Genomic DNA, 576,716 nt, shown 5'->3' on the forward strand with positions numbered 1-576,716 from the left:
ATGTAAGGTTAAAAGGTGTGAAATGAAGAACTGTATAAAAAAACAGTTCGGTTCTGGTATAAAACGAGGTACTATTGTAAGAGGAATCCACGGATCCGTTGGATATATAGTCCAAATGGTATACCAAAAAGGGTAGATAAAAATGAAGGCCTTCACAGTGCACTGAAAAAAAATCCCGAGTGGTCATGAGGTTCAAAAAAATATCGATCGATGAAAAATTGGTAATGCTTGGGCTTGAATTTAAAGCAAAATGGTATCTTTTCCCGATTATATGTTCACCCTTCTATGAATGAATGTGCTAATCCGCTCAGTTACAGGTTGAAGACAACCCTCAAAGAGAGAAGAAAAGAAGAACTGCGAATGCAAGGGCGCGGCTGGGTTATAATAGATTTGGACCATTAGGGTCGAAATAACTCGCGATTAAGGCTAGGCGTCTTCCTGCGTTTAGTTTTAATATTTTGGTGCGTGAGGTTCTCGGTGATTAATTCCTGCTCACCCATTCCACGGATTGGTTTTACGTCCAATCGTACTTCCAATCCTGTGATGGTTGATGGGTTTCAATCCGTGGAACCACTCGCATCCAGTGTATATAATGTACATGTATGTAATAATCCGTTCTCTTCCAGGGAAAATGAAGAATGGCATGGACTAACCAAGACTCGGAGTAATGACAGAAGAAACGGAAAGAAACTCTCCCATGGATAATGGACACTTTTAATGAAGAATGGACCTACGTCTAGAGGCAGCACCAAGATAGGATTAGATTTGGACCATTAGGGTCGAAATAACTCGCGATTAAGGCCAGGCGTATTCCCGCGTTTAGTTTTAATATTTTGGTGCGTGTGGTTCTCGGTGATTAATTCCTGCTCGCCCATTCCACGGATTGCTTTTACGTCCAATCGTACTTCCAATCCTGTGATGGTTGATGGGTTTCAATCCGTGGAACCACTCGCATCCAGTGTATATAATGTACATGTATGTATAATCCGTTCTCTTACAGGGAAAATGAAGAATGGCATGGACTAACCAAGACCCGGACTAATGACAGAAGAAACGTAAACAAACACTCCCATGGATAATGGACACTTTTAATGACGAATGGACCTACGTCAAGAGGCAACAGCGAGTTAGGATTAGATTTGGACCATTAGGGTCGAAATAACTCGCGATTAAGGCCAGGCGTATTCCCGCGTTTAGTTTTAATATTTCTGTGCGTGTGGTTCTCGGTGATTAATTCCTGCTCACCCATTCCACGGATTGCTTTTACGTCCAATCGTACTTCCAATCCTGTGATGGTTGATGGGTTTCAATCCGTGGAACCACTCGCATCCAGTGTATATAATGTACATGTATGTAAAAATCCGTTCTCTTCCAGGGAAAATAAAGAATGGCATGGACTAAACAAGACTCGGACTAATGACAGAAGAAACGGAAAGAAACACTCCCATGGATAATGGACACTTTTAATGAAGAATGGACCTACGTCAAGAGGCAGCAGCGAGATAGGATTAGATTTGGACCATTAGGGTCGAAATAACTCGCGATTAAGGCCAGGCGTATTCCCACGTTTAGTTTTAATATTTCTGTGCGTATGGTTCTCGGTGATTAATTCTTGATCGCCCATTCCACGGATTGGTTTTACGTCCTATCGTACTTCCAATCTTGTGATGGTTGATTAGTTTTAATCCGTGGAACCACTCGCATCCAGTGTATATAATGTACCTGTATGTAATAATCCGTTCTCTTCCAGGGAAAATGAAGAATGGCATGGACTAACCAAGACCCGGACTAATGACAGAAGAAACGGAAAGAAACACTCCCATGGATAATGGACACTTTTATTGAAGAATGGACCTACGTCAAGAAGCAGCAGCGAGATAGGATTAGATTTGGACCATTAGGGTCGAAATAACTCGCGATTAAGGCCAGGCGTATTCCCGCGTTTAGTTTTAATATTTCTGTGCGTGTGGTTCTCGGTGATTAATTCCTGCTCACCCATTCCACGGATTGCTTTTACGTCCAATCGTACTTCCAATCCTGTGATGGTTGATGGGTTTCAATCCGTGGAACCACTCGCATCCAGTGTATATAATGTACATGTATGTAAAAATCCGTTCTCTTCCAGGGAAAATAAAGAATGGCATGGACTAAACAAGACTCGGACTAATGACAGAAGAAACGGAAAGAAACACTCCCATGGATAATGGACACTTTTAATGAAGAATGGACCTACGTCAAGAGGCAGCAGCGAGATAGGATTAGATTTGGACCATTAGGGTCGAAATAACTCGCGATTAAGGCCAGGCGTATTCCCACGTTTAGTTTTAATATTTCTGTGCGTATGGTTCTCGGTGATTAATTCTTGATCGCCCATTCCACGGATTGGTTTTACGTCCTATCGTACTTCCAATCTTGTGATGGTTGATTAGTTTTAATCCGTGGAACCACTCGCATCCAGTGTATATAATGTACCTGTATGTAATAATCCGTTCTCTTCCAGGGAAAATGAAGAATGGCATGGACTAACCAAGACCCGGACTAATGACAGAAGAAACGGAAAGAAACACTCCCATGGATAATGGACACTTTTATTGAAGAATGGACCTACGTCAAGAAGCAGCAGCGAGATAGGATTAGATTTGGACCATTAGGGTCGAAATAACTCGCGATTAAGGCCAGGCGTATTCCCGCGTTTAGTTTTAATATTTCTGTGCGTGTGGTTCTCGGTGATTAATTCCTGCTCGCCCATTCCACGGATTGGTTTTACGTCCAATCGTACTTCCAATCCTGTGATGGTTGATGGGTTTCAATCCGTGGAACCACTCGCATCCAGTGTATATAATGTACATGTATGTAATAATCCGTTCTCTTCCAGGGAAAATGAAGAATGGCATGGACTAACCAAGACCCGGACTAATGACAGAAGAAACGGAAAGAAACACTCCCATGGATAATGGACACTTTTATTGAAGAATGGACCTACGTCAAGAAGCAGCAGCGAGATAGGATTAGATTTGGACCATTAGGGTCGAAATAACTCGCGATTAAGGCCAGGCGTATTCCCGCTTTTAGTTTTAATATTTCTGTGCGTGTGGTTCTCGGTGATTAATTCCTGCTCGCCCATTCCACGGATTGGTTTTACGTCCAATCGTACTTCCAATCCTGTGATTGTTGATGGGTTTCAATCCGTGGAACCACTCGCATCCAGTGTATATAATGTACCTGTATGTAATAATCCGTTCTCTTACAGGGAAAATGAAGAATGGCATGGACTAACCAAGACCCGGACTAATGACAGAAGAAACGTAAAGAAAAACTCCCATGGATAATGGACACTTTTAATGACGAATGGACGTACGTCAAGTGGCAGCAGCGAGATAGGATTAGATTTGGACCATTAGGGTCGAAATAACTCGCGATTAAGGCCAGGCGTATTCCCGCGTTTAGTTTTAATATTTCTGTGCGTGTGGTTCTCGGTGATTAATTCCTGCTCGCCCATTCCACGGATTGGTTTTACGTCCAATCGTACTTCCAATCCTGTGATGGTTGATGGGTTTCAATCCGTGGAACCACTCGCATCCAGTGTATATAATGTACATGTATGTAATAATCCGTTCTCTTCCAGGGAAAATGAAGAATGGCATGGACTAGCCAAGATCCGGACTAATGACACAAGGAACGGAAAGAAACACTCCCATGGATAATGGACACTTTTATTGAAGAATGGACCTACGTCAAGAAGCAGCAGCGAGATAGGATTAGATTTGGACCATTAGGGTCGAAATAACTCGCGATTAAGGCCAGGCGTATTCCCGCGTTTAGTTTTAATATTTCTGTGCGTGTGGTTCTCGGTGATTAATTCCTGCTCGCCCATTCCACGGATTGGTTTTACGTCCTATCGTACTTCCAATCCTGTGATTGTTGATGGGTTTCAATCCGTGGAACCACTCGCATCCAGTGTATATAATGTACCTGTATGTAATAATCCGTTCTCTTCCAGGGAAAATGAAGAATGGCATGGACTAACCAAGACCCGGACTAATGACAGAAGAAACGGAAAGAAACACTCCCATGGATAATGGACACTTTTATTGAAGAATGGACCTACGTCAAGAAGCAGCAGCGAGATAGGATTAGATTTGGACCATTAGGGTCGAAATAACTCGCGATTAAGGCCAGGCGTATTCCCGCGTTTAGTTTTAATATTTCTGTGCGTGTGGTTCTCGGTGATTAATTCCTGCTCACCCATTCCACGGATTGCTTTTACGTCCAATCGTACTTCCAATCCTGTGATGGTTGATGGGTTTCAATCCGTGGAACCACTCGCATCCAGTGTATATAATGTACATGTATGTAAAAATCCGTTCTCTTCCAGGGAAAATAAAGAATGGCATGGACTAAACAAGACTCGGACTAATGACAGAAGAAACGGAAAGAAACACTCCCATGGATAATGGACACTTTTAATGAAGAATGGACCTACGTCAAGAGGCAGCAGCGAGATAGGATTAGATTTGGACCATTAGGGTCGAAATAACTCGCGATTAAGGCCAGGCGTATTCCCACGTTTAGTTTTAATATTTCTGTGCGTATGGTTCTCGGTGATTAATTCTTGATCGCCCATTCCACGGATTGGTTTTACGTCCTATCGTACTTCCAATCTTGTGATGGTTGATTAGTTTTAATCCGTGGAACCACTCGCATCCAGTGTATATAATGTACCTGTATGTAATAATCCGTTCTCTTCCAGGGAAAATGAAGAATGGCATGGACTAACCAAGACCCGGACTAATGACAGAAGAAACGGAAAGAAACACTCCCATGGATAATGGACACTTTTATTGAAGAATGGACCTACGTCAAGAAGCAGCAGCGAGATAGGATTAGATTTGGACCATTAGGGTCGAAATAACTCGCGATTAAGGCCAGGCGTATTCCCGCGTTTAGTTTTAATATTTCTGTGCGTGTGGTTCTCGGTGATTAATTCCTGCTCGCCCATTCCACGGATTGGTTTTACGTCCAATCGTACTTCCAATCCTGTGATGGTTGATGGGTTTCAATCCGTGGAACCACTCGCATCCAGTGTATATAATGTACATGTATGTAATAATCCGTTCTCTTCCAGGGAAAATGAAGAATGGCATGGACTAACCAAGACCCGGACTAATGACAGAAGAAACGGAAAGAAACACTCCCATGGATAATGGACACTTTTATTGAAGAATGGACCTACGTCAAGAAGCAGCAGCGAGATAGGATTAGATTTGGACCATTAGGGTCGAAATAACTCGCGATTAAGGCCAGGCGTATTCCCGCTTTTAGTTTTAATATTTCTGTGCGTGTGGTTCTCGGTGATTAATTCCTGCTCGCCCATTCCACGGATTGGTTTTACGTCCAATCGTACTTCCAATCCTGTGATTGTTGATGGGTTTCAATCCGTGGAACCACTCGCATCCAGTGTATATAATGTACCTGTATGTAATAATCCGTTCTCTTACAGGGAAAATGAAGAATGGCATGGACTAACCAAGACCCGGACTAATGACAGAAGAAACGTAAAGAAAAACTCCCATGGATAATGGACACTTTTAATGACGAATGGACGTACGTCAAGTGGCAGCAGCGAGATAGGATTAGATTTGGACCATTAGGGTCGAAATAACTCGCGATTAAGGCCAGGCGTATTCCCGCGTTTAGTTTTAATATTTCTGTGCGTGTGGTTCTCGGTGATTAATTCCTGCTCGCCCATTCCACGGATTGGTTTTACGTCCAATCGTACTTCCAATCCTGTGATGGTTGATGGGTTTCAATCCGTGGAACCACTCGCATCCAGTGTATATAATGTACATGTATGTAATAATCCGTTCTCTTCCAGGGAAAATGAAGAATGGCATGGACTAGCCAAGATCCGGACTAATGACACAAGGAACGGAAAGAAACACTCCCATGGATAATGGACACTTTTATTGAAGAATGGACCTACGTCAAGAAGCAGCAGCGAGATAGGATTAGATTTGGACCATTAGGGTCGAAATAACTCGCGATTAAGGCCAGGCGTATTCCCGCGTTTAGTTTTAATATTTCTGTGCGTGTGGTTCTCGGTGATTAATTCCTGCTCGCCCATTCCACGGATTGGTTTTACGTCCTATCGTACTTCCAATCCTGTGATTGTTGATGGGTTTCAATCCGTGGAACCACTCGCATCCAGTGTATATAATGTACCTGTATGTAATAATCCGTTCTCTTACAGGGAAAATGAAGAATGGCATGGACTAACCAAGACCCGGACTAATGACAGAAGAAACGTAAAGAAACACTCCCATGGATAATGGACACTTTTAATGACGAATGGACGTATGTCAAGAGGCAGCAGCGAGATAGGATTAGATTTGGACCATTAGGGTCGAAATAACTCGCGATTAAGGCCAGGCGTATTCCCGCGTTTAGTTTTAATATTTCTGTGCGTGTGGTTCTCGGTGATTAATTCCTGCTCGCCCATTCCACGGATTGCTTTTACGTCCAATCGTACTTCCAATCCTGTGATGGTTGATGGGTTTCAATCCGTGGAACCACTCGCATCCAGTGTATATAATGTACATGTATGTAATAATCCGTTCTCTTCCAGGGAAAATGAAGAATGGCATGGACTAGCCAAGATCCGGACTAATGACACAAGGAACGGAAAGAAACACTCCCATGGAAAATGGACACTTTTATTGAAGAATGGACCTACGTCTAGAGGCAGCAGCGAGATAGGATTAGATTTGGACCATTAGGGTCGAAATAACTCGCGATTAAGGCCAGGCGTATTCCCGCGTTTAGTTTTAATATTTCTGTGCGTGTGGTTCTCGGTGATTAATTCCTGCTCGCCCATTCCACGGATTGCTTTTACGTCCAATCGTACTTCCAATCCTGTGATGGTTGATGGGTTTCAATCCGTGGAACCACTCGCATCCAGTGTATATAATGTACATGTATGTAATAATCCGTTCTCTTCCAGGGAAAATGAAGAATGGCATGGACTAACCAAGACTCGGACTAATGACAGAAGAAACGGAAAGAAACACTCCCATGGATAATGGACACTTTTAATGAAGAATGGACCTACGTCAAGAGGCAGCAGCGAGATAGGATTAGATTTGGACCATTAGGGTCGAAATAACTCGCGATTAAGGCTAGGCGTCTTCCCGCGTTTAGTTTTAATATTTTGGTGCGTGTGGTTCTCGGTGATTAATTCCTGCTCGCCCATTCCACGGATTGCTTTTACGTCCAATCGTACTTCCAATCCTGTGATGGTTGATGGGTTTCAATCCGTGGAACCACTCGCATCCAGTGTATATAATGTACCTGTATTTAATAATCCGTTCTCTTACAGGGAAAATGAAGAATGGCATGGACTAACCAAGACCCGGACTAATGACACAAGGAACGGAAAGAAACACTCCCATGGATAATGGACACTTTTAATGACGAATGGACCTACGTCAAGAGGCAGCAGCGAGTTAGGATTAGATTTGGACCATTAGGGTCGAAATAACGCGCGATTAAGGCCATGGCGTATTCCCGCGTTTAGTTTTAATATTTCTGTGCGTGTGGTTATCGGTGATTAATTCCTGCTCACCCATTCCACGGATTGGTTTTACGTCCAATCGTACTTCCAATCCTGTGATGGTTGATGGGTTTCAATCCGTGGAACCACTCGCATCAAGTGTATATAATGTACATGTACGAGGGTCATCCGGAAAGTAGTACCCGTTCGTGCCGCATGAAGTGCTGACGACGCGAGTAGCCGCTGGACGAGGTCAGATAGCTTCAGTGGCTTGTCTGCCTTCTCTGAGCCAAGTTGCGTGACGCTAGCATTGCCTGTGTTGTTTCTGTGATTGTTTACAATGTTTAAAAAAATTGAGAACGCCGCCAGTTGTGAAGTGAGGGCAGTGATTAAATTCCTCAATGCAAGAAACGTTCGCCCATGTGATATTCATCGCCAATTAAAGGAGGTGTATGGAGACAATGTAATGGACGAGTCGTCTGTTCGGCGGTGGTGTCGCAACTTCAACATGGGGAGGGGAAACACACACGACGATGAGCGTTCGGAGAGACCGTCTGTCATTACAGACCAACTGGTGAGCTCAGTTGACGAATTCGTGAGGAAAGATCGGCGCGTCACAATTGATGACATCTGTGAGCATTTTCCCAATGTTTCTCGAACAATTGTTCATGAAATTGTTAAACACCATCTGCATTATGCAAAAATTTGTGCAAGATGGGTCCCTCGCGTATCTCAATGAGCTGGCGGCGAAGGACTATGCAGCAGGAATACAGAAACTTGTCACACGTTATGACAAATGCCTTAATTTGCTTGGAGATTATGTTGAGAAGTAGTTTAAAGTATCCTCTTTCAAATAAAATTTTTTATGTTTGTTAATATTTACTTTTGTGTCTTTATTTCACGAACGAGTACTACTTTCCGGATGACCCTCGTATGTAATAATCCGTTCTCTTCCAGGGAAAAAGAAGAATGGCATGGACTAACCAGGACCCGGACTAATGACAGAAGAAACGGAAAGAAACACTCCAATGGATAATGGACACTTTTAATGAAGAATGGACCTACGTCAAGAGGCAGCAGCGAGATAGGATTAGATTTGGACCATTAGGGTCGAAATAACTCGCGATTAAGGCCAGGCGTATTCCCGCGTTTAGTTTTAATATTTCTGTGCGTATGGTTCTCGGTGTTTAATTCTTGATCGCCCATTCCACGGATTGGTTTTACGTCCTATCGTACTTCCAATCTTGTGATGGTTGATTAGTTTTAATCCGTGGAACCACTCGCATCCAGTGTATATAATGTACCTGTATGTAATAATCCGTTCTCTTCCAGGGAAAATGAAGAATGGCATGGACTAACCAAGACCCGGACTAATGACAGAAGGAACGGAAAGAAACACTCCCATGGATAATGGACACTTTTAATGAAGAATGGACCTACGTCAAGAGGCAGCAGCGAGATAGGATTAGATTTGGACCATTAGGGTCGATAGAACTCGCGATTACGGCTAGGTGTATTCCCGCGTTTAGTTTTAATATTTTGGTGCGTGTGGTCTTCGGTGATTAATTCCTGCTTGCCCATTCCACGGATTGGTTTTACGTCCTATCGTACTTCCAATCCTGTGATGGTTGATGGGTTTCAATCCGTGGAACCACTCGCATCCAGCGTATATAATGTACATGTATGTAATAATCCGTTCTCTTCCAGGGAAAACCAAGAATGGCATGGACTAACCAAGACTCGGACTAATGACAGAAGAAACGGAAAGAAACACTCCCATGGATAATGGACACTTTTAATGAAGAATGGACCTACGTCAAGAGGCACAAGCGAGATAGGATTAGATTTGGACCATTAGGGTCGAAATAACTCGCGATTAAGTCTAGGCGTCTTCCCGCGTTTAGTTTTAATATTTTGGTGCGTGTGGTCCTCAGTGATTAATTCCTGCTCGTCCATTCCACGGATTGGTTTTACGTCCTATCGTACTTCCAATCCTGTGATGGTTGATGGGTTTCAATCCGTGGAACCACTCGCATCCAGCGTATATAATGTAGATGTATGTAATAATCCGTTCTGTTCCAGGGAAAATCAAGAATGGCATGGACTGACCAAGACTCGGACTAATGACAGAAGAAACGGAAAGAAACACTCCCATGGATAATGGACACTTTTAATGAAGAATGGACCTACGTCAAGAGGCGGCAGCGAGATAGCATTAGATTTGGACCATTAGGGTCGAAATAACTCGCGATTAAGGCCAGGCGTATTCCCGCGTTTAGTTTTAATATTTTGGTGCGTGTGGTTCTCGGTGATTAATTGCTGCTCGCCCATTCCACGGATTGCTTTTACGTCCAATCGTACTTCCAATCCTGTGATGGTTGATGGGTTTCAATCCGTGGAACCACTCGCATCCAGTGTATATAATGTACATGTATGTATTAATCCGTTCTCTTCCAGGGAAAATGAAGAATGGCATGGACTAACCAAGACTCGGACTAATGACAGAAGAAACGGAAAGAAACACTCCCATGGATAATGGACACTTTTAATGAAGAATGGACCTACGTCAAGAGGCAGCAGCGAGATAGGATTAGATTTGGACCATTAGGGTCGAAATAACTCGCGATTAAGGCCAGGCGTATTCCCGCGTTTAGTTTTAATATTTTGGTGCGTGTGGTTCTCGGTGATTAATTCCTGCTCGCCCATTCCACGGATTGCTTTTACGTCCAATCGTACTTCCAATCCTGTGATGGTTGATGGGTTTCAATCCGTGGAACCACTCGCATCCAGCGTATATAATGTACATGCATGTAATAATCCGTTCTGTTCCAGGGAAAATCAAGAATGGCATGGACTAACCAAGACCCGGACTAATGACAGAAGAAACGGAAAGAAACACTCCCATGGATAATGGACACTTTTAATGAAGAATGGACCTACGTCAAGAGGCGGCAGCGAGATAGGATTAGATTTGGACCATTAGGCTCGAAATAACTCGCGATTAAGGCCAGGCGTATTCCCGCGTTTAGTTTTAATATTTTGGTGCGTGTGGTTCTCGGTGATTAATTCCTGCTCGCCCATTCCACGGATTGCTTTTACGTCCAATCGTACTTCCAATCCTGTGATGGTTGATGGGTTTCAATCCGTGGAACCACTCGCATCCAGTGTATATAATGTACATGTATGTAATAATCCGTTCTCTTCCAGGGAAAATGAAGAATGGCATGGACTAACCAAGACTCGGACTAATGACAGAAGAAACGGAAAGAAACACTCCCATGGATAATGGACACTTTTAATGAAGAATGGACCTTCGTCAAGAGGCAGCAGCGAGATAGGATTAGATTTGGACCATTAGGGTCGAAATAACTCGCGATTAAGGCTAGGCGTATTCCCGCGTTTAGTTTTAATATTTCTGTGCGTGTGGTTCTCGGTGATTAATTCCTGCTCGCCCATTCCACGGATTGGTTTTACGTCCAATCGTACTTCCAATCCTGTGATGGTTGATGGGTTTCAATCCGTGGAACCACTCGCATCCAGTGTATATAATGTACCTGTATGTAATAATCCGTTCTCTTACAGGGAAAATGAAGAATGGCATGGACTAACCAAGACCCGGACTAATGACAGAAGAAACGTAAAGAAACACTCCCATGGATAATGGACACTTTTAATGACGAATGGACGTACGTCAAGTGGCAGCAGCGAGATAGGATTAGATTTGGACCATTAGGGTCGAAATAACTCGCGATTAAGGCCAGGCGTATTCCCGCGTTTAGTTTTAATATTTCTGTGCGTGTGGTTCTCGGTGATTAATTCCTGCTCGCCCATTCCACGGATTGGTTTTACGTCCAATCGTACTTCCAATCCTGTGATGGTTGATGGGTTTCAATCCGTGGAACCACTCGCATCCAGTGTATATAATGTACATGTATGTAATAATCCGTTCTCTTCCAGGGAAAATGAAGAATGGCATGGACTAGCCAAGATCCGGACTAATGACACAAGGAACGGAAAGAAACACTCCCATGGAAAATGGACACTTTTATTGAAGAATGGACCTACGTCAAGAAGCAGCAGCGAGATAGGATTAGATTTGGACCATTAGGGTCGAAATAACTCGCGATTAAGGCCAGGCGTATTCCCGCGTTTAGTTTTATAATTTCTGTGCGTGTGGTTCTCGGTGATTAATTTCTGCTCGCCCATTCCACGGATTGGTTTTACGTCCTATCGTACTTCCAATCCTGTGATTGTTGATGGGTTTCAATCCGTGGAACCACTCGCATCCAGTGTATATAATGTACCTGTATGTAATAATCCGTTCTCTTACAGGGAAAATGAAGAATGGCATGGACTAACCAAGACCCGGACTAATGACAGAAGAAACGTAAAGAAACACTCCCATGGATAATGGACACTTTTAATGACGAATGGACGTACGTCAAGAGGCAGCAGCGAGATAGGATTAGATTTGGACCATTAGGGTCGAAATAACTCGCGATTAAGGCCAGGCGTATTCCCGCGTTTAGTTTTAATATTTCTGTGCGTGTGGTTCTCGGTGATTAATTCCTGCTCGCCCATTCCACGGATTGCTTTTACGTCCAATCGTACTTCCAATCCTGTGATGGTTGATGGGTTTCAATCCGTGGAACCACTCGCATCCAGTGTATATAATGTACATGTATGTAATAATCCGTTCTCTTCCAGGGAAAATGAAGAATGGCATGGACTAGCCAAGATCCGTACTAATGACACAAGGAACGGAAAGAAACACTCCCATGGAAAATGGACACTTTTATTGAAGAATGGACCTACGTCTAGAGGCAGCAGCGAGATAGGATTAGATTTGGACCATTAGGGTCGAAATAACTCGCGATTAAGGCCAGGCGTATTCCCGCGTTTAGTTTTAATATTTTGGTGCGTGTGGTTCTCGGTGATTAATTGCTGCTCGCCCATTCCACGGATTGCTTTTACGTCCAATCGTACTTCCAATCCTGTGATGGTTGATGGGTTTCAATCCGTGGAACCACTCGCATCCAGTGTATATAATGTACATGTATGTAATAATCCGTTCTCTTCCAGGGAAAATGAAGAATGGCATGGACTAACCAAGACTCGGACTAATGACAGAAGAAACGGAAAGAAACACTCCCATGGATAATGGACACTTTTAATGAAGAATGGACCTACGTCAAGAGGCAGCAGCGAGATAGGATTAGATTTGGACCATTAGGGTCGAAATAACTCGCGATTAAGGCCAGGCGTATTCCCGCGTTTAGTTTTAATATTTTGGTGCGTGTGGTTCTCGGTGATTAATTCCTGCTCGCCCATTCCACGGATTGCTTTTACGTCCAATCGTACTTCCAATCCTGTGATGGTTGATGGGTTTCAATCCGTGGAACCACTCGCATCCAGCGTATATAATGTACATGTATGTAATAATCCGTTCTGTTCCAGGGAAAATCAAGAATGGCATGGACTAACCAAGACCCGGACTAATGACAGAAGAAACGGAAAGAAACACTCCCATGGATAATGGACACTTTTAATGAAGAATGGACCTACGTCAAGAGGCGGCAGCGAGATAGGATTAGATTTGGACCATTAGGCTCGAAATAACTCGCGATTAAGGCCAGGCGTATTCCCGCGTTTAGTTTTAATATTTTGGTGCGTGTGGTTCTCGGTGATTAATTCCTGCTCGCCCATTCCACGGATTGCTTTTACGTCCAATCGTACTTCCAATCCTGTGATGGTTGATGGGTTTCAATCCGTGGAACCACTCGCATCCAGTGTATATAATGTACATGTATGTAATAATCCGTTCTCTTCCAGGGAAAATGAAGAATGGCATGGACTAACCAAGACTCGGACTAATGACAGAAGAAACGGAAAGAGACACTCCCATGGATAATGGACACTTTTAATGAAGAATGGACCTTCGTCAAGAGGCAGCAGCGAGATAGGATTAGATTTGGACCATTAGGGTCGAAATAACTCGCGATTAAGGCTAGGCGTATTCCCGCGTTTAGTTTTAATATTTCTGTGCGTGTGGTTCTCGGTGATTAATTCCTGCTCGCCCATTCCACGGATTGGTTTTACGTCCAATCGTACTTCCAATCCTGTGATGGTTGATGGGTTTCAATCCGTGGAACCACTCGCATCCAGTGTATATAATGTACCTGTATGTAATAATCCGTTCTCTTACAGGGAAAATGAAGAATGGCATGGACTAACCAAGACCCGGACTAATGACAGAAGAAACGTAAAGAAACACTCCCATGGATAATGGACACTTTTAATGACGAATGGACGTACGTCAAGTGGCAGCAGCGAGATAGGATTAGATTTGGACCATTAGGGTCGAAATAACTCGCGATTAAGGCCAGGCGTATTCCCGCGTTTAGTTTTAATATTTCTGTGCGTGTGGTTCTCGGTGATTAATTCCTGCTCGCCCATTCCACGGATTGGTTTTACGTCCAATCGTACTTCCAATCCTGTGATGGTTGATGGGTTTCAATCCGTGGAACCACTCGCATCCAGTGTATATAATGTACATGTATGTAATAATCCGTTCTCTTCCAGGGAAAATGAAGAATGGCATGGACTAGCCAAGATCCGGACTAATGACACAAGGAACGGAAAGAAACACTCCCATGGAAAATGGACACTTTTATTGAAGAATGGACCTACGTCAAGAAGCAGCAGCGAGATAGGATTAGATTTGGACCATTAGGGTCGAAATAACTCGCGATTAAGGCCAGGCGTATTCCCGCGTTTAGTTTTATAATTTCTGTGCGTGTGGTTCTCGGTGATTAATTTCTGCTCGCCCATTCCACGGATTGGTTTTACGTCCTATCGTACTTCCAATCCTGTGATTGTTGATGGGTTTCAATCCGTGGAACCACTCGCATCCAGTGTATATAATGTACCTGTATGTAATAATCCGTTCTCTTACAGGGAAAATGAAGAATGGCATGGACTAACCAAGACCCGGACTAATGACAGAAGAAACGGAAAGAAACACTCCCATGGAAAATGGACACTTTTATTGAAGAATGGACCTACGTCTAGAGGCAGCAGCGAGATAGGATTAGATTTGGACCATTAGGGTCGAAATAACTCGCGATTAAGGCCAGGCGTATTCCCGCGTTTAGTTTTAATATTTCTGTGCGTGTGGTTCTCGGTGATTAAGTCCTGCTCGCCCATTCCACGGATTGCTTTTGCGTCCAATCGTACTTCCAATCCTGTGATGGTTGATGGGTTTCAATCCGTGGAACCACTCGCATCCAGTGTATATAATGTACATGTATGTAATAATCCGTTCTCTTCCAGGGAAAATGAAGAATGGCATGGACTAACCAAGACTCGGACTAATGACAGAAGAAACGGAAAGAAACACTCCCATGGATAATGGACACTTTTAATGAAGAATGGACCTACGTCAAGAGGCAGCAGCGAGATAGGATTAGATTTGGACCATTAGGGTCGAAATAACTCGCGATTAAGGCTAGGCGTCTTCCCGCGTTTAGTTTTAATATTTTGGTGCGTGTGGTTCTCGGTGATTAATTCCTGCTCGCCCATTCCACGGATTGCTTTTACGTCCAATCGTACTTCCAATCCTGTGATGGTTGATGGGTTTCAATCCGTGGAACCACTCGCATCCAGCGTATATAATGTACATGTATGTAATAATCCGTTCTGTTCCAGGGAAAATCAAGAATGGCATGGACTAACCAAGACCCGGACTAATGACAGAAGAAACGGAAAGAAACACTCCCATGGATAATGGACACTTTTAATGAAGAATGGACCTACGTCAAGAGGCGGCAGCGAGATAGGATTAGATTTGGACCATTAGGCTCGAAATAACTCGCGATTAAGGCCAGGCGTATTCCCGCGTTTAGTTTTAATATTTTGGTGCGTGTGGTTCTCGGTGATTAATTCCTGCTCGCCCATTCCACGGATTGCTTTTACGTCCAATCGTACTTCCAATCCTGTGATGGTTGATGGGTTTCAATCCGTGGAACCACTCGCATCCAGTGTATATAATGTACATGTATGTAATAATCCGTTCTCTTCCAGGGAAAATGAAGAATGGCATGGACTAACCAAGACTCGGACTAATGACAGAAGAAACGGAAAGAGACACTCCCATGGATAATGGACACTTTTAATGAAGAATGGACCTTCGTCAAGAGGCAGCAGCGAGATAGGATTAGATTTGGACCATTAGGGTCGAAATAACTCGCGATTAAGGCTAGGCGTATTCCCGCGTTTAGTTTTAATATTTCTGTGCGTGTGGTTCTCGGTGATTAATTCCTGCTCGCCCATTCCACGGATTGGTTTTACGTCCAATCGTACTTCCAATCCTGTGATGGTTGATGGGTTTCAATCCGTGGAACCACTCGCATCCAGTGTATATAATGTACCTGTATGTAATAATCCGTTCTCTTACAGGGAAAATGAAGAATGGCATGGACTAACCAAGACCCGGACTAATGACAGAAGAAACGTAAAGAAACACTCCCATGGATAATGGACACTTTTAATGACGAATGGACGTACGTCAAGTGGCAGCAGCGAGATAGGATTAGATTTGGACCATTAGGGTCGAAATAACTCGCGATTAAGGCCAGGCGTATTCCCGCGTTTAGTTTTAATATTTCTGTGCGTGTGGTTCTCGGTGATTAATTCCTGCTCGCCCATTCCACGGATTGGTTTTACGTCCAATCGTACTTCCAATCCTGTGATGGTTGATGGGTTTCAATCCGTGGAACCACTCGCATCCAGTGTATATAATGTACATGTATGTAATAATCCGTTCTCTTCCAGGGAAAATGAAGAATGGCATGGACTAGCCAAGATCCGGACTAATGACACAAGGAACGGAAAGAAACACTCCCATGGAAAATGGACACTTTTATTGAAGAATGGACCTACGTCAAGAAGCAGCAGCGAGATAGGATTAGATTTGGACCATTAGGGTCGAAATAACTCGCGATTAAGGCCAGGCGTATTCCCGCGTTTAGTTTTATAATTTCTGTGCGTGTGGTTCTCGGTGATTAATTTCTGCTCGCCCATTCCACGGATTGGTTTTACGTCCTATCGTACTTCCAATCCTGTGATTGTTGATGGGTTTCAATCCGTGGAACCACTCGCATCCAGTGTATATAATGTACCTGTATGTAATAATCCGTTCTCTTACAGGGAAAATGAAGAATGGCATGGACTAACCAAGACCCGGACTAATGACAGAAGAAACGGAAAGAAACACTCCCATGGAAAATGGACACTTTTATTGAAGAATGGACCTACGTCTAGAGGCAGCAGCGAGATAGGATTAGATTTGGACCATTAGGGTCGAAATAACTCGCGATTAAGGCCAGGCGTATTCCCGCGTTTAGTTTTAATATTTCTGTGCGTGTGGTTCTCGGTGATTAAGTCCTGCTCGCCCATTCCACGGATTGCTTTTGCGTCCAATCGTACTTCCAATCCTGTGATGGTTGATGGGTTTCAATCCGTGGAACCACTCGCATCCAGTGTATATAATGTACATGTATGTAATAATCCGTTCTCTTCCAGGGAAAATGAAGAATGGCATGGACTAACCAAGACTCGGACTAATGACAGAAGAAACGGAAAGAAACACTCCCATGGATAATGGACACTTTTAATGAAGAATGGACCTACGTCAAGAGGCAGCAGCGAGATAGGATTAGATTTGGACCATTAGGGTCGAAATAACTCGCGATTAAGGCTAGGCGTCTTCCCGCGTTTAGTTTTAATATTTTGGTGCGTGTGGTTCTCGGTGATTAATTCCTGCTCGCCCATTCCACGGATTGCTTTTACGTCCAATCGTACTTCCAATCCTGTGATGGTTGATGGGTTTCAATCCGTGGAACCACTCGCATCAAGTGTATATAATGTACATGTACGAGGGTCATCCGGAAAGTAGTACCCGTTCGTGCCGCATGAAGTGCTGACGACGCGAGTAGCCGCTGGACGAGGTCAGATAGCTTCAGTGGCTTGTCTGCCTTCTCTGAGCCAAGTTGCGTGACGCTAGCATTGCCTGTGTTGTTTCTGTGATTGTTTACAATGTTTAAAAAAATTGAGAACGCCGCCAGTTGTGAAGTGAGGGCAGTGATTAAATTCCTCAATGCAAGAAACGTTCGCCCATGTGATATTCATCGCCAATTAAAGGAGGTGTATGGAGACAATGTAATGGACGAGTCGTCTGTTCGGCGGTGGTGTCGCAACTTCAACATGGGGAGGGGAAACACACACGACGATGAGCGTTCGGAGAGACCGTCTGTCATTACAGACCAACTGGTGAGCTCAGTTGACGAATTCGTGAGGAACGATCGGCGCGTCACAATTGATGACATCTGTGAGCATTTTCCCAATGTTTCTCGAACAATTGTTCATGAAATTGTTAAACACCATCTGCATTATGCAAAAATTTGTGCAAGATGGGTCCCTCGCGTATCTCAATGAGCTGGCGGCGAAGGACTATGCAGCAGGAATACAGAAACTTGTCACACGTTATGACAAATGCCTTAATTTTCTTGGAGATTATGTTGAGAAGTAGTTTAAAGTATCCTCTTTCAAATAAAATTTTTTATGATTGTTAATATTTACTTTTGTGTCTTTATTTCACGAACGAGTACTACTTTCCGGATGACCCTCGTATGTAATAATCCGTTCTCTTCCAGGGAAAAAGAAGAATGGCATGGACTAACCAGGACCCGGACTAATGACAGAAGAAACGGAAAGAAACACTCCCGTGGATAATGGACACTTTTAATGAAGAATGGACCTACGTCAAGAGGCGGCAGCGAGATAGCATTAGATTTGGACCATTAGGGTCGAAATAACTCGCGATTAAGGCCAGGCGTATTCCCGCGTTTAGTTTTAATATTTTGGTGCGTGTGGTTCTCGGTGATTAATTGCTGCTCGCCCATTCCACGGATTGCTTTTACGTCCAATCGTACTTCCAATCCTGTGATGGTTGATGGGTTTCAATCCGTGGAACCACTCGCATCCAGTGTATATAATGTACATGTATGTAATAATCCGTTCTCTTCCAGGGAAAATGAAGAATGGCATGGACTAACCAAGACTCGGACTAATGACAGAAGAAACGGAAAGAAACACTCCCATGGATAATGGACACTTTTAATGAAGAATGGACCTACGTCAAGAGGCAGCAGCGAGATAGGATTAGATTTGGACCATTAGGGTCGAAATAACTCGCGATTAAGGCCAGGCGTATTCCCGCGTTTAGTTTTAATATTTTGGTGCGTGTGGTTCTCGGTGATTAATTCCTGCTCGCCCATTCCACGGATTGCTTTTACGTCCAATCGTACTTCCAATCCTGTGATGGTTGATGGGTTTCAATCCGTGGAACCACTCGCATCCAGCGTATATAATGTACATGTATGTAATAATCCGTTCTGTTCCAGGGAAAATCAAGAATGGCATGGACTAACCAAGACCCGGACTAATGACAGAAGAAACGGAAAGAAACACTCCCATGGATAATGGACACTTTTAATGAAGAATGGACCTACGTCAAGAGGCGGCAGCGAGATAGGATTAGATTTGGACCATTAGGCTCGAAATAACTCGCGATTAAGGCCAGGCGTATTCCCGCGTTTAGTTTTAATATTTTGGTGCGTGTGGTTCTCGGTGATTAATTCCTGCTCGCCCATTCCACGGATTGCTTTTACGTCCAATCGTACTTCCAATCCTGTGATGGTTGATGGGTTTCAATCCGTGGAACCACTCGCATCCAGTGTATATAATGTACATGTATGTAATAATCCGTTCTCTTCCAGGGAAAATGAAGAATGGCATGGACTAACAAAGACTCGGACTAATGACAGAAGAAACGGAAAGAAACACTCCCATGGATAATGGACACTTTTAATGAAGAATGGACCTTCGTCAAGAGGCAGCAGCGAGATAGGATTAGATTTGGACCATTAGGGTCGAAATAACTCGCGATTAAGGCTAGGCGTATTCCCGCGTTTAGTTTTAATATTTCTGTGCGTGTGGTTCTCGGTGATTAATTCCTGCTCGCCCATTCCACGGATTGGTTTTACGTCCAATCGTACTTCCAATCCTGTGATGGTTGATGGGTTTCAATCCGTGGAACCACTCGCATCCAGTGTATATAATGTACCTGTATGTAATAATCCGTTCTCTTACAGGGAAAATGAAGAATGGCATGGACTAACCAAGACCCGGACTAATGACAGAAGAAACGTAAAGAAACACTCCCATGGATAATGGACACTTTTAATGACGAATGGACGTACGTCAAGTGGCAGCAGCGAGATAGGATTAGATTTGGACCATTAGGGTCGAAATAACTCGCGATTAAGGCCAGGCGTATTCCCGCGTTTAGTTTTAATATTTCTGTGCGTGTGGTTCTCGGTGATTAATTCCTGCTCGCCCATTCCACGGATTGGTTTTACGTCCAATCGTACTTCCAATCCTGTGATGGTTGATGGGTTTCAATCCGTGGAACCACTCGCATCCAGTGTATATAATGTACATGTATGTAATAATCCGTTCTCTTCCAGGGAAAATGAAGAATGGCATGGACTAACCAAGATCCGGACTAATGACACAAGGAACGGAAAGAAACACTCCCATGGAAAATGGACACTTTTATTGAAGAATGGACCTACGTCAAGAAGCAGCAGCGAGATAGGATTAGATTTGGACCATTAGGGTCGAAATAACTCGCGATTAAGGCCAGGCGTATTCCCGCGTTTAGTTTTATAATTTCTGTGCGTGTGGTTCTCGGTGATTAATTTCTGCTCGCCCATTCCACGGATTGGTTTTACGTCCTATCGTACTTCCAATCCTGTGATTGTTGATGGGTTTCAATCCGTGGAACCACTCGCATCCAGTGTATATAATGTACCTGTATGTAATAATCCGTTCTCTTACAGGGAAAATGAAGAATGGCATGGACTAACCAAGACCCGGACTAATGACAGAAGAAACGTAAAGAAACACTCCCATGGATAATGGACACTTTTAATGACGAATGGACGTACGTCAAGAGGCAGCAGCGAGATAGGATTAGATTTGGACCATTAGGGTCGAAATAACTCGCGATTAAGGCCAGGCGTATTCCCGCGTTTAGTTTTAATATTTCTGTGCGTGTGGTTCTCGGTGATTAATTCCTGCTCGCCCATTCCACGGATTGCTTTTACGTCCAATCGTACTTCCAATCCTGTGATGGTTGATGGGTTTCAATCCGTGGAACCACTCGCATCCAGTGTATATAATGTACATGTATGTAATAATCCGTTCTCTTCCAGGGAAAATGAAGAATGGCATGGACTAGCCAAGATCCGGACTAATGACACAAGGAACGGAAAGAAACACTCCCATGGAAAATGGACACTTTTATTGAAGAATGGACCTACGTCTAGAGGCAGCAGCGAGATAGGATTAGATTTGGACCATTAGGGTCGAAATAACTCGCGATTAAGGCCAGGCGTATTCCCGCGTTTAGTTTTAATATTTCTGTGCGTGTGGTTCTCGGTGATTAATTCCTGCTCACCCATTCCACGGATTGCTTTTACGTCCAATCGTACTTCCAATCCTGTGATGGTTGATGGGTTTCAATCCGTGGAACCACTCGCATCCAGTGTATATAATGTACATGTATGTAATAATCCGTTCTCTTCCAGGGAAAATGAAGAATGGCATGGACTAACCAAGACTCGGACTAATGACAGAAGAAACGGAAAGAAACACTCCCATGGATAATGGACACTTTTAATGAAGAATGGACCTACGTCAAGAGGCAGCAGCGAGATAGGATTAGATTTGGACCATTAGGGTCGAAATAACTCGCGATTAAGGCTAGGCGTCTTCCCGCGTTTAGTTTTAATATTTTGGTGCGTGTGGTTCTCGGTGATTAATTCCTGCTCGCCCATTCCACGGATTGCTTTTACGTCCAATCGTACTTCCAATCCTGTGATGGTTGATGGGTTTCAATCCGTGGAACCACTCGCATCCAGTGTATATAATGTACCTGTATTTAATAATCCGTTCTCTTACAGGGAAAATGAAGAATGGCATGGACTAACCAAGACCCGGACTAATGACACAAGGAACGGAAAGAAACACTCCCATGGATAATGGACACTTTTAATGACGAATGGACCTACGTCAAGAGGCAGCAGCGAGTTAGGATTAGATTTGGACCATTAGGGTCGAAATAACGCGCGATTAAGGCCATGGCGTATTCCCGCGTTTAGTTTTAATATTTCTGTGCGTGTGGTTATCGGTGATTAATTCCTGCTCACCCATTCCACGGATTGGTTTTACGTCCAATCGTACTTCCAATCCTGTGATGGTTGATGGGTTTCAATCCGTGGAACCACTCGCATCAAGTGTATATAATGTACATGTACGAGGGTCATCCGGAAAGTAGTACCCGTTCGTGCCGCATGAAGTGCTGACGACGCGAGTAGCCGCTGGACGAGGTCAGATAGCTTCAGTGGCTTGTCTGCCTTCTCTGAGCCAAGTTGCGTGACGCTAGCATTGCCTGTGTTGTTTCTGTGATTGTTTACAATGTTTAAAAAAATTGAGAACGCCGCCAGTTGTGAAGTGAGGGCAGTGATTAAATTCCTCAATGCAAGAAACGTTCGCCCATGTGATATTCATCGCCAATTAAAGGAGGTGTATGGAGACAATGTAATGGACGAGTCGTCTGTTCGGCGGTGGTGTCGCAACTTCAACATGGGGAGGGGAAACACACACGACGATGAGCGTTCGGAGAGACCGTCTGTCATTACAGACCAACTGGTGAGCTCAGTTGACGAATTCGTGAGGAACGATCGGCGCGTCACAATTGATGACATCTGTGAGCATTTTCCCAATGTTTCTCGAACAATTGTTCATGAAATTGTTAAACACCATCTGCATTATGCAAAAATTTGTGCAAGATGGGTCCCTCGCGTATCTCAATGAGCTGGCGGCGAAGGACTATGCAGCAGGAATACAGAAACTTGTCACACGTTATGACAAATGCCTTAATTTGCTTGGAGATTATGTTGAGAAGTAGTTTAAAGTATCCTCTTTCAAATAAAATTTTTTATGATTGTTAATATTTACTTTTGTGTCTTTATTTCACGAACGAGTACTACTTTCCGGATGACCCTCGTATGTAATAATCCGTTCTCTTCCAGGGAAAAAGAAGAATGGCATGGACTAACCAGGACCCGGACTAATGACAGAAGAAACGGAAAGAAACACTCCCGTGGATAATGGACACTTTTAATGAAGAATGGACCTACGTCAAGAGGCAGCAGCGAGATAGGATTAGATTTGGACCATTAGGGTCGAAATAACTCGCGATTAAGGCCAGGCGTATTCCCGCGTTTAGTTTTAATATTTCTGTGCGTATGGTTCTCGGTGTTTAATTCTTGATCGCCCATTCCACGGATTGGTTTTACGTCCTATCGTACTTCCAATCTTGTGATGGTTGATTAGTTTTAATCCGTGGAACCACTCGCATCCAGTGTATATAATGTACCTGTATGTAATAATCCGTTCTCTTCCAGGGAAAACCAAGAATGGCATGGACTAACCAAGACTCGGACTAATGACAGAAGAAACGGAAAGAAACACTCCCATGGATAATGGACACTTTTAATGAAGAATGGACCTACGTCAAGAGGCACAAGCGAGATAGGATTAGATTTGGACCATTAGGGTCGAAATAACTCGCGATTAAGTCTAGGCGTCTTCCCGCGTTTAGTTTTAATATTTTGGTGCGTGTGGTTCTCGGTGATTAATTCCTGCTCGTCCATTCCACGGATTGGTTTTACGTCCTATCGTACTTCCAATCCTGTGATGGTTGATGGGTTTCAATCCGTGGAACCACTCGCATCCAGCGTATATAATGTACATGTATGTAATAATCCGTTCTGTTCCAGGGAAAATCAAGAATGGCATGGACTAACCAAGACTCGGACTAATGACAGAAGAAACGGAAAGAAACACTCCCATGGATAATGGACACTTTTAATGAAGAATGGACCTACGTCAAGAGGCGGCAGCGAGATAGCATTAGATTTGGACCATTAGGCTCGAAATAACTCGCGATTAAGGCCAGGCGTATTCCCGCGTTTAGTTTTAATATTTTGGTGCGTGTGGTTCTCGGTGATTAATTCCTGCTCGCCCATTCCACGGATTGCTTTTACGTCCAATCGTACTTCCAATCCTGTGATGGTTGATGGGTTTCAATCCGTGGAACCACTCGCATCCAGTGTATATAATGTACCTGTATGTAATAATCCGTTCTCTTACAGGGAAAATGAAGAATGGCATGGACTAACCAAGACCCGGACTAATGACAGAAGAAACGTAAAGAAACACTCCCATGGATAATGGACACTTTTAATGACGAATGGACGTACGTCAAGTGGCAGCAGCGAGATAGGATTAGATTTGGACCATTAGGGTCGAAATAACTCGCGATTAAGGCCAGGCGTATTCCCGCGTTTAGTTTTAATATTTCTGTGCGTGTGGTTCTCGGTGATTAATTCCTGCTCGCCCATTCCACGGATTGGTTTTACGTCCAATCGTACTTCCAATCCTGTGATGGTTGATGGGTTTCAATCCGTGGAACCACTCGCATCCAGCGTATATAATGTACCTGTATGTAATAATCCGTTCTCTTACAGGGAAAATGAAGAATGGCATGGACTAACCAAGACTCGGACTAATGACAGAAGAAACGTAAAGAAACACTCCCATGGATAATGGACACTTTTAATGACGAATGGACGTACGTCAAGAGGCAGCAGCGAGATAGGATTAGATTTGGACCATTAGGGTCGAAATAACTCGCGATTAAGGCTAGGCGTCTTCCCGCGTTTAGTTTTAATATTTTGGTGCGTGTGGTTCTCGGTGATTAATTCCTGCTCGCCCATTCCACGGATTGCTTTTACGTCCAATCGTACTTCCAATCCTGTGATGGTTGATGGGTTTCAATCCGTGGAACCACTCGCATCCAGTGTATATAATGTACCTGTATTTAATAATCCGTTCTCTTACAGGGAAAATGAAGAATGGCATGGACTAACCAAGACCCGGACTAATGACACAAGGAACGGAAAGAAACACTCCCATGGATAATGGACACTTTTAATGACGAATGGACCTACGTCAAGAGGCAGCAGCGAGTTAGGATTAGATTTGGACCATTAGGGTCGAAATAACGCGCGATTAAGGCCATGGCGTATTCCCGCGTTTAGTTTTAATATTTCTGTGCGTGTGGTTATCGGTGATTAATTCCTGCTCACCCATTCCACGGATTGGTTTTACGTCCAATCGTACTTCCAATCCTGTGATGGTTGAAGGGTTTCAATCCGTGGAACCACTCGCATCAAGTGTATATAATGTACATGTACGAGGGTCATCCGGAAAGTAGTACCCGTTCGTGCCGCATGAAGTGCTGACGACGCGAGTAGCCGCTGGACGAGGTCAGATAGCTTCAGTGGCTTGTCTGCCTTCTCTGAGCCAAGTTGCGTGACGCTAGCATTGCCTGTGTTGTTTCTGTGATTGTTTACAATGTTTAAAAAAATTGAGAACGCCGCCAGTTGTGAAGTGAGGGCAGTGATTAAATTCCTCAATGCAAGAAACGTTCGCCCATGTGATATTCATCGCCAATTAAAGGAGGTGTATGGAGACAATGTAATGGACGAGTCGTCTGTTCGGCGGTGGTGTCGCAACTTCAACATGGGGAGGGGAAACACACACGACGATGAGCGTTCGGAGAGACCGTCTGTCATTACAGACCAACTGGTGAGCTCAGTTGACGAATTCGTGAGGAACGATCGGCGCGTCACAATTGATGACATCTGTGAGCATTTTCCCAATGTTTCTCGAACAATTGTTCATGAAATTGTTAAACACCATCTGCATTATGCAAAAATTTGTGCAAGATGGGTCCCTCGCGTATCTCAATGAGCTGGCGGCGAAGGACTATGCAGCAGGAATACAGAAACTTGTCACACGTTATGACAAATGCCTTAATTTGCTTGGAGATTATGTTGAGAAGTAGTTTAAAGTATCCTCTTTCAAATAAAATTTTTTATGTTTGTTAATATTTACTTTTGTGTCTTTATTTCACGAACGAGTACTACTTTCCGGATGACCCTCGTATGTAATAATCCGTTCTCTTCCAGGGAAAAAGAAGAATGGCATGGACTAACCAGGACCCGGACTAATGACAGAAGAAACGGAAAGAAACACTCCCATGGATAATGGACACTTTTAATGAAGAATGGACCTACGTCAAGAGGCAGCAGCGAGATAGGATTAGATTTGGACCATTAGGGTCGAAATAACTCGCGATTAAGGCCAGGCGTATTCCCGCGTTTAGTTTTAATATTTCTGTGCGTATGGTTCTCGGTGTTTAATTCTTGATCGCCCATTCCACGGATTGGTTTTACGTCCTATCGTACTTCCAATCTTGTGATGGTTGATTAGTTTTAATCCGTGGAACCACTCGCATCCAGCGTATATAATGTACATGTATGTAATAATCCGTTCTGTTCCAGGGAAAACCAAGAATGGCATGGACTAACCAAGACTCGGACTAATGACAGAAGAAACGGAAAGAAACACTCCCATGGATAATGGACACTTTTAATGAAGAATGGACCTACGTCAAGAGGCGGCAGCGAGATAGCATTAGATTTGGACCATTAGGGTCGAAATAACTCGCGATTAAGGCCAGGCGTATTCCGGCGTTTAGTTTTAATATTTTGGTGCATGTGGTTCTCGGTGATTAATTCCTGCTCGCCCATTCCACGGATTGCTTTTACGTCCAATCGTACTTCCAATCCTGTGATGATTGATGGGTTTCAATCCGTGGAACCACTCGCATCCAGCGTATATAATGTACATGTATTTAATAATCCGTTCTCATCCAGGGAAAATGAAGAATGGCATGGACTAACCAAGACTCGGACTAATGACAGAAGAAACGGAAAGAAACACTCCCATGGATAATGGACACTTTTAATGAAGAATGGACCTACGTCAAGAGGCAGCAGCGAGTTAGGATTAGATTTGGACCATTAGGGTCGAAATAACGCGCGATTAAGGCCATGGCGTATTCCTGCGTTCAGTTTTAATATTTCTGTGCGTGTGGTTATCGGTGATTAATTCCTGCTCACCCATTCAACGGATTGCTTTTACGTCCAATCGTACTTCCAATACTGTGATGGTTGATGGGTTTCAATCCGTGGAACCACTCGCATCCAGTGTATATAATGTACATGTAAGTAATAATCCGTTCTCTTCCAGGGAAAATGAAGAATGGCATGGACTAACCAAGACTCGGACTAATGACAGAAGGAACGGAAAGAAACACTCCCATGGATAATGGACACTTTTAATGAAGAATGGACCTACGTCAAGAGGCAGCAGCGAGATAGGATTAGATTTGGACCATTAGGGTCGAAAGAACTCGCGATTAAGGCTAGGCGTATTCCCGCGTTTAGTTTTCATATTTTGGTGCGTGTGGTCTTCGGTGATTAATTCCTGCTTGCCCATTCCACGGATTGCTTTTACGTCCTATCGTACTTCCAATCCTGTGATGGTTGATGGGTTTCAATCCGTGGAACCACTCGCATCCAGCGTATATAATGTACATGTATGTAATAATCCGTTCTGTTCCAGGGAAAACCAAGAATGGCATGGACTAACCAAGACTCGGACTAATGACAGAAGAAACGGAAGGAAACACTCCCATGGATAATGGACACTTTTAATGAAGAATGGACCTACGTCAAGAGGCACAAGCGAGATAGGATTAAATTTGGACCATTAGGGTCGAAATAACTCGCGATTAAGTCTAGGCGTCTTCCCGCGTTTAGTTTTAATATTTTGGTGCGTGTGGTTCTCAGTGATTAATTCCTGCTCGTCCATTCCACGGATTGGTTTTACGTCCTATCGTACTTCCAATCCTGTGATGGTTGATGGGTTTCAATCCGTGGAACCACTCGCATCCAGAGTATATAATGTACATGTATGTAATAATCCGTTCTGTTCCAGGGAAAATCAAGAATGGCATGGACTAACCAAGACTCGGACTAATGACAGAAGAAACGGAAAGAAACACTCCCATGGATAATGGACACTTTTAATGAAGAATGGACCTACGTCAAGAGGCAGCAGCGAGATAGGATTAGATTTGGACCATTAGGGTCGAAATAACTCGCGATTAAGGCCAGGCGTATTCCCGCGTTTAGTTTTAATATTTTGGTGCGTGTGGTTCTCGGTGATTAATTCTTGCTCGCCCATTCCACGGATTGCTTTTACGTCCAATCGTACTTCCAATCCTGTGATGGTTGATGGGTTTCAATCCGTGGAACCACTCGCATCCAGAGTATATAATGTACATGTATGTAATAATCCGTTCTGTTCCAGGGAAAATCAAGAATGGCATGGACTAACCAAGACCCGGACTAATGACAGAAGAAACGGAAAGAAACACTCCCATGGATAATGGACACTTTTAATGAAGAATGGACCTACGTCAAGAGGCGGCAGCGAGATAGGATTAGATTTGGACCATTAGGCTCGAAATAACTCGCGATTAAGGCCAGGCGTATTCCCGCGTTTAGTTTTAATATTTTGGTGCATGTGGTTCTCGGTGATTAATTCCTGCTCGCCCATTCCACGGATTGCTTTTACGTCCAATCGTACTTCCAATCCTGTGATGGTTGATGGGTTTCAATCCGTGGAACCACTCGCATCCAGTGTATATAATGTACATGTATGTAATAATCCGTTCTCTTCCAGGGAAAATGAAGAATGGCATGGACTAACCAAGACTCGGACTAATGACAGAAGAAACGGAAAGAAACACTCCCATGGATAATGGACACTTTTAATGAAGAATGGACCTACGTCAAGAGGCAGCAGCGAGATAGGATTAGATTTGGACCATTAGGGTCGAAAGAACTCGCGATTAAGTCTAGGCGTCTTCCCGCGTTTAGTTTTAATATTTTGGTGCGTGTGGTCTTCGGTGATTAATTCCTGCTTGCCCATTCCACGGATTGGTTTTAAGTCCTATCGTACTTCCAATCCTGTGATGGTTGATGGGTTTCAATCCGTGGAACCACTCGCATCCAGCGTATATAATGTACATGTATGTAATAATCCGTTCTGTTCCAGGGAAAATCAAGAATGGCATGGACTAACCAAGACTCGGACTAATGACAGAAGAAACGGAAAGAAACACTCCCATGGATAATGGACACTTTTAATGAATAATGGACCTACGTCAAGAGGCGGCAGCGAGATAGCATTAGATTTGGACCATTAGGGTCGAAATAACTCGCGATTAAGGCCAGGCGTATTCCCGCGTTTAGTTTTAATATTTCTGTGCGTATGGTTCTCGGTGTTTAATTCTTGATCGCCCATTCCACGGATTGGTTTTACGTCCTATCGTACTTCCAATCTTGTGATGGTTGATTAGTTTTAATCCGTGGAACCACTCGCATCCAGCGTATATAATGTACATGTATGTAATAATCCGTTCTGTTCCAGGGAAAACCAAGAATGGCATGGACTAACCAAGACTCGGACTAATGACAGAAGAAACGGAAAGAAACACTCCCATGGATAATGGACACTTTTAATGAAGAATGGACCTACGTCAAGAGGCGGCAGCGAGATAGCATTAGATTTGGACCATTAGGGTCGAAATAACTCGCGATTAAGGCCAGGCGTATTCCGGCGTTTAGTTTTAATATTTTGGTGCATGTGGTTCTCGGTGATTAATTCCTGCTCGCCCATTCCACGGATTGCTTTTACGTCCAATCGTACTTCCAATCCTGTGATGATTGATGGGTTTCAATCCGTGGAACCACTCGCATCCAGCGTATATAATGTACATGTATTTAATAATCCGTTCTCATCCAGGGAAAATGAAGAATGGCATGGACTAACCAAGACTCGGACTAATGACAGAAGAAACGGAAAGAAACACTCCCATGGATAATGGACACTTTTAATGAAGAATGGACCTACGTCAAGAGGCAGCAGCGAGTTAGGATTAGATTTGGACCATTAGGGTCGAAATAACGCGCGATTAAGGCCATGGCGTATTCCTGCGTTCAGTTTTAATATTTCTGTGCGTGTGGTTATCGGTGATTAATTCCTGCTCACCCATTCAACGGATTGCTTTTACGTCCAATCGTACTTCCAATACTGTGATGGTTGATGGGTTTCAATCCGTGGAACCACTCGCATCCAGTGTATATAATGTACATGTAAGTAATAATCCGTTCTCTTCCAGGGAAAATGAAGAATGGCATGGACTAACCAAGACTCGGACTAATGACAGAAGGAACGGAAAGAAACACTCCCATGGATAATGGACACTTTTAATGAAGAATGGACCTACGTCAAGAGGCAGCAGCGAGATAGGATTAGATTTGGACCATTAGGGTCGAAAGAACTCGCGATTAAGGCTAGGCGTATTCCCGCGTTTAGTTTTCATATTTTGGTGCGTGTGGTCTTCGGTGATTAATTCCTGCTTGCCCATTCCACGGATTGGTTTTACGTCCTATCGTACTTCCAATCCTGTGATGGTTGATGGGTTTCAATCCGTGGAACCACTCGCATCCAGCGTATATAATGTACATGTATGTAATAATCCGTTCTGTTCCAGGGAAAACCAAGAATGGCATGGACTAACCAAGACTCGGACTAATGACAGAAGAAACGGAAGGAAACACTCCCATGGATAATGGACACTTTTAATGAAGAATGGACCTACGTCAAGAGGCACAAGCGAGATAGGATTAAATTTGGACCATTAGGGTCGAAATAACTCGCGATTAAGTCTAGGCGTCTTCCCGCGTTTAGTTTTAATATTTTGGTGCGTGTGGTTCTCAGTGATTAATTCCTGCTCGTCCATTCCACGGATTGGTTTTACGTCCTATCGTACTTCCAATCCTGTGATGGTTGATGGGTTTCAATCCGTGGAACCACTCGCATCCAGAGTATATAATGTACATGTATGTAATAATCCGTTCTGTTCCAGGGAAAATCAAGAATGGCATGGACTAACCAAGACTCGGACTAATGACAGAAGAAACGGAAAGAAACACTCCCATGGATAATGGACACTTTTAATGAAGAATGGACCTACGTCAAGAGGCAGCAGCGAGATAGGATTAGATTTGGACCATTAGGGTCGAAATAACTCGCGATTAAGGCCAGGCGTATTCCCGCGTTTAGTTTTAATATTTTGGTGCGTGTGGTTCTCGGTGATTAATTCTTGCTCGCCCATTCCACGGATTGCTTTTACGTCCAATCGTACTTCCAATCCTGTGATGGTTGATGGGTTTCAATCCGTGGAACCACTCGCATCCAGAGTATATAATGTACATGTATGTAATAATCCGTTCTGTTCCAGGGAAAATCAAGAATGGCATGGACTAACCAAGACCCGGACTAATGACAGAAGAAACGGAAAGAAACACTCCCATGGATAATGGACACTTTTAATGAAGAATGGACCTACGTCAAGAGGCGGCAGCGAGATAGGATTAGATTTGGACCATTAGGCTCGAAATAACTCGCGATTAAGGCCAGGCGTATTCCCGCGTTTAGTTTTAATATTTTGGTGCATGTGGTTCTCGGTGATTAATTCCTGCTCGCCCATTCCACGGATTGCTTTTACGTCCAATCGTACTTCCAATCCTGTGATGGTTGATGGGTTTCAATCCGTGGAACCACTCGCATCCAGTGTATATAATGTACATGTATGTAATAATCCGTTCTCTTCCAGGGAAAATGAAGAATGGCATGGACTAACCAAGACTCGGACTAATGACAGAAGAAACGGAAAGAAACACTCCCATGGATAATGGACACTTTTAATGAAGAATGGACCTACGTCAAGAGGCAGCAGCGAGATAGGATTAGATTTGGACCATTAGGGTCGAAAGAACTCGCGATTAAGTCTAGGCGTCTTCCCGCGTTTAGTTTTAATATTTTGGTGCGTGTGGTCTTCGGTGATTAATTCCTGCTTGCCCATTCCACGGATTGGTTTTAAGTCCTATCGTACTTCCAATCCTGTGATGGTTGATGGGTTTCAATCCGTGGAACCACTCGCATCCAGCGTATATAATGTACATGTATGTAATAATCCGTTCTGTTCCAGGGAAAATCAAGAATGGCATGGACTAACCAAGACTCGGACTAATGACAGAAGAAACGGAAAGAAACACTCCCATGGATAATGGACACTTTTAATGAATAATGGACCTACGTCAAGAGGCGGCAGCGAGATAGCATTAGATTTGGACCATTAGGGTCGAAATAACTCGCGATTAAGGCCAGGCGTATTCCCGCGTTTAGTTTTAATATTTTGGTGCATGTGGTTCTCGGTGATATTTTCCTGCTCGCCCATTCCACGGATTGCTTTTACGTCCAATCGTACTTCCAATCCTGTGATGGTTGATGGGTTTCAATCCGTGGAACCACTCGCATCCAGTGTATATAATGTACATGTATGTAATAATCCGTTCTCTTCCAGGGAAAATGAAGAATGGCATGGACTAACCAAGACTCGGACTAATGACAGAAGAAACGGAAAGAAACACTCCCATGGATAATGGACACTTTTAATGAAGAATGGACCTACGTCAAGAGGCAGCAGCGAGTTAGGATTAGATTTGGACCATTAGGGTCGAAATAACGCGCGATTAAGGCCATGGCGTATTCCTGCGTTCAGTTTTAATATTTCTGTGCGTGTGGTTATCGGTGATTAATTCCTGCTCACCCATTCCACGGATTGCTTTTACGTCCAATCGTACTTCCAATCCTGTGATGGTTGATGGGTTTCAATCCGTGGAACCACTCGCATCCAGTGTATATAATGTACATGTATGTAATAATCCGTTCTCTTACATGGAAAAAGAAGAATGGCATGGACTAACCAGGACCCGGACTAATGACAGAAGAAACGGAAAGAAACACTCCCATGGATAATGGACACTTTTAATGAAGAATGGACCTACGTCAAGAGGCAGCAGCGAGATAGGATTAGATTTGGACCATTAGGGTCGAAAGAACTCGCGATTAAGGCTAGGCGTATTCCCGCGTTTAGTTTTAATATTTTAGTGCGTGTGGTCTTCGGTGATTAATTCCTGCTTGCCCAATCCACGGATTGGTTTTACGTCCTATCGTACTTCCAATCCTGTGATGGTTGATGGGTTTCAATCCGTGGAACCACTCGCATCCAGCGTATATAATGTACATGTATGTAATAATCCGATCTGTTCCAGGGAAAACCAAGAATGGCATGGACTAACCAAGTCTTGGACTAATGACAGAAGAAACGGAAAGAAACACTCCCATGGATAATGGACACTTTTAATGAAGAATGGACCTACGTCAAGAGGCACAAGCAAGATAGGATTAGATTTGGACCATTAGGGTCGAAATAACTCGCGATTAAGGCCAGGCGTCTTCCCGCGTTTAGTTTTAATATTTTGGTGCGTGTGGTTCTCAGTGATTAATTCCTGCTCGTCCATTCCACGGATTGGTTTTACGTCCTATCGTACTTCCAATCCTGTGATGGTTGATGGGTTTCAATCCGTGGAACCACTCGCATCCAGCGTATATAATGTACATGTATGTAATAATCCGTTCTGTTCTAGGGAAAATCATGAATGGCATGGACTAACCAAGACTCGGACTAATGACAGAAGAAACGGAAAGAAACACTCCCATGGATAATGGACACTTTTAATGAAGAATGGACCTACGTCAAGAGGCGGCAGCGAGATAGGATTAGATTTGGACCATTAGGGTCGAAAGAACTCGCGATTAAGGCTAGGCGTATTCCCGCGTTTAGTTTTAATATTTTGGTGCGTGTGGTCTTCGGTGATTAATTCCTGCTTGCCCATTCCACGGATTGGTTTTAAGTCCTATCGTACTTCCAATCCTGTGATGGTTGATGGGTTTCAATCCGTGGAACCACTCGCATCCAGCGTATATAATGTACATGTATGTAATAATCCGTTCTGTTCCAGGGAAAATCAAGAATGGCATGGACTAACCAAGACTCGGACTAATGACAGAAGAAACGGAAAGAAACACTCCCATGGATAATGGACACTTTTAATGAAGAATGGACCTACGTCAAGAGGCGGCAGCGAGATAGCATTAGATTTGGACCATTAGGGTCGAAATAACTCGCGATTAAGGCCAGGCGTATTCCCGCGTTTAGTTTTAATATTTTGGTGCATGTGGTTCTCGGTGATTAATTCCTGCTCGCCCATTCCACGGATTGCTTTTACGTCCAATCGTACTTCCAATCCTGTGATGGTTGATGGGTTTCAATCCTTGGAACCACTCGCATCCAGTGTATATAATGTACATGTATGTAATAATCCGTTCTCTTCCAGGGAAAATGAAGAATGGCATGGACTAACCAAGACTCGGACTAATGACAGAAGAAACGGAAAGAAACACTCCCATGGATAATGGACACTTTTAATGAAGAATGGACCTACGTCAAGAGGCAGCAGCGAGTTAGGATTAGATTTGGACCATTAGGGTCGAAATAACGCGCGATTAAGGCCATGGCGTATTCCTGCGTTCAGTTTTAATATTTCTGTGCGTGTGGTTATCGGTGATTAATTCCTGCTCACCCATTCCACGGATTGCTTTTACGTCCACTCGTACTTCCAATCCTGTGATGGTTGATGGGTTTCAATCCGTGGAACCACTCGCATCCAGTGTATATAATGTACATGTATGTAATAATCCGTTCTCTTCCAGGGAAAATGAAGAATGGCATGGACTAACCAAGACTCGGACTAATGACAGAAGGAACGGAAAGAAACACTCCCATGGATAATGGACACTTTTAATGAATAATGGACCTACGTCAAGAGGCAGCAGCGAGATAGGATTAGATTTGGACCATTAGGGTCGAAATAACTCGCGATTAAGGCTAAGCGTCTTCCCGCGTTTAGTTTTAATATTTTGGTGCGTGTGGTCCTCGGTGATTAATTCCTTTACGCCCATTCCACGGATTGGTTTTACGTCCAATCGTACTTCCAATCCTGTGATGGTTGATGGGTTTCAATCCGTGGAACCACTCGCATCCAGCGTATATAATGTACCTGTATGTAATAATCCGTTCTCTTACATGGAAAAAGAAGAATGGCATGGACTAACCAGGACCCGGACTAATGACAGAAGAAACGGAAAGAAACACTCCCATGGATAATGGACACTTTTAATGAAGAATGGACCTACGTCAAGAGGCAGCAGCGAGATAGGATTAGATTTGGACCATTAGGGTCGAAATAACTCGCGATTAAGGCCAGGCGTATTCCCGCGTTTAGTTTTAATATTTTGGTGCATGTGGTTCTCGGTGATTAATTCCTGCTCGCCCATTCCACGGATTGCTTTTACGTCCAATCGTACTTCTAATCCTGTGATGGTTGATGGGTTTCAATCCGTGGAACCACTCGCATCCAGTGTATATAATGTACATGTATGTAATAATCCGTTCTCTTCCAGGGAAAATGAAGAATGGCATGGACTAACCAAGACTCGGACTAATGACAGAAGGAACGGAAAGAAACACTCCCATGGATAATGGACACTTTTAATGAAGAATGGACCTACGTCAAGAGGCAGCAGCGAGATAGGATTAGATTTGGACCATTAGGGTCGAAAGAACTCGCGATTAAGGCCAGGCGTATTCCCGCGTTTAGTTTTAATATTTTGGTGCGTGTGGTCTTCGGTGATTAATTCCTGCTCGCCCATTCCACGGATTGGTTTTACGTCCTATCGTACTTCCAATCCTGTGATGGTTGATGGGTTTCAATCCGTGGAACCACTCGCATCCAGTGTATATAATGTACATGTATGTAATAATCCGTTCTCTTCCAGGGAAAATGAAGAATGGCATGGACTAACCAAGACTCGGACTAATGACAGAAGAAACGGAAAGAAACACTCCCATGGATAATGGACACTTTTAATGAAGAATGGACCTACGTCAAGAGGCACAAGCGAGATAGGATTAGATTTGGACCATTAGGGTCGAAATAACTCGCGATTAAGTCTAGGCGTCTTCCCGCGTTTAGTTTTAATATTTCTGTGCGTGTGGTTCTCGGTGATTAATTCCTGCTCGCCAATTCTACGGATTGGTTTTACGTCCAATCGTACTTCCAATCCTGTGCTGGTTGATGGGTTTCAATCCGTGGAACCACTCGCATCCAGTGTATATAATGTACATGTATGTAATAATCCGTTCTCTTCCAGGGAAAATGAAGAATGGCATGGACTAACCAAGACTCGGACTAATGACAGAAGAAACGGAAAGAAACACTCCCATGGATAATGGACACTTTTAATGAAGAATGGACCTACGTCAAGAGGCAGCAGCGAGATAGGATTAGATTTGGACCATTAGGGTCGAAAGAACTCGCGATTAAGGCTAGGCGTATTCCCGCTTTTAGTTTTAATATTTTGGTGCGTGTAGTCTTCGGTGATTAATTCCTGCTTGCCCATTCCACGGATTGGTTTTAAGTCCTATCGTACTTCCAATCCTGTGATGGTTGATGGGTTTCAATCCGTGGAACCACTCGCATCCAGCGTATATAATGTACATGTATGTAATAATCCGTTCTCTTCCAGGGAAAATGAAGAATGGCATGGACTAACCAAGACTCGGACTAATGACAGAAGAAACGGAAAGAAACACTCCCATGGATAATGGACACTTTTAATGAAGAATGGACCTACGTCAAGAGGCAGCAGCGAGATAGGATTAGATTTGGACCATTAGGGTCGAAATAACTCGCGATTAAGGCCAGGCGTATTCCCGCGTTTAGTTTTTATATTTTGGTGCGTGTGGTTCTCGGTGATTAATTCCTGCTCGCCCATTCCACGGATTGCTTTTACGTCCTATCGTACTTCCAATCCTGTGATGGTTGATGGGTTTCAATCCGTGGAACCACTCGCATCCAGCGTATATAATGTACATGTATGTAATAATCCGTTCTGTTCCAGGGAAAATCAAGAATGGCATGGACTAACCAAGACTCGGACTAATGACAGAAGAAACGGAAAGAAACACTCCCATGGATAATGGACACTTTTAATGAAGAATGGACCTACGTCAAGAGGCGGCAGCGAGATAGCATTAGATTTGGACCATTAGGGTCGAAATAACTCGCGATTAAGGCCAGGCGTATTCCCGCGTTTAGTTTTAATATTTTGGTGCGTGTGGTCTTCGGTGATTAATTCCTGCTCGCCCATTCCACGGATTGCTTTTACGTCCAATCGTACTTCCAATCCTGTGATGGTTGATGGGTTTCAATCCGTGGAACCACTCGCATCCAGTGTATATAATGTACATGTATGTAATAATCCGTTCTCTTCCAGGGAAAATGAAGAATGGCATGGACTAACCAAGACTCGGACTAATGACAGAAGAAACGGAAAGAAACACTCCCATGGATAATGGACACTTTTAATGAAGAATGGACCTACGTCAAGAGGCAGCAGCGAGATAGGATTAGATTTGGACCATTAGGGTCGAAATAACTCGCGATTAAGGCCAGGCGTATTCCCGCGTTTAGTTTTAATATTTTGGTGCGTGTGGTTCTCGGTGATTAATTCCTGCTCGCCCATTCCACGGATTGCTTTTACGTCCAATCGTGCTTCCAATCCTGTGATGGTTGATGGGTTTCAATCCGTGGAACCACTCGCATCCAGAGTATATAATGTACATGTATGTAATAATCCGTTCTGTTCCAGGGAAAATCAAGAATGGCATGGACTAACCAAGACCCGGACTAATGACAGAAGAAACGGAAAGAAACACTCCCATGGATAATGGACACTTTTAATGAAGAATGGACCTACGTCAAGAGGCAGCAGCGAGATAGGATTAGATTTGGACCATTAGGCTCGAAATAACTCGCGATTAAGGCCAGGCGTATTCCCGCGTTTAGTTTTAATATTTTGGTGCATGTGGTTCTCGGTGATTAATTCCTGCTCGCCCATTCCACGGATTGCTTTTACGTCCAATCGTACTTCCAATCCTGTGATGGTTGATGGGTTTCAATCCGTGGAACCACTCGCATCCAGTGTATATAATGTACATGTATGTAATAATCCGTTCTCTTCCAGGGAAAATGAAGAATGGCATGGACTAACCAAGACTCGGACTAATGACAGAAGAAACGGAAAGAAACACTCCCATGGATAATGGACACTTTTAATGAAGAATGGACCTACGTCAAGAGGCAGCAGCGAGATAGGATTAGATTTGGACCATTAGGGTCGAAATAACTCGCGATTAAGGCCAGACGTATTCCCGCGTTTAGTTTTAATATTTTGGTGCATGTGGTTCTCGGTGATTAATTCCTGCTCGCCCATTCCACGGATTGCTTTTACGTTTAATCGTACTTCCAATCCTGTGATGGTTGATGGGTTTCAATCCGTGGAACCACTCGCATCCAGTGTATATAATGTACATGTATGTAATAATCCGTTCTCTTCCAGGGAAAATGAAGAATGGCATGGACTAACCAAGACTCGGACTAATGACAGAAGGAACGGAAAGAAACACTCCCATGGATAATGGACACTTTTAATGAAGAATGGACCTACGTCAAGAGGCAGCAGCGAGATAGGATTAGATTTGGACCATTAGGGTCGAAATAACTCGCGATTAAGGCTAAGCGTCTTCCCGCGTTTAGTTTTAATATTTTCGTGCGTGTGGTCCTCGGTGATTAATTCCTGCTCGCCCATTCCACGGATTGGTTTTACGTCCAATCGTACTTCCAATCCTGTGATGGTTGATGGGTTTCAATCCGTGGAACCACTCGCATCCAGTGTATATAATGTACCTGTATGTAATAATCCGTTCTCTTACATGGAAAAAGAAGAATGGCATGGACTAACCAGGACCCGGACTAATGACAGAAGAAACGGAAAGAAACACTCCCATGGATAATGGACACTTTTAATGAAGAATGGACCTACGTCAAGAGGCAGCAGCGAGATAGGATTAGATTTGGACCATTAGGGTCGAAAGAACTCGCGATTAAGGCTAGGCGTATTCCCGCGTTTAGTTTTAATATTTTGGTGCGTGTGGTCTTCGGTGATTAATTCCTGCTTGCCCATTCCACGGATTGGTTTTACGTCCTATCGTACTTCCAATCCTGTGATGGTTGATGGGTTTCAATCCGTGGAACCACTCGCATCCAGTGTATATAATGTACATGTATGTAATAATCCGTTCTCTTCCAGGGAAAATGAAGAATGGCATGGACTAACCAAGACTCGGACTAATGACAGAAGAAACGGAAAGAAACACTCCCATGGATAATGGACACTTTTAATGAAGAATGGACCTACGTCAAGAGGCACAAGCGAGATAGGATTAGATTTGGACCATTAGGGTCGAAATAACTCGCGATTAAGTCTAGGCGTCTTCCCGCGTTTAGTTTTAATATTTCTGTGCGTGTGGTTCTCGGTGATTAATTCCTGCTCGCCCATTCTACGGATTGGTTTTACGTCCAATCGTACTTCCAATCCTGTGCTGGTTGATGGGTTTCAATCCGTGGAACCACTCGCATCCAGTGTATATAATGTACATGTATGTAATAATCCGTTCTCTTCCAGGGAAAATGGAGAATGGCATGGACTAACCAAGACTCGGACTAATGACAGAAGAAACGGAAAGAAACACTCCCATGGATAATGGACACTTTTAATGAAGAATGGACCTACGTCAAGAGGCAGCAGCGAGATAGGATTAGATTTGGACCATTAGGGTCGAAAGAACTCGCGATTAAGGCTAGGCGTATTCCCGCGTTTAGTTTTAATATTTTGGTGCGTGTGGTCTTCGGTGATTAATTCCTGCTTGCCCATTCCACGGATTGGTTTTAAGTCCTATCGTACTTCCAATCCTGTGATGGTTGATGGGTTTCAATCCGTGGAACCACTCGCATCCAGCGTATATAATGTACATGTATGTAATAATCCGTTCTGTTCCAGGGAAAATCAAGAATGGCATGGACTAACCAAGACTCGGACTAATGACAGAAGAAACGGAAAGAAACACTCCCATGGATAATGGACACTTTTAATGAAGAATGGACCTACGTCAAGAGGCGGCAGCGAGATAGCATTAGATTTGGACCATTAGGGTCGAAATAACTCGCGATTAAGGCCAGGCGTATTCCCGCGTTTAGTTTTAATATTTTGGTGCATGTGGTTCTCGGTGATTAATTCCTGCTCGCCCATTCCACGGATTGCTTTTACGTCCAATCGTACTTCCAATCCTGTGATGGTAGATGGGTTTCAATCCGTGGAACCACTCGCATCCAGTGTATATAATGTACATGTATGTAATAATCCGTTCTCTTCCAGGGAAAATGAAGAATGGCATGGACTAACCAAGACTCGGACTAATGACAGAAGAAACGGAAAGAAACACTCCCATGGATAATGGACACTTTTAATGAAGAATGGACCTACGTCAAGAGGCAGCAGCGAGTTAGGATTAGATTTGGACCATTAGGGTCGAAATAACGCGCGATTAAGGCCATGGCGTATTCCTGCGTTCAGTTTTAATATTTCTGTGCGTGTGGTTATCGGTGATTAATTCCTGCTCACCCATTCCACGGATTGCTTTTACGTCCAATCGTACTTCCAATCCTGTGCTGGTTGATGGGTTTCAATCCGTGGAACCACTCGCATCCAGTGTATATAATGTACATGTATGTAATAATCCGTTCTCTTCCAGGGAAAATGAAGAATGGCATGGACTAACCAAGACTCGGACTAATGACAGAAGGAACGGAAAGAAACACTCCCATGGATAATGGACACTTTTAATGAAGAATGGACCTACGTCAAGAGGCGGCAGCGAGATAGCATTAGATTTGGACCATTAGGGTCGAAATAACTCGCGATTAAGGCCAGGCGTATTCCCGCGTTTAGTTTTAATATTTTGGTGCGTGTGGTTCTCGGTGATTAATTCCTGCTCGCCCATTCCACGGATTGCTTTTTCGTCCAATCGTACTTCCAATCCTGTGATGGTTGATGGGTTTCAATCCGTGGAACCACTCGCATCCAGTGTATATAATGTACATGTATGTAATAATCCGTTCTCTTCCAGGGAAAATGAAGAATGGCATGGACTAACCAAGACTCGGACTAATGACAGAAGAAACGGAAAGAAACACTCCCATGGATAATGGACACTTTTAATGAAGAATGGACCTACGTCAAGAGGCAGCAGCGAGATAGGATTAGATTTGGACCATTAGGGTCGAAATAACTCGCGATTAAGGCCAGGCGTATTCCCGCGTTTAGTTTTAATATTTTGGTGCGTGTGGTTCTCGGTGATTAATTCCTGCTCGCCCATTCCACGGATTGCTTTTACGTCCAATCGTACTTCCAATCCTGTGATGGTTGATGGGTTTCAATCCGTGGAACCACTCGCATCCAGAGTATATAATGTACATGTATGTAATAATCCGTTCTGTTCCAGGGAAAATCAAGAATGGCATGGACTAACCAAGACCCGGACTAATGACAGAAGAAACGGAAAGAAACACTCCCATGGATAATGGACACTTTTAATGAAGAATGGACCTACGTCAAGAGGCGGCAGCGAGATAGGATTAGATTTGGACCATTAGGCTCGAAATAACTCGCGATTAAGGCTAGGCGTATTCCCGCGTTTAGTTTTAATATTTTGGTGCATGTAGTTCTCGGTGATTAATTCCTGCTCGCCCATTCCACGGATTGCTTTTACGTCCAATCGTACTTCCAATCCTGTGATGGTTGATGGGTTTCAATCCGTGGAACCACTCGCATCCAGTGTATATAATGTACATGTATGTAATAATCCGTTCTCTTCCAGGGAAAATGAAGAATGGCATGGACTAACCAAGACTCGGACTAATGACAGAAGAAACGGAAAGAAACACTCCCATGGATAATGGACACTTTTAATGAAGAATGGACCTACGTCAAGGGGCAGCAGCGAGATAGGATTAGATTTGGACCATTAGGGTCGAAATAACTCGCGATTAAGGCCAGGCGTATTCCCGCGGTTAGTTTTAATATTTTGGTGCGTGTGGTTCTCGGTGATTAATTCCTGCTCGCCCATTCCACGGATTGCTTTTACGTCCAATCGTACTTCCAATCCTGTGATGGTTGATGGGTTTCAATCCGTGGAACCACTCGCATCCAGCGTATATAATGTTCATGTATGTAATAATCCGTTCTCTTCCAGGGAAAATGTAGAATGGCATGGACTAACCAAGACTCGGACTAATGAACGAAGAAACGGAAAGAAACACTCCCATGGATAATGGACACTTTTAATGAAGAATGGACCTATGTCAAGAGGCACAAGCGAGATAGGATTAGATTTGGACCATTAGGGTCGAAATAACTCGCGATTAAGGCTAGGCGTCTTCCCGCGTTTAGTTTTAATATTTTGGTGCGTGTGGTTCTCGGTGATTAATTCCTGCTCGCCCTTTCCATGGATTGGTTTTACGTCCTATCGTACTTCCAATCCTGTGATCGTCGATTGGTTTCAATCCGTGGAACCACTCGCATCCAGTGTATGTAATGTACCTGTATGTAATAATCCGTTCTCTTCCAGGGAAAATGAAGAATGGCATGGACTAACCAAGACTTCGACTCAAGAAGAAGAAATTAAAGGACACGCATTCATCGTGGCACAGTATGTGAGTATTCGATTGCAGTTTTGTAAATTGCGATGACACTTTTAATTGCAAATGTAGATTTCAACGTTTTTTTTTATTTATCTATTGGTAAATATATTAATCATGAAAGCTTATATTCTTAATTACTTCCTTTACGTCTTATTATATCAAAAACATTCTTTGAATTTGTATATCTATGGTTGGGTTATTTACAGATATATAATGCATGGGAATTTCTTTGAAATGGTTTTTTTGTTTTTTTGTCTTTAATTTAAAAATATTAAAATTCTGTTGCATAATACGTCTTAGAGAGTATCTTGGATTTGGTCAATAGATTCTCAAATTCTATAATTAAAAATTGGTACTGAAGGTGACGAACATGGTTTAGGATGGAATAGAATATAATGCGATTCGGGTCAAGTTTTTACCAATGAGTTGATGGAAGGTTTTTGTGTGTGTGGCTCCGTAGGATTGATTTTTCTTCTTCTTTCTTGTTTGCTTTTGGTTCTGCATATTTCCGTTATTCTCATCAGGTGACGTTCGAGGGAGTTTCAATCGTACGAACTACTCACAATCAGTGTGTACATTGAATGTAATAATAGGCTTTCTTCCAGGCAGAATGAAGAATCACATGGACCAACTTAGAAGTTCACAGATGATCTGCTTGGATTGATTTGGATTTTGACCTTAAGAGTCGAAGACTGCTAGTCAGCGAGGCCTCGACCACAGAATCCGTCGAATGAAGAAAGAAGATATAAGGAACTAGCTTCCATCACACTGCAGTAGGTGAGTGAGTGAGTGAGTTTTACATAGGTCTATCGATCCCTTACTAATATTTATTCCTAAATTCATTGTTTAACTTCTTCAGTGTTAGTAATTTATTATCATAAAATGACATTGCAAAAATTTTTTCCACCATTGATTTTATATCCGTCCAGCTTTATTTTGAAAAACATTCGTGGAATATATAATTAACTTTTTATTTATAATTCTGAGTTAAATTTTAGAGATGGAAAGCATAGTAACCTGGGCCAACATATTTTAAATTTAATATTTATGTGCCTGAAAGTTATGAACTTTCGATTCTAAATTTTGATTCTAAATTACGTAGTTTTGGTCCGAAGGTTTTTAAACGCTATAATTTTAATCTAGCACTCAGGGTCTAAAACATGGCGTGAGTTATGTTCTCAAAACTGGAGGGAGCACTGCCCTTTTCTGTAGTTTTTGTACTTAATTGAAATGCAGTCTTTAGAATCATCGGAATAAAGGAGACACGGGATTCCATTTTCACTTTGTCCTATTATGAGCAAACATTAAGAGATATATAAAAATTGAAAAAAGCACATTTTAACGAATGCAAACTCTTAAGTTGTCTAAAATTATGAGAAAACTTGTTAGTCTTAAATATTAACAAATGCATTTGAAGGTAATTGGTATCATGTAGTTTTAATCAGACTTTCAAAGAATTGTTACTCACTTGTATTATATTATGTCTCTTTATTAAAGACTTATGATTTAAACTATTTTTTACCATAAAATGATGCGCCATTAACGAGTGCATCTCCCCCCCTGGAAACATTTTCTGTTGAGCATCAGGGTATCTGTTATCTAACTTATCCTTTTCTTTTATTTTCCTCAAATTTTAACAAATATAGGATGCAAGTTAAAAAATCTTTTAAAGATCGCTCGAACTTATTCTTTAATTCAAGGCTTATGATTAAAAAAGTGAAAACTTTCAACTATACCCGTGATTATAATTTTTACAGACTTTCGTTTTATATTGACATAGATATGGCATATCATTATGCGATGATGAATAGGTTGAAATTAATAAAATGGAAATGCATTGGCGTAAAACACTATAAAATAATGTATACTTTGTTGGTTGATGTATTCATTGTAATATGATATGCTTTTTGTAGAAGAAAACTTTGAGAGATTTTAATAATATCTAATAAATATTTTGCATTGAGGAAAGGTTTCCCAGTATTGCTTTCCAGTAATTCAAGCCATGGCCACTGAAAATATATTCTGCTGTAATAATTTCAGTTCCTCGCAAATCAGACATATTCAATTTAGGAATGTGTTCTTGACAGAATTGTCTTGTTAAGAAAAGCCGAAAATGGCGAAATAGATGTATAATCATTTGAGTCGCACAAGCTGAAATAAGAAAATATGTGACAATGTGACCCTGAAGTGATTGTACGTATGATACCTTTTTAGGCCGGGAGGTACCGACGATTCGCGCAGAGCCTTCCATGGGTGCAGTGAAGAGGAGCCTAAGAAGATTTTGTAGTTAATTTTGTACCTTGTAAATGTAATGTTGCACATGTTTCAAATGTAAAGGGTTCCATGTATTATGGATGTAAATATGACCACTGTCACACTTCCGTAGGATACACATTGTGTGCTTGGATGCGAGTATTTAGGAGTGAGTGTGTATGAAATGAATTGGTAACTAACTAACGGGTAGATTAATGGGTTTTGGTAAACCTAACCAGTTGTACCTTATTGCAGTAGTATAGTAGTATCTGTAATAACTAACCTGTGCGAATGTGAATGGTTTGCGTGGTGCTTGCTGCATATGAGTCACTACCAACACACTGCGAATATACAAACATGTCACCTTTGTACTTTGTGTATATATGTTCTGTAATGATCTGATATGTTCATGCTCGACAAATATCCTCTGTATGTACATTTCCATTGAACGAAATTGTATTGATGTCATGTGAATTGGATTATAAGTTGGCCTGTGAAGGTTTTGACGGGTTTCCCTTCACCTCGGGCGAATGCCAGGCCAAGTGTCAACCCCGTTTAAAAAATCAACTAAGCATTGATAAAAATGTCTAAAAATTATTTTCCTTTCCGTCGAAGAAAAATTTTATAGTATGGATGAATATTAGGTAATTTGTCTTCATAAGAATTCCTAAAGCAAATTTGATAATTAAAGTATTGTGATCTCGTTTATATTTTTTAATTGAAGAAATCTGCTTCCCCCAATAGATGTAAAATAGTTGGAAAAATTATGAAAAATAAATCGGCAAAGGACCATAAAAATAAAGACTTTTGAAATTGTATTTATATTGAGGCTATTAACATCATTGCTAACATTAACATTCACAAATTTAGAAAATACAATATCAAAATAACAATACCCAATTGATAAATAAAATGGCATTAATGGAGTAAATTTTATATATTTGGCTGCCAGAGATTGCCAAAGGTAGCATAAAATTGTGCCGTAAATGAGTCAACGTGCACAGAAATCTTTTCCTATTTTTAAATAATATTATACACAAAGTAGTTTCCAATAATTTAAAAGGCCATGTAAATTATTAACACCGTGATTGATGCTCCGTGTAAGATAAATAACTGAAATACTAGATGGGTAAAACTGTTGAGACAAACTGGGTAGTATATCGAATGTGTCAGAGGAGCTAGGCTGGAAATCATGGAGAGAATGTAAATTACAACTTTATTGTCTTGAATATATAGGAAGGTTGTATCTTTAGAAAGGATGATTCAGGTATACTTTTGGGCCAGCACGCTGTTAATAGGAGAAATCATTTTAGTAAAATTCGGTAGATCAAGTGTAGAACAGATAGATCTAAGATTTAATATTTCCCAAGAACGATAATGGAGCAGAATAACGTTTCCTGAGCGCACCAAGTGGGGGAGACAATTTGTGGAAAAAGTAGTCTGGCGCGTAATCACCTCGTTACATTCCCTAGCGGAGGTACCAGGATACTATGTAATAATATGAAATACACAAATGGAATTTGGGACGCGGTTGCACTCCATTTCCATATTTTAGGGGTATTACAGAGAAAATTACGGATGATATACCAATCTAATGTTAGTGAGTGTGATGAATTAAATAGAAATATTCGACTAATGTGAAGTTTCGTAGAATCGTTCGAAAAAGAGAATCCCATACACAGGACCAATGTACAGGAATAGACGGTGGCGGTTCAATAAATACTAGTTTCGACCGAGTTCCACCTTCATTAATGGTTGAATAAGGCCTTTAAAGTTTTCCGAATCCGTTTTTCTAATGTTTGGATAAGCATCAACATTAAAGCTGGTATTCTACCGCGAGGCACTCTCAGGGACTCACAAGGACACGAACGAACGAGTGGGAGACCATAACCAAAATAAAGAAAAAGATCTTGGGCAAAGAGACTGGGTGAACGGCAATGAACACGATACATAGATTAAGAAAAATCATTACCGGAGTAGGAGGCCACGGTGTTTCACATCGGAAAGGCTATCGGGGTCCGATGGACCATTAAACAAAGGGCTGACGGACGAGGACTGACAGATGATCACAGATCAACAAGACCTCAAAGAATACGTTCTTAAGTATTTCGAAGTTTTAATGAGCAGAAGTCCCTATACGAGGGACAAAGAAAGTGGAGAAAATAATGAACTCTAGAAGCCATGTGTGTTCTACCGAAAGGACAATCCCCGGGGACAGAGGGCCTTCCATTAGCACTTTACACCAAGTGCTGGCGCGAAAACCCGAAGGCGCTATTTATCCCCGCTATCATAAGGGTTTTTGACAGAGGGTATCTCACTTAACTGCAGGAGGAGGGAAAAATTGTCCCGGTACCAAAGAAAAACCCTACAAAGATCAAAGACTATTGACCAATAACACTGCTTAACGCAGACTACAAAATAAATGCCAGGCTAGTGAAAACCAGTCTGCGAAACACACTGGACGAAACGATAGGCCATGAACAGCATATCACAGGGAAAAACAAAAACACCATCACAGCCTCAATGGCGATCAAGGACGCAATTCAGTCGCATTAAAATGGAAAACGTATTAAGTTTTCGTCGATAGACTTTGAAAAAGCGTTCGATCGCGTAAACGTGGGTTACGTCCTACGAACTCTGAAAAAATGTCTTTCCCTAAATAATTCCTAAATATACTAAGAAGCTTCCCGACTGATATATTGTTAGATTACGAGCAGGCTGCAACACGAAACCATTTCCCATTCGGAGCCCTATTAGGCAGGAGTGCCCTTTATGAATGGTACTCTTCGCGACATCGCTAGAGCCACTAAACATCCGGCTGCGCAAAGAAATAACTGGCGTAGATGTGGAATGGGTACGAGTGGTGGCGGTCGCATACGCCCACGGCATTACTTCTTTAATCCCAGGGCGAGTTGGAGAAAATTGCGGAGATCCTGAAACAATATGAAAACGAGAGCGGGCCAAAAATAAACACCAAGAAGACCAAAATGTTGTCAATTAATGGCTCCAATTTTAAAAAAGAAGAAGAACAATTTTAAGAAAGCAATTTCCTCAGCAAATCCGACAATAGTGTAAACTCAGAATCTGGGTCCCATTTCCGCACCCCCTTCCAAATGCCCTCCGCCTTTCCCATAGTAGGGACTGGATAAAGGGGACTGGGATTCCCATCATACTGGATACAAGACTGACATTCAAAAGTCACGCCCTAGCTGCCACCAGGAAGGCAAGGGGAAGACGACCACAACTCTCACCGCGGCGGCGGTCAGCGACCCCCTCCATCAAGACGAAGACGTATGGTAATTGGCGTGGCGGCAAGTCGCCCAATCTTGATGTACGCTTCACCGGCATGGAATGGCAGAATGACTCCGACGGCCTTCCACCACATGGAGGTGACGGAGAGGGGCACTCAACAGTATACTTGGGCTTGGATGGAACTATGCCGCAGAAATTCTCCACGCCTTAACTGAAACTGCGCCCATCGACGATGTCATTAAGACTCTCGCGACGGCCTTTCATGAGGAGCTTGAAGGCAAAAAAGCAAAGCACTTGCGGTCGATCGGCGGCTTAAAACCTGTCTCCTGGGAAAGGTACAAACGCCGAAGAGCAGCAACGGGAAGGGATGACGACCAACCACCGTTGAAAAGGAAAAGGAGTTGATTGGACCCTCCTTCATCGACGAGCTAAGACATTTATTATTTTTAATTCTTCTAGTTATTCTCTGCACAACTGTATCTTAATTACTTTTTGTACAAGGTGACCTCTTGTAATTTTTACGCAGGCCTGCATAGCAACTAATTTTCTAATTAAATAATGAATGATTGGAACCTTGGCAAGTAACTATTTTATTCCTAGCGTCATTAGTTTTTTTTCGTCAACCCTTACTCCTTAAAAAAAAACTTCCTCCTATAGTATAGTTGTTTTTATTTACCCTAAATATGCTTTGCACAACTCTCAGTAAAATTCTGTCAGTAGAGGGTGACCTCTTTTAGTTCTTACATACGCCTTTAGACAAACAATTTTCTAATTAAATATGGAATGAATGCAATATCTTGCATAAAAAAGTGCCTTCTTTCAAATAATCCTTAAACTCTCTTTTAATCAACCTTTACTCCTAAAAATATATCTTCCTATATCGTAATTCTAACTCATTTTTCATAAACGCATGCTCCTTAAAAACCTTCGTATAGCTTATTTCTTTTAAATAACCCTATTTATATGCTGCATCACTGTCTCTTAAATGTTTCCTATACCAGGAGACCTCTTTTAGTTTAACTTATAGCCATATAGCTCTAATTTTCTAATCATATAAAAATTGCACTCTTTGCGTAAGAAACAAATACTTTCTTTTCATCAAGGCTTAAACTCCTTTCGTTAATCCTGAATGCTTAAAAAAAACCTTGTGCAAATGGCATTTGATTGCCCTAAATAAGCTTCCCACAATTGCTTTCAAAGTGCTTTCTATGCAATGAAACCGCTTCTAGCTTTCATACAGGGCCGCACCCAAAAGTGGTAGGACTGATTTTCTCTGGCGCGACCGGAGCGGTGGAGGGGGGTCTGCCTGGCAGGGTAAGGTGGAGGGGGGTCTTAGTAACAGACCAACACCAACCTCAGTCACCTGCGGGCTGTCGTTGAGTGAGGACACCGTTTTTAGTGAAGCAAGTTTTTTGTCCGCGTCGAAAAACAAAATGAATCTGAATTTAGAGCAACGTTATTCCGTGAAGTTTTGTGCGAAACTCGGGAAGACGGCTACTGAGACCCTCGATATGATCAAGCAGGCTTATGGGGACACTGCCTTAATCCGTTCCACAGTACTTTAGTGGCACAAGTTGTTTAAAGAGGGTATGGAGCTTGTTGAAGACGACCATCGCTCCGGACGGCCGTCGACGGCAAGAACGGACACGAATCTGGACAGATTGAGGACACTGCTGAACACAGACCGACGCTTAACCGGTGAAGAAATTGCAGACCAGTTGGGTCTGTCTGCATTCAACGTCCAACGCATTATTTCAAAGGATTTGGCCATGCGCAAGGTGTGCGCCAAGATGGTGTCGAAAATTCTGCCATGGCGCGCTCGTCGTCAGACAGCTCCTGGCCAAATACGGTGTTGTCACGTTGCCGCACCAGCCCTATTCTCCCGATCTGGCACCACCGGACTTCTTCTTCTTCCCCCTGATGAAAAGACAGCTCAAGGGATGACGTTTTGACTCGATAAAGGCCGTTCAAGAGGCTTCGACTAGGGTCATCAACGGCATCCCCAAAGAAAATTTCCAGCGGGCGTACGAGGAATGGGAGCAACGTTATACTAAGTGCGTAGCAGCTCAAGGAGCATACTTTGAAGATTATTAAATCGATGTAAGTATATCGTCAATAAAATTCTTGTAAAAAAATCAGTCCTACCACTTTTGGGTGCGACCCTGTATATGTCTATACAGCACAATTTTTCTAATAGCGCATGGAAATATCATCATACTTTGGCTTAGCAAATCATGCTTTCTTTACATTGATACTAAAGTTATCTTTGTCTACTCTCGAGCGTGAACATGATCCTTCTTAATATAGGTTAATTCTTTTTAGTGTGCAAGTGCTACTCTTTTATCATAAGATAAAGCATGTATTTAAATCTCATGAAATTATGTTACCTTTGTATTCTTTTTTCATTACAGTTAACTTCAGAGCAAATAGAAGACCCTGAATGAGCACTGAAGAGTTTCACTCTAATCGTCAGGCTGTGGAATTATCCTTGTCTTAAGATTAAGTGTGCACTGGGGTTGGAGGTACCGCTCCAATTTTGAGAAGAAATTTATCCCAGCTTAGTTCTTCTACATTCAATTTGAATATAATATGCTTCTTAAATCATGTTCCATATAATGCATGATTTTAATTAAACTTGAAGTTAGTTATGATACTTGATGGGCTCTTTGATATGGTAAAATATTCTTGTATTTTGAGTTGTTAAGAAATAAAATTTCATTGGTTTCAACCTTTTTTACATTCCCCTTTGTTTGAAGTCGTGCAAACCTTTGAAACCTAAAGGTGTACAGTAAATTAAGTTAGCATGTGGCGTTTTAGGTCACAATAAATCATATTTTTAGGCCTAACCTTTGTAATTTGAAAAAATAAAAAGGTAAACAGGTCTTTGGGAAAATTACTTTTTAACTGGGAATTGTGTTATAAAAAAATTTAGGGTAATCTGTGAATTTAGGATTGGACCCAGAGTAATTAACCAAAAACTCTAGTAAAAGATCCGCTAGGAATACGTTTCTATTCGTTACAGATAATATTGGAATGAAGGCAAATTTTATTACAGACCGAATTTTATTTTTTTTTAGAAATTTTATTACAGACTGACAGCTCTCATCCTCTTTTGACCGTGGTTAATATGCAAAAATATAGATACCAAGTGTGATTCCGGCATGAATTAGCACAAAAGACATAAATGTACATGGAAAACCCCCAAAATAAATTAGTTAATTTATGTCACGGTCACAAAGAAGGTGCAGGGTGATTAATTTACAAAATTTTGCGGGGGTGGATGGGTTAGTAATCGGTACTAACATGTATATTCAAGTTAGGTCTAATTCAGATAATAATTAGATAATTCTTAACTGTATATTCAAATGAAGAAAATTAACTTAGGGAATGTTGGGAATATGTCATGCAAAGTTATGAACCAGAACGATAAAAAAAAATGATCATCAGATTTTAAAGAAAATTATGGGATAGCACAGACCGGAGTTCTGTAGGAAAAAAGAGAATACATAATGAAAAGGATATCGAAAGCTGCTAATGAAACTGTATATGAATAGTAAACAGGAAAGGACCAAGAAACCATGGATAATGGGCGATATGATTAGAGAGATGGACGAGAGAAGAAAATGGATAACTCGTTCATAACAATCCTGCATGTGACGCAATCCCGCCAATAACGAGGTGATTTCTCGGTCCCTTGAAATTTCCTATAGTCGCACGTGATAATTATCCCAAATATAACGAGTACGGATAAGACGAAATCCCCACTATAGTGGACTTTTCTTTGGTCCCTTGGGGATATGGAATATAAAAACAAACCAGAACGATACAAAAGGATAATCAGCAGGCTTTCAGGAAACTTATGATAGTCCTCTCTTTTAAATAACGTCTTTTATAAGGAAAATGCCATCGTTTCCCTCACCTAGCCGCCCCTTCCCGCATTTTAAGTTGTCCTCACGCGAAGCCATAACTCTAACCCCCTGTAAGGTGACTACGTGTGGTACTGCTTCCTTGCAGGTGTTTGACGCAAAGGAAAATTAGTTCAGAGCTCCTTTAAGCTACGTGAATTTTTTTATTCATTTAAAAATGCACACACTGGTATTATGCTATTAATTAAATTGACGAAAATAAATGCAAGAGCACACTGAAAAAAGAATAAGTTTATGCAATAAATATGCAACGAAATGTTGATTTGTAATATGTCTAACTCGTCAAGCATCTACATCGCTAATCTAATGAAAACTTTGGCAAAAAAAGAGTGGATTGTTGATTGGTTTTTCGCGGGGTCTGCAGCTGCATAGGCAGCATTTTCAAAGCTGTGAACACTTCCTCACGTTCATCTGGCTGCTGAAAAGTTTCCAGCGTTTCAATCCCCTCCGCTTTAGCCACTTCCCACATCGCCATGTTCCTCATTCTATCATTTACACTGTCTCCCGAGTCTGAGCCGTAAACGAGTGTGCACGAGGGCATGTGGAGCTGTCTTTTTTATATGATTCTTAACCCTAATCCTCTTCTCAAGTTTTTTCAGCCATTAACAGAGCAGAGTTCCAGACATCCATGCTCCCAGACTGATATGATGAAGTGTATTCTGGGGTTGGATATACCACTCCAATTTCGAGGTTGAAAACATTCCAATTTAGCACTTCTGACCTGAATATGGATGCGACATGCTTTCAAAATCATTCAAGAGGCAATAAGTAATTTTAATTACAATGAAATATTTCATTGTGATGTATGATAACTTTTTTTAATGTTTTGTTCAAAATTTTTGTATTTTGCGTTCTTAAGGAATAAAATGTTAGCAACGCCTAATTTTAGCTATTTTTTACAATCTTCTTGTTTGAAATAGTGCAGACCTTTGAAACTTAACGTTGCGGGGTAATGTAAGTTTACGAAAGGCATTTTAAGTCAAACGTAATTGTATTAATGGACCAAAACCTATTGAATTGATAAAAATCAAAGCGGAGATAAGTCCTTGGAAAAATTACTGTTTAACTGAGAATTGTTTTATCAATACCTTAAAGGAAATCTTTGAGTTAAGAATTGAACCCGGAGCCCATATCGGAAAATTCTGGTAAAAGATCCGCTTTGAATATGTTTCTTTTCGTTTTGGGGTAGATACAGATAAAGGCATCACACTCAGATGGAATATTTGATGGATACAATGACTACGTGTGGTACTGCTTCCTTTCAGGTGTTTGAGCAAAGTTAAATTTATTCAGAACTCCTTACTATTACGTGAATATTTTTTATTATTTTTAAATTACACACAGTGGTATTATTTTATTGATTAAATTGACGAAAGTTGATGCAAGAATGGGCTGCGAAAAGAACAATTTTCAACGAAAACGAATTGGGGGATACACGAGATTCGCAATCAGATAAAACTCACTCTGCATAGAAATGAGATAAAAACCGTTCTGCACAATTTAGTGCACTACCCAAGCATAGCCTTAATGTTTTCTTCTGAATAATTCTTTAACTGGCCAGCAAAAATATATCACATTATCTTTTCCTGTTTAAGTTGGCCTGGAATTATCTTATTTAATGCAATGATAATTAATTCACGTGTTGTATAGAAAATCAATACTTTACGCAGTAATTTTTTCATTAATTGCCAAAAAAAAGAGGAAAATATATTAAAAGTATGACACGTCCGTGAAGACATTATCCAGCCAATCAATAATGTATATGGAGTTATGGGTTAGAAGAATCAAGCTTTGGACATTGTAGAACACTGTATTTTTGGAATTAAGCAAAGGAGCAAGGCTGGAAGCATAACTAGGTTTGAACCGGCCTTTCGGACCAGTCAAATACAATATCCCCAGAACCGTGAACAATTTTCTTCTAGTGTGAAAAACAATAAAATATGTGCGTGAAATCTTTACCACAAAAAGGAATGAACAATACAACCCACAGCCGAATGTATTTCAAGTAATGAAGTAACTTGTGGCAAATGCCAATTGTAAAGCCAAAATCACTACGGGCATTTAAAGTGTTCAACTAAAGGTAATATCCCTAAAACCAGATGTTACTCTGAGCATCTTTTAATTACTCTTGTCCTTATACCCCCTTCTTACGTCATCTATCAGCAGTACCATCATAAGTTTTCCATAGAACATCACCGACATTTAACTTATGCCGAAAAAATTACGATCGTCACTATTACTTTGCCAAGAGGAAACTTCTGGCTACACGCGGCTGCTATACAATCTGATTTCGGCTTTCGAATTTCACGTGCCTCTATCCTATCTCCGTAGTAATAGTTGGGGTTTTTAGGGTGCATCGACCAATGGTCATTTTGTACCACTGTGAAAACGTTTAAAACTTCAATCCAATTTTGATAAATGCATAAAATTATAAAAATAAATAAATATTTAAAAGCAAAATCATTGAAAAATAAAGAAACCGCAATTAAAGTTGTCCCTTAGGCCAGTTGGCCTTAAAAATTTTAAAATCTATTTAAAGAGTTGGGGTCATCCCCGGAAATATTGCTAAAAATACCCTTTATTTTAAAAAAGCCTCCAGCCCTTCGATATATATTGCAGTTTCAGGACATGTGTCACCGTCAGGGGTAGGTTAAAAACATTGCATCGAAGTTGAAATTTTTCCTCCGTGAAGAGGTACGAGTGGCAGATGGCAGAGTGGGAAGGGAAGGGATATTCTCGGTCCACATTACCGTTTAGACTGCTGCGTCCAGCTGAAAGCTGTTTGCAGCATAAATATTATATTGGGAGTCTTTTTTATGATAAATTTATATTTTTAGTTGATTAATTTCTTAAACTTTTATAGTTCACTTTTTCATTTTACTGTGGATTCCTTATTGTTTGTTTATAGACTTTTGCTTGCCGTCAATCTGGTATTGGGACGTGATCTTTTGTGCCCACTTTAGATCTCCTGTGCGTTGTGGTTTCTCCTGAGGAATATCTCCATAGGTCCATTAGGAGTGGGTTCTTTGTTTTTTGTAGTGAGACTTTCATCTCTAACGCCTGTTGTTTAGCAACAGCCAGTATTGGAGTTAGTAGGAGAGCCTTCCTCAGGTCTTGGTTTCTTACAGACCTCGGAGCACCAACTATTCTTCTGACGATTTTGTGCTCATTGGTCTGTATTTTCGTAAGGTACGATTTCGCTGCTTGAATCCACACCGGAGCAGAATAGCATGGCAGCTGAGAAGGGGGCCCATCATTGCCGTGTAGATCGTTTTTTTTTGTGTTGAGATTAAGCTGGGCTCTGGGTGGCAGGATAGGGTTGAGTGCCACACTACGGCTACGGCTTCTGCTTTTTCAGTAGCGCACTTCACGTGTTAGCCCCACCTGAGGCCTTTATCTCGGATAAACCCGAGGTATATCGCCTTTTTTTCGAGGAATGCATTCGTTTCCCAGAAAGAGAGGAGGCCCGGCGCCTGCTTTTGACCTCCTTGAGAAAGTTAAATGCGTACATTTTTTGCTATTTGCTTGAAGCTTCCACTCGTTTAGCCACTCTTCCAGCTGCGTCTGCATTCTTTCTGCGGCCCAAGTTGGATTTCCTACTTGAGCCGTAACCGTTGTGTCATCGGCGCACAGATATACAGGGTTCGTCCGGAAAATAAGTGTACTGAGCTCAGGAAAAAAATGTATTACACTTTTACATAACTTAAGCTAATATTTCTCAAAATAGGACCCTTGTGAGTCGATACACTTGTTCCAGCGGCGTTCCCATTCCTGGAACGCTCCCGCGAAGGCATCATCGGGAACCTCTCGAAGACACGTCATCACGGCCTCTTTGACGGGGTCCAAAGTCCCGTATCGCGTTCCTTTCAAACTCCTCTTTATCTTCGGGAACAGAAAGAAGTCCGGTGGTGCCAAGTCCGGGCTGTAGGGCGGGTGCGGCAGCGTTGCCACGCTATGCTTGGCCAAGAAGTCCGACACGACAAGCGCGGTGTGAGACGGCGCATTGTCGTGATGCAGCCGCCAGATGTTTTTGATCGCTGGCCGGACGCGGGCGACTCGTTTTCGAAGCCTGTCGAGCACTTGGACGTAAAATGCAGCATTTACAGTTTGTCGTTCAGGTACAAATTCGTAGTGGACGACTCCCCTTTTGTCAAAAAAGACAATGAGCATCGCCTTGATCCGAGATTTGCTCATGCGAGCTTTCTTTTGACGGGGTGATGATGGGGTGTGCCACTCCGCACTTTGTCTCTTCGACTCCGGGTCGTACTCAAAGATCCACGTCTCGTCACCCGAAACAACGTTCTCTAAAAAATGTGGATCATTTTTGCAGTGATCCGCAAGTTGTGTCGCGATTTCCAAACGATTGAGTCTTTGATCATCACTGAGCACTTTCGGCACCAACTTCGCACAAATTTTTCGCATCTGTAATTTCTCCCTAATAATCTCATGCACTATTGTTTTTGGCACATTACACTGCTCTGCTATCATCCGAACACTAAGACGACGATCAGAGTTCAGTACATCGCGAACTTTTCGCACATTTTCGTCGGTGAGTGTCGTTGATGGGCGTCCAGGCCGTGGTTCGTCGTCGACCTCTTCTCTGCCCTCCACGAACATCTTGTGCCACCGAAAGATCATGTTTCTGGACATGGCTGACTCCCCGTAAGCCTGGTTAATCATACCGACAGTTTCGGTAGACGATTTCCCAAGCTTTACCGCAAATTTGATGGAATAACGCTGCTCCAAAAACTTCGGCATCGCGTTCCGTGACGTGGGTCGAGCGTGGAGGTTCGCGTTAACAGAGCTCCTCACTACACCACAGCTCAGAGCCGACTGCCTTTTTCAGCGTCGCTTGCCAACATACACCCCTCCAATCGCAGCCCGTCAGAGCGGTGCTGGGCGCGCCTGGAGCGGCGGGAAAAAATCAGTACACTTATTTTCCGGACGAACCCTGTATTTCGGCGCCTGGAGTTCGCTGCACGTTGTTAACATATATGGAGAAAAGCAGTGGCGAAATGACGGAGCCCTGTGGGACTCCGGTTTTGATGCATCTTTTTTCGGAAATGCAGCCGGCTTGGTAAACATTGAACGTTCTGTGTTCCAGGAGGGATTTTATAATTTTTGAGGAGTTAAGTTGGAGTGGGAGATTTTGCTAGTTTGACGAGGAGTCCCTCCGTCCAAACGCGATCAAACGCTGCTTCCAGGTCGAGGAAAATCGCTTGTGTTACCCATCTCTGGTTGAAACCCTTAGTTATTCCTTCGGGCAGCCTTATAACAAGGTGAGCTGTCGATGTTTTGGCCCGAAAGCCGGTCTGCTTGGGGATGATTATTTCGTCCAGGAATGACCCCAGTCTGTTTTTTATTTCTGCTTCGAACAGATTATCCGTTTTATTGAGCAAGCTGATCGGTCGAAATGCTGGCGGGTCGCTAAGGTGTTTTCAGCGGTTTCGGCATCGTTCTGATTTTTTCCCACTTCCAGTCATTTGGGAAGTGGCCGGAGATAAGAGCGGCGTTGAACAGCTTTGCGAGAAATGGGTGTGCGCTCTGTGGGCAACTTTTTAATTCTTATTGGAAATGGCATCTGGACCCCCGGCACCTTTCGGTTTTTGGCGCTTGATCACGGCGCAGACTTCTTCAGGGGTAGCGGGAGATGGTTGGCTGCTCGGTGAGAGGGTGATGCTGTACGAGTTGATAATTGCATCAGTGGCGTGCTTCCGGTGTTGTTGAACCTTTTTTCCAGTATTTTAGCGAAGATGTTGCTCATCTCTTCGTCGCCACACACTATCGTAGAGATCGAATAGGACGGCTACGACGAGTTGGCGTAGTAGAAAGGTTTCCTGGATGAAATTGTTAGTGCGCACTAGACGGTCTGTCGTGGATTTCACGCCGAAAACTGCACTGAGCGTCTGAAAGAAGGTGTCGTCTCTACAAGTATCATTCGAGCCGTCGCGTCGGTTGACCCTTCTTTCCATCACTTTGCACACGCAACTGGTGAGAGAGATGGGACGATAGCTATTCGGGTCATTTTTGTTCTAGCCCTGTTTTCAAATAGGTATCACTATGGACTCCCGCCAGGAGCTTGGGAAACTACCCTCGATCCACAATTGGTCGAGTGTTGAGGATCTCCCCGAACGCTGATTCCGGAATATTCCGGAGAAAAGCGTTGTGGATGCGGTCCATACCTGGCGAGGTATTATGAGTCATGGCGGATCTCAGGTCCCAGGATGATTCCAAAATCTCGACGTAGTTTGGATACATGTCAAAAGTGATGAGAATTGTTTTGGCATTGTCAGAAGAGAAGGCATCGAAAATGTAAAAACAACGAAGGAGGGGCAAAATGTCTAGAAATTTATAAAGACACATCTGAAATTGGAATAACAGGTTTGGATCACATCTTAATTAAAATGGATCCATTCCAAGGCATATTTGTATGGACTGATATTGAGAATAATAGAGAATTAAATGAACTGACTTCAGCAGAACAACACAGATTGTATTAATTTTAAAGATGATGAACATAATTTTTGCGTTTCTAGAATGGAAGTAAGTATGGAGTTCAGGTAGGGGAAAAATGGGACAAATGGCCTAGTAATTTATAAAGACAAATGAAAAATAAAAAAAACTCGTTTCGACCACTCCATGATTACAATGCACTCATGCAAGGCGTAGCTACACTGAATAATTTGGTGTATATTGTTTCAAGCTTTCTCAACTGGAAACTAAATTGGAGGTCTGATTAAGGCTATAGCGGGATAAGATGGTAAAATCTGCACTCGGCTGGATTCTTATTTGGGATTGGGCACTCAAAATTAAATATTTAGAAACCCTTTTAGCCTAATTATTCGAAAAACAATTTTCCTGAGCGATCCTTTACTATAAAAAAATCTGATCTTTTGGATCAAAATTGAGCTTAGGAAAATTATTTGAATTTTTAAAAAAAATTTAGGTTATGTAGGTAATTTCTGGCAAACTTCTAAAAAATTATTATTCGTGTATTTTTTCCGTTCTTATGAATGGCAAGGTTAGATTTGCCATTTTCTCTCAAGAACATCCTCAAAATTCTGAAAAACCAATTTTTTCGGTGTTTTCTCCATGTTTTTAGCACCAACTCAACTGCATTTCCATAAATAACGATTTTTGATATATTTTTTTGTCATATCTAATAGCGGGATCAGGTTTGCCATTTTCGGACCAGAACATGCTCAAAATGCGACAAACCCTCTTTTTTTGGTATTTTTCCCATGTTTTAAGCAAATAACCTCAACTGCATGTGAATGCAGAATGGTTTTTCAACTATTTTTTCCGTTTTTTCTAATAGCAGGGCCAGGTTGGCCATTTACAGACCGAAACATACTCTAAATTCGAAAAAACTGCATTTTTTCAATGATTTTTTTCATATTTTAAGCACATAACCTCATTTAAATGTGACAAATAACGATTTCCCCCCTCCCCTTTATTCGCGAGGTGATTATCATTTATGGATTAAATTAATAAAATAATCAAATTTTATTTCATATTAGACCTTTCTTTCAATTTTAATTAATAATAATGAAATTTTATATAATTACAAAAAGTAAAAAATGTTCAAAATCACATTACAATAATAGTTTTAGTCTTCGTCACTATCTTCGTTTATGACGGGGTCAGTACCTGATGTGATAAATAATTCTGAAAGTACTTTTGCTGGTCTAATAATTTTTGACTTATACCTTGCATTTCTAAGGTAATAAATAACTGCCGCAACATATTCTCATTCAGTTTCTGGAATTCTATTTTCAATTTGTGAGAAGACAGTAGCTCGCTCAATTAGCTGAGATACAACTGTGGCAAAGGAGCGAGAGAAAGTGGGGGCATTCATTTACATTAATGTTTTTTGTGCTTCGAAGTATGGAAGTTGAATTTAAGTTTTAATTTCCATTAATTTCTTTTTGCCCTGCATTTCAGGGCAGTCACAGGAATAAACAGGGTGTTTTACTTCGCAATCAACACAGAAGGACGTGGAGTCACAATTCGACCCATCATGTTTGTCCTTGCCGCAACATGGACAGGTAGGCTTGCTCACACACCCTATAGAGATATGTGAAGCATGGGCATTTTACGCGAGGCATAGGCTTCTAGATGAAAAGTCGCAATGGGATACGTTCGCACCCTATAAAAACCTTTACATGGATCTGGTCTGAGAAGAATGCGAGGGCAATTGAGGTAGGGTTGATTGTCTCAACTTTTCCCTCAACTGATGAGCATTGAGCACTCGTTGAGGCCATCTATTTTTTAATCTCTTCGATAACTAACTGTACCAAGCCAACATGGGACAACACACCCAGACTTGTTTCAAGGGTCTTATAGGCTTCGACCTGGACAGGAATAATTTGTAATAATTTTATCGCCATGAGATGTTAGCATTTCTTCTTGCTTGCCATTTCTATTAACAGTGCACTATTGCACAGTTTTTTGACTGACATTAGTTCCACCAGGTGTAAAATTTGATAAAGCTTTATACAAATAGGAAGGGAGACACCTTAGAAAATACTTCCCTTTCCTTTGAGCACCACATAATCAACTACTTGCTACTGGCATTAATGATTTTCCTCCCAGCCTCTGTCAGGATGGGATGGTGGTGGAGGTGTATTTCCTTAATACAAATATTAAAATTCATCCCCCGGCCTCCCCACTCTTTACTAAGCCACACACTCAACACACCGCACCACAAATTCACAGCGGTCACCAGGGCTAGCTCGAGGGCTACAGCAATTTTGGAGTGGTTGTCTGTTTTGGGGTAGAAACTTCAATGCAAAACACTTACACATCCAACTGCCCTACACCAACTCCCACCAGCGCTTGGCCTTGGCACTTGCAACTGGAACAAAGAGGTGACAGAAGCTGATTTAATGGGGGTAGCTAGCCCCTGGCCATCCATTTATATGAATGATATCCCAAGAAGGGATATCACTACCTGGTCTATACCAGGCATCCAAGCACAGTTAGGAATCAAAGAGCTCACCTTCCCGGATACCCTTTTCTCACTTATGGGTCACCAGACATGGCAAGCACCTGGGTGGATCACAGGCCAGATGGTAGCACCGCACACAGATAGCAGATCCACGAGACTGTCCTGATGCATCCCTCTTACGACAAGCAGGTATACTGCAGGAGTATTCTCAATCCCTATCTGCAGGGGTACTGTACTAAATTTATTTATCTACCAAGTTGTTGCAAGGACTTTGGGCACAATGACAAGGACATGAAATCTTGTGGCCCACAGGGATAATTCACTTTAGTATAGGTAGGTGCCACTCTACCAAGCCTCATCTAATTCTAAACACCACAAAAGTTTTGGTAACCATAGTACAAATATTAGTTGTCAGAAAATTTTCAGTTCAAATTACATTTTACATGAAAAATCATTTGCATAGTACAATTAACTTTATCTCTGAACAACCACTTTGCATATAAATGACGATAGTAAACATAATAGGGGGATCAGGATTTGTGCGGTGGCTATCATACTGGCTTCCCACCCAGAGGGCTCGGATTCAAATCCCGGCATTGTTGAATATTTTTCAGAGGTATCTCGATCCCTACTTGAGGTGCTTTGTGGAGGGCACTTTGAGTGAGTACACTGTCCGTCGGATGACATGTTAAGCTGCGGACCCCTTGGCGCCTTTCGTAAAGAGTAGGCTAATGCCGACGCCGGGTTTCTCTCCACCCTTCATCCTTTCCTGTCCATCCCCTATGGTGCAAATGACCTCAGCAGTCGGTCGCCTCCCCTAAACACTACTACTACTGTAAACATAAGACAGGTCTAAATGTCTAAATATTCATCAATTATTTTTATTGTTTAGCTTGATAATTTTCACCTTTGACACTGCACTTAAACATCATGGTTAAAGCTGCAACTCAAATTGAAGTCTGAATTGAGACTGTCATATTATCCTTTAGATGCTATCGCAGGCAGTTCACAAGGTGTAATCAAAAAAAGACCAGATTAATTTTATTCTGCACAAACCATCCAACAGATCCAAACGAGACAATGCGCCATCTAGCGACACATCTGATGACTAAAGCGAGAGGTGTGGCATTTGCTTACATTGAGTCAATATACAGCAGCAGCAGTACATGTCTCAACCTGTTCTTTGCCACATGCAACAGCAGCAATGAAGGAGCTAGAGGAACAGCATGTGTGGGTGAAATTTTGTTTGAAACTTGGTAAAAGTGCGGCGGAGACATTTCGAATGATTCAGCAAGCCTTTGTTAATGAAGCTATGAGTCGAAGCCAGTGTTTTGAGTGGCACAGTCATTTTAAATCGGACAGACCCTCGACAGATGAAGATTCACAAACATGATTCGTGGCCTTCCACTTCGACAGACCCCAACCATGTCAAATTGGTGAACGATTTGGTGTGGGCAAATCGCCGTTTCACAGTTATGGAGATAGCCGAGGAAGTAAACATTGGTTTTGGATCCTGTCAGGCAATTTCGACAGACATTTTGGGCATGACGCACATCCCATCAAAATTCATCTCATGGGTGCTGACTGATGAACAGAGACAAAAACGTGGGGACATTTATCAGGAACTCCTGGATCGAGTCAAAGCCAACCCAGAGCTTCTCGAACCCATCCATTCTAAATGGTGACAAAACCTGGGTTTACGGTTATGATATTGAGGCAAAGGCCCAGTTTTATCAGTGGAAAGGTCCTCATTCTCCGCGACCAAAGAAATCTCGCATGTTCGGTACAATGTGAAGGTCATGTTGGCGTGTTTCTTCGATTGACAAGGGCTGATTCTTTACGAATATGTCCCTCAAGGTCAAACCACCAACAAAGATTTCCACATAAAGTTTATGAAGATGCTGAGGGTCGCAGTGAGCTGAAAGAGGCTAGACGTGGAGAAACAATGCATGGTGTTTCCACCACGATAATGTACCGGCTCCCATGGTGCTGATCGTGACAGAGTTTTTTGCCAGAACCGGAACTTCCATGATCCTGCAGCCACTCTACTCTCCAGACGTGGCTTCATCAGACTTTTTTTTGTTTCCAAAGTAAAAATCAACCTTGACAGGATGCTGATTTGACTCTATTGCGGACATTAAAAAGTAATTGCTCGGCAGACCTGAAGAGGATCCCTAAGGCGGCTTACCAGGCAGGGTTCGAGAGCTGGAAGAAACGTTGGCAAAGGTGTGTCGTCAGCCAAGGCTTGGACTTTGTGGGTGAGAATTCAAATAAGCTGTATCCGTTGAAATAAACAAGTGAGGAAATCATTCCCGTCTTTTTTTTATCACACCTTGTAACTTTCCATTTAGTAAAATTACTCATAGAACACTTAAGAACTTGGATGGTACAATGTGCCATATGAATCCATAATTTTTCTTAAAATAACTATGAAGCTATTGAACATTAATTGACTTGATGATGCTCATAAAAATTTCACATGACTCCATATGAACTCTAGAACTAATGATGTGAAACATATAACCATCTGATTTTATACCATTCTTGTTGAGACAAAAATGTTTTTTATTAACTGCTAGGAGATAATGTACAATAAATACAGCCCAAGGAGTTAACTTGTTCATTGATACATACACATAAAAAAATTCAAAGGCAACTTGAGTAACATAGCAACACCAGCACACAGCGAAAAAATCAGCTCAAGATGGGTATTCTTGGTCTGCACTTGGTATTCTTGGTCGTAAACTTTTTAGATGCAGAAGATGTACCCACAGACACTTTTTCAGGAAGAGGGGAGTATTTGCACTGAAATGAGCTGAACATTCATATCCAGGTCATCTTTGTTTACTTCCCCACCATATTACTGGAACTATTTCCTACCATCATGGCAATGCCAATAAAAACCCTTTCATAGAAATGTCAATATTGAAGCGACACAAATATAAAATTCTCAAATGAAAAGTAAGAGATGTTACTCTTGACTGATCTGAATGCACATTCTGCAATATTTGGCACGGAAAGTAATAAAGCTGGTCAGATTATGGACATCCACTAATATTGACTCAGAAGACTCCTTAATACAGATTTATTCCATTAAAAAAATTGATGCCCAAATCAGGTGAATCAGGAAAAATCTAACCCTTCTGACAAAAAGCAGTCCTAGTTTATCCCCCGAGGAGAAATTTTTGATTAAGTATGAAAGTTTTCATCACCTAATCAAAATATAAACATCAATCATGGTAACAATACCAACCATTCATCCCACAACAAACAGCAACTTTAGATCACTTCTTTCCCAGTTTTCAATACTTCTGAATACTCTGAAGCTATTTTCCAGCTGATGGAGAACTTTTCATGTGCCAGACACTCCTGGGGGGGTTCCAGGCGATCCCACCACATCAATTATTTCTGACATGGGCTTTGGCTGTTTTTGAATTTCCATAGATTGAGGCATCAACTGTGGGGGCTGCATATTAGACACAGCAGATGACGACAGGGAGAAAGTCTTGTCAGAGGCAGACGAAACACTCAAAGGTATAGCCAGAGTCTGCAAGCAAAAATTATCATTGAAAGAACTGAGGGAGAAGCCATGACAGTAACATTTAATGGAGTCATCTACTAATATACATACATTAAAATACAGAAATGTCAAAGCATAAAAATCATCTACAATACAGGCTAAGGCGAATAATTTTTACTCTCATTAATGTCTCCCATAATGATAAACATAAATATTTAGTATCCAGTGAATGCTAATATTTTAGCAAACAAATATCATTAATGCAGATGAAACTTCATTGAAAATTTCATTACAATTAATTGATCTTCCACAAATTCTCTAACTGATTTTTTGACTTGTCATTTCCATAGATATTCATTCTGGACCAAAACTTACACCAAATTTACTGTGAAGCTCAAAACAAATAGCATGATCTTTGTAACTATCTTTTTACTTTCTTAGAGCTGGCAGAGTAGAGACTACAGCAGAAGGCTATTCACATGGCTTAGTTTGATTCCTATAGTTTCTTTGTTCACAAACAGTGTATGGGTTAGCTGAAGCTGGAGGGAAGGATATGGCAATAAACAATACCACAACTAGAGGGCAATGATTCACAAATTTAATCAAATCTTGAAGCTTCACAGGCTCCTAGTGTATGCAGTAATGAGTGTACTGAATAATACTCACCTTTCCTGGATTCAGCGCTTCATACTGATGACGTAAAGTTTGCAGCTCAAATTCACAAGTCGCTAATGCAGTCTTGAGCTCATAGAGAAGCACCATATCACTCCGAAGTTCATTAAAATGAACACTTATGTCCTCCGTAGACATTGGGTTGAGCTCTAAAAAAGAGATAAAAAGTTGGCAGGGTGAAAAAAAAGTTGAAATACATTTAAAATCCAATACCAGTAAAGAGCATACCCGGGAAAGGAAAAACATATTAGTGGTGAGGTGACTGCTAAATATTTTAAAGTTAATACAATTTAGTTTGTGGCAATACTCCTCAAATAAACACAGAATAACATAGCAAGAATAGTTTCAATGACACCAACATGTAAGCATAATACCACAACAGCATATGTTTTAGCCACTATTAACATGATCCAACCCTACCTTTCTTCTTATTCCATGACTTCGGCTAAATATTCCCCAAAAATTAGATTTTAAATTTGATGCTGTATTGTACACATGAATTTATATAAGTATTAGAGACTCAGCTAAAAGTTGAAAAATGGTGAACACATATAAAGGATTTATTGTAGCAATACCAAAATAAAGTTGTTTTAATAAATTTGCACATATCACTTAAGCGTACAAATGCATGCATAATTAAGATGTATATGGTTAAATGTCATGCCTGATAATAAATAAAGACAAAGAGTTAAAAAAGAGAGTGAAATCCTTTTACTTAGGAGATATATAAAAAGGAAGGAGAGATAACTAGCACCAATTTCAATGACACAACTATTTAACATTGATTTCAAATTCAGCCAAGCTTTTATAGCTTAAATAACTGCAGGCGGTGCTTAACAGCTTAATTATTAACTAATCAACACTTAAAACTATATTTTCATTAGAGGTAGACAACTGTAATATTGATGCCAATTGCCTCTTGGCAGAAAAATATTTTCCCACATCATTACCTGCATTAGAGAAATTCCATATAACATTATAGCAGACATGTTGGATGTTCTAAGGTTTTCACTGGTGTTGGCACCAATATGATCAGTGCATCACAGGCTATTAATATCAATTTAACTTAACAGTGCTCAGAGGCACCCGTTTTCAAGCATCAAAATTTAAAGCTAAGCATGAAAATCAGATAATTACCAATGCTGAGCTCATGGAGTAAGTGCTCGATTGCTTTCGTCTTCTTCTGCCCAACACTTGCAGGTAATTTCATTCTTTGAGAACGAAGAGACACTCCGGTGCCTTTAAAATCAGGAAACTTGATGCCAGCAGTCTCTACTGCCTATCAATTGACAAAGCAAATAGTTTCAATGATAAACCTAAATCAAAACACCATCTTTAACTTATTTTTTAGGAAAAAGCAAAACAATTATAACAATAAATGTAAAAAATAACTACCATCAGCTGAAAAATTATCAAAACGCAAGAAAGTGTACCTTCAATTAAACTCAAGTAATTTAGAAACATTAGTGGAAGAAAAAGTGAAGTTGGCATGAAAACAAATAATGTTGGCCAACCAAGTAAATGAGCATATTCCTGAGCATGAGTCATGGGAATGTGGTACTCCAGTGAGTTAAGCACTTGAGTATTAATCACATAGCTTGGGTTCAATATTCAGGGATGAATCTGGTTATCCTCATATTTACCCCAGCTGCCTGATCCACCTGGGAAACCGTAGCGGGCACAGGAAAAGGAACTGCCCCCTGCTACCCTGATGTATGAATTACAAATGCTGTATAGGGTTCAGGATTGGTGACCTCTACCCTCCGCTTAACTTTTGGGTCGACTGAAGTCGGTGGTTGGATAGCTGACATTCAAATGACATGCATATTGCTGATGGCTGGATGGCTGACATGCGTACTTAAGAGATTTTAGGCTTCATCAAAATCCTGCATGATAAATCACAGGAATCCAAGAGGGGTAATATGTACGACAGGGTTATGGAGGTGTAGATCGAGACAAGGGATCATATGGTATTAACTGTAGATCAAAATACAAAATCCTCTAGACTCTCAAACAACACTTTTGGATTGGCACCTAAAACTAAGTTATTTCTTCAAGAGGTTTCCTAACATCCTCCTTTAATGGGTTTTCCAATTCACTTTCCTGCCCCAGAAAATGGCAGACTCAATTAATTCAGCACAATCCTTAGCAACAAAAAGTATGGACAATGTTGCACCTTTTAACTCATTATTATTTATAACTTTTGCACAGTTCTGAGCATAAGAGCTGAAAAATTAGCATTCCACTTTACAATTATCAATTAGAAAAAGAAACAACTATTTTAATGACTGTTAATCAGTCGTAGATTTACAGCACGCAACCAACATCTAAGGTCATTTCCACCATTAGGGATGGATGGAAAAGGATGAAGGGTGGAGAGAAACCAGACACCGGAATTAGTCTACTGCTTCTCCAGCTGCAATGACCAAGTTCATCAATTCTGCTTTTATTTCTACTAGTAATATTCTATCCGTTGCTTGCTCTATGTTGACTATGCTTCTTCCTACCTTTTTATTCCCTATTATGGAAACCTCTTTATGCATCATATTGGTGCATTACACAATGCATACTTCATTACTGATCAAATCCAACCTACAATTTCTATCTCAGGTTCTCCTAAAAATATTTATGTAATTTTGGAGCCCCTAAAAAGGACATTGAGGTGCAATGTGGGTAATTTATCCATTTACATTTGGGTGAGAGAGGTAGGTTAACAATTTGCTTAATTTTATGTGATAATCATGCTGCTCAAAATATTTACAATGCGGAGATTGGGAAGAAAACGTTGCGATGTTTTAGGAGGGAATCAATAGTCTCAAATACCTTAATCCTCATACATAAATATCATAAAAACATAGTTACCCAAAATAATGCTTATCTTCAATATACATTAACATCATTTCTCCAGCACTATTACCCACTACAACAAAAAAATTAATATGCATGGATAACATTAATTAAATTGGTAATTTCTGATGCCACTTATGAATACAACATACAAGGTCTGTCCAAAAAACAGCATGGCATTTTTTTCCCAGATAGATGAATGGATGGGTGGCAGTTTCTCTGGTTTGGTTCGAGGGAGGGGAGTCTCTGGAAAGGCTGGAGGCAGTCGGCTTCCAGCTTTTGTGGAGTGAAGATCGTTCATTTGTGAAACCTCTAAAATGTATACAGTTATGTTCCGTCATGAACCGGTTATTAGAACACCGCTATGCCATCAAATTTTGCATCAAACTTGGTAATCTGGGAAAAACTCATGACAAGCTCAAGGCAGCTTTATGATGGTAATGATATAGGTGGATCGAGTGTTTTTGAGTGGTGCAAGTAGTTCCGGGGGGATAGAGAAGATTTTGAAGACACCAAACGTTCAGGATGCCTTTCAACCTCAAAAGTGATGAAAATCTTGCAAGAAAGAAGGCTTTTCTGGACAGGGATTATAGATTAAGTGTTCGCATGGTTTCTGATGAACTTGGCATCCCTAAGAGTAATATTGCATTGCTTGTGACCAAAAACATGGGAATGAGAAAGGTGTGCGTGAAGTTGGTGCCAGGAGTATTCTCGGACGGACTCACACACGGATCAGCCAAGAGCTTTTTCATCATATGAGTGAGGATTCATATTTTATAGACAATGCCCCACCAGACTTCTTCCTCTTTCCCTGCCCATATCCCTACTGAAATGATGTCACCACGGCTTGGTGGAAGCATTACAACAGGCCGTGACGAGGGAGCTTAGCAGATTCCGGAAGCAAAAGGGTGCTATTTAAAAGACTTTTGAGTAAATGCATCAATTCTAGCAATAAATTTTTTTTAATCAACTCAGTTCAACTACTTTTGGAACAGACCTTGTCAATTAGTTTTGATACACACAAGTTATTTGCTGTTATTGGGTCTTAATTTATGAAAAATCATCATTTAAAATTCAAAGAGTGGCTGATTGAGTCCTAATTTCAACATCAAGCAGCTTTAAGAGTTTTCAAGAGAATAATCATGCTTTTCCAGGTGTTACTTGGCCTTTCAAAATGTGAGTTTCAATACCCACAACCTCTCAAGGTTTTTATATTATTGTCACCTATTTCCTTAGCCTTCTCTTCATACACATCACTACATTTTTTATCTTCATTTCTCCAAACCAATAGTTTTCACCTATCATGAACAATCAGACCTTTCTGAAGACATTTTAGAAAAAATACATGAATACATAAATTGCACCACTGAACAGATGATAATCAATTATAAGAAAAGCAAAAATTTAGCCTTCAGTGCAAATACATATTTTTCATATTGCACTTTTACCCATGAATGCTAACGCTACAAGAGAGAATACCTCTATTATCACAGTCAATATTGTTTTGTATGATTTAATTATATAGGTATTCAGACAGTATAGCCAAGGTTAGGATCTTAAACAAAGATTTTGGAAGTATGTGTAATAGTGATGATGCATACCATATTCAATCAACAGACCCAAGGCTCCAATGAAAGAAATGGCACTAGAAATTTCACCCTCACCATAATTCAATAAGTCCTTGTATGACGGTAAAGAGCAACAAGATTGGAAAACAGCCGATGTCTCTCTTTTACTCATTTACGTGGAAACAGAGAATATCCCGGAAAACATCCAATAATATCATTGAACAAGCTAAATTTTTTGGTTTATGCAGTGAAAAATCATTTTTCAGTTCTCAGAATTCACGTTTCCCCAAGGTTTTTGAAATCTATCTTTTGGTATTGTAATTTTGAAATTTCTTGCAATTCACAAAATTCATAAGTAGCAAGGTGTTGGCTGGCACACTTTACTCATAGCAAATAAAAACAAGACAGTGGTCATTTGGAAAATATACAAGCATAAATGTGAAAAAAGAATGTTGACTTATTTGGTTTCCAAAAAAAAATTTTCTTCATCCAATGGTAGAACATTACATTACTATCATAGCATGAGAAATAATTGTGCCAAACATGATAATGGAAGCAATTCGATTGTTTTCCGATGGAATAACCTGGTAGATTGGTACATGTGCACATAACATTTAAATGATAGCATAAAAATAAGTAATCAAATGTTATTTGATTGACTACCATCACTACTCTGTTGTCATGAATGTAAAAACATTACAATTGCAGTTAATTTCTGTGCACTTACTTTGCAGCAATATTTCTCCTTTATTATTTCTAATACTTCATGAAATTTTGCTGCTCATCTCACATTTTAGTAAATTCACTTTTCGTTCTACTAAGAGTAGAATTACTAACAAAAGTGGTGGGGAAACACTTTAAATTGATGCGCAATCATGAACATAAATCATTGCCAACAGAAGATGAAATCAGCACCAGCACATCCCTGGCTAAAAAAAACTTCATGCATCAATTTCAATGGTGAACACTTCAGTAAAATCAGAATATTTCATAAAAAGGTGCAAAGGAATGCAGTCCTATTGTTGAAAGCTGTACATGTATCATATTCTTCTTGTTGATGAGCTCAAAGAAATATTGAAGACAAGGTTTCAATCTTTCAGAGCAGCGAGAATACCGATAGTCAAAAGTTATTTTTAAGAAAAGGCATTACATGTTACAGCAAGACTAGCCCACGTGTGTGTGAAAATGATAATATACGAGGGTCATCCGGAAAGTAGTACCCGTTCGTGCCGCATGAAGTGCTGACGACGCGAGTAGCCGCTGGACGAGGTCAGATAGCTTCAGTGGCTTGTCTGCCTTCTCTGAGCCAAGTTGCGTGACGCTAGCATTGCCTGTGTTGTTTCTGTGATTGTTTACAATGTTTAAAAAATTGAGAACGCCGCCAGTTGTGAAGTGAGGGCAGTGATTAAATTCCTCAATGCAAGAAACGTTCGCCCATGTGATATTCATCGCCAATTAAAGGAGGTGTATGGAGACAATGTAATGGACGAGTCGTCTGTTCGGCGGTGGTGTCGCAACTTCAACATGGGGAGGGGGAACACACACGACGATGAGCGTTCGGGGAGACCGTCTGTCATTACAGACCAACTGGTGAGCTCAGTTGACGAATTCGTGAGGAACGATCGGCGCGTCACAATTGATGACATCTGTGAGCATTTTCCCAATGTTTCTCGAACAATTGTTCATGAAATTGTTAAACACCATCTGCATTATGCAAAAATTTGTGCAAGATGGGTCCCTCGCGTATCTCAATGAGCTGGCGGCGAAGGACTATGCAGCAGGAATACAGAAACTTGTCACACGTTATGACAAATGCCTTAATTTGCTTGGAGATTATGTTGAGAAGTAGTTTAAAGTATCCTCTTTCAAATAAAATTTTTTATGTTTGTTAATATTTACTTTTGTCTTTTTATTTCACGAACGGGTACTACTTTCCGGATGACCCTCGTACATACCAATGTCATAGTGTTTGGGTAATACAACTCTACTCTTCTGGAAGCTTTAAAATCACACCATTAAGGTTTGAACCAGTCAGAAACACCAGACCAACACACCTACATTCTGTATATCCAAATAATTATAATGCTCATGCAAAATTTTAAAAACCAACTATTGTTCTCAGCAAAGAAAATAATAATATTTTAATTATCTTAGTTTAAAAGCTTCAAAAATCCAAACTACAAACCTTTTTTTTTACAAAATCACAATATACACAGAATTTACATGGGCATCCAAAGAAGTTATCTCCTCAGCACTCACCATTGCATCAGGACGTGGTCTCAGTGGGTGGTGCAACAACTTTTTCTTGTTGACTTTCCTCTCAGCCTTGCGACTCTCTACTTGACTGTCCGCAGCTGTTATTAGCTTCTGAAGATCTTGAGTCTTTTTCTCACGTTCCTTTTTGCGAGCTTCAATTTTTCGAAGTTCATTCAACAAAGTCTGCTCCTCTTCTATCTGTAAAAGCCACATTAATAAATAAGAACTTACATGACCAGACTAATGACAGTTATAACATATGAGGAAAAACAAATTGGTGAACTTTCATGGTAAGAAAGTTATTAGAAGGCAAACTAATAAATAAATTGGCACACCTAAAATAGAAAAAATCTTAAGGCTATTGCAAGAGAGGCTACCAGTAATCCAAACATTTACATATATTTGATATTTAGTTCATAGGAAAACTGTGATATGGGCAAAAAAAAATTCTGAATATATAAGTCTACATGTTTAACAGCTGAACAGGCACGGCTGAGAACTACTATATTTTTACACACAACTTAAATGTCATGGCAGAATAAAAACAAAAATTGCATTAACTCACACTAGAATAAAACCCACATCCACAGGAGTGAATAAATAAAATTAAAGTCCGATGCTTTGGATCTAATAATATCATTAACAACCAGTATCAACAACCATTGACACATGAAAAAATAAAATATACATCGACAACCATATTAGTGTTCCATTTTAGGCATCCACAAAATCATGATATTTCTACACACATTCCATTTCTTCTCTTTGAATTACCGAAAGAAAATATTGTTCAATATTTTATTTATTTATATTCAATGTAACCATCAATTCAAAATTTTTTTAATAATCTGTCCGTTATGTGAGCCTCCTCAACCACCTTCACTCCATCCGAATCCCCACCATGGATATCACTTCCCTCTATGCCTTCATGCCCCACGATAGAAGGCCTCAAACCAATCCGGTATTACCTCACTCAACAATACACACCACAAACTCCCTCTGCCAACTTTCACACCTACCTGGCAGAATTAGCATTAACAAAAAACACCTCCAGTAATGAATTTTTCCTTCATATAAAAGGTACAAAAATCACATGATAAAATCAACAAGATCTCCAATTTGCCCTCATGCCTCACCCTTTCCCAAAATCCTAACTCTGCAACTGCCCAGGGTGTAAATGCTGCCCTCTTTCCACTCCATAGTTTCTTCTTCCAAACCAACCTCAATAGCCACAGGCTCTTTGAAAAATGTCATATACCACCCACCTCTCCTGTAACTTCTGTTCCACTTTTTACATTGATGAATGCACCACCACCCACCCATTCCATATCAACAATCTACAAACAAGTGGCCATTACTCCACCATATCTCACGCAGTCCTTAATTGTCCCATTTCTATACATACCACTTCCCACAATCAACCTTTCGCTAACTGCTTGAGCTGCTTTGCCCACTATCAGTGAAATAAACAACCACACAAAGATGAAATGATAACTAGGAAAAGCAATCATACAATGTCATAAAGTGAAGGGTACAGTGCATTTAAAGGCAAGAATAGTCAGAAGAAAGAGCCACATTGATCAAATACACATCCGAACAGGAAAACCCACCAAATGGCAAACAAATTCCCCCAGATATAAGGAAAAGGGATTGAAACACATATAAAGGACATATGCAGGGTTTTTAAGAAAGGTGGAAGGGCACACAACACAATATCTAATTCTTACGTGATGTATCTAACACCTATACAAGAAAATGTGTGCGTGTGTATATATGTACCGTAAACATAAACAAAGTAATTAACCCGAAGGTTGGTTTTATAGGAGATGGTTATATTCACTCAGTACTAAGCCTGACAGCATGCGAAATTCACACATTATAGTAGAGAGCTTTCCCTGTGCCAGTCATGGTTTCCCAGGAAGATCTGGTACCAGATAAATGACACAGCTTGGGTAGAGCCGAGGGTACCCAAAGTGGTGTGCCTGAGAATCGAATCTGGGCTCTCTAGCCAGCAATCTAACGCTCTACCACTAGACTACTGCGACCCAATATACGTAGTACGTACAATATATGAGCAAACTGGTGGCCATGACGTGGACTATAGCCCTGCCCCGCCCACTAGCGGCACTAGTTCCCAGAGACCCAATGAGTTGTCTGTGCTTGGCGGATTGTCGAGCTGTGCGTACGGTGCCAGTTATGTTAGTTTCCATTGTCCTTGTTTTTTACTGCTTGTCGAAAATGGAAATTGACAAAATCATGGAGCAACGAATCAACATCAAGTCTTTGGCAAAGTGCGGTAAATGTTAAAAAGAAATAACTGAAATGTTGACCGCTGTTTAAGGTGATAATCCTCTGAAGAAAACATCCATTTTCAAATGGATTCAGCGTTTTAAAGATGCCCGACAAGATGCCACGGATGATGCAAGGCCGGGACGACCTTCAACCACCTGTGTTGACGACATCATTGATCGTTTACAGCCCCTTCTCCTCACCGATTGTCGAAAAACTGTCCGAAAGTCAGCTGATGAACTGAATTTAGGAAAATCAACAGTGCACACTATTTCAACTGAGCATTTGAGTTTTAAAAAAGTGCAAAAATCATGCCTAAGCTAGATTGATTGTTTGGCAGTTTCTGGCAAAAAATTCAATTACCATCCCTGATCCTCCTTATTTGCCAGATATCAGCCCCTGTGACTTTTTCCTTTTCCTAAAATGCAAGAACGTGATGAGGGAACATCACTGGAAAGATGTGGACACAATGAAGCAAGAAACAGCGAGAAAACTAAGGAGTCTAACTGCCGAGGACTTCTAAGGGTGCTCTAAATGGTGAAAAAGAGGATAGAATAAGTGCATAGAAACGAATGGAAAATACTTTGAAGGGGAAAAAATTGATGTAGACTAATGACTAGTACCTCTAACACCAAAAGAAGAAAATGTGCTTGTGTGTATATATGTACCATAAACACAGTAATTAACCCGAAGGTCGGTTCTATTGGAGATGGTTATATTCAACCAGTACTAAGCCCGATGGCATGTGAAATTCATGCATCAGGGTAGGGGGGCCAATTCCTTTTCCTGCGGTGGACATGGTTTCCCGAAGATCCCCAAGATTCCCCAAGATCTGGCCCCCAAAAAATCACACAACTTTGGTGGAGCTGAGCGTACCCAGCGTGGTGTGCCTGGGAATCGAACCTGGGCTCTACAGTCAGAAATCCAACGCTCTACTACATACATGTATAATAAAGAACTAATTATTTGCCTACCTGATCAGGAGTTCGTTCAAATAATCTGCGAAGCTGCTCTTTCCTTCTTCTTTCATGGTCTGCATCAAACACATATGTTTTTGTTTCTTGCCCCCGCATCTGAAAAGATATCATGTGGAAATGAAGATTAGGATGGTTTCACCTTGACAAAGATATCAAACAAGCACCATTCATTAAGTACTAATTGAGCAATACTTACTACTGCTAATAAAGAACAAATCTCATAATATCTTTCTTTCAAGTCTTCAACTGATCTTTCGGAGAAATTGGAGCGATCCCATCGATCATGGATAATTGGGAAGCGTAAATCAAAACGACGGCACAAATCCATTAAATGGTCAGTTTCCTCACGACTCCACCCTTCTGGTCCCCCTGCTGTCACACCTGGTACACCAGCAGCTAAGGTTGATCTGTATTCACCATCAGTGTATGTTGGAACTGGTACTTGCTAAAATAGAGTTGATTAAAAACTCATGGTCACTTCATGACAATCATTTGCATTTTACCAATGCCAAAAATGCTTTCAAAATTTTCACATTTTTTTATAACCAAAGTGCAAATTCAATACCCTTTGTTCTTACGTCCTTACAGACAACTGCTTCTCCCTTTTTCGGGATGGGAATTAACACTTATCTACTGATATCTTCAGACTAAATTCCTCCCTCTTAAATGCAACTTAATAAATAATAAAATCTCTTCCTTCCAAGTTTTCCTAAATCCGTAATTAGTTCCATAGGGATGTTACCTACCCCCACAGACTTATTTGATATTGATTTTCCCTTTTTACCTAGTAGTCTTAAGTATGCCTGGGCCTAAGTTATCCTAAATTACACCATATTCCCCATCTTGGTTTAAACTTCATGGCTTAATGTATCACATAACGAACCTCTCCAGGTTCTTTCCATCTCTCCTCAATCTTCTCGGGATAATTAACAATTTCCCTAGCACATCTTAGTAATTAGGTATGATTTTCCCTTCTTACTTCCCAAGAGTGCTTTATCTTTCCTGCACAGTGCACTGATAAAATATTTTTCAAAATGGCAGTACCTGGAAGAGCTCATCCTTGTTGTGACTCCTGCAAAAGCCAGCTCAAATCACAGGCTAAATTTATTTTCCGTTATATTTGTGCTGGGGAGTATCATTTTAAATGCATGGGACTGACTGATATATCTCTGAAGGCGCTCTGCTACAGCAGGGATATATATTGGGGGTGTGCAGAACTTAACAACAAATAAAGGTGAAAACTTGAACAAAAAGGTTTCCTTCACCAAAATAATTTATAAAAGAAAAGTTAAGAGGCAACAAAACAACAATAACGTAGCAAACAAAAACTGGCATCAAAAGCCCTGGATTTTTGGGAATGACACAGTCATTAGTGACTTATCTGGTGTATCTAGGCGAGCATAGTTATTTGTGAACCGAGCTTCACCTCACACTAAAATGGAGGAGATAAAAAATTACTGGGTGAAAAATTTCTGTAGGATGGAGTTTACTTGCAAACAATTGGTTTCTGCAAATTCAGCATCTTTTAAAGTCTGCACTGACTTGTTGATCATTAATGAATTGAAGAAAAAGGAATTCTGGCCAAATGGAGATACAGTATCCAGATTCAATGCGTTGATATTAAAAAAGGCAAAAACACTGTATCAGCCACTCAGAAAACAGAGTCATATCCAATGATCAGGGTGAACTCAGTTCACAGCACCACTCGAGTCTGTGTCATCCATTTCCCCAACGACCTCCGAGGCAGACCCAAATGGTTACGAGATACACGAGTAGCACAAGATTGATTCCTGCATGACTTTGGCGCATTGATAAACAAGATTATAAGGTTGTTATGCGCACCATCTTACCCCAAACCATTCAGTGTATCCGCAACAAACTTCCAATAATAAATTTGGTGTTGTCTGAATATGACACTTCGATGCATAAGTGAACACTGGCGTAAAAGTGCAGAAATCCAATCTTTCAGTTCTGATGGACACAAATTGGCCCATTAATTTTGTTGCAGTGTAAACAAAAATGGAGGCATGAGTATTTTTGTGAGAAACAAGTGGTTATTTAATTATTATTAAAAAAAGTGACTTCTACCATAAGATGTATAGAAGTTGCAGCAATCAAGTTAACAAACGTTAAGAAAATGGGAAACAGATCCCCAGGAGGTGATGTCGACAATTTCCCTCTAAAATTTGAGCAGTAATTACGAAGTGTTGTGAAAAAATCATCCTTTTTTTTCAAGTTTTTATTTAATCAAAAAACGTAATTTCTCTGGAGGAGACCAACAGGGAAAATTTTTCCTTATGTGAGTATAGGTTATGATATAAATATATCATGATTTGAATATTGATATATCCTCCCAAAATGATCTATCCACTGAACTTAGTGAAATTCTGTGTCTGTATTGATGGACTTCACTCATCAGCTCTCAACCACGGAGACTGCAACCTCAAAGTATTGACCTTGTTGTATTACTTTCCAATAAAGTGAAAATGATCACTCAAAGGTTGTCGACTTAGGCACTTCTAACCATTATACGCAAATAGTATTCATCCTTAAGTCAAAGGAGGTGGTCTGCAAGAAATATCAAAGGTATTACCCAATCAATAGTGTAAATTCTTTGAATGAGCAATTGTGTAAGATATCATGGGATACCTTTTTCAATTTAAAGTGTGTACAATTAAGTGTGTTTATGTGTGTGTACAAAATGTGTGTTTATTTCATAAGCACAGTAAAACTCATCATTGACAAAGGCTTTCCTAGAAGAATAGTTCCTGTGAAAGGCTGTAATAAAGTACTGGGTGACAGATGAAGTGAGAGAGGCCAGCAATGAATTTACAAAATTATGTGCATTGAAAAAAGGGCAGGATGATCCAGGCTATGTTAACTACTTCCAGAGCTATATATAAGGTGGAATTTTAACATTAACAAATGGGGAGGGGATCATTCTATCCGATCCAAAACAAGAAGCATAGTTTGCCCTTTATTACCGAACTAATGTGCCTCTGAATTTACAAAATGGATTAATGAGTAACGATAGATTTGAGGCACAGTATTGTTAGCATGTGATGTCTTCTATGCTCCTCTTTTCTGCAACAGAGGATGACATCTTGAAGTCATCATGAGCCTTAAAAGTAAACCACCAGTCAAAATTACCGATATCCCTTCTGTGTTTATAAAAAAAAGTGCCCCAAGGCAATTAGCAAACTCTTAACATTTATAGTAAATGAGTCCACAAATGACTATTTTCCAGGCAATCTAGGAATAGCAAAGATAAAACTTATTTGTAAAAAAGGGGATAAGGATGATATTAACAATTACTAACCGGGTCCTTATTGACTAATTCTTCTAAAATCTTTTGAATCCTTAATGAGAGACAGGCTTATGAAATATATCCTTAATAATAAAATTTGAAGTATTGAACAATTTGGATTTCAAGAGGGTAAAGGTACCAATGATGATCTTGCAAGTTTTCTAAAAAAGATAATGACTTTTTGGGACTTGAAGGAATACTCTGTTGGTGTACTCAATGATCTTTCACGTGAATTTGATACTGTGATCATGAAATTCTTTTCAGTGAAGGTGAATATTATGGGATCAGGGGAATTGCCCAAAAATGGCTTAAATCATATTTAAGGACAGGAAACAGATGGTAGAGGTTTTTGGCATCAGGGTCAACAACATTATAATAAATTACTTATCACCCATAGAAACAATAAGTGTCGGGGTACCACACGGTAGCATTCTTGGGCCATTATCACTTCTACCATATATCAATGATTTGCCTAGATATATTGAGAATAACAACATAATTTTGTATGCAGATGATACAAGGCTTGTAAAACTCCAGCAATGAGCCAAAAGGACCCTAACAAGTTGCAAGCTAAGCTTGATGCTCTTGGAAAAATAATTTAATGTTAATAAACTGTCTGTAAATGTGCAAAAAAAATTATATCCAATTTAAAAAAAGAGGGGAAGTGCCTCTGTTAGACCTCTGCTTTAATGACCAACCCATAAGAGTTCACAGCATTACGTTTTTAGGTTTGTCTATTGAAGAGTCCTTAAACTGTGGGATCCATACTAGCTTTAAGTATACTAAAAATGTACGGCAACTTTCCGTCACATAAGAGCTGCGGAATTATTTTCTGGAGAGCATCACGTGGTTTGGATAGAATTTTTATAATGCAAAAGAGATGTACGAGAAATAGAATAAAAATACCGCCATGGCAAACTTACAAACCTTATTTCAAACATTTTAAAATTCTACCTTAACCTTGTAAATTTATTACTTATGCATATATGTTAAGGATAATATGAAACAACTAATCACCAATGCTCAAGTACATGGGCATAATACTCCACCGAGTGTTGATGCACATTTATTCTGCCACTCATCTGCTATGTATAATAAGATTCTCTTTCATGTGGCCATCAAAATTTTCAACTGTCTGCCACCAGGCCTAAAAACTGCTCCTTTGAGGGGTACATTTAAGAAATACATCAAGTACTTTCTAATAGATAAATGCTGTCAGTATGTGGAATAGTTTCTGGAGTCTTTGGAACACTGGATCAGCTGATTGTTTGTCTCCGACTGGTCCTATATTTTACTCTGTAAATTCCTGGGACCAATAAATATTATTATTACACCTCTCCTCAGTAAACTCTTGCACTTCTCGGTCTTGACTTGGGTGGTCCAGTTAGTAGTTATTATCAATGGCTATTAATGCTAAAACCCCATTAAGGCTAATGGGATTCATGGAAAACCCATGTCCTTCTATAATGTAGCAGTTGAATCCATGGGGCTTGGTTTTACTCAATGGGAAAAGAATTTTGGTCAGGATTCCAACTAAAATGGCATTAAAGAGTTATTGAACACAGTATAAAGACAAAACTCCAGTAAAATCCTTTTTTATATTTATATTCTAACTGGTTGGGCTATTAATTACAATGTGTGCCAAGACAAAGGGGAAATAATGCTACATTGGTATGAATACAAATTATAGTGATCGAGTTTCATTTTAAAATATTCAAGAGTGGGTCCACCCCCAAATAAGGATTAATAAAACATTCTCTTCGCATATATGTAAAAATAGTTACCTTGTTAAATTGAGCAAATGGGTATTCCTTTCCTTCATCCGCTAGTCTTCTCCAATGATGAAATACTGCACCATCTTTTCTGGCCGGATTAGTAAACGGCATCCACTTCCAAGGCCTTACTCGCCTCATTCCTAGTTTGGCTTTCATCTGCTTGTAACCTTTGCCTAACACAAATGAATAATTTTATAAACTTGACTTAATATTACTGCTATGGTTATGTTACTTTAAAAATTATGATACATCATCAAGGTAAACACTTAATCGGACAGAATTTACAAATAGACTAAGAAATAGCTTTCATAAGACAACCACTGGAAAGTAGTATATCTTTAGTAAAATATTACCTGTGTCCGTTGGAAAGATCGGGGCTGCATCCATGTTATCGGTATAAAGCAGTGCGAAGAGTTCCCTATGCATACCTTCAGGTCTTTTCATGGGCTCATGAGCTTTTTTAGGTTTAATTTTCTTTTTCTCCGCAACTCCTAGAATTGCCTCTTTTGTAAGTTCAGGAGTTGGCGGTCTTTCCAACTCCAGAATATCCCTTACATCTGCCATGTTTTGGCGATGGAAAGCTACAGTAGAATAGATATAACTGAAGTGGTGGTGACAAACGGCACTTAGCCCTGACTAAACTCTATTTCCCTTATACGACACTGTCCTAACACTAGGATATTACTTGGTACCCTGTAATAACGTGCGTACCGTCATTCAGTATCACAAACAAGTCAGAATTAATGGGTGTGTGTTCCTAATACACAGCTCTCCATTGACTTCAAAACCAAATTAGGGATTCTGATAGTAACATATCTTCAGCAGAGAAACCCAATAAAAGACACAAAAATGGAGCTTCAGGGTGAGGATGAAACTTTCACTCCAGTTTCAAGCATTAGCATAGCACTGGGAATTGACAGTGATTTCCTAAGAAGTACTAGTGATTCCCAAGGTCCAAATGTCTCATGATTATTAGAGACCATAACTTGTCCCAAAGTCTTCCTGTTTCTTGGAGTTTGGTGCCCGGGCAGTCAGTTCGGACCTCAGAATATCTTTTCCAATTCCTTTGAAAGTTTGCCCTCAAAGCAATATACTTTTTCTATTTGCATTCTTTCCCGCTTGTTCGCATGGCCCTAATTCTCAATTACACTGGCAAAATAATTCGCTGATCAAGAGTAACACTCATTAACAATAATTATTAATCGCTAATTAAGCATATGAGTATAATAGTCACTTTAATTGAAGACAACTACTTGCAATTTATTTTTCCTATCGGTACGCCCGAGCGTCTTCAAAACCAACGCAATTTCAACAAACGCAAACTTTAGTTCTTTTGTTATCTAAAGCGGCGCGAACGCTAAGATGGTCCGCAATTTCTGTAGTTGAAAGAGTTGAGGAGTAGAATTGCTCGTGACTCGAACGAGAATTGTCTGACTGTCCATCAAAATGCACATTACATGCGTTATTTGTGGTGATGTTATCACTGGGTCGGATGACACCTTTGTTACAAATTGTGGCCATCTTTTCCATTACAATTGTGTAATTCAATGGCTTGAGCGGTACGTTGTTAGAGTAAATGAATTAATTACTCTAAAATATCTCATGTACAATTGGTTTGATCATTTCTAACGGTTTTAATTGTATTTCAGGTCAAAAACATGTCCCCAATGTCGAGGGAAGGTCTTAGAAAAAAATATTCATCGTGTGTACTTCAACGTCGCAAACATCGATGGCTCAGATGATCCAGGGTCGCTGCAGAATAAATTAGATGAGTTAAAGTTCAAACTTAGAATGAAAGACATCGAAGTTAAAACTGCTAAAGAAGGAAAATCCGAAATGGAAAATAAAAATAAAGCTATACGGTGGGTTGTTACAGTAGAAATACCCTTGCTAAAATTTAACTTAATGAAATGGAAATTATAAGTGACTTCTTCTAACTTCCCCTTTCCACCCTGTAGTCTTAAATAGACATTTTAGCGTAAAGAGAACGTTAGTTCTGCCAAGGTTTTTATATTCTCGACTCCCCTGTCGGTGACCATTAGTTATTAGTTGCGTTTATCCTGGTTTCGACTAGAATAATTTTTTCAGAATAAGGTTTCAATATTTAGTCGTTAATATCCATTTAGCCACACAGACCACTCCTACCCTTATTCCATTTCTCAAATTAACTTTATTATCCTATCGCCATGAACAGTATTGTTGGTCATGTGGAATTCGAAAAATATTTAGTAATGTAATTGTGAGAGGTATCATCTTAATGGCACTTTTTCTATAATGTTCAAAATGGCCTTTCATAAATCGAAATAAAACACTAGTACAATTAAAGGCACTATGTCAACACTGGCTCCAGTATTAAGGCATATATTGTCTCAATTGACCGAAGAAAGTCTTCAGTCCTGTAATCAAGCTTGAACATATCCAGCATTTGTTAAAAATCCACTATCAAGTTTTGAATCCTCTTTTGAGTTCCTTGATGGGAGAATATATGCTGCTATTTCCATCACGGTAAAATTGCAGTAATATATTTGAAACGTTGCATGGCTACACCAAAAGAGAAGACTACATGTGAGAAGACAAATGTGCAGCACAGTAAATTCCTTTGCTTGATAATTTTGGCATGGACTGTTGAGTTGGGATTGATATGGGCAGTGAGGAATATTTGATCGGCATGGATGAGGGTGGTAGTTTTCACATAGTTGCTAATCCATCAATGTGTTGTTGGAGTACTGCTTCAGTGGATATTTGCCCACATGGTACATGTATATGTATACATCTCATGCTATATAACGTATTAAATATAGTACTTCACATTTTCCAGTGTCAGGAGCTGCATTATTACCTAGTGAGTACAGTCCCTCCCTGTGTCCCCTGGTGATGGGGCTCTTTCATTCTACTGAGAAAATGATATAATGTAATGAGTAAATTATGTATCCATCTCAAAATTTCTGATTAGTTTAATGTATTTAAAAGTAGCATTGGTTGTATAAGTCTTAAAGTTTTGCAGCTGAACAGAACTCATCTCAACTACACTGATATTTGTTGTATCCGTAGCCCCCAACTGTCCCGAATACACCATCTTGATGGTAAATTGGGGTATATTGGCTCTAGGTTCATGCTAATATCAAAGCCTTTCATGTCCTTCGCAACACTTATCTTTTTCATTTCCTATTAGTTTGTTGTCTCCGGCGTAACTTTATGGAATTTGAATGGCATATTGATATGAAATGAAATTATTGACTTAGTAATTCCACGCACTTAATTTAAAAACACGACCCAGGTTTCGACGTTGAACGTCATCATCAGGTCACCTGATGATGACGGGAATGGAAGACATTTAGAAGTCACCTTTAGTTTGAAAGACTATAAAATAATACCTATTTCAGCCAGACAAGTAAAATATGGCATGGTTACTTAAATTGGTGGAGGGGTAAAACATACCAAGTCTCATCAAAATCTGAGGTGATGAGTGTCAAAAGATTTTTTTGTTGAGTGGAGTTTCTATAGTACCCTTTACATTATACTCTACTAAGCACCTATAAATTATTTTTATTAATAGGATTGGTAAATTGACCGCTTGATACTAAAAACCATATGGCTGCCTGCCGTGGGTATAGTTTTTATTTACTCTAGGGTTTTTCCCATTCAGTTTTTGTTGTGCAATGCGTTTCATTTATGACTTCACCATTATAGCTTTACATGGCTTATTCCTATGAATAAGCCTTGTAAATAATATTTTAGGTTGGCCATAATAAAGTTAATAATTAACCATAGGTTGGTTGATTAATGGCATCCTTTGTATTAAGGTGTATTCACCACATTTATATTCCAATTAATGTACCTATTCTTCTCTTAAAATGTGTGATTCTGTGCTTAAACCATTGTGCATGTTTCACCCTTCATTTAACTTGAATGTTTAAGTTCAGTTCATGTTGCATCCTTGGTTTATATGTCCAATTATCACACCACCCTCAATTCCCTTTTTATTTAACATGGGTGGGTTTAATAACCATTAATTTTAATGTCCTTTTCAGAATGGAACTGAAAAAAGCTGAGGATAAAGTAGACTCATTAAATGGTGCACTTTTGTGTTTAAAGGAGAGAATGAATCACTTGAAGAATGAAAATAAGAAGATGACTGAACTGCAAGAGGACAACAAAATCCTTCACTCCCGCGTTGAAACACTTATGGGGTAATAATACTAATAATTTTATTTGACCTAGGATTGGTGTACAACAACAATAAAGGGCATGACGTAAAAAAATAGAAATTCAGATTATTCATATTCGGAGAATATTAAAATATCTGTGTGTATAAATATATATGCATTTCTATTACAAGCAGATGTACGTATGTCTTTTCTTAGGTTTAATTTATGCATACGTCATATTTTATCATTGACAAATTCAGGCATACTGTAATAATTTTTCTCTGAAATTTTTTATTAATCTTTTAAACTGTGTTATGTCTCTTATATCTTTGTATTTCTGTGTAATTTATGGTATAGGTTTAGTCCCATTGACTTTGGTCCCAGGCTTGCAGCTTTGGTTCGATTATATTTGATATGCAGGTTTGATTTGGTGCTGGTATGGTGACTGTGGTAGTCAGAAGTTGCATGAATATCTTACTGATTTTGTTTCATGTATTTTACTGTGAATAGAATGTATATGGATGGGAAAGGTAGGAGCCCAAGATCTTGAAAGATTGGATGGGCAGATGCAATGGTGTGAATAGCCTTCTTTTGCAGTTTAAATGTGCCTTGAGAGAAAGGAGATGATCCCCAAAGAATGAAAACATATGTAATATTGGAGTAGATAAGGCCATAGTAAAGCATTAGTTGCACCTCTTTGCTCACTGTTTTCTTCTAAGTTCTTCGGAGGGAACATGTCAAACTTAATATCCTGAAAGGCAGTTTCAATGTACCTATGTCAAGTTTGAGTCCAAATTGATGCCAAGAAATTTTGAGTTTAATTTGAATGTAGTGTTAATGTTTCAAGTATCTGAAATACAAATTATGATAGTAGTCTCCAAGATTTTCATGCAGAATGAGTAATAGAACCTGAATTTAAGGTCCCAATCAATCCCTGTTTTACTTCATCATCAACATAAGAACATAGTTTGTGACATCAATAGTATCTTCCTGCCATACTCTATGGCATATATACTCTTTTGTGTATTAACCAGGAATAATGTTCTAGCAAATTCAGTTTTAATTTATAGCTCAAGGCATTATTATTCCATAGCTAAATACTTTTAAGAAGGTAATTCTTTTTCTAAAGAAACTGCCGGAGATGCCGCAACAGTAACTTTTAACGGAGTCATCCGCTAATGTGCATTTCAATGCAACAATTTCAGAGTGTAAGCAATGTGTACATATGCATACAATAGAAGTGAATTAGTCATGATAGATATGACTAAACCCAAAGCAAGCTACTATGCATCTGGAAATATTTCAGAGGGTTACTTTTATTTTCGTATTTTATCAATATAAAGTTTAAATAATTGTGATAAATTGAAAATTACCTTAAATAGTAAAATCTTGTTTTAAATTGCTAAAAAGCCACACCATTCTGGGGATATGCGCTTTAAACTTGGTCAAGAAGCCAGAGTTCTTAATAATCTCCCTACTTTGCACTGCATGAGAATAAATCATTGTTTCTAATTGTATTGGTGGTGCCATAAACCTAGACCCATACAAGTATACTGGATATATAGGTAGAGAAATCAATGAATACACTTCCAAAATTGGTTGTAATTGAAGGTAATATGCCTTTTGCATGGCCAAGTAAGATAATTGATACCATTAGAATATCTGTCATCCACCCTTAGTAGAAATCCTTGAAACAGTTGTGTTGCATATTGCACAGCATTCTCACATTATATTCAGGTCAGTACAGTTATTTCGTTACATGAGATGATACAGCTGGGGTAAGACTGCTAAGTCAACCTTGTGCTACCAAAATAGCACTAGTGTTAAAGTATACCAAGAATATTTTCACTATAAAAAATTTCTCTCAGTTAAGTACATCAGTTGTAAAAATAATATTTTTATGGAGTATGCACTAATCTAAAATACTAATGTATGGTTCTTGATGGATCTACAGAGCAACAAATATCTGCATCCCTGTGTTATGCTGGTAACTCTCATTATCTTGTATCCCTCTTTTAGTTTAATAAATCAGGATTCATTTTTCTCATTGGTGACTTGAAAGATTAATAATTTAACTGAAGCTAGTCAAATCACTTGAAAATATTCCAATAATTCGATAACTTGTCTTTCTAGCTTAGAGACAATCAGGAATGGATCAGCAACAGCTGTAGATGAAATGCTGAATTCTTTAGCAAACAAATCTGCAGAGTCTCGTTCCTTGGCAGCATACTGTTCAGTGTTAAAAAGGTAATATCAAGTTGGTGGTGAACTAGACGCTAGCTATTCAAGATTGTAAATTTTCCCTTTTTTTTTAACAGGGAGCTGCAAGAAATGGAAAAGAAAAGGAAAATGACTCAGACCAGAATGGGAGAATACAGCCAAAACCTGTCTAAGGCATATGCCGAAAGAGACAGTTTAAAAGAAGCGTTGAAGGTCAGTGACCGAGCCCAGTCCAGTCTTAATGAAGAGCTGTCAAATGTCAAGGAGGAATTGAATCGACTCCAAAAGAAGACCAAACAGCAAAATGCCATAATTCAGAATATGCAACCTACGGATACACCCAATTCAGCGCTAAGCATTCTAGCCAAGATAACAAGTGGGAGTCCATCAAAGGAGAGCATGGCCACTGAAATGCTTCGAATACTAGCAGAATCACCAGCCCCGGATGAACTGTTGTCTACACTGAAAAAGGTTTCCAGATCCCCAAATAAGTTATATCCACCAACAGAAAATGAAACACTGAAAAGAATTCATCTTGAAGAGTCTGGGGGTCTTACTCCTGAATTATTTCTGCCTTCAAAAAGAAACATTCAGTCATTCCGTATTCCAAAACTTTCAGATCCCTCTAAGGAAGAAATAGGGCTTCAGGCAAAGGCATCATCTTCTGGAAGTCAGGCAAAGGCAGAGCTCAGGCAACCAAATGCACTCGGTGGAAAACAGGGATACTCAATTTTTCAAAAGCCACGGTTATGCCACAGGCCAGAGGAAATGTTGCATAAAAAACCCAGAGAAGAAATTTATTATGATGGTATGGGTGGCCAGAGGAAGCAAGAAATCTTTCCAAACCCCAAGCGAAGTATGACAGCCCTTGGGGCAAAACCTAAATTGAAAAAGCCTGCCTCTGCACATAGCAGCACTGGAATGCCTAGCATAGAGAATTACCTTAGTGGTTCCTCACAATAAAATGCATTTATGTTAGTTTTATATTAATTCTTTTTGATGATAGATTATTTATGTACATTTTTCAGATTTTTGTATTTAATTCATAGATTGATGTCAAAATATGTCTCCTTATGTTAAGTTTTTTGTACAATTTTAGCTTGATTATAAAAGCAAGTGAATGCAATAATGAGCTCACAGATGTTTGTGCACACATGTTCATGTTACATCACAGTATTTTACTATTTTTTGAAAATAAAGAAGTGCTTTTTTTCAATTTTAACTTGGTGTTACTTATCACAGTTACTGCCTACAGATACAATCTAACATTGCAATGCAACAATTTAAAAATCCTTTACATTAACCAAGGTGACCAATTTTTACTTTGTAATTATAGTATGCAATGTGCATTTGCAGAAGACTTAATTTTACTGTTGTAGCATCTCCTTCAGTTCCTTTGAATTTAGAGTTGAGCACTAAATGAATCATATTATGCATCACCTTACTTGTTCTTCATCTACAAACCCACCATTTACTCAGAATCTTTTACTGAACAGAAAATTAAAAATGATAAAATAGCATCAACTGGTTACATCGATTAAATGGTTTCATTATTTTTAATGTATTTTGTTGGACACCAGTGGTAATGGTGATTGATTAAAGCCATGAAGGTTCAAAATGAAAGCAACATGAAGCTCCTGTAAAACAATTTTTAAAAATTTATTTCTTTTATTTAGTACCCTGCAAATCACCACTAGGGTGTGTGACAGGTGACGAATACGTACCAGAATAATTTTTACCCATCCCAGTCGGACAATGTTATTATGATTCCCTATCGTTTGTAGAAAAAAATGGCATCTTAATCTATCTGCTCATACTTGACCTCTCTAATCTAATTGACATGATCTCTCCTATTGTAGTACAATGGGTAATAATTATATTTTCAACATTATTTCAAAAGAGATATTCCAATTCATGCAAGAGCTTCAATCTGTAATTTAACCTTAGCTTCGTGGCTCCCAGGCTAGCTCCTCTAATATTTTGGATATCTTACTAAGTTAATCATAACTACATTTTATAAATCTAGCTCACCTACGCCGCATGTGATCCAATTTGGCAATTAATCCAACTTCCGGAAGATCCCATATACTTGCAGCATATTCTAAATGAGGTCTAACCAATGACAGATAATATTTCTCTTTGACTTTTTCATCACATTTACCTAATACTCTTCTGTTGGAAATGAAGAAATTGCAACTTTATGATTCTACTGAAAATTCATTACGAGACGACCCAGATTTAGATGTTCATCATTACCTTCAGGTGACAATTCTTAAGAGACATACTACACTCGGGTAGGGGCGGGGAGGTGAGAAGGTCGGAGGGTGGGCGGGGGAGGGAAGGGTAGAGTGTATGAGGAGCATTCCTCCTAGTGGCGGAGGAAAGTGGATAGGTTTTAACGGTTTGTAGACATCAATGCGAAACCCTATACATATATCTGAGGTCAAGGGAGGGTGTGGGGGAAGTAGAGGGGTTCTTAACCTCATTAGCGGAGGTATGAAGAATTATTAGGTATTAGAGGTGGTAGATTTAGGAGGGGGGAGTGGAGGTGCACCAAAGATCATCAGCAATATTCTCTTTGGAACGGAAATTTCTTAAAATTTCAAGCTGCTCTAAAGTGTATAGTCGAAGTCCTTTCTTTTTTGTATGTAAAATTTCAAATTTAAAGTCTACCGTGGTTATATTCCAATAATGTTTTGCAAAATGTGACATTGACTTTTTGTTCTTCACTCAGGTTGGTTGCTCCTTCACCCATTCTTGAAATTTTCATGTGGTTTGTCCAATGTACACTGTGTCATGCTCAGATCTTAACTTATATATTCCACTTTTTGGAATATTGTCTTTTGTGTGGGAAAGTAGGTTCCTGAGGTCAATTTATTATAATAGACTATTTTTACACTTATCTTTTGGCAGTTTTTTGCAAATTATCATATTAATGTGATCCAGATATAGAATTCTACTCCATTTGGCAGTAGAGTCTTGTCATGGGTTTTTAATGTCTTTCACTGAAAGACAAAAACTTTGCGGTAGATTGCGAGTTAGCCCTCCAGAAGGATAGCATACATGCTAAGCATTGCATTACACAGGAACTTAAAAATCATCTGAAGCAGGATTTCAAAGCTAAGAGACATCTTCCTGAACACAATACGTTAACCTATATTAAGTACACCACTAAGTCCAGAAACCTCATCATTCAAAAGGCAGATAAAGAGAATGCTGGTGATAAAGTGTGAATAGATTGGATAAAGTGAAAAATTCGTCGAAGAGAACAAGATTAAGGAACTGCAATCGGACCCGACTGCCAAGTTTCAACTTGAGTGCAAAAAATTGTTAAAATCATGTTTAGTGTTATTTAAAGATTTTGAAGTAAATGGATTATATCAAATGAACCCCTCAGCACCTCGGTTTTTCCTGTTACTGAAGATATATAACCCTGGAATTCTGATCAAACAGTTAGTTTCAAAGAAGACTGCCCCCAGCCATCTACTAGTGAGAAAACTAAACAATGTTTTCAGACAGCACTCAAAGTTTTGCGCAAAATACAGTCAGTAATTCCATTGATTTAATCAACTGGCTATCAGAAGTCATCATCCTAAACTAGTGCATCTTAGTGTCATTTGATGTGTGTAACCTTTTCCCTAGTGTCCCACCCAAGGAAGTGCTGGACATTGCAGAAACCCTCCTTTTTCAGAAGTCTGTACCTGCTCCAATCACCTTTAAACTGTGTGAACTCTTGAAGACAAGTATTTCACAAAATTATTTTAGTTTCAACGGCAAATATTTCCAACAACCCAATGGCATAGCCATGGTCTCCTCTTTGTCCCCACTACTGGTGGATATTTACGTGGACCATTTTGAAAAAGGTTTGGTAGTTAGTATATATAGACGTGTCTGCAAGAGCTGTCACCTGAAGATGACGATGAACATTAAAACCTGGGTCGCCTGGTAATGAATTTTCAGTAGAATCACAAATTTACAATTTTTCAATTCCAATATGAATCGATTCCATAATTTTACACCGGAAACCATCAATTATACTAGTACTCTTCCAATAAATCATAATTATTGTCAGCTTGTCCATATATTCCTCATATGTGTTTCACCCAGGAAAGATCGAGAGTGAAGGTAACGCCTAGGTATATCATCGAGTCTACATATTCCATTTTGGTGTTCCCAATGCAATAGGGGTTTGGGAAGGAATTTTATGACGGTTGAAGTCACAGTAGCACTTAACTTAGAATATCTCTCTATTTTTAACATATTTGTGCAGGCTTCAGCATGGCTAGTAATTATTCCCAGAAAATAATGTTAAAAGGGAAAAGAACTTCAAAAAGATTATCCTGCACAGCTCACATGATTCATTGACCACACAACTGGTACTATTAACAATGTGCTGGTCAATAAGGAAGCATAGGGAATGTTGTAAACTGATGTTCTGAGGGGGAAGCAAAGCTGTAATTAAGTTTCCTTCAAGTTTGTCTAGTAACAGCAATTCATGGCATTAACCTATGTATAACAAGATGCATACAAAATTTATGTTGAATTTTGTATGCATCTTGTAATACAGCAACACCATTTAAAGGAAATGTCTAAAAAAATTATATTAGGTCCAGGCATAGATTAGGAAATGTAAATTTGCATTTTCCTTGGAGCAGATCTTAATTTGGCATCCACAAAATATAACATCAACCTCAAGAGGAAATAAAGGGAAGGATAAGAAAGTAGAATATATAAGCTTCAACCAGAACAATAGAAGAAGAAATATCAGAGGGTAGTTCCTAAAGGGACAATGGAATGGTACATACCTTAGATTGTACCCACATTCTTAAAAGGAATCATAACAGAGGCAAAATGAGATGGATGAAGAATCTATGTATTACTGATCAAAGACAAATTCTGTAGGGAAAATGAATTCGAATAAACAAGCACAAAAGTAAATTGCAAACTACATTTTACGATGCAAAATTGTTGCAAAGATTAGTGCGAGGATTCAGATAGTTTACAGAAATTAGAAATGGTGGTTATGCAAGAATCCAATAGAATTCTGGAAATGAGAAAGGAAAATGCATGTGCATTACTGAAGATGTCACAAAATATATTAAATGAACTAGATTAGATTCAAGCAAGGAGAGAAATCATGGAACTAAGTCCTATAAATGGAAGAGAGATTAGACCAGTACGATGAAACATTGGAATGGCTTAGGTTCACGAATTTCACAAGATAGTAGAGATCTAAAATAAATATCCGTTTACAAACCTGGGTAGATGCTGCTATTACTTTCAACTTCTCCAACAAAAGGATACTGTCAAGACTGCCAATTGAAGAAAAATGGTTGACCTAGCAATCTCAAGCAAAACCAAAGGAACCCTTGTCTCCTCCATGCGGAGTGGACACCATTTAATCATTCTCAATTTTTGTCATATTTCACAGTGAAAATACAGGTATACATATCAGTTGTTTCTTTCCATCGCCATTCTGTTCCAAAATACCCACAACTCAATTGACAAAAAAGTTTGTCTTTGTAGCAATCTGGCAGTAATCCTATGTTCAGGATTGAGAGTTCTCAAGCATGGGAATCATGTTGTTCACTCTTTTTAAATGCTTTAACATCGCTGTTTACGATTTTCTTCTCCATGTGTAATTTTCTTTAGAAATTTCTCAATCACAAGAGCTTATCTCAATTCAGGTTTGAAACAATCACCATGCAGGGGGCACTTTCATAGAACTTGGATAGGGTCCAGAAGAGCTGAGCGCCAATACTAACGAAGCGAAGTAAAGCAAACAAAAAAGAAAATTCTACTTCATTCATTCACTTATTTCTTTATATTTGATTTGCTGCGGGTTACCTTGCACAGCAAATAAAAAGGACACACAAACTTATCTCTCGTTTCGACTTACGAATCATAACCAAAACGCAATAAGGCGGCATATTGTGTTGGCTTGTAAATACTGTTTATTTTTCGATCCTCCAGTTGTTTAGAATTAATTTTAATCACCTGGCTCTAATTTTCTCTATACTTACAGTAGATATGGCCAATAGCAATTGTGATTTCATTTATATATTGGTTGTTACCATCTTTTTGTGGATATACACGAGGGGGGACCCAAAACTAACAGGAATGTTGTTATAGTTTCTTTAGTTCTCAATATATTTACATTAAATTTTGTTCACCTCTTAAGTATTTCTCATTGACCACAATGCACTTCTCCAAACAATGCTTCCATTGTTCGAAACATTTCTGGAATTCATTTATCAGGATGTCCTTCAGGCCTTCTAGTGACTTTTGTTTTACCTCCTCCACAGTGTCAAAATGCTTTCCTTTCATGTCCCTTTTTTACTAACTAAAATTTCACATAAGCCACATTTCACATAAGATCTGGGTCTAGGGAAATTAACTCAAAGCATAAAATATATTCATTTATACGGAGAGATGTTAGGACCATAAGTTTCCGTGTACTTCCATACCTCATGCTGGTTATAATGAAAGGGAACCCCATTAGCTCCCACACATTCAAATGAACCAACATCCAACACAATATGCAGTAGGATATGTCACTAGAATAACCGTGGCTTATTGGCAGAATGCACAACTTCAGAGTTAATTTCAATGATATAGACAATATTTTCTTATAATTTTGGAATAAAAAGTTTAAAATATTTTTTTAAAAGTTTTATTGGACTTGAAATAATCAATTAGAGATTAACATTACTTCTTCTTCTCTTCTCTGGCCTGTTTCCTCCTCTCAAAAACTTTCAACTGTTGAGCAGGCTTCAAGTTGTGCTTCTTCGAAAACTTCAAGTTTCTCAAGAACTTAGGATCCACCTAAATGTAGAAAAAAAATCACCAATAAGAGCAAAATATCAATTTACCTCAAATCCTGAAATAATACGATTTTTTTAACATTTGCATTATTCTAAGGGCCAGGCAGTATTTCAAAAAAGTGCCTACGAAATTTGCTGTTCAATAAGCACTTATGATTGCATACAAGATGCACCCTCATTTCAGCACTTCTCACAGAGGGAAAGTTTCAACAGTCAATTCAAAAGTGCAGCTTCTTTTTTTGGGTTATTTCTTAAAAACAAATAATTCATTTCTATTCAGTAAAGAGCACATGCTGTTTTGTTAGAAGCAGCAGTGATAAAATAATCAAACTTGTTTAATATCTTGCTTGAATCTCCTTCCACTTCACGGAAGCAAGAAACACAATACATAATTACCACACATAATAGCTATGAGCTTAATGATAACAATCCCAACTACTAAATTCCTCAATTGAATAATAAATATTACATATGCATAAATAAAATTTAGTCAAAAGATAGTACAGACCATCAGCAGCAAAAATAACTATCAGTATTGAACAATAAGCCATTGAGTTCGAAACTTCATGAATAAGACACTGGTGATTTTAGAACCATTATTTTGGAAAAAAGGGTGCATCAAATACGCCGTCAAATATGTTAATTCATATTGTTAATGAATGTCTTTTCAATCAGAAGTGAAGCATCAAAATATTCAACAGGTTAGGATAAGCAGATGGCGTTTCCAGGTTTGAACGCATGGAGTTAGGACTTAAACATACAAGATGCAGATGATTTTTTTAAAACTATAACTTTGGAAAAAAGTGCAACTTATATGCTACCAATTACTGTTCTTTTTCATGGACATTTTAAAATACTAGAAAACCAGCAACACAATTAAAACCTGGATACATGCTACATTCTTATCTCCATGATTTTTTCCCCACAACTTGCATAACAGATGGACTAAAGAAGATCAATTACAACAAGTAAATGGCATTATGAACAAAGGGTGCATTTTCATTCACTTTCATTATAGTTGCAGAGAGATGTAACATGCACTGCAATTGAGAAGCAAACTTCTGGTTCAGGGCTGCACAAGAATGAATCAGAGGCCTAGTGACTTAAATTGTTCATATTTCCATATTTTTCAACATAAATCAAATGGAAAAACTAGGATCTAATTGGAAACTTTTTAATTCAAATAAGCACCAATTAGTGGCTCATTGTAAGCTAAGAGTATGCTACTTCACTTGGTAAATGCTCATTTTTAACCTGTACAACTTTTACACGATGTAAAGTAGCAAATGCATTGAAAAAGTGGGGACTGTTTTAAATGATTCACCCTCTTTCTCTTCCAGAATAAAAAAATGTCCTAGAAGGCAAACCTAGGGAACAAGGAAAGTACCACCAATGATATCTGTCCAGAAAACAATGATTACAGAAGAGTGGAAATTGAAAAATGTTTTCAAACAAAAAAAGTTTGATGATAACATTGTTCCTTATGTCACTCACAGCATGAAAATCCATGTTTTTTGCTATTTGCAAAGAAAAAAAATTACAATTCAAGCCTCAAAAGAAGTTCTTTATTCCATGCCAACCTTAATTCCTTATTGTGCATGCCATCACGAAGAAAAAGAGATATATTTAAATGAAATTTGAAATAAATTTCTAATAATTTTATTTTCATTAATATTGTTCATTTTTCTATTGAATGCAAGGTTATATTAAAATTTTGTCAGCTAATTAAAAAAGTTTCCTCATAATTTGATGATAAATTCCAATGCCCAAATTTAAAAATCTGATTATTTGAAAATAAAAACCTTCTCCAAGGGTTTGACTGGTACTATGGACTTTAACTCACCTGAGAGGAAAAAGAAAGACACTACACACGTTTATATGACGATATAAGGGTTGATTGAAAAGTATCAAAGCTTTTTTGCACAAGCAGAGCACTGATAAACATTATTCACAATAGAGAACCAATCCCTAGCATGCAGATGTAAAATTGCAGTAATGTGGGATGAGAGGATGACAATAAGCTATGACATTCAATTTTACTCAAGCAAGTGTCATGACATGGTTTCTAAGTTATGCTGCTCAATTAAAGTCAAGGTTGCAGAACATTCTACACTTCTTAGGCATGAGCCCTAGGTTTTTTTTATCAGCTTAAAAAAATTAATCTCTCCAATTACAGTAATTTCAAAAGCTGAGGCGACCTTGGCACCATACAGCATGCCATCGCTATTTTATTATAAATGAATATTATCAATGGCATGATTCCACTGGTTTGTGCGATTATAATGAGTATGGAAATTTAAATTATTTAACAAAACACCATATGCTCTTAATGTACCCTATTTCATACCACTACAGTAAAAAGGCAATGCAAGGCATTTATGTTGCCAGGAATGCTTGAACACAAAATCATCACCCATTAAATCATGTTCAAGATTTTCAGGAGGTGAGCAAATATTTGGACTGATACAATAATTTAGCCTATTTCAAGGTAAATAGCCCTACTGAAATGCATGCATATTGAAATTTGCACATCGAACCCCAGGTGCAGTATTTTTGTTCCATATTTTATCATGTCTGCATTAAAAATAAAATTGTAGCACCAACTGGAAAGAATTTCAAACCAGAGGAGTCCTAGTAAATGTGTCATTCTACACTTGAGTATGCTTCTGGAATTATCATTTATAAAATATACTTCTAGCCAAAATGTGTATTTCTTCAGCAAAAACAGTACAAAATGTACATAAATTAGAAGCAAATAATATAATAAACTTACTATACCAAATCAAAGAGTTCTTTCAGTACCTATCATCCAATTTATAAATATAGAGTAGTATGACCGATTTGATAAACCAATTATTCTTTTGGATACCTTCCTGCATGTTCCAGACAATCATAACCAATTTATGAATAGCTCTTCCATACTTCGTTCATAATGGACATGGCTACGAAAAAAAGATCCTGAGGCAAAGAAAAGAGGCCTGATTCATAAACATAATTCGTAGCTCTAGAAAAAGACCTTAGAATACTTTAGCTCAAATTCACTTCCTTCATAATGACGTTTAACTCAAGGATACAAAATTTGTCAATATTAATGAGATGTTTTCTTTAAATTGAAGAAGTTTCGCCATGACTTGAATTTAAATTTAATATATTACAATTACCATCCACTCAAGTTGAAAAACCAATAATCATTGTACACTGGTATATAGGCAGGCAATAAGTTTATTCAATTCCCCATCACAAATACATTGCTTTCATTCTCTATGCGCGTTTAGAACTATAGCAAAATATTAAAATTAGAACCCACGACCACACATACTATAAAGAACTATCATTCGAGCGAACAAATTTTACAACTATAGGGAATCTTACATTAAATTTTGATGCGCAAGAATTCAACAATATTCCCTGTGGGGAAACGAGGTTGCAACTGACAAAATAATATGCATATTCGCCAAAAAACAATATAAGTGGAGGTGGCCCAATATTCGTTGAGGAACTAAGACCATTAACAGGGCAAACATTGTACCTCGATCCCCTATATCACTTGACTTCTTGTCCCCATTTTACACTGTATAGTGCCATTTCTCATAATCTTACACACATTTCCCGCAAAAACTATTAACGTGACAACACAAAAGAAATAATGCAATCGAGACACTGTCGGGCAATGAAAATGCTTCTAGGGTTGATGACTCGCAATTAAAAACCCTCGCTCGGGTTTTTAATTGCGAGATTTAATTAAGGGAACTATATCATTTGACAAATTTAAGTTCAAAACCCAGGCAGCCAACGACCGCAGTATTCAGAATACATAATTAATGCAGAGTACTAGCTCTTCAATTCATTAATTCTTCGTGCCTACGACGGCAATAATTTTGAAATCATAAGGCACGCACATTCACGATTATATATTCATATTTGTCTAGCACACACATTCATTGTAATTTCACTTACCCCTCTCGTGGATTCATGGCGAAATCGCTTGGGCCTCTTTATTCCATTCCTATGCGCCTTTTTATCTATAAAAGAAATGCCATTATGAATCACATTCTCGAGTCTTCCAAAATACATACGAAAGAGTAATAAACATACGTTGATTGTGTGACGTGTGGTTCTTCGACTTTGCCATTGTTGACTAACGAATCTGAAAGAAATAAATCATAAAACTTATTGTAACTTGTATTGCTAATTCGAGACGGAGTAAGTCATATCAAATCGACTTCAAAGTTCTTCCAACAAGGAAGGATGATGTAAAATATTACCGATTGAATATCACATACCTTCAACACGCCTCCCGAACCTACGAGCCTAAGAATTAGTCGGAAACGCCGGAAGTGGAATTTCGTTGGTTTCCTGTCAGAATATTTCACGGCTTTCATCAATTAACACTAGATGGCAGTACCAATTCTTTCTCCTGGGCTCAATTATTATTACATTAAATCATTTATCACATAATTCGATTTCACTGTGCAAGTCGGAGTATTTCACTGGGAGCTTATCAATCTATAGAACTAATACACCTACTATTTGGTATGATTATTATCGGTGTAATTTTGTGATATAAATTTTAATTGATTGCCCGTGGTTCTTAACTAATTCAGTTTTTAATCAAAATATTGATATGGTAACTCAAATTCGAAGTAGTATTTACTATTAATGACACATGTTAATCCAATAATGGTATGAGACTATGATTTTTCGAGACCTCATGAATTGTCCGAAACAAAAGTCAAATTGCCAAGAACCAAAGTCTTCCCCGAAATAATATTGAAATAAAACAGCCTCAACAATTCACTGTTAATTTTTTGTTTTGGTTTTAACAGACATTAAATTCAAAAAAATCAAATCGACATATTTATTGGCAATAACGAAGATCCATTATAGATATGAGGTTTTAGATCAGATAATGGAATTGAAAGTTCAAATAGTCAACTAGGTCTCACAATCTGGACAGGAATAATCATAATTATACGTTGTTAAAGATAAAGGGAATCGTTTACATTATAATGCCAAATGCAATCAGATTTGGGTAATCTCGTGGAGGTCAATATCTCAAGGAGAAACTGAAAAAAATACTATACCTATATGTTGTTTATTTATTCATTCAGAATTCCCATCTTGGACACCTGTAGTCGAACATTAACTTGTTGAAGAAATTTGAAAATGATCAAGTTAACCATAATTCCTCAGTGTAAATGGAAGTCATTGAACTAACACCATCCTTAAAGCAAAACCTAACTCAAGGAATATCACAGGGTTCATACAATAAGTATCGGGACTGGTTCCAAAAATCAAAATTATACTATGGAAGACATTATATAGATGATCAAAATTGGGTAGTCGTAGTCCAGGGGTAGAGCCTTTGACTACTGACCAGAGAACCCAGGTTCGATTACTGGGCAAGCCTCTGAGCACCTGTAGCTCCACCCAAGTTGCCCAGCTTCCTTGGAAACCTTAGCTTGCACAGGGGAAGGAACTGGCCCCCTGTGAATTTCACACACCTTCGAACATAATGCTAGGTGAACTTTGCAACCAACTACCAAATCAACCTTGGGGCTGATTACTGTGTTTATGGTTTTTTAGTTAATCAAAAGTAACTATTATTGTTGAGTACTTTACAGAATAATGAAAGAGTACCTATGTTACGAAAATTAGTCTTAAGAAAACCAAAATAATGACTCTCAAGAGAGAAGGCTAAATTTTAAAGTAGGGTATGCTAAACTTAAGCAGGTGGAGTATAGTTCATTTATTGGAGAGAAATGTGGATGTAGTAGAGGAGATATCGGAAGAAGAATAAAATTGGCAAAGGGAAGGGCATTGCTGATTGCAATTCTTAGTGAAGACAGAGAAATATTTAATTAAGACTTTAATATGGCACTATATGGATCTATACCTGGACATCTGGAGTCAAAGATGTTCAGTGTTGATAATATACATTTGAGATGCATGGAAAAAAAATTATAAAAGAAGTCGAGTATATAAAACAAGATCTATATCAAAGTTTTATACCATGGAAGAAAATTCAGCATGAAAAACAGATAAAGGAACTGATGTAAGGTAAACAAAATGAATTCCATGTATTATGTATTAAGTAATAATTGACTAGGATTATCTATAAAATATCTTTAGGAAGCAGATTACCATTGATAATGATGATGGATATTTTTTTCAGCCTCTATAATACCAGTAACATTAGGAGCACCAAGTTTCAGAAGAAATGTCGACATCCAAGTTTGAGTACTTGTGCAAATGCACCTTTAGATTTCCAGAAATGTATTAGGGTCAGCCAGTGATAGATCTTTAATTTAATAATTTCATGCATGCTGCTTACATAAAGGAATTTCATTTCCTATTTCTATTTGAAGTTAGACGGGTTTCAAAAAATTTTGAAGTATCTATAAAAGCCTCTGTTCCTTAGAATTATGATGCTGACCTAATGCCTTGAACAAAGTGTGTATTCATATTTCAGGACATCTGCAAAAAAAAACAATTATCGAATTTCATGCAGTGTTTAATGGACAGAAAATATTTTAGTCCTTTTATTAGGAGATTCCATTCTTTTAGTTTAGAAGCCAAACTATATCTCGATTGACTGATTTGACTATCACTAAGTAAGGTTGTATATTTTTTAAATGATGCATAGGAGCACAAAGAATATGATTGCACGTTGTACAAGAAGTAGTTTAATAAAAACATAACAACAATAATGAAACATTTCATTCATTCTACATGACAAAAAATAAATATCAATGGTAACTTATACGATGACATCATCAATTTCCAATTGAAAAACAATATCTAACAGCTGTACTGTGTCTTTTCTATGAAACAAAACAGTTATGAGCTGAATAAAACCATTGCATCAAAAAAAGAATATATATATAATCTGTGAATAAATACTCTTCATTTAATACTGTTAAAAATATTTCAAAAGACACAATGATGGTACAAATACATGGGTGAACCCCATTCAAACAGTGTACATTCTGTACACAAGAGAGAAAAAAATCTTTGTACATGATTAGAGCAGCAACAAGATTTCTACACTATTAAAATCACAGCAAAACTTTTTACTTTCAATTTACTTAATTATTGAGCAAGTATATGCTTTTGAAAAAAAGACAACATAATGTTGTACAAGAATTTGATTCCTGAAGTAATAACTCCTTGATGGTCTTGAGCATATGACTTACTTTCTACTGAACCCTTTTTCTTTGTTTTGAACAAAGAAGGCTAAAACCAAATTAAATTTTAACCAAGGGATACTGATGCGATCTCTTGAAATATCTTACAAAATGACAAGAAAAATCATGGTCCCATAAAATGTGACAATCATTAATCAATTGTACATGAAATTACATTTTAGGTTATAGAAAAAGAATCTTTTATTTTCTACCTGTCATCCTAATATGAATTTCATTTAAAATTGATGGAAATCCTTCAGTGGTTCGCAACTTAAACCAATCAATACATTTCTGTGGGACAGATTTTGGTGCCAACAAGGCATCAGCCACCTCATGGAATGCCTCTTCATTACGACGGACATACATAGCAGCATCTGTTTCTAGCCGCTTCAGGTTTTCTGGCCTGATTTCATCTAAATTGGTGTTTTCAGTCAGATGAGGATTGAAGCGGAAGTATACTCCCCCAGGAAGTAAATCACTCAGCATAGTATGAACCCCTGAAATATACAGAAAGGAAAGAGAAATAAATATATATATATATATAGTGGAACCTGGTTAAACAAGCGCTTCACACTGCAAGTCATTCCCATAACGAGTAACAATATTGGTCCCGAAAATGAGTGACTTTTTGCATAATGAGTGACCAAGAAATGGGAATTCCTTGATTCGTTGCGTGCCTGCTACTACACTTTGTCTCTAGCACTCATTCCGCTAGCATCTTAGTATGTTGTCACACATTTTTTCAAACTCGTGTTCAAACAAATTATTAGAGATTTTTTTGGGCAAAGTTTAATATCAATAAGAAGAAAGCCACAAGAGAATAAAAACAACAGTAGAAATGAAAAGTAAAATCATTGAAAATTGGGAATAAGGTGTGAGCGTGACTGACCTAGTATGGTCAGTCGGTTGACATCAGCAATTGGCCTTTTCTTCAAGAAAACGGACAAGACTAATGAGATATATGCTTCAAATAGAGAGACAGGAGAATCTACACAACACTTACGCATTCTAAAAAATGTTTAAAGGTTGCTTCTCATATGCATAAATGAATAGCAATTGCAATGTGACACCATTAACAAGAATATATTTGTGATTTTTGCCAACTTTGTTAATAAGATGCCAGGATCATTAACAACTGAACAAGTATTTCAGAGGAGGCACACACAGGACAAGAAGTAAACGAGAAGAACTATCATCCATGGCATAGTGAGGCATGGTTAAGCAGCAAGCTCCAAGTCAAAGGCAGCACATAAAGTCATCATTAACTTCAGAAAGCTTGAAGATTCTCTGATGGATACACAACATGTTTTTAATTGTGACATGACTTCTCTTTGGGAAGAAGAGAATTGATATTTGTGTCCATAACAGTAGAAGAGAATGTATTGCCCGACCACAAGGCAATAAAAGGCCATCTCATGCTGCTATTTTGCACAAATGTGAACGGCAATTTGAGAATCAAACTCCTGCTGGTCTATCATTCAGAAATTCCATGAGCCTTCAAGAAGTGTCAAGTCCAAAACAAAGGGATAAATGAAATGTGAATGTCATGGGAAACTTTAGCATCATACCATGCATACAAGGCATCGCCCTAATAGGGCAGTGATGTGTGCCTTAAATTTACTTAACGATCACTCTAAGTCTCATTTTTACCAAATGTTGAAGCATCAGCAAAAACATATGCCTCTAGGCACCTTTCTAGTAAAAGGGAATCAGGTGCACATCATAAACAATTAACAATTTATTTCAATTCTTTTTTGCTTTTACAAATCGAATTCGCACTGCCGGTTAGATAAAAAGGTGAACTTGATCCATGATTCTAAACAATGTATTCATAATTTTTTTCAATAAGCCTTGAATATAATTTATTTTTTTCCAGCAGGGAACACATTATTGTCTTTAGCATTCATTTATAGGCAAACATTTGTTTCACTAAAAGAGTATTTTGCTTTACGAGAAAGATCACAGAACTGTTGACGCTCATATAAATAAACACTATGCTAAGTGCTCTTACTCCAATATGCATTTTTTTAGCTTATACAGGAGAACTATATCATTCCTTATACATAATGTGAACTAATTATTATCCAGAGCAGGAATTCCTTATAGCCCTGAGATTGTATTCAAAACAACACAAGCATTAAAAATATTACAATGGCTGGAACTACTCCACTGCAGATGTCTATACATTTCAAATCAGGATTTTCATCCACTTATTGGAGAAGATTATATTTTTCTTTGGTCCTACCTTTTCACAACTTATTTCTTCTGGTAGGATATCACATCTCAGGTCACATTTTTAATAACAAAAAATACTTGTGCTTGTGCTATGTTGACAACTAAGCCAATAAACTTTTCAGGGCCAACATCAATAAGAGAATATATGTCAAGATGGCATCATAAAATATTAAGTTGGAAATTTTTAAGCTGATGGTTATCCTGTTTAACTGCACTCTGGAACCATTTAAACCAGTTTGTTTACCTAAACTAAGTATCATTCGAAAAAATTTGGATCATTTAACTAGAGAATATTTCTTTTACAAGATCCATTCAATGAAAACAATTACAAAATAATCCTTATTCCTGTAATTTATTGTGCACAAATTTAATTTTAAATTATTTTGCTGGCTTAGCGGGTAATGTATTCATGGTAAAGATTTCATTGATTTGACTCCATTATTTTATCAAGGGCAGCTGTTGCAAGTTTATCCGTGCTCATTTGATCTAAGCCCCTGAAGCCCACAGGTTTGCAGTGCTCTGAGGGAAGTAAACATTAGCACAACTCCTACCAATTTGAGTGAAGATAATCAATTAACTTTATAGCAGTATTATAGAAATATTAAAAAATTTCATTGGGTATCACACACGTAGGCAACAGGAAAATTGCACTTGAGCTGTATTTGTGCACAGTCAAACATACGCTAGTATTCAACACCAGAGAAGAGCTGTAATATTCTTAAATATTTCAGAAACAAAAAACAATTAGGCAAGAAAATATATTTCTAAGCAGATCATAAAATTTAGCGCCTGCTGAAGAATAATGGCAACTGTATATTGAATCATTATAACTGAAATGATCAGAGACATGTGAAGAGAAATTCTCTGCACTTTCACCACTTGTCTTGATACCTACCTTCTGTGTCTGTAGCACTGTCGAGAATCTTCAGAAATTTTGTCTTCCAAGATGAAATTGATGGTGACTGAGGTGAGGAATGTGCAGAGATGTCTTCCAAACTGGACACTTCCTCCGGGGGTGCAATAAATTCACCCTCAGAGCCACCAGCTTGCTCAGCCATTCGTGTTCGGCTGAGGTGTGGCAAAGGCATCCCAGCATGCTGCTGCCTTCCTGTCCCCAAGGACAATACACACTGCAGGGGGCTATCTGGCCACAAGTGCCTTGCTTCGTGGATTGCTACAGCCGTGGGATTGTTCACCAAGATGCCACCATCCTGAGGAAAATTTACAATTATATCATCAGGTAAAGGATTAATACAACTTCAATCAGCATTAATTAAAAATAGCAATTTTCCACAAAAATAAAGTTTAATGCGACCGGTTTCAATGTTACTACATCATCATCAGGTGATGATGATGTAGTAACATTGAAACCGGTCGCATTAAACTTTATTTTTGTGGAAAATTGCTATTTTTAATTAATCATGATATTCCACCATATCACGCCTGAAACGTCTCTTTTTATTCAATCAGCATATTCCAAAATTTATACTGCAGGGGCTAAATGAGATAAACAGTATGACAATGACCCAGTATGAAAGATCAGCAGAAAAAGATTATTTCATTGAGTCCTTTATTTTCTGTTTGTGCATTTAACTACCAGCATATTGTCTCCCTTGCATTTTTTAACCAGCAAATGCCCCGTACAGATGCACCTAGTTCAGTGACATTTTGATTACTATAATTTTGCTATAGCACAGGTCTTTTATTTCACACTTAATTTTTTCCAGCAGATAATGAGGATACTTCATCGCAGTACAATGAACTTTACACTCACTTTACTCATCAAACATTAAGCGAAAGTATGTTTTTGCTGTCACTGTTTGTAATTCTTTTGTTTGCACAGGAAATGTCCATGTTAATGAAAGCATGATGGGAGCAAGGACAATCAAACATGCAAATAGCCAGGATCTTCCTTCAAGATTTTCAAAAGAAAGGCACTGAAATATTTCACACTCACCACCAGAATAAAATAGTACACACATGAACTTCACAGCAACTTTGGTACCTGATGAAGAAATTCTCCAATTCGAAATTCTTCAAAATATGAAGGAGCAGCAGCTGACGCTCTCACTGCCTCCCATAAAAGATGCCTTGAACTTCCAATGTACTGTGATTGCATGCCATATGGGAGGTTATAATTGCGAAAGACATACGCTAGTATTCTGGGCTGATTTACCACAGTTGAAACAGCTGCCATCTGAAATCAATACAGACAGTGAATACATGAAGGTGAACGCTTTATTTATTTCTTTAATATGCTTTTGTCTAACTTAAATTCTAGATAAAAATTTAAGATTTCATTCAATACCTCATGTGAACTCAACTCAAATTCTCAACAGAATACTATTAAAAATGTCGCTACCCCAGCATACGAGGTAATTAAAATGATTCTCCTGAAGTTTCAAATAAATTATCTTAATGTGCTGAAACACTTGAATCAACCTTACAAAAATAAAACCATTATGATCTTTTCAACTGAAGTTTATTACAATTGTGTATTTAACTCAATGCTGTAAGGTATATTAGGAGCCAAAAACAGGGATTTTCAGACCACCTGTTACTGATATTTGTTGGCAATTTTTCTCAAGCCATATAATTTATGCAATTGAGTGTAACCTTGGCTGGAAATAACATTCATGACAACTATGTTTGGCCAGATAAATGCCTGGAGAAACAAATTTTGGGTATTTGTATATTCTAACATAAAACATTTGCATGTAGTTTACAGATGTTCTATTAGATTCGGTAAAAATTGAAGATTCAGAGCAGACAACAAATGAAGAAAATATGGAAACTCCATGAATGTTCATTTTAAATTTTGCACTCTACTCCTGGCTATCACATACAGCTATGGCTAAGTAGATAGGCCTATAATTAATAATTTCCAATTTTTTCTCAGTATTCTCAAGATTATATGAGATACATTTTAAAAGACTAGGTAAATTATAACTTATAAAGAAAATAAATTAATGCATGAAAATATAATAAATATAAAAATTGGTAAGGTATTACAGTAGTCAATTAACTCAGAGAGGCACCCAATTATATTTTGGTCCCTCCCAATAAAAATCAATAATTTCAGTTTGTCAGGAATTCTGATATTAATTACGAGGTAAACTGATGCATGGGGATTGAACTTAAGATTTGTAAGAATATCTATTATATTGGGACTCAAACATAACTACACTTGAATATTAAACATGTATGTGAAAACTCTGGAAGCACATATACAAAAGATAATTTAACTTTTCCACGTTAAATAAAAATGTATATACGAGTCCCCCATCATGCATTTCTCATGTAATACACATTTTGTGATTTCTGGGTACATTTCTATCTCTCAATGGAAAATGCATAGAACAGCCCAAGGACACTGACCTTCGGACAAGAGGGATCCCTTGCCGTTTTCCCCAGTGGCATGTCTCCAAGATACTCCCTCAGAAGGGCCTCCCACCGCTGCGTGTCATAGTATGAGTGAGACCACACAAGATTGCTCGTTCCCCAGAATGGGCTTTGGTCAAATATTTTTCCACTCAACTCCCTGTACATTAATGAGCAATCTTCAAGTGATTTCTTGTGAGGACCTAACAAGATACAAACAGATTATAAATTTTTCAACCACTGTTCATTCAAAAACTTCAGTAAGCAGTACTATATCAAGTATACACAGTTTCTATAAAACGTATCGGGCAAAGTTTCGGAAAAAGAGATTTATTTCAGATATTATTCCAATGCCTAAAAATTTTTCAAAGTATATCTCTTAAGTATCAACAGATTCTATCCAACAACTTTTCCATGACGTGAAGGCTCCCTGGTAGATGGATTCAGGAAGGTCCTTAAGGGTACACGTGCAAGCTTCTTTGATGGCACTAAGGGTCCAATGGTGGTGTCTTTTAAGGGAGGATTTCACTTTGGGGATTAGGAAATAGTCTGCCGGTGCCAAGTTGGGACTGTTAGGGGGTTGGAGAATCGTTGCGATTCTGTTTTTCGTCAGGTAGTCATTACCTTGGAGCAGATGTGGCTGGGTGCATTGGGACAAGTTTGGTGCAGATCATTCGCACTGCAAAGTTTTCAGTGATAATGGTGTGCACTGTAATCTTATCAATGCCAATATGTTCTTCAATCATGCGCACACTTAAGCAACAATCTGAATCCAGCACTTCATGCACACGTCAGGGAAAAATTGTTACCGATACTTTTTATACGAACTTTGTACTTAATTCAAAACATTGCAAGCATGTGAACAAAATTATAAGTAAAGCACAATAGCCAAACCAAAATAAATACTTTTTAAAAATTTTATCATCAATTAAATTCCAGTATCTCATTTTTAAGCCCATTGTTTTGGCAACCAATGAAGTAAAAGGATGCACCATATGGCTTTAACCATTCAAAAATACATGTATCACAAATTCTTTGAAAGGATTTTAGATTTTTGCAAACAATTAGACAAATACTTTCGATTAAAGTTAAAAAAAGACTTTCAAAAAATTAATTTTCATGAAGCACCTCTTGACGGAGACCATAAATGAATAAAAGTTTGATATAATAATAGCACTTTGATAAGAAAAACTTACCAAGGAGACATGCAAGGATCGCCCCCGTGCTTACACCACATATATAATCAAAAAGTTCATGAACTTTCCTCCCAGTCAGTTTTTCCAACTTTCTCAGCATCTCAACAACCATTACACCCCTGAAAATAAAAAAAAACCAAACTACATAAAAACCTCTTAATATAATAATAAGATCAAAACACATTGCCATTTCCACATGCACACATACTAGCATAATTTATAGTACATAATGGTTCTAAAAAATAATGCCTAAACACCATAGGGTGTTATGTAGGTTTTAATAAATGGCAAGGCCAGTCTGTTAACTATCAAGCTGAAAATAATATTATTTACACAGACACCTTTTCATGAACTCCATAACTATGACGAGTACAGTTTTATAGAAATACACACTGTCTATATGCTCATAAATATCTGAGCACTGCAAATTGCGTTCATTATTTTATACATTTTAAATTTTGGTTCCTCTTACAGGAGGGTGGTGGGCAACAATGAAGGAAGTGATGCTATAGTCCCCTATTGATGGAGTGCATTGCAGTATCTGCATTAAGACCACATTTAAAAGATTATAATTGTTCCCCAGAGAAACATGGACTTAAGTTGCATGCTGATTGGCAATCGGTTATGCTTGCCTAGTTTAAAATCTTTCACATTAAGTGCAGGATATCTGAGTGATTACAACATACTGGAAAAGATGTCAATGCCAGTGTCTTCAAATTCCCTCCCCGTTACCTCCGTTTTGGCTCCGGGGAAGTGGCACCGGTTGAGAGGGACAAGGTCTGGAGAAGAGGGAAAACGAAACACCACAGGAGTTTCTATCTCCACTCTTTAAAGCCAAATGGAAAGGCCACCATGAATAGAGCACTGCCATAGTAGATGAGCCATTTGCAACTATGGAAAGCTTGAGAGACCTCTCAGGGGATTGGGATGGCACAGTGGCTAACATATTGGCTTCCCACCGAGAGGGCCCGGGTTTGAATCCTTAAGGTGGCAGATATTTTTCAGTTGTATTCTCAATATTGATAATAAGGTGCTTTATGGAGAGCAAGTGAGTATGCCATCCATCAGATAGGATGTTAAACTGTGGACACCTTGGTGCCCTACTTTAAGAGTAGGCTAATGCTGAAGTCAGGTTTCTTGTCACCCTTCCTACTTTCCCATTCATTCCTAATGACACAAATGACCTCAGCTATCAGTCCCCAACCCTTAAACTACTACCACTACTTCTATTGAGAGATCTCTCATTTTTGCTTTTCTTCTCTGAATGTGGTAACACATCTCCATAAAAACGCTGGTTCACTGTTTAACTACCTGGGAAAAATGCAAACTGCACTCTAGGACCATGTATCAAAACTGCTTTTAGGAAGAGAATTACAGTTTTACCTTTATCATACTTTTTATCCCTCTGATATGGAGGAACTTTTTCTGATAAGTTTTTCTTTGAAAAATTTTTAGAATACATAATTACTAAACTCATTAAATGTTAGGCACATCATCTTGTGCAGAAACTTGATATTTTAAATGTTAAAACTCAGTCCTCTACTATGTCATTCAATAAAAATCTCCTCAAACAAAGAAAGAAACAAACAAAGACGAAAAAAGGAGAAATATTGAGAAAAATAAGAATGTAAGGCAGGTGCATTTTGGGACTCTTATGGAATTGGCATAGTATTGTTATGAATGAAAGGCTACAGCTGATTATTTTCAAATATAACAATTGTGCTGATTAGTTAAATTTCAGCTTGAAAAAGTGATTGTGTGCATACAAATTATACTCTTGATAATAAGTAAAAAATATATGGAATCGAAAATCATGACACATTATACACATGGCTATGGAATTCCAAATAGCTCATGAAATACCTATCCAGGTATTAGAGGTGATGACTTAGACCCACCCACCCACATATAATATCAACAGGTATTTGGGTGATTTTTGCCTCATTTAGCAAAAGAAAGAATACAAAATCAAATTTGAAGCATGAAAGCAAATGGGACAAGTTATTTAACCTTCGTATGCAATCCAAATGTGATGAAAATTGCTATTTCAAGGCTAATATCTTAAGAATAAGAGATATTCTGCAATGGTAAACCAGAACAAACTTTTGCAACCCTCAATAAGAATAGCACTCTACATAAGTTGTCAAAAATTTTACCATGGTTAGAAAATGGCTGATGGTCTTTTTGTTATCCTTCAAATATTGAGTTGCACCACTTGAAAAATATGAAGAACCAACAAAAATTGAAGCATTCACTAACAAAATGGCAATATAAATGCATACAATATTTACTCCATGGCAGCTTTTACTTGAAATATGTCTTGGAAATTGTGGATATTGATAATGAAGAATAGAGTTTCAAATCTTCGGATGAGAATAATATTGTGGTGACCTCATGAAATATTTTGGATACTTCATTTGAGAATAACTACTTCAACAATAATATGAATCAAGCACCAAAGATACCAAGAACCTACCTAGTGCCTCCTCCATCCATGGAGAGAATTCGGATTCCTCTCCCAGGAAGTGGATCAACAAACCCAAGAAGTGAAAGGCCTTCTCGCAACACACCTTGTACTTCCTCATCATTTGATTCAACTCGCCTAAGAGAAAGAAGCATTGAGATTCCTCCTTCCTGAAATCAAAGCAGACATTTAAAATAAGATTGCCAATAAACCCCATGGTAAGCATAAAAAAATACCACCAGCAAGAGAATGATGATCATCATTCAGCATTATGAGATACTTCAATAGCATTGACAACAGGGCCAATATAAAATTCAGATTCTTATTGAATTGAGTACAATTAAATGAGTCCTTGCGACAATTAAGGCCATAATAGTGAAAGAGCTAAGCCCTGCAGTTAAGAAAATTGATGCTGCTGCAACTTATCCAGCAGGAAAAAATATAATACCATGCAAAGGGTAGTCAAACTAGTTCTAATTGCAATACAATTAAAGTAGAAGTTGATCAACTCATTAAAAAAAGTTATCAGCTAGCATTCAGCCCAAATACAGCAATTCAGTAATCTATGATGGTGGGTCAGCCAAAATCTTTACATGGATCTAGAGAAGGTGCTAAGGGAACAAGATATAATCAACAGGTGAATGCTAGGCTTATACTTTAAAATGCATTTACATTTACCTTAACAGCTAAATCTTTGGCTTGAGGATACTCGTTTAAGTGACTAATGAGGTCTTCCAACCTTTTGAAACGAGACGTTTTCGTTTCTGCACTTCTCACTGAGGAAATAACATGCTTCGTTCTAGCATCAATACTAGCCTGTAAAAGAAGAGATTTATATACCAGGCAATGAATTGACTAATTCGTAATTAAAATTGGTGAAATAATACAACATTTTACCTTAGACACAGGAACATTTCTTTTCCTCCACCTTGGAGAAGCGTCATCGAGAATTTCAGCTGGTTTTGAACTGAATGGTAACTTTAGGTTATTAAAATACTGCGGAATTTTCGGCTGAGACTTTGAGTCTTCATTTGGATTGGTATTCACTTCTTCGGTCTTTGCTAAACTAGAATTTGCGATTACTTTTTCTGCACTGCTAATTTTATTTTGAGCTTCTATTGCCTTGACAGCAAAAATCGAGGGAAGTTTTTGAACAGCTTTTATCCACTCTTTATTGATCGCAAAAAAGTTTTTATCCCCAGTAGCTCTCATGACATACTCTTTTATTTGCTTTATTGCCTGAATAGGAATGACATTCCGTATTTGAGGAGACCTAGTAGACATTTTCACTGCGTGTTGGATTGTCTTCTCGGAAGAGATATTACCAGAGTTATACGGCCTATAAGGTATTAAAAATACAATATAATCACATGACATGCACATAAAAAACAACAGAAAATGTCAACTATTATATCTGTTAATTGGTAACTGTAATTTAATTCAGTATAAATCAACTGCAACAGCGAAAAGTGCAATGATAACTAAAACCTGAAATTTGTCATGGACACGAAGAATATATAACTTTCGAATTTTTAGGTTTGACAAAGAATTTTTCCATGTTGTAATGCGCACTGATTAATTTAAACCATATATATCACCCATAACAAACTACAACACGCTGCATGCTTTTGAAATGTTTTTAATGTTACGTCACAAATACAAGAAACACGACAAACGCTAGAATTTCCTTTTTCCAAGATTTTCTGTAAGATCAGCAAGAAATGGATAAATTAGAAACACTTACCTTACGGTGAAACACGAACAACGTTGACATCGCCTATATCCTTTACTGAGTGACATGTTCAGGGCATGTAAACTCAGGAAGCACCTTCTCCCACTATATTTCATTACTTGCAATGCAGCGAGGAACACTAGCCCCGTGGGACAATTAGCGTGTAAAAGATGAAAAAGACACTTCTTTAAAATCGATCAGTACCACAACATTCAGCAATACTACACAACTGAAGCTTGCGCACGCCAGCCAGGACTTAAAAACATTCCAGATAGCTCCGCCCATATGTTTACCTCGTAGGACCTCACCCCATATGACGTAACGTGAGATGACGACGAATCCCTTTGCGACGCACTTTTTAAGATATGAATAGCGCGACTTCTCTGTGGTAGCGGTTCGAAGTAAATATTATTTGGAAGTCTACCGTTACAGGTAGATTTTATGGATTAGCACGGACTGTACACTCCTTCACATTGAACTTCACCTCACAAGGCAAAATCTAACCCCCCCTCCCCGATTACAATAAACTGTTCTTCAAATCCGCAGCCACTGAAGTTAATAGCATATGTAAAATTGTGACTCTATAATTATGCTTTAGATCGCGTCTAGAAAGATAAAAAATATTTACTGAATAAAGCAAAATTTCTTTTATTAAACATTAAATAAATATAACCGTACTGTTTCAACTCAACACTAATTGACGCACATGTTTTCTGTATACATCCATTCGAGAGTTTAATTCCGAAAATATTTAGTTATATAACTCTGTACTAACACAAGGAAAGTTTTCAGATATCAGCCGTAGTCACCTCAATCAATTCGGCATCAACTGGGCCCTGTTTCCCGGGGCATGGTATTTTCCTGCAGATGCCAAGTCGATTTAGTATTGACAGATTCAAAATGAAGAAACATGAGAAATAAATGCTTTATCTATATACAGGGTGCGTCCCAAAAGTCATAGGATTATTTTTTTGAAGTAATTTATTGAACATATTTGGACAAACACTTGTAGTTCTTCAAAGAACTGTTCTTGGGCCTCAACACATTTTTTCCAACGACTCAGCCATGAATGGTACGCGCCCTGGAAGGCGTCTTCGGGGACCTCTCGCAAGGTCTTCGTCACGGCTGATTGGATCTCTTCTATGGACGAAAAACGGGTTACTTCATGGGCTGCCTTGATCCGAGGGAACAAAAAGAATTCTGCTGGGGCTGCGTCAGTACTATAGAGGGTGGAGAAGCGTTGGCACCTGGTGTTTGGCCAGAAGCTTGCGGACTCGTCGCGCGTTGTCGTGATGGATTTGCCAGGTAGCGGAAATGTCTTTTCTCGTCCTGATGATCCTTTTTCGGAGTCTTTCCAGCACATACACGTAGTAGGCAGCGTTAACTGTCAGTCCTTGAGGAGCAAACTCCTAATAAATGAAAAAGAAAAACTTTGTTCCAATCCACCACTTTATTTCAGGTACGACTAGTTTCGACGCTACGTTCATCCTCAGGTACCTGAGGATGACGCCGTAGCGTCGAAACTAGTCGTACCTGAAATAAAGTGGTGGATTGGAACAAAGTTTTTCTTTTTCATTTATTAAAATGAACTTCCACAAAGTTGAGGCTGAAACTATTGAGAGCAAACTCCTTATGGACCATCCCTTTACTGTCGAAAAAGACAATGAGCATTGTTTTCACTTTTGATTTGCTTATTCTTGCTTTTTGGGCTTGGGGGACTGGTCGGAGTGCCACTTAGAGCTTTAGCGTTTTGTTTCTGGGTCGTATTAAAAAAACCCAGGTTTCATCACCAGTGATGACGATGTCTAAATAATCAGGTTCATTTTCAATACGTTGCAAAAGTTCACTTGAAATGTACGCTAGGTTGGTCTTTGGTGACACGGTCGGCGCGCAGAGGTTTACAATAACTGACGTCCTGCCGCTTCCACAGCTTGGAGAGCGCTGAGACCGGTTTTGCGGTGAAGCTTAGCCCCCCCCCACCTACTCCAAGTGGATCGATCCTACTCCGACTAATAGGAGCGGTGCGGGAAATTCAATTGCATTACTTTTGGAAGACGCCCTTTATGTGTACAATAAAAACAATATTCTCTCACTTGAAACACTTGCAGTCAAGTTACAAAAACTAATCAGGGGTCGAGAAGAGAATTGTTTTTCCCCTTAGAATGTGGCGCGACTTTTCGGTTTTAGGGAATACTGAGAAAACATATTTGAGTATAAGGTAATTTCATCAAGCACCAAAAAGTAGGAAGTGGAACCCCAGGACATAGACCTACAAAACTTGGGGAGTTTGCTCGGAGAGGGCATGCCTTTCAGGAGTTCGTGTTCTTTTTTTGCTCTTTTGAGTTTGTGGTATCTCTTACTCATTGGCCAAGGACACATTCATGAAATAGTTTTGGCGCCTCGATCCAATCTTTTCTCGTCGGGTTGGTAGGTATATACATTGAAATTCTATGAAGTTACTTGAATGGTAAATAAAGAGGAGCCGTCCACGCGTGTATTGGTGCCCCTATTGGCAAGGACGGGCAGTTAAGTGTGCTGGTAATATTTTATGGGGCCCGTTTTGAGGTCGAAAATTGAAACTCTACATTGAAGAATAACCGAGGAATGAAATACCTAAACGATAAGGCATTCGAGACATAAATAGAATTAATATATTTCTATACATAAATCGTAACGTGAACGGCTCATCTTCAATGGCAGAGTTATCCACTTCGCGATGGCGGCATCGGATTTGGGAGGTTCCCAAATTTCAGATAAGGCAATTTTTACCCAGAAAGACATTAAAAAATGAAAGCAGCATCAAATGTACGTCATCCCGCAAAATGGAAGTGCCTGTTTTACTTGCGAAAGAAGCGCATTCTCCCTGCCCCTTTCGCCAGTGCGATACCCTCTCTTAGTGCGTGCCTCTGTCACCTTTAGTCAGTTCAGTGCACCCCTCTCATTGCGAGGTGGTCCTTAATTTTCGTGAGGAAAAGCGAATCATTTTATATATTCTCATTAGCACTATCACTCTTATTTCGCTTTTATTGCTTAACCTGCAGATGCAGTGCGAGACTTGAAGTATTTCTCCGGCGGCCCAAAAACAATCAAATGGTTTTTTAATAGATTTAATATAGTGATAAATCTTCGAGGTCCATGGACCTCAATTCCAAATCACATTAGGTAACCTTGCAACAATCTGTATTCTCTACAGGCTGCTTTTTATTAACCGGTTATATTTCCTTTGCACTTCGCTCAACATTTCCACAGATTGAGTTAGCAGGATAGAAAGATAGACAATAATAAGACAATAATAATGATTGCGATCTCCAAAACCGCAATAATTGCGGATGACACACCGTAAACAGGAAGGATTCATTGTGGGTCTGCCAATCGCAGATATTGGCGATTGTTGTGGGGTTGGAGAAATTAATCAATACTTAACAGCCATTATTTTTTAGGCAGATCTCTAAAATTCGTAGGGTAACAATCTGCCTGACAAGAAATGGCATGTATCTTCCAACTGTCTGTCTTATTGGTTTCCAGCATTGCCTCCACAATTGCTATTTTCATCTGCGCGAGGATTATGTCGTTCATTTAAAGAGGGGGTCGGGAGGTCTGCCCTAAGGTGCGAAGAGTGCACTGCACTCTCAGCAGAGCCAGTTGTAGAGGGGCTTGAAGGGGCTAGGGTTAGTACTCAGCTTACGAGCCGCACCAGGGCTGACCATGGCGACAAATACTTGGGAAATGACTACCTGTAGGTCAAAGATACAAGCGAACTTTTATAATTGACGCCACTCCACATGTGAAAATGTAAAAATTCAGAAAGGAAGAATTGGGAAACCATAGTCTTTAAAAGGGGTTGCAAGCATTGCTGAGTAAATAGGAAATTCAGTACGATAGATAACGGATGAGAATAAATGTAAATAAAACAAAGGTTATCGCGGTTTTCCAGAAAGAGAAAGGCTAAGTTAAAACGTTAAAATAGGAGGGCAAAACCAGAGCAGGTGGAACAATTTACGTACCTCGGAAGTGTTTTGGACCCAAATGATCAAATTAGTAGGGACGTAAGGAGAAGAATTGCACTAACAAAGAGGCTTCGTAAGGAGGACGGAATTGATTAAAGGGACGAAAAGGAAGAAAAACAAATGAGGAAATGCTAGGTATTGCGGGGGAGGAGGCGGGATTGATGGGTCATAAAGAGACAGATAAAATGGATGACAATATATTGATCGTCAGTGGGATGTTTAAGACTGTATTAGAGGGGAGAATGTTAGGCAAACGAGGAAAGGGAACGAGTAGGATAGGGGTGTTGGTCGGGATGAAGGGAGAAAGGAAGTACTCAGAGATGAAGATGGACCTGACGTAGAGTAGGATGCTGGATTTTTGGTTTTGTTAGGAGTAATAAAATATTTATTTCGTACTTGTGCCCATCAAAAATCTACCTTAACCGGTAGATTACCTTTTAGTGACCATATTTAGTCACACAAAATTTAATCTCCAGATAGAGTTCTCCGCCTCCCTGAGGGAAGTACGAAATATCCCTGCAAGTCCATGTTATACGAAGAAAAGAAAACTATACACATACACTGTTACTACACGCACTGGAGGGCTGCCGGTCCTTCAATTTCAAATACTCTTGATAAATGTCCGTGGATATCCGGACGACTGCCGAACATATTTTTTTCCTCAGCCCGCGAGCCCTTCCCTTCTGGATGCCGAGTCGGGAAAAAATGGGAACATTCTTCCCGTCCCAGGATCCGAGGGGGTCAACGACGATGGCGCCAAGGCGGACAAAAACTTGTATGTATTACTTTTCTATGGGTGAATTGTGACTGGGGTAATTAAACGAAAGGTTTGTTTGATAGGTGCGAGTAGATAGAGTGTATCTCACCTCGTACTTAGCCCAAAAGGCGTGTGAAATTCACACATCGGGATGTGGGGGGTGGAGGGTTGGTTCATTCTCCTGAATTGTCTGCGGTTCCCCACGTGCATCCAGTATCCCGGCGAAGGATTCCGAGATTGCTCATACCCGAACCATACATGAGCATCCGCGTGCAGGTTTGTCAGCAGTCCAAGTTGATGCCACAGGAAGATGTGGATGAAGTTTCTATATAAGGTGTCACAGCAGATGAAATTTGAGTGTATAATTTTGATCCTGAGAGTAAACAGCAAAGCTCTTCTGCTAAGAAAATTATGGTCACATCATGTTCCAAATTCACGTAGTGGTGTATCAGCATATCGTATCACCACACCAAACTGTAAATGGAGATATCTATGGAGATGTAATGACAATTCTCCAAAGCCATATCAATTGCGAAAGGTCAAATTTCAAAGCCTGGATTCTGTGTCACAATAAGTAATGCACGGCCGCACATTGCAAAAGTTATTGATAAAACAACTCCTGAAAATCAATGTGAAGTGTTTTTCGCATTCTCCCCATAATCCAGACCTGTTTCCTCTTCCCCAATAAAACTAAATATCTTTGTGGAAAGCGCTTTGCACCATCAGAAGACCCTGCTGAGGTAATTTTGAAGGACCAGGCAAAAATGGTTTCCAGTATGTCTCCGACGACTGGAAAAAGGGTAAAAAATTCGCATTTTTTGTGATGGAGACTGTTTTGAAGACCATCAAAATTTGGAGAATGAGTAAAGGTATGTTGCAAAAAAACGATCATTTTTTTTTATTGAACATGGCACCCCAAGATTTGCAAATTGGAGAAAATCGGTTTCCCATAAGTTTTTTGGGCAATTCGACCATGACTTTCGTTGATTTTGTTGACAAAGAAATTGATTTTAAAGCACTCCTGAAGTTGTTTCAGAAAATAATGCCATACGCTCAGTGAGAGCAAGTTCAAATTTAGAAGCTCAAAAGAGATGATTCAGACCAAGTTTTCTTCTCGTAATTTCTATTTACAGTCTCAGTGATGTGGAAAGATCAATTAAAATTTTAATCTATGCATTTATGTAAATAATAATAAGTATATTCATTTGTAAGTGCTGTATGATGTAATTGTCAATTCTGAAAAGGGGATTTTTTTAAATAAGATTTAACTTAGTTCAGAAAACGACTTTTATTTTCATTAACCTGTAACTATTGTGTATGCACCACCATGAAACTTATGTTTCATATATTTTTCATTGTACCTTGGACATCATTTCATACAATACATGTTTCTCTATTGGGATATATATAACCCAATAGAGAAACATGTATTGTATGAAATGATGTCCAAGGTACAATGAAAAATATATGAAATATAAGTTTCATGGTGGTGCATACACAATAGTTACAGGTTAATGAAAATAAAAGTATAAATATATATATATATATACTATATATATATATATATATATCCCCTCCCCGGACTACAACCTTGACGTGGTGGAAGGGCTTGTGCGTTCCGATGACCCCTAGAGCTGTGCTGGCGGGAGTAATAATTATTGCTCCTGGTAGGGTCACCCATGCCAGATAGGTCGAAGGTTAGGAGCCAGACGAAAGGTAGTCCACGCAGCGTCTGTTCCTCAGTGAGGCGGCTGCAATGGCGTCTGACCCCAGTGGGGCGGCCAGTAAGTGATGGTGTCACGTTAAAAACACTATTGAGGAAGGCAACGGGAAACCACCTCAATTATCATTCCCTAGAAAAATATGATGGACAATAGAGATAATTTGAGTCCTGGCAACCACGGGGCTCGGCCCAATCGGCCGTGTGTCGTGCCCGGCAGCGGGGGAGGCAAGGCTTCCGCGGTCGTCATCCCACGAAACCCTTGCAAGGGAAAACCAGCAGCAGCAGGACAGAAGACGCAGGAGAAGAAGACGAAATTAGTTAGAATAGGAACGTGGAATGTTCGGACAATGATGAGGACAGGGAAATTGGAGAATGTTAAGCGAGAGATGGAAAGGGGAAATATAGATATTTTAGGTCTATGCGAGGTGAGATGGAAAGATAGCGGGGATTACTGGAGTGATAAGTATAGAATAATATACAGCGGTGGGGACGAGAGCCAACGAGGGGTTGCCATAGTATTAAATGAAGAGGTAGGAAGAAGCGTAGTCAACATAGAGCAGGTAACGGATAGAATACTACTAGTGGAGATAAAAGCAGAACCGACGAACTTAGTTATTATTCAGGTATACATGCCACCGAGCAACCATAAGGAAGAAGAGGTCGATAAGATATACGATCAGTTAGAGGACATGATCGCGTGTGTACCAGCAGGGAAACATTTGATAGTGATGGGGGATTGGAATGCGACGGTAGGCGAAGGAAGAGATGCTGATGAGGTGGGCGACTACGGTTTAGGCAGGAGGAATGACCGCGGGGAGAAAGCAGTTGAGTTCTGCAGGAGACAGGGGTTAGTCATCACCAACACTTGGTTTAGACACCACAAAAGACGCAGGTATACATGGAAAATGCCAGGTGACTCAGGAAGATATCAGCTAGATTATATCCTGGTTAGACACAGGTTTAGGAATAGTGTGATAAATTCCCACAGCTTTCCGGGAGCGGATGCGGACTCAGACCACAATTTAGTTGTTATGAAATGTAGCGTACGTTTCAAAAAGATAAGGCAGGGGCGGCGAGTTAGAAAATGGAATGTAGAAGCATTAAATGGGTTGAAAAGGAAGGAATACAAACAGGCGGTAGAGAAAATAATGGAGGATGGTAAAGGGCTTATAACTATCGAAGAAAAATGGGAAATGATCAAAAAAGGGTTGTCTAAAGCCGCAAAAGACACTATTGGAACCGTTAACGCTAAAAGGACTAGGAAACCATGGATCACGGATGAGATGATTACAAAGATGGATGAGCGGCGAAAATGGAAGAATATAAATACAGAATTAGGCAAAATGAAGTACAAAGAATTGAATAATAAATTGAGGCGGGCAACAAATAAGGCAAAAGACGCATGGTGGAAGACGCAGTGCGAGGATATGGAAAGTCTGCAGAGGAAGGGTGAAATCGGTGCGCTGTACAGCAAAGTTAAATCGTTATCGGGAAGTAAGAAAGGAAGAGCTACGCTAAGAGTTAGAGATAAGGCGGGTAAGGTAATAGTTGACGCAGGAAAGATCCAAGAGAGATGGAAGGAGTATATAGAAGAACTGTATAGTAAAGAACTCAGACCAACAAAGTTAGACATTGAAAAAGAAAATGACGTAGAGGAAGACAGCTTAGGTCCAGGCATACTAGACAATGAGATAGAAAGGGCATTAAGGGAGATGAAACTAAATAAGGCCGTGGGGGTAGATAACATTCCCGTGGAACTTTTAAAATGCTTAGGAAAATGTGGGAGGAAGAGGCTATATGGGCTGATCCGTAGCATTTATGTGGAGGGAATCTGGCCGGAAGACTTTGTGAGAGCAGTTTTAGTTCCGATTCCGAAAAAGGTAAAGGCCACATCATGTGAGGACTATAGGACAATTAGTTTGATATCCCACGCAGCTAAAGTTGTTCTCAGGATCATAAACAAAAGGATAGAGAGTAGGGCAAATGATTACTTAGGGGATGATCAGTTTGGGTTTAGGAAGGGGAGAGGTACGCGTGATGCCATTGCAGTAATGAGATTATTAATCGAGAGGAATATAGAACACAACCAGGAGGTATTTGCCTGTTTCGTAGATTTCGAAAAAGCGTTTGATAGAGTGAATTGGGAAAAACTAATGAGTATTCTGCAGAAAATAGGAATAGATTGGAGGGAAAGGAGGCTAATCCGCAACCTGTACATGTCTCAGACTGCTCAGGTGCGGGTGGGAAACGGGGAGTCAGGATGGGCAGTGTTAGGAAGGGGTGTAAGGCAGGGTTGCCCATTATCACCGTTGCTGTTCAACCTGTATGCAGAGGAAATGATCAAAGAGGCATGGGAAGAACTGAAGGTAGGAATGAAAGTGGGCGGGGGATTCGTAAAATCAGTTAGGTTTGCTGATGACCAAGCTTTAGTTTGTCAGTCAGCCAAGGGGCTGCAAGCATTGCTGAGTGAATTGGAAATTCAGTGCGACAGGTATGGGATGAGAATCAATATTAATAAAACAAAGGTTATGCGATTTTCTAGAAAGAAAAAGGCCAAGCTTAACATTAAAATAGGAGGGCAAAAACTAGAGCAGGTAGAACAGTTTACGTATCTCGGTAGTGTTTTGGACCAACACGGTCAAAGTAGTAGGGACGTAAGGAGAAGAATTGCGCTAGGCAAAGAGGCTTTCACAAGGAGGAGGGAGTTGATGACGGGGACTTTGAGTAAGGATGTTAAGAAAAGACTCGTAAAAACTTTGATATGGAGCGTAGCTATGTACGGCGCGGAAACGTGGTCATTGAAGCAGGAGGATAGACGTAGACTGGAGGCTTTTGAAATGTGGGTGTGGAGAAGAATGGAGAAGGTGAAATGGACAGAGAAGAAAACAAATGAGGAAGTACTTGGTATGGTGGGCGAAGAGAGGGGTTTGTTGGGAGCAATCCTATGGAGGCAGGAAAAGTGGATGAAGGGGGTGTTGACCGGCAGTGGGATGTTGAAGACTGTGATAGAGGGTAGAATGTTGGGCAAAAGAGGAAAGGGAAGGAACAGGATAGGGATGTTGGACGGGATGAAGGGAGGAAGAAAGTACTCAGAAATGAAGAGGGACCTGATATAGAGTAGGATGATGGATTTTGTGTTTTGTTAGGAGTAATAAAATATTTGTTTGGTAGTTGTGTCCATCGAAAAACCTACCTTGACCGGTAGATTACCTAAAATATATATATATATATATATATATATATATATATATATTGGATACATAGATGAACATAGCTGAACGCCTAAATGGTGCAATATCTTACGTATGTATGTACATATATATATATATATATATATATATATATATATATATATATATATAGATTGGGAATTAATTTCACCTGCATCTGCACCTGTATTTTGGTTCGTGATTAAAGAATTGAAGATATCGGTACAGGAAAAACAGTGCTAATTTATAGTTTCGCGATAATATTTTTATGCTATTGCGTTTTGTTCTTCCTATATTTTTATATAGCTTAAATATTTTATTCCAGCCCTGAGACAACTTAATAATTCCCATAAGGGAGACAGTTTGTGCCAATTCTATCTCGCTGCTATCAACTCAGTTCACCCTAACGTGAGAGCGGAGCCACCAAACGTTTTCCTTCGAGGTCGAAAATCCTGAATCTCCTTGCTACGCGTATTTTCTCGCAAGCCTATCGGAAGTGAGAGAGACCTTAAGAAATATTGATATCGCGGTTCCCTTCCACTTTCGGATGAAGACGTGGTCATCACAGTAACTAGGTACAGGTAGATTTTCTTGAAAAGGATAGGCTACGTTATGCATGAGATATTATTGATTAGGCACGAGCACATTCATTTCATCAGGGGTAAATTTTATGATTATATGTATTTGCGTTTTTCATCATTTATTTTAATTATTCCTGCATGTTATTTTCCGGGAACCGAGACGGTATCGTGAGCGTATGCATATGCTCATTGGAATCGGAATCAGTTATTAATGCCGCTGATCGCATGACTTCTTCCAACTCGGTTTTCATGGAAGGTAAAATCGAGTTGCAAAAGGGAGTAAAATGAGTTTTCTCTGATAAAAAAACGCAGGTTTTCTTTCTGAAAAGCTGGCGGTGAATTCATGAAAAAAACGCCTACGCTTTGTGGCACTCGGCGGCGGGCGGGGGGATCGCCCGCCTCCTTGATTGCTTCTCTTCCGATTACTCGCCCCCTTCGCCAGGGCCGCGACGACCGTTTTTGGAAACGGGCCCGCTCGTTGGCTTTTCGTGCTCGGAGCGACTGAGCTGGCAACATTCCCGGGGAAAGGAGAAAGACATATAGCGATAAAGATCCCTGCAGTCGATGCCTCCATCTAATCAACCCGCGTGACAATAAAGCGCACTATCACGAGCAAGCGTCCTTGAATCTATTGCGAAGTACCAAACCGCTTACTATGCCGAGTTTCCATCGTAATTTGGAATCATCGCGTCCTGAGCATAAATTCTCGACCACCCACACTTCGAAGGACGCAGGAAAATATCGTTTAATCCTCTGATTGCGAGAGCGAACTACGATACTCATTGCTTGATCGTTACACGCTAACTAATTATCTCTACAATAATGATAGTCTTTGGTAGAATTTTCTCATTCTTACTTTCTAATACAATTGCAAGCGAAGTACGTCAGCGAAAAAAATAATAATAACGATCATTTTGTACTGAAAAATAATAATATAACAATTAGTAAATCAAATATTTAGTTGTTTAAGCCCGAAATTTAGAATTGGTCTGAAGAAACATGTAGCGGATGGAAGGAATGTAATGTATAACAGCTTTTGCCATATGGCTTAGTCATTACGGTCCATACTATATTAATAATCGACGTTTTAATAATCACAGCGTTATAATGAATTTGTCTCATTCGTCACATATTCAAATTGATGATTGAGGCCTTCTAGTCGGTTGTTTTATTCGAGATATTTCTTGCAGGCCCAACCCACGATGGAATAGCGCCGTGCCACTGCAGCACGTGAGTGTTTTTGGATCCTAGTCAAACTTGATGCAGACGGCCAATAAAAGGAGATGCGTCCATGCAACACACGCTCTGCCCACTCTGTTTGCACCATTCCAGACCAAAGTGCGTTTCATGAGCTCAGGCTTGAGTATAATCGCGTAGTGCCGGTTTTCTTATGCGCAGCACCGGGTGACGTTTTTCACATCAGTGACTACCGATTTAGATCTGCTGCTTTCTGTACATCTACGTCCTAATATTTGTCGCGGAAACTGCCGCAAAGACGAAAAAGAGGCTTGTAAGAGCGGAGAGGGGGGACTGAAACATTATGCGAAGTGCACGATATTTATCAACGTTTTGGGCCAAGCGGCTACTCACATATTGAGTTTTTTATTCCTTTTTAAATGCAGTATCCACGAGTCCGCTATAAACCGCTTCCTCTCATAATTTTAGGTTGAGCGACTAACATGCGGATATTAATCCTCTATACTCCTGGATCAACCACGTAAATATTGTGCGTGATCTCGATTATTCCTTGAAAATCTTTGATCAAGAGCTCGAATGCTGATGGTCCGTTTGCAGCATGATGAACGAAGTGTCTGTTGTCGCCATTCGTTCATTCATCCAAAAGGTCATTTAAATACTTTGAAGGCTCACTCAGCTTTGACTTTTATCCTTTGTGACTCATGAAACCCGTTTACGGTTCCAATTAAAGCCGCAGTAGCGGCTGCGCTGCGTAACATATTTATCTGATTTCTTGAAGAAACAAATGAAACTGCAAGTCAAAATGCCTAACTTATTCACAATATTTTAACGACAATCAATCTTATCCAACATCTAATTTCCATGGCATATACATTTTGTAATATTATACGTTACGTGTGTGGATACCTTTAGATAACAAATACATAGAACATATGTTTCTTCAATACTACCAGCCATAATGCTCTCAAGATCGCCTGATCAAAGAACGGAGAAGGAATTCATGTTTCTCGTCGCTTGCTCTCGGCAGTCTGACTTACTGACGAGCTGTTTGTTCAATTATAGTGAGGCCAGACTGCGGTCGGGAGCATGGTCGCCCGCTCACGGCGGCCCATCGCTCAACAACTCTCTACATTTTCATTTTTTGAAAAGAAATGGAATCATTAGTGTCCTGTCGTACCCCGTACTGGAAAGTAGTTGTTCAGTGGAAAGTAAAACATAAATACTTGTTTGAAGCAGTGACCTTCTGACAAATCAGCAAACGTAAGCAAGAAAAATATTGTTTCTATCTTGTATATCGCGGTAATCTTGATCTATAATTCAGAACTTCAAATATTCTTGGAAATATGAGTTCTTCCATGCTTTATGTGCTTAGATTTCGCTGAAGATATCTACAGGAAACCATTAAAAAATAAAACAATCAATTGAAAATTATTATACAAATCAATTCATTTATCTTGAGACTTTTAATATTTGAATATTTAATAATTATTATATTCAATATTTTAAATTTACGAATATTTTTAATTTGAAAGCGTATACATAATGAAGTGTTGAATCAAAAATATTATTATACAAACTAACTCCCTGTGCAGCAAGGAGTGCGGAAGAGACGGCTAAGGCAATCCTATCCTTAACCTTAGTCTATCTTTCCGTATTTTTCACTTCCGCCTTCATGTTACGACCGTAAGAAAAAAATGTCACCAGCATCTATGTCCGTATTCCCACATTTGAATAGCATTACTTTTGCGGTGAAAGTAAAATGTATAGAAGGAAAACAGGATGGAAACATTTGCCGGAAAATGTTTTTGACAACTTTAGTTTTACTAAGGTCGAGTGAACCCTTGGCCTTTTTTCAAGTGCCGAATGACTTAGTACGTTTAATTCATTCCAGTAAATCCAGAAATAGGGTGTATGGAAGGGGTTGTTAAGGCACAATCCATTGGTTGTGCGCATAAATGCGACATAGAAAAGTTTTCGCGAAGCATGCAGGAAACAGAAAGTTTTTAATGAAGAAAAATGACATGAGCGCACACTTTATGTGAGCATTACGGATGTTTTTAGCGTTAGTATACGAGTCGACGTATTCCACCTTGTTCAGTCATTGGTACAGATTTGCGTGAGAAAGTACCTATTTGTACCTGTCGTCTAGGAAGTTAAATGCTCTCTTTTGTCCACGCGGTCTAAAACACCGGCATAGATTTGTGTCAGAGCACAAACTACTCGTAAGTTTGGCATAAACTGTGTTGAGTTCAGCTTTGGATTCAGTATCAAGGTTTAAATTGAGTATGCTCTATTACTATGAATTCACTCCTTTCTGATTAAGTAAATGTATTTTTGTGTTGACAAATGCGAGGTTAATTTTCATGGCCCATTTGGAGGAAAATAGATGCAGAAAAATAATTGTGGTCACGATCAATTTAAGACTTTGGGAGAACCAATCAATAGATCATTTAATACTTCATTTTGACACGTGCTCAATTACCCTTGCCACCCTTGGAAGAAAATGAGTGTAGGTGTCACCACAAATGTTGAGGGAAATCAGAGAGCGACTTGAGGCGAGAGAAAACGAGAAGTGTGGCTGATCACGGTTAACAGGAGGATCACTGAGGTTTCCGTCTCGTTCCGAGGAGAACTTGAAGGCTCTTTCGCACCCAAAACACCCCGTCATAATCACATAATGCACACTCAGATACTTTAAAATAGGCAATGCATTATAAGAAAGACTCTATCGACCCGCGGCGAAATATTTCCTTCCACGAATCACTGCGGGTGAAACTCTCCATTGCTCTAAAATCAACGGTGCCGGGGTGCAAGTTTTCTCGCCAATGCACCCATTTTGCTTTTAATCGGAGGGATTAAATTAATCATGGATTCAAGACTAAGAGATTTTTTTAATTGCAGGTATATCGATCGATGACTTTAGCTTATATCGTCTGGTGGCAGCCCTGGTGGCCCTGGGGTACGCATGTGAGGCCCGAGGCGGGTCTCGAACCTTAGATCCTTGGTTCTTTCGGCCGACGTTCTGGATATTCAGATAGAATATAATTATCAATAAGTGACGTCACCGGATGAAGAACTTCAGATCGCGCCACCAAACGTCACACCTGTCACGCGGGCTATCGTCAGAGAACATTCATTTACGTCGCGGGAAGATTCACAAAGCGTCGAATAAGGCGAGGTGGAACTAAAGGAATTTCTCCCGCACCATATTATGGTACCGTCCTACTCCGTGGGGATTGAGGGCTAAGAAGGAAATAAATTCCTTTTCCTTGTTGGGATGTGTGCGGGAAAAATATTAAAGCTGCATAATGCCCTAGAGATTGTTTGTTTTTGACGAATATGGAGGGCATACATTCACGATTAAATGAATTGTCTTCTCTTAAGGAATAAATGGAATTGTGTGCTTTTATAACTGTCCTTTGGAGGATGGGGAAATGATTAGTTATTGTGATTTTACCATTCAAGACTATTTATTTGACTTGTACCGATGCTTCTACGTCATTATCATCCCAAAATGGTCTAAGGATAAGGGGTCTCTCAGTGTCGTAAATTGTTAAAACCGGGAGTGGTAACCGCGAGGAAACAGATTAATAAATATTATGTTTAGATGTTATCAATTCACGTTGTAAATAAAGAACCTGTAAATTATGTGGGGAATAACATGTGGAATTTGAAGAAAAGAATGTATACCCAGAAAACATTGGGAAATACACTGTTCATCTATTACGAAGAAAATGTCTAAAAACACGATATCCTTCAAATACAGATTTAATATTACGAAAATTCACGGCAGTATACTTTTTCATGTGTCGTGTCTTCTTCGCCTAAAAGGAGAAAAACGAGTGTGAAATTGATACAAAGCATGACTACTTATAAAACGGGAAACAGAAATAAGGCAATACGGTTTGCGTGCCTGTTACTGAATGGAACGCGAACACGGTCTTCCTGTAGTGGCGAAAGAAAAATTACCGACGGGAATAAGGGAAGAAATAACAAATGGGTATTATCGTATTAGCATAGATTTAAATTAAAAGGCCGACACCTAATTACTATTCACGGTAGATATTTTATCATAGCTCTATCCGATAGGATCTGGCAATGATTTAGGCATTTGACTATCTTATGGTTTTAAGGGTTTAACTAACGGCCTCGAGAACAGACGAAAATATTTTTGCGGGGGTAGACCGTTGTTGTACTACTTAAGAAAAATCCATAAACGTTGTGTTAGCATTAAAACTATGATTTTTCAAAAAATTCTCATGCATGAATTAAATTCATCGTTTGTGTCTCGGGGTAACGTCCTCACCTGCCAACTCAGAGGTTCAGAATTCGATTCCCGCCTAGGCGGTTTTTTCTCAGTCTAGGGCTTATGTGTGTTTAATGTTCAAACTGCTATATCATTATTCAAAGCCCGATGTAGAGGCCGAAGTGCTGTTTTTGGACTGATGCGAAATAAAAAATAAATTAATAAAAGCTAAATAATGGCAGGTTGAAAATGATTCCGTTTTCGCATCGCCGCCCTTCATCGTGAATGGCCATGACCTATTTTCCCGTGTGACATCACGCAACGAACAACCCACCCACTCCTTTAAGAGGCGAATATAATGTCCCAATTTTCTGTAACTAATATCGCCCACCGATAAAAGATTGATAATGGATTGTAATAAATTCTTCTAAGAATTCTTAGCTTCCCACGTGGAACTTTCCTGAACCAATCGCATTATATGTATACCTGTATATATCCCCACCATTACTGTGCTCGTCTTTTATGTGTTCCTATAGCGTATTGCGATAGCAATAGACGCCACTTCAATCGATGCTTGTCAAAGGCGCCCAGGAAGTGTGAAGAATGTTACTCACCAATATATATATATATGTTGGTGAGTAACATTCTTCGCACTTCCCGGGCGCCTTTGATAAGCATCGATTGAAGTGGCGTCTATTGCTGTCGCAACTTTATCTTAAAAACTCACCTGCTTCTCGAGCGGAAAGCCACGAGGTTTACATTTAGATCTATGTTTAAATACACAGTTTACTTGAATCTGTAATAACGTTAAATGCACGTAACAATATCCTAATAGTTGGACAAAATCCATCCTGTTTGACTACTAGACTTCATTTTCGGCTCACAACTAAGCTGATCTAAGTTAAGGGATAATCTTATCCACAGCGCACGTCTGAATGCGAATATTTCGAGTGAATGCGAGCATTCCAATGAAGTGAGTCAAAAACATTGTGAACGATATAATTCTTTTTAATGTATATTCTAAGCATTTTTCCATTGTAATCTTTTGTGTTGGTTGAAACCATGAGGTAATAGCCCTGGTATCAAATCTGCCTTTTTAAAAATAGAAAGGTAAGTGAATAATATGTAACGCAACTTCAAGGGATCACTGCAAACTGCCTTACATCGCTAATTGTGTTATGAAAGTTTACAGCATATTTGTATAAGTTATCTTATGTGAAGCAAAAGAATATGTTAATCCTGGCAAGATTGAAAGCACATTTTATGAAATAATGAGCTAAATACATCATACTCCCACTTGGCTAAAGCCGAGACTGTGAAATCCACGCGAAAAAGCCAATAAACTTAGTTTCTTGCGAATTAAATTAACATAATATCATGAAATCATAATGCCACCGCCAACCTTTTTCCCAAATGCCCCTCAGTTACTTTCAAACGCCCCGCCAACCTATCCGATCTCCTCAAATCTACAAATCCATTCCTTAAATCCCCAACCCGTCCTAAAACCACTCCAACGCCATGCAATAAACCCAGATGCAAAACATGCCCTATTTTCAAAACCAAAATCCCATCCCTCTCCCACCCGCTTTTTAACTCTCTCCCACCAATTCCCTCCTCTACTTGCACATCTAGCAATGTAGTGTACCTTCTGAAGTGCCAACTTTGCCCTGCCTATTATATTGGGCAGACCACCACACCCCTCAATATCAGAATCAACAACCACCGAGCCTCATGCAAAAACTCTTCCTTAATTGATATGTTCCCTATCCCCAAACATGCCTCCGAACACAACACTCCCTTTGATAAATGCTATAGTGTATCCATCATAGCATCCCTCCCACCCTCTGATCCTCCTCTGAAACTGAAAACATTAGAGCAATCCTTCATCTGGCTCTTGGAGTCCTGGAACTGGCCAGGAATCAATATTAGGCACTAATTACCCTGCTCTAATTATATTTTCATCCCCCTTCCACCCCCATCACCTTCTACATTTTCCCCACCCTTCTAACGCTGCCCCTCCAAACCCGTCCCTTCGGAATTCTCTCCCCACCTTCCCCTTCCATCCATCGCTCCAGCCCTCGTATTCCCTTCAGTTCTGTCCCTCTCTTCCTTGATAAAGGTGGCAACGACCACCGAAAATTCGAAAAATAGTGAGTCTCTTTTTTGTGTTTTTCTGTTTTTTTGTCTGTGTCCACTAGTGCTAAGTGTTATACATATATATATATATATATATATATATATATATATATATATATATATATATATATATACATATATATATATATATAAATACTCATATATATATACATATATATATATAACTTATTCTAATTTGTATTTATACCTACATTAATATCAATCTTTTTCTCTGAAAACCACAAACAGGGTATGTGGCATGTTAGGTCACCATCCATTAGTCTAACCGGTGATTACTGGAATATGGTATTTTTTGCTTCCGGTAGTGTCGCACGTGGTATTTCCTATTCCTGTATAAACAGTTTGCGAAGGGAAATATCTCCTTAAACTTCTCTGCTCAACAGTTGACTTTCCGTAACTTCTCATCCGTGGTTTCGCCTACCAACGCAAAGTGGGGCTCGACCTTTCCATGTTAACGGCAAATGCGTGCTATTTCTAGTTATCTGTTTGCTACTTGTTTATGTCGTACATGCAATATTCCCGCTTCCAATGGCTCTCAATAGTGCCGCGCTTTCTGTTCGTTAATTACGATTTTCTCAAAGCGAGCTCTATTTCTCTGAATCTTATTTAGATGGAAATAAAATCCTTGCAGAATCCCAAATAATCCACGCAAGTTCAAGGAGAGGCTTCAGCAACGATGAATAACACCTCTCCTTAGCTTTTTCGTTCGAATATATTCCGGCTATTTATTTGATGAAGTCATCCAAGTTCTTAAATGCAGCTCAGCAGATGTTTTCAAAGCGCTTTCCCCTTGATGAATCCCCATAATCATATAGATGGCAACAACTATTTATTATTCTATTTTGTGCTATACTCAAGGCATGAATCAAGTTTTAAAAAAATATTTCACGCGTAAATTATCGAACATAGCCCCTATTTCGCCTTAGCATGTTTTTGTTATGGTCTTTAATTAGGACACGAGATTAAAATTCTACATGAGTGTTCTATGATATTTGATGGTAAAACCATGATAAAGATTCAGCTTATTTATGCGTTACCAGGCATAAAAATGACTAAACTTGACGTCGAAGAAGACGCTATTACTTCAGGGACGAAATTAAATTTGACAGAATGCATTCAAAACTGCAATTTCAAAATTTGTTTTATTATTGAAATTAACCTGGGAAGGTTGCTTGTTTTCCTGACAGAGAATTTCAATTAAGGGATATATAGTATATTCATAGAATAACGATACAAAAGGTTGACACCTAAACAGTATAATCTTCTCTCTCCTATGCGCTCATTTGATAATTTGCAAAGGTCTGGCCGGGCGAATTCTGAGAGAACTCGCACCTGGGACGCAACAATCGGAACGGCTGCGTGTTTAGTATTCGCGAAATGCCCGTCGTATTGATCGAACGGTGCAGATGCATTTATTCGACGATTGTAGACAAGAGGTCAGGCAGTGCATCGGAGCGTTTCTGCAACGTTTGAGGGGCGATGGTTTGACTCCCCCGCTTTCTGCGGGGGGCGGCGGGGCCGTGGGCAACCGACGATAAGGATGTTACGGCCGCGCCTCTGACGCAACGCTTGGTCGTCATTCCGCGCGATACGAGAAACCGGAAGATGTGCGTTTGACGGTCAAGATCCTTGCGGATGAGGCCTTGCGCTCCATTCGGCTCACGTGTCCCGTCGGTTGGGCTATGACCACGCGACGGAGGAAGAGTCATAGATAACAGGACGAGTCTTAAAATGCGCGTATAGCAGGTGCCTTTTTTGCGGCCGTAAGGAACGGATTCCGTTTGGGAGATGTGTTGTAATTGAAAGGAATTGGCTACTCAGCGCTAGCTTGACATAGTTTCGAGGGTGAAAATGAATGTTTTTCAAAGAAGCAATCAATTTGCAAAAAGAAACTATTATAAGGGATATAACCGGCTAGGGTCTTCGTTCGAAATTCTTGTGCTTTGTGTGCATAAGAAGTGACCTTTAACTTCTCTTGTTTTCGAGGGACCCGCAATTTAGGTAACCCAATAGAGCCTCATATTCAATAAAATATAAGCAGGGAACGACATCCAGAGCCCTTTGTTCGATCAGCAAATGGTTGTATACCAGGCTCGGAGGGAACAGAGACACTTTAGCATTCCAGCCTATTGAAGTGGCCATTTTTTGTATCATCAAAGGTAATCTAACTCTACGAGATAGATTTTCGAAAATCTTTAACAACGGTCATGTGCAAAGAATCGCGTGAAATTCATATTATTTGCCCTCCTTCATTCCCATCTTCAGTTCTCTGTACGTCAATACTCTCTACCTTCATTCATGCCATCTTTTCGTTTGCCAGAGACCTATTTTTTTAGGCTACGCACCCGCCACTTTCATTCGTTTGGATAATCAAGGCAGCTTTTTGATCGGCTGCTCTTATTGGTCATCAATTGTCTCGATGAGTGACGCATACCCAAGGTGGGAGAGGGAGCGGTGAAAAGGAGGAGGGGAGAGGATGTGTGCTCATAAATTAAAGCGGAAACTTCAACAACCCCCCGGAAGGCGGGGACGTTGGCACGCTGGCTATGCCACCATTCCGCATACACTTTCAGCGAGTTCTGCAATTATTCCACTCATACGGTCCACGGAATAATACACACTTCCAGCTTTGATATATTATTCCATTCCGTCTGTTTAGAGGAGCAAATTCTTATGACTTCATTTAATACTTCTCGAAGTCCGTCCTTTAGTATTATGAAGTCTATAACGCTCTCAGAATAGCCCCATTAACCTGTATTAAAATGAATGAATTTATTCTTTAAAAATGCATTCGTGGCCAATGAACCCTTTCCCCCAACCAGTTCTCTCCATTATCAATGGACAATACTGGTTCAATCGTAGGTTGAACCGGATTCCGAAAGCTCTCCCTGACTTGACACCCTGAAATCCGTGAGCACCGTCGTCAACTCCTCGCCATTTCGTCCCAAATCGTTGCCATCAATTTAAACAACATCACATCATTCGCACTTCTTTCCGCACACACAAACCTACACGCTACATTCATCCGTCTCGCAATCATTTCCTCCCCCAACTCTCGTTCCTTTCCACCCTGTAATTCGTGTTCCAAATACCAATAATGCAGGGATCGTTGTGTCCGCTTCGATTTAATGGGCCAACCAAATTCCTATCTATACATCGTGGCTTCGATAACTCGAGACTTTTCTCTGAAGTTGAAAATAATGAGAGTTATGAGAGGTCACCAGCGTTTGCATGGTCCATGCAGCGTGTAGCATTACCTGCCGACGGTTACGGCACTCTACTGGTACACCAGAGCACATTCCCATGCCACAGGTAAAGGTTTTATAAGAACGGTACAGTAGAGTTGTCACAGATATGTTTAGGAGGTGGTCTCTTTGGATCGTAGACACTTTACTTTTGAGCCCTAACTACGGTTTGCTTAGTGAAAGATCTTCAGCGGGAAAAAATTACGAAAGCCTTTTACATAAATGCACATATGGTACTCTGCAAGGGTGTATGGTATGGGTTGATTACACACCAGTACACATCATGCATCGCGATATTTTGCAATGGTTGAAAAAAAGAAGTATAGATACCAATGTAAAATTTGTTATTTTCATGGAACATTTAAGATATCAATTTTTTTGTGGCGGAGGAACTTTAATTCCCTTTTAATTTAAATATTTATAGGTAGTAATCTGAAATTTGTTGTCCTGGGACGAATGGGTTGATGTCGAAATAATGATCCAAAGCGTACATGATCACGCATTGTACCTGCCCGTGATTTGCACTCGCGGTCTTGCCGTCCAAAGGTGGAGCGATTCCGTCACCATGGGGGGAGGGGGGTGTCGGGTTCCCTTCCCCTGTTTACGCTCCCCAGGGAGGTAGACGGGATTTGGAAGTGGCGCGGCGCCACTAAACCGCGCCGCGTCTTCCCGGGAATCGACGACATCCCTGCACCATGAGTGCATTGGACATTGTGCTGATAATGCTCCTGCGACCTCCATCGATTTCTCTGAAAATGTTCACCCAAAGTCCAAAAATCCTGGGCCTGGGAAAATTTCTCTCTCCTCGTCGTCCAACGATTAATCCTGAATAAAAAAAATAAATTCACTAAGGAGGTCGCGAGTAGGTTTGCATTTCATAGTTATGGAAAAACACGAATTGTATGAATTGCATCGGTCATGGGCATCCAATACAATTTATTTTTATATCCACCTGATCTGCCATCCCACTATGGTCTCAATACTATATAATAAACACGGATTGGTTAATTTTTTTTATATTATTTCCACAATTCAAAATGCACTTTAAAAAAGAGAAACGACCAATATCGTCAACGTTTAAATCTAGATGATGCATCTCAGTCAGATGATGACACAAGTTTTCAAAACCATTTCTGTTCCTCGTTCAAAGTTAGTTGACGTTTTGGAAATAATACCGAAGTATGTTTTATCGAATTCGTGTTGTTCTACACAAAATGACCCTATGAAGGCACCAGTTGATTGTAAAAATGCGAGAATTGGCTGAAAATTATCCCTGGATCCTTACTCTTGAGGTTCCCTCATTCACGATTTCAAGGTCGCAACCCTGAGCGCGTCGAGGCGGTAGTCTTCCCGGACCCAAGGTCGTGTCGCGAGCGAAGGAGCAACCTTCCTCGACTTGTGCTGCATCGAGAGATCATTTTCTTCTCAGTCACCATGGACTCACGCGTCCATGGTGACTTTCTGCCTGCATGCGTGGTTGGACCAACGACCGCGAAGGTCATGGGTTCGAATCCCATCTCCTCTGTTACGTTTGATTGATAAATATGAATTGAGTCCGAGCTCCGAAATAACCCGAGTTTTCTGAGCGCATGGAAAGATGAACAATGATGCCAACACGTGACTAAATATGTTACATCATTTTAGGATCAATTGAATCCATTCAAAAATAAAAATAAGTAGTCAATGGAAATGTGAAGTTACAGAAAAATGTTAGAATTAAATCAACGTGGCCGATCGCCAAAGAAGAAATCTTTCAAAAGGTAGAGAAGAAAAATATCGTTGCTTAGAAGGAAGTCAGGTCGATAATTAAAGAGTGGGAAATTTTTTTAACGTATTCTCTAGTGGGAAAAGACCCAAATGAAACATGAAGTTTACAAATATAATAATAGAAATTAAATTGATAATTTTCGTGGATTCCCTGACTACTGTGTAAGTGGCGATTAAAAAGAAGATCAAGTGAAAATTCCCATTGAAGGAGAGCAACGTCAACCTCTCATTCCTCGCCCATCGTCACAGGATGAGTTCCATTATTGAGCCGCCAGAGTTAGAAGGTCATATCGAAAGCTTCCGACGAACATAGTATACCCCACTTCTGCTGCTTCCTCGTCCCATCCCGATTCTATTTAAGTGATCGTCGACGACCTTGCCAGCTAAACCCGATCACTCTCCACTACACCACTGGACCCCTCGCCGCGAAGTCGTGGCCCAGTCCCGCGCTTCTTAAAAATAATCGCTTCCTTGCGAATCCAACGTATTGCCTCGCGAGGTGCGAGTGTGAGCGCGAAAAGCCGCGGCGAAATGCTCCGGAGAAGGGGGGTCGGGTTCTGGCCGCAGACACGCATCAGCGCGGGTCGCGTTCGCCGAGCCGAGCGGGCGAACGGCTACAAGGTCGTCGCCGCCGCTGATATTTCGGCTTCAAACCTTGACGAATTTTCGCGGCATGGCGTGAAGGCTGCGCTACCTAAAGGGAACGTCACCCACCGCCGTCCAACTGCGACGCAGACGGCACCCAACGACGATCAAGGAGGAACACTTATAAGTAGGCCTTGTTTTGAGCGGAAGCCAAAACTAGTCCGGGTTCATCCAAATTGACGTACTGCAAGCAGGAGACGTGGCTGAATGACTCACTTGCATCGCCAATAGAACTCGAAATGCTACGCAGAATGTTTCGAGGATTCAAATTTGTACCTTAACCGTAACTCGTCTCTAAAAAAAACCAGGCACTGCCTTTGTTTTTGAGAGAAATAGTACGTTTAAAATAATAACTCAATTATCCGGATTGAGTATTTTGATTGGCGATGAGAGGCAAGCGAGTGAGGAGCAGGAGGAATAGGACAGGCATGTTGAGTGGATGAACGGAGGAAGGACGTACGTGCTGAATGGAAGAGGAGCTTAATGTCAGGTTGCGTTTTTTAAGCGAGGCAAAGAAATGCGCCGTTGCACAACCTGTGCCCATCCAATACCTACCTTAAAGTGTAGACTGCCGAATAATAATATGGATTGAAAATATTCACCGGCTACTGCTCCGTCAACGAGGAGGCTTTTATTCCACCGAAAAAATCCTAAATCGAAAACATATGATAGAAGTGGAAAAATAGAACAGTTGTTTTCCAAAAATTTAAAATTATTATATTAATGTTTATTGACATCAATATGAGGAACTAGAAGGGAGGAACTTGATCAGAAATAAAAGTGATCGCTTAACAAACACAGAAGGGAAGTGAATTAAAAAGGATGAATTATAAATAAAACTCATGAGTATAGAGCGCATTCAAATTGGAAATAAAATCCGAAACCCAGTTATCGACGTGAAATGACCTGCATCATTTTTAGTATCGCACCGTGTGTGCTGATACTAAAACCATTAATTGAACACTATCATATGAGGCCTCATTTTTGGGTCTGCGGGGAATTTCGATCCACACGCGCGTCAAGGATAATTAACTGAAGGAAAATTATACGACGGTTTGGCCATAAATATCGTACATTCCGGGCGTTTATTTTCTTTCACGAGTGGAGCGGACTGCATAAACGCACGGGACCACCAATTAGGTACACCGCCAATTAAGGGTCTGTGAATACCAACCACAAAGGTTAATTATAAATGCCAACCGTTTACCACAAAACCTTTTTGACCTAAAATATTAAATCCGCTGCCGCAGTTGGATTTTAAAGCACGCTGACTCAGAAGTCGGCACACTAGAAAAAACAGTCGGCGCGCTTGGAGAAATAGATATACCTCATCTTATTAATGGACGTCGAAACGGCGAGACAACTAAAGACCCTAAAGGATAATATGTAGGTATATATGTATATGTTTGTGTGTTTATGCATACACATATCTACATGCCATATATATATATATATATATATATATATATATATATATATATATATATAAACACAGACCACAGATGTAGATTTTTAAACCATAGAGACACAAAGAAAGGACACTCACAATATGTTGTTTTGACGTTTCCACGGCTCGGCCGTCGTATTCAGAAAGAAGATATATATATATATATACATATATATATATATACATATATATATACATATATATATATATATATATATATATATATATATATATATATATATATACATATATATATATATATATATATATATACATATATATATACATATATATATATATATATATATATATATATATATACATATATATATATGAGTGCGAGTGTGTTCTATTACCCAGGTAGTTGAATCAGGAAGTCAGCGGGACGAATGCCCTAGTGTATATCATTCATTCTAGTTAAAAGGCGAATGAACAGAGAAATGCGATTAAACGATCAGTTAAACAAGTTGGCCTTGGTACACGTAGCTTGAATTAGAATTTCCTTCGATAGAGAGAGTGGTCACTGGTACACTGGTGGCTAACTAACCGGGCGTGCACAGTTTAGGCTTAAGGAATGCACTGTGAGAGGAACCTAACCGCACCGCCTACGCCCAAACGCATCTCTCGAGGAAAATATTGAAAGTAGATACTTTAAATACATGTTGATTCATTCATAAAATTTTATATACTTATAAATGATAAAGAAGATGTACGAGAGGAATGAACCCGCATGCTGGGAAAATTTGATTCTGAGAAAACAACTTGATGTAAACTTTTGATAAAAAGTTAAATACCAAAATGACAATAACTGCAGACTTTTGAAAAAGTTTACTGCGTGTAATCAGCCTGCAGATTACAATGTAAGGGTTGTATTCCAAAAACAGGGATATTATACATATATATAGTACTATTTTTATCACGCACTTCAAATGAAGAAAAGTAATGAGTAATTATACGGAAGTGGGGCAGAGGAGGAAGGTAAACATTTGGGGCACAATACGGGGAACAGGAACCAAATGGAATCAGGCACACATTTAGGAGCATGAGATTTGCCAGAGACATAGCCAGGGGGTGAGGCATAAGAGGGAAAGGTCCCCCGGGGAGGGTCAAGGGGCAAATATATTTGCCAAACAAGGAAGGAGGCAAGGGGAAAAATCTACATGGGGCTACAAGGGAGTCAGCATCGGATGTAGGGTAGGACGGGGGCCTTCAGTCAACCACTCTTTAGATTGAAATACTTAGAATGATAAAAGGAAGGGCGGAAGAGCCGAGATGAACGCGATTGTCCGGTAACTAGAACTTGGTGGGAAACCGAATGGTTGCCCATGGACGAATCTCTGTCTTCCCCCCTCACCCCGGAAAGGGCCGGGGAAAGTTAACGGGATCTGTGCGCTTTAAGCCTCTCTGACACGATCACACGTAGTATCTCTTTTAGAGCTGGTGCGTGGTGCAGCGTGCACGCTGCCGTGCGCTGCTCGTTGGTGCTGCCATCCCTCCAACTCAGCTCCGCACTCGAAAGGACCGTCACCCCCCCCCCCCCCCCCCGCATATAACTTCGACGAATACCCGTCGATTTGAAAGGTTTGCGGAGAAGAAAGCGATTTTTGCTCACCATGGCTGTTTTGCAATGCGTGGAGTGTCTGCGGGAATGTGAAACACTGCAGCAAAGACATTTTTGCATGAATTGGGTCTGTAATTTCCATGGGGGAACGGGATGGGATACATACGCTCAGAGCGTTCGAGACAACCCCATCTAAAGTTCATCCAGTACAAATTCCAGGCGATGCCTTTTAGACAACCCCATCCGAAGGAATTCAAGATGTTCGATTTTATAGAATTCCGTTGAAAGTTAAATGTTGCCACAGGGAAATAAAATGGCTCTCATGTCCTTAATGTGTGAATTGCACATGCCGTTGTGCCCAGTAACTAGGTAGGCAATACTTAGCCCTGTCCTCACCTGTCGAAACACGATCACTGGGTTGATTAATGAGGATGCCATTTTTGTTAGTGATTATTATTACTTTTGATTATTGTTTTTGACTATTATTATTTCCGTCCTACCTAATACATTTTGCGAGGACCCACCCTGAAGATTATAGCACAGCATCGCGAATTTCTTTTGGCCCCCTGCATGACTTAAACACCTAGAGTCAAATATTTTAAAAAGAATGCTCTTTGCAAAAGGAATTCTATGAATCCTCATATTTTCCACCCTCCCTTCATGCCATATTAAATGCCTTTCCCATCCCTATCAGCGAGTCGGCACCCTTGACTTGCAGCATTCTCGCTCAGTACCTCTCAAAATATCCTTAGAACACTATTTCTGCCCTCTTCAGATTCCTCCAATAACTTCCCCTCTCCACCTATCACGTCCATCTCTTCTTCGTTTGTCTCCCTCTCTATGCATCTCATTTTCTCCATTCTTTTCCATACTTGAATCTCAAAACTCTTTGATCTATGCTCATTCACTTTCCTTGAGGGTGAATCATGGCTTATATATTTTATGATAGGAAATGAGATTTTCTTTGTCACGGGGCATGACACACAGCTGATTGGACCAAGTTTTGTAGTTACCAGGACTCATTTTCATTATGGTATCCATCCTAAAAGTCTCAGAATAAAAAGTTGAGGTAGTTTTTCTCAATAGTGTTTTTAATGTGACATCATCATTTATCTGGCTCCTCCAATGAGGTCAGATGCCATACAGCCACCTCACGGAGGAACAGAAGCTGCACGGACTACCTCTCTTCTGGGTCCTATCCTTTGACCCAATTTGCATGGGTGACCCTACCAGGAAAAATTATCAATGCCCCTGGAAGCCATAGAATACAGATTAGTAATGATTTGGAACATGGATAAAAAGAATATGGAAGAATGTAAATACAAGAATTCTTGTCAGAGATTTTGACAAGAAAGAAAGAATATAGAGAAACTACTAGTTTAAGATAATTATAGGCCTGGCAGTTTGTATATAGAAAGGAAATGCACTGCTGATAAGATCAGCTAAGAGTCAGGAAACCTTGTATTTGAGATAAAAAAGGTCATTCAAAGAAATGGACTCAAAGAGGGCTGTTGGAATACATGACATTCCTGCAGAATTATTCAAGAATATAGGAAAATATGAGAGGAAAATTTTTTTGAGGGCTTATTCATGACGGAGGAATTTTACTGAAAAGGTTCCTCAGATCAGTATTGATATTATCTCAAATAAGGAAAAAGGGCTCTATGTGAAGACCACAGTTTGATTTTATACCCAAAAAATGTGACATTAATGATCATTAACAATGGAATGGGATTTGTAATGTGACAATTCAACAGCTAGCATTTATTTTTTGTGCAACTCTATGGGAATATTTTGGTCAACTGGGTGGCCATCAACAGGAGTGAGAATTTAATACCAGAAAAGACATTAGTAATGAAGAAAAGTTTTCGTTCCTGGTGTCACAAAGAACAGACATGAGAGGAAATGAGTACTTATAAGGATATCAGTTAGGGTTTAGGAAGGGGTTGGGTACATGCGGTTGCATGGCAATAATAAGGTCATTAGTAGAGAGGAACACAAGAGTACAACCAGGAAGTATGTAATTGTATGCCTCATAGGTTTTGAGAACACATTTGGTAGGATAAACTCATTATTAGTGAACATTTTGCAGTAGGCAGAGCAGTAGGTAAATAGTTGAGAAATTCTCAATAAAGGATTGAGTTAGGTAAAGAAGAATTTAAAAAGAGATAGGAGTTGATACCAGGTGAAATAAGTAAATATGCAAAGAAAAGGCTTATGAAAACTTAAATATGGAGCATTGTTTTGGTTGGATTGGGATATACATGTATAAATATATACAGGGGCCATACAATAAGTATCGTGACTGGTTTGCTGTAGTCTCAACGGAGCGGTGGATGGGGCTCCGACCGGTCGGCTCGGTAAAGGTGTCCCCCACCACTCAGGTGTACTTTAGTTCAGTCGCCTTCCAGCATGCATTGAGACAGGAGATGGATTTTTGTGATGTGTGATTGTTTGTGGTGTCGTCGCGACAGCATGGAGTGCACCATCGAGCAACACCATGCTTTGAAGTTTTGCATTAAACGTGGGAAATCCACATCAGAGACCCTTGAACTCATTAAACAGGCTTATGGGGATGATGCCTTAAGCCGCACAAGAGTTTTCGGGTGGCACAAAATGTTTAAGGAGGGCCAGGAGCTCATCGAAGACAAGCACCACATCAAATGCCTGACAACCGCTCAAACTGATACTCAGGTGGCCAAAGTGAAAAAAGTTTTGGATCTGACAGGCCCTTAACTATCGCCCTTATCAGTAAGGAGACCAACCTTTCAGTCGGAACAGTCCACACCATTGTAACAGAGGATCTTGCAATGAGGAAAGTGTGCGTGAAGCTGGTGCCAAAAGTCTTGAGCGAGGAGCAAAAACTGTCTTCTGTGGAAATTTTGCAATAAATTTTGGACTGCATCCAGGAAGATGAAGATTTTCTCAACAACATTATTACCTCAAAGGATAGCTCAAAAGGAGCTCAAAGGATATCGGTTCGACTCCATTGAGTCAGTTCAAGCGACGACGACAAAGGCTCTCGACAGCATTCCGGACACCCACTTCTAGTGGGCTTTTGACAAGTGACAGACGCACCGAACTAAGCATATATCAATGCAGGAGAAATGTATTTTGAAGATTATTAAGTAATTATAATGACAACTGCAATAAATTTTGATTTTTGGAACCAGTCCCAATACTTATTTTACGGACCCTGTCTATTTCTCCTTTGGTGGATGAAACAGTTCCCTAACACCATCTCTTGGCCAAAGAATCGGGGCACTCGGTTGCTTAAAATATGGTAGATCTCAGTGTAAATTTCATTTCCTGGATAGCTCATGTGGTTGGAGCATCTGACCGACAAGTGGAAAGATCCGGAGTTCAAATCCCGGTCTAGGAAATATTTTTGCACTTGCTTTATTCTGCTTTCCCTACCTCTACTCTGTTCATCCTTTATATGTATTACTATCCATTTTCCTTATATCTATTTCCACGTGGATGAGTATTTGTTCGCTGTTTGGTGGGATTTCGTGTTTGTATATATATATATATATATATACACACAGCCATACACACACACCTATATATATATATATATATATATATATATATATATATATATATATATATATATATATATATATATATATATATAATATGTCATAATTGGTACAAATGAAGAGTTCCTAATTTTGACATACCTTAACGACTTATGCTAAATTGAATGTTTTACATGTCATTCACAATTCTGATCCAAACTTTTCCAGCCATGTTTCTGCATACTGATTTGCACAGATATGTATATTTGCAGACGGACCAGAGCACAATGGAAGGAAGGCACTTCAGCTCCATGTTAATGAAAAACAATATTCATGAGTGGATATTGCCATGCAAACATATTGGTATGAGAGCATATTCTAGCACTAAAGACATTTAAAGATGTACTGGGTATTTTCACATTTTCAACAATGTGACTGAAATGAAACAAAGATCCTCAAATAATTACGAATGATTGGCCACTTTTAGAGTTGTAAACCTATCATTGGGGGAAAAAATAGGAAAGAGGAAAAAAATTAATGCGATAGCAGGCTCATTAAACTTTGCATAATTAATTAGTAAATACCTTAATTCAAGTTATATATTCTTATATGATTGCAGTGAATAATATTTTTAATTCAACTAAATGTTGATGAGCCATTTCAAAATTTGAAACACTTTGAGCATACCTACATAAACACCTTATCACAGAGACATTTATACTGAACATGCATTTTCTATATCGGTGCATTTAATAAACAGAACATGTATCAATGGAAAAAATAGGTCTTGAGTACTTTTACTATAGGTACCATTTTTAGCCAAGAGAATTAATTGGGATTTGATTCCTTGGTTGCCCATATTGGAAACAGTTTTTAAACTCATTATCAAAATGTGAATCCCTGTTAAACAAATAAGGATAACCTTAGATAATACTATGGAAATAATTAAACCTATGCCCACTAATTTGCCTCATTTGAAAGATCTGGGGTTAGAAGAATTACAGATAATCTTATCTTAAATAATTATTCATAAAACAAGGAAGGTAAAAAATGATTGAATATATTTCTTTCTATTGACAAAAAAAAAGACTGAAATAATTATGTACACATTTACTTTTTACACAAACATATTTACAAAGCAGATATTCCTTCACTCACTCTTTTTATGAGCTGACTAATATTCACATTAAAGATTGCATTGTGAGGAATTAATTATTTTTATATTAAGCTTCATTGCTTTTTTTCAGTAGTGGTAGTGTTAACCTTTCAATGGCATATTTTAGTACCACATGTTATAAAATATTGCTCAGGTTTATTTATCTATACATCTTTCAATTGAAAGATGAAATATGCTTGGAGTGGAAATTAATTGCTAGAATGGTGTCAATGACCATGAAAAACTAGAAAATAGGTTTGCAATACAAAGAAAAAGTGCACATGGCCATCAAAAAATCATGTATATCTCATGATTACAACACCGAGCTCTGGTATTGTTTGGGCAATAAGTACCTATACAAAACATAATTCATGTCACAGTGTAGGGGAAGTTCACAAACTGCAATTATAATATTTTATCTGCTTGTTTATAGTTGGTTTCAATCAGATGAATATTATGATTAAAAACCGTGAAGATGGAATAGATCACGATAAATTGTAATTTAAGGGTTTATGCTAACCAGGAAATTTAAGCCAAAAGTAAAGAAACAAAAATAAAATATGCCAAAATTGCATTAGACTTCTAGCAGAAATCTGGCAAGAATTTCAAAAATTGTCTTTGGTCAAATGCAACTGAATTTCTCAAGCAAACCACATAAAACTAAAATTTTATGAAAGATCTTTATTGCATTTTTGGTAAATAATTATTGTAACACCATTGAAATTTCATTTACTAAGCATTGATATTAACTTACCAAGTAAGCCCAATTTCAAATGGATCAGTACCAATTTTTTTGTTCAGAAGTTTCCATGGGTTTTTCTGAACTCTAGCATTGACCTCTTTTGTCAGTAACAATCAAAGAAGATGATTCAGAATAACTTTGCAGAAGTCAAGCATAAAGGGTCATTGATGGGTATTAGGATGGGTAGGTACTCAACCACATAAATAAGTTAGTAGAAGAATTTTTCCGAGTCTTGCATCACAATCCCAATAGTTTTTAAACTTCTGAGTCTTCATCCAATGCTCAAATCCACATACCCTGATATGTGATATATAAAACTGTGTGTACCAAAAGAAGATGACTGTTAATTTGAAAATGTGCAGGAAAATAAAAGCAACAATGACTGCTCATGTTCTGTACAGAAGTATCATCAAAACTTAAATATAATAAATATCATTTACACATTACACGCAAACACCCATTGCAAATATTATTACTCCCAGCCAGAGTGCATGTACATCATCAGGACAAACACAACAGGAAAGGAGACAGTTTTTCCCAATCTTCTTCTGGGCCACTATAGGAAGCATATTTAAGCATGCTCCGAAATGGACTATCAGAATAAATTAATTCATTTAGGAAGCAGTCATACTTCGAAGCAATGAAGTGTGTGATAAACAAGCAATAGAAGGCTAGGGAGTTATTATTGGTGCTCATCACAAATGACCAACCAGAAATTAGTGGTACACTGGCACAGACACACACAAACAAATTCATCAGAATGTCCTAATTTGTATTCACACTTTCCTCACTCAAACCCATCCATTTCAACAACATTGAATTGGCCAAATGATCTGCCTATGCCTACAACACTGACGCCTATTATCTTGAAATGCACTCTGGGTTAAAGTGTCATGGTCAAAAGTATTTCACAATGCAAGACAGATTCTTTGTCTTTGTTCAATTATCTTTTTTTTAGCCTCTATGGCCAGAGAATCTCGGCTAGCCTTGTTCCCACATTGCTTCACATCCAGGTTCTGCCATCAAGCAGCACAGATTTGAAATTCACCTCAAATGAGTGATTTCAAATTATTCATAGCTCATTAGCTGAGAATGGACTTCAAAATATCACTTTTTGTAGGCGACCTATTGACAATACATTTTGATTTCTCATCAAAAACCCACAAGCTCCTGGCAATAGAGACACCAACTTGTGAATCACCACACTGGATAGAAAAGAATATTAAATTAGAGCCTTTTTTTTTGGTATTCTTTGATATATCAGCATGGATTGGAAACAGAAAAGGTCATTTCCCTCCTACCAAACATGTGATTCTACAAGGATGGAATTTCAGAGGTCATAGAACAGGATATGACTGATAGGCCACTTAAGCACCTTACTCCTTTTTTTTATGGCTGGACGGCAGAGGGAAAGGGCTTATGTGCCTCTTTAATGGCATCGCAGAATGTTGTGTCCAATGACTGACAGGGATGGGGAGGAGAAATGCGATGGTGCAACGTGAGTGGAGTCTGGAGGATTGCCCCCTGATTTCCTCAAGCTCGGCCGACTCCCCCCTTTCCTCAGTTTGAGGTCATGCTGTAGGACGCCACTTGTCTTCATGGTGACTGCCGATTTGGGTGGCAGGGGTAGGGGAAGGGGAGACTCCCCATCCAGCACAAGATCTGAGATGCAGCCAACTACTCCAGATGTATACTGACCTTGTGTCCATTTCTCCACTGACTCAACCCCACCTATTAATACAACAAAATCACAATTAATATTCGCATGTGCAAAATCAACCAGATATCTACACATCCAGCTAAGGATTCCCTTGCACCTGTAGTCTACAAGCCTAAAATTTGATGGGTAGATGCAAAGCAAGGGAATTAGGGAAAATCAAGACAACATTTATTTCATGACTTTGGGTTGTGATAAATAAACATCTAACTGTGAGAAATGAATATTATTAAAGGAATAGTTGCAACTTTCTAACATTATTATTGATTATCATATCTTTATTGAAACAATGCAAAATACTTTAATATAGTTTCTGCCTAATTCATTCATTTATTAATTCAATTCAATGCATATATCATATATAAATGATAAATGATTAGTAAATAAATATAATTAATAAACATAATTAATAAATATAATTAATAAATATAATTAATAAATATAATTAATAAATATAATTAATAAACATAATAAATATATATATAATAGATAAATAAATATACTTCATTTGTTCAATAGATAAATTTTATTGAGTGTTTAGCCATCATTCCATGGAATATTTCTTGGCCAAATACAATTAGAAAATAATAATATATATACATAATTAGCATCAATAACAGATAATATGGATGGATTATGAAAGTGATCTCATGGACTTCTCTAGCGATCTAGATGATGGCACAAACTTCACATCAATGAGCAAAAATGAATCAAGGAAGGCATGACATGGCATGTCTCATGACGTTCTTTGCGAATGGTATTTGGCCATTTCACATCATAAATACACTATCAAAGATCAAGATCAAAAATTAGAAAATTACGGCAATGAAACATCTTGGTTGAATCCACACTGACTCCCTTACGAGTGGATGAAAAGAACCATCTGCTTATCTAACCAGTCAAATATTTTGATGCTTCACTTTTGGACAAAAAAATATTCATTAACATTATGAATTAACATATTTGACAGCATATAAGATGCACCTTTTTACCCAAAGAATGATTCTAAAATCACCGGTGTCTCATTCATGAAGGTTTGAACTCCATGGGCTAATGCTCAATACTGAATGTTATTTTTATGCCAGATGGTCAGTAATACCTAATTTTACTCCATTATATTTATTTCTACATAATATTTATAATTCAATTGAAGGATAGTTAGCTGGGATTGTTATTATCAAGCTCATCACTATTATGTGATTGCCAATATTGTGTTGCTTGCCACTGCGACACTGCTATAAGTGCAAGCAAAATATCAAGCAAACTTGATCTTATTTAAACACAACTGATCATAATAAAACAATGAGTGCTCTGCTGACTGAGTGGGATCATATCAGTTAAAAAATAACCCTAATAAATATGACAACAAGAGACAAAAGATTATGCTACATAATTCAATTTAAACTAAGAGTATTAGATTACTCTGAGGAGAATGGAAGCAGATCAGCAGCAAGGCATTTCAGTCCAAGATATTACCATCCATTTGACTTTTCTGAAACATAAAAACTAAAAGGAACTAACTACAACTTAAGCTGGTGGGATGTCATTCTTTCATGCAGATTGTTAAAATTTTTTCTCGCATGTATCCTACTGAAATGATGGTGCATCTTATATGCTATCAAAAAACACAAATTCCTTAATGCAGTAGTAATGAAATATCAAAGGATTAGAAGTAAGAAGGAATCTATTTTACCTATATAGAGTCCACTATTAGTGTTGAGCTGTCTTAACCTGCCTGGAGATCTGTTTGACACAACAGGGCCACTATCAACAACAATTGTTCCCTCTTGTTCACTTCTGAGAAATTGAAAAGATAACATGTGATTTTAAACAATGACTAAGATTAATACAAAAGCTAAAAAACTAGGATTTAATATCTAAAGGTTTCATTCATATTTAATGCTAGCCTTAAATTGGCAGGTTTTGTGCTTACACGTTATTAAATATTGATTCAGACCAATCCACAATCAATTATTCAAATGTAGGCACAAATATAATACTGTTAGCATAATTAGTTCTAGTGGAACTATAAATATAAAATGGTATAAATTCTATATATATGAAAATATATGAATTAGACATGTACAGTTTAGTGATATGATGTCCCTAGAAATGCTAGTTTTAGTAAGAATAAAGCTATAACTTATGCAGCATAGGCACTCACTACCACAAAAGTACCCAACTAACCTTGTAGCTCTCACACGATGCCAGAGGCCATCATCCACCCGACTTGTGTTATACTCCAATTCCACTTCACCACTTCCAAGATTGAACCTGAGGTGAAGATAACCTGATCTCAGTCCAAGAGCAAGGAAATCCCCCGTTTGCCCAGCTGCCATGTGATGACCACTCCCACCAGCATGCTGGCCACTCCAGAGTAGGACCCCTGCCTCCGAAGTCACTTTGAACCTCATGTTGATGTCTATTTTGTCATTCACAATCCTGAAAAAACATTCATTGCACTGATCAATTGTGCATTGTTCAGGCTCTAAGATGCCAAAGGTAACTTTGCCAAAGTCAATAGATAATTCTTGGCTAATTTACTCAATAGATGGATATATTAGTTAAATAAGGAACAGACAGGGTAATTGAACTTGTAAAACTATTTAAATGCTGAATTTTTGCAAGAAGCTGCAGGACTTGTGAAAATTAAGCTGGTGTTAAAGTGAGGAATTAGTTTCATTTTTCTCATTAATCTGTTAAAACTTTCTCAGAATTCATGTCCACATAATTATTCATTATTTAAACTATATCCTTTAGTATTTATTTTTGAATTTATTATGGACCACAGGCTAGGAGGATGTGATGAAAAAATCATGATTTTTAATTAGGGTTTTCAACATATTGCTCATTTAAAAGATATTTAATGCATTTAAAATTCTAATTTTTCAGGAGAAGCAAATTAAACTTTGTAATTGCAAACTGGTATATTGAGTGCTCTTTTTTGGCTTCCAAACAATTTCAAATTGTATCTCTTTCCTCACAAAGATAGTCTTTAGGGTTTGTTTAATATCAGAGTCAAGGCAAACAAACCTTTCAATTGTAGAGGCGAATGAATTTTGAGCTGTGATATTGCTAGTCTAATTGACTTTCATGTCAGCTGACTAGAAAAATTTGGCGCAACAACAATGGGATCTTCTTGTGATTAAAAATCACTAAATATTTTGAATCTCCTGAGAAATAACTGAAATAACTTCTAATTATTTCAGATTGGTTATGCCATGCTGATTGACTCAGTAAACCAGGCTTATTGACTGAATGAAGACTAGATCAGATACTCAAACATAACACCAGCAAAGACATTAATTAGATCTCCATGCATCCTTATAGCTCCCCTCACATCCTCTTTCCCAGGAGTTTGCGGTCCCAGGCTACAAAACTACTTGCTCAGAATTGTTTTAAGCGACAAATTCTTATTGTGTTCCTTTGAGTTTTTGGCTTGTTGAAACTTTTCACTTAGAAGTTATATTAGTGAGATAATGTTGCCACCCCTAAGCTTGGTTTAACTATGACAATGATATTATTGGCTCACTTGCAGAGATGCATTATCTGGATTTTTTTCTTAAAGTAGAAAACTTTAATGATAATTTCATTGGCCCATCCAAATTATTCTCTAAGTTTTAAGCAAATTGATTGAGGTGAAAATCAGTGGCATTTTGGTTCAAAAACCAACCAATCTCTCTCTTTACATTTCAATCTTTGCCTGCATACTTAAGAGAGAGAGAGCTAAACATTAGAAAATATTTCATAGACTATTCATGATTCTGATGTTATATATGCTTGCTCAGTTGATGCCACAAATTGTACAACTGGGTATAGCTGAAAAAAATTGCTCTCCTAATTTGGATTAACTAGAAACAACCAGGTGCTGTATACAACTTACAGGCTATAGAAGCTGGGTCGAATATCCAGATTGGTCAACTACAAAATAGTCAACCTGCTAGCACTAAAGTTGTAGGTCAGGTCATTGCTTTTCATTCGGGTGATAGGTCAATTCCTGTGGTCCAGCCCTTGGGAAACCTAATCACATCCAGTGCATGACTAATTATAATTCTAACTGGTAACTGCGCCAAGAGTTGCTCCGAACAGGCAAAAATAATTCACGAAAAATAAGTTTCCAGCACCACAATAAGCCATAATCAATGATCCAAAGTTTTGTTTGATGGGTGAGAATAGAGGTGACCCCAATTTAAATAGTCAGCATTCAGTCTGGAGTTTCTTTCCCTAGGACACCTATGGCTACCCAGGAAGTTCCAGCAGATCACATTGGTTGTGTTTGGCAGGTGGCTTGCAGAGGCATCAACAGAATGCATTTATTTCAACCCAGTCAACTTCAGACATCAGATAAATTGCTGAGCCATTAGACCACTATGCCAGCCAGTGGTTTTATTATGCCTATGATAGTACTTCTGCAGCCAATTGCTGTGTGATCCCTCACCTCTTGATGGTATCCACATCTGTGTAGTGCAGGTAACTGTCGCCGGTGAACCCAGGGACAGCAGTGGTGCTCTCCTCCTGGCCCTCCTCATCCTCCTCACCCTCCGCCTCACCGTGCTGCACCTCGTTGGTATGCACGGCCACCTGTGGCACTGGTGCTACCCCTTCCTTCCCCCTGCTGCCTCCCCCCTCCCTCATCCGCCTTCGTCGTCCCAGCAGAGGTTCGGCCAGGGGTCCCTCGCCCCCCTCCCGCTCCTCCTCCACCTGCTCCTCCTCCTCCTCGTCCTCCACCACGTCCTCCTCCTCCTCATCCTCATCCTCATCATCGGGGACAAGCTGGTCGGAGCCACACTCCGCTCCCCTACTTGGGACCCCCGAGTGGCACTCGCACGAGTAAAATTCCTTCTGTGGCACACATATTGCGCCATGGGGGCAGGGGCCTGCTCTGCAGGGGTGTGGACAGCTCTCTATGTTCACACCCGCCTGGGATCCAGAGACCAAATCTAACATCCTGTTGTTCACCACCACCTTAAGCAAGCAGAGAGGAAAATAAATGTAGAAGTAATTATTAATGAGACTATATGATGCCTGTGGCATGCACAAGAGGAAATGCAAAGCCAAGGGAAATACGAAGAACCATGCAAAATATGGTCACTCCTCATCTTGTATAACAAACAGGATTCAGAATGTATACTTCCCCTCACCCCTTACCTCTCAAATCTCTGCTAAACTACAGTTAACAGAACTTCATTACAGATTGTGTAACATTTAGAAGAAAATATTTCAACAGCAGTTGGTATATGTATACCTGCACACAGGTATCATATGCATAGAAGTAACTATATTAAATTTCAGGTTTGACATATGAATGAGAAAAATGGAGAATAGGAGGTAAAGATGAACAGATATAAACTTAAAATTAATTGAAGAAAGCAGAGTTAAATGAGCTGAAAATTGCTTACACTTCAAATGTTGGTTAAATAAACATTGTGTTGTAATATGGAAAAGTATTACCTTAATGAAATTAAGAATACAAAGTAACTTTCCACTGTTCTTTATTAGCGTACAACCGGTTTCAACGCTCAAGCGTCATCATCAGGTACTACAAGTATTACCTTGTGTTATAGGCCAACATAATGATGACAAAAGGACAAACAAGCATGACGTTACTATACTTCTGTTTACTCTAAGTGAATGTAAGTCGCCTTGGAAAACTTAAGGAGAATATCATCTGTACACACAAAAGGAATGCAGTCCTGTAAGTCACTAGTACATTTTTGTTCAGGATGAAGTCTTAGTGTATTTGAAAAGTTCTTTCATACTGAGGAGTCTATTTTCAGTATATGATATGAATATTCAGATTTTTCCTGAAGGCAGAACTTTCCTTCTTTGATCATGTCACAGAAATCCTATGCAGGAAATAATTCATGCATAAAAAATGCATCATAAACTTAGTACTTATGTTTTAACTTCATTGAATTCCCACACAGAAAAAGACAGGCTCATGTAAAGTAAAAACATGTCAAATTTCTACAGTTGTAAATAATAGAAAATTGTCAGGATTTTTACTTCCATGGACACCTTTATACCTTGAAATAGTGTTGATCAGAAACCAAGTGCAAAAACTGACCTTTTGTATGCAGCCGACAAATGAAGATACAGAGGGCCCTCCACTTCCATCTTGGTTATTTGGCATCAGTTCCCCATGATGCTGAGACACCTTGGGGGATATGAGGTCAGCATGCTCCATTGGTACACCACCAAGGTACAGAGGGTGCTTAGGGCCTAATGACAGTTGTGTGAATGCTCCTGGGGTCATTGCCCGGTTTCCTTGCAGCCCATCAATTGAGAGAATGGCAAGGCGGCCGGTCCGAGAAACACGGGCCTCATGCCATGTGCCCAATGTGATTTGATTTGCGCTCCTGTGAATGTAAGGATATGGACTAATGACAGATGATAAAGACAATGACATTACCCTGAGTAATAGACAGAGATAAATGCAATAATATAAAATAGGACACCTTATCGCTGTAAGTAAATACAAATGCAGCATTAAAAGACAACATCAAACAAGTTAATAAATAAAAAACACATTACATCAAAGGAAACTCATGTATCAAAGCAAACTATAACCCTCCAAGAATCCATGGACTGAATACAATTTGTAAGGTCTCTAAAAATTGTTTTACTCTGTTTTTCTACAAAGGAAACTTATCAATTACTTCAAGTTCATTGCCTAATTTGCTGTAGAGCACTGATCCCGTGAAATATGTTTCCATTTCTGTGGGAGTGTAAAAAATGTCACATGAGAATAATTTCTGCGACTGGTGTCAGTTGTATGAACATATGAGGCAATATACTGACCTAATGTGAGCAGATCCAGTGCCCAGATCAAAAGTGAATATTAATATTCCATTGCTTAAATGTATTGCCACAAAGTCTCCAACTCCATCTCCCTGTCGACCATTATAGAGAAGAAGGCCATTCAAAGATTGAGCTTTGAATGTTATCTCGATTTCAAGCCAGGATGATACTGAAAATGAGTCCAAGCCAGGGTGTTGCAGGTAGCTGGTTCCATTGAAAGCAGGGACCTAAAATTGAAAGAAGAAAAAGAATCAATATTTTTATCTCTAAGAAGCTCCTCTCTTCTTACTCATGTTATCTTGTGGGCATAATGAATTTACTTTTTTGCTCTATCTGTGCTTTTCATGAGGGAGAACATCACACTTGGCAGGGAAAAATTGATGAAATTATGCGCAAAGTTACATTTTAGAATACTAAGGATATATAAGCTGGGTAAAAAATGAATACAAGGCCCATAGCATAGTCAGCTCATTTATGCATGTGACAATAAATATAGTTGAGGAGTGACTGAAAATGAAATGTGTTGGGGGTTCAAATGAAGTAGCAACGTGCTTTTATATACCTTTTTGAATGTGGCTCAATTATTTCAAAGGATATATCTTCGGTAAAAAATTTAGAGGTACAATAAAAAAGTTTCAATGAAAACTATGCCCTAATAATTTTTGTTCCACAGTCTTCATGACTCTTCCTCATAAAAATCATCAACAATCAAGTATATAACACAAAATAAGAGTGGTTTTGTCAGGAATAGGCCACTGGGGCTGTCTTCCCTACAATAAACTTTGCCCTTCCTACAGACATATTGCTGCTGCTCTAGCCATCACAAAAAAGCCATATTGCAATGGATGAAAGCGGTACCTGTGTCGGTGCAATGGAAAAAAGTGTTCACCAAAATGGCATCAGACTTTATAATAGTAGGAATAACCTTTAGGATAAATAAAAGAAAATGTTATCAAGAAAGAGTTTGGTACCAACATCATGTTACTCATACTATCACATATAGAACATAAGAAATTTGAGATGACTTTTCAAGTTAAATGGTCAGAGCAATTTATCTGATTACCATATGAAAAATTCTGAAAAATTGGGATGAATGAATTTAAGAACTTTCTCCATTGTGACATCTAGCATCTGGGCCTAAGGATGTCTTGTCACTCTTACTATTAACCCTTGCAATAAATGACAAGGCATGACATAAGTCTTCAAAAATCGATCACAGAATAAATTAGGAGGACTTGCAGGGTACCAACAATTTTTTTAAGATTTTTGGCAGAAGACAAAGTCTTTGGCAATAAAAAAGGATGAAACTGCTGCTATCTCAGAGTTAAAGATAGCTGTTATAGAAATAATGAAGCTTTTTTCATGGTCAGAGAAGACTTTGATTAACATAGCATTAAAGTGAATGTTGTGGTTTTTAAATTATACAGTATCCACAGTATATTTATTCAACTCATCCCAAGGACATTCCCAGATGATATTCTATTTATCATAAATTTCTGATATTTTAAAATAGTTGCACTATATTAAAAAAGAAAGCAAATACAAGAAAAAAATATTTTTTTTAGGTTTCACCATGGATTAGAAATTGCATTTGAAGAATGTTAGGAGTACAATGAAAGGCATTGGAATGCCAATGTAAGCATTTGCTAAAATGAAATACACATCCTTGCAATTCTTGCAATGCTCTTGGATAGCTGATGAACGTTACATTCATGTATAATAAAAACCATGGTAACAAGAGAACTAACAGAATTGCCATTTGCCACAGAAATAATAGCAAATATTTTTCTCGAGAAATTGGAGGAATGGACTTTCATGTACCTTGTGAAATGACTTTAGAGGTATGTTTCTTGGATGTCACATATGTGCATGTACTTCATTTCTCAAAGCAATGACTACCACTGTACATATTATGTATCGTTTTGACTCTTGGTTGATAACAGATTTTTTAAATAAAATATCTGATACAGAAGTTGTTTGACCAATTATAATCAATATATCTAGCAAAAGTTTCAATGCTGAAATGTTTAAAAATTTACTAAACTGATCCTAGTTATTTTTCATGTAATTTAAGAATATGTATCTTTGTCAAATAAAATATTGCCAACATTTTTAAAATGCTTTGTGAAAAATGAAATTAATCAAAGGCCCATATCATGAGCACAGTCAGCTAAAACACATGGAATGTAGGTCATAGGAAACAGGACTGTAGAGTACTCCTATTACATGCATAAGTTAACCCCTAAACTTAAAAGCATTGCTAATTAGCAACATTAAGTACAGTTTACTTTTCAATGATAGAAACATGCACTCAAACATAACCTTCCATAGGTAATTGGGTAATTAATAGATTTAGTTTCTTCCAGGTAACTAAATCAATTTATTGAAAAAATACATCAGTTTTATTTCATTGAGTTGGGACACCCAGCCTTTCCATAAATTGTATATTCCCAATTTTGAAAATATCAGGTTATGACACTGCATGGTAAAATTCAGTGTAAAATGTAATGAGTAGAATAACTACTGTAGATAATAAAGTATTCTGCCAATTTCACATATATTTCCAGCAATTTTAAGTTTTATGCTATAATAATATAATTTATAGCTATAATTATATAGGTATAGTTCTAACAAACCTTTACAATGTAAAGGCAATATCTTTAAATGACTCAAATTATTATCAGATGTATCCAAATTTTACTGACACTAACCATGAATCAATTGAATTTTAAGACCAATATAATAGACTGTGTACTGTATTGCAAGTGGTGTCTCATAACTATGAGCTTTTAGGTACAGCAAAATAATGAGAACGAGCATATATTATTTTATTCCACTTTGACACTTGAACTTTAAATAGTTAGTCGCAAGGGGCACCCTCCACTTCCAATTGACTCAAAATGGAATGATGAAAATACCTTCATGAATGGAATGGAATGATGAAAATACGACAAAATATCTTCACTCGGTATGGCTTCAATTCATGGGGTATGATGGCATCTAATTTGATTGAGAACTGATGATCAGTGTCTATAATTGGTCTAAGAGACCTTATACAAGCTATTACATTACATGACCAAACTTGTATTTTAACTACACATTTAAGCTGCCAGCTCAACAAGTATTTTGTCTCTTTTTTTTAGAAAACGGACAACTATAATATGATAGTGAATACAGGATTTAATTTCCCCAAGAAATTTTTCTTACCAGGATGGTAGGAGTCTATTTGTTTCACTAAAAATCACAGTAGAGTAGCTATACTGGTATAGTTCAGAATAAGTTAAGAGCATTGAAAATTTCTTAAATTCTGCAGTGTACATTTGGCATTGTTAGGAGTTATCAATGCTAGAATTGAATTGCTGCAGCCCTCTATTTAGCTTTTATACTCCTATATTTCTTTATGTACTCATATTTTTTTTATCTTTGTATCTTTCATGACCTGATCTAAATAGTTAAGAATAGGTGAATGATATTGCCAATGCTACAGATATATTGAACAAATTGGTACCCTTTATTTTGCAGCATCATGTGGACATGAGAAAGCTATCTGCAATATGATTGCTCATAGTTGATGAAAGTCAAATAATATGATTTGTTTTAAGGTCAGTTTACAGCTGTTTGAGTGATTTCAGGAGGTTTTTCAGAAATTGTTTTGATTTTGTGGATGAAATATGGATACACCTACATATGCTTGAAACTAAGAAGCAGTACAAGCAATTGTAGGGAGTCTGCTCCAAAGAAAGTGATGACCATTCCTTCAAATAGGAAGATTATGGTGACTCTATTTTGAGCTTTAAAAGGAATAGGTTTTCATAGACCACTTAGAAAGGGTTGAGCTATTACAGATTCATACTCATATACATTGCTATTAGATCATTTAAAAATAGAGATGAGAGAAAAATGCCTACAACTGGCCCACAAAAAAAAACCTTTTTCCATCATCAACATGCACCAGCTCAGTCTTCTGTGCATGTGGCCACCAAAATGATGGGGTCATAATTCAAACTCATTCCCCATTCCTCCTATACAACAGAGTTGGCACCCTCAGAGTACTAACTGGAGCAGCATTGGATCAAAATGCATAAGTCTAAAGGGATACACTGTTACAAACTGAAAATTATTTAGCAAAAAAAAATTAAAGTATTCATTTTTACCCTGACTTTTCAAACACTCATTGTAGATCTTTATTCCTCATCAATGTAGCAGTCTTCTACATCTGTACCACTATATTCAGGGAGATTCACTTCTAACCAATCATTACACTTCATTTATGGTACTGAATAAAGCCCATCATTGTATTATGAGAAATATATTTTCAGAGGCTCTCCACACTCATATATCTGCATGTAGAGTGATTTCTCAGAGGCATTGTTATTATCTCCCCATAAGTAAACTTCATTTCCACTTTTAGAAGTCATTTTGCTTTACACAGATCTGAAGAGATCTAACATTTCAGGATTCAATCTTTATGATGACCTTAGTTCACTGATGTTGAGCAATATGAATGGGTATGCATATGATGAGCTATTTTATCTCCAGAATTTTTTACTTGAGAGGGTTCCAGTGCCTCTTTATTAAACAAAAATGCACAGAAGGCTTTATGAGCTGCTGTACTTGAGTGTAGCATCTAACCAAATGTTCATCAAATAATAATGTGCTTGCCTAATGCCTTCCAGGTTAAAAATGCATAATCAATTTTATTAAAGTACATATATATAAGCTACATGAGCACATGAAATAAATTGGTCTATGTATAGCTATGTCTAAACTTATCGGAAATGAAAAATATATCAGTGGTATTCGAGTATGTAAGCCACAAGTTTCAATTCATACATGCATGAACAATGTATTGGTGGTATTACACTGACCACTCATTAGTTACCAGAGTTTGATAATAGTATCCAGGCACTCAGAAATACTTAGGATACTTATGCTAGATGTCCTATAGGTTCTAAGGTTATTGTCATAGGTAGTTATCTACAACTACCAAGATTAAAATGTACTAGGGTCCATGAAGAAAAGACAATAAGTAAAAGTTGCATTTGTAATTAAAATAATAAATAATTAAATATGCACATAAATGTTAATACAATTCGATAAGTGAAAATGTTCAGTAGGGTATGAATATTAATCAACATGATCCATGTAGAATTTCTAAACTGTTAAATTTTAGGACTTATATTAAGAGACCTGTCTAAAAAGAATCCAAGCTCACATTTCCCTATGCACTGCAGTGAGGCTAGTCCAGAACTACTCTCCACATGTGTGAAGGATTGCTTTGTGAGCACAGGTGAATTTATTTAACATTGCTTTGCGAGTAAGTAGGTGTTTTTTAGCCAATGCATGAGCTGAACTACCTGTCCATCGGATTACCAGTTTACTCGAGATGGCAGGATGCATAGAGCAAAGATGCTGCTTCAATCTTTTCCAGGAGCTGGGTGATTACCAAGCCAAAACAAGTCATAAGATTCAGTTCGTGTTCGAAGATGACGCCGAGGGGGCATCACATATAGGAGTGGTTTGCATATTTAGAAAATGGCCGCACATCTGTGGAGAGTGACCAGCATTCTGGAGAGTCACGCAGGGCAGCTGCTACCAAGAAGGTACAGAATTCATTGATGAAACATAATCATGATACAGTGCAGGAGAGATCGTGGATGGGATTGGTCAGCAAAGATTCCTCGCATGAAATTTAAAGGGAGAACCTGGATGTGTGAAGAGTAGCTACGAAATCCGTACCTGAGCTGCTTAGGCAAGAACAGAGACAACTCCATCTTGATATGGTGCTGGACAAGTTGGACTCCCCCAGGACCAATTCTTAGTTTCTCTGCACCGTGATAACCGGGGATGAGTCATAGATGCATAGGTACAACTCAGACATAAAAGCAGTCATCACAATGTCATTCATTTCCCTGTCATTCCTCATCCTCAAAAGCCCAACAAGTGTGATAAGTGTGGAAAAAAATGACTGTCTTCTTTGACAACTGTAGCCAGCATGTATGCATCATGAATCCCCGCAAAGAGTGTAAAAAGTTACAAAATAATTAGATAGAGAAGTTCTCTGCTATCTCTTTGGGGTGCGGTTTGTCATGAAAGACCAAACCTGTGGAAGTCAAAAAACCAGCCGGCGCCTTGCGACAATGCTCCAGCTCATTTATCACACTTCATCTAGGTTTTCTTGCAAGAAATAAAACTTTATTTATCCACCAAACTTTGAGTCCTCCAGATATGGTTTATGCCAATTCCCGGTTATTTCCGAAGAGAAAGATGTCACTGAAAGGCCTTAGATTTGAGAGTGGAGAGGAGATGATGGGAGAGAAGCAAGCCATTCCAAAAGATGCCTTCCAGAAGTATTTCTGGCCGTGGAAGGTGGACTTTTGGGCTAAGTGTGTGAAAATAGCAAGAGAGGCATCCTTTGAATGGGACCATGTCTCCAAACCCATCAGATTATCATCAGTTTTTCCCCGGCCGAGGGTCTGATACTTTTTAGCAACCTCATTAGAAATGTACCATTTAACTGCTTTCTGCTAATGTTATTTGCAGTTTTTCACCCAGGAAATGTCAACTAATAAAGTGTCTCATTAATGTGTTAAAGTGAGATTTCAGCCTATTTGAAAGAAAGTAATTTATAAACTTATAATTAAACATACACTATAGCTATCATAAAGAGCGATAATAAGACAACTTGAGGAGACTCACAAAAAACTAGGGACGGATTTTCATAACAGATAGACTTGGACTAAGCAGACATATAGATGCAGGCCAGTTAATCAATTTGTTAGGCCCTATAGACTTCTACTACCTGAAAAATTACTTATGCGAACAATATTTGAACTGCTATGAACTAGAAAAAATATCATGTAAGTTTGCAGGCCTTGCTTAGACCATTTCTTACAGGCAATTTTCAGGCCATTCCTTGCAAAAGTCCAGTGAAAAACTACTTACATGGATAACAGGGCCTTTGCATGGGGGGTCAGTCCTTCCAGTAGGGGGACATGGAGCTCTGGAACCTTCGTCTGGGTCAGTAGATGATAAATCCTCCACTCTAGGGCAAGTGCCTCCATTGCCGTCATGTTTGCACCCCACGCTTCCCTCATCATTGATCTCACATTCACCTGCAATTAAGGTGTAGTTATTGTGACAGCTGGAAAAGAGCTGTGGTCTTCTAACCATGAAGGAGAAGGAGAGATAGACTAAGGGAAGGCAAGAAGGAGATGAGGAGAGAGTTTGAAAGATGTGCAAGGAAGGGTTTGGAATTGCTATGAATGTTATTTTCAAATGTCTAGACCAATGAAAACGTCAGGGAAGAGATACCTTGAGTTAAACTGACACAATCAATGTAAATCTCAGTTTGATTAGCAATGATCATTCTTCCTTCAAGTGGCTAAAATATTTGACAAATATATCATGTTTACATATAATATGCCATGTAATCCCATTTAATGTCATGGAAAAAACAGGTAGATAATTTCATAAAATAAAAATTATTTTCACATCATAACATTTCAAAAAAATCTAAATTTTCTTAAATCGAAGTGAAAATAGATTTCATGCTAGAAAAATACATTTTCGTGTGAAAATGTTTTTCTACCTTTAATATGCCATGTGCTAGTGTGTCTACATGTACAATGAAAATGTTCGTATTCTTAGATGATACTAATGCTAACTCAATGCAGTTATAAAATTGAAAAAGCAGTAATAATATTTAAAATCGAGATACATATTTATAATATATCCCTATTAAAATGAATTGAAAACCTTGAATTTTCCACACAGTGTTGATGCTAGGACGGTGCCACTATGCACAGTGGAAGGAGACCGCTGAATGCATATACTTGCATTTTTTCTCCGCCTTCGAGAGAGGCAGCCCCTGCTTGCTGGCCGCTCTGTGGTTGCTGTCATATTTCTGTTCATCATTGTTCAATTTCTCTCAAGATGACTGAATGAGTTGATTAAAGACACCTGATCCAGATATTTTTGGCAAAACATGAAATTTCAGTCGTTCATCAACCTCCCTACTCTCCAGATATGGTTCCTGGCAACTTCTGGTTGTTTTGGGAGTAGGGAGGAGGACTAATGGAAAAAACGAAGGTGGAGATGAGCACCATTCTAAAAGAAGCTCCCGGCAGTGGGAGGATTGGAGGGTCAAGTGCGTGGAGGAGCAAGGGGCCGACTTTGGAGTTTAGGGTCCCAATCCCATCATACAAGTAAATTTTTCCCCGGTCAAAGGTCAGGCACCTTTCAGACCACCTTCGTGTATCAAATTTCGCATATAACCGTGAGTTTTCTATATGTAATACACGTTTTTAATCCCAATAGGTCCTTATTCAATGGCTTTTCCAATTAAATTGCGAAAAATAGCCCTTTGAGTTCTAGTCCTAGTCATCTTAATGTCGCTCCTGAAACGTCGGCTGCTCACAATTCGCCACCCCGGTGACGGTCGTCGATCAGGCCGGAAGCCCGTCGCGAGTCCGGCAGCCCTGTTCTAGGAGTGAACTCGCGCTCTTCGCTTAAATCAATCTCGATTCGGATGGAGATGTTTCGGTGTAACTGAGGATTGCCATTCACTGAGTTTAGGGTGGCGAGGCATTTTACCCAGATTGTCCGAAAATAGTGGTCCGCAGACCGGCTGCCCATCCGCAAGACACCGGACGCCTGTCGCAAGCGGACTATCGGGTAATACATAATTAGTGCACAAATACTTCCATTTTTTGTTTTCATTAACTTATGAATTGATTGTGCAATTGATGATCATTGATTCATGTATGTCTTGGAAAAATATCACGACCCGAAAATAAGACGATTTGGGGATACTTGATATACACTTTAGGAGCAGCGAAATTCCTAAGACTACTAAACATGCAAATATACGTATGAATCGACAATTTGTTTCATTTCTCGGCAGATTAGAATATACTATGACTGCAATGTCAAGGGATGGTAAATATATCTATTTCTTGGTGTGGTACTTTCCTCAATCAATGGTTCTAGCAAAAAGAATCATTTTGGCAAATTTAGTTGCTGCCGAGAAAACGTAGAGTAAATCGCATGAATTTTCATCGAGGGATTTAATTATTTCGTGGACGTAATGCGCAAGTAAACGTTGAACATATTCTATGATTGCAGGAGATTTGCGTGGCACATTTCGTCTTGCCCTACACATGCTTAACTCCTGATAAGGGTGAAGACTGAGAGACATAACTTGTGCTTTTTTCCATATTATCTTTGTTTCGGGAGTGAACAATGTTCCGGAGGACGCGGTTTTTCTAGATTTCAATAAAGCTTTTAGCTAAGTACCTCATGGTAAACTACTCACAAAGCTAGAAGCCTAAGGTAGAGATAAAAATATCTTCGGCAGAATTCAAGACTTTTTAATGGTCGCGTATGAGTAGTCATAGATGGTGTTAGCTCAAATGCAGTAGAAGTTACTTCAGGTGTTCCACAGGGAAGTTTTATCGGACCTCTTTTATTCCTACTTTACGTTAACGATATTGACTCCGTAGTTACTAGTAAGATATGTTTATTTCCCGACGAAGTAGTGATTTACAAAGATATACGTATTCCTGAGAATAAAGTGTATTTAGCAGATGATTTTAATGTTATACAACGTTGGTGCGACACTTGGCAATTAGAGTTAAACTTAAAAAAGTGCGTAGGGATGAATTGTTTGAATAAGAGTGATACCCTCTCGAAAGCCGTGAGTGAGGAAAAGGAATGAAGTAAACAAACTCCATACCCTTCCTTCGCATGCTCATTTTTTTCTAAGCAATGCTTTAGTTGCTCCATTTCTCCATGGACTCACGATGACCCCTTGGCTTGTTTGTGGCTCTCTCAGAGACCAAAACGCCGTCATCAGGATCTGCGTGCACAAATATCTAAAAATGAGCCCATAACTGCGTATTTTCGGGTCATAAGGTGGCTGCGCTACCTAGAGCGTGGCCCAATCATCTGGCTGAAAGCACAAATTCAAAACTGAAAAAAAAATTAAAGACTTAACATTCTGTACTGATAAACGCCGATGATACGGTCGGGTTTCCATGGCAGGGAAACTTCATCGATTAGAGAGAAAAACGAAATAACTTAAACAACATTTCTTCTCACATGTTTTTTGCGGCAACATAAAAAGAGACTTGGCCACGGGGATAACCGTAAGACAGCAAGTGATACAGGTTCTTCCGCCATTCTGGCGTAGGATTAGGCGTCGAGAGAGAGAGAGTGGATCGCACTTTAATGTTTATGGCCATGGTTATTCCACGAGCGCGGTCACGACTATAAAACAAACTCCACTCTTACCGAAGGCATGAAGCGGGAAAGGGGGGTCATTAATTGCCACTCTCAATTAGAAACACCACCCGCAAGGGACACTAGGAGATACCCGAATGGCTCCAAATCAAGAGAATATTGGCCGCGGTCTCGGAAGTATGCACACTTCCGTGCCATATTAATTTTCCTCCCCGAGTGCAGCAGGGCACAACGACAAAGAACGACTCTCTCCCGCAAAAACACTCCCCGAGGTCCGCGCCAGGTGTGAGAGGAAATTTCCACCAGAGTTACAAGGAGCGGTGGATTTGAGTTGACGAGTAATCAAGCGATTTTTACGAGGGCGTCCCGGGCGTTGTATCCGCGTCGCGGGGATGAGCCGGTGATCGACGGAGCGCCACCTGCTGGGGGACGACCCGCGGCTGCAAATCACGGCCGGGCACGAGGGCGGGGGTGAAGGGGGAGGGAAGGTATCGGCCTTCAACATTAAGGGAGACACGTTTGTGCGCGGGATGAATAATAGGGAGGGAGTGGTCGAGCGCCAGATTTATTATCCCAGGGTCACCAAGAGGGGAACTCTATGAGGTGCTTTTGGAGGAGAGGCCGAGAAGGGTCGTCTAGTATCCCGAATTTTGCGAAAAGGAATCGCCAGACGGATGTACTTCCGCTTTAGGCTGCATTTCCCATTCGCGAACCAGGATGTACGAGTCATTTATTTTTAAATCCGAGGACGATCGATACATTTTAAGCAAAAAATAACTATTACAACCTACAGATTTCATAAAACGATTCAATCAAGTAGTATTTTTTACGGGAGGCAACCGACAGCTCAGGTCATTGGCGCCATTAAGGGTGGATGGGAAAAAAAGGGTGGAGGGAAACCCGGCGATGGCATTAGTCTTCTCTTATTGAAAGGCGTCAAGGGATCCTCAGCTTAACGTCCCATCCGACGGACGTCGTACTCACACTAAGTGCTCTCAACAAAGCACCTCAGATATGGATCGGGATACCACTGACAAAATATTTGTTGTCTCCAGGATTGGAAACAAAAAATATTTTTTACAACCCGGGCCCTCTTGGTGGGAGGCCTGTATCTTAGGCACCATACCCATCCCCTAAATCAATCAAGTAATAAAATAAAACGGTATGTAAACGTACGAAAATCGACAAAGGACTATTGAAATAGTATAATATAAGGTTGATAGTCACTTAAATCCTAACTTAGGGTTGAATTTAAGTCCACATGCATGGCAGAGATATTATGTATATTAGATCCAATCATCACATAGAAAACAAAATATTACTGAAGGAGAGAAATTTTTCACTTTACCTCTTGAAATGCTCACTGCGGAATGAATAGTGATATTGAAGCACAGAAAGGAGACCACACGATCCATTCGACCTACCCATTTTGTAAAGCGCGGATCGGGAGCGGTGGTAGATATATCGAATGCGTATCACACTCTGGAAGCGCTGGACGACCCTAAAAGGCACGTTACGACGTGAGAACATCAATCAATCGCGTTCATTTCCTCAAGAGCGTTAGAAACTCCAATCTGAAACGATTTAATTGATGAAATCTTGTTAAATTGATTGATTGAGTTACCCTATCGGCGAAAATGGACCGTCCGTCAGAGGAAAGAGAAGTTAAGGTTTGCTTTGACTACCAATCCGAGATCAAATTTCATTGCATTGAAACTGTCGGGTGGAAATACCACTCACACCGCTGACGAACCGTTGGCATATGAGGACGAAAAAGTTTCCGCGGCACCAGTGCCTCACATCATCACATTTGCAGACCTAAGCAAATTGGATTACGAATAAAAACCACGATTACTCGTATTCACCATTTAAGGGTATAAATAGAGCAGAGTAAGTTTAATATTTTGAAATTATTGAAAACTACACACATTCATATAAATACACACACATATACATATTTTACATAGTTGTATACCAATACTACTTAAAAATAAATTTACTTACGTTTAAAGCGGTATGCGATTCATATATCTGAGAGCCCTTAAATGGATACTAAAGTGTTCGCCAAAATGATTTGCCGGCGGACTAAACAAATACTAATCATATAAAAGAATAATAAAATCATTTGACAAGACTAACAAAAGGAATAATATTGTTAATGAAATGGAAAACTTAGAACATATAGCTTCCTAAAATATCTTGAGCCTCCAGGGTCTTACCAGTTTGTCTAATATTGAACCCTATAAGGCCAACTCTCCCTCTAAATTTCCCTTCATAAAACGAGAATTATTCAGTGTCACTAATCGCCATTGGCTAAAAAGCATAACCCCCAAGATACTACTCGCAGGTCCGTGTCCCACTTACCGACGTCGAAGCCCTTCATGGCGTCACCGAGGTGGCCAGGCGCGTCTTCCGTCGCAAACCTGAACGTCCTGCCGTTCACCTCCAGGTTGCGCACGCAGCCCTTGAAGCCGGAGTCGGTGGGGAGTTTGGCGGCCCCGATGCCGTCGTCCTCGGCGGCGCCCCCGAGTAGACCCGTCGTGTTCCCAGGGCCTCCGACGAAGAGGGGCTCCCGGAACGTGATCCGGGAGAACAGGCCCTGCGGAGAAAAATTAAGGGGATGCGGTGAAGCATTTCACATCTGCCAGCGTCCCCATGGAAATCACCCTTGCCATTCTATCATCAGGTGGCACAGAAAGTGATTTTTTCAAGGGCAGTGCCACACACGCTCGCCGCACCATAGCGTGCCAGGAGTCAGCGTGGGGATGAGATGAGGCAGGAGGGGGTTTCTGGTCGCATCTCTCGACTCCGGAGGGCCAAGAGGATCAAGTGATCCCAAAGTATAGTGTCTCGTGATCCCAAAGTACAAGTTCAAAGACTAAGGGTTCATCGTCGAATTGTAGTGCACACGAAATAAAGCACCATTCCACTGTTAATGCAATATATTTTGGCCTCGTTTTCGACGCTACTTTGTCATCTTAAAGTGAAGCCGGAAGATGACGAAGTAATGCCGAAACTGAGGTCGAAATTTATATTATTAATAGTGCATTATTACTTGTTACGAATCGATTAATTTGGGAAGCGTGGTATCTCAGCGAATACAGCAATCAGCTGCCGACAGGAAGGTCGCCGGCTCGCGTCTCGGGTCATGCCTTTTGAATAACCCAATCTAAAATTGAAGCGATGGGATCATCTGATCATTGCCTGGAATTCGTGGACAACGCAAATAAGGGAGAAGATCTAGACTCTATTATCCGTTTATGAGTGAATTTTATACTCATTGTGACTTAGTTCGGGCTGAGCTCTACCCTCATTGGAAATATATATGCATACATATATTTTTTGGTTAATTAATACTATTATAATGATAATGAAGGCCGCTCCATTAAAAAGCTTGTGAAATCTTCTCCAGAGAATTTTTGCTCTCATGCTCTCTCAGGCTCTACTAAATAGTTACTCGTTAAATTTAGAACCAACTGGAAGATCCGAGGGTGGACGTCCTCCCGCTTTGATGCAAAGGTTACTTAAAGTTTACTCAAAAAAGTGCGTTAGCTATGAAATTTTGGAAAAAGAGCATTTCTCTCCCGAACGTCTACTGCATCGGGAACACCGAAATGGAATGTGCAGACTTGATTAAATACCTAGGCTTTACCCTCACTCACGGCCTCACCTGGGTAACACACATATGGGGAATATGTAGGTTTTTTGGGAAAAAATTAGGATTTGCTAGAAGAGTACTGGGTGTGATGAGTACTAATGTGATGAAAATGTCAAAGAGAAATATGAACTTTCGCTGATTAGGCCTCATTTAGAATATTTATCTAGTATATGGGATCCTGACGAAGTTGGATTGATTGCCGAATAGGATCACGTGCACCGTAGAGGAGCTGAATTTGTAAAACTTTCTCACGATAAACTTGGTTGCGTATGCAAAATATTAGAGGAGCTATGTTGGGATTCACTCACTGAGCGAAGGTTAAATTACAGATTTAATCTATTGCATACATTGGAAGGATGTCTCTTTAGTAGTGATGCTGAAAATGTATTATTACCTCCATCGCACTAGCGAGATCATTCAAATAAAATTGGAGAGATAAGTGTAGAAAAGGTAGATTTGAGTTGTCAGTTTTTCCTTAAACGATAAGGGATCAGAATTATGTTGTGAGGTAAAAATATTCGAGTCTTGTGTGTATTCACCCCCCGCCACACCCTAGTGGTGGCTTGGAGGGTACTAAAATATCAAAGGTTCGGGGACTACATTTCTCTCCGCATCACATCACACTCATTCATTGGAAATCACTGCGGTGCAGTTTTGGTTGCCCTTCCAATCCATAGCGTGTTTCTCTATTCCCTGTGGTATGGAAACAGAAATCACTTAATTATTATAAACTGAGTCCCTAATGGCTGAGGTGTTCTATTCCGGTCAACATGTAGCGGAGACTGTACAAACTATCGAATAATTTAGCTTCTACTTTCGGAGTCGACGTACGTATTAACAACAAACGACCTGCATAGCTTTGGAGTGATGGGAATTTAAAATTTACAACACTGCAATAGACTTTCAAACAATGTTCTAAACACGATACATTCAAAGTTTTATAAGTTCGACTACTAAAAAAACTCATTCAAAAACATTTAACAGCTACTTTCCAAGCTCTAACCTGCAGCAGGTAGAGGGAACAGCCACAAAGGCGTTCAAATCACCCGCCGCATCAATCGCTGATGTGTTGAGGTGACTCTTATGTCACTCAACCAGTCGTGATTTTTTGCAAAGAGGTCATTTCACGAAATCATGAATGCAATCTTTTTGCGAAAATCTAATAGTTGTGCATGCCTTGTATTTGAGATGAATTACTAATCCTCAGATTCCTTTTTCCATTCCTCCAGATTTCTTTCCCTTTCTTTTTCAACCGAATGCCGGGAACGAAAAGTGTTGCGATGTATGGCTTATTATGGAGCGAATAGCCAACCACCGAGATTATAATGATATCAGGAAAGAAGAGGAAGGTTGACATTCACATCATATACGATATACAGCCAGAATAATGGTGCAGTATATGATCTACGGGAAATTATTTTTTCTTAAAAGAGAATGTGTTTTATTTTTTACTGTCCTCATTGCAACACGTTTAGTTCGTTGCACTGTAAAAAATGGTGGTTTTGGTTAGCGGTGTAACTAGTGTGTGTTCCATCCATCCATCCAGGGTGATCCACTGAGTTTTCCGCACTTAGCGATTTGCATTTTTATCCCATTCGGGGTAATTTACCTCCGTTCCTGACCACTGCAGTATACCCAGGGTACGCCCGGGGCGGATCCCCCTACCACTGGATCCCCTCCCCTCCGGCCACGCTAGTGGTCTTCGCACGGATAAAATGATTCATTCAGTTAAATTCACAAGATAGGAAACAACTGGCGGTATTTTGTCGATCCGAAGTCAGACGCCAAGGTCAAACTGATCAAAAGATTATTTCGATTCTAGTTAAAAACTAAAAAAGGTTGAAGTGCACGGAATCTCCGATGCTTCGCTCCTGACATGAGAGGTATTGACGACTGAGGAAGAAATTATGCCTTCTTGATCCGTAACATGAAAAGAGGGTAATGGAGCTAAATATTATTCAAATAAATATATCCATTCTAAAAAAATTTGTACTTTTACACAGATTTTTATTATCTGTGGAAAGTAAAAAATCTTTTTAGTATGGATAATAAATACTTCCACGAAGTGAAGACTGAAACAGTATATCAAATAAAAATAAATAAATTTTAAAATATTTGGTTTGTAAAACACATTTATTCAGTGATAATATCTTTTATAATATTCTGTTGATGAAAGTATCCACGCATTAACCCAAATTTGTGGCAATATTACTTATAGAGATAAAAACGTTTAAAATTTGGAATATTAATCGACAGTCCATTGAAGTGAAGGTTATATGCTGAATAATTGGAAGGATGCTAGAGTTAAATATTAATATTAATTTTTGAAATTAAGTTAATGTTCAATTGGATGGATGTCTCTTTAGTAGTGATATTGAAAATGCATTAGTACCTCAATCGTACCACGGTAGGAGAGATCATGTCAATTAAATTAGAGAGATTAAGTGTAGAACGGACAGATTTTAGTCGCAATTTTTTCCGCGAGCAATAAGGGATCAGAATAATATTATCCGACCGCGGTAGGGTCATATTCGGATCCAAATTAGTCTGGTGTGTATTCACCTCCTGCTACACACCCTAGCGGTGTCTCCCAGGGTACTAAAATATCTAACGATTCCGTCAATCACTAGGGATACAGAATCGTCAAAACTGGTAGGTAAAAAGTATTTTTACTGGAATTTAGAGAGATCATTGCATTGATATCCATAAAAATGCCTCAAGTTGACGTGGGATGACCTCATTAAGGCCTCATACCTGTTCGACTTTAATTCACTATTATTATTATGAGAGCGTTCTTCCGGATTCATTAACATGCCACAGAGTAATCTTATGAGAATGAAATCATTCAATGGCTTCATGCATTCCTCTGTTACGGTAGAAAGTCGAAAATTATGCCCTACACTTGTTGAAAGTTGAAGGAGCAAGCACAGTGGTAAGTCATTACTCTTCATTCTACACTAGCAAATACTCCTCTTCTCATTACTACTTACGAATCAAAGAAAAGAAAATTTTATGACGCGAATATTCATTCGTATTCTTGGAATTCCAATAAAATTATTTTTGTGCCATCTAATTCTCTTTCGGACGACAGGCATTTAAACTCAAAGAATGATCGAACTTCTCGATAAAAAGGAACTGGATTTCCTGAGGAATCCTTGGCTCTACATTGCCGCTCAACTTCCAAAAAAGATGACGACCAAAATTAAGACACCAAGACTTATAAGTATCTTTCATCCTTTCCACTGCGGTCGTTAGACCCTCCAGTTAAGAGGGTCAAAGGAAGGATCCTTAACCGGTAACCTATGCTAATAAAATGATTATATGAATGCAAATATGTATCGGGCAGTTTATCGTTCATTTTATGATCTGATCATAAAAACGGGATGCAGATATTATTAGTATTATATTATTATTACTATATTCAAATTCCAATTCATCAAAAAAGGTCAGTTCTCCGCAGGAGACCAACTGGTAAAATGTTTCCCTTCCTTCATGATCGATTCCCCCCCCCCAATAGCACCTAAAGCGTAAGTTAATCAAGTATCGCCATGGTGATTGCGGTGTCCTAGGAAGAGAGGTTGAGTCCCGGAGTGCGAGGCAATGATTAATATTATTGACAAAGAATGGGAGGTAATGGAATTTAGATTGAAGGTGCGTAAACTAAGTAGTAATGAATTTTTGGCATAGGAGTAGTTCCCTCCCGAACGCCTACTGCATCAGGGATACCGAAATAGACAGTGTAGACTCGATTTAATACGTTGGCGTTACACTCACTCACGCCCTCTCTTGGGTAAAATATATACGGGGAAATATGGACAGGCTGACAAAGAATTAGTATATGAGAGCGTTGGGGAAACGTGATGTAAAGTATAAAGACCAAAGCTGTCTTTCATAGTTAGGGCTCATTTAGAATATGCTGCAAGTATATGGGATTCTCACGACATTGGATTGATTGCCGAACTGGTGTGCGTGCAGCGTAGAGGAACTAGTTTTGTAAAATGTTGTTGTGATAAACTTAGTAGCTTGCCAAAATTATTAGAGGGTCTAGACTGGGAATCACTCACTTAATGAAACTTAACTAAATTTTTGGAAAAAGAGCAACTCCCACCCGAACGCCCACTGCATTAGGAATCTTGAAATGAAATGTGTATAATCAATTAAATACCTTGACGTTACCCTCACTCACGGGGAATATGCGGGTTTATTAGGAAAAAGTTAGGATTTATTAGAACAGTACTTGGTAAATGTGATGAAATGGTCAAAGAGAAATGAATTCTGTCGTTGGTTAGGTCTCATAGAGAATGTTCTGTAAGTATATGGGGTCCTCATTGATTATCGAAATACATCGCGGGAAGTGTAGAGGAGCTAGGTTCGTAAAACGTTATGATAAACTTAGTAGCGTATCCAAAATATTAGAGGAGCTACGTTGGGAACTACTCACGGAGCGAAGGTTATATTACAGATAACACATCTGGCATTAATTGCTTCTTTAGGAATGATGGGGATTGATAGCCCGATCGCACTACGTCAGGAGAGGTCGTGTCGATAAATTTAGAGAGACTAGGTGTAGAACAAATAGATTTAAGGTGCCATTTTTCTCACGAACGATAAGGGATCGGAATAACGTTGTTTGGGGAAAATACGGGGGAAAATTATTCTGGGTCAAAAGCATTCTGGGACATAATCACACCCTACCACACACCCTGCAGGGTACCATGTGTTATATCGTCAACATACCTCCCTCCAGTCGATAGGTATTGCAAAGTTTCAGTAATTGCCCCACTCCCACCCAAAGGTGCCCCGATCAAACTTAAAACCCTTGAGCAGGTCTGCATATGGCTTTTTGAAGCTTACCGGTGCCCATCATTCAATGTTGTTCACTAGGCCCCAATTTCCCTTTTCCCCCTTTTTTCTTCTCCTCCCCCTTTTAACTGCCCACCCAAATCCCTCCCTCTCTCTCCCCCCACCCGTGGGCGTGTATCCCAGGGCGGATGTTACCCCTCCACAATTCAGCCCACTCAAACTCGGTTGAAAGTAAAATCAAAGTCCCGAATTCCTCTACGTCATTAAACCACTCGGAAAATCAATATTGTTTCACGAATAAAGAATCGGTCGGCCTAAAAGCATGTGGATCAAATTAAAAGCCATAAAAGATATTTAAAAAAAGATTCATTCGGCTGCGCATTAATTAAAAAAAGCGAAAGTCATGGAATGATCTTCATAAAGAGAGTTCAAAGCGATAATATGTTATACATCGCTTATTATATGATGTATAATGTATCGCTGAGTATGTTCATACTTCGTTGAGAATTGAGATTAGACAATGAGAAAGGTATAAATGATCGGATTCATAAATAAAATGCTTAAACTGATGGAAAATCCCAAGTCAAATTTTGCCTGATTGGAAAAAAACGAGATGACCTATTAGACAAAAATAAAATGGGAGTATTTTCGTTCAGGGTTAAACCAAACGAAAGAAAAGAAAGCAGTCTTGTTTCCACATCAAAGTTGGGCGTTAAATATTTCAAACCGCCGCACCCAGAGGGGTCTCGTTATTTTTTTAGCCGAAACAATCGCGGCGAGTGGGCATTTCCAGTGAAACGAAGACGTGTCATATTCATTCATTCTGACCTGTTGCTTGAACGCCCCCCCCCCTTTGTGCCGTGAACATTCCAAGCTATCCTATGAATAATTCAAGCACTTAATTATCCCTGGTCACATCTGAATTGTCGCTCGCGAATTATCGCAGTACTGATTAGAATTCCGTCACGGGGATGTAGTCCAAGGGATTCCGCGTGTAAGTGATTCATGGTCAAGAAACATTATTCTCAACTGTTTGGGCTTATGCTTTTGAACATAAAGAGTGCCCATGGCGCATCAGTCTTCTGAAACGGGAAAAGGCTCTTAAGCCTAGTGAAAGACACTTTTCTCCATCCAAGCCAGTCTAATAGGCGAATGTAAAATTTGATCGACAAAGAAATCTAGAGCTCGGATAACAATATGAACTAAAAGCTAAAAAATTGCAGTAGCTGCCTGAAGCTAAAAAAAATACAAACTAAATTCATCAAACTAAAATGATACACTAACAAGTACACATAAATTTTAGCACAAAGTTTTGATTGCTTTTTTTATACTCTTCTGCGGGAGATAGGGCTGAAATGGGTGTGGATAACTTAAACAAAACCGTAAATTATCAATTAATATCACCACGTGTGCGGAAGAACGAAGACCAAAGTACATGGGTGCATAATGTCCATAGCTGACGAAAGGGGGGAAAGTATCCGATCTGAGGCTGAAATAACTTACCTATTTCCTTGTTGAAAAGAAAATAATGGTGAAACGAAAAAATAACTCATTCAAGGCGCAAATAGTTTATCCAAAGCTTGAGGTTTTCGTCGTTCCCCATGTCACATGACATTTTCAAAATTCTTGGCGTGGAAAACTTAGAATTTTGAAGGACTAAACGAAAGTTAGACGGATTAAAATATCGACATTCTCAACTGAAGTGGGTTTTTGGGACGTTTTCAGGCACAACGTAACGTGAAAACTTTTCACAGACAACAAAACAGTTTCTGCGTAATTTTTTACATCATATCTTTTGGAAGATACAGCCCATGATATGCATGTTTACAAAGTTTAGAATAAATTTTTACTCAAGATACATCGGTAAAAATGTTATGGTTTGGTTTTTTAAATATTGGTTATATTTAAACGCCAAAAAAACCAGAAAAACTGGAAAATTGAACACAAGTTCGTTTGTCTGTACATGTAAATAACAAGTAACTGCTTAAAAGTGTTGATGTCAAATTTAATTTAATCGGCTCTATTCATAGTTATGAAACATTAAATTTCACATTAAACTTTCTCAATTATTCGAATTTGGAACTGGTGCTATCAGTTAAACGGTGGGCTATAGGGCATTAGCCAATGAAGAGTCACACAGGTAAAACCTATTTGTTAGTTATTATATCACATTTAAATAACAGCACAACTATATATGTACATATATATGTATATATATATATATATATATATATATATATATATATATACACACACATATATATTCATAGGGATCACCGAAGAGAGAAAAGAAACCGTCTTACATACTCGTATGCATAACTTAGAAATGTTCTATGAAAATGATAGTTTCTCTTACCAACTCATAATATGTACTATATATTTTGCAAATGTAAAAAAGTGGAATGGCTCTTTGAAATAAATTATACTTTTTGATATTAAAATACGAATTACTGTCGGCGAGCTGTTCTTATCAAAGAAATCAACTACCGATTCTAAGTATTTATTGCTTGAATTTACGTCAGATGCAATAATTCAGCCTTGCGATGGCCATACGACGGGAGCTTAGTCTTCAATTTCAAAGTTTTAGGTATATAGTATTTTGTCACTCAGGCCGACGTTTGCATTGAAAGTAATAGCCCAGGATAATTAGCATTTGTCTAAACGTATTTTTATTTGGCAATAAGATCATCATCAAGTTTAAGGATTGGCACAATTTAGTTCGCAAGCAAAAACATGTACATATATGGGATGTTCAAATACGAACTCTTTTAATCAGCATTAAAACTTAGCATAATGTTCAATTTTATCTCGGGTACATGTTAGCGCCTCAAATATGCATATAAGCAGATCATGGAAAATTCTCAAGGCAAAAATTCATTCGCAAAAATTACAATCTCTGCATCATTTGCAAGTCAAATCATTATTTGATTAAAACGAGAGGGAACTTAACGGATCTCTTTCGATAAAAATGACTGAAAACACATGATTTTTAAATGAGAATAATGTTACTCACCCGGAATATTTGGGTCTGTTCGCTTATATTTGCACGAAAAATAAAATTCGCAGTGAGACCCCTTTTATTAATATAGTTGATTTCGCTTTCCTCACTTATCCCACACACTTTCAGAAATTCCTAGGATGAGCGCTTTTGAATATAACTTAATGTAAAGGAAAACAGCTCAAGTTCTGCAAAGTAGATTCATATATTCCCCTCTAATTCAAGGAGCTTTTGAGCAGCAAAAATCAACAAAATATTCTCGTTTGCTATCTTTTGAAAGAAATCTCTTGCCTTATCCAGTTAAAATAATATTTGAAGAATACCTCCTGTTGACTTGATTAGTTCTTAGGATAATCATCATTAGTTACACCAAAAAACCTGTTCACACGTAAGCCTGAAAAAAAACAGGCAAAAACGTAAATTGGCAACCATACCTGGAGCAATGAATAACAGATGCGTTGAATAAATAATGTTCACAAACGGGGCAACTATTTATTACAATTATGCCGATAGAGCTTATAGGCCAACAACACAAGTTTTATAGTAGCGCGCATAAATTTTCCGACAGTTAATAGGCGGAATTTAAACTAATATCAAGTGAAATTACATTATGATCCTTCTTTTGGACTTACCATTTTTTTACCTTGAGGGGCCAGGTAAAGTCATATTCGTATTTATATTTGTAGAGCTGCGACAGCTGTGTTCCTTAGTGATTCGAACAATCTTTTTAACTTGGTCTCAACGAAAAGTGTTGTCCACTATGCTTAATGAAAAGGATAAAATACTATGCTAACTGGAAATTTCTATTCGACTCTTCCTAAATAGTATATTGATGAAACTTCACCTCAACGTATTGTGATAAAAAATCCATTTGATCTTTAAACTAATTTTTAATAAAATTTTCTAAAAATATTTTCGTCGCATAAGTATATCTGAAAAATAATCTCTCTTTTCAAAAACCTAAATAATTTGATTGCCAACTCACGTTATAAGTTAATGTGTTTCCTTCCCCATCCTGACTTATTTGCTTCGGCGCCACCTTCAGGCTCCATCCTTAATCTTTCCTTCATGTGACATGTTTCTTTTGATGGGGCATTAAAATCGCACGTTGTTTGAATTTTGCCGAACCCTACTTTATAAATTTGCGCAATGTTTACTCGCGAACTAATTTCCCACAGATTACTCCGGGAAAATAAAAAACTCCGCCTTGTGATGTTCACAGTTAGCAGAGTCATTTTTTCCATCAAACGGGCGGGACCCGGTCGCACGCGCCGCCAGAACAACTGACTGTCGTGAGGCGAATGCTAGTACGTATGAAATTTGTCCTTTGATTCGTCGATGGGGGCGCCTCAGCTAGGCTCCATGCGGCCTTTGTGGACTCGTTTGAGGGCCGGGGAGCGAAAGAGAGGGGGTGGTGAGGGGAGGCGGGCACACGTCAGGTAGGGGTGGGCCCGCCCGGGGCGCCAAAGGGCGATAGTTACCTTTGATCTCCCGTGGGTCCTCTCGGCCTCGTTGAGAGACAGCCATGCGTCCCAGCGGTGTCTGGAGAGGCGGAGGCGGTTCCAGGTGCCCTTGCTCGCCCTGCCGGTCGCCTTCACCATGCCCGCCCCGGACCCGCAGTCGAACCTGACGAGGAGGAGATGAGAGGGGCGTTACGCTTCAACTCCTTCTCTCCCCAGCGACACTTCCCGAAGAGTTACCGCCCCTAAAGGCACGGGTTAAGGGTGGGATTATCCCATCCTATGAGATACAGGAGGGACTTTTTTAAAGAATACAATGCTAAGTATTGCTTGTACTGGAGGCATTATTCTTGCTCACATTCGCCACACATCATATAAAAGTACCGTTGCCTGTCGATCGGACACAAATCGCAGAAATCGTGCCGACACATATCATTAATCTGCTGCTAATATTTTAAAGGGTAGATAAATATGTAATGACGAAAATCTATCAGGGGAGAAATGTTACTAATGATTATAATGAAGCATTTTGGACCAAAACGGCCAAAGTAGTTGGGAACTAAGGAGAAGGATTGCGTAAGTCCAATAAGCATTCATAAGGAGGAGGGAGTTGCTGAAAGAGACACTAAGTAAAGGTGTTACGAAAAGGCTCGTCAAAACATTGATATGGAGCGTAGTAATGTACGGCGCGGAAACTTGGTCACTCAAGCTGGATGATAGAAGTAGATTGGAGGCTTTTGAAATGTGGGTCTGGAGAAGGATGAAGAAGGTGAAGTGAACTGAAAGGTAAACAAAGGGGGAAATAGTAGGAATGGTGGGGAAGGAGATGGAATCTTTGGAAGGGATTCTTAGGAGGAAGGAAAGATGGATTCAGTGCATTTTTATTGCGATGGGTTGTTGAAGACTGTGATAGAGAGGAGAAAGTAAGGAAAACGAGGAAGTTACAGGAATTGGATAGGGACGGAATGAAATGAGGAAGGAAGTACTCAGAGATGAAGAGGGACTTCGTTGTAGAGTAGGATGTTGTTTTGAGTTTTGTTAGGAGAGGCAGGGCAATTGTCACTGTACTGTTTGGTAGTTTTGTCCATCAAAATTTGCCTTAGCAGGTAGATTACCGATAATAATAATAATACTACGAGCTTATTATTGTCCAGTGGGTAGAGCGCTTGGTCACTGGCCGGGTTAGATTCCAAGGGACACCTCTGGGCACCCTAGGCTTCACCCTGGCTGTTTAAGCACCAGATATACCTGGGAAGTCCAAGGAGGTGAAGGAAAAGGAGCTGGATTCCTTACCATGGTGTGAGTTTTACACACCGTACAGGGATAAGCATAAAATGAGCTCTGAACTCACCAATGAAACCAACGTCTGGGTTCATTGCTGCAAATTTACACCAAATAAAATTTAGATAAATACTTAATTTTACTAAAATAAGCACGCAGAAATTTCTATTTATGCAATTTCTTAGGGATTAAGAATATTTAACACAGAAATTTAGTCACAGGTGGTAAAATGTGCGAAGAAAATTTCGCATTAAATAAGCCTAGTGCAGGAAAACATCCACCCAAAGGTCATGAAAATATGCGACACATCCTGATAGGGTAGAAATACATGTAAATAATGTTGTGATGATAAATTATTCCTCGTTCCATTGAGATATAAAAAATTAAAAAATGTTCAAGTCTGTTTTGGTCAGCGTACCGGATGGATAAACACACAATTGATAATAATCACATATGAAGATGAATATAGTCATATTGACGCTGTTTTTTTCTTGGTGTTCCCGTCAGATTTAATGAGAGAAACCATATCCGATGAAACGCTGACCTTAGTTAGAGATCGAAACAGCTGCTCGGCTTCACAACTTTTTTGAATCGTTCTTAATTCAAGATAGTATATAGTTGATGGCGAAAGGGCAACAATATAACAGCAAGAGGGATATCGATATTCACGCGATTAACGATATTCACACTGTACATCCCAGAAATGTAGATAATGTATTAAATGTTAATTAAAGATAATTAAATGTATCAATAAATATATTTCATGTGACGTATATCTTACACTTAGGATATGACCAGGCCTTTGATGCAATTAAACATATTGCAACATCTTTTGCTTGGCCTTACAGCTTTGCGTTTGGTGGATTCGACCCAGTACCACGGTAAATTAACCGCAGATTACACTCTTGTTGACCCTATATTATCCTCACAGAAATATTTAACGGGCGTTTTACCTTTTTACCAATATCCACATCGATATTGATAATTAAACGATAGGATCTCTGATAAAAACATTGGAGAGGAATACAACTCGATATTATCATGATATATTAATGAATTATCAAATAAATGCACAATAACTATGAGAGAATAATTCGACTGTGATAAGGTTAAAGTTGATCCATTCCTGCGTTGCGCAAAAAAGAGTTCATGGACCGAAGCGCGTTGCGTCATTTACTAGGCAAGCGGGTGATAGTCTCCTCCCGTCGTGTGTAGATTTGATGCGTGTTGGGGAGATGATGGAGTGGCACTCTGTGCATTCAGGATGGTCTCCCTTTGAAAAACTAACCAGATGCGAGTGCTGCGGAACTTTTCGTACGACTGAGATTGAGAACCTTACCAGTGCTGAACTCGGATGAGCAGGAAGCTTTATCATTTCCCAAAATACGGAATTTCTTCATGAAGAGACAAAGTTACCTTTTCGTCTGATGTGGCCAGCTTGAAATTCTCCGTCCGACTCCACACTGAGATTCGCAAATTCCCCCCTTGGCCAAAAGCATTAAACATATTATCAGCTATTATTTTCGGCAAGATCTTCGCCGTTGGCTCCATTGGATAAAAATTGAACCAGACGTTCGCCGAGCAATTGACATTGGCCTTGTACACTCTGAGAGGTCATTATAAAATATGTAATACATTTTTGATAATATAGTTATAATCATGCAAGCATATATTACTCGAAAATTGGGAGATCTGAGTAATGGCTCATTTTTACCATTGGATATAAGCGAGTGGATAATATTGATGTGTCTGTAAAATGAAAATGCCAGTGTAGAATTATAAATAAAGTATATGAACTGACTTCTTGCTTAATAATATACTTAAATTTAGCTTATCCTTTGAAAGCACTTCCGTGTCGCCCATCTTACCTAACGACGAGTCTGAAAACTCGAACCTTTTGGATTCACGATTCATTCGTTGGTTTCAGCTTTTATCCGACAAGCGGAAAATCTGTCTGCTGGTAAAATTGCACACCGAATGCAAGAGTACGCTCAATGCGCTGCAGTTGAAAAGGCTGGCTCACAAACGCGATTACGCTCGCGTGGGGTACCATGGATACACAATGGGGAGGCGCCGAGGATATTTACGACTGAAAAGCGGGCAAACGCTAGCTGAGGGCTGATTTATAACTCAATTTTATTCTCTTTAATCGACGGCATGGTATAGCGGCACATGCTTGTGACGGGGAAAGATAGAATACACAACGCAAGGATAAAATAAAATAAAGATAGATGACGTTTACACCAAACCCAGAACAGATATTCTGTGCTCGACGCACCAGGGAGCTCAAAGACAGTAGAGACTGAGGTTTAATACTCGGCCCTCGAGGACCATAGAGGCCCTCATCGCCTTCCGCCTGCAACGGAATAGGTTCGAATGGAAGTGGTCCTGCGGGCGTGGTACCTCCGTGCACTGTGGACGTCCGATCCCGCTTTAGTCTCTTGTCATTTCCATCTAACCGTTGTCATGACGCGGGTCGTAGTGGCGAACTCTTCGGCATAATAATTTTCCCGTCTAATGTGAATCCATCAACCCCCGCGAACGGGAAAGGCGCACGCAAAAGGTCTCCACCATTTTGCGCAGGATCCCCTTGCGCAAGCCTCTCTGGCCACGATGCCACTCTCATTGCCTCCGTAGAGAGAGGCGGCCCCTTTCCGAGAGTCCCTGGCCCTGCTCGTGGTCCCCGCCGCTAGGGGAACGAGCCCTCGGCCGCTGCCACTCACCTTTCCAATCCCCCCTTCAACCCCGACCTCCCCCGCCCATCCTCTTTGTTAGGAAGAGTAGTGGCGGGGGGAGGAGGTGAGATCACCTTCCTCCCCCTCCCACGGTTCGTTACCCTGGATACCATCCTATGTAAAAGGGCCATAGCGAATGATAAGAGAGCTAAGAGAAAGAGAGAGGAAGGAGAAAAGATCCCGCAGCTCAATTTCTTCCTGTGTGTCGCATCGCTGAAGGAACACGAGGACAGGCGGGAGTCAAACTGGGACCCAGAAACGAAAAGAGGTATTCCTGTACCACTAACGTCACTCGACACGCAGCAAAACTGATTTATTCACTGGCTCCTCAATTCGATATTCGGTCAACTGCATCTCCGCGTTCTTTTCTCTTCGATTCTAATTCGATTACAGCCACCAGCTCGTCTTCCTTAAACCACTCTTTGGTTTTTATAAGGGTGTGTTTCTTGATCTTCCTATTGTGCGAGCTGCCCTTCCATTTCCCTTCTATTATAACCTTGAGAAATCAATTTTGGCTTGAACTATCTTCAATCGAATTAGTTCTTTTTGCATAGTATCCTCCATATTCCTTTTGTACTTTTCCCTGAGATTCCATATACTCTAATTTCCTCCCGGCGCCGATATGGACTGCCACCTCACCGAAGTGCCAATTTAAAAAATTTAAATTCAAGAAACTGAAGCAAACAATTAAGAACGATGGTCAGTTGTAAAGATTGAAAGAATCCCATGTGCACCCTAAAAGCTCAGTAGTGAATTGAACAGATGCCTGTCATAAGAAAGATTGCCTAAACGCAGAATGAAATATTGGAAGCTATAAAAAAATTGTAGTTCGGGGGAGATTTTTGAAAAGGAAGACATAATTGGATGACTATTAGAATAAAGAAGGAAATAAATTCGCTTCTTAAGCCAATAGAAGTGGTGAAAACCCGGTATGAATGCAGAACTCATCGAAGGGGAAAATATTACGAGAAGATAAGGAACAAAATTAGCTGGAAAGCAAAACATTCTGGAGGAAAATAGATAAAAAGTCCAAAGAAGCGTGAAATAACCTCGTTCAAGGGTAATTTGAGACGGCTAACAGGACCAGGCTCTCAGTAAAAGGCGACGATGGCGCAGATCAAGGAGATCGGCCCGGCATCAACTGCCACAGCTTCGGGCGAGAGTGAAGTTCACGGAATCGGCCGAAGTACTGCGATGCGGAAGGCAACGGGAAACCACCGCATTAAACTCCCGAGGAGATGTAGCCCTGCACTCAAAACCTATTATAACATAATATGGGATAGGAACGAATGGAGGGTTGCAACCAATTCTAGGATTGTAATACTAAAAAAAAAACAGGACCATGAGACAAAAAATACGCCAAAAAACACAGGTAAATGGTAATGGTAATCAGGATGGCAGGAGTGTTCAGCAAAGTCTCTGCTCCTTGGAAAGAGGTTGGTGTTAATGTGCCTATGATATTGCGATGCCTGTTCGGTGTTCAACGCTCTTCCTTATCTTCATATTTAATTAAATACTGAAGTTGGAATCATGTTCCCATTGGTAAGAGGATTGAAAAATTTTAAAGAGGGAGACCAAATGGCACTACTGACTCATTGAACAATGCATACAAGTGTGCGCCTGAGTTGAGAAAACTGCTGCGTACAGATGACCCGCCAATCTCAAAAACCTTCTGAGATCCACCATCCCTTTGGCGCCCCCCAGTGACAAATTTCATAATATTTACCCTACTTGCAACCGCCCCCGATGTAAAACCTGTCTACTTATTAGGTCTACTCCCCTCTCCCTACATCCCCTCATCCACTCTCTTCTATTCCTATCCCTTCACACGCCAATTCCCACAACCTTTCATTCGACCAGTGTTTTGCTCTAAGCATACTAGAATCCCTACCTGATTCAGCCACCAACATAGAGGTGAGAACTCGTGAATCCACCTACATACTATCCTTCCGTTCCTTTAAAATTCCCACCCTTAACCGCCATATTTAATTTCCCTCCCAGCATTCCCTCCACACCTCCCCTCCCCGCCCATAGCTCTTTCCCCTCTCCTCAGCAATAGCATATTTTCAGTCTCTCTTGAAGAAGGCCTCTGAGAGGGCCGAAAGCTCGAACAATTTACCGTGTGAGTGTTCTTTTAAATGTGTCTATTCTTTTCTATTTGTGTTATATTGTGTCAGCCCATTATTGTGCCGCTCGTGTGAGTTTTTCCGTACAATCGTTATATATATATATATATATATATATATATATATATATATATATATATATATATATAGGGTATGTATATATAGATGTATATTTAGATACATATACGTTTATATTGATATACATACATATATGTGTGTATATGTATATATATATATATATATATATATATATATATATATACACATATATATACACACACACATGCGGTATGTATACACAAACACACACACACACCCACATATATATATATATATATATATATATATATATATATATATATATATATATATTTATTTATATTTATATATACCGTATCAAGCTCAAGACGATATTTATGGAGCAATAAACAAATATCTGTGGGCAACTACAAAGCACAATATTCAATGACGAGCACTGTCCTGTCAAGCATATCTATTGACAATAATTATGATTCATTAGAGCTCTTTTACCCATGATGCTTAAAAATATTTTCAAGCAAGCATTTACATCAAACAATTGTATTTTAGAGCTACTGTTGTAATAAACACTATGATTAAAAACAAGGAAGGACTGCATCCAAAGATATGTATGCATTATGACCTTGGCAATGACAGACATCTGTTGAAATCACCGAGGAGTAAGCCTTAAAAGGGAGCTTAGTTGTATGCGCATCGGTTTGAAAAGTAAAATATTCTTGACTCAATTCCCGCTCAAGGAAACTATTCTGCTTAAAATCCACACCCTTTAGCCTTCCCCATCAACCTTGCGTTTGATGCAGTGATTTGGGAATATCTCTTGAGTATATTGTAGAAAATAGGAATAGATTGGAGGGACAGGAGGCTAATCCGCAACCTGTACATGTCTCAGACTGCTCAGGTGCGGGTGGGAAACGGGGAGTCAGGATGGGCAGTGTTAGGATGAGGTGTAAGGCAGGGTCGCCCATTATCACCGTTGCTGTTCAACCTGTATGCAGAGGAAATGGTTAAAGAGGCATGGGAAGAACTTGAGGTAGGAATGAAAGTGGGCGGGGAATTCGTAAAATCAGTTAGGTTTGCTGATGACCAAGCTTTAGTTTGTCAATCAGCCAAGGGGCTGCAAGCATTGCTGAGTGAATTGGAAATTCAGTGCGACAGGTATGGGATGAGAATCAATATTAATAAAACAAAGGTTATGCGATTTTCTAGAAAGAAAAAGCCCAAGCTTAACATTAAAATAGGAGGGCAAAAACTAGAGCAGGTAGAACAGTTTACGTATCTCGGTAGTGTCTTGGACCAACACGGTCAAAGTAGTAGGGACGTACGGAGAAGAATTGCGCTAGGCAAAGAGGCTTTCACGAGGAGGAGGGAGTTGATGACGGGGACTTTGAGTAAGGATGTTAAGAAAAGACTCGTAAAAACTTTGATATGGAGCGTAGCTATGTACGGCGTCGAAACGTGGTCATTGAAGTAGGAGAATAGAAGTAGACTGGATGCTTTTGAAATGTGGGTGTGGAAAAGACCGAAGAAGGTGAAATGGACAGAGAAGAAAACAAATGAGGAAATACTTGGTATGGTGTTCGAAGAGAGGGGTTTGTTGGGAGAAATCCTATGGAGGCAGGAAAAATGGATGAATGGGGTATTGGCCGGCAGTGGGATGTTGAAGACGGTATTAGAGGGGAGAATGTTAGGCAAACGAGGTAAGGGAAGGGACAGGATAAGGATGTAGGACGGGATGAAGGGAGGAAGGAAGTAGACCGAGATGAAGAAGGACTTGATGTAGAGTAGGTTTCTGGATTGTGTTTTGGTAGGAGTCACAAACTATTTATTTAGTAGCCGTGTCCATCCAAAAACCAACCTTAACCGGTGGATTACCTAATAATAATAATAATTATATATATATATATATATATATATATATATATATATATATATACCTGTATGTATATACACACACACACACGTACATAGGTTTGTGAATACGTACATATATACAAGCACATGGTGGCTAGGCATCACTATTGAAGATTAAGATAAGATGGACAGATGAGACGGGCATTTGGAGAAACTTCAACGCTGACAGACAAGAACATTGGGTTACAGGAATAAGAATCTCCTGGTGACGATGATAAAGTGGATAACTATCTCATGGCTGACACAGTAGTGTAACAGTGAAGGATTGCAGAATAAGTGTATGAACATGATAACAAACCTTCAGCGAAAGACGAAATACTATCCGATGTAATGAGAAATTCGGGAAATAATGTGCGTCATTAGCGAAGAAATTAATCAAAAAAAGTTAAAGCACTAAGTAAAAGCAAGATTCGTTGAAACGTTAACGGCTGTGGTGTCACTATGGAATCTTTTGTTACTCCGCTACGAATAAATGTCTCCGCTAGGGTGACGTAAATAGAATTCTTTTCATGAAAAATTCCAATATTGAAAACATTCGTTCCAGACTACGAGCTTTAAATTTTAATTTTTTTTCTTTCTTCTCTAACCTAACAAGACTGAATCTTTGTTACCCGAAGAATGAATTCTTATTCTTGGGAAAGGTAACTTGGGCATCAAGTCACTTTTATTTAATCATCAGCAGCTGTGGAAAAAGGATGTGGATGTAGGCGATAAAATAATACTTAACGCTATATCATATGATTAATATGGACCATTAGCTTAATTAGTTCTCGAAATAAAAGTCGTATGCCCGAGCTTTCAATTAATAATGACGAGTGTTCATCTGCTTTATTTCTCGCAGCCGTTGCGGAGGTCACAATATCACTCCTTATTGTTAGGCGTGCGAAGCGATAAATTTGACGCTCTCAGTAAGGAATATTTTCCATACTCGCTTGAAAATCATCCAAGTCGAAATCCGATGCTGAGTTTTCCTTGGTAATCAAGTTAATGACGTTCTCCGTTTGGCAAAGGACAATATCTACTTATTTGATTCACAACGAAAGAGTCCAGGTGCCAAGAGTCTTTAGGCACCTGGACTCTTGAGGGAGGAAGGGAGAGTAGGGGGAAGGATGATGGAGAGGTAGCCGGTCGCCTGGCTTAGTCCTTCAAGGAAGCACCATCGGGGGAAGTGTAGGGAGGGAGTGGGCGACTCCCCCGGCTTCGAGTGGGTCACACAAGGCTCGACCGTGCGAGAGAATCTATCAGAGATGGAATGGGCGCGACCTTCCCACCCCCACCTCTCACCCCCCTTCCCCTCCCGCCACCTCCTCCCCCCGCGGGCAGAGCCCAAAACCTCTGCGCTTCCCCTATTTCTCGACCCCTCCCCCCATTCCTTCCCCTCCGACCCCCTCCCCACCCGTCCCCTGGGTGGGGGGACCCTTTCAGCGCAACGCCGCAACTTAAGGGATCCACGCATTGATTCCTGAGATTCCTGAGAGCACCTGGCCAGGTTCCCCGGGGGGGAGGGGGTGGGGGCTACTGCCGTAAATTCCTGGACGGTATGTTTTTTCGGCGCGCCCACCAGATGGGGAATTCTCCCTCGGGCTCTGGCGGGAACGTCACGGCTTCTGTGCCTAAGCCTGCAATTACGTGCTCGCTCATTGTCAGTCAAATCAAATATAGGACAACCTTAGCGGTAGGCACGGTTCACACATACTACTATATCCACAAAACGTACAGAGGCCAAGTTGGAATATGAAATTCTCTATCCTTTCGCGTTATCTTCTGTGCTTCTGGTCTTTGTTTCTCGAATGAATTTCTTCTAACCTGTTAAATCAGCCTTAGATGCCTCACTGCTAATAATAATAAACACAAATGATTACAATTTTCCTCTTGATAAGATTTGTTATTACACGACCGGTTTAGATGTGCTACATAATCTTAAGGTCTGAAGATGATGCAGTACATCGAAACCGGTCATTGGTTCAGTTTCATTTTAGCAACGAGGAGAGGGAATGACTTTTTCACCAACTGGAGTAGAAAAAAACGCTTTCAGTCAGTATCCGTCAAAGTTCAAGGTTGCATTCTTGAGTAATGCCTTTACGTTAATTCATGAACATAATTTCAAATTCACTTAATTAAACGAATTGGTAAAGTAGATAGCATACATGCTGGATTAGTAAATTAGCAGCGTACATTATGAATTTTGGAAGATAAACTGAGTAATTCAATGAACATTTTGATGATGCCGTCGCCAGAGGAACTTGGACGTGACAATTTGCGAGAAACACGCTGACTCTACTTGACTCCGTACTATACATCCTTAAACCTCATGCATGCAGCAAACTTCGTCTTTTTTATAGTCATAATTGGAGATTTAAGGATAAATTAAACCCAAAAGATTAACGGCGCACATCAATACTATTAGGACATTTTTGGATCCTGTCGAAAATGTTTTCACACGTTCATATTAATCACCCATTTCGTGCATTATAAGAGAACCGGGGGACACAACTTTTAATGGACAACTATATTTCTCATTAATTTAACCCTTTATGATAAAATAAAATGTCTCATGTCTATGAAAATTGTGGAGACTGGATCGCTCATTTTCTTAACTTGTCGATTTGCAACTATATGACACCTTCATGTGCTTTCCTGTTCTAATAGAAAATACCATCATATCCAAAAGTCTGTGCGTAGTCACCGGCGCGCCTAGCATTATGGAAAGATGAAAATGCCCATTACATAGGCGTACAATGGCTGACAGGCCTTTGTGCTGCGACAGTTTTAAGTCGCTCGGAGAGACTGTGGAGTGATTGCCAGCCACATCATGAGAAAATAAAGGCATTTTTCACCTTTCTCCGATTCTCGGAAGGCCGGTGACTGACTGCAGACTTTTGGAAATGGTAATATCAATTTAATAAAACCATTTTTACCCAAAAGACCTCAATTTACGACTCACACTTACTTCCAACGCATATGCTGAATAGTTTTGATTAAGAATTACGTAGGAAGTCGTGATTTACGTACCTGATATAGCTCAATAGTCACTCTTTTTAAATCAATCACTTCCAAAAAAAGCTGTTGCTATATAGCAATGAAAAACTGCTAGTTATAATATAAAAATGTAGTTGAACCAATTTCATGACTTCAACGGAATGCATCTCTTCGACCAAATAGGAAAAACCAAAGCAGCAAGGTGTTCTACAAATCGTAGATTACTCACGGATAACCTAATAAGTAATTACAATATGTAAGGTGTCAATCCTATAGTCAATAATGAATATTTAGGAGAAACTCCGTACCGATATTTCGGTCAACCAGGTAAGTAAGTAATTACAATGAATGAGTCAATACGACTCGTGCACCTAAAATAAAAAGGTCAAAATGTCATACCGTATGATTCCATTTTAATTATATTATGCTATTAGTGTTTCTGGAGGGCTTTTAATTTGACTTTTATCTTTCAGAATCGATCCCTGAAATACATTACTGTGAATTCTAATTGCTCAAATAATATAGTAGTCACAACTACTACTCATCAGTAGATACTCGGTAACCAGAGAGACAGATTAAGGAACGGACGCAGAGCAATGCCACGTAGACGGTCTTTTGAGGAGACAGGCTTTGTTAAATTTATATCAATAAATTAGGTGAACGAGTCGGCGTAGGGCGAGGTGGTCGCTCCCAATCTAAAGCGGAGTCGTAACCGCACGGGACGAAAGGATTCGGGGAAGGAACCCTTTTTCATGGCTCGTGGCGAGTTTTTCTAGTATTCAATCGAGTCTTTCCGGGGCGTGGTATATTGTCTGTAAAACCAATACCACCGCGTACGGATGGCCTCGGGGCATTCCTGGAAACTCCCCTGCGCTCAGTCGGGCAGCTTGAGAGAATTACGTACGTCTCTCTCCCGTCCTCATGGGAACGTATTGAAATTTTCATCTACGACGGGTTCCCGCCCGAAGCAGCGGAATTCCTTTGTGGGCAACTGTAGTGCAGCTTAAAATGAGATCAATTAACTGCTTTTATTTCGTTGGACGTATCGTGGGCATTGCAAAGGCAACCATTGAAATGACACGGTCGTGGAAGGCATATTACCCTTTCAACTAAGTGCTGCTCAAAAGCTTGTTACGAGAGATGTCTCGAGCAGATGAAATATTAATATTTGTGGGTGACGAGGACACAATACCCGAAGGAATTCCTCACGGGGCAGTGTTGTGATTACGGAGAAAATTTCACTTGAGTCATTTCACAAAGAAGTCACGCAGGGTGTAGAATTTCAGAATTTCATTTAAAGTGGCGGATGACACCTTAATGCGAAATTGATAAAAAAGACAGACAGATCTATTTGCCGATGATCATATCTGATCCAAAAACGATTAGGATAGACTATTGACGGCGCAAGAGAGTTAATACGGCATGTATAGCTAAGGAGATAAAACACCAGCCCGTGCATCATGACGAGTTAATACAAAAAACACTCCGTTGCTACTCAAACACTTTTCATTTTACATGTTGAAGTCATTAATGAATTACTTAAAGATAAGAACGTCAAATTATGCTAGATAAACATCCATGTACTAGGTAAAATTTCAAATGAAGTACTTATTACGCTGAATATCTGTCTGATTATGGGAAGACGCAATTTTTCCTATTTCGCTAGATACCATTTTTCCTCGGTTGATGCTCAACTTTTGCTCCATCCAGGGACGCAAACCCCTACTGGGCTTCCGTAATGACCACTGGGGCGGGACGCTCTATCTCCCAATCTTAATACGTCCCTCATTGAACCTCCCATACGGTCCACGTCCCATGAACGTCAGCCCCGAATCGATAAAGTGAAGCTTCATTTTTCTCCCACACTTTTCACTCCATCTCCTGCTCATCCCCCGCCCCATTCTCCCATATGCTCCCCTTCGGGATCCCCCGTTCGAGCCATCGTCGGCTCTCCAGTTCTCCCATCTCCTCCTCCATAGCCCTCTCCCCCCCCCCCCCGAATATTCCCGTACCAACCCTCCGGACCGAAAAACTTTAAGAACTTTAAGGCGTCTTTTCCTCCCTGCAATCATCCATCTTCCAATGTCCACGCCAATTCAATCTAGACATTTCCATCTTCAATTCAACGGTTTTATTCCCTCTCCGGATATTTTCTTTCTGCGCGAAATTTTCCTCGCCCTGTCCCTATTCATTTGTCTCCCCGACTCCATCTACGTCACCACCCCTCCTCCACTCATCCGCCGCCGCCCTCCTACGCCCGGTGCACTTCATGGGAAATGTCATATCTCATTCTTGAATTTTACTCGCGTTCCTTTCTCTTGCGTATTGCGGTCAACGTCCTTGCCCCATAAAAACGACTATAAAATGAAAATGCTTTACTGCCAAATGGTGAGCTACTTTAAAAAGAAAAAAATAAATCACTGTGCTTTGACTGCCTTTGGAAGTTGCTCTTCGGAGTGGAAATTTTATGCTCAATATCGGTTATGGTCATTGATAGGTTATATAATAAATGGCGCAAAGCAAATGAAAAAATAAAGATGCTACGCGCTCATTTTTTGCCTCAATAAAAGTTTCAAGAATGTCAGATTTAGGGTTGTACAATCGTTACAGTTAGAATTGAGGAGGCTATTTTAATCAATGACGGAGTTATAGGATGAAAACTACTGAGGGTAATGAAAAATAAAATGCTAGTGAATAATTTTTGCTCAAAAATTAAAATTAAATTTTATGGCGACGCATATAACTGGCTCCAGAGGATTAAGATCGTGATGTTTTATCGGTTTTTAAGTAGTTTTATTTAAACGGGTTTCTGGAGCCATTAATATAGGCTACGGGAAAATCGATTAAAAGCCAAGCTGACTTAAACTAAATGCAAGCACCACAATATGCCCACGAAAACAAATTATCTCTGGTAAAAAGTAGAATTAATTTCAAATATTGAATCTTATCCATTTAAGGTACGGGAAATAGGAATCCAAGCCGATGGCAAGTTATCACCAAAAAGGAGAAAGTGAAGAAACTGCTGCAAAATTAACCACAAATTAGCAAAAATATTTATTTCATTACCCTGGACAATGTTTCAAGTCAAATGCTATTTGCCTAGCCTAGCTCCAACCCAGGTATGATATTCATTCCCAATCTCAAAATCATTGGACTCGAAGTGAATTCAAGGCGGTTCAAATTTTAGAACTATAAAATTAGATCTACTAAGTTTCAGAAAGCATTAGTCAAGACATGTGGGACAAGGAATATAACCAAAAAATGAATGCAATTATTTATTCTTATTCCTTTATCGCAAGGATTCGATTCCCGGGCACGTCTCTCTGGGAACTCAAAGCTTCGCCCGAGCTGCGTGATTTTTCGGGCACCAGATCCTCCAAGGAAATGGCGAGCCGCACAGGGAAAGAAGCTGAGTCCCCCCGACTCTGATGATGAGTTAATTTTACACGCTATTAAACTTGGCACTAGGTGAGCTCTACCATCACATTTCAAATCAAAATTCGAGTCGATTACTGTGCATTATTTATCCCTTATTATTAATATCACGTGTAATATATAAAAAGGAAGTTTAGGCGCATCGCATTAAGACTTCCACATTGTGTTTCAGGCTGGTCGATTTAGGCACTGAATTTTCGTTCTCACTTGATTCCGTCATTTGTATCATGATGGAAAACTAAGTGAGAACTATAATGACGAGTTTTAACTGTGTCATATATTTGAAAAAGGCAATAGTTTTGATTCCATGGTTTTCCATCTATTAGTCTGTAACATACATTTCACATTAAATAGAACGATAACCTAGCATGTGTATAATATAAAGGCGCAAATCTTAGGAGAAATATGCGCAATTTAGACCCATCAATTATTAAGATATACCCAAGATAATGTTCTTTTTACAGGCATGGATATACACGAAGCACTTGGTTAATGCGAGAACCGTACAACAGTTTACCGTATATGACAAATTCATATAAAAGCTCGAATGTGAGGAGTGAGTAGCCAACTGGGTTTCCATGCCGACGGACCAGGTTCAATCTTGACGATAGCTTCCAGTGGCTCCCTTCCTCATCGGGAGAGTTTCGCCGGCCGTCGCGCCGGTCGGAGAATCTCGCCTCGGCCGCCGTTCCCTTCCGCCGTGGACTGCTTCGGACACCGGGTTTCCTTCCACTCAGTTCTATGATCTCTATTCACCAATCTTACACCAATTTTCGAATTGAATCACGCCGAGGGAGGCATACAGCAATGAAACAACAGCAGAGAATAATTGAAGATCATTTCAATCTCCGAAGTCTAATCGGATATTTAATTACGTGATTCCGTGAATATCTTAGCACAGTATTTGAGTTGGAAACACGCGGTGGTTACCATAACTATTTCCTCGGCCAAAATTCATAGTACGTCCAGTGTTTCGTTTGTTTTCATATTTTGGGGCTTTTGAGGATAGGGAATATAATTTTCATGGCTTCGCGGAATTACACCCTTTAGCCGATGACGTAGTTTTATCACTGGTTTCTTCCTTAACGTGATTGTTACTGATAAAATCGATGGGTCTAGAAAAAATGAAGAAATTTTCTCATACGAAGGATGTGATTTTTAGAGCACTCAGAGCAAATGCCATAACCACTTGATAAATCAACCCCCACCATACAGATCCGTATCCAACATGAAATGGTAAATATACCCAGTAGGAATGAATCTAACATGAAGAGATAATCGTGGGCAAAAGACTTTCGAAAGTCGTGCCAAAAGTGAGAGTCATACATTGCGTATGAGTCCTTTTGCGATTTTTAAATATTTGTGCCCGAGTGACTCGGATTACCCTTCAAGTGAAAACACTATATAAATCCAAGGCATGTGACGAGGACCAAGTTTTTTTTACGAGATCACCATCACTCGGATACGCATGCAGTGCCTCTTAACCGTGCAAAAATGACCCGGAGCGCGTGTTTAAATGACTCGGAATTACATGACGATTATTTCATTCCGCCCCTCATAAATTTAGGACCAAATTGCTCGGACCTCATTTTCACGCGCGACCCCTGTTTTTTTGCCCGTGGCTAGAGTTGGCTCGAGCGGAGATGGTCAGAAAGGGAAAAGGGGGAGGGCGCACCTGAGGGTTGGGGAGGGAGGGCGAGGGAAAGGGTTTTGGAGGACTCGGGGGACAGTCTTCCGCTCGCATACGGCGCCCCTGGCGACGGCACTCAACAACTCATTTCCGAGGCGATGGGATGGAGGCAATGAGAGGAGCGAGTGCGATGGGATTCACGGGGGAGGGGGCGGGGGATGTGGGAGAGGGGGGGGGCGAGACAAGGGCGTTTGGGGAATTCGTCACGACCGCGTGTCTGTGCTATTGCTGTAAAAAGCATCTCCGTGTGGCAATTTAGGGATTCGTCCATGATGCGGGTCGTGTTTCATGACATGCCAAAGAAACGGTGAAAAATAGCATGCGGAAAGGTCAAATGTAAAATATCCATTAATGAAATAATATTAATGAATTAATAAGCAGATGATCGTTCCTGGGATGATCGAGAACTATTTCAGCAGGGGATATTGACTTGGATGAGGGACCAACTGTGGTCATTGTTAGATGCAAAAATATGTGAGTGAAAAAGGAGCTTCATTCATATAAACGCAAAGGAGGAGAAATAAAGTTTTACGACCATGAAAGTGAACACGTCGCAAACTGCTCAGTTTTCACTCTTAGAATTCAATTCTAAAGAAGTAGTTAATGCTTATCACAAAAAGACGAAAATGGAATATTCAACGTAGGATCAAGACTGAGAGAAATATTTAAATTGGGTCACCTTTAGAAATATATACTGAATCATTTCAGGGATAATAAAAAAATAGCCTGATAGAATTCAGTAACCCGACTAGTTTTTGTGTAATATAATTATGTAGAAACATGCTGCTGGCTATGTGAAGATTGTAAGGAATTCACACTACTGTATATTACGAAGACATGGGAAGCAACGCGTAATTCCTCAGATCTTCGGACTTCATTTAAAGCAGACACTTCTTTGTTAATATCATTGGATTAGATTGATGGCTTTTCAAATCACACCTGCCTTTTCATGGTTTTCCAGTTGAAAATTATAATTTTTCCAGAGTAAGTTTTAACGAAGATGGACTTTTTCTGTGACATTTTCTAACTCAATAAGCATATGATAGGCCCAGCTATAAGAGAAATTACACTTCAAAGTTATTAGAAGCAAGTCAGGTGGTATTGTGCATGGCTGCCAAAGTGTAAAGAATCGTGCTCCTGCATTTGAACGAAAATATTCTTTTGCAAACAAACATTACGTAATCATAATGGTGTTCCAAAATGTTTTGAAAATATTAATAAAATATGAATATATCATGTTTCTCCATTTTTACGGAATTATCATGTTTTATGTATATGAAAATATCTGGTATACATCCCCCCTCGTAGAATAAATGAATAAATAATTTTTTCATGTTTCACACCAATTTATTCACAACCGATCATGGTATCAACAGGTAACTGTCATTATCAAGGGCCTTGATAATGAAAGTTTTCGGTAGCAACCGTGGTCAATCGCCAATAAATCGGTGTGAAGCATTACAAATAAATGGCTCATTCGAGGATGGAAGCATTCAGCAAAGTTAAGCCTTAATCGAGGCTTACCATACGAAGGCCTCCGGGGGCATCCCTAGTGGGCGCAACTTCTAAATTTGGAAATGCCGTAGAAAGTAAATTCTATCCCCTCAAAAGTGTCCGTTCTTCGAGGTCTTCAGAACCAAACGTGATAAAATTTATAGATTCCTGAGGTCAGAAAGATGAAAGTTTTTATGCAGGTATTTATTTAGGTCCAGTGGGTGGCGAGTTTTTTTACCGAAATCTTTGCCTTCCTTTCCACCCGAGGTCACCACAGCCACATCGAAATGCTTCTACGACCGCGAATAAAGCGTTTAACCTCCGAATACGACTCTCTTCTTTTAGTTGACGTTTAAAAAGTGGGGTTCGTCTTGTTCAAGTGCCGAAATGTACACGTGTGATAAATGAAAAAAAACTAATGGATTGACTTTTGAGAGATGCCAAAATTTGCAAAGAGAAACTTCGGAGAGCGGCCGACCATCTGCGTGGTGACGTCCTCTCGAGCACCCCCGATTCGCCGTCCCGTTTCAAGCGGAGGACAAGAGATGACTGAGAGCATCGACAGTAAATCGAATGCCCACACCCCGACGCGGGTGCCGCAGGGATTGTCTTATTTTTCTTTTAATTTCCCGGCGCACCCATGGTGGATAGAGGCTCAGCTGCAGACTTCCGTTCGGTCACATCCATCACAGTCCCACCGAATCAACGTAAAGCCTTCGGAAGAGGCACGTGATGCGAGGGAAAGGGGAAAATGCGAGGAGAGGGGGCAGGAACGCGTTTGAGGGGGTCTCGGTTGAAACCTTATATACCCTCCTTCGCGTTTCTGACTAAGGGCCGAGGGGTAGCCCAAAGGCAGAGAGAGGGTCGGACCTTCGGCAACATGTAGAGCGTCCGTGGAATGGCTTCGGGGTCCACTTTAAACTGCCGGGTCGACTGGAAAGTTGGGTCGAAAGGGTATTCGGAGTAGACCCCGAGGAAAGGCTTTTATTTTTGTGGTCGGGCATAAAAAAGTCTAGAGGGCGAAATAAATTTCGGGAACAATGGGTTGTATAGATAGGTGAGGAGCGAAAGCGATGGCGATGGGGCAGGGGGGAAGGAAGGGCCGGAGGGTAGAACCTAATGAAATCTATCAGTTGGTGGGGGGGGGAGGAAGAAGAGGGGAGGGAGGAGTGGAATGGAGGGGGAAGGAGGCCGGAAATAAGGAAACCGCAAGCAAACCCGAAGGAAGTTAAGAGGAACGGTGGATGGTGAAAGTTGTACGTCCACCGAATGATTGTATTTTCCAAGAATCTCGCCATTGCAACAGGTTGTGGACATATTTTCATCCCTTCAAAGTACCGACCCAAAATTTTGGCCGAAGAGCGAGAGAGGAATAGGCAAACGGCAGTTAAACAATAGTTGCGTACAATCTTGATTCAATGATTCCCCATGACCCACATCCACACCAGTTGCTGTGGAAGAAGATTGGAGTATCGCTCTAGGGCAAGTTTCATTACTCATTCGAAAATGCTTTTAGCAGCATTGAAAATTAAAAATTATTTTAGAATCGGATCAATGAAAACAAAATTCAACAGGCGGTGTCCTAGAATCACCTCATGATTACGTAAATATGAAGGCTTGATCTTCACTCTTAGCAAATTCAAGAGATATCAAATTTCTTAGGAATCAAAATTATTTGTAGAATTCATTACACTACGTCACAAAATGCTTCTCACATTTGGTTGCGCTGTAAGTCAGGCGCTATTTCTAGAAAGTTGCAATTACAAGTTGGTAGTTATTACTCGAAATGCAATATGTATCCTCCTCTGCAATAAATTGACTCGGATCGATATAAGCCTTAGATAACAGCTTCCTGTAAAATATCTTTGATCGTTAAACTATAGATTTTTAAAAATTGATAAAGCAGTGGCAAAGAATCCCTTTAAAATGTTGCGTTATGAAACCCAAATGACAATTTGAGAAGCTAAGAAAATATACTTAAGCGATAAACCTCACAGCTTTAGAAATCCTAGATCCTCACGGGCCAAATCATCTTCCCCTAACAAGGGTATGGCCTTGACCTCCAAGCTGCGGAATGAAGGAGAGTATTTTTCTCCCAGCCTCTCCCTAATATAATCAGACGACGTCCCTTATTTTTGCAACACCAAACGGCATATCCGTTCAACCCTACCAATTTTTCCTTAATCTAATTTTATCTTACCGTTCCGATATCTAAACCTAATAATCCTGACCATTGAGTTTATTCACCTCTGCTTCTCAACCATTTTCCCCGCTTAAAGGTACCTTAACGAATGTTCCAGGACACATATCCTCTGCAATGGGCAAATTTCCGCCTCGATTTGATATCCAAGTCACCCAGGTCCAATTAAAACCAGGGATTTCAGATCAACGCCTTTACTGTGTGTCCTAGTCACATTTTTATAGCCGATCGCAATACCTCATGTATCTAACAATGCAAAGGCGCAATTTTACGAACTCCTCTCTATCCGGATTCGGAGGAATCCATAGCATACAGCCCATTCCGATACATAAATCTTAGAAAATCAAAGTCTGAACTGATACAAATAAACTTAATTCATAAGTACTTTTTGATTAAAACTCATAATTTGATATGGTCTACCATGAGTTCTAATTAAATGATACAAAAACTCAAATCCTTAACAAGCGCAGTATATTTATTTCGGGCTTATATATCAAAATGCCATAAAGCGGTGCACATTGTGTACTATTAGGGTTTAGAGGGGTTTGGGCATCACTCGCTTGTAATTAAAATAGGAGAGTTATCAACTCAGTCAAACTCTCTCTGGAAATGAACAAGTATCCAAAGTCTCTCGTAAAGATTTTTATGATATTCATTAACTTTGGCGAAACAGAAATGGGTACCTAACCCATTCGTTACAAACTGGCAACCTCAATTTTTGCTCCAAGAATGCACTTTAAAGTCTTGAAGGCATGGATTGCTTCCGCAAAGTAAAGCTGGATATTATATTGTACAGTCAATTTTTAAAATTATTCTATTGCGGCCGTGCCACTTATTACAATATTCGTGGAGGCCTAAATTCAGAATTGCACATACCTTTGAGTGTCTGCATTCGTATCATTTATACAATCTCAGGGTTTGATCACATTATACATGCATATATAAGAGCAATCAATTTTTCTAGGAGTGCCCAATCGAAAACGTCAATCCCAAAGTTTCTTTCTTTTCTAACGTTCACGAATCCGCAAATTTTGCTCTGACTTGGCAAATTCCTTCTTTTCCACCTCCTGTATCCGAGAAATATGTTTGCGTCCGGCACGACGCATTTATCCGCCCACTGTATTCTTTCAATACTCCTCTATCTTAAACATAACAGTTCAGGAATAACTTTGTGTAATTCTTTAACGATGAGGGTAGAAAAAGAAACTTTGCATTTCCATATAAAGCTGATGATGATGTGATACATCGAAACCCGGTCGTAATATTAAAAATAATTATCAAGTGGAAAAATTCATCGATCAGTTATTCATTATGTTCGACATCCACCAAATCACGCCTGAAGCTACTCAATCATTTACTTCACTGCTCCACCTGATGGTGATGTGCACAATCGAAACCATAGTCGTGTGAAGTATTAAATCTTTATGTGGGAGTGCAAAGTTTCTTCTCCCACCCTCATCACGTCTTTGGTTCCTAATTGAAAAGTAAAATTATTAGAAAAAATTCCCTACAATTTCTTTTGCAAGTATATTCTACCAACAGCATTTCACTCAATATTTTTTCTTGAAATGTTTTACATCAAAACTTAACTTGTCTCATCGTGCCTTCGAATTGGAATGGGAATAAATATAGTTTGCAATAATCTTGTCTTTTCCTTTCTTATAAAGTGATTTTGGGTGGAAAGATTTTTAAGGACCACTTTATTTAAAAACTATAATACTATATGCCACACAAAAGGGTTGTGAAGTGAATATAATCTTAGTTAAAAACGCAGGAGAGTGCTGCTAGAAATAAATTTGGTGTTTAGAGCGTTCACGGAGGGTCTCTTATATTTGTGTCATAGTGTTCGAAATGTTAAATGGCAGCCATAAAAATTGCCATCATCAAAATATTATCAGAAGCATAAGATATGAAATTCAATTAACTTTCATAAGTTATACATATATTTGAGATGACTGCAAGTGAAATACTTTATGCACCGAAAATAAAAATCAGTGGATGACAAAGTTTCATGAAATAATAGTGATGCGAAATGGAAATTTAATGACAGTTTTAATTAACTATCACGTTTCCCAATGGTATGCTGATTAATTAAACAATCAAAGAGTATCGAGAGTATGTTATATGCTATATTTATCCAAGTTGAGTCAGCGTTATACATGACAAAGTAAGTCAATTATTACGAGAAAAAAAACACCATCAGTTTTCCATCGAAATCATTATTTTCATATTCATGAGGGCCACTGGTTGCGGCCGTCGGGATTAGAGGCTAAGGGGCTTCCGCCCGCCGTTCATTCTCGCCGACCGCGCTCCCCTCCGGCCCCCGCCCACCCGCCTCAACGACGCCCCACGAAGATCGGGAAGACGGGTGATCCTCCTTTCGGCGGGGAAATGGATGGAGGGGACCACTCATATTAATCTTGAGGGATCTTCGGCCCCTTGCCTATTCGAGGCTTCTCGGTGAGCGGAGGCAAGACTACAACGGCACTATCAGCCGAGAAAAGGCGCCCAAATATAAATCTCAATGAATTCAACCTTCTCGCAAGTCTCTTTCCAGCAGGGTGACACCGAGCCGGAAAGGAACGCATTTTGCTAAGAAATGCTAATTCATGGATGGGAGATTACTTACGGGATGTTCTCGCATTTTCCATCCGGAGAAAGAAAAAATACTCGCCAATATTTCATTCAGAAGGGACATAATTAGAGGCCAAATTATTACCAATGGGTTCAAAAAACTTAATTATATATATATATATATATATATATATATATATACAAAAAAACACGTATTCATATATTTATATTATTATTAGGTTATCTACCGGTTAAGGTATGTTTTTGGATGGACACAGTCACTACATAAATATTTTGTGACTCCTAACAAAACAGAAAATCCAGCATCCTACTCTATATCAGGTCTCTCTTTATCTCTTCTTCCTCCTTCATCCCGCCCAACATCCCTATCCTGTTCCTTCCCTTACCGCGTTTGCCTAACATTCTCCCTTCTATTACAGTCTTCAACATCCCACTGCCGGCCAATACCCCATTCATCCATTTTCCCTGCCTCCATAGGATTTCTCCCAACAAACCCCTCTCTTTGCCCAAGTACTTCCTCATTTGTTTTCTTCTCTGTCCATTTCACCTTCTCCAGTCTTCACACCTACATTTCAAAAGCCTCCAGTCTACGTCTATCCTCCTGCTTCAATGATTACGTTTCGGCGCCGTACTACGCTCCATATCAAAGTGTTAACGAGTCTTTCCTTAATATCCTTCCTAAACGTCTCTATCATCAACTCCCTTCTCCTTGTGAAAGCCTCTTTGCCTAGCGAAATCTTTCTCCTTACGTCCCTACTGCTTTGACCATGTTGGTCCAAAACACTTACGAAATATGTGAATTGTTTTACCTGCTCTATGTTTTGCCCTCCCACGTATTTTAATGTTTAGCTTAGCCTTTTTCTTCCTAGAAAATTGCATAACCTTTGTTTATTAATATTGATTCTCATCCTATATCTGTCGCACTGAATTTCCAATTCACTTAGCAATGCTTTCAACCTCTTGGCTGTCTGACAAACTAAAGCTTGGTCATCAGCGAACCTAACTGATTTTAAGAATTCCCCACAGACCTTCCTTTCTATCTCCAGTTCTTCACGTGCCTCTTGAATCATTTCCTCTGCATACAGGTTGAACAGCAACGACGATAATGGGCAACCCTGCCTTACACCTCTTCCTAACACTGCCCATCCGGACTCATCGTTCCTCACTCGCACCTGAGCAGTCTGGGACATGTACAGGTTGCGGAGTAGCCTCCTGTCCCCCCAATCTCTTCCTATTGTCTTAAATATACGCATTAGTTTCTCCCAATTCACTCTATCAAACGCTTTTTCGAAATCTACGAAACAGGCAAATGCGTCCTGATTGTATTCTATATTTCTCACGATTAATAATCTCATTGCTGCAATGGCATCACGCGTACCTCTCCCCTTCCTAAACCCAAACTGGTCATCCCCTAAGTAATCATTTGCCCTACTCTCTATCATTTTGTTTATGGTCCTGAGAACAACTTTAGCTGCGTAGGATATCAAACTTATTTTCCTGTAGTCCTCAAATGATGTAGCCTTTACCTTTTTTGGCATAGGAACTAAAACTGCTCTCACAAAGTCTTCCGGCCAGATTCCTTCCACGTGGATACTACGAATCAGCCCATATAGCCTCTTCCTCCCACATTTTCCTAAGAATTTTAATAGTTCCGCGGGAATGTTATCCACTCCCACGGCCTTATTTAGTTTCATCTCCCTTAATGCCCTTACTATCTCATCGTCGACTATGCCTGGACCTAAGCTATCTTCCTCTACGCCTTGTTCCTTTTCTATGTCTAACTTTATTGGTCTAAGATCTTTACTATACAGTTCTTCTATATACTCCTTCCATCTCTCTTGGATCTTTCCTGTGTCAACTATTATCTTACCCGCCTTATCTCTAACTGTTTGCATAGATCTTCCTTTCTTACTTCCCGATAAAGATTTAACTTTCCTGTACAGCGCACCAATTTCACCCTTCCTATGCAAACTTTCCATATCCTCGCACTGCGTCTTCCACCATGCTTCTTTTGCTTTATTTGTTGCCCACCTCAATTTATTTATTTGCTCTTTTTACTTCATTTTGCCTATCTCTGTGTTTACATTCTTCCTTTTTCTCCTCCCATCGATCTTTGTAATCATCTCATCCGTGATCCATAGTTTCCAAGTCCTTTTCGCGTTAACGGTTCCAATAATGTCTTTGCGGCTTTCGATAACCCTTTCTTGATACATTCCCATTTTTCTTCGATAGTACTTAGATCTTTAGCGTCATCCGGTTTTCTCTATAGCCTCTTGGTACTCCTTCCTTGTCAATCCATTTAACGCTTCTACATCCGATTTCCGAAACCACCGCCCTTGTCTTATCTTTTTGAAACGTACACTACATTTCATAACAGCTAAATTGTGGTCAGAGTCCGCATCCGCTCCCGGGAAGCTGTGCGAATTTATCACACTGTTCCTAAACCTGTGCCTAACCAGAATATAATCTAACTGATACCTTTCTGAGTCACCTGGCATTTTCCATTTATATTTCGTGGTGTGTAAACCAAGTGTTGATGATGACTTGCCCCTGTCTCATACGGATATATAAATAAATATATAAGTAGTAGTAGTATTTAGGGAAGGCGACCGACAGCTGAGGTTATTTGCGCCATAGGGGATGGACAGGAAAGGATGAAGGGTGGAGAGAAACCCGGCGTCGGCATTAGCCTACTCTTAACAAAAGGCGCCAAGGGGTCCGCAGTTTAACGTCCCATCCGACGGACGGCGTACTCACTCAAAGTGCCCTCCACAAGGCACCTCAAGTAGGGATCGAGATACCTCTGAAAAATATTCAACACCGCCGGGATTTATAAATAAATAAATAAATAAATATATATATATATATATATATATATATATATGAATATATACATATATATATATATATATATATATATATATATATATATATATATACATACATATAATGCATGTATAATCTTTACAATATTCATACAGAAGTTTTTCTAAACCGAATACTTATATTAAATCGGATAGGTTCTCAACGACCTTTCATTGCCGGGAAATGAAAACATTAGTTAAAAAGACTTTTTTACGAACCTTTTTTAATTTTCTAACAATTATGAAATAAAGAAGTATCAGAAGGTAGCTAAAAAGCAGGGAATGGACCTCATATTTGTAATTGAAGGTAACAATTTATAAATATTTACAACTATTTCTAGAGAATTCAAAGCTTTATCGTCGTACTTGTTAGCTTGAACAAAGTCAATTTAAAAAATATGATTTCTTGAAAATAATTTAATTTTGTGAAAAAAATATTTCTATGCATACGCCCTACTCCAATAACGCATTTAACAACCTTAGCATGTTTTTAAGGGAAATCTTTCGACTCGTCGCACCATGCCGCTTTCAGCGTGGTTAATAAAAGTCTTCGATGAACGAAGCAAAATTTTAACATCAGGCTTCCATTAAAATTGCTTCAGAAGGCCTTTTGCGACAAGGACTAAAAACCCTTTTTACGAACAACAGCAAAAACTCCGTGTGGAGGAACAACCTGGAAACCTTAACTTTGGCCAAGGGATTAGTTGAGCGACCCTCGACTCCAACCAGGTCATTAGTGACGCGGTCGGTCGTTTGAGAGCGCGCCACACTCACTCGGAGTGGCTAATCACACATCACTTTTGGACTGGCACCAAAAGGCCGTTGGCTTTAAAACGCCATCACGATGGGACTCCAGCGCCATTGTTTAAACGTAATCTCTCGTGTTCATTTTTGGGAGAAATACGTGGAAACTTATGGGAAGTAAGCTCAAGCGAAAACAAAGTCTCCGAACCAGGCCGAAAATCGTACCGGACTTCCAAGCGACCCATAAAATTTGCAATAGGTTTTACCCAAAAATTTTCACTCTCTCTTCCGTCTTACAGGAAGGAAAGTATTTTTTTATGTTACTTGAGGTTAACATGGAATTTGTAAACAACGGACACTGGTTTTTGCAGTCGTTCTATGCATGGTAATTAATTAGGAGGGACGAACTATTCCTAATAAAAATGAAAATTGTAATAGTGACACATTACAGTGACATTCGAGGAGAAAAAATACATGCGAACAGCTATCATGGGAGAACACGCAGTAATCGACCCTATGCTGTTTATAGTTTGCTAAATTCGGGTGGCCAACCAAAAAATAATTCTCCAATTTTTTTTGGCAGTAGTTAAGTTCCACTTCCCAAACTTTGACGAAATTCCTCAAATTTGGGAGCAGGTGAAAACCACGGGATCTTTTTCCCAAATACTTCGTGGTCCTAATGAACCTGAGCTGGGATGGATGGTGAACTTAATGCCTCTCCCTCAGCATAAGAGAAGAGCGGAAGCATTAATCTCGCCTTCTTCAAGTATCGGTAAGGTAGCTCACGACCGCCCGCGGAAGTCACTCTAAGTGATTGCGGGGAACAAGAGTTCATCCATCGTCAAAATGAGGAACTGTCTGCAAAGAAAATCACCGCAGTGAGAAATAACTACGCTTTATCAAAAACCTTCTCACTTCCGGAAGAGAGAGAATAAGTAATGCGAGAGGCGGGAAATGAACTCCTTCGGTAGTAGGCCATGAAGAGGAGGGAAGTACCTGCTGTTTTGGGCAATCAATACTTTCGTTGGCGACGCGCAGTTTCTAAAATACCGCTTAAACTGGTTATGGACTGCATTTACTGGGATCGAAAATATTTGGAAAGAATGATGGAACTGACGAATAAAGAGAATGATTAATCGGTGTAAAAGTATCCACATCCCAGTTGCTTTCCCTAAGTTAATAGAGAAAACATTTGTATTCTATGCTAATCGAGATGTGAAGAATGATTAGTTTTACCAGAGCTCCAGGACAAAGGAAGATTTTTATTTTGACTTGCAAGGTAACGCGGGAAAAAACCATACATAATCAGGGACTATCGTGACGCTAACAGTGGATACAATGTAATAGGGAAGAAGAATCGTTTCAGAAAAGTGAATAATTAGAAGAGACTGCTGAACGAAAGCACGTATCGCGATTACGTAACTAGGGGAATACCAATAAGATATAATATTTTGTTTTAAATTAGGATCTCAAAGAAAATGAGTTAATTAGATTTCCCGGGGAAAATGACCGAGATACCATATTTGGCTGTTGCAATCTAACATGAGTAAACTGTAGGCAGCAGCACTCAGGGATGTACACATCAATGAGTCCCCCTGAGTTTCACAGCACGTACTCCAAATGCACATTGATGGAATAGAGTGACACAGGAGGTGGATTTAAGAGTGTGCACGTGTTTGTGAAGAATGAGCTCGAAGTGCACTTCGGCAGATCTTCCTCAGTCTGCATGATGAAAACGCATGGATGCTCTTCAGATATCTAAATTGCCAAAGTTTGGAGTAACCACATTAACGCACAACCGTGGATTGTTTTTGACAAAGGCTTACGCAGTGGTGTTAAGAGTTTTCGGGTATTCTGAACTCGGCTCCTGAAGATGCTTCTAGTGATGCTGGTGGAAGGCTCTTTCAGTGAGATAAATCAACTCGAAAAATCCGTGAGCCATTCAATTCAGTTTCACCTGTGGGCTAAGAGGCAAAGAATATACTCTTAATGCACACACTTCCTTGAATATTCATGTTTGAAAACGCTCTATTACCTTTATGATGGAGTTAACATCTAACGGAGTTAAATCAATGACAGTAGGTCAATTATCGAACCAATAAAAGGCTGAGAATCGCGATCATTTGTGCGTCGATGAAACGAAATCAAAGAAATGTGCGCAAGTATACCCTAAGGGGGTCTTGATCGAACAACATCCGCTCTCTACAGTAAGGCTAAACTACTTGAGTCCTGCTTCGATTACGCAAATTAAATTATTTACTATTGCTAATAATTGGAATGATTGCTCTTATTTCCGTCTCGTGTGATGGAAATGCCTTTCACTGAATGAATTTCGCCGTAAATTTGCACCATTCAGCAAGAATTAAAACTCTCCTCTTCTTAGTGAGTTATACAGTAATGAGCAACACATTATGAGGAATTCATCACACTTACTCATTGTGAATACTGCATTCATCAGTACGAACATGAAATATTATTAAGGGGGTTGTCCCACGAAATTCAAATAACCCTAGTAAAGAAAAACATACATAATTGATTTTATGGTATTATTATATTTTGTACGTAATTGCAATTGATTTAGTTGTGCTAGGTAATCATCCGGGTGTTCTACTGCCTCTGACCATGGACCATACTGATTAGGATGGACCAAGAAACATAAATCAACGAGGAAGACAATTCATTTAATTCCAGCCATTTAACATTTAAAACACACTCTTCATGAGTATTTACACTGATTAGTCGATGCGTTATGTAATAGGCTAATAGGCGAAGCGGCGTATGTGGGGGTAATCATTGACATGGTTTGTCTTGCTCAAATTCCTTTTGAGTGCAACAAGACTATAACGTCCAGGCGTAATTTTCAAGTACATCTGAAATATTCCTCGGGGTGAGTATTTGTACGTTCACATATTTATATATCTAATGAAATTAAATAGAAGCGGAACAGATGTGGGAAATACAGAATCGGTCTCTCAGTCTACGTTATACAGGTAGGGATGCGGAGGATATCGAAACAGCGAAAGGATGACGAATTGAGAAAGGATTTCCCTCTTAAATGATTTGTATAAATGTAATAACGAGCATGGAGCTCATTGAGAACATAGAACTCTGAATTGCAGCTGGCATACTGCTTACTCGGACCTTGACAAAGAGGGCCACGAATAACTGCCGAGGGATGGAAATTGGCCCTGCAAATGCACCGTATTGCGACGTTCTCCCCAAGGAGTTCTCCCACAGGACGCTCGGGAATCAGAAATAACACTGAATGCGGGGCGCAACGACGTCCATCGCACCGCAGCGAGTTCACATGGACTCGGAAAATACGTCAAATCAAATTCAGTTTTGTTTTGTGACCAAATACGAAATACCCATGTGAGGAAAAAATTCCGAGAGGGAAGGAAATGCGGTGCAGAGAAGGAATTCCATGCTGTACGAGCTCTACGCCCTCGTACCTTCGGACGGCTCAACCGCCCACGGCCAAGTCCTTGGGGAGCCGGGCAGGGCCACTTGCGGCCGGGAGTGCACTCGAGGGGAAGAGGCCCTCTCATTCACTCATTCATCGCGTTTTTTGTGAGCGCATCCAACGGACGATCGATATCCCCTCGGCGGCAATCGCGGACTTACGCACGGTCACGCAAGCACGCGTGTGGGTGGGGACGAAACGAGGGATCGAGCCGAATAAATTACACGCCACGGAGGACGGATTTCGGAAGCATGGAAGAAGACGCCTCAAACAATGGGTTCCGTATCCTGCGAGTCACCGAGCGTTCAGGAATTCGATTCTCTTTACAAAAATTCACAGAGAGGGGAGGAGAGAGGTGGATGGAGGGCCGGGGGAGAGGAGATTCTGATGAATATCGATGAAAGGAAACGAAATCACTTCTACGGGGATCTTCTTGGAATGCAAAAGTTTCAGGGAAGGAACGACGATGAATAAAAGACTGAAGGAACGATTCTTGATCCAATCGGCACTATACAATAAGTATTTACAAATAGCTTCTACTTCTCGAAATAAAAAATGGCGAAAAAGTTCTTTCCGAGACAGCGAAACCAATAACTAAACCAAGAACAATAGAACAAAATATGAACACCCCTGCGCACATAAATTCAATATAAATATATTAACTGAATATTGCTGCTTGCGTTTTTATCAAATAATAAAAACGTTCCATATAAAAAGGGGTTTTATTCATAAAGTATCATAATAGGAAAATTTCACAAACGCTTTCAAATCCCCTTGAACCCTCCTCCTTGCTCTCAATAAAGCACACATGACCGACTCAGAAATATGAGCGAGCCTTTAGCAATCAAAACGGATGTCATTGTGATTTGTAATCCACAAATTTAAAGGTAATATAATGGTAGATTATTGCAATCGTGTATCATCACGCGATTTTCATCCATAAAGACTGGCATATTGGAATGAGACAGTATTAAATAATATAATATTTTGCTCTTGAAGAGTAAACTGAAATTTAATATTTATGGAGATGATTTTTCGGTGGCGAAGATATTTCAAACATATTCCAAACCCTCACTACTTTGATTTCAAAATAAAGGATTTTATTCCCATAACTACAAAATCTGCTTAAAAAAGTAAATCGAATAATGTTTTTTCTAAATAAATGGAATGGCAACGACAATGAATATTAAAACTTTGAATGCCTTCAAAAATATTGAGCATGATTGGGAAATAATTTGATTTACTGAAGGCATAGAATTTATGCTGAAAAAATGATGATCATCATACATTTGATTGAGACACATTAAAATCCCTCGCTTACTTTCGTATTGCCACTGTGCAGCAAGCCTTCACGCTCTCCAGAAGGGTTTCGAGAAAATAAATTCACGCTTGGAATGCCCACCGACGAAGCACGATAGCGGAGATTTGAAACATTCTGTACTATTGTATTAAACCTAGAGATCGAATTACCTTTGCAGAAATAGGGAATGAAGATATTTGTTATTTCTGGTTTAATTATGCTTTAGTATTTTTCGGTGAGCCATCAGCTTGAAGATGTATTGCCGCGAAAATGATTAAAACAATACGTTAACCCTTATGAAAACGCACACTTTTATTCTTCAGCAAAGTGGAAAAAGTTTGGAAAAGTGTTTATTAACTCGCATTTTGCAGTGAATGTTAATCTTTTTGAATGAGATGATTCAATATTTCAATTTAACAATCAATAATAACAACAGAGACGAAAACTATTTACTTTCGACTAGTTTACGACAAGTATTAATTATAACACTTTATATTAGGAACGGAAAATAAATATATTTATGCGGAAAATAATTACGCACCTATAGTAAACATACATTCTATAGCGATTTTGGTAAAAGTATTCACTCCCCATGTACGAGAATTAGTTCTAGTAGATAGCATCTCCTACCCTTTCCAATGCAGAGAGAACAGGAATTTTATTCGTAATTGACAGGAAATAATGTAAGGAGCAAAATCTTTTCATGCGCAGGTGACCTTTCGCAATATTTACGACGGTTGAAAATGTTTCACTGAAACACTTCGTGAAGTTTATGCAGTAGTTTTTGTTGAACTTTCCACATAACCTTCTATGGGATCCCGTAACCTTTAATATGTCACTGTCAACTCCCAAAACGATGAGGGTAAGGGTCGCAGTCGAATCTTTGGACTCAAAGCTTGACTTTCAAAGGGACTTTATGTCAATAACAAGGTCAAACAGTAAGTTTAGAAAGTGCGTTTCTCAAACAACCACTTCAAGACTATTTACATATCGTATCCATTGTACTTCAACTGAGTCTTCCTCCACAACAATTGCAATCAACTTGGTGACCTGGACTGGAATCACGAATCAATGGCTGCTTTTAAACTCTACGGATATTAACTTTATCTTCTAGAGTACCATTGAGACGATGTACCTCAAAAACGATTGCTGAGAAAATATTACGACGCTTTAGTTCCAAACTAAGGATGGCCATACGTATTCTCTAATTCCATGTTTCATCTGAATATGAAACTAATTTGTCAACTTTCTCAGCAATTTGATGATGCTAAGGTAACTTTCGAGGGTTGCTGCGTGCAGAACATTACGTAGTTCAGCGTTTTTCTCGCGCTACCTCGAGCTTCTGCCTACAAGAGTAATCTCCACATTTCATCTGAAGAGACGCTCGCGGAAACGCGAGGAGAACGTTGAGTCACCATGTTTCCTACGTGATAAAACTCAAAGAGCCACCTCATCAAAAACCAAAATTGTGTGATACACGGTGTGAGTTGTCCACTGAGTTGACTTTCCATGTTTTTAGTTTCCTCGTTACGTGCAAATCATGTCAATACCTTTTCGGTAATTAAATATACCTACATAATTTTGATCGATTGAAAATTATATATTGATACCATCGAAAGATGAGATAGTTACTAGCACGTACAACATGAAGTTTTATACATATCAGTAAGGATAAGCTAAATTGATTTGTTAAAAGTTGGGTGTTTATAAAATAAAAAAATCATCGCGCATTAAATGCTATTTTAATGTATTAGCAAAACTAAGCGCATGCTCATAAACCTCACTATCTTATGCATTTTACCTGAACTTAACCATTCGCTACTGATACTACGACCTGCTTAAACTAAGAAATGAATTTTGCAAGGTTTAACTTTACGAAAAATTATTACCGGCATTGTTCGAAATTAGGCACTAATTCTTCACGCAGTTAACAGTGACAGCCACGTGAGTTTCACCTATATATTTTTTCTTCTCTTTCAAAGCAACTCTTTATACAATACAGGGAATATGCATATATATATATATATATATATATATATATATATATATATATATATATACGTAGTATATATATACATATATATATATATATATATATTTATTTATTTAATGAATTTAAAACACCTCAGAGAACACTCTAGCACATTCCTGGAAGTTGCCTCAGATAGAGCAGAGCATCCTGTGCTCACAAATGCATCCCTCGCTGCAAACCTCCTCTTGGGATTTCCCTCTCATTTTCGATCCACGGACTACATTTCCGGGATTCCACATCAAACTGAATGAAGTCCATTTTGCCAACCTTATACGACTGGGTGACCAGATCGCCGGCCGTAATCTAACGAGGTGCATCACCGAAACTTACCAAAATTCCACGTCTCCATTCTCGCGGATTACGATGGCCATAAAGTCGCCGGCCATGTCGTCCCTCTCGCCGGCCAATAGGATGATCCCGTCGGAGGCTCCCTCGTCCGGCCGGAATTCCAGCGTCAGCCTCACCGCCTTGTAAGCGTCCTTGAGCGCCGGGAAGGCGACGTAGGATTGGCCGGTGAAATGAGGCGTCACCACGGAGACCTCTGATGAGATGGGAAGTCGGCGGAGTATAGAATGAATTGAGAGGGGGGGGGGAGAAAAAGGAGGGAGAGAGAAAGAGAGAAAGAGGGTCACATGAGAAAATTTCCTAAAAGCGCCTTCGAAAAACGGAATGAGAAAGGTACGGATTCCGAGGAAATGACGGGGAATTTCCTCGACAAGAACATTCTTTAAAAAAATAAAGGGGGTTACGGCTCGAAAGAAATGAAGCGTGAAATAACATTCGGGATGGAGTGGTAAAAAATCATTTCTCCCTCGCCCACCTACCGGCGAGTGCCCCAATTAAGAGTCACCACTAACCGTATACGACTCGAATGGGTCCGACGAGTGATATCACTCTTCACGCCATCTCTATGAAAATTACTGTAAGCTAGCTGTCGTGACCCTTGGACATCACTGAGTAATTAAATCTCCGGAAAATTATCATAAAAATATATTGTTGGGAAAACGTAGGCACAACAATTTACATATACGCACAGACTAAATTATGTGACCACGAGATGTAATTTTAGTAAAAAAAATTAACAGAAAATGTGAAAAGAGTTAGCCATAATAGATCATATTTGGAGTGCATCGGTTATAAAAAATTACGAAAGGACTGATATTTCTTTGTAAGTAATGATAAGGAAGTTTGTAAAATATTAGTCTTGAAGAAAAGGAGTTTTTTGAGAAAAAAGAAAGATTAGTCTTTAAGAGAAGGAGTAGACTGTGAAAATCATGACTGAAACTCACCGAAGAGACTCGACAGGTAAGAAATAGTAACGGTCGAATAGTAGGAGTCTCACGTAAGAAAATAGCATATTCGGAACAATATTTGATTGTGACTGAAGCGAAAGAAACATACAGGTACCTGTACATGTTGAAGTAGTTTGTGTGATAGATAGCAGCAATAGAAGGTATTTTACTAGTCATAACCTATGACCGGTAAATAAGAAGCATGGGAACGTGTAAGTGCACTACATATGCACGTGTGTATATTAAAACATTTCATTCGGTATACACCATCTGTAATGATTACTTTTGAATTCAGAAATGAGAGGTGCATATAAAAATAATAAACCACGCATATTATGATACGATTCTCATCAAATAAAAAGGTTAAGGAGAAATATCCTTTATTGACACCCGAATTTTAGTACAGAGTTTAGTAAGTTAAAAAAGTTCGATTCATGATACATTTTAAATGGTATCTTAATAATACATAAAATATTCTCATCTTTTTAGAGAACCGATATTTCATCATTGAGACTTCAAAAAAATAATATCACTGCACTTATGCCTGTTTCAAGACAGATGTCCATATTAGTTAACTGCCAAAGAATGAGATATAGTCATCATGACACCTATCATAGATGAGAGTTATCGTGATAAACAAAGTTTCATCCACACCTATTTATACTTTTGAATGAGAAAATTAGAGGCTCTTAAAGCAAAGCCATGAAGGCGGAGGTGTTAATGATTCAGTGCGAAGTGGAAGTGAGGACGCGGGTATTTCAAGAAAAGGAGAAAGAGTTATCGAAAATGCATCTCCTCATAGCTTTCAAAACGATACCTTTGCATGTTCAGAGGATTATTCGATTTAATGATAAGCTTAAAGGGGTTCACATCGAAGCCATGCATATGCATGGAGTGGCTGTTGTTCTACTTCGGCCGGCGCTTGCCTTAATCAGGGTGTTTTGCGTTGTTATGCAACCCGCGTACTCATTTGTGTAAGGCGTGTCGCAATCCTCCCGGGCGCCAATTAGATCTATTGCACGGTTCCCGTGACGGTATTACCCGAAGACAGTTCATTCGTTGGCAGTCTCCCTTTCGCGGAAAATCACGTCCTCACTATCAACTCCGCTGAAAAGTCCCCTTTAAACTAATGCTAGGGGCAGATTGAAGCCCAAGGTGCAGTTTCGTCGAGGAAATATCACGGAATTCCCGATATCATGCCTACATTGAGAAATGTTTTAGTATTTGGAAAACATCAATTGGGAATTGGGAACTGACTACCATTTTTCCTTGAGGCACTCGACAAAAAACGTGGGCTAGTGGAAAATTTGTAATTGAACTATGTATTGCAATATAAATTTTGTATAGCCTTTTGACTTAATATTTGTAGGTTTTCATGAAGTATCGTAGGTTTTCAGGTCAAATAATTTGTTCGAATAATTGGGTCTATTTTTTCGAATATAGGTTTTTGCGGATACAATATTGATATTACCGGCAACTGAAGTGGGTTACCCATATCAGAAATTGTCATACAACATAATAATTCAATTTGGAAATGAGACGCTATATTTTAACCGGGCTTTTAAAATATGAAATAAACAGTACCAGTACCAAATTAATTAAATTAATGGCCAATTAGTTCTCTTCCATCACCCCAAGTAAATTTTGAAAGAACGGAAAGGTGAAATTAAAAAAAAGACCATTAAATAGCAGACAGGGGGACCATTTTTAAACTCGTAGAACCAGAGATCAAAAGAGTCGGTTTCAATCAAATTTGAAATAACATACGAAAATGAATACCGAAGCCGTGGAATGCCATCAAACAAAGTTGGCATTTTGAGCTTTTCCTTCACTTTTTCAAAGTCAGGAATTTAAAGGCATCCTTCTAGCTCGGTTAATCTACGCCTCCAACCAACGGGAACTGACTAAGTGAGAGTCATCGGGACTTAAAATAACAAATAAAGAGAGATCTGAATTTTGGCGATTTGTCCATCAATTGCACTTACTGCACTATCGTAGAGTTTGACCGTAATGAGAACCTTCCCAGTTTCGATGTGCAATTATGTGTAAGAATTAGTTGCAGAGTACATTGTATATTTTATCACCAAAAAATTATCAGACACTAGGATGGAAACGGGGTACTTACTACTTAAATGGAGAGACAACTGAAAATACCATTTTTAACTGTTTCAATTAGGACCTTAGAAAAATAAAGGTTAATTTAAAAGAGGATTATCATTTATCCAAGGTTAGAAAATTTATGTTCATCAAGAAAAGAAAGGAAATAAATGGCAATCCTCGTTAGAATCTCATTAACGACTTGACAGCGGGTAGCTTATGCATCTTTCACGTACAAAGCTTACCTATCCTTCGCAAAGGAAAAATCGTTTTATGAAAAATAAAATAAAATTTTATATATGAATAATGATAGCGTCATTATTATGATGCATCCATTCACATATTAATGAGGCAAAGGTCTATTGCGCAAACAACTATAGGGTGAAAGTAATAAATGAATTTCGAGTAGTGGCCTCTTGCTTTAGTGTTGACTCGTACGAGTCAGCAATAGCAAATGTTGGCGTCGGTAATAGGAAAATTTTATCAAAATAAGTGGGATTAGTATGAAGACATTAGAAAAAATATTATGTTGGTTAAAAGTATTTGTAAAGAGGAAAAAACTGATGGTATGTACGTTGAGTAAAGACGTAAGATAAGTTAAGTCTTTAATATGAAGCCTTACAATGTAGAGACTTAAAAATATATTTTTGGTGAAAGTGAATGAGCATAGATTAGAGGTCATTGAAATGGAGGTAAAGTAAATGAAGGAGAAAATAAGATAAACAAATATATAAGATGAAAAAATGAAGCTTTGCATGTGCTAAGAACCGAGTTTAAGATTCTTGGTGAAATTTGCAGGAAACCAAAATAGGTGGATGAAAATTATTGAGATAGATAGATAAAGAGATAGACACAGAGGTCTTTACTTGGGCAAAATTGACACCTAATGGCTCCTTCTTCCATTAAACCCAACGTCGTAAAAATTAAGAGAGATACTAAAAGCCAAGAGAGAAAGAAGGCAGAGTATTTTGTAAAGAAGGAAGAGAACATGCTGTTATGACGGCAGGTGCGGTGGTATAGAGTGTGACGAAGTGCGGAAGGAAATAATATGGGGTAACGAGAGTTTAGGCTGGGAGGAAGTCAGCGGCGTTATGTATTACTCGTAGCTCTTAAAAACCATCAAAACCAATAATTGCTATAAAATACTAATGAGAATGAAATACTGATATAAGCAAGATGGAATATTTCGCGATTGTCTTAGTGTCTTGAAATATAAAAATAACACAAATGATTTTTATCTTAAGCATCATTCTTTTCGTAGACAATAATTAATCAGATCAAGTTAGGATAATAAATTGTAGAAAACATATGATCAAGTAAAAAAATTAAGGCAATTTACTTATTCCCACATTATCTCCATTATGAGAATTAATTTCAGACACACGCACATTAACGGAAATTTATTGGATAAAAAATATTATCTTTATACCATGAATAAATATTTTGCTCATATTATTAACGCATGTTTACTGGTCGTTTAATATTTAAGAAAATAATATAGCAAACATTGATCCGCATTATTAATTAGTGTAATATGCACGAGGAAGCAGGATATATTGATTATATATCTATACATACATACTTGCATACATATGTATATATATATATATATATATATATATATATATATATATATATATATATATATATATATTCAATGTATCCTGCTTCCTCGTGCACATTGCACTACTTGGTAATGCTTAATACTTAATTATATATAATATATATATATATATATATATATATATATATATATATATATATATATATATATATATATATATATAGTGTGTGTGTATGCATATGCATGTGTATGTGTACGACCAGTAAATACGACTGATCAAGCGACGCGTGAATCTTAAATATTCATCGCATGCATATCGGTCGGATTATTCATGTACCTCTTGCAAACCCATGCAATGAAATCCCAGAGAAATACCGAGCTAAAATCCGCGACCCGCATAATCAAAGAGAGAGAGAGAGCGCGGGTTTTATCCATTCACGCCGTCGTCAAGTATTCGTCTACTCCCTGTCCCACCCCGGTCACCACCAAAGGGAAGGAGAACTAGCCAGCCATCCCCGCCGCTCTCACCTCGCTCGCACCGCTCGCCCCCCCTCCCCAGGGGACACTGGCACCGTTGGCGGTGTCGTCTGGACGGGGCGTCGAGGCCCCCCCCTCCGCCCTTGCCCTCCTCCAGGTCCTCCATGAGGCAGGAGCCGGGACCGCAATCTAGCAGGCACATCTCCTGTGGCGGCGGCGTGGGCACAGCGTGGGCCTCCAGTCCCGGTCCCGCGCTCACAAAGCGTACTCCAATGGGCAAGGGTGCCTCCGAGGAGGCGGTGGGCGGTGTCTCAGAAGGCCCGAACTCCCTCTCGGCGGAGAACGAGGCGTCCTTCTGGTACAGTATGTCCTCCTCCTCCTCGCCCTCGGCGGGCAGCGACGGCGACGCCTCTGCTCTGGGCAACGCCGCTGACACTGCGGCGGCAGAGGTGGACACCGGCGGTGGCTCGGCCGTCGCGTTGGCTTCTGTGAACGGGAGAGCAAAAATATTTTCGTTCCATCTTTTCTCTAAACATAAAAAAAATAAAGTCTCAACGTAATTACTCTGTGAAATTCATAACGAAAACTCATTCAAAATTAATTCTGGCCGCAGGAGAGCAACCGCCATAATATTTAATGGAAATTGCTCGTTATAATATTACTTTAATATGGCCTCGTCGTCGGTTTTATCCGGCCTCCTGACTGCATGCTCCAAGATATTTATCGGATGCCGTGGTACATGTAATATAAACTATGATACATTGATATTTACTATGATATATATATATATATATATATATATATATATATATATATATATATATATATATATATAAGGAGAGAGAGAGACAGACAGAGAGACAGAGAAAGAGAGAGAGGAGAAAGAGAGCGCATGCAAAAATGTGTTTACCATTTACGTGGCTAGGTTATGTTTGCATGTGTCTAATTCATTCTAAATTACAACTAAAGAAGATTTAACTTAATTAGATTTTAAAACATAGTACCGTAATGAGCTACACAAAATGAGAAATGAGTTCTATACTTTGATAATTCTATCAAACTTTTGTTCGTAACCGACATTAATGACGGATAGAATTAGGTTATTATGTGGTTCATGATTCCATTTCACGTTTTTCCTGTTTACTTATGCCACGGTCAAAAAGGACAAACTCGACGAAAAAGGCCTAAACGGATGAACCCCCCGGCGGATATATTTTACGGCTGAGTCTTCACTATTAGTCTGCTTATTAACGATGCTATTTTTATATTTGTCATTTTAGACGATTTAAAAAATATAAATCGTTCTTTGGTGCCTTGAAAAGTTCCAGATAACATTAAATACGGCTATTGCCTTACTCTAAACGACAAACGATGCGGAGAATGACGTGACAAAATAAATAATGGCATAAAATAAATTTAATAATATCACCTACTTATTTTTTATCTCAATTTCGCAAACAATTCTCAAATTTACGCTCATGTTTCATATTCATTTATGTGGAGTTATTGGAAAAATTAGAAAAGTAATAAAAAAAGAACAGGCAAGGAATAAAACCCTCAAAAATGTGTTCAAAGATTTATGCTTATCCAACCTACTCGTATACCCCGTCTCCATATTATATGTTTATACTTGCCAATACTAGTTTATAAAGATATGAAAATTGTTATATAGGCTAAAAATAACACGACACAGATATTAAAGTGGGAATAGAATATAAACATCTGTTCTACAGAAGGTAAAAAAATATGTTTCATACATATTGGTTTACATTGATAAGAAACTAATTTGTCTGTAACAAACATTTGAAAATATGTTAATATTTTTTTTTCTCCAAATTAAAAGGACACATTTCGATTCAGTAAAAAGGGCCGGCATTTAGATGCTATGAAATAATCTTCGGATATCGACACTTAGCAAAAATTGCGGCTCGCCAATTATTCATCTTCATTTTTCAACCGCTTCACATTTTAAGGGGAGGGAGTTGGAACGACGAGGCACCTTTTCAATTCATTTCTATTTTCTCCTCAGCTGAATGATATACGATACCTCAGACACTTCATGTACGAGTAAATATTTACATCATTTTCGGTTAGATATGTTTAAAAATGATGTTGGAATTCCTCTTTCATTTTTTTCAACATTCTACAAATAGAGTAAAAAAATCTTCTCTAAGTGTTCCGAGGTCTTGATGCTGCAAGATAAGCACCCACGCAATTACGCGTAAATACATGAGGATGTTATGACTCCTGGCCCCCCTCGATTTGATCGCTCTACCGCCACCTACTCGAAAGAAGAATAGAGTAATACTTTTATTAAAAATACATATCAATTTATTTAAAGAACATATTTCCAAAAAAAAATTCAATAAAATTATTTGCTTTTACACACACACAAGGTCTGTACCAAAACTAGCAGTACTTATTTTTCCCAGATAGATGAATGGGCGGCAGTTTCACTGGCTGGATTCAAGGGAGCGGAGTTTTAGGAAAGGTTGGAGGCCGGTGACAGTTGGCTCCCAGCCTTTGCGGAATTCGGAACGTACTCTCGCAAAACCACTATAACCTCTATAACTACAAGGTGTGGTCGAAAAAAGACAGGACTGATTTTATGACTTGTTTATTTCGACGGATACAGCTTAGTCGAACTTGTCGCCCTCAAAGTACATGCCTTGGCTGACGACACACCTTTGCCAACGTTTCTTCCAGCTCTTTAAACCTGCCTGGTAAGCCGCCTTAGGGATCCTCTTCAAGTCCGCCGAACAATTAGTTTTAATGTCTACAATAGATTCGAATCGGTGCCCTTTCCAGGTTGATTTTTGGGAAAACTTTGGGAATAAAATAAATTGTCTGATGGAGCCACGTATGGAGAGTAGGGCGGCTGCGGGACCACGAAAGTTCCGGTTCTGGCAAAAAACTCTCTCAAGATCAGCGCCGTATGAGCCGGCGCGTTATGTGTCGCGCGTTCGCGATCTTCATCTGTCGAGGTTCTGCTCGATTTAAAACGACTGTACTACTCAAAACACTGGTTCGACTCATAGCTTCATTAACAAAGACTTGCTGAATCATTCCAAATGTCTCCTTAGCACTTTTGCCAAGTTTGAAGCAAAATTTCACGCACAAACGCTGTTCCTCTAGCTCCTCCTTCATTGCTGCCGTTGCACGCGGCGACGAACAGGTTAAGACACGTACCGCTGCTGCAATGAAACGACACAACGTAAACAAACGCACTACCTCTCGTTTCAGTTATCAGGTGTGTCGCTAGATGGCGCACTGTGTCTCGTTTCGATCCGTTGAACGGTTTGCGCAGAATAAAACCAGTCCTGTCTTTCTTCAATCACACCTTATAAACCTCAGCTCCTTCATGAACCGGTTATTGGAACAGCGCCACGCCGTCAAATTTTGCGTGAGGTTGGGAAAAACTGGGAAAGAGACTCATGACATGTTCAAGGCAGCTTATGGTGATAATGCCATGGATAGATTTAGTGTTTTTGATTGGCATAAGTAATTTTGGCAGAGTAGAGAAAAGATTGAAGACGCCGAACCTTTAGGATGCCTTTCAACCTCAAAAAAAGACAAAAATATAGCAAAGATGAAGGCTTTGTTGGACAGAGATCGCATTTTTTCTGATGAACTGGGCATCCCTAAAAGTGATATGCATCGACTTGTGCCCAATAACTTGGGCATGAAAAAGGCGTGTGCGAATTTGATACCGCGAGTGCACTCGGACGAACGAAAAGTAATTCGCACGCAGATCTTTCAAGAGCTTCTCGACCATGTGAGTGAAGATCCAATTTTTTTTATATTGTCCCACCAGACTTTTTCCTCTTCCCTCATCTCAAATCCATGTTAAATGGAGGTGACCACGGCTCGGTTGAAGCATTGCAATAGACCGTGACGAGAGAGCTTAGCAGCATTTCGGGCGCCGCCTTTCAATAGGCCTACGAGGCGTGGAAAACCCGTTCACGGCGGCGGGTGGGCGCACAAAGGTGCAAACTATACATTTATTTTTTCCATTTGATTTCACCGTAAAATGGTTAAAATACTACGGGAAAATTCAACATGAACCTGACTCACATGATTTGTAACAGTGATCGGACGGTTTAAACTTTCTTGACATTAAGTACGGGGATACGAAGGACAAAAGGTCTCCAGAGTTAAAAATGCAAGAGAGAAAAGTCTCCGTGGCGCTCATTCCTACCGTGTCATTTCTTTAAAATTTTGACTTGGACAGTTATTTACTTAATTGCGGGAATCCATGAATCCGAATTCATGCAATGAAGTATTGAATGCATGTGACCTTTTTGAGCGGGTGTTTGAGGTGGGGAGGATTTTGAGCGCATTAATATTAAAGACATTTTTCTGTGAAATGAACGAACCCAATTAAAAGCGTGTGAAGCATTATGTTTTCAAAATTCATATGCGACGGTTTAAAAACTTACGTAAACATTCCAAAATATTTAGTAAATAGTTTGATATCGTCAGAATCATTGCATGATGCCTTGAAAGTGCGTGTATCGAGCATTCAATCGAGAAGTAGGATTTAACGGTCACGGCAAAATGAAGAGGCTTCGCGGGCACCGAATTGATCTCGCATTTCCGCCTCCCCCCCCCGCCAGACCCCCCCCCCCGGCCCACTCCCCTAGGCAATCCGAGCGGGATATCGCACGCCAGATCCATAATGAATACGGCCTTGTGCGACACGTGTTTGTGTGTTCGGACGACGCAAATCAGCGGTGTGTACGCCTCTCGTGAGGATTCGCCGAAGCGCACATGGTGCCCGTGTCACGGCATGCATCTACGATGCCCAGGGGATGGGGCGAGGGGACGGCCGCACCGGGGGGCGAACACCAGAGGGAAAGCCCCCGTGGAAAGACAAGGCCTCTCTCCTAGAGAGAATTGCCACGAAACAATTAACAAGGCATTATCGACAGCCAGTATCGACCACCAGACGCTTAGCAAACGAGTCCGGCCATCCAATTCATTTAACCCATCAGTGCTACGCAAAGATACGTCATCATTTACCATTTGTCGCTAGTCCGGACGACGACACAAATACAATTATCGTTCGAAAATGCAATGAAAAATGGCAAAACTTTTAAAGCAAACCCAAAACTAAATATTATTATCAATAAGATTTTGTAACAACTATCAGCGTGAAAAAAATCCGCATGAAGAGTAAACAAATGACAGCCTAAATTGTCGTAACATTCGTTAAAATAAATTCTTTTTACGCAAAAAATACAACATGTATTATATCAAATAAAATCAAAGGTATATCCTTTTATTCTAAAAAATACTAGGAAATATGCCGACAGCTCAATTGTAATGAAACTAGAAAGTGTGTGCGGAGTAAAATCATCGTTCACATCGTGGCATGGGAATGTCCGATGAACGCCTCCATCATGGTTTTCACCGATATAGTTATATATACAGTTCATTAATCAGGGCAACTAAAGAAACCCTTAAAGTCACAGCCATTTCTCAGTGAAATTGGTGAAGATGAAGTCAAGTTGTTGAAACCGGTGCAAGTAAATATCTCTCCTGTTTTCAGACTTAATTTATCCTCTAGTTTTAAAGCAAATGTGTTCTAAATCAAGGCAATAGAATGCTTAGTAAGCGTTACAATTGAATTTTACTGAGGAATAAATAAATTACGCGATATGAATATCTTTAAAAAGATTTGAACTTGAACAGATATTTGAAGAGCTGCTTGAATTGTAATATTTTTATTTCAGAAAAAAAACCTTGTAAATCGTGCCTTTGCTCAGCAGACTATTAGCAGGACACCTAGATTACATTTTCATTACAGCTTATCCGCAAATCAAGACACTTCTCTCAAGAAAGTTAACGGTTTGCAGTTCTTTTCCCCCACAAAAGTACGACGGTTGTGCAGAAAGTAACTTACGTTTCGGTTTAGCGTGTCGATTGGTAGGGGTAGAGCCACCATATTGGTATTTAAACGCTCCTACCCTGAGTATGCATCCTGCTATTGCGGTTTTCATACCTTGGGCTTTCTACTTACTGTGAACTGTTGAAATATGGACTGCAATAGAATATCCCGTGAGTTGAAGTGAAGTGCAATCTATGATTAGATTTTTACCTGCAAAAACCGCAAGCCATTTGAAATTCATAGGCAACTTTGGGAAACGTACTGAGAAAGAATAATGAGTGAAGGCGAAGTACGGTAGTGGTGCATTCAGTTTTAAAATGGCAGGTAAAAATTAACGAAAAAATTCGTGAAAATTGGAGATATCAAATTATGGATCTCTCACTAGACGTGACTTGCAACACAGCGCTTTGGCAGGGTCGCAGAATTGTATGCTTGTCTACACAAGTGATTAACAATTAAGGCGGCGAATTTCTTCAAAGACGACATTGAAAAGCTTGTGTATTTTTGTAATATATGCCTCAATTTGAATAGCAACTCTATAGAAAAATAGTTTAAGAATGAGCCTTTCAAAACGAATGTATAAAATATTTAAAAAATATAATAAAACCTTTTTTTGCCACCATGTTCATATTTTATCTCAAAACATAAGTTACTTTCTGGACGGCCGACTTTCGTTTCATAATTTCAAAATATTATGCAAAGGCAGGATGATTAAGAAACGAGAAATTGCAGATATGATCAAATTTTATAGAAAATATTAAAGTTGAATTCATTATCAATTAGTTGAGGTGGACTTGTGACGATGAAAATGCTCAGCAAAGTGCTCACACAACCTTAACACGTTACCAATCGTTCACCATCATTTGATTGTGAGGAATTGTTGCCTGCGCATATCCACTTCTCCCTTCCCGTCTAACACGTTCCTCTTTAATTAGACCCCATGATCTCTGTCCTATAAAATTCATCGCACTGGTCTTAATTCCTCCTTAATCATCCTCCTTAATAAATACATCCTTAATCGAGGCACACATAATTATAATAAATATCAATAGTGTTGAGGGTCCGTTCAGCGTCGGTGCAGTGAAAGATAGGACAAAGAAATACTTGAGAGATGGAGTGTGCAAAAGTTTCCGCACTTAAACATCCTCAGCATCCATGCGGATCTCCTCCAGCCCGGGAAAGGCCTTCCTTCTGTTCACTGAAATAGGGTATGACACGCGGAATCACCCAGAGCGGCGTACGTCTCAAAATAAATTGAAGAAGAAAACGATCCCAACTCAAGCCAGTGCCGGGATCAATGGTAATCGCATTCTCCGAAAAGAACTCTAAAGGCACATTTAACGGGAGATAAAAAAATACATATTTATCCACGGTTGTGATACATGAACTTGAGCTTTGAGCTACTATCCAATCACCCGGGGAGAAATTACAATTTCCGACTTTATTTCGGTGAGTTTTGAGGTTAAAATTTTTAATTTAAGGGAGAGACAGAAGAAGAGCAAGGAGGAGAAAATGTAGTGGGGAAGGTGAAAGGGAGAGAGAATTCTCCTTTATTTGGCCGAAATATGGCAAAATATCTCCGATTTACGCCCGGGCGCCAAAGCACCCGCCAACGCCGACCGGCGAGGGGGCGATATGGGAAGGGAGGCAAAGCGAAGATGAGGGTGAGCGGAGGTGGAGCGGGGGTTGGGTGTTGGGGCTGAAGGGTTGGGGCTCAGGGTTGAAGGCTGAGGAAAATGAGAAGAGGTGAGATTTATGGAATGTCTGGAGACATTGAGAGATAGGGGTGGCCTTACGGGGGGTGTGAGTGCGTGCGTGTGTGTGTGTACGTGTGAGGGGAAGAAGGAGTGGGAGGAGGGCGGGTGGTGGAAGTTATGGCGGGGAGAGATAAAAAAAAGAGAAAGTGAGACGGAGGAGATGCAAAGTGAGGAGGAGGGGCGGCATGATATGAGCAGTGATACGTGGAACGGGGGCGGAATTTAAAAAGAGGGGAGCGTGGGAGAAAGAGTGGCGTGAATATGAATGCGTGTGAGTTATGGAAAGATTGATTGAGAGAGGAATACAATGACAAAAGGAATAAAGTGATGGGAGGGCGAGGGGAGGGGAGGAAATGCGTGGGGAGGGGAATGCGGGGGAGGGAGACGAGTAGGGGGCGGAGCAGGATGAGAGGCGGGTGTTGAGGGGAGGATTAAGTGCACGGGGGAGAGAAGACAACATGGTGTTTTGAGGCGAGGGAGGGCGTTGGGGTGCGGGCGGGGAGATAAGGAGGGCCTTAGCGGTTGAAGGTATTGAGTGAAGCAAAAGCAGATAACAGGGTGAGAAGATTTGAAGAGAATGAAGACGATATACAGTAACTGACGAAAAAACACTCAAGCTTAAATGGGTGATTATTGATTTTTAAGTGTCATTCAAATGATAGTTCTCAATTCACAAATGGATGCATACGAAAGACCATAAGTAAAGTTTTTTTCCTCAGAATATATTTCAGGAATATGAGATGTGATGTGCTCTTGGCGTGGTTGCCTAGTGGAGCGTTAACACCGCTGGCGGAAGGGTACTGGGTTCCAATTCCGAGATGACCCCTCTGGTCATCCCCTCATTGCCACTCAAGCGGTATGATTTTCTGATTACCACAACGTCGTGGGAAACCTCAGGTGACACACGTGAGAGAGGAGCTTCCACTCCGAACGTGTCAATTTCAGATGTAGCAAGGCTTGGCATGAGGTGAGCTGTATATCCTTACCAATCAAAACCAATCTTAGGAGCAATTACTGTGATCGTGGGCGCACAGGAAAAAGGTGAAATAACCACAAGAGTTAAATTCACAGAATTTTTGAAGCTGAATGCCTTTTACACTGCTCCGTAGTGCAATGTTTAGATAATATTGAGAAGGGTGGGAAACGTACTTGTCATTCCCGGAAGGTGATGTATTACATTACACTTCAGAAAGTTAAGGATAAACGGTGGAAACAAGTGAAACGTTTTAACACTGTGTGTGTAATAATTTAAAATTAGGGTAATCGAAACGTTTGACCCTACCCATGGACTAAAATCTTGACGAAAAGGAAGAGCGTATGGGCTCTGATAACTCCTAGAGTTATGCTGGTGGATGTAATGATAATTGCTCTTGGTGGGGTCACCTACGTCCACAGACACCACATAAGTCGAAGGATAGGAGTCAGATGAAAGGCAGTCCCCTCTAGGCTTCTGACCCCAGTGGGGCGGCCGTTAAATGATAGTGTCGCCTTAAAAATACTATTAAGGAAGGCAACGGGAAAATACAGCCATTTACGTCCCGGCCCCATTCCATGGGGCCGGGGCGTAAATTGCTGTGACATCAAACAATAGTGAGAATAAATCTGTAAGAGTCCTGGCAACTGTGGGACTCAGCTGGAGGGCCGTGTGTCGTGCCCCGCAGCGGGAGGGTCAAGGCTTCTAAAGTCGTCATCAAAAAAAAATTCTTGCAAAGCAGAAACCATAGCAGCAGCATAGAAGAGTACCAAATTAGTAAGAATATGATGATTTGATGAGGTTGAGGAGAGAGAAATTAGAAAATAATAAGTGAGAGATCAAGAGATGAAATATAGATATTTTAGGGCTGTACGAGGTGCTATTAGGCATTCTAGCGATTTTTGTTTTACCTCCTCCACAGTGTCGAAACGCTTTCCGTTCATGCCCCTTTTGAGTCTCGGGAACAAAATCAAGTCACAAGGAGCTAACTCCGGTGAGTAAGGGGGCTGAAAATTCGATGTCATGCCGTTTTTTCTCAAAAACTGCATCACGGTGAGGGCGGTATGAGCCGGGGCGTTCTCGTGATGGAAGAACCAGTCGCCTGTGTGCCAAAGATCTGCTCTAGAATCCTCTGAACTGAATTCCATGACACTCCAGACTCCTCACAGAGTTGATCAATGGTTCTGCGACGGTCTTCACGAATGAGGGCATTGATTTTGTCGAAGTTTTCGTCATTTCTTGATGTTGAAGGGCGGCCTTAACGGGGTTGGTCTTCAATTGACATGCCACCATTTATGAAACGTGTAAACCACTCCTAGAATCTGGTTTTGCTTAGGGCAGCTTCCCCATAAGCGGTCTTGAGTATTACAGTAGTTTCTGCGGCCGATTTCCTCAACAGGGAACACAATTTCACTGCAGCGAGTTGCTCTACATAATCCGCCATCACGTTTTTCTCCGAAATGAAAAAAGTTGTTTCACTGAAACAGCTCTCGCGGACGGACCGATCCAGTCGCAGCGACGGCGCTACGCATACTGACGCAGGTGGCGTGTCTAACGTACGACCGGCCGAACAAAGACTTCCCCCACTCTCGCTTCCCCCGCTGCCCAATTTCCGTTACTTTTGGTTCCCCCCTCATATAAGGATAACGGATTACTGGAGTAATATGTATGGGAAGTTATATAATAATGTACAGCGGATAGGAAGAGCTGGTGAAAGGTGGCGATTATATTGAACCAAAAGGTAAAAAGGGTGGTAGTAAACATATACTAAGCGACTGATGGAATATTATTAGTAGATATAAAAGCTGAGCCTCCGAACTTGGTCATTTTTCAGGTCTACATGCCACCAGGGCCTATAGGGAGATAGAAGTCTACAGGCTACAGGTATACTATCAATTAAAATAAATAATTGCGGGTGTTCCTGGAAGGAAATATTTGATATGATGGTGGATTGGAATGCAATGGTAAGCAAATGAAGAGATGGTAAGCAAAGTGAGGTGGGGGACCTCGGTTTATGAACAAGAGATGACAGCGGGGAGAGAGAAATTGGGTTCTGCAGGAAACAGGGCTCAACAATAACAAATAGCACTGGCTCCAACACCATAGTGCATGGAAAATGCTCGGGATACAAAAGGATATTAGATTAGACGCAGATTTAGAAACAGCGTGAATAATGTGCACAGTTTCCAGGCGGCGGATACTCTCATAATTTAGTACTACATAATGAAGTATAACGTCGATCAAAGAGAATAAAATAGGAAAGTCGGTTGGAGAAGGAAATTTTGAAACATTAACCACAATGATAAAAAAGGAGAATCAGCGGACGGCAATGAATGAGGAAAGAAAGATTAGTACAATAGAAGAAAAATGAAAGCATATGAAAAAAGGGATACCTAAGGACACAAGCGACACTATAGGAGAAGTAAATAGGAAAAGACAAAAAACCATGGATTACAGACGAGATGTTTAGAAAGACGAACGAAGGAAGGAAATAAAGGAGTGAAAACACAAACATAGGTAGAAGGATGTATAAAGTGTTGAATAGCGAACTGAGGTGGGAAACAAATAAATCTCAAGAAGCGCGGAAAGAAACGCAATTCGAAGATATGAAAATTTTATTATATGTAGAAGGGTGAAATTGGCGATGGCTGAAAGAACCAGGAAGTTATGAGTATTGCTCAGAAATAAGAAGAAAAAATCCTTGCAAATAATCAAAGACAGATCAGGAAAATTATAAACTGAACCAGTGAAGTTTCAAGAGAGAATGAAGTGATATACGAGGGATTGTATGCATTGAGGTACTATATGGGAGAGAAGTTGGACCAGCTGGCTTAGGCAAAGACAGATTATTTGACTTAGGTGGGTATTTTTTTAGCCTAGGCATGCTTTATTGGGATATAGAAAGTAAATTAAGTAAAGTGGAGTGAAATAAGGAAGAGCAACATTTTTTTGGACCAATTTGTTGCATTTATGAGAAAGGAATGTGGCAGGAAGATTTTGTCGCATCAATTTCGTTCCATCATTAAAATTGAAACACAGCCATATGTGAGGAATATAAAACAATATGTTTGATTTTTAACAAAGCTGAAGTGGTTCTCAGGATCATCAATGAGAGGACAGAGAACAGGGAAAATGATTACTTAGGGGATGGCCAGCCTGGGTTCAGAAGTGGGAGGGACAAGCGTGATGAAACACGAGAGAACGTGATCGAGAGAAACATAGTATTAAATCATGACCTAAGGGCCCATTTTGTATACTTCAAAAAGGCCTTTGATAAAGTGTATTAGGAAAAACTAATGGATACATTGCAGAAAATAGGAACTTGCTCAGGTGCAAGTGGGGGTCGGAGAATCCGGATGGACAATGTTAGGAGAAGGAGCAAGATAGGGTGGTCCATCATTCCCTGTGCTGTTCAGCGTATATGTGGAGGAAATGATTCAAGAGTCATAGGAGAAACTAGAAATAGGAATTCAAGTCGGCGGGGAATCCGTACAATCAGTTAAGTTTGCTGACAATCAAGTTTTAGATAGCTAGTCAGCCAAGAAATTACAGCCATGCTGAGAGCATTAAAACGTCTGTGCAATGGGTATTGGGTGAGAATAAATGTTAACAAAACATACGTGTGGTTTATGTAAAGGAATAAACCTAAGCTAATTATAAAAATGAGAGTTCAAATACACGTACTAGAGCAGGTGGAACAATTTACCTATCTCAGAAGTGTTCCGCCGCAAAATGGTCAAAGCTAGAGGGACAGAATATGAAGAATTTTGTGAGACAAAGATACTTTCACGAGGAATAGGGAGTTGATGACAGGTGCTTTGAGTAAGGTTGTTAAGAAAAGATCAGTAACAACCTTCATTTGGAGCGTAATTTTGTTGAAAGCGGAATCTTGGTCAATAAAGTAAGATGGCGGACATTGGAGGATGCTGACAGTGTGATTTGGAAGAAGATGGAAAATTTGAAATAACAAAAAAGAAATCCCTAGGCAGGATGGGGGAGACTTGTTGGGACAAAACCCAAAGGAATCAGATGGATATATGTAGAACATTTAAATGGGTGATGAGATATTGATGACTATTATAAGGGAAATTGTTAGGCAAGCAAGGAATAGGATAGGGATGTTGGACGGGATGAAAGGAGGAAGGAAATGTGCGGAATTAAACAAGGGTTTATTTTATTAAGAATGACAGGTTGTGAATTGTTGGGAGTGGTAATGAAATGTATTGTTTTGACGTTTCTTTCGCATATATGTTGCCATTTGTTCATCTAAAAACTAATTTAAACGGTATAATATATGAAATAGCACGTAATAAAAATAAAAGGATCGTAATTACCTGGAAAAGTTGCGAACATGATCAGTAGTAGGCCCACAAAACGGGTAGAAAAAGGAAAAGAAAGTAGAAGAAGAAATGAGAAAGAGCAGATTCTTTTGATGTGTCCCTCCAGGATGTGGAAGGCGGGGAGGCGAGTCGGTTCGGCGGATCCGAAAGAGGAGTGGAGATCCGCTCCGAGAAATGGACCCGCTCCTCCACGGTGCAAAAGTTTCAGGCGGTCTTCCTCTCTTTCGAATACAGAGACCCCGACCTTGTCTATTCACAAAGATGGTGTCAAGAGCGGTAATAGAGGATAGAGCGTCTAGAAGGGAATTGCAGGAGCCGAGAGGGGACGGAGGAGACAAAGGAGTGCCCGGGGAGGATCGCCGTCCCTTGCGGGAGGCAGCCGAAGGCAGACACGCCTGCACTGATCTTCTATGGGAAGCACCCACCAGAAAAGGTTCTAAAAGTTTAGGTGCTCCCCAGTTGGCACGCCCGTATATTTTGTAGTCTCAAATGTAATAGAAGGTTCCGAAGACGAATAGACCTCTTGCATCCGCAAATTTCACTTTTTACTGCAAAATTTTGTTCAAGATTGGTTTATCGTTTCTATTTGTCAATTATTAAGAAGGCATATTTAACTTAGGATTAATTTCCGAAGGATGGATTTACATATTATCACTTTTTAGTAACCAAGACCTTTGAAACTTTCTGTTTCCCATATTTTTTTCCACAGAAGCTAATACAACTAACATGAATGTCTTATGAGGTCCCTACCTTTGAATTTTGCATGCTTATTCTTTTTTAAATACTACGCCTAAAATTGAGTGAAGGCAAATCTTCAAAGTAACTGTCCTAGCGGATATATTCCTCAGGCATTAATCCACAGAAATATTTGATATGCGCCCCTGTATCATCACCAGAATAAAAGTCAAGCTCCATGCATTAATAACTGTAGAGTACTAACTTAAAGAATATATTGACCTAAGCAAAAGTATAGCTTAACCAATTAAGGGCATATATTAAGGAATTATGACAATAGGGAGTTAAAAATCATAATATGTAACCTGTAGTTTCAAACCGTCACGTAATACTACATTCGACAACCCTGAACGAATACATAGTTGCGATGTCCAGAAATTTTCGCAAAATAAAGTTTCGTGTCTAAACTGCAAATAAACGGAAAAAACTGGACAAATAACATTAGCGAGATAAAGGCCCTGTCGCTATACATAATAAATGAACTCTACGCTACACGGGCCTACGCCGAAAATAATGAATAATTGAGTGGAGTTCCATTGGATTTCAGCACTTCGCAGAGTACATGTCAAATAATTAACGCAGGGCGTTATTTTTTCATATTTATTTCATAAATTTGAAAGCAAGTAGTTTTGATGAGAGGATAAAAAAAATAAACTCATCAGATCCACAGCACAACTTGAAGTGGAAAAAAACATTCAGGAACTACGAAATGGCAAAAAAATTCATTTTTCAAGAAGACTCCGAATAGGATCCAGACTCTGCCTGTAAAACAAGGCTCCCGCACCGTGAAGACTGCGAATAGCTGTGGAAGGAGTGCAATAAATTCGACGGCTCGGGGAAAATACCTCTCAGAAACGAGATAAGATGCATAAAATATGGAATTAAATGGCTCGCGGGGAAGAAATAAATCGTCGTTAACGAAAGAAATGATCCCGGGCCCACATAAAATCAGCATTGTGATTGGAAACCGCGGCGGGGCGGGGGAGGAGGAGGAACGGAAGGCGAAAGAGGAACGGGGAGAGAGAGAGAGGGGGGGGTTGTAGGAGAGAGGGGATGTGGAATAAGGGGATGAAAACGGGAATTGAAAGGGAAGCCGGCAGAGAGGAAATAGGAGATTAGTAAGGGGCAAAGTGAAGGAGAGGGAGTTGGATGAAAGGGGGATGATGCAGGCGGTGGGGAAGGGAATAGATTGGCTCGGGGTGAAAGGAAAGACTTGCGAGAGTTATAGAAAAACTTTTGGAATATGAGAAAGGGGGGGTGGGTAGGGGGAATGAAATGTTGGGAGAGATGGGTTGAGCGAGGGGCGCGGTTAGAGGACGAGAAACTTGGAGAAGGGGGTAATGAAGGAGAGGAAACGAGACTGGAAGCGACGGAAGGCGGAAAGATGGTCGCATTCTCCAATGGCAATTTCAGATTGGAATGGGGAGGGGGAAAATTAATAATACCCGCCCCCCAAGCAATTAGGTAGAGAGAGATCTCCGGCAACTGTTCCCTGTATTGGTAATTACTTTAGTACTTTAAGTGGCGAAGGTCTATCTGCGCTGGAATCAGACCTCCTCCAGATATTACTCCCTGTTATGGGTAGCGGTTTCGTTTGGCACTTTGCTACAAGATTCAAGAAACACTTTGCAATTCCATCTAGGCGATCTTATAGCACGACCCGAGAATACTATACGCCGTGTTAGAACCTTCTTCGAGTGTACTTCTGTCTTACGAACCTGAGGATTCTGCGCAGAAAGGAAAAAGAGGGAACATTTATACATTCGTGGTTTTCAGGCTTAACTTTGTGGAAATCCATTATCACTGAGGTAAAAAACTACGTATCCTTTCACAAAATATTTCATCAAGTACAACTAGTTCAAACGCATCGGCGTCATCCTCAGGTCGAATGACAAATATGATAATTGAATGAATGAATTATTATTAAATATAATTGTCCACGTGATTTGTTTCTCGAGTCACATCAGGTACCTCTTTCTATTCTTTCGACCTTTTAGCAGCCAACTCTCGTGAAGAAATTCTTCATTCTATTCTGCTTGTACGTAGCACTACCATAATGTCGCATCTGGAGAAAACGAGAAAAAATAAGGAATTGCAGCAGCTTATTATTATGGCAACCATGAGATTCTGAGGATATGAAGTCATCATAACGTTCTCACCGCAATATGAACACTTGTTGATAACATCTTCATCAACATAACTATTGTGATTTTGTAAAACGCTTCACATCACTAATTCTCGCAACTTTCCCTCCAAACGTATCCCACGCCTAAATTTTCGCAGATTTTTCTCCTCAAATCTTCACTCTCATAATTTACCAGTCACTTCATTTAAGTCATGGTTAACAAAAATGTTCGAAATTCTCCCCGTAATACTTATAGCGGGACGTAGTAGCTCAGGGGTTGGGTGTTAGACGACTGACCGGATGGGCCGGAGGGAAATGATCTAGCCCAGTTCCCTGATGCATAAATTTCCTACCATCACGCATCAAACCGACCTTGGGGTTGATTCCTGCGTTTATGGGTTCATTAATATCTTTGGATTCAGAGTCTGACCACTTGATGTTCGCTTAATGAAGATCGAGTAATAATGAATACACTCGATCTCTTAATCTATACTTAAGTAAGATTTATTATAATAATACAAAAAATTATTAATTTTAAATTACATGGGGAACGCAAAAATACCATCGCATTGAAATTTCCTGAATTGATAAAGGCATTAAGGGTGCTTAAACATCGACACGGGAATGACTGCCTATGTCATTTATTTGTGAGCGACATCCGTTCATCCCAGCAATCTGTCAAGAAATCGGACAGGGTGACGGTGCACTCTTTCTTTGCCGTTGTCACCATCGCAAAAAAAACAAGTCCATTCCCTCGCAAAATCAAAACGTTTCATCCCGTCCACAATGAGCCCGCCTAACGCATTGAACCCCCGAAGCTTTGCTCTTGAACGGAAAAACGTATGATGGAGCGTATGATACGGCAAACCTTTTAATCTAACTCCAAGCAACAATGCCGTGTCCAATTAAACCCGTGCGATGGGACAGTTACGCGTGAAGGTTTTGGAAGTGGCGAGGAAGGGGGAGGGGATGTGGGGGAAGAGAGCGGCCGGTGGGCGGCGGGGGGGGGAGAGAGGGACAGCGGACGGGGGCCCGGCCTGGCATAACTACACCTCCCTCCACCCTCGAGTGGAGGAGGGACCCTCGTGAGAGGTTGGGCAGAATAGGGAAAGCTGGGTGTGAGACGAAGGGGGGTGGGGATGGTGCTGGGAGGTAATGGCCGGAGTGCTGAGGGAGGGAGGAAGCGACGACGGAGGGGCAGCGAAAAAACGGTCGGCGGGAAGAGGGGTGGCAAAAGCATAAAACGGAATGGCGGGGGAGGGGCGGCGGGTTAGTTGGGGGGGGGAGGGGTGGAATGCTAGCCGTAGTATGGCCGGCGATATGGAGAACGGGGGCGGAGAGGTGAAGGGGGGTGGTGGAGAGGGCGTATGAGGGAAAAGAGGAATATGGAGGGGGGTGGGTGGAGGTTTGGAGGTGTGGGGTGTATGGGAGGGAGCGGGGGTTGTGAGATCCAGGTTTTGCGTGTCCTCGAGCCGAAAATCGAAACGGGGCCGTCAAAGGTCAAAAGGTCACCTGGGGAAGGTTGAATGGATGGTCGTGCTGCGGGACGAATGCGAGTGAAAAGCGGGATTATTGACGCAAAGAATGGGCAAGCGTGACTGGCAACGAGTCAAGAAGAAATTGTCGTGGCACCGATTTCGCCGCGGAGAGAGAGAGAGGGAGGGATATTTCTTCCTTTTTCCTCCCCTCCGAACCCCGTGCTGTCCTGCCACGCGCGCCGCAGTCGCCGCTCGATGAAATATTTCGCGTTCGTCCGATCGAAAGGAATGGGGTGTGGGAGAACAAGGGGCACGATACTCGTCGATTATTGATGAACTTTCTTAGGAATGAATCGAGGGGGTAGACTCCTGGCCAATACCCCCTCCATTCTTTTCGCGGAGCAGGCCGGCAACGGGAATATCCCACCCGATTCGAAACTTCTTAAGCGAAATTTGGTTAAACTTTCAACAAGTCCCTCCCCATCTCACCAAAAAAAGACCCTAAATTACATTACTTTTTCCCCCGACGACGGAGCTCAATATTCTCCAATTATTTTACAGCTTCCTGATCATTCGATATCTATTTCCATCGAAGTCGTGCATTTTATCTCGAGCTGAATTGTAAAAATTAATGCTATCATTTTCAATATTGTCCGCTTTTTGGAAAGATGAAAGCAGAAATCTCATTCATAGCTTTCCCGAGTAAGGTCTTCAAGATCAACTCCCAAGCGTCATGGCATGGAGATAAATGTCTAATGCTCTTATTAATGGAGCTCGTCTCTTTTATTCTTGTGCTATAGCTGGAGTTATACATATATCGCAAATTCTGATGATATTCTACACTTTTTAGATTAGGGACGCGATGCGATCTTATCGACAGTGTGCGTCACGCCATTTAAAAATATTACCAACTCAAAGTCAAGAATAGATCTGAAAGAAAAGAGATAGATCTTCTAAAATACCTCTTATCTGATTAAATACCCAATAGCAGCTCCTAAGTTTTTCAACGCGGTAGAATGGCATAAAATAAGGAGCCATTTAAATAATTTGTAATGGGGGATTTCAAAATTGTAAATGGTTGCAATGAAGTTCTGTGAAAAATAATTCAAATGATTCCAAATGTGCGATTGGTCTTATGGCATAGATTTAATTGGTAGAGCTTTTCCTTTATGGGCTTAATTAAATGAGCCATTAAAAGAAAAGGCGGGAAGGTCATAAACGGAAACTGCGTTTTTTTTTGGATTTCTAAATTAAGGTGCAAAATTCGAAATTTTATATTCTTTTGATCTCATACATTTTGGGACAAAAATTTTCTACGAAAATTTTCCTTCCCTGAAAGCAGTCTAAAAATTAGCATTTGAGGTGTACAGGAAATAACGGAATAACAGCATAATGGACCATATTTCACTGCGGATTAGCTAGCGAAAAACGGCATGGTTAAAATTTCATGTTATTAAAAATTCATTTAGATTTAACACATTATCCCCCGATGCAGGGAAACTATTCCACGCGCTCATTGATATTTTCGCGACCTCAGCAAATGATATGGCCGAGTGTGACTGATTGGCGGGCTTATATTGAGAATTTAAACTAAATAGTTTTACTCATCTGGTGAAAAGGCTGCATCACTTATTTATTTTATTCAAAAATTGTGATACTGGCGTAATGATATTAGCATTTCCAGGAAATTAGAGTGAAAATAGGAGAAATATATGTTTCCGGAGCCTTCGATAAAATCCCTATATCGAGTGAAATAAAAGTTAATTATGCGGAAGATTATCTCCTCTGAATGAATAATAAGCGCATTTGCATAAGTATCTCCAATTCGCATTTATATCCCGTGGGAAAAGTCTTTTCGTAACGTAAATCATCCTTACTGCCCAAAGGAAACAGATGAAAGCTAACTATCTTCGTTCAGTTCACGACTTGCGCAACCGGTGCCTTAATGTATACCTACTACATTCATCAATGTCCTTCCCCATCTCTGAAATAATGCGTAGACCCGTTATTTCACGGATCGACCCTTGGGTCCCCGAACGCCATAAAAAATTCCATACCGAATTACGCCAGACTCAGACCGACCATTGACCATATTTTTTTTTCGGGACCGTCGAGATTTCATTTTAATGTGCTTTTTCCAACGGCATGTGAACTGTGCGCGGGGTCGCGTCGGAGGTGGGGTTTTTTTATTTACATCTCCTGAGAGGATGTTAAGGGCCAAACAAGTTAGGACTAATAGTTCCGCCACTCCGCCCCAACGCGCCCCACCGCCCCAACGCGCCTCACCGCCGTGACTTAACTACTCCAGTCCATTTTGCAACCATTAAATCCGCGTCCTCGACTCGCAAAACCCACCCCAACCCCTTCCCACATTTTCACCTCTTCTTCTCAGGTTAGCGCGCGACCCGCCTCATTCCCATCCCCATCGCCCGGCCCACTCGTAGTTTCCCATCCGACGGCTCTTCAATTCCTGGGAAAAGAAGCCCTCGCCGACCACTAACCCCCAGACACCAACACCTCTCGAACCAACATCCCAACACCATTCCTCCCGCCTTAACCGTCCCTTTTTTAAACTGAAAAAAAACATTATTTACATGGGCTCACTTCTCCTGAAGGTTCCCCAGCCCATCCGCCCAGCACCATCACCCTTCCCTCACCCACAGATCCACCCCCAAGCCCATGGACCCCAAAAGGGCCGAGACCTGTTTAACTGCACCCCCCCCATCGGACCCACACCAACTCATCCTCCCGCGCGCCTTCTCCTCCTCCCACCCTCCGCCCCTCTGCCCGACGGCCCCGCTCCCCCTCCCTTCAAGGATTGATCCGAAAGCGGCGGTCAAACACGTAGAATGGCGTTGAGGCAGGAAATGGGAGAAAGGCGAGGGGGGGAGGTGGAGGGAGGGGGTCGGTGGGCGGGGAGTATCGGTGGTCGGAGGGTAGGAGCAGGAGAGGGAGGAGGACGGAGTGAGGGTACGACGTGTGGCTGGGAGGGGCGAAGGGGGGAAAGAGGGGGGGGGGGGGGGGTTCGGTGGGAGACGGGGGCCGGCGGCGCCGGGATTAGCGGAAGTGGAAAGGTTGTGGCGGCGGAGGCGGGATTAAGGGAGGGTGAGCAGGGGGTGGGAGGCAGGGATGGGAGAGGAGGTGACGGAGGGGGCAAGGGGCCCAAAGAACACTTATTCTTTTCTTAAACAAAAATTAGGTAGTATCAAATATACCCTAAACTCATGTGAATAGAGCAATCGATTGTGAATTTCGTTTCGCTCGAATACTTTCCAGATTAGTCGGATTGAGAACACCAAAGTAGCAATCATGTGGCTGGCAAACTTGCAACAAAATAAGCATTGAAATAATGACCAAACCAATTGTTGACTTTTTTATAATTGGCCATTAAGAACATGGTCATCGATTAAATGTTAAGCCAAGGCGCTTGGGAACGGGAATGATGATCAAAATGACTGTTGTTAAATATTTCGTGGACAGATATGTGATGATAAAACGGTTAATGGTTAATTGAGGGTGGGGAAAATAAATTAAATTACCTAAAGAGTAAAATTAAGCCAAACCTAATAAATCTAAAGTGACTTATTTCGAAATTAAAATTAGCGATGACCTTTCATCGATCCGCACTGAGAAAGACATAATAACCTACATACATGTATATAACAGAGTAAGATTCATTTTTAACATAATTCATATGCTTACCAGAAAAAAAAGGGAAAAATCTTGGAGTAGGTTTTACATAATGAAACAAAAGGCTATAACTATTTTGTGAAGGTTCAAATTCCATACATTTTCTACCCATAATAAGCTATCCAGAACGTAACATGGTGTCTTTGAAAATTTTTCTTTGAAGAATAATATTTGGTTGCGAAGCAAAATATACAGATATTGGTACTTCAGTAATTTTGCGAACGGATGCATTTTGTGAATACCTTTTTCGAACGAATTAGGCGAGAATGATAAAAAAAGTTCAGATGACACACGCAAATACTTGGTTGCGTAATACATTTCACACAATCAGAAAACGGATCTTTAAAAGAGATTTAAACTTGAACCCGATAAGGTCAAAAGAACACAAACCGCGTCACAATACGAAAACGTAGTAAATATGCCATCAAAAAAGTTAAACTTTTTATCCTATGGAAGTATTCATATTAAAAAGTAAAAGAAAAATAAATAATACGGGACGACTTGAAATAAATGAATAGAAAAATGTTTACGTATATTACAAAAAATATCTTAGTACGGCAATAATAACTCGTATTTTACAGAGTTATACTTATCAGACTGTTATATATAATAACACAAGTAGTAAATGTAAAATGCAAAAGACTTAGGGTAGTATTTCCGCACACGGTGTTCACTAACTCGAGTAGGGAGTAGCGGTCGAATGGATGTGTGCTACGGCGCCATGGCTCAATAGGGCTCGCTCCCGTCCCCATAAAATCCAACATGCACGTGCGAATGAGGGCGAGGGGGGGGGAGTGGGAGGAGGATTGGCAGCGGCGGCACGGTGTCGGCTGCGAGTCGTGGCATGTGCAAAAATGACAGCGTGGTGTGTGTGGGGGCAGGGAAGGGGAGGTCAGGGAGGGCGCCCTCGCGGTGTCCGCGGGGCGAGGAGCGGAGGGCGTGGGCGGCCGGATCAGGGGGCGCCGAAGCCAGGCGCGGTCCAACAAAAGCAATTAAACTCGCGTGCGAGCGCGAGCGATGGGAGCCGTGCATGAGGGCAGCTCGTCGCGCGTGTGTGGTCTCTTGGGAACGTGTCGGGAGGGGAGGGGTGGGGGGAGAGTGAGGGCAGGGCATGGGGAGAGACATCTCAGTGCACATTGAGGAGCGGGTCAGTGGGGGGGGAGTGGTCCGAATGAGGCAGCGCGGTGCCGAGGGGGGTTTATTTGGAGGCTCGCGCAGGATGTGAGCCCTGACGCGGTGGAAAGAGAATAACCATGGGGTAAGCGAGAGGCGACAGGAGGGTTTCTCGGGGGGGGGGGGAGTGTGAGTGATTCTACCCCGGGATCCCGACGGAGGGGGAGAGAGCGAAGTCACGGGGTGGCGGAGGACAAGGGGTAGAGGCAAGGGCGAGTGCGAGAGGAAGGGGGTATTCGAGTGAGGGAGGCATATGAAAGGTTAGGGTCGCGTGGTGGCGAGGACGCAGGGGAAAAGTACACGGCGGAAGAAACCGCTCTCTGCCCCCACCCCCATCCACCTCCTCGCATCCGAGCACGCCTCGTGGGGCGAAGTGGAAATATGACCGCCCGGGTCGCCGGAGGGGCGGGCGTGGGAAGCGGTTGGGACGGAAACGCGGTCGCATAGTGGCTAACCCGACGGGAGGAAAGAGCGCGGGGCCCTGGGATCGCTTCAGCGGGCGAAACAAAAAGCGATGCGGATGCCTGAGAGGGGGGAAATAAAAGCAAGTTCATAACGACCGAGTGGCTTAGACCGACTGGAGACAAGTGTAAAAAAGGAATGGGAGCAGTCGAAGGACACGACTCGTTCCGCCCGATCCCAGGGAATAAATTGCACGGTTTTCTTGTTTTTGAGGGTTTTACAAACCACATCTTCCGAATTCTGTATGCTTCTTTGCGCCACGATTCGACGGTGACCGAGAATTTTTTGTGACCCAGAAGCTTTCTTAAAAAAATAGCGAGGCTTGGCGAGGAGCCTCGATGATAAGCTTCCTTGGGAGCACTTCACTCCGGAATTTCGGACGCCGAGGGCGAGAGAAATGCCGGAAGGAGATCCTGGGACTCGGGAGCACAGGGCAGCGACAATCCAGTGTGGTCGCTACCACCTCCCAGCGCTCCGACGGCACTTCATCGTGGTCAGAAGGGCAGCGTCCCTCTATTTGCAACGTACGAATCTTCTCCCACGTTTGTACTTTCGAATCGTCGCCTGAGCTTCGACATTACCACTCGCAGTGATATCCTTCGCTTAGTAGTGGAGGAACTCTCGGTCGAAATGTTATGAGGCTAAGTCTATGCTCTATCGTGGACGTGGAGGAATATGAAATTTGAGGAATTCAACATAGAATGCTCCACTTTTCAATTCAGGGGATACATAATCGTATAAAATCAACCAGCTACCCCTGAAATGACAATTATACCTGGGCTACAACAAAGTTTTTGGTCACTTTTTAAAAATTGGCACACCCGTTTCCTTGCTGCAATCTGGTGCCAGTATGTGACGTTAAACCGTTGCAGTCATCATAACAGTGGGCATTTACGTAAGCACACAAAGCAATTCCTACCACTGGGTTCATCGAGTCGTCCTTTATCTTCGCATATTTGTCCACTGCATCGCATCCTCATACACTATATTTAAAGAGGCAAAATACGACATAACATTCCGGTATTTACGATAGTGAGAAACATAAGGCCCTGAGCAAACCAGATGCTGATTCTGTACAAGTCCCTTCGGTCAATTTAAGTCTGCATTGAGAAAAACCGCAGCTTTGAGCCAGAGGCAGTGAACAAGTTTGACGGTGGCCGGCAATAAGCTGCGGAATATGAGACCTGTTACTTAACTGTGTGGCCACCCTCGACCGGGTACATCGAGGTGGAGGAAGTTGCCATCACTTGACACAGCGCACTTCTTTGATTTCCCAATCGTCCCATTCGACCCCGAAGAAATATCCCTCGCCGTAATCTGGAATTTACTGCCAAAACTGGCCAATTGCGATTTTAAATAATTAACAGCACACACTACCATTTCCTTTTTAGCCAATATTATTGAGAAATCGATCACATACTTGATCGTTATAACTCACCTGAAACAGAATATGGTATTGCTCCATCAACAATATAATATATATGCATATACGCTGCTTTTGAAAATAATACAGAGGGCTCTAGATAAAGGAAAATAAAGTAAAATATGGTATTGCAATTGGACATTATCAATACGTTATGCGGAATCTCGTATTTTGTTTTCCAAAGAAATGGAAGCGTAAGTATTGGGAATATTGCTACATGGATAAAATTAAAGAGATCAAACATTCGACCAAGGGAAGTGAAACTTGAAAGATTTCTGATTAGTTTAACTCAGCATAATACGTATGATATTATGGTGTCTCTTCACTTGACATTTCCTTATTTTTTCTTAACCTCAACATAACTCTTATTACAAATAATCTGTTGCGTACTTTGCTGAAATAAAATTATAAGCGATGTTTGGAAAGACTTCCCCATTGTATTTCTACAACATAAAATACCTCCTCGTTTTTGAACTTGTATTTATCAAGTACCTTCAACTAAAAAACGCTTATTTCCAATAAATCATTGCATTATCAAAAATAGGTTGATTTCTGTGAGATCATTTTCGCGTAGTCTACAGTTATTAGAAATACTAAACCATAGTTATATTATGAATACCCACTGGTAATTCTTTAGTTTTTGTAGAAAGGGCTTTGAGTTTTCTTTTACTAGACATTTCGTCTCTCAGTTGTCTAATGCACAAACACATACTCCCCCTCTTCCGTTTCCGACGAGTATTTTTCATTTTGCGGGTCAGTAAATCCTTAATCGTTGATACCCTCTAACTTTAATTCAGCCCTACTATTTTACTACTAGGTAGCCCTAAATTTCACTTTTTAAGCCCTCTTTTTCAGTAAAAAAGGTGATTCGGCAGATATGTAGAATGGAATGCATAGCAACTGAGATTGGCTCCAACTGAAAAATTATCACATCAAAAAATAAAATTGAGACGAAATAAATATGCGAAAAAGTGGTAGTTCACCATTTTAACATATCATGATTGTAAATGAAAGACGTCATCTTTCCTATAATTCATCTGTTGCATCCATCCGCAGCACGAATATTTACGATGTCAAATCATATGTAATTAAATGGCGTTATTTGAGGACATTATTTACTAAGTTATCGACAGTTACAATTTCAAAGGAAATGAGAATCAATGGTAGCTAATTACGTCCTTTTTAGTGAAAAATAGATCCCCCTAATGAAGGTTCTATAACCTTTATATGTGTTCCTATCCCTTTTCCTTGTATCTATTTCTATGTGAATGAGTATTTGTTCGCCGTTTGGCGGGATTTCGTGTTTGAATGTGTGTGTGTGTGTGTATATGTATATATATATATATATATATATATATATATATATATATATATATATATATATATATATATATATATATAAAATTTATAATCGTATATTTCGATGCAAAGAGAGAATTGAAAGGTTACCAGGCGGGGGGGGGGGGGCGTATTTCAATCTGGAAGGCAGTTTGGGAGTTATAAGGACTTATGCACTAGGTTTCCTCCATCCGGATGACAACCGCCAATGCCATGACGTAAGCCCCACCCAAGGAAGCAGGTCGAAACGAATGCCGCGAGGAAGAAGTAAGAAAGACATTCAAGGCGTAACGAGGGGAGGGGAAAAGAGACGGAGAGGCCGACCACAAGAAGGACGCACACACAAAGGTATGAGAGGGAGGCAGGAGAAGAAATTCAGGCCAGTGGACGGGAGCGCGTGGGCACCGTTCACGGGGTCACAGGAGAGGGGACTGGAGTGTGGCCGGATGGCGGCGAAAGGAGCCAGGGTGAGGGAGTAGCGTTGCGGGGAATAATGCGGGGGCGGGGCGGACTGGAAAAAAGAAATATTGCATGGGAATGGGAGGAAGGGAGGCTGGGAAAAGGGGATGTAGAGGTGCGGAGTTTGGTGGCGGAACAAGCAGGATGAGGGGAGGGGGGCAGAAAAAAACATTAAGGGAGGGTGAAAGGGAGCGGGTGGGAATATGCGGATTTTGCGCGGTAGGTCGTACGCGCTCACACTATTTGTGAATGTGTATTTTTGTACATGTGTGTGTGTACATATACATATGTATGTATATATATATGTATATGTATATATATATATATATATATATATATATATATATATATATATATATGTATATAATGAACTACCTTATATATGTAGACACCAGCTTGAATATACTTTTGAAAAAGATTGTTAAAAACACACTCATAATTCGGTGGTACTGCGAAGCCGTCAGTTATTCGTACAATGATTAAGGTGGCTGGGACTACCGAAATATACTAGTAAGAGAGTTTTTTCAATTAATCTGTTTGAAACATTATTTTAAGGTATATACTTGTATATGCTTGTGCATTGAACATAGGTGAACGCCTAAATGGTGTAATATCTTACGCATGTATTTACATATAGAGACATATATATATGGTAGTATTTCGGTAGTCCCAGCCACCTTAATCATTGTACAAATAACTGACGGCTTCGTAGTACCACCAAATTATGATTGTGTTTTTAACAATCTTTTTCAAAAGTATATTCAAGCTGGTGTCTACATATATAAGGTAGTTCATTATATACATATATACATATATATATATATATATATATATATATATATATATATATATATATATATATATATATATATATATATATATATATATACATATATATATATATATATATATATATATATATATATATATATATACATATATATATATATATATATATATATATATATATATATATATATATATATATATATATATATATATATAAATATATAAAACTAATTGAATTCTAAACCACTGTCTTTTCCTCTTGTGTATTTTCTATTTCTCCTTTGGTGGGTGAAACAGCCCCCTGACGCCATCTCTTGGCTAAAGAATCGGGGCGCTTGGCGACATATTAGACCCACGGATCTCAGGGTAAATTACGTTTCCTCGATAGCTGCCTCGATAGCAGGACGTGCCTGTGTTCACCGAGTGTCTAAAATTCGCCGGCGTCCGAGGCTTCGGCCGCCGGGGTTTGGAGAGCGGCACTGCCGGAGTCTCTCGGAAATCGAGGTTCCGATCGTGTTTTGTTTCGAGCGGCGGTTGACCGCCTAGTTCATCAAGAAGCGTGCAGTTTGACTCTCGACTTCTTCCGCCGGAAAGGCCGTACTTTTGTTTTGTTTACTGGATCAAGACTGACCTTGACTCCTGGTGTAGAGCTTAGGCTCCTTTTTATTTGCTACCGCCGGGTGCGTGTGGCGGGGAGGGAGCGTTCGTGAGTGTTTTTTTTTCTTTCTCTCCTTCTTGGAGTGCTTTCAGTGCGCTCTTCTTCTTTTCTTGGCGCTGGCGTGCTCCATTTGATTTCTTTCAAAATGGTCGTACGTCGCGTAAACACGCTCGCCTTGCAAGTTGATGAAAAGGCGAAGCCCCCTACTCCGTTGGAGGTCCACCTCTTTACACTAGAGTCGCTGGGCCTCACACCCGAAGAGATTGTGGCGATCCAATTTGGATATAACCGCCATTTGGTATTCCTGAAGTTGGCAACTGAAGCTACTATGAAGAGGATTCTGGATAATATCCCACGAAAACTACCGTTTCCATCCAAAATTGATCCGAGGACGACGATTACCATTGACGAGACCTCCGGTAGCCCTTGTAATGTCAGGGTTCTATGTCTCCCCGTGGAGACCCCATTGGAAGATATAACAGGCGAGCTTCAACGTTTTGGAAAAATCCATCGCTCGTGGGAGAACAGGTGGGAGGGCGACAAATTGGCACGCGTGTTGACAGGTACGAGAGTGGTGCGGATGACGGTCGAAAGAAATATCCCCTCGTACCTCCACATCGGCGGCAACCGGGCCATCATCATCTACGAGGGTCAGCGCCGCACCTGCGCCCGTTGCAACCAAGAAGGCCACGAGCGCAAGACCTGCCCTCGGAACCAGGGAGGGAAGAGCTATGCGGAGGCAATGTTTTTGGCCTCCAATCCGAACACCGCCGAAGAGATAGATGAGCCCGAGATGGCTGTGGAGGAGAGGGCGCGGTCCCTGATACTTATCGAGGGTGCGCCCCCAGCTGTTCCCGCCGAACCCCCGCATCCCCCTCCACTCGGAGGGAAATTTCAGAGGGAACGAAAGTCGTCAACGGAAGAAAGGGATCCGAAGAAGAAGAGGACGGACGACATTGCACTGCTGATTTCGAGCATTGATCAAGCTGCGGTCCCTACCAGCTCGGATACACACTCACGACCACCAGCCCCTATCTCCGTGACCCCGTCAAAAGAGGACAGATCATCCTGCGTCCTTCCTTTCTCTGGCCACGCCAACGATGCGTTCTTCCCGCAATCCTTGCTTCACGGGCTTCCAACTCCCCGAGAATCACGGGTGACAGCGGGGGAGGATGTATCCGATTACGACTGTCCCCCTTCCTCAACGGCGGGCCCCTCGATTACGGTGTCACGGAAAATCAAGAAAGTATCACCGGCCGCGGAAGTTGACACATGTACCAGCAAAACCTTGTCGACGTCAACAATCCCAGACATTCCATCCTCATTCTCCTTTGAGGACAGCCAAGGTGTCGACGATCTTCCCAGGGCTCCTCTAGAGGCGGACCAATTCGACCGATCTCCTCTAATTTCTCCCGATGGGGCCCCTTCGGCAGAAGACCACCAGTCCGCCACCCCGCCCCCCCCTGAGGCCACCTCCTGGGCTGGGACGGCCCACAGCTCTGCTCGCTCGAACAGGGCCCCCCGTGGAATGCCGCCGAGTAACCAGCTCTTCGTAGAGACCACGGCTGGGTCTTCCTCTTCGGACGAGGTCGGAAGGGAGGTATGCGGTGACAACTCGAGACCTCGATCGTCGACCCGTCGGACGAAGCGTCCCGGGAAGCGGCGAAGCACTCGTCGCCCGGGTTCGAGCCGCGACCGAAGCGACGTAAGCCATGACCAGGACTCTGGTAAGTGATGTCCGGTGCCCATAGCTGTCCTCTCATTCCACCAATGAATATTATTTCGCTTAATATTGCTGGCGTTTATAGCGCTTTAAAAATTGCAGTCCTCCAACGTTTTTTCCGCGACCTTAGGGCTGATGTAATCCTCCTTCAAGAGGTAAAGGAGGACATAGTCTGGGATGCGAACATCTTTCAGGCTATCGGCAATTTCGCCGAAAGTCATTCTGGCACCACCACCCTAGTCCGAAATGGCATTCCGTTCTCTCATGTTCGCCGCCACCCCTCGGGCCGAATAACGTCCGTTATCGTGAATGGTATCCATATCACAAACCTTTACGCTCCCTCCGGTGAGCGCGCGAGGGCAGAGCGCGAAACATATTTCAATGAACTTCTCCTCCCCTACCTGTATTCCTTCTCGGGGAAGGCCATATTGGGCGGAGATTTTAACACTATCTACCGCCGAGAGGATAGTGCCTCGAACAGGGATAACGTGACATACTATCCAAGCCGGGCGCTCTCACTGATGCTCGACTCCATTGGAGCGATTGACGCAGTGCGTTCTTATTGCGCCGGTCCCGCCCCTTTCACGCGATCAGGGCCTAACTCTCGGACGCGGATTGACTACCTCTTCGTCTCGACATCCCTAAAGAATGATGTCCAGACAGTGGACACCCTCCCGGTGTCCTTCTCTGATCACTGCGCAGTGATCATGAGAGTTACGTGCCCGGACACAACCCCGGGCGCGCACGTCCACCGCTGCGGCTCCGTGTGGCGCATGGACCTCCGCGTGTTGGAGGACGCGACTCGTCGTGATTCTATCCGCACCCGGGTGTGTGCACTGATCGCGGCACTCCGCCCCGGTGCAAACCTCGCTCTATGGTGGGACGAGGTTTTCAAACCCCGCATTGTCACCCACATCAAAAGGCAAACTTTCGAGTGGCGTAGGGAAAAGAACTACACCATCTCCTTCTACCGCCGAGCGCTGGAAGAGCTCCTGCGTAAGGATGTGGCGCCGGAGGGTTTCCACGCCCAAGTGTCGTCCCTAAAAAAAATTATCCTTGGCCACGAGCTCCAAAAATACGCTCCCCAACAGTGGCAAAAAGAACTGGACACGGATAAAGGGGGCCCCCTAACGCTATCTGAGCTTCGGCGCTGGATGAAATCCAACTCTGGCTCCGATATAGACAGAATCCCTGTCAGAGAATCTGCCGCCGGTGACACCAACCTCCTTAAGGAAGCGGGCCGGCACTTTCAAAACACCTTTAACAGGTATCCTCCATGGAAGGAGGGAGACGCACCCCCTCTCCCCCCTCTCCCTACGCTTCCCACAGATCAAAAAGACGATTTTTGTCGAGACATAAGTTCAGACGAACTGGACTGCGTCTCCTCCATGTTCCCGAAGGGCAAAGCACCCGGCTTGGACGGCCTACCCTTTGAATTTTATCTAGCGTACTGGGATGTTTTAAAACCTATTTTAACCCACCTTTTTAACTGCATTTTAGCTAGCGGCTCTCTGACTGCAAGTCAGAGGACCGCCGTGATAACGCTTATACCAAAGAAGACGCGGCCAAAGTCGTTCAACGACTTCAGGCCAATCGCCCTTTTAAACGCAGACTATAAAATATTGGCGCACGTCCTACGATGTAGAATGACGGCTGCTGCCGACATCGTCCTCTCTCCATCCCAGTACGCCGTGTCGAAAACGCGAAACATTTTCGATGCAGCACTTTTAATTCGCGACATCATTTTTTCCACCCCCTTGTATGGCGATCGTTTTTTATCACTGGTGGCTATCGATCTTGAGAAAGCATTTGACCTGGTCCGGATCGAATGGATTCTCACCGTGCTCAAGAAGATGGCCTTCCCCGAGTACTTCATTCGTGCCGTATCAACGATGTATAACGGAACATACTCTATAATTAGGATAAACAATGCCACATCGCCGCCCATCCCCGTCAGTAACTCCGTTCGGCAGGGCTGCCCACTGTCAATGCTGCTGTTCGCCCTTGCCTTAGACCCCATACTCAGACGACTACAGAGCAGTGGAATCGGGGTACGTCGTCACGGCGCCGTCTGCCTGGGCGTCGCATACGCTGACGACATAACGCTCTTCGTAGACGACCCGTCCCACATGGCCCTAGCCCACGACATATTAACGTCATACGAGCAGGGTGGTATCTTCCTCAATAACCGGAAATCCGGGTTTTTGCTGCTGAAGGGCGACCGGCCCTCGACCTCCATCGGTTGGTCAGAAGCGCCCTCGCTCAAAATCTTGGGGTTCTGGTGGGAGAGGGAGTTGGCTCCCACGATTGAGCGAAACTGGGGAATTATTGACCATCATGTAAAATGGAGTGTTGGAAAGCTTTCACTCCCTTCCCTCCCGATCGTGACCCGCGTCCGCCTCCTCAACCAGATTGTCTTCCCAAGGATATGGTATGTGGCCCATCTATGGCCCTTACCCACTAAATACAACGCATACTTTATTAGAGTGTCCAACCAAATGATCTGGAATGGCTACGTAAAGAAAGTGTCCCGAAACCAGCTCTATGGCCCGTTCGAGCAGGGTGGTCTCAATTTAACCGATACAGCTCTAAAGGCGAAGGTTGTCTATGCGAAGCTTAGCCTGCGCATCCTCGGCGGTGACGACGCGTGGCGCAAGGCACTCCTCAAGGACGCGTGGCAGGAACTCGCGCGCGACGTATGCCACCGGAGGGCATTTGATGAAACGAAAAAAGTCGCTTCTCTCCTGCGAGATGGAGAAGCAATTCGAGTGAAGACCCTGTATGTCAGAGCGCTTACCGAGCAGCAACAAAATACATCGAAAAGAACGATTTCTTGGAAAAACTGGGCGACCAGCAGGGCGAACGATGAGGCGCGTAGTGGAATGTTTAACCTAATCGCGAACACAGTCATGACGAGGGAAGTGAGGCACCACCTTCGGCTAGCCGATTCGCCCCTTTGTCCGTCATGCGGTCGAATAGACAACGTCGCGCATCTCATCCTTGGATGCAACGATAAAATCAGAGAATGGGAAGCTCTAAAAAAGATCTATAAAACCTGGGACGTGTTCGGTGGTGGTGCCATCACCGACATGAATCTGATCACCTTGAACTTTCGGCTCTTTCCGAGCTTTAAATCCTTCATAATGACCACCCTAATCGTGGAATTCACACAGATGAGAACCGCGAATAAACACTCCGCTAAAGGCATGCAAGCATTGGTGGAACGGATGTGGCTGCCCCCGGTACCGGACACACTTCGTCCGTGGTTAAAAAGTTGTTTTTCTGAATAACTGTGCTTCAAAGCTATCAATAATCCCAACCAAATCTAATGTTCCGTTGCTAATCCAAATATTTCCTTCTATATTTTGTGAACCCTGCCTTTATTATTTCCTTCAACAGTATTGTTCATGGTCACAATTGTTTAATGCAATGTATATGAATTTATGTCTATGTAAGTGTGTAACCATAGTAGGAAAAAAAAATACTCTGTAACCATAATCTGTAAGCTGACAATGTGTACAATGTAAACACTAGCAGTGTAACATACTAGACCGAATAAAACTAAATTGAACCATAGCTCAAGTGGTTAAGAGCATCCGCCCGGGAAGTGGAGATCCGAGGTTCGAGTCCCGGTTAAGGAAATATTTTTACTCTTGTGATCCGTTCGATTCCGCCTTCCCCACCTCTATTGTGTTCGTCCTTTATGTGTGTTCCTATCCCTTTTCCTTATATCTGTTTCTGTATATATGAGTATATATATATATATATATATATATATATATATGAATATATGAGTATATATATATATATAAATAGTAATATATATATATGAATATATATATATTCATATATATATATTCATATATATATATATGAATATATATTTATTTATATATATAAACATATATATTGGTGGATTTATATGTATATATATAAACATATATATATACACATAAATATATACACACATATATATACACACATATATATACATACATATATATACATACATATATATACACACACATATATATATATATATACATACATATATATATATATATATATATATATATATATATATATATATATATATATATTCATTCACATGGATATGATTGAATGAATGTGGGTTCGCCATTTGGCGGGTTTTCATGTTTGAATGTATATACACACACACGTATGTACTCGTATGTATACATGTACTCACGATTATCTGGGTGCGTACAAAAAGATAAAAGATACACACAAAAGGGGAGCTTGATGCAGAGGGGAACTCGTGAAAAGATGGTGAGGGTCTGCACCCGAGCCCGCGGTTGGGGGGGGGAAGAGTAGCTGGAACGTGCGTATCGGGGGCGCGGGCGGAGTGGGCAGGGGAGATTTTTCGCGGAATAAAAAGAGGAATAAAGGGGCGGGGGTGAGGGGAGGGGTAGGTTGGTGGAACGGGGTGGAGGGATGGAGGAGGGTTACCCTGAGCTAAATGGAACGAGCGCTGGCGTAGCTGGATAAGGTGGATCGGAGGGTCCTTCCAGGAAATCTTTGACCAAAGGCACCATTTTTAGAGGAAGCCGGAAGTGGGCGTACTCGCGACACATAGTGAGATGGTTAAAGGGTAAAATACAAAAATCGTTATCCAAGGTCACATGAAAAATGCCTATTGTTAGCTGAGTGGTGGTTTTGGAAAATTATTTGCTGTGCTGTTTAAGAGAGGCCGTTTCACAATATCATATTTGATAAGGTTTTTAATTTTAAGGGCGTACATTTCAAATAAATAATTATACAGATATCCAACACTTGGCATTTGAGCGTAGATTTTAAGGTTCTCATAACTGGTCTAAAAGAAATGGGATGAAAGTAGTAAATGTTTAAAAACGAGGATATTTTTTAAGATTGGGGAAATAATTTACAAGGAGAGGGAGAATAAGAGAGGAGGAAGCTCATTGGTGTCATTCAAATGAGGCGGAATAGTTGGTGTATATGTTGAGGTGTAGCGGGGTGGATGGCGTCCGTGACAGAAGAGGGTGGGTAGGATGGCTAGGCAACGGAATAGACATCATGAAGGACAAGAAGGTAGGTAGAAACTAAGAGCAACTTAAAACTGTAATAATGATAGTTATATAGTATTTAGTATCATGGTATTCGATGACAACATGAAATACTTAGTCACTGGAGACCTTCCTATAGGTAGTTAGACCACATATGAAGTTTACACTCCATTAAAGCATTCGGAGAGTGTCACTTCCAGACGCCCCAAAGTGATGCCACCAATAAGAGAATTGCTCAAGGAGACCCAACCAAGAGAAAGCCAAGGTTTGAATGGGAGCAGAGAAGATTTTGCGTAATTATGAAAAAGCATCGCGAAAGGTGTGGTGTGAGAAAGGCAGCTAGTGCAGTGGTCGTTGTGGTGTGCAAAATAGGGAGGTGGGTCTGGGCAGAAGAGGGAACGCGGGTTGAGAACCAATGGCCGCGTGGTGAGCGGGGGTGGGGTGGTGGTTACTTGGGCGAAGGGGTTTAATACCAGCATTTCAAACCAAAGATTCGGCCTCCACCGCACCCCAGCCAATCTACCTCCCCCCTCCCGCGTTATTTTTCTCTAGGCATCGTCAGCGCTTCCACCCTGCACCCCTCCTCATTTGGCCCTCCGTCGTCCACCGGCCCAATTCCTCGGCGGAGCCTTCCCTTCCACAATCGCCTTATGGTGTGTAGGGTGTGTGGGGGGGGGGGGTGAGTGCGGGGGGAAAGAAAGGAGAGCGACGAAGGCAGTCTAGCGCCCTGAACGGGCGAAAGGGAGAATGCGGAGGCGGGGAATGATGTGTGCTCGCCGTGGAGGTTGGTGCAGCATCTTTCGGGAGGAGAGGGGTGATGTCGGATGTGATATACATACATACCCGCACACATACACGTAAAAATATACACGCACACTCACACACACATACATATTTTCTATATATATATATATACATATAGAAACACACACACACACACACACACACACACACATATATATATATATATATATATATATATATATATATATATATATATATATATATATATATATATATATATATATATATATATATATATATATATATATATATATATATATATATATATATATATATATATATGTATATGTGTGTGTGTGTGTGTGTATGTATTTATGCGAGTGTAAATAAATGGTGGTTGTCGTAGTGGAACAGAAAAGCCGGGTGGGGGCGTGGAGGTGTGTGGGAGGTGGGGCGGGAAGGCGAGGCGGAGTGTGGATAGGCGTGGAACGAGGTGACACTTGTGCGGAGGCGGGGGCGAGGTTGGAGGGAGCGGGGCGACGGCGGGGGGTAGACGGGGGGGGGAGGGGGCGGGCGGGGACGAAGCGAGTTGCGTGGTGGAACTGTATCCATGGGATATGAAAGGAGTGGTGGTGGGAGGGTAAGTGGGGGATGCGTGTGAGAGAGAGAGGGAGGGAGAGGGAAGAGGGAAAGAGAGAGGGAAGAAGAAGTAAAGAGATATGGAAGAGGGAAAGAGAGAGAATTTGGAGAATAGGGGGTCGTGCGATACACGAATCTAAGCATCGTAAGCTTTGTAGGTTCTGTATCGCTAACGTTCCAACGAATCGTAATCGTATTTAATAACGCACCATTGCATTTATATGAACATTTCTTATGATATCTTTTATCGTACAATATTGCTTATCGCAACTTCGATTATTCAGCGCATGATATTATACATGAACGTGAAATCACGATTACATCGCATACCGAATACCAGTATTACCTTTCCGTACAGTTCCACATTGAATTGCGTATTCACGCGAGTATCGTATTTTGCAGGATATTCACGCAATATCCCCGAGTCCTTGGAGGGAAGGGGAGAGGGGTTTGTGAAATGGAGGAAGGGTGGGACGACGAGTAAAAGAGGCAGGCGCACACACGGCCGCGGACAAAAAGAATAATATAAAAGAGTAGAGGTGGAAAGGGTGGCAGTGCGGAGGAAGGGGAGAGGGGTCCGCACGAAAGATTTCGAGTGGCGTGGGGCCTGCGGATGTATGAAAAGCCTCGAGGGGGTGCGGAGGAGGGGAGGGCGGAGGAGGGAAGTGGCTGGGCGTGCAAGTGAGGAAGGTAAGGGTGGCAGGACGTGTTTTATGAGCCTGGCGACGCAGATGAAGAATAAAAGAAACAGAGAAAGGAAGTGGGGCCCCACGGAGGAGGAAAAATGGGAATGGAAAGAAATAGGAAAGGTATGGGTTTTTGTGGCAGGGGTCTGGGAGCGGTACATATGTACTACATACGCATAGATACGAATGTAGGTGCGCACGCACTCTTTCGGAGCCGGGAGAAAAAGACGGAACGAGGGCTTTATTTGAAGCGAAATTAAGACCTCTCGGGCTTTGGAATGCAAACGGCAAAGGGTGAGAGGGTGGGGGAAAGAGACAGATCGAGAAGGGAGGAGAGGGAGAGTTTGTTGGGGGAGGGAAAGAGGGGAGGATCAGGGCGGATGGGGGAGGGTGACACCTCCCTCAGACACGGAGATGGGGGATGTCTCCGAAGAAATGAAGAGACAGAAGAAAGAAGGGAATTCCTTGAGGGCGAGAGACGCCGAATATTTTTCATTAGGGGTCGTCGTCTCTGGGCACGGGTTGCCCTGCATGAAAATGTGAACGGGGTATGATGGCGTTAACGCACCTCCGTCCTCCAAGTTATTTTAGTATTATTTTATCCGCTTCACGGTCTTGCTGTCACCCGCTTCCTCAAGCCCAAGTGTAATTTCCCGCTGTGGGAAATGGGCGACCCTCGCCACCGCTTCCATTTTGTACCGCTCTATGCTCAGAGTGTGCCGGTGGGCAGTTAGTGCTGTTAGTGACGTACTTTTTTTTTTTTCTTTTTTGTAAAAAGCCGTTCCCTGTCGGCTTTCCTTTCTTGTTAGATTAAGAATTCATATTTTATTCCTAGTTTTAAGTTTCACTTTCTCGCAAACCGCACTTCCACCTCAGCCATGTTTCTTTCTTCAATGCCATGCGTTTCTTATGTACAATGACCGGTAAAGGTGGGACTTCACTCACCGGGACGGTTTATACTTGCCCGCTTGGGCAGTCAATGAACTTTTTTGTTGTACGGTGCTGTAATCAGTTATACAATCCCGAGGACAATGATAATGACGAAGATATTCATGTTTAACACTTAGCAGGAAAGGAGAGAGTTGAGTAATTAAATATCGCCCTTGTTGGCCTCCAGCGACTGATTCACTCCCTTAGAAAAAGTTATTTCCAGCGGCTCTCATTGAAATGAATATTTTTTTACTGAGGTGAAAACACCTCATGTTATCAAAAATATTTTTATAAGGGACGGAAATGAATGGCTTCGGGGGAAATAATTTCCCAGCCGCACTCACTCTCATGATCGCTGGTCTAATTTATATTCCGGATAGTTCGTTTGAGTTGGAGAGTGAAACTTTTTTCCTGGGGATATTTTTCAAAGTTGCCTTGAAAAAGCGATGGCGTTATTACTGCCCCAGAGAGAACATTGTGAAAAATATGTCGCCTTTTATATGTCTAATTAATTAAAGAAAAAGTTTCACTGTTCACTATTAAACTATTACAGATGCCGTAATTTAAAATAAAACCAATAAATTCGGTGGACCCTCCACTGATATTTCATCCTGTTTTCCATTTATTTTTCGGAAGCGATTAACTTTCCAAAAAATTAACTCTGAAATTAATATGAGCAGGTTTATACTTCGGTCAGTTTATGCACGTTAAGGTTTATGCATATCATGCTGTACTAATGATTGTAAAAAACAGAGATTTTAATGGATACCGACGATGGAACTAACATATGGATTTTGCACTTCTCTTTCTCGTGAAGGGGAAGCAATAGAAAAGTAGCTTACCTCGAAGTTGAACAGTTTTTCTCTCCAATTCCTAATAGTATTATTAATTAATTAGTGATATATATATATATATATATATATATATATATATATATATATATATATATATATATATATATAAATATATATATAAATATATATATATAAAACTAATTGAATTCTAAACCACTCTCTTTTCCTCTTGTGTATTTTCTATTTCTCCTTTGGTGGGTGAAACAGCCCCCTGACGCCATCTCTTGGCTAAAGAATCGGGGCGCTTGGCGACATATTAGACCCACGGATCTCAGGGTAAATTACGTTTCCTCGATAGCTCAAGTGGTTAAGAGCATCCGCCCGGCAAGTGGAAAGATCCGGTGTTCGAGTCCCGGTTGAGGAAATATATTTACTCTTGTGATCCGTTCGATTCCGCCTTCCCCACCTCTATTGTGTTCGTCCTTTATGTGTTCCTATCCCTTTTCCTTATATCTGTTTCTGTATATATGAGTATTTATTCGCCGTTTGGCGGGATTTCGTGTTTGAATATATATATATATATATATATATATATATATATATATATATATATATATATATATATATAATTTAACGTATTTTAAGAAATGTGAGTTAATTTCATGTTAATGTAATTGTTAAGAAAAACTATGGATTAACCATGAAAAATCATATGCACAATTTACAGAAACGAGCCCAACATACCCGTTTGAATCGAAACTTCAAAGAGGTAATATCAAAATCCATCATACCAAACTTAAACTGTCCCAAAGTAACAGATTTTGATAGACATAGCCACTGCTGACTGGATAATTTCTCTTAAATTTGCATTTAGCCATTCGTTTCGGTCGTTCTAAGAACTTTCGTGAGGGTATGATGACTTTCCCCCGAGCATAAACCATCCGTTACTTGCTGAGGCACAGTCGGCCACCGGTGCCTACTCCCGGGAAACTTTCATCCGGGGGAAAGGTAGGCGCAGTTAGTAGGGGAACTTTGAAAATAATGGAACTCTGACGGTGGGGGGAGGACAAGAATGGGGGGGTGGTCGGGGGAGAGCCTGGAGTGGGCAGAGCGGGGAAAGGATGAGGGAAAAGGGGTGAATGGGTGAAATTGGAAAGGAACGGAAAAGTGGGGAATCACAGGTGGGAAGGAGGAGTAAACAATGGAGGCATGGAGAACAACTGCTTCACAGACGACGAATGCGGGACAAAGCCATCCGTTCTTAGGATTTACAAATCCGCTGGGAGGAGGAAAGGGGTCGTGGGGTGAATTGAGAGAGAGATGATGAATAAAAGAGAAGAGGGGAGGAAATTTGAGAGGGGAGGGAAAGAGAGGGGAGGGAAAGAGAGGAGATATACACATATATACATTTTTTGGATTTTCTTTCATTGTGCGGAGACGCTCCAACAGCTTAAGGCCATTGTCATCTATACACCCCCGTCCCTCTCGACACACGACCCGTGGGACTGGAATCATCCTGCCCGCCGACGAGCTGAGCTTTTTTTCTAAACCGCGTAATTATTTTTGTAATTATGTAAATATGTAAATATTTTCATTTCACGGGTTAAAATGACCGCAATATTAATTTTCTTGGCGTAGCTAGTTGATGAACGAAAATTAGAAAGGCAGAATTTAAAGGTTGACCCGCTTTAATCCCGTGGGATGAGAATTATGACGTAACGATCTTGTATTATTGTAAACTGCCGTTCTGCTGGCAGAGCGGGAGACCATAGCTCACAGTGGCCACCCGGTAGTTGATATTTCATTTCATATTGCTGACAGGCCGATTTATTTGCGAAGAATTTCATTTTACGAGTAGTCATACGTATTTAGATCACAGCCATCAGATTTATATACAAGTCACATATCCCGTTGCTGTCAGTGAGTTCACAATATTTATATTTGCTTTATAAAATAAAATGAAGCATAAATTAAATGAAAATAATGCATTGAAAGATATATTATCTAAGAGAGAAATTAATATGTAACTAATGCAATGTAATTTATAATTTTACCTCTGATTGTAGACGTCTAATGAATATGTGGTAGTCATAACGTTCCTCCACGTCATTAAACTCGTCAATCTTGATGGGGAAAGTTCCTTCGCCATCATATGATCATTGAGGATAAACTCTGAGATAAGTGATTACTGGTATTATTACTGCGTATGCAGAATTTATGAAAAGAAATACTAAATGGCATGTGAAACTTAAGGATGTATTCTACCATTCATTCAAAAAATAACAGATGCATGTCAAAAGGGAAAATGTATAATTTCTAATCAAAGTCTTTTAATTGGCCTTTTTGGTTTCCCCCGCTTAACAACGATCAAATAGTGAATAGATATACTGGTATATGGGTCATCAAATACCGTATTTTGCTGGCTATTCTTTGGCTTTGGTGAGAATCCATGGGGAGAAGCAAGATATTGCGATCAAAAGGTAGGAAAACAAAATTCAATGGCCCCACGACCATCTGATGCGACTCACAAAGACTCGCTTCAATTAATCAATCGCAAATGTAGCAACAGTTGATTCACATTTGAAAATTATGTTAAAGGGAAATATTAAATGCAAGTACTGAAAATCTTATAAGTTACGTGTCCTAATGAAAACTGAAAGTCGAGGATGAAATCTGTTAAACGGTAAACACGGGGGAGAAACATCGCGGAGTCATAAGATCCTAAAGCACATCTCACCATTCATAGCTTGGATTTCTCCACCATTCCTGTACACCGAAGTAAAATAATATTTGGGAATGCAATTTCCATCCGTGAGGACAGAAAACTCTGGTGTGCAGTTAGGGAAAGGCGGAAAGAGAGCGAACGGAGCCAGGGCACGGTGTGAAACTCTATATCAACGAAACACAGTCAAAAGTCTCATGACATTCCGTCGCCTTAGAACGAACGATGTGCCAGCCAACTTCTCTCCATTTCGCGAGAGTGGTGGGGTCACAAGTCTGACTTCTACCGAACAAGCACCCGAGACAGCCGTAGTTCATTGCACCCGGGGCGCCTCACCCAGGAGGAAGTCGGAAACAAGGGGTGTAGGCAGAGAGGGAATGGCGGGGGCGGGGGGAAAGGATTATCGAAATGGGATGGCAGCCAAGGGGCTCCCTACCGCCCGACGGTCTTGAATCTTTTCTTTTCTTTAATGAAATTTGACCACATCGATTGAGATGTGGTAGAGCAGCTTCACGAAGAAAGTGAAACTATTTTGTGCTATTGTAAAGAGTTTTTAAAAATTACTAATGTATTTGATATATTTATTAAAATTTATTTAATTTAAATATATATATATATATATATATATATATATATATATATATATATATATATATTTATTATATAGATATTATTAATGTATTATTCTTAGAAACTCACGAGGAGTTTCGATGACTCTTTGCGTCGTCTTCAAGTGCCACACCTTACACCTTCACATTCAACAACACCTCACGAAGCATCGAATTGATAGCATCTGAACATCGTGGAAAAAATGACAAAACCCGATCACTTTCTCATAATTAATACTTAAAGCAAACAATGGTGCCTAAATGGAGTTTATTTAATCTTTTTGTCTCATTTATTTTCCCATTTTATGCTTTATCCCACGTCTTATTCGTCTTCATTTCTCATTAATGTCTCGACAAAGGTTTATGAACGAATTGGCACGCAATTAATGTGAAGATAACTACACATGCTGTTGGATGAAGGCATATGAAATGAGGACGAAATCATGATGGCGATTAATTAAGCTAGACTCATCCATTTACCAATTTCCCATGCAGCAGCCGTGGACCCTTTGACAATGCGTCCGGTGAGATGGTTTGTAAAATTGGATAGTACGTAGGCACGTAAAAAAATTCCCTCCAACAGAGTGAGATACTTCTATTTTAATATCGCGATAATGAGAGTGATGCCCATCACACGTTCGGTGCACGAATTAACTAGGAAATGAGTATTGATTTTCATTAGTCATCACCATTGCATTACGCTACAGGAAATAGCCGGATATAGTAGGTTTGCTATGGCATTATCAATAAAATAAAGGTAATATGCCCCCGGTCGAAGTCATCATAGATAGATATATTATTCGGTCGTCATTGTTAGAGGCTTTAATTGAATCGGAATGCACTTATCATGAATTTGGTGAGCGGCGAATCTACGGAATTACTTATTTGGCAAAAAAATTAAATTTGAAAAATTTATAATATGAAAGTCGGAGAGCGTTTTGGTTTCAATGAACATGTAGAAAAGTGTAAGATTGGACTCTTTCAGGCAATCATATTCATCCCGAATTTTTGCCACTCTTCTTCCCGTCCAATTTTGCCAGATGGACATCGGGCTTGATTATATATTTATTATAAAGTGGCATTTAATATTTTGAGATTTGGGAATGAGGTGAAAAGATCTCGATCTTGAAAAAATAACCCAATAAATAAAAAAAAACTAAAGGAATTCTTAATCTCACATTTACCTGCGCTCAATCCTTGAAGCCGCCACATGGGCCAAGGAAAGGTAAGGCACAAACCTCTGAGAGAAAACAATGAATAGATAATGGCCCATGAGGAAGGTGTAATACGGCGTAAAGAAAGAAAAGAGAAAATAATCAATCCATTGAACACTTTGAACCTAAAACACCAAGGATCAGAATGACAGTAACGCCAATGCTGGAGACCACTAGACGACGTTTAGTGGACCTCGTGGGAGTATATGTACTTAAAGTGGTAAGGGGACGAATGAATGGGATGGCGCCACGTTCTAGTGGTTCGAGAGTAGGGCGCTTGGACGAAGGGTTCAAATACCAGGGACGCCTCAAGACACTCCCAGCGAGCTCAAATCTGTGCGATTTTCTGGTCACCAGAAATATCTGGAAAGCCGCAGACGGCAGAGGGAAAGGAATGTATCCTGAACGCGTGAATTAAGCACGCAATTGGTAAGGGGATAGTTCTCAGAAATCATGCTAAACCAATTTAAGGGCTGACAAATAATGGCTGACGAGTGCATGGAAATGCGACTTTATCTCGGGGGTGGATTCCAAGGGGATGACTTGCGGGGGAACTGACGAGAACATTTTTGACCACGTTTTTGAGGAGGGAGAGGACTAAATTCAGTAATAATTGATATGCAACAATTAACTATTAATGCAACGATATGCAACGAATGCAACGATATGCAACAATTAACGAAATTAACTTGGTATTTGGCGATTTCAAAAAATTTATTTGAGCCATAAAAAATATCATACCATGAAAGGCGACTCGAGGGAGTCATGGCCAAATCCCGGGATCAACTACTGTATAATCTAATGATAATAGCATCTAGGAGGTATAGCTGCGGATTCATTAGCCTATTTTATGAAAGTAATTTTTTTTTAAACTGTTAGGAGATTTTAAAGCACCGCATAACTAACGGTAATACTAGCAATTTAATTTAATTTTAATAGATACTTTTGGAGGATTATTTTTACAAAAATATTTTGATGAAGAGCCAAGGGTTTATAATTTCGGCATATTATTACGTTATTATTGATGAATATGTAAGAAGGACTGGTTTATGCAGAAGTGAACATATTAAATTATCGCATTTAGTTGTTATCCTTGTAAAAGTATCATTTGCAAAATATGCCCCACCTCCATAGTAAAATCCACAACTCTTCCATGTAAAAGTTCAACTTCTCCATTCCATATAAAAGTTTAAATTTCAGATTTTTCTTACACGGCACATCTAAAACACCGAGGACGTTTCTACGCATGGAGAGTATTTTTGAACACATGACAGGAGACGACGGGTTACTCCTGCCTGCCTCCTAGTTTCTGTCGCATGAGTTAAGGGACTACCACTCAATTTCACTGATGAACTCTGAAACTGTTACGGTGATTATCACCCTCCCTTCCAATTTGACAAACCTTACTCAACTAATTATGACACGAGTTGGCAGAGGAATGCTACGCTGGAGACAAAAATAATCCGGGAGAAGGGGGCAGAGGGGCAGTAGGGGAGCGATGTTGGGACCCGAGAGGAACGGGGGAAGGGGTCGCGAGGGAGAGGAGGAGGAAACACGCACGCAAACGAAATGCAAAGGGCAAGAGGTGGACAGAGAGAATTCCAAATTAAAACAAAAAGGGTGGCGAGAGAGGCGGCGGCAAGTGAAGGCCAAATTGAGCACAAGGTCTTCGGAATAAAATTGCACGACTGGGCATTGGCAAAAAGGTCGAGGATTCGTCGAGAAAGAGGAAACCAGGGTGCAGAAAGGAGAGCAGAATGGGGGGGGGGTTCGGGGTGGAGGGGGGATGAAGCGAGAGAGGGCTCGATGACAAGGGGCTGGGGAAAGAAAGAGGCTGGAGTGAGCGCGAGAGTGAATGGGTCGTAAGAGGCGGGGGTGAGGAGGGGCGGAAAAATTCACTTCTACGTGGAAGCCATCTTTACTTCTGCACGGAAGCCGTACGACAGTTTGGGGGGGAGGGGAGATATTTCGAAGGAGCGGGGGTCTTGTTGCTGAGCATAGTTTTGGACCCTGAGCAAGGCATGAAAATCTAAAGGGTGGTGTAGCGGCGGCGAGAGGCGGGAGAGAGGATGGGAGGGTGGGGGTGGGCAGTCCGCAAGATACATCGGCGAGAGGGCGCGCACGTTTGTGTGTTAGGAGAGTGCACGTGTGTGTATGTGGGGGGGGGAGTAGTATTTGATGGGTGCACCCGAGCAGGCACTGGCTGGGGTCGGCAATTCCTAAAGGGGGGGGGGGCGTTGGGGGGACATGGGTGGGGTTTGTGGGCGCTCGCGCTAGAGTGCTGCGGGCGGAGCATGCAAGATAGAGATGCTGTCGGGACGGCGAGCCCATAGAGGTGGCTGCTTCTTTTTCCAACGGGGAATAAGGGGGGAGGGAGGAACGGCGAGGGGGGAGGAAGTGAGGGAAGGTTTGGAAACGCCACGAAATACCTCTCAAGGCACCCAGTGGGGGAACTGGGCGTTGGAGGGCTTTGGGGGGGGGGGGGGAGGGATGGCTGGAGGAGCGTTGGGGGAAAGTGTACGGCAGGGAATGCGGTTACGGCGGCGCGGGTCGGGAGGGGACGACCGACGGCGGTGTTTTGTGGGTCGAGGGGGCAGGGGGTGGGGAGTTGGGAGTTTGGCGGGATGCTGAGGGAAGGTTTTGGGAATGCTTGCGGGGTCCATGAATGATGAGAGCGGTGTCGCTGTGACGTCTCTCGGATAAGCAGGGATTGTGGCTTTTTATTAAGCTTGTTTTCATTTATGGAGTACGTAAGCGTTATGCGATTGCCATGAACCCTGGCTACGAGCGAGCTTCTTCTGGTGCGTGCGGCGGGCAACGGCTGCCGACCGCATTCCGTTCGGAAGGTTCGTTATGATCGGGGCCGATTGTAATTTGGGAAGTGGCGGTGACGAAGTCGAACGGTCACCGCGGCGGGACGCAAAGGGGCGCTGTGTGAGATTGATACACTTTCCCAGAATTCCCTCGGTGGTCGTTGACGAGAGCCAGGCAAGGGAGGGCAAAAGACGGAATTGGTTGTGAGGAGGGGTATTCTAAGTTGAGCTACTGACCAACAGAGATAACAGAATTTACAATTTAATGTCTCTATAATTGGAACTATTATATTATCCCTGTGACGTCCTCAGCTAATATAATAATGCCCGTCTAAAACGGGAGTGAAGATGGGAAACACGTCAATGCAAATAGAGTGGACTGTATTCAAATACGTAACTCATAACACTTCGAGTACCTACTAGTGGCTCCTACTACCTTTCACTGAAGCAAAATTTAGAAGATTGTGTTGATCTAACTTATGGTAGGTACGAATTGCGCGGATGAGAAATATATTCAAACTGTGAAGAAATAATAGTTTCTTCTGAATCAAAATGAATTCAATTCTCTATAAGGTCATAAGATTTCTACCTTTAGGAATCGCCTTTGAGCGTATGCATTTCATAACCGTTTATATTAATTTAAAACTTTCTCCTAACTTTCCACGGAGTACTTTATCAAGGTGAGGCAACCATAATTTATAATGGAAGTGAAGCCGAAATGGCAGTGGAGGGAATTAATGCAGATGAAAGAGCAAAAGGCGAATATCACTGGAAATATTTTCATCATATGTAGTAATTTTTTTCTTTTTCTTGAAATTTTGTCAAAATATGAGTAATTTCGTAACTTTTTCCATGCATTTTTGCTATTTTTTTCTAAACACCATCTAAAATATTTCACTACTCCGAAGAGTCCAACTCTTTGAAATCCTATGCTAATTCTGGCATAGAATAGATAATAGATCTCTAAGGCTAGGCAGTAAGACAAATTTTCCAAAAGTATTCCTGTTATTTCTTTGATTTACATTTATAATTGAATATACTATTATCAAAACGGAAACACTTTTCCTCCGAGTTGATAAAATGCCATTATCAATTACCCATACACTTGTATATGTCAACCACATATTTAATGCTGTGATTTAAATAATTTTATTTCCAACATACTGGCAGTTTATTTCCGAACGTACTCAGATGAACCGATTTTATTACGCCCAGGTTTTAAATCCGGTTCTAATCTTTGCTACTGATCCTATTCTACAAGCCTTTAACATACCCTAAAATTACTCTCTATGCGTCTAGTGCCATTTGTCTCATTTGGTAAATATTTTCCCGCTGTTGGAGTACCTTTGTTCATAACAAAGTAACCGCTTGTGAATAACCTCAAAAGCTACTTCCCTGAGTCTCCATCGTCGCAACGCAGCAGTCAGGATTTTCAGTAGGTGAGGGCAAACAGAACTCACTCCGAACTAATCCTTTTGACGCGAGAAATTCACGCGTTCAGGGTATTAATGGGGACCTATGGCACCATTCGGGGTCACAAAATCGGAAGGTATTGGATGAGATCGACCAATGGCACCACGCGGAACTTGACCTGACGATCCTTTGGTCAGTTGGGGTGCCCTCTTCAACCAATAAGCCACTACACTCAATCCTGAATATGGTGTCTAATTTTAGCCTCCATTATTTCAACGAGTGACGATAAATTTTAACACATCCTCCTTCAGAGTTGGAGTTTATCTCTATGTTTTAATGATCTTGATTACATATTTCCGAGTTTCTTAGTATTTAAATTTTCATGCTGGTAATAATATTTCTCCTTCTATTAAATTTCAATATTTAATACTATACTTAAATAGCTATCTAATATGAAATTTTCATTTATCGTTTTTGTTTTTATTGTTGTTCAAGCATTTTCCTTGAAAACTTAGTGTGTCATTCGCTCATCTGATATTCGTATCTACAAAAGAAATGCATGCAGCTAGTACATAATTTTATTGAATTTATATGGCATTAACAAATTTGATGCATTGAAAACATTAGGCTTTATGAAAATTTTCCTCAGAACCTGCCAATGACATTGTTTTCAGCGAATTTGACGTGACGTGTGTGCAAATACATTTATTGAGCCAATGCTGTCATAATAAACGTACAAGTAGCAATTATAGTGACAAAAACTGCAGAATCTCAGGTATTATTTTTTTTTAAAGCTAAGTCAATATCCTTAAATTAAACGTAATTTTCTGAAAATCACGAGATTGAGCAACAATTTTTGCTTTCTGTAGCTCAGTTTTTTACGGCTGTTAAACGAGCCAATTTTATCTACCTGTCCCGATAGCAATAATTTATCATTTCAAACACCTGACCCTACAGGAAACTGAGGGGAAAGCTGTCACAAAGCTGAACAGATGGGATTTACATAAGCCTACTTAAAAGTTGCCAAACGTTATGCTGTGTCGAAACGTTTCAGTCAATGTTTCCAATACATGGGGCTGGTTTTTTGTACTTCTTGGTAATTTGACTGCGAGCCAAAACTTTCCCGATCACTTTTTAAAGGTGTATATATTTTCAGGTGACTTATTCATCTCAAAGTTATTTTGATTGGTTAGCATTTCTAGGAAGTCCATGCCCAGCTTACCGTTTTCTCCTAATACCAATTAAAAAGCCGCAATGCCAAAGACCATATTTTTGTAAAGAGGCCATAAATAACATTCAGCTTTCATTTTTGTCAATTAAAAATTACGTGCAGACATTCTTGCGATCAGATTCGGATTATTATATAAGATGCTGTACTGTCCTTGTTAAAATTTGATGCGAGGCATAAAAAAAATGTAATGGAGAAGGTAAAGGAAACATAATATCCTAGCGAGTATAAAAATTTAGAGCAATTATGGAGTAGGTGTATATGTATCATTAAAAAGTTAAGATAGTTTTTCATAATGATTAGGTAAAAATTTACAAGATTCCACAACTATTTGGGGCTCAAGGGAAGAAGTTTTATTGAATTTGACCGGTATTCTACGTCGTCATTTTTCATCTCAAACTCCTTGTATTTTCTTGTACAGTTCATACCGTTTTACAGTTCATATCATTTTAGATAGTAATAATACCTCTTTAGGGTTGAAGCCCCTTCCATCTACAACTTCTCTGAGAAGGCGTTTTCATTTAACTTCACCGGCAATATCATATACTTAGTGTAGAGAGCCAAACGCCATGGGAACAAAATTAGAAGTGAGCGTAGAATTTAGAGTGACGACACTGTAGACTTTGGAGTATACTCAAAGATGATTTCCCGGTTATTGTCCAGAAAATTGTAATGAAAATAAAGTAAATGTTTCAGTTAAACCGGGACGGCATTGGAGCTAGAATGGCCCTCAATCCACAAAGGGAGCAAGCTAGATTAAAACTTTTACAAAGGTGCAGTTTGAGAAGAGTACATTTCTGAGATATTAGGAATCATTAAGACCTATATTCTCAGATTAGACCACTTAAATAAAATATTACACTATCCTATTAATAAAATTAAATATCTCTTCTGTCCTCGGAAAAAGCCGTGGTCATTGCATTATCCGGGTCAAACGCTCAAACTTTTTGTACAAAAAGATGTTTTGCCTTCTACCGTTTTAGAAATACTATTTTTTTCTTTTAAGGCCTGTGAATTCACGTATTTAAAGGTCAGGGTTCCCCGTACACCCGGTAGCTATTCGAATTTGACCGATTTTTGGATGTAAATCGAATATATTTTTTTATTTTGTCATGATTGCCTTGCGAGGCCTCAAAATCTCGAAAATGAATACTGATTTTTAACAAGTGGAATGGACACAAAAAAACTAGATTAAATCAATCTTAAGCTAATGTATGGCTTCCTTTGATGGTAGAATTGCTAACTGAATAACAGTAAAAAAATTATGATTAATTCGTTTGGAACCTCATACAACACTGACTCTGAAGTCCACAAAATAATAAGAATTGTTGGATAGCGCATTATATTGATGGAATATTTCTCATTTATGTTCGAAACAATTGAAAAAACATATAGCTGCTTAAGTTTGTGGAATTCCTTTATGGTGAAAGAGAGGAAAACCTTTTTATGAAATCTACTTTAAAGTTAGCACGGCCCGAATCTCCACAATGTACGTAAATTCCTTCCTCCCTTCATTTGTGTAGCTTTGCTTGCAAGTCTATCTCGTTTTCATCCAAAGTGTTTTTCGCATTCAAAAGAGTTTTGTTCATTCATTCTCTCTGGGCCGTGCTTCACAATGCTCTCGAGTTCAAGGAATGCCCCTTTAGCGGAAAAGAATTGCACCCAAACACTCAACTCGGGGACACGTGAAAAACTTCCTTAAATCACCACATTCACACGATTTAATTTAACTGCAGCTTTAGAGGACAAGGTTCGGGCATTTCGTTGCTTCAATTAACCCCTTAACAATGAATTTTTTGATGGAATCTTTGCTTGATGACGTCCCACTAATTAGTGTGACTCCGGTGTGGACTGCAGGAGTCGCAGGAAATTACTAATCCCCTCGAGAGATAATTACTTTAGGAAATTGCTCATTACTTTTCTCCTGAATTTGTTGACTATTAATCCCATGGGCATTACGACAAAGGGACATGACATATGCTCGGCTATTATAGTATCTGATGATTTTTTCTCACTGAATTGGGACTTGGAGTGGTTAGATTAACGGATGAATTTAATGAGAAAACCGGTTTAAATCCCCAAAGCAAATGCAAACCGAAGAATCGTTTTAATCTTCACGCAATAAAAGAATTCAGAAAACTCAGTGGAAAACTGGCTGCTTCCTCTTATTATAAGTGACTAGGACCAATTCAATGGACAGTTCTAAAGTTTCGGCATATGTGAAAATGTATTTAAACGGCTATAAGTACTAAAATGTGAAATAGGATTAATAGCAATTTAAATTACTTGATTTTACCAACCAAACTTAGGTCTAAAAAATTCATCAGACAATAAAAAAGTGGCGAGGTAAAATTCTCGACGTCCTCTGTAATAGTCATTTCAAAATGGTAAATGAACCATTAACATTTCCTAGATCCAAATACCCACAATTATTTAAATAATAAATTGTTAAAAAGAGTCCTCACGGATTTATACTTAGCATTAAAAAGAGCGATAATAGTCAAGAGTAACAGTTTCGAATACACAACAGAGCGTCTAAAAGTTCTGTTTGCACAATCAACATTCACATTCAAGTGAATTCAATATAATAAGTAACCCTCCCACCACTCGGTGTACCGGCAACGATAGTAATGAAACGAAATTTTATACGCAAGAGGAATGGTAACGGAATACATGAAACGTAAGTTGAAAAACTAAGAGATTTTTATCGTGGAAAACCTTAACGATTGATTAGAAAAAGTGTAAGTTTTAAATCTGCAAAATATGCATTCAATAGAATCCAACTACATAAAATGCCAAATTTTCCCTCACGTTTGTCTCCATTTTGCAGCACGCAAACCAGGTTTTTCAGCTCAGGTAAACCTATTGATAATACGTTATATGGATTCTACTTTTCCACTTGAGTTTTCAGTTAAAATGTATGACAAGAAAGTGAAAAAAATTGTATTTGCTCTCTTAATTACAATAATGTTCAAATTGTATGACAATTGGTTATAGGAGATAAATTATTATATCCTTCTTTTCAATTGATGAATTAATGCTTTTATTCACTTTGGTGATTTAAGATCAGGTCGGTTTAAGACCCTGGCTCTCATCACCCTCTCAATTAACTGAGCAAGACACTCGACAACAAATGCAAGAGTAAGGAGAGTGTCCACTAATTCGGGCAAATTTCACGACGCCAGAGGCGTTAAAAACAATTCGAGATGGCCCAACGTCCGGGAGTGACCTAAAAAATTGGTCGAAAAAGTTTTTAGCAAAGAACAAATTGAAATTTCCCCATCAAAAGCGACGACCCGCGGCGGTGACTGCTATGGAAGTGCGACGAGGCCTTTTCCCGAGGAGTTCCGGACTCTCCCAGACGGTCTCTCACCCGTCCGCGCCCGCCGGCCCAACTTGACCCCACCGCGACCCCAATTATGTGCCGCGATGAGTTTTTCGCGAGTGCGAAACTAAAAACCCGCCCTCGTCGTCCTCCTCGTCTCGAAGTCGCCGAGTCTCCTTCCCCACCGCCTCTCTCGGCCCCAGCCGGGGCCGACGGTGTGCACTTGGCCGGGGACGGGCTAATTACACTGCATCGGCCTCTCCCGCCCCACCCATTATCCACACCTCCCTCCACCGTCTACCCCCGCAGCCGACCTGCTCAACCCCATCCCTCCCTCTTCCCCCCCCCCCGCACCAATTATTCCCTCTCTTTGGCTACAGCAGTCGGGCGCCATCGCACGAAAGACCGAGCGTTGCGATGGGCGCTAATAACGCTTAAGCCCCGACGCGCCATAAAGAATGGACGTTAACGACGGCACGGTGATCGATTATTTGTTCTTTTATTTCCCTCGCTCCCTCTGTTCTCTTCCCCACACCAACTCGTCTTCCCTTCCTCCTCCAAAGCCACTCTCCCTCCCTTTAGCCTACTGGAGGAGGAAAAAATCTTTCTACTTCAGTGGTGGTGAGTAATTTTCTGGAATTTGTCTCCTTTTTTTAAATTTTAAATCCGGCATCATTTGCGTACATGCACTCATGCAAAGGAAAATAAAGATCTTGGAATGGGAGAGGTGGATTGGCCGAGCAAGTGAGGCGAAGAAGATGGAGGGATTCTTTGGCGCAATTACGGCGTTATTGTTCGAGTTTGCGGATGAAGTGGTATCCGATTCGCGGAAATCACGAATTAGGGAGGTTTTTTTGTGCTTTGGATAAAAAGCTTCCTCTTAAATAGCGAAAAAGGCATCATCCCCTTGGGATGCCTTTTGTGCTATATTTTCAAGTAAAGAAGAAGACTATTTTTGGAACTTGTGCAAAAATAATAAAATTCTACAGGCCAACTCTTCCTCGCGCGCCTTTTTCACAAAGACGAAAAAACTTTCTCTAATTGCATTTAAACATATCTGACATTGCAATTTGTTGCCAAGGTAATTCCAAATCCTATTTCTTTTAAATTACTCATTATGTGTGAGTGTTACATGCATGTGTCGCACATGAAATATTTGGCTAAAATCAAGATGAAACAGGTAAAATACACAAGAACTATAGATGACTTCAACCACAGCCGTGAAAATGTTAACAAAAGCATAAATTCTCGGGAGATCATTTAAAATGCAAGACACCTACTCAGCGGTATCTTTAAGTTCTTCAAAGTAGTAAAAAGTAAGCAACCTGTAGAAAATATTCTTCACCTCTCCTGAGTTTTCCTTGTAATAAATGAAAGCTTGCTCTTGTATTTTCGTAGTTGCTTGTTATAGTTTAGGCAAATAAAAGTGCAGTAGTCGTAGCTGCGTTCATTTAATAACTTGTTAGCTAGTGGTGTAAGAAATAGTGAGTTTGACTTCAACATCAAAATATACCTACCCAATGTTATTTAGACAAAGACTATATCCAGCCCTCTCACGAGCTTTTAAAAAATAAATTTACTATTATGAATTCTACCTCATCCTACTTTTGTATTATTGTATCATAGTTTCAGAGGACAAAATATTTCCCACAGAACCACGGGAGGTGGACGTATCTGCGCTTTTTCATCTTCGTACTTAAAAAGAAAAGTTTTGAAAATGAAATGTCAACAACATTAAGCAATTGAATAAATGAAAAACTCCAACAGCCGTAAACAGTTAACCTTTCTAAACAAAGTACAAATGAGATTAGTTGGCTAACGCCACAAGTCAAAGTTGGGGTAAAAGGTAAAAAGGAAAGGGATAAGAAAGGTGAATACGAATACGCGTATTTCGGCCACAAAGTAGCCCTCTTCAGCGTACCGAAGTAGCCCTCTTCACGACAACAATAGTCGAAGTAAGGAAGTGTAAGGGCAATCCGAAGTATATATAGTGAAAAATGTTGGGGGAGGGGGTGAAGGGATGGGTCATCTTGCATTGCTTAATGTTATTGATAGAATTGAGCTCTTACTAGCCGTAAGAGCTCAATTCTATCAATAACATTAAGCAATGCACACTAATTCTTATAATTATAATATCTACCCAGAATTTCCTTGGATCGCGGTAAGACTCAGATTTGCTTTAATCTCATTGAATTGAGGAATTGTACGCTGACAAAAAGCCACAAAGTCACACTCACGCGCAAAATAGTTAGGTTGTCATCTCGTGACTATAACTGATTAAAGCTGTTACATCATCATACAGAAATTAAAGTTTCCCAAAATTCCGATCCATCATCGATATTACAACTACGCCAAGGTCTCCAAGCACACAGTTATCCATCCCCCCTGCAAGAAGAAGAGGATGTTGTCCGCCTTGAACAAGCGCCCTAACTTCGCGGGAAGTTTATTTTACGAAACTATCGGGGTTCGGGTTGCTATGAAAAAACGTGGAAAAGTGGTCGTTAAAAGTTAGCTGGCTCAATTCCGCGGAGGGATAACGAAGCAAGCGTCCGCTGAGCTCCTTCCCACTCTCATTTCGCTAACGCGCAAGAGCTCATGCGCTACCCCGAACACGAAGGAAACTGATGCCTGCAAAGGAACAGGGAATTTTCCCAGCGACAACGTCTCATTGCAAAAGGAGGCGGCGTAACTTATGCATTTGATGCTCCGCTTATTTATAAAAAATTCAACCTACCACTTCGCTTCCGGGAAAAGGGACGTGATGTGTGTAACAGGTCCTATTAAAAGAGTAAGGGGATGCTAGTAGGGTTCTTCCACTTCTTCCTCTTTTAGGGAAAAAAAGGAATTTCCCTTGTCCGCCGCGCGGTGTGACCCCGTTAAAGACGGGCAACTTGGTCGAAGATTGATGAAAACCACAATGAGAGGTTGTAGCAACGGCGGAAGTACGTAAGACGGCCTTGGAGGAGGGGAAGAGAAGCGTCCGGGAGGGGGAGCATTGTGAGCGCCGAAGCCCCGTCTCTCTTTGAGTATGCGGGCCGAGGATTCCTGTGGACGAGCTCTCAATCCCTTCAAGCTCCGCCGTCTTTGCAAAGTGTGTTTAGGTAAGACGTCCCCACCAAGGACGTTTTAATTAGCCCAGCGTTTGGCAGGTTAAGGTATTATCCATTGCAGCACGCGTACCAAAGTAAAGTGAAGGGTGAGGCGAAGGTTAGAAATACGGTCTAGCATTCAAATCCACCTGACCAGATGAATAAATACAAAAAATATGTGCACTTAACAAATCATAAAATTGAGAAAATAATACCAATAATTATACCAATATGCTGGCCATGTTTAATTATGAAAAGAGTTAAAAAGTCCATTTCTACCTGAGAAGATCGCCATGGTGTAATAAAATAGAAGACTATGTCGGAGAAGTTAAAAGAGGGCTAGAAGGAAGAGTAAAAGAATAGAGGGAATTATTTATAGGTGTCGGAATAGTAGGCACTTTAACAGAGTAGATAAAGGAGCGTGAACTTGAGCGAGGACTTGAACGTAGAGTCTTGAAAAGGGACGAATGTCGAGGAATTGCGAGACTCCACTTAGCGAGGCCAAGGCAAAGAAACTGGATTTAATCTAAGGAGAATGGAATAATAATCAGGAAAATAAAAAGAAAGGCACTTGCCAAGCAAACACATTTAGTGCACCATCGGACACTCAATGGGCAAGAGTGAATGGAGTTTCATTTCTCTCTAAAAAATGAATTTAGTAATGAGCGACCTTATTTTGGCGTAAGTGCAGCGGAAAACTGTTCCCTGACGACGTAATCATCATTTGTGGTAGATTTCAATGCAAAGATTGCCGTTCATAGGTCTCAGTTATATTTCATTCCATTACCCATACCTTTATAGCACACTTCTTTGCACGTTAGATATAGTTCCTATCGTACCTCCGATTTTAACTCGTCCCTTTTCATACGGTACTCCATAACGTTTCCCGCTGACTTTTATTTCGTATCTACGCGCTCTATACGTGCTCTCTCTATTTTGCCATTTGTTGAATTGATTTTTACCAGCACCATCCACCTCTGCCTCAAAGGCTTCGGGGTACTTTTTTTTGTTCACTTTTTCCAATTTACTTTTACAAACAGTGGTGCACCCCGCAGGGTCTTGCCTTATTCACAACCAAGGCATAAAAACACAGTAGCTGCGTCCTCATCGATACGCCTCCGTCGCGTCACTCGCTATATCATGATTTGAATGCATACTGTGCTCTCCCTTAACAGAATAACCAGAATTGCATGTTGCGATCAAAGGCTCCAATCCAATCATGAATGTTCAAAAACAAAAGGATGCGGTAAGAAATTGGATGGGTGAACTTCCCTTTGTGGGGAATTTTTTCTATTAAAAACATCTTATACTGGGGCCCACGAGTAGAGGGGAGCACTGCCATCTCGCCTTGTCAGACCCTATTGAAAGAACGCATCCAGTAAATGGGACACAAGGGAGAAACGTTTGATTCGTAGCATCGAGAAAACTCAGCGTGGGACGGTCGGAATCGTTAAAAATTTCGAGAGAAAAAGATTAAAGGTCACTACTGGCTTGCTAAGAAAAATACTTGCAGACATGGATTGAGAATCACCGGCGTAAAGAAGACATAATACAGTTTAAATATATCAAAGGAATCCGGTTGAAGTTAATCTGCCGTTAATATCAATCGTTCGTAGTTCATCTCTGGTTCCATCAGACTACGAAGCCGCAATGCGTGAAGTAACACATGTAAAAAGATAATGGATTTGGACTCTCCTTTTTTGCCAACTATATGCAGCAGCATAAATTTTGCAATGGCAACAAATTAAGAGCCCTCCCATTTAATGATTTGAACGGTGTAAATACGTATAGATTTGAAATAATACAAATTCCAAAGAAACTGCGGGATATGCCGCAACAGTAACTTTTAATGGAGTCATCCGCTAATGTGCATTTCAATGCAACAATATCAGTGTGTAAAAATCATTCGCCTTGACTGGGATTTCAGAGTTTTCAGAGTTTAAGAGGACGCCTCGATAGCCTAAGTGGCTAAAGCACTCGACCGGATATTGAGGGATCTGGGTTCGGATCCCAGTCAAGGCGAATGATTTTTACACTCTGAAATTGTTGCATTGAAATAATACGGAATGTACGTTGTACACGTACGTAGTTGGGAATTCGATGCAATTTTCCTCCAGCATATGTTATCATATTAGTAGGTTGAGGAAGGCATCAATTCCAATATTCCATTTTCACTCCCAAAAGTTAATTTCTTTCTGATGTTCAACACATATATTGTTAATTTTGTCTCATAATTTTCGTGTAATTCAACCATATGTCATTAAAAGATTAATGAAACTATTTCCGAAGGATGGAGAAGACGAATGCCATCTCTATCATGTATTGTTCCTCCTATTTATTCAATCTCTTTTACACATGGAAATTTAAGGCAAATCATTTTGTCACCAATACCTAAGACTAATGTATTATATATCAAATTGCTTTGAGGTGACTTATGCAAATGGAAAAATTTTCATGCCAGTAGATATTAAATGTTTAAAATTAACATTTGGAAAACTGAGTAGTCCATTTAACAGGTTCCTTTGTATTGTATCGAATAAATGAACGCTATTATCCAAATAAAAGTATTTCAATCAAGACAGTTTTATCCAATCAAATGGTTCTGGTTAAACATATTTTTAAATTCACAATACATTTGTATTTCTTTAAAGGTGGCATAAAAGATATCGGTTTGAATTAGATAGACGTCATGGAGAGAAAAGCAGATGAGTACTTTAAGATACTCGTGGGTGTAAAATTTGGACATTATATTTCAAATGTTTGCTTTTATGTTTCTACTATGGTGATTTCCAAAGACCTAATTTTTATCACTGTACTTTCGTGTTAGCAAAAAGTCAATATGATTCCAGGAAAACCGTTTCTCCCACTATTCCAGGCCATTTTCAGTCGGCATTATCCTTATCATAATGAATTAAACCTTCTCGAGAGTCTTAGATATTAAAATTTCATAATTAATTTTCAAGTTTTGTGAAAATGAGAAATAGGAAACACGAAAGTTTCCGAATAATTTATAAATAATTAATTAAAATGACGGAATCAATTCACCTTACACAAAAATTAATTCATGAGAATTCGGGATCACATAGTTTTTTCGGTCAAGTAATTCAAATCCGGATAAAATAATAATAATATGCTGCTTCAATACTAAAACCACTCCCGTTCAAGGACGTTCTTCACGAGTCTTCATAATTAAAGATAAAGATTTAGTTGATATTTAGAATTGGAAGACCCATTATTTGTGAAAATATCAATATACAGGGTTCATCCGGAAAATAAGTGTACTGAGCTCAGGAAAAAAATTTATTACACTTTTACATATCTTAAGCTAATATTCCTCAAAATAGGACCCTTGTGAGTCGATACACTTGTTCCAGCGGCGTTCCCATTCCTGGAACGCTCCCGCGAAGGCATCATCGGGAACCTCTCGAAGACACGTCGTCACGGCCTCTTTGACGGCGTCCAAAGTCCCGTATCGCGTTCCTTTCAAACTCCTCTTTATCTTCGGGAACAGAAAGAAGGTGCCAAGTCCGGGCTGTAGGGCGGGTGCGGCAGCGTTGCCACGCCGTGCTTGGCCAAGAAGTCCGACACGACAAGCGCGGTGTGAGACGGCGCATTGTCGTGATGCAGCCGCCAGATGTTTTTGATCGCTGGCCGGACGCGGGCGACTCGTGCACTATTGTTTTTGGCTCATTACACTGCTCTGCTATCATCCGAACACTAAGACGACGATCAGAGTTCAGTACATCGCGAACTTTTCGCACATTTTCGTCGGTGAGTGTCGTTGATGGGCGTCCATGCCGTGGTTCGTCGTCGACCTCTTCTCTGCCCTCCACGAACATCTTGTGCCACCGGAAGATCATTTTTCTGGACATGGCTGACTCCCCGTAAGCCTGGTTAATCATACCGACAGTTTCGGTAGACGATTTCCCAAGCTTTACCGCAAATTTGATGGAATAACGCTGCTCCAAAAACTTCGGCATCGCGTTCCGTGACGTGGGTCGAGCGTGGAGGTTCGCGTTAACAGAGCTCCTCACTACACCACAGCTCAGAGGCGACTGCCTTTTTCAGCGTCGCTTGCCAACATACCCCCCTCCAATCGCAGCCCGTCAGAGCGGTGCTGGGCGCGCCTGGAGCGGCGGGAAAAAATCAGTACACTTATTTTCCGGACGAACCCTGTATATTTAATAAATTTAGAATACATAATGTTTTGCAACCATTCAAATTATTTTCAGCATTCAAAAGGCTTTGAATTTCCTGTCAATGATAATCCAATTGAAATATTTCACAAAATTGCGCCTATTATGCAGAAAGTGAAAGTTATTGTATATGAGAGCAAATTATCATTATGTATGAGAGCGAAAAAATTCCCTTCACCGTAGTGAACTAAAGTAAACATAAGAAAATAAGGTATTATACATTGCGGTACCTGGTAATGGAGGTTAAGCCATTAAGTGCAATCGTCATGGAGAGCTGAATTTTTCTCACCGCATGTATGTGTGGTTATCACTTAACTGCAGGGAAGAGTAACAGTTTATCGCACACCTACTTTTACTTAGCTCATAGAATGACAAATCACAATGTGCATTGTTCCGTTAACGTTCAGATTCATGATCTTAGGTCCAAATAACGTACTGAAGGGAATTTCAAAGTTAAACGCTAAAGTTCTTCTAACAACTTGAGTACTTTCAATATCCTGCACCGAAATTGTGACTCCATCATATCATTTGGTTAAGCGGAAAAACTTTCATTCAAGTCAAATTGCAGAAAACAGTTTGAATTGCACTTCAGCTAAAGTGAGTGGATGGAGAGGGGAGAGAATTGATTAGTTGAAGTTTAAATTTCTCAAACGCAGAATAGATTGAAATGACTGAAATATCAAAGTGCTCAAGACAAACACAAGTGAGGAAGAATTCCAGAGCAAAGATCAATAATGAACTTATTAATAAGGCTTCCAATGGAGTCAAACAAAATCTTTGGGTATCTTGAATAAATATTGGATGAGAGGAAGTGTTTTTTGGGGGGAAACTGACGTGTAGCTCAGCCAAAAAAACAACTCATTTTCTTTGTATTTAGGAAGAAGTTTATCAGAAGTATTAAAGGTCAATCAATATGAATTTGCGAACGTCACTTCCATCGAACGATGGGTTGTTAAAAGCCAAACTTGGAAAGGACGGAAAGAGATTGAATAAGAAAAGAGTTTCTACATTCCCATCTCGGTGATATTTTTCAGCCTACCTTCATCTTAAAGCGGGATGTTACGGTGATTATTCATCAGGAGTTATCGAAAAAGGGGCGTTCAATGAATGAATGCATATTTTAATTAATTTTAAGTGGTTTTTTAATACGCAAAGTCTGGCGAATTTTCAGGACGACGATATGAATTTCTTTTCCAGAATTTATTAATGGAAATAAAATACACAAAAAACAAAAATATAGGGATATAATTATTTGAGAAAATATAATATAATTTCAGAAATTAATTCATAAAATTTCCTCTTTTCCCTGTTAACGGAAGAACATTCTTTATTAATCCTTAATACTCCTTAATGGCCCACAAAATTGGAATCGTACATAGACAGATCATTACTTAAGAAAGAAATAATCTCCCAACCACTTTTTCTGTGTATTTTTTTTGAAGTTTCTCATTTGAATTTGCAGCTATTATAATTTGAAAGTCATTGAAGAAAGTCATCCATTTCTCCAGAGTGGACATAAAACATCTCTATGCCAGTTATGTCTAACTTATAATGCTCTATCACACAAAACTTACGAAATCTCGATACACTTATTTTTATTGTAATGAAATATACACAGTTAGTAAAAAATGAAATTGTTTAGCATCGTTTAGATCAAGCAGTTCTTGAACTATATTTTCCAGTAGGTCTTAATAGAATTCCGTGCCTCCCTAGTCGCTATATTTATCAATTAGTTTCCGCGGTAATGCCACCGGATGCACATTCGGATCGTTTTAAACATTGAAAGGATATGAGATTTTCTTTATAGATTTTCCCTTCCTTGCTCCCCTCCACTGCGTTCCTTAGAACAATGTTGCACCTCTGCATACGGGATATTAGTTCACATCCACTTCTCATCAGTCTTTTCAATGCTTCTCTGGAAAAAGTTCAATGAAATTATTTAATTCCCTTCGAAAATATCACTTTTCTGGATCAGTAAAAGCAAACTGGAAAATCCTGGGAGAAATAAACACAATTCTGATATGAATGCTGCGTACTCTCCATATTCCCCGCTGCCGTAGCAACTAATCTCGTTACCCCGAAGCAAGAACTCCCGGGCCATGCTAAACGCCGCGCCACAGCAATTCACCGAGCGTCACTCACGTATAAAAATTGCAAGCTGGTTGAAGCTGTCTCCATGAATGACGACGCCTTTGGGGGAAAGCTCGTTACGAAGAAATAGAGAATCCCGTTTGGCGCCGCCGGTGGATGAGTCAAGGCGACCGATAAAACAAAAGAGTCCTGTAGGTGTTATGGCAATCAGCAGCCTTTCGCAGGGGGCATTCATCGATGAATATCTTAAGGAGGGCAGAAAGAATGGAGCGCATGGCGCGGATGGGGTGGGAGGAGGTAGGAGGGAGAGACCCAAATTAAATTTTATGAGGCAATGGCTCCGCCGGGACACTCCATTTTGTAGTGAGTCGCTGGATGGAGGAAGAACAACAAAGGCCGAAAGGAACGGAAATGAGATTCCTCGGCTGGATAGAGAGAGGAAGGGGGGAAGGATAGAGAGAGGGGGTGTGGGGGGAGAAAGTGGGGAGGATCGGGTTGGGAGGGGAGGGAGGCACCACCTTATCTCTCACTTGGAAAACGTCTTGGAAGCAGAAGGAAGAAGACAATCCGGGGTAATCTCGAAGCCGAGAGTCGTCCCTTGAAGCTTACCCGATTGATAATACAACAAGTGGAGCAATCACGTGTTAAAAATTGGGTGCGGGGAGGAAGCTTAAGGATTGTACAAGGGGACAAGGGGTGGGTTGGCGGTGGTGGGAGCTGGAGGGGGCGCGGGACGGGGGGAAGAATAACCAGGCCGATTCTTTCTCACTACGGGGCTCGGCGAGATGCGACGGCAGCTGTGTTTTCCTAGGAAGTCGGCACGGCAAGGCAAATTGGGGAGGCATGCAAAGTTGACTGGCTTCAAGACGATTCAATGCACCAACGATCAGCGGAGCTGGGTTGATTAAGTTTGATCAGAGTCCAAGTAGGCCGTGCTTTATTTTCTGATTCGTTCCTGCTTTTGAATATCCATCACGGCTCCCGCAATCTAGTAACTAGCCGGCGATACCCCAATCATTTTAACGCATCGATGCTTTCAGGTTCTCCTACAAAAAGCGTAGTGATCTCTAAGTATCACAAAAATCAAATGGTCACACTGAAAACGAATGATTCTGAAAAATAATGAGAAGAAATGAATGGAACAATGAGGACGACCGTCATTATTCGATATGCACATATAAGAAGCGATGACTGCAGTTGGAACAATAAAATAATTTGAAAGGCTAGGGATAAAAGATGTATAAGCTTAATAAACTAGCATTACTCCATATCGCCCATTATCTGGTTACAGTAGAGAAGTGAAAATATCTGCAAGACTCCTTGGGCTCAATGAATTATGAGTTACAGAAGTATAATCTGAAAACAAAGAGAAAGAAGACGAGGATCATAAAAAAACAGCAACTTATATTTGAACAAAGGGAAGAAAAACTGCAAGGAGTGGATTCACTTATTCCCATGTAGTTTGATAATGAGAGACTAAAGATACGATGGCCATCGGGTTCAGAAAAAAACGGGCGGAACCGAGGAGGAAGATCGCAGTCTTCAAGCCAATTCAATCTCAAAACATTGAGTAGAAATTTCTGTGTTTTCTGTATACAGTTTTACAATACGATATCTTTGACGTGAATCGTGATATATTTGGACCAGAAACATTGATAATGGGTCATTTGACCTCCAATGATAATCGAATGAGAAAATTTGTCAGCAAGGCGAAAAATACTAAGTATAGAATGAGAAAGAGGCAGAGCACAAGATCTAGCTTACGGCAAATGGGTTAACGCGGAATAGTAAGCACTGGAAGCGAATAATGGAACGCTCCAATATTCGGATAGGCAAACTAATGCTAGCTAGAGTTCTGGGTTAGCCGCGGGACGTTTTTGAGAATACCATTTTCGACAGTTTATAGCTTTGAGTCTCACCTCAGATCTGAAAGACCAGTCCAAAATCCGCTTTCAGTTATTGAAATTACGAGAAAATGGGGTCAATTTTTGGAATTCAATACGAGTGAAGGGCATATGTAAAGGAGGAAGATAAAATTATTCTTAATTTCGCTCAATATTAGGGTCTTGAGATGCAAAAATGAATTATTTGATTACTTTAAAGTATAATGTATACTTGGCACAAGTTTCATGGATTCGACTTCAGTATTGCACCTTCGGCAAGTGGCAAGTTGAAATAAGTTTAGTTCACCTACGCCTATTTCTGAAAATAAAAACGCTTTCGACGAAGGTTTTCCTTCACTCTGGGGAACAGGAAAAGGTCAGAAGAAACTAAGACTGAAGCGTAGGGAGGGTGAGCAACACTATTAACATTGATTTTTACGAGAAAATTGCGATTTGGCGCGGGTTCACCACTTCTTCTAAACACTTGAATTCATTTTACCATTTTATAGCTATGTCAAGAGAAATAATGAATCTCTATAAACTTGTAACACGATATTAGACCTCAGTTGAATATTTGATCAGAACAAAGCTTAAGTTTAATGATGTGTGACCTTCATATTGTCGTAGAAAAAGTGAACACACTTCAGCTTGCAACACAATGTGCTCCGAACCGATAAACCATGCATTACACATTTCATGATATGTAGCATAAAATTAATACCGTGCACAAACTTGCATGATTTCTTTTCATTGAATACCCCTCGTACATTCAATAACGAATGGTACCAATAGAAAATTCATTGCACATTATTTGCAAGAACGCAGGCTATTTGTCACACTCGAAAGTTTTGTATTACATTGAAACATTTTATAACAGTTTTCGGGATACGAAATTTGTTAGGCAAAAAGTACATAGGTGCACCCAAAGTGTATCACATCTGGTATCTAGTAATAAGGTTGCTACTTCGGTCTCTAACTTAGTCATTTTTCCTTGTTTATCCGATATAATATGCTAAGAAGATAGCTTTAGTAGTATTCCTTTAAGTTGACAGAGTTTGTAATTACTAAACTGATTTCTAAATATTTTTAGCTTTAAAACAAAACTATTAGTTGAAGAATGTGTTGTAAATTTCACCAAATGACAAGCAATTCAAAGCAATTTTATTAATCGATAAAATGAAAATAATTCGACGGTAAATATCATTCAAGTTTTATTTCAAATTACAATGAGAAAATCATTAATTTAAATTTAATTATAGATGGCCTCAAATTTGATTATATTTTTTCGTTATCCGATTGGTTCAATTTTTTTTTCAATTTCAAAATGTTAGATACGAATCCAAGTGCCATTTACTTAACTTTGTTCCAAAAGGTTTGCAATTGATAATGAAGTCAGATTATTTGTTTATGTCGTATTTATTTAATTGGATGCAAGTAAACATTTCTGTCCCAATTTAATTACACATATGGTTTTTACAATAACATGATTAGACGTTAAATAATATTTAATGTTAGAATTACGAGGGTCATCCGGAAAGTAGTACCCGTTCGTGCCGCATGAAGTGCTGACGACGCGAGTAGCCGCTGGACGAGGTCAGATAGCTTCAGTGGCTTGTCTGCCTTCTCTGAGCCAAGTTGCGTGACGCTAGCATTGCCTGTGTTGTTTCTGTGATTGTTTACAATGTTTAAAAAAATTGAGAACGCCGCCAGTTGTGAAGTGAGGGCAGTGATTAAATTCCTCAATGCAAGAAACGTTCGCCCATGTGATATTCATCGCCAATTAAAGGAGGTGTATGGAGACAATGTAATGGACGAGTCGTCTGTTCGGCGGTGGTGTCGCAACTTCAACATGGGGAGGGGGAACACACACGACGATGAGCGTTCGGAGAGACCGTCTGTCATTACAGACCAACTGGTGAGCTCAGTTGACGAATTCGTGAGGAACGATCGGCGCGTCACAATTGATGACATCTGTGAGCATTTTCCCAATGTTTCTCGAACAATTGTTCATGAAATTGTTAAACACCATCTGCATTATGCAAAAATTTGTGCAAGATGGGTCCCTCGCGTATCTCAATGAGCTGGCGGCGAAGGACTATGCAGCAGGAATACAGAAACTTGTCACACGTTATGGCAAATACCTTAATTTGCTTGGAGATTATGTTGAGAAGTAGTTTAAAGTATCCTCTTTCAAATAAAATTTTTTATGTTTGTTAATATTTACTTTTGTGTCTTTATTTCACGAACGGGTACTACTTTCCGGATGACCCTCGTATATCAGAGTGTTTATTTTCGGGTTAATTAAAAATTAAATTTGATAAATGACCTTAACATCCTCGAAAATAAAGTAGATAAAAGATTGGAGATAATCTGTCAATCATTAAATAAGGTGCAATATAAACAAACAGAATTGCATGCGTGCCATGATTTTGATCCAGCATTTGATGAAACTGTTTCAAAATGTCTTTTAGCGGTGCATCTGGCAATGAAATTCTCTCATATGGTCAAACGAGCGCCAACTTTGGACTCAGTGTAAATTCATGTAAGCCTCTAATAAGGACAGTCATGATTCGTGCCCCACGTGCTCCACCTGCTAACTAACGAGGGCTCATTCCCAAATAATTGATGTGGCGCTCAGTATATGAGCGCATTACACCGGCCAAGTCATTTCTGCTACGATGCCATACATAGGCCACAGTTTCTGCATTTCGTTCATTTATTGCCCAAAGTACCTATTTCCCTTAATACTTTTCCTCTCATCTCCGTCGCTAGGACAATGATGATTTTCATCAGTCTCCTAAGAAACTAGATTATTAAACAAAGTAATTATTTCAAAATACAACAAAGCCCGCATTAAACCCATACTAATTTGTTTTTCAAAATTATTCATAATAAAATCTGTGAAACTTAATAAATTTTGAGAATTGGCTATTTATCACAAAAATAATTTTAAAAATCAACAATTTATTTGTATCATCAAAAGTCGATCATATTTATATTTAGCTCTTTGACTTCTTGCAAGTCCGTGAAAATTCAATTGCTCGCAAGAAAGAAAACTATTAAATCCTCTGCACATGCTAATGACTTGAGCACACATGAGTAGTTTACATTAGTAAATAATCGCTTTCCGAAATGAGGTCAAAATTAGCTTAGAGTTTATAGCCTTGTCATAACGTTCCATTGTCAAAATCCCAAGTGCCAAAACCAAACGAGGACTCATATTCTAAGTGCAGTCAGATGGCGAGAGAACTGACGAAGAAAAGGGAGAACTTATGCCACATCGAAAAAGGTCACAATGCTCTTCGTGGATTACACTTCGGGTGACTATCATCAAAATAAAATCCAGAATGTTCTAGCCCCACCACTCACGCTCCCCCTATCCAGCCAGACACTCCAGTCGAATCCGTGTTTCCAGCCACGTAAGCTTTCTTTCCGTGCGCGGAAACTGGGAGTTTCACGCCGAAGTGCAGGATTTTACGGAGAAACGTCACTAATTAGGACACCATTGTTGTCTCCAGCAGTTATTATTGTCTCTCGTCCGAATATACGCGATCCAAAGCACACGGCCAAAATGTCGCAATACTGCACGAGTATGTGACTCTTGTTTTTATTCATAACGGGGATAAGACTTTGGGAAGTCCGTCATTATTTTTTCTATTCTATTGTGGTGATTCGCTGACACCACTTTAGCGTCCTCCTATTCACCGCACCTTTCGAAAAAAGGACCCAAAACACAAAAACGCGGAGGAAACTAACAAAATGACAAAGGTCACGCATTCAGGTCTACTTAGTATAATTAAAATGCAGAAGTATTTAATTAGGATCCTCGTAAATTAGTTGAATTGGCAATTATTTACGTAAAAGAAAAAAATAAGCACAGTCCGGCTCACGATGGCTGAGGGAAAAGAGTCGGACGCACCATTAGAGTTCCAGAAATAATACTGTCATCATATTACTTCCGAGGCGCAGGAAAAATCACAGCGCTGAAAAATGTGCACGAGTACCTCTCACTCAAGGGCCACCCTTCCATTTTTCAACATTACGGGAATTTTAGCGAAAATTAATTTATTTTGTTTTTTTTATTATAGATATGACGAAAGGACCATCAAAAAATAAATTTCAATTCTTCCGAGCTACGGACCCCAGGAGACAAGTGACAAAAAATAAAAATAAAACAGCATAAAAAAATACGTCGGCTTAAAAGCCATTCTGATAGCTCGTTTCCCGTGGATATGGGCACCGCGTATCTCGACATTCTCGGCATTCCAAGAGTTATTTCCCGAGTTAGGCGCGCATACACACACACACACACACACACACACAAACACACACGCACGAGTGCTGAGTTAAATATAGCAAAAAATTGAACGAGAAGAGGAATATTTGCAAGACGAGCCGATCACACACACACGCACCCACGCGATCACGCATACCGAGTGTAGGTGGGGAGAAGCGGGATGGATAGAGCGGCGGGTGCCGGTCGGGTGGGAAGGGGCTGTTGGAGGGGGTGACGGGGAGTTTTTTATTGTATGTGTGGGGGGTGGGAAGAGGGGGGGCAGCAATAATTCCGAGGGCGAATGCAGCAGCACCGGAAGGCTTTAACAATCAATGCGGAGTCGACAAAGTGCGGTGGGTCGGAAAGAGGAGGTGGTTACGTGGAGCGAAAGGGAGGGCGCGGGAACCCCGAAGGGGGGGGGGGTGAGGAAGAAGGGCAACAGAGGGGAGGGGGCGTGGTGGTTTCGGGGCGCAGTGGGACGTATTAGTGCGGTGGGCGGAAAAACGGCGGGGACATGAGGGACGAGTTAGAGCCGTTTAGGGAAGGATTTAGGCGGGGCGTGGAGGCGAGGTAAGGGGGGGGACTGCCTCGGGGTGGGATCGGGCCAGGATGACAAACGGACTTATGACTTCATCACGCGGAAACAGAATTAATCATCGTGCTCCCTTAACCCCCCCTACCCCCCGTCCCTTCGCATCACAAGAGTGGCCGCCGTCAAATAAATAACAACGGCCGAATTGAAAAATACCGGCCGCAGACGATTTGTGCTCTAGCTCCGTCCCCGAAATACAACTCGGAGATAAATGCTGTTGGAAATGGAGGTTAATAACCCACAGCTGAGTGTAAGTATCATACTTTAATTTCGGTTGGATTATCGCATTAGAGATTAAATCTCGAGTTACGACTCAACGAAATGACACTGAGTCGGGATGAAGTTTGATATGGGGTCAGGAAGATTAACTTCCAACGTAAGTTTAATAAAAAAAGGGCGTGTCAGAAGAAAAAAAATATAAGCTCAGTTTAATAAAGTCACTCTTCCATAAAAGTATGCAAGACTCTTCAGTGGAAATATACAAGACCAAAATATTGCGCACAAAATATGGCATATCGCATAAAATTACTACTGATACCCACCATTGGAGCATTCTATCATGTTTTCCACCTATTCGTCATTTAAATTCGTGCAGTGGAATTAGTTATGTATACCTGGCGGTGGGGAAAGTCTTGACGAAGCGAAATGGGAAGCAAACAAGCGACAATCCTAAACAATCCACGAAATATGTCCTAACGACCAGGAAGTAAATAATCGGACTGTGGTCACAAATAAAAGATATCGCGAGGATGGGATAGTGGAGGGAATGCGCAAGCGCGTTGACAAAGGGTAAACATCGTGTTACCGTGAAAACGGCTAAGATATTACACGCACACAATTCAGTAAACGTGATGAGAAAAAGAAAAGCAAGAGCGGAACCCAAATTGATGAATACGAGCGCGAGTAAACACTCGTGATATATTGCACGCATGCATGAGATCACTAACGCAAACAGAGCGGTCCAATCGATTGAGAGATAGAGAGCGGAAAAGCAACCGCTGGGGAATAGAAGAAGGCGAGCGAGGAAGAAGTTGCGGAGGTGAAAGTGGAAGGAGAGGAGGGAGAGTGAAAGTGAAGGAACGGATGGGGGGACGGGGGGTCGAAGAGACGAACTCACTCAAGTCGATGCATACGCTTCGTTTGTGTCATTATCGATACTGGAGCCGAAATCAAAATATAAAATCGCCTTACTCAAGTATTTACACGAGACGCATTTTGCGGAAAGTCTCCCGAGACTCAGATCGTACTGGCGATTGGAGGATAGAGAGGAGGCTTCACTTAAAAAAAAGGAAAGACATTAAGCGACCTCGAAGGACGGCGGAAGGGTTGGGAGGAGAGAAAGAGAGTTGGGGAGGTGAAAGCCGGCAACAGCACTCGGTCTGATTCACCCGAAAAGGACTGCAATGGGATCACTATCCCCCAGGGATTAATATCACCGAACACTATCGGATCCCTTATTTTTTGGCGTCTTTCCGAGTTTTTGGATCGATTGAAAAGCTCACCAAGTAACCATAAACTACGTGAATCAAACAATATCTGCACAATGAACGCACTTTGAACGTAAAAATTATCAGTGAAAATGCGCTACACTTTGCAGAAAAATGCCATCAGCAATCATAAAAAAATGTATGCTGAACTCAGTGTGAATTAAATCCGACGGTTTTGCCTACCTACATATTTAGTTCAGTCTCTGAGAAGAAAATTGTGTAAAGATTGAAAGAGCTATAGTGAGAAATGAGAGTGATCGAAAAACTCGCCTGTGGCAAATTACTTAGGATTTGCCTAAGGGTCGCTCTCACCCACTACAGCACATAATCGCTGGTCTTTGAAAGTCATGGACTCGAATTACGTTTGGCTGTGTTCGCAACGTTCGACTGTCAATCCCATAAAGGATTTTTTTTGCGCCGTTTTAACTCCCGGTTGCGCAATTTTCTCGCACGAGAATATCCCATTTTCCGTGTTTTTCACATTACACCAACCGCCATTTTGATTTACGAGTTTTTTTCCCAAGTGTCATGTTTTTGTTGCCACTCCGGCGTCCCACGAGAGAGCGGAATATATTTGTGTGTCGCGAAAAGTGTTGCGTCATGCAAGTGTATCGTCATCATTTGACGAATGACGGGGATGGGCGCCGAGGGGTCGAATCGTTCAGCGCCTGCCACATCGAAACGGTGAGCATAATCAGAAGCTATCGATGAGCGGGCGGGGCCGAGCTTTTAAATTAAATGCATTGAAGGTACTTCCGCTCGATATCGTAGTCGTATGCGTAAAGAAGGCAATTAATGGAGAAGCCAAAAAAGTGTGTAACCATAGAGAGAAACATAATATTGCGTTTTGCCGACGTGTTTGTTGTGCCGACAAGAGATTGTTGGAACCTTGCTGGGCTGGTATTGCTGGAAAAAAGTGGTCGTTTGAAGAGCAAGATATCAAAATCATGGCCAAGGGCAAGGAAAGGGAATGAAAAACAAATATAAAGAAATCGAAAGGTTAACGGTATTAAAAATTCCACCATTCGGGAAACATGACTGCAAGCAAAGGAAAACAAGAAAGAAACAGAAAATCGAAAATCAGGCAGGTTGTCCTCGGGAAGGAAACTTAATTCACAGCTTAATTCAGCAGAAACTTGAATATAATAGACTCCATCAAGACTTAAAATGGGAAGTGTATTATTCCATGGATGATAGCTAAGGAATTTCCCCACAATGGGACAAAATATTGGAAGAGTTAAAAATCGGTTCTTCAAAGATACTAATGAGTCAAACGGAGACAACGGATTTCAATAAAACGTTATCTTCGTGGAGGAAAAAGAGATCCCATGAGTTCAGAAAAGAATGGATTATCTCTTCGCCCACATTTAGAGGTACAGTGGGAACTGGGGAATGAAAGGCAAACGGGAAACACCACGGATGAGACAACTGAAACAAAGCACTGCGGGTGAGGGACATGAGTGCAAAAAATGATTGTGAAGCATCAGGCGATAAGAGATTATTAAGTACACAACTCACTTGGCTTTCCAAAATACTGCAAAATACTTTCCACAATGTTATATGACAAGGGTTAAGTCGCAAAAACACATCATCAGGTGAATCTACATCTACACAAATACCCCGCGATCCACCAAAAAGGTATATGGGTGGGAGTACAAGCACCAGGTGGGATGGGTAGGGAGAATGAGGAAGAGAAAAGGGAAAAAATATTTCCTTAAAAACCTTCACAAAAACTTGCATATTTAAATATACGCTGGCGGAAAACTTAGTCCGAAACAAGTGGCAATTTCACCCATTTAAATTATTCTTTGTTGTACGAACAAGAAGGGCACACAAATAAACCACAGCCATTTATTTGACATACATCCACATCTATTCCTCGAATTTTATATTGATGATACAAGCAACTAATGTATGTTGAATTGTGAATAATTGACGTGACCTCGGCGCTGAAATAAGAAGCTCTGAATTTATGTAATAAGTTCAACCTAGCATTAAATTGTCTTTATCCTGATGAATTCAGCAATATCGCCATGAAATTATACGAAGAACTATTAATTACATTAGAGATTAGTGCAGGCCAATGATAACCAACGCTACTTTGCAACCGAACTGTGGCATTAATTTTTTGTGGAGGATATCTAGGTTTGAACGAAAATATTTCTAGCGGATGGCACAGAGAAAAGCATCCGAAACCGATATTCAAGTGGCCAAGGCGCAAGATGAAAATTTTAACCCCCTGCAAACGATTATTTAAAGACGATGGAAAAACGTTGGAAAATTATTATTATTATATGCCAAGAAATAAGGAGGACAATATCGTTGAAAGCACCCGCTTCCCTCTGTGCATATTCCTTAAAGGGGGCACACAGAGAGGGTTTATCATCTATTCCCACACTTCCAAAATGGTATTGGACATCATGGAAGTGAAGGTTGTTACTTCAGAACCAGATGTTGTCAGATGAAATATTTTCCCAACGGCTGCTTCACTTGCTCCGAAATAACGCGCAAATGGACCTCGCTCCCGCCGTCGAACGAGCATCCTCTCGCAAAGGTGCTCAGTCGGCCCCCGCCGCGTGAAGGCCGTGCTCTCCTGAGGTGGGAATCGGTGTTGGGGGCAAATGGAGAGAGAGCGAGAGAGTGGGGGGGGGGGGCACAGGGGGTTTGAAGTGGGTGGGTGGGTCGGGATGGGTGGAAGAGGACCGGAGCGCGAAGGGGATCGACCATAAATGGAGGCGGACGGTGAAGAGGGAGGAGGATGGATGATTGACTGGGCACCTTCATTGACAACAGGTGGGCCCCATCGCCCCCGGCCCCGCACTGACTAACGTGGCACATGACATGCTGGTTTTTTTGTACATAAATATTGTCACCCTTGTAAACTACGTTTACATTGTATACTGTTGAAAAAACCCAACTGGCGACAGGCTTTAAAAATATCGAAAACGGTAAAAATTACGAAAACCGTTTAGTGAGATTTAAAAGTCAAATTTCGAGTGCATAATTATAAACATTCGGATAAAATCTCCCAATATTTCATCATAAATAAAATGTGTATATCTAATGGGAACGTCAAATGTGCAAGTTGAATTTTTTCATGGCAAATAAATTAATCGCGTTCGACTGATAGCTCCCGCCCGGATGCTGCGGCCTTTCCACCCTTTTCCGACGTCTGCGGAATGCTCTGATCTCGTACCGAATATTACAATTTTTCACACCCATCTACACGTTCCGACCGCGCCCTGGTTTTGATCGAACGTTTTACGTGCTTGAAACCGCTAGCATCTGAACACCTTTTTCCACCAATGCTCACTGTGTGAGTGTGACAGCTCCCTTCCACTGGAAAAACTGAACCGCTCAAAACCAGTCAAGTCCATCAATCAAATTTTATGAAAAATAATTGGTTTCACTACGAATAGAGCAAAGAGCTCGAAACATTTTTAAAAAGTATTCATGAGATATTTTCACTTTGGACACGTTCCGCCTCATCGACTGTTTTATTACGTAACCGATTACCAAATATTTTCAGGTTAAATATATTTCATAATCATTATTATCGGTGCTGCAATTATTAGAGAATCCGGTGACGAATTTTTACGAGGAAGTAAATAGATCTAAGTTGGCTACACAGAACCAATCAAGTAGAGTTCCAGAGCTTACTTTAGGCTAGAAATTAGCTTTTTTATTGACGACAATTTTGATATTAAGAAAGTTCCAGGTGGGTAGAGAACTTTACAGTAGAGTTAGCAGCATCCAGAGTAAATATTTAGTTTGAGAACAGAAAATTCAACATTAGCGTAACATTCTACATCTACGCCGTACCCAGACAAAGCCACCGAGGAGAAGTGTGTCAGAGGTTGTTAGATCTCTTACTTATTGAAAATTGTTCGAGACTAGTGGTTCGTAACTAGTTTCATTGGCCGTAGTTTTTTCGCTGTTGGGCTTTGTTTTTGTTGTGATCGCAATCGTGTGAGGGAAAAAAAGAGTCCCTCAATCTATTGGTGCTACAGTTTATTTCCCTTTGCTTAACCGCGTGGTCCAATCTGCGGATATAATGAGGTTTCTTGGCGATTTCTTCGGCGGTATCAGTTAAATCGAGTGTCTTGAACCTTTATAATAGCCTTAGTTTCGCCTTTTTTCTTCGTTCTTGGAGGAACTCCCATTCCTCCGCTAGCCGCGTTGCGCTCCCTTTTTTATCGTAACTGTAACATATCCTCACAAGACAAGCGGCCGTTCTCTGCACCACTCCAATCTCCTTGATTAACTCCTTCCCCGGTTGGCTCCAAGTACTTGCCGCGCATTCCTAGAGAAAGAAAGACTCCTAGACAAAGAAACACTCTTATCTACCCTAGGAGTTGATTCAAATTCTACCTTGCTATCACATATCTACCTGACTCGCTCGCTCTATGATAAGTGTTCTGTGTGGGTGACGCCCAAATAACTCTTTTTCTCAGAATATATTATTTCAATCTCGTTAATTTTGTACACAGCATTGAGTTTCCCATTTCTTTTTCGCTCAAATGCCATTGTTTTGCATTTTTAAAGGTTTGATTTTAAGCTCAATTCCTGCACCAATCCGACACACTCTTCTAAATCGTGGGAGAGTAGCATTTGATCGACTAGTGACGTTATCCCTCTCTATTGATCGCTTGTGTCGTCCGCAAATAACCAAATGCTTCTATTTATGCAGGGATTTAGGATTTTCGATGTAGGTTAGAAAGAAAATGGGGCCAAAAACACTTCCCTGCAGTACGCCGGGTGTTAGCATCACCTTTTCCAAGCCCAACTACCAACACCTTTTATTTACGAAGCCATGGGAATTCTCTAATCGAGTTGGCTCCCTTCTTGGTATACACCATAAAGTATGAGTGTATCTATCATTGGGTTGTGTGGGATCGTGAAAAAGGCTCTCTTAAAGTCTAAGAAGATTATATCCATTCAATTATTCTGCTCTCCTGATGATAACACGTCGCTAAGATCCAGCTGTGTTTCGCATGATCTACGTTTTCTAAACCTGTTCTGGCTTCAGCTGAGTATTGCCCTTCTGTTGAGGAAGGCCAAGGTTCAAGGAGCCTGTCTCCTGTTAATACATCCTCTAAGGTTTTGAAACATATTGGCGTTAGAGATATTGGACCTGTAGTTAAGTGATAATCTCATCTTCGTCATCACCGCCTTTGTAGATTTGGGTGATGAGAGTCATCTTCCAGTCTCGAGGAATTGATCCGTCAGGCACAGAGTTTGAGAATTTGCGAAGATAGTCAGTTGCGACATCACTGTCAAAGTCCTTTAGGGTCTTAGTAGGTATTTCTCTAAGCCTAATACTTTAATAACCTTAGTGTTGCAAAGCTATTTAGCTCTGCCTTTCTGTTAAATTATTATCTACAATTTACAGTTATCAGATACTACGCATGATGCTATTGTTTCATTAACATTGTTCGTGCAGGCGCTATGAAAATACTGTTCGACATACTGGTTTTATTTACGCTGCCGGTAACGATTTTGTCAGTCTTTCACTTCAGAGAATGTACACTGAAGTAAACTGAAACTGTACACTAGGCCATTTTCCCTGAATTTCTCTAGCGTTGAACCAAAATGATTTTAATTTTCCCTCCACATGTTCCCCAGACAATTTCCTTTTTCAAATTTAACAGGGCTTTATGCAATATCTTCTTTGTTTGTACTCTACGTTTTTTAAGTTTGCCAGTAACTAGTAATAGTTTCCTAGTAACTCCTGTCATTTAGTGTCTCTTCTCATTCTATTTCTGACTTTAGAGTCCCATATTCTTTCCCCCCTGAACACCGATCTAACTTCTCTGTTGTACTACTCTCTACTTTTTAATATGGCTTTTGAGATTGAAAGGGTTATATTATTCTATTTCACCCCATAGTATAATTAGAAGACTTTTATAGTGGATTCCGCCAGCTCCTTCTGTAGTATGTTCAGAATATCATTAAATTCGCCTTGTTAAAGAAGTATACTTCGTGTATTGTCTTGCTCACCCCTACGTGTATCTTGGGAATTCCTACAAAGATACCTTTACAACCGCTTAAACCTTCAAATGATTCGAATTGTGCAAAAGTTCCTGGGGCATCAGCTGCAAAAATATTGAGTATACTGCTACCTCGAGTAGTAATTTTGGTTTTGTTCTAAAAAATGTGTGGAAAAACTTCAGAAACGATTCGTATGATTCTCAAATTCTTGCACTCTTGTCTATGCGTTAATTTTCAAAGCTAATTGGCGTTCAATTTACATCACATATGGCAGCAGTATTGCCATTGCTTCGGGTGGCAATTCTCGATTTCTGCCACGAAAATATTGTCTGGTAAAAATATAACGCGGTTCGAAACACTGCGGGATGGATAAAAATGGAAAATTGTCAGAAGAGAGCAACAAACATTGAGTACTTCCACCATTACACGTTGGTAGACGTGATCTTTCAACACAAATTGAAGTCACAGTCTCGGATACTGTGACAGACTAATTTGTGGACTCCATGATTAATGAATAGTTTCAGTTTTTATTTCCCCACTACACTTTTACGCTACGATGTAGTTTTATCAAAATTCGTTGGTAATCGTAGTACAATATTTTGGTAAAATATTATTATAATAAAGCTATACATTTAAGCTAATTAATTATTCATGAAGATATGTAGTTGGCTTTTCCCGAGTTCCTGTACTTCACGAAAGAGAAAGATTATTTATTTACTTATAACTCTGCACATGTGGGATAACTACTGACTTCTTTAAAAATTGCATCCACAGTTTTCCGATAATAGCTTTTTCCTGAAGGAGCTCGGATGCCAAACTATCAAAATCTTTTTGACAAAGAAATTAGAGCAATGCATGGTTTATCCCTATACGATTATCAATGGCCCAGTACTTACATTTTCGGAAAAGTCATATTAAAGAAAAAAGAGTATTTATTACACTTCTTGCTTATCTTTCTTGTCTATCTTATAAATAAAATGGGAATAGGCCATGTTTTCTCATGACAGATTTAATAAATCATGGGTGTAGAACTAATGCTGGACAAAATCTGTGGAGAAGGGAGAAAAGAATGTCGTTGTAGAAGCAAGAAGAATGCTAAAAAATCTGAAAAAAAATAATGTACATACTTCGTGGTTTATAAAGTAATCTTTATAGTTTATAGTTTGAACACTTTATCCACGAAAACTGAGGAAAGGAACATCGTGACGAAACTTATTTTGCAAACAAATGGAATAACTACGCCGCCTAAAGAGACCTCGGATTTTCATCATACAAACTTTATTTTTACCCTTGCCATGTATGCACAATTTGCGTTATTCCACAAGATTATGAAAGGAATAAATTTCTTCATTTGACCCGACATCTTTGCCCGCACGGGCCTGGGCGAGGGTAATCTATACCGCCGGAGGTGGCAACGCCTTTGGGAGGGAACATTTTGGAGGTTGTGGGAAGGGTTGTGGGTGGTGGCGGGCCCCCACTCCTACTCTTTAATCCTTCAATCGTCCTTCCCCCTTCACGCTAACTCTCTAACCCCCCCCTTCCCCCGAAATAGTCGCTCCCGGCAACATCTACCGAGCAATTCTGAAATGAAGAACGAGCATCAAAATACACGCAGTTTCGAGAAGCAGGAAGGAGGCGGGCGAGGAACGGCAAAGGGAAACAGAAAGGCGGAAATGGAGTTACGGGAGAAAATCAAAATACATAAAGCAATTAAGTCCTGAAATCTAGTGGAAAAGGGGGCGGAGGAGCCTTTGAGGCGGTGGAACGAGGGCCAGTATTTCAAGGGACTGAGATGATAAGAGAGATTTTGGGGAGGAGGGTTGTGTTTTACCCCTGGTGCCAAAGACACAAGTACAACACGGAAAACAAGCGCGGGGCGTCCATTTCTCGAGCTGAAAGGCTTCACATGACGGCATTATCGAACGAGACGGAGGCCATCGATCTATCGCTATCAATAACTCCAGCCACCACTGAGAGGGAGGAAGGAGAGGGGAAAGAGATTTACGTTGGTACGCTCGTATTATTAATCATCATACATTCTGGATGGGCCTCGTGAAACTATATTGGATCTAACAAACTGCCGTAGAGATAATTCTTTTTGTATTTTATTTCCCAAAGGAAATTTCTGGCCGAATTGCCAGGTGAATACAGACGATGAAAGAATCGCGAGAAAAACGAAACCGCGCCGTGGGGCTCGAATTTTTTTTTCCCAGGAATTCGATGAAATGTTGAAGCGGAGGGCCGTGCGTGTGTGTGTGTGTGTGTGTGGGGGAGTCTCGCAACGGTTCGCCTTCTCACCCCCCCGCGAACGAACTTTGCCCTCCCCTGGGCACTGATTGCTTCCATTGGCGCAGAGTTGCGAGGTACAGAAGGTAGAGGAGGAAAAAAGAGGCCAGAGTGCGGCCAAAAAGTTAACGTGTCCCGCTTAAGAACGCGATTCGAAAGACCAGAAATTCAAGGCGAACATGAGGCGACGTGCGCTGATTAGAGGGAACAGATTTGACCTTCATTACGCGCTAGGTTCTCCCAGAGTCAATTGCGCGACCATGGTAGAATGAACATGAATTTTCGTTCCATTAACTGCCGCACTATCACAGGGAAATAAATAAATATGTATATGTGCTGGCACATATATATATATATATATATATATATATATATATATATATATATATATATATATATATACATTTATATATACATTTATATATACATGCACATATATTTACAAACCAATATATATATATATATACACGCATATACACATATATATGTTTAACATTCTATATATTTATTTATTTAAGGTCATAAGTGTAACACATAGTAAAAATTAGAGGCACTTATCAAAGGGGACAATTTTTTGCAATATTTTCGAATTAACTTTTCTGTAGAATATATTCAGGATTAATGGTGAGAAAATTGCAAAAAGAATTAAATAACTAGTTCTCGATCTTTCGTCCCTATCTTGTTTCTTACCTGCAGGCGTCAATTTGTGTATTCCCAATGTATGTGTGTGTATGTATATATATATATATATATATATATATATATATATATATATATATATACACACACACACACACACACATATATATATATATATATATATACATACACACACACACACACACATATATATATATATATATATATATATATATATATATATATATATACATATATACAAGAATATGCATGATAAGTTATTCGGTGACCTTCGGGCGTCCTCAAAAATCAAAGAAACAAATATGGAAAAAACGTTCCTCTTGGCTCCTCCAAATTTAGTTAAATCCACGGAAATTACGAAGAAAAGAAGTTATTAAAGGGGAACCAGACGGGACGGACAGGCCAGAGAGTGTGAGGAGGGGGCGGACGTATGGAAAAAAACCTGGACAGAATTTTTCTTTCTCACCCCCACTCACCCTTAATTTTCCTCTTTTCCCCTGCTCTCCGTCCGCCGGAGTGAAACGGAACCCTAGGACAGCACACACGAGGGGAGCGAGTCGGTTGAGAGGAGGCGGCGGCAACAGACTCAAACTAATAGAAAAGCATGTTCCTCGGGAAACTCGAGTGTAGGGGTGGCAGACAACAGCATGCAACGTAGAGCGAGGCAAAAGGGAGCCAATTTTTAAAGGGCCGGAGAGGGAAATGAGAATTTAAAAGGGATTGGAGGCAGAGTGAAGCGGTTTGGAGAGATGAGAGGGAGAGAGGGAGTGGCGAAGTGAGATGAAGGGATGGTGGCGCCGGGTGGGGGCTGCGGAGTGGGGTTGGAAAGGGGGTCGGGGGTTAGGGTGGGCAATGAGAGAGGCTTGAGTGAGAATGGTGGGGAGGGAATAGGGAGGCGAAGACGGGAGAATATTCGCACCGAGGAGCGACACTGCAGGAGGGGGAGACGGAGGCGGGTTGGCATGAAATAAAAGAAGTCGGAGAGAGAGGGGGATGGAACAGGGGGGAGGTGACATGGAAAGTGTGGGTGTGGAGAAAGGGAAGGTCATGGAGGGGGTCGGGGGCGAGGAGAGGAGACTGGAGTGAAAGTGACCGTGGTGGGAGGGTGGGAGAAGAACGAGGGGTAATAAGTGGAAAGGCCCGAGTTGCCTGGATTCCTCTGAAACTGAAAAGTATTCTGACTCCACGCATTTTTAACATTCCTTTTCGGCGCTGCGACACAATTTCGATACATTCTTAAAATGGTCTATATCATCCGGCGCTTTCGAGACCGCGCCGGAATGAATCAGGGACTGGTGAACCATGAACTACGAAGAACGGTAATAGGTTGACTCCCTTAGAATAACGACAGAGCCTTCCGGCAGAACTTTGTGGTACGAAGTAATGCCTTTGGAAGCGTTACTTCAGATCGAGTTTTACTACGAGCCAAACATGGATTTAGGGTCGTTATTTTAAAATAGATCACCTTTCCGGGTTGCTGCAACGTGACTCCTGTTATACGTACTTCAAAGAAACATATAATTCTCTGTGAGTTGAGTAATACTGTACCACATATATGATCTTAATTTCATGGAACTTCTGCTATATACAGTTATTTACGCGACTAAATACGAAGAAATACATCGCCAATATATCGCTCATAGTTGGTGGATTCATTTAATCGAGGCCAATGACGTTGGATTCTCTGAGTTTAAGTATTTACAATGAGGCTATTTAGATAAATTATTTTCACATTACATTCTTTAAAGATAGAACTTAAATTCAAGCCTGACAGTGATATTATTTAAGTGGAAAATTATGAAATGTGTAAATGGAGCATTTACAGTTTTTAATTAACGTATATTTTCAAGTTCTAGGATTCATGTATCTTGTACAGATTATTTTTAGACTGCAGCACGTCATATGAAAAACCTTAAGCTTCTATTATTGGCTTTACTTATGTAGCGTCCCTACGATTACTGGTAAATGCGTTTCATAATTGATTTACCAGGGTATTTAAGGAAAAATACTTTGATTTGACTTTTCAGAGTCTTAACTGGGCTTTCAGACTTTCTCCAGAAATTATATTTGACCACAGTTTTGAAAATGTACGCTAATATGCACTACAGTGCACTAGAATGATTTTATATAGTTCTTAAAAACCAGAAATGAGTAACGTTTAGCAGTCATAAAACCTCAAGGCTGGACAAATAAAATATTAAAAAATCTAATTCTTCGGCGGGGGAAGTATTTTTATTTCTCCATGGTTTGCATGAAACCTTAATCTTTAACAATCTATCTTTGGACCTTGGTTAAGTGATCAATACAATTAATGCATGTCACCGCCATCTACATGAATTTGCCTGGTATAAATGCGCTGGTCAACGAAATCAAATATCCTGGTGAGAGTATTTAACAATTAATAATACCATAATATTTATAGACATAAAGCCGAGTTATATATTTTTAATCATAGGAAAATGAATTGTTTAAAGGGTAAAGCACACAATTAAAAACTTCATTTTTGCTATAAAATAATAAGCTTTCAACTTTTTTCAAGTATTTTTTAAAATTATACTTCGTCGTTTAGACTTAAGTAACGAAATCTTGAACGATAAATACATTTTGATCAGTGTAACTCCAGTACCAGCCACTCAGATATTTTTTACGATCAATCAGAGTTCATAGTTGTTATTTTACAACTTTCATTAACAAATATCTAAAGATTTTTTGGATGCTATTTTAAATATAGAAAGATTTTTTGTATAAAGGGCCAAATGAAATTCGCATAATTCATGCTGAGGTAATTAAGCACTTTTTTCTGTGGACGCGTTAGAATATAATCGGAATATCATAGATATATCATGCCCTGGAATTGATACTGACAACAAATATCTTAGGTTGACATTAGCTGAAATCCCTTTCGCCAAACATTCTGTACACGAAAATGGGAAATAGATTTAATTATGGTTATAATTTACTTTTAATAACTTAAAATGAATTTAGGTGTACCCTCCCAAGGGTTATTTTCAGTACAAAAGTACTGAAAGCAGATGAATGTTTGAGAAAACGCCGAGATATCATTAATTGATATAGATGCGTCCAGGTGAACTGATATGAGGGAGAGATGCAGCACCTAGATACAACCACAGGAGACCATTCCATTCCGGATCGAGATAGAAAATGCGCGCAAATTGTGAGAACACCCCTCCGACCGGAAATACACCTAACATGTTGAGAGAAAGGAAAAGAAAATCAAGGAAATACCATTAGACTACTGTATGTAGTAAAGAAGTGATGGGCACTCTTACATATTGTATATGCCTGGGAATTGAGTTCCAGGAAGAAGAGAGAGATCGAGGGAAAATTATGGCGATGAGAGCAAAGAAGGAATACGTAAGAAGAAGGGAAGGAGGGCGGACAATGAAGTTGGAAAAAGCGAGAGAAGGACTAGGAGTGAGGGAGAGGGAGAAAGGGGATGGGACCTGAACAGAGGCACGTAGTGGGTGGGGTTATAAGGGAAGGGCTGGAGAGGGATATGGTGAAAATCCACTGAAGCTTCGTGGGGGTGGCGGGGGAAAGGAGTGAGTGGGACAGGGGTTGGGAGGGTAAGTGGGAGATCCCTAGATAAACGGCTTTATTTAGCTTGGGATTGAGCCTAGACTATCTACCCCTTTCATCTTACCCCGGGGTGAGAATAAAGGGGATGTGGGGAGGGGGAGAGCGGAAAGGAGTTTGGGAAGGAAGGAGTTCGCGGAGGACCCCTGATGGGCGGGATCGGCTCATGGGGGACGTGTGTGAGTGGGGGGTGAGGGAGGAGGGAGGGAAGGTGACGGAGAGGGAATTTTTGTAGGGGAAATGCCGAGACAGAAGAGAGATGGCCGGAAGGCGACAGTGCGTATAAGAAGCACGCGGAGTCAGGGGCCCTTGGAAAACCCAAATATTCTGTAGCATCTTTTTGGGGACGTGTGGAGCTGCACAGGGCACAGAAGTTGGTTTTCTCTGTAGAAGGATGATAAAACTTTCAGCGATCCACGGATATGTTTTCGCCATAACGATTTCGCTCTTCGAATCAGGCCCTAGAGCTCGGTTACGTTAGCCAGAAATTATGATAAAGGTCGTGAAGTATGGACAAATCATAGTAAAAATATGTTTGACATGCTGTGCTGATATTTATTGATGCTATAATACCCAGGAGACTATAAAAATGACTTGGGCCCGATTTTCGCCATTTCCATAATTAATTCGAATAGCAATGCGTATAGGTTCAGATTAAAGAGAAAGGAAAAATACAAAAGTATGCGAAAAAGTTAAATAAATAATTTCTCTAGGATTTCAGTCAATTCAATTGATATTGAGAGACAGTTGAAGCCGATACTTTGCAGAATTCCATTAAAATGAGCAAGGAAGAATTATCTTTGCTTTTCCCCAGAATAACATTTTTTTATCGATTTGCTGTGCTACACTGCCGCATCATTTGTAATGCATGGAGTGATATCAGATGGCGCTATAGTGTAGCGAAACAAGTTGGAAATAAAAATTATTTTCTGTGGAAATGCACAGGTATTTGATTTTTCCTTGTTCATTAATTAATATTATTTACTTCCTAACTCAATTCTACTTTTAATTTAGTTGAACTGAAGTTTTTAATCAACACATTTTTAATATAATTTTTTATATGGCAATCTACCGTTTAAGGTAGCATTGAATGGATCCAGACTCAAAAATTTATATATATATATATATATATATATATATACACACACACACATATATATGTAATGAATACATTTTTACAAAAATATTTTATATCCTGTCTCCCAATTCCTGGAGTTTCTTAAACCTAAATCCATCGGAAAAACATGTTTTACTTGTAATTTTTGTACCTACGCTAATTATAATCCTACATATTATTCACGCGGATTACATTTCCTGGTATAACTTACAATTAGTCTAGATTAAAAATAATTTATCAGGCCTAATAATTGATTCTGATCCCGTGGGCAATCAAAAGAAGTATTATTGATTAACAAAATATAAAATATATAATTATCACTCCTAATCTAAAACATATCTCCAAAAGCAATGGCGTCAGATTTTTAAAATGAGTTTGAATGAGAAATCAATAGGTCTAATTAGAAAAATGGTGAAATTCGCCGTCATGAAAATTAATCCAATTAAAAAAGATTGTAAAGACGGTGACAAAAATCACATGCACCGCAAACTAATGAAGAAAAGGTATTTAAATTTCGCCTCACTCCAACTATGGACCGATTCTTGAAAAAAAGTTGGAGTTCATTTTTCTCTGGCGTATGGAGAACAAGCCTTACCGTAATACTTTGCGGTAATCAATTCAGTAAGCTCAAGACAAGATGTCCGATGAATGAAATATTTTCATGGTACCTTTGCTTGCCAAATAACGAGTAAATGGAGGGAAAAAGACCACACCGAGATAAAACACACCTTTCGACAAGTGAAAGGGGAGGATACATAGGTTTCACGTAAAAAAGTGTCGACAAAAAGGATTCGAGCAAAACAGATGCAGATTGGAATTAAATTCTGAAAAGATGAAAACCAAATAATTCAAATAGCGTAAAATTGAGAAGAGTGCTCTGTCGCATTGATGCATTGATAAAAATAATGGCATCGCAAGAAATGATATGCAACACAGTATAGCATTGTAGAAAACGACCGGAAATAAATGGGACGAAATGCCAGACTGGCGATCACATTGAAACTACGAAATGGAGTAGTTTCAATGTGCGTGGATTAAAGCTTACATTCAAGGCCAAGGAAGAGTAGGGCTTGGTCAGCCAGATAACGATCAAAGCATGAATACACTTACAAGCAAGCAAGGAGAATGAATGAAAACCTCGGGGGAAAAACGAGGACGGTAGGGACAGCAGCCAAATACGAAACAGTCTTTGTTCGAGGCCAAATTTCAGAGGAAGCAGTTCATTTTTCATGCCCACCATATATGCCATCAGACTATTCCCTTTGGGTGAGCAAAAATCCTGGATATACCTCAGCAAAAACTAATTAACTAAAAACAGTGGCAGAGCAGGGAGGTGAATAATAAAACAGCAAGAAAAGAGGCGTAGCCCGGCGGCGTTCATAAAGGGAATCTCCCAATATCAATAAATCCCAAAGCTCTAAGAGACTACTAAAAACTTTTTTATCCTGACCCGCGTCATTACTCTCAATAACTAGGTTCGACCTTCAAAACATGGCGTTTTTTGCAATTCATACTAGATGGAAACGGGTGGGTAGTTGGTTGGCTGGAAATGGGGGAAGGATCATGGTGGTTGTAAACACGTAATTTCAATTCCAACTTTAGATATAAGGGATAAAATCAATGGCACTGGAATGAAGTTTAAAGGGAAAAAAATCCGCAATTGATTGCTATTTTATACGAGGGAGCAAGTGTAATCTCCGTCTATACAGGACTAAAATCGCGAGAGCACACGAAATGATAAATGAGAAGTACGGCACAGAAAAAAAAAATAAACGGGAAAAAAATCCGAAAATTGAGGACGTACGGAAGTACCAGGAAAAACATGATCTGAATACATGAAAATAAAATGGAGGTAGCTACAGAGGAGAAACTAAAAATGAGTGAGGGAAAGGAGTCAAAGGGAGAAGTTAATTCCTACTGAGAGAGAGAGAGAGAGAGAAAGGGAATGCAAGCACAAAAAGAACTCTATTCCTGGGGAAAATAAGACAAAACAGTCCCTCGAAAACCCTTTCCAACATTTAATAGAGTGTTGCATTAAAGGAAAGCGGAGGAAGGACGGGCATCGAGGGCGAAGGAAAATGATGAGGGACAAAAGGCGTTTGGGCGAGCTAAAGGATGTGAGAGGAGAGAAAGAAAAGGGAAGAAGGAAGGATATTTATTGCTCTCGGGGAAAGTACTCCCCAAATAAAGAAGAGTGAAAATGGCAGTAAAATTTAATGATGAAAAATCTCGAACTCGGCAGCGAAGGCATAAGGAAATATTAAAGAAGTATAATGCGAAAATAAATGGAGCCAGAGCTCTTAAAAGTTGTATTTCCACGAAAATTGGTAGTGAATAATTATATTAATAATTAATCAAGTCAGAGCCATATATATGTAAATAGCTCCTTGCTTGATAAATGTGTGAAATGAACATTTTTAAAAATACTTTTTACGGCAGTATTCTAAGATTTGTTTTAGCGGTAGTCCAGGGGTAGAGCATTGAACCACTAACTAAGGGCCCGGGTTTGATTCTCGGGCAAGTCTCTTTGGGTACCTGCAGCTCCACCCTAGCTATATGATTTTTCGGGTACCAGATCTTCCTGGGAAACCATAACCGCCACAAGGAAAGGAACTGGCCTCCCTACCCTGATGTATGAATTTCACACGCCGTAGGGCTTAGTACTGGGTGAATTCTACCATCACCTACCAAACCGAACTTCGTGTTGATTACTGTGTTTTTATTCTTAGGTTTAATACGTGTATTTCTAATTCCAGAATTTCAAATAATGGTCAAAGATAAATTGTTTTGTAATTATAAATTACTATTTATAAAATAGGTCTGTTTTTGAGTCTCAACAGTGATTATAGACAAGTGTAAATTTAAATGGCAAATGTCGTCGGAAAAATAAAGAAAACTGATGACATTTGTACAGATCTGGTACTTGTAAACGAATATATGATGAATTAATTGATTGAATAAATCTATCTCGGATAAAGAAATTAGGGAAATAAAGAGTACGATTCAAAGGAAATACCTTTCATCTATGGGAACGCGTATGAAATGCCTAAATTGATTAAATAACTGATTTCCCGAGAAATAGTATACTTGATAAAATGAAGAATACCCCTGTTAAAGACGCCCAAATATTTTACAATATTTATCTATCTCATTTAAGTATTACAAGTTTAAGGTGGTACAAGTATAAAGGTCTTTAAAAATTGTTTTTTTTTGCGGCGTTGAATATTCAAAACCGAAAAGACAAAACGTTACGAAGGAATAAAAATGACTCTGACATAAAAAATAATTCGCGTAAAACATGAAATGCCAGAGAATTCATCTCAGCCTCAGAATAAATCCAATTCCTAAGCAACAGAGAAAATCGTCATGTTTCGACGGTACGCCTTCATTTTTGACATATTAATCACAAACGCAAAGAGATCTTACTCTTTCTAGAGATGCCAAGCGGGAACTCTTGAATAGCCTCTACAGAAGCAAATTTTGCCGAAAAAGGACGCAAAAGCAATTTACAAAGTGAATTCTCAGGAAGGGGAAAACTTAATCATGTAGTTCAGCCGCGATCCAATGCAAGGACATGCACCTGACTCGAAAAAGATTTATCTCAAGGACACGAGAAAGAGATCAAGAGAGGATGCTGAGACGCAAGCAGCGGTAGGGAACCTATCGGCGAAAGGGGTGAGGGGGGAGAGGGGGGAGTGGGGAGGTAAGGCCCCCCCCTCGTTCCACTGGGCGGGGAACGACGCAAAGGCGATCAAGTGGCGAGATCTCCCTGGTAACGGCCACTCTTGGAGAAGGTCGCCGAGGAACATACTTGCTGATGCCGGAAACAAAGCCCGCCCAACACCCCCCCCCCCGAGAAGGGGCGCGCCGGGGAGCGAAGGGAGGAGAGTGCAGGAGGAGGAAGACAGTGCACTCGATGGGTACAGAGAGAGGGAAAAAAGGAGAGATAGGGAAGGTGATCTAGACAAGACGGGGGCGAGGATAATTCTTTCTCCCCCCCCTCCTCCTCCTCCACCCCTTTCACCCGGCACGTACCCACCCCACCACACATACACGCACAAACCCATATCCTCCTCAAACCCCTTCGCCCTCCCGCCCACTCCCTCTCTCTCTCTCTCCCTCACTCGGCTCGCCCTCAGGAAGGAGGAGGGTTATGGCGGCTTGTATCGATTAGAATGGATGCCTCAGAGAGGCAGCGAGGAGGAGCGTGAAGAGGAGGAGGAAGTGGCGTGGGAATATGATGGGGGTGAGCGAGGAGGGGTCGGGGAATGGCGTGGGAAGGGGGCGAAGAAGAAGGGGGGGGAGTGTGGAAGGAGAGGCTGAGGGCATGACGGGTGCGCTGGTTAGTTGGGGGAAGGGAATGAGGAAGTTGTGGCGTTCTGCAGGGGAGTATGGTTGAGGAAAGTTGGGAGATAAAGAAGGGGTGAAGAAGGGAGTGAAGAAAGAGAAGAAGAAGAGAGAGAGAGAGAGAGAAAGGGGAAAAATGGTGCAGATTTGGCGAAATTAATGAGAACGAAAGTTGCACGGTGAGGGTGGAGAAAGGGGGAGGGCGAGAGAAGTCATCGTTGCGGAGATGAGCGAAGGAGGGATGTGCGTGTGGCGAGAACGGATGGGCCAGAGGGAGGGGGGAAGGGGGGGCATACGAGAGGAGTTGAAATGAACAGGGGGGGGGAGAAGGAGAAGGGGGATTTACGGTTAAGGTTCACTCCAAAGTGAGTGTACTCGAATTCCGTGGCCTCCCCGACCGCCCTCCATCGGCCAGGAATGCGAATCCCTCTTCCTCGCACGCAAGCGCACACAAACACACCCACACACAAATCCACTCACAGACCACATTATTATTACTATTATCATTCCCCATCCTCCGCACATTATTTCCGCTCCAGAAAATAATGTCAAAAATAATCTGCAAGGTGGAAATCTCCACTGGTCGCATTTAGGGATCGAGCCAATATCGTGTCGGGCGATTGGCTTGGGATGCGCCCACAGATCGCATAATAGCTCCTTTCCGTGGAGAACGGGGAGAGCGAGCGTAACGGAAAGATTCCCGCTGATGAAGCAACACCTGGCGACGACTCCACTCTTTGGTGGCCCGACGGTCGAGTGTCCGCTGCTGTTCGATCGCAGTCCAACTCGATCGAGCCGCATTAAAGCGGTCTCCCGCATTCATCACGACTAGCAAACGTTCCCACAGTCTTCACGGAGAATTTAAAAAAAAGGTTCTCTCGTCGAGGTAAAACTTTGGGAGCGCGGGAATAAAATGATAGTAATATAATCCAAACAGAAAAAAATTGCGAAAGAAATATTCACCAAGGTCTCCGGTGAAAAGAAACCGTCGAGACCACTCGGAAACGGCATCCTCTCACTCTCTCCTCCGTAACCCTAAAAACTCGAGTTTTAAGAATAAAAAAACTTGTGAATTTCGGAAAGAAAGTTGGCACTGGAGGAGAGCGAACAAGCAGAGTGTATTGGACGAGTGGGAAATTTCGGGAAGGGTGAAGGCGGAAGGGAAGAAATGAAAGGGTAAAGTACGAAGGGTGAAAGGAGAAAGGACACAGAGGCGAGAGGGAGTTGAATAAACGGAACGTGAAGGGACAGGAAGTTAGACGGGGGTTGGAAGGATGTAGAGTGAATTGGGGGAAAATAACATGGCTCTAGAAATGGGATATTGGAGCTGGGAAAGACATAAAACGTTGAGAGGGACGAGTTTTGAAGGGCATGTTAAATAAATGGGAAGGACCAGAGGACGAGAAAAAACTGCAGATGAGAGAGGATGATTTCTACGAAATGGAATGGAAACAGGAATGCTAACAAGGCCCACCAGATCGCCTGGAAGGAGAATTTTGCGTTCATCTATTGTGTCTCGTACAAAAAATCTCAGAGCAAATATGATTCGCATGCGGTAACAGAGGAGAAGTTTAGGAGAGCATTAAATTAATATCTAACAGTGTACTTCTATTAGTCTATCTTCATTCAATTATTCCTAATCCTCCTGTCAAATAGCCACTCAGAATATATTATTTTAGTACTGTCTAACAACGTTATTTTTACCGTACAGTTTAGTTTTGTACGAGTATATACGCAAAAGTTGCAGAATAGAACAAACTAAGAAGAATAAGTTACCTTTTATAATTTTTTCAACTTAGTTGACGAGTTTACCGATCCACATCAGTTAATTGGTGAGGAAGTTGCAGAGTGAAAAGTTAAAAGTCGCGAGTATGATTAAATTTCCGCGAATCTGTTTTTTAAGAACAGAGAAATAAATCTTTTAAATAAAAAATGTTGACAAATTTATTTTTGCCCAGTAATCAATAGACTCTACCATTAATTCCTGCCCATTGGGATACATTATATCAGCCAAAGTCGGTGGTAGAAAATTCAAATACGGAAAATCACCTGAATGCTTTATGAACTTCGTCAAATTAGAGTTTTTATGTAACCCGAGCCATAGATCTCATGAAATCAACCATTAATATTGATACACCTAATGGAATTCAGCACAAAAAGGATTGTTTAAATGGAATAGAGGCATGATTCTAGTGATTGTTTTTCAAGATAAAAACTGACGCCTTGGTCACTTAAGTGCCTAAGTACTCGACCGGATATCAAGAGATCCGTGATAGAATTCCACTCAAGGATTTCTACACCTAGAAATAGTTGTAAAAATTGTAATACACATTAGCGTGTGACTCCGTTAAAAGGCATTGACACGCCATCTCCCGCAGTTTCTTTGATTTTTGTCAAGGCAAAATAGCCCAGTGGGTGTTGTTTCCAGATGATCCTATGAAACAGACAACCACTGCAGCTCGAATATCAACGTGGATTGACGCAATCTTTTTACATTTTTCTGTTATATACACTCCATTTGGCAACGCTCTTGCCTAATTATTCTTTCTTTAGTAACAATATGAATTTTTCAAAATATAATTAAATAAGTTAATTAATTTTCTAATGACGTTAAATGATACTACACGGAAAAATAGACAGCGCATGCGCGCATGCATTCCATAAAAAATATTTTCTGATTTCTTTGTCGCCACTTTTCAAATTTGATGTCCTCATTCCTTCGCCGAGTTGTCAAGTTCGTTGTGAAGGGTATCGATCGAAAGAATTAAAACTGTTGCACGGCCGTAATTGCCCCGGTTTTCATTCACAAGAGGGCCCCCGAGTATTTCAAATGTCTCATTTTGTACGAAAACTAAAAGTACATTTACAAATTACGCGGTCTCAAATTAACCTGTGGGACTAATTTGGCGGGAAACAGATCTTTGCACTCTCTAATTGACGCATAGGGTCATTGGCGCTCAGTGGCATTAAAACCATTTACACTGATATCAACCGCTCCGGAAAAACCTTCCTACATTTCTGCTTGGATCAAGACATCTACTCCACCTATCTCCCATTGAACACGACAGCATTATATTTCTCCTCGCGCAAAGAGTATCCAATTTTCCCCGGAGAGTGAGCGAGCTCTTGACCTCGGCATCCCAGGTACCTTTGCTGCCGTGGGAGGGTTTGGACCAAATAGAATTAGAAAGCTCCCGAGGACAACTCGCACAGTTTTCCCGCTCGATTCTTTCTCATTTCAGCGGTGAAACGTCCAGCAAAATATGCTTGAAGTAGGATAGGGTGACACGAACACACTCTCGTAGTAATGCTTACTTGTTTAGCAAATAACACCTGCATATTCGAGCACAGAAACCTAAAAAAGCGGCAAAATGTCTCTTAACTAAAAGCTTATGGATCATCATGAAGTTCATTCACTTAAATTTATAAGATGGGTGCATTGTGAATCTTTGAATAAACTCATCGTTTATCCGATGGCTTACAGTGCATCATCTCTCACCTCATGAATTTAAGTAAACTTGGGAGGGCGAATGTACTAATTACCTCCTCCAAGACAGTCTTAGGGGAAACTGTACCTAAATTTTCGTGCGTTCAGTCTTTTTTTTTGTTATTTGCCAAATTGGGAGATCTACACAATATTCTATAACGTACTATGTTCCAAAATAATACGCAACATTTTAATCTGCTTTGTAACGCAGAGGTGCATTAGCATTTGCATATCACGAGGTATCTCTTGAGCCCGCTTTCTCCTTTAAATTATCATTTAAAATAAGTAAAGCCGGCAGGAAATGGAAAATAGTCACATTAATTCAATACATTAAATGTAAAAGCATAGTTTTTAGCATTCTCTCCTTCCTCCCTCCGGACGTGGAGAGAGGGGCTCTCTCCTTCGTTCCCAGTCTTAATTTGAAGCGAGGCGTGCTCCGCATAAATGCCGAGGAAGCAATTAATACTTCAGTTCGGACATCTAGTGACAAAGAGATGTGCGCGGGCTCTCTAATTTAAAGTCGTAAGGTCAACTCAGGAAAGGAAGGGTGAAGAAGTTAAGCGTGTTCAGTGAACATCCATGGTGCTGCGCATAATAGGGGGAGAGGCTTAATAGTTTACCGAAATGGAAATTCAGAGAAAAGATTTGGTTTGGGAGAGGAGATTAATGCGAAAGAGGATTAGGAGAACACCATAAAACTAATGAATATATATATATATATATATATATATATATATATATATATATATATATATATATATAGTTATTACAAAAGCACCAAATTATGAGCAATTTTAACAATTAACAAACAAAAGTTCATATGTCATCATTAAATACAAAAATAAACTTAGAGAATAAAAGCAAGGAAATGAAAATAGTAACAACTGCGCAGCATACTATAATATTTATGATGGCTACTTCTTATGGGTGGTAAAAAATATGATCGATTTAAAAAGAGGACATTTACTCACATACTTATCGGCATCTGTAATACTGTGAGATGTGGACCCATGTTAAAGTACATTACAAAGAAAGACTAAATGCCGATTGATAATTCATTTAGATTAAATACAAAACGAACAAAAATTGCACAAATTAACCTTTTTAATCTGTAAAAATTCAAATGACACATTCTATTAAAAATCGAGTCTACTCAAAATAATTAACGTGGCATAGTACCAGAAATTCAATGCTGGGTTTGATTGAGGGATGGAGATAAGCCGTGTGTAACGTGAAGTTTTGTGCGAGAATTATAATCTAGGGACGTGAATCCAAACGTGAATTCCTATCACCTTGGGGACAGTAAGCAAAAATACAAAAGCTAAGCTTACAAGGACTGGGAATCAGTTGTATTCAAAATATTAGTTCCGATTGAGGAATTTCAAACTAGAGGCATTAGAGTCACCGTTTTGGTGCACCACAGATAATTAAAGCTCCGTATAAATCAAGTGCCGAAGCGAGCGGGGCATAAACCCACGAAACCAGAATGAAAACCAACTCGAGATATCCTCCGCGAAATACCGTGGCGAAAAGCCATTGAAAAGGAGTTGGCCATTGAATTAAAAGGAAAATGAGTGCACGCCACGGCGCCGGCGGTGGAGCTCGCGCGAAAAACCTAAGAATAACAAACACACATTTCCATAAAAATGAACGACGCGGAAATGGGGGGTCGCGGAGAGGGTGTGAGGGAAAGAGAGAGAGAGTGGTGAGAGGCCGGGGTAGGAGTGATAAAAAATAAACAAGGAAACGAGAAGGAATGGAAACGCAATATAAGAAGTCGTGGGTGTGAGTGTGTGTGGGTGTGAAGGAGGGAGAGAGAGAGAAGAGAAAATGCCGAGGCGATGTCGAAAAGAGAGGAGCAAAAAGACGTTTTGGAGAAGAGGCTGGGATGAAGACGAATAAAGAAAGGGAGTGGTAGAGGGGAGATGTTTAGAGGTTTATCCGGCGTGGGGTGGGAGCGACGGGAGGAAAGGGGGTGAAGGAAAGGTTTTAGGGGAAACAAGGAAGAGAGCGGGAGAGAGGGTGGAGTCAAGGAGAGGAGACGGAGAGGGAGGGGAGAGGGGCGGGGGAGATGTGTTTGTATTTGGAGTGTGAGCGAAGAGGGGGGATGGTGGAGAGGAGGAGCCGGGACGTCGGGGCCCCTTTCGGCGCGCGGCAGATAAGACGGGGAGGGAGAGTTAAGACGTGCGATGCGAGAGACGGGAGGGCAAATGGCTGCGTGTGTGTGCATGTGCGTGTGTCCAGGAGAGATATTTGGGCGTTGAGCGGAAGAGAGGGGCGGACGGGATGGGCGAGGCTTCCGGGAGAGGGCCGAGGAGGAAGGAATGGGTGAGAGGGGAAACCTAGCGACTGAGCGGGGCTAAAGAGGAAGGAAGTGGATATTGGGGCAGTCGGGTTGGGAAATTAAGGGTGAGTCTCTCGGGGGTGCGCCGGCGAGGTTCATGGTGGTGCTGCCCTGCTGATCCCTCCTCTTCCCTCCCTCCCTCTCTCGCCCTCCCCTCCCGCTCTCAGCCCCCCTCCGCTTCACCTCCCCCCGACAACCCGGGTGTGGAGCTGTAAGGGTTTTGATGCCGGCTGGGCTACTCCTCTCGTCCAAATTAAGAGGTGCTCTCACAAAAGGATGTTGCGTAGAAATGAATCGTGTGAATTATTTCCGCCGGAAATGTTTTTTTATTCGTGCCTAACGACAGCAATTCTTTCATTAAATTCCCCGGGGGATTCTTTTTTCACGTCCGAGCAAGAAGATGGGGTGAGACCTGGTTAAGTCTCGAAGGGATGGGGGCGTGTGCGCGACAGCCTCGAAGTTCGCGGTTTCAAATCGCGACAACGACGTTGAGGCTGCACAGCCAAGCTGTGATTTACCCTAATAGGAATTTACGGTCACCGTCCTCGAAGCACCTTAAACATTAATTACTATTACCAGTGTCTAGGCTAGGGCATTGACACCAAAATTCCGGACGGAGAGAGGAAACTGGGAACATAATTTATCCAGTTCAAAATGGCTGTTCAACGGTCGACGGCTAAAATAAATGGTCATATTGTCTCAAACGCTAACCCATTCTAACGTAAAAAATGTTGAAAATCAATTTCCGAACTTAAACGTTTTTAGTACTAAGTTTAAATTGGTCGTGGTAAATGTGTCGTTTTGGGTGCGATAGGCTTACTTAGAAATAATAATTAATATTTGCTTTCAGCTTCTCAATCTGGAGGTAGTCTTCACGTCTTTCCTTGAGAGCCTTGAATGCCATACTCGACAAAAGAGCAAGTAATTGAATTAACGTTTTTTTCATTTGCTTAGATCAGTCATGATGAAGTACGTACACTGCGAATTAGACTTCAGCGCTAAAGTTGATAAAATTCCAATACTTCTGCCATGAACTGCCAGTAGTTAGCAGCTTGAGCTTTCACATTGAATAATTAATTTAGTTAGTTATTACAAGTAGCAGTGCGTCACTCAAGCTTCGAATTGCGCCTGGTTTGTGAATTATCTCCCGTGTTAGATATAAGGGATTAAGCTTCTTTCAGAGACTCATGTCTTGAGAGTGTTTCTTCAATACCCTCAAGGGATTGGTGAAACTATCTGCGGAATTTTTCGACGTATAATTGAATATCCACTAGTTTATTGGAAAACGTAGCATTGGTTCCAAAATAAGGTATAAAAAGAGGTACAAAAATGCTCCGATAAAATTAAATAAGAGATTGAATTGTTCTAGAAATAGAAATATGCCAACGTAAAATACTCTGTTGTATGTACCATCTTGTGTGGAATCGACCTTTTGCATCAACTTTGCTATGTATCGGATAATATGCTCATGATGTCGCATCAAAGTGAACTGAATGTAATGTATGAAAGAGGCGAGACAAACAATATCTCATCATACTCTTTAACAAAGCTCAAGAATGAATAATTGCAGGAGGAAATAATCTTTAAGACAATTTCCTCCTACCATATGAAAGATAAAACAAATTTTTAACAAAAAAATTAGAATAATTATCGGGTAACCACTAGAGGGCGAGCTTTTCCTCCCAATAGTCAGCAAATGGAAATAGAATGTTTAGCTCTGATTGTCGATCAATACGGATCTAACTACCTTAAAGTATAAAAGACATTTTCAAAATAAAACAGAATTTGGAAAGCAAAAAAATAAAGCCCTTTTTGGCCCTTTTTAAATACTTAATCTAATTATTTTTATCCGTTGAAATTTTTCTATTACATTAGAAATTGAAACCAAAACTACAAAGAACATTTCAAATAATGAATCAATCTTACAAAGGCAAAACTAATTCCTTGTTATTTCGTAAAATGAAAGGATGGATTCACAAAAATGAACAAAGATCGTGAACTCGCACAGCCTAATGCCAATTATAAGCCTGTTTACAGAATACAAGACCATAATAAAAACATATTTATACCGTTAATACGGTGAAATATCAACCCTCGTCTAAAATGACGCCATAGCAATGATGCGATGAACATTTTTAACTTGGGCAACATGTGATAAATAAAGCATTTAGTCTCAAAGAACATATAAACCCTCACAAATTACACGAAAAAATAATTAATTTATTACTAAAATTTCTGGGGAGATGTAAAAAAAATTTTACAAAGCGATGAAAGCGCACATTGATTCCTGTTGCTGATGAAATGCCACAGAAAACTTTTATACTCCCAAAAACCACACCGTGAACGTGGAGTTCCGTGACGTTAAAGCCCGTTGCAGGTGGCTGGCCAAAACATTTCATGAATGGGTGGAACAAGCAGGGAGTCATTTGTCGATTTTACGAGACACCTTAGCATGTGTCACTGCATACCGGGACCCCGTGCGTGGCCCGGCTGCTATTTGAGTTTCAAGCCTCAGTGCTGGCAAAGCGAACGTAATGGAGGAGGGCCGCGAAGGGAGAGGAATTGGAGCAGAAACGGAACGCCGGAGGTAACAGGAGAGGTATTAATAACCAAGGGGGAGGCAACAGAAAAGATGAGCCCAGGGGAAACGTGAGACAAACACACGAACGCCACTCGGTCGATTCTGGAGGGGGCAATGCCGGCCGGCATTTCACCAAACACGCACGCGTGACGCAGATTCAAACACTCCATGAGACCAACATGTTAATTCCCATTAGGTACTACGCAAACATTTGAGAAATTCAATGCGATTTCGTTCCTGCTCCGTTGAATAAAATGAACAAAGTAAATCTGCAGCCAACTTGACACAAAATAATGACCAAACGATAGATCCTCGTGTATATGCAGCCCGCGGAGCATAAAAGTGCCTCTGGTTGCCTACGCTCCAAGATGAATATGTTCACTTGGATTTTCCAACGTATGATGCAGCTAATGTTAATTTGTTATATAGCCAGAATTATAGTATATATTTGCATAGTGAGTCTGACTATATTCTTCAAAACGGTATTGAATTAGGTTATATTGCTAAAAACAATAGGTCAACCTGGAAATAAGTGTGCAGTACTAAAATGAAACTCAAGAAACAAAATAGTCCCTTTTATTTCGCAATAAGAGCAGTTTTTTACTTAAGGATGATTTTCCGCCTCGAACTGAGGTTGAAGCGCTCGAGAGAGATTAATAAATTATTCATAAAATATGCCAATGAGATGTGTGGAATATTATTTGAACATTTAGTAATTTAATTATAGTGTAAACTCTTGAGAAGAATTTTCGACGAGGACGTCTCATACGGTACAAGTTTAGCATCATATTAGCTAGACATTTCGCGAATTTTCTATGATCATCAAGGTATTTAAGGTCACGATGACCAGTATCGAGTAAGAAATAATACATTTTAGTGATATACGTGTAGGTCTTTGTCGGACTAAGCTCTAAAATAGAGACAATAAGGCTAATTTAGAAATATTTTCAGGTGCAAAGGTTATACCTGTACATTGAGTTGATATTTGAAAAATAACTAGAAAATATATCATTTCGATGAAAGACATGCCTATCTGTCGGTGGAATAATGGTATGAGAAGGAAAAAGTACGATGACCAAAACCAATTATTCTGAAAAGAGAATATGGCAGCGCGGACGTAATGGGGAACACAATCCGTATCCAATTAAAGGGAAAAGGAATTGTTTGCACTCTCTCAAAAAAAAAGTAAGGATGTCACTTTCTAAATTCTTTGGTTCATGTCTCTGAATGCATTCCTAGATGATGCTTAATTGCAGAAGGAAACTTAGGTTACTCCGATGGTTAGCAGTTTAGCCTTAATTGGATATCTTGCCCGAAAGCCTATGTAGGTTCAGTACTGAAGCATCAACTTACGGAAGAGAATCCACGTAGATTGCCACCAAATGAAGTAACTGCAGGATCACGTTACCAGAGGACTGATTAGTGACCTCAGAGTATACTCGTACAAACAAATTCCATGTAAATTAGTTTGGAACGAACAGTAGAAAATGAATATGCCCACCTTCGGAATTCCTCCTGTTAGAAGAAATTTCGTCAAACAATAACGAATGGTTATAACGTAATGATTTATAACTGTCCTGGAAGTCATTAACCCTATTATTTAGGGACTTTAAACACAAACGTGATGTTCAAATGCATTCTAAGTCATCATCATAAACCATGTACCTATATTGGTAAGAGTTCCATCCAAGGTCAGTGAACTAATAAATAAAGTCTAATTCGAAGGTCTCCTTTTCAGGGAAAAGGGAACTACTAGAGCAGATATTCATTCATGGTGATTAGGGAGGTGGAAGGAAAAAGCGAGGGGTAGAACATAAAGATCGTGAGGGGAAAGGGAGTCATCATGAGCAAAAGGGAAAGCAAGGGGAGCGACGGGAAGAGGAGAGAGAGAGAGAGAGAGAGAGAGAGAGAGAGAGAGAGAGTGATGATTGTCTTATGAGGGGTGGAGTTGAAATGCGGTAAAAAGAGCTTGCGTGCCAGGTCATCGAGGACCCCACCGCCTCGGCCGATTCAACCCCCGGAGACGACGAGAAGGAGAGAGAGAGAGGGGGTATCGGGAGTGGGAAAAGTGCCCCAGTCATGCACACGTACGCCTTTGGGGGTAGTCACTACTCTGCCGCTTAAATACAAGGAGGGGGTGAATGGCGCGAAACGAGGCGGAGGAAGGAGGGCAAACATGATCGCGGCGGCGCATTGCCTCACTGCTGCAATTGGAAACGAAGGGGGGGTGGGGGGACGTAGTGGCGGAAGGCGAGGAGCAGGAGATAAGGTGAAATGGATGGGGAAGAGGAAAGGAGGGTGCGAAGTCGGGGATTAAGGCCCTTTGGCGACCGGAGTGCACGCCGGGACTCAGGGGAGAAGGCGTTCTCCACTCACAGCCACCGCCGCCGCCAGAGCATCAACCCTCCAACCTAGCGTGGGGACTCGACAGCAGGGGCAATAATTTGTGCGGGCCCCTTGGCGCGGTGCGAAGTGGAGTCGGGCGATAGATGAACTTTTCGTCACCCCGTGGGAGAGGATGCGATGGAGCTGCGAGGCGACCGCCTTAAATACTCACTCCGACTCCCACTGCCACCCGGATGCCGAAATTCTCTCCGAGGATCGGCCGGGGGAAGGGTGGGAGGGGAAACATCCGAATTTAAATTTGAATTTATATTCGCCCCCGAATCCTCTCTCACCCCAAAATCCCCCTGGGGTGAATGGCGGGGAGAGAGAAAGCATTAGATTTATAAATTCAAGTCCAAAGCGCAAATTAGCATCCCTCACCTAGCTTTGATTATTATATGTGTGGTTTTGGTTTCCATCTGCACCTTGAAGAGCCTTTCGACCAATTTTGAAAATCATCTGGTAATAAGATTTGCCTGGTGAAATGGCAAATGAAATCCAAAGTTCATTCAAGAGGGTTACCATAGAAAGTAAACAAGTTCTGGACCCTTACATACGACGCCATCCTAAGGTGTTATCTATATTAAAGAAGGATTTTATTACTTATTCAATAAGATTTTTTATACTAATACTTCCAAATTGTTAGATATTGTGCGGTGAAAAGACGATGATATCATTGCCCTGTCATTCTTTTCATACATTTCGAGTGACTCTTAGTCGAAATGCATTTTTAATCCGTTGGGTTCATCCTCATGTGAAATATATGAAAAATAATTTATATGAAGATGAAACCAAAGAGTTCAAAACGTGTTGTAAATACGAGCGAGCAGGAACAGTCATAATTAATTTAAAGGGGTGAAAATACTATGGTTGATTAGGTGTAGATTTTTATATAAAGGTAATAATCACAAGAAGGAAACAACTGATGCTGAAATCCAAGGCGCGAGTGGGTTTTCATTAAAATATTTTCCCATCTTTTATGTCATAAAATATTAAAAATAATATGTTGATCATCGTTGTACTGTGCTAAGCCATCAAAAAATTAAAATAATCCATTTTCCTGGAGTCAGATATGGCATTCCAACTTCTTAGAATCAAGCTTAAATTTCGTTGCTTTTCTCCTCTGTGGTAAATACCATCTAAATAGAAATCTCACATCTAATTAATTTTTTGCTCCGTACCCACGAGCCACCAAATTACGGTCATGACTATAAACATACATAGGTAAATATAACAGAGTCTACGTGCTTTTTCGGTCGTTCGAATGCAATAGAATTTCCCAATAATACTGTTAGAGGCAAGGGAAAAAGGTGGTTGGAAGTGATTGGCGGACATTATGCAACAACTTAAGTTCCATGTCCGGAGAGAAGGGGTGTGTGTGTGTGGGTGTAGGCTGGAGAGAGCTGAAACAACACGAAGATTCAGGCAAAGCCGTATAGAGGGAGGAAAACCACCATTTGGAAAACAAGGCCCTTGATTAAAAAAGTCTCCTCTTTTCTGGAGCCTCCCTTTCTCTCTTTCCATTCGCTCCCTAAGCTCGTCGTACGCTGCCAATTCGGACTACAAACGCACACACACGAGCACCATAACACACATGGTGTCTGTGAAACATGAAATACCAGAAATCACAGCCAGTTAATTAAAGTGCGCATTACCCCTTATTAAAAAAAACAAGTGGAACATAATTAAAATAATAGAGGGCGCATTAATAATTGGAAAGTAACAGAATGTCTTTAAATCGCTCCAAACGTTATTCCAAAGAGAATTCCACCCATCAATCAGAAACTAAAATCCGGAAATTAAAAAGAACTCTGTTGATCTCTTATATGAAATTATTTCTCGGCCAATTGAAAAGGAAAACAGTTTTAGAAATTCAACTTTTATACCCTGATTCCAATAATTCGTCTAATCATCTATTACCCAAAAACTAACATTTATAAAGAGATTAGTACCAGAACAACGCATTTGATTGGGAAAAACATGATAAAAGAAAAAAAAGATACGGCCCTGATAGATTATGCAATTGTAGTTCGGTGTTTTGACTTGAATCACTTACTTGGGTTTTATACCAATGTAAAGTTCGATTCTATTTTGTTATCAAAGAAGTCTGACCAAACTGCATTTATATTATAAAATATCGAACGATACTCAAAACTTATATCGTATATTATCATATTTATTATATTTAGAAATGTTATTGATACCTAATGTCGTTTGTATTTGCATGAGACATTATATACGAAAAAAATAACATTTATTTTATTGCAGACACTACTCCGCCTACATAATGTTTTTCATTTCAAAGAATTACAAGTAGGTATTTTTAAAATACCTTGTCAAATACTACATAATATATTCTTAATTATTTGGGAATTACCTTATATGGAACGTCTTCATTTGACTATTAGTGCATTTCACTTTACCTATCTTTCTCAAAAATCAAAGCAATATTATTCGTCCTTTTGCTTTCTTTCTTCCTCTTTATTCTAATTTTTGAATTGTAGCTCAATCGCAAGTGATTTAAGTACTATTGTTTTTATTTCCTACTAAGAGTTGCAGCTATCGTAAATACTCCTATTGATGTTGCCAATACGAATTGTCATTGCGTCCTCACTATCATATTCCAAATTCATTTAACCCAAATAATGCAATTGAGTATTATGTATGACACATGTAATGACCTGAATTTCCGGCAAGTCGTCCGTATTAAAAATGAGTGTGTGCTTATGATAAAAAAATGAATCATGACACTTTATTGCGGTCTTAATAATTCCGGCCGCGCTCGATTGAGAGCCGAAACTGTACTGTTAAATATATATAAAAGAACTAGAGTACACAATCACCAGACTTTTTTCACGATGGTTAACACCAAAACTTGTGGAAATGTTCGGGGAAGGAAATACGGGGAGGGAAGTTAGGTGGCGAGACGACGTGGGATGGGAGGCGGAGTAGAGAGAGGGGGACGGGTGAGAGTCGGATTGGTATGCAGGAAGTGAGTGAGAAGGGTCCGGGGGCGTTGCGTGTTATAACTCGGGGAGGGAGCAGCCTGCAGGGACGGACGGAGGAACGAGAAATGGAGGAAGGAAAACTTAGGGAGGGAGGTGGTAAAGAAGGTTATACGCGAACGGGAAGGAATCGGCAAGTGGACAGGGAGTGGAGGAGGGAATAAAGAGGAAATAACCAACCGAGTGGGGCGGCGGCGGCGGTGAGAGGCTGAACTTGTAAGATATGTGGAATGCGTTTCATGTACTCGTGCACATACATTGATATACACGCAAAGACCAACACATGAGGGCGCGCGCTCCCTACAGGGTCCACATACATGTGTGTGGATGTGATGGGGGGGCAGAGGAGTTCCCCCTTGTGCGGGGACGCGTGTTTGCCGCTGCTTGGGAGGGCTGGAAGGGATTGGGGCGTCTCTTGACGGAAAGAGGGAGATCTATGGCGGAAAGGGGGGTGGAGAACGGGGTGGAAAGGGCCCAGGATGACGGGGAGGGAGATCGGGGGGCTCCGAACGGCTTAAATGCGGCGGCGCGGGCGGGGGGAGGAGGGTGGAGGGAAGCGGTGGAGGAAATTCCTAAGTGAGATGGAAACGAGCAGGATGGCCGAACGAGGAAGAGGATCGAAATAAGACGAAGCAAGGGGAGATGAAAGATGCGAGGGATTGAGATGGAAATGTGTGGGGCGGGATGATCTCACTCTCCCCCCCCCACTCTTCATCCCCTCTCACTTCCTCAAGATCTGACGAAGAAAAAGGTCGCAAAAAAGTGAGCCTCACTCATTTTTTTGCGGCCCCAAAGATATTTTACACCTGGGATACACATATTTTTTTCTTCTCTGCTCCCTCCGGGGCTTACTTCCTTCCCCACCACCTTCCCTAAGCAGTTTCGGAAACCTTCCCAGGATAAAGAGATATATAAACTAATTTAGCGGCGATTTAACAAGACTTTGGGACATGAAATGTTTGAAATGTAGCCCATGTGTAAGCTGAATGAATTATTTAGGAGATTGCATAACATCACCCGGAGGGTAAGACGGCCGAGGAAAAGATGGTTACAGCAGGCGGGAATATTTTCTTCCCACTTTTTCTCTTTTCTTAACATCACCTTCATCCACCGGCATTTTCTCCAGCCGCCAAAAGTAAATAGACTTGCAGTGATTTCTTGTCCATTTAATGAGTCTATGAAACTTGAGGTGTTTCAAATGAAGCTCATGCACACACAGAATGTATTGATTGAATGAAAATTGGATCTCTCCACAGTTGGATCGGAAGAGGACACCCTTGCTGCTGGGAAAGTTTTCCCGGACAAAACAAACTCATAAGATAGTTTTGAAAGACTATCTATGGTCGATGCCAAAACAGAAGAAGGACGGATAACACCGAGAGTTTTGAGGAGGAAGAAAGCTATCTTATGAAAAAGCATGGCCAAGACAAACCAAAAAATATATGAGTAGAAAGTTTAAAAATATACCAGGGAAATAGGATAAGAAAGCGAATGCGATGAAGAGGAGGCACAAATGAAAGAGTACCCAGGCTGCAAATCATAAGAGGAAGTAAAGAGATCCGTACAAGTTCTTCTTTTATCCCTTGTCCCGATGGTGAAAGATTCATAATAAACGAAGTTGGAACGGTGAAGCTAAGTACATAGGGTTAAACTGTTGTTTAATTTAAAGAAAATCGAAGTTTAAAGAGCTGTAAAAATCGTATCACAATATATGTATTGTGATACGTATATATTATACTATATATATATATTTATATATATATATGTATTATTTATGTATATGTATTATGTATGTATTATTTATATATATATATGTATTTTTTATATATATGTATTATACATATATATATATATATATATATATATATATATATATATATATATATATATATATATATATATATATATCGATTCTATTATAGTTTTAGGCACAAATTGTTGGAAATCCATGGCCACAAAATAATAAAAATTGCATCATAACCTTTCCATTGATTTTTATTTGAACGCTATTGATTTCGTCACACAGGTCACATAATCGGAAACAAAGGCATAACCTGCGCGAAAATATATATTATTCGCATACGGGGGAGGGGAGTTGCCGCATAAACTGCTAAACGGAGTCATTCGCTGCCCTGCGCTGAAATGCAGAGATTGTGAAAATAATCTAAAAAGTTTCGGATCCAAATTAAATCCCTGCATAGTCGAATAAGGATTTTCAAAATATATTGAAATTAATATTGAATTGAAATTTAGCATAATTTAAGGGAATAATTACGTCATTTAGCTCATAATTTTTGAGATAAGGACAATTTCAAAATTATTGATTTGCTAATAGTATTCAGCAGACACAATTTGTCATCGATGCCCCCAGTGAATGGGAGCATCGATTAATGTCACCATGGAAATAATGGATGAGTTGACAGAGGGACTTGGTTTATACGCAAAACACCATAGAAGTGGAGGATATTACTGAGTTAGAAAACAAAAGAAGGCTTCCGAGTTAGTCTCTATTTATGTACGTCCAAGGAATGGTGGAGAAAATTGATCCTGACTCACTTCTTGAGAAGAAAAAAGATGAATACAGAAGTATAGAGAATCAACTCAGGGAATTTCAACCATTTACTCAAGCTTGAATTATTTACACATTTCCATCCGTCCTCTTACTTTATTTAATATTGGTTGCAAAACTTAGCAGACGTAGACGTAGCAGAATTCCGCCGAAATGATCAAGAAATAACGTGTGAGTGATCTTTTTATATGTTTCTATATCGTTTGTTGCTGTCCAATTTATTATTCGGCACTTCCGTGTTACGTCGACGAAATCATCTATATGTATATATATATACATGTATATATATATATATATACTATATATATATGTGTGTGTGTGTGTGTGTGTGTGTATGTATATATATATATATATATATATATATATATATATATATATATATATATATATATATAAGAATAGGAGAACAAAGGAACAAAGGTAGAAATTTTAATGCTGGAACTATGAAATTATATCTTCGCGGAATGAAGAGAAATATGAAAAACATGCACATTTATATTTTACATCTAAATCAATAAATCAAGTTTGTGCAAATCAGAGCGCCAGTGATTAATAAAATAGAAATCTTTGAACGTAATCACGGAAGCAGTATCACTGAAAAGAAACACCAGTTAATCGAGGACATTTTTCAGCCAGTCATCAAATAAGGTGTAATTAACACAAAATATATCTTTGTTATATCTTAAGAATAATATTTGTGTTTTTTCTTTGCGCTATATAGAATGCGTGTAGTCATATAACTTAAAGTAATTAACAGTTCCTAAGTAAATGTGCTAACATTTCAATATATCCATATCTACAAAGAGATTTTTCGTCGACTGAGTGCAGTAAAAACAATTCTGACACCGTAACTGCTAAATCCGGATTAAAGCAGTTTCTCTACTATTGCCAGATGAATTTACCGGCATTAGAACCCTTTCGTTCATCGGCACATCGCATCAGCCTTGATGACCTCTTTCTCTCAAGCCATTCAGACTCCTAAAATGATGCCGATCCAAAAGTATTACATTTTGCCTCGGGACCCCTCAGCTGATAATACTCACATGCGTTACAACAGACCCTTTCTATAATATGAAATACTATATATCGCCTGAAAAATACTGTTGGGTAAAATAATTTAATTTTTCAAAACGTGAAAGTTCGCAATGCAAATATATCTCCATTTCTCTCGATGTAGATGTCATGGATTGCGTTCGATATTTTTTAAACATAAATTAAACAATTCAAAGCATTTAAAGAGACCTGGTCAACCCCTCTGACCTGTTCGCAGCATAGGCGTACACTGCACAGGTACAACCGCAGATGAGGAGAAATTGCTCAATTAATTTGCTGTCCTTTTTCCCACATGTTAATGTTTTCCATGTTTTAATACGGGAGTAAAGACAAAAAAAATGGGCATTGCGTCAACAGTGACGGATGTCATAAGCTATATTTTTATTTATTGTTTTATATGAATGCAGTTCAAAAAATCGCGTAATACATCCCCAGTAAAATCAAAGGAAATCAATCTTTAAACTGTCTACATTTCAGAGACAGAGTCCATTTTCCCTCACGAGATCTCAGAGAATATTCATAAAATGCATATCCTCTTACCTTAGGCATTTTTGGAATTTTAAGGAAATATATTTTTAATTTCTCCCTCGACAGCGTCATGAGGTGCCAAGGTACCTTTACTATGCATACATGTTATTTCGAGCTTCATCATTTCGGTGTATATGCAAATTTTTATTTCGTTTTCGACTTTGGCTGGCGTGTGGAAGGAGAGCTCCGACACCAAAAGCAAAACGTCAACTGTAGTTCCATCGAGTTTTACTTCCTGAGACAATAAATGGAAGCATAAAAAATAACAACAAACACAGCCAAAGAGACTCGTCTAGATCTAATACTGCAAGAGAGCCCTCGGAAGTGGTCTTGGATCCCTCGACTAGGATGCACGCATGAGCGCGGAGAAAGGAAGGAAGCGAAGCCGTAAAAGAAAGAAGGCAAGTCTCTTTACTTAAGGGGAGAGCAATTGTCAACCTTAGAGCCGAGTTAAAATAAAAGCGGAGATAATGAAGGGAGGATGATGAAACTACGCGCCATGATGAGGAGGAGGAAGAAGGAGGGATGCCGACGGACGCGAAACAAAAAAGCGGGATTAAAGAAACAGAGCGCTGGGAGTGGAAAAAAATGAAGGACGGAACTTCTCGCGACCTCTATATTCATTCGGATTTGAGATTGCTTACCGAGGGTCCCCCATATTACATCCGAGGTGGAGGGATTGAGGTGAGTCGGGGCAAAGGTTAAAGCACATTAGGGAAATGAAGGGAAAATGGGGTGATAGGAAATTAAGGATGGGCAGCATAGAGGTGAGGGTTGAATTCTGTAAAAAGGATAGAAGGACGGAGCCGCAGGAAATGCAAAAGGGAAATGTTTGAAGGAGGCGGCGGGGGAGGGTTAGAGCATGGCGGCCGGCTCAGAGGGGAGTGGAATTTGGGTCAAGGAGTGCAAATTGGATGGATACGAGGAATACATAGGTATGCATATACATTTATGTACTCTTTGCGATGATAAAGCAATTGCAGAGTGGGAGACAGGGACGGAGGGGAAAAAAACAAAGAGGGACAAATGTGAGGGACAAAGATAATAAGAAAGTTTAAATTCTGATGAGATTGGAAGGTGGACCGTGCTGTAAAAAAAGAATAAGGAAAGGTAATCTGTTTGACGCAAAATTGCTTTCGTAAAGGACAGGATTAAAATAGACTATCAGAAAGTTCTTCTCCCAAAACAATTGGAATATTTCTGTGTAAGAAACAGGTTACATAATAGGTTTTAATTATACTATGCATTAACAAATTGATATAATAGATCTCATCTAATGGCAATATTCATAATAATCGATAAATCGTGCATCGATGCTCTGTCTCAAAGATCACTAGTATTAGGCACAAGAAAACTAAATTCGAAAATGTATGATTAAGTAAAAGGAATTAGATGAACTAACTTTATAATACTGTAAAATACGAAGCATATAGGCCCTTCAAACATATTTTGAACATAACATCGTCGGCGTGGGCCATTTTATAGGATTTAAGGCTTTCTCGTGAACAGAATTCACGAACATTTCTCGGGCTTCACACCAGGTAGCGTTGGCAAGCATCGACGTCTCAATGGCTGACTCCCCCAAGGTCTTCATGGGGGCAACCTTTCAACGGCTGCCTTCGCCGTCGGATGGCCGGGTTATCCATTGAAATGTCAATGTTCTACAGCACAACCTGATGTGAAACCTGAGAAGTCTTCATGTAAGGCATTTCCTTAACACGAGTTCCGAAATTGAACATGATTATGACAACCATTTTCTTAAAATTGTCAGATACTATGAGCCCTCTCATTGCTTTCATAAAACATTCAGTTATATTTACAGCCTAAAGTTACCTAAAATATGTATATAGTAAAATAATGCCGTTCATCTCCACATGACGCAGAATCACAAATGAGAAAAAAAGATTAAAATTCTTTTTGAGACACACAACACACCAATTTAGTTATCTACAAATGCTAATTATTTTGTTGCATAAATTATTTCTCTTTAGTACTCTTACACAGCATCCTTATATGAAATTTTTCTAACATGTTCGAATTAACTCCCGAAATCTTTTCTTACTGAAGATTTTATTGTGTATTAATTCAAAGGGACACTAGACTCTGACCAAATCATAAAAATGACAGGAATACATTGAGAAACCATTGAAGATAACAATGAAAAAATAACTTTTAAAACTGTTTCACTTAAAACGTAGTTTCCTAGCAGGGTCTGAATTCTTCTCAAAAAGTTATCACAAAAATTCTATCCTCTTGAATTTAAAGCAGGTTAGAATCTTTTCCCACATAATGGAAACGCGCCGGGTCCGACTCGGGGCATTTTTTCACGGCCCTCGTCCTTAGCATCTACATCAGACGTAGGGAGCCATCAAGGGTTTTCATTAGTGGCAGGGGATAGGGTCCCCAACGCCTGGGTCCGACGCTTGGCAAAGAGGAGGGAATAAGAATGGAAGCCAGAGGGGAAGAGAGAGAGAGAGAGCAATTCACTTGCTCTTTCGGGAGATGGGATAGAGACAGACAGGCGGGGCGGGGCGGGGCGAGGGAAATGGCGAGGAGAGGAAAGAGTGCCTCTGTCGGAATTAGCTAGAACTTAACGACATGCAATAAAGATTCGCTCGCTCTTTTAGCGCCCCTTATCCTAACGACTTGACGTTGCAATTTCGCTAAATACACACGGCAACAATGCATGACACCTGACGAAGAGCAATTTTGAGCATAAGAAGAAATGCTTTAAAGATTTCAAACCATCTTTGGAAAGTAAGTTTCAGAAAGTATGCAAAACTTCACTGGTTTTACAATGATCATGCTTTCCTCGAATTTTCTCGATAAACTTCTGTCAAACCACGTTACAATTGACAAATTAATTTAGACCAAGGGGGAATGAACACGGTGAGTGGATCACTGCGAGAGTGGAGTCGCATATTGATTTTGATCAAAATGATGCTTCTGGGTGAGCGAAAATTCTCAGCGGAGTGGTGAAAGACGTTTCCAAGAAATATTACTGATTAGTTTTATATAAATGAACGCAATTAAGCCAAGGCTAAAGGCGGGGGCCTTTTCTTCAAAATTTTTATTTCGGGTATTATTAAGAAATTTGTAAAAATTCAAGGGTTAATATAAAAATTATTATTTTACCAATTACATTTAAAACTCAATCAGAAATATGAAACATTTCAGTCAAGAAGAATTTTACGCTAATTCTGGAAAAATAAAATTTCTGGGGTGATATTAATAAAAATCAACTTCAAGCTCTAAATAAATTTAATATTAAAGTTAATTTTATTTTACGTGCACGATTTTAGAAAACATCAGTTTCTAATCAATATCTCTGTTCACAAGAGTAACAGTGAATTCTGAAAATGTGAATGCTCTTTGGAATCAGCTAGTATTTCTACGGACCAACCAGTCATACCAACTGCAAAATCTAACGCTTCACCTTCAGTTCAACTTCAAAATGTGAAGAATCGGGTGGGTTGAAAATGTGCGAGAAGTATACATTTATGTGGGGCCTCATGGCATCGCAAATGGCTCTGGTGAGTTCGGACGTTAGCGGGAAGGTTGGCGTTTCGTGCTCTCCAGAGGGCGGTAACTCCTGCATAAAGTAGTACCCAAGTGGGCATTTACCACATCTTGTCCTTCTCCCATTAACCCACGGTAAGCACTTAAATGTTTACCCCGCGTGAAATCTTTACTTTTATCTTCCCTGTGAAAATAAAAGGAAAAGACTAACTTCGAAATAAAATTCTGTACCGAGAAGAAATTACGAACGAATAAATGACGCATGTGTGATAACTAGTGGTGCTAAAAATCAGAAATTCCACTTTAAGGAAGGATACTGAAACGATCTCTCAAGCGACAGGAGGAAGGAAAAATATTTTAATTCCGGTCCGATAGATCACAACGATTATTAAAGAGTTAAGTTTTGGCCTGTTGACTGGAGATGGCAGCTAGCATCCAAGCATTGATATGGATGATGTGTTATTAAAGAGAATATTTTCCGTGTGTTAACGGAAAGGAAACAATGTAATGCCCATGTATAGGAATAAAAAATGTAGAGTGATATGAACCTTTCACGAAACCATTCAGAGACAGAATTGCCTGCCAACTTGCATGCCATGACCACTGACAGGCCCGAGATAACTTCAAATGTTTTATGACTGAAAGGTAAAATATTTGGCACCTTATATTATCAAAGGAATTTTAACAAACTACAATAAGTGAGGAAATTAAAATTAAAGAGCGAATTAAAGTAGTAAGAAGTGAGAATCAACGACGGAAAAAGAGAATGGATCTTCATTCGGCAAAGGGCGTCATGCACCGCTAATATAGTAAAACTGTCCACAGTTATCAACCCGAAGGTCGATTTCACAGGCGAGGATGGTGCTAACGAAATACTCAGCCCAACGGGACAAATCTTGGGACAGTAACACATCAGGGTATGGAGCCCAGCTCCTTTTCATATGCCACCTTTGGTTTCCCAAGAAGTTCTGGTACCCAAAACATCACACAGCTCGAATGAAGCGCTGGTTACCCGGAAATCGAACCCTGGTCCTCCGGTCAGCAGTACAACGTCCTACTCCTGGATTCAATTATCCATATACCATAAGAAGGTTAGCGTTATAATTTCAGAATACCAAAAAACCTCTCGTACATATATTTTTTAAATGAATGATACTATATTGAAAGAATTAAATGAATTAAATATGGGCTTAATTTACTGTCTTACATCATCAATTTGGCATAACACGGTATTTCATTTGAAATGATATTTTTTAAATATTTTCGTTTGTTGTTAATAAATATTGTGAGGAATGATTATTATCCCGTTCATCTTCATAATTTCATTCAACCATGGACATTATCTGTCACATTTTACACCGGCGTTCGAGGTAAGCTAACTAAAAAGAAAATCTGCTCACTCGCATATGTACTCGCGAGTGAACGGGTCTATCATTAGAATCACATCCCCAGCACAACAAAGGTCAAATGATGTCACCTTCGTCTATTTCTTGCCACACCTACCTACCCATCTCCTCATCCATCCATCTCCAATTGCCTTCGCGTCCCCGTAGCTTCCCTCCCGGGGACACAACCTTGCCTCGCCGCGCAGGCCAAATCGCGCGGTTGAGGCGCCCGTTTGTCACGGAGGATTATGCGAATTCATTCGCACAAGGATCAGAGAGAGAGAGAGGGAAAGGGGGGCGGGAGGAGCCGTCGCCAGCCTTCGACCGGACTTAAAGAATAGCGCCTGGGCCCGCAGTTCCCATCGCTGTCAGCGCCAGGCCCCCCCCCCACCCGTCCCTGTCCACAATCCCTCTCCCAGGGGTCGCTCCCTCGCAAACCACCTCGAGAGAGAAAATCTCGAGGGCTGCAGACGCAGAGGATTTGAGGAGTAAGGATTTGGGAAAGTAAAAGGGGTAGTCATTCCCTCCACGTCCCATGCAACTCCAAACGCTCAAAAATTATCCTTTTATTCTCGACCCTCATGATGAGTGCGTGGAATATATCCAGTAGTTCTCACTTTGGAGCGTTGTAACACTATCGAAATACGTGGAGTTACATTAAGAGACGGGTGATAAAAATTGCCGTAGAACTGAAAACGACAGGTATCTTAATTTTTCTCAACAGACATCAACCCTTTAGGCAGTTGTAATGATTCCATGGAGAAGGGCAAGTCTTCATTGGTTGAATGGAAATTAGCAATTTTCGATATTATCATTGGAGATACGACATGATTAAAATGTATTTCTCAAGAAAATTTGTATTGAAGACTCATGTTTTCATGACTCTACATACCAATGCCATTACTAGTTTTTATAAATCATTATTTTGGCGTGAAGCATGGAAATTTATACGATCTAAAAGTTGGGTTCATTCGACAGCATTTTCTAAGAAAGTATTGCAGCGCAATTCATACTTTGGTTACTGACCGAAGGGTCTCAAACCCGGGTGAATTCTCAATACGATAGGGCTGAAACCATGCTGTATAATTTCCTCTTTTCCTGGATTCGCAGAAAAATCTCATGCGGCAGAAAGGAAGTAATTACGGTTCGGGTAGGGTTAAGTTCGGATCAAAGTTATGACCTGAAGACCCAAATATCAAAACCAACATTCTACTGGAATGCTGATATTAGTTATTAGTTAAACGAAATACTGTATTTAGGGAAATTATTCAATTAATATAAATACATATCAATGCTGAATCTATCTTTAGTATTCATTGAAATAATATTTTGTAATGAGAGTAGAAAATAATTCCCATATATGACAGTAGTGAGTGTATATACCCCTTGAGAACTTATTCCCATTTTCCCTTTATGTAGACAATAAGATTACCTAACCATTCAGCTAAGCTTAAAAACAAAGATACACTCTTTTGCGATTTATTTATTACCTTGAACGAATTTGACGAGAAGAGGCCAAATACTTTATATTTCCCAAATAAATTACATTGATAAAATCTAGGCTCGCCTATTTCAACTTCACATTTTTTAAAAATAAGAACTGAAGTTGAAATTGTGCAAAAACTAACCTCCACTGCACGTATTAAGCAAATCCATCGAAATAATACATGAATTGATGTACATGAAGAGTTACGCTCAGAAAGGACTTCCAGTATAGAGCTGAACGGTTGGCTGTTTGCGAAAGCAGAGAATACGATGCGATCTCAATTTTCTGAGCAAGATAAAAAGAAAATAAGAAGAGTTTAAAGCAGTGGTCTCCAACGAACACATTCATACATATTGTATGCTTGTGGATTCGTGTAACGGGAGTCGGCAGTCCTCCAGTTACAATCGATAATGGTCAGCGTTGCTTTAAAATAAACGGACGGAATCTCATGACCTCGTGAAATAAGAAGATAAATCAACAGTGTAACGATTTAACTACAAATAAGGAGATGCTATCTAAATGGCTGCTCATGGTTTGATGTTTCGCTTATCCCTGTTGGTGATTCCTTTTTTATTTGGCATTTGTGGCTCGAAAAACAATAATGAACGGAAGAGGCCCTTATATTCATGACATAAACAAAGAATATCATCTCGCCATTCAATGCGTACATTGCTCACAATTCGTAATATCCCAAAGTGATGAGAATACTTGAGTATTTGCGAACCGTTTACAATGACATCAGTAAAAAATCATTTTATGGATAAGAATTAAGCATTTACTTATCACGTGAGTTCATGTGTAAAATTCTGATTTGTTCAACATGGACGAGGAAAATGTTGCGACCATTAAGCGGATTTCATTCAAATTTCTCTGTAATGGGAAAGCCTTTGCAAATAACATTATTTATTTGATGGGTTCTGGTAGTAGTAAAGGCGAAAGATTTTTTCGTCTGAAGGTATCCTTTGATAATAATCATAAAAATATCGAATAAAAACATGGGCAAACATAAAAAAGCAGATATATAACGAGTATCTGTTGATATTAAATTCTTAGTTAACAGCTGTTCTAACAGTTCTAACAAGTTTTTCAAAGCTAATGATGTTGATTATTTTATTAGGAATGGATTGATTTCTGCAATAAATCAAGGAATTTATTCTCAGAAACGTTGTAGTTTAATAAGTGTTTGTTCTTACTTTATACATAAGACTACTTAATATCCAGTTTTGCATAAAATATTAATCAAGGTTGCCATAAAGAGTATTAGCCAAAGATTAGTACATGGTCCTACTTCCGCAGGAAATAAGTACGTACGTATTTGTATTACTGTACGCATTATATATGAAATGACATAATTATTTTAGTACGCATGTGTTATCTTCTTACTCTTACTTTGCTAGCATTAAATAGCAAATTTTTAAGAAGTAGGTAGGATTAAGAGTCGATATACTGGACTATGACGTTTCTATGCTGGATTTGTTGCGTTCCTCATGTTATTGCTTTTCTAAATTGACACAACAACCACGAAAGAATTATCTGAAGCATAAATTTGTAACATACATTTACGTATTTTTTATTTAAAAGGATTTTACTTCCTTCGTATGGCCAACGAAAGCACCTTATTCAAACTTGAAAGTAGACTGGAACAAACTTTTCAAATCAAAAACTAAACAATGGGCTGGAGAATGTACACCCGAGTATATTTAATTTTGAATAAATGGATAACACATTAATTTATATGCCATTTACTACAGTTAATTTATTATTAGTTTAAATTAACTACTAATATCCTTAGTATGTTCCATTCATAAGTCGAAAATATATGTTTAAGTGTGGCGTAGGCAACTTTATGTGCGGATTAGGACCATTCATCAAAATAATGATGCATGGATAAATGAAGAACATTACCTTGAAAAAATTTTATATCCACCTTCATCATTTGAGTACTAACATATCAAAGGTATATCATATGTGCCCTCATTTTATGAAATTGGCTATCTAATTTCCTATGTGCGACCATTTAATTCTTCCAAGTTTTTGCTAATTCTGGCGCATCAGTTATCCGTCAATGTATTGCTTCCTAATGGTTTGCAACTCAAAGCCCTCCAGCATCATTAAATTTCAAAATTTGCCTCGAGCAGTAAGAGAACGCAAATATTTGCTAAACTGCCCCGGGTATTTATTAGCGAGATTAAAAGGACTCTTTGCTACCAAGTGAACCGCATTAAAACAAGAAACTGTGCAGGCAAACAAAGCCTATTGCACTCTGCCCACTCGATCGAAAATGTCGATATAAGGGTCACGAGAGTGCAGGTAAAGGGTCAGCACGCGACTCGCAACGGCTCGTCTTTCACTGCGACGTCCCCGCGTCGCTGAGAACGAGCACCACTTGTCAGTCCGGCACCGAATCACCTGGCGGCGTCTGCATCACACTCGCTCCCACCGAATTGACGTCACTGGCCCCGACTGCCATGAAAAGTCTATGCTTGAGTCGCACTACGGGGGAAAAATGCCTATTCGGCGCCTACGGGCGTCAAAACGGTGACGAGTGAGTTAGGGAAGCGAGTCAGAGACCGACCGCCGAATACGCGTCGCCCCGAAGACTTTTAGCGCCGCTTCAACCACTTTTAGCGCGGCATGACTCCCGCGGAAACATTCATCGACCGCCTGTTACTTTTATACGTTTTTTTTAACCGACAGCGGTTCGCTAGCAGCAATGAAAACGCTCAAGCTTTCCGGCGGCTCCAATATTCCCGAGGGAAAATTCCCAGCCATCCGGCGATACAAGATATTGATGCGGCCGTAAAGGTATGAACTTCCCCATTGAGAAGATTTTGGGTAGTAAGAATAAAAAAATGGCATCACGACTCATAACTCTCATGATGAGAATAAACTTGGAGCCACCAGATGGCGCTGCACTACTACGCAGTTCGAGAATAGAACGGGAGCAGGAAAAAACAGGCAAGAAGACTACGAACTTCGTCACATTCCCCTTCCAACACAACACATTACCTGGAGTTTGCGTGGTCACAACGGGAGGTGACTATTGATGTTCAACGGGGTGTGTAATAAGTTTCTCAAGAGCAATATTACTTTCGCATGAGTGAACGGACTCTAGTTCTCCCCATTTAGGCGGAGGAATCCTCCACTAAACCAGGAAGACGAACATTGGGATCAACATAATTCACATGCAATGCTAAGGGGCCTTTAATTGTTTTCATCTTCAGTAGTCACCAATCTCATGATCGTAGTTTGGAGCTGAGATCGTTTTCGCGAATAATTTTGAATGCAGAAATATAAAAATAAAAGTAGCGCATAGTTTAGCATATGAATTAACATTCCGAGAGAATGCAAAACAAACGATGGGCCACGGTACTTTCAAGCCGTAAAAACAGCTAATCACGAGGGACGGTAGGGAACTCTGCTAACTAATGAACTAAATATCTAAGAACTAACCAAGAGTTTATTAAATCAGAGTGATAAAACAGACTGAAAGTAGCTGAAGATTAATTATTGGCCACCTCAATAAAAAAGAGAGATTTTCTCTTTTTTGAGCTTTGTAAACATACACTAAAGATGAGACAAACCAGGATTTTGGAATTACGTCATTTCAATGATATATTTTTAAGCATCGTCCTTATTGCAGCCAAAGTTAGCTAATCTAGATCTAATCAGCCAAAAATTTAAAAGAAAAAAGAAGAGAATATTTAACATAAGTGCAATAGAAAACTTCATCAATAAATCCAAGGCAGAAAGAATTTAATTCGTGAAATTTCTTCCTTGAACCACAAAAAAACATTCTATCTTAATGAACAACAATAATTTGCTTAATGACAGATCCCACTGATAATATTGGATGTTTTAAATCACCATTTCATTTCAGCTTCTAGAAAAATATCGGTTATTGTTCCCTCTGTAAACAAAAACCCAGTGTAAAACCTGTAATTACGAAGATTCAATTTTACATTAGCTCAAGAGGACCCAATAAAGTTCTCAAAATATTGAGAAAAGTCAGAACGAAAAATTCTGCAAAATCTGATGGCATTTTTCGTTCAGTTATGAAAAGGAATGTCAAATCATATAGTCTTCTTTCTGTGGTTAATATCATTAACGAATCCATTGGCTCAAGTTGTTACCCTAGTATGCCGAAGGTTGCTAAAGCCGTTTCAATCTTTAAAGGAATTAGTAATGAGCTTAGTTCATGTAATTTTATACCATTCCTAATCTTTCTGTGTTTTTTAAGTTATTTGCAACAGTCGTGAATCTTTCATCGTTAGGTATACTCTATTATCATCGTCAAAATTCGGGTTAGCTTAGAGGAAAAGCGCTGAAGATGCCATCTACAAATGCATTCAAACGATAATAAATGGACTGGAACGATAAAAAGAAACATTTGGATTCTTCTACATTTTGGATTAAGTTTTCAATAATGTAGACCATGAAGTCGTTTTTCCTAAATTACCTAGATATAACTTATCTGGCACAAATTACAACTGGCTAAATGATTTTCAACTAGGAGTCCCCAGTTTAGAGTACAGTCTTTGTTCTGCTTTATGAATGGAATTTTTAAGAAGCTTAGTGTCCCCAAGGGTGTTCCACGCAGCGCAATATTAGATCCATCCCTGTTTTTCGTGTATAAAAAAACTTTTATCATTTATTGGCTCTGGTTATCTAATAATGAATACAGATGATGCAAATAGCCTAATTTCATGTGGCAATAGTTATGCAAATACTTCTTTTACTCCTCCGGATGAAATTGAATCAATGGTTTGTAGGTGTTTCACCAACGATGTAATATCCTAGCACCAAAAATGTAAATTTACTCACTTCAACCACTTTTACTAATTATTTTGCTGAAAATCCAAGGCAAATAATGAGAAGCAACTACTGTTACAAAGTTTCGAAGGGTTAATATCGACTTTTCTTGTTTGAAGTTTGATTCTGGTTCGTTTTCTTCGTCAAATGGCTCTGTCCATCACAAATTATAAATTTTCCATAAACGTATACTTTGCGCCTATTTTCTCTAAAACCACGTCTGGTGCCATTCTTTCCGTCAATTTTAATTGTAGAAATGTGCAATGAGAATTATAGAAGGTGTAAATAAAACAAATATCGGCAAACCAAACTTCAAAATGTTTAAAACGTCACTAACAAGATTTCATTTTTATTTTTTCTTTACTTTATATGTAAAACAAAATAATATTTGCATGGATTTCGACATCTACATGCATTAAGACGACACAAGGAAACAAATGACTATAGAGCAGTTCCTATTAGCTTGAAAATTTTTTCCAAATGCCCAAGTAATGCAGATCCAAATTCTTTAACCATTCACCGACTGGCCTTGCCTGTAAGTTAAGGCCAAACGCCTTAACAGGCAAGCCCACCATTATTTGACGACGATGCAATGGTCTACAGTGATATCCGTAATCCCGAGAACACAACAGCCTCATCAGATGCCCTTAATGCTATCCAATGCTGGTGTGACACTCGATCATTAGCATTAAACTTGAAAAAGTTCGTTAGAAATGAATTTTTGGAAACAGAGCAAATCCCTCCCGAACACCAACTGTATTGGGGACACCGAAATGGAATTTGTAGACTCGATTAAATACTACTTCGGCGTTACCCTCACTCACGACCTATCCTGGGTGAAATACATACGGGAAATATATGGACAAGCTAACAAAAAATTAGGATTTATCAGAAGAGAACTGGATAAATGTGATGAAAAGATTAAAAAAAAATGTTATCTTTCGCTGGCCAGGCCTCTTTAGAATATGCGGCTAGTATATGGGATCATCACGATTTTGGGTTGATTACAGGATTAGATCAAGTGCAGCGTAGTGGAGATAGATTTGTAATACGCATGTGATGAATTTAGTAGCGTATTCAAAATATTAGAGCAGCTAGGCTGGGAATTACTCTCGGAGCGAAGGTTGAATTAAAGGTTGAAGCTCTTGCATAAACTGGAAAGACATTGAACAAGACGATAATGTTGAACATGTATTATTACCCCATCGCACTTTGGAAGGTGAGATTTCAATTAAATTAGAGAGATTAAGTGTAGAAAATATAGATTTAAGATGTCATTTTTTCCACAAACTATAAGGGATAAGTTTAACATAGCTCGACCGCGGTAGGGTCATGTTCAGGTAATATTAGTCTAGTGAGTATTCAACCCCTGCCACACATTCTAGCAACTGTTTGCAGGGTTCTAAAATATCCTAAGTAAATCCATCTAAAGTATAGCCATTTGAACGTTTTGGTGATCGGTAGTAATTTCAAAAAACGGGATAAAGAAGATTTGAGAGAAAGTAGGCGTCGTCTTTTCCGTGTTCCTAAAGAAAAGCGCTAAAGGGTCAAAATATTTTAGCATCTAGGTAATCTCCACGTGGCATTGGATTGCAAATACTCCTGACAATTCGCCACTGTTAGATTCCCGGCCGAGACATCCGACGTTCGGAGGAAATACAGCCCGCACTCATACTGATATTTGGGCTGCTCTTGTGTCAGATGGCTCGAAGGCTTAATTCGATTATTTTCGATCGAATAATTCATTAAATTTGAGAAAAATATAAGCTTATAGCAATAAGCTTCCGCATAGCCCTTTTAGAAATATAAGAAGTCAAAGGCAATAGAAAATTAGGAAATTATTAAAGAATTTTAAAAATTATCTAATGGAGAAAGACATGACAAATATTTATTGTCCCTAGTAGGTGCTGCAATGAAAGGTAAGATTTACAAGGATACAGTTGGCCGAATTAAAATAATTAGTGACAGAAAAGAAGTCATACGACTTCAATCATTCCAACAAATCGTTGCAAAGATTGTTATTTCATAACCAAGAATTTTTTCTTTTATTTTCTCATTCTAATCTGATGACGCCTTTCCTAGTATATGAGTACTTTTCGTCCTTCCCGGAGGTCGGGATAAAATTAGGTACCTTGTTTGTATCACTCCTTTTTCGTTTTCAATTCTTCCATCGCCTGTTCCATAAACCATGTCCGAGGCCCTCCAGTGTAGTTTTTACTCCCAAAATGCCTATGTTAAACTCTTTTGCTTTCACATATGTCGCGTTTGTCTTTCCCTGATTCTTTTCAGGGTATTCCCTGTGTTCCTTCCACCGTGTGCCCTTAGAAGGACACCTTCACTAGTTTCTCAGAACCTGTGATTTGTCTTCATCATTCTCAGGTGCTGGTCTTCAGGAGCCGTCGGTGTGGAATTCAATCCTATATTAACATTATAGAAAGTTCAAATTTCAAATTCGCCTGCGGTTTTTCAAATGAAATTTGCATTATGTGTTTACTAGAGTTATCGATGCTGGCAGAGATCGCCCGATGGTAAAATAATCTGAATCCACCATTTTTAGCGTGAGATAAATTAACAGCCTGCAGCATAAAATGCAATTCATGGAAAGACCTCTCAAAATTTTGTGGATATCAGCACTTTACGAAACAAACATATAACACTACAAAAATATTTATTTGCAATATTTCCGAGGGAAAATTTAGAGGCATCAATTTTGTGTCCACAAAAAATGTTTGATATTTCCACTGAGAGGTGACCCTACGACAGCGCTAATATTGTTTAGGCATGATGCAACTTAATTGATGGTAAATATTTACTTTTTAGACCGGCGATTATCCAGCCTTTAAATCATACTTCCCCAAAGATTTCATCAGTGGAAATGGTGGATGAAGTGGACACCGGATGGATGGTACATAAACAGATGAAGAAACACCGCTAACAGCTCCACGCCAAATCACTCACACGATTCGTCATGATTGGCTAGAATAGAAGTATAGGAAAAGCGCCTCCGAAGGACTCGACGCCGTGGATGAGAAAGCACTCTTGCGGATATGGCACCGCATACGTCGATAACGAATCAATAAAATAAGTAGGTAATGACCAACCATTGAAATAAATCGAAGAAAGACTACGTCATTCAAGGATCTGTCGAAGGCAAAATGTTATATTCAATGGATGTGCCCCAAATACGTTTCAGTGGATTCTTCGAACTTCACGGGCGCGTTGATGAAAGGAAACCCGAATCAAATATTCATAGAAAAGAGGATGAAAAGACCTCAACCCATCTTTTCTAACCAGAAATAAGATATTTAAAGTTGTCGCGTAGATAATAAATATTCATTGAATAACATTGTAATTATTTATTAATCATTCAGGCGTTTCAGAGGATAGAATATTGCTGATAATTGAAAGGGATATATAGAGTACTAGGCCCTTCAATGAGTTACACTGAGTAAGAAATGAAAATTATCCATGAATGAAAGATGATGAACTACCATCACCTGTGCCATGAATAAAACTGAACAGATCCCAGAAAGAAAATCCCTGTTAAAAAGTATTAAGAAAAGCCGACAACATATGATGAGCGAACGCATGATACACAGGTTGAATCATTGTCAAAGAAAACAAAATGCCAACGCCAATTCCGGCATCAGGCGCCCAAAATTGCACCACTGATGAAGGCCAACCGGAGCGCCGAATTCAATGGCCGGTGTAAAAGCTGCTCCCTATCCCGCCAGAGTACTTAAATAGATAAAATGCGTGGGTGCAGTCGTAATCCGGAGAAGTTAATACAAACGGAACAGAGGGCTCTGGCGATAGTGGGAATTTAAATTTATGCGTGAGGCCAGCGTTGGTGGAGCATCTGACCCGCTGCCGCCCCTGTGGGTCGGTACACGTGAAGGACCCCTTAAAGGCTCCCACCTCGACCCCTTTGCACACTCTAATTTACTCTTAGATTTACGGGCGGGGCCATAAATACGTTGGTGCTTTTCGAAATTGTTCCGCTGGGGTGCGAAGTAAAGGAAGGAAATAAGGAATTAGGGAGTGGGTGGCCGTGGCCCCACGGCGCGCAGTACGCGCACACATGCACACAATCGCCCCTGGCTCACACACGTGCCTCCCCTGGCCCTTAAACTGCTTCCTCGAGAAAGCCCCGGCCATACTCCGCGGCTGAAACAAAGAGGACTCATTGCCTGGCTCGCCCTTTCAAGCCTACTTGATGCTCCATTAAAGTGCATTAAATGTCCAAATTAGTGGCGGATTAAGTGGATTAAAACGAGCATTCGCAGAAAATTAATTTTTCTTGGGCTTCCGTAGTGGTTTTAAGAATGTAAAATGCTCATTATCTTTTAGAGGCCCTCCCATTAATACTAATTTTTTTTACTGGAGGATGAAATTGGACCACAGCAATAAAGAAAAATCGGTTGAGCAGATTACGGAGATAGCCCTAATGGGTCTTCATCTGCATAATTATTGGATTTCCGAGATAAAAGGAACGAAAAGATAAAGAGATGGGAGGGGACTCCTTAAATGAGTTACATCAACAGAATAACAAATTACCGTACGCTGGTGAATGAATTAAATTGGAAACGATTGGCTAATTAACATGTAACAGCACGTGACCCATTGCTTAAAAAAATAAATGTCTCCGGTGCATAGTACGCCAAAAATCTCAACCACTCAATCTCAAATGTGCTATTAAATTTTATGGATAAATAAAATGCATTAGAAAATCAGCTAATTAGCAGCATTTTGCGCTCAGGAAGACAACATTTATTACTGCTACTGATAACAAATGGCGGAAAAATAAATGCATACCATAATGTGTAACGAATATTAGAATGGAGAATGACCTCACTAATTCATACACTACCTTTCGAAAGTTGAACAATATTTACCTACGTATGTGAAGTCGAAGGAATAACAGCTTGTATTCTGGATCACTTTACAGCAAAAAAGGTAAGAGTGTCATCACATTCTACTGCGCCTGGCAGCATAGCGAAGAAAATATCGATATCCGAAGGAAAATAAACACCTAAATGTTATTCTCGCCAGGAACGAAATCTTATAACGCACCCAAGCATAAAGTACCTCCGCAAACGAAATATCTCCCGTTTTGCTGATAACACAGGCAATGACGTCGTTAAGGCGTCGAAAGATGACGATAATCATGCTTCGCACGGTCGCTCCAGCTAAAATTTCAAATGACCAAACAATCACCGGCATCGGCGGGGCACTCGTCCACTATAGCGACCCACAGAGGAGGTGCCCGCTACAACCCTCCCACCGTCCCCCGCACACCCCTCCCAGAGGTTCCTCCACGGGAACCGCGGGCCGCAACGATGATAAAACGAGCACTCCGGCCTCGGGGCCCGCAAATCATTTACCGCCGCGGTCTATCGGTTATTTTCCCCCGATAAGGAAAACCGTTACACCACGATGCGCAACGGAGGAAAACTGTTTTTTGTTAAACTATTGTGGAGCTTAAAATCTCATCTAGACCATCGAATAACCCATTCTCCCCACCACAAACACGGTGGCTGGGGCGAATGAGGGGAGGGGGACAAAAGTTCCGCCGCTATTGTAGAGGTGGGTGGGTACCTATACCGCTTTTGCGAGTCCAGTCCAGGGGGGAGGGGGGGGGCAAGGAGTTTACGGAACGGAAGCTTGTTTTCGGGAAAGAGAATCTCCACTACCACTCCACCCCCCTCCAGACCTCACTTTTCCCTCGGACCCCCTTCCCCATCCCCCCCGGCCGTAGTTCGAACCACATTCCCGGAATCGATGGGGCTGAAGGGAAGGTGTCGGCCGCGCTGGGGCGAGGAAAGGAAGTCGGCTCGGGGAAGGGGGAGAAGCAAGCGGGAGGTGGTGGGTTGAGGGGCAGGTGGGGGAGAACTGGGGGGGGGGGTTGGCCGGAGGGAGGTAGAGGGATGTTCGGGGGAGGGCATGGGACGTGTTTTGGTCCCTGAGATTGGGAGGGGGTGGGGGAGTGGGTGGTTGGGTGGGGCGTTGAGGAAAGAGTTGGGAGGGTCGGTCGAGATGAGATTGCGGAAGAGAGAACCGGAAGGAGGTTTGCGGGGAGAAGTGAGGGGAGGGGGTTGGTTTCGGGGAGGGCAGGAGAGGAAAGCGAGAGAGGAATATTGAGGGATGGAGGGAACTGGGGATTTGGGGGGATGAGAGAGGGAGAAAGAGATTGAGGTAGAGAATGTTGGAAAGGGAAGGTGAGTAGAAAGGAAGGCACAGCAAGCAGGAAACAAGTACGCGTACAAAAAGAGCCTAGCACTCCTTTTCGGGAGAGAGAATTTTTTTACGACGAGTTAGGAGCTTACCGCAGACTGAGCGGAGGGGGTTGGTTTTGGAGATGGGGTGAGGAGAGAAATTTTCGTTTGACTAAAATTTTAATGATAGCAGAAACTCCTTATGCAAACGATATCACGGTGTTCTTCTCCGCCTAACCCTCTGCGGATTGCCGGGAAGAAAACAAAGGAGAACTGAAAAATATACAAATATTGGAGGAAAAAAAGTGCAATGAATGTACTATTGGTTCCGTAAATGTGAGCCGCATACGATGTAATTTCTTTCCTTAGTCAGGTACGTGGAGGGAAATGGAGGTGGGGGAAGGAAGCGAATTTGAAGAGGGAAGGGGTGATATAATATAAGGAAAGAAGGAGAGACAAAAAGAGCAAAGTGTCGGTGGCAGAAGACGGAAAAGGACAAACCAATTAATTTGTAACGAGATGGAGGCTATCAGGTCCCCTTCCCAAGCCAAAACCTTCGTTATGATAAAGAAATAACCGTAGGATGGATATTCGTGTACCAAAGAATAACGCAAGGATGAGGAGATGTCTGATGGGGAGATGATTTTATTTCACGAAAGTGAACTAGTGGAAGAGACCGGAAAGTAATGTCGGGTTAGCCATAGCGGGTAAACAAGAGGAAATAGGACACGCCGTGGCATTCTTTTGGGAAAACTGATAGGGGTCATGGGAACGTAGGAGGAGGAAAGAGGCGAAGAGATGAAGGAAACCAGAAAATTATGGGACAACAAGATAAAGCCACGAATGGGAATGCTATGGAATTGAAGTAGGAGCCGAGGACGAAGAAAAAGAGCGAAGAGTCTAGGAAGATAGGCTGAGGGCGTCAGGGGAGACGAAGTTACCTCCCAAGGAATATAACGTTGGCAGAGATGACCGTTATGATATCTGCTTGGATTTGGCAACAGCGAACAAAGACTCTCCTGATCATTTTCTTCCTCACCACGCAACGCACTTACAGGCCAAGGGAAATGTAATTTTCGGGAGATTCACGAGTGAAATTATGGCGCATGTGTCTAATTTTGGCTATGGCTTAAAAATTTCCTTTTGAGAGATTTATGTCATATTTGTGCCATGAAAATGGTAAATCGTGTCACAGCCATTGGTAATCCTTATCGATATCATTATCGAATTATGACAATTCTCTCTAATCGAAACTTAAATCAGTACTGTGTATGAAACCCTAGTGCCCTTGAGGTTAGGCACACACACACACACAAACACACCTGGTTTCCATAAATAATACTGAACTAACTAGACATCAAACAGCAATACATGCAGAAGATTTACTGAGAATGTTTTAACTTGTGTAAGCATTCCATCTCATTTCTTCCCCCTACACGCTTACCTACATTCCTTCTCCCTCTCACCTTCAAGAATAGACAAGAACGAATACCTAAAAACAAAAAAAATCATTCTCTAGCAAGCACAATAATTCCTAAAGCAGAAGGATAAAGACGAGTCAGAGAGAAGTAGAATGAAAAATACTCGAGAAAAGACTGCTTCGGAACATACATGATGATGCGGGAGGAGAAATATTGAGGCGAGATAAAAGGCGACGGAAACAATGAGGCCGAAAAACTTCACAAAAGTGGAACGGGGAGGAAGAGTCATCAAAGGGAGAAGGGCAAAGCTGGGAGATGGGGAACGGGGAGCGGCGAGAGAGAGAAAGGGAGGGAGGATAGGACGAGAGAGGAGAGATAGAATGAAGCGATAAGAGCTGGGACGAATAGGCGGGATTAGGTCCGTTGCAAGCGAGTGAGTGTTGGGAAGAGGGAGGAAAGAAGATGTAGGGCCTCACGGTGCGAGGGACGGTAGCGAAATGGTAAGGCAGATGTATGGGGGGGACGGGAGGATGGAAGAGAGAATGGGTGTGGCGGGAGGGGGAGCGGATGGATGCTGGGAGGGCGCCGGAGGAGGAGGGGAAGGCGGGGTGAGGCGGGGTTGGAGGGTAGAGAGGGTATGGGCGTGGGTTGGTGCAGAGAGGGAACGTTTGCGGGTAATGGGTAGGTGATCAGCGGCATGAAGTGAGTGGAGTGGTCCATTTCATCCCTTACGGGGTGCGCGCGACTGAGTCATTAAGAGTCCTTTAAAGTCCCAACTCAGCCTCACATGATTTAGCAATGCGTGACTACCATAAATGTGATGCTTACTGACCAAATGCACCATTTGCAGAACCACCCACTCTTTCACTATCACCCTGACTCGAATTATTTAATTCATTTTGATCCGGTCGCGAGATAACCAGGAAACAGAAGATAATTACGTATCGTACGTCCCGAAGGAAGTATTTCTGATCGCTTCGAGAGCCGCGGATGTTTTCAACGTGATTCCAATACCTCTCTCCTTCTTCCCTCCCCTCCCACTCGGGCTTCCTTCGTCCCTTCCTCGCTGCCCGCCCAAGGAATCCTCCGCAAAATAATCTGAGTTTTTTGTCAAGTCAAAGATTTTTGTTCCGCGAGGTAGGCATCCTTTCGTTTTACGTTCAGAGTGGAAATATGATTTCAAGAATGCGAATTGGTGATTCAGGGCAAGTTCCTATTTTATTCGTTATCGGTATTGAAAATGTAAACGCAAAAGCATACGAATCGAATCGAAAATTAGTTTATGAGTACAACTGAAGGTGACAAGCAGCCATCATTCAGAAAAAATGAAATCTTTTCATGGATCAACTCTGGAACATCTTACCGGGAATATTTACGGTTATAGTCATCGGTAAGCAATCATGAATATAAAACCAGGCGCGACAAAATAAGTTACCTAATTAATTATCGGAAAATAGATAATTAACATCTTTAAAGGTATTAAGCCATAAAGGTTTTAGTGATAATATAGAAGCGCTCAGCTCGTATCTTCCAATCTCGAGGCATTAGAAAAACCAATTAATCGATCGCAGTTGATTACGCTTCCTGGCAAACATTCCAGCTAAATTAACCCGGCGAAATTAATTCAAGTTGCACGACTAACACCTTCACAGACTACAAAAACACTAGCGGTGTAAATTAAAAGGACCCTTATACCTTTAATTAAAGCTGTAAAACATACTGTATTTATAAATATGAGCACCGAGCAATAATGAAAATATTAAATTAAACCACTAATGGAAGACTTGGCGATGACATTTTCCGAGTTTATGCATTTGAATTGAGGTCACACAAATAAATGTTCCCCCGCTCACGTTACCTACGGGGTACACCTGAACAAAGGAAACAGAGACGTGACATACCGAAGCAGCCGTAACCGTCATGACGCAGAACGAAACCCGTCCTGCAATCACATTCAAATGTCCCGTCATGCAGTTCGAAGCAGAGGTGTTCGCAAGGGCTCCCAGGACCACAACGACCTGCGAATTAAAGAAACGACAATGTGCATTTTAAATTTACAATCCAGTCATCACAATAGAAAGAGCAAGCAAAAGACCAAGAAATTAATGCCAAGCATAAAGAGAAATTATAATAAGCTCGTTACAAGGTAGGACTTTGTAGGAGATCATCTCTCTAACTACTTTAAAAACCCTGGAGCAATGAAATGATATATTTTAGAGGTATTTCATAACGTAATGAATGACACCTATTATACATACCAGCTGAACCTTAGCACAGACGAGATATTAAAACATTAATTAAAACAATGGAAAGCACATGATCATTACTGGGCTAGGGTAACTAACAAAAAAACTCAGAAAATGATCAAATTAATAAATAAATTAGAAATACTATAGAACATCTTTGTAACATTAGAAAACCTCTAAGGGACTTTCAAAAATTATTGAAAATAATTTTATAATATTTTTAACAAAGTAAGCTGAAAATCATGCTAACCTTGAAATTATCACACTACTAATCTAGAGATCGCAAACGAGCCCTGCAGGTGATAAGTTTAATGCTCCGGGCACAAAGTTAATACCATGTATAAAAGTAATATTTATATTTAATTTAATTAAAATCAAAAACATTCAACAGGAAATGAGGCAACAGCCTCTTCATAACAACAGAGTCTTCCCCTTGAATCCGCCACTGAAATTATGAGGGTTGTGAATTTACAAGATGAGGTTAGGACCTAAATTTCATCCAGTAAAAAAAATTCAAATTTCAAAATTCTATTATTTATAATTACTCGATTTAAATATTTCTTGCGGGAAGTTAATGACCTGTAGGCTTAGTACCTTAATGGCCTCGAGTTCAATTACTCTTTTCATTATGTACACAAATAATGATATTTTCTCGGTACTCTAAATGACCTGCCATATCAGATTTCTTGCAAAACCACGAGAGGTTTCAGAGGCTTAAAGCCCTGACAAGCAGACTCACTCCGGTCCAAAAGCGCGTTCTAACTTGGATTATCGTAATAGGACCGCTGATGGCCCTGCGTGGAAGCTATTGAAAGTCGATGAATATTCAATTCCCTTCATCCCATTTTCATACATAACACAAAATCGATTTAAAGCTGAAAACATGCGACTACCTTATTTAACGATGATATGAATACAATAACAAACTTGCGAGAGATCAAGGTAGCGAACACTCTTTGCAGGACTAACGGGATTGAGCATCGTGCCTAATCCTAATTACAATTTTAAATAAGTTTAGCTAAATTATTCTTACTAGGACAGTCAGAAGTGATTAAACTGAAATATAAATCAATGATAAAATGCATGGATAAAAAAACTGTTATTATTGAAACAGAGTGATGATTTTTTCGTAATCCGTAGAAATTTCAGTGCTTCTTGTTAACGTATATTGGAATACACGCAGATTAAAACAGGGTTTGTAATTGAATAAAATCAAAATCTAACCGATCAACTGCATTTGAATTATTTGGCTTTCCTAATATTAGCATAAAACGAGTAAAATCAGCATTCTCATTGGCGAAGCCCGAGTTTTTGAAATTCCGAAAAAGGAAGAGATGTATGTCACCATGCATTCAATACCATCAAATCATTAGAGTAATAGGGGCAAAGCAGTCATAATAAATGTCATCTTTATGGAAATTTTATGGGAAATATAAACAAAAATAAAATATTGCTAGGGACAATACGGAGGAGAAAAGCAAATCGAATGGATCATGTGTTGAAGAACATTATAGAACCTATTGTTTGAAAGGCATATGGAAGGGGAGGGAAGATGAATCAAGATTCAGGACGACTTGAGAAGGGGAATGCAGTACAGCGAAACGAACAGACTAGCAGACTTAAATGCAGCATAGGGACGGAAGCGAAAGGGCCAATAATGATGAGTATAATAGATGTATCCTTTAAAAGTAAATTTGTTATAAACGAAAGTCAGAATTTTTAGAATAATAAATTTTTAAAATCACGCAAGGCTTAACCAGTACTATCATGTGGAACAGCTAACCGTGGTACGTATATCAAATTAATCGAGAACCTCTACCATTTATTACCTTTAATTTGAAATAAGCAGCTAACTTTTGCAGCAATTTTCATCTATGTAATAACAAATCATGATATATTACAAATACTTGCACATGTTTCGCTTAATTGGCAACTATTACCCTCCCGAAATCCTAAGAGTTTCCTAGCGAAAACATTCCCTAGAGTGACCAAAACAAAATAGCAAGCGCTTGCGCTCTTGTTTCGGTAAAGTACCAGTTATATTTTTAGGCAGCATTCCATAGTCTTTTAATCTCCATTTCATAGTTTCTCATTTTTGATTCATGACTTTAATTTGGGAAGCAATTGCGAAAATGGACCCAACGAGTATCATTACTCCGATCCAAAAGACCACTACGACCATCCGTTTAGTTGTTTCCACGGGGTTCAAAAAAATCCAAGAGCAGCTGCAAACGAAGGATTACCAAAACGTAGATTGAAAAAAGTACAAACATTGATCGGCGAGTGGCTAGATCCATTACCTGCGACTATTGAGGCCGTGCACTCCAATATAAAAAAATATTGCTCCCACCGAGAGAAATACCATTTCCTGAATTTAAATCAGACTCCTCCGCCATGGGTAATTTTCGGGTTACGGAAAAGTAGGGCGCGTTTTGCACTCTGCGCGAGGGAGGGCACGCCGTGCACCACTCACGCGCCGGATGAAGGCCACCCCTGGAAGCTGAGCCACGCGAATAGTACGTTAATCATATTTATATTAGATGAAGTGCAAATACTCATGTCGGGATATTTTAACACAGGCCAAAATGAGAAAGAGCTGCCTCTAACTTTGCAACGGCCAGTAATGTTTGCAGAAGAAAACAAATAGCAGAGGGAACCGGTTTTTTTATGAAGGTACTTTGAGCTTTGTGTGACTTGAGAGAAAACTGGATGCAGCTAGATGAAAGCAATAGACATTGGAGGGAGGAATGAGGGAATAGTATAACTTTCCTTATTACCTCATCCCACAAGCAATAAATCTGAGTTCGCAACGAGGGCTCACGGAAGAGCTGGATGGTCCAAAGCAAGGACATGAAAGTGAGGGCCCCGGGCCACATGCCACCCTCAAGCTGGCACATGCGGCCTTCATTCCTTTTGCTTCTAGAGACTTAATCTCGCATAACTATTGAGTCTCCGGCAAGCCCTTCATTAGACGACATTCTAACGCTCCGCTGAAGAGACTACTATTGAGACGATGCACCCAGGTACTCTCTGCATCGTCACATCCAAATAAAAATAAATGAGTTATTTAGTCAGGTGCTGTGCAGAGGAGAGTACCTAAATAAAATCAAAGATCTGTACAAGCTACAATTTAAACCAAAACACCATAAACACAGTAATCTACCCGAAGGTTGGTTTGGTCGGTGATGATAGAGTTCACCCAGGACTAAGCCTGACGGTGTGGGAATTTCACACATCAGGGTAGGGGGGCCAGTTCCTTTCCTAATGCCGGTTATGGTTTCCCAGGACGATCTGGTACCCGAAAAATCACATAGCTTGGGTGCAGCTGCAGGTACCCAGAGACTTGCACAGGAATCGAACCCGAGCCCCTCTGTTCCATAGTCCAACGCTCCTGCCCTGGACTACCGCGACCCACAAATTTAAACCAAGTTGATGAGAAAATATTGAATTCACGGTAGTATGACTCTGAATCACGCGATCATAAATAAATATAAGGAAATGCTTATCAAATGCTTCAACTAAGTTATGCATCCCAAAAAGATAAGTATGGAATTTTAGTAAATAACAATTTTTAATCACGGCGAAATGAAAAACAGGGGACCGGGCATCCATCATCTCTACTGATATCCTCGCATTTGCAGTAACACGAGTGAGGCACAATTGTTCCGCCGAGTTTGTCGGGGATATTTCAATGAACTCGATTTTCACGTTTGTTCGACAAAAAATGCTATTATTAAGGCAATTATCTAAACGGGGTATAGTAAAGCGGATAAGAGATGATGAGGCTTAAAATCTGTACGTTTACCCGACCATGCACCCAAAATTATTGAGAAGAGTTTTCATAGGAGGGCACTAAAATGTTCCATCTTTGGCGGAGCCTAAAAATGAGAGATCGGACAAAATCACACGCTTTCGGTTTTTCATGTGTGTCCGCATTCCCCGATGGAAACGGAGAATGCCATCAAATGGAGTTCCATGACATTCATCGCTGAGTGGCACATCAAACGGTTTGCCCTCAATTGATGACTTCGTTTCGGGTCGTGGAGTTGCGTGCCATCAGTTTTTTTCTCATTCGTAATGCTCCTGCCATCAGCAATATGCCCTCAACTGCAGCAACGAGATCGATTGGGAAAAACACGAGGCGTAATGGTTCTCATTGACCGACATGGAAAATGTAAACTTTTGAAATGCAAGCGAATGCTGACGGACGCAACGCAGTAGTTATTAAGGATGGCTCGTTCTGTTTTCTTTCCGTTTAGCACTTCCGTATTGCAACAGATGGAAAAAAATAAAAAAACGCGATATTTGATTACCTCTCATACCAAACGCAGGGCGCTTCGTTTTCTCCTGATGGGTCAATTTAATTGCACACGCGAAACAAGCAAGCCATCAATGCCCGTGAGAGCTCGACATCAAAATCCACTCCGTTGATATTGGGTTTGCGCGGCCGCAAAGGAGAAGGCATAAACGTAGCGGGATGGAGGCAGGAAAAAAAACGCAGGGTGGCGAGATGAGGAGGAGCCGAGGGTGGGAGCCGAGGGTGGGAGCGATGGTAAAAGTAGCGAGGGGTCAGTGGACGGGCGCCGGGGATAGCGAGAAGATAAGACGGGCATAGTAAAAACGGGAATATAATGGGGGAATGCGCAATAAAAAAAGTCAAAAATACGACTATCGATTAACTTAGTAGGGAAAAAGTGTCGCTGGGAAAAAAACGCATCGGATAAACTCGCTGAAAGTCGACGACCACCTGATATCCCCGCGTTACGACCCTCAGCTTCGGACTTAAGTTTCCACATCCCACGCCGCCCTCTTTTCTTATGGGAGGGTGAAAGGGTGTCACGGTTTATTTTAGTCAGTAGATCTTTGTTGCGCTGCCATGTCTCCTTCCCCCCTTCCATCCACCCCATAGGCCTCCTCTCCAGAGAGAAAGGGAATTTCTTCACGAGTGCGATTGAGGAAAGCTCCCCACCGATTTAATACAGGTCGGTTGTATTGGCAAAGTAAGCACGAGGGAATGGGGAAAAAGTAGGCGAGCGGTGGGTATTCAGGGGAGACAAAACAGTTTTAATCGGATTCCGGGCAACGCGGGATAAATCCCGAGGATGCGGTCGCCGCAGGACCAGAGCCCAGGCACGTCGGCCGCCAGCGGATATCGTCTTTTTATGCGCACGTGGGCAGATATATGGTGGCACGGCGAGCGGGGCGCGTGTATTTGTATGTGTGCATATGCATTCTCTCCTCGGGAAGACGCTAAGGGATATTTCCCCCCCCCCTGTTCCACCACCCCTCACATCCCATCCACATGCTTCCTCCACCAATACACACACACGACACGTAGGCACTCGCCGCCCCCTCTCTCTCTCTCCCGCCGCCGGATGAGGAACGTAATGGCGCAACGTGCTGGCCCCGAGGGGGGGAGGGGGGTGGAGGAGGAGGAAAAGGGGGCCGCGCCCTCTCTCTGTCACCCTCCCTCACACTCTAAGATACGAGCGGACACCGAGGCATTCCGTAGAACGTGCACACACTTTTGTTTTTCTTGGAAAGAGAAAAAAGAGAAAAATTACGATAATGATACACAATGAGGGAAAAAGAAAAAAAAACAAAGACGCTAAGCGCGGGGATGTATGTGTATGGTGATGAGATGGGGAGTTTATTTATTTATTTTTTTTCTAAAAAGGGATGAGCGTCGGCAAAACGGGGAAGAAGGCGGATTATAGGGGAGGCGGTGGCGGGAGAGGGTGTGGGGAGGTGCGGAATGGGGAATGCCCAGGGGCGATACGGGACGAGAAATTCGAGCGCACGAGGGTAAAGGTGAGGAGTCGACGGGGTCGGCAGGTAGTTGGCTCGGAAGTTGGGTGGGGGGGTGCCGCCACGTAGGGGGGGAGGGGGCGGGAGGCGGGAAAGGGAGAGAGGAGGGTGGGTGCGGGGGGAGGAGGCAATGGGCGTGACTATGTATAGACTGGCGTGATGGCTGTGTCTGCGCAAGGAGAAGGCATCGGGAGGGGAGTGGGCGACTGGCCCGAGGCCCGGCCCCCGTCCCGCCCCCATCGTCCTCCCGCCGCACCCCCTCCCCCCGCACCCTGGCCTGCGGGCAGGAGGGCACGGAGAGGAAGGAATGAGGAGAGTTCGGCGCGGCGGTGGTGGCGTTCCTCCGTGGGTACGTGAACACGCTTCGGAACCCTTCGGGTGCATCCCGTGACTGGAGGGGCTGCAGGGGGAGAGGAACGAGCGAAGGGGGGAATCCGCTCGAGGGTCTTTGGGAGAGGGACGAATCCTTGGATAAGGGGAAGCGGGAGGGGTGTCGTCGAGAGGTCGCTGCAGGGGGTGGGGGGGGAGAGGAGGGTGCTTGTGATGGAGTGGGAGTGGTTTGAAGAACAGGTGAGAAAGGAAAGAGAGGAGAGGGATGAAGAGGGAGAGTCAGACGATGGGAGAAAGAGTGCGAGAGAAAACGCAGGGCGTCTGAGGATAGTTACGCGGGGGGGGGGCGGAGGACCGGAGGGAAGAAGGGTGCCGAGGCTTGAGTGTGTGCGGCGAGGGTGGAAGAATGGAGGCGACAAAAGAATGAGGGGGAAGGGATGGGACGAGGGGAGGGAATGAGAGAGATAGAGTGGAATAATGGGGGCTGGAAAATAGGCAAACAGACGGACAAAAGACAAACTCAGCCGACGTCAGTCTTTCGGGGAGACACTCAAATCTGAGTACCACGTTCTAAGGCCTTGCGTCGGTCACCAGGGTCAAGCAAGTCTTTATATTATATCGCAGCCCGTTGTTGAATAAATTAGGGCGGTCCTCGTTATAGGAACGGGGATTGCCATCGAACCTGGACATACTTAGAAAGCTTGGGTGTTATTGCAGTTATTTTAGCATATGTATTCGTCATCCAGCGACACACAAATAAACGGAGAGCATCAATATGTAAACCATATCCATTGGTTTGTGGGCCATTGCAGGTCGTAATCATAAAAGCTAAGGAATGCCCAGGGATTTATGTGTTTGAGTTTAGTTTATACAAAAAACATAATAAAGTTGCCGTATACATAACACTATGCTACATTAGACCTTCAAAATATAGATTTGAAAAAGATTGTAAGATGCGAGTTGGATAGGGAGGAAGAAAAATGAAGGAGAGCTGGAGATATGGGAGAGGGGCGAGTGAAGGCTGGCAGGTGAAATAAAAATACGGCACAGAGGGGATGCTGGGGAGAGAATGAGAGGCGAGGGAATGCCGCAGATGGCGAGGGAAAGGACGGGGCCGTTGGCAACCCAGGAAAGGGGATGAAGGGAACGGAATAAATGGACTTCCATGAGATGGGGAGGGAAGTTAGAGATATTAGTTGGGGGTGGTAGCATGGGTTGTATGAGTGAATTATTTTCCGGCTTACTTCAATCAGAGGAAAAAATCTGCAATGGTTTAGAAAGTATGACGGGAATATTTAGCATACAATTCAGGACATGAGTAATGCAGACTACATAATGTCAAACAATGTTCCATTCTAAATTATGACATATTTAAGAATAAATACCGAGATTTCCGATCTGAAATAAATTGGCACTCCTAAGGTAACACCAATTGATGTCAAATTCTCTCCCATGACCTCCAGCTTAGATGAGTGAAAGGATGCATTTATACAGCATCAAAAAATCAATCCTTATGGATCGATTTTTACCATGCCATTTACATAATCAGAGGACACAACTCATTCAGCAATGTCACATTATGCGTAAAAGAAAATATTTTACACAGTTTGTGTGATAACGATGAACTATAACTGGGAACACCAACTCAAGTAGCACGAGGGTGTTTTCATATGAAATATTTTTTTTAATATAAAGGGATTGTTTTTCCCAAAATGCTTTTATTCTCCATCGAAAAGGGGCTACTTAAATTGCATTTAAATTATTTAACATATAAATATGACCTCGCATCTTAAGTTATACACAAAAGGGGTATTTATCCTTTTTTAAATATAGTAATTTCGATTAATATTTAAGTAGGGATTTGTATAGTTTATACATATTTTATATCATTATTATATGTTACTGGTAAGATGCATTCGAAAATAATCCCATTTAAATGACGAACTCTTATCACCTTTCCTATTAATGCCATAGGACAATTATAATAAATGAGAAAAACATAAAATCAATTTACCGATCATAAAATTAAAAAGAATTAAATACTTAGAGATGAACACGATCTTTTGTTTTTATGAAATATGGTCAAAAATGAAAAATGGAGTGCGCTAATTTGAAATTTTACGCTTAAAATGAAAATCATATTGAGTAAATTGATGAAAATACACGCGTCCGCAGCTAAATGTCAATGTTTCATCCTAATTAGCAGGATAAATCAACATGTTCTACACAATGGGGTAGGAAATGATGAGGCAATAAATGAGTAAAAACGAACAATTTTTTAAGCAAACAAATTTTCATATTTTTTCTGAGAATCCTAATGATAGCTCATTCATCTGATAATCACAGAACGTTTGTCATTGCTGGACACAAGGAAGACAATGTTTTAATCAGTTCAGAGCTTACTGCTGTCACGGAGGGTTTGGGTATATAAAATACTAGCCAAATTAGTGCACTGTGCATGAAGACGCAGAGCCAATTAACGTTTTCACCCCAAGAATAGCAGAGTTAGTACCCTCTTTTGTTCATGGATTAATCTAAAATAAATAATGCCTCAAAATGGTGTTTATTGACAATTTTACTGAGATATGAAAGGCTATAACTGGATATTCCAGAAGGATTCCACATTTTGATGTCTCGATCCGTGTTGAAGGGAGCGATGCCGATTGCTCCTCGGGAGTCGCCAATTAGTTAAAGAATTGCAGCAACACCAAAGGTGGTTCATGCGGCGTATGCTCCCGATTGGAGCGGCTGCAAAGACATTCTGCTCCAATGGAATGATATTACTTCTTGCTGAAAATGCAATTGAGGAGAAGCAATTTCAAACATGTTATCCCATGATACTATTAAATACAAGAAGATGCAAGTTGTTAAGCTCTTCAGAGAACGACGAAGTTGGTTAATGTATCCCGGAGTCCACCTATCTCTAATCGTTAAATTACTATCAAAGATATCATGTTAGAATGTTGGATGACGGGACATGCTTCCAAAGTTCTCTTTCTCCGAAGCATGAATTCCATATCGTCCCCCACACAACATCGGTCATCACAGCATGGATACACGGAGAGGATGGAGACGGCGATGCCTGTTCGTCCAAGTCCCTTGTCGAAACTGTCACAGCCGCGTTGCACATAAACGCGGAGGGGTACACGAAAGGCAGAAGAGTCTCGGAGTAAACGAGACGGCGGAGGCGCACGAAGGCTCGTCCAGGAACAAGCGTGCTAACATCGTGGACAGCAAGCGAGACGCTCGGGGGATGGCGAAGGGAGAGAAATGTGGAAAGTTTGCTTTGCTTCTTTTTCTGGGGGAGGGAAAGGTGGTCCGGGGAAGGGAAAAAAAGAATGCGCCGTCATGGACGTGGAAGAGATGTGGAGAGGGGAAAAGGAGGAGGAGAAGACAAAAGAGAGGGGCAGGAAGAGGGAAAGAGAGAGGAATGCTAGGAAGATGAGGAGAGGGCGACGCGGGATTGGCGTAGAGCTGGGGAGGAGGGAGGGTGGGGAGTGTGTGTGGAGAGAAGAAGGGGTCGAGAGGAAGGAGGGTGCTAGAGATGGCAGGAGAGAACTGCACCAGAGTGACGTGAAAAAAGGGTGAAGAGGGAGGAGGAAGGGGCGGGGGAGTGAAGGACGCGAGGGGGAGGGAGGGAGTTTAGATTGGGAGGGTGAGAAGGAGTGGGAGGCTAAGAGTGAGGGGGGAGGGGTGAAGCGAGACGAGATGACAAAAGAGTGATTGAGTAGAGGCGCGACTGAGGGAGAGAAGACAAAAAACCAATAGCTGCGGGAGATGGAATGAGATGGTGACAGACGGTATACTATAAGGAGGACGCAGAGGAAGGAGGGGAGGTGAGGGCGAGGCTTGATGGATATATTATTTTTTCCAACCCCCGCGTCCACTCCCCTCCCCCCTTCCCCGACACCTCCGCTCCACGATCCAGTCCAGCCTTTTCATTTTTCCCTTCATAAATTTTAGTCGGCTGCAGCGATTTCTGTCCCCAGCTATAGCTTCAACCCGATACCTCCCCCGAAACCCCCATCCTCCGCTGCCCCCAACTACGTTCTAACCCTTTCCTTTCCGTCATCGCCGAACACCCCCCCTTCCCCCCCCCCCGGTGACGCCCTACCCCACCCTTCAACTAGAACTCTTGTTCCGGATTTCGGGGTGACACATAGACAGGGGCGGCGGCGTAATCGTTTATTTCGGAGGGTGGGGGCGGGAAGTGAGAGAGCTGGCGAGTTATGAATCTTATCTGTCCCAGAACTGCGATTCGAGCACGCATCTTTTCGAGGAAAAAATACGCTCGAGCGGAATCGCCGTTCTTTTTTTCTAATGCTACGTCATCGTCAATTTCTCTCTCAGGAATCGGAAGGTCACGACACCTAATCGTCAAAATACGTCTCCCTCTAACGACTTGTTTCGGTGTTTCGAAAACTGAGAGGAGTGACGGCAAGGGTACTCAACTAGAGAAATGGCAGACATGTAGAGAGAAACAAAAATACATGTACAAACGAATAAAATGAAAACGTGATCAGTGACGTAGAACTCGAAAGTCTACTGTAAACGTCCACCATTTTAGTTCTTTTACAGTTAAGAAGCATGAAACAATAACCAAAGTATGAGTAATGATTCTATTTATTTAACTATGAAACATAATAGAATAGTTCGTCGGCGTGGTATAGTATAAAAACCTGGTATGTACGTATGCTAATTGAATAAGCTGCAAATCTACCCGTTGAGTATATTGACGTATAGCAATAGCAGAATGGTTTTCTGATGAAAATATATCAATGAAAAGTTTTATAACAATAAAAAATAAACATAGAGATACACCGTTGAGGAAATAGTTGCCCAAATCCGTAGAATTGATTACGGACACCTAAATATTCTCAAAAAAATAATCGTGATCCAACTAGTAATATGAATACTAAGGAGCGAAACGCATCCGGACAAGCAGGAATATTCAGCGCGTTTTTGGCATAAAAGAAGAGTGATGGCGTCAATAGTGGGAAAGAGCAGTAAAAAAGTATCAGCAAGATAGAAGAGAAGACCTTTGTTAAGGCAGACAAAAGGGCGGACCGGGGGAAAACAATCAATGCTACAGGCGAAATCGAGACCATTCAGAATCAGAAAAACGAATGAATACCGGAACCCTGCAATACGGCACTTCCGATGAACCGGCACGCGATTTGTGATGATGATTTGTGAGCGGGGAGTTCGGTGGCAGGCCGGAAATTCGGCATGCACTCTCCATATTTCAAAATGTATTTATGACGTGCCGAAGTTTTCGCCAATGAAGGAAGATTTAAGTTCAGTTTGCTGCTGTGCAAAATTTGAATTTATCGTCTTAAAATAAACCTCTTAAGTTCATAGCAGCTATATTACTTTTTATACATTTCCAACATATCGTTCTAGAGAAGATACTTTTAGTGGTTTCCGATCATGCTGGTTGCGGGGATCGGAAGAGTTAGTGACCCAGAAAATCACCCGCTCTACCCGGAAAGCGACAGATTTGTAGGGACAACATGCATTTAAAAGTCAAAGTACATCGCGATTACATTCCGTTGCTTTGACTTAAGCATGATTCTGGTTGTGACTGTTTCACGATTCACTCAGATATTCGTAAGGAAACACATTCGAAAGGTGTTGAATACCTTTTTTTTTCTTCATTTCAAAAAATTTTAATACTGTAAATACTACCACCTAAATATATTAATTTTCCTATTCGCTCTTCTGTGTACAAAGCAATTTGGCGCGTATTACTTCGAGCTAGAAAAATCAAAATAAGAAAATTATTCTTTCATAATTATAATTTTGTGAAATAATTAGAAATAAAACAAATAAATAATTGCAATATACATGCATCATATGTGAAAATTTAATAGAATAAAATAGTAAATGCGAGTTGGCAGTATATAGAGAAAAAAGAGATGGTGAATGTTGTGTCTTCTACAGCTGCGGAGGTAGTATAGGCCTTGATACCAAAACTCAGCTATACAGAAGAGGGAATGGGTATATATATATATATATATATATATATATATATATATATATATATATATATATATATATATATATATATATGTATGCCTGGAAGAAGTTCTCATCGTAGTATTAGGGAAAAGATAACTCTATTATTAAGGATGACCAGGATGCAATCTTTGAAGATGGTCACACTACTCGGCAAAATTAGCGCAGAAAGAATCAAGTAGTCAAAATAAGAGCTATCCTAGTAAGGATTATCAATAGTGTCCGTAATGTAGCGGGAACGGATAGTTAACTATGACCTAAAAAGGAGAGGAAATAACGCGAATTACTGTAAAATAAAAATAATCTGAGGAAACGCAGAGAATGCAGAAAGTATACTGGTACCATTAAGCGCAATGAACCAAGGACTTCAAAGATAGGCTATGAAAGTAAATATAAATGATACCAAAACTCTAGAATAAGGAAGAGTTGAGATGCAGCCAGACACTGCGTTAGGAGATGAGAAATTAGAGCGAGAGGAATCCTTCACTTACCCCGGAAGTAGGATACCATGAAATGTAAGGAGCAAGAAGGATATCAAGGGGAGAATAGCTCATGATAAAGAGGTGTTTACCACGAAGAGTCTTAAGAAGCTTTGAGGAGACTCTTTGACAAACACGGAAGCATAACGTGAAAGCTACGGAGTTTGGGGTCATAAAAAATCCAAGAAATAAGATCCTGACTGAGCTATACAGCCTAATATGCGATGTGTACATATGTGGGAGAGGAAAAACCGATCAGCTTTAAGCTTTCTGTAATCGTTCCTATACCATTAAAATGTGAAAACTTCAGACCAATCAGTTTGACGACGCATGAATCCAATATTATGTCAAGAGTGATATACCGAAGAAACGAGAAGAAAACGAAATACCTTAAGTGATACTAGGAAGTATGTGGAAAAATTACCTCAAGTTGAACAGGATTAAAACTAAGGTCTGCAATCGAAGTAGAGAAGATAATCTCCAAGTAATACTAAGGTAGGACAGGAGAGCAAGTAGAAGAGTTTTGCTTTTTTGCTTTTGTGTATATTGGGAATAGAATAGTGATAGCGACGAAGGTTTTCTATCCGAAGAATCAACTGCTAACGGTAAATACGAGTAGTACTAGCATTGTCATTAGGAAGCCATTCATTAAAAGCTGTAACTGGACTATTTATGGACTTGTCTAGTTATGTAGACTTGGATGATAGAAGGGAAGAGAAGAAAGAATATCGGAGGCGATGGAAATGTGGTAATAGAGATGAATACTGAAAACTAAATCGCTAGGCAAAATAGCGAATGAAGAAACGTTCCGAAAAGTGGACGGAAGAGAGCAGCGAGAATTAGCATATGGGGGAAGTTTACCCAAAGAAGAGGGATATCGACTGGGTGAAGTATCCTGAGACCCGAGAGATGTTTGACGACCATAATTGAAGGAAACCTTGACGAAAAGGGTGGGTGATGAAGGTATAGGCTGGAATGCAAGAGTCAGATGTGCAAAATGTTGGTTTAAGGAGCTATGACGAAAGGAAGAGATTGGCAAAGAGAAGGGTAATTTGGAGAGCTACTAAAAAACAATCCACGGATTCATAACTCATGATTAGTAAAGGCAAAATGGGATATACCATAAGGAAAAGAATCAGTGCCCTAGTGCCCTAATCAGACGGATTAGGGCACTTTGAGGCAATAAATTTGTTATAGGAACATAACAGAAGGGCATACGTTTGGAGGAAGAGAAAGGGACAAATGCCTTGGCCAAAAATAAAGAAGGATGTTGGAGGAAATCATTAAGGGGTGTAGAAGGGAGTTAGTGTTAGAAACGGAAGAGTGGGGTATGGATGCAGTTGACTAATCTTAGGATTGACAATGAAAGTTTATAGTTATTTCAGTTTACTATTTCACTTTTATGTCTAGGTTAGATTATTTACCTAAGTTTTCCAATTTAATTTTCTTGTTCAATGCCCATGAATAACGCTATTTCCGACTTAATTCTTGTATGTTTCCTAATCAATATGCACAAAAATTTAGGTAACCATGAAAATTATTCCAACTATGATCAAAGTATTTGATATTAAAAGATTTTGGCATCAGAGAAAATATGTGGAATTCTATGCACATTTCATCGTCTACTTTACGGGGAACGGCAAAATCGAGACAAGACTCTATTGTCACCTCTCTTGGAAAATAGTTTGACGCGTGCTTTCCAAGCCAAAAAAGCCCTGAGCATAATATTTGACACATAAACAATTTACAAGTGAATCGCATTCTAATGCAATTAAATATTTAAATGAGGAAATTTATAACGACTGCCGCACATAATTCTCCATAAGACTTTTCCACAAAGAAAATTCAGACTGGGTAAAGGAAATGAAAAGTGAGGGAAATATTAAACCAAACAAATGCAAAGCAAATGAAGGGGTCGTAATGAGAGCAGGAAAGAGAGGCGGGTAAAGACGAGGGGAGATGGAGGGAAAGAAGGATTTGCGGGATGCGCGGAAGAGGGGGTGAAGAGAGAGGGACGGACGGGGGATGGGGGTATGACGGAAGTGGGAGGGAGATAAGGGAAGTACGAAAGAAAGAAAGAGAGAAAGCGAAGTGGAGAAATGCACGGGGTTGAGGAGGGAGGGATGGCAGGAGAGAGGAAGAGGGAGGAGTCGTCCTGCGGTAATGAAAGGGGAAGGAGCCTCCTCCTCCCAGAGGGGCAAACCGAATGGGCGAGGAAGGGAGGGGAGAATGAGGAGAGAGGAAGGAAGAGGAAGAGATGAGTGGAGGAGGGCAGCGGGAAGGAATACATTTTATTACCCTGAAACGGGGCTGAGGTGGGTCCCTTGAAGCATAAAAGTAATATTACTTCCATTTGACTGGAGTCACGGTTGATGCGTTGTAAAAGGTGTGGCCATACTTGCAATTCGAAAGCCCTCAACAGTCATTGGGGATTTTCATTTTCATTTCCAAAATGGTAGAACAAACTAAGGACCCTAATTTGGTCTCATTTCTTTGCCCGAAATACGTTTTACGTAATGATTTCCACGTATTATTATGATAAAATCATTGGAAACCCTTGGTAATAACTCTTTGAAAGAAGTTAAAAAAATTCTTATCAGCATCTCAAGATAATGATTGTGCGAAACGGAACTTGCTAAAGTCATATTGCTTAATTGCACTTCTCTTCGTGTGAAGTTTTGTTTAGCTGTCCACACATTGTGATTATTGTGTATCCATACTACACGTCAATCCCACCTTGTGGTTCACGTGAAACCACCTTAAGCAAAATCACCATTTTTTGAAAAAGGTATTAATGAAAATAGAATACATTTATAAAATTCCGGGTATGTTAAAGAATTCAAATGCAACTAAAACGTATATGTAAAACTAACTGGTGGCCTGTTGAGTAAGGAGTGTTCTGCTACTGATCTGAGGACCAGGGTTCGAATCCCAGGGACATTTAACAACCAGAGGTCCACAAGAGAAATGTGAGTTAGCTTCCGCAAATCGGATCTTTGGGTGCGACACAGGCAAGGAAGTCGTGACCCTGATGTTTCACAAGCCCTAGAACGAGTTGAGTTCTGTCCTACGCACACATTCCACAACGCAATCGCGCACGAAGAGAATAAAGATCAAAATCAGCAATGAACTTAACAAGACAGCTCTAAGAATGAGGGAGCGAGAACGGCGGACATGACGAAGGAACATCCACGGAAGTAATCCATGATATCCGCAAGGGAAATAATGAAAAGATCGCGGGATAACTCAACAAACCAGAGTACACAAGAAGGAATAAAATGTGGGGAGGCGACAGCGGTGCGAAGGAAGGAAGGGAGGAAGAAAAGCGAGAGAAAGGGAGGAGTGGTGGGGAGGCGTGTGGTGGGGGTGGGGGGAGCGAGGAGGGGGAGGCCGTGGTGGTGGAATAGGAGAGAGCGGGGCGGGGCGGGGGGGGGAGGATTTCGAAAGTACTTGCGCAATTGTGAGAGCAAGGATTTTCAGAGATGGTGCTTTTGGGGTGGGATCGATAAGAAAGCGTTGCCTCTCCTTCCCCATCCCCTCCGTCCTCTCCTCATCTCAGAACTCTTGCAAACACACGGACACACAGACTCAGCGGTGCCGAGGGAGTGGGGCCGGAAGAAGCACGAAAAGAGGAGGAAGTGATGAGGGTGGCGAGAGGCAGAACGAGGGAAAAGAAGAAAGAGGGAAGGGAAGCAAGGGAGAGAAGATAGAAAGGGAGAAAGAGAGAGAGTATGAGTGGGGGGGGAGAAAGAGACGCTGAGGGTTACATGCGAGGTGATGGCGCGACTGCGGGTGTTTTTTTCTTTATTTCAAAAACGCAGCTTTACGTACGTAAAATCTATAACACCGAGAGAAAGGAGTCGGTAGAAGGAGAGAGGCAGACGGGAACGTTGGGAATGCGAGCAATGTTAGGTATGTGTAGTCTGTGAGCTGCGAGAATCGAATGTGCAAATTAATATCTCGCGCGCGCTCCGTCTGCGTTCGTGTGCGCGGATGTTCGCGGGAGAGAGAGAAAAAAAATCGGTGTTCTAATCTCTTTTTCTTCTCGTGCCGAGCAACTTGATAATGAAATGAGGAGAGAGGTGGGAGAGGAAAGCAGGAACTCCGAACACGTGAGATGTATCACGGGTCACAGACAAAAAATATCATCGTTAACACGAAATTCTAAGCGCAGAACTTGGACAGCTGCGGGCAACTAATGGAGCGAGACGCGTAGCAGAGAACAAAGGAAAGAGATGGAGAGGGAAAGAGAGAGAAAAGACGTGAGGTTTTTTTTATCGAAATAATTGAGCGAAATAAATTATTTTTTCCCCTCTCTTAATCACGCCTGCATTATGACGCCAGTGCGCATATTTTAAAAAGGAAGCGCCAGGGATGGGATTTAAATGAACCGAGGTTCGTTTAAAGAAAGCACAACATTACCGCGGGATTTTTTTTGCTTCGTGGGAAACATAATGGAATTTTCAGTGCCCGAACTACGTAGAAAACGTCAATTTCAAAGAAATGGGGCCAAATTAAGAGATTAAAGGACGTGACGTTAAAGCCATCGACTAGATAAACTAATGCCACCCCCATTAAGGTTGAATGAGCCGGCACTGCTCCCCCAAAGACAACAAAGCCTTTCCCTTCTCCTCCATTTATTAGTATGCTTCTTCTCGTTCCTCCACCACCCACCATTCCCTCTCTCGTCCCCTTTTCTCTCTTCTTTTGTTGTCGCAAAACGTCGAGCGATGTCAAGTGCCACGCAGGGAAAATCCACTGTTGGACTCGTTCGTACATGTTCTACATGGGCTGGATGAGCGACGCGAGAGGGGAAATCCAGTGCCAGAAATGCGTGCCTAGTACCAAAAAACGCTCCACGTACATCCCGAGAAATTCAATTGTTGGCTGAGTCTTCTATGAGTTGAGCTCTTCGAACTTCAGAGCCAAACGCCTGGGAAACTATGACTAGACTTTTTACCTACAAGTTTAGTCGAGTGAAGATCGTGGTGGATCTCTGTCCAATGTTGTCCCCAAAGGATTTGGATTAGAGTGCTATTAGTTTTTATTATGACAGAGTGCGTCAACAATGGTCGTCATTTCGCCCTAAAAACCTCCGAGAGAGGAGTCCATTCAATATTTCGTTAGTTTCCATCCTCATATTTGAATAAAACCCTTCCAAAATTTTACGTACATTCCGCATTAAAGCGTTTCATGAGGGGAATTGTTCATTTTATCATCTTCCATACTATATATGCGAATGATTCCGAACCATTTAAAACAATGTATGCTGTGCAGAAAAACAGATTAAAGAATTAATAAACAACGATGGAGGTCATTTTGCATACAGAAATTGGTAATAATAAAAAAAATGGCCCATCAATCCCAACGACGAGGGGCATTTTTTTTAATTTGTCCTTAAGCACGTTTTTTTTCAATGTGACGCTAGAGAGGGAATATAAATTCTCGTCACGCGATTTATGACAAACATGGCCTCTTTCTTCGGCATGGTTATCTTATTACATCATTTGCTAGCAATTCAGAATTAATTAAACGTAAATAGATTTAAAACACCGATCCCTAGTGCATATCCCCGAATACATAACTGCATCGACGAGGACGGAAATAATGAATTCCGTCAGCGATACAATGATATCACGGTTTTTTTCCTGTACATCAAACCGTTTCCGTGAGGTTTCATGACTTAATAATGAGGTATCGAAATGAAGCCAATTTAACTCCCTTTCTCGACCGGAGTGGAGGACAAATACATAAAAAAGAGAGAGGAAAATAATTAAAAAAAGAGAATCGAGCAACGATTGTGACACGCGGCGTGTCACATATGGGCAATAAAACAAAAGAGCTCCATCAGGCGGCGGCGCCGCGTTGCACATCCCCCGCACCCTCCTTCCCCCCATCGCCCCTCCGCCGCTCGCCGTCCGCCATTACATCACAGGGGCACGTGGCCCGGTTTTTAGGAGTCGGGAGGGGGCCAGGGGGGAGGGGTACGCAAGGGAGGGAGTCCGTGGGGGCGAGGGCGGGGAATAAAGGGATGTTGTGGGTGGGCGGAGGGAGGAAATGGGGGCGGGCGGGGGATGGGCGGGGCGGGGAGGGAAGAGAGGTTGAGGGGGTGGAATGGATGGATTGCAAGGGGCAGGATAAAGTGGGAGTTTCGGGTGCGAGGAGGCGGACGTGAGCGTGGGGGTGCAGGGCGAGGGATGAGAGGATTTAGGGGGGATTTTGCGAACGGAAAAGTGGAGGGGAGGAGGTAAAAACACGAGATCGGGGGTGAGACAGGGTGGAGAGAGAGAGAGAGAAAGAAAGAGAGAAAGGGTTCACAGGACTAGATTTTTGATGCTTTATTCGAGTGGAAGCCAGTCAAGGGCATTGACACCGACTCCATTGGTGTTTAGATGCCTTTGTTAAGGAGTAAATTCAAAGGTTGGTAAGATACGACGAAAAGAGGTATTTTATGTCCAGTATGCTCTAACATAAGTGAGTTTTAAGGACAAAATAAAATATGATTTCCATAGAACCATGTATTGTCGAACGAAGATACCATGTGCAGTGTTGATTTTGTAAAAGGTTCTATTAACTGTTAATATGGTTTTTATTGAGTTGGTTTATATTCTTATTATTGCAACATAATGCACTGCTGGAAATAAGAATAAGAGGAAAAAGCCTTCTCTTTCTTTTAGCCTCTCTATTCGCCTGAATCAACTCCTATATACCTAACCGCCTAACGGTCTCATCTCCCGCCCTCTCTTTTGTGTTTTACTCACCCAGTCGTTGGAATAGTTAAATTTCTCCAAATACCGCCAAAATACAATTTCTTCCTCCTTTACATTTTACACGCTTGGCCCATAATGTCGTGCTGGGAGAATTTGATCTCGAGCACATTTTAAAATTATAATTTATTGCTTTCGATCGCTCCTAGCTCTGTTAACAAATTCAATGACTATCTGCAAGTTTCCAAGCAGGTGACTTAAAACAATATACTTCTTCTATTGATTGAACTTCATAAAATTATCTTGGTAAACGAATAATCCTTTACCTGAATAGCAAGTCTAGAATAAGATATTGACTGGGATGCGCCTTTACAAGTGGTTATAAATCAGTTTTTAAGTACTGTAAAGATATATTCTAAATTGACGCCTGTTCTGTATGAACGTGTGTACCAGATGTATTTTAGATAATAGATGTATTAAAATGTTATGTCATACTTTTGTTAAAAATGTTTTCTGAATTACGCAAGATTATTTTTCTATGAAAATGTTGTCCTTAATGATTATTACACTTCTAAAGTAATGGCTGTCAGGGAAAATGCCATCATACCTAGGTATGATGGCATTTTCTCTGATGGCATACGACGGAAGGTATCCATCCGAAACTTTTTCAAAATTCTTGTTATTGCAAAATTTATTCTCAGAATGAGTATCCATCTCATCGTGAGATATAAGATATTTCTTCAATTTTCATGAAATGGTGAAAAAAGTTACGATCTCGATAAAAGGAGGCGTTGAACTGTGAAATCTTGGAACCTACTGGTTGGGAGTACAATAGAGAGGAGGTAAGAGGGGAAGAGACGAACAATGTTGGGGAAGGTTGAGAGGGCAGAGGAGTAAAAGGTCGGATATTTTTGTCCGTCATCCAAGCGAGAAAGTATCGACAAGAGGAAAGAAACAGCTAGAGAGGCTTTTGATGAGAGACACAACTATAATACCCCGGATCACCTCAGGATTGGTAAAAACATTCCAGGCAGCCTGACGACGAAATTTTTGATATCTTTTGCGAAAGAATTAGTACCTATCGTGCTGTAATATTGCCCAAGTTACGAAGAGGATGTTTTATAATCGATTGCATTCGCACATCAAATATATATATATATATATATATATACTATATATATATATATATATATATATATATATATATATATATATATATATATATATATACATACATACTACATAATCTCAGTAATCAACCCGAAGGTCGGTTTGGTACGTGATGGTAGAATTCCTACTAAGTCCGAGTGTGTGAAATTCACAAATCAGGGTAGGGGGACTAGTTACTTTCCCTGTGCCGGTTATGGTTTCCCAGGAAGATCTGGTACCCGAAGAATCACATGGCTTGGGAGAAGCTGCAGGTGCCCAGAGAGGCATGCCCGGGAATCGAACCCGGGCCCTCCAGTCAGTGGTCCAACACTCTACCCCCGGACTACCGCAACCCTATATAAAATGCATACATATCATTTAACGCCACAATAGAACACAAAAATATAAATAGGAAACATGTAGAAGTACACTCATATTTCAGAAAGCTCCTGGCCTTCTCTGAGGCTTTTTTCAGATAAGACCTGAAGATGTGAGAGTCCGAGTCTGTCATGAAGGAGGCCTCGGAGACAGAGGGAGTTTGTATGCAATTACACACATTTGAGGGGACGTTTTAGTCCAAGGATAGAGCGATGGACTACTTTCGGGGGGACTGGGTTCGATTCCCGGGCAATCCCTGCCGCTCAACCCGAGCCGTGTGTGATTTTTTTGGCAGCATAACTTCCTAGGAAACCAAATTGGGCACAGGGAAAGGATCTATTCCTGTGAATTTCACACGACATGATAGTGGGAGCTGGCCATCCAGTTGAGCCGACCTTTGGGTTGAGTACTATGTTAAATATTTTATTTTTTATTGATGCATTTATTTATTCTACACACCGTGTAGAAATTAACGAGAGGCAGTGAGGACTTATTTCTCAGAGTTGTAATATAAATCGTTGGCATCAAATGAGTTCGTGACAGTCGCATTAGCACGCTTCTCATTTTATACAAAATATTGATTGTGCGATAGGGCAAAGAATGATAAAAAAATCACGGCACCACGCCAGAGACCTACATGAGCACAGGTCGACCAAAGTCACGAAAGTTGGGAGCTCCAGGCGGCTCTAATTGGGGCCGCGTTATCGGGGAGGGGCGAGGGTGGGAATAATCGGGAGCCCCCAGAGAAGGGAGGGCGCCGTCACGAGGGCGTCCGTGCAGCACCGCGTGAGTCCCCCCGTGGCACGCCTCTGGCGGACGATGCCCACCAGCAGTGGTGCGTCCCCCACAACGCGTGGCAAGTGGGCCGCCGCCACACCGCAAGCGAGACTCAAAGAAAGGCTCTGTACGATGGATAAAAGAAACAAGCAAACGAGGGAGGAGATTCGTGGAAACTTAAAAGGCATACGGCGGGAGAGGCAAAATTAAAACGTCAACAATGAAGTGCACCCGTTTTATACTAGGAGGGAGAGACATGATGAGGGGAAGAGGGAAGGAGGTTCTGGGTTTGCGGGGGAGGCACGGGGGGTGGAGGATGAGGGGGCGGAAATGAGTGGCGGAGGCAAGGGGCACGGGAATAGAAGGGCTGGAGGGGAGGGAGCGAAACGGGAGGCAGGATGAATGATGCCGCGGGAAGGAGGGAAAGGCACGGGGAGGGAGAGGGGAAGAGAGAGGGAGTTTAGGGGAATACAAAGGAAGGAGGTTTGGTGCGGGGGTGGAAGGGGTGGGGAAGAGGGTTGGAGGTGGAATAAAGAGAGACTTCTACTACGGGAGCTGGGGTAAAAAAGAAGGGAGGGGTGGGGGTAAGGTGTGGGGAGGGTGAGGGAATGAATTATGGAATGGTCGTACGGGCAGGGAGGGATGGACGGAGGAGATTAGGACTGAGGGAGGAAAAGTAAGGAAAAGTTGACGGCGGAGGGAGAGAGGAGCGGGGATGGGGGGGGGCGGGGCGAGGATTGGCGGCACGTGCGTAAGCGTGCAGAGCGAGGACTGCGAGCGGGAGATACGGTGGTGGCGAGAAAGGACAGGAGGAGGGAGGATTAATTAGCGTCACCATGCATTGTTTCGAGGCAGGCAGACTGTCGGAGTCCCGAGGAGCAGGCGAAGGTGAGAAGGGGAAGATGAGGGTGAATGAGTGAGCGAATGTGTGAGGAGGCATAAACCGACGCCATATGGGGGGATTTGGGGGCGTTAAATAGCGGACAGCAGGGGTCGCCACACACACACACGCGACTCCGGGCGACCCCACCCGGGAGGGAGTTACGGGTGGGGGTGGGAGGGGCAGGGTTCGTGGTGGACGCATCCCACGTGACAACACTCGTCGAATGGTCGAATTCCGACCATCCGGCCAACGAAATCTTTGGTGGCTCACGATTATCTCCCCCTGCAAAATTAGCCCGCTGAAATGTAATAGTGGAGGTAAAATTGTGATATCACTGTTGCCACGTTTCGTTCGAGTCGTAAAGCAAAAGTTTATTGGAGTTCTTAAATTTCTCTCTAGGCTCCAAATAGTTTGTTTTGGTTCTATTTACCTTATGAGCGCAAAAATCTTTCTTCAAAGTAAACACCGTGTACATAATTTTCATTCATGAGCCCAGGCAAGGAAAAAAATAAAAGTGACTTCCAACAATATTACTGTTACGGGTTAATTATTCTTTCGTTCCTTACTACAGAAGAAACCACGGGGATCTAACGGACACGTTATTATATTTCTTATTAGCCAGAGGTAATATGAATTTTGAGATAAAATTCTGAAAAAAATCTCCTCTGATACGAAAAATCATTAACATTTGTGGTTATGCAACATGAAACTAAATTTGAGTACGTACTAAATGAGATAAATAAACTAAAGAAAAACACCAGCACCGAAAGAAGAATTTGGACGGTAAAACCAATCATTAGTTAATGATGGAGTGCATAAAAAGCACGACTAGTAGAGAAACAATAAAGAAGGAGCCATCATTTTTATAATTATTTTCCTCTGGATGAATATTTCGTTCGAATGTCTGGTTGCAGATTCGGTTGTAAAATTCAACTAGGTAATAACATATTTTATTGATGATACCTGTTCTGCATGTAAATATTTCAATTCCTTCCTCATGTTTTTAAAATAACGTAGTTTTAAACAGCACGAAAAGCAATAGTCATAAACCACCCCACTATCAGCAAAGCATGAAATATTAATCACGCTCTAAATAAATTGATTGAACTCTTGAAATAAAAAAAAATCATAAACCATATCAAAATAAGCATAGTTGATTAAAATCGAAATCGTAAAAGCAGATCTCATAATACATTTGATGAAACTCGTGTTTATGAATTATTTGATATTTGGGAACATATGCTGACTGAGGAAATATACAACGTTTTGGAGCTTACGCAGAAGAATTTTTTTTAACAGCCCAGGTAAACTGAAACATGCTGAAATATAAGGTTTTTTGGTAATATATTATTAAAAATTGATAGAATTGAGAAAAAAGCCTCATGATAATAAGCTGATTGGATACAGGGCATACGTTTAACACGGAGAATAGTCCTAAATTTCATTTAATCTCTAGCGCAAAAAGTCAAAAATATCACGAACACGGTGTGTTGAGGCCCACCTAGTAGACCATCCTCGAGTACAACTCATAATGTGTTACCTGAGGGAGTCAAGACCCCATTCCCTCCTCAGTCGACGAGCGAGGCTGGAGAGGGAATGGAAAGAAAACTTTAAAGGGACGTCCAAAACTAGATTCCGTCAGAAAACTATATGGCATGGCATTAGACGGAAGAAAAGACACGTTCGCGGAGGAATAACTCAACCGAGGAGAAGAGATAAATCTACGGGAAGTTAAATGATATGAAGGGATGTGAAATGAACCGCAAACGCAAAGGAATTACGACAGCGTCACGAAACAGAAGAAGCTGCATCATTCAGATAATTATCTAAAATCCGACTTGTCATCTCAAAATCCTTAAAAAAATACTGTAAAATGTGACTTTGGTGTCGCAACCCTAAAAATAACAACTCAATAAAATACATTTTAACGCAATTTATTGCAGTCTTTGAAAGTTAAAAAAATGTCTTACTTAAAGTACACAAAATTCAACAAGGAATAAAAAAGATAAAGGGCAATTTTTAGGGGGCAATTATCCTACGCAAAGTATTCGAAGGGAAATGAAAAAAATGCTCTTAAATTTGAGGTAATTCAAGAGAACGCCCTAGTTCCCGTACAGCAAACGCCTGCTTGATCGCCAGAAGATGATTCCGCAGCGTTCCTCAAAAGTATTTTTATATTTATGGAGTACTTAAAATGGTAAAGAGAACTTGGGGCAAAGGCTTGAAAACAGATATTATGAATAACCGCCCATAAATGTCACTCCCCTTACTACGCTGGCACAAATCATTGGTTTCGCCTTTTTATTGGCCTGCAGGTGGGGGAGGGAAGAAGGCTGGAGCGGTGGCATTAGTGAGCACGTAAACGAATGGAGGTGAGGGAAGGGCGGGTGGGAAAGTGGAGGGCGTGGGAGGGGAGGAGATTTGAGAATTTTGAGAGTGGGAGCAAACGGGATGGGTTCTAGAAGAGAGAGAGAGAGGGGAGAGGGGGGAGAGAATAAACAGGAAAAAGAAGACGGAAAAAATTAAAGTGAATGCAAATGGATGAAGAGTAACGAGAGAGAGAGAGGGGGATGGAAGGGGGATGAGCTGTGCGAAAAATGGAGGGAGGATTTCCGGGGCGGGGGAGGAAGAGGGAGTGGATTGGGGAAAGAGAGGCGAAGAGGAAATGGAAGTGGGAGAGAGGACACGTTAAGAGAAAGAGATGAAGGCACTTCTGTTTGGAGGAGAAGAGTGAATGGAATAAGCCGAAGAGAGGGGAGCATGAATGATGAAGGAGATGGACTAAGAGGAGGAGGAAAGATGATGAGGAAGGGAAGTAGAAAAGAGACGTGACCGTGAGGGTGTGACATGGAAAAATTCGGGTACAGTATCAAGAAGAACAAACTTCTCCTTAATTTTGGTGGCCATTTCTTATGCCCAAAGATCATCTATCATTTTCAACCTGATAATACCCATGAACACCATCGATTAGGGAAAATGACCATAAACTACCTTTCTCTTAAAAAAAGAAAAGAGTTTTGCCGTTTCCCTTGAACGACATTCGATTCCATTAAGATAAACCCCCCTGAATTTAATGGTATGAAGCAAGAGTTGGTAAAAATAAATAAGGGGAGAAGGGAAATTTCAATAATTTCCAAAAATAAAAGAGCTGCTGGCTCAGAGGGGAACACGGGATGGAAAAACGGAATGACCCAAGAAGTTTAACGGAAGCAAGGGGACGCGCAGTGAGGCGGGGGAGAGGTGAAATAACGCACAAAGGAACTGCTCACCGGGGGATATGAAAAGTCGGAGGAGTAAGATGAGTAGAGGGAAGGGGGAAGGCGGGTATTAGTCCACTCATGCGAAAATGTGCGTAGGAAGCAGCGAGGTTTCCTCCTCCGCCCCCACGGCCGTGCTCCCCTTCGGCCGAACGGGGAGGAACATTGCGCCACTCACGCGGATTTTAAACCTCGAAGGAGATGGAAGGAAATCGCCCCCAACGCAGACGGGATAAACATGTGTAAGTACGTGTAGCTTAAGGAGGGAAGTCAGGAGGACGAACAGAATAGCCCCCCTCCCGCTCTAATGGCTTACTTGGGGATTTAAGCGCAAAACCGTGAAATGAACACGGAGTACACGGAGACTTCCTGTGTTGGCAGAAAATAGCACATGGGAATCGGTCTCGTCGACGGTCACGCTATCGAACCGAAGGAATGCATCATTCATTATCGACCTATCAGAGAGCGGGACCTCTAACATTGTCTTGCGGGACCTCCAACCATTGTCTTCCCCTCCGTCTGCCTCCGTCTATCCGCTTCGGCGATCGCGGAGTCCCCGGCGGAGGGCCCCGCGGGTTGCCCACGGATCGTTTGGGCGGAGAATTCATTTCTCCCGATTAAAATATCGCCACGCATGGTGGAATTTACAAAGGAAAGAGAGCAGGGGATATCCTGGGTGCCCAAAGTGCACCACGAATGAAAAGTCTTGCCAACTGCCTCTTAAATATACGGCTGTACTATCTTTTAAATGATTGAACAGTTGCGATCGATCCAAGGGCCTGGAGACCTGGAATACACTGCTGCTATTCATTCATTGAATTTACGAATATCACAGTACTGCATCAGCATTATCGCAACAAACAAAATCGTGTCCAAACAGCCATAATTTAAAATTTACACACAAAGATATAAAATCAGGAAAATTGCTCATTTAAAATCACAAAGGTAATAACGCACCACAAATATTTCCCTTTCGGGATACGCTCTTGACTTCACACCGTGTTTGAAGCAGATTCATTCTACTATTCAGTTCGAATTCGATATGCACACATCTCTTTATATTTTCTATGTTGAAGCTCTCTTTATTACCCTATCGGTAATATGTTTTCAGGAAATGCTCGATACAGTTTTATTTTCATTTCCCCGGACCAATATCGCTATTTATAAAATAATGTATAAAGAAATACGGCATTCATAAAAAAATAGATGCAGTAATCAACCAGAGGGTCAGTTTGATAGATGATGGTAGAGCTTATTCAATACTAAGCCCAACGGGGCGTGAAATTCGCACATCAGTTAAGGGGGGCCAGTTCCTTTTCCTGTGCCCCCTAGGGTTTCCCAAGAAGTCCTGGTATTCGAAATATCACTCAGCTCGGGTGAATACGAGGATGTCCGTAGGCGTGCCCGGGAATCGAACCCGCGCCTACCACTGGGCTACTATGTCCCTTAGGTTGACATTATCTAATATTTAAGAACTTTACTTCCAAATAAATGTAGAAACCAATAGATTATATAAACTTACTTAATAGATATCTCTACCGTATGAATGACAACAAAGGGGTTAGGCGAACTACATCTCCAGTAATACTAGTGCGACTGCCCTAGTGGCCATGACGAGGGAGCGTCCCCCTCCCGGGTACGCGTCATTGTGTATGGATTTCTTAGAAAGAGAGAAAGAGGAATAGCGATTTCAGACGGTGTGCGATATGCCCTTTAACAGCTCAAAGATAGAACTCCTACGAAAGTTTTGTGTATATAAAGTTTAGAGAATCTCAGGCGACAATCAAGAACGAAGAAAAATCATGAACTATTCAAAAGCAAACGTGTTTCTCAAAATAATTAAAGCCTGTATCCCAACTCAACTGAATCTGAAATCAACACAGGCGTGGGTGGCCCTTCACTTAATCACATTTTTTATCTCGCCGAGACCATTGCTCTCACCCACCCATGGGGAAACAAACCAGCGGGTGGGGCGGAGGGTGGGTACGGAAGAGGAGGCGGGGGGACTTAAAGAGTGGGGCGAGGGAGGGTGAGGGGTGGATGGGGAAGAGCAGGCGGCAGTGGGAAGATTGGGAGCGAATACGGGCGAGACGGGAAGAGGCAAGGAAGAGGGGATGAAGCGAGGTTAAATTGGTCGGGGCGAGGAGCGGGGGGTGGGGAAGTGGGATGATGCAAGGGGTAAGGAAGCGACGGAGGAGACCGGGCGAGAGAGAGAGAGAGAGGAGGAGGAGGGGAAGAGAAACAAGCGGCTTCCCAATTCCCCAACTTCCAAAACCGCTCCACCTTCCCCGAACCCCTCCCCCTGCCCTCCCCTAAATCCTCCCCTCTGGAGTTCCGCTCCGGAGAGGGAAGCGAACGGACCGAAGCCTCGAGAATACTCTCTCCCTCCATCTCCATTGTCCGCTTTTTGAGCGATCGCTCTACGCTCTGGAGAGACTTGTTCCGTCGCCACCCCCCATCAACCCCCACCGGGGGGTTAGGGGGGGTGGCACGTGAGCAAGAAACATATGGGGAGGGAGGTAGTGAAATGACGAGGGGGTAGGGAGTGGAGAAAGAACGGAGGAGGACGAAATAGAACGCCGGCGATGGAGTGGGCGGCTGGAGGTGATGAGCACTCGGAACTCGGCAACCACCAAAGCGGCGGCCTATGTGTTGGGGTTCTGGCCGCGCGGGTGCGCTGTTTCGCAGCTATATCGATCCGTGTGATTCCTGAAAGGGAATGTTCGTAACCAAAAGCCCGTGTGAGAGGGAGGAAGGGGGCGTTGGGTAGGGAAGAGAGGTTATGCCCCGTGGCAGGAGGAAGGGGAGAGGGTTAAGGGGATCAAGGTGGGAAGGGGGAACCACCCGGAGGCAAAGGCTGTCGTGGGTGGGGGGGGGAGGGGGCGGACACGCATGCCTGGGGGATGTCGAATGGGGGAAGAAAACGGTCACTCCCCCCCTCTCCTGCACGCCAGCACCCTCTCCCCCTTATTCGAGTCGAGAGGGAAAACGAGTGAAAAAGGGAACGGTGGGTAGAGAGGAACGCTGGGGGTGCAAGGAGTGGAGAACTAAAGAGAAGAGGAGGGAGAGAGAGAGAGAGAGTTGATTTGCTCCTCCCCTTTCCAAGGCGAGTTGAACGCGATTGAAAAAAGAGGGGGAAGTCGAAATGGGAGGGGGAAGGGTAGGGACGGGGTAGTTGAGGGGTGGGGCGCGTGCGATTGAATGAGGAACGATATCCTGGGTCGATATATGGGAGCGTAGGATGTGTGTACGCCTTTTATGGCGCAAAAGACGCGTTTTTTGCCCACTCGCTGTGGTCTCTCTGGCTCGCATTCCCTCCCTCTCAACCCCCCGCGCAAGCCACTCTTCCACCGCTTTCTCTTTCACGCGCGCCTCCTATTTTTTCCGCGCTAGTTCACCTCCCCCCCTCCCACACGTCCCCTCCCGCGAACGCAGCTCTTTCGAAAAAAATGTCCCTCCGTGCCTTCGGGTGAAATGTTTCGAGCGCTGCGGTGGCGAAAATCGTTCCGTCCGAGGGCCACATCCGCGATGACGGCCAACAAACCCCGAGGACTGTTTTCCCAAACAAAAGAAAATAATGATAATAACGAAATCGGGAACGGGAACCACGCCTCGGGTTTCTTCCTTATCCGAATTTTGTATTTGCGAGAAATGTGCTCCACGACCCTCTCGAATTTGTATGCATGTATGTATGTATGTGTATATCATCCTTTCCCGTCATGCCAGATGGGGAGTCATTCATGATGGGGTGGTGGTGGCGGGGGGGGGGGGGAGAGGAGAGGAAGGAGGACGACGTTCTCCGACCGCCGCGATACAATGATGCGTGCACATCACCGCACTGGAGAGACACTTTTTTTCGGATCGCGAAATTTGCATCAATCGGTGGCTCGCCTGTAATCGATATCGTATCTTTGGAAAGGTACAACTACAGATATAAGCACACGCTTCGAGGTAAACCAGACGAAAGTGGATTTTAACGAAGAGAGAAGGTTGTTCACCCTAAGAACACCAGCGTAACGTTGATGATGGGATTGCGAGAATGTCGGAAAATGTAGATCCTGATGTCAGGAAATGAATCATGGACGACTGGGGCATGTTTGAAGGGATGAATTGGGGGTTTATTTATGTTTTTCCGGAGGAAAATGAATGGAAAAGACTGCTTTGACGTGGTATCGAGAGAGGTGGTACCGGGAAGACTGGGAGAGAGGAGGAATTTGCGAGAAATGATTCAGCAGAAAGAATGTACAAATGACATGTTTGGGAAACATGTTCTCGACTACAAAGAAACTATGCAATACCATAAGCGGACCAAGATATTAGTTTATCGTGCTAACTGAAAATATATGGAGACATTACTGCTGCCAACAAATAAGGGTATCAAGACTCAATGAGGAGAGAGATAAGATATTTTAAGCTCGATTGGTATTATTAGAAGAATTTTTTTTCTTCGGGCAGATATTCCTTCTACAATTGTAAATTAAAAATAAAAAAATATTTCACTACACATACTACATTATCTGTGACGGAAGTTCACTAATTACGACCAACATCACTAAATTTCAGCATAAATTCGTTTAACATAAGTCTGAAAGCAGCAACCAAGTAGTAAGATCACTAAAACTTTCTCAAAAGAATGCATAGATATGATATTACCATAGCAATCAGAAGCATATATAGTACCACTCTGGATGCATAGGTAGGCAGATCTACCAGTAAATAAAAGTATAGCATATATATTTATGGCAAATAAACTTGAAAGCATAATTTGTAAGAAAAATATAACCCTGTATGACGCCATGGGGACGATTAAGATGTTTGGATATCGGCCACTAATAAATACCAATTAATTTTAAGATGTTAAGTATTTATAATGTAGCAATGTGGCGGTGATGTAGCAATAGGGTAGTGCCATTATATCAAGAAGCAAAGTTATTATCATTAGAATTCATTACATAAATACTATCACAAAGGAAAGAAACTTGAATATACGAATAATGATTTCTGAAATTAAGATATGGTTAATGAAACGGATGCTAAATAGTGGCCTAAAATGCATAATCTAGTTAATCACGTTTAGATAATATCCACAGTCTCCAGTGAACAATTATTTAAAAATTAAAATAGAGGTCAATGTTTGTATTTTGCTTGTTCTGTCGTGCAATTTTTAGTCGATTAGCCAGAGTTATAAATTGAGGAACAAAAACCACTTTGTTCCCAAAAGTTAAATATTTTCAATCGGATCTTCTTTGCTCTTCCTCTAACACTCTCCCTCCCTCTCTCTCTCTCTCTCTCTCTCTCTCTCTCTCTCTCTCTCACACACACACACACACACACACACGCACACATGCATACATACACAGAGTGTCACGATACGAAGATTATCCGCTCGTAAATAATCTTAAAAAATGAAACTCACCAAAAATCGCCACAAGGGAAACGCTGACTATATGCTAGGTAAAAACATTCATATTTCTCCGACGCAAATGCCCCGATGAAAGCTCGCAGAAATGACCGCCTGACGTGCTTTCACGCAACCCGACTGGTGGTCCGAGGCGGATGACCGCGTCAAAACAAGCGAGCCTCGAAATCGCAGGGAGGTGAGGGGGGTAGGAGGGTGGGAAGAAGGGGAAAGGGCACAAAAAGGCGCATTCCGCGAGAGAAAAAACACAACAAGGGGGTTGTGGGCAGCGCGACTGTGAGAATGGATAGCCATATCCGAGAGCGGAATTGCTGGACCATGGTTCGCCCACGATCGATCCCCATAAAGAATGAGAGGTTTATTGGAATGGTGTGAAGTTCGCGAATATTACTCTCGAAGGTGGAAGGGTGAACAGAAGGTCCATAGAAATTAAATACCACAAAGGGAGGGTCGTACAAAACAGAAATTCGCCCATCTCGCGGGTCGCTTTTGGGCACTGAATGGAATTTGTTCGGATAAATATGAGGATCTGTCGACCACCAGTTATCTCGGAATCGTCCGCCATTTTCTGATTTGAGCCCTCACTTAGCCCGCGATTGATAAGCGGAGCCATTTTGAGGCTAAAGGTCAGCCAGAAGTGGGGCCGAGACTGCCATATTGATTCTTGCCCGGATGACGAAAATTGCGTGTTCTTGAAGCCTCAAGTAGGCACGCAAACTTTGTAAGAATAGGGAACTCAATAAGAAGACGAACCAGTTCACACTATTGCCAAAAATATTAATAACGCAATCGACATAGTTCCCTTGGGCATCCATGACAATGAGATCGAAGTAGTAGTTGTATTGACTTGGTGAAGGAACAGCTGCCAGTTACTCAGCGCCGGTCATGAAGTTAGTAACGCTCCAGTCCGCCAACCGAAGCTCAAGGTCGTGGATGTAGTGCTTGTCCTATGATTACCATTCACGTGTCAAATTCTGCAATATAGTATTGGTCATCTGAGTACCATACGCTGGAATCTATTTTAGCTACTCTGCACCAGCATGGATGCTGCTAAGCAGACTGTTAGCTACCTGCTTACATATGTATAATTCCAGGGAAAATAAATGTAATTCATTTAATGTCGCCAAGTGACCACGCCTAAGCATTTCACGCAGCCAAGGTCATTAATTGTTACAAATAAATATGACGTGGGCGTCCACATTACATTCACTGTCGCTTTCGAGTTCAAAGAACAAAAAGATCCTTAATTTTCCATTATTCGTGTTTAGTCCACTTTTTTAATATTATGGGTCTAAAAATGGAAACACCTGTCCCTTTTGAAGATAAGGGTCGATGTTTGCAACAACGCCATTAGCATCTTTCATCATGTCTCCATGAAGGCAAGAATGGTGGATTTGCAATTCCAAGCCTTCCCCAAAAGGCGAGCGCTTCCCTCAACGGTCCCAATCTCGCCTTGGGCGGAGACGCCGCTCGGGAAAATCTCTGTAGAGTCATTAGTCATCCTTGAGTGGTTTAGGCTTTCTGGTATATTCGTTCCCGTTTTAAGACTAAACGACTATTTCAGAAGAAACGCTACGAAACAAGAATAATTATTAGTGTCCTCTCAACTAATTCGTCACCAAAATTGAAGTTGCCTATGAGAATGAACGACACCATTCCTTTATCGCTCGAAATTAATTTTCAATTTGAAAGATGTAATGACATATATTCTCTCAGTTCACAAATAAATGCATTACACATGCTATACTCAACTACTGAAAGGTTGATTACGCCACTCGTTACTGGGGTCTAATTTTATTTACGTATTTTTGCCAGGTTTCCTATTAGATATTACTACTACTACTTGCATACTGAAATTAAATCTCTCTCATAAGTTTCTACGTGTAAAACATCTATTTAAAAGCTTCAACGACGCATTTAGTCTTTAATAATAAATCAAAGTCTGAACAATCCAAATGCAATAATTTAATGCCTGATTTAGCGCGGAATGGTATTAAAATCTGCGAACCATAATTTTCCAGACGCTTTATATGTTATTTAGGCAGGTACTCAATTTTATATTTCACCTTCTCTGTCAAGGGACTGTTGGAGCTCCTAAATAATGGAGCAACGTTTGAATAAAAAAATTAAGCCAATCATACATGCCCAAGTAAATATTTTTATGGTACTGCTATGTTGGGAATGTGTTGTAAAGACAATATCATTGTTGGTGTTTTGACATTTTGTGTTGGGATATGCAGTTCTATGAACGCTTTAAAAGCTGACGTGTTGGGTTGCAACTTACTCCGTTGTTGTCCTTAAATGCGCTCTTCTATATTGCTCTACGTTCCTCTACTTCATTTTGTACTAAGTTATTCTGTCCTGCGCAAAATGTTTTACGTTCACTTTTTTTATTACAATCTGTCTTCCGCTACAACCTTTCTATCCGTTTCACTCTCTTATTCCTAACCAGTCCTCCATCTTTGTCTCCGCCGGAAAATAAATAAATGGCATTAAATAGTAAAGATGAAATGACTGAAGAAAGACATGGGAGAATGATGCTGTTGTCCCCGGTAGCCATTCATGAGAGCCCACCAGTGAGTTTGATAATTTTTTTACAAGAACCGGGGCTATCAAATATGAAAGTCGCAAAATCCGTGCTAGCAATTTGGCTGCTATGCCCCAGGCATGGGAAATTTGTTCAAATCAAATGTAACCAATGACAAAATTCTTGGAAAGAATATTTTAATAAAGTCCAAATAAACATTATATTCTGAAAAAAATTCTTGGAAAATGGACCTCGGGTGTTGATTTATGGCGCATTAGTGGCGCTGGTCAGTTCTGTCGTCACTTCATTTGAGAGGTGTTGTGTCGAAATGTAATTTTTTGTGAGAGACGTCAGATATCAAAAATGTTCCCTAGGGGTGTTCTCTTTTGTAAAATCCCGAATTTGGTCATTTTACGTGGGTCTAAACATACAACATGAGTATTATTTTAATATAGAGTTGTCAAATAAGTGTTATGACGCGCTGCCATGTTGTTGGCTATGGAATTGGAAACGAATCTGAGTAAACCTAAAAATCGGATGAAGAAGGTACATTAATCCACAAATACTATTCCAATTTTTAGATACTTTTGACATCGCAGATTTGGTCTCAATAATGTGTCATACGTTGACATTAGATAAAATCATGCTGATATTTTTCATTTAGCATACCTTATTGTGGTTTTTATGCTAATCTATCAACCGATGAATATAAAAAAGACAATGAGCTAGGCCGTAGCTGCATTAAATTTCTTCAAAATCACGCATAAATGTATATATTACTGAAAATAAAAAAAAATCACGTTGAAGATAATACAGGTGATATTTAATCACTAACCAAACGTAGTCCTTAATCATTGCATGCCAAAAATATTCAAAACAAGTATCAAACGTGCATTCCCGGGCGGAGAACGAGGCGTATTAATACATAAAATATGGCTGCAGAACTAGCTCCAGCTAAATTGTTTTCAACCTTATCTATACATTTGTTTTATCGCTATGAATACAATCAATTCATCACTGCAAACTGACTTTCCCTGTCAATTTTCTGGTGATAAGCTGCACTTGGTCGAATTCCTTCATGACTAGGAAGGATAACCACTTTTCTCTCAGATTAAGTATTCGTTTATGCCCAGATTCGACACAGAGTACGGCGCCGGTCGCAAAAAAAAAACAATTTATGGGATCACACAACAATTCATTCTTTTTTTTGAGTTCCGCGATCTCGGGCGAAATAGAAATTACTACGATTTAAAAAAGCTATCCTATATCGGTGTATCAATTTGCAACACTGTGTATTAACAACAGATAATAAATAGAACCATCAAATATGGTCAAAATTCAGTCTCAGAACCCCAATATTTACCTGGGAATCCCTATTCATTATCAGTCACCAAAGAGTACCGAGAGTGTGCCTAATTAAAATGAAGGTTTTTAAATGATTAAATGAAAGCGATACTGAAATGAGACGGTTCTCATAATGCGCAGAATCTTACCCGGGTGATAAATTCGTCGCCTACAAAAGAAACCTTTTTAAGTCATTGTTGAGGCCAAATCTGAAAACTGGGGCAGTAATTGCGTTACGTTACCATTGGTAACGTTTGAATGAGACAAATACTAGGTAATACCGTTTAATGGAAAGTTATTTTATAGAGAATTATTCCTGAATATATATTTTGAATAAGGGAAACAATTAGATGCACATTTTTATTATTTATTTAGGATTAGTGCGAAAACAGCATATTTCGGTCTTTATATCGGACAATTATCAATGATAAAAATGGTCACATTTACAAACACCCAAGCCCTAGGTGGAGGAAAACCCATCCAGGCGGGAATCGAACCCACGACCCATGGAATACCAGACGAGGACGTTACCCCACCGCCACAGGGGTCGGCGGGGTAAATTTCTCGTCTGCCATTCCATATGCATTACCGTTCTACTAGATTTCAATTCTAAGAGTCAACTTCAGCGAGTATACACGGAATTAGGGATATGCAAGGAACCAAGAATTACAAGGAAATTGTCTATTGACAAGGGTTGATAGGTTGAGCGATTCGAAGGTTCTTTATGATTTAGGTACAAAGAGGTTTATGTTTTGAAACAAAATAGGCCTGAAAAGAGCACTCTTTAATATGATGAAAGATTAAATTCATTCCTATTTTACCTCATTTTCACTCTATAAAATAGTGTCCAGATGTAATATCATTTTTTTTAAACCGTGCAGTCGACGAAATATTGCTCAGATGGATTAAAATATTCAAAAAAGAATAAAATGGAGGTTCCAATCAACTCTACCAATTTAACAGGCGAGTGCAAATTTACATGCAATCTCCGACGATTTTAGCAATGGATATTTTCATTTGCATTCTAATGCGACGCGCTCGTCCGTAGGGAAAAGAAACCCACGCCGCAATAAAATTTTCACTTCAAATATGTCATTTGAGTCAATCGTGGATTCAGTAAAAATTTATCCATAGGTTTATCGCTTTCCACTGCCGAATTTTTAAATTTGGGCCGTCCCATTAAGCTCGGCATTGATTATTTTTTAAGTATCTCCTAGGATCAACATAATTTTCACCCCTTCGTTGCCACAATGGGTCGCCTTCATTAATTCTAATTCCAGGATGAATTCAACGCATCACTTCAAGTATCAGTAAAAACGATTTCATGCACGAAAACCTCCAACTCACCCAAAAAGAATTCGAAACAAAAAGAAATGAGTTATTTATTGAAATGCACTGCATGAATTTTGATCCGTGTGGTAAATCCATCCACGCTTCTAACTCTAATGAAATTGCTGAAAGTTCTGCGCACAATGAGGGTAGAGAATCATTCAATTGTCGGATTGGAGCGAATCAATCGGCTAAGGGAAGGGAAAAAAATCTTTTCAGCCAGGAGGAGACTAGTGGAGTGGTAAGGGGAGGGGAGGAAACGAGTCCACACGAAAATAACAAATCGATGAAATTGCTGGACTCCGGAGGGAAAGGGATTTGCGTTTTTCGGAATCCGGCGGCGGGTTATTCCGAGCGGCGTTGAAGATCGCGCGTCTCGCTCGGGTCGAAATCCTCTCCCCGCCCCCTTCCCACTCCCCGCCCCCACGACGGGTTCTTCCCCATGATCCCCGATAGAGCAGACCAGGGGGATCTGCAAACGGAACGAGCACGCATATTCTTCTCATCACGGTCACGGCCACGACGCGTTAAGAGCGACGGTTGGGAGGGGTGGGAGAGGCGTCGGGGGCTTGGACGGGTGGGGGGGAATTGGACCAGGAAAACGTACACAAAAGCTAAATCGCCCGGAGCTGCGGGGGACCTCGTGATAGAATTTTTATAGGGTAAAAGGAACGGTGGGATGTTTGAAATATTTAACGACCTCGAGGAATGACTGTAAAATGTTTCCCAGATCGTTATCTCACAGGAATTTCATTACCCCGACCTCCGTGGAATGAAATGCCGCGATAATTGCTTTTATACAAGATGGAAAGTTGCACTCGGTGGAGGAATATACAGAGATTCTGAGAATCCCGAGGATTTTAAAGGTTAGCATTCTCGGTCTTTGCCTCCTTGAATGCTTAGAGGAACTGCAACTGAAGTGCCGCTCTTTTCGTAAAACTCAAGCTTTAATCAGAACTAAAGGGAATGTTATGCATATTTTAGGCATTATTAAACATATATTTTGGGTGTTGATATATTGTTATACTAATCGCTCATTAGACTAATATTTCAAGAAAAAGGTGACCAAAGATCGTATAAACAATTATTGCAACTTCCAAAAGAGCAAGAAGCTATTTTAATCCTAATTATATATATTAATGCATTAACATGTATTTTGTCTTATTGTTTAATTACTTTTTACATGCCCAGAAATATCAAAAATAATATTTTTTCAATGTTAAGACATTTTTATAGCCTTTTTCATTTACTCCGTTAGAATTCGAGTTTTTCAGCTTACAACGCCAAAAATGTAGCTTTATTTCTGAAACTCATCGCAGAAAATTCCACGAAAATGATGGGATCTTTAAAACCTCCCATATGATGAAAAAGTTCGTGTCTTAACTATCAAATATCACCTACCACTATTGTCCGCATTGAAATTTGTTATCAAACATGCAAACCCAGAAGGATAAGCAACGGTTTTTTCATAGTTTATTAATTGTTATTTATTTCTCTATTTATTTATCGAATTAATTGGGCGAGAATGAGACTAATAATGCCTTGTTCCATCTAACCCGTGCACATTTCATTGAAGACAATTACATACACCTATGCCGTTGGTGAAGAATACACCTGGGTGGTAATCGAACATGTGACCTCTAGGGTGGCTGGCTAGGACGTAAACCCCCCCCCCCCGGCCCCACGTTATTACGACACCGCAGTATAACGGAGTTACGAAAGAATTAAGTAAGAAATAAACCAAATAGAGCTGTATAACTAGCACAATTACGCCAATGGCGTGATATTTCGTCAACACCTTAAGATAGGGCATGAATTAATGAAACGTGCTAATGCTCACAAAGGTGGAATACAATCGATTGACTCCCAACTGGCGGGTACTCTGGCATAGGCACAATGCAAGACACTTCCTGGTAGTGCCAGGGTGTGTGTTGAAAATCCTTACAGGAATGGAATGGTGCTGACCCTTGATCAGAAATTTAAGAACACGAGATTTGTGACTAATAATTCAATTATTTATCGATCGGAAATGAGGAAAAAGTGGGATGGGTTTAGGAAAATGTAGAGGAAAACGTGGGAGGAAGTCTTTATGGACCAATTTGTAGCAACCATAAGGAGGGAATTTGGCTGAAAAATTTGTCAGGTCCTATGTTAAAAGAGGAAGAGGCAGTCATGTGCGGGGAATATAGAGAAAAATATGTTTTATTTCGATCGCAGCCAAAGTGTTGATGAAAATTACCAATAAAATGATGGGGAGGAGGGTAATGGCCCCTACGTTTCCTCCCTTTACGGGAATATGCTTCATTATTCGAGTATTAGGCACGAATGAGGTCTCCCTTGATCGTAATTTCGAACATTTTCCAGTCATTACACAACACGGGCCTGTAGCCTCACCGGAAATAGATTTTTTGATTTGGTTGCAGCAAACTGGAAAGATCACTGATATCACTGATCAGCATGTTTATTTCGCAAGCCTCGCCATTCAGTTCATAGGCAACATCACACTTCACCCTACTATAATCTTGTACCCTTATATATATATATATATATATATATATATATATATATATATATATATATATTTTAACCAATATCCCGATCTTAATTAATAACAAAATCATTATTATACACAAGATATAATAACCGCAATTGCGTAATAATTAGTATTTATTTCAACAAGCAACAGGACGACAATCTTCATATGTTAAGTGCAGAATATTCGGAGGAAGAGAGCAGCAGCTGAAGGGAAAATTGTGCAAAGAGATGAGAGATTGGAACAAGCTTCAGCTCCTCAGAAGTAGGATTACACGGTATCGAAGGGATTTGACAGATATCAGACAGTGGACAGCTCAAGCTGGAAATTATGCCACGCAAATTCTGAGCTTAATAGGAGGAAAAGACAAATACTGAGCTCAAAGAAAACATATTTACTGATAAATATTGGAAACAGTTGAGTACGTGAGGATATTAACGAATGAAGTCTTCAAAACCTGCATATCAATACTGAAAGTTAAATGGATGAATAAAACGAAGAACAAGTAAATATATCGAATATGAGTAGAAAGAAAGACCATGGTGATCTATGAACCACGATAAGCAGAAGAAGATTTAGATAAACTTAGCACACTCTGAGAGAAAATGAAGATATTAGCTACCTTCTGCATATAAAATAGAAGACGAGTTACCATGGTGTAGACCAATATATAGGTAGGTAGTCGCACACCGAGATCGGAGGAGTAGCGTGAATTAGAAGTATATTTAAACCGCTCAAGTTGCCGCGAAAACATATAATTTCTAAAATAGGAATAAGTTTGTCTTAAAATACATAAAAAGTATTCCGAAAAGTTGATATGGAAAGAGAGGAAAGAGAGCTTTTTTATAACTAAGATAAAATAAATGCGGGTTACAAGGGAGCCAAAAATGAGATTAATAGAAATAAAATTGCAAGCCAGGAGGGAAAATGAAGTAACCGTAACCATAGTCAAGTTTTCATCGGTATAATTGAAATACGAAGGCGCATCGAAGAAAAGAAACTGGTGAGTTATGAATTTGCAGAAAGATTTAAAATTTCATTTGAGTATTATTTTTTGATGTAAAAAATATATTTTTTCGCTCTTATTAGAAACATAAAAGAAGCATAAATAAGTAAAACTGTCCAGTAGGTATCAAAAGAAATGCCTCTTTGTTTTATACTAGTCTTATATTTATATAAGTACTTCTTTTTATTAAATGTTTTTTGTTTAACTTAACGCAGTGATATTGATTTCAGAGCTCTTCCAAATTAGATAAAAATAAACACGTGCATAAAATTAATATTTTTATGCCTCAATGCATAAAAATGCGAAGGATAGAAAAATAAAATACATGCTTTTAATTAATTTGAGCGTGGCTAGTCAAAATAGTGCGCGTCAACGGCTATAAAAGAATTGAATGCCACTGTCCTGAGTCAAACGATATACAAGTGTTGTAAGGATCTTAGCCTTTATAGCATTACATGGAAAACTGAAAGGCAATTGGGCTTCAAAGGTAAAAATGGCATCCTGGGAGTCCTATTTCAATAACAAGATTCGCAGCAGCAAAGTCACGTTGCCATTTGGCTGTCTCTGAAAGTCTCTCTTTCCGGAGTTAGGGCCAAAGAAGACACAGGGCCGCAATGCTGGTTTAGAGCAACTAATGAGTCCGCGGACGATTTTTTCACGAAAAATACCACCTAAATATTTTAAAACTCAAGATAAACCTCACCGTCTCTTAAAGGCACACCATGTATTTTTAAATTGGGCGGCGGAAAGCGCTCAACTATTTTTCAGCTTTCAAAGTCTCATTTAAAAAGAAGCACTCTTCAAAAAGGAGAGCGAGTCAAAATAAATTTTAAAGAGCTCCCCCCCTTTCTATCTCTCCTTTTCACACGTAGGCATCGTCATTCTACCGAGATGATAATGCACTTTTCCAGTTCTCGTGTTCCGGGTGGGTAATCCACATTTTTCGGCCTTGGGGCGGTGTGTGTGTGTGTGCAGCCCGAAAGATATAATACTGGAGGAGCCCCGTCTTTGTTCCGCTTCAAATTTACATAGGATGAGCTGAAGTGCCATATTGTTCCTTCGCTGTCAACGCCAGTGTCGGTTAGCGATAGGCTCCTTCAGTTTTATTTATAGAGATTTCGTTTTCCTTCTCTTCCTCGAGGGGTAGCCTCGCGTATAAACTGGGCTTTCGCTCGATCAAAGGAGATTTTGGAAAGGAGTGCGGATTTTGGAGGGGAATTCACGCCACGTTGCGTTGAAATACAGTACGGAGATTTACTTTTTGCCCTCGGTAAATCTCAGCCACGATCCAGCTGGTTAATTTCAAATGACTTTTATGACATTTTAATGAAGTTCGGAAATATATATACATATTTAATTGATCATTGTTCTTGGAAAATGAGGTAGGGGAAACGTAGAAAGCAACAGTCGTGAAGCGGCCAAAACCTGCCTTTAATAGGTGTATTAGCTTGAATGATTGCAGTTTGCAATGACCTCAGTCATTTGAGGCTCCTAAATGTTGAATTACTACAGCTACTATAATGAATGCTGCCGGAATAGTAATTTATTAGATGGTATTTCAAGGAAAATATTTAAATAGTCTTTTATATTGTTGAATTTTCCGGTATTTCAAATCAAAGACTTTGCACATTCATATGCGTTGCATGTGGCTTACGCGAAAACGAAGGAAGTAGTAAATGGAGAACTTTAACTCATCTACATAATTCTCCTCTTCTATTAGTTTGTCGACGACAAAAATATGTTTGACTATTGACAGTCGCATCTTGTAAATTGTGTAAAATTGTGTATACTAAAAATATACAAAGAAACATGCATCTCAATATTATTTGGCAACAATATTGAGATTCTTTTTATCATCACTTCTGGTTTCAATCGCATTTTATGAAAAAAATGCAAGCATCATTCAGATTCATTTATTTTTAAGTATGGAATCAATAGAATTCATTATTAATTTAACTATTGAATAAGGCTCAGTTCAAGATTGTCTAAACACTTGAGCCATGCAAACGTATTTAAAAAGTCAGTTGTTTGCCTTCTACATGGGCGCCATTCGTAATTTAATAAGGGTTTTAAGTCACATCATTTAGCATAAAGGCGTTTAACCTTTGGATCGCCATGGAATATTGCCGTCTGAGCTACTCTCTCTGCAATTGTAAATACCTCATATTGTATATGTCCCTCCCAGTATAAATGCTATCATTTTTTACGGCTCCCGCTCTGGAGATTTAAGTGCTGATGCCGTAAACGAAGTAAAATTGGACGGCAATAAATAGAGTTAGCATGTACAAAATTGTTTGCAGCTCAAATTTTTCCCTCCACCGTCGTCTCTACATACATTTTTCTATTCATGCAGCCTATTCAGGCTAGGCCCAGAAAAGTTTCCCATAATCACTTCCCCTCATTGGCGCTCGCGTGTGCATTAGTCTCATGCGTGTGAAAAAGGCTAGATTGTTCATACTTCACAAAAACGTTTGAATGAGCGCATAGCAAGGTGCTAAAATGGGTGATTCCCTGAGTATAAGAAGTTTAAACCGAATTTTTAAAATAAAATTTCCGTAGGCTTCTCAGGATATCCCTATACAATGGCACTTCTCCAGGGAAAGATTCTGGAAGGCACCCTAGATTAAGAGAGTAATGAATAGAATTCGATGAGTTCATAAAGCGCACAATTCAAGCGTGAATAATGCAACCAGGCAAAAGGACATCACACTATAGTAATTTTTCATATTACTCAATTTCTACATTATTTACCTTGTATAATAATATCATTAATTTTAATTGCGAGTTAAATTACAAATAAACTACATACGAGGGGTTATAACGGCGATGGTTTTTTCTAAATTAAATTTAAATTATTTTGAAAAAAATGCCGCAACCGCTAAACAATTCATATGAACTGTTCAGCACATTCTTCCAGTACATATTTTCAGTCGTACTGTACAGCATAACTCCTCTCGTGATTACAACCTCAGTGTGTTGTAAGAGCTGCCTATTACCCAGATAGATGTCTTGGCGAGAGCAACGATAATAGCTACAAGTAGTGTTACTTAAATCTGGTTGGTCGAAGGATAGGATTCAGGCGAAAGATAATCCGCTAAGCGTTTGCTCCTCGTTGAGGCGGCTGCAAAGGTATCTGACCGAAAGGGATGGCAATTAAGTGATAATTGTGTCACATTAAAAACACTATTGAGGGGAGCAACAGGAAATTACCTCATTTATTTATCTTAAAAAAATATGACGGAACCGAATATGGAAATGACTCCTGACAGTAACGGGACTCGACGCGCCGGACCAAATGTATTGCCGGTAAACAAGAGAGGAAAAGCATAGAAGTGGAAATTTACTGTAAGTATAGGACTGGAATGTAGGAGTGATGCTGAGTAAATGGATTTTACATGCATAGCGCATGGGAGAGCGTCGAACTTCCTGTAGCCATGGAACTTAATAGGAAACTATGGAGAAACGTTTTCAGCGTGGAGCAATTAAATGACAAATTGTTACTCGTAGAAGTAGGATCAAATCTGGTTAATTTAAAGACAATTCAGTTGCGCATGTAGACTAGTAGTCATAGAATAATAAGTTAGACGAAATATTTGCGAATGTATCTGGAAGAAATCATTTGAGAGTGATGGGTGACTGAAACTCAGTGGTAGGTGTAGGGAGAGGCGGAAGTGAGGCAGGAGAGTCCGGGTTAGAAGAAAGAAATGACTTCAGGGAGAAAAACTATTGTCTTGTATGAAAATGAGTGAAATATAACTAAAACCTGATTTTAAAACAACAGGGGACATATTTACTCATTTAAAATGCCTGGAGATACAGGGAGATATCAAATTGTATAATCATAGGCATAGATTTAGGACTGGTTTGATAAACTTCCTTAAAGTCTGAAAATAAATAGAGGGATGAGTACAGTAGAAGAAATATTAGAATATCTCAAACAAAGGATAAAGAAATCAGTGAATATAAAAAATAAATATTTATTAAATAATAGTTTTAGGAATCCATTGATTAGGGAAGATAAAATTACGAAGATATATGAGAGAAGAAAATGAAAGAATGTTAATACAGAATTAGAAAGAAAGTACATAGAGCTTGCCCAAAAAAATAGGTGAGAAACTAAAAGGGCAAAAACATTTTGGAAATATTAGTGCAAAGATATAGAAAGGCTAGAAAGACAGGTCAAGTGTTCATGCCAAGGACCGTTCTTAGACTGAATGGCTATTCTAATGTCGTTTTGGAATTGGATTAGAGATATCAACTGATTACAAAATTATTCTACCTCAAATTTCCTGGATTAGTAGCACTTCTGGTCCAATGCTTCGTATGAGTTGCACTTCTGGTCCAATGCCTCGCATACGAAGCATTGGACCAGAAGTGCTACTCATTCAGGAAATCTTTTCTCTCGTATTTCGGAATAAACTCAATTAGATAAAATGGTAGCAAGAGTTAGATAAAATCTCGGTCGAACCAAGAGGGAGAGTTAGGAGGAGACAGCACTCATTCGCCCCGCAACTACGACTGTCTTTTCGAGAAAGGCAAAACGGGAGTCGGCGTCAATTTTCAATAAGTAGTCAGTTAAACTACTCAAAAAAGTTTCGCTGGGCAATTTCTGGCAACAGAACGTGGTCGATCGTCATTTAAAATCGGTTAACCGTAATTTCAAATCGGTTTCCGACATAAACGTCGGGCAGTTAGGCTTAACTAACTGGTTATAGCGTTTTATGAAGTGGCATTCAGTGTGGCTGCACAATTTCACGAATCAAGAATAATGCAAGGCTGCAATCACTGTTAACCAAAGACGAAGATTTGGCTTCGACGGGCGAACTTCTGCGAAATGTTTGCTATTCATCACTGCCAGAACACCACTTTTCAAAAGTGTATTATACCGACGCTGGCAGCGCAGCCCGAGGAGGAGGTGGGGAGGGATTCCGCTGCATTTGGCGCACAATCAGCTGTCTTCCCATGACGAGGAGTAAGCGTACTCGCTCATTCACCCGCCCGGAATTCAAGACATCGCAAATAATATTGATACGCATTAAATCATTTTCTCTCTCTCTCTCTCTCTATATATATATATATATATATATATATATATATATATATATATATATATATATATAGAGAGAGAGAGAGAGAGAGAGAGAGAGAGAGAGGTATATATATATATATATATACACACACGAGGGTCATCCGGAAAGTAGTACCCGTTCGTGAAATAAAGACACAAAAGTAAATATTAACAAACATAAAAAATTTTATTTGAAAGAGGATACTTTAAACTACTTCTCAACATAATCTCCAAGCAAATTAAGGCATTTGTCATAACGTGTGACAAGTTTCTGTATTCCTGCTGCATAGTCCTTCGCCGCCAGCTCATTGAGATACGCGAGGGACCCATCTTGCACAAATTTTTGCATAATGCAGATGGTGTTTAACAATTTCATGAACAATTGTTCGAGAAACATTGGGAAAATGCTCACAGATGTCATCAATTGTGACGCGCCGATCGTTCCTCACGAATTCGTCAACTGAGCTCACCAGTTGGTCTGTAATGACAGACGGTCTCCCCGAACGCTCATCGTCGTGTGTGTTCCCCCTCCCCATGTTGAAGTTGCGACACCACCGCCGAACAGACGACTCGTCCATTACATTGTCTCCATACACCTCCTTTAATTGGCGATGAATATCACATGGGCGAACGTTTCTTGCATTGAGGAATTTAATCACTGCCCTCACTTCACAACTGGCGGCGTTCTCAATTTTTTTAAACATTGTAAACAATCACAGAAACAACACAGGCAATGCTAGCGTCACGCAACTTGGCTCAGAGAAGACAGACAAGCCACTGAAGCTATCTGACCTCGTCCAGCGGCTACTCGCGTCGTCAGCACTTCATGCGGCACGAACGGGTACTACTTTCCGGATGACCCTCGTATATATATGTATGTATATGTATATATATATATATATATATATATATATATATATATATATATATATATATATATATATATATATATATATATATATATATATATATATATATATATATATATATATATATATATATATATATATATATATATATATATATATATATATATATATATATATATATATATATATATATATTCATATATATTCCTTCCCCTATATCTTATATCCTTTATATCTATACTCAAATGAATAAAGATATTATAAGGGAGAGGGATAGTAACACATAAATAAGACAAGCACAGGTGAAGTGGGGAGGGTGGAATCAAGCAGATCTCAAATGCTCAGAGAAGATACGGTTAAAGACAAGAACAAAAATTAGTGTGGTGCTCTATAGACCTCATACGTGGATCTTTGGAAAAGGAGATCAAAGAGAGACAAAAACCTATGAAATCGCCACGCTAGAGGAACGCGGACCGGTGGAATGTGAATGAAAGATGTTTAGAGAGACATCACAGAGAAAAAGACCATGTGGTGCACTGGATGCAAACGCAGAAATAGACATTTGCGACACACTGTCATAATGGATCTACTAGTAATATAATAGAAGCAGGTAATAAGCATAGGAGAAGAGAAGGGGGAAGCTAAAACACTGAAAACCATGTGGTAAATACATAACGGAATGCGGAAACATAACTTCCTTTTTTAGAAGGCAAATTGAATTCGCACACTGTACGTACCCCATGAAAAGAAAGATGGTGGAAGCAATAATTTGTGAGTAAGAGAATTTGTATTACGTAGAGGAAGAATGCACATTTGCACCACAAAAGCAATACATCACGTATACATTTCTATGCAGAAAAAACTAAAACTGTTTTGACTTTAAGGGGTTGTAAAATAAAAAGATTGTTTTAGTTATATCTATCACATAATCACACATGTATGTTAGTAAAAATGTTAAAAACAGAAAACTTTTGAGGTGTTTAGGAGTGCGACCGTCTCTACTTGTTATCACATTTTTTTTATTTTTTACTGTTTATTAAACTGAAAATATTTTATCCCTGCCGTGTTGGAAAGAGCTTGCGAAATAATGCAGATAGATTTTTTTGGACGGCAAAAAGCGTTTGGGATTTGGAACTGTCCATCCATCCCTCTCTTTACTGCGATCGCCATTGGCCGTTGTCAATTAAAGTCACCCCAACTCTTGATAAATAAATAATGAGGTAATTTGCTGAACTCTGACGTCTGTCAAACTCGTCACTTTTTGTTGCTATTCTAGGTAAACTTCAGAGGGATATTTTAATTCAGTATGACTAGGAGAATAAAATGCTTACCTGCCTATCTGGATAAAATTGGTTTTAACTCCAAACATTTCCCATTTTATGTGTGACATCGAGATAAATTATCTCGGCCTATGGACTGGAATCGGTATAAGTGATCAAGTAACTATTTCATTTCACATTAATGACCGTGAATAATACTCTTGGCGAAAAAGAAACATATCTTGCCACTAGCGCCAAGACAGAAAGATTTTGTTGGACATTAAGCTGCTAAAGGACGGAATGAAAGGGTACTTTTAAATATTTTGCTAACAAAAAAATACCTACTCTAATGGAAAAACCGAAGGAGAATTAACATCTAGTATTTGTAATATAAAATTTGCGGAAGTTATTTAAGATAAATTTAGGTTGTTTTAGAATTTTGGGAATGGTGTATATTCTAATAAAATAATTATAACTGATCAACCGAATTCAAATAATTTCATTTAATTCTCATAAGCAAGACCAATCTAATGCCATAAATATTTTGAATTTTTATGAAATAGATGAACAGGGACCAGCTTACTATTATAAGGTCCAGTCAGAAATCTTCATTGAAGAATCGAGAATTGTCGACTAATTACCCAGACACTGGCATAAGCCTTTAACACGAAAGCGGAATATCGAAGACCTTAAAAGATTAATTTAAGCCATTATGATTTACAGCCATCCATCAACTAATTCAATATAGTAACAAAAATATTAATGTTATTATATATAATGCACCTTTTTGAAAATAACCATTGAGCTCTTCCCCTCAAACTGTTCATCAAATATAAAATTTAAGAGCCATAGAAAGGTGATGGGTAAACAAGGACGAACGGCATGATCGGTAAACAAGGATGGCTATTTCACAAAAACATAGAGATGAAAGAGGCCGATAATACTGGGGGATATCGTTTCCTGCACTACATCAGTTTAATATAACACACGTATGCCACTAGTTTATTACACACGCACAGGCTTTATCCGGTATTGAATCCCGAAAAAATCAAATTAAGTTATGAATTCACATCACGAAAAAATATTTGGCTTTTTTCAATCGCGAAAATCTCTTTGTTGGGAATTTATTTTCATTCATAACTTCCTGTTGTCACTATTATGATGGTTACTCTCCCTTTTTATCATATTCCAATTATTAAATACCAAATTAAATCCGTAAAAAGGAAAATAAGAGCAAAATTAATTTTTTGATGAAACAAAGTGTGCCAATCTAACTATATTTGAAATGGAGAACACTGGGTACGTAAAAAGGCATCATGCAAATGACGAAATGGTCATCGCTCTTCTTTGGAATATACATTAATGAGACCGAGCACCAGACGATTTCTTATTTTTGTAAAGAACAGATTCTTGGCTTCTTTAAGGGTAAAAAAAAGTATTCAACGTGTATTGCTTATCAATAGAAAAAGACTACGTAATATAAGGACACCACAAGGAGGAATGTAATGGAGAAAAAGTGAATCAATGAGAAAACTGATATTTCAGATTTACGCTGCGCGCTCAAATTTCATTACAGTGTCTGCTATAAAAGTAATGTGCATTATCTGGGGAAACAGATTTATTGATCTTACTTGTACAAATGCCCAACATTCTTCAAAATACTCTCCCCCTGCATCAATAAACTTGCAAAAACGTGTCTGTCACGCCTAGAAGGGACTCTGAAACTCTTCGACGGGAATTTCTCTCCGAAACGTCGTAAAATACTTTTGGATGTTTTTCATGGTCTCCCAATGCTTTCCTTTCAGCTCTCTCTTTAGTCGGGAAAACAAAAAAAAAGTCGTACGGAGCCAAGTCGGGACGATAAGGGGGTTGGGGGACCACATAAATAGAGGTGCTCTGGGCCAGGAAGTTGGTAACGATAAAGGACGTGTGGCTAGGGGCATTGTCATGTTGCTGTTTGACCGTGTCTTTGTTGTCAGCCCTAACGCGCGCGACCCGGCGTTAAAATCTCTTGAGCACCTCCAGGTAAAAGGCTGAGTTGACAGTTTATCCCTGCGGGACAAACTCAAAATGGACGATTCCTCAGGCGTCAGAGAAGACAATATGCATCGTTTTGATGTGAGACTTGCTCATTCGCGCTTTCTTGGGTCGGGGGGCGATTTCGTGTGCCACTCGTTGCTCTGACTTTTCGATTCTGGGTGGCACTCGAACATCCAGGATTTTTCTCCAGTTACAACAGAGTTAAGAAAGTCCGCCTCATTTGAATCAAATCCAAAAATTCTTAGCAGTGGGAAACTCTGTGTTCTTTCTGGTCTTCCGTTAATACCCTCGGCACAAGCTCCTCGCAGACCATGTGCATTTCCAGATCCTCGAGCACTATCCCATGTACCGCAAGTGTGGACATATGTAGGGTGTCAGAAATTTGCTGGATGCTTAATCGACGGTCGGAACGCAAAACCTCGCGCACATGGTTCACGTTTTCGTCGGTTCATGGCCGTTGTTGGGCGTCCAGAACGGGGTTTGACCTCCTCCCGGTCCTCCTTGAACACCTTGAGCCACCTCCCAGTCTGTGATCTTGAAATACAGTTGTCCTTGAAGGCTTCTTGAAGCATCTGGAATTTTCGGTTGCATTCTCTCCAAGCTGCACGTAAAAGGTGATGGTGGATCTCTTTTCAAGCGAACGCTCCATCGCGCCGTGTTATGAAGTCGGAAAACACACTTCATTCTGAGGTACGTCCTTCCGCTCAGAATGCTCGGAGAACACTGGCAATCGATTGCTTTAGAAGGTCAGATCCCTCCACCACATTTTCTAACCTGTTTTACCGCACTGCCATGGATAGTCGCGTCACAATAAACTCATGCGCATTATTTTCATAATGGACCATGTATATTCAACATATTCACAGAGGCCGGAAAGAGCAGAGTTCTACCTAGTCTTTTGATTTCCTTGACAACCACGGGGACATGTACGCACAAGGAGGTCTTAGGTTACGAGAATTAATAATTAAGCAATTATGAATAGTAACGAATTCGTTATAGAAATGTTGATGGAATTAAATGCTGGGATATTTCTGGTCTTATTATTAATAAAATTGGTTAATGGCATTGATGAGGAAGCCTCTGGTGGAGGAAGACCTTAAAGTGAAATCAATTGCATTAAAGTAAGATAAACCAGTGAAAAAGCGCCACACTAATATCAGTAAAATGTGGGATATAAAAAATGTCATCTCTGATGTAAGAAATAGAATCTGGTACCATGTGATTATCTAGCACCTTTCTTGACCTTTTTTGTGAAATATCTCGAAACATCTTTTCCTTGGAATGAATATCGGTAAACCCACGAGATCTTCCATAAACAAAATTCCAAAATAATTTTTTTCTGCTAACAATTATCACACGTGGCCTAATTAATTATAGCAATACTTTTTTCCCACTTATCTAACAATTTCTACCCATATTTTTGCCTTGGAACCTTGCCGTGGTTTCAATTTCGCTCGAACAAAGACGTTCATCTATCTATTTAAATCTTTTGACGTAAAGTTCAGGCATAAGAGAATGATAAACTCTCATTCACTTCAGTTTTAAGCAAGCATCCAATCCAAGAATTAAAATTGCCCGGGAGGAAATCCGGGAGGAAATGAGATAAATATCCCGAGTAGCCACATTTCTTTGAAGCAAAGCAGAGGCGCATTACTTAACGAGCGTAATCTAATATTGAAGCACACAATCACGGAACTGAACACCACTTCCAACGAAAATTGAAGCGTAAATATTTAGGCTCAACCTCGTTAGTAATCACTTTATTATGTTAATTATTAAACTAGCAGAATCATAACAGCTGCCGTTAATATTCTACGTCGCTTCAGAACATGGAAACTCTGCGAGCAAAAATTATAATAAAAAATGCAAGAATGGTGAGATTACTGCAAACCCACAACTATGGCATTGTGATTTTGAACCGTTTTAATTACTGATCAAGTTTATTCAAGTTTGCTCTACCTTTTCACTACTGCGAGCTTAATTGGAAATTACCCCAGTTCAGGCCACTAAAGGGAATAAAATATTTAAGAACACTGTTTATAGGATTTAGAGTTCATAGTCACTGAAATTCAATAGCACCTATTTGTCTGTAGTGTCTATGCCTAGGTACTACGATGCTTCGTAAATGGACCAAGCTGAGTGATAGTTAGAGCTTCATTGTCATAAAAGTTATAGAAAAAGAAGTGAAAACAGTCTATTATAAGCTATTTCATATTCCAACTCCATTATCTTTCTTTTTCGCCCTGACTCATTTGAAAAAATGCTCATTGCTGTAGTTTATTCCCGTTGAAATGCGCCGCGATCAGAAATCCATTCAATTATTTAGTAATTTGAGCTGATGATTATACGTACATTCATTACATAAAAATGTACATGTGTTGAAAAATCTTCTTTTATTATAACAACTCATCTTTATCGGCGAAGCAATGTTAGGTTTTTTTACACCCGTGGTATCAGAGCAGGAAAAATATAGCATTTGACAAGTACTTGGGGAAAAAAGTATAATTATAACTCCAGAGTAAAATCTAAATTTACTAGTTTGATTATTCGACAAAAATGGCATTTTAATTAATATTAAAAACGATGCATTTTACCATATGACGAAAACACACATCATTTGGTTAGAAAATCCGCCCGCCCTGAATTTCGTCTGTATGAAATTAAGATGCATCACTCCACGCAAGAGTGCCGAAATTCCCAGATTCAAAATTTTAAAGATATAAAACTCTCCAACATTAATATTAGTTATTAACGCATCATTAATTCTTACACATGATTTATAAATCATTAGCTATCAGGATTGGTAATCCTAATTATTTCAAAAGAGAGTCTCACGGAGTTAAAATTAAGTACACTGGATGGTCTTATACGAGTAATTTGTACACCATATATTGAGTTGTGCATAAGTTAAACTTGAGATTTCCGAAACTACTTCCTGAAAACTGAGATATGCCGCCAAGTGTGGTAGAATTGACATCAATAACAGCTAACGAACATTTTCCGAGGAAATTGATAAACTGGATAATTATGAACAAGTCAAGTGCCTTTACATTCAAACTTTGTTAAAATGAAGTTCTTAGCGATTGAATTATTCACCTCAAGTTCTCTCCACTCTCAAAACTTAAACCCACGAAAACGAGTGTAGGTTCAAGTGCTCGCTCGCCTCTCTCGAGTTTTCACCGTCTGGTGGAAAAGATTCGTGAGCAAACTGGATTAAATCAACAGTCAGAGTAATGACTGAATTACCTGGATAAAGTTAACTACTTCAACAGAACGCTCCTTCGACTTTGAGAATGTCAGAGCTGAAGAGAAACACCCTTTTACATGCCTCATTACAAGTAATGTAAGTATTAATAGTCTTCCTTTTATTATTTTCCAAAGTTGTCAATAACGGATAATTGAACGACGATTAACAATGACTAAAATGTACCATAAGTATAATGAGAATCACTAAATAAGTTATCAAAGCACTTTAATCGCATATGAAACTGAAATTTTTCCGAAATTCGTAGTTTAAGAAGAAATATTTGTTAAGTTTTGCGCAGTTATTTTTACTGTGGGATATTTGGCAAGGGCGTTACTTAGACCTTAGAGAAAGTCTGTAAGTTGAATAAAAGATACAATATCAGAATTTTAAAAAAATTTCAAATATATTTATTATAACGACTAACCATATTTTCCTAATAGTTAAACAATAAATGCCTCGCCCTTTCCAAATATTATATGCGTTTCGTTAAATAATATTAAAAAGGTATGACCTAGCACCAAAGTAGCCATACACACAAATATTTTACTGGAGGAGTAATAGGTACTATCATCGCTACTACAAACAAATAAACCTAATGTATTAAAACATATTAATAGGTGGATAGTTAAGTTAAAATTAAATTAAACCCACTTACAGATGAATGAATTCAAAAATAATGCTTCCGCTACATCTTAAGATGGCGTTGAGGTATAAAATATCATTTACGATATCTGAGACGCGTTGGGAGATTACAGATGAAAATATGTTCCACGTTCCCAAAACAGCTACCACAATCCAAGATTGTTTTGTAATAATTGTCGAATATATTATTATATAGCAATGTTAAATGAATCATAAATCATATATTTGAGTCTATATTAAATTTAAGTGGCATAAAATCTTATGAACTGGTAGACAATTAATGATATATATGAGGATTTAAATTTATCAGTCCTCTTAAACTGAAATCTTCTCCAATTTAATAACTTAGAAATAGCTGCGGAATAGTAACTTTTTAGGAAATTCAGCAAGATATGGAGGCTATAAAAGGAGTGTGGAACAAGTGAGATGGGCTAATATTACACAAAGATAAAAGGCCACTCAGAAGAACTCAGGACATAATTAGGTCAATTATAGCGAGAGAAGACAAAAGAGAAACAATGAATTCCACTCTCGCGAATGCACTTAAGTGTCGGGGATCATCCTCCAGAAAAATGTAAGGCACCTTGTGAGGTCGCCCGCCCCCTCTTAAACGAGAGTTAGGGTGAATAAAAATGTAAAAGCGGGAAATTAAACGGACGTCTTTAAAGACATTTCGTAAATTACTAACTACCATCTGGAAAGAACACACAGATCAAAGGATAAAGTTCTCAAAAGAGGAACAAAAGTGGCATAAACACAAAGAGAGGAGAAGGAATGAAAAAAAAATATCTCGCCATCTGAGAAAATTCCTTCCCTAGCTCCCCACCCCCTTCTTCCACCCGCCCAACCTTCCCCAAAATAACCCGAAAAGCTCCCATAAAAGGGGGAACTTGGGAGGTCCAAGTGGGAGGATAGTAGCACGGATAATTGATGATGACTATCGGAAAGAAAAAGGAAAAAAAATCTCACATTGTGGAAGTTAAGTTTGCAAAGGGTAAGCAAAAATGGGATTTCCATTTCACAGCGACATATCTAAATTTTTCCACTGGACAGGGATAATATAACAATTCTATTGCGCACGAAGCTAGAGGGGAGAGAAGCGTGACGACTCACACATGGTGAAATCCGAGGTCAAAATACTCCATGATGTGGACGAAACTCAATTCACAAAAAAGATGATGCGTCGATAATCTTATTTCAATGTTTCCACATCCTAACTGGCCTTTCAGTTCAAACAATTCGATACACAAAAGACCTGTACTACTGCCGATCATAAACGAATTCCGCAATGGTGCTATGATTCGTATAAAAGACATGCTCTACAAAACGACTTGATGAATATCCGTGCAAAAGCAAAGAAATGAGCCGTGCTGAATTTTCAACAACAATAGAACTTAGTTAGCAGAGCAAATGTCGTTTGCTAGGTCAGCTGATCGCATTTTCGCAGAACTCGCATTGCTAATACGATTTGTCAAGCGGATTCGAGAGTTCAGGCCACAATCATTAAAATAAAGTAAATAATTCTGATTAAATCCAATTTCTAAACTTTTGACTTCGAATTAAAATTCAATCGTGAAGCCGGAAGGAGGGGAGCGAAACGGAAATGCTCTCTCATGAAAAAATCCCCGGAATAAAATGTTCATAATAAAATTTATGAAGATTACCTCTGACATTTTTAATGTTCATCAAATGTAAATTCACGCCACGGCTCATTCCCACTCCAATCCCGTTCTTCCATTCATCCTCTCTCTCCTTCCCCCCCCCCTCGCCCTCCTCCCTTCGTCTTCCCTGACTCAGGAAAGCCCTGAAACTCTCACGTAAACTCCAGTTTTTTTGCTAACAACCCTAAAAACATGACTATCCTCTTAACCGATAATGCACATGCTACGACAAAAAAATGACGGGACCGATCCAAGCATCAACGATCCAACGGTCCACACCTCCCTTCCCATCGCCCACCCCATTCACCCCTCCCTTCCTCCGAGTGACGACTATGATGCCTGCCGTGACCTCGAGGACAAAGGGGGAATGAAAGGGATCCGTCGAATCAATCAAAGCACACGAGAGCGTCATCGGGTAACAGAACAGCCCAGTGAGAGTCCAGTCACTTCATCGCCAACGGGTGGACAATGCAAGAAGCACCAGAGCAACACAGAACTTCTTGAACGAGCAACTATTCACGTTTATAAAATCACTACCAAGCTCGTAATAACAACAGAAATCAAAACAAAACTCATTAAAGTTTTTCTGAGATTTGTCCAGAACTGTCTTAGTTTCTCTCCTCGAATTCCGCGTGGGGAGAGGACTTCACGTGAACTATTCCGTCTGCTGGATGAGGCGTCAAACTTCTTGATCAAATGATTCCATTTATTAACAGATACATAAATCAGGCCCTCTCCACTCTTACTCCGACTCCCAAAATCATTCCTACCGCCAACTATCCGTTTATGATCGATGGTACAAATGGCCTAAGCTCTAATGCCAGCCTCCTGTCGCCGACGCCACAGTGTATCCCTGGGTCTAAGTGCAAAATGTTAGGACCTCAAGAGGGCCTTTTATGTGAAGCCATGATTAATAATAGGATTTCAAGGAATATAGCGGTGCAGTTAACCTTAATGCAATAGGTATCGATCTCAGGAAAGCATTAGTAGGAATAGGAAGTACCGTTGGAATTGGCCCGAGGCTGCCAGAAGGCGAACGGGGATGAAAGGGGAAGGGAGCGGGGAGGAGGGTGTGCAGAGGGGAAGGATAGAAGGGGATGGGGAGTTAAGAAGAATATAGGAGGGTGTGGGGGCGTCGGGCGGGAGGGTCGGTCAGACGGAAGGTGGGAGGCGGAGGGAGCGAGGGTGCAGGGGGAAGAGCGGAGGAGGGTCGTGCCGACGTGTGTGTTCGCGTGGGTGGGTGGGCGTTGGGAGGTGACGAGGGAGAGAGATGGGGGAAGGCAGGATGGAAGCGAATGCACTCGACTTCTGAGGAGCGAGAGGGCAAGGGAGGCATTAGGATCGGCGAGGGAGGGACAAGGCTCATAAATAACTAAAAATTCAATTTCCCTTTCTCCCCACCACATTTGTACGCACTCCGTTTGCATGTATGTGTGTCCGTATATATATTTGTGTGTATTTATAAATATATACTTGTATGTATATGTGCGTATGTATATATAAACACGTATACATGTATATACAGGTATATACATATTCTCTCCGTCTTCTCACATGGCCGAGAGAACCTTTAGGGGGAGACAGTCATAATGTGGCTTTAAACGGCACCCCACCTCCCTCCCGAAACACCACACGCCCACACCCCTTCTCACACCTCCTCTCCATCCCCTCACCCTCCTCTGGTCGGGCCTGCTCCTAACCTCTGCCCCCCATCCTTCCTTAACCCAAAAAAAAGCCTACCCCAACCCCCTCGAGATCTCACTCCACACCCCACTCCCTCACCCCCGAGCCGCCTCCCTATTTCGTCCCCGCCATCTCCTGCCCGCCTCCACAAGAACCCCTTTTACTCCCCGTAACGCTCCCTCCCCCTTAAAACTCGAAACTCCCTTCCCTGCATGCCCTCCTCGCCTCGCCTCCGGATCCTCCATCGTGGCAACCTCTCCCGCCCCCGCCCAGGCAGTGGCTCGCCCACCCACTCGCGCGTCACCCAGGACTCATATCCCTCGGCGCAATGAAGCACGAGTGATTTAATCTCCTTGTCCCTTTACCCAAACCCTTTTCAGGGGTCCCCTCTCCACTCATTAACACCCCCTTTCTCTCCAAAACCACTCACTCTAAGCCTCCCTCGCCAGACCCTCCCCCCACACCCTCCTCCCATTCTGCCCGCACGGCAAAGTTTTTTAATTTTAACTGCTTCCACCTCCGGGTTTTTCAACCTGGCAATCCCGATCCACCGCCGGCACTGGAGAGTGTCGCGAGGGTGGGAGGGAGAGGGTGAGGGGGTTGGCGGCTGGGGTGAGAGAAGTTGACGCCAACCAAGGCAGTGGGAGAGGACGAGGAAAAAAAGGAAGGTACAAACAACGTGAGGGGGCGCCTTTTTCCCAGGCGCGAGTGTTATTTCAATGTGTGTGCATTAATATGTATGTGATACGGCCAACTGTTTATTGCTCCTGCAGAACAAAGGTAGATAGAGGCAATTGAGTAAGCCAAGTGTGGGGAGAAACGCCCTCTTCCCGCGTTGCTAGCTTTATTTGCGCGAATCGCAGCCCATTGATTAAGTAACTATTCTCCAAATATTTACCCTAAGAGTTATAAGTGCACCGGCGTTTTCATCTTGATTGCGCAGTCAGCTTAAATGCAATTAACATGTAGTCTCGAGGGTCAAATGATGTCAAAACATTTCAATTACCTGCTTCCCGAATCGCGGCTTGATTATGAGGCATACCTCTCCCGATGTTCGACCGTTCTACTCAAGACGTCACTTCGGAACGATATCACGATAAAACTATAATTTCTTAAGTAATGGCTAGCTTTAATTCCTTGGTATCATAACAAAATGTTTAACTTCGTATTTAAATACAACCTTGCCTGGGTTTAAAAACCCACATGACGGGTATTTCATATTTACTACAGAAATATTGTCAGCCAATTATTCGCAATATTTGCCTTATCTATCGGTTGGGAAATGTTAAAATCACTCATCCAATGAACAAGACTAGTCACTGCAAAAATGTCCAAAATCATTTAATTACAATTTACTCAAAGTTAAAACAAAAAATATTTTTTAAAGGTAGAGCGGGATATCAGATTCGGTCTTGTTAGGTGAAGTTAATAACGTAGCAGTGTACAGTCTGTGCCCATTCAGAAGCCCACCTTAAAACGGTATAAAACCAAAAAATAAAGATATCTCCATGCTGCGTACACTTCGGTTTAATTTTGAAAGGAACTATATCAAAAGCTAAGTGAAAACATTCTTTTAACAGCATCTTCTAACAGCTTATTAAGCTAAGTAATATTGAACTATAAAACTCATTTACATCAACAATAATATAATATACATGCAGAAATATCTGTGTAAAAGATAAACTCTAGTAAAATGACGATTAACATCTTGTGATTAGAAATGGTGTTTTATTTGTGTTGATGCTTTTTGAAATAAGCGTTATTCAGATATAAAAATATTTTTGTTATTAAAAATTTTTTTAATAACTTTGTTTTTGTTCCACTAAACACCGCAAGGGGTTCGTACGCAACGCAAATAAATTTCTCAAGTTTAAATTCTGATAAGAACAAGATTTTTAGGTCTCCTAATTATATCGTTTAAATTAAACATTCATCGAAAATCAGGAAACCTACATCTGCCCTAGTTATTTATCAAATTTTACTCTTAATTTTTCACCTTTGAACGCATTCCCTTGATTTAATCTGTTTTCTCTTGTGCAGTTTCATACATGGATTGATAGTTGAGGTCATTAAATTTCAAACTCAGGTAAATGGGATTTCTCGGATGAGTTCAACATTATACGTAGAAAATGGGCATACGTATACCTAGAAGCCCAGCTGCTGAAATAAAATGAGGATGGTTTATTTCTTAAGATTTATTTATTAATCCTAATCCATTCCGACTCAACTATTTAGCGAAATCTTGCATTCCAAATTCAACAAATAAGTTTATTTGAGAGCGATGGATGACCACAGGGAAGAAAACATTATGCAATATAACCAAAATATTTCAAAATAAATAATAAACTTGCTGTACTGATAAAAAATAATTAAAATATGCAATTCAGTAAGTAATACATCAAAGTAATACGTATTAAATAAATATATAAATAACGGAGTCAACGGTTAAATGCTCGACAAAGGAATTCCAAATGCTCACAAATTGGTAGCATAACACGAGCTTTTGAATGGAGATTGTTATTCCAAAGACTACAAATAAGTTAAAATTTAAACTCTAAACTGGAATAACTTACATTTTTTTAAAATTGCTGTTTATCCTTATTTAATAGTTTCTATAATTTTAATTATGTTTTTTACCTAATCAAATCTTTTTTCGTGAAAATATTGCCATTTCAACTGTTTTTTAGGGTATAAGGAATGTCACAGCTATAATTCACCTGCATCTGCCAAGTAGCACGAAGTTGCCATTGAAGCGGGGGATAATGAATAATGGCAGTTAGAAAGAAAGAAGAAAGGCAAAGAAATAGTAGGGGGAGAGGAAAATAAGAATATTAATGGTTGAAGTTCCAGAACATGGAATAATAACCCAAGAAAGTAAGTGTTGGTAACAAATTGTTTAGTTATTTTAACTTCGATGGTAAAAAATTGGTTTTAGATGTATTGCGAAGTTTTATTATGATATACGTGGGATTATCTCTCATACTTAAGAGAGATAATGTAAGGTTTCATAGATCAGCTTTGCTAACGATAAATATATGGTGGGAGCATCTACTCCAATTGAAGTAATGAATTATTTCAGGAGTCAATCAGTTCTACAGAAATAATATCTATTATATGTATGTTCTATTATATGTATATATCTATTATATGTATGTATTATATGTATGTATTATATGTATCTATTATTGTATGTATTTTATGGTATGTTCAAAATCAACGGAACCGTAGTACTCATAGTTTGCGCTTCGGAGATTTATGGCAGTGTTAAAGCTGAGTATTCTTGCTAAGGCCCATCTTTGTAAATATTTTGCTCTACCTTGCGTCCTTTCCCCAGGCATGTATTGCTGTGCAGTGTCCTATCATTATTCCACGATTTGATTAACTTATGTAGAATTGAAACTGATTTAGAGATAATTAGCAATAAATAATGGATTCATTTGTGACATTCATTCCATATTCAGATCGTATTTGTACCTGAAACCCTTCCCACTCAATAATCCCTCGGTGATTCCATTTTAATTGTAAATCAAAATTAAACACATTTAAAGGCTTTTAATTTAACTAAATGGCCGCAAAATATTTTAATCCGCAATCTCTGTGATATTTATTGATATAATTCTCTGCGTATCTATGGTTATTTGAATATCAAAAGTAAGTATAAAGTCCGACTAAAGGCCTTCAAATTTTTTTGGAGCCCATATGCAATGGACGACGGAGCTTTAAGGTATTGGTACAAACGACTTCGATTAGGATATAATTTAAAGATGATGGATTCAAATTATAAAGACATCCTTATAAAGGATATGAAACATTATGTTGCGAAACCTCAAATCTTTAAACTGAAAATCAAAATAACTTCCTATCTTCATGAAAATATCTCCCACTAATCCAACTTTACAAGTTCGAAATGAATGTGAATCCTGATAAACGGTTCCATATACACGATTAAATTTCCTTGGGCTTGGAATACTTAGCATCAATTTCAGATTCTTACGTTAAAGTTTTGATTTAAAGTATAAAATATATCATCCGTTTTAATGCTTCAAGAATGTAACGCCACGCTATCCTCACAGTATATAATCCAACCATGCAACTACGAGATGAATGAAAACATAAACTGAAAAGTAAAATTAAAACTCTATCTCCACACTCTGTTCCCACTAATTGCATGCTGCCCCGCAGTGCCTTGCACCGACGTAACAATTTTTATCGACCCAAAGTTACGCCGCGCTTTTCCAAAGAACTGCATTAAATGATATTGGAAGAATAAATACCAAATATCAAATGCCATTCGATAATTTTGTCGCATTGAAAGTTTTGTTCAAACATACAAAATTTTAAAGCGAATTTATGTTTATAGTGACCCCATTACACGGGGATAGAACGATCACATTAACCGCGCTTGGAAAAGCAATAAAAAATCCCCCTTGCGCGCAGACTCATCGTTTGCATTTAGTAAAACGCACTCATTATACTGAAAATGGGCCGAATCGGATCACCATCCCTTGCATCAAAATTGCGCACCCTCCCTCTTCATCACCCCTTCCCCCGCCCCGGGGTCGTTTTATCTGAAACCCTTGGTGAAATTAATTACAGCAAACAAAGAGGTGGAAGCAACGAAACCGCCATCCCCTTCCTCCAACACTCCCTAACCCCCCCCCCCCGCAGTTCTGCCGACTTGTTTGAACGCGTGCATTCTGTTTGGCCAACGTCTCTTCCTTTTTCCACCCCTCTCTTCGCCTCAGAACCGTTTTGAGCGGTTTGAACTCTCCACAAATACCCTCTCCTGGTCACGAAACTGCCAAGTGTGCAAACAAACACTAACGTCGAGAATAAGACGAGAGAAGTGGTGGGTGTACGGAGGCAGCGTGTGTGTGTGTGTGGAAAAAGAGAAAGGGGGGAGGGTAGAGAGGATATGGAAAATGAAAACAAAAGCCTCGTGATCTCCGCATTGCGCGATAACTACGCTCTCCCACTCCTTCGTTCACTCCTCCTCTTCCCCCTTCCCAACCGCGCTAAAATGAAGTCGAAAAAATATTCAGCGGTAAGAACATTTCGGGGTGAGGAGGAGGCCGGGAGGCGAAGGGAATAGTATTTTTCCCACCTCACGCCCTCCTTCAGGCTTTCAATGAAAAAGAGGCTCCTTTTTGTGTCCTCGCAAAAAGAAACGAACAAAACTGCTCGCGGAATTCCCCACCGAGAATGTGGGTAGGGGCGGAGGATTGAGGGGGGAGGAGAATAAAAGCACTTGGACGAGCAGCGCCGTCTTACGGCAAACGCTCGAACCTCCTTAGACTCACCCCGTGCACACCCGGGAGCGGTGCACCTGGCCGGGGGGAGGGGGTGGGGTGGCGGGAGAGGTGGGAAAGGAGGCGCTGTCGCCGCCGGTTGCCTCTTGCCTCACCAACCAACCCCCTTCGCCTCCCTCTCCTCCACCACCTCCACGTCCCCCCACCCTCCCCTTTCTCAGCCAACCCTCCGTCCCTTCCATACCGCGAGCCTTCCAACCCCCCCCCTCACTTGCTGAGGACGTGACTCCGCGCTGTCAATAGGATCGCTCTTCCAATTTGTCAGCGAGACACACACATTGGAAGCCAAAGGAAGACGTCCGGTGGGGCGTGGGTGGCGTTGGAGGGGCAGACGGGGGTTGGGGGGACGGAAGGGGAGTGAGAGGGGACGACAGTAGAGGTAGGAAGGGTTGAGAGGAAAAGGTGAGGGGAATGACGTAAATGGGATGAATTTCCGTGGATGAGGGATGGAAGCGGAGGAGGAAGACAGGTTGGTGCGCAAGAAATGTGTGAGGCGCAGGTACACTCTGACATCCGGATAACACGCTCCGCTAGAGGGGAACGAAAGTTCTCCGGTCCTTAACTAAGGGAAAGAAGACTTCATATTCCATAGCGGGAGGCAAAAATTAACGACGTCGGAATAGTTAGTCGGCGTGGGGTAATCAATTTGGCGGAGAATTTTAGACAGCTGATCGGTAGGCGCCAGGTTCAATTCCGATGGCTCTCGATACGCCTCAATAAGCCCGAGTCATTCTTTTCCAGGTTGCCGAACAATCTTCATGAGAGGTCAAAGATGGTGCGAGGACACAAACTGGATCCCTTATCCCAAATACGTGGATTTCATAAGCCGAGGGATCTTCATTATTTGATTAATTTTGCACTCATTTAAGGCCTACTCGTCACTCGTCAGTTTTCAGTGCAGACATCTCGCAATTTTTGTAATGAAACATATATTGTTCGTTTGGATGTTCAATATAAAATTCGAGAAATAGAAGCCAGAGCCAACATAATAAAGGACTCCTTATCCTCAAAGACAATATGGGATGGTAACTATAGGGCTGGAGCTAACAAGAATGTCACTTGTCTCGCGCATCGTCTAGGGAATTTAAAAATTTTATCTAGACGCATACATTTTTCACTAATCTCGCGTTCTTTGTTGTAAAATTGCTTCCCGCGTAACCGAGCGACACTGACTTACATTTATCGTTGCTCATGTTACAATACTCCTTAACCGTCTTATGTTGTATTTTTACACTCTTCCTTCCATCCCTCGACCCTGTCCTATGCTGTTGATGCCTCATGTTGATGATATGTTGATGCCTCACGCCGTCCACTGCCAGCAGCCGAGTATCTCATTTTTTACCTGTGACGTTATGAGTGGGGACCATAAGTTGCACGGCCATGAATTAATAGAATTTTCCCCTCCCTGCTTTCCAATTCTGCCTGCCCTGTACTGGTCTAGAGGAGGTCTATCATATAAGTAGTTGTGGTTCATTTTTATTGCCTCCTTTTTACCACACTCAAGAACTTTTATAGTGGGCAAAATTAATACTTGTTTGAAGCTAAGTTTTCCCTTAGTTTGTACCTGGACTTTTATATTTTTTTCAAGACTTTTTAATGAATTTATTTCCCTTTTCCTAACACTTTAAATGCACTTCCTCTCTCCTATCCCTTACTCATCCCACCTGGTGTTTCCACCCCATTTCACACACGTTTTTGGTGGATCGCGGGGTACTTATGCTGATGTAGATGTCTATCACACTGATCTTTGACTGATGAACGTGTTCTGTAACGAGTTTACTCGTGTCCGCAGTCGGAGAGAAAAACAAGAACAACTGAAGCGCATCATGAGGATGTGAGAAAAGAAATCACAAATATCAATGTCTCGATTTGTCAGCAGCCGTTCTCGTTGCTGGTTCATCAAATGGATTTTTAAGCTCTCCTGCGTCTTAGGCCAAATGGCACAAAAGCATCAATCACAGGGCAACATATCTTCTCGTCCTCGGAAGGATATTAACCATCGTCCCCTTTCGCCAGGGAGTGAGTCAATCAACTGAAAGAACGAATAGGTGTTGAATTGTGTTCTAAACATTGCAGGACCTTGCGGATATGAATCCACTATACCTTTTTGAATCAGAATCATCCCGATTCTCTCAATTCCACTCAACCTTTGATTTTAATATCATTCTCTTTGAAGAAAATCCCCTAGAACCCTCTGCTACGCGCACCCGTCTCGATTTCCGAGGTGTTAAGTATAAGTAAACACTCGCAAAAGAAGTTGTTCGATGCTTGAGTTCGATATATCGCAGATGCACGCTTTAAATTTGCAGCAAATGAAAGAGGATTGGCAAACCAATATCGATTATTCTGTCTTAATTTGCTCACATTAAATCGATGACTGTTACTTTCTTTATTTGCTATACCATTTGGATATTTTCCATTTATATATATAACAGACTAATATAGTGTAACCAACGTAATCGATAATTGGGTTTCCTTCACCAAATGACCTGGGAAGTACTGACGAAACGTTTAAATTGCTGAACCCTTTTAACGAGGCCACTTAAGACTTTTTTCAGATTGGCGTGCCACTAGTAGTACAGTTATGCCTGCAGTAAATATTTTGAGAAGGAATTTATGGCAATTTATTTCTAAGACTACCGTTGTGATACCAAAAAGATAAAATCTGGGTGAGGTTTACGTCCAAGCACTGTGGATAATGGGTAAACATTGGATAATGCTAATAGATACATCTTTATTAGGCCTTTAATTCTACACAGTGCATAGCAAAAGTAAAGGCAAAAAATTAATTGCGTCGGTAGATATCGGCTGAGATGTGTTTAATCGATTAACAAGTGCGTATCTTAATCATCGGAACAAGGGGGCCTTTGGAAGGAGAGGGCTGCTGGGACACTATCGATTAATGATTGATTGAGAGGAGATGGCCGAGTGTAAATATGGTGGGTATATCTATTATTCAGAAACATTACATGGTAAATATACTAAATAAATTTATTCTTATAAACATAAAGTCACTTATGGTGTGATGCAAATGGACTAATCTAAAATAAATGTGGGGCCACCCATAAATGCCGATGCGTTATATCGGCAGTCATACGACATGTCGGCATTTATAAGATAATTTACAAAATTTGTTGCGCCAAAAATCATTCTCTGCCCAGCATCACCTAATTTAGATAACTTTGGACTGTTTTAAACCACTGTTTTAAAATTCTACAACTAAATCTAATTTTAGGACTGATTACAGTGGTGTAAGACGAAGAGGTACGGTATTAAGGTACAAGCCTGAACATGTGCAACCGTGGAAAGTTTTGTATGTCCACCCGACTGCTTGAGAGACATCTATGCTCACTTTTGTCTCCGCTTGCCGCGATGTTTCCAGCGAAGTCACCGTTGAATTCCAGGATCGGATTCCAATATCGGAAATTGGAATCGAGCCCATGACCCCAGGATTTTCGTTACTGACCCAGACAGAATGGAGCAGATAAATTTGAAAAATTTATTTTTGAAAAGGATTGGAATTCAACACCGTGAGCTGTTTGTAACAGCAATTGAATGAAGAAAGTGACTACGAGTGGTGGTGCTTTTTCTGTGATTACGAAATGCAAGAGGGAGGGAGTATTTAAAATTTATTATTCCTAGAATCAGCTATTTTCTATTTTAGCACACGAACTGATCTCCAATGTAGAGGGTGGCCTCAGCGACGATTACACTTGCGATGTACAGTAAATAATTCAAGCCCATCACACACAACCGAGGGTGAGGCAACAGGGAGACAATGAGGCACTGGGGAGGGCCTGGCGAACAGACCCTTCGTGACCACAACACAAAAAGGAGAAGACATTAAAATTTTAATACGTTCCTCACCTTTTCCTTTCTGTTTTATTTGGACGACGTCTAAACATCTCAAACCATACACCATTACAGCGTCATATATTTCATCGACCCAATATCTCGCACAGGATATTCGGTCGATGAAAGAGTAAACCCGATTACCGTGACTTTCCAGGGTTTTACTTAATTCGTCTTAATCGCGGGATTGCCCTCATCATTAAGACGTACTCCCTCTTATCCCTGTTATTCTAATAACCATGGAATATTCAGATGTTTTGGCTTAGTGTAGCTGATCGTTCTATTCCTCCTCCTTTATGACATATCAATTCTTTACAATTAACATCGCCCAATCCTCACTCTCTATATTTTCAATCCGGTAATTTTTGGTGGTTTTTCCTTCCATCTTATCTCAATTCATTACCCGAGGATCAGTGAGTAACAAAGACTCGCCCGGGTAAATTACGAGGAATGAGTTTCCAGCGATGCCAGCACCTAACTTTCCATTAAACAATTCCCGATTTCAACTGAATTCCTCACGAATCTAAAGACGGCGCCAGGACACGGTAATTAACGAAGCAGCATTGCGGTCGGTCCATTTTAGCAGAGCAAATTCCAAGCGCTTGCAGCTCTGTCTCTCCCTTACTTTCACTCTCCCTTTTTACACACTACAATTTTCCTTTTTACGAGGTTTTGGTGGTCTTGCACACTTTCCCACACAAACAGGAGGAAATAAAAAAGTGAATCTCCATTCGAGGGCACGATACTGAGAAGAAAATAACACTTTCAGTTGCGGACTGGGCTCTGACTACAAAAACGTGCCAACATCGTGTGGCCGAAGATTTATCCCATTAGGCTCAATATTTTTTAACTTAAAGTATATTATTAAGGGAAACTAAAAGAAACTTGCTTTCGGTGCCAATAGAATGCGCCTGCTGTCTCGTAACTGTAAAATATATAAATAGCTACCAGTAGCTTCTGTTAATAAAGTCAAATTCTAACGAATGATCTACCTCAAAAATAGTGATCAAAATAATCGTTTAAAATATGATATTTTGTAATAAAATATCATTTTTTTATCAAAAGAAAAACGACCGTCCATATGTAAACGTTTCAACGACCGAAGGAACTGCAAGGTTTCTTTGTTATGATAGGCACGCCGTAGAAATAGGTTAATACGAAAAAGGACCATTTGTAATCTAACCTTATTTTCGATTTATTAGAGTAATAAATGATTGATATAAACGAAATGAACTATACCAGGGCACAGAACGTGATGTCATTGAGTGATCAAACGTGAAATTTCCTCTCCCATATCCTCCCTAACCACTCACCCTTCCCACTTGGTGTATGCACCCCCTGCCACACACCTTTTTGGTAGATCGCGGGGCATTTACATGCCGTATGTCGATGTTGACATTTGAGCTCCCCATTACTGTAACACGAAACTTCTCAATGCTTTCTTTATCTCCTGTGATTAGACCTTCGATGAATTCCCCTTTTTCACCATGTTCAGAATACATTGTCGTATGCCTTGTATGCATTTCTAGCAAATTAAACGCTCAATTAAAAAGACCGTTGCTTGTGCATGTAAGTTAACATCATAACAGCTACATTGTTCTTGAATTTTTTGCTATGAATTTCGGAGAAGGGATGGTTTGAATGATCGTAGGAACGAAAATAAATTTAATGCTAAACGAACGGATAAAAGACAGTTGTCTACCCTAAGTTCTTTAATGCAATTTAAATCCTGTTTCCTGTTGATGGCGCATTCATTTCCATTTATTATTCTCGTTGTTTCACTCCGTGGATATTTAAGGAATATAAAGAGAATCCCTCCCATGCACGCGAGGAACTTCCTCAAAAGTCATGATTTGAATTTTCACTCATAACCTCTGCCATCTTGAGAGTTTGGAATCGTTTGTTTAAGCATACCGATGATATCAAGATGAGAGTAATATTTGAATTTCTTTAACTTCCTTACGATTTTATATCGTTTCGCACAGTCACCAAAAAGATCATGAAGAGAAATCTTGCGACAAAGACATTTAGGCAGGTGGGAGAGAAGATTTTACTTAAAAGACCAACCTAAAATAGCCGGCGAATGAGTTGCTGCGGCCAGAGAGAAAGCAGGTAGACGTAGGCGGCTAAATATTACGGCGATATTTTACAGTGGTGAGGGCGACGTGATGAATTATTCTCTTTGGGGGTCCCGCGGCAGTACTCAGGAATTTTGGAGGCTCTAAGAGTTCCGATGCGTCGTAAACTCGGGCTCACGCTATGGGAGCATGGCATGATAGACTCGTGTTCCTGGAGGTGAAAAATCGAGGCACGGCGATAATATATCAACCATCTCAAAAAAAACATATCCATCAGGAGAATCGAACGAGGTTCCGCTAGAATTTTAGGGTGAGAGGGGGGGGAGAAAGAGAGCCCTTACATTTTCAAGAGGAATTTCGAGTGCCGGGAAGGCTTTTTCCTTATCAGGATTGGAGTAGGGTTCTGGAGGGGTGAAGGAGCGTATGAAAAAGAGGCGAAGGAGACGGGATCACCAGGGGTAGGGAGAGTCGAGGGGGTTGTGGTAGTGGAAGGGGCGCCGGCATGCTGAGCGTGAGGAGGCATAAAGGAAAAGGGTCGGATGGAAGAAGTGAGGGAGAAAATAATACTTGTTATACGAAAGGACTTGAAGGGGGGGTGTTCGGGGTAAGGTGGCAATGACCGAAACGGAAAGGCTGAGAAAAGAAAGGGAGACAAATTAAAGACTCGGAGAAACATTTATTTTTTTAATTCTTTAGCTCTCTTTAGTTAAAATTCGTCGTGGCAAAAAAATAATGGCCATCGCGCAAAAATACTCAAAAGAAAAACAGAAATTCATGGAAGTCACTCTAACTTCCGGGTCAAAGAAAAACTTCCGCTTGTCTCATGCAATACTAATTTTAATGAATGATCGTGCAGGATGACGAAGGAACGGCAAAATTGCATTACTCCAACGATATAATATTTACGTGGCCGCTCTTTTTTCTGAAATTATGCCTCGTCATGGAATAAAATAATCAACTTCCTCCAAATCTCATATTATTAAATAAAAGAGAAATTTTAAAAAATGGTTGCAAGTGTTAAATAAAGGCGTGAATTCAAAGAAATACGTAGAATTGACTACTGAGGATGGGTCACACCCAATCCCTATGTTGCTAGTCGCTGAGTATTGTGCACGAGGCAGAGTAAGAAATTCCCCAAGAAACATCACCCAGGCATTTTAAAAGATTAAGCAATTTTCGGCCGGCATTAGATAGTATTACGCTCATCTTGATAGGAACTTCATGATGAAGGTGAGCATACTAACTTAGCAAGCTTCACATTTCTTTAATTTACACGAACGGTTTGGTCAAACAGTGGACACAATCATCAGGTATAAAATGCAGACAATTTGGTGATTATGTCCCGCCAAATGGATGTGGTGGGAGAAGATTGGGAATAGGAGAGGGTTGTATGTGGGTGTGCTTATCATGGTGTGAGAGGGGTATGGGAATCTAGGAGAAGAGGAAGTTAGAGACTAAACCAAGGAGGAAGGCGGGGGAGAGAAAATGGATGAACGACCGCCACGAACGTTTAATGCCCCCCACCCTTTCCCCGCGGAGTCAACTCAACCAATCGCTAGCCCCTTTCATCAAATTTCCTGTGTTTTGTGTCTGATGATGACTGTTCGACGAAACTGGTCGTTTCAATTTTTAAAAAGGTTGCGAAACTTGTAAAGTTTTGCTTGCATCCAAATGGGTAGGCATTTTGAGATTGTCACTGGTAAAGCGTAACCTTTACTTTCGGAAACTGGCAATTAGCCATTTGAAGATAGAACCGGGTCCTCTAGGACCTTTCCTTTCTCTCTTGTCATCAAGCGGTGTGACGCCGTATCTTTCATGGCCCATCATTACAGCCCGCTGGCGTTATGCCCGGAATAACGAGCACTTGGACAATAAACCTGATAATACTGGAGTCGTGAGTTCCTAAAATATACTTCGTAAACTAGAAGATAATCCCCATTCAAGACACATTAAACCTAAAGGACGCGTACCAGGTCAAAATTTGTCCATCAAAAGATTAAAAACTTAGAGAATTCGGAATCAAAAAAGATCAAAGTATTTCTGAAGTGCATCGCGTTGTTTTTCCCGTCTGGCATAACTGCCATGAAGTAGCGCAATCAGGAGAGTGTGGGTGGAAAGGCTTATTTATCATCTCCGCATTGTCAACACAGACGACAACGATGGGGAAACCTTGATGGCGGAGCAGGAAAATTTGCAAGCTTCGGCATTAAAAGCAAGCGCTTCATTTGTATTGGGGAGCCAGAGCTCGGCAACATTATGGAGGGACGTAAGGTTCCGCGGCATTGCTGACGATGAACTAAAGTTCTCTAAAGATCGATTATTGAGCCCGTAAAGTGATTACGTCAGTCCTTGCTCGTTAGATTGGAAATTCGTAAATCCAAAGCGTGGCACCAACAGGGACAGGTTGATGGGTACTGTTCCTTAAACAAGTCCATTAGCCTAAGAAGGAATGGAAGGTAATAATCCCATTATGGTCTTCGAGGTTGTAATCTTGGCATTAATCATCAGAAATTTGTCGCTTATATTACGCAGACATGATACTATATCGCAGCAAATGTTATATCCCACGAACTAATTCGTTTTCTCATGGGTAATTGATTCACTGGATATGTTACGCACATTGAGGCCATGAATAAAAATATCATAAAAATAAAATAGATGTCCTGTTACCTGATGATTTTAAATTCATTCAAATGTGAATTGAGTTCAGGCAACGCAGTGCAGATGAAAAATACCATTTTAGAGTAGTCCCCACTACTTACAGATCATGATATATTGCTGTTTCATGTCAATATCGAGCGAAAAATGCAAAAAAGACTCTGTTGAAACTGATCACATTCGCGGTGCTCGCATTCATTCTTCAGCCTCAAGTCAGTACATTCGATACTGACTGAGAACCTTCAAAACGAAGACACACTGAGCTAGGTAAAGGAGCAGAGAGTATTTGTCTGGAGAAAGTGATTAGAGGGAGGAGAAAAGGCGGATGAAGAGCATTTTTATAGGCGATGGAATCATGGAGACTGTGATAGGCTAGAGGGGTTACGCTGGCGACGGAGAGGGAGGATAAAGATAAGGAGGTTGGACGGATGATGGGAGGTAGAATGCATGCGGGATTGAAGAATGGCTTACGTGTAGCATTAAATGATTTATGGGATTAGGTTGTCTGTTGAACGAGGTTTAGAACCTTAGGGGTGTCATGTTTGAGTCCATGGCAAAACCAACCTTATACAGTAGGTTAACAATTAACAAAAAATATTGCTACTAGACGTTAAAAGAAACCCTGAGTGAAAAATATTCGTTCTCATCACTTTTGATTAGTACATACCTGCATACAGAATCCTATATCTGTTTTTAAGATAGTTTTAAGTTTTCTTATTAACTTGGAGTCAAGGTCTGCCATTAAATAAACAATGTTCACGTTAGTGTTTCCCTTCGGAGGGAATGAACTTACCTCCAAAATCATTTTTGAGAAACGAGATGAATTAATGAAACGTGATTACAAACTGTACGATCTGACCATAGGCACGTTAATAAAAATAAAATGAGAACGGTGTTCGTAAATTTCGCTCTCGGCACATTTGGGCAACCCCTCAGAGAGTAACCAACCAAGCAGCCCTCACCGTAAAAATCCAAGAAGTGGGATGGAAAGAGAAAGACGCAGGCAATGGGGCGCAGGAGGAGGGAGATAAGGCAGGGGAGGGACGGAGGGCGGGGGCAATGAATGTGGTAAGTTGGCGAGGCAAGAAACCCCGAGATGGGGGCAACGAGAGCTCTAAGGCGGGGCTGGGGAGGTCGGGCTGGGGCTTAAAACCGGCAGGGGGTCAGAGGGCAATAGAGAGGGAGGGCGGGATAACTTATGGCGATATCGGGCGTGCCAGAGGTGTAGATGAGAGGGCGGGGGGGGAGGGTAGCCGGAGCATATTGGTTCGGTTTGGAGGGAATGGTGTGGGGAGGGGTGAGAACGGGGGGGAGGAGCGGCGGGTTGTGAGATGGAGGGGCGAGATCAGGGTAGGCGACCGATGCGAGGGGGATGTTGCAAGTCCCGGGGGCGGGATTGGAGTGGGGAGGGTGGCGGAGGAGAAACCAAGGGGAGCCAAAAAAATGAATAGGGCAGGGTTGCCACCTTTTGCAATTAACCGCAGCCACACGGGGGCAGGGATTAGGGGGGGAAGAGCGGGAAGGCGTCGAGAAACCACAAGAATCCGAAATCGGAGATGTATTGGGGGTGAAAAGTTGTGCGAAATTTTGCCCTCCCTCCTTAGACTCGCGCGAAAAATGATTCGCTTTTACTTTTCCACGGGGCGAAAATCATCCTTCGGAGGGTTGGCTAATTCAACGAAGACGGTGAAAATCGGAAGCATGGAGCCTTCTCAAGGGATCTTTCCCTGAAGGAGCTCAACGCTTCCGATACGCGGGCGTTTGTGAAGATTTCCTTCTTCGTATAAAGAGGCCACCAAAGTGATACTTGAAGCTGAGAAAAAAAGTGGGAGGGAGTTATTCAATAAGGGGGGGACAGGGGTGATGAGCGGCATTTGAATATACGGATAATATGCTGAGGCTGTTCGTCATACGAAAAATTTCATTTAATTTCACCGATAATGGATGGATTGCAAACGTAAATCACTGAATTTAGAACGATGGTACTCGTGACATCAATAACTATCATCATATCATCATTGGTTCCAGGGAGATGATGCACCTTCTGCCCTATCACCGTTGTACCCGAAAAATATGATGGATGATGATAATGGTAATTTCTAATGATGCGATCAGCAAGTCGCGAGAGCTATAAAAGCGATAATTCCGAAGATGACGGAGCTTAACAAAAGCCTATAATCGTGTACCACCCGTCACGTCAACAACTGGTGTAGCATTGGTTTTGCCAGCGACAGTAAACATTCGTGCTTTTTGATGAATAAATTACCAGTTGGGAAACAACAAAAACACAAATAATTTCTCTTACGCTTAAACAAATGCAAATATCTTGCCTTGTGAATAGACAAGCAAAAAGAAAACAAACACCTTGGGCGTAACTGATGCACGAGCATAGAGAGATCAATTAAGCCAATACATTATAGTTGATGAATGGAGAATTGTGATTTCAATCTCCCTAATTAGAAGCCTGTGGCGTGGACTACGTACAATTAATCAACTAAAATTATATCTGGTAGTAAAGTAAATCGTTTACGCTAAACATCTTCAATCCTCCAGATAAAATTTGGAATCACGAACTTCGAATCAGTTAGCTAGTGCACTTTTAATAAGTTAAACCCGACCAGTTCAGAAATTACGGTTGGGAGAAGGTAGCGAGCATACGGTTAACCGAAACTCCGTGTCAATATATTTAGAGATTAGGATAACTAAGATGATAAAAAATTCATTCTAAGATCAAATATTGTTTTTTTAATTATTAATCGAGAGATTTTGGGAACTTTTTGCAGACGATATTACTAGTATGCTTAAATCTGCAAACTTAATCTGTTTTTAAAATTTTTACGACTTACAACCATGAAATTGATACCTAATGGATATTTTTTAGAAGGAATAAAAATTAATACAATTCGTTGTTAAATTCTCTGTGCACATTACAAACTCCCCCCTTTATAACACATTTCTGATAACTAGTTTTGCTCCAAGTTTAGGTTTCCGTACATCTCTCCAAGTTTCTCTCCATTGATACACCCTAGTTGGAAGTTAATTGGCGTTATCTCTCAGCGCCAGAAACTCGCAATGCAGTAAGCTGATTGATCTCGGTAGCTTCCACTTCAGTGCACAGTAGCTCGACAGAAGGTTTAATGGTGAGTTACTCCTCGTGTTTGTGCGATAGAGGATCATGAGAAATACATGAATTAATTCAGGAGGCAAATCACCACCTATTTATGTTCCGCGTGTGGCCTTCGGGTGATTATAAATTCTTTTTAAAATGTATATTGCAGCTGAGATTTATTTGTATCGAGAATACTACTATATTTTAGACATCAAATTGTTCAAACCGTGATATTTTTGTGTTTTCTGTTCCATCGTATTATTGATGACTGAGAATACATAATTATAACAACACCGATCATTTATCAATATGCAACCATTGAATTTTGATCAAAGTTTCGGGTTGTTCTTCGATGTCCGGATTCCAAGTATTAAATGCATCTCTGAAATCTCAATTTTCATACGTACGTGAACACTGCGGATTAGCAAATATAGCCGCATAAAAAGGAGGCATTTATATTTCGGCGAATGGTGTTTTTAATTGGTACTCATTAGTTTTCACGCTCCAATACCAAATGTTTGACATTTCAAATAGGTAAATTATCATTAAATAATGATACACACGTTTGAAGATGCCCTATATCCGTTGCCGATTGATATACTTTTACGGAGGAATGAATTCAATCAGGTTATAATACTCAGATGCCGGCTCATTAGTCGTAAAAAACAACGGAACATGTAAGTAAACCATTAAATATAGTTTTCAAAGATTATGAGGTGAATCTAGCGAGTCATTTCTAAGTGAATCTAAAACATTTTCTCGCGATATTTTTTTAATTGAATAATTTACTTAAACAGCAGATCAGAAAATCATTGAAATCATCTTTTTATAGCGTATTTTTCCACAGAATATATTGCGCTGATAGATTTGGGAATTAAATTGTACGCATGACATGGTAGCAAGTGGTCCTTTAGAGAAGAGAACAGAAATGTCACGAATACGAGGCAATATGAGTTTAGAAAATAATCGAAAGCACTATGTTCAATACTATTTTTGGATGAAAAGAAGAGTGAAGTTTAACGGCACAATCATTTAGAGCAAAGACCCATCAATTGGAGCAACCAATTATTCATTCGAAAAGACTGATTAAGTACGTCACATAATATTTCACAATTCCTTTGCTGCAATATTATCAGTTCTTTTTTTCAGCGCGGCAAAGAAAATATTATTTCAACATTTTTTTAAGACCCTACCAATCTCTTAAAGGTTCACGAACATCAATCCTGCTAAGGATAACCTTAGAATAAACCACTGAATTCAATATGACATAATAACAGCTCTATTCACGGGAGTGAAATCTAACCGCGTTCCGCCGCCGGATTATTGAGTTCAAACACTCTATCATGATAAAAAAAGCCTTTTTACTTTTCTGTAGCCGGGGCAAAACCTCGAGATCACAAATTTTCATCCACGGAAATCGTTGGGAGGATGCGGGAGGTCGCAGATGAATTTGTGGTGGCTACACTGCGAGAGAGGGTCCAGGGTGGGTTGGGGGCGGGTGGGATTGCGTGCGTAGGGCGGGCGGTGTGGGGGGGGGGGAAATAGGGCTGAAAAGGGGGACAAAATGGGCTGAGTAAGATGGAGGTGGGATCGGGGAGAAAGGGATTGCGTCGGAACGGAAGAGGCGTGGGGACTGGGGGTGGGGGACGGGCGGACGTCCCTGCGGGAGGGGGATGAAGATGGCGAGAAATAGATTGAGAGGGGCTGATGGGTGGGACGCGACATGGATGGGGCGGAGACTTACGGCGAGGGCCGCCGAGGGGGGGTGTGGGCCACCAAGGGGGGAGGGGCAGGGTTTGGGGTTATAGGGCCGAGGAGTATCGGAGGTCGGCGATTTCCTGGGAGAGGAGGGAGGAAATAGAGCGGTAACGTGTGGTAAGTGGTGGGCTAAGGAACTGAACGGTGGCACGAGAAAAGCAACGGAGGGGCAGGTAGGGTGGAGACGCAATTTTTTCCTCGTATTTCGCAACGCCAAAACGTATCATAGCGTTATCTTGTACTATAATCATCAAATGCATCCGTATCAAAAAAAGATCGCAATTTTCTTCCACAGAATTACGCCACGGTATATTCTTGTAATTGAAGGTAATACGTATTTCTAGTTATCGATTGATTTCAATGTGTGTAATGCAAACCGATCAAAACACATAAAATGCTAGGAGTGCTGTTTTCCGAAGCGCCTAAGGGTTCTCTCTAAACTATTCCTAAACCAGGAGAGTCGCAGTGGTTGGAAAGGCTCGGGGAAACGAAAACCACATTCCGGCGGAAGTGCCTCAGCGGCCTTTCTCACATATCAAAGCAGAAAGGGAGGGGCTAAAATGAAAATTGGAGACTTTATGTATTTCAAGAAATATGTGGGGAAGCAGCATTCGATCGCTACGTAAATGGTACGAAAAAGGAACGAAAAACTATGAGATGGCATTATACTTTCGACCCGAGCTGAACCTAGAAAACAAACTGTACTTTTACCGTGAGCTGAACCTAAATAATTTCGCACCGTGCCGTTACACCAAGCGTTCTCGCCGTTCCAGAAGGGCGAGGGGGATGGTCGGTTGGTGAGGGAAACCGGAGAGGAGGAGGAAGGGGCGGATTACGCGGTGGGGGTCGGGGGGTACAACACGGAGGCGAGAGTGCCTGTCTGCATGCAGGCGGGAAGGGAGGCGGGGGCGAGCGAGGCGGAACGGCGAGGGGGTCGACGGAGGGCAGAGGGGGGGAGGCGAGAAGCCGTACGGGAGAGACACCGAGGGAGGGCGGGGTGGCGTCGAAGGGGGGGAATGGGTGGGGCGGGGGAATGATTAGAAGAGCAAACCTTATACCCGGTGCGGCCTGGGTGACAGATGGGGAGGTGTGTGTCCGATGCGAGGGGAGGAAGGGGAGACGAGGGTTTGTGGGAGGACGGAGGGGGGGGGCAAAGGTGCACTCTCCAGGACGACGGCCCGTTTTGCAGTTTCGTCGCAGCGGCACCATGTCCCCCCGTCCCCTTCCCCTAAACGGTGCTGTTTCCGTCACGGGGGGGTGAGGATGGGAGGGGTTCAATCAAACAGAAAGCTCAATCCCAAACGTCAGAGGTGGGCTTTGCGTGGCTTCGGTGCGGAGTAGGGATCAGGGCTCTGCATGAGGGGAAGGGGAGGGGAGTGGATGCGGGGGGGGGAGGCACCCATGTGGGTACGATATTTTCCTATGGCTGCAGAGGGGTGGGAATATCAAAGGAATTGGAGCAGGACGGATGGATTACTTCTGGGCTTGATATCACCAGCAGAAGGGAATGCACTTTGATGCAAAGTGCCATCCCGTACGGACCCGTATCGTCAACCATTAACTCGAAAATTAACAGATTATGTTCTCAGTTCAACAGAATCGTTTTTTTTTCATTGTAAATGTTATCTTTACCCACTTACGTGTTTTCTTTAAAACCATACAGCACGTAGAACTGCAGGCGTATCCTTCAGAGAGTGAAGGAATCGATTCTCATAACTGAACGAAAATGTTTCCACAAGGGCAAGTAATGTACGTTAAAAAAGACCAATGCGAGGAAAACGTATACTCAATCATTTTATATTCCAAGAACGGAATAAAACATAAAATAGGTAACCTCCTCCCGCCATATCTTCTCCGTACATATTCCTGGTAGCTCCATCTACGCTACTCCATTACGTATCAATTTCAAACCGCCAAAGACGAGACGTGGGGAGCGGTGATCTCCGCGATGTGGCCTTCATGTTGGTCGGGGTGCGGCGGAATCGGGCGTTCGTCGGGGTTCTTTTGCATTTGAGGAGAGCACGCGGTTGATGCACCAGCGTCAAAGCGTCCCTCCTAAAAACTTGCTGTTTTCATCTCCGGACGTGCAATATTTCCGGAAGTGATCCTTTGTTTTGATCTCACATTGAATTAAACACACCAATTCTCCATCATATCATTCCACGAAAGGATGCTTAACATTCCACCTCCGTGCATTGATTTTCTCCGTTCGCTATCGTATCCCTGCAGTCCTCCTTTGGCTATTTTACAAATTTGCAAAATATACGCGAAGCAAGATATTTTTGTCACATTGCCACTGAAACGGTCGGAGTGTTTTTTGATAATAGGAGGCGATGAATGAAGATTAATCGCTCAATAATAGTGCTTCTTGTTACATTCAGTCCATCCTAAATAGGTTTCGAGTTGATGAGTTCTGCAGACGACCTAGTATTTTAATATTTGCCGACTTTCGCGAAACTGCCTGGGTGTGAGGCATTTTTCCACTTAGCTCACGATATGTTTTTATGTGTCCTGTTAAAAATTCCACCGATTTTCTTCAGTTTTAATGCCTATAAAATATATTCCACTTTCCCTTTATCGTTAAATAATTCAAATACAATGATCATAAATGTTATCCTGAGGATTGGTTTGCGGTAGGCCTATAAAGCCGTAAACCTTTCCTGCCCTCCAACTCTGCCCGGATATACTCTTCATTCCCTCACGGCTCCATGCGTTGATGCCATCCGGAATCCACTCATGATTGGCCCTTGCCTTTTGTAAGTATCCCTTTAATATTCCCTTACAACCCTCTCCATAAAAATATATTGGCAATCCTCCAGAAGCTTGTGTCACTTCATTTGATCCGTGCACTAAGGGAAATCATTGTATAGTTAAGAAATATCGACGAAAACAATGTGGCTCAAGATATACTCAGTGTCTTTCATACACCTCTTTACAGTTTCTTTACGAAGGACCTCATATATTTTATGCTCAATTTATAGACCAAATTCTCTATAGTTCTTAATATTATATATATCAAAATTCCTATCTCATACTGCAGCTCCTATCATTCATGCCTCAAAGAAGAGTGAACTTCAAGTTTACGTTTTTATGAACGATTTCTTTATTCGCAAGTAGATTCGATTCGTGGCTATCAGTCATTTTCTCGGACATGAACATCTCATTTAGTATAATTTGGCTAACTATCTCTCTGTAGCAATCTCCACTGTTGTTGATTCAATTGTCAATGACAAAATGTAACTCGTTCATTTTTATGCCCTTTCCTAATTTCATTCCGAATACGAGGGTAGGCTGAAAACTAACGCACACGTGCTTGTAGACCACAAACAAAATGACCTTCAGAAGAACTCTTGGAGGCATGTGGAAGTGACATTCCACCTCAGCATGCATGCACAGGTTGGAGGTCTTTGCATTCATCCAGTGTATTTCGAGAAGCGGAAGTATGGAGACGTGTTCTAGTGCTATGTCAACACGAGTTAAACAGCGTTCCGTTGGCGACACATTTTTAACTGCTAAAAAAGTGACTCCTACTGAGATTCATCGTCATTTAAAGGCTTTTTATGGTGACGATGCTGTTGATAGGTCTATTTTAAATCGATGGGAAGTAAATTTTCTTGGTTGCGAGCCTGGAAAAACCATAATTGCTGATGAAACACGCAGCTGACACTCAATACTGCCACTGAAGATGCTTATCATTCAAAATTACCAATGAATGACTCAAAAGCGTATCGCAAACCATATCAAAATACCCAAGGAAGAAGTTTGTCGTGTTCAAGGCATCCTAGTGCCAATAATCTTGCAACATGAGAACGCTAGTCCACGCACCTCGCGCCCAACTGGAGAGGCTCTCTGAAACCTGAAATTTGAACTGATTCCACACCCTCCTCATTCCCTCGATTTTTTCCTTAACTCAAGAGACATATCAAGGGTAATCATTAAACCTCGGACGATGAGGACAGGGCAGCTGTCAAGTCCAGGATTCGAGAAAAGTCGGAAGGGTTTTTCAGAGACGGAATGAAAAACACGTTGCGAGAACTGTGTTAGCCGAAACGGTGACTATGTTGAAAAATAAATTCATGATTTTGAAACTCAATAATTGCACTTTAACTTTTTTCCGATATTGCTATTTGTATTTGCTTGCACTCTACAAGCACGTGTGCAGTACTTTTCAGCCTACCGTCGTGCATCTTCCCCGCTTTCCCTGAAGAAATTATCATCGTTTCATATTTTTTTATTTTGAGACTAATATTTCCATCTCATCCCTTCAACGCCCTCCATCAGACCTTCCTTCTAAACATGCTTGTCAAGTTCCGCAAATACCTTTTCTCGGCATATTCTAAAAGCAACTTTTACGTTTCCCTCTATTTCTTTTACCATCTTTTTTTATTCGTCCAGGAATAACTAGGATTATAATGGATATCACTTCCTGACTCCTAGCTTTAAAATTTTTACATTTATTGTATTTAATCACTGATTACATCACCATCTATAGAATATGACCTGTTGGTGTATTTTAATTCAATTTTCTTTAGATACTTGATATCCCAAGGGAAATTATGGAACCTTACTTTTCACAATGCCGAGAGACTAATATTCATGAAAGAGGTCAGCTAATCTCTCTATTCTTTCCTATCTATACGTATCATATCAAGCATTAATGACTTGATACAATTCCCCAAATTCAGTTTCATGCAATAAGCTTGATGCGTTTCTTTCCTTAATTATATTTTTATTTATTTATTGCGCATACACTTTCTCCTTCCGATTCTTTGGTAGATTATCATTATTATTCTAGCAATAATATTACATACATAGATCGTAACGTTATTTGTGTAAAATAGTTATTACATGACGTTTTCTTTTTGGCACAGTAAATACTCTATATGTCCCTAAAAATTAATGAGCACGTAATTCCTGTTTATTTCATAGAATTTCGCTGCATATTGCCCGCTTGAACGAGAGTGTTGGATTTGATTTGAATCTATCAGCAATTAGATCTCCGCCGTTTTCCTCAACTCCTTGAAGTGAAGTCGATTCTTCATTTGTACTGAATTATAACCACTGTCGTTATCTATCCCCAATTAACCTCCATAGCCCTTAGCCTCTGCTTTTAGGGGATTTCCTGGGGCCGTTAACCTAACAGCACTGAAGGAAATGTACATTTTACTGCGAATAAACTGAAATACGTGTTTCTGGAGGTTTATTGTATTTCCTTCCTCATCTAGCTAAAGGCCAACTGCTCCTACATTCAGTTTATCATCAGTTGAGGGCAGTCACTCGTCAAGTCAAGGCTTTATCACACTCCGCTTTATGAACCCATCTCTCGCTATGGATAGACCCTTGCGCCCTCCGAGAACCGCCGCTTACTCTATACGATTTCTTATTCGTGAACAAAGCACGTATATATAGTATTATGCAAAAAGAAGCTGATATGTAATCAGAGAACACCTGGATGGCTTTAAGCTCACACTAAAGATTGTGTTTGCGTATAGTATTAGCGGTGTTACCCGGATCCGTCCGGTTGCAAATAAGATTACATTAAATCCTATTTGTACTAAGTATGGTATGGTCGACAGGATTAATTTTTTCTTTGTGTTAGACAACACTATATAATAACGTTCATACTGCCCTGTCCTTCACTAATCTTGTCCCAGAGGTTTATCAGGGATGGACATTGAATAAAAATTTATAAATATCAGGGGAATTCACAGAAAGTAATTTTTTTAAAAGATTATAATAAATAAGCTACAGCCGACGCATACTTAAGAAGACATTTTGTGAAACCAAAGACACAAAGAAGTTTAGATGCATTGCGCTAGGCAGTCTATTTTGGTAAGCATTTTACTTTTCCTTGCAGTCACAAACGTAACGAGTGGTAAGTGAAATTCACAATATAAAAAACTGACGGCAGGGGAAATGTTAGCATTGTAACCAGAGCAATATGGCAAAATTCCAATTCACCACATTTACATGGCAGATTCGCCCCTTGTGAAGATTGACGATAGGGTCCAACCCTTCACTGGGGAAATTGGCCAGAAATGTCAACGTTAAATTCTAGTTTCTCTGTCGCGGTCAAAGGCATTACTGATTTAAAATGTTATACTTGCACCAACGCCAAAATTAAGATATAATTTTTGCATCACAGATCATAGAAACTCCTATCATTTGGTGCCCCGCCCACCCTCCATTTTCTTCAGTAACATATACCTCATTTTAGCTGCTTTAAACAAGTTAAAAGAAGAAAGAGTGAGGCAATGTCTAGATTCATTTACCATTGCAAAAAATACCGCATAATTCCAATATAACTATGTGTAAGTAGATGGCAGTAGTAGATTTAGGGAAGGCGACCGACAGCTGAGGTTATTTGCGCCATTGGGGAAGGACGGGAAAGAACAAGAGAAACCCGGTTTCGGCTTAGCCTACTCTTGACGAAGGGTGCCATGGGGTCCGCTGTTTAACGTCCCATCCGACGGACGGTGTACTCATTCAAAGAGCTGTCCATAAATCACCTCAAGTAGGGATCGGGATAACACTGATTAAGATTGTAGTTCCCAGGATACGAACCCGGGTCCTAAGGGACTCTTCATTGACTCGATCCTCGTGGAAGTATATTCATCCACAAGGATATGGCGAGTAAAGCTGTATTCATAAATTTCGTTAAACATTTTATTGAAACCAACTCAAAAGTTATAATACACACGCTACTTTATAGCCGTCACACAGGCTGTATGCCGGATTCGATTGGCCAATATGACTTTTTATTTTCAATGGTTATTTCATACTAGCATACAGCCTAACCTTGATTGGCGTCCTCAACCTAACCTCTCAAAGTTATCCCTAATATGCCCCAGTCAATTTAAGAAAGTATTTTCGCCACATGGATGAGGCAAATGAGTAAATTCTCAAAAATAATTTTTAAATTTGAACTGAAATCACGGTTATCATCTATCTACGGTAATCCCTAGAGAGAACGCAATATAGTACTGGATAAAATTATTCACAATTTTCTATCATAATCCTCCTGAATATTTATGTGAAGGCAGACAGGCAACGATAGTTTTCACAAAAATTCACCTGGTAGAAATATTTCTCAAAAATGCTCACAATCTGAACTTTCTTCTCTCTTTATGCAAATATTGACGAAGAGTTTTATGAATAGTTTAAGCTGATTGCTCCTAGAACTAAATCTTGAAAGTTCGACAAAATAAGAGCCCAGGCAGAGCAAAGTTGATCACATTTTCATTTTCTTGCAACAGTATAATATTTGCCTCTGTAGTACTCATGGTTATAAATTATATCTCAAGGCTTGAATACACCATGCACGAATCACGAATCCTGCTGTTAAACGCCTACTCCATTCACTTCCCATGCAGCCAGGATATCTTCAGGTTTAGGCAGTAAGACTAAATTCAGAAAAAATAAAACGAAGTCATTTTGAAGCATCCTCACTTTTAATATATATATATATATATATATATATATATATATATATATATATATATATATATATATATATATATGTATATATATATATATATATATATATATATATATAGTATATTAACATGATTTAACTTTCGAAGCAGTTTGTAATAAGAGAGTAAAATTTCTATGTAATTTTACGGCAACACTGACACGCTTCGATTCCGAGGGTACACAGATTTCAACAATTGAAAATAATGGAGAGCGTGGGAGACTTTGCGGACTGCAGATATTTATGAAAAATAAATCAAACTTGTTTCTACACCTTTTAATAAACCCCTGTCGGTTACGATGGCCTCACATCATTTGTTCCAGGACGAAGATAATCAGAATGGTCTGAATACATCCATATTGTGGAGGTTTATCCAAGAGCATGAAATAGTACCAAGTTCGTTTGGCTATTTAGAAATAGGTATCTTCACCGAGAGATGCCATGAGTTTTAGTAGTTTGATTGAGCAAGTTTTTCAACGTTATTTGAGGTGATTTATACACTTTATAATAAAGAGCGACAATTTTATCCCCAAACACACCAACTTGGGACGAACCCTAAGCTGAGTCTTTCCCCCACATTGGAGAGTTCCCCACCATTCCGCACCCTGCCGAACGAAAACATCGAACTCGCGAGGGCCTCTAGCTTTGTAGCCTCCATCGATTCCACCGCTCTCTACAGACTACCCTCATAACCCTCTGAAACAAAAAGGGGTTAATTGGAAACTGGAACAGCATTTAATGACTTGGGTTTTAAGTTTTGACTTGAATAATAATATGTTTATAGCTCTGACGGTCTCTAAATAAATACTTAAGACGAGATTTATTGCGAGTAGTTTCATCGTAGGCATACATTAGTACTAGGAGGAAATGAATAAGTACAGAGTACAGAGCTATTCTCAATAATAACGAAAACGGAGGAATCCTTGAAGGCGAGCAGCCGGCGAGGAAAAAATAATTTTGGATTCGCTTCACCCACGATGCAAACAACATTTCTAAATGATCACCACCGAAAATAAGGGTCGCGCAGCGGTGTATTTACCAAAGCGGTCGCGGAGACATGGCCCAACGAGGGAAATTGAGTCGAGATAACCATACTGGGAGCACGGTCAGCAAACATGGCGGGGCTCCGCCTTCCGGAGGTGGGAGAGGCCTCCCACCTCTGGGGCCTCAACTCCTGCGCTTCTCTCGTGGCCCTTTGCCCCTCGCCACTTTCTAGGCTCGCGTGCTACTGCACTTCGAGCAATGGCCGGTCATTAAAAAATAACGGGGGCACACGAAGCGAGAGGGGGGAAGAGAGAGACGGGGGTGGGAAATAAAAGGGAGGCGGGAGGAGGAAATTGCGGCTGACTGTGGTTGGAAGTTCATACACACCCGGGTCCGCTTCCTTTCTCCCAACCCACCCCCCTCATAAACAACAACACCCATTCCACATAGATCTTGTGCGCATTTACTCATTACCCGTACGAGTACGCCCCGCACAGCATTATGATCCGGGTGCGAAGCTCCCGTCCTCCACGTCTCGGACCCCTTCGAGTGCGTGCGCTCCGGAACTGAAGGCGGGGACACGCAAATGCGCTTCCCATTAGGGGTTGAAGGGGATGGGGCGTTCGGCGGCGGCGGCGAAGCGGAGAGCTATGCGGGGGGGTGGAGCGAGGACGGGGGCGCATTCCTCCCTAGGCACCATCATCCGGCGGCGAAACTTACACGAGGGGGAGTGTAGGAGGGTGGGGGGGGGTAGGAGTGACGGGAGACGTCCCCGGGCAGGCCACGCACGGAAGAAGAGAGAGACCCATCCACCATCGAAGTGGATGTGGCGAAATGAACGGGGGCCGGCGGGGGCGGAGGGCGGGCGTGGAGAACGGCGAGAGACAGCTGGAGCGACGAGGGTGGGGATGTGCACTCGTCCGAGGAAGAAATCTGTGGCGGGACTCGTGCATAGAATGACACGTAGGCATGAATATGGTTATATCAAAATATTTCTTGCTACTCACTGCTCAGAGTCATACCTTTACCGTCTTATACTTCGCGACCCTTTGCATTCATTCAAGAGTAGAAGTGCATACCAATTATGATTGGAGTAAGACTGGCGAGGTCATTCGCCTATATTTGGGATGGGTGAGTGCCGAGTGAATGGAGGGAAATAGGGATGGAGGGAGAGAATGGAGGGAACGCTGGTCACCCCACACCGAATTTTCGAGATACATGCTTCGAGTGAAGAGGCGTCGTCCATTGTTGTCATATTCCGCACACCTCGTGTGGCCCTTGGCTCGAGAGACAGCCGAGTGTTTACGGTGGAAACGTCCATTGTTTCCTCATTCATCCGCAACCGCACTCTACCCCGGGGCACCGAAAGGTCATGTGGTGGTGACCGGTCATAAGAATAGCGAATAAAAAGCCTCCAAATGAGAGATTTTTTTTTCGTTAATGCAACAACCCTTTTCTGTTGTGTATCGTTTCTTGTGCGAGGGGAATATTTGCGTTTACTCTTCGACTAATGTGAACATTATTATCTGGAAAAATGATTTTGTGTATGGCTTGGTTTATTTCCTCGATGACATGCATGGAATCTCACCGATTGATTTGTAATAAGATTGATCGAACATTAAGCTTGATCCTTTTAGGAGCTCCCATCTCTAAGATTTTGACGAGCTGTGTCATTGAATGAATGTTTTTTTCCTACTAATACCATATTTTCTCTGAAATTAGGTCAATTCTCAAAATAATGCTTGCTAACCTACCAGCGATGTTGATCGATCTATTCCTATAGCCGAAGTCTTCAAGGTGTGGGGTATGAAAAAATAAATACCTCCTCATTATGAACGCAAAGGTGAAAAAATAAGGTCACAGATGTGCTGTAGTTTAAGTTAGGTATAGCGTTGTGACGATATATTTTTCCTGATATCGATTAGCTTAGAGAAGTTACACGCAAGAGCACGGAGCGGGCTTGCATTTATGTACTCTGCGGTCTTACATTTATCCCATCCCAAACATCTCTGCGGAAATGTAACAGGAGTATATTTTTTTTAATTATAATAAAAATAAATGATAACAATTAGCTAATCCAGGTAATAAATAAATAATTATAATAAATGCATACATACTACTTTGTTATTTCAGTCGAAGCCCATATTTTCCAAAAACATTATCCGTAAAACTTGATGTGTCCGTTAGACGCGTAATATATTCATATTTGGGGGATAATAAAAAATTATTTATTAGAATTGCTAATAAAAAATTAATTAAATTAATTAATGCATAGGTATTCATAAATATTTATAAAAATAATAAAAGTGTGTGTAAAAAGTGTCGACATTTTATAATTATTGTTTAAGATAATTTGATCGAATGCCGAGAGCTAACTAATATTGGATTACCACTAATTATTTTTTTACAAACATCACCTCGAAACACAGAAAATTGTCTAATAGATAACCATTCTATGACAAAGAAACTTGTTTCATGACCGAAATCAACGAGGAAAGTGTTTTTAGAGCTATTAAACCCTCGCAAAATATTTTTTCAAGGATAAAACTAAATTACGTGTTGCCTTCAATTTTTCATACGCTTTCCAAAGGACGTTATGAGAGATTATTTTATCGTACGTTCAATTTCTCCTTTGATCATCTCAAGCTGAATTAGGTTCCAACAACAATGCATTCCAATCAATTGCCCTTTTTTGCAATTGATTGGAATTTTTTGGCGATTGCACTTTGCTCCATAATAGGACAAGGGCTCTTAATTATTGAACATGCCCACAGCATTCCCTGACCTCATTTAATCAGTGCTAATTATTCGAGTAAACTTGTTCCAGCGTCTTAAAAGACACTTGCAATTATTATTTCACCTGTGCTTTTTATTGTCTATTTCAGAAATTATCACGATTGCTTGTTTGAGAGCTTATGATCGATTTCCAAGCTAAAAAACATTACAATGGATGTGGAAAATCAAATGTCTCAGATGCGATAGTATTTTTATAGTTTCAATTGCAATTCACATATGCCGGAGGGGAGGCGTAATCGAGATATGCATCTGTAAATAACATCCATAAAAGCTAGAGTTCTTACGACATAATCAATCTAAAGTAGGTGCTTTCACCTCTGACATCCTGCAATGAAATTAAACTCTCGCAGTAAATTGCATTCGCGGGCACAAAACCCGAGCACATCTTATCAACTGGTCAGACCAGGAGCTAGCATCCTGGAACTTGAAGAAGGTAGGGTAAATACGTGAAGCTAATCACGGACGGGTTGAAACAAAGGGACAAATCTTTTTTTTTCTTCTCGCAATTTAACATTTTCAACACTAAAACGTATTATCATTAAAGTAGAATCCCAAAATTTTCGATCTGGATTAGATTTGAAAACAAAAGAAGATTCTGGCTTGGCTACAGCTCCTAACCCCTCGTCGGGCGAATCTCTGGACTTGGATTGTCACTGTTAGTTTCACTCCGTGGCCCGGGAAACCCGGCCCGTGAATGGCGAGCTCGCAAATGTCCCGGGACGAAGAATGGGCCATTTCGCGAGGGCGTGATTCCCAAGGAGGTGATGGGCCAAAATATGAGTGGGAGGAGTCGGCGGGGCGATAGAATCACCGAGGGGAGAACGGAAGGTGAGAGAACGGAATGGGAATGTGGGCGGAATAAGACTTGGGGGATATTTATGGGAGGAGGGCGGCGATAGCATGGCGAGGTAAAGATAGGCGGAAAGGATTAGACTGAAAGCAAGAAGTGTGCGGGGAGGGGAGGGGCGAAGAGGGGGCTCAGGTGAAGAGACGATGGGGCGGATGGGAAAATTTCGAGGAGGGCGTTGGGAGACGCGGCGCTAGAGCCAGAGAACCTTCCCGCCATCGGCTTTGGATTGAAATCCAAGAAAAGAGTTGGGTTTCCCGAGAGCAATCAATATCCTCCTCCCTCCCCCATGGGAATGCCAAAGGTACCTGCACTCTTCAGACACAGCCGCCTCCGACTCAAAGGTCGTGAACTTTGAGAGCCGGATTATGGCGACAAAACTTTTCGTGCGTCAGTGCAACTATCACATAAATAAACTTAAGGTTTTAAGAATCACCTTTTGGAACTTGCTAATCATTTTCGATTCTAAATATATTAGCAGGTATATTTTTTTCCGGTAACTGTATAATTTACAGTAATCGCCAAAATCTACGTCGGTTGATAAAATATTAGGTTTACTATCTAAGCAAGATTTTTATTGCGTAAATGTTCATGAAAAGAATATAAATCCACAGCAGTCTTTATCCAACCTCGTACTAGAGTTTCAAAATAATTATCATTTGGGAATGTTGTTAAAAGATTTCTAGAGTGTGAAAGGTTTAGGCTTCATAAAAAGTATAGTTGAGATCTCCTTTGATTGACATCGGCACTTTTAAGGTATATGAAATCCGAGTGAAGTATGAAAATTATTTTCACATAGTCCAAAATTGGAAAGAGGAAAAAGAGAAAAAAATCATATAATAGAATGAAGCCTTTAACCCCAAATATATTGTTTAGGGAGCAATGTGGCCCACCATATCCTTATAAATCTTTTAAATCAACCCGCTAAAATAAAGAACGTCAATGAACAGAGTTTTTGATAAAGAAAATAATTATATTTAGTAACGATTGGAAATTTTTTCACCAAAAACAACAGCGTTAATACTTAGTTCAATAGTTTCAGCCTCAACAAATCTATAGCAACTACAAATGGCTACAGTGAAAAAATGGTGGACAAAATGCTCGGCAAGAAACGCTCCATAAGAGCCCAACGGCTACTTTACAATTCAGGGATAACTATTAAAGGAAAACTTAAGTGGGTAAAATTGCCCTATTATGGTGTCCCGTCCGAAAAAATTAGCAAATTGTTCCCGAAAGACAAATTCAGAATTGCTTTCTATAACAAAAAAAATCTAAAAATGTTCATAAATAAAACTAAAGATAAAGTTGAGCCACTGGAAAATAGTGGGATATATGAAATGGTTTGCGGGGATTGCAGTGCGAGGTACATCGGACAGAGTGGTCGAGCGGTGCGGACAAGAGCGGAGGAACACAAGAGGTGCTACAAGAAGTGTAACCTAGCCCAATCCCACTTTGCCAAACACCTGTGGGAGGAAAATCACACCAGTGATTTCATCCCCATAATTCTACATCGTGAAGAAAAAGGGAGGAGGATGGACAAGAAGGAAGAGTTGGAGATCCGGAGAACAATGAAGAAACATCCTTTACTCAATGACATTCTGTTTGAAAACGTATCACCTCTCCTGGAAGCCTCCCAAGCAATAACAGAAAAACAGAACCTCTAACCCCTTCCCCCTAACTCCCATTGACTCCTTACCCGTACCTTTATCCCCATTAGCCATTGACTCAAATTATACCGACCAATGAAATTTTCCCCTTTCTTAACCCACCTTCCAATCCCCCCCACTCACTAACGCTTTTCCTGGTGTTTCCTACCCTCTCCCACATTCTTTCGTACCTACCCCCGTACTCCCCTCCCCACCCCCTCTTCCCACAACTCCCCCACCCTTTCCAGAAGAGGGTATATATACAATGATTGTGACTTTAAACTTTGTACCTGAGGATGACGCCGTAGCGTCGAAACTAGTCGTACCTGTAATAAAGTGGTGGAATGGAACAAAGTGTTTCTTTTTCATTTATTAGCGTTAATACTTCTAATCATGCTTTTAAAAAACTTTAAAATGCTGGTGTTATTTGGGAATATAATTAGTACCATCCACTTTAAGCATTTTAAAATTACATCTAATTTTCCTTGTCAGCTGAAGTGCCTCTAAAGTTTAAGTCATCGCCTTATATTTTACATACAATAATACATGAATTAAAAAGGATCACTTATGGAAACAATGTGTATACATTTGCCAGTGATTTTGCGCTTCGCAAATTCTCTATCAGCTATAGGTAGAATAATTTCACTTTCAAAAACTTGATTTCAGATTTAGAGAGGCATAATGGATTTTTCATAAATAAAATAAAGCTTTCAAGCAACATTACGCGGCTTCATTTCTCCCAAATGGGGATACTCTCCTGTACACAAAAAAATAGTCGGATTTCTTACCCCACAGTTCGACAGAGAGGACACTTGACGACTTTCCCCCGTCCATTTCCGCTCTTGACTCTCCCATGTGACCTAACCTTCAAGACTACTTTTGGCTCGGACTGCGTCATCTAAAAGAGGCCCTTTACGATCTACAATCTTCCCGGGAGATTAAATCCAGCCAGCATCTTACGCTCCGCCAACCGTCTCCGCTCCCTCGCCCCTCCCCCCTTTCCCTACTCCCCATGATCCTCCGGTGATGGAAGCGCCACCCTTTTCAGCCCTCCATAACAATTTTCATCAAAGCGAAAACAAATTCTATCTTTCTCGGGAATCAGACCTTTCCCATCAGACGGATGCCACAGACTTTGTAGAGTGAGCGCATTCAACGCGCGCGGGACGATGTCAAAAAACCAGTCGCCTCGTCCCTTGATTCCTCCCCCCGTCCCCATTCTTTCCCCGGCCAGCTATTCGTTTAATAAACTCCACTTTCTTGTCGGCAAATCCTCCATCGGGGAAGGATGTGGCGAGATAGAGACGGGAGGAGGGTTGGAGAGGAAACGAAGGAAATTCCATTGGAAGGATAGTGAAAGGGGAAAGGGGGGAAAATACGCAGCAAAGAAATGAGATGGAAGAATGGATCCACGGACGTGGGATAAGGGAGCCGAGGATGAGAGAGAGGAAGGGTGAGGTGGAGGAAGGGGGGAGTAGCGGGGGGGAGGGGAGATTGAGGGGGAGGCGGAGAGGATGCGGGGGTTTGGAATGGGAAAAGTTTAAAAGTTGCGGGGAGGGTGGGGGTTTGGTCTTCGGGGTGGGTGAGGGGCGAAAGGAAGGGATTGAGACGGTTAGAGAAGGTAATGAAAAAGGCAGGGAAAGTTGGGTGGTGGCTTTGAGGGGGGGGAGGATTAAGCGGTGTGAGGAATGGATGAGCGATCAGGAGCATTCCCGCTCACGGGATCGTCTAACGGAACGAGGAAACTCGCGGAAAACCCACTTTCCCTCCCCTGAACGACAGGAAAGGTTTATGAACTTTAGAATTGTTTAATTTTGAAGAAGCCGCATTTTCCATAACGATTTTCTCATCAGATTAGCAGTGAAACTCAGCAAGATCCTCCGGATAAGTGGCAAGCAAGCACGGACTTGCGTCTTCGGAAAATTTCCAGCGGAAAATCGATTCAATGTCGAAGTTTCGCCCGCTCTATAGCATATCCAGTGCTCGTACCGGCCCATGAGTAGCACAGGACAATGGACATATTACCAGAATAAGAATTATAACAGTTATTCACTTCCTTGTTTATGAAATATATTTTATTACCATTAAACAGTAACGGCCTTAGAAAACCGATACAAACACACAAAATAGCACTCGCAAGTGCATTTTCATTTGTCCTTTGTTAATTTCAATTTTTAATAAATCATTTTAAGTACCTATTTTCTTAAACATATTTCCAAGGAGCTAATGCTCACTCTAGAGCGGTATTTTCTAAAAATTAAATCAGTATCTATTAGTATACCTAAGTGCATAGACTGAGTCTTCGTAGTTTCCGCAAGATATTAGTTAAAATGGAGAAATTACGGCATTATGCTCTTACTTATTTGCTTCCAAATACATTTCAGCGTCCTCTAGGCAAGCAAGCAGCCAAAAGATCGAACCCACATCGTTTCATGCCTATATGTAGAATTTGTGAAATAACTGCTTGAGTAGCGACCGTGAAAATGTACCGACTTAACGTGCCTAGATTTTTTTTGAAGAAAATAGTTTCAAGTAAAAGGACTTTTATTTATCCAAAATATCAGTTTTACAAGGTTATTTACGGAGAAGCTTTATCATAAGCATCATTTCTCCTCATTTCCTGAGTAACCTGCGAATTTTAGTGCGGTTAAATGTTGTGTTAAAGAAGCGCTCGCAATTTTCTCTCGGCATGTCCAGCGAACGAATGGTTTCCAATTTCTCCTGTCTTGTTTTTAAAGAGACGAACAGTTACTGACTGTTTGTAACTATAATATTGTCCGCGAAAATACAAGAAATCCAGTGAATAAAATAAATGTGAGTTCGTTTCCTCGAGTTATTTTTGCTGCATTTTTTGCTTTCGTGAAGACTTGGCTGAGTCTCGTAATTTTCTTACCATGTGATAACATACAATGCGAAAATATGTTTTGAGAATAACTAAATGTTGAAAGCCAGTTTCTAAAAGAGAAGGTCAACTTCATATTTTTTTCAATCGGTCATTTGAATTATAAAGAAAAGGCTTGAAAGGTACACATGTTTTGAAAAGTTTCTGACTACAACTAAATAAAAAATAGACTTCTATCTTCATGCGAGATACATAATATATATATGGGATTAAGTGAACACGATTGGCTCTCCTTCATCAAACCTTTAGATAACTGATTATGCAAAATTGAATATTAATGACATATTCACAATAAATTTCATTAGCTTGGACAAAAAATTTAAAGGGCAACGAGAAAATGTCAGTGTACCGAGGCCTTCTTTTTTTAATACGCCTATTTCTAATAATATCAGACGATTTCACTTGCAAATTAGTGAATATTTAAATAAATTCTTGTAGCTGAAATTTTCCTCTTTATCATTGACTCTGACTCGTTTTTAGGCGTCGTGGTAGCCGAGTGCTTAAGGCGTTTGGCTACCTACCCGAAGGCATTGCGCATGAATCCCTTGAGTGATCCCTCCTGAATTAGTCCAAGTGTTGCGTTTCTCTTTCAACTAGAACTTCTCGGAAAAACAAATAATGTGGTGTAGAGGATAATATTGACTTTGAGTGATTGTAGCCCATGTAAATATTCTGCCCAATCGCAAATACTTTGCATAATTGATAGGAGAAAATGCTCTCTTGTAGAAACTAGCTTTCTAAATCCAGTAATCCTTAAAATGCATTCACATAATTTGAACATCACAAGACAGTTATGACATGCCGAATGGAAAACGGTAATGAAAAAGAACTCAAGAGAATCAGTTCATATTTATCTCCATCGCCGGATTTCTGGTACTCTTCTAGGAAGCATCATGGTACATATTCAATTCGGCCAATAAATTTCCGTTTCCTATCCTAAATAGTTAATTTCACACGCTTTAAGGCTTATTTAGATATGAGGTTCACACCCCTCAGCTTCCAAACTAATCATTCCGTTGATTACCAAAAGTTGATCATACCTAATTTTGCCTCGCTACGACCAATTTTCTGAGCCGTAAAAAACTCCACAGCATATAAATATGTTCATAATTCTTTCTTTGCATCTTTACTGGAGGCTACTGATATAAACTCTCTCCTCTTTTTAAAAGCTCATTTCCATTACGCATTTCTTCATTTATACCCTTTCTACTTTTCCTCTTATCTTCTAAAACACTTCCAATAAAAAGTCAGCTGTTCCGTTGCATACATGTATGCCCAAAATTTACTTTTATACTTTTCCTACCGTATCAAACGCCCTTCCTGACTGCTCAGAACCTGATTAACTTCTTTTTCTCATGATTGATTCTCATCCCACACCTTTCACACTGGTTCTCCTATGTGCTTAGTATTGATTATAGCCCTATCGCTGGATTGAGAACGAACACCTGCTCATCCCAAATCTGATTTTATGACTTCCCCACTAACTTTCACTCCTGCCTCCAGCCATTCCCACGCCTCTCTTGACATTTCCTCCACATTCAAAGGCAAGAATGGTTATGGACAGCCATGTTTTACATTCCCTATTAAGCGCTATCCATTCCGACTCAAATCCGCTATCTACACTGGCGCAGTCCGAGACACATATAGGTTTTGGACAAATTGTCTATCCCTCCAGCCTTCTCATACATTATACTAAATACTCATTGATTGTCCCCAGTTTACACTCTCAAACGCCTCCCCAAAAATCGCAAATCATACAAATACAATCTAATTAAACCTACATTTCTATATACTAATGATCACAGCAGGGCCATGGTAGCATGCTTACTGTGCCCCTTCCTAAATTCAAACTTATCCCTACTCTTCCTTTTTCACAGTCAGTAAATATAGTATTAGTTTTTGAATACGGGTATAAAAGAGTTATTATTAAGCTTCAATTAGAACTTAAGCATTAACCAAGTGTATTTAGCCAAACAGTTCCATTAATACCCTCCATCAATAGCGAAGAGCAACTATGATACCCTTTCAACTCCCTCTTTCTTTTTCAAGTTTATTTGCTTTTTGTAAAAAATAAGTTAGATCTAGGATCTACCAATAACTACATATGTACAATTGGTCGAAATTATGGGAAAATTTTACTTGTATTTTGAGACTAGACTAACGGCATCTAGTCATGGTGTATCTTTCGAATAAATGTACCTCATTGGCTGCATCATGCTTTTGAAAGTTTATTGGTCATCTTTCGGTCAACAGCAACCCGAACATCATCGCATCGGCGTCGGGTATGTTTCCTTACTTGGCAGATAGTAAAAGATTCATTCGGCAGGAATCTTTCAAAACCAAAATCGTGCCACAAAACTTCTTCCACCTAGCGAACGATCCTTACAACAGTTTCAATCCTCAAATATCTCAAAACTAATTCGTTGCACCCACCGTGTCCCATCTACTTTTCTTTTCTTCTTGTCAATGTTTTCACAGAAATTTCGACTGTGGCACCAAAGCAACGTTTCGGACGAAGGATACAGCGATAAGATAGAACAGGGAACAAGAAGGGCGGAATCCTCATCTCACGAGCATTCGAGAGATACTCCGTGTTGTCGTCTGCTTGTGATTTCGGATGCCCTTCATTCAAAACCTAACCGTCTTACAGAGGCGGGACGTGTTTTTCTTGTTTATCTTAAACTGGCTCCAAAAGCATCCCACGGAACGGCAATCCAAGCGTAATTAAAGTGTATTATGGCAACGAAATTACGCCGACGCAGATGGGGGTGGAGAGAAAAGGGGGGGGGGAAGCCTGGTTGTGATGAGGGAGAGGTGGCGGCGGCGGGGGGATGGGGGGGGGGAGGACGCAGGGGTGTAACATAGACCGACGGGAAAACAGAAAGAGAATACTTCCACTCGCGGGGGGTTGAGGAGAGGGGAGGATTGGGGGGGGGGGGCACGTGTCACCCCGGCGGAGTCTTGGTTCAGGCTGATATGCCCCGGACGTGCGCCGCCCGGCCGCCGTCGTCATAAGGCTTCGCTACTGTCGGGAAGGCTCGCCCGGGGCGACACTCCCGGCGACCGTCCCTGCTGCCGTGCACCCGACGCTCGTCTTCGGCGTATCCACAATGCAGTTTGCGCGCGGATTAATCAACACGATTAATGACCGCGGCTGGAATGGCGACGCGGGTGGCAAAATGTTGCCTGTGAGCTTATTCGCTAAATGATTCACCCCAAGGTAAAGGGATTAAGCCTTATTGGTGCGTGCATGGTGGAGAGAGGCAAAAACTAGATGCGTGTTCTCTGGTCACTTAGTATGATAGTCTGGTGTGTTTATCCAAGGGAAAGACAGGCGATTGGTCATTTAATGCCTTTTTCATTCGTTTAAAAATTTGTTAATTAAAGCCACACCCCTCAAAGGAGTGGCGAATGTACTCCTATGCATGCATTGCTGGGATCAATCATATTTGAACCCGGCTGTAAATGGTAATTCCCCCAAGTGAAAGACGAGGTACAGATGCATTTGGACCGGATTGAATTTTGGAATGAATGCACCGAAGTAGACAAAAGACTCGGAAACTGAAAACGGTGAGGAGTTACTGTGCTGGACCACCTTGAACTGATTTCATGGCTGCGAGTTAACATTCGTAATCACGGTGAAATCTGTTCCTGTGACTCACCACAGACTTCCATTCCTCTGCTCAGTCTGTTGATGCATTAACATCCTCTTCCCCCCACCTCATTAAATTCGGTCCCATAGTTTTGAAGACTACCCATAGTTATCGAAAATTATAATATTGAGCACTTAACTCTCTGCAGTGGGGCAATCTCTTAATTCTTATGGTTTTCGTGACACCTACAGCTATTCACAACAAACGGAACGCACGAATGTACCCGCATTTGCTTATATTCGATGTGGTTGAACGTATTTACCGGGTTTAGAGTGCGGTAGCATTGCTTCTCTGGCCTCACAACGTGATGGCACGGAGCAGCCCTCGAGAAACGGATCGCGATGAATTCGGGCCCACCTCGGACGGAGGGGCACTAATTCCACTCGACGAGTAGACAGAACAACAAAGGATTAAGGATCTTACGACGGCGGTCGTATTTTCTCATTTTGCTAATTTCCGTGGGCGCTTGTTTTACTTCGGGGGTGAATAAAAATAGACTAATGTTTTGGACAAATCTGTAAAACTCAACATTGATCTTCGTTTAATATGCATTAGGCCATTTCAGACACGAGAAAAACCTTTTCCCTGAGCGTACTTAACCGCTGCTGTTATCTCATGGAAAATTTTCATTAAATCTTTCCGAAGGATCTTCAAATAATACGACAAGCTTCAGTGAGGCTGAATCACATGGACCTTATTTTTAAGCTCGTTGTTTTATCGCGAGGAGACTCTGACATCATTCCTTTGCTTTAACGAAATTTAGCGAAGCAATTCAGCCAGCCTTTGAAGTGACGGGAGAGTATATCGGATAAAAATTTACGTTTGGTACCAAAATACATTTCTACATTTTTAGAGCACGAGTATTCACCAAGAAAAACCCGGGAAAGGGTTGCAGAACGTAGTTTATTTTTCGAAATCATTCGAACGATGATAAGAAATGTGCTAAACGGCTCTCGATAGAGAAATAAATCGAGAAGACCACGTCAGCACTGCGGCCTTAAAAAGTTTTTACAGCGTAAGGCGAGATCTGGTCGATATTTTTTTGCATTTTTAATGTAATCCATTTTTATGAAAGTTAAAAAAATGAGGCCTAAAAAAACGAATGATTTCACTCCACTCTTCCGATCAGCGAACGAGGGATGTCGAGCGACGTCCCCTCCCCCACGGCTCTCCCCCTCAGTCCCCCATTCCCGCCGCAAATCGGGCTACATCCTCTCCTCTCAAACTAGGTCTCCCATGAAAATAATTCGATGCTCTTCGAGCACGATAATTTAACAGCTGGCATGTCCTCCCGGAGGGATTGAGCAACATCCTTTACTCGTTTTCGCAGCAGTCGTTTTTTTTCCTTTTTTGTGAATGTAATTGTGATTGCATTAAAGGAAGTGTAAAGCACACACATACCGCGGAAATTGTTCTCCTAGAAGTGTCACATGTTTCATTTCGAGGAGCAGATTTTCACCACGAAAGGAACCAGGACACGAGAGCGTCCCCAGCGCCACGTCGAAAACATTTAAAAAAATAACAATAATAATGGTTTGACGAGATTTTTATCAGTAATCCCTCGGCAACATTCCCTCTCTCGACAAGTGCGACCTCAGGCGAGTACAGAAAAAAAACACGGGAAACCGTATTATCGCCGAGAGACAATGAACTGTTTTTCCACGAGCTCAACTCGCGGGTTTCATCCGCCTCGGAAAACAATTTCTTATTCGGCGAAAGATATCTAAATGTAATTATATAAGGGGAATAAGGGGAATGAATAATTCAATCGGTTTCGCGGTGCAATTACCCCTTCAGCATGCCCAAAAGAATGAATGGTAAGAGCCTATTTTTTTTGCTCTCCTAGACGGATATTCTATTGCAATACGGAAAGTCAACAGCGGAGACATGGCAGAGATATAAACCCCCAGGAAGGTAAAATACTTGAACACACAGCTACTTGATTCCTACTGATGGATTGAGGAGAAAAATTAATTTTTCGACAAGTTTTATTCAGGAGAAAGGTGTTTATATTTATATTCCATGTGCGCATCTCTGCAGATGCTTTCTTTTTCATCCTGTTCGAATTAAATCCGAACGCTAAAAAGGAAGCACGCTCGGACAAATTTGGATCCTCAATGTTGAGAGAACGTAAATAAAAACAAGGAATTCCACGTTCTGTATTCAATTCCGCCTCACAGGCAAAAATATATATTTTAAGCTACTAATTTTTTACCGCATGGTATATATATATTCAACAGTCAGTGGGATTCCAAAAATAGAACTTATAAAATCATGTAAATTGGGATTATTTGAAAAAATTGACAATTTTTCAAGCATCTTTTTCAGATGAAACTGAACCACTGGACCCAAAGAAATCTTTTTGCCACCCAATAGGAACGCTTCAACTGCCGAGAGCTACTTTTTTTTCTAAAATCAAAATACATGATATGATTAGGGAGGCAAGAGGAAGGTGTCAGCATAGTCACAATCAAATTCATAAAAAATCCAAATTAACATAATTCAACTCTATGCGAAATGCTCGTATATCGCAAAACCGTAGTTTTATTTCTTATATCGATCGCATATGTGCAACACGATGTTCACATAAATTTTCCGTAAAAAAACATACCCAGTGCATCCCCCCTATTTGGGGGTTTGAAAAAAAAATAAAAAAAATCACCTGTAAAGAGTTCCCTATGTTGCACCATAGATTTTTCTCGGAAATGGTAACTAAACCGTCTAATTATGTGATGAAAAGGTGAAAGAGAAATGTTATCTCTCGCTCGTTGGGCTTTATTTAGAATATGCTGCAAGTATATGGGATACCCACAAAGTTAGATTGATTGCCGAATGTGATCGCGTGTAGTTTAGGAAAGCTAGAGTTGTAAAAAGTTGTTATGATAAACTGAGTAGCGGGTCCAAAATATTAGAGAAGCTAAGCTGGGAATTACTCTAGGAGCAAAGGTTAAATTACAGATTTATTTAATTTTTCATTAATGTACCCTGCATAGCATAGTTTATGGTGTGTAGCTGGGAGTAAATACACACCAGACTAATTTTTACCCGAACATGAACCTATCACTGTCGGACAACGTTATTCTGATCCCTTATCGTTCGTAGAAAAAATGACATCCCGAATATATCTGTTCTACACTTAATCTCTCTAAATTTATTTGCATGATCTCTCCTACCGTAATACGATGGGGGTAATAATACATTTTCAACATCCCTGCTAAAGAGACGTCCTTCCAATTCACGAGTATGCAAGAGCTTAAATCTGTCATTTACCTTCACTCCGTAAGTGATCCCTTGCCTAGCTGCTCTAATATTTTGGATACCCTACTAAGTTTGTCATTACAACGTCGCACAAACCTAGCTCCTCTACGCTGCATGCGATCCAATTCGGCAATTAATTCGATACCGTGAGGATCCCATATACTTGCAGCATATTCTAAATGAGGACTAACCAGAGACAGATAACATTTCTCTTTGACCTTTTAATCACATTTACCAAGTACTCTTCTCATAAATCCTAATTTTTTGTTAGCTTGCAGCGGTGTTCCCAATGCAGTAGGCGCTCGGGAGATAATTACTCTTTTTTCCAAATATTTATGACTACGCACCTTTTTAAGTTTAATTCTAATTGCCGATTAACTCTCTTGTATACATTGAAAGGGCGTCTCTTTAGCAGGGATGGTGAAAATGAATTATTACCCCCATCGTACAACGGCAGGCGAGATCACGTCAATAAAATTAGAGAGAGCAAAAGTAGACCAGATAGGTTTAAGATGTCATTTTTACCCCGGACAATAAAGGATCAGAATAACATAGTCCGACAGCGGTAGGGTCATATTCGGGTCAAAATTTATCTGCTGCGTATTCACCCATTGCCACACACCCTAGCGGTATCTTGCAGTTCACTTAAATATCTATCTAAAAATATCCAAACTATAGCCACTAGTACTATTGAGGTTTTCGGCTTGAAAATTACTCACTCGGCATCCAAAAATATGTGGCTCATTGAATCCTGGAAAAACTACAAAAAAGAATCTTTTTCAGAAAACCCTTCCTCTTTGTTTCATCATTGCAAATCACCTGATATACTGATCAACAAATGGAATGAACGTTCAAAAATTTAGGACCGCACACATGATGGTTTTAGATTCTAATTTCCCCATCAAATATCAATTAAAAAATTAATTTCCGAATTATTGCAGATCGCGTGCAGCACAGGTGAGCTAAATTTGTAAAACTGTGTTGGGATACACTGATTAGCGTATAAAAATTAATCAAGGAACTAAGTTGGAGCGAAGTTAAAATTACAGAAGAATCACTTGTCTCTTTGGCAGTGATGTTGAAAATGTATTATTACCCATATCGTACTACGGTAGGAGAGAATATATCGATAAAATTAGACAGATTAAGTGTAGAACAGATAGATTTCAGAATTGGTTTTTTTCACAAACGATAAGGGATCAGTTTAAAATATTCCGATCTCGGTAGGGTCATACTCAGATCAAATTATTCTGATATGTACTCACCCCCTACCACACACCCTAGCCATGGCTTGCTGGATACTAATATTCGACTACTCATATTACTGAACAAACGACAATTTGCGCGGCCTTTCAAAGACTGCGCATCGAGGCGTACTACCCAGGTGCGTGTGTAAGTACAGCAAACATTCTGCTCCTCACACTACTAAACTCGCTACACGTAAACGCAAGTTACCTTCTGGAGAGCCCGCAAACCACGGAATGAGAGATTATATGAACAAAATTAAGTAAAGATTTAAGTGCATTGCAGACAGATTTAATATGTCATATTTCCTACGAAAAGGGTTCAGAATAACGCCGCCCGAATGTGCTGGGGAGGGGGGAAATAGTAGGGGTCAAAACTAGTCAGGTGTGTATCACCCCCTGCCACAAGTCCAAGCGGTGTCTTTCAAGGTTCCATGTAAATAAAAGCTTTCAGTGCGTTAGCGAACTTAATGCATCATCAGACGGCTACCGCCCACCCTCGCATGCGCAGACCCTCAAAAGATTCAGTATCAATATCTCCACGCGAACACCGAAAGCTCCCCAATATTGTTCCGCCTGGTGACAGGAACGAGGAGTATTCAAACTAGAATAGAAACAAACTTTCATTCCACGGGCACATATGAGTGTTGCGGTAATGAGTGGAGGAGGGAGGGTGGGGTGAGATTTGGGGAATGGGGTGAGGGGGGATGTCATTTTTCCCGCCTACGCCAGTGCGGCGCCTGGAGACACCACCGCGCGATGCACGCCTACCCTCCCATCGCCATTCGCCCCTCCATAATCTAGGCTCCTAATTAAATCCGCAGGCCACACCTCCTTCCCTTTTCGACCCTTGCAGGCCCACAAAACCCAAGTCACTCACGGCACGCTCTCCGGCGACCCCTCGCCCCTTTCCCTGATTTCCCCGGAGTTGGAGGAGGGAGCAGGCCGGGGGGTGGAAAGGGCGCGCAGACGAGGATTTTCCGGAAGGTAAAAATGAGAAGCACGAATGCGAGAGTGAAGAGCGGGTGGGCGGTGGGGTTCTTCCGGTCATCGTTAAGGGAATGCGAAAGTCCACGTTTTCCTCTTTCCCTCTCTCTCTCTCTCCCCTCGACCTTCTGACCCCCACTCCCTCAATGGTTCGACGAACCTAGCCCCACGCGCGATAGCGGCCTTTCGTCGTGTGTGGGAAGATGAGAGAGAGAGAGGCGGCTGGCTGCGGAGGGGCGTGGGTGTGTGGGAAGAGAGTTGCCTACCGGCCTGCCTCCCCTCTCCCCTAAGGGGCCATCCACGACAGCCAGGGTCCTCCTCACCGCGAGGGGAAGGGGCGCCTTTCCTCCCGGCGAGGGTGGGACGACAAAAGGTTAACGTGTGGGAGTCGCGTAGGCCGGAAATTCCGGGCGGGGAGGTGAGGTGTCGTTACGCGACCGCCCGCCCACAACCCGCCAACCCGTCGCCTTCCTTTTCGTCTCCTTCTCTCCCATGAGTGAGGAGGAGACGAAGCTGGTCAGGCGGACAAAGAGTGAGGAATTGTATCGCTACATCTGGGAACTCGTATTCTCGAACACCTGAGGACAGAGGGGATCCTTTCGATAGGGGAACCCATGCGACAACGTGTATCGAACGGCCGTCATCCTTCCGTTATACTACAGGTAGCGGCGCTCGTGATGGAGAAGGAGAGAGAAGGGGAGACGGGAAGTGCTTGCGAGGTGGGTATCACGGTCACTGGGCCATTACGGCGAGACTCCTGCCGGCGTAGCAGTCTCGAATCCTTGGGGTTGGCTGAACAATGATAAAATCTGCCAAAGTCGTCGGTTTCAAGACTGCTGCTGGAAATTTCATCCGTTTTTGGTGGCGAGAGCATGAGGAAAAGCTGTGACAGGAAGCTGTCGGTCAAAGTTTGCAATCCCTACCCCGAGCAGTTTCGATCAGCCAACGACCCCACTTTTTCAACAATGACCTGTGGCCATTCGAAATAGAGTAGTTCACTGCGTAAAATGATTTTTCGCACTCAGTGAGCAAGACAAATGAAATAATATTCTAAATGTTATGATGATTCATTCAAATTGTTTAATTTTAAGCTTTAATTATATAATTTCATGCGTTAGTGTTTGTATATATCCGTGGAAAAAAAAAATATATATATATATATATATATATATATATATATATATATATATATATATATATATATATATATATATATATATATTATATATATATATATGCATATATATACATACATTTATATGTATGCTATTATTAGGTAATCTACCGGTTAAGGTAGGTTTTTGGATGGACGTAATTACTAATTAAATAATTTGTGGCCCCTAGCAAAACACAACATCCTACTCTACATCAGGTCCCTCTTCAGCTCTGAGTACTTTCTTCCTCCCTTCATCCCGTCCAACATCCCTATCCTGTTCCTTCCCTTTCCTCTTTTGCCCAACATTCTCCCCTCTATCACAGTCTTCAACATCCTACTGCCGGTCAACACCCCCTTCATCCACTTTTCCTGCCTCCATATGATTGCTCCCAGCAAACCCCTCTCTTCGCCCACCATACCAAGTACTTCCTCGCTTGTTTTCTTCTCTGTCCATTTCACCTTCTCCATTCTTCTCCACACCCACATTTCAAAAGCCTCCAGTCTACGTCTATCCTCCTGCTTCAATGACCACGTTTCCGCACCGTAGCGTATCTATAGCTACGCTCCATATCAAAGTTTTTACGAGTCTTTTCTTAACATCCTTACTCAACGTCCCCGTCATTAACCCCCTCCTCCTTGTGAAAGCCTCTTTGCCTAGCGCAATTCTTCTCCTTACGTCCTTACTACTTTGACCGTGTTGGTCCAAAACACTACCTAGATACGTAAACTGTTCTACCTACTCTAGTTTTTGCCCTCCTATTTATGTTTAGCTTAGCCTTTTTCTTTCTAGAAAATCGCATAACTTTTGTTTTATTAATATTGATTCTCATCCCATACCTGTCGCACTGAATTTCCAATTCACTAAGCAATATTTGCAGCCCCTTGGCTGACTGACAAACTAAAGCTTGTTCATCAGCAAACCTAACTGATTTTACGAATTCCCCGCCCACTTTCATTCCTACCTCCAGTTCTTCCCATGCCTCTTTAATCATTTCCTCTGCATACAGGTTGAACAGCAACGGTGATAATGGGCAACCCTGCCTTACACTCCTTCCTAACACTGCCAAACCGGACTCCCCTTTCCCCACTCGTACCTGAGCAGTCTGAGACATGTACAGGTTGCGGATTAGCCTCCTTTCCCTCCAATCTATTCCTACTTTCTGTAGAATACTCATTAGTTTTTCCCAATTCACTCTATCAAACGCTTTTTCGAAATCTACGAAACAGGCAAATACCTCCTGGTTGTGTTCTATATTCCTCTCGATTAATAATCTCATTACTGTAATGGCATCACGCGTACCTCTCCCCTTCCTAAACCCAAACTGATCATCATCCCCTAAGTTATCATTTGCCCTACTCTCTATCCTTTTGTTTATGATCCTGAGAACAACCTTAGCTGCGTGGGATATCAATGTATGCTCTATATATATATATATATATATACATATATATATATATATATATATATATATATATATATATATACATATATATATAATAGTAAAATACACCCGCATATATAGAGTGTTTTAGCGGAAAAATAAGAAAAAGAAAGTGGAAAAAATAAAAAGACAAAAAAACACACTTGCTTCAGGATTTCATTTTATTTATTTATGCAAGCTACCGCCAGGGATTGTGGCAGATGGCGAACACACACCAGACTAATTTTGAACCGAATATGACCCCACTGCGGTCGGACAACGTTAGAGATCATTTTAATTAAATTAGAGAGATTAAGTGTAGAAAAGATATAGAATAAAATTATCTAAAAGCGGTAGGGTCATATGTATTCGGGTCAAAATTAGTCTGGTGTGTTTTCACCCTCTGCCACAAGCCCTTGCGTTGGCATGCAAGGTACTAAAATAAATAAAAAATCTGATCCCTAATAGTTTGTGGAAAAAATGGCATCTCAAATATATCTGTTCAACACTTAATTTCTCTAATTTTAATGACATGATCTCTCCTACGCAAGTACGATGGTGGTAATTATACATTTTCATCTTCACTGCTAAAATGACGTTCTTCCAATCAACGCTAGAGATTTACTCTGTAACTTAACTTTCTCTCCGTCATTGATTTCCAACCTACATTTAGAAAGAACAATCAAAATTTTACATATTATATGTAAATAAATATTCATTTGACTCGTATTCATTGCACGTATTTTGGGCCCTATTACATTTCTTTCGTTTTTTTTTTTTGGATTTGTACCATGTTTCCATTATTTATATTTTAAACCAAGAAGTGTAGATAGTCGTTAAAGTGGGTGTATTCCGTAAAATTGATCCAACTACGCCCAAGGTTACATAGTATCATAACTATAAGCATAAATTTCAATATTTTTGTGATAGTATTTGACATTTTCTCAAAAATTATGCACGCCTTGTAAGAACAGTTTAATTTTATGTAGATGCACGACTTGTTTTTAATGAGAGGAATATACGGTATTAAAACGCCACCCGTCAACTACTATAAAACTTCTAATGGATTTAATCATGCACATTGTTCATAACTCTTACTTCACCAAAGGAATTTGCTGGTGGCGCACCAAGTGTAATTCAAATCATTTTGAAAAAAACTCCAATCATTTCCAACAGTGCAACGTATCGTCAGAGAACTGCACGATTGAGATGTTCGTAATCGACACTGATTTTCTGATTACTTCATCCGACGTAAACTCTACAAATTGATAAACCTTTCCCTCTGCGTAGTGGGTCCGTCCTTTCATATTTTTCACATTTCCAGGAATTACTCCAAAGAAAAATTTTAAAAATTCCTAATCCGGGGACGCAAGACGTTTGCCCAAAAAGTGCGTTCAAATATCGAATGATGAAAAAGTATGGTCACAAAATTAATAAAATCAAACTGTAATGAGCAATGAAAGAAGTAATCTAGACGGCTGTCTTGATGGCTCTTTGGGTGGGGTGGGGGCGACGACATTCAGAACGCCATGGTGGGTGGGGACGGAAAAATAAACACTGTCCACTCTTTTGAAAATGCGTTAGCTAGTTAAAATTCAAGAGGGTGTCACACTGCAGAGCTCGTCGAGTCCGGAAAATGAAAGAGAATAAGGAAATTTCCAGCGGGCGTGACTGGAGAGGGTGAGAGCAGGAGAGGAGGAGGGGAGGGGAGGAGGGGAGAGCGAGGGGGTGGGGGTGGAGGGGTTAGTTTGCGGTAGACGCACTCTCGCCCTCGGGGGCTCGGTTCGTGCCCCGGTGAGATGGCGTGGTCCGTGCGTTGGACGGCGCGTGTGCGTGCCTGAGTGAGGGTGCGTGGGCACCAGATGGGTGGAGTGAAGGAGAATGCTCACCTGTTCGGGAAGGAAGAAGCCTTTGCTGGGACCGCAGATCGATTGAGCCAAATAGCTTCTCCCTCCTACCTCCTGGCCTCTCTCACACACCCCCCCGACCTCCCTCCCTCTCGGCATACTCCCTCCCTCTTCCACTGCTCTCTCCCTCCCTCTCTCCCCCACCACGATGTCCCCCCTCTCACCCGCCGTCTCCAAAAAGTAGTTCCAACGGAGAGGAGGAGGAGGAGGCATGCGACAGGCGGCGGCAGGAGGGGGCAGGAGGCAGATGGGGAGTTGCGGGTTGTTAGGCAAGAGAGAGGGCGAGCGGGGGTAGGTGGGTGGGCGGGGTGTGGGGAGGGAGTTAAGGGAGTCCCAAGATGGAGACGCACGCACACACACGCGCGCGAGCGGTATCTCGGGAGAGGGACCTTCGGCCATTACTAAATTGTGGGAGCAAGGTGCGGTAATGGCAAGGGGGGGTGGGGGGAGGAGGAGGCGTGGTCCGAGCAGGGAGGGCGCGGAGGCGGCAGGGGAGAATAAAGGTCGACCTTTAGAGGCACATAATCCATTTAGCATCTTACATTCTTACCCGCGGAAGGTATCAGTGACGACTCGGACGGAAAGAAATGCCGGGGCACTCGCGCTGATGAAAGGGCCGCCCGATCACTCTCAATTTGGTCTAAAGAATCTATCGCATGTGTTTGAACAACTGCACGCACGCATGCACATAATACATTTGTACAAGCATGTGCTATGCATATCGTATGGACACCCGTTATTCGGAGGGATTATTCCGAGAAATTGCTTGCATTACTCCCCAGTCATTAAGAGACGAAACTGAGAAATCTCTAGAGTCATCTCTCTTGACAAGAACCACACTTTCGCGGAGCAAAAAATGAATGGAAGTTGTTGTTGGGGTCCAATATCTAGTTCAAATAATGTGAAGTGTGTCGCAAATTGAGCATAAAAAATTGAAACGTGCCTTAGTGATGAAGGAATCAACACGTTCTACTGAGTCTGACTCCCAAATAGAGCTAAATTACGATTGCAAATACAAACAACCATTTTATTAATGGTGGTGTACAAAGATGTGGGTAAATATTTTACCTATGCATCTATTAATTTTTCAATTTATTTTGAATAATTATTATTTGAATTAACTAATATCTCTTCATAAAATCAATGTCAATTATTGTTCTCTTGAAATCATTTAATGTGCAGATTTTGAATGGGCATCAACAAAATGATTTTGCTAGGTTTTCCCCCGAAACACCAAGATATTTTACACTTAAGGTCGAATTCTCGAGCATACGGTTTATTGAAAGGAAAACAACATTTTCAGTTATAACACTCAAAGTTCCCCCCTTTATTCAAGATAAGGTTAAAGAATATTATGTGTGGAATTTTCCATCATCATAAGTCAATGCTTAGGCATTTTAGAATACAATCAGTGGTGGGAGAATGACATTTAGAGGTTTTTTGAAGTATCTCCCATTAATACTTATGGAATTTCTCACATTTTTCCTCATCCCATGGAGTATTGGAGTCATCACGAGGGATATCCATTCTTCTCTGCCGGATGTTTCGTAAAGGCCGGATGTTTCGATGTACTATCTTTTGCAATTACTTGGGACTTGTGTGCCACCTGACAATGTCTATTAGCACATGAGTATTTTTAATAATAATAATAATAATAATAAAAGCTAACAGTGTGCCAAATTTCTTCCTGCTCTTCTACAAATGGATTAAGCATTATTGGAAATTTAAACATACCACGAAATAACTCTTCCTATGTACATACACACCCATGTCTATCAATATGTATACAAGTATGTATATGGATGTATATATATACACACACATATATACATATACATGCATATATATATATATATATATATAATGAAAAGTGCCAATTCCCCCCACTCATCCCTAATTGACTTCAAGTGTGTCTTTCTAAATTGAAACAAGTCTAAAATATGTGATTCCTAGGTGTTGATTGTTGTTCATTGTCGACCATCAAACCAATAGAGACCTAATTGACCGAATATTGTGTATATATATATATACACACATATATACATATACATGCATATATATATATATTATATATATATATATATATATATATATATATATATATATATATATACACTATATATACACATACACATGTGTTTTATCTGAAGTTTGATTCCTTCATTGAAAAATCATAATTAAGATACAATAAGACGCATAGGTTTTCCATCATTCTCGAGATAAGATGTATTGGCTGTTTATCATTCTATATAAGTATTTAATGAAGGTTAAAGTTTGGTTTTTCCAAAAACTTTGACCGCCACTCCAAGGGGAAGGGTTTCTCCCTGGGGTACCACGTGGGATAAAATTTGAAAGGGTTTTTGATCCAATTTTATTGCTCTAAATTTCCGACCTCCCTTAAGTTATTTTTTACGTTCTTTGAAAAGTTTGCGAGTTTTTCAAATTTATGGTACATGTAAAAAGGAAATTAAAAACTAAATTTTTTTAAAGGGTATTGAAGCTTTCAGCTCTCATAAAATCTGCTCCTTCGGCCTCAATATAAAGGATGATTACATATTAGAATATAGAAGAAGTTAAAAGGTCGAAATATTTTTTTTAATTATGTAAAAGAATAATGTTTTGCATAGGTTACGAAAGAATGGGAGAGATTGGAGGTAGAAATAAAAATTTTGAGGTACTTATTGTTAAACTTTTGTATTTAAAAACTTATCATAAAGAATTACTAGAACTTATAATGAGTTTGTCACACAATTAAGGTATAAAGTCTTTATTTAAAGCCATTGCAGGATCAGTTATAGAGGTAAGGGATGCAGAAAATCTTTGGAATACGGAATTAAGAGGAAGTATAACTTTAAACTGTTCCGTACCCAGGTCTATAATGTAGTTAAAGAATATTCGTAGAACTGAGTCTACTAAGATAGATAGATAATATCAAAAATGGGATTCTTTTTCTCTGTAAAGTTTAAAAATTGATGTAAAAGGAAAGTTTAAAAATTTCTCAGAATCATTATTAGATGTCAGCGCTAGTGCAAAGAGTTCCCCACGTAATAATAGGTAATCCTTTCTGAGTAAACACGTAAAGTGTCAGTGCTCTTGGAAGAGATCTGTGGTGCAGACTCCTCTCTGTTGTTCTTCCCGTGTAGTGATTTGTGAAGATAGAAAAAAATTGAGACTCGAGTAGTGATTAAATGCTTCGTAAAGAAAGGTATGAAAGCAAAGGAAATTCGTTTCAACCTTCAGAACAATCTGAGGGACTCTGCTCCATATTTAACTGTTGCCAAGTGAATAAACGAGTTTTTAAGTTCGGTCAAGACGGCTTAGATGAAGGATACGAGTAGTGGTCGGCCAAAATTTGACGCTACCTCAGGAATTATTGCAAAACTGCATAAAATGGTCACGGAGGATTGTCGACTGAAAGTGCGAGAAACATTTTAACAGTGGAATTGGATATGAAAGAATTATTCACTAGATGAGTGCCGTGGCTCTTGACGCAGAATCACAAACGCATCAAAATGGAAATTTCGGAACTATGTTTGACCTATTTTAAGAGCGACTAACGAGATTTATACGCGCTGGTGACCACAGATGAAACTGGGGTCCATTGCTTTACCCTAGCGACAAAATAGCATTCAATGCATTGAAAACCTATTGATTCACTACCACCAAAGAAAGCAAAGGCAATACGGTCGGTGGGAAATGTGATGGCTTCAGTTTAATGGGGTACGAAAGAGATGCTGCTGCTAGATTATTTTCCCATTGGTCAAGCAATTACTGGTTAATGCCACACTAATATTCTGGACAAACTACAGTGAAAGGTGCACGAAAAAAGACCAGGTATGGCAAAGAAGAAAGGCATCTTTCATCAAGTCAATGCGCGCCCACACCCAAGTGTCGTTGCCATGGCACATATACGTAAAATAAGATACAAATTATTTCTAGACCCGCCTTATTCACCTGATTAGGATCCATCTGATTTTCATCTCTTCCCAAAGTTCAAAATTGTCCTCTATAGACGGAGATTCTCTTCAAACAATGAGCTAACTACCAAGGTAGACAGGTATTTTGCAGGTCTGAAGGAATCTAATTTTGGAGATGGGATCAAGACATTAAAGCATTGCTGAACCAAGTGCATAAGTGTACAGGCTACATTGAAGAATTAAAAAAATAGCCAGTGAGGGAAGTCGTTTATTTTCATTCCATTTTGAGAACGTTTCAAATTACCTTCGTAAATAGGCGCTGTTAAATTACGAGACAGGAGAAATCTTCCAAGGGATATCTTCAAGAGTAGACGTTCGACATAATTCATGCAGTTAGTCATTGATATTTTGAGTGCTTCTCTCGTCAAAGTAATCTTAAATTCCACAACTTTGCCTCATGAGAGAAGTGGGTTTCAATTAATATGAAAAAATAAGCTGAATTTGGAGGATAATGGACAAAAATGTGGTGGATGTGGTCTGAGAAAAGATGCTGTTTTGTATGATATTCGAATAAGGCAGGGCAAGCGAATGAAGGAAATACTTTGGCGTTTTATATCTTAAACTGTGATATAAGGGAAAATTTCTGGCAGTAGGGGAAAGAGAGAGGAAAATAAAAGTTCTTTTAGGTGGCAAATAAGGTGTTGTTCAATATAAAAAGTTCAATTATGAATACTCGTATATATGTGGTATAATTCATCCTTATTGTCCAAGAGTGATTTCAAAACTCAAGACTAAGAGTAATAGTTTTTAGGAACCCATTATAGATATGCGGGTATTTATGAGGATAAAAAGAAACTTGACATTTCCACCAAAAAGATTTAATTTTTCACGACCATGGTTTCAATGCTGCATGATCGTCACCTGATGATGATGTGTAGCACCGAAACCATGGTCGTAAAATATTAAATCTTTTTGGTGGAAATGTCAAGTTTCTTTTTACCCTCTTAGTGAAGGAATTTCACAAAGTTAAACATGAAGCTGTTATGCGGGTATTTATTAATTATTATATAATGATATTTTTAAATATTTATGTTGACAAATTGTCTTCATAATATTGACATAGGAATAACATATGCCCATAATGCTAACATGTACGCTGTCATTTGGTTACGTTGGATAAAGAAAATAATTATCAAAATGTCTCTAACCCAGTAATAATCCTTCAAAATATTACTGCACTACTTTCAAATCACGTGAGGTGAATGCTAATGTGCTCACTATTTTTCGGTGCATTTGATGAGTGAATTGCGAAAATGAAATTAATCTAATTTTTTCAACAGCATATTATTGGTACGTAGATTGACATTATTTCAAATTTTTAACTCTTCACTTATCTGCGACTGCGAAGTGACGAGCAACAAAACAAGTTGCGTCAAATTTTTAGTCAATTCTCCCTAAAAAGGGCACTCGGTCATCTACATTAATTAAGGCATAAAACATTTAAAGACTTCCCATTAATGCCATGCATTGCATTAGTATGGAGGTTAAGAAGATGAATAAATAAATAGTGGAATGATCATGATTAGGGATGCCAATTTCTCGTTACTATGCAGTTTTATTCGTAAATCATTGGGGATGAATAATTAGGCTGATGGAAAAATTAAGGTGTTCAGAAGAGTAATAAAAAAATCTGTTCTGAAATGACCTGTCCTGATTTCGTCAGAAAGTATGTTGAAAATTCAAAGCTCGGTACTCTGCTTATTACGAGGGTCATCCGGACCGTAGTACCCGTTCGTGCCGCATGAAGTGCTGACGACGCGAGTAGCCGCTGGACGAGGTCAGATAGCTTCAGTGGCTTGTCTGCCTTCTCTGAGCCAAGTTGCGTGACGCTAGCATTGCCTGTGTTGTTTCTGTGATTGTTTACAATGTTTAAAAAAATTGAGAACGCCGCCAGTTGTGAAGTGAGGGCAGTGATTAAATTCCTCAATGCAAGAAACGTTCGCCCATGTGATATTCATCGCCAATTAAAGGAGGTGTATGGAGACAATGTAATGGACGAGTCGTCTGTTCGGCGGTGGTGTCGCAACTTCAACATGGGGAGGGGGAACACACACGACGATGAGCGTTCGGAGAGACCGTCTGTCATTACAGACCAACTGGTGAGCTCAGTTGACGAATTCGTGAGGAACGATCGGCGCGTCACAATTGATGACATCTGTGAGCATTTTCCCAATGTTTCTCGAACAATTGTTCATGAAATTGTTAAACACCATCTGCATTATGCAAAAATTTGTGCAAGATGGGTCCCTCGCGTATCTCAATGAGCTGGCGGCGAAGGACTATGCAGCAGGAATACAGAAACTTGTCACACGTTATGACAAATGCCTTAATTTGCTTGGAGATTATGTTGAGAAGTAGTTTAAAGTATCCTCTTTCAAATAAAATTTTTTATGTTTGTTAATATTTACTTTTGTGTCTTTATTTCACGAACGGGTACTACTTTCCGGATGACCCTCGTAATTTGTTTTGGTAATAACCAATCTCACCATAAGCATGAATCTTTCAACCCTGAAAGAAAGAACCTTGATACTATTCCCTGAGAAAGGATGTCTACATCCACTCTCATAGACGAGCACCACTCTGGTGCACGAAACCCTGATGGCATATGAAATCATCTAGGGTGCAGAACTAAAGGGAATACTTAATGAAAGCTTCCTACCAATTTCCTCTAAGAAAGAGATTGTTTGCGAGGGCTCACGGGAAACAAAAATGTACAAATCCGAGTTTTCCTCGACCGCCCTCCGGAAAAAAAACGTGACGAATGAGCTTCGCCTCGAACGACAACGAGAGCGGGTGAAGAAAAGTGAAGTGGAGATCAGGTCCTGATCCTCCGATAATTCACTGAAATCACAGGCACTACGAGCATCATCTAAGCCATATGCCACATAAAAGAGAGAGAGACAATGTGTGAGGTGTATCCATGTGCGTGCCGGAAATTCAAATCCTACAGCTTAGCGATTAAAAGGGTTTTTTCCAAGCCAATCAGCGTCCAATTTCCACACCAGATTCGAGAGGCATCAATCACTTCCCTTGCGACGTCAAGATGCCAGTATGTGATATGGTTGATATACTTTATAATATTTTCAAACTCAACTTTGTTTTTCGCTTCAACTGTCAGAAATTGATACCGCATGATGTATGAAACATGAGGAAATATGTCAAATAGAAAGAAGATGTAGACGCCACATTTACCAGTGCCGGTTAGGAGCGTTTTTTAAACATATTTCGACGTTTGATTCATACACAACGGCGAAAATTAAATCCGGATGTACGAAACTGTACATAAATGTATTATAACCTTGTCACTGATCCTCTACTTCTCATATATTATTGAATATCTTCCTTAAATTTTAATTAAGAACATTTATTATGGAACGATAAAACAACCAAATATAAATTAAGAAGAAATAAATCAAGACTGTACTTCTGTTATTTATATGTGTATACAAAGAGGAAAGACGGCTTTCACATTCCAATGTCGCAGTTCCAAATTCTTAATTTGGTAAAAACGGACAGATGATATTATTATCGTCCGTATTATCATCCCAACGGAAATATTTTTACATATTGTCGCAGGAAATGCAATGGCAATTCCTTGAGTTCAACTGCTCAAGTTCTAAAAGTGATAAAGTCAATGAAAAGAGATAACTGAGATTTGAATTTACAAATGTTTTCGATTTGTAGTACATAATTACGACATTTAGGATCCCAAATTCCCAAAATACAAGCGTAAGGCAGTTGCAATAATTAGGAGTTATGATCAGGTAATCATGTACAGATCTCAGTACTCACCAAATGATATTGTGGCGAATCGTTTTGAATGTGTCATTCACTGAGATGACAGTAATATTGCTATTTCGGGAAAACGTTGGCTCAAGATAAAATTCCATACAATTTAAAAAAGAGCGTATTTTTTTCTCTCCAAAGTTGCAAGCATTCTCGAACTACAATGGGGACAGCAAGATGTACATGTATGAAGTCCAGATAAGAAACCACAGACACTAAAGTAGACCACATTACTACGCCGAAATGAGTTATTCATTTTGAATGATCATTTTTAAGACCATGGTCAGCCATCTAGTGATAGCAAGGTTCGGATAGCAAGATTCGGATACTCCTCATCTACACTCTCGTGAGTTTTATCAAAATCAATCGCGAAAATAATTCCACAGAGTAAAGGTAATATTATTATCTTATCTTTAGCCTATAATAATGCAGAGTTAAAAATATTAATCTCCCTACTCTGAGATCAGTCCAAAGAATAAGAATTGAGCACTCAAAGTGCAAATGTATCTATGCCATACTTCCAGTTAACTCAGAGATAGCATTACTGCTTGTCTCCCGTTACCTTATCTCTTATGGCCCGGATGCAGCTTGATTACGCGTTTATCTTTTGCATAACAATCCGCTTCGCTCAACATTCAGTGTAAATCGAGGAATTAATTAATTTTATCTTCAGATTACAATAGTGTCCATGAAAGAGGATATCCACAGAATTTCGGCCTTATCAATTAACCCCATCAAGGAAATTGAGTATCCTGCTAGAAACCATACGGTAACATTTTACGATAGGTTAGAAGTGAAGCACGAAATGTTGTTCAATATGTAAAATAGGAAGCATGTACATTTTAGTACCATTCCTACTTCTACGTGCAAGTTTATGTTTTTATTCCCTTTTTCGTTTTGTTGCTAAGCATGCCCATTCCTTTAGCATGACATACTCGTAAACGGTGTGTGGTCCCTATGATTGTAATAATATGAGTATTAGAAGGGAAATAGCAGAAGCGAAGAGACATGGTAAGGCTATGTTTAACTTAAGCGCAGTTTGTGTCAAGTCCAGCATTAACTATGTCCCATCCATTTTAAGTATTGGACGCCTCAATGCGTCGAAATATGGGCCCAATTGGGGTAGGATATTCCTGTTAAGTATTACGTCATGCACTGTTCTTAAAATGTTTGCTCAACATTGAACACCAATTCCATTTTGAATGGGATGAAAATATAAGTCAATGGAAGGAGAATATACTCTAAGGAATATTCTCCTTCCATTCCAAGGAAACGTAAGACTCGATGAGCGTCCAGCTTAGTGTGTTACCTCGTACCCTGTGCTAATGGTGGAGTGGGCACGACTCAATTTTTAGTATCGCTCAACTTTAAGACCGATTTTTCGAGAAAGTAACAAAAAGAGCTCCCGCCAACGGGATAAGACGATAGTCCAAGGGCACACACGCGAGAGCTATTTCTGGAGGGTCGAAAAGCAGCAGTATTGTAAAAAAAATAATGATTCCGCTATCCCTTACCAGAAAATAAAATATAATTCAAAGCTGTTTTTAATCAATTTTTTACTCAAACCCCACACCTAGTCGAATTCTTTATACAAAAAGATAGCCTGAACGAAAATGCTTCAATTTTTTTAGACTCGTGTTTTGATAAATTTTGACGGAATTATCTCGCTTTACTGACAATGACAAAAAAGAACACCATGTACTAAACTCCCCGCTCATTTCACTATGTTTTACACAGGACAATCGTAGGTATGACACGTCGCTGTCGATAAGCTTGAATAAAATGCGTGTATTAGCGTGCCACTTACATGACGGCAGGGTAAACGGCAAGAACAATTGTATTATAATGACTTAAATATATTTGTCAAGTATATTTAGACCTTGTACTAGATGTGAACGAATTTGAAACCACTATTTTGATTTAAACAGCTTCGAATGTACCCAGAATGATTTTGCATGTCACGGCGCTCCATTCCGTTGGTTTTAATGGTGAGTCGACAGCTAAGGTCATTTTGCACCACTGTCAATTCATTGAAGAAAATAATACTTATAAGTACAATCAATGAAATTTTAGATTGAACGTTTTTTTTAATGAATATGTAATGAATGTATTAATTAAATGTAATAAATCATTAAATAAATAGATAATAAAAACAGCCTAACAGATAATGTTCTTATATCTAAGGGCCAGTTTCTTTTAAAAGCATCAACACGGGGCTTCAAACCCTGGGGTCATCTCTTTTATGTATCCCAGGTCTCCCCTAATGTTCGTCCATTCACGTGCACTCCGGCAATTGCCACACTCCCTTAACACATGGTCAGGGTCAGGTGGATTCCATTTTAGGATGTCCTCAAAAATTAAGTCTCTAAATTAAAATTCTTAATTTAAATTTCATTGATCTTGAACAAAAAACTTAAATAAAAAGTAAAAAGCTGCAGATTTATTAATAAATATTTAAAGAACCACATATATCGTTTAAAAAGGAATTCTTAAAACATTTTGTCCGTCTCAACAACAACATGAATTGATTTTTCATTGAAATCATATGAATGACCGACTTTACATTCATTGATTAAGATGAACATTTAAGATGGGCTGGATATACTTTCTGAATCCATTTGAACCTCATTTGGGAATCAACTTACTTGACTATAGCAAGTGACCTCTGAAAATAATTGTGTTTTCTCGTTTTTAAGCCGACAAAAGTGGTTTGAGATCCATACACGAAAAAACTACGGATCGGTCCCGGTTTTGAAAAATTACCGTTTCTGAGAGGGTTATCGGCAAGAAATCCAGATTATGCACGCCTAACCTTAATAGCAGCCTTCAGATAGCTTTACGTCGGTATATCTCTTTTGATGATTTGGTATCGCTGTTCAGTCACCCGGACAAAAGCATTCATTTATTTAATATTATGTAAATTTACGAATCATAAATTGCTAAACCTTTGATACAAACTTTAGATAGATTAGATTCTATGTATTATTCTCCTATTGTGACAAACCAAAATTAAAAACTGACCGTGGAGTAAAAACGGTAATATTATTACTTTTTTAAACTAAAGAATTGCCGGAAAATGTATAGAATACCACCGGTTAATTATGCTTATCACTCCCTTCAGAAAATTTACCAAATTATTATGATAAAAGATTACTATCTGGTTTCACATGCATACCAAATCGAAGTAGTATTAATACCTTATTCTATTTGTACGTTCAGCATTTTCAGTAAGAAGTAAAAAGGTTACATTGTATTTACCCACATTAATCCGCGTAGATGGCTCTCTGCGCTTAATCATATGATGAGGGGGGTGGGACAAGAATGGGAAACTCTCCTCCTATTTCTTAACTCTGCGACAGTAAGAACGCTCGTAACTTGTTGCCTCTGAATTGGCCCACATCTCTCCATCCAAATAAATTGTGACGCCAGCGTGGAGCAGCTACGTCTCCATGCACCGCAGTTTCCGTGCTCCACCAAGAAAATTAGAGCTAGCCATAATGACGGCTGATGAGAGTAATGACTTCTTTGTTTGGGTTCGGCGAACGAAATTCAACAAGCACACAGTTCGCCGGGCAAGGCCGCAAATATGCACGGTGTACCACGAGTACAATGAAACGCTTCACGTCGCTTCGAAATTTTCCCAAATTAACGCGGAGCATGAGGCTCCACGACAACGTCGCCCTCCATTCAAGTCGTCGGCAAGTCTTTTTTTTTAGAGCGAGTCTAGATAAGTCGGTCGCATGCCTCGAGCATTAAAATGCGGAGGTACTACACAATCTGTTCCCCGCTTGAAACAAAGAATATTACGGTTCAGAATCTCGACAGCCAATCGAGATTTCATTTTGCGATACAATACAGCCAAACTCAAGCGGAGACCGACGAATTTGAATTGCCGCGGCTGTTAGGCAGGGATTAATTGTAAGAACGACGATTTAGAAATTAAGTAAAATTTTTCGTCAATTTTTTTTTTTATGATCATATATGAATGGTTTCGCAGTGCCTCGCAAGATAATTAGATGATTTACTACATAATGAATTCAAATATTGTTTTTAATTGCCTCTTGGAGTCAAAAAGGGCACTAAATAAAATTCATCCTTTTCTAAAATCGGACCATTAAAAAAAACTTAATGGAAATTTTTTTCACTGGGAGAGAAGAGAGACTCAGCTAATTAGCAAGACGATACCATTAGGTAAACGATTTCATTTATACAAGCTTTCATCGATTACGAAGGGAGCTTTTCTTTTAATAAGATTGAACCCAGATAGCTAAAATAAATTATGAAATGTCTTCCTATTTGAATGAAACAATGAACTGGCGGTGTAATCTACACTTATTGGACAAGAGCTTAAGTGGAAACTGGTAAACCACATAGAGATCAATTGGAGCGTAAAACTACCTAAATTACTCATTGTCTGAACTACAAATAAGTTATATTCCAGTCTTTTCTGGTCAAACTGCCTCACACGAAGATCTGAAGCAGCATGGCATTTTTATAACAGTAATTAGCGCGACAGAGGCATGCATTAAAGCATGCATTTTGTGTATAATCATTTGGGTATACTTTAAAAAATATGTTTCTTAAATTTTCTTTATTATGTATCTAAAAAAGGCTCAGCTTGATAGAGTATCGAGCACAAAGGCGTGATTTTTTGGCCCAGGGTACACAACTGAAATCCAAACTTTGTAAATAGAAATATGATAAATTAAAAAAGAATGCTAAAGAAAGACTTTCAATTTTTCAGACTCTTCAAATAGAGACAAAAATGTTAAACTAAATGGTCTCAGAAATATGATAAGCACAATTAATACTCAACATGAACCCCAATGAATGATCGAAAGTTCATGTCTTGATTCTTTCAAAAAGAAAACGTTATACTCACGCCAAAGCAATAATTTAAATTTTTAAATTCAAAAACGAAAGACGCCGCTCGGTATAAACTCTCTCTTTCTCTCTTAGGAAAAGAGTCTCACATGAAGGTGTGCTGAGCTGTCACTATTCCCAGAAAGGGCTTTCATAATATTACTAATTGGATCTTTTCAGGTTTCACTTCGCATGACTCCGTCACATGAAAGAGAGAAGCTAGCACTTGATGGATTTCCTTTGTTTACGTATTTTCTTTAATTCATTGCATTCAACATTAGACGCATTGCACTCGAATACCTGAAGTTAAGTATCAGCATCAACACTTAGGTTGTAATTTGAGAAATGTGCAGTGAGAAATCCATTCAAGACAACTTGTTCACGCCATGATTCATTGATTACCATGTCCGGATGGGTACTTGGATGGGAAACACCCTTTGTAATTCTACGACTTACCAAACACTCATTCCCGATTTCCTTTTGCAATCTTGTCCTCCAGCACTCCTCCTCAACAGCCATATCGCTCCAAAATAATCAAATATATACGCATTATTCCTCATCTTTTATTCATATACTTCCTCTTACTTATTTTATACGAAATGTACAACTGACTTTGCTTCTATGTGTACTCTTTCTTACAGTAAAATATTGTTAGGACGAGGTTTTTTTTTACGAGGGTCATCCGGAAAGTAGTACCCGTTCGTGCCGCATGAAGTGCTGACGACGCGAGTAGCCGCTGGACGAGGTCAGATAGCTTCAGTGGCTTGTCTGCCTTCTCTGAGCCAAGTTGCGTGACGCTAGCATTGCCTGTGTTGTTTCTGTGATTGTTTACAATGTTTAAAAAAATTGAGAACGCCGCCAGTTGTGAAGTGAGGGCAGTGATTAAATTCCTCAATGCAAGAAACGTTCGCCCATGTGATATTCATCGCCAATTAAAGGAGGTGTATGGAGACAATGTAATGGACGAGTCGTCTGTTCGGCGGTGGTGTCGCAACTTCAACATGGGGAGGGGGAACACACACGACGATGAGCGTTCGGAGAGACCGTCTGTCATTACAGACCAACTGGTGAGCTCAGTTGACGAATTCGTGAGGAACGATCGGCGCGTCACAATTGATGACATCTGTGAGCATTTTCCCAATGTTTCTCGAACAATTGTTCATGAAATTGTTAAACACCATCTGCATTATGCAAAAATTTGTGCAAGATGGGTCCCTCGCGTATCTCAATGAGCTGGCGGCGAAGGACTATGCAGCAGGAATACAGAAACTTGTCACACGTTATGACAAATGCCTTAATTTGCTTGGAGATTATGTTGAGAAGTAGTTTAAAGTATCCTCTTTCAAATAAAATTTTTTATGTTTGTTAATATTTACTTTTGTGTCTTTATTTCACGAACGGGTACTACTTTCCGGATTACCCTCGTATGTATATTGAAAAACTTTCAAGATGCATAATATTTTTGTGACGATATAGCTGGACTAGAAGTAACTGTTTGCAGATACCCGTATATCATCTAGCTGCTCCTTTGATTATTTTCCTATCACATGGATACATGAATTTCAGATCTATGCAAGGAGTCATCAAGTAGATGTAAAATCATGGTAATTCCTGCCCCAATTCGAACAGTAACTTATTGGAAAAAGAAGGGAGGCAAGTCACAAGGAGCGTGAATGCATTCATTATAAGGGGTGCACGTTGAGACAAAATAAAAATTTTTAAATCAAGATGAAGGCATGGCAACATGCATTTCAATCAAAACATATTCCACTTCACTTTCTTTACACAGAAAGGGATATAGGGCATGGAATAACATAATTTACTTGGTCTTAATTTATACACAAATCGAAGCGGGTACTATGAGTCTTCAAGGCTGATGAGTTATCGAATAAGAAAAATATTAAAAATCTTCTTAGGGGGAGTTTCGAAGAGATGTTCCCTCAAATGCTGCAAAAATAAAATTTTCCCACGCGTGCAGATCCTTGGTTGAGCAGTCCTTGTTGAAATATTCGCACGTGAAGGATTGACATTAATTTTTTAAAACGGTCTTTACAGGGATGATAAATATTAAAGAAAGAGTGTGCTATATTTATCACAGCCATTAAGACATTTCTAACTCCATTATTATCGTTTTTCACTCGCTGGTCAATTTAATATAATCCCAATAATACCTTGTCTTTTGAAATATGTATGAGAAACGATCACATGAAGACCTTGACATCACCTTCCACCACTAAAAAACAAAAATTAGCTTTACATTCTCGCATATACCGACTACTCACGATCCCACTGGATAAAGGTGATATTTCCAAATATCTTAACGGCATAGAAAACATAATCATTACCCTAGACTACCGCAGCAAAAAACTAATTCAGTCCATCACCATCTTCCAGTTCAATCCATTCTTCTAGTTCAAAATAAAATAAAAATTAAATTTAACTCCAATTTAATGTCTTTGACCCTCTTTTCCCTCAATTTTCAAATACCATAATAGATACATCTCCTTCAGATGTTTTAGATTTAAAAACCTTCCCCGGTAAAACCCATTACCCCTACCTTTCAAAGATCCGGCATGTGTGGGTATGGTTCCTGGGAAACCGTAACCGGCACAGGGAAAGGAATTGGCCCCCCTATCCTGTTTACATATATATATAGTATATATATATGTACCCGCACATGCCTCTTTGAAAGGTAGGGGTAACGGGTTTTACCCGGGGAGGGTTTTTGAATTTAAATAAAACAGGTAAAGGATGTGTGAATTTCACACGCTGTCAGGCTTAATACTGGGTGAACCATCACCAACCAAACTGACCCTAGGGTTGATTACGGTGTTTATGTTATATTTATATATATATATATATATATATATATATATATATATATATATATGTGTATATATATATATGTGTGTATATATATATATATATATATATATATATATATACATCTTGAAGGAAAGTTTGAAGAAAAAACCACCTACCTCTGGAGAAAAAAGGAACTAAGCTCAGCTCCGCTCAGAAGGTGGTGGTTTGGCCACCGAAAATTCGGAATACGTGTGAGTTCCATTTGTATGACTGTCTGTGTTTTTGTTCGCTAACGCTATCTCGCTTCTCCGTTTAAATTATGGAATACATATATATATATATATATATATATATATATATATATATATATATATATATATATATATAATATATATATATATACTCGTATATATAATTACACAAACTTTGAAATAAAACAATTTCGGGCTAACCAAACGTTAACTCCTTACTGAATTCAATGAACTACTAACCCACTTGAGATAAAATAGACCAAAATAATCCAGGATCGCCAAACATCTAATTGACACCAACCACTCCTTATCTCTCGCAGACTTAAAACTTAAAATAGAACCCCGGCCGTCTCCTTGAACCCTATCAAAGCACCTTTATCCGCAAATTGTCCATAGTTAAAATTGAGACCTGTGGCCCTGATTGTCTTTCCCCTCTTCCAATTATACTCAGAACCCATTTAACCTACTTGAAACCCCCCTTCATCCGACCCCTCTCCTACCTTCCACTTTGCCTCCCTAAGATCGGTTGTGTGGCCATTTCGTAATCTTACTTCTCCTAAACAAAGACATCATCGCCATCGAAATGGTGTTGCGACTTCTTTTTCCCTCTCTCCTTTTACCTATTCTTCAATGCTTACCCTTAAATGTCTTTTGTTTCTTACACGCACACATATCCCTCTACCCCACTCTTTTTTCGTTCTGCATCACTAACCCAGTTACAACCCGTACACTTGTTCTGCCCAAAAACAAGTAAAAAATCATATCTCGCCCTGCATTGCTCACGGATCTGCAAGAGACGACTGAACCCCGTGAGTTAACATTACTTTTTGACGCTTAATTTTCCAGAACATGACCATTGAATACACTACCATTTCATTTTATTCCCCTTTAGGCATACGCTGAGGACTCACATATTCAGATAAGCATTACTTTTAGCAGAAGAACCTCAATGAACTAAATCATACTACATGTCAGGTCAGCTATAATGAAAGTGTTACAATACCTAATTGCAAGGCGTCAATTTCTGCCACGCATTCTTTTCGTTATAGAGTTTGGATACAAAACATATGGAATTAAATAACGGCGTAGCAGTTAGAAATATTTCAATCACATTTTAATTCAGAAATAAAACTTAATAGGAGACAAAAAATGTTTATCTGAGAGAAGTTGATGAATGTATGCAGGAGCAATCAAATGTTTCACATTTTATGGCCAACGAAATGTGAACCTCAAATTAACATCAAAATAATACAGCAAACTTCCCAGTAGATTTTCCACTACAATTTGTTAGATTAGTAGCTCAACCACGACCACTTCACTATTTCCTGTGAGTATTTCCAATTCTAGCTGGGTAAAAAGAATGCTTTGCAAGACGTCCAATAAGTGGAGTGCGAGTAAATGAAGTACTAGTGGCTAGAAAATAATTTCTGCATTACTTTCTTAATGCAGAAGTCCATTTTAAAACCAAACTTTTGCCTATCTGTTTTCAAGCGTTACTTCATTTGGTTGGTATATCTCTCAGAGTCTCCACTCATGCATAAGTTGACGTGAGCTATCCAAACCTGTCTCAATTTTTGGACACAATCTGCAATAAAGACTGCCTCAACCACCTCAAGCAGCTGCAATAACATCACCAAAGGGTAGGCTATTTGCTCTTTCCTGCTCTCACGTAACATTTTGTACTGCCTTCAAAGGTGAGGTGCCTTCAAACAGTGGGTGAGAGGAGTCTACCATTCGAGACCTCGGGACTCCTTCACAGGTTGAGTTCAAGGCGCAATCTCCTCTCGTCCGTAAGAGTGCTGCGCACGCAAAAATGCACAACATATGCTATAAAAGTCATCTCAATGCAGTACATTGCCCTTTTCCGATTCTAAGTTCTTTGAATGTCGGAGTAATTTTGCCCGGCTTGTTTCGACTACTTTATTTCAAGGAATAAATCCATCGGCAAATGGAAGCAGGCTCTGTCATGAATCGGAGCTCATAAAGATTTCAGGACCTATGCGGCACTATCCGAGGCAAAGGCGAAATAAAAATTGTATGTGTGATTCAATTTCCTCCCAATAAACCAAATCCATCCACTCCGATAACATTCGACACCATATAAACCTTAAAGTACGCGTATGAAGCGACTTAAAGTACGCCCCTATTATGGAATAAAACTGGCGATAAGGTTCAAAACTCTTGTTATAGAAAATACAGTGCCCCACTGTTCTTTGTACATTTATTCCAGGGATATCTACAAGACTATTATTTAGCGGCAAATGTTAAACCCGAATTTCCCTTAAGGAGCGAAGGTATGCCTCTTTTCCTAAGAAATAGCGTGAGAACTTGGCTATCGCGAATTGAGAGTCACGCAATCCCGCTTGACACAATAATTAGTGTGTTGCACATCGCTGACCGCATGTTAAAATTCTCTATTTTCATCTGGGAGTAAAGTTCTAGAATAATTAATAGCTCCAAGTCTTAACAAATAATAGAAATGAATGCTTCCTTTCGCATGCATTGCATTAAGTGGCTAATATAAAGGACGTACGTGTATTCGAAAATTTTCTGTGAAATTGGTTTTTTGCTAATTTCCTGGATTTATTTTGCCAGGCGAACTTTGATACTACCTTTAACAATGTTTAATGAACTTTGTAATGAACATGCAGATAAGCTGCCAAAGATAAACTTGAACGCATTTTAATGTCAATGTATAATACATATATGGGCAATACTTGAAATACATCCCAAAAGATAAATGTTTAACAAAGTCATTCATCCGCTCATTAAAGAAATTATCAATAGCTTTCATATCAATGACCAAATAAATGATAATACCCTAGGATCATTTCCGTCTTTTTTTGCATTCCTAAACTTAACTTTTCTTTGACTCCATAGTTTTCGCCTACTTTTGGAAGAATGCATTCATTATTTGAATTTAGCTTACTTTGAAAGTTGGACCCCGCTCCGCTGTTGAGCCCACCACCACGATCTCATTCTCCGTTCTTCTCCCTAGCACATAGGCTTGTTTAGACTCCGCCAGTCTTCCTAGTTTGCCCTTGAATAGGAAAGGACGCTAAAATCGCTCGGACTTTCTCAATAAAAACTAGTGAGGAATGTGTGATGTGTTGTGTTTATTTCGTATTGATGGCTTAATATTAGTTCCTTATTCGCTTGAAATTTTTTATTAAAGTTTTAGTCATATTGATGAACTCTACGCTATTTAAGATAACGTTTGCTGTAATCATGATTAATGTAAAACACAAGGGATGCTTATTAAAGTTTCAATTAACCTACAAGAATCTAATCCTTCGGGCTTCTGCCGAGCAATTTACAAAGCTACTTTTCACTTGGGTTTCACATCTTAGAGAACTCTTAAAGCGATAGTTTCAACGATTTTAAAAAACCGTGTACTTTTAAAATAGTATTCATTATATTTTCGAAATGCATAATAATTTTTACTAGAGACTAAAGGTCATCTCGAAATGCTGAGACCATTTCACTTATTCTAATGGCATATATAAAATATTTACGCCTTACAACGCGCCATTTTGCTGAGGTACCTCAAAATAAATATTTTGCATGAGAGCAATATATATATATATATATATATATATATATATATATATATATATATATATATATGTATATGTATATATATATATATTTATATATATACCCATACATATACTTATATATATATATATATGCGAGTATAGTATATAGTTTTTATGCTCGTATAACACCTATTTCTTAAAAACAGTGTCCTTGATCTCAGCTGCCTGGATATTCGCTGAAATCAATCAGCCGCTCTTCCATTTGATCCAGACAGACAGACCTCTTATTTCACTCGGATGAATAATGCCTGTCCTACATTCAAAGAAAGACCCTCACCCGGAGACCGACAGGGTGCCTCTTGAAAACACATCCCCCGCACGCTCCCCTGTCTTCTTACCCACGAAGAGACTCGCACTTTGAGATAATAACTCAAGGGCCCTCTATAAAATTTCTTTCTCCATTAGCAAAGGCCTTACAACATGATTTAGAGATACTTCGTGAAATATAACCACTCGCTCCTCCACGTATAAGCGGACGTTTTTCACTTGTAATGGCCCAACGCCAATTCCCTACTGTCTACCCCTTTCCCCACCGTTCGATAAATTCTGAATCCATTCCCGTGTAGTTTCTCTCGGCCTTCAGGTTTTTACTCTGATTTTGTTCGGAACGGCAACAGCACATGACAGCGGGTTCTCTCCCGTAGGGGAAAAGGAGCTGCATTTGTTAGTTTAGGGGAGATGGGAAGGACTTCCTCGGGATGGGGTTGGCTGTCCCCCCCCCCCCAAACTCGGATTAGGGATGAAGGGGGAAGGAGAGGTCCGATGGCCGCCGAGCCACCTCGAGTCCTCTCTCCGCAAGTCCAGCACTCACTTCCCTGGAGCTCGACGTGATTACTCGATATCTCGATGCTATACGGTCGGGCACGGACTCATCTTAAGAATTGGTCGGATACATGTTGGCCCTCCCCTCATCCACAGGAAAACCTTTGCTTTCACTCAATTATGACCTTTACTCCAGCATGAAAATTACACAGATATGAAGTACGAGGGTAATCCCAGAAAACCCAACCCAACAAAGAAAAAACAAAATTTTGGAAAAAAATTTATTTATTTTTCAACATAATCTCCTTTCAGCTCCATACACTTTTCCCAGCGATATTCAATAAGTTCGATACCCTTTTTATAATAAGAACTGTCTTGCTCCTCAAAATAGCCATTAACTGCCGACATCACTTTTTCACGGTTGAAATATCTTTGACCACCGAGCTATTTTTTCAAGTTAGCGAACATAAAATATTCCGAAGGGGCTAAATCCAGCAAATAGGGTGCCATTCCAACTTTAATTTATGAATTTTAGCCATTGCAATAACGGATTTGTAAGCTGGTGCATTGTCTTGATGAATCAATACTTTCTTCTCAGCCAAATGAGGCCACTTTTGCTTGATTTCTTCGTTTAAACGTTGCAATAAGTTAATAATAATACTCGCATAATACTTGCCGTTGATATTTTTTCCTTTTTCAAGGTATTCAATGGAAATAATGTTACGCGCATCCCGAAAAACCGACGCCATGACCTTGTCTGTAGATGAGCTGCGTTCTACGCCTTCTTTGGAGGCGGTTCTCCCTTTTGAAACAATTGTTTTGATTGTTCTTTTGTCTTGGGTGTGAAGTAATGGACCCATGTTTCATCCATGGTTATGAAACGGCGCAAAAATTCTGCTTTTTGCGGTGACACTTTGCTAAACACTCAATTGAAACATCTTCATGACACCGGTTTTGCTCGAGTGTGAGCAAACGCGGCACCCATCTTTCTCATGTCCAAATTTTCAGTTAATATGCGATTTACCGCACTTTTTGAAATGCCTACTACTATGTCTGCTAGCTCGTGCACTTTCAGCCGATGATTATTCAGTATCACTTGGTAGATTTTCCTCACCGTTTCTGGAATCGTCACCTCATTTGGTCGACCAATTCGACGCTCGTCTGGACAGCTCGTACGGCCTCGGGTAAATCACTCGAAATCACCTACCTCGCTTGCCTAACATTCTCTCTTCTGTCACATTATTTAACATCCCACTGCCAATCAATTCATCCATTTTTCCTGCCTCCTTATGATTTCCACCAACAATACCCTCTCCTTACCCAACATACCCAGTACTTCCTTGCTTGTTTTTCTTTCAGTCCATTTCACCTTCTCCATCCTTCTCCACACCCACATTTCAAAATCTGATAATGCAAGTCAAGCTTGCTTCAACGACAATGTTTCCGCGCCCTCCAAAAAAACACTGTCTATATCATAGCAGTCGCTAATCGTTTCTCAACATCCTTATTCAACGACTCTGTCCTCAACTCTATCTTCTTTGTGAAAGCTTCTTTGCCCCAAGCAATTTTTCTGTTGCCCCGCTACTTCGACAATCTTGATCTAAAACACTTCCAAAATAATAGGTAAACTGTATAACATGTTATAGTTTTTCTCATTTATTTTAAAGTAACTTAAGCGATCTTCCTTCATGAAAACCTCATACCCTTGTACGAGGGTCATCCGGAAAGTAGTACCCGTTCGTGCCGCATGAAGTGCTGACGACGCGAGTAGCCGCTGGACGAGGTCAGATAGCTTCAGTGGCTTGTCTGCCTTCTCTGAGCCAAGTTGCGTGACGCTAGCATTGCCTGTGTTGTTTCTGTGATTGTTTACAATGTTTAAAAAAATTGAGAACGCCGCCAGTTGTGAAGTGAGGGCAGTGATTAAATTCCTCAATGCAAGAAACGTTCGCCCATGTGATATTCATCGCCAATTAAAGGAGGTGTATGGAGACAATGTAATGGACGAGTCGTCTGTTCGGCGGTGGTGTCGCAACTTCAACATGGGGAGGGGGAACACACACGACGATGAGCGTTCGGAGAGACCGTCTGTCATTACAGACCAACTGGTGAGCTCAGTTGACGAATTCGTGAGGAACGATCGGCGCGTCACAATTGATGACATCTGTGAGCATTTTCCCAATGTTTCTCGAACAATTGTTCATGAAATTGTTAAACACCATCTGCATTATGCAAAAATTTGTGCAAGATGGGTCCCTCGCGTATCTCAATGAGCTGGCGGCGAAGGACTATGCAGCAGGAATACAGAAACTTGTCACACGTTATGACAAATGCCTTAATTTGCTTGGAGATTATGTTGAGAAGTAGTTTAAAGTATCCTCTTTCAAATAAAATTTTTTATGTTTGTTAATATTTACTTTTGTGTCTTTATTTCACGAACGGGTACTACTTTCCGGATGACCCTTGTATTATTTCATTGGCATTTAACCCATATCAAACTAATTTTCAAATGCGCTCAGCTATTATTATACGTGCAGCTACTCGGCGTAAATGGGTAACTGAAATTTGAACATCCGCAAACCCAACTGACTTTAAGAATTCCCAACTGACTTTCATGTCTTCACATACCTATTGAATATCATGGGTAATATCGGCCATTGCTGTCTTCCTCTTCTTCCTTACACTGCACATCTCGATTTTCCGTCTGTAACACGAGTTCTTTGAGACATGAACAGTTATCAAATAAATGCCTATCTCTCCAATCTATTCCTATTTCCTGCAATGCATACATTAAATATTCCCAATTAACTCTTTATAACGCCTTTTTGAAGTGTATGAAGCAATCAAATTCCTTCTGATTGCATTAGATGCTCCTCTCCATTAGTGATACATTATTGGTATGCCATTTCGCTTCTCTCTCGCCTTTCTGAACTCAAACTGATCGACCCCAAAGCAGTCGTTTGCCTTCTACTGTATCGTCTTTCGGATTATCCTAAGTAACACCTCAGCTGCGAGCGAGGTCCAACTTATTTTTCTATAGTTCTCACGCATGGCGACCTTTCCCATTTTTTAGATGAGAACTAACACTGATCTAAGGAAATCTTTCTGTTAAATTCCTTCCTCATAAATGCTACGAAATAGTCCATACTCTTCAGCCCGCTTTTTGCTAAACCCTTCAGTAGTTTTGCAAGGATGTCAACCATCCCCACGGCCCTATTTAATTTCAATTGTCTTAATGTTCTTTCTATCTCCCATTGAATTATGCCTGAACTTAAGATATCTCATCTACGTGATGTTTCCCTTCTATGTCTAAACTTGCAAACCTAAAATAAGCAGGTAACATTTATATTCATTGAATTTACTCAACTTACTGTGACAAAGCCCTCTTTAAATCTACGAAACAAACAAATACATCCTGATTGCATTCTATGTTCCTATCTATTAGTACCCTCTTTCCTGCATTAGTGACTATATTGCATAAGCAGGCCTTATATTCTTATCAGATAGACCATCATTTTATCATTTCTATGATATTTCTTTTTCTATTTCATGAATCTTTCTTGGGTCGATTAATAATTTATTCTGTACCTCTACTAATGTGAACGGTTTCTTTTTCTCTTCCTACTTCTTGGTGGCTCTTTTACCTTCCTGTAAATTGCACCCATTTCTCCCTTTGCAAATTCTCAATATCCTCTCACTGAATTTTTCACCACAACTTTTCCATCCTATAGACCCCGGTTTTATTCTCTTAAATCTAATTTTACACTTCTTTTATACTAAATTATTATCTAAATTCGCATTAGCTCCTGAGAATATGCGCAAATTCATCACGCTGTTCCCAAGTCTGCAAAAAACCATTGCACTTGTAGTCTAGCTGATAACCGCATCCCCGGAAATTTTCCGCGCATAGAGTCTATTATGTAGCCTAGGTCAAGTGTTCGTCATGATCAAACCCTGTCTCCAGCAGAACTCTACTGATTTCTCCCCACGGTCATTCCTTACTCCTAACCCTCCCTCCCCTACCTCAGTATCAATGCTCCCTTCGCCCTCCGTCACATTCCAATTCCCCATCACCGGCAAATGTTCCTTCCAGGGAAACCGCGATTACATACTCTAATTGATCGCGTACCCTGTCTATTCATTCCTCTCTACCGTTGTTTGTCACACAGACCAGAATAATAGCCACGTTTCTTTATTCAGCACTAACTTCGATTAATGATATTCTATCACTCAACACTTTTATGTTTACTACGCTTTTTTCTACCATTTTATTGAACACTACCCTCATCCCTCCCTGGCTCTTGGCACGTCCGCCGTATATTACACCACTGTTATCAATCCAAGAATTTCCGCTATCCTTCCATATCACCCCAAGCAGTCCTAAAATATCTACATTTCCCGCTTACTATTTCAATGATATCCCTGTCCTCGGTATCTTCCTAACATGCCGATCCAATTCTGTTCCAGTCCACTTATGCCTCTTCTTCTCCGCTCTCTCTGTTGTTTAAGCTTTGCAAGGATTTCTTGAAATGAACGCGGAAGTCTTGCCTCTCCCGCTACCGGGAACGACACGCGACCAAGTGGGTCGAGTCCCGAAGTTGCTAGAATTCATTTCTATACGTATGCTCATCATTATATCTTGGGATAAATAATTCGTGGGGGTTTCCCGTTGCCTTCTTCAATAGTGTTTTTAACGTGACACCATCACTCAAATGGCTGCCCACCTGGGGTAAGACGCCTTCGCATCTGACTCACAGGACAAAAGACGCTTCTCGGGCGGCCTTTCGTCTGGCTCCTGCCCTTCGACCTATCTGGTGTGGGTGACCCTACCAGTATAATCACAGCTCCTGAGAACACTGTTCTATGGGTCATGCATAAGGTCTTCGCCACTTCAAGGTTGTAGTTCATGGTGAGGGACCACACGGATAAGAAAAGGAAATATCTCGCAGATGTAGATTCCATATGTAATTTAGCAAATAGTAAAATAACATTTACCAAAATAGTTATCAAAACTAAATTCCAATTTATATGCTCTATCACCTGGGGTTATGAATATGAGAATACTGTCAAAATTAGCCGCGAATTTGCCATTACGGGCATTCGATCTTTTTATCTTTGGTTGAGTATATTCATGAGTGAGTTAAGCGTAACTTTAAGCTTTAGTGAATAATGGCATGTTACATTCAATTAAGTAACTTTTTTTCCTATAAATCATGATCTTCCTGTGAACAGTAGACTCTATTGTACAAGTTTACCTGTGTCGCATTTTTTAAGTGTAATGAGCAAACGTAGTTCTATTACACACCTTTAGGTTTGTAATAACTAATCAAAAAGCAACAAATTTCAGGTTATAGGATTTTTATGTTTTTGCAAATGCTACAGGCCATTCAGAGAAAACTACTTATGAATGCCCTGTAAAATGAAGTACTATGATTATAAATTCACTGGGCGCAAAGACGGCGAGGCCAACGCCTAACTTAATATACGTCATGGTCTTCTATCGCCGAAGGATTAAAATGCTTATACCTAAGTTGACCTCTGGAAGATATTTTCACCACAAAACGGAAATTGGTTCTACTATTTTTCTCACCGTAGCAGAATTACCTAACGCACATTGCACATGCCAAAAGATTCCCCGTTACTCTGATCATCAAGATCAATTTTGAATAACAGAGCAACATGAAAAATACAAGTAACAAAAGGCCATAAAAATCTTATTATAAGCATAAAAATTATCTCCGAAAGAAATTTTACGGCCTCGTCATTGCGGACGTAACCGATTTGGATAAAGCTTCCCATCCGTTGCTACGTCACACATCCAGATTACAGAGTGGAGTTCACTGGTAATTTAAATATTTTAAATCTCAACCGACACCGATATGAAACGCATTTCCAATTATATTTTATCTCGCGTTAGACTGCCCGAAAGGGACGCGAGCATTCAAAACCCATTCAACTCGATTCTGCGGACGGGGAATCCGCCAGGCAATCCCTTGGCGGCGCCGGTCAACATTACATCCATTTCCTACCGCCGCGATACATCATACTCGGCGCCAAAACTGGGAAATGATTTTCTCCGAAGCTTAAAAAGCTTAGCGGTCGCAATCGATAAACCCACCCGTTGTTTGTGGGTCGCACGGCCCCGTCTCTCAGGATGCGCGGTCGGCGCGGGTTCCGTTCGGGGGTCGCCTCCACATAGCGCCGCCGAATGGATGCCAGCCTCGACGCCCAAGCCGGCGTCCGGGAAACAAACTCGATCGGTTAGATTTGTGCAAGCACTCACTCGGTTGGACCTCGATCGCCTGATTCTTGGCATTTGCGACCAAACTCAAGCTTCTTTATTTCAAAGTCTAGCGTAATTTTGAATCTCAGCGAACTAACTTTCGCCGATGCTGAGATCCGAGCTAATGCAGTTTCTATGACGTGTGGTCATTCACTTGGCTTGCAGAAAAGTTTTTTTAGTAACAGCACTCTGGCAGTAAAGTAAAAAAATTTAAGGGCTAAAAAATAGGTAGCAACTTAATTCACCCTAATCACTTATCATACAACTATCATAACACAAAGTGGGTAAAAAAAGGTTAATGCGGCAAATATGTCAGGTAAAACAATTTGAACTTATTGATCCTAGGGTGGGGGGGGGGGGTTCATGTGAATGGTGTACGTTAACTTTTACGATTTAGGAAAATTATAGTTGAAGTATAGGGAACGCAGATATGATAGCTATTGACATGATGGCAATGGTACAGTTTATATACATCTATTCATTATTATGTGTAGCACTTTGGAGGTATTTATTTCACTTAAACATTCTGTGAACACGTTATTGAAAAAATGAACAAAAATAAGCCAAAATTATTTTCATCGACAATTTCAAAATTTCTTTAATTCTTGGGATCCGTGATTAAAATATTATGAGCAAAAAACTTGAACTACATTATTTTACAGAATAAATGTCTCGCCATTGTTCATCACCCTTTGCGTTTCCTCGTTAATTTTAGCTTTCAAATCTCAGAAGTAATTAGGTTATCCATATTGATGCATATTCTCATCTTTATGTAATTTTTTTCTGGTGAAAATTATATGATTAAATTAATTTTGAAAAATGACCTCTGGAGTATTTTCACCAATAAGAACCATCAGCATTAGTTGGCGATTCAAAAATGCAAAGCAGATTACACGGTGATAAAAACTGAATCTACATATTCCACCGTTTTCTGAAATAGCGCTAACCGGCTACACTCTCCTGGTATACCTCCCGAGTCGTGTATGAATTTATATTAACAAAGTTCCCCGGTTTTCCCCATGATATAGTATATGTTGTGCATTATAATTGCAAAACTATAGCGAAGAAGTCAAGCAAATGGGTTTATTAATATGATCGCATAATATTGATGAGTTATTAATAAATTATCTCCAATGCAATAATGCCGAAAGTACCAAAGCATTAAAATTGAATAAATTTAACAGTCGGGGAAAGTATTGAGGATATTTTATTATTCATGTTGCTCAAGTCCATGTCAACGGAAACTCATAAACTGTCAGGCAAGTTACATATCTTGAAATTACCCTTCAACCACCCAAAATGTAACTGGTTTATTTCCAATTGAGGTCACATTTGTTGTTACTCACAATCAAGGGCGCATTACTTAAGATATAAAAATTACATCGGGTGTGAATGTAAACCTTCAAAGATACTTAAATTCGCCATAGTCCAAAAACTCTCAGCCCATCTTTTCCATGTCTTTGGGCATTTTCAACGCAGATTAATGCGCATAATATATGAGTATCTTCAGATTAAAAACACGGCAACTCATTATCCTGTTTTTCCGGGCCATTCAATTCCCTCGGAATTCTTTCAGAGCCCTCAACAGTAATAGGTTTTTATGGGCGAGCATAGAGCTTCTTGAGAGGCCAACTCCACGGAAAACTAGGAGGAAAAATCCCTTTTTCCTAAGCTGATAATAGTGATATTGACTATTGAGTCGTGCAATTAGTTCCTTCAAGTTCACGCGCTACGAAAACCTAACCAACACTTCTATTGAGACAGCATGAATAGACCGGACTGGGAATCAATAAAGACATATTTCCAATTTTAATAAAATGTCATTTTAAGACATTTACATTTCTAAAGAACACGATTAAAAAATTTTCCCTCCCACGTTATTTGAAATTGATCGCTTCGTATAATGCTCCTCGCTGCCTCTTGTGAACGACATTCAAAATAAAGGACGGCAGAAAAAAAGATTAACGGAAAGACAAATACAGATATCCTCGCTGGAAATGGCTTTGGCATTTTAGAGAAGAGCATTAAAGTGCCGTTGAGACGATTTCCGTCTTTAGATAAGAAATGAAGTCGTGGTAATGACAAGGCACACTAAATGATTTATCCGACCATCCCCAAGGAGAACAAATATCGAAAGAAAGCGGCCGAGTCGATTTTCATTTTTGGCTGTTCCAGAACGTCGTTATCCTCGGGGGGAAACTACTTCGTGGACGTCACTCCAGATGTTGGGGCCTAATGTTTTAATCACCGAGCCGGAATATGAATCGGAGCTCAAATTGATTCGGAATGAATAAAATGATGAGGCGATACACGATCCCATACGATGCATTCTCTCTCCATTATTGCCAATAAAGTGATTTATTTCCATCTTCATTTCACTCAAAAGTGTTTTTAATTTACGAAGACGGAAGGAAGCTGTAGTTTATTTACGAAAATACATTTCTCTCATCATCCATCGCATTACATTCAAAGTCCGTAGAAGACTAATTAAGCAAAAACATTTTTTATTGATGAGTAGAGTTCTCATTAGCATAAGTTATTTTCTGCAATACGGCGCGTTTTGGTAATCATTATGCATTGGATGTTAATAAGATCAAAAGAAGCATCCAAGTTTTTAAATCGACTGCAACTTTTTTTTAAGATAATTACAAAAGTTGGAAATAAATTATTTAAAATAGCTTAGTTTTATACCAGCCAACCTTTGTCGAAAAATGTAATAAATTAGCAAAAGATCAACTAGATGAATTTTGAATGCTAGACTAATAGTTTACAAATGATAGATTATTTTAACTATGATAATATATCTGTAATAAAAATATCTAACTGTCTAAAAGTAAAGATTGTATCATTTATATCGACTCGCATATAATTTCACATTACTTACTTCCAAGGTCGTCCTATTATTTTTTAGCTGAAATTTAAATCTTACAATAAATGGTGATTAGAATATTATCTTTGGACCACTAAAGTACAAAAATTTTCAGTTAACCTTTACATTACTTATTCAGCAGGATAATATCACCAACTGTCGCTACATCCTCTACAAAACCTGACAATTGAATTGCTAACTTAAAAATTAACAAACATTGTACTACGAAGGTATTCCGTCAAAGGAACACAGAATTCAGTGTAATGGCCAATAGATACGTTAATAATGACTCTAATAATTGTTTTATCTATTCCCTGCACTTATAAGTTTTAATTAACCACAGCAATAAATTCTCAAGTTGATCTAATAGGGGAGGGTAGAGCTTAACTTTGAGTAATTCTTAGTAACCTCAAAGGCATGTGAAATTAACACATCGAAGTAAGAAAGAGGGCTATTTCCTGCCCCGCGTGGCCAGCGCTTTCCCAGAAAGATGTCGCAATTGAAATATTACACCGCTACGTTACTCAGATATGGCATCCAGAATCTAACTAGGGCCCTACGCTGAGCTCTTTGAGCCATTGGACTACGATTCTCCATGAATAAAGTTAAAATTAAATTAGCTTGAATCATTCTACCGCAACTATTAATCAAATTCAATGAGTGCTTTCATCAAGGAACCCAAGTAAGGGCTAGTATCTTTTTTGTCACGGACAGTCAATTTATAAAGTTATGGTGGGCTACTGTCATTGGCTGTCCACCTTTGAAAAGAGTTTTACTATAAATCCAAGGAGTTATACAAATTACCTCGAGCCAGTTTTGAATCGATTTGGGCCTCCGGTTTGCAACCGGTGATTCTGAGGATTTATAGCGTGCAATCGGACGATATTTCAAGTACCTACTTCTGACACCCTTCTATTTAGGTTTTGGTTTTATCTCCTCATTTCACAACTGTTAAAGGCTTTTCAATATCATATCGCAAATGTATCTATAATAACTTTGATGCAATCCAGTACTTGTAAATGTTATTATCCATTAACTATAGTATCACAATAACAACTACTATCGTTTACATTATAAAAGGAGTAACTAGCTATGTTAAATTGAAAAGAGAATTCGTAGCGGTGGCTCAGTCCTTGTGAGAGCTTACGACGTGGATTATGTGTGTAGATTGCCTGGATTAGTGCTCAGAGGCTAGGCTAAAACAACCCATATTTTCGCGGAAAATTAGAAGTGGTATCTTTCTTTATTTATGTAAAACCATCAGGAAACAAACAACAGCGTATTTTTGGAAAATTGGGCGGATACCATTCCGCTTTAATTTTGAATGTCACTTATCACATGCTAACGCACATTCCAGAAAATTAGTACGATTCCAAAAAATAGTTCCAGGCAATTACTTCGAGCAAAGTTTCTTTCGAGTCTTTTTTTCATGAGTTCAACCCAGTTTTGCAGTAATCCAAGCTGCCAAGACATAGATTTTCCCTGGTAAATTCTACAGCATAAAATGCATATAATATTATTCAGTCTAATAATTTACAGTGCTCGGGGTAAACAAGTATTTTTTTACAATATTGTCATTACTACTATTTGTAGATATTACTTAATAACTCTGAGAAAATTGTTTACTTCTAGTTTATTAAACACAAAATACCTACTGTTGAATTTCCTGCTTTTTGTGAAAGAGCAATTACTAATTTTTAGGAACTCTTTACAGAAATGCAGGCAAACAAAATAAGAGTAACCTTGATCTTATTGGAAAGCTGTGAGATAGGCATGGAACTTTTTTTATTTTAATGAAATAAACCTTAGACTGGAGGTTAAAATTCGACTAAGGGTACACTATAACCGCTAACAAATAATTCAGACAAGACGTAGAGTTTAAAATTCGATTTAATTTTGAGGAGGCGGAAAAGCAACACAATTTAGCCACTAGCCTAGTGAATCAACTTGTCTGGCGCTAGGCTCCTTTTGGACATCGTCTGCTCCATGGAATGACCACGGAAAGAAAAGGGATTTATAACTGAAGAACATGTCTCTCTGGCCTTTTTATAACGAGGACTTGAAATTATGATTTTTATTGCTGGATATAAAGTAAGTAAAGAGGCTAATGAGCTACTTCGTTTACTAATGATGCAAAGTTGAGTGGAGGACGAGAATAACAAGTGGAATGTTTGTCATGAATTTGTTCATTTCAGTTTCTTTGCGTCGAACTTCGTGATATATTTTTGGATGCTGTGAACACTGAATTCGGGATTTAATGACTTTCCCTCTACTGAAGTTCTCAAACGGTTGATGAAGTTGAAAAATTATTCTGCAGACACTTCAAGTAAAATTAACAGAACTCGGGATTGTGCTTTCCATTCGCAGAATCTCAAAACATCACGTAATTGTGACTATTTGGTCAATTTGTATTGCCTACTAAAATCAACGGATAGGGAAACCATTGACAGAATTTTCCAATCTAGCTTAAATTTATATTCACGTGCTAACGGAGGTGATAACTGCCAGAGGGTAATCAATAAAATTACGTGACCACTAATTTGAAGTGTAAAATATTGAAAATCGCATTTAATTTATTAATTATTTCATTGAAAATTTCCCGTATTTACTTTTGGAATAACGTCTTGCGTTAGATAAAATCTTTACTCCATCTGGGAGAAAAAGAAACGTCAAGGATTAAAAAAAGTGGGGTAACAGAATATTTTGTCCAAAACTCTCTACGAGTATATTTGACGTAGATCCTCCGAGATCTCGACAGGGAAACAAGAGTATGTTTTACATCTCACGCAACTATATTAACGAGAAAATGAGATTAACTGCCGAGCTGAAGCTCCTTCCTAAGGTATTTCTCAAAAGAAAAGTTATAAGCAGTAAGAATACCCAAATCGTCATAGAAAATGATACTCGGATATGTTCTCCTAAATAAATGCGGAAAGTACTTATTACAGCGGTTTTTGAGCAGTAGCATCGCTCATGTCATTCCAACCCATTTTTCAACACAAGGCAGAGAACGTCTGATACTGAAAGATTAGAGAGTGAAAAGATAGTAACATTCACATTAATTTTTTTTTAAGTAGTAGTAGTAGTTTTGAGGGGAGGCGACCGACTGCTGAGGTAATTTGCGCCATAGGGGATGGACAGGAAAGGATGAAGGGTAGAGAGAAACCCGGCGTCGGCATTAGCCTACTCTTTACGAAAGGCGCCAAGGGGTCCGCAGTTTAACGTCCCATCCGACGGACGGTGTACTCACTCAAAGTGCCCTCCACAAAGCACCTCAAGTAGGGATCGAGATACCTCTGAAAAATATTCAACACCGCCGGGATTTGAACCCGTGCCCTCAGGGTGGGAAGCCAGTACGTTAGCCCCCGCACCAACTCGATCCCATTTTTTTTTTAATGCAACCCAAAAACTCTCTGTTGTTCTTCTCAAGTAGACAGTAGCCCTGACAATGAAAGAGAATAGAGAAAATTTAGGAGGTTAGATGCGGTTATTTCTTTCCCAAAGTTACGTGTTTAACTTGTATATTAGACGTGAATGATACCTTAAAAGCTAACTTGTCCGGTCCTCTCCATATTGCCTTCCCGATTAATCCTTGAGAACCGATTATGGAAGGCATGCGGTAGAAGACCCTTGCTTCGAATGATTATGAATAATCTTCTTTAAATCTTCAATTCGTTTCATCAGTATTACTGAGCATACTGGTAAAGAGACTCCACAAAGGGTTTATCTTAAAGATGAAAGATTTTCCTTTAGTTTCTCACTGATTCCCGTACGCAGAATAATGCAAAGTGAATACGTATCAAGGGAGCCAGGTGGCTGATTTTCGAACGAGAATGACCCAGAGTGGAGCCGCGATGAGGGTAAGCTGGGTGAAGGGCACATGCATTCTCATCGCATTGCATGAACAACGCATCGCCGAAACTGGAAATATTCCAAAACTCATCTTTCATTTTGGTCGTAAAGTCCACAACTGGCGGAAACCCCAGACTTTATTTGACGAAAAAAATAACACTAACCTCGTAAGCCAATATGCCCTCCGGTTGCTTTACGTACGCGTTCAATGTATAGCTCGTATGTATTTTGGTTGCTCACTAGCTTCTTTGAAGAATTCACCTTGGTGTGAATGACTTCATAAAAACTGTACACGCGTGAAAAAGCCTGAAAAACCATCACCATGTTCAAATTTTTGATCTTGTAATTTTTAATTCACTTCAAGTGGAAGCCTTAATTGGCAACGTAATCCCTGAGGCCGATTAGTTTTACTATTTCTCGAGAATCTCATCCGCCGGATTACTAACGAACAAAGGTAAACGAACGCTGAAGCCTACAGTGTTCGTTTCAAATTCCCTGCGAGCTTTTCAGGACTCTTGGATTTCGCCTGCCCTCGCGCGACGCAGACACGATCCTCAAGAGCACGGTGCGCTCAAAAACCGCCTCCTCAGGACTGAAGAACGCATTCCGCGACAAAATAAAAAAAACACTCTCTTCCCATTCCACTCCCCCGGTTTCATAAATTTTAACGACTCGGCGGAAGGGAGACGCAAGTGAGAACGGATGAAAAGGGAGGGCGAGGGGTGGTGGAGAATTCTCCTCGCAAAACATAAGCCTCCCCTACCTCCCCTCTCTCCCTCTCTTCCCCCATTCTTAGGAAAGCACACGGTAACGGATAGCGACTTAAAAGGATAATGAGGGTAATAACCCGTGCTTGGAGTCCTTTGAAGTCGCTTTAATTTTGAGCCGGAGAGGAGTAAATCCGCTGGAAGGTGCTGGGCGACCAATCTGCTTCTCCCCCAATTCTCTCTCTCTTCATCTCACCCCACCCACACACAACACCCAAGCAACCCGGCGGGTGGGGAGTGGAGGGGGGTTTCGTGAGAAAAGGGGAATTCGAAGCCGGGACAAATACAGGCGAGCGAGTGCGAGGGGAGGCGGCTCTGTACGCGCGTATGTTCTCGGGGAAGGGGCGGGAAGGCGGCCGGGGAAGACGAGGTGCATTAGGTGAGTGGTGTGTTTGGCTGTCGGGAGGGAGGGGGAACGGGAGAACAAGGGGGAACGGAAGGAAGAGGGAGGAAACGAATGGCGCGCGTGTGTTAGTGTGTACGGTGGGGGAGGAGGGATTTGCGGGAGGGAGTGTGGGGAGTGGGTCCCACGGCCTCTGAGGCGCATGCCCACAGCGGAACCGCTCACCCCCGGTGCAATAAAGGCCAAATCAATGGGGACGCTTCACTATGGCAACAGGGCTGTGGCACGCACACGTAACGCGGACGGACCGACGGAGACGGAAAGAGAGAGGCGGGGGGGAGAGAGGGGGGATGTGGTGGGAGGGACTTCGGAGGGAGAGGGAAAAAAATAATTCGTGTCTGCTCAAAGGCATAATACGAGAGGGCCGCGCGAAGCAAAAGACGCCATGGAACGAGTTCAAGAGGGCCTCCAAAGAAAATCGATCGCCCGGCCCGGTGTTGTCCGCCGCGGGTGAATGGAATTCGAGGCACGGATGACAGCTTTCGGAGCTCGATGAATATGTTAGTCGGGTTGCATTCTCCGGAAGGGGACGGCGGGTCGCACTGGACGCCCGCTCGGCCCGAAAGCGAGGCCGACCGGAAGGTCGGAAGGGAGGGTGGTTTCGGCGGTTCGAAAAATACGCTCAGCCTCATCGTCTCCCCTCCACTCTATCAGCAGGCCATATCAATAACGGTAGTTTCTATCAGCAATTATCTTCCACTATCAGATAATAATCCATGTGGGAGTACTTGGTCGTGTGGACATTTATATGTGTGGCAGACTTCGCTACCCCCCACATCTAATCGGCCTATTTTTCTTAAGCGAGAGATAGGATATGATCAAGTCTCGATTTTCTTCGTAAAAGAGCCGTTAGGAGTCAATATGTACACTCATCATTAAGTATATTATATTAAAATTCGTGAGAGACACTGCTCGGTCGCACTTCATGAATATTTGAAATTCAAAAATAAAGAAATGAAATGGGGTTCTCCACGAGAAGATGTACAGGAGACGATTCAGGGTGAATGTGTCGGACGTAAGCGCCGGAGGAAGCATAGCGCCAAGCATTGACTTCAACGCGGGCATAAAAAATGCGTGCACGGAGCAGGTGCGGAGCCCGTTTGGTGAGTCAAGTTTTGCGACCGAGTGAGGTCTCCCATAAAACGCGCTCTGTGCTTTTCCTCTCTTCTTCCTTCGCCGCCGCCCCCCCTTCCCTTCACCCCCCACGGCGGTTGCACCCGAGCAGCGGCACCCGTCGGTGGCAATTGTCGAGATCTGTGAAGCGCTCCCGAATTATCCGTGCAGAGGAGAGCAAAAAACAAAGAGCACCTGAACGGTGTAATTAAAGTTAATTTGGCGATAAAATACACGGTTTTGGAAGTCACATCGAGTTCAATCCTAATCTCAAGGATATGCAGCCTTTATAATACTTCTTTTTCATTAATTCCCATCAAGAATCATCACACGATTGGCATCCTTTTTTCTTTGCCGATCTCCGAACTAAATGAGAAAATTAAACGGGGCGTATGCAATGCAAAGGTTCCATATCACGGGTGCCACCTTTATCAGATCTCAAGACGGATAGGGAAATCTTTAAAGCAAGCAACGTTGTCTGGTGAAATTTTCTCCAGATCTCTTCTCGCATATCTGAACGACGAAGAAGACACTGTCCCTGTAATTGAAGTGAACGCAGCGCTTGAGCTTCCGAGTTACAGCGCGAGAATTCGCGCATTTGGTCCCAGGTTTCCAAGCGAAGAGACAATGTTTGAGATCTAGGATTGCTGTAAAGATAAAATAAAAGGACAGAAAAATGTTTCCTCGCCACTTGTCAAGTTAAAATTAGGAAATGTCATGAAGCCCTTCTTGATTCTCGAATATTACACGGCTAATGAAAGCATCCCTTGATAAAGACTCCATGTTCCAAAAACCAAAGGCAAATGCCGAATTCTCCAAGCATTGAGTGGCTGTAATTTGCTAGAGGTATTCCAATAGCTGAGTGCTCACCCTACATTAGAAATCAACCAGCAGTCATCTCACTAAGATACCAGTTCAGTATTCTGTGTATTTGGAATGAACGGTAAAAGATTTTAACCTAAATTAACTAATGGAAGGACTTTCTGCGTGTCTTTCAATGAAAATAATTTTGTTGTCAGATTCACATATTGAATAGAATATCATTTAATGCCATACCAATTATGAATCAACTACAGAAACCTCTTCGTTGAAGTCAATTCTAAAATTCTTTTGTAATCTTAATTTGCCAAAATTCTTAATCGGACGATTTTATCCGTAAAAACATTTTATCTGCGTAAAGATATGCTACAAGTAAAATATTGTTTTCATCAGGAATAAATGATTTAGACGCCAATAGGCAGTCAAAAACAACAAATATTTCTTTTAGTTTTTAAACAAAGCAAAACTTCGGTGCGAAACACAATTATGTATAAAAATCGCTAAATAATTATAAAAAGAACGTATGAGAAGCAGAATGTAAGATTCGGAGGTAAGTATGAGCAAAGGTCATGAGTTATATCCATACCATACACCTTAGTGTATGGTCAGACCTTATCTCAGGATCAATGAATTGACATTATGTATAAATAGTTATTTTATCCAAAGTACATAATTACATGGTTGACACGTAAACTGTCCACCAGTTAACTCAAAGGATGTGGATATGAGTCCTCGGGCTCCAGACCTCGTGTTATGTTGCACGTCACACAACTTTCCGGCGCCCTCGGTACGAAATGACCTCAGCCTTAGGAAGGCCTTAATTCCAAATTGCTACGAATTTTACGTCTGGATATTTTTTGTAGTAGACAACATTATTGTCCTTTGAAAAGTGTGTTTTATATAACCCAGACAGAAGCAGCGACGAGGAGGAAATTGGAAGCAATTGAGTGTAGCACAGCGGGGGAGTGATGAATATAGTATTCCATGGACGGGGAGGAATTACCAGGGGAGAAGTCCAGCCGAGTGTTTGGGGGAAGGAGAAAACCCCTCGAAAACACTGAAAAGAAGAAAAGAGAGTCATCCTCAGTGGGCACACTCCAAAGGTATGACAGCGCCCAGAAGAGAGGAACAAAGGATGGGAAGAAAGGGGAGTTAAACTCCAGAAGTGGACTACGCCAAGCAGATAATGAGAGATGCATGAAGTCGCCAAGTAGTGACGAGGCAGACTTAGTGCAGACGGGTTAGAGATAATCGGTAAACCAATACTTGGATTATTAAGAGGCGATTATGCTAAGGAACCTCTACATGTAAACCATTCTCTCTCTACCATTTCTCAAAATTAATAATACCAGATTTCAAATCCCAAAATTAAATAATTAATAGAATCAAGTGATATGTTGTTCTACAGAGGTTACTACTCAGAGATTATTTTGAGTGGTTTCCTTATTGTTTGTACGTTAATTGTCAACAGTTTAAATGTTCCAAGCGGAAAAAATGAGTAAGAAAGCCAAGGATAGTATGGAAATCCAGATGTAAACGTCATAATAAAGAATTTCTAACTTTAGCCTGAAAAACTAAACGAAGAAGAAGTATAAAGTCTGTTTGTTTATTTTAATCGAATCATAGGTAAACGACATCATTTTAACTCAGCAAAACATGGCTCGGCCCACGAGATAACAGCGTCCTCCCAGGGCAACTACCTTCTCCTTTCGAACCACCAGATCCATATCACGTTCGGGTTCATTTTTCATAAGATGATCCCCCTCTCCGGGAAAAAATCTCACTTCCATTAGATGATCTCGCCAGGGGCCCACGACCGATTTCCACCCACCTCGCACGCAGCACACGCCCCGCTGTCTCTCTCGGTTAGCCATTCGCCTTGCAACCGCCTCCACAGGCGCCCAACCCGTCACCCTCCTCCCCCATGCCCCCTGCCCCCACTCCACCCCCGCCCCGCCCATCCCCCGAGGTGAAATCATTTCATCACAGCCGACAGATCACAGCCCATCTATATCACGTCCAATCTCTCCTAATCCCATCAAACCTATCCCTGCACCGCGTTCGACTCCGAAACGAGCCATTTCATCGAATTTCGGTCTGCTATTCAGCACAGGGACACTGTTGAACATCCAGGCCATTGCATAACTAATGACTATACCGAGGGATTGAAAAAAAAAACGTTACCGACGACTTGGTTCGTTTTCTTTTTTCGTGAGAAGATTTTTAAATGGGAACGCGTCGAAAAAATTTCTAACCAATTAATGTGATGAGATATCCTCTAGGAAGCATTTCATCACGAGGATTTAGTCGTGAATCTAATGAATTAATACCCATGAGAATTTTTTATTTTTCTTGACACAAGGAAACTGTGTAACCTCGTGAAAACTTTGTAAAATCAAGCAAACAAATCGACAAGCCGTACCAATTAGTTTCTTATGAAACTTTTTATCGATATCTTGATCGATGCAAATAAAAAATTACCTGCCTTTCTATACCTTTCGATTTTTAATTATAATTGTATGATCTTTCTAGCCAATGGCAGGAAACGCTCCAAATTCTTCACCTGGAGCAGAGGAACTACATGTATTCCCGTGTTGGAATGTAATGAAAATCCTTCGAGCTCGGTTAATTTTGGGTGACCGTGCATGAAAATAAAAAAGCAAAAATACTTCTTTCTGATTGTAAATGCTTTAAAAATGAAAAAAACCTATTTTTACATGGGCTGCTAAACTTAATTTAACTTATCATCTTTTATTCAATTCAACAAATATACCTGGAATTGCAGTATCGTGCCATAGGAGAATGAACGCAAGCAAGTCAGAAGACCATAAGGTTAAATTGCAAGAATGCCGAATAACTTAGTGGTTATTATTGGCCTCCACTGACTGTTGGAGAAGTCCATGCTTCGATTTCATGAGTTGGTAGTATCAGGGATTTATCCGTATTCGTGCTAAAACTGTAGCACAATAAATTTCGTCTTCCACCTAGGAAACAGATTGGCTGAAAGCAGAGTAAATCCATTTGCTTGAACATTCACAAGGGCCCTTAATTAGGGAGCTAAGAGCTCTCCATGAATAAGTTAAAGGCCCTTTACGGGAACGCTCTCCAGTTGCGAACGTCAGAAACAATGCGAGTGAGGCTTCAGCGTGGTTAATAGGAGACCAAGAAACACTGGTTACCTGCGTAATGTGTTATCGACCCACAAGGTCACCGTAAAAGTCTATAGATATTTTAAACCCTAGCACCCATGTTCTCAACACTTGCTTCGATGGCGTTTGGAAAAACTAGTTACTACTCTATACACTAGGCGAAGTTTTTCTCGCAATTAAAAATACACGAATAAAAACGGCTAACAGCCACAACTATGACAGTAAAAATCTCTCTTACTCTCAAATAAAGGAGTACTTTGGGTAAATGCGACCTAAGGCTGAAGTCAATGTTCACCTGTAGAAGGTCTCGGTGATCACATATCTCGGTAAATCCTCTCTACATCTCAGAGAAGATGGAATATAAACGAACCCAATCACGGGATACCTCCCTGTTAATGTACTATTGAAATAATGCATAGTACCTCACGACAAATTAGCGGGTACTTTCCGGAGTTATTTCATATTTCATGGAAACCACAACTGATTAATCGTTTTTGGTAAGCAGGGATTTAGGTTTCCTATAGTTTCAGTTATTTAAGTCACTGAAGCCCTTAGATCAAAAATCAGCGAATGCACAGTCACAAACACGAAGATCGTAAAAAATTAAATTCATGTAAAGTATCCTGATGACACCAAGTCTTTCAAACGAAGAAAGTTTGCTTCCGGACGTCGCGGAAAACAGTCACTGTAAGGGCTTACCTTGGAAGGCGGCTTCGAATTGTTCGTTTGGTGGCGCTTCGCTGGCTTCGGCCGACACTCCGTCGACCGCCGGGTGGGCGGAGATGGTCGTGACCAACAGGAGGAGGCATCGGAGGAAGAGACGCCTTGCTCCGGCCATTTCGGAAGCCTCTCTCGGCGTCGACGGGCAAGTGGGCGGCGTAATCCAGTCTTAACGAGGCATCAACGAGGGGTGGCACCCTTACCCTCTCCTTACGGCATCGAAAAGCGGCAACTCTGATAAAGCAAATGCCAAGTGCGTAAAACTCTCTCCCGATCGCGCACCACTCACAATAGTACTCCTTCCCCCACTCCCGCCGCCCCGATCCCCCTACTGGACCCCTTTCACGCAGTCAGCGCACAAGTGTCACTACCGCGGCAGCATGACTCTTCGGCCACGTTGCACCCCATTCCACGAAAGTATTACGGAAAGTGGAAAAGGAGACCCGACCCGCGGTCCCTTCTCCCCACGAGGATGTCGTCCCCCTCACGTGACGACGCTCGACCCTTCCTCCTTTCCCGGAGCCGCTTCCCTCACTTCGGTTCGCGTCCGCCCCCGTCGCCGCTTCCGTCCCTGCCGTCGCTCCGCTCCGCTCGTGTCGCTCGCTCGCTTTTTGCCGCGCGTCCCGCGAAAGATCTGCGCTCGGGCGGGCCGCCCGCTAGACTAGGGCGCCGCGATCGATCGAAGCGGAGCGAGGGCGGAACCAGCTGCGACGTCGGGGGACCTAGTTCGCCTGGGGTCCGCGAGAGGGGATGATGGAGGGTTCCCACAAGGGTCGGACGTGGGCGGGTGCGAGGGAGTCGAAGAGGGCGGGCGGGGTAGGGGAGGAGGATAAGGAGGAGGAGGACCGTCGTTGGCTGGAGAAACCCCGAAATTTCGCAGAAACTTTTAATGTAACGCCCCCAACTTAGGCAACCACTCAAGTTGCTCGTAAAAAAAGGGCCGGGGAGCTCGTCTAGTTAGAGTGGAGAATGATGCTAGCAAATGCGAAAAAGTTGCCGCGCTGCTTGCGAGAACGTTGGGCATTTCTCAAGATTCCGTGTTTCGCCTTAATACGTATGATTCCAGAATGTAGCGAAACAGCCAAATTAGTCGGACGCAGGATCATCCCTCCCCTCCCGGGAGACCCCACCCCTATCCCCGAGGGCCTCTGAAGACCGCAAGGGTGGCAGGGAGAGGTTGGGGGTAGTAGTAAACAATATGTTTAACTTATTCCCCTCTTTATCATGCGGGAAAGCGTCGAGTGGGTTCATCATTCATGTGCGGAGGCTCATAGGGAACCGGTCAGGGGGAGGAGGATGGGGGGGGGGGGAACCACGACCGAGCCGAGACCGCGAATCAAGTACGATGACAGTGCTTTTTTCCGCGTGAAAAGTAAGTCGATGAAACGTGTTCGCGTGAAGCAGACTTACAAGGTTTGGAGTAATTTGCTACCGCTCACTGTTATGCTAATGAAAGAGACATTTTATTTTCTTAGTACGAGTATATGGGGGAGTATTATCAAATGCATGGGAAATGTAAAAAAAAGTCTATTTAGGAATTTCAGAAGCGGCATGATTTTCGATATTCAAATAACGTATTAATTTTGTTAACATGGGAACTTAACAACTGCTAAGTTGAAAGCCACGCAGTTTTGTATTTAATATTTGAATTGGTTACCGTTCTTACCCTGATTAACCAAAGGACATTTTGAACGAAAAGCGGTAGTGAAACTTGATTGAGGATTCGGTCTTAACGATTAACTTAATGATGACCTCCTCCTGGGTAAATATATTTCACAGATGGAACACACATCTTTTTTTATAATGGCGTCATCTCCTAGGCGATGAACTAAATTCAGGCTGTACTACTCGATACCGACTTATGAGAAGTAATGACGGGACGATACAGTAGCTTAGCCACTAACTCTAGAATCGAATGGCCCGAGCTTTTTGAAGTATCGAATACCAAATTTCACGGTACAAAAAAAATGTTAATGCGTAGCCCATAAAATCCATTTACGACTAAACAAATTTGGCAATCCAGCCCCGATGTTCTGCTCTTAAAACGCTACGGCACTTGTGGGGTTTTATAATCCGATACAAGATTTTTTTAGATATTTGACGAGAAATAAATAAAAAATGAATACTTTCGATTCATCTAATTCAATTTACTCAGGTCGTATGCTTCGTTGATGACGAATTCTTCGTATTATCATCCCGTAAATAAATGATCCATCGCGCTGGTAAGGGTGCTCTGCATAATCCCTTTATCCCAAAAAAATCTCCAGCACTGTCTGGGTAATAAGTATAATCTCCTAAAAAAAATAATTATAGGCAAAAAGTAATTCAAACTTTGAATACATATCATCCATTACCTTAAAATTATACCAGAAATATCAAATATTAATGTGGATGAAAATAAAATCAATGAATCTCCATAAAGATGGTATTTCATTACATAAGTAATAGGATCATTGCATGCCATGTTTTTACGATTTGGTGGCTCAAATATAACATATTTTGACAGCTATCCCATCACTTAATTGACACATCTCACCTAGGAAAAAAAAACTTCTTTGTCACTTTAGACCTTATGCGAACTCTTTTTCAAACATCTAACATACGTTATATACCGTTACTCTTTGTATTGATAGGAGTTCACTTTGTCAATACTTAGATGGATTCTATAATTACTATTAAGATAAAATAAAACAATTTCAATCCCTCTGCTTCTACATTTTTATTTATTGCACCTAATAGCAAGTTCATCTTACGGATATCTAATATTTCTGCATTCCACTAAAATATTACTGGCATTTATTTTATGTTGACAGGATATTCTTCACCTAATTAGAAATTTATGAATTGCTCACTTCACTGGTCGGAGAGGGTGAAGAGGCATTCATAGGATGGATGTCAATTCACTTCACCGGTGACATGCCGTAGCCGTAATGACCATTCGTAAGGGGTTGCTCCGTGAGGAGGAATAGGGCGTGGCAATTACTGGTAGTGACTTTGTATAGTCCATCAAGGTTATTCAAATCGTTTACCCAGGGCATAGGTAATTTGTTCTTAAATATTTTATACGATGGGGAGAGATTACGCCGGTCTACTAGACCCGGGAACAAGTAAGTACGGTGAATAATTCCGAAATTTTGAACAGGTGGTTAAAAATGATCCCGAGAGTAGCGTAATATTCAAGTTATTCTTGGTATTCTACCGGTTAAGGAAGTTTTTGGATGGAATCAACAACTAAATAATTCTCGACTCTCCTAAAAAATTATTACACAACATCCTACTCTACAACAAAGTCCCTCTCCATCTCCGTATACTTCCTTCCACCCTTCCTTCCTACCTATGTGTTAAATGGAAGAAGGGACCATTAGGTCTCAATTTCGCCCAAATTAAGACCTCTATCTATCTATCTATCCCTTCATCCCGTCCAACATCTCTATCCCATATCTGCCCTTTCCTCACTTGCCTAACATTTTCCCCCTCTATAAAAATCTTCAACATTCCACTGCCGATCAATACATTTTTCATCCATTTTTCCTGTCTCCTTATGATTTCTCTCAACAATCCCCTCTCCTCGCCCACCATACCTAACATTTCCTCATTTAATTTCCTTTCAGTCCACTTCACCTTTTCCATCCTTACCCTTACCCACATTTCAAAAGCCTCCAATCTACGACTATCATCCTGCTTCAATGACCGTGTATCCGCGCCGTAAAAACCATGCTCCATATCAAAGTTTTAACGAGCCTTTTCTTAACATCCTTACCCAATGTCCCTCTCATCAATTCCCTCCTACTCGTGAAAGCCTCTTTGCCTAGTGTAATTCTTCTCTTTATGTCCTCACTACTTTGACCTCTTTGGTCTAGAGCACTTACGAGATAAGTAAGCTGTTCCATCCGCTATAGTATTTGTTCTCCCATTGCAATGTTACGCTTAGCCTTTCTCTTCCTTGAAAACCACCTTGGTTTTATTTAAATTTATTATTTTCTCATACCTATTTCACTGACTTTTCAATGCACTTAGCAGTATTTTCAATACTCAAATAAGAATAAATAAATGAAAATGCTTTTCAATTCGACCCCTGGTAAACGGGACATCATCACTCAACCAGCTTCCCACCACTGCCATCTGTCGAGGGTCACGCGTAACCCTCCCGCACTCTTGATATGACCGTTAGCACGCGTTAAGAATAAAAGAGATTGTATATCCTTACTGTGCGACCTTAGTACATACTTCAACTTTTCGATCGATAAGAATCGTTTTCAATGGTATCAACTGTTTCCATGACCACACGGCTCATTAGATAAGCTCATTCAGCTAAAAGAGCACCACCGTAATTATCATTGAGGAGGAATGGCCGTAAAAGTTGTGGAATCGAGGCTACGGATTCCAGAATCCAGGATCACGTTACGTCAGTTATGTTAATACGAGAAAGTGGATAAATAAATGATACAATACATGGATGAGAGTTTACCAAAAAACCAAGTTCCTATTTACAAAAGTATGGAAAACACAAAAATTACAACAACGAGTGCATGTACGAAGTGTGCCTGAAAAAATATTTCCAATGAAATTTCAAGGTTAAACCGTGCATAAAGAGAAAGAGTTGCCCTTCAAAAGCTTAACTGTCGCCAGCACTCCTGTCGACAAAAGATAATGCATTTTCCAGAAGATGCCATTCTTACAGGATAACATTTTTGTAATGCACTTGATATTTGAGGAATCAATTCTTAAAAACAATACTTAAATATTGGCGCAAATATCGCAGGAACAAGGGGTTGGCATTTGATTTCCCGGAATGCCACACCCGAGCCTGGCCACCGATTGAGTAAATATCACACATTTCCATTGCGTTAAGATCTGCTGAATTCTTTCTCATGTCGGAGTAGTTATATACCATGAATATTCTCGAAGAGAATGAATACATTCATTCATGAAAAATATTGATGGCATCTGTGTATGGCTATGTAATTATCCGTATGTAATAAAACTAGTGCATGCGTTAACGCTATGAATAAAAAATAACTGATGAAGGTTATGAATTTGAATTAAAGAGGGGTGAAAACAACGAGCTTTGGGTGTAATGTTCATTTTGACGAACGGAATAGAAACGAAACCAGGATGAGAAATGTTCCAACATCAGAGTCAAGGTTAAAATGCCTCATTAAATAATTAATGAAAAATGGTAGCATTTTGCTGATGAACGGAATGTGTTCGGTGACAGCCAAAACATCCACCTAGTACCACCTAGGTTAGCCCAATTTCCAAAGGCTACCCTTTGGAAATTGGGTACCTATCAAACAGAGCCGGATCTATGAATTTTGACACCCGGGATCCTAAAATTCAGACTTGTCGGGACTAGAGAGAGCAAGTAAATATTCACAATTCATCTAGTCGACAACGGTACTTCCTTTCTTCTGCCGGGGGAATCTTTTACTCGAGAAGAAATACTCATTGCAAGTTTATAAACAAACCATACGACGGTAAATCTCTTCGATGGCAACTATATCACGACTCTATGACATTAATTCTACTTTGCACATATAAAAGGTCATTTTTCATTTTTCTTCATCCACCACATCATGTTTTACACACTCGAACAGATCGCAAGATGATTCAAACATCTCGTTGACATCTCCCGTTTATATGTCGGGGCCCGTTCCGCCTCCTCCCCTCTAGACCCCATGCCGCCGTACAAACAAACTAACGTCTAAATATAACTGTTAATAGGTCTATTAGCCTCATTTGGGCATTAGAAGCAGTTTTTTTATCGTAATATAAGGTCATATGTTTTACCAAACTGACGATCGTGGAAGGAAATGAATTCATCCAATCCCCATTGATAAGCAAATTTCATCACCATATGACTCATCATCATATGTAAACCTGAATCGCTCAGATTCAAACAAGCCAAAGATTATTCATTTTGGCCGTCGGGATGACAACCCTGAGAGTGTGCATGATTTGAATTTCATCGTTATTCAATTAAAACTCATCGGCGGACGATGTGACCGCTTGATCACCCAAGGTCAGGGATTAGGATTCCACCTCAAGCAAGGGCGATTCCGCAATCTCTAGTGCCTCGGTTCCTACGGGACATCATAACAGGAATAACGTGGCTAATTAGGATTCCTGGCGACATATTTGATGGCCAATGGCGACTGGAAGTTCAACAATAGATCAATTTTCATACTCCTCTCACGTCTAATTAGCAAGTTTGGTTATTTTTTAAGGTTAAAAATTCAGCGTTGTAAGAGATTTGTGGTACTTATACAAAAATCAACATTAATTATTCTTATTTTTAGAGAGAAAAATTTGATCGAGGAAGCAATTTTCTTAGCAAATGAACGATATTTATGTTAGCCATGACATCAAGTTTTCTTTGCTTAGATTAATCTATAATAAGTATATGAGATGTCTTAATTTCTTAACATTGAAAACAATTCATAGAGATACTTCATAAAATTGGATACCTTAATAATGTCCACTATTCATTGAGGTTTTTAAAAGCTATTTAGCTATTTTTCAGCAGAATAATGTGATAATTTTTGGCCCAAGTTTACTTATTAAGAACAGCATAAACTCTTCAATTATGCATGAAAGGTAATGAATGAATGGGTTATTTCTTAAAATTGTTAATCGTAAGTTTCTCCGAAAATGTGAACGATTTGATGTTACATAAATCAGTTGGATGAGGATAAAGTACACCCAATTGATTTATGAAATATTAATGTATCATATTAATCAAATGTCACAATGATACCTTTTGTGAACTTTCTCAGATTTAATTTACATCGCTGCGCCAGCCTCCCGGTAATACCGCAGAAATGGATACACGAGCAGACATTTGAGGTTACGATTGGAACCTATCTGCCCAGCAGTTTTTAAATGTAGCGTCATTCGGTGGGAGAAAGATCAATATAGAACGTATATGTGGTGTTTACAACGGCAATAAAAGTAAGAGAATTCGAAAGGCCAATTTTTTTATTTCGAAAGTAAACCTAAAGATACACCTGCTAATCATTATCAATGCGCAAGAGCTATCTATTCTCCCATACCGAAAAGTAACCTGCAATTTTAACTGCCCTATCGTTTGAAAAATTAATTAAATGGGAAAGTTAACTACAATGTCGATAAATCGTCCCTTTTATTCGATTTTACCTTAAAAATTTAGTGTAAGATAAATTCCAAATTATTTTGCTCTTAAAAAGAACGAAAGAATGTTTTAATAATTCTAAGGTATTTTTTCCGGTTTTGGATCACCTGATGATCTAATGACTACTGTATGTTGAATTTTTCGGACGCATAACGCACGGCACATATACTTTCTTGAGGTACATTCCTATGGGGATGCCTTCAAAATTGTGTTTCCAATAAGACCTAAAGACAGCAGTCAAAAATGACGAATATCATTTGGTAATATTTAAAATTATTAAAAGACAGTTGTCAGAATTATCCCTTGAGTGTAAATTTTCGAATAAATGGATTCAAAAGATGGAAAAATAATTAACTCAATAATCCTACCATTCATATTTCACCTGCTACATTTTCCTACCGTCAGAGACGTCGTCAACTAGCGCAGATGAACCATGGTGAGAATTTATTCCAATATGCTTAGCGCCGATAACGTAGCAGATGTGATTGGAACACACATTGCGCTAAACAGATTTAAACTGTTTATCGCAGATGGGTGATTGGAAAGCATCCCGGGTCTCCCTGTCTCGACTACGTCACTTCCACTCACAATCTCTGGGGGTTAATACATTATGGTTATATTTTTACTAATATTATACCAACGCATCGTTATCCCAAATAAGTACCATGCCTTCCTTTCAAGTAAATAAAATATCACTGATGTAAATGATAATGTTCACAATATAATAACTCATCTCCTCAAACAAATATAATATAGTACTTTACATACATGGGGTATCGTTTTCAAATAATTATCACTAATCAATAATCGAAACTTACGGATAAAATTTATTTTGAACATTAATTGATCCTTATGTGCATACAAATGTAAATCACAGCTATTAATGTTGATTTTTTTGTTTCATAAAACCGTAGATACAAATAATTCCCAGTATGCAGAAGATAGAAGCTCGCAGTGCGATTAAGTTCCTTCATTTGAAAGCCTACAGCGCCCGGAAAATACACGTCGAAATTATGGATGTTTATGGAAATGATAGCTCGTCTTATAACACAGCTTTGAGGTGGAAAAGGAATTTTTAAACTGGCCACATGTCCCTCACAAACGATCCAAGAAGTGGAAAGCTATCACTCACAAACAATGCTGCCACAGTGAAGAAAATGGAGAACTTATCCTATTAGACCGAAGAGCAACCATCTAAATGATTATGAATGAGACTGATCTAGGTTAAGGCAGTGTGTGGAAAAGAAGTCACGAAAAACTGCACATGTCAAAGGTGTCAATACGCTGGGTTCCGCGACGACTGACTTCTTTTCAGAAGCAAACACGGCGCGACCTGCAATCACGGTCACGGTGCGACTAGCAATCAAAGTGATGTGTCTTTGAAATTTTGAAACATCCACCCTATTCTCCGTGTCTCGTCCCAGGTGACATTTTCTTATTCGCAGAACTCAAACAACCATTGCGGGGTCGGAGATTTGGCAACACAAATTACGTCATTTAAGAGGTGAACAATGGTTTTCGACGCAAACCGCCGAGTTCTACATTGACGGCTTCCCAAAGGTCAAGAAACTTTGGGAGAAATGTGTTAATATGGATGGCGGCTATGTAAAGAAGTCTTATGAATGAAAAATAAAAATTAAGTTTCTATCTTGATTATTTTTACGAAGTAAAAATGTACGATGCCCCCTCGTACAATAGCCTCTTACCTGGCCTGGTTGGCCTTTGCCAGTTACTCCTTATTTGAATCCTCAGGAGGGTATGTACTGCGAGTTCCTTCTTTTCAGCTTTCTCTGCAAGAATTTTGTGTAAATTCAATGTCTGCCACTTCTCCAGGAAACCATACACCACCCTCCAGATGACAAATATTTCGTTTTCTCGGAAAATTATTTTTCTTTATTTTCATTTTTATATAAGCATTTTTCGCCACGCATCTCTTAAAATTTGAGCTTCTCGAGCACATTGGGCCACACGCTGGGAGGCGACCACGCTGTGATTTGGCAGCTCTGTTTTTTCATTTTACTGAAAATCAGTTGGACAGGACTGAATTATAATTTGTAATTTGATTTTTCCAGTATTTCCAGAGCACTGCCCCCCTATCCCTCTCTCTAAAACATCTCCTGCACATTTTTAGCATAATTTTACAATTTACCAACAGCTCCCTTAGCTAGTCGATTGCTTCTAGGAAAATAAAGGTTAGAAGCGCTTTTTTTTAAACCCTATTGTGTTACAAGATTACAAAATCGTTGAGGATAAAATGACACGCTGTCTGCTCTGAAATTACTGAAAATGTCATGAACGCAAAAATACTTTCACGAGTATAATTGAGTGCCTGAATCCTTTGATTCTTATTTTAACAAATCAATACACTACTCAAAGCAGCATGTACGTATAATTAGATAAGAGATGTTAGCATATTCCACAGTATCACAAGTTCAAATGACAATTTCCCAGGCTCCTTTTACGATAATGGCTTCTTCTCAAAAGTTGTCTTCGCTGATAGATTTGCTATTATGTAACTAAGCACTCTTCAAATCGCAGCTTCCTTCCCAGGTGAGCCCAACAATGATTTTGCCGAAATTTTAGTTTCCACTGCCCAAAATGTGCCTCAAGAAACATTCTCAAAACTCTCCCTCTCAATGAAAGAATTGCCACCAGCCCGTAGTCTGCGAATTAGATCATAGTCCGCGGATATTTTCCCCCTAAATTTAGAGGAATTGTTCACTTTTTCAAGGATTCTGAATTTCCACAATCCGACCATAATTTTGACAGCTATAATAACAACATACATAAAATGGAGCCTTTAAATGCTTCTCTCTTGAGTTATTCTTTCAGTTGACAGCTCAAATAAACATGAATGCACAGCATAACTTAAAGAAGCATCTGTGGCTGCTGAAAAGAAGCCACCTTTTGATAAATAGCATCAGCTATGCACCTTTTCGAACTTGCAATACAATGTGCATCAAGGCCATAAATGCTGAGTTTAAGTTTGATTCTCTGAAGCCTTTTGAAAGGTACGATATACCCTCGTATACTCTCCTCTCTAAGGCTTGTTATCTGATGCATAATAGCTTTTCAAATAACGCATCGATGGAAAATGTTTTCACTCACAGCTAAAACAAAAACTATTTGTCAATTTTACCATAATTATCTCACATAAATTTAAGCTCTCACTAGCATATCAAATACGATATCTAGGCCTTTAAATAGAGCTCATTCATTCTCTCTGCTGTCAAATCACTACATATATTGTGCGCTACGGTAATAATGCAAAGTAAAAAATAATTAGCTTTGCTTTGGATAGGCCCATCGAGTGACTGGACAACACACTGAGAGACAGAAATGTTACCGTTGGGCAAATGTATTTCTGCGCGGGCGACATCAGCAGTCCCAGATGTTGAGACTACATGCAGAGCCTAAGGACATCTACTAGCGTTCAATGAAACTCACTCGTGCGCGAGATCGATTGGCGCTGATCAAATTAATATTAAATAATGGCGTGGGTGCTTTCTTTGGACCGATTTAGATAACCCGGCGCAAAATATTATTGCCACTAAAATTTAAATAAAAACTATATGTAACGTTAATTATCCCAGAGTTTGAGAAATTGAGACATTTCAAAATGAGTTCCTCTCATGTTGATCGAAGTATTGAATTTTATTCATGCAGTAGTTTCTTGATCATACAACACCGAAATGGAAAAGAGCATAGGAATGGCAGAATGTGAACACAGAATTAGGGAGAAGAAAGCACAAAGACACATTAAACTTGGGCGAGAAACTAACAGGGCGAAAGAAGCGCGGTGGAAGATGCAATGCGAGGATATGAAGTTTATAAAGGAAGGAGCGTACAAAAAGGCGCACATAAGGAAGTAAGAAGATGTAAAACCATAACCACTATTAGAGATAAGACATACCTTATTGATCGAAGATTCTTGAGAGGTGGAAAGAATATAAAGAGGACCTATGGGGTAGGGATATCAGGCTGGCAAGTTTTGACAGAGAATATTATGTAGATAATACTGCGCTCAGACATACTTGATTGCGAGAGGAAAAGGACAAAAATACATTAAAATCTAATAAAGCTGTGGGGAGATATAACATCCTTGCAAAACAACTGAAGGGTTTACGAAAAAGCAGGCTGTAGAGTATGGACTAATTCATAGTATTTATGAGGGAGGATTTTGACAGGAAGATTTCCTTTTATTAGTGTTAGTTCCCATCTCAACAATGGAAAGGTCGCCAAACGTGAGAACTATAGAAAAATAAGTTGGACTTGCTCGCAACTGAGGTGTTACTTCAGATCATCCGCAAGACGATCCAGAAAAAGTCAAACGAATGCTTAGGGGGTGAGCAGTTTGAGTTCAGAAAGGCGAGAGAGACGCGTAATGGCATACCAATAATGAGATCACTAATGGAGAGGAACATCTAATGTAATCAGAAGGTGTTTAATTGTTTCGTAGACTTAGGGATGGTGTTAGATAGAGTGAATTGAGAATATCTAATGAATACATTGCAGGAAATAGGAATAGATTGAAGAGATAGGCATTTATTTGCAAACTGTTAATGTCTCAGACCGCTCTTCAAAATGGTGACTCAAGCTGAGGTGACACAAATCAAAGTGCGTGTTACGGACGGAGAATCGGGATGTGCAGTGTAAGGAAGAAGAGGAGGACATGAGTACTTTTCAACCTATATGTATAAGAAATGATAAGAGAGACATTGAAATAACTGATATAGGAATAAAAGGAACTGAGAAATTCATACTTATAATCAGATCGGTTGACAAAAATTAAGCTTAAGGGCAATCAGAAATCAGTGTAATAGTTATGGGATGAAGATATGTAAAACATTGGATGAGGTTTTCGAGGAGGAAGAAGGCTAAGTTAAACTTTCAAATAGTAGAGACAAAAACAGATTAGGTGTAACTTGGTTTACCTGTTTACCTATTATCTTGGAAGCATTTTGTACTAAGATGATTAAAGTAGTAGGACAGCAAAAGAAATATTACTTTAGGCAAAGTAGCTTTCTCAAGAAGGAAGGACGATGAAATGAACGTTGAGTAAGGATTTTAAGAAAAGATTAGTGATTACTTTGATATAGAGAGTGGTTTTGTGCGGCGCAGAAACATGGTCGTTGAAGCAAGCTGATGGGCATAGAATATAGCCTTTTGAAATGCAGATGTGGTGAAGGATGGAGAAGGTGAAGCGGACTGAAAGTAAAACAAAAAAGGGAGTGTTTTGGAATGATGCGGAGGAAAATGGATTAATAGGTGAAATTCAAAAAGGAAGGAAAGATAAATGTAGATTATTTTGATTGGCGATGGAATGCTGAAGACTGTGATCGATGGAAAGATGATAGGCAAGCGAGGAAGATGGAGGGATAGAATGGGCATATTGGATAGAATGAAGGTAAATAGAAAGTATTCGGGATTTTGTAAAGTTTTAAATAGTTAAAGGTGTCAGGTTTTGTCTCTTTGGACGGAGCAGGGAAATGGAGCGATGATCAGTCTGTGCTCATATAAAACCTACCTGAAACGGTAGCCTAACAATCATCTTAATAGCTTTAGTTTGGAAGTAAGATCTGGTGCTTTCCCTGCGTATTTGCTTCATGAAATTTTAGTTCGGATTTACGAGTGAATGTTATTTTAATTATCTGGCAGAAATCCAGTGTTCTACGAAACTCGTTTCAGGTGAATAGGAACGATACTCGCACATTTTACCGGGGCTATTAAGGTGTAGATTACACGTAAGAAATTATTAAATCATAATTTGACCTAAGGGTTCTCAGATCCAAATATAACCTCTTACAGTGGCTGGTTTAATACTGTCATGAATTTAGGCCTTAAAAACGGAGCATAGAGGTCCAAAATAGAGGGAGAATTCCTTTGGCCGCAATAATGTTCGATATCGATCGTGGATTTGAACGATAATGAATAAAGCTTTCAGCGGTGATTTTCGGGGAATTGAATCCCACTTTAGGTAACAACTTGAGCAATCATATGTTAGGAATGACCACGGAGAGACACACTACCTATCAATGATTCCTCACGGCAGTATTTTGGGGAAGCCTCATTTACCTCCCCTTAATAGAATATGAAAATCATAGAGCCGGTAGCATTTACAAAAGGGATAATTTGCGAAAGAAGATAGAGAGAAGTTGACCGTCTGAACCACTTTATTCGTCGAAATATTTGCGACCCTCGCTGCAGATTGAAATAGCATAGACACTCTTACTTGGCATCCGGTTCTGCATAGCATTCAAGGAGGTATGCCATAATTTTTTCTCACCTATTTCTACGCTCCGAACCCTTTCCCAACAGAGAGAGCGGTCACCAATAGTTCAACCTCGGTACGAAGCTTCAAGTCAGTAAATCATAGCATGGGAATATAAGTCATTTTTACTTTCCTTTAGCCACTTCTCTTCCATTACTATTCCTTGGGGAGACTCTGACCCGGGAAGCGAAAGGTGCACGTTGCCCCAACACCAAATAATTCACGAAAGGAGTCAGTGAGAGATCTAAAACGGCATTTCCGGGTAAAATATGGTTTTTTGAGACAGGCACGTTCCAGAAGTATTCTTGACCAAAAGGATGGAAGGTGCCGTGAAAAAGAATGTGCGTATTCCTCTCCAAAATCCATTATGCTGGATGAGATGATTCGAACTTGAAAGGAGGTTTCGCTTACAGGAAGTGGTAGAGATGTATTCGATACGTTTTGTTTCGAATACACTGATGAAAGGCAAAGAGTAAAATTAAATTTATCATTTCTCATGAATCGAAGCAAAATATATAACTCGTTCATGACATCCGAGTTACCTCCTCTACTCCACAAATTTCTATTCAGGGTAATAGACGTATATTCTAAAAGTACCAAAACTCATGTTAGGCTGTACTCAAAAAACTTTACGCATGGCTTGCCCTTTGTTTGTAATGGATCTGGGGCTGAAAAAACATCCGTTTAAAATTGTAACGGCTACCGCTGACGCAATTCTGGAGTCAAATCGATAAAATGTGTGCTTCGCTTACATAACGCATGACGCTAACAATATAACAACATTATGCATCCCTTGCATGATAAATGTGCGAATCAAAATTTTATGATCACTCTTTAACGGGTAAATTTCGTAAAAATATTCGAGGAAAAACACTAGAGGGTGAAAAAAAATAGGTAATACAATGAAATACGACTTCGATTAAAAAATGGATTACATTTAAATGGACCGCTGAAGTATTAAATTAAACCTCCTTTTCAAATCATGCCTATGATTAATCAAAGTCGTCCTTTTTTAATCATATACACGTGTGTCGTTCATTAACTCCTTATAAAATCCAAGAGATGGTGCTTGTATCGTAGAATCGGGAAAGGTTTGCTTTTGGTAAGCCTCATCTCTTAGCACACAGATATAAAAGTTTCAGCTCTATCCGCCACATGGTTTCATTTTTCATAGTCGATTGAAGCGAAAAACTATTGTTTATTTAGAAAAATGGAAACAAATTCTTCATTGAAGTCATTAAACACATCCATTCATAAGGCTTAACACCGATGGAGATCAAAGCCGGTTCGGAAGAAGTTCATGGCACCTCTGCTTCCGGATTTACGACGCTTTACAATTGGGTAAATGAGTTTAAACTTGGCCGCACATCCACAAATGATGAACTTAGCTCGGGGCGTCCATCGGAAGTAACTTCCTCCGAAACGATTGACAAAATCTACGACACGGTTTTGAGTGATTGACGAATCAAAGTCCGTGGAATAGTTGAGGTCACAGCCGTATTACAAGGTTCAGTGTTTTTAATTGTGCACAAATAATTGGGAGTGAAAAAATATCTCACTCTCTGTGGAGAATAAACGCAATCGTGTGGTCGACTCGGAGGCTAGTTAGGCACTTTTTCGTCGCAATTCTGAAGTTTCTGCGTCGATACATACGTCACTGCGAACGAAAACTGTGTACACTACTGCCTCCCTGGAACAAAGGACCAATTGAAAGAGTGGGTTTCTAAAGGATCTGAAGAAGGCAAATATAGGAAAATTGGCCGAAGAGGTGATGGCCACGGTTTTTTGGGATGCATACAGAATCGTGTACATCGATTCACACAAAGAACAAATGATGAATGAAGAATACTATGCGTCGTCATTGCATCGATTGAGCAAACAAGTCCAGAGATAACGTCCTTATTTGGCAAAGGAAAAAAATGTATTCCATCAAGACGATGCATGGGTACCCACCTGCGCAGATCCGATGATGAAAATTAAGGATTAAGGAATTAATTGAGGAATTAATTCCAATCATTAGAACATCCACCGTGCGTGTGTACACTAGAGTGGCTTATTTCATTTTTATATTTGGAAAAATTGCTGGGCATCAAACGATTCACGTCGAACGAGAAGATCATCACCAACGCAGAAGCCTGCTACGAGGAACTTCCGAAATCCTCCTTTTTGGATGGCTTAAAAAAACGTTGAGAAACGTTGGAAAATGTGTATCAAGCCACGAGGAGATTATTTCTAAAAATAAATAAACCTATCTAAAACATTTTTTTAATTTTTTTCTAGGAACTTATTGAAAGACCAATATACCTACCATGACCTTGAATTAAAATCGGATTTTTTGCTACTTCTTCTACAAAAGGGAACAATACGAAGGGCATGTAGGCGTTAATATTTGTGTGTATTACTTCAGCAGTGTCTATGGTAAAAATAGAAGCGATAGCGTGAATAACGAGTGGGTTATGACAAAATGTAGACTGGATGCATCGGTAAAAGATAAGTATGAAAGAAGTTCGGTTATATCCAGAGAGAATGGTTGAAGTCGAACGATAAAACAGATATTTGAGAGCAAAGTTAATGGTTTGAGGAGGAGGGGTGAAGCGAGAGTCATGTGGGATTCGAACCCAGATCCCTCAATATCCGGTCGAGTGCTTTAGCCACTTAAGCTACCGAGGCGTCCTCTTAAACTCTGAAATTTTTTTGGGGCTTTTAAAGGAACAAGATGTGGTGACGAAATACCGTACATACAATGTCACAGGCATTCGTAGTCGTGCGCGAGGCGCCACAGTCCACGAGGTTAAAGCCAACTTTAAACACTTATGGTGTTTTCACTTTGACAAATTCCAAAGAAACTGCGGGAGATGCCGCAACAGTAACTTTTAACGGAGTCATCCACTAATTGTTGCATTGAAATGAAATTGTTGCATTGAAATGCACATTAGCGGATGACTCCGTTAAAAGTTACTGTTGCGGCATCGCCCGCAGTTTCTTTGGAATTTGGAAAGAAACGGATTAGACAGCAGCACCAAATTCAGACGGACAGATCATCACAATAAATACTCTGAAAAAATTAACTGAGTGAATAATAACGGGGAGAAGAGCATAAATGAAACCAAGTACAGAAGTGACAGCGGTGAACAAGGTAAGATAGGACAGGAGAGCATGGATTAAATTTAATGAAACGGAAATAGTCCCCAGTGATGTCTTTTTTGACAACCTACACCATAAGGAACGAAGTATACAGTGCATGTAGGTATTACTTAAATCTATATTGGAAGATACGCTTTAATTATAGTTAATAAATGAGAATATAATGCGCTTTCATAAAATACCTCTTTGAAAGAGATTTTAATGAACCAATAATATTTACCGCTTAGTAAAATATTTATTTGTATTATTTTTCATATCCGAGCTCTAGTCGTGTAACCAACCTGTACATTTCTCAGACTGCTCTGGTGCTAAAGGGGACGGAGAGTCCAGATGGGCAGTGTTAGGAAGAGGTGTAAGGCAGGGTTGCCCATTATCACCTGAGCTGTTCAACGTACGATATAATTTTTTAAGGTAATTTACCGGTTAAGGTGGGTTTTTGGATGGACACAACTACCAAATAAATATTTTATTACTCCTAACAAAACAAAAAATCCCGAATCCTACTCTGTATCAGGTCCCTCTTCACTTCCTTCCTCCCTTCATCCCGTCCAACATCCCTATTCTGTTCCTGCCCTTTCCTCGTTTACCCAACATTCTCCCCTCTATTACAGTCTTCAACATCCCACTACCGATCAATACGCCCTTCATCCATTTTTCCTGCCTCCATAGGATTTCTCCCAACAAACCCCTCTCTTCGCCCACCATACCAAGTACTTCCTCATTTGTTTTCTTCTCGGTCCATTTCACCTTCTCCATTCTTCTCCACACCCACATTTCAAAAGCCTCTAATCTACGTCTATTCTCCTGCTTCAATGACCACGTTTCCGCGCCGTACATAGCTACGCTCCATATCAAAGTTTTTACGAGTCTTTTCTTAATATCCTTACTCAACGTCCCTGTCATCAACTCCCTCCTCCTCATGAAAGCCTCTTTGCCTAGCGCAATTCTTCTCCTTACGTCCCTACTACTTTGACCGTGTTGGTCCAAAACACTTCCGAGATACGTAAACTGTTCTACCTGCTCCAGTTTTTGCCCTCCAATTTTAATGTTTAGCTTAGCCTTTTTCTTTCTAGAAAATTGCACAACCTTTGTTTTATTAATATTGATTTTCATCCCATACCTGTCGCACTGAATTTCCAATTCACTCAGCAATGCTTGCAACCCCATGGCTGACTGACTAACTAGAGCTTGGTCATCAGCAAACCTAACTGATTTTACGAATGCCCCACCCACTTTCATTCCTACCTCCAGTTCTTCCCATGCCTCTTTGATCATTTCCTCTGCATACAGGTTGAACAGCAACGATGATAATGGGCAACCCTGCCTTACACCTCTTCCTAACACTGCCCAACCGGACTCCCCGTTCCCCACTCGCACCTGAGCAGTCTGAGACATGTACAGATTGCGGATTAGCCTCCTTTCCCTCCAATCTATTCCTATTTTTGGAAGACTTTGTGAGATCATTTTTGGTTCCTATTCCGAAAAAGGTAAAGGCTACTTCATGTGAGGACTACAGGAAAACAAATGAGGAAGAACTAGGCGATGAGAGGGTTTTGTTGAGATAAATCCTTATGAGTCAGGATAAATGGATGAAGGTTGTAATGATCGGCAGTGGGATGTCGAAGACTATACTAGAGGGTGGAATGTTAGGCAAACGAGGAAGGGGCTGGAATAGATTAGGGATGTTGGACGGAATACAGGTAGGAAATAAGTATACAGATATTAATAGGGGTTTTTTGTAGAGTAGAATGTTGGGTTGTGTATTATTAGGAGGAACAAGATATTAATTTAGTAGTTGTGTTCATTAAAGCCTACCTTAACCGGTACATTACCTCTTATAAAAGCTTTCTATACTAAAAGTTGCCTACATCGAAGGAGAGTACTGTGTTGTTTTGCCTACCTTCAAGGATGTTCCACCGAATCTGGAATTTAACAAGGTTATGAGTTGAATAGAGAATGCGTATATACGCGCGTTTGCATCATTATGGTGAAGGCAAACTATTGATCGTATAAAGGCTGTACGTTCTGTTTTGTTTTATAACAAAACTCTCATACAAGAGCGTGAGCAACAATGTTTTGACTGAATCAGCATCATTAATGACTTGCTGAATGGTAAAACTTCAATTAACTGGTAGTGAAACACTCAACCCACTTGGCTTGCATTTCCTCATGTCATGCCATGGGCACATGTTGTCATCTCCCTTTTTTAAGTTATGAACTGTGAAAGAGGGACAGAAGAATTCTCGACTAAATTCTTTTGACAGTTCATCACCATCATAGTTATCATCTAACAATGAGACTCCATTTGCCAGATTTTATTTTACAGCCACAATGCCTATTTAACTTTTATATGAGTTTTTAAGAAGTAATTTTTCTATTTTGTCAGCAATTTAGCCTCCAGCAATCCCTAATATTTATCATCCTAAAAGTATATTACATATCATGATCAACTAAATATTTGTTTGGAATCTACAGAGAAGATCAGATTAACATAGGTGCATCTGTGACATATTTTATTATATATATATAATGCATTTCATCATTCACATCAATAGCATACTGGTCAGAGTGGCAACAGGGTAACATCCTCTCCTGTCAACCCCGAGGTTGCAGGTTCAATTCCTGCCTAGGTGGATTTCCCTCCACCTAGGGATTTGGTGTACGTATGTAATTTTCTTCAATGTCATGTCTAAGGGTTTGGTGGAAGAAGGGACTATTAGTCTCAATCTCATCCGATTAAGTTGATAAATAAAAAATGAATAGCATCTCTAGGCCACTATTTGTGTTTCAAGTCACAAAACCAATAATACCATTTAGTAACTGCCTTCTTAATTCCTACCACTGACTCTGCTCTCTTCATGATTATACCCATGGTAGTGAAATAATCTTTTTTGCTCTTATAATTATGATAATGTTTTCTTTTACTCACTTTTTTGTCATTTCATTTCATATTTATCCATTCCTACTTACAAAATATTATGATTTTGTCTATTATTTTTTCAAGTACTTTGATCTAACAGTAGTAGTTGTTTTTAGGGGACATGACTGACAGCTGAGGTCATTTGTGCCATTAGGGATGGACAGGAAAAGATGAAGGGTGGAGAGACACCCAGCATTTGCATTAGCCTACTCATAATGAAAGGTGCCAAGGAGTCCATAGCTAAATGTCCCATTCGATGAATGGCATACTCACTTGAAGTGGCCTCTATGAAGCCCCTTAAGTAGGGATCAGGATACCAATGAAAAATATCTGCCGCAGCCAGGATTCGAACCCGGGCCCTGTTGGTGAAAAGCCCTTTGATCTAACAAAAATAAATGTAAGAACCCTTCAGTCACTACTGATGACATCAAATGAAATATGGATCACAAAATCTTGAGGGAAATGTCATTAAAAATTTCATTTTTGTTTAAAAAAGATTTACTGATTACTTTTCATGCAACGATTTTGTTTTAATTAAGAGTTAAGCTTACATTTGCACCAATTGTTGACTTAGTTGTTCTGCGAATAGTTAATAACATAATGCTAGAAATTTGGTAAAGGTAATTTGAGCAATCTATTTAATGGCCTATTGTACACAAATATTTCCTGAAGTGAAGTCAAAAAATTCTAAAACTAAGCAGTGTCACTAATTTTGCAGATTTGACTGAGAGAACATAAGTCACATGGTAAAGATTAACGTCTAATAGGTCAAAATAAAATTAGTTCTACCTCCATAAATTTATTCTACATGAATGGTTTCACCTTGCTCACATTAATTCGCTGACCAGTCATGCTAATAAAAACTTTATCGCGCATACCTGTTTGAAAAGTCCCTGCAATCTCAGAGAGATATCACAAATAAAATTTGTTTTCAATGCAACAATTTCAGAGTGTAAAAATTATTTGCCTTGACCGGGCAAGGTGAATGATTTTTACACTCTGAACTTGTTGCATTGAAATGCATATTAGCGGATGACTGCATTTGAAGTAAATGCTGTGGCATCTCCCGCAGTTTCCGGAAAATTTGTTTTGTTAGCAGCAAAACTTGAAGAAACAAACACCAGTTTTAACTAGACTGGTCTACAAGTGTGGTCCCAGAAGTACCAGGCCTGACCTAGAGATGGCGGTAGTTGTTTGAAAAATACCATTGTATTAGAAGGTATGCAATCAGCGAAGCATATGCTTCAAGTCTGATGACACCTCGTTGTTTAGTATTTGTTTGGCAGCCATCAGAAGTGAATGTTTTCAGTGAATTTGTGAAAATGGAGAAAATTGGTCATCGTTATGTGATACAATACTTTTATTTGAAAGGCCTCAGCCCAACCAATATAAAAGCTGGACTGGATTCTACTCTGAGTGAGTCTGCTCCTTTGTTTACAGCAGTAACATATTGGGTAGCGGAGTTTAAACGAGGCCCTGCGAGCTGTCAAGATGAGCATCCCATTGGTTGAGCAAATGAGGTGACGACTCTAAAAACAGTGAAGAAAATCCACAGTGATACAGGATGACTTGAAAGTGCACAAGCTAGCAGACATGGTAGGCATTTCGAAAAGTGCGGTTCATCGCATATCAACTGAAAATTTGGACATGAGAAAGCAGCTGTGTGCAAGATGGGTGCTGCGTTTCCTCACACTCAGGCAAAACCAGCGTCGTAAAGATGTTTCAATTGAGTGTTTAGCAAGGTTTCACACCAACAATGTAGAATTTTTGCGCCGCCGTTTCATAACCATGGATGAAACATGGGTCCATTTCTTCACACCCGAGACAACAAAACAATCAAAACAATGGATTCAAAAGGGAGAACCAGCTCCAAAGAAGGTGAAGACCATTTCATAAGCAGGCAAGGTCATGGTGGAATGCAAGCGGGATAATTTTCATTGACCCTTTTGAAAAAGGAAAAATTATCGACGGCGAGTATCATGCAAACTTATTGCAATGTTTAAGTGAAGAAATGAAGCATAAGCGGCTGCATTTGGCTAAGAAGAAAGTGTTGTTTCATCAAGGCAATGCACCAGCTCACAAATCAGTTGCTGCAATGGCCAAAATTCCTTAATTTAAGTTTGAATTGCTAACTCATGCACCCTATCCACCAGATTTAGCCCTCTCCGATTATCCTCCGTTTGTCAACTTGAAAAAATTCCTCTGTGGTAAAAGATTTTTAACTGTAAAGAACGGATGTTGGCGGCTAATGGCTATTTTGAGGAGCAAGACAATTCTTATTTTAAAACGTATCGAACTTATTGAAAATCGCTGGGAAAAGTATATAGAGCTGAAAGGAGATTATTTTGAAAAATAAGTACATTTTTTTCCAAAAAAATTTTTTTCTTTGTTGGGTCGGGTACTTCTGGGATTACCCTCATATTACTCTGTCATTAGGATTAGTTTGAATCAAGGAAGACGAATGTTTCCTAAATGCAGATAAAAGGATTTTTTGTGCTGATCAAACATTATTTTATGAAAGGCAAATCACTTCAGGGGGCTAAAGAGAAACTTGATAAACATTTAGGTAAATCAGAATGGTTTTATGAGTGGGATGGCCATATTAGGACAAGTGACACTGAATAATCTGGACTCCCTGCTGAGATTATTACTCCAGAAATTATTTTGAAAAATGCACAATGCAGTGAAAGGATGATAGAAGAGTGAAGGTGCAGAAGCTTGCTAACGCTGTGGGTCATTCATCTTGGGTGAATAGGTACATAATATTTTCCATCATCACTTGGACATGAGAAAGCTATCGAAAAGATGTGTCACAATTATTCATAGTTGATCAATAACTAAAATGTGTTGAATGTCCCAAGGCTGGTTTGCAGCTCCTTCAGTAGAATTCCAAGGGATCCAGTCATTTTGTCACTGGGGCCAAATTTGATACAACTCTACATACTTGAAACCAAGTAACAGTCCAAGAATCGGGTTGCCAGTAAGGAGTCCATACCAAAGAAGACATCTTAAGCTCAGAAGATATAATGACTATTTTATGGGATTTTCAAGGAATAATCTTCATTGAATATGAGGAAAAGGGTCACACTTTTACAAATGCATCCTATGTATCATTGTTAGACTGAGTGTAAACTGAGCTGCAAGAAAGAGTCAATGGTTTGGCCCATATTTAAGTTCTGTTCCATAGGGACATTGTACATACTGCTCTAGTCAACAAATTGATAAAGTTATGATTTTAACTCAGCCCCCATTCTTCAGATTTGGCTCATTCAGACCACTACCTTTACTCCAATATGAAAAAATGGTAGGCAGGGATGATATTATACTCAAATGAGGTGGCGTTTGTGGAAAAAAATGCCTACTTTGCAGAGTGAGAGTTATCACATTACTTGGAAGGGATCAACAAACTGGAGCCACATTGGATGACATTTATAAGTCTATGGTAGAAGATTATGGCAAAAGATATCAAATAGTTCATTGAAAATTGTTTTTTTCCTTTTTGCATTGATTTTCCAAACCATCGTCATACACTTATTGTACGCACATAGAACAAAATAATGGCAAGAAAGGTTTATTGCGCATCAAAAATATGCATTATCACTGCATTCTGATTATTTTCATTAATGATACACGTACCATTTTTATCATCCCAATATCATGCCTGAAGCAAGTAAATAACACTACATGTGAATAGATGTAAATCTTGGGGGAACTGTTTTTAAGTGTAGTATCTTACAATCATTCAATACAAGGTTTGCATAAAAAGTATAAATTACAATTTTTTCTGACAAGTGTGTGAAGAGCTGAATTCAGACCAGCGGTTGTGCGTGTATGATCACATCTCATATTTGAATTGATAAGATGAGGGTGCATACCATTATCACTGAAAATTTGGCGATGCAAAAGATCTGCCTTTAACTCTTCCTGAAGGTCTTGAAAGACAGCCAAAAGCAGAATCGAGTGTCTGCAGGTGAAGACCTGCTGCAACGGCATCATAATGATTCTCCCAACCCCCTTATAGTCCCAACTTGGTACCAGAAGACTATTTCCTATTCCCTATATAAGTGAAATCCTCCCTCAAAAGGACACCACCATGGGATCCCAAATCAAGCAGTCAAAGAAGCTTGCATGCGTACCGTTAAGGACCTTCCGGAACCCACCTACCAGGGAGCTTTCAAGTTGTAGAAAAGCCACAGGAAAAATATTGTTGATGCTTAAGGGCTCTAATTTGAAGAATCTTGAGGCATTGAAGTTATATCTGAAATAAATCTAATTATCATAAACTTTTCCCAATACTTTTTATGCAAACCATGTATGCTAAAGATTTTAACAGTCACTACTGGGCTAAAATAACTTGATGTAAGTAGATTGCATACAGTAATTAAAAATGGGCCACTCAATCAAGCCAACTGAAGATTCTCCAAAATGTTCATTTTCACTCGCCTGATAGAGGAGTTATGTCATGGTAACATTGCTGACTCAATTTACTGGAGTGATCTATTGAGGGAAAAATTTCAATTTCAACAGTTTACTACTGAGATTGAAAAGTAGTTTGTCAAAACTTATAAGTTTGTTGTTGAATATTCAGTTTTTGCAACTTAAATTCAATTGGTTTTTTTAAAGTAAATTCAACAATTTTTAAAAGTAATTTCAAGTTCTTCACAGTAGAGCTTCCTTGACAATAAATTCAAGCCCTAATCTATTGTAAAAATTTCAGGTCTTATCACAAAGAAAATAATCAAATGACAGTTAAAAGAATAGATAGAGATATTTAACATCATACCTTTCATGTTCATCACCACTCCACTAACAGGCTCTATTTCAATGATAATTCTGATATTATCCACTTCATCATTCAAATATATTCTTCCCCTCAAATACTCCAATGTATTTTCCTTTCACAATTCATATTGGTCATATTTATCTTGACTCTAAACTAGAGATTGTTTCTAAGTATTCCTACATAATAACTTGTTTCTTCATTTGTACTGCATGCATGGATTTACATCATATAGATTTTTCTTTAAGCACAAGATCATCCGATTATTTGCACATTTTTTTACTAAAAGACAAGAACTAATATTCCATGGCCACATAGTGTTGTATTAGGCCACAGATTTTCCTGTAAATTCAGGAAAACAAGATAAATAAATTTTCAGGACTTTATTCATTAAATAATTCCCTATCAAAACAAATAAGGTATTCTACTCAGTAGAAGACCAATCTTATCACAGATTACCTAACAAGAAATACCACATGATATTAAAAAATAAATTTAACATATTTTCACAATCAGGTAGTATATAGGTAGATCATAATTAGTGCAAATATATTGTATACTGGAACCATTAAAATATGACAGTGACTCTCTTAAATTTTTGGGAAGATAACAATTACATTAAGTATAATATAAATTAATTCCAATATGTTTTGCCATGGCTCTTGACATGACAAACCAAATTTAACAAAATTTAAATATGTGCGATTTTCATTGGCAGGTCCAGCTTTAAAACAAACTAAGACTAAATTAGCAAGCATATACCTGTCTTTTGAATGAGGTTAAAATATGAACTTGAAGCCATGAATATTTCATATTTTCTTGAAGAAATCCACCACATCTTTCACTACTAATAATCATACAATAAATACATTATTTTCCTGCTGTATTTGAAAATTTCGCATTGTCAGAAAATTAAAATTCCATTAACAATGAATTAGATGAATTTTCCTGATCATTTTATCAATCTTCAAATGCCACCCTTTTTGAAATGACAACATTGTTTTCAAGTTTAAAATTTCCAAATATTATACCATCCAATATCCTGGTTGTCTGAAAGATATAAATTAAGGGAAATCCAAATTCTGATCACAATATCATATTTCACAGAACAGGAAGAGATATCAAAAAATCATTTATTAAAATACATGATTTGCTATTGATAAATAATGTTCCATATGATACTATAATTGGCTAATACTTTGAAAGTCAACCTAAGGCACTAAACACTGTCCCTTATTTCATGACACTACCCACAGATGACTGAAATTCACTTTTTTTAATTTAAGAGTTCACAAACACTTTCTACCTTCAATAAGATGATCTCAGCTATATTTTAAATTCATATTTAGGAACTGACAGTATTTTAGGACTATGTTGCAATGTTGATGATTTTTTATTAGCAATTATGATGTTTCTCCTATTCATCCACCTTGCTCTCGTATTTTCAAATTTCTTTCTTCTAGTAGAGCCTATGTCTAAATTGGTGGTAGCAGAAAGCTCTAGTATAGCTTCACAACCATTTTTGTCTCCCAGTATATCTGTAAGAAAATATAATTACAGTTAAATCAAGAATTAAAACACATTTGAACAAACATTCAACATCAGATGTCCACGCTAAATGCATTCAAACATTTTAAATTCTACCAACAGGCTTCCTTAGACCTCATTTGCAATGAGATCTAATGAAGAACAAATCCTGTTGTGAGCCCGATTGAAGCAATGAATTCAAGCAACATGGAGGTTGCAATGAAGACATATTTATTTAATGTGGGCTACTGTCTAAAGAGGCAGAATCTATTTTTTCAAATCACAATTACAACATACACATCAGGTAGCGACTCTTTTGTCAGCAAATAAATTATTTATTATACATTCCTTGCTAAAAAGAATATGCTCCAAATGGATCCTATCGCCTATAATGTAATCATGCTGAATTGCATTTCTAATCAACAGTTTTAATTTTATTATCAATGTAACATTTAGGATATACAGTTAAGACATTGAATTTAATTTTAAATGCAGTAAATATATTATTAAAATATCTTGATGCTATTTAACCAAATGAATGATATATCAATAAAAGTACATATGAATGGCATTTGCCATCACTTAAATTCTTTTTTTAAGTTTTATTTCATTGAAAATATTTATCTTAGCTATTAAAAAAATGAGTTATTTTTGTGCCTAAATAAAAACATAGAAAATAATAAATAAATAGAGTTTTATCTAATATTTATTAAGTACATTTTAATTAGTTATACCATATAAGTTTGGATAAGAAAAATATGCCATTCAGCAAACCCACTTTTCATTTTTAAAATATTGGTCTCTGGGATTACGTCCAAAACTTAAAACCATGAATTCATGTAATTTTTTAAGCAGTAAAAGATAATTATCTAAGTCTCACAACATTTAATTCTGACGTGTTTTCATCACAGCATATGAGTTATGTGCTGCTCTCAGCAATTCTCACATGAGCCCCTTTTATGCAATATGTACTATCTTTCATAAATTTTAAGATAGCAAAATAACTTCCTGACTTAAATCAGTTTATAGTCTGAAGTAAATGTCTTTCAATAGAAAACAATTTTATCATTCATAAAGCCCTTATATTTTTTAATAGGTAAACCTTTAAGATTAATAGTCCAGATAATGTGTTCTCTTGCAACTGAACTAAATGGAAACTTTATCACATGTCAATAAATGGCTACGTCAAGGGGCAAGCACAGAAAATGAATTATCAGGACTAAAACTATGCAGGAGGACTTTATCTAACAGTTATCCAAAGAACTTCAATGGGATCAATTATGAATTAAAATGATACTCACGGGCATAACTATGAAGAAAAATTAAGGTCTAATGTCCCCAAGGCTAAGAGGAAGTAAAAAAGCAAATCATAAAAGTTATTGTACATTCTTGGATTCTATTCTACTTCTGGGATTGCCCTCGTATGCATATATTAGCAGAGGGGTAACATCACCATTAGCCTAAAACATATTAAGTTTTGTGGCAGCACCAAAAGGTGAGATGAAACTAAACATACTAAATTGTACACATTTACAATTTATTTTGGAATTTTTTCAGAAGTACTTTCAATGAAATATTAAAACTCTAGCATACTACTGTCTCAAAATGGTGATATATTTGAAATTTGCAGTAAAGACAATCATTTTTTATGCCTGATGCAGGAAAATATTTTAATGGTAATTATTTTTCTGTCAAATTCCCTTGTGCTTATTGATTGAAGTTATACCTTTGTAACCCTGGCCCATTACATACAGGCTGATTTTAGAGCACATTTGGAGCATCTTATTGGCTGGGAAATGCTGTAACTTCATGTGTAAACTTGTGGAGCAACTATGGCAGGCATGATCCCAATAATTCTGTTACATGTGACTTACTCCCTACGAGTGCAAACAGATCAACTTCATTCATCACAAATCAGGAAATTAGCAGGTGGAGATTTAACTCGCACTGCTAAACCCATGCCTTTGCCAACTGCCAGGAGCTCCTATGCAGATTGCATGCATTTCACACAACTCAGGACTCAAACCCTGACTATCAAATAGCCTTCCAACTGATCACTGTAGTCAAACTCCATTCCCCCAAGAAGAGTACTTACACTGATGCAAAGAACTAATTCAGGAAATGCCACAACAGTTAATTTAAGGAAGACATCTGCTAGCCAGCATAAAAATGCAGGAATTTCACAACTTGCCTTGACTGGGACTTGAACCAAAATCCCTTCAATATTGAGGGATCTGAGTTCAAGCCTCAGTCAATATGGCTGATTTTTACAACCTGTGAAATTTCAGCTTTTTAAGTAGTCACAGAACTCCTCCTCTGCACAACACCACCTGTGAAGCTATTAACTAGAACCTACCACAGAGAATTTCATTTACGTTAATTGTGGGAATCCAAAACACTATCATTATAAGAAATCGAATTATTCAACGACAAGGTCATTTCTGGATTTTTCTAACACCTCTCCCTCAGCTTTAGGACTTTGCCACCAAGTTTTATACCCAAACATCACTATCACCCCTGTGGCTTCCTCTGATGATAAATATTGCAGTAAAATTACTTAACACGTGCATTGCCGTATATCAGCCTAGTCAGTAGTATAAAGTGAAAAGGCAACTTATTTGCTGGCTTTCATCATGTTAATCAGGCAAAGTTCAGCTTTCGTCATCCCACTTTCTGTAACCTCTAACAACCCCCATGCTTTGTAAACACAACCATCCTCCATATAATTATTCACAAATTAAGTCTTTTAATGGTAAATAGCCTGATCTACTTCATTCATCATGATTTTAGAAGAATATTGAGTTATTAACAGTTTAACTTTAATTGAAATAATCATTGCAATTTTGAAGAAACTTTGGATTACTTATTTGTAGACCTAAATAAAGAAGCATGTCTAGTACTTATCCTTAACACGATTTTAGATCAATATTACAGTATGTAAACTAGCTGATTATTTAAATACACGAGGGATGTCTTTAGATGATTTGCACACCACATTCAGTAGAAACATTTCTTCATGTCCATCATGAGTAAGACTAATAATTGGTGACTTACATTTATAATCAAATAATTTTCCAAGAACTGATTGAGCTGACTTGTACAAAGAGAGCTTTAGAAGTGTTTCCAATACACGATAAACAGCCTCCACTTGATGTCCCATCAAAGCCCGACCAACAACAGCATCTAATCTATTCTCTAATGATCTTCTAAAGTGACGATTTTCTTTGCTGATAGCAACCTGAAAGAGATAAAGCATTTAGAAAATTCAAATACACATTATCATACCCATCATAAAAAAGCTTAAATATTACAGTAGTTGATGTCAAAACAATCCGAAGTGAACAACAACCTGAGTGAAAATTATCACTCCTCTTCTCCAGAATAGAATTAATTGCATGCATAGGAGCTACCAAGAAAAAATTTCAAAATTAATCACAAAATGAGTGAAAAAAAATCAAAATAAAACTTTTCAAAATGAGAATGTGCCTCCAAGAGATGAAGCGTGCAAATATAAAGGAAGAGGAGCATCACAAAGGCTTTTATGTCAGAAGCTCAATGCCAGTACTTATCTCATACCCGAAAATTAATAATAAAATGCATATGCACTAGCCAGGAGAACAAAAGGCAGACAGAGTTGCTTGAGCCAACTTACAACAGCAGGATCCAAAATCCAAGATTAAAAATTGCACATAATTTAAACATTCTTAGTGGTCATTTTTTCTAACAAAAATTCATATCACTTCATCAAAACTTCCAAATCTTTGGTGAGATCTCAAAAAATTAACAGCTTGTATTGAAATATGGAAATGAAGAATAATATGCATTCAACGAAGTTGAGACCTAAGAATATTAGCAACTACCTTAATGTGGTAGCAATAAAGAATTTGCCTTTTTATCAATTTAGGATTCTTATAAGTAAGGATGTTAGCTAACAACATTTGCTTACTTTTAAACTTATTATTCTTTGAATTTTAATGCTTCCTTTGATTTTGTTTACTTTTATTATCCATAAGTGACATTTTTTATTTCATGACAAACTCCTTTCACAGACATGGATGGCAATCATGATAAATTCACTACAGCCATAATTTGCACTAAAATGCCACGGAGGAAAATGTATTTTTCGAAAGGGGAGGCATTCATTTGAACAAATGCTCACAAAGCAGATTCTATCTTGGAGTATGCTAAAAGGCAGTATGAAAGAACTAGTGTAGTGCTGAATTAATGGAAGGTTCCTTCGGTGAGAGATAATCTTGACTCAGCCAAGAAGTTGCACAATCCCACTTCAATTGCATTGAAAAGAAAGAGACATGAAAAAAGCTGTGTTTCAACATCTGCACCAAAAACAGTGGTTGCTCTGGTTTTGTGGGCTTAGGTCAGTGGACAGCAACAGTTCACTGTTCATCCATTCATGTTCGTGGATGGGCATTCATTTTCTTATTTTTTTTCCAAGTTTTAACATCAGCAAGTTCATCCTCACTAATCATGCAAAAATAATTAATTAGAAATTAGCTAGGACAATTTGCATAGCATATACTAGTCGAATGCAAAACTTAAGGATTTTTTTGGTAAATCTGTTTTAAATCTGGATATTTTAAGTTCATTTTTTTTTACTTGAAATAAATAATGAGACTAAGATGTATTCCTAAATTCAAAACGGTCTTCGTCTAGGGATCTTCATCTTTGTGCACGATTCTTTTGTTAAACATGCATCACAGTTGCTTTTGGACAGTATAATTTGGTAAGTCTTCTTTCCAGCACTTTTAATCAGACCAATAATATTGATTTCATAGGCTCATCTGCTCCCTCTAATGGTGCTTTGACATGTTAAATTGTACTCCCTTGGCATACGCCAAAAAGTTACCAACTGAATTCTAATTCTACTTATTTATTTGCTAATTCTTCCATTTGAAAATATGAATTATGAAATATATAATGAGGATCATATTTATGAGAAGTGTATGAGTGCTTTGGCTATTCATTGCCATTTCAGTTTAACTGCAGGGAAGTACTTGAATCAAACTATAGTGGTTATCTACTCGAAGAATAAAAAAGTACGTAGGTGCATTATTGCCAGTTCTCTGACGTAATCTTAAGTACTGGCTTCCCACCGAGAGGGCCCAGGTTCAAATCCTGCAGACTACAGATATTTTTCAGTGGTAACCTGATCCCTACATGAGTAGCTTTCTGGAGAGCACTTCGAGTGACTAATTATCCAGAGAACATAAAAGACTAAGTTCAGTTTTCCTTTCATTTCAGACAATGAAGGCTCCTTTGCAAATACTTTTAAAGAATTACAGGATATGGTCAAGGAGCTAAATACAAAAGTACAGTATCAAAAATCACAGATGAAGTACTAGGGCATTCTAATTCATCAATAGGAGAATAAAATTAACAAACTTGAACAAAATCAATTGAACAAGAGAATTTGATTTTCATGTTTATCTTTTATTAATATTGATATGAATGGAATAAAACATAAAATAGTAAAACTTGCCTCTGACATTGGCACTTCTGAAGTTACTTCACATTCCATTACATATTTATCCCTCTCACCAACAAATTGAAAACAAACCTGAGAAAATTAGAGTTTAATTTCAGGGTAATTATATCAAAAGTGAAATGACAGCAAATAAGAGGAACCCTCCCAATACAGAAATTACTAATAAATGTCCCAGTTCTAATATTTACATTTAAGAAAGCATCACTAAATCTTTTTTAAATTTATTGTGGCTTAGAGTAAATAAGGACATGGAGCACCATTATAAATTCACTTAGTTGAAGACTGGTGTGGTTAGGAAGTATGAGAAACGAGACAATAATCTGCTGTTTGTGAAATAGACCAGTCAAAAATAAAACAGAAACTAGGAAAGACTTTTTTTTAAAACAACTATTTTTTGTTCCCCTTCACGTTATGGTTTCACTAAGTCAAATTGGCAATGTGAGGATCAGATGCAATTCCTACAAAAACCTTAGTCCTCAAAGATGAATTATTCACAATAAAAAGGCATATTCCTACCAAGGAAATATTTGACCACACAAAAAAACTCGGTTGAATTCACAGTATTCCATGGTACAATTAATCTCACAGACAGTTTAAAATTAACTAAGGTCAACATGGAGTGCCATGAAGATACTCCTTCCCACATAGATGGTTTCACCAGATTTCAAAAACTAAGATCTAAGCAGAAAGGAGACGAAATAATTTTCATCAAGCAATACTGGTTTCCTGACCACATAATGCACAACAACTCCAAACCATGTGAATCACTGATCATTACTGAAAACTTAAATCAACTTACAGTCCTGGTCAATATATACAGACCACTGCAAAAAGATAAGCACCTATTCTTGAGTGACTCATACCAATGCTTGTGACAAGGAAAGAAAACAATGTTCATATTCTTAGAGATATGAATTTACTTTTAATTTTACAGGGTTAATACTTTTTATTAACCCTGGTTCAGGCATTTCTTATATTCAGAAATCAAAAACCAGATGAACTCTTTAGGAAGCGGAAATCCAACATAACTAATACATCACATAAGAAGGATTACATGCAGAAAAGTAATAAGGGAACATTACTTTGAGGGAACATAAACAACAATATCACATTTCAGAATTAACTAAAAATATGGATAACATTAAGATAATGCAGAAGATAATAAATACCTTGACAGGGTTACAACAAAAAGTAGCATAAATGGTCAGGCAAAGCATAAATATGGTAAGGACTTGAATGTTAACTAAGGTTGCAAGGCCTTTAGAGGAGTAAACGCACTTATTCAAAATACTTATCCCAGTCAGTCACCAGTTAATACTCACTGCAATAAATTACAGGCATTACACACAGTTTCAGGCAGGCTTTTTTAAACCCACAGAAAGTAAAGAAAATGTTCAAAGTCTTTGAATACAGAAGAAGATGATATCTGACTTTCATGTGAGAACAACATCATATATGCCTATTATAATATCCAGTTGGATTAACTTGGACATAGAACAACGTACCCCGCAGCCTTAATTAAAGAGGGCAATCGTAAGACCAAAACACAAAGATGGTTAAAAAATGTGACGAATAACAATATCTAATTGCAACACTGTCAACCTTGCATAAGACAACTGAGAAATATGTTGCAGGCCACTTGAAAAATTACCAAAACAAATTACAAATCATGACAACGAAGCAATTTGGTTATCAGGTGAGCAAAACTACAAAACTTTTATTGCAAGGATTCACTGAGGATGTACGAACTGGACTAAAGACAAACTAATATACCAGATTGGTATTAATCAATTTTGAAAAGCATTCAATACCCTCCATTCAAAAATTCTCCAGAGGAATATTGAAACAATAGGTATTCAAGGAATGGTACTGAACAGATTCCATTCCTATGCTCATAACAGAAAGGTTAAATTGAATGAAACAGTTTTATGAGGTATGTCAAAACTTGTATGCCTCAAGGCTTCATATCAAGGCTGATATTTTCCCTTGTATGCACATAAAAATGATAAGACCAATTTTATTAAGTATTTGAAAATATATGTCTTTGCAAAACATATTCCACTATTTTCAACATTACTCCACAAATTTTCAACTTCCAACAAGGCAATGTAAAACTGTTAAGGTGGTAGCCCTGCCAAGCTTATAAAAGCCACATTGCCTGGTAATGAATGGGAAGCCTTCCATAGTTCGGTTTGAGTATCAGAGTAATTAAAATTCTTCAATGGAATTCTTGTACATAATCCCAATATCTGTATAGGAGCTTTGAGTCATTAAAGGAGATATAAAAAGATATAAAGGAGAGATAAAAGATAAAGGAGATATGTGGGTCGCGGTAGTCCAGTGGGTAGAGTGTTGGACTGCTGAACGGAGGATACCGGGTTCGATTCCCGGGCAAGGCACTCTGGGCACCTGCAGCTCCACCCAAGCTGAAGTGATTTTTCGGGTACCAGGTCTTCCTGGGAAACCAAAACCGGCACAAGGAAAGGAACTGCCCCCCCCCTGGCCCTACCCTGATGTGTGAGTTTTTACATGCCTTATAGGGCTTAGAACTGGGTTAACTCTACCATCACCAACTAAACCGACCTTCGGGTTGATTACTGTGTTTATGGTTTTAAAGGAGATATGGAGGTCCTATTGGACATCATGTTCTACAGAGCCCGCTATCAAAATGATGACAGTTCAACCTGGCCTGGCAAAATATTTGCCTGACCTGGTAGAAGTAACACATTGACTAAACACACAGCACTAAATACTTAATCATCAAAATGCAGTTCCACCGAGGCATGAGTTAATATAATTATTCTGCTCTAAAAAATGTGAATATCAACATACCTTTTAATACACGTATTTTTATTGGAAAAATAAAGAATACTTACTATTTCCATAGAAACCTGTTGATCTGCAAACCATTCACTTAAGATACAATAGCTCCAGAGAAATGATAAAGGAACCGCATCTTCATAAGGAGGCCCAGCTAACTGCAAAGATAGGTCCTTCACCTGAATCAGGGACGCCTCACCCCTGCATTCAATGACTTCTCTAGTCAATGATCTCATTGAAGAATGCACAAATCTGCGTAAACCAGGCTGGCTTTTGTACACTTCAAGAAGTAAATCCAGGCTTTTTTGTACACTTTCACCACTACGCCACAGAGCTTCTGCCTATTCAAGATTACAGAAAAAGGAGTTATGTATAAGTGTATCAAATACTTATACTACATCACACAACATGTAATCTGCAAATTTTTATCTTACACTAGACAAGAGGCATACATGATGACAATAACAATCATAAACAATGATATTGTAAGAGAGCGAAGCAATAGCTATTATGAGAGGTGGACTACAGCTATGACTTCACAGTCAGATAGGCATGTGATTTTAGGGATGAAGGTATATTTGGAATACGAAGGAAAATTGTAGAGAATTCTACCATAGGTATCTTAATCTTAATGAATAATCTTAATGAAAACTGGAAAGCTTCAATGTTGAAACAGACCTGAGGGCCTAGGTAATACTTCTCATTTAAGATGGGCAAAACAGGTCACTTAATTTTATAAATATAAATTTACCTTTACATGGATATAAATGTCACTTTATGTGTGACAATCCAAAGTATCATCCAGTGTCCCTCATATAATTTTGGAGCTTGGAAGTTTATTTGTACTCCTTTTGAGTAAATGCTTTCAATTTGCCACCAGCAGTGTATTAAGCATCTAATTATCACAAAATACGCTCAAAAGTAAGATTCATGGCAAACTTATTTTTACAAACTACATAGCCCCTCTCCCAACGATTATCTTGGATTCTAGGGAAAATTACCTCACTCTTACAATAAGAATGATTCATAGTCAATACAGTCCAGAAAATGTGTGTGACATCACACAAGTTATATTTACATACAAGTGGAAACACATGCTACTATGACCATCAAGTTGTTTCAACCTTAGGTGATATAAAAACTAGAGTATTTTTACTGTATTCATTGTCACCCACTATATAAATAGTAAATGTTACGGTTTAATAAATGGGGTGACCATTTATTTAGAAAGATTTTAGAGACATTATCATCCAAAAATGTTTGCATACATCAGGTGATAAATATGATTTCCTTAACTTATTCATAAGTATCACAAACAACCTTTTATTTACCATGAGTATATTGTTAATTCTACATTCCACCAAAGCACACAGAATAAGTATTATAATAGACCAAAGATTTATTTTGTAGAAATATGCATCCATTTTGAAATCCTAATCTGAGTCTAAAAAAGTAATTTAATAATGCCGTTAGTCAGTGCATAGAGCTGGAGACCATTATGTGATTGTAAATTGATTTTTTCCTGCTGGTTAGTTTGTTTTATTTTACCTGCCATGGGTTCCTAAAAAAATGGAATCCCGGCAATCGAATGTCAATTTGGAATTTTTGGAGGAAAACTTGTAAGAAATGAAAGCTAAAGTCCTACATAGAAGAAGATGAGAGGAGAAAAAGAAAAATAGCAGTAGCTTTGATAAAAGGTCCCGAAATTCTCCCTCACACCATAGCTAGATAGACATGTAGATGACTGGGTGGTTCAGAGTACAATTCCTGGTAAGAGTAATTTCAATAAAAGGTGGATTTTTTGGAAATAGAACAAACTTGGTACTACCTTTAGTACCAGATGTTCAAATAATACCAGGAGAAAGACTTCTGTGACGGAGAAGCACCAAAATTATCCTCTACAAGATTTTTCACAATAAATCAACACAAAGGTTTTTCACAAATTGAATAATGTAATAAAGGGAAATATCTACTTTAATTGTTGATTTCCTGTTGAGGTTTTACAAATGCTATACCATTCCATTTATTTCGTTTTGTTTTCATTGCATATTGTAGGTAAAGCTGCATTATAGGCATAGATTAAATTAATATTTTGATAAAATAAATACAGGTAAACAATTGACTCAGAACTTCTGTATTTAACTAAGTCTTAAGCTGACATATGTATACATACAGTCACACATCTCTCTATCTATCACACATACATACACAAATTACTGAAAAATGAGCCTGAAATACGAATAAGTGACATTACCACTCATACTTCTAGGCCTAACTTTTAAAAAATAAACCTTTTTGTGGAAATTAATTCAGTGCTTGTAGTTTAATAGAGGGATGGGATTTTACTCTTTTGTAACTAAATGTTCTATTTGTATGATGAAAAATTGCGTTGCTTAAATTTTTTTAAATTCAATAAACAAAAATACGCTCAAGTTGAGAAAAGATCAACCCTTACACTAGAAAATTGTTTTCAATAAATAGGGGTGATCATGACGGCTCAAATTTATGTAATTTTTCATGCCCTAACACAGTTAAATAATTTCTATTTATCAAAACTTTGCATTAATATTTTGATAATATTTGATTTTTCATGCTTTTTTTGACATTTTATGCCAAAGTAAACTTTCATACAACCGTCATTCAAGAGCTGAAAGCTGTCTCCTGCATGGCTTCTCAGCACATTTCATGTTAACTTCAACCACCATTGAATCTATTGGTTATAATGATTACATTTCCCTGAGCTTTCTTGCACGAGCAATACCCGCATGACCCACAGTCGAGGTTGCGTTGATTCAGGCATATTTGTATCAAGAAAGAATGTCTTACCATGACCGTATCTACATTTTGCTGGCTAAAATAAGGGCTGAAACCAAATAACAGATATCACACAAAATAATTTACCCTGTAAGATTTCTTAATCAAAGAGCATATACTGATTAAATAACGTCGTTATTTCTTCAATGCTCAAATGCCATTATCGTTCCTTCTGCAGTGTAGCCCCTTCATTAATATTTTTTAATTTTCTACTAAGGCATTCTTTTTTAGAAAAAAAATCACTACTAAACGAAGCGGAGTTGTAAAAATTTACTAACTCATTAATTGTACACGCATTAAATAAATATACACCATTACATAGAAAATATAGACTGAACTTCATTAATGATATTAGCAACAGTTTTTACGTGCATAATATTCATACAAGATCACAAACTTTACAGTTGATTTCGCAAATGATTTGTTTAACTCTGTCCACAGCATGATGAGCAAAAACGGGGATTATTGTAAACCTACCTGATAAATTTTTATTTCTTCTTTCATTTTCTCACCACAGCTACCAATATTAGAGAGATAAATAATTGTTTCCATTCCGGATTTATTCCCAAATTTTGCAAGGGCATGAGCAGTTTTGCGTAGAGTTTCTGGCGATGGGCATATTTGCTTATCGCGACAAATATTTAAAATTGAATCTAAATAAGATGATGTTAAATGGTGACAAATATATCGGTCTACTGATGACAATGTTAAATAAGACGAGATGCCAGCAGGGGACGAATCGTCGCATTTGGGAATCTCTAAACTATTTTTACAACACATTTCATTTTTTGATTTCCACTTATTCATTTTTTCGGTCATAAAGGTCTCAACAAAATTATCTAACACTTCAGATTCATTCATAGTAACAATTGACCGACCCATGATTCGTCGTGGTGTACAACTAGGAGCAAATATATTCACTGCCCATTTTAGAGTTGAAGAAGGAACTATAGAGTTCCTTAACATGATCATTTTACACGTTTAAAAAATCGCTCTACATAATGAATTCTCACGAATATCACTATCACACGAAAAGGCAACTTTCTACAATATCATCACAACCAGCGCGAAACACGACTGACACGGAGCGTTTCATAACGACGAATCGCGAGTACTATGGCGCTATAATTTGAATTTTCTATCGCCGACACAGCTGTGTTGGGGTATTGGTAGTGTAGCAGGCATTATTGAACTTGACTTTAGTCTTCTCGGCAACTTATGGAAGTTAAGTTTCGAACACTAAGAAATAAAATTCCGCCTAAATAAGAAACATTTTCAATAGAAAACGTGTAAGAATGTACGTTAGATATAATGCTGTAACAAATTATTATGGAATGAGAAAAAACCTTCTTTCATGACATTACGAGGTTAAAAATAATTTCGAAAAAATTGCCAGCTCGTAAAACCTTATTTACATTAGACTAACTGATATTTTTCTTCGTGATTTTGAGTCAATAAAAATTGAGGCTAATGCAGATCCATTTTATATAGTATTATATCTTTTTGTGCCAGTGGGCCATCGTCAGGTATCAAATAGAAAATCAAGTGAAATACGGTATTTATATAGTTAGAAAAGCAAAGGGAGATAGGAGAGGAAGGGCGTGAGAAAGTGGTAGCAGAAGAATGTTTATGGGAGGGGGGAGTGGAGTGTAGTCCCAAAAAAGTACCAAATCAATGTTCTGAAAATGCATAAGGAAGAAATTAAATTGCTTTTTAATATGCACCAGACACCAGTAAAAAAGCCAAATGTCATGGAGTCCAGGTGCCACTAATCGCATTGATTGCAACATCACTCAACATTCGATGTAATATTTTTAAATATATTTTAGCAACAAGGGTAAATTTATGTGTGAATACTTTCAATTACTAAAATCTTTATCGATCATGGGAATAAATTAAACAAACGATACTTCTGAATTACCACTGACTTTATTTTTGGAAAAAAATTATTATTTATTTTATTTAAATAAATAATAATTTTTCACATTTATGAATTTTCACTAAAATTTCAATTTATGTTTATTTCACATTTAATGGGATCTTCTTATACTTTGGGATACCAATGTGTCATCCAGAATCATAAGAGCCCAGATTTAAGGTATAGTCAAATTACTAAATATTATATTCATGGAATTTTATAGACTATTTAATTTTCACAGAGATACTTTTTTGCCTTAGTTTGAGGATTGGTTATGTGAATAAAGCTAGGAAATAATCAATAATTTATTGCTTAGGTCTCAAGATATTTTGGAAGTTTGAAAATTAGGTACATATTTCTATTGTAATAGTAAAAATTTGTATTTTTGATATTCCAATAATCACCATTCTTTTGAATATAACATTATCCAAACAATGAAAATAGCAATCATAAAATTTGAAGTGCGTACTCTCAATATAAATAAATGCTGCCAATTTTTGATGAGATTTGAAGTAAATATCTGTTTTGCAAAGATTATGACTAATTGATACCTACATTCATTCAAAATAATTATGCTAAATGAATTAATACATTCAGTGAACATTCACCAGGGATATGGCCTAGGTAATTATCTAAGGTGGCAGATAAGGACACTGTTAGGTAATTTTTCCAGATTATGTATCCCATAATTTAAAATCTCAGCAATTAACTGCATTGTAAATAAAGTAAACTATTTCCTCCTTCAAAAATTTTGATTTTATTGCACCAATCGAATTAATTAAATTAATCACACATTTGGTCGTAGAACAAGCACTCGTACAATTTCTTTCTTCAATTCTTCAATTATACAAATTATTTTTCCTAATTGCATGCCTTATGATAACATTTACATCTTTCAAAGATTGAATCTCTCTTTCACCTATTCACAGTAGAGTCCATACACTGATGCAACAGCTCTAACATACATATTTTCAAATTGATAGGTAGCAAATGTGTCTCTTTCAGCATCCCATAAGAAACATGAATTGATATGGATTCCTTGCTGTAGTTTTTCCACAATATAAACTCTTGTCACAATTTTATATCTGAAAATGGAATTATATTAATGTATTGTATATTTTTATAAATGAATTAGCATTTTCATTTTGAGATTGAATATTTTAAATTCATATTGATAGCAATTTTTTTCCAATTTAAGGGAAATTTTAATCTCTCTTAATTTAGCTTAACTATAAACATAGATTTGAATACAATTGCTAGACCTAGGTTTCGACTTACAAAGTCAAAGTCACACCTGATGATGACTTTGTTAGTCAAAACCTAGGATGCGCATAATAAACCGTACGTGGAAGAACAAACTATTTCCTTTCCCAGTCTAGAGGGTGCTTCAAAAAGATGCCATTTGAGTTTATGAGGTGCTCCATGCTATGACACAACAATGCATATTTACGCCAAATTCTATCGCAGTTGCCTTGTTGCATGACGATTATTTCCACATAGTTGAGCCTGGAACCATCTTACATGAACAAGATGCTGTTTATATATTTATATGGTAACAGCAAATGTAATTGGAAAAAATAGTCATGAATTTCCAAAAAAAAATCATCTATTTATCAAATCCAGGAAAAGAAGTGTAAAGAATGAAACTTAGCCATTAAATTGCATTTAATAATGATATTCCTTCAATATACCCCATGGACTACATCCTTGACATAATGGAAGGGCTGATCCCTAGAGCTGCACTGGTGGGAGCAATGATAATTACTACTGGTAGGATCAGCCATATCAAATAGGTCAAAGTTCGGAGCCAGACGAAATATAGTCCACACTGTATCTGTTCCTCAGTGAGGTGGCTGCATAGGTATTTGACCCCAGTGGGGTGGACATTAAATGATGGCATCACGTTATTAACACCATAGAGGAAGGAAACAGGAAACCACCAATAATCCAAAGATTGTAATGATGAAAAAGAAAGTGAAAATGAGTCCTGGTAATAACAGGGCTTGGCCCAATCAGCCATGCATCAGCCAGCATGCCTGGCAGCGGGAGAGGCAAGGCTTCCGTGTCCATTGCAAAACACTTGCAATGCAACAAAACCATTGCAAAGCAAACCAGACTGAAGCGGAACAGAAGATGCAGAAAAATACCAAATTAGTTAGTAGACAAACTTGGAATGTTAGGATAAATTGAGAACAGGAAAATTACAGAATATAAAGTGAGAGATGAAAAGAGGAAATAAAGATATTTTAGGTCTATGCGAGATGAAATTGAAGGATAGTGAGGATGACTGGAGTGATAGTTCCAGAAAAATGTTAAGCAAGAAGATTGAATAAAAAGGAGAGGAGAAGCGTAGTCAACATAGAGCAAGCAATAAATAGAATATTACTAATAGAAGTAAAAGCAGAACCAACGAACTTGGTCAATGTCCAGGTGTACCTGCTGCCATGTAATCATAGGGAGGAAGAAGTTGATGGGGCATGTCATCAGTTAGGAGAAATAATAGGGTGTGCTCCAGAAGGGAAACATTTGATAGTGATGAGGGATTGGAATGCAATGGCAGGCAAAGAGAGAGATGGTGATGAGGTGGGGGATTATGGTTTACGTATGAGGAACGACCATGGAGAGAAAGCAGTTGAGTTCTGCAGGAGACAGGGTTAATCATCACCAAAACTGGGTTTAGAAACCACAAACGGCAGAGGTATACTTGGAAAATGCCAGGTGAATCAGAAAGGTACCAGTTAGATTATATTATGGTTAGGCACAGATTCAGGAAGTGTGATCAATTCACAGTTTCCCAGGAGTGGATGCAGACTCAGATCACAATTTAGTAGTTAAGAAGTGTAGCGTCCGATGCAATAAAATAAGGCAGGGGAGGAGTGTTAGGAAATGGAATGTAGAAGCATTAAGTGGACTGACAAGGAAGGATTAGGCAGCACTAAAAGTCATGAATGAGGGAAAGGAGCAGAATACTATCAAGTAAAAACGGTAATATATCAAAAACTGCAGAAGAAACTATAGGAACTGTTAATAGGAAAAGGATAACAAAATCATGGATCACGGGTGAGATGATTAGAAAGATAGATAAGAGGAGGAAATGGAAGAATGTAAATACAGAATTAGGTGGAAGGAAGTACGAGGGTCATCCGGAAAGTAGTACCCGTTCGTGAAATAAAGACACAAAAGTAAATATTAACAAACATAAAAAATTTTATTTGAAAGAGGATACTTTAAACTACTTCTCAACATAATCTCCAAGCAAATTAAGGCATTTGTCATAACGTGTGACAAGTTTCTGTATTCCTGCTGCATAGTCCTTCGCCGCCAGCTCATTGAGATACGCGAGGGACCCATCTTGCACAAATTTTTGCATAATGCAGATGGTGTTTAACAATTTCATGAACAATTGTTCGAGAAACATTGGGAAAATGCTCACAGATGTCATCAATTGTGACGCGCCGATCGTTCCTCACGAATTCGTCAACTGAGCTCACCAGTTGGTCTGTAATGACAGCCGGTCTCCCCGAACGCTCATCGTCGTGTGTGTTCCCCCTCCCCATGTTGAAGTTGCGACACCACCGCCGAACAGACGACTCGTCCATTACATTGTCTCCATACACCTCCTTTAATTGGCGATGAATATCACATGGGCGAACGTTTCTTGCATTGAGGAATTTAATCACTGCCCTCACTTCACAACTGGCGGCGTTCTCAATTTTTTTAAACATTGTAAACAATCACAGAAACAACACAGGCAATGCTAGTGTCACGCAACTTGGCTCAGAGAAGGCAGACAAGCCACTGAAGCTATCTGACCTCGTCCAGCGGCTACTCGCGTCGTCAGCACTTCATGCGGCACGAACGGGTACTACTTTCCGGATGACCCTTGTACAAAGAGTTAAATAATAACTATAGAGTTAGATATAGAAAGGGAATTGATGGAAATGAAATCAAATAAGGGGGTAGACAACATTCCTGCAGAACTACCAAAAGCTTTAGGAAAATGTGGGAGAAAGAGTCTTTATGGACTCATTCGTAGCATTTATGAGAGAGAAATCTAGCCAGAAGACTTTATGAGATCAGTGTTACTTCCTATTCCAGAAAAGGAAAAGGCTATTTCATGTGAAGACAACAGAACAATAAGCTTAATTTCGCCCGCAGCTAAAGTAGTTCTCAGGATCACCAACAAAAGGATGGAGAGCAGGGTAAAGAATTATTACTTAGCGGATTCCAATGAATTGCGGGAGATGCCGCAATAGTAACTTTAAATGGAGTCATCCGCTAAGTGTGCATTACAATGCAACAATTTCAGAGTGTAGAAATAATCCACCTTGATCAGAATTTAAACCCAAATCCCTCGAATCTCAGTCAAGGGAAATGATTTCTACACTCTGAAATTGTTACATTATAATGCACCCTTAGCGGATGACCCCATTAAAAGTTAGTGTTGCGGCATCTCCTGCAGTTTCTTGAAATTTGTCAAAGGTACAACACCATTGCCTTTAAAGTTGGCTTTAACCTTGTGGAATGTGGTGCTTCACACATGGCTATGAATGCCTGTAACATTGTATGCATAGTATTTTGTTACAGCATCATATTTCTTAAAAGCCCTCAAAATTTCAGAGTATAAGAGGATACCTTCATAGCTTAACTGGCTAAAGCAATCGGCCAGACATTGAGGGATCCGGCTTCAAATTCCGGTCAAGACAGATGATTTTTACACTCTGAAATTGTTACAATGTACTTAGAGGATGATCACTTTGGGTTCAGGAAGGGGAGGGGATGACATGATTCCACTGCAGTAATGATATCACTAATAGAGAGGAATATAGAATACAATTAGGATGTGCTTGCCCATTTCATAGATTTCAAAAATTATTTGATAGAGTGAATCGGGAAAATTAATGAATATATTGCAGAAAATACAAATAGATTGGAGGCATAATAGACTTGTCAGAAACCTGTACATGTCTCAGACTGCTCAGGTGTGAGTGGGGGATGGAGCGTCCAGATGGGCAGTGTTAGGAAGAGGAGCAAGGAGCAGTGTTAGGAAGGGAGGAAGGAAGTATACAGAGATGAAGAGGGGCTTGTAGGATGTTGGGTTGGGTTTTTTTTTGGAGAAACAAGAGAATTATTTGGTTGTTTGTGTGCATCCAAATCCTACCTTAACTTGTAGATTACCTTCCTTGAAGAGTTATACTCCACTGGAATGGTAAACTGTTACCGGCATTAAATGCCTGGGACTCAAAAGAAGAAAGATGTTCATTTATTCAAGGACAGTCAACAGAACACTGTGGTCCCAAAATTACAAAATTCTTCTTGGAAATAGTAAGCACAAGCTGCTGCCAATGCATTGAATTATTTGGGTCAGGAAGACAAACAATATTCTTTTTGGAGTCAATACCTACTGCCTCAAAAATTGGCTGCGTTGATGAACATTTCATTGCTCATTGAACTAATATTGGAAAGATAATTGATGCATTTACCTCCTATCATCTGGATTTTTTTATCTTTTAATTTTTTTCTGAAATAGCAAGGAATTCCGACAATTATCTTTTTAATCAGTGAAAGGTAAGCTGGAAAATCACCATGTGTCTTATAATTTTCATAGAGACCAAAGTGTTGGGGAGGAGTTTCTTGTTTATGTTTCAAATAAATAAATTTTGAATTTTATAAAACTGAATTACCAAAAATTGGGTAGGTGGAAGTAGTTATTGTGAAATCCTAGACCAATCTAATTCTTTTAACGATAATTAGTGAAAATTAAATATTTGCCCTCCATAGTACTTAAACTCAAAACTCCTAGAGAAATCAACAATATCTCATAAAAAGCAATAGCCATTTAATCTGCAAAGGTTTAAACTTAACCTATGCAATGACATTATGGAAGTTTTCAAAGAGATTTGTCTACTCATCCTAACAGTTTATGTCAGTTGATGATTTCAAGGATATGTATTTGTCAATAAACTATCCTATATGTTAATTTATGAGTAGTATCATTATAAAATTGCCTAAAAATGATTTGCTATTCTTAAATTGTTTAAAAGCATATAAAATGGCAGATGCTTTATTTTATAGAGTTGCTTAGCCACAATGTTGCCACCATTTTGCTTTTATCCAAATGTCAGGATTATCACTTTTTGATTGTAAAATATATATTATATGATAAAATATCTATAAAATATTAAAATTAAATTAATTGCAAACCAGGAGTGGAAAACACAATACATTGAAAGGAGATGCATTCTGCCCTACGGAGAAATGTATGACACATCATTTGGAGGGTATGTTTTATTTTAGCGTGATATATACTTTTTTACTTTTTGAAGTTAAGATTATACTTCAAATAACAAAAAAGCAGATGGCTTTTCCTCAACAAAATTTTGATATTTGTTGCCTTGTTTTAAATACATAGTGGTATTATTCAAGTATGCCCTTTTATGTGAAACAATATTCATTCATGGTTGAATGCCAAAAGAACCATACAAATGTTAATAGAAGTAAATAATAATATTATAAAGTGGTACAGCTGAAAGAATTGTAAAAATATAAGGACTTAAATGGAAAAATACGAGCAGGTGTAGAACAACAACAGTTTTTCATTGAGTGGAGAGCAACATCTTAAGAGGCTGTATCCAGATTACAAAAAGAAAAATTTAAGGATAAAATATCCTGAGTACACTATCATACATGATACATCACCTAAAAATGCAACTGTCCCCCACCATTCCTAGTACTTCATTTCATTTTCTATCTGCCCATTTTACCTTTTCCATCCTTCTCCAAAGCCACATTTTCAAAAGCATCCAATCTATGCCTATCATCCTGCTTCAATGACCATGTTTCCATCCAATACAAAACCACACTCCACATCAAAGTTTGATGGATACAGAGTATTTGGAATGGCAATGGAATTCTGAAGACTGATAGAGGGGAGGATGTTAGGTAAGCAAGGTGAAGGTAGAAAAAGGATAAGGATGCTGGACAGAATTAACAAAGATTTATGAAAAAATACTGGATAGTGCAAATGAAATTCATGAAATTTTTGCTGTAGTGTGGAGTGTCAGCTTTTGTTTTATTAAGTGAGGATAGAAAATGTTGGAGCATGGAGTATATGTTCATCCAAAACCTACCTTAAGTGGTAGACAACTGAATAATAATTAGAAACCGTATTTACTGATAATTTTGGGCTCAGATTTTCTTAATGAGTGATAATTAATAGTTAATTTTAGTTTTTAACCATTGCATTTAGACATTGAAGTTAGCCTGGGTTAATATTATCAGTTGGAATTCATATCTAAGTCTTTCCCTCTTGCTAAGACATCAAGGGATCCCAGTCAAGGCAAACGATTTTTACACTTTGGAATTTCTGCCTTTTTGGGACACCCTATTGTATATTGATATCCACAGAAGTAAAAGATTTATTTATGCCTTGATGAGAGGCAGATAACATTTAAAGTCCAACAAATTATGAGAACTCATACCTGTCAAATTCCATAGATCTCACTTGGGTCCGAATTTCTTCAGCCATTAGCCGACAAAGTTTTTTGCATACATCTGGGTCATATTTCTTCAACAATGATATTTCTCTTTCAAGAGTATCCTTAAGTACAGATGTAACTAAGTCTCGATTAAATGGATATTTTGAATCCAATCTATAAGAATTGAGATATCGAACCTTTCCGGAAGAAAAAACATTTTAAAATTAGTAGACTACAACGTTCTTAAACAGTTCTTCACATTAAAATGACAAAAAAAACTAGAAAAGAAGCACCATAAGGAATTTAGGCTGCGAGGTGAATAAATTGTAGAAACAATGTAACTCTAATACGTTTTGAAGAAAAATATATTTGTTTAGACAAAGCCATCATTATTTAACTAACAAAAAGCTTAGTGAAGGATAATATTTATTTCCCCGATGAATGTAAATGTGAGTCTTATAACATTAGTTTTTGAATGTATTTTGATCAATGTGCAAAACTTATCAAACAGGTTACATAACAACACATGGTGAGCATATTACCTTTTTACAGCACAAAAGAACAGCTATGGGTATAGTATTCTTACTCACAATTACTTTGCATGTATTCAATGAACATTGAAAATTCAGAAGAATATAGGGAGTAATTTCATTTTCAGTTTATTTGATGGATGAAGGAATCCAAAAGAATTAGTTCTATTTGAAAAATCTCTAATATTAGTTTATTACATGAAGGCATAAGATGGCTAACAATTGAAGACAATGTTACACTCTAAAACAATCAGCTACATTTTAGCAGTCAATCATAGACAATCATATACACAAGGCCAACCAGAATTCAAAAGTAAGCCAGCCTTCGTTTACAGGGATGTTACGAGGGTAGCACAAGGCCATGAGCACATCAGACACTAGCTAGTTGGAAGCTCAAGAATATCACATACTTTGAAGAAATCCTAGAAGCTAATTTTTCGTCCGGATCTTTTTTAGCAATCCACCAAAAGTGAGTACTCACCTTGTTTACTGCATTGGAAATATTGATCATATGAACCTCAGGTGAACATATATATTTTAAAATTTATATTGAACAATTCACCCAAAGCTTGCCCAAGCTCAATTGCAGAGTAAAAATATTATTTAAGAATGCTTTTTCTCTCAGTTTCTACATTTTTTTGAGTTCCTAAAAATTTCCTTCTCCGCCTCCCTGATCTATTAGTACCTCCTTCATCCATATTTTACAGATATTATTGTCTATTTCAATTGTAAGGATATTTAATACTTAAACTACAAATTGGTCCTTCTTGATTAATTGTATAATATACCAATCATGAGTTTCCACGCAAAGTCCTTTCTTGCCTTTGACTTACATCCACCATTTCCACCCTCTGACTTTTAGGCAAATTCAATTGTTCACATTGTTGCATTTTCCTCGTGGATTGCGAATTCAACTTCAAAAAATGATGACAACCACAATCAAGATGACCATCTCATCAAGGTTTAAATATGCTTGGGATGCCATTTTGAGAGGGTTTAAGATTTGATTCACAGAGAAGACGAGAATTCTAGCAGACATAATGAACAAGAGGAGATGAAATTATAAGGTCAGAAACTTGAATGAGAAACAATTCACTTGAAAGTATGTCCACAAATGTCTCAAATACTTAAATTGGTTCTCCTTAAATTCGCTCATCTACTTCCTGAAGGTTATAAATGGGAGGGTTCCATCCAGTTTGGTAATCCAAGTCAAGACTCACTTGACTTACTGCCTTCCTCACCCTCTATGGAACAGATTATTTAGCCCTAGTTTCCCGATTTTCAGGGATGGATTCATGCCAGATTTCTGAAGTTGGAAGGAGGGGTAACTGAAAAAAGGATTTGGAGCACTTCTCCCCTGCAATGGCAGAAGTCTTCTTAAAATTTCAATTTAACTCTGCAGAACCACGGAAAATCCAGTTATCAGAGCATAAATACATGTTTTGGTGAGACTCAGAACTTAATTCAATGTGAGAGGTAAAAAAATGTTGCTATAATACATCCACCCATTTTCAACCATGAACGTCTTTGCGACTTTGTCTCAGGCTGAGGTGTGTGCTATTCACGTAATGTGTAAAACATTATTTAGCCTTACAGGGAAAAAATCCATTATTTAAAAAATTATCCCTAACTTGAAGATTAATCGCATGAGATATTTCAACATGCATTTGAATTTTCCACTCGCACTTGACGGCTAAAATATAAGAATAGTTCACACCTAACTAAACTTCTTTTAAATCTACATGTTCGTATCCTTGCATGTATGCAGCCTGTTCTACGTTTTGTCACCCGTATCCTTACATATATGCAGTACACAAACCTTGCAAGCATGTTAAATTGTATGAATAACCTAAGATGGCATACCACAAACTAGTTACAAGAGCGAGGAGAGACCGCGAAGGTGTCCCAGAAACAAATACCCACCACAGAGCGGCTTCGTTTCCCCCCACCTTTGGACATCGTCGACCGCAGGAAAGCTATACACTGGCCAACGGCGAACCACAGCTCTTGGTTTCCCCCTTCTTTCCTTTCCTCTCCTTCCCCCGAGCCCTCCTGTTGCTTCCGAGTTTTATACTGGCCTCCCGCATGCCTAGCCCCCACAAGAATACTACCTCCCGGCAGGACACTTTAATCATCTGAGAGTTCTGGGTCACACAGATCAAGCACATATCACCAGGCAATAATTAACGCATTGGAAAATCTCAACAAACGACACCCATGAAAATTCCTCAATGATCACTCAGCAGGAACCGTAATGCATGCAGTGACTTTTGGTCCTATAAAACGCGCTACTGGAAATCTCCTACAAAAATCTGGAAAGCGAATATGGTTGCGAGAAGCTATCGTCGTGAAAATAGAATATCCCACTTAAAATACTACACGAACAATGCAAAACAGACAGTAACCCGTTTATCACGTCATGTTGGACTGCAATTAATTTCTAAAATGACTCATTAAGTCCGTCTATTTATTTAAATTTTCATCATAAACCTGAATCATCTTATTGATTCCATTTTTTTTACTTGGGCCTATGATTTAATCTCGACTACTAATGCAAAATAGTACAAGAATAAAAAAGTGAAATTGTGATATTTAATGTTATCTAATAGCCAAGAGGTTAATTATGAATATAATTTGAAACTCAGAAAATTGTCTATTGAATGTCAAATGAACTTTTGAGAATGGAAATAATTTGGCACCCAGCTAAATATTTTCATTGTATGATGCTCTTGAGAGACGTTTTTATATACGTCTATGTTGAACCGTATGTGAGTACCAATAATACTTTAGAAATTTCCATATAATAAATGATTCCTTTCAAAACCAAAGTAGCGTCTACTATTTATGATATGTACTTTTCCACATAGTCTACTTACCTCGGGTTTTTCTGATTTTAGTGGACCTTCTTGTGACATTAATAGTTAATTTACCGAAATTCGATGCAACTTTAAGAGACGTGTACTGAAAGTTCATTAACGTTGGTTTTGGTAAAGAGTAAATTTAAGTTCTTGCCTTCAGCAGAAGTTAGTTTTCAGATAAATTCACTGCTCCAAGGCTCACTGCGTTATTCCCCGTCTAACTTGAACAATCGATTCTCAAGCATTTGAGTGGTACCGGCTGACACGACGATACCCCTTGGTTTTCATAATCATCACTTCACGCAGACTCGTGCCTTTATTATGATTTAAAAACAGAGGTAGATAGGGAATATAATAAAAAATGCGGATTAACTATAGGGTTTTCATGAACTTTTTGGTGGTGTGAGAGTCTTCGACTTTCTAAGCTTGATTGCATATAACGTCAATTGTTTGTATCACGACCCCTGGCGTGGGACAAATAATCATTTATCACATGATCTATAAGTTATAAAAGATGAAAAATATATCCAATTCATTTGGAAACTTAAGCTTGTTTTGAAGTAGCATCCAAGTCGAACACATGTCATTCAACTTGGGAACGGGCTACACTGAAAAATCCAAATTCACAATCCAGTTAGATGATATGATAGCATCCAAAAACCTCTGCCAAAGCTTTAAATCTCCAGTTTAACCATCTTCCGAACATAAGCACTATATTTGGACTTTTTTCTTTATTAATATCTAGTATTTACTCTCAAACTGACAATACGAGTACAGAGAATGATGCAACGATTACGCACAGTTGACACTGCCTTCATCAATAGAGTTTACCTTTGGTGTTTGAGGTTCTCTTGAAAAGGAAAACGAACTTCCCCATATGGAAGTGTGCCTACTCAGCAAGTTAGACCTAAGAAGAGTTTGCGAAACAGTTAGCCTTCTCTTCTGATTGAGGAATGCCTGGAAAGAGGGAATCATTAGTGAGTATCTCAATTCTACTCTAGAATGAGGCCAATATCAGGCAGATTATAAATAATTATATTTTCTACAAACAAGGACATTCGCAAGATTAATTCTAATTTCAACTGCCTCAAAGAAGGGGGGCTTTCTGAATGATGACTGTAAGTTGAAATTGATCAAATAAAAGGCAGGGTAATACGAACTGTGTACACAGAACATTCCGTAATATAAAAACTGAAAAACTAAATTAATTAAATTTCCTAACTAAAATATTATATATATAACTATAATATCATGCGAGTGCTTGAGTGAATCATTATTTGAAAAAATTAAAAAATCTTGTGAAAATTAATCGAAAACATGAACAATTTTAAAAGCATTTAATAAAGTGAAATCTAAACGCACCTTGCTCTCCTTTCTTCCTTGAAGGGAAACGGCACTCGGTCTTTGCTGGCTACCCTTCCTCAGCCATAAAGTGTCACCTTCTTCCATTTTAACTTCTTAAATGAGCATACAGCATATTTTACTCCCCTATTTAATCAACAACGAAATATTTAATTACGTACAACTTGAGGTAAACGCCATTGGCATGCGATTTAGTTAAAATTAGGACTTAATGAATAGCTGATCGAAGCACTTTTCCACTTGATATTTTTTTTTGTTTTACGACCGGGTTTCGATGTATTACATCATCATCAGGTTACACCTGATAATGATGTAATACATCGAAATCCGGTCGTAAAATGAAAAAAATTATCAAGTGGAAAAGTGCATCGATCAGTTATTCATAATGTTCGACTTCCACCACATCACGCCTGAAGCTACCCAAAATTAGGACTATTGAGATATTTTTTTATCCTAGCCACGTCGCAGATAATTATCTGTTGATATATTATGGCTTTCATTATTTTTAATTCATTAAACCACCATTTTTTCTATCAGGAACACCTTTCTTATCATAGGATTCATCCGTTGAAGAAAATCCCGACGCCGCGTGAACGCTTCACCCAATTAAAACAGATTGTGTCAATATTACACCAATTGAAGTAAACAGGATTTCAGCCGTATCTTCGGCAGCTGTGAACCCAATTTTCGGTTCTCCAAGGGGGGAGTAATTTATTTCACGAGATATACAATGCATAACAAGTATGAAATATTCTAATGATCAATGGAAACGGTACTTCAAAAATACATGGAGAATTCAGATCCAAACTTTGACAATTCAGATCCAGGCATTTTTATTGCCAATTTTAAATCTTCTTACTTAACCTTTAAGATGATTTTCAAGTTGGAGATGCTATTCGAGAGGTAAGCTGAAGAAGATTTTTGGATTTTAATGGCTATCAGCCGACGTCTTATTTGCTTGAAACGTTAAGAGAGAAGTCAACTCTCTACTGCCATAACTATAATAATTATTACCCGTGATTTGCTGAGCAGGGTAGGCTGGTGGTCCAAAATTTTAAATTTCAACTGTCAAGTGGGTTGATTGCCACATCGAAGTCATTATTTCTCAAAATCCATACCGGCCAAAGGCGAAATTAAATTGAACAACAGACGGATTGCATCAGTATTATCCCTTCTCTCTTTCGATATATATATGACTCATTAACCCCCTTGTAAATAATTTTTCGGTTAGTTTTACCCAGGGTATTTTGAAATACTAGAACTTTGCAATCGCTACACATAAATTTGCTTCGAAAAGTCTACCTCATTATTTGAATTATCAAATCCTCTAATAATTAAAGTACCCGCAGAAACACCCGCATCATATTTTCCCGACAGTACGATGGCTCATACGATCCCATCGCTTATACGATGTTGCAGTAACCCACATTACACTGACAGAGCATGAGGAACTCCTACTACAATATTACAATACAGCACGGATTGGCCAAGCAAGTTTAACGTTATGAACAAAGCACATGGCTGAAATAATGCCTATATGAACGATTAAAAGAAAATGATACAAAAATAGGTATTCTAACAAGGTATAAAATACTAATTGATTTGAGGATCGAGATGGTGCGGTGGCTAATGTGCAGGCTTCCCACCGAGAGGGCCCAGGTTCAAGTCCTGGAGAATACGAATATTTTCAGTGGTATCCCGATCCCTACTTGAGGTGCGTTGTGGAGAGTACGTTGAGTGAGTACGACGTCCGTCGGATGGGACGTTAAACTGCGGACCCCTTGGCACCTTTTGACAAGAGTAGGCTGATGCCGACGCCGGGTTTCTCTCCACTTTTCCTCTCCCATCCACCCCTGATGGCGCATGTCCTTACCTTAAATGACCTTAGCTGTCGGTCGTTTCCCCTAAAACTACTACTAATTAATTCTTCCGGGCTAAAGACATTTCAGTGTATTCCGCAACGGAAGGACGATTATCAGCGTTCCTTTTACTCAATTAATTTTGTTTAAGGTTAAATTCACTTGATATTGCTTCATAGTAAGTACTACAAAAAATGAACCAACTCAAAGTAAGGCAACTAGGTGTACATTACCATTATCATTGAATTACCAAATAATGAAGCTTCAAAAAATGTACGCTTGATAACGGGCGATTTAGTAAAATTTTCAGATAGGAGCCAATGTTTTGGTCTGCCGAGAGACGAACTTTACCATTCAGTTGCACCCCCTATTCACAACTACCAACCGGTTAGCTTGATTGGCAGAAGTTACGGCTGGGATCAGTCACAAACCACTAAAATCCCCATAAAATGAATTCCAGAGCCTTTTTTTGAGAAATATAGTGTCGTGAGTAAAAGACGAGGAAGACAGCTGTCCTAAAATCTTCAATGATTTGACTTTGATAAGTCCTTTCCGAAATGTCCCTGAGGTTGATAGTGTGCCAGTTACTCGGGGCCTCGACCTCGACCGCAGATTTTACTCAGCACGCAATTCATTGGGTCTAAATTAAATGAAAGATTTCCGGATCCGAGCGTAAAGTCGTTTATCCGCCATACATTGACGCTCAATGACAAACGCATCACACTCATTGATGCTTGGGTGCATATGTTTGAAGGAGGAAGGCATCTTGAGTTTTAATCTGCACAAGAAAGGTATCTGGTGTTAGATACCATGTGGCAAATGCATGAGTTGGGAGATACGAGGACAGAAAAATAGCATCTGTTCTCTCTCTCTCTCCCTCTCTACGTACGCAAGCGGTGGCAGAAAAAAATCAATAAAGCGAGATGAAAGATGCAATGCAACCAGGAAGCTCAGTTACGCCCTCTAAGTAATCAATCAAGCATCAAATCCGCTTACGCCGCTTAGGGCAACGTTCATCTCTGGCAACAAGGAGAATTTTGGATACCACTAGAGCAGGGGATCAACGAATTTCTACTTATAATGTCCAGAAAGAACATGATTCCATTGTAATGATACGGCAACGCGATAAAGAGGAAGCAACTTTCTTATAGTAAATACTATTTTTTCGGTTGGGTATTGCATGATAATATTCCAGTACGAGGTAATAAAATGGTTTACTGGTTACAGTAATTACAGTTGACCCACTTGAATTACATATCAAAACATACATACCGTTAATCCTGAATTTTAATGATTATTAAGGGGTTCAAAGTTTTTTTCAAGTGCTATAGGTATTTCCTATTTTAAATAGCTACCTGTACACTAACAATATTTTATATTAAAAAATTGTTTAATTCTGATATAACAAATTTTCCTTCTTGAGAAATTAAAATATTCCCACCGAATGTTGTTCTTGCTCTCATTCTTCGTTGTGCGTTTTTATCAGTGGAATAGGAAAGTCTTAATCCGGAAGAAAACGGATTCAAGCGTGTTTTCAAAGCAGAATGTCTTACATTTTTACCACCGGGTCATAAATTACGAGGGTGGTCCCATAAGTACCTAGAGATGGCGGTAGTTGTTTGAAAAATATCATTGTACTAGAAATTATGCAATAAATAAAGCATATTTTTCAAGTTTGAAGACGCTACGTTGATTAGTATTTGTTTGGTAGCCATCAATGGTGAACGCTTTCAGTGAATTTGTGAAAATGGAGAAAATTGGTCATGATTATGTGATACAATACTTTTATTTTAAAGGCCTCCGCCCAACCAATATAAAAGCTGAACTGGATTCTACTCTGAGTGAGTCTGCTCCTTCGTTTACAGCAGTAAAATATTGGGTTGCAGAGTTTAAACGAGGTACAAGCTGTCAAGACGAGCATCGCATTGGTCGACCAAATGAGGTGGCGACTGCAGAAACTTAAAGAAAATCCACCAGTGATGTGATACTGGATGATCATCGACTGAAAGTGGGCAAGCTAGCAGGCATAGTAGGCATTTCAAAAAGTGCGGTACATCGCATATTAACTCGCGTCTCCTCGCACTCGGGCAAAACCAGCGTCGTGAAGATGTTTCAATTGAGTGTTTAGTAAGATTTCATACCAACGAAGCAGAATTTTTGCGCCGCCATTTCATAACCATGGATGAAACATAGGTTCATTAATTCACACTCGAGACAAAAGAACAATCAAAACAATGGATTCAAAAAGGAGAACCGGCTCCGAAGAAGGCGAAGACCGTTTCATCTCAATCAAGATCCAACGACACTTTTAATAGAAGCAGAGTCGGTAGTTTTAGTGGATTAGCAATGAACATCAATGATAACTTTGTGTTGCTTTCAGTAGGGGACATATTCTGCAACAGAAGTTGACAGATTAGATAATGAAGACAAGTAGGAGGGTTTATACATATATAGTATTATATACGCACCCGTATTCCATTTCATTTTTCTCAGTTTTCTCATATTTCCTCGCACAAAAGGAGTTATCTCATATTTTACTGAGAAAACCTTTCCGATATAACGATCACATTTCACCTGTTTAGTCACGATTAAGTCTCAATGAGAGGACATCGTTGTCAGAGACTTATTCCGATAGTGAGAAGGTTTTACGAAGCAAATTGAAACTCCATGAATATTGCTATACATCTTTAGTTCTATGAATGGGCAATATTAAAAAGTCAATTTAATAGCAACCTGGAAATTTGAAAATTCTGCAATTAAATATATTTAACGACCTTGGGTCCTGGAAATTTAATCATAAGGCGACTCAATCAGATCCAACGATGACTTTGTACGTCCAAACCCAAGTCTCTGAAGTACGTTTACATAGAAAATTACCAAGACATTTCACGTTCCGTACGATTTGATTCCCTTGCACTCATTCCTTCCGGGAATGAAGTAAGCATGAAATCAAAAGCAAAAATTGAAAAACAAAGATGAAAAAAATGAAAAGCAAATTAAATGAAAAAAGCGTAAATCGTGAAATAAACGACATCTCGTATGCATTCAATAATTCTAAAATCAAGCATGGCCGGTATCACTCTTGTATTCTTATTTGGCTAACAGATAAATGATAATTAGATTGCTTTGGTTAAAAATTAATATATTTCGATAGCTATATAATAGTATATAAAAATGAAATATATTTTGCCATGAGGACTCTTTTTTGGATGCAATCGCTTGGTGTGTACACCCAAAATTTGTGTCACAATCTTTAGGAATATAAGACATGAACTTCTAGACAATGACCAATTCGCACTATAATATTATCCCCCACTCGCTCTGAACAAGAAAAATGAAAACATTGATGTGTTAGCCATGCTGCCTTTTGCCTCCGAACATCCACCACACACTTACGGCCGTAAATACTAACAGAATGATCACACCGACACACGTGTGCTAGCTTAGCGGGGGAAGAGTGTTTGAATGGTCCCGACTTAGAATCCGGAAGTCTCCGAAAGCATGAACCCTAGCCGGAATAATACCGAATATTTATCGGAATCTGCTAGCAGCTTAGGAAAATTCCTGCGCTAAATGTACATTTAAGAATACTAACCGACCGACAGCTGACGATGTTTGCGCCCTAAGGGAGGCATGCGGGTAAATGGGTACAGTTTAGCACTTTAAGAGAAACCGGGAAGTGTGGTATGACTTTATTTAACACCCATTGGTTAGTTTTTGCCGATGGGCGAAAACTAGGGAAGTATTCACTCTTAATAAGGTGCACTCCAGCCGAGCACTGCTTTAGCTATAACAAATCAAAAAGTGAAAGCTGAAATTTTTTCTGGGGTACGCAGATGAGTAAAAAAGAAATATATGATGTTGTCTGTGGTTTAGAATGAATCGAAATAAGTTCTCATTTGTTCATGAAACTTTTATAATGCAGCTGAAGAAATCCCACGACCTTGCCGTGCCCTTCAAGGAAAATGATTTATTTGCGAGGATGCTCAAACTTTATAAGTTTAGGACTGCTTACACAATTTTTCAGTTATATAGAGCTCCACCGTTCATCTTAACGGCTGATATTTATTTCCATGCGGGAGTGAGGGTGGTGAGCGTTAAGACAAAATGCAGTTGTATTTTATTCAGAGTCTGCTCTAAATATTCTTACGGGCAGCGGGGGCGAATAACCTTCGGAGATCCGACGGAAATCGACCGGTCGCACGCGATCAATGTCTTGGGCACAATGCATTTAGCTGCTTTATGGGCTGGTTAACTTCAAGTCCAACTTCCAAGTTTATTTACACCTCCTAAAAACTTCGGATGGAGAAAGTAGGGCCACACACTCTTTTACTGTGCGCCACCAGCGCACAGTAAAACTAAGGACGGACACTTTTTCAATCTAGAAAATAACTAACGCGATGCATGGGTCGAAAATATGTTGCAAGTAATGATGAATACAATTCACGACATGTGTGATAAAATAAAATCGTTTACAATACGTATGACGAGGGGGCGAGATAAAAATGAAGGACGCGGACACGCGAGAACAAAGTTGGAAATCATTACCGTCACGCGATGCATGGAAAGCTGCCCCAAACACAGCGGAGATCGTCCGTCAAAAGTGAGGCATAGCAATAGACGGAGTGGAGACATTACAGCAGTGAGAATAAAAGAGGACGAAGAGCATGGAGGCGCATGGCATTAAGGCACCTTCGGATAATCAACCTTGCGACCTTGGTGGAATCAACACACCGCATTCCCGATACTCTAGAGGCATCATTTGCCTGTATCTAAGCAGTGTCATTAGGGGAGGAGACCGACAGCCGCGGAGATAATCGGCAACATTAGGGATAGATGGGTGATTTGGAAGAGTTAGGATTTTCAGGGAATGATGGAAGGTGCTACGAGCCATTTAGCAATAGACTTTAGGCCGAAAATTTCATTACTGCTGGAATGGACGTATTTTTCTTAATTCGACGTGATGGACATTTTTTCGAAATTTGGTTTAAAAATATCTCCGGTTCAATATAGTTTGCAAGTGAAAACAAATTCGTTGCACCAATTGAGTAAATAGGACAGGCTTAGCGGGGGGCATTAATATATTCTGAGCGCTCGCTACGCCGAGAACTACAGTCGGGAAAGAAAGGAGGGGGCGGGGGGGGGGGAGGAAAACGTGCGCAGGCGAGAGGATCTCACCGAAGTGGCTGCACGACACCGCCACCTCACTAACTCATTCCGAGTGACTGCTGCCCGTCCGAGTTTTTACTTCCTGCCCACCACAAGCGTGTAGAGGGGCCATTATTATATTTTCGCATGTGTTCCGGAAGTTAGAGCGCCGATTCTGACAGCTGTAAAATGTCGACGGAAAATCTCACAGATGCCATTCCCACAAGACTTGAGAAATGGTGGATGGGGATCGGACAACGAATAGAATTCTTTATCGCCACAGTAAATTTCGGAATCATGGGGGTTTTGTGTGTATGTGTGCGTGTGGTAACACGCGATCTCGAAAAAATTTTATTTCTTTCACTGCGGAACTTTCGAAAACAATAACGTGTGGTTCAAAGCGAGGCAGTAGTTGTCTTCCATAAAGGGACACTATGACCAAAATAATAACGCGTTAATGACCCAATTTAATCCAATAAAAATAAAAAGAGTCCACATCGATTAATATTACGCTAAAAAAAATTAAACTTTAGGATTGATTTCGGGAGCCGTCCTTGTCTACTAAAACTGCGACTGGGAAAAGAGGTGAACTGAAGTACACCGTGTATTGGATGTGAACGTATACTACGTATTAGGTTTCACGGTTGGGATAGAAATTCATTCGAATCATTGCCACGCTTCATACATTCCGTCAATGGTGTTGCTCTCTCTCTCTCTCTCCGGGAACGCCCCAGCATCCTGCGCACAGTGGCGTAGCAACAGGGTGGAACGGTAGCAGAAGGGGGGGGAGGTCACCACAGCTTCTCGTACGGGAGGGAAGCGCGGACCCGTGAAAGAACAGGAATAGCAGTGCCGGTGTAAATCTATATTCTGCCGCCTACTCCCTACACCTCACGTGATGCACGGCATAGTGTTCAGTCTATTTAACAAAAGCGCACGATGTTAACATCCCAAGGATGAGGACAAGGCACGAGCGCAAACACGGCAGACGGGCCCCGGGTAACGTTAGAAGTACATCCGTACTACGTGCATTTGAACAGACCACAGTATTTATCTCCGGGCAAAAATATCCAGGCAACTCCATGAGTCCGAGTAGAACGCTTAGAGGGACCCCCCCCCCCTTTTCACCCTTACACACACTCGTTGCAATTAATTGATGCGTCGGACAGAGAGCTTGCCAAACTCGAACTGACTGTATGAACTGCTAAAAACAAACTTCACATGCTTATTTCACGCTTATGATTTCAACTTGAGAGTGAATCTCACAATTGAATTTTAGATCGCCCGTGAAATGGGTTTAAACATTTCCCCGCGTTTAAAATAATGTGCGAAAAAATATACACGAATACTTTGCTGCGAAACATGGCAAAGTTTTCCAAAGTCTGAAGGACCTGCTTCTATCAGGTCTAATATTTCCCGGTACATGTACGAGACTGTACATGTACATGTACGTATTACGTGACTACTTCACACGAGTAGTAGTTTTTAGAGGAGGGTTTTTAAACCGACAGCTAAGGTCATTTGCGCCATTAGGGATGGATGGGAAAGGAGAAAGGGTGGAGAGAAACCCAGCGTCAGCATTAGCTTTCTCTTGACGAAAGGGGTCCGCATTTTAATGTCCCATCCGGCAGACGGCGTACTCCCTCAAAGTGCTCTCCACAAAGCGCCTCAAGGGTACCACTAAAAATATCTGCCGTCTCCAGGTTTCGAACCTGGAAGCCCTCTTAGTGGGGAGCCAGTAAGTTAGCCACCACACCATACCGATCCCCTTAATTCACACGACAATCGTACATTTTTTATTTTTAAAAATATGAAGCTAGGAATATACACGAAAACAAAATTGAATACGATCTCGTATTCCCTCGTTTAGACAATTATTTAAAAAGTATGTACATAACTAATTCAGGACATTAAAACATTTTTTTCATTTAACACTTTTTCCTAATCTCACAAATAATGAAGAATATCAGCTCGTATATTACATTTTAAATTAAACCTGAGATTTCCATAACAATCAGATTCCGTGCAAAGGTGATCATGCCAGATATAGGACCTAATATTCTAACACACTTATATTTCCTTGCGTGTCCATCAAAGTAGATTTCTCAACCGGACGGGCAAGTTTCCACCCGACGGATAAAATGTACACCAGACTGAGTTACGTTCGTCATAACTCTCGATAGGAAAGTAGGTCATACCCATTGCATGCAGGCTCCCTACATGCGTCTCTCCATGGGTAAATAATATTTTGCAATATGAGAAACAAAGAACCACTGATAAATCTAGTAACAAGTGATTTCTACAAGCTGTGCAAATGAATAAGAACCCTACTGCTGCGTCAGCTCTTACATTCAATTTCTAACATTACGTAATTCCTGGACCAAATATATCCACTTTATTTAATAAGATTAAAAACTCCAGGAAAAATCGCAACATTTGATGAGTATACGTCTTTCTAAGGATTTTTCATGTGGTGTAGCAGCTGTGCACTAGTTCACAAAGATCAAATAAGATAATATTTCACTGAAACTGATCTGCGAAACTGACAGATATGCTGTATAGCAATTTCAACATAGGCAATAATTTTGTTCCTCCTCCTATCTTTGCGTTTTCCGTCGATTCAGTTGGAAGCATTCTCTTCACCCATGGAATTATAAGTCACCCTTTCAAAATTCAACTTGTAATAGGATACTTCAGAGTATAACTGGTTAAAGCATCCGACCGGAAATCGAGGGCATCCGGGCTCGAGTCCTGGTCAGGTAATTTTTCGTTACCCGTGAAATTTCGGTATTTCGATTATCATCATCTGATGACTCCGATACAGTAACAGTCACGGCATCTACTGCAGCTCTTTGAATAAGTCGCCCTCAATTGATTTGCCAGTCCCATAAAGACCGGCAAGCAAAGAGATGAAGAAGCGAGTGCGCAGATATGAACTACTCCTGCAAGTGCCTCGACCCGCATTCCACAATTACAAGCGGAATTTTTAAAAAGAATTTCCCCTCCCCTCAACACATTCGAAAAAATAAATCCACCACAGCAACGTTTGGACGAACGATATATAATATTACTACAGGATTTGAAAAACCATGGAACCCAACAAATATTATCTTAAAGGAAAAAAATGCTCTCCAAGTTAAGATTACTTCGTTCAATGAATGAAGGCAATACCAAAGGCAAATTAATGAGTTACATCAGGGTAATGAGTGATACCTTCGATGAAAAAATTACCTAAAACATACAAATTAAGTAAATTGGTATCTTTGATGTAATATTTTGAATTTGGGGCAAATGTTTATCTTCATATTATGCTGACGCTAGCTGGACAACCAATACTAATGAGAATTTAATCTGAATAATTTTTCCCACAAGTGCAGTATTCTCCTAAAATGAATTCAGGCAAAGTTATTAAGAGGGTAGAGAGATTCACATTAGATACTAGGGTTCAAGAATTTCAGGCATGAAATACTAAGAAAATTGTGACATTTCAATACAACTATTACCATCAAGTATTGAAAATATAATCTTTAAAAATAAACAAAATTTCACAACAATAATTTATTGATCCAAGCAAGGATGAATATAAAAACCTAAGTGATTTTTAACTATTGCAAGGTTATAAAATAAAGCATATTTATACACCATAACTTCATGCAATCATTATTCTCTTCATTAACAACATTTTACTTAAAGCAATATTTAACACATCATATAACAATTCTAAATAAATATAGAATAATTTCTAATAAATATAATTCACAAGCAAATGTATAAAAATATAGCCATAATAAATTAATGTAAATACTATCACGAGAGCAAGAGTTTGATTTTACCCATCACATCAATAAATATGAAATAACACAAACAGTAGACATATACAACATGAATTCTAAAATTTACATTTTCACAGCTAAGTGATACATCCACAGTGTATAAATACAATCGCGCTATACCAATCATACTCGTAAAGGAATGCACAATAAGGTACACATGTAAAACGTTTATAAAATCACAACTTTAAACTCTCCACTTCTCTTTTTATATTCAGTCTAGCTTGTTGCTCGAATTTATCGCGGAACTCTCGGGTAGCAAAAATATTTGGTATCTGCAAGAATGTCTGCAAAACCTGAAGAAAGGAAAACCGTAATTTAAGATTTTAAAATTAACCCATGCGTGACACATTTCTCACATTTAACATTGGTGATGAATAATAAATACCTTGAGTCGTAAATTTGAGTACGATTTGTCCGGTAAGAAGGTGTACTCCTGTCTGACTTGTTGAACATACTCGTCATACATCGACGGTGGAGAACCGAGGACCACCATGTCTAAATCAAGGAAATAATGCTCATCCTCAATTCCATACGCTTCTTCCGTTTTATGCTCTTCCGTAATATGAGTGGCGGACGATTTTAACAAGTTTGTTACCGCCAAATGCATTGGACTACCCTAATGAGTAGAAATAATCTGATAACATATTGCGAGCTGAATACAAGTAACCAAGATATATTTTCAGCAAAAGGACATCTTACCTTGGGAATTCCGCCCTCTTTCGCAAATTTTTCAAACATGTGAATATTTCTTTCCTCGTTATCTACTGATTTAGGGTCATACTCGAAACTAAAAATGCCAGAAGTTATTATAATTATACTTTAAGAAAGATGCACACTCACAGATACTCTTACTCCGTACTTACTAATGAAAGAATAGAGCTAGTGCAACAGCGTCAGCATTATGCAAGTTAGATCTAATTGTTTCGAAGTGAAGAAATTTCTTCTCCAAATGGTCAATATTATGGTATGTCCTCATTTCGTCGTTGTACTTCCTCTTCATAAGAGTCCACCATTCCTCACTCACGGGATCCAACACATTTGAGGTAATATCTTTCCATACATCCTGAAGCACCACTGACATTCTGAATTCTAGTAAGCTTTTATGGCAATTCAAAGGCGTTCACTGAGCAGATATGAAAAATTTAATTGAAGTCGTCCAAGCAACGATATATCGATATAATGATTTACCGAATCATTGATCGAACTTGAGATGGATCAAACCTCGGAGGACGTGATAACACGCACAACGCAAGTGACTTTGCGAAAAAGGCCAGTTGAGCGCTGCAAGCATCAAGGCCATGTTCATAACATTTGATCATTCCGCCACGGATCAATCGGTCTGAGAAAATATTCGGATGGAAATGATTTCCACAAACTGTTATCTATTCCACGAACGAAGACTAACGGAATCTCATAATAAATATTTATGAAACGATATTCATCCCACAATAATTGAAGCGCCTAATACTACCAGAAAAGAACGATAGGAAAAGACAAATATGCCTTCAATGTTTTCAGAAAAACAGTGATAATTTCAAATTCTATTATCTTTACAGTTATCGAACGGAGTTAAGTGATAATAACGTTTCCATCAATCAAACAGATCATAAAAATCTGATTGACAATCGACGTTCAAGTATTTTATGTTATGGCCGTCACTTAACAGTAACAACAAATGCATAATGTACCATAAGCATACAAACAAACCATGATTTCAACTGCGGTTTTAATAGGATAGTATTAATAGGCACATATTGGTATGATTGACAACAACAAGCCGCTGATTTACGTTCATTATAAATTATTACGAATGGTTTCATAAAAATGATATTATTATAACTTAATTTTAAGAAGAAGTGAAGGGAAATTATATGGACCATGAAATAACATCATGCAAATAATTATTAATTGGCAAAGACCATGCAAACATACCTTTTCAAAATTCCTTGCCGTAACTCCAATTGAAAGCACTACATGAAAACACGACAACAAAAGACATCTGCATAACGCATTACGTAAAAGGCATCACGAAGGTTGATGTTTTTGTTTAAATTAATGTTTACTTCATTAAGGCTGGTATATTGATGGCACAATGTAAATGAGAGGAAATATTGTAGGAACAAAGTAATTCACTGCTATGTCCCTCAGCGTGAAAGAGTTGACGTCCTTGTTGGGGTACTACATGTATTTGAATTTCTTGAAGTGATACTTGTTGTGAATTACCTCTAAAAAATTATAATTACCTCTTTCTTCATTCTGTTTTCAAGACTTCTGTCAGAAGAAAATACGGATTCCCAAACATTGGAATCCTTAGCATCACAGTTGCACCAATGTTTTAACAAGCAAGACCATTTTAAAGGTGATGATCTTAATAAAACTTGTTTTTTTAATGTCTCTTGCATTTTGTTTTTATGTTAATTCTTGTCGGCACCTTTATGAATTTTTCAAAAATTACCAATCGTATGTCATCCATAAAATGAATATCATTCAGTACTTAGCGGAACATTTAAAAAGTTTTTCCGTAGTCCAGATGCCGCTTCTGAGGATCAGTATTTTTATAATGGATTAACTTCATAGGTATTATGTGGCTGGGCTTTAATTAACTCTAGGTGCTGAAGTTTTGAGTGACTGCGCTGGAATAGAGAATCTTTATTGCCCTGAAGAGCATTAGAAAATACTGGGATATCTCTTTTCATAATCTTAACAAAGAACTTTCTCTTTAATTTTTCCTGACATGTGTAATTTCCCATGAAATTTTCACAGAAATTGAACCACTTTGGTTGAAGCGAAACCATTCCTCGTAATTATCCTCTTTAAGCTTTCATTTTAAAAGTAATTATTAAATTAAAGAGTTCGCGTATTGGCACAAGATTTTTACCTTGATACTCAATGTGTTTTGGTTTAAGCCTAGTATGTATTCATTATTAAAATAGAAAGAAAGACTCGTACTTTTCCACAGATTTTATTATACTTGGATATCAATTAGAAGTGAAGCCTGAAACAATAGAATATACTAGTATGTATTGTCCATTACGGATTCCATCATTGTTTTTGAAAACGTTGACGGAATCTCAATTAAAAGGACTTAATATTTGTTCATTTTCATGATTAATTTTTGAGTAATGAAACCTTTTTTCCCCGTTTTCAGTGGGATGTGCTCTTATACTCCTATTGCAGCAATCAGATTTGCTTCCTCGGCCCAGCCAGAGGCTTGCTGCCATTACCCTCTTGCATGAAATGTATCGGGGAGAACCAGTGGCGATGAATCCATTCGCATCAGCTTTTGTGCATTTATTGGTTTGTATATGAAACCCATAGTAGTAAATAATGTGTACTACAGAATTGATCCAACTTAAGGCGTTAATTAGTGCCTTATAGCTTACCTAGCTGCTCTTGGAGGTAGCTTACTTTATGGCTAACCCAAACTCTGTGGGTAATTAATGTGTATCATTGTTTGCCCTCAGGTATCTTAATTCTGTGTTGTGACTTGAGTTTAGTCATTGGAGAACATTAAAATTTCAAATACTATTACTATTGGTTGATTTAAGAAAATATTGGCTGGTCTCCTCTCTATATATTTTATCATTGCAACTTCATGGCTATACTTTTGTAATTTTTAGTGGACCCAGGATTTTCCTAATAATCCTTTTTTATTGATGATGATTTTCTAGCGTTTCTGAATTGTCATGCAAAAACTTAAAATTACTTATTTTGTGTTGTCCCTCCATCATTTCAGCATCCACCTGATGACAAAGAAAAGTCATCTACCAGAAGATTGGAATATGCAGGTCAACTTCCCAGGCTGACTGTGGTGGAAAAAACTTTCCTAGCTCAGCTGATCACTGGAATGGGTGGAAAAGAGGTAATTTAGATGCAATGTGGGTTAAAATAATCTAAAAATGTTAATTACCTTAATTACTTAGTGAAAAGGTAATAAATTCGAAGTAAAAGCTTTATCAGAGAAGTAATTTTTAACAAATACAAGTACATTACAATTCCTTCAAATGTAACCAAATACTCTGGGAATATTAGTCATATGCACTACTAATATTTTCATGTCTTAATTTATATTGCTACCTGATGCTGATATTGGATTTAAAATATATCCAGTTTGAGTTGGAGAAACATTGGAGAAATTTAATTAGTTATTCCAACGTATAAATATTCATAAATATTAAAATTCTAAGTAAATTATATTCTTGCATGCTGCCACCTAATTTTGAAGAATGAAAAGCTCGGGGATTTTAGATCACATAGGTCCATCTTTCCAGGACAATAGATTTGTTGGCTGTGCAGTTGGCAGCATCAGGTCAGAAATGTTTGATGGAAATGTAGTCTGTCCTATATACATCTCCCATCTGATCCAGTGCACTCTGAATGGCAAATGGGTTCCTATCCAATCAGATGCACTTGAATTGGTTGATTGAGTTTTAGTGTAACCCATGTTTAGGAAAAGTGGGAAAAAACCACCATTTAGCACTTCTGACTTGAAAACAGTAACGCCAGCAAAACAGTCTCGCCAGAAATGTGGACTAATGTGGAAGACATGGAGCTTTGATAGCATCACACAATGCAAGCTTTCAAGTAAGAAATTGAAGTCCTGTCTTCAAGTAAGAAAGCGTCGAGCTTTCACGTAAGAAATTGAACCCATCAAACTTTTATCTTTTAGAAATAGTATAAATTCAGCCTAGCCCTTTCAACAGAGTTAATTTTATAATTTGGAGTTGAGTATATATGAAGGGTTGAATTTAAATGAAGGCAGGAAGCCCATTACAAATCGGTAAGCGTAAAATTAAATATCTTAGGGACTTTGATATAATTCTAAGTCAATCTATAGTATGGATATGTGCAGAGAGGTGACATCAGTGATCACCAGTATGATTGGGGTGTCTCGGGGAAGTGTAGTCGAGTTAAAGAGTTTGAGAAAATGGTTTGTTTCATTGACAAAGGAAGGGAGGGAATGGTTGAGGGTAGTGATGCACAATGGTGGAGATTCTTGAAGCTGGAATTTATGGCAAGAGGCAATGGGATAGCAGGAACATTTAATTTATGAATTTTGGGAAAGATACAAGAGTGCATGAGTGACTTGAGGTAAGAGTGGAGTTGTCCATGGTTGGTAAATTTTGTGTGGTTTATCACAAGGTTAGTGGGGATGGTGGAAGGGTGTGGATTCCAAGCAGAAAAAAGTTTCCTTGACTGGGAATCAAGGCATTGACCTTTGACTTGCAGGGCCCATGCCCTGGACATTAAGCTACCAAGGAGAATGTAATTATCACTGAAATCCACCTGTGGTTTTGCAGTCAATGTGTACATGAATATAAAAATTATCATGTTGTACATACATATCTACAAATGTTGTAGTTATCTTTAAACTTAGAAACTTAAAATTTTTTACAAAACTTTGCAATTGTATGAAACTTATCATTTACGATACGTACAAATTCTAGTCAGTAACAATTGCAAAGAAGTTGATTAAGGTTTTTTTTTAAATTACAACTGGTCAAAAATTCATACTTATCCATTTACCAGAACTATTAAAATTGAGAAATGAAAAAAAGACTGGCCCACTACTAGTACAAGTATGCCAAACAATCTGTAAATGTTTTACCAGAATTGTGAAGTTTGTTTATACTTTCATTCAATTGAATAATGCAACATAAAGTTACTTCCAAGATAAAGCCAATGAATATGATCATGATTTAACATTAAATTAGTATTCACATTAATAAATGTGGAAAATATATTCTACTTACCGTAATGGGCTTCTTAAATTTGAAGTATCCAACATCTCATGCATAGTTCAGTGAGCATTCATTGAGCATCTTTTATTCAAATGAAGGATCTGCATCTTGTGGGAATGCCCGAAATCAGGTGATAATTAAAACATAAGTCGAAAAAAAAATTATGTGTATAAGTGCTTATCCAGGAAGAAAGATAAAAAACTGAATACATACCAATTACAGATAACCCTTAAAGTAATTATTGTTCAGATATAACATTGTTATTGTAGATTACAAGTCAAGCTAAAATCTGAATAAGTGTAATGATTAGCATTAAAGTTAATGAAATAAAACCATCCGCTGTGATTTTATTAAATGCCATTGTTTTTATGCGTCACTTTTTACTGTTATTAGAAATAAATATATATATATATATATATATATATATATATATATATATATATATATATATATATATATATATATATATATATATATATATATATATATATATATATATATATATATATATATATATATATATATATATATATATATATATATATATAAAATCTTCTGAAGACGACAGCCGTGCTGTCGAAACGTAAAATAACAAATTGTGAGTGTCCTTTCTTTGTGTCTCTATATTCTAAAAATCTACATCTGTGTTTTTATATATTTGTGTGTCGCCGATGAGCGTTCCATAACGGTAAAAAGTGAAATTTGAAATCTCATATATATATATATATGAGATTTCAAATCATTAAAAATAATTGAAAAAAATCATCCTCCTAGTTTTACTTGCCAATTGGAAAATATGAATTGAATTTTTATCATTTATTAATTTATAGCTGAAATTTCAGGCTTTTCTTAGAAGGATACAATATTTGACTGTGTGTGATGAAGAGCTGGAAATCTTGTTACCATTGATATGTCTGGGACTTGCAATTGCCTTCATTCGCCTAACTTAACTGGAAGGTTGGAATAACCATTGTGTTTGACCCGGTACAGAATGTCCAAAATATGCAACTTCAGACGCTCACAGACGCTTTGGCTTCCATGCTTTTTCAAAGGCTTTATTTACCTAAATGAGTGTATGAAGTTTTATAACAAATAATAATAATATTTTTACTGTCCACTAACCATACATCATGTAGGTATAGGAGTTGTCAAACCCAAAGAAAAATACAGGCACATTTCAAAGCTAAGTACATGCCTAAAAAATGTAAATTAAAGTATATAGTAGAAACATAATACACTGCAACTGCTTATCATTGCAAAATTCATTCAATGAATAATAACACTTCATTAGGATGAGGTTCAGTGGGACCATGTAATGTCATGAACCTATTAATTTGACCCTAATGGTGAATTTGTTTTAATACAGCTTAAATCTTCATATTTTACTTCTATAGTTGTTTATTATTTCATTATGAATTTTTTGTTCCCATATGCTTTCTTCAGTCTGTTTCCTTGTGTCTGAGTAATAAGTGGGGTAGCAAAGTGTATAGCCCTTCCATTATGAAGGGTAAATAAAATCAAGTCACCTGCCATTCCCAATCTATCCAGCCCATGATTATTATCACTGACCCAATTCACTCGCATCAAAGTGTAGTTTTTTACTGATACCATTCACATAATGAGCTGATGTGACTTTTTACCAGCTATTACTGTATGCAGGATATAAATGATAAATGTTGATACTCTTGATGTTAATTATTAGCAGTAATAAGTGGTGAAAACAGCGGTGGCAGAGGTTTATGCTTACATCAGATTAATATAACGCTCTGTTACTTAGCGTGTGTGAAAAGAAGGGTCTTTTAACTCATTGAAATCTTCCACTTTCACAACTTTCTTTCTTCCTCTCCATTTAATTCACTAAAATCCAGCCCTGGTTTCCTCGTATTGCTTGAGTTTCCTGAGACCAAAATGGATCACTTAAAGTAAAAGTTAAAAGTATCATGATACTTAAATTTAATTTTTAGATAAAAAATATCAAGGTTAATTATATAAATAAAGTTTTAATAACAAAGGAATTTCAAGGCTGGTGAAAAAAATTGTACATGCCAACAATAGGAGACTAGTTAGAAATATAAGTTTTCTGCAAAAGCCATTTTGCTGCATTTTATTTTTTGCTGCATTTTGGCTCATGCGAACTTAACATTTTTGCTTCTGACATTAAAGTAGCCTCCCTCAGTGTTATCAGGGTAACCTTTATGAGTATACTTCATTATCATAAATTTATCCTGAAAATTTCATTGTTATTTGTTAATTAATCTTGTCTTTGGAGATGACATCTTTCCCCCTTTGTGTCCTGGATCATCTGCCATTAACTCCAAAAAAGAATAACTATAACCAAAGTTTACTGCAAGTTCCAATCATTTCACAATTGTTTGAATAATGAGAGAAAAGATCCAAGTGCAATCTTGCCATGCGTAATATTGTCCAAAAGACTAGCTTTTCTCTTTTCCCTAAACTGAAGATGGCTCTCAGGAGAATTTTTGATAATGTTATAGACACCCCTCGACATCCTCATCATGAGGTTGAGTTAACTTCATTGTTTTTTATTTATGTCGTCATTTAACATTTTGCATGCTAGTCATCAAGTATCCCATTGATGCTTAACAATGAATGCTGCTTTCCTTTCCCTTAGTAGATATAAAGGCATTTAATTAGCAAATCAGATAAAGAGGACACTATTCCCCACAACGCATTCCAGTAAGCTTACATCACTTACTGCAGAGTTTATGAAGCTGTTTATGCATTCAAAGAAATATTCCCATGAAATAATGTCACACACACCTATGAGACTAGGACAAGAAATCATCTCTATAGTATCTGCTAGCATGACAATGATTTCCAAAGGGACCTTGTTCTCTGTGCTTCAAAATGTACAACAAGCTTCCCATAAGTTTGAAATAAATAATTATTATTATAATGCTACAGCATTTTCTTCATGACAAATTGTTGTTAAATCCTTATTTTCTATATATTTTTAGACATTTTGAAATTATAATTATATTTCTAGACATTTTAAATAGGCTTAAATCTCCCATGGAACAAGAAGGATTCAATGTAATTCCATGAGCATTGACTACCTGTTGCAAATTTCTAATGGTGTGCTACAAAATTTAGATTATAAATATTGATATGCAATTATGAAAAGAAAACCTTTTATATTTCCAGCTTTTGAATAAAACAGCAAGACAAGTGGCCCAGTCTGGATCAGGTGGAACTGGTGCCTCGGTTCCTTTAGATATGACTGGTCTCCAACTAGCATTAGCGGAAAGGCAATCGGAGCTTCCACACACCAGCAGAGCAGCTATCCCTATCCTCCTCCCAGATTCAGATCCTTCTCGTCTACAATCCAGTGGGTAAGGCATTCACACTTAGCAAGTCCTTGTTTTCTTTACTCACATAGAAAAATAGAAGCCTGCAGCTGGTTTAATGCGTGGAGAATTATGATTTTTATCTGAAGTAATCACAACTTAAGTTAAATCTTGGTGCATTTTAATAGCTCCTGAAATTTTTTAGGGTGTTACCTGGAATATTTGCTGAACAGGGAATGGCAACACGAAGAGTAGCTGAGGCTCTTTTGCTTCCAGGGCCTGGCCAGAGGCCTGCCATGGTAGAACAGAGTTACCGGCCAGAATTTCTTCGATTAGCTCCTCCATTGCATCCTTGTGAAGATGAGGTAAAGACATGTTTGTGCTTGATTTTTGAGATTTTTTTATTATAGCGTATGTTATAGATTTTTGTGACAGCAAGATGACAGACATCTAGAAAATTAGGATGTTTTGAGAATAAAATTGAAGTATTTTAATTTCCTTTATTTTTCCATGAAATAAATGCGAAGAATTATTGTAGTTGAGCCACAACTCCCTAAAAAACCTTGATATTCTTTGTATGAAAAGGAATGGTGAATGTGAATGGCACATTTTTTCTCACAGTAATTGATGGGCTAGATGGAAGGGAAATGATTCATTTTTGCCAAAAAATTATTATTAGAGAATGGCTCATGACATTTAATTATAATCATTTCTTGACTTATATGCATCTTTAATGAATTGTCTTTCTTAGGTAATCATAAGGGGGAATCATCACAAAGTTGTTATTTTGAATCCATTGATGATATTAAATCCTTATTTTGAAAATGTTTCATGACTTTAGGTATAGTGAGTTAGCTTGAAAACAAAAAGTAATATCGAAAGGCATTCCTGTGTAGTGTGGCTCTCTAAGTGTTAAGGATGTGAAATATTGGAAAAGTAGGCAAAGAGGAAGAGAAGCCTTTGAATTTTGATGCTGAGAAGGCCACTGGAGATCAAATAAACCTACGAAGCGAGAAATCAGGAAGTATGTGGGTCATTCAATAATGTCTTAGAGAATCCATGATGGATTGTAGTATTGGAAAAGGTTTGCTTTTAGTGAGCCTCATCTCTCAGTAGACTGCTGTTTAAGTTTGAGTGGTATTCATTTTGTGGTTTCATTTTTATAGTCGATTGAGGCGACAAACTTTTGTTTATTTAGAAAAATGGAAAAAAATGATTTTTGTAGGGTGATTAAACACTTCTATGGTGAGGTGTACGAGGTCTGTTTAAAAAGTATCGTGACTTTTGTGTTTTTTCAAAAATTATTTATTTGTTCATGAATATCTATTTTGTCCTCTTCAAAGTAATCCCCATTAGATATTATACACTTGTGTCAACGTTTTTTCCAATCCTTGAAGCACTTCAAAAAATCATTTTTGTGATCTTTTTGAGCTCCTCCTTGGATGCATTCTTTATCTCGTCAATCGTAGCGTAGCATCGCCCTTTTATGGGTCTCTTCAGTTGCAGGAACAAGAAAAAGTCACTGGGGGCCAGATCTGGGGAATACGGTGGCTGCGGCATCACCAGTGTGTTGTTTTAGGCCAAAAATTTGCGCACAAGTAAAGATGTGTGAGCAGGGGCGTTGTCATGGTGCAAAAGCCAATTTTTGTTCTTCCACGAATCCGAGCATTTGTGGCGGATTGCTTCACGCAAATTGAGCATAACTTGCAGGTAATATTCCTTATTTACGGTTCTACCCCGTGTCAAGAACTCATGATGCACCAAGCCCCTGCAATTGAAGAAAACTGAAAGCAAAACTTTCACATTTGACCAAACTTGGCATGCTTTTTTCCGTCTTGGCTTGTGCTGCAGCTTCCATTGAGATGATTGAGCTTTAGTTTCCACGTCATAACCATAAACCCATGATTTTTCACCAGTTATTACCCTTTAGAGCAAATTTGGGTCGTCCTGGACAGAGTCATTCGCTAGGTTAATGCGTTGCTGTTTTTGGTCGAAATTGAGCAATTTTGGTACAAATTTTGCGGCGACCCATGTCATGCCCAAATCATTGGTAAAAATCGAATGCCACGAGCCAATTGATATGTTGACGCCCTCAGCAACTTCTCCAGTGGTGGTTCAACGATTGGCCAATTCTATTTTCTTCACTTCAACAAATGTGTTCGTCTGTTGTTGACGTGCTCGGGCATCCGGCTCGCTCTTCATTGGTCACATCTTCTGGCCCTCTGAGAATATTTTGTACCACCGATAAAGGTTGCTTATTGCAACCTTTATCAATGGTACAAGGTTGCCAAATAATTACAAAGCAATCCTTAAAAAGGATGCAATATGAATTTTATTTTATTTTAAACCTACCATTGTGGGTCAAAGCCCTTGTTAGCAAAGGTGATGGGAGATGTAAATGTGCATTTGATTGGCAACATCACACGCAAAAGCCAAGATTGAGGAAGAGCAGTGCAACTTTGGCTTCCTGTTATTGCAGCCACCATCCCCACCTTTCTAAAACAGAATGCATGTTCATGTATGAATATCTCTTGATCCGATGTCATAGGAAAAGCTTTTTATTTACTGCATATATCAAGATGTTACAAACAAAAAAAGATTTAGTTCCCTCCAATATCCCTTGAACCAAGAAAAATATATTTCACCTTTTGATTAACAACTTTTTCTGTGAATAAGACGATGTTTTAAGTTACCACTTCCTTGCACATAACATCTCTTCTCTATGAATTTTCAAAATGTGGGAGAGTTTGACTGAGCAGGTAATAATGTTAAGATTTTACAGAGGTTTAAATTACAGAGGTAAATCTAAAGACATCATCGCTAGTAGAAGTAAATAAAAGGGGCACTTTTATTATTCACTCTATAATTGCACAAACTAGAGGAATTCTTTTTAGCTTTTCCTTTAAGTCAACTATGGGGATAGAAACAAGGTAAATATTGATTTGAATCGCGTTAAAATCCCTCCAGGCATTTCCCTTCTAGAGGAGTTAAAACTTGTATGAAAAATCTGATATTAGTTGTATGTAGTACTTTAACATTTAACTTTTCAGATGGTTTGGTTGAACCTCACTGATCCTTGGGAGCACCAAGTAGCATATGACATCACGCTTTGTGCCCCAGCTCCCCTATCATCATGTGGGACTGCACTTGAGTCGGTGAGTGGGACTGGAGTGTCTAGTGGAGGAACTGGGAGTACTTCACAAGCACGAGACCTCATGTCCCATGCATTTAAGACGGCACTAACAATCGTCCAGCATGGAGGCCTTTTGGAGCAGCTCAATGCAGATCCGAAATTAGTCTACCATGTTGGATTAACCCCTGCAAAGGTAAATATCCCATGGGTAACTACTTAGCTTCATAGTTGATTGAGAATGGGTTTCCTTGATCGATCAAAATGCATATCTGCTGAGGTATCCAGTTTAGTCACTTTTAAAATTACTGCTTCATGTGCGCTAACAAAGAGTTATTTGTTAGCGCACATGAGGCAGTAATTTTAAAAGTGACTTAAAAAACAGCCATCATAATCACTAGGCTTTCCAAGCTAAGTGGTAGTAGGGAAATCATAAATATTAAAAAAAAGTGACCATGTAAACATTTTTTATTAGGTGAATTATCATGTAAAAGGTTAAAAAAAATGGAAAATAAAATGGCGGAAGCCAGATATGTCTCTATTGAAATTAGTGTTTCATTAAAAAGTAAGCATTTTGATGCAAGCTGGAAAACAAAATAAGAACTTTCAGCTTCTTTTCTACTTTCATTGTAACTTCTTGCAATGATTCTTTCTTGCTGCCTATATGGTATTGTCTGATGTAATAAACAAGGGTTAGGAACAAGTGGAGGGAAAGAAACATGGTGGAAATAGCAATGCAGGAATATGGAGAGTTACAGTAAAAAAATTTTTTTATAAAGGTACTGCAAAAGAAAAATCACTCTGCAATATCAAACATATAGTAGGCAAATATATATTGAGCGAAAGAGATTTGCACTAGTGTGGATGAATGCATAGACAGAAAATAAAAACTTGTTATAACAAAATTAATGGGACAAAAGAAATCAAGTCTGCAATCAGACTGACTCATGCATGTTAGTTTCTCTCTTCCTCCAAGACATAGGAGGATGGCCCCTTGGGGTCTGGGTCACTTTTTCCCTGCCGTCACCTTCATCTTCTCTTTGATCCTCACTGATGACTGCATAAACAAAATCCCCATCAGCCATGGTTCCAAACTTTGCTTCATAGTCACTCTCTCTCTCGTCTCTTAATTTGTGTCACAGTGCAATAACTTCATCTCCATCATCAGATTCATTTGCATTCAAAGCTAAACATGCATATTTTCTTCACGTTTGTCCACATCATTACAGAATCAGAAGAGTATAGAGTTAAAAGGAGAATAGTAACAATACTGAATTACGTTTTATGTTAGTATTATTAATTTTTATAGTTATTATGATATGGTGCATTTTTCTGATGATTATAATATAACACAATGTATTTTCCAACCAAATAGAACAAGTTTTGGCGAGAGACCAAAATTATTCAAATGAAAAAAATGAATCATTTCCCTAATGCATAATTTGTCAGCAGTGAAGATCCTAAGGATAAGCTCTCTTATATGCATGTTCATATGTCAGAACAGGTAAATATGAAAATTCACTATGTAAAGTAGCAATTTCATCATTTCTGTTCATATTTTAAGTCTGAAAGGAGTATATACGTATATTTTTCTCTCATAGTTTCCATACAAATATCAACCACAGGATGAAATGGAGATGGTATTCTGTTGAATTAGCCAGGCAAATCAAACTTGAGAAATCGGTCCAGTGTGGGTCTAAATGTGAACATTTTCTAATAAGATAAATAAGGGAAATCTTGGAATTTCATTTCTTACTCGTAGCTTGCTCTTGAGCCCAAAAGAATCATTGAAAATGTCATGAGGTCAACACTCATGCTTAATGCAAGTGATGCAACGCAAGTAATGGTGTTCTAGCCTTTTGTCTCATTTTTATTGAACTCTCTAGATGAACAATATAATTCATTGCAATACATGTAATAGTAACTCTAACCATGTAACATTGTACCTCTTTCTACATTTTAGTTACCTGACTTAGTGGAAAACAACCCACTTATTGCTATTGACGTACTTCTAAAATTGATGCAGTCGAGTCAAATAACTGAATATTTCAGTGTATTAGTCAATATGGAGATGTCTGTTCATTCCATGGAGGTTGTCAACAGGTAAGGAAATAGAGTAAAACAGAGGTGGCCCAACTCACGAAACCAGAGAGATGTATATGATTTCCCATAACACTGCTCAATTCTTCAATAACTCCTGACCAATCCTCGGATTGACAACCTGTGATGATTGTTATGATTAACTGATTAGAGTTAGGCCAAAATTGATCCATCAGATATGCCTATTTTGGCAATTTTTCAATGTGTCACTGTGATGTCAACTCAAAAATACCATTTAAGGAGACCAGAAGATCAGAGAACTTTTTTTAAATTACAGATGCATGGAGTTATTAACTTGGAACTTGAGCCACTCATGGGTAATGGATTGACTTTTCTTATTCAGTTCATTATATATTTAATATCTTAAGAAAAAATTGTAGTGTGTTGCGTTGTGTGTGGGGATTTTTTGTGTTTTTTTCAGCCCTTTTAAATTCAGCAACCATAGAACCCTCATTGTTACGACCAACTAATTCTTCTAAATAAGGCAAATGCTCAATCCATGCCACCCTAGGAGAAAAAAGATTACTAGCAAATCACATATGAATTTTAGAATAAACTGTGAGAAGATTTTGACTACCTTAATTAGCCATCTTGGCTCATAAATAAAATAAATACACTGTATTAATGCATTAAGATAATGTCATATTTTGAATTCTGTTCTTATCTTTGATCATAAAAGGAAAAGCATATGAAGAAAGTAATGTTCTGGATAAGTCATTGTTTTTGAGTTAGCAGTGGTTGGATGCATGCAACTGAATGTAGTCACACATATGATAAAAAATATTTCTATTGAGTGATTAATGCAGTATTCATTTAGTATTAATTACTTATAAACTGATGATTCGCAATCCTCATGCTTTTTTTGTCTAATGAATATTAATCTTCTAGGCTGACTTCTACTGTTGATCTGCCCACGGAGTTTGTTCATTTGTATATCTCTAACTGCATCTCAACTTGTGAAACAATTAAGGACCGATACATGCAGAACAGACTTGTTCGCCTTGTTTGTGTCTTTCTACAATCACTAATTAGAAACAAGATTATCAATGTCCAGGTTAGTATCCCATTCACCTCTTAACCTCTGATATGCATTTTTACCATAACAGTATATGCTAGCTGTGCAGGTGTTTTTAAAATGATAGATAGGATGAGTGTTTTATCTTTAATAATATGAAATATAATGTTCAATGTTTGTTGAGAAAGTTTCAAGACTCACAGCTTCAAGCACAACACATTCAAACATTTTCAAACACCAATTTGGTTTTTCACACTTGTACTCGAGGCCTCTGTTTATCAAGGTAACGTTTTTCCTAATTCAAGCAAAACTTTCTGGTATTCAGCATTGTTATCATCTGAGTACAATTATCAATATATTGATAAATAATTATGAGTAATTAATAATAGATGCTAAAATTTAACATTATATCCTTAAATTTGGACCAACTTTTTTTTCCACAAATACTTTTTAATTACCAATCTAAGGGAATGCTATAAAAACTGGTTATTGGAAAAGTGATGGAACTTATGGAAAATATATGAAATAATTGCCCTAAGTTATCATTTTTGTTACAACCTATGATTAGCAAATGTGCCTCCATGATTTTTATGGCTTTAAGTTTGAATAAAAGTGTTTGTAAATATGAAAAAGTTTTTGGGAAGCTGTTAATTTGAAACTATACCCAAACACAAGGTTGCTTGCTGCTGGGTAAAACGATAGTTTTTACTATGATGGAATTTTGGGCAATAAATGACTGAGGGTAAACCATTGCTGTTAATAGTTCTTCGTTCTTTGCTTGGCCATCTAAGGAAGTGTGTTAGACAAAAACATAATCAACAGTAAGTGGGAGAGAGAAATTGATGCCAAATTATTTCAATTCCAGTTAAGAGTCTTAACATATCCATCATTCATGCACTCATAAAATATGTACTCTCCACAAAAGAGTAGAAGCTTATGGGTATGGATTAATTTTTGTGTGACTTCCCATGCTTTTGAGAATATTTGAGCAGGACTATGTTTCTCGTATGCATCCCATCTTTCAATTTGATGAGCAAATTCGTTCCATGATAAAAGCTACAAAACAGAACATTTACCAGTTCTTCAAATCAGTTTGTAGATTTGAGCCCTCCTCTTAATGATCCCTATAAAAGTATTTTTCCAAAGGTTTTCCATTTGTTTTTAGATACTATGTTGTCTCCAATAGCTTGGCTCAAAATTTCCCGAAATAAATGTAGTCTTAGTTTTATATTAAACTTGAACGAGTGTAACCAAACATGAGTGCCATTAGTTGATATTCTTTGGCATGGTAAATTATTGCTATTGTAATATATTTTTTCAAACCAAGAAACAAATAATTTTTCATAATTGAAAATAAAATGGCCAGAGAGTGTATCAAGGAGCACTTCCATGGGAAGAATAGTTTGCTCTTCATTCTTTCCCTAGTTCCATGGCTTTCTAAAATTACAACTCTCCTTGGATGGCATGATACACTGACATCTATGAGATTAGGGGAGGTGGAAGGGGATAGAAATATCAGGTAATGGTATAGTTGCAAGCACGTAACAATAGCCATGAATTCTTGCCAGTATATAAGTTAAAATATGATGTAAATTGACAAGTTATTCCAGTAAATATTTAAGATTTATGTAAATCCTGCATACCTAATGAAAACCTTTTATTTCTAATCAATTCTTGGTGCTTTTGATATAATTAATCAGTAGAAATTTGGTAGAAAATCAGTGGATATTTATTAAGAAATAGCAATTTGTGGCTTTTAACTTGGGGATACAGAACAAACATAATATTTGTAACTTTTTTATAGCTCTAATATGAGGAATATTTGAAAAGTTAGGACTATGTGGTCATAAAAAAATATATTCACGAGGAAAAAATTTTATTTAACGTTTTACTTTCCAACAAACTTAATTTACTTTTCTACATAATTGCCATTCACTTCTAAGGACTTTTCATAATGCTGCAATTGCTTCTTTAATCCACCAGCATAGAAGTTCACCATCACAATTGAACCAATTTACAACAGCAGTCGTAGGTTCTTGTCTTCAAACCATTGTCCACCAAGCCACGGCCTTTAATGAAAGAAGAAGAAATGTTCTCTAGGTGCAAGGTCGAGACATTTGATACAAAAATGCCCATCCACTCAGCATTCTTTGCTCTTTGGGTTGGTTGGTAACCATTTTTGGTGCCCACCTTGAACACAATTTGTGATATCCAAGCTTTTCCTTAGCAACCATGTAAACAGTGTTGCATCTTATTAGAGGAAATTCGTCAGCTAGAGTACCAATTGTCAATCAGATCAAAGCTCTTGATCCACTTGTTGAATGATTTCATCATTCTGGGTACTGGGCCTGCCACTCCGTTCTCCAGGGGATCGAGATGGTGCGGGGGCTAACGTACTGGCTTCCCACCCTGAGGGCGCGGGTTCAAATCCCGGCGGTGTTGAATATTTTTCAGAGGTATCTCGATCCCTACTTGAGGTGCTTTGTGGATGGCACTTTGAGTGAGTACACCGTCCGTCGGATGGGACGTTAAACTGCGGACCCCTTGGCGCCTTTCGTAAAGAGTAGGCTAATGCCGACGCCGGGTTTCTCTCCACCCTTCATCCTTTCCTGTCCATTCCCTATGGCGCAAATGACCTTAGCTGTCGGTCGCCTCCCCTCAAAACTACTACTACTACTCCGTTCTCCATCATGCAGATTTGTGCAGCCCTTTTTGAAGTCTTTACACCATTGTCTTTCACTCATTACACTATAGGTTCACCAACTAGGCACATCTCCTGATGAATTTGGGCAGCTGATTATCCTTTTTCATTCAAGAACAAATTACAGCATGTGCTTTGCAACTGGTGGGAGGAACGATTTTTGTGGACATTGTTATCAGCATTTATTGACAGGTAAACAACTATGAAAAGAAAAAATAGCTTCAGTGGCTTCAGAAACAATCAATAGATGACTCAGCATCGCTACAACTTTCTTCTGACCCACTAATATTTAAATATAAGAAAACAGCTCTTCTTATCCGAATGCTTAGCATAAAATATTTTTGGGATTTGAAATTATGGATACTCACCTGAGTAATATAGCCTACCTACTCAATTTTTTGTACTAGCTTCAAGTGATTTGCTCTACATGGAGGAACAGTTTCACATCTAATCAAATAGGAAAAACCATGGTATTTACAGTATAAAAACAAGGAACCTGTCCATTGCTGTAGCGTTTCAGGCATATATTTTAGGTTCAAACTCCTTAAATTGTTTCCTGCTACAGCACTTTTAGTTTTTATTTCAGCATTTTTTATTTTATTAATATTAATCAATTGATGGAAAAGGATAATCTTTTTGATTGAAAAATATAATAAGTCAGATACAATGAACATGAATGTGTTTCTTTGACCTTATATTGTCCTCTTTGCAGTGGTTCTTTAGTTTTTCCGGTTTTTTTAAATTGTTTATATTTGTATAAATTAATCACATTCAAGTTCCAATAGGTGTTCCTTGCAGAATGAAAAACATTAGTAATGTACCACTGATGTTTACATTGAATAATGCTCACGAAGACGACTATTAATTCGATGGGTGTGCTTGAGTATGTTGCTTCTGTGATTGCAAATGAGCAGACACATGCTTTGAAAAATGGCACTACTACTGAAATTATTATTAAATTGAGGATATCTAAATTGTTTGTTTCATTATTATTCATTTATGATGGGAACGTTTTAGATGCTGATTAAATTCATGTAAAATTAAATATACTAACACTAAAATTTATGGGAAGCGAAATATGAAATAAAATGCATAGGTATGCTAATGTGCAATGTATTAAAAAAAGTGATGCATAGGAAATGATATGCACATAAAAATATATTAGCTTACTTGGTTAACTTAAAGCTGTTATATTACAAACATATGAAAGCTACTGTGATAGGTGTGAAAGGTCTCCTTTTGGGACTAGGAAGGACAGAAAACTGGGTTAAAAGCAGTAGGAAGACTTGACTGTTTACTATCTCAAAAGGTCTTGATTAATATTTACTCTGTAAGTGTATGCCATGGTGGCTCGGAGTAGTCCATGGGTAGAGCGTTTGACTACTGACCAGGAGGGGCCCGGGTTCGATTCCCGGGCAAGGCACTCTAGGCACCTGCAGCTCCACCCAAGCTACGTGATTTTTCGGGTACCACGTCTTCCTGGGAAACCATAACTGGCACAGGGAATGGAGCTGGTGCCCCTACCCTGATGTGTGAATTTCACATGCCGTCGGGCTTAGTCCTGGGTGAACTCTACCATCACCTACCTAACCGACCTTCGGGTTGATTACTGTGTTTATCATTTTTTTAAGTGTATACTGATTGTGCACATTCATTAAAGCTTTCTAAAAGAAATGTGCTTCCTTCTTTGTCCTCTAATTTATAGTCAGTCTCACTTTGTAGTAAAAAAAACTTTTATAAAGAGGTCTGCTGTAAGACTCTGAAGTTTTGTTGGGCTACTTACCTTTCAAAATCATATTTTAGATATTTAAAAAGGTTGTTAATTTCCTCTCCATGGCAATGGACGTGTTTACTGATTTATGACACTTCTCTATCATTGGAAGGTGCCAGTCCGATTTGTTTCTTCATCTGATTCCATGAAGTCTTGAATCATCATCGTTGGCAATGGGTTTTTTTAAATACCATAAAAAAATCAGAATAATGATGCAATATTGGTCCATAAAAAAATTTGCTTTTGTCATCGTAATGTAAAGTATTCCCCACATCACTAAAGAAGTTAATGCACCACCTTTCTCTTGACCTACAGCATTAGCAATACCACGCACCTTCATATGGTGATCTTCCAAAATCTTGATGATTTCCAGTGTGGTTACACTTTTCGGACATCCTTCAAGTAAAACACCTTGTAGGCTTTCATTGTCACATTTAAACTTGGCCACCCATTTCTTCATGGCAGGAATTGAAGGAGAAGAGTCCCCATGTAGATTTGCAATCCTTGGATAAATTTTGGTCAGCATTAAACCTTTTTCAAGAATTTTAACGACTGCCTACAGGAAACTGCTGGATGGAGTTTGCTTGCAATTTCACACACTACTCACAGTTGTGCCAACATGAAAGAAAAATCATGCGAGAGGCCAAGAACTTTGAGCCCCTCATATGACAAGAATTATCTGAGCAACATACTTTCAAATTCCACCAAGTTATCATTTTGAATCAGACTGTAGTCATAATCATACACTTCACCCAGATTATCTGATATAGGTGATTTTTGTTATGTGGGCTGCCTGCTGTATTGAGCTGTCTGACACTCATTAAGATTCTTTAATGTTGATGTTTCCATTACTAAAATGTCACTTGCTTTTTAACAGTGATTGTTTCTTTTACATAAAACTTCATCAATGAATGTTAATGAGTTGAATGTTTTCCACGTGGAGGAATTCATTGACAAACCTTTGCCTCATACAACTTTCATATTTTTTATCATTTTGTGGAACCTACTCTGCTGCAATGCGCCACAAAACAACAGAAGAATCATGGATACAGGCAGGAAAGTTGCGATAAGCCATCAGCAAAATATAATAAGTGATCGCATTCTGTGACTTGTATTTTTGAAAGGAACATGCTCAACTCAAATTAAGACATAATTACAAACTGGCCATAACTCTGATGCCTTAAAACAACTAATATGCTCCTCTAGCCCAAGACTTGGAGGTGCCCTATTGAAAATGAATTTGATTGAACTCAGGAGATCAATATCAATCTGAGAGTTGGCTTGTGGCTGCTCTTCATGCAATCCTTTTTCCTGCTCGTCTCTTCATTTTTCCTTGCATTTAAGCCTGCCATCTACCACCTATTTTGCTATTAGTTCCTGCTCTCTTTCTCTGTAATTCCTCCTTTCTGGGGTTGTTTCAAATGTGGTCTTCAGTAAACTTGTTCCTGGTGATGTGTTAAATTTTTCTTGCTAGGGACATTCTCACTTCACCCACTCCCCTGTACTCATTGGTTTACCTCCAGGTTCTCTTATTTGCCGCTGGTATTTTTAAAGCTAACTACACCATCATCTTCAATTCCATGAGGATGATGGCAGAGCTAGCTGGCCTTCAAAATGTTGGTAGTTGTGGATTCCTACCACCTTAAGTGGTGGAAAACCCTAATAAGGCTTCATATTTGGTATAGGCTGAAAAAAAACCAATCCATGGTACTCCACGTATGAATGAACTACTTCCTTAAGGTTGAACTATTATGTAGGTAGTATTTGCTGTTAATAGTACTGGTAGGAAGCCTTTATGTTTGTCCTAGCCTGCTCAACATATCCCTCTTATTTCTTCCATTTCTGAAGATCTTGTAACCTAAATAACAAACTGCGTCATTTTGTTCAAGTGTGCCCCTTTTCTGTTATCTTCCTTTCCTCACTGTTACTGCAGACCTGAATTTCAGTTTTATTCTCGAGGCTTTACCAGAAATCTCACAGGGTTAGATATAATCATTTTATTGACTAAATCTACTTGTACATTAACTAATTTCAATTATTTATTCATATGTTAACTAGTTATTTGGTTTAATTGTAAGTTAATTCACAGCTACATTTATTATTTAATTTATTTATCACATTAAAGAGTACATATTTATTTGAGCTCGTGACCTAGTGTATTCCCTATAGATGGCTGATAGTGAAAAAAAGTTATGTTTATATCAATATATTTAAAAATTATCATTCCTTCAAGCAATTATAAAAAAACATATCAAGAGAATTTTCATCCATATCAATGGATATTATTAATCAATCTAAAAATAAATGATTGTAGATGATAACTGTTAATAGCTCAATATAATATGCACAGAGGAAGTCCCGGGAGCAACACTATATTAGTCATAATGAAGATAGAGAATAAGTAGAAGAAAAAACGTAAAAATTAATGTATAATTTTAAATGGCACACATCCAGGAAACTGAGGATATGTCAATGGTGGCATGTTATGGGATTGAGCTTGGTAGGAAAGTAAGCTGCAAGCATTATGTAATAACTAGGTTCTCCGCTGCTAGAAAAATCAGTGACGTCATCTCTAAGCCTAAGGACCAATTGCCCGATCTCATGTACGGAGTATATGAGATCAAGTGCACATGAGGGAAGTTCTATATTCGCTTAACAGGAAGGTCCATTAGATGCAGAATTAAGAAGCACCTAAGGACCACGAACAAGAAATAGTTATGACTCTCAGCAATTGCCAAACATGCGTGGTCGGAAGCTTTGAAGGAAGGGTCCATTTGAAGCTGCATATAAATCGGAATTTTTGGAGATATATGAGACTTCAGCACGCACTTGGCAGGATTTTATTGAAATGACCTTATGGTCATATAATAAAAGGTGTTCATTTATTAGCTTTAAGATGTACTTCAAACTTGGTCAAATTTTTGGAGAGCACAAAGTAATTTTCAACCGAATCTGTCAACTTTTTATGCATAGGTGTTAAATGAAATACTTGTGAACATGAAACTTGGTTCTTTATTATTAAACTCTCAAATAGGTTCACTAGTTAGTTAGTCAAGAGTTACAGTTGTTTCACTGTGACCTTTTTAAATAAGTAATAAATACATGTCATCCAACATAAGCTTTTACAATTATACGTATATATGTAATCTGGAACAACATAGTAAAAAAATTTAAACATTTTCCCCTTACTTTCAGGAGTTATTCATTGAAGTGCAAGCATTTTGTATCGAGTTCAGCTGGATTCGGGAGGCAGCTGCTTTATTCCGATTACTGAAACAGTTGGAATCTGGTGAAGGAAATCAAGCTGTTGTTGGGAGTGCAGCTACATCTGTAGTTGGTAGTGGTGTGATGTCAGGAACTAATTCCCCTTTGACTCAAAGTGGTACGGGATCAGTGGTTACTGGTACATCACAAGGAGGAAAAAGTTCAAGTGGCAAATCAAATGAATGACTTAATATCTCAGGTTCACAAGACTAACCAATTATGCTTGTTTCTTTTGATGGACTGATTACAGACGAAGTAAATGACGTTTCAACTAATAAAAGCCAGTTGTGCAAGTTTTATCCATTACAGTCCTCAAATTTCTACATTCCAATGACATCCCAACTACCCGTTTTTCTCCAGTGTAAAATTAAAGTCATCAATCAACCTCGCTCAGTTATACAGATGCGATTAGCCGGGTGGCAATGATATTTGGAATTTAGACTAGACACTTGAATCCAAGAATGACGAGGTATTTTCGAACAGTGAGAAAGCATTTTCCGCAACTATCAAGGTTTAAAAAAATTGCGTAGGGCATATTACAGAAAAATAAATATTTCGGACGTGAGTGTAGAATGTACACAGGTCAGTGACGGGCAAACCGTATATGCACAGAGTTACGGATTCCTTAATGTATCCCTTAAATAGGAAGTATTACAGCCTGAAGACAGAAATTCGTCATAATAACTTGAAGTAGCATTTGATTTAACATCAACAATTTCCACGTAAGCATTTAAAGTACACAATTACGAAAGGACAAATTGATACACCAATTATCGCGTTCCTCATGATATACCAGCGACAGGAGAGAATTGCTTCGAGAGATAGATAAATGAATTCCTTAGACTGGAACATGGATATGTGCGAATCCGTTTCATCAAGCTCTCGCGCAGCACAAATGTTTAAAAAAATGTAAATGGTGCTGCTTGCGTAGAAATTCCAATGAATATATTACGTCAAGGTCTCCCCTTTGGTTACCTGAAAGGACATGGAACATTTTCAAATATTACATAGAATGCAACAACCCACCCATCTTATACTTCATCACAACATACCCGAGCCTCCAGATATTCAATCCGCCGTTCCAATGTTGTCAATTTCTCATTTAAAACGGCTAATCTAGATCGGCAAGACATATCTGACAAAGGAGAGTCATAGAGCAATTTGATAACCATACTCCATTTTGGAATTGAATGTAATAATAACCAAAGCCTTACCAAATGAATTCAGAAAGTCAGCAATTTTCTTAATGCTACCCGTTATGACTTCTATGTATTCACGATTAGCCCAATCTTGCTGAATTTGTTTCTGAATTGTTTCTCTGTGTACGGCCGCCATCTTCAATGTTTTCCTCTGTTCACGAATTGGGGGAAAACCGTATTCATTTGTTTATTTCAATAATAAGATTCGATCACAGAGGTCGTATTCAGTCGCTCATTTTGATATCGCTAGCAGACGAGTATTCAAATGAGGGCCACATTTGTTTAGTAATTATTCATTACTCCAAATTTATATACGTCTGATAGAGTGTATATAGCATTAAATTTCCGATATATTTAATATTATAAATATTAAAGAGCCAAATACATATATATAAGATTGTTTCTGACGGAGTCGCCGTCGGTTGACATCCCGCCAAACCATGACTTCCAGGATGCGGAACCAAACAGCGGCAGGCACTCAAGATTTAGTGGTCCACGGTAGATATCGCAGTTATATGTTGGTTCAACCGTGATATTTAATGGTTTGATGAAATCGTAAGCAATTGATCTGTCTGCGGTTCGGTACTGTGTAGTGCTTTCTTCTGAGGAGTCACTTCTGTAGTTTGGTATTTATGTTTTCTTAAATTGTATAATTATGCGCTCAAACCTTACATCTTTGACAGTTACCATGTGTATTACACAGTTTTCATCCCATGCCGCCAATTACTATTGAGATGATAATTTTGAGAGAGAAGGTACCCCAAAAAAGTAGATTATTGTGTAGTAATTATGAAAAATAAATCAGCCTACAACTTGGTGATAGCCTTGGGCGTTGTTCTTTTAAGCCTGCAGTTACTTCTCTTGGTTTCTTTACTCACTCAAGAAAGAGGAAACGGTAACATTGGTGATATGGACTTCGAAGCTATTGTAAATGTTTCGAATCTTATAGGCCTTCCCGTCATCACTCTAGATTCCCACATACTTAATAAAATTGATCAAGATTTCCCTATTCCAAGAGCCAAACTTTCACCACGTTGCCTTACATGTTCGACCTCGAAGCCTATCACACTTGCTGTTGAATTCAAAAGAGTAAATCTTATAAAGGTAATTATTTAATATGTCAACTGATCATACTGCTTCGTATGTCGTAAAATTGAGTAATTTAATCCACAATGTTGTGAACTTTTACAGGAAAATGCATTCCTTAATAAAGTGACAGAAATTGGATTTTCAACAATAGTTTTGTACAATAAAACACCGCGTGAGCCTGTTCCCGACCAAGAGATATTGCCAATTGCGTACGTCTTTAAAAGAAGAATATCCATCGTTTTGACTTTATTTCATGAGCGAGAGGTGAGAGTTTCGTCAAGTCTACCAATAGCATTGTTGACTGTGACTCACGATCATTATTTTATATCTAAAGGGAAACTTTTGGTGGCACGGTGATGTATTCAGTGATCCTGAAAGTGAGATTAAGTTACAGACGTTAGGATTATCTGCGAAGGATGTTACAAATTTGGAGCACGAAGGAGCATTTGATAAGTAAGTATTAAATAGTATTGATTCTCTCTGCTGTTTACCCCAATAGATGTTCGTTACTTTCAAGTATTTATAAAGTCTACTTAGTTTTTTCAAGAATTGTTGAAATATTTGTGCATCACATTGGTCTGGTGGGAGGCATCCTTAAGTAAATGCCACACGAGTTTCACGCCACTAGCCATATTATCAATTTATAAATATCAGCTATTATTATTATTTTCTTCAATCTACTAAATGCATTTTTCTCTCTCTTGTACAAGATTTGAAGTTATTTCTCGTCAACTACCCGGATTTCCGTCTCCCATTACTGTACCTTCAAATGTGCCTGCATTCGTCCATGATCTTCGCCAATCCCATTTTAAAGAATGCAGCTGGTCCCGGGCTCACCACTACGAAAAAAAGTATGGATCCACTAGAAAAACACCGGAAGGGAGATGGTTTGCTCATCGTGCTTGGAAGTTACTTGCTAGAGCCAAAACTCTGCTAGATGGCTTAGATGTCCCCTTTTGGATAAGCAGTGGCACGTGCTTAGGTGGGTGAGAAGAGCAATTACTTGGTCCTGATGCAACATACAGTAAATTGGAATAGTGGAAGAATGCATGGGAAATCATTATCCAGGAAAATGATTCACTGTGTTACCTATGCTAATGCCCATTTTTTGGGCCTTCAAAAGATACATTACGTTAATTTTTGTATTCTTATGAATATCTCTTTGCTTCTTCCCCAGGATATTTTCGTCAGTGTGACATAATACCTCATGCCAAAGATGTGGATATAGGTATTTTTGCAACAGATTACAAAAAACAAATCGTGCCTGCATTTGTTGCTCGAGGCATGGCACTGAAGCATCATTTTGGTCGTTTAAATGACAGTTTGGAGCTTTCATTTTTGGATATTTCATCAGGGGTCAAGTTGGACCTTTTCTTTTTCTATGAAGGGAGAGAAGGGGAAAACAGAAGAAAGATGGGTAAATCAAGTGCATATGGAAAAAAAATACTTTGGAATGGAGGAACTCAAGCTAAAACAGGGAAAAAATTCAAGTAAGTTGCATATTTGTTGACATAGTTAGTAGTCAAACTTTTGCAGGCAGTGCACATTCAGACATTTTTGTGTATGGTCCATTTTTCATGAGCAATTATTTTGTGTAGTCTTTTCTTGATGTAAATGTAAGTATATGTCAATCTTCAATAGTATATAAACAGGGTGGTTACCATGGACTTATGAGGTATTTATTTGCTTTTGTTTTCCATCTTCTTCAATCCATGTTTATAGTTATTTCATAGCTCTGGTAGTATCTCTTAGTTCTCTTGCATCAACATTTCCCATGTGAATTTTGGTGTCGGAGACTCCTCTGAAGCTCCTAGCTCTAGGATATTACTTGACAAGGGAGTCTCATAGAGGTCCCCAGAGTTGGGATGCATCCATTAATATGGGCCTGTCTCAGTTATGTTGAGCCACTGGAATGGTTCTGTCCTTTCTCTCTACCTCTATGACCAGCCATGCCCTCTTTTAGGTTCAGCATGGCCATATCTACTTAAAACCCTTGGTTGATCTGATGATTCTAGTTGCCCTTTAATTTTAAATTCACCCTAAAATCTGAACCTGTGACCTAATGCCTCAGTGGTATCTCTTATCAGTCCTAATTCCTCCAAGTTGAAGCTAGTTGAGATGAGAATTCATCCACAGAAGATGCATCTTTGCATGGTGGCTCAATCTTGGGTCTGTTACACTAAATACATGGAAGCATGTATTTAGCAAACATAGTTCTCTAATCAGAGCTGGAGTTTATTTTAAATTTGGAGTTTTCCTCTTGGACATCCACATTATATCCTGGCTATTCTGCTATCTGAGGTGAAGTAAGTGAGGAAGTGTCACCTCTTTGATCAGTTTATTTCCCAAGATCTTGATGAATTCTTTTAGGGGTACTCAGTGTAATGTACGAGTGAAGATTTTTGGGGTCCTTCGTTGGGTTCAGTTGTCCAACAACATTTTTATTCTGAGGGCATACCATCATCAGTGTTTCTCATTGTATACTGGTATAGAACCCAATAATTTTTTATAGATTTTGTTTTCCCGATAATCTCATGACTCTAAATGAAATATTCTAAATTGTGTGGGTGAATATATAAGTATATTTGTGTAATTACTTTAATGATTCATCCTTTGGGCAAATTGAGAGCTGGTAAAGTGTCAGGTGGTTTTAAGATTAAGTTGCAGAAGACACCAGCATCTCCTGTATTGCATAAATAAACTTTATAGTCCATAGTTCATGCTTTCTTTATATTTTTTCTCGTTTTATTTTTAACATGGAATGATTTTTTATGACCAAATTTTTATCAAACTGCAGGTACACATTTCCCCACTTCACTTTGTGTTGGACTGAATTCTTAGCTTTGAAAGTTCGTATACCATGCAACACGTTGGAGTATATTTTGGCAAACTATGGGCCTGATTGGGCAATACCCATCTCTACATGGGATTGGAAAAGTAGTCCTCCAAATGTCAGTCCAAATGGAGAATGGCCACAGTCAGAGTGGCCTGAAGTAATTAGAGTTTACTATCCTGAACTCCAGATTGCTAAGACTCAGCATAAAATTTAGGCCTTGCATGACTTTCATGGTTTCAATGAATGCCTATACCTGAGGAAATCATGTGAGTGTACTACGATTTTATAGTATATGTATAAAGTTATGTAATAAAATACTTCTTAAATAGTTGATATTCAATTATTTTTCACCAAATTTACAATGGAATATATATATAGTTTTCCTGTATTACCCGTTAAAATTAAAAATTCGTCTCTGTCTAAGGGCAGAAAGTCATGGGTCACTGATGAAATCCAGTACGCATCCAGAGTCATGAAAAACATGGGTCTCCATTACAAAAACAGATCGGTCCCTATTGAACCTCTCGAATATAAGGCATTGAGAAAGAATTACAAATGTCTTCTTCGTAATGCAAAAAGAACTTTTAATGATCGTAGAATATATAATGCTGGAAACAGATCAAAAGAAATATGGAAAATTATCAAGGAGTCAAAACTTCCTAAATCATTAACCCCCAATCTCAGATTACTGGACTCTCAAGGTAACGAACTTGAGGACAGTTCTGCTATTGCCATGGCTTTTAATGACTTTTTCACTTCTCACCAGTCACCCAACGTGACTCAACAAAGCTTTCATAGACAAACATCAAGCCAATGTAATTCCCTATTTCTCCGCCCATGCTCTGACATTGAATTAACTAATATCTTAAACAAAATGGGAAATAAGTACACCACTGGCCCAGATGGCATTCCTTTTATCATTATTAAAAAATCCTTTGATGTCATTAAACCCTCTATTATTCTTAGTCAATGAATCTCTTAGGCTTGGTCAGTTTCCATCATCCCTTAAAAGCACCAAAGTAATCCCCCTTTATAAAGTTAAGGAAATAAACAGCACATGAGCCCTTATCATCCAATATCTATACTCAATCAATTCGGTAAAATTTTTGAATTGGTGTTTTATTCTCAATATCGTACCTGGAATCGCACAAACTGTTATCAACCTACCAGCATGGATTTAGAAAATCCATATCCAGTACCACTGCTACCTACCATTGTATAAACAAAATATTGTCTGACCTAGATAATAAACTGGAATCTCTTGTTTTATTATTTGATTGCTCCAAGGCCTTTGATTGTGTTGATCACCATATGTTATTGCTGAAACTTCAAGAATCTGGCATAAGAGGTACTCCATATAATTGGATTAAATCTTTTCTAAACAACAGAGTGTAAGTGTTACGAAAGATGGAATATCTCATGTATCGCCTGCAAAAACAATATCCTGCGGGGTTCCCTAGGGATCTGTTCTTGGCCCAGTGTTTTTTCTCATATGCATAAATGACCTCTCAAGGATGCTTAATTCTGTACCTAATACACTTCCCATATTGTATGCCGATGACACAAATGTCATAGTGTCTGCCTCTTCAATCAACGGCCTGGTATCAAGTGCTAACATGACTATCCACCTTTTGCAAGAGTGGTGTGATCGTAATTTTCTTCATATAAATTGGGAAAAAACAAATTTAATATACTTTGTAAATAAAAATAGGCCTCTTAACAGATATTTCAGTGTCTTTTGACAATGTGATTATTCCAAGGAGTGATAATGCCTCCTTCCTGGGTGTTACCCTGGATAGTAGACTAAACTGGGATAGCCATATTTCTAGTTTATGCAGAAAACGCTGTTCAGCGTGCTATTTGGTACGTTCTATCAGGCAAACTGTAAATAATGAAGTTCTTATGTCTATCTATTATGGTGAGTTTTATGCCCATGTACTTTTTAGTATTCTTTTTTGGGGCCCATTACCCTGTGCTCATGTTGTATTTAAAATCCAAAAGAGGATACTAAGACTAATGTGCAATGCACCCCTCAGAGCTCCATGTCGCCCCCTTTTCAAAAAACTTTGT

General features: G+C 39.8%; 11 protein-coding genes and 1 long non-coding RNA gene across 15 annotated transcripts; 4 read left to right on the forward strand and 8 right to left on the reverse strand.

The window, feature by feature from the left end:
- Window positions 1–63,495: 63,495 nt before the first annotated feature.
- On the reverse strand, window positions 63,496–81,262 carry DMAP1 (DNA methyltransferase 1 associated protein 1). Its single transcript, XM_071583429.1, has 8 exons — window positions 80,297–81,262; window positions 79,953–80,116; window positions 75,058–75,306; window positions 74,859–74,957; window positions 71,599–71,793; window positions 66,062–66,203; window positions 64,919–65,073; window positions 63,496–64,279 (listed from the first exon to the last, which is right to left on the reverse strand). Exons 1-8 carry the CDS (start codon window positions 80,505–80,507, stop codon window positions 64,085–64,087), a joined length of 1,410 nt encoding a protein of 469 aa, XP_071439530.1. The 5' UTR covers window positions 80,508–81,262; the 3' UTR covers window positions 63,496–64,084.
- Window positions 81,263–81,295: 33 nt separating this feature from the next.
- LOC139686285 (E3 ubiquitin-protein ligase TRAIP-like) lies at window positions 81,296–87,518 on the forward strand. The gene is made up of 5 exons (XM_071583428.1): window positions 81,296–81,502; window positions 81,593–81,805; window positions 83,975–84,133; window positions 86,225–86,338; window positions 86,410–87,518. The coding sequence occupies exons 1-5, from the start codon at window positions 81,390–81,392 to the stop codon at window positions 87,272–87,274; spliced, it is 1,464 nt and encodes a 487-aa protein (XP_071439529.1). The 5' UTR covers window positions 81,296–81,389; the 3' UTR covers window positions 87,275–87,518.
- Window positions 87,519–92,972: 5,454 nt separating this feature from the next.
- RpL29 (ribosomal protein L29) lies at window positions 92,973–97,503 on the reverse strand. The gene is made up of 4 exons (XM_071583609.1): window positions 97,419–97,503; window positions 97,231–97,282; window positions 97,093–97,157; window positions 92,973–93,136 (listed from the first exon to the last, which is right to left on the reverse strand). Exons 2-4 carry the CDS (start codon window positions 97,265–97,267, stop codon window positions 93,020–93,022), a joined length of 219 nt encoding a protein of 72 aa, XP_071439710.1. The 5' UTR covers window positions 97,268–97,282; window positions 97,419–97,503; the 3' UTR covers window positions 92,973–93,019.
- Window positions 97,504–98,991: 1,488 nt separating this feature from the next.
- Window positions 98,992–111,579, reverse strand: LOC139686287 (calcium-independent phospholipase A2-gamma-like). Its single transcript, XM_071583430.1, has 9 exons — window positions 111,343–111,579; window positions 110,496–110,937; window positions 110,277–110,414; window positions 109,611–109,768; window positions 107,135–107,253; window positions 105,936–106,141; window positions 104,563–104,754; window positions 103,453–103,768; window positions 98,992–100,819 (listed from the first exon to the last, which is right to left on the reverse strand). The coding sequence occupies exons 1-9, from the start codon at window positions 111,444–111,446 to the stop codon at window positions 100,524–100,526; spliced, it is 1,971 nt and encodes a 656-aa protein (XP_071439531.1). The 5' UTR covers window positions 111,447–111,579; the 3' UTR covers window positions 98,992–100,523.
- A 17,586-nt stretch (window positions 111,580–129,165) lies between these two features.
- LOC139686290 (uncharacterized) lies at window positions 129,166–149,452 on the forward strand. Of its 2 annotated transcripts, none has more exons than XR_011700361.1 (3): window positions 129,166–129,200; window positions 141,666–141,756; window positions 149,237–149,452. It is a non-coding gene; the product is annotated as an uncharacterized lncRNA (long non-coding RNA). The 2 variants fall into 2 exon arrangements; XR_011700360.1 differs by lacking the exon at window positions 149,237–149,452 and adding an exon at window positions 147,203–147,309.
- LOC139686289 (pikachurin-like) lies at window positions 142,489–485,215 on the reverse strand. Its single transcript, XM_071583431.1, has 13 exons — window positions 484,557–485,215; window positions 338,766–338,882; window positions 213,340–213,774; window positions 208,189–208,399; window positions 174,992–175,136; window positions 164,416–164,650; window positions 158,755–158,924; window positions 151,810–152,036; window positions 151,076–151,367; window positions 149,447–149,973; window positions 147,196–147,450; window positions 146,702–146,805; window positions 142,489–145,022 (listed from the first exon to the last, which is right to left on the reverse strand). Exons 1-13 carry the CDS (start codon window positions 484,693–484,695, stop codon window positions 144,721–144,723), a joined length of 3,159 nt encoding a protein of 1,052 aa, XP_071439532.1. The 5' UTR covers window positions 484,696–485,215; the 3' UTR covers window positions 142,489–144,720.
- A 24,029-nt stretch (window positions 485,216–509,244) lies between these two features.
- On the reverse strand, window positions 509,245–522,562 carry LOC139686291 (uncharacterized). Of its 2 annotated transcripts, XM_071583432.1 has the most exons (5): window positions 521,984–522,562; window positions 518,749–519,033; window positions 515,867–515,944; window positions 513,424–513,607; window positions 509,245–510,380 (listed from the first exon to the last, which is right to left on the reverse strand). In XM_071583432.1, exons 1-5 carry the CDS (start codon window positions 522,476–522,478, stop codon window positions 510,169–510,171), a joined length of 1,254 nt encoding a protein of 417 aa, XP_071439533.1. In that variant the 5' UTR covers window positions 522,479–522,562; the 3' UTR covers window positions 509,245–510,168. The 2 variants fall into 2 exon arrangements, with proteins under 2 accessions (XP_071439533.1, XP_071439534.1); XM_071583433.1 differs by lacking the exon at window positions 515,867–515,944.
- A 1,604-nt stretch (window positions 522,563–524,166) lies between these two features.
- On the reverse strand, window positions 524,167–548,459 carry LOC139686292 (dynein light chain Tctex-type 5-like). Its single transcript, XM_071583435.1, has 5 exons — window positions 548,425–548,459; window positions 535,653–535,778; window positions 535,122–535,247; window positions 530,906–531,099; window positions 524,167–524,509 (listed from the first exon to the last, which is right to left on the reverse strand). The coding sequence occupies exons 2-5, from the start codon at window positions 535,737–535,739 to the stop codon at window positions 524,344–524,346; spliced, it is 573 nt and encodes a 190-aa protein (XP_071439536.1). The 5' UTR covers window positions 535,740–535,778; window positions 548,425–548,459; the 3' UTR covers window positions 524,167–524,343.
- Window positions 546,225–547,731, reverse strand: LOC139686420 (uncharacterized). The gene is made up of 4 exons (XM_071583610.1): window positions 547,356–547,731; window positions 547,192–547,279; window positions 546,878–547,108; window positions 546,225–546,785 (listed from the first exon to the last, which is right to left on the reverse strand). Exons 1-4 carry the CDS (start codon window positions 547,571–547,573, stop codon window positions 546,669–546,671), a joined length of 654 nt encoding a protein of 217 aa, XP_071439711.1. The 5' UTR covers window positions 547,574–547,731; the 3' UTR covers window positions 546,225–546,668.
- Window positions 548,460–548,520: 61 nt separating the features above from the next.
- Not11 (CCR4-NOT transcription complex subunit 11) lies at window positions 548,521–569,825 on the forward strand. Its single transcript, XM_071583436.1, has 10 exons — window positions 548,521–548,667; window positions 548,760–548,851; window positions 549,641–549,789; window positions 550,229–550,354; window positions 555,399–555,586; window positions 555,747–555,906; window positions 558,592–558,867; window positions 560,635–560,774; window positions 561,660–561,825; window positions 569,454–569,825. The coding sequence occupies exons 1-10, from the start codon at window positions 548,630–548,632 to the stop codon at window positions 569,706–569,708; spliced, it is 1,590 nt and encodes a 529-aa protein (XP_071439537.1). The 5' UTR covers window positions 548,521–548,629; the 3' UTR covers window positions 569,709–569,825.
- Window positions 569,248–570,865, reverse strand: HSPC300 (haematopoietic stem/progenitor cell protein 300). The gene is made up of 3 exons (XM_071583437.1): window positions 570,737–570,865; window positions 570,575–570,657; window positions 569,248–570,497 (listed from the first exon to the last, which is right to left on the reverse strand). Exons 1-3 carry the CDS (start codon window positions 570,855–570,857, stop codon window positions 570,471–570,473), a joined length of 231 nt encoding a protein of 76 aa, XP_071439538.1. The 5' UTR covers window positions 570,858–570,865; the 3' UTR covers window positions 569,248–570,470.
- A 124-nt stretch (window positions 570,866–570,989) lies between these two features.
- Window positions 570,990–574,962, forward strand: LOC139686295 (ribitol-5-phosphate transferase FKTN-like). Of its 2 annotated transcripts, XM_071583439.1 has the most exons (7): window positions 570,990–571,476; window positions 571,545–571,825; window positions 571,913–572,074; window positions 572,145–572,263; window positions 572,521–572,792; window positions 572,988–573,300; window positions 574,608–574,962. In XM_071583439.1, exons 2-7 carry the CDS (start codon window positions 571,631–571,633, stop codon window positions 574,858–574,860), a joined length of 1,314 nt encoding a protein of 437 aa, XP_071439540.1. In that variant the 5' UTR covers window positions 570,990–571,476; window positions 571,545–571,630; the 3' UTR covers window positions 574,861–574,962. The 2 variants fall into 2 exon arrangements, with proteins under 2 accessions (XP_071439540.1, XP_071439539.1); XM_071583438.1 differs by having other exon boundaries at window positions 570,990–571,825.
- The last annotated feature ends 1,754 nt before the right edge of the window (window positions 574,963–576,716 follow it).

Source organism: Hetaerina americana, unplaced genomic scaffold, assembly GCF_022747635.1.
Source record: "Hetaerina americana unplaced genomic scaffold, ioHetAmer1.1.p SCAF_14, whole genome shotgun sequence".
In the NCBI taxonomy this organism is placed as follows: Eukaryota; Metazoa; Arthropoda; class Insecta; order Odonata; family Calopterygidae; genus Hetaerina; species Hetaerina americana.

Coding starts and splice junctions, on each gene's coding strand:
- LOC139686289 (XM_071583431.1), bottom strand. CDS start 484,695: ATGGCCGGAGCAAGGCGTCTCTTCCTCCGATGCCTCCTCCTGTTGGTC. Junction 213,775..338,765: donor TGACGGTTACGGCTGCTTCG/GTATGTCACGTC, acceptor TCCCGTTCACAG/AAGCCAACGCGACGGCCGAG. Junction 175,137..208,188: donor AATGGAGACGTGGAATTTTG/GTAAGTTTCGGT, acceptor CCTCCTCGTCAG/GTTCGACTGCGGGTCCGGGG.
- LOC139686285 (XM_071583428.1), top strand. CDS start 81,390: ATGCACATTACATGCGTTATTTGTGGTGATGTTATCACTGGGTCGGAT. Junction 84,134..86,224: donor CGCGTTGAAACACTTATGGG/GTAATAATACTA, acceptor TTGTCTTTCTAG/CTTAGAGACAATCAGGAATG. Junction 86,339..86,409: donor TACTGTTCAGTGTTAAAAAG/GTAATATCAAGT, acceptor TTTTTTTAACAG/GGAGCTGCAAGAAATGGAAA.
- LOC139686292 (XM_071583435.1), bottom strand. CDS start 535,739: ATGGAAGAAGGTGACACTTTATGGCTGAGGAAGGGTAGCCAGCAAAGA. Junction 535,248..535,652: donor AAGGAAGAAAGGAGAGCAAG/GTGCGTTTAGAT, acceptor CCCTCTTTCCAG/GCATTCCTCAATCAGAAGAG. Junction 531,100..535,121: donor GAGAACCTCAAACACCAAAG/GTAAACTCTATT, acceptor TCTTCCGGAAAG/GTTCGATATCTCAATTCTTA.
- Not11 (XM_071583436.1), top strand. CDS start 548,630: ATGTCCCTCAGCGTGAAAGAGTTGACGTCCTTGTTGGG. Junction 548,668..548,759: donor GAGTTGACGTCCTTGTTGGG/GTACTACATGTA, acceptor TCTGTTTTCAAG/ACTTCTGTCAGAAGAAAATA. Junction 548,852..549,640: donor CAAGCAAGACCATTTTAAAG/GTGATGATCTTA, acceptor CCCCGTTTTCAG/TGGGATGTGCTCTTATACTC.
- DMAP1 (XM_071583429.1), bottom strand. CDS start 80,507: ATGGCAGATGTAAGGGATATTCTGGAGTTGGAAAGACCGCCAACTCCT. Junction 80,117..80,296: donor GATCTTTCCAACGGACACAG/GTAATATTTTAC, acceptor CATTTGTGTTAG/GCAAAGGTTACAAGCAGATG. Junction 66,204..71,598: donor GACCACGTCCTGATGCAATG/GTGAGTGCTGAG, acceptor GTCAATTGATAG/GCAGTAGAGACTGCTGGCAT.
- LOC139686295 (XM_071583438.1), top strand. CDS start 571,511: ATGAAAAATAAATCAGCCTACAACTTGGTGATAGCCTTGGGCGTTGTT. Junction 571,826..571,912: donor AAAGAGTAAATCTTATAAAG/GTAATTATTTAA, acceptor GAACTTTTACAG/GAAAATGCATTCCTTAATAA. Junction 572,793..572,987: donor AAGCAGTGGCACGTGCTTAG/GTGGGTGAGAAG, acceptor CTTCTTCCCCAG/GATATTTTCGTCAGTGTGAC.
- HSPC300 (XM_071583437.1), bottom strand. CDS start 570,857: ATGGCGGCCGTACACAGAGAAACAATTCAGAAACAAATTCAGCAAGAT. Junction 570,658..570,736: donor TGACTTTCTGAATTCATTTG/GTAAGGCTTTGG, acceptor CTCCTTTGTCAG/ATATGTCTTGCCGATCTAGA. Junction 570,498..570,574: donor TTGAATATCTGGAGGCTCGG/GTATGTTGTGAT, acceptor ATGTCCTTTCAG/GTAACCAAAGGGGAGACCTT.
- LOC139686291 (XM_071583432.1), bottom strand. CDS start 522,478: ATGATCATGTTAAGGAACTCTATAGTTCCTTCTTCAACTCTAAAATGG. Junction 513,608..515,866: donor CAGAAGTGCCAATGTCAGAG/GCAAGTTTTACT, acceptor TATCTCTTTCAG/GTTGCTATCAGCAAAGAAAA. Junction 510,381..513,423: donor AAAATTATTTGATTATAAAT/GTAAGTCACCAA, acceptor ATTTTCTTACAG/ATATACTGGGAGACAAAAAT.
- LOC139686287 (XM_071583430.1), bottom strand. CDS start 111,446: ATGAAATATAGTGGGAGAAGGTGCTTCCTGAGTTTACATGCCCTGAAC. Junction 110,938..111,342: donor TGTTCGTGTTTCACCGTAAG/GTAAGTGTTTCT, acceptor AATACCTTATAG/GCCGTATAACTCTGGTAATA. Junction 106,142..107,134: donor GATCCTTGCATGTCTCCTTG/GTAAGTTTTTCT, acceptor GTATCTTGTTAG/GTCCTCACAAGAAATCACTT.
- RpL29 (XM_071583609.1), bottom strand. CDS start 97,267: ATGGCAAAGTCGAAGAACCACACGTCACACAATCAAC. Junction 97,158..97,230: donor CCACACGTCACACAATCAAC/GTATGTTTATTA, acceptor TTTCTTTTATAG/ATAAAAAGGCGCATAGGAAT. Junction 93,137..97,092: donor GCCATGAATCCACGAGAGGG/GTAAGTGAAATT, acceptor TTCTACATTTAG/GTGGATCCTAAGTTCTTGAG.
- LOC139686420 (XM_071583610.1), bottom strand. CDS start 547,573: ATGTCAGTGGTGCTTCAGGATGTATGGAAAGATATTACCTCAAATGTG. Junction 547,109..547,191: donor AAGAGGGCGGAATTCCCAAG/GTAAGATGTCCT, acceptor TCTACTCATTAG/GGTAGTCCAATGCATTTGGC. Junction 546,786..546,877: donor ACTCAAATTTACGACTCAAG/GTATTTATTATT, acceptor TCCTTTCTTCAG/GTTTTGCAGACATTCTTGCA.